The 576,716-nt window shown below is 42.6% G+C and overlaps 2 protein-coding genes and 1 non-coding gene across 5 annotated transcripts; 2 read left to right on the top strand and 1 right to left on the bottom strand.

The window, feature by feature from the left end:
- Positions 1-100,592: 100,592 nt before the first annotated feature.
- On the bottom strand, positions 100,593-100,717 carry LOC140203518 (U6atac minor spliceosomal RNA). Its single transcript, XR_011887388.1, has one exon. It is a non-coding gene; the product is annotated as a U6atac minor spliceosomal RNA (small nuclear RNA).
- A 51,007-nt stretch (positions 100,718-151,724) lies between these two features.
- pot1 (protection of telomeres 1 homolog) lies at positions 151,725-501,662 on the top strand. 3 transcript variants are annotated; one of them, XM_072267896.1, is made up of 22 exons: positions 151,725-151,771; positions 229,153-229,235; positions 239,173-239,314; positions 244,861-244,933; positions 261,465-261,562; positions 267,860-267,970; positions 289,086-289,136; positions 313,273-313,387; positions 380,481-380,611; positions 407,508-407,798; positions 451,055-451,210; positions 468,495-468,676; positions 472,786-472,874; positions 479,035-479,091; positions 480,072-480,228; positions 485,114-485,325; positions 486,468-486,603; positions 487,446-487,534; positions 489,477-489,599; positions 490,506-490,600; positions 496,409-496,514; positions 499,283-501,662. In XM_072267896.1, the coding sequence occupies exons 3-22, from the start codon at positions 239,192-239,194 to the stop codon at positions 499,396-499,398; spliced, it is 2,511 nt and encodes an 836-aa protein (XP_072123997.1). In that variant the 5' UTR covers positions 151,725-151,771; positions 229,153-229,235; positions 239,173-239,191; the 3' UTR covers positions 499,399-501,662. The 3 variants fall into 3 exon arrangements, with proteins under 3 accessions (XP_072123997.1, XP_072123999.1, XP_072123998.1); XM_072267898.1 differs by lacking the exon at positions 489,477-489,599; XM_072267897.1 differs by lacking the exon at positions 229,153-229,235 and having other exon boundaries at positions 151,746-151,771.
- A 7,889-nt stretch (positions 501,663-509,551) lies between these two features.
- LOC140203367 (prosaposin receptor GPR37-like) lies at positions 509,552-534,610 on the top strand. Its single transcript, XM_072269414.1, has 2 exons — positions 509,552-511,437; positions 533,136-534,610. Exons 1-2 carry the CDS (start codon positions 510,472-510,474, stop codon positions 533,949-533,951), a joined length of 1,782 nt encoding a protein of 593 aa, XP_072125515.1. The 5' UTR covers positions 509,552-510,471; the 3' UTR covers positions 533,952-534,610.
- Positions 534,611-576,716: the final 42,106 nt, after the last annotated feature.

Below are 576,716 nucleotides of genomic sequence, written 5' to 3'. Positions count from 1 at the left end.
AAAACACGTAAATGCAGTGCTTGAAAATGAATGCGAGGAATTTTATATAGATGTGTTTTGTGAAAACAACCAAAGTAAGAATGATTGGACTATGCCATTGCAAGTGAACCAAAACATTATTCTGTTTAAATTGGACACTGGAGCACAAGTAAATGTTCTTGCAGAATCTGAATTTAGTGCATTAAAGCCAAGACCAAAGTTACTTAAGACAAATATAAAATTGACTGGGTATTCAGGTGCAGACATTCCAGTTAAAGGAACATGTGTGGCAAAAGTATCACACAAAAATATGTTGCACACTCTTTCATTTGTGGTGGTGCCAAAAAGTGTACAGTCAATATTGGGTTTATCTGCTTGTGAGAGACTGAATTTGGTGAAAAGAGTCTTAGTCCTGGACAGTGACACAGAGTCAGAATACAGTAACTTGGTGAAAGAGTATGAGGACTTGTTCAAAGGGCTTGGTGGTCTTCCAGGAGAGCACACGATTAAAATTGACAACACAGTGCCATCCGTAGTACATCAATGTAGAAAACTACCTTCTGCATTACGTAATCAACTGAAAACAGAGCTTGACAGAGTGGAACGGTTAGGGGTCATACAAAAAATTGATGAACCAACTGAATGGGTCAATTCGCTTGTCATTGTTGATAAGAAAAATGGAAGACTGAGGATTTGCCTGGATCTAAGAGCTTTGAATCGGCTATTAAAAGAGAGCATTTCAAATTGGTTACTCGTGAAGAAACTATGTCATGGTTTGCTAATGCACAGTACTTTAGTAAATTAGATGCATTCTCTGGATTCTGCCTACTTGAACTAGATGAACCGAGTTCAAAGTTGTGAACCTTTAACACTCCTTTCGCCAGATACCATTTTCTTAGGCTTCCATTTGGAATTACATCAGCTCCTGAAATGTACCATAAAACTATTCACATGCTATATGAGCACATTGAGGGCGTGGATACTTTCATAGACGGTATTATTGTTTGGGAATCATCTAAACAAGAGCATGACGCCAGACTTAGACAAGTCTTAGAAACAACACACAAGGCAAACCTGAAGTTGAATAAAGACAAATGTCAGCTAGGAGTGACTGAACTTACCTTTGTGGGTGATATCATTAGCAAAGAGGGTGTGCGTCCTGATCCATTGAAGGTTTCTGCTATTGAGAACATGCCAAGTCCGCAATGTAAAAAGGATTTTCAAGTGTTCATGGGAATGGTCAACTACATTGGAAAATTCATACCCAATCTTTCAGGACAGCTTGCTTCATTGAGACAGCTAACAGAAAAGAAAAACGAATGGAGCTGGAATCATGAACAGGAGAAGGCATGGCAAAATCTCAAGAAAGAGCTCACCAAAGAACCTGTGTTGAAATTCTATGATGCTGAGAGACCCATCAAAATCTCATGTGATGCATCTCAGGCAGGCTTAGGGGCAGTATTACTCCAGAAACATGATCAGGAATGGCTACCAGTGGCATATGCACCCCGTTCATTATCTGATCCAGAAACAAGGTATGCCCAAATTGAAAAAGAATTGCTCAGCATTACAAGCAACACACATCAAAGTTGCTGGTGAACGCAGCAGGCCAGGCAGCATCTCTAGGAAGAGGTACAGTCGACGTTTCAGGCCGAAGTTAGTCCTGACGAAGAGTCTCGGCCTGAAACGTCGACTGTACCTCTTCCTAGAGATGCTGCCTGGCCTGCTGCGTTCACCAGCAACTTTGATGTGTGTTGCTTGAATTTCCAGCATCTGCAGAATTCCTGTTGTTTGCTCAGCATTACGTTTGCTTGTGAGAGATTTCACCAGTTTGTGTCAGGGCAATCTATTAATGTTGAAACGGATCATAAACCTCTGATTGCATTATTTAACAAACCTTTAAGCGACTGTCCTTTGCGAATTCAGTGAATGATGACCAAATTGCAAAGATATGCATTGAATGTGTCATACACACCTGGAAAATTCAAGTACACGGCTGACACACTTTCCAGAGCTGTGGATCCAACAACAAAAGGCAGTCACAGGGACGCTGTTGATGTTCATGTATTTATTGATATGATCATAGAGACTGTACCTGTTGCTCCCAAAATGTTGGAACCGCTGCATCTTGAGACAGAGGAGGACAAAGTTCTCAGTCAGGTACTACAAGTGGTGATGGATGGATGGCCAGATAATAAGCATGACTGTACCTCAGAAGTACAAAAATATTGGAACCACAGATCAGAACTTTCTGTTGTGGATGGGATATTGTACAAAGGTAGCAGAATTGTAATTCCTAGAAGTCTCTGAAAAAAAATGAAGGCCATCTAGGTATTGAAAAGTGTAAAAGAAGGGCACGGGAAGTGATGTTTTGGCCCAGGATGAATCAAGAAACTGCAGAATTGGTGTCTTCTTGTCAAACATACTTTAAATATCAACCGAACAATCCTAAGGAGCCACTGCATCCACATCCTAGTCCTCAGAGACCGTATCAGAAGGTAGGCATTGATCTGTTTGTAACTGACAACAAAGGTTATCTATTAATAACAGATTACTACTCCTTGTATCCTGAAGCATGTGGTTTGGGCAGAACAACAGCAGAGAATGTAATTACAGGCATGAAATCAGTTTTTTCCAGACATGGTGTACCTGATGAAGTTTTCACAGACGAAGGTCAACAATTCAATGGTGAATGCATGAGACATTTTGCTCAGGAATGGGGCTTTGTTCATACAACATCTAGTCCATTTTTCACTCAGTCCAATGGATTAGTTGAGAAGTTGGTAGGAATTATCAAGAAACTGATCTACAAAGCAAAAGATAGTGGAGGTGATTTTTATAAAGCTTTGTTAGCCTGTCGTAGTACTCCACTTGAACGTGGATTTTCACCTGCTCAGCTCTTGATGGGACGCCATTTGAGATTTAATCTGCCAATGGATGAGAGCCTTCTGAGAACAGAGGAAGGTGAACAAAAGATGGAAAGATGAACACAAAGCAAAGCAGAAAACATACTTTGACAGATGTTCTTGTCCATTACCTGAACTGCATCAAGGAGATGAAGTGAGGATACAAGACAAAATGTACACGTGGACACAGAAAGCTACAGTACTTGAAGAAGTACAACCCAGATCATACATGATCCAAACAGAAGGAGCAGTGTTAAGAAGAAATTGCAAAGACCTCAAGAAAGAGCCAACTTCAGAGTTTCCATTAACTGATGCAGACCAGACAAAACGTGAAAATAACAACGAAACACAAGAACCTCTTAGAAAGTCTACTCTTGTTTGTAACCCCCCAGAGAGACTGATAGAGACATGTTAAATTATGCATTTGTTTTGATTAATGTTGCTAATTGTTTTTCTTTTTAAGGAAAGGAAGATGTGGTGATATCATGTGTCACATGTAAGAACGTGATTGGGCAGAGTTCGGAGCATGCACAGAAATGACAGAATGATGGAGAAGCTTGTATGTTAAAACATGGTTGCTGTTTGCTGTTAAATAAAAGTTCTAGTTTTATTCTTCTAGAATATGGTTTGTTCTTGGTAACCCATGGTACGTATAAAGAACGCAACAACAATGTTGTCAGAGTTTCATAATTTGCCATCCTTACTTGGTGTGGCTGCACTGTTACAAATGGCCCAGTTTGTTATCATTAATATCCAAAGTGCAATTGCCCTTTCTCAAGAGCCAATCTATGCTATTTCCATTACCAATCATCCAGATTTCAAGACAGAAATAAATAAAATACCACGGATCAGGCAGCATCTGCAGAAAGAGAAATGGGGGTAACATCTATGGCCGAAAACCTACCGTCTGTATTTTTATTGTGAGCTGCTAGCCGTGCAGAAAATCCATTTTGCAAGGTACAAATGAAAATAGGTAATACCTTAGTGTTTGTTCAACCTTCTTAAGAAAAATATTAGGATTCACAGCCTTTATTTTGTAATGTTTTATATTTTAAAATGAAGAAAGATATAATAGTTTACAGAGGCACTTTAAGACTAGTTTAAGATTAAGCAGTCACTATTTATATAACCCATATATAACTCAGTTGTGCAATGAACCAAATAGTGTGTCCATTCAGTAGCGACCCTTTTATTTGTTGATCAAATGAATTTCAAAACATAAAATAGCAATTATGGCATTTTATCTGCACAGTGATAGCAATGACAATTGCCTCTTGCAGAAATTGGACAATTAAAATGAATACCTAATGAAAATGAACACCCAATGTTTTGCTAACCACTTATTAAGATCCATCATAGGCTGCAAAATCCTTAGAGAGTGATTATTAAGACCCATCAGTGCGCAGAAGGGGTTGATATTGGTAATATGTGCCTGTCTCTTCATTGTTCTTTGTGTCACCGAGATTTCTTAGAAACTCTGGATCACAGCTTGAATTATTTTTTTCACATGTATATAAAAAGAAGTACTGCTTCACAGTGTCTTATCGGTGCTGTTCTTCCACCATGTTCTGTCCTACTGGGGATGCAATCTAAGACTCACTGTGCTTATGTATCTTACAGTAATGATCGATGTAACACTTCATCTCTGACGCAAAAGGAGCAGTTTAAATTAAGGAAGTTAATTCTTTCACCCAGTGATATTATGTATTTCTAGAAAGAGCAGCAGATATCATGCAGTTACAATTACTTACTTTGTGTTTTATCTTTCTCTCTATGATTCTTCATGTCATTGTGCACAGTTCAAAATGGTTTATAAAGACTTCCACTGTTGTGGTGTCAATTAAGTGAAACTGGGTAATGCATTCTGAAACACATCATCGTTTGGATACATTCTCAATGGATGAAAATAAGCTCAAGCATTTGCTTACTTCCTCTTTAACACAGAGACATTCTTTCAATGAATTGGTTGTTGGTTTCAGTTTTAGTGGGTGAGTTCATCTACAGGGAGAAAAGGGTTCCATAAGAGCTGAGAGTATTGGAGAGATTTTAACAATACTTCTTACCAGTCTGTTTGGCTTCAGATTCTTCTGCAACCTACATACAGGCGGACAACAAACTAGGAAGAAGAAAGCACCATGTTACCTTATATTTTAAGCATTTTAAGATCAGGAAATGTAGGTTGGAACATACACCTGGCATTAAATTTGAAAATGAAATACTGCTTCCAGACAATATATATATATATATTAGAGATACAGCACAGTAAAAGACTCTTCCAGCCCAACAAGACCAAGATATCCATTTACACCCATATGACCACTTAAACTACTAAACAGGGACACCTCTTTTTCCTTTACTAGGAAGAGAGAGAGAGAGAACCTGTAGTATATCGAATTACCGGGTGAACGAGTAGTCTTTGGGGTACTGCAACTCTGTGTCCTTATTGATGTTTTGCTGCACGCTTGAGTGCTCGGTGGAGGGGGTGCCGATGTTTATTTTGCTAGTGGGGAAGGGGGATCATTGCTTTGCTGCTGCTTATGCATTGGGGGAGAGACTTTGGGGTTCTAACATCTAACTGTCATTCATTCTTTGCGGGCGCTCCTCTGTTTCCATGGATGGTTGCGAAAAAAAGAATTTCAGGATGTATATTGTATACATTCCTCTGACATAAAATGTACCTCTGAACCTTTGAAAACTTTGTAACTACCAACCCATGCATCTTTGGAATGTGGGAGGAAACCAGAGCCCCCAGAGGCATCTCATGGGGTCATGGAGAGAACGTACAAGCTCCTTATAGACACAGTGATGGGAACTGAACCTGGGTCACTGGTGCTGCTACAGTGTTGCACTAACCACCAGCCCAGAACCCGATAAAATAGGATTATGTTACCCTTAGGGTATCAGGCGTGTTATCAGGGTGAATTATAAATGACATAGAGATGTTGCTAAACTGTAGTATAGTCTTAGAAAACTTATGCAGCTGAGGATTTTATTCAATGACAAATGTTCACAAACTGCTTATGTTCTCAAGGATTCTAAAATCTCTGAGAGCTGCTGCAGGTCAACAGTTCAAAGTCGCAGTCAAAGGAATGTTTGTTGTCATGTGCACAAACACATGTATGCACAGGTGCAATGAAAACTTACTTGCAGCTGCACCATAGGCACATGGCATCAGATATGCAAAATGTACAAGAAAAACTATAAATTAGCAGAAATCGAAGACAATTTTTGCAGGAAAAAAATAAAATTAAATGTCACCTCCTTGATGCTAGCAATGGTGGGGAGGGATGTGGCCGTGATGTATTTATTGGGCTGAATTCACTGCTCTCTGCAGCTCCTTTTGCTTCAGAACATTTGAATTGCTGTACCAGACCATGATGTAACAAGTCAGGACAAGTTACGATTCCTTCAACAGTACATCTGCAGAAATTAGTTAGAGTGTTTGGTCACATGTTGAACCTCCTCAACCTTCTAAGAAAGTAAAGTTTCTGGCACTTCTTCCCTGTGATTACATCTAAGAGCTGATCAGATATTAGATTCAATTAGATTATGAGAACACTCAGTCCTCGTTTATTGTCATTTAGTAATGCATGCACTAAGAAATGATACAGTGTTCCTCCAGAATGACATCACAGAAACACAAGACAGACCAAGACTAAAACTGACAAAAACCACAAAATTATAACATATAGTTACAACAGTGCAAAGCAATACTGTAATTTGATAAAGAGCAGACCATGGGCACAGTAAAAAAAAAAGTCTCAAAGTCCCAATAGCCCTATCATCTCACGCAGACGGTAGAAAGAAGAAAACCTCTCCCTGCCGTGGACCTTCAGCGCCGCAAACTTGCCGATGCAGCACCCTGGAAGCACCCGACCACAGCCGAATCTGAGTCCGTCCCAAAAATTCGAGCCTCCGACCAGCTCTCTGACACCGAGCATTGAGCACCATCTCTACCGAGCGCTTCGACCCCGGCCCTGGCCACCAAGCAACAGGCAAAGCCGAGGATTCGGGGCCTTTCCCTCCGGAGATTCTGGATCACACAGTAGTAGCGGCAGCGAAACAGGCATTTCAGAAGTTTCACCAGATGTTCCTCCGTGCTTCTCACGTCCGTCTCCATCAAATCAGGATTGTGCACAACATCCTACTTAACAAATAACGGATATTCATTCCGGAGTGGTCACTGCGTCGCGCCGCCATCTTCTCTTCTTTGATATGTTACCGTCCAAGAATTTAAAGCTGTTGACCATCAATCCACCAACATGGACTGGTGCATATTTGGCCTCCTTCTTCCTGAAATTAACAATTACTTCCTTAGTTTTACAACGCTGAGTGAGAGAATGTTGCTGTTACTCCACTCAACTAGTTTTCCAACTTGACCTTGTACTCTAAGTTGTTGCCACCTGTGATTCGTCCAACAACGACGATGTCATTGACAAATTTGTATATGGCCCAGAGGTGATCAGCAAATCACTGATTGTAGCCTTTACTTTTCCATGAGTTCATGATTCGGGAGATGCCTTCGGTTTGGTGAGGTAATGATGACGAAGGTGACAGTTCCTCCATCAATACAATCATGAAATCCAGGACATTGTTTCAACAGACATATATGTTAAGCACCCAGGTAGTCTTTATGCCTCCGTTAGAACAGTGAAATTTAAATTCAGATTAAGAGACTGGACTTTAAAAACAAGAACTTTTTCTTATTTAGGATTAGTGCGGCATCCATGCTTGGTTAGAGTCTGACCCCTCCTGTCAGTGCTGCCCTCCTGTGTTTGATCGGTGGAATGACAAGCTGAAATATGTATGTGTTCTTGCCAATAACACCCATGGACCATCAATTTACAGGACATGTCATTCAGGGACTTGGGCTATATATATTTTTTGTGTGACTGTGTGTTTACTTGCTGTCTTAAATGTGCTATATGTGCCTTGTGCTATGTATGACTGTTGTTACTGTGTTTTGCATCTTGGCTGGGAGGAACACTGTTTTGTTTGGCTGTATTCGTGGGTATTCATATTTGCTTGATTGATATTAAACTTGAACTTGAACTTGAGACCCACCTTGTTCATGAGTGTCCTTTGGGCAAGAAATTTGCTGTCCTTACCTAGTCTAGCCTACACGTTCAGACCCACTAATACAGTTGACTTTAAATGTCTTTGAAAAGGCCTAGAAAACCGCTCAGTGATAGACCAACTGCTTCATTAACAGATAAAAAATTAAGTTAATAATGGACTTATTATTATCACATGTACCAACATACAGTGAAAAACTGTTATGCATGCTATCTATACAGATTATTACAAAATATAAGTATAATGAGGTAGTACAAGAAAAAAGCAAGAATAGAATACAGGATATAGTGTACTGCACAGTCCTTGTGAATGCTAAGGAAATTTGATGTGTCTCCATTGACTCTCACCAACTATATGAGATGGACCATAGAAAGTGTACTATCCAGACACATCAGAGATTGGTACTCCTGGACCTGATGGAATGCACCCTTGGGTTCTGAAGTAAGTAGCTGGAGAGATTACGGAGGTATTAAGAATAATCTTTCAAGAATCAATAGGTTCTGGTATTGGACCAGATGACTGAAAACTGCAAATGTTACTCTGCTATTTAAGAAGGGTGGGAGGCCGCAGAAAGGAAACTATAGACTTGTTAGCCTGACATCAGTGGTTGGGAAGTTGTTGGAATCGATTGTTAGGGATGAGATTACGGAGTACCTGAAGTCACATGACAAGATAGACCAAAGCCAGTAATTCGTTGAAGAAATTACAAGCAGGGTAGACAAAGGAGATGCAGTAGACATAGGTCTTTGACAAGGTGCCACACATGAGGCTGCTTAGCAAGATAAGAGCCCATGAAATTACAGGGGAGTTACTAGCATGGGTGGAGCATTGGCTGGTCAGCAGAAAACAGAGAGTGGGAATAAAGGGATCCTATTCTTCTGGCTGCCAGTTACCAGTGGAGTTCCACAGGGGTCGGTGTTGGGACCGCACTTTCTATGCTGTATGTCAATGATTTGGACTACGGCAGGGCTCTCCAACCTTTTTTGCAGCGCGGACCGGTTTATTATTGATAATATTCTTGCGGACCGGCCAACTCGGTGGGGGGGGGGTGGGTAGGGTTGCCAAAGGACAAGGGTAGCAGTCAAATACACCATGAAGCCTTGCACGGGCACCAGTGCGCATGCGTGTATGTGCCAATTTTTTTCTACAAATCATTTTTGGCGATTCTGTTCGGGGGGGGGGGGGTTAATCATGACCGGAATATAGGTGATAAGTGGCTAATACACTCAATTTCGTTTCTAAAAGGGTTTATCTGACGAATTTAATATTAAACACACAGTGCATATATTCCTCCCATGAATATAGTGATAAGTCAATTATCAGGGGAGGACAGGGAAGCTTCAAGCAAGTGTTGAACAAACTTCCAGTAGAAGTGGTAGAGGCAGGTTCGATATTATCATTTAAAGAAAAATTGGATAGGTATATGGACAGGAAAGGAATGGACGGTTATGGGCTGAGTGCAGGTCAGTGGGACTAGATGAGAGTAGCGTTCGGCACGGACTAGAAGGGCAGAGATGGCCTGTTTCCATGCCATAAATGTTATATGGTTATATGTCAATAGCATCATAACATTTTAAGTAACGTTTGGATATTAAACACACAGCACATATTTTCCCCGTATGAACATATAAAATCATTGCAACACACCAATATCGCTGAATCAGTGGGAGCCCTGGGCTTGTTTTCCTGTAACAAGACAGTCCCATCGAGGGATGATGGGAGACAGCGATACTCGAATGGGGTTCCTTATGTCCAGTCTATTCCGCAATTTAGTTTTCGTCGTATTCATTGCAGAGATATGTTGGAAATGGAAGCAACGTTTTCGGTGCTTTCGTGGCTATCTCAGGATATTCAGCCTTGACTTTGATCCAGAATGCCGGCAGAGATGTTATGTCAAACATACTTTTCAGCCCGCCATCATTTGCAAGCTCAAGGAGTTGATCTCCTTCCCGCACTGATATGGATGACGCGCGGGTAATGACCTCGCGTGCGTTCAAGCTCAACAGTGGGTGTGACAGAGAATGAGGAAAGGTGCAGCTGATTCATATCGCCAAATCATATTGTTTCTTCGTGGCCCGGTAGCACATGCTTTGCAGCCCAGTACCGGTCCGCGGCCTGGTAGTTGGGGACCGCTGGACTACGGTTTTAATGGATTTTTGGCTAAATTTGCCAATGATACAAAGATAGGTGGAGGAGCGGGTAGTGTTGAGGAAACAGAGAGCCTGCAGAGAGACTTAGATAGTTTAGGGGAATGGGCAAAGAAGTGGTAAATGAAATACAATGTGGGAAAGTGTATGGTCATGCACTTTGGTGAAAGAAATAAACAGGCAGGCTATTCTTTAGATGGGGAGAGAATTCAAAATGCAGATATACAAAGGGACTTGGGAGTCCTTGTGCAAGATACCCTGAAGGTTAACCTCCAGGTTGAGTCAGTTGTGAAGAAGGCAAATGCAATGTTGGCATTCATTTCTAGAGGTCTAGAATATAAGAGCAGGGATGTGATGTTGAGGCACTCATGAGACCACCCTTGGAGTATTGTGGGTAGTTTTGGGATCCTTATTTTAGAAAGGATATACTGACATTGGGGAAGGTTCAGAGAAGATTCATGAGAATGATTCCAGGAATGAAAGCGTTACCGTATGAGGAACATCTGGCAGCTCTTGGGCTGTATTCCCTGGAGTTCAGGAGAATGAGGGGAGATCTCCTAGAAACATTCCGAATGTTAAAAGGCCTGAACAGATTAGATATGGCATTAGATATGGGATTCTAGGACAAGAGGGCACAACTTCAGGATTGAAGGACTTCCTTTTAGAACTGAGACGCAGGGAAATTACTTTAGTCAGAAGGTGGTAAATTTGTGGAATTCGTTACCAGGAGCAGCTGTGGAGGCCAAGTCATTGGGTGTATTTAAGGCAGCGATAGATAGGTTCTTGATTAGCCAGGGCATCAAAGGGTATGGGGTGAAAGCAGTGGAGTGGGGATGACTGGAAGAATTGGATCAGCCCATGATTGAATGGCAGAGCAGACTTGATGGGCCAAACAGCCTACTTCTGCTCCTATATCTTATGGTCTTATGGTCTTAATTGTTTGTACTTGTGTAACAGATGAGCTGGGATATCCCTATAGACACACTTCAGACCAACATGCAGGTTGAACAAACATCAATGTGGTAACTACTCTTATGTGTACCTTGCAAAGTGGATTTTCTGCACAGTTAGCCGCTCACAATAAAAATACAGATGGTAGGTTTACACATCTTGTTACTTTGACAAAGCAGCCAGCATGATCAAAGACCCCACCCACCCCAGCTATTCTCTCCTCTGCCACATTCCTCAGACAGAAGATAGAAAAGCTTAAAACCACCAGGCTCAAGGACAATTTCTAGTCTGCCATTTTAAGATACTTGAATAGATCTCTTTTGTTTTGATGAAGAAAACTTGACCTCTCAGCCTAGCTCGTCATGACCCTTGCATGTTACCTGTCTACATGCCTGGACTTACTCTGTAACTGCAACATTTTATTCTGTGTTCTGTCCTTGTTTTATTTCCCTTGCGCTGCTTTGAGCTACTTAAGTTCTGAAATGATCAATGGTTTATTTTTATTACAGGTGCCTTGTTCATATGGCATGCAAACTAGGCACATGTAACATCAATAAACCAATTCCAATTCTGATTCTTCCTCCCATCTTTGCACCAACATCACCTTCCATCATGTTCTGTAGCATCGCATCATGCTAAATGGGACCGATGTAGGTCAGATCCTGCTGCTTGTTACTGAGCATTCATGAGACACTATGGACCATCAGAAAAGCACACCCACAATTTTCAAGCCCCTGGAACAGTGCACCCCTCACTCTTCCATTACTTTCAAGCCAGAAGCTCAACAGTGGTTCGCCAAGAAGTGCAGAAGAGTTTGCTGGGAGCAGCATTAGATGTAGATAAGTAAGAGTGTGGTGCCAACCTGACGAAATGGCTGGACACCTAAGAAGGGCACACAATCAACTGAGTCGATTCATTCCACAACCAATGGTTCAGATCAAAGCTCTGAAATCCTGCCACAACAAATGATGAAGAGCAATTCATGATTCAACAACTAATAGGAAGAAATGTCTCTATTTTCGGTGTTATGGGGACCCTGCACACATGCAAAAAACACCAAGGCCGATGTATTTATGACCAGAAGTGCCAGTTCTTCTCAGCTTTCTCCTCAGGTTCCTACAGAAGATAATTGCAGCCAATTTTGAATTCACCGCACGTGATGTCAAAAAGTAGCTGAGAGCATTGGATGCAGCCAACTGTTGTGCTGAAGTCTGTGCCTTGGAAGCAGCCACACCTCTAACTAAGCCATTTCACGGCAGTTACAACACTGCCATCTGCCAGACAAGATGAAAATTGCCAAGGTGCCGTATATCCTGTTCACATATAAATGCAGGACATATCCAAGCTGCTAATTCCTTCTTATGTACTCGTGATGATCCCAAAGTGATGCAATGTGTTATTGACAGTGTTATCAAGTTGTTCAGACTGCTGTAAAGGGGAACCTACTCTCCACTAACTTGTCACCAGGGCCCAGTATGAATTTTGCCAGGACCTTTCAGCTCCTGACATCCTCGAAGCCAAACAGGGACAGGAGACCGGATTCCAAGGCAAGGTGAGTGACTGCACAAGGCTGCACTTTGACAGAATGAGGCATCTAGAAGTTCCGACTGAACTGGAGTCAGTGAGCACCAAGGGGAGAAAGGTCCACTGGTCAGGCAAAGGAAGATGGTTAGGGTTGTTGCAAGTTATTCATCACAGCTCTAGGAGATCATTGCTCAACTTTACCAGACCTGTGTCCTATGCCGTATTCTCTGCAGCTGCTTCATCAATGTTTTTCCTTCCATCATTAGTTCAGGGGTGGGGATGCTCGTTGAGATTGTGCAATATTTTATTCCATTTGCACCTTCCCAGCAAGTGGAACAGTTCATGGCCTGAATGTAGCACAACCTGGATAAAGTTCAAACATGGCATGGCATGTGCCAGGAAAAATCCTTGCCATGGTAATGCCAGGCAATGGCCATCTTCAGCTAACAAAAGTCTATACATCTGCCCGTGATATTCAGAGGAGCGTTACCATCACTAAGGTCGGCTAAAGGACCTCTTCCAGGGGAGGTATGACCTGTTCAAAATGACTGGTTGCACCTGAATCCGAGGGGAACCAATATTCTCATGGACAGGTTTGTTAGAGCTGTTGGGGAGGGTTTAAACTAATTTGGCAAGGGGGTGAGAACCAGAGTGAAGGGACTCAGGATAGGACAGATGGTAAAAAAGCAAACATAGCGTGCAGTCAGACTGAGAGGAAGAGCAGGCAGATGATAGGACATAATTGCAGCCTGCAGTGTGGCTATCAGTGCAATAGAGATGCAGAATCAAAAAGGGTAGCAAATACAGTGCTCAAAGTGTTATATCTCACTGCACGGTTTATAAGAAATCAGGTGGATGATCTTGTTGCACTGTTACAGATTCCTAGGTATGATATTGTGGCCATCACTGAATTATGGCAGAAGGATGGTTGTGGTTGAGAGCTGAATGTACAAGGTTACAAGTTATATCAGAGGGATAGGAAGGTAGGCAGAGGGGGTGGTGTGGCTCTGCCGGTAAAGAATGGCATCAAATCAGTAGAAGAATGTGACATAGGATTGGAAGATGTTGAATCCTCGTGGGTTGAGTTTAAAAACTGCAAGGGTAAAAGGACCCTGATGGCAGTTATATACAGGTCTCCCAACAGTAGCTGGAACCTAGACCGCAGATCACAACAGGAGATAGAAAAGGCGTGTCAAAAGGGCAATGTTATGACAGTTATGGGAGATTTCAACATGCAAGTCGATTGGTAAAATCAACTTAGGAATGGACCTCAAGAGAGTGAGCTTGTTGAATGCCTAAGAGATAGCTTTTTAGATCATTTTGTCGTTGAGCCTACTAGTGGATCAGCTATACTGGATTAGGTGTTATGTAATGAACCAAAGGTGATTAGGAATCTTAAGGCAAAAGAACCCTTAGGAGACAGTGATCACAATATGATTGAGTTCAACTTGAAACTTGATAGGGAGAAAGTAAAGTCTGACATAGCAGTATTTCAGTGGAGTAAAGGAAATTACAGTGGTATGAGAGAGGAGTTGGCCAAAGTAATTTGGAAGAAGATTCTGGCCGGGATGACAGCAAAGCAGCAATGGTGTGAGTTTCTGGGAAAAATGTATTCCAAAAATGAAGTAATCAAATTACAAAATAGTACAAAACATGGCTAAAAAGGGGAGTCAAAGCTAATGTAAAGGTAAAAGAGAGGGCATACAACAAAGCAAAAATTAGCAGGAAGATAGAGGATTGGGAAGCTTTCAAACACTTACAGAGAACAACTAAAAGAATCATTAGGATGGAAAAGATGAAATATGAAAGCAACCTAGCAAACAATATCAAACTGGACAGTAAAAGCTTTTTCAAGTATGTAAAAAAAAAGAGAGATGACAGTGGATATTAGACCATTAGAAAATGAGGCCAGAGAAATAATAACAGGGGACAAGGAGATGACAGATGAACTATATGAGTATTTTGTATCACTCTTCACTGTGGAAGACACTAGCAGTAGACCAGATGTTGAAGGGTATGAGGGAAGAAACATGGGTGCAGTTACTATTATAAGGGAGAAGGTGCTCATAAAGCTGAAAGACCTACAGGTACATAAGTCACTCAGACCAGATGAACTGCACCCCAGGGTTTTGAAAGAGGTCGCGGTAGAGATCATGGAGGCATTATCTTTCATTAAAATTGAAAACGTCACTCCACTCTTTAAGAAAGTAGGAAGGCAGCAGAGAGGAAATTATAGACTAGTTAACCTGACCACAGTGGTTGGGAAGATGTTGGATTCAATTGTTAAGGATGAGATTATGGAATACTTGGAGGCACAGGACAAGATAGTACAAAGTCAGCATGGTTTCCTTAAGGGAAATTCTTGCCTGACAAACTTGTTGGAATTCTTTGAGGGGATTACATGTGAAATAGATAAAGGGGATGCAGTGGATATTGTATATTTAGACTTTCAGAAGGCCTTTGACAAGGTGTCATACACAAGGCTGCTTACCAAGCTAAGAGCCCATGGTATTACAGGAAAGTTACTGGCATGGTTAGAGCTTTGGCTGATTAGTAGGAGGCAGAGAGTGGAAATAAAAGGATCCTTCTCTGGTTGGCTGCCAATGACTAGTGAAGTTCCACAGCATTGGGACCGCTTCTTTTTATGCTGTATATCAATGATTTAGCTGATGGAATAGATGGCTTTGTTGCCAAGTTTGAAGATGATTCAAAGATGGTGGAGAGGTAGGTAGTGTTGAGGAAACAGGTAGCCTGCAGAAAGAACTAGACAGATTAGGAGACTGGGCAATAGAGTGGCAAATGATATACAAGGCTGGAAAACGCATGGTCATGCACTTTGGTAGTAGAAATAAATGTGCAGACTTTTTTCTAACCAGGGAGAAAATCCAAAAATCTGAGATGCAAAGAGAATTGGGATTCCTTGTGCAAAACAACCTAAAGATTAACTTGCAGAAAGAGTCGGTGGTGAGGAAGGCAAATGAAATGTTAGTATTCATTTCAAGAGGTCTAAGATACGAGAGCAGAGATTTGGTGCTGAGGCTTATAAGGCACTGATGAGGCTTCACTTTGAGTATTGTGAGCATTTTGGGACTCCTCACCTAAGAAAAGTTGTGGATGTTGTGGAGTACATAACACAACCTTTTACACATCAAAGCCTCCCACTATCTAAAAGTCGCAGGTCAGGAACATGATGCAGTATCCGTCTGTTGCCTGGATACACTGCATCCACTCTTCAGAAATTTGGCCATGCAGAGACAAAAGGTTCTGCAGATGCTGGAAATCTAGAGAAACACACATAAAATGCTGGAGGAACTCAGCAGTTCAGGCAGGAGCTATGGGGGAAAATGAGCACTGAATGTTTCGTGCTGAAACTCTTCATCAGAAATGTTAAAATGCCAAGGGCTTCCAAAAATTCATTTGACAAACTGGGGTCGGGGATGTAAGTGCTCAGATCATAGATTATCATGAGAGATTTGATGGTCCATTGCACTTTTATTTTACCTGTGTGTCACAGCTTTGAACATGAAGTACCATTTACACTAGTGCAAATAGCGCCATCAATAATACCACAGAGAAATGTCAACTGACATTTGATTCAGTGTGCAGATGGAAGAATTTTTGGAAGATAAATATGTCTTCACATTTAACAGTCACCATTCCAAAATAAAAGCCTGATTAGGGAGGATTTGATTCTCTCTTTTTATTTATTTTCCATTACAGAGTCTTGCCTATATTAAATAATGCTGATTTATGAAAAGACAAATGCAGGAAATTTATACAGAGTCATTTTTCAGTGAGGGATCTTCATGCTAAGTGTCTGGTATTAATGTAATGTATGGATGAATGGATGGATGGAGGGACCTTGGCTGATCTTTCTTCCCCTGCACAGAGTACAGTGGAGTTTTGTTAACCAGTGTCCTGGCTTAATTAAAATTAAATAGCATTGCCCAGCTATTCATTGTGGGAACTTATGGGTTTATATGGCTTCGTTGTGCATATGTAATTAATTTGAGATACTGTATATAGTGCAGAAAGCAGAATGTAGGGCTGCTATTTATTGTGCTGGTCTTATGTTTTGCATTAGTCAAGGGTTTGCATAATTTGAGATGAACAGAGTTTAAATTATTCTTAAATAAGGAGCTATACAAATATTCATTAAACAAATAGGAATTGAGGGGCTTTTTCCTTTTATTTGAAAGTTTGAAAGACAATACTGTATGATATTTGACACTCACTTTCTCTTTTTTGTTTTGTAAATCCCTAATCAATGCTGATTTATTGTAATTGCACTCCCTATGAAACTGTAAAAGCTATCAATCTACATCCCTCCACCCTGAAATAAATTACCTTCTATTCATTCTTTGAGTTACAGAAATAAATGATCCTACTATTCGGCTTAATATTCCTCCAGGTTTTTTGCACCTGATGAATGTGTGAATACTCGAGTTAATTTAGCTGTTTTTAGAAGCAGTCACTGCTGCCAACTTCAGTGGCCAATGCACGATACACCCTCATTTATTAACTGGCTGAAATGATATACAGCCACCGACAAATGCAAATTATGGCTTCTTAATGATATTATCAGTGTTTGCCCATTCAACTGATAAATGTAAACAGAACATATTATTTACATGTATAATTTTGCATCAGGTTACTTAGAATATTTTATAAGCAACACAGCATACATTATGAATAATAAACTGATGCTTTCAGTGTAAGCAAGCAATTTACTGTCTAATTACTTACATATAATTCATTCCGGTGTTTTGAGCTTAAATCACCTTCAGGTAATAAGCAATTGACGGATAGAATTGATGCAATGGTTCCCTGCATTATTAAAGAGTTATCATTTTCAAATAATTTTGAAATAATTATGAAAATAACACCTGTGAAGGATACTATGGTTACTGGCATTGATGGTTGGTTATTTTTTACATGTAGCAAAATGCAAAAGATGAACCATTGCAATTGTGTTTTGGAACGAACAGCTTAGTTGAAAGGTTCAAAGTGAAATAATTATCAAAGTGCATTAATGTCATTATAAACAATCCTGAGATTCATTTTCTTGTGAGCTTCCTCAACAAATCCAATAACCATAATAGAATCAATGAAAGACCACAGAAACAAGGTGGACAACCAGTGTGCAAAAGAGAAGAAACTATGCAAATGCAAAAATAATGAATGAATGAATGAATAAATAAACAAACAAACAAATAAATTAAAAGATCAATAAATACATTCATACATACATAAATATCAGAAACATGAGATGAACAGTCCATGAAAGTCCAGTGATGGGGCAAGTGCAGTTGAGTGAAGTTATCTCCCCCGGTTCAAGAGACTGATGGTTGAAGGGTAATAACATTTCCTGAACCTGGTGGTGAGAGTCCTGAGGCTCCTGTACCTTCTTCCTGATGGCAGCAGTGAGAAGAGAGCATGGCCTAGGTGCTGCTGATGGATGCTACTTTCCTGCAACAATGCTCCCTGTAGATGTGCTCAATGGTTGGGAGGGCTTTGCCCATGATGGGGACGGAACCGTATCCAGTACTTTTTCTAAGATTTTCCATTCAAGGGGATTGGTGTTCCTATACCAGCCTGTGATGCAGCCAGTCAATATACTCTCCACTACGCAGCTATAGAAGCTTGTCAAAGTTTGAAATGTCATGCTGAATTTTCACAAAATCCTAAGGAAGAAGAAGTGCTGCTGTGTTTTCCTTATAATTGCACTTACGTGCTGAGCCCAGGACAGACCCTCTTATCATTTATATACAGAGGAACCTAAAATTGCTGACCCTCTCCATCTCTGGCCCCCTGATGAGGACTGGCTTACGGGAATCTGGTATCTTCCTCCTGAAATCAGTAATCAGCTCCTTGGTCTTGCTAACATTGAGTAGGAGGTTATTTTTGTGGCACCACTCAGCCAGATTTCCAATCTCACTCCTATATGCTGCTTGGTCACCACCTTTGATATGGCCAGTGACAGTGGTGTCATCAGCAAACTTAAATATGGCATTAGAGCTGTTCTTAGCCTCACAGTCGTAAGTATAAAGTGAGTAGATCAGAGGATTAAGCACCTTTGCTGATGGAGATTGTGGAGGAGATGCTGTCAATCCAAACTGATTTGGGTCTGCAAGTGAAGAAACAGAGGATCCATTTGCACAAGGAGGTATTGAAGCCAAGGTCTTGTAGCTTATTGATTAGTTTTGAGGGGATGATAGTATTGAATGCCAAGCTGCAGTCTTATATATCTGATTGCATCATTACTTGTTACATGAAATCCACTTTGTGTGTCCATTTCACTGCTTCTACTCAAGGCTAACAGACCTGTTTATTTCCTTGTCAGTTGCGATTCAGTCAGTGCTAATCTCATCTCTGTTGTGTCACTTGGAGATCTGAACAGATGATCATTTATTTTTTATTGGGAAATACAACTCTGAACAGGTCTTTTTGACCCAACAAGCCATACCGCCACTTAACCTCAGCCTCACTGCAGGACAATTTACAATGACCAATTAACCCACTAACCAGTATGCCTTTGGGCTGTGGGAAGAAACTGGAGCACCTAGAGGAAACCCACATGCTCAGGGGAAGAGTATACAAACTTCTTACTGAGCTGTAATGGTGTCACGCTAACCACTGTGCTCCCATGGCTACCATGGTTAGTAGCTCCCTGTGACACTGTCAGGATGTGGCACTGTCAATGACCTCTGCTTTCAGGTAAGACATTAAGTCAAGTTGAAGATAAGACATTTTACAGTAAAGCTTGAAGAAGACCAACAGAGTGCTTTCTGTGTCTGGAAACTTGCTGTCCACAAGTTGGCTATTTTCTTAATTTACTAAATATCAAATGAACAGCATAGTTTCAAAGCTTTTATGATTCTGAAGGACTGGCAATAAATCCTTTCTATTTGTCTTCTACGTATAATTGGAACACTGTATACCAACTGATTACAAAGCTCAGGCACAATGGTTATAGCACGCCAATTATGTTCCACACGCAAGATATCAACCAATTCCACCAAAATAACAAGTATTTGCGATGCATCTGTCTAATGAATAAGAGCATGATGAATGGGAGCAAAAGTGAGCGGGCTCCACCATATGTTACAAATATGGCTCATCTAATCATACACATAACTCCACTTCCCTGCACATTCCCCCTAACTGTTGACTGACCTATAGGCAGAGATGTTTTTATGAACCTGAATATATTCAGTGAAATGCAACCTCCCCCCGTCACCCCTAACAGCTCATTGATGGAGAATTCACTAACCTCAGTGAGAAGATATCCCTCTTCATTCTCATTTTAACTGGCAATCCCTTATTCTGAAATAATGCTTCCTGATGGTAGATTCCTCCAGTGAGGAAGATCTACCCCTCAGAATCTAAACAGCCTAGTTTCCTCCGACTCTCATGCTTGTGTAAGACCATCTGCAGTTTGTACAAGTTCAACTCACTCAACAACTAATGTACACAATTTCACAAGAGAAACTATTAACAGCAGGTATGATTCTTGGTCAGCAGGGACCAGTTGGACAAAGGACCTGCTTCCTTGCTGCACGACACTATGACTGTATGATAATGGTTTTCGGTTTCTGCAGGTCCCAATTATATAGATGACTGTTTATAAATAATCTGCAAATCAATGTACAACTCTCTAAGGAAACTTCATCAGCTATGTTGATTTGTCTTCTTTTAGAGCGCTTTATTTCTATCAATACTAAATACTACTATTGTTTGAGGAAGGTGAGTAATTGCTGATGAGGAAGTTTTAAAATAGTTTTAACTATCAACCTTTTTCACTATATTTATGGAAGAGCCAAGATTTAGGATCAAAACACCAGACTACAAAACGAACTCTATTGGAATTTAGTGTGGGAACAGCCCTATGTTTCTTCAGTAATCACATTCTTCAGCAGTACTTCAAAATGCTCAGTCGCACTAAATGTCCTTGAAGTGGTGAATTCAAAGAGATGAAACACATCGTATTCTCTTGATCTCTCCCAGCTGTGCCAGGAGCTGATGTCACTAGTCGATATTTTGATATGGCAAACTTTATTGGAGATAACTGTTTTGTTTTTAATGTGTGTTTTTAAAATTCATGATAAATGCATGTGCTCTTTGGTTTTGTGTTATTGAAAGCTTGTTTCTTTTAAAGGCCTTTGTAGAAATGGCAGAAGAGGTTTATCAGGATGCTGTTTGGATTAGTGTAAGGAGAGGGCGTACAAACTTGAGCTGTTTTCTCTGAAGAGGTAGAGGCTGAGGAGAGACCTGATGGAGAGTTATAAGAGCTATTGATAAAGTAGATAACTGATATCTTTTTCCCAAGTCAAAATGTCTAATATCAGAAGGAATGCTTTTAAGGTGGGTGAGGGGTAAACCCAAAGAAGGTGTGAAGGGCAAGTGCTTTACACAGAGGGTACAGGGTGTCTGGAATGCACTGCCTGGTGTGGTGCTGGAGGTAAATATGATAGAGACATTCAAGAGGATCACAGATTGGCACGTGAATGTCCAAAGAATGGAGGAATGTGCACATTGTGTGGGCAGAATGAATTGGATTGGATAGGCATTTAAGGAATAGTTTAATGAGTTTAATACAACATCATGGGCCAAAAGGCCTGTTCCTGTGCTATACTGTTCTACGTTCTACTGCCCAGGCACCTTCTCCCATCTTGCTTTCTTTAAGTACATGCATCTCCCTTCACCCTTCTTCCTTCACAAACACATTGCCCCACTTTGCTTCCTGTCGGGACTCGAGTCTGTTTTCCCAGTTTTTCTGTTGTATTAGCTCTGATGATGAGACCTCCCATACCAGTGCTTTTACTATATAACTCTGCCATGTTATAACCAAGCCCAGATGCAAGAAAGGAGGGTTGGGCACAGGGCCAGCAGCTCCCTCCAGTAAGAAACCCAAGCTACAGAAATGCAACAGAAGCTCCAAAGGCCTCATCTGTGGGAGGGGAAGGATCTTTGAAGGTGGACTACAACTGGGGACAAGTTTAAAGACTTGGCCCAGGACAGAGGAATCGGTCAAGCTACTGTCGGTGGCCTTTGCCCCAATAAGGGGGAAGGGCTTAAGTAAGTAATAAGCTTTTACTGTATGTTTCTTTTTTCCTAAACTATGGCTTCCCCTACCTAATAGTTGGCAGCTACTTGGCCTCAGCAGTGAGACCTCATCTAAATATTGTGTTTGATTTTGGTCACCCAGATTTTGGAGAGATGCCATTAAGCTGGAAAGACTGCAGAAGAACGCACGAAGTGAAGGGTCTTAGCCCAAAATATCAACTGTTTATTCCTCTCCTGACCTGCTGAACTTTGTGTGTTGCTCTAGATTTCAAGCATCTGCAGGATCTCTTGCGTTTAAGAGTGCAGAGATTTATGAGGATGTTGCTAGGACTTGATGGACCTGTTAGAGCAGAAGCATTTCATTTTGTTTGATGCCAGATTGGAAGTAATGAGGTGGATTATTCTGGGACTGGTCCATACCTCACTATCAGCCCCAACACTGACCTCAGGGCTGCACAGCTCCAGATCACCTCAAGGCTTCTTCATTGTGATCAGTCTGAAAATCTCACAACCACGGATTCGGCAGTGCAACAGATACAGCAATCACGCTCATGAATATGCACATGTCAGCTAATTATTATTATACATTTTGAAAGTATTTAATTCTATTCTTTCCATTGTAGTGCTTGTTGAGACTTGGACACAGCACAGCAGCGCTTCATTGCCTGTTTGCATTTGGCCTTGCCTGAGAAATTGGGCTGTCGAGTCAACTGACTCTGAAGACTAGCGGTATTCGTTTTATATTTAGTGATTCCTTTCGGCTGCAGAATAGGCTTTGTTTTCCATTTGAGAATTTCGGTTAACGGCCCTATTTGGCCTAATGCTTATTGTTTTCTTTTCCCTTTTAAGTATGTTCGCATTAAAGTCTGTGATCTATCGAGCCGTTTCAGTGTCTCTCGCTCCGCACGTGGGCCATATCGAAACCTGGTGATAGGAAAGTAGAGCAGGCAGGCAGTGACCATCATGCTGGCCTTGGGCTTTGCCACCAAAGGTCTTGCCAGACTGTCGGAATCTGTCTCACTGCTTCCAAAATAATGCTGAGGAACCCAGACACTAGGAAATAGTTGCAAAAGACCTGATTTAAAAAAACTTTATTTAATGACGTTTTAAAAGTTAAGATGCTGTTAATTAATTTAAAATAGTGAACAGAAATATCCAGTGAAAAAAATTGAACTTACCTTTATAAACAAGTGGGCCAATGCCATCCAAATTATTTACGAACTGAAGAAACGGCGATGAAGACTATTTGGACCCTCAACTGTGCATTTTTTCCAACTCCCTATTGAGTCAGGCATTAGGGTGGTGACAGGTGCCAGAACAGTCAACCTTCAGTGCATTCTTGTGCACTGCAGTTAGGATCACAGAAGTTAGGATCAGCCTTGTCCTACACACTGTGGTCCCCTGTTAATAGTATGCAGTCACCAGTATCATGTGTAGCTTGTATGTGTGAGGGTTCGACGTGACTTATATTCTCATTCACGCAGCTGCAAGGAAAGGTTTAATAAAGCCATAGATCTTCCCGTATAAAGTGTGCAACCTCACATCACTGAAAACATTGCCCACACCATTTTGGTCTGTAATTATCTGTGGTAGCTGGACCGGAACAGAACAGGCTAATCCAACAGCCTACCTTTCTAAGGTAGTGGCTGGGATTAATTAGCTGAAACACCAGGAAAGAACCAAACTATGTTTTATTTATAAGGCTATCTGAAATAATTTATCTACAGTTCAAATATGTCTATGGTGCACATTCCAGAATGGTTTGCATTGGAAAATAGGATTTTGCTGAATCAGTTGTGTAATGCATTCTGACTTTACTCATGTAATAAGTAATATGATAATATTTCACTTAATTAGATTTCACATCTACTTTTACATTATTGTTTATAATCCAAAAATAGACTTAATGCTTTGAAGGTTCACTTTTTTAATTATTCATTTCTTGCGTTCAACTATCATTTTAAAAGCTGAAAACAACCTACTCCTTTGAACAGAAAACTCTTTTGGATACAGATCAGAAGAGGAAGTGCATTTCTCCCTTCATACCATATTCTGCTTCATAGCACTCAGCCAGGTAGAAGGGAAATAGTCACAACAGGACGCCAGTGTGGAGATGATCCTCCAGAATGATCCCAGGCAAGTTACATGGAAAGGCTGGATAACCTGCAATGAGTTCTCATGGAAACAAATATTCAATTATTAATTATGATAAGTCATAATCTGCAGTACCACTTCAAAATAATCCAAATACATAGAAATAATGGGGAAAATCCTTCCTGGAGAAGTTCTGAGCCTTCATCCAGTTAAATCGCAGACATAAATCTGAGAGCTTCTGTGTGTCAGACGATGATGCCGACTTGAGCAACACACACAAATGCAGGTTCCACTCAATTCCAGATCATGGAGAAAGGCCAACAGTATGTGCAGAAAGGCTGAATTTGAACTAAGAGACTGGTAGAAATTCTATCACATTATGTTATCTGAACATACAATCCTAAATCTATCGCATTATGTGTTTGTTACCCTGCTTGTCCATTTTGCGGCCTCTAGGCAACCTGCGGTTTGCAGCACACATAATATGACCTTTTGCACATAGTGTGCCTTTCGTGCATTGAAAACCTTAGTCAAAGGGTTGAAGTGTGCTATAGTATTAATTAACAGGAGGTCAAATTTCCCTAGATGTCTGCCAGAAAGCCGGTGTGCAGATTTAACCAGGTGTCTTTTTTTATGATCGTCACTCTCAGGTGGAAGGCATATAGGATGTTTCCTCATCTCCCAACTTTTTTACTATTCTGTCACCCAGAATAACCTGATCACCCCAACACCAGTCACCTTCCTGACCCCAATCACCTCCCTCTGCTTCATTGTCTCTCTTCACATCCCTCCTCCCATAATCCCCTCCCCATGAGGCTCTCTCCCTGCAACTTCACTTCCAGTTCTGGCAACCGCTCCCACACTCATTTGCTATGAAGCCATACTCTCTCCAACAGCTGGGCTAATGGAAGGCAAGACTCTGCAAAAGAGTAGTTGTGCAAGGTTCATTCTTATTCTACACATAATGCTCTGGACTTTTTGTATGATGATAGCCATTGCAAACCTCTCTCTCTCACGGAACTCTGCTGCATTCACAGTGGTGGATACAGCCCTGTCTATCAAAGGAAAATCCTTCCGCACCATTGAGCACACCTACAAGGGGTGCTGCTGCAAGAAGATAATGTCCATCATCATGGACCTCCAGCATCCAGTCCATACTCTCTTCTCACTGATGCCAAGGCAGGAGGTAAAGGAGCCTTGGGTTCACATCACCAGGTTCAGGAATTGTTCATACCCTTCAACCAACAGGATCCTGAAGCAGCGTGGATAACTTCACATACCTCAACACTGAACTGATTCTACAAATTATGGACTCAATTTTGAGGACTCTACAACATGTTTTCAAAATTATTTAATTATTTATTTTGCATTAATGCCAATTTGTCTTCTGCACACTGGTTGTCAGTTTTTGTTTGTGTGTAGTTTTTCATTGCTTTTATTGTACTCTTTGTTCTACTGTGAATTTCTGCAAGAAAATGAATATTAGGATACTATATTGGTTGTCATAGCCAGGGCTGGTAATTGGGATAAGCTCCCATTACCTATAAAGTGCTCCAAACTAACAGCCTCTGACAATCAAGTCCGACTCTTGGCCTTCACATTTGGCTTAGCTACTAGGCCCGGCAGAACTGTTTCTACTGACAAGAGAAGGGCTAAGGCAGACCACTGGTACATCAAACCCAGTTGCTTTGGGCAGGTGGGGCCTGTCAGCCTTGGACAGCAGCCTGCCTAGGAGAAGGAAAACTCTGATTTTAAACCTCCGCTGCCTTGCAGCCATACCCACCCACAGGAAAGGCTTCTGGAGTAAACCCCGAGGAAGAAATCCAGAACTGGACTCACTAAGGCAGTTTGATGTTGTTTACAACTTCACTCTGGCAATCTCTGCGACGACACCGGTGCCAAGCTGTATTGGCACTTGCCCTTCGCTTGGACTACATCAGTGACGTGGAGAGGGGGAACCCCACTGCATGGGCAATAGCCGTTTTTTCAAATCTTCCTGCCTAGGCTTGCGCCCAGGCGAGGACACTCCAGTATTGCTACTCACCATTGACACAACACAGGAGGCAGTAGTTACCAGTGATAAGCCACTGCACTTGATTGGCGTAGAGTGAGGCGCCAGAGGCTGCTTCTAATGGTGAGAGAGGTCCTAGGACCTCACTGGGCAGCTACCGCCCACCTCAAGCTGGGTAGTCCCCAGTCAAATAGGTGCTGCCTCACCACGGTCCACTTGCTCAGGCTCAGGGAACCCCAGCAAGTGGATCGATAACCTTACACCTGGCAGAAAAAGGAAAAGTCAGAAGTATCCGGCCCTCAAGATAGGTACTTGGAATGTATGGACCATGACACCAGGCCTTACAAAAGACCTGCAAGACCACTGTCATCAACAATGAATTGAGCAGACTGCAGATGGACATCGTCACGGAAGCCTTCGAGAGGAAGACTTCTCCTTCATCTGGCATGGAAAGCCATCAGAAGAGCCCAGGGGGCATGGTGTTGGCTTCTCCATAAGAAACAGCCTGGTTGGTGCCATCACACCACCAACTGAAGGAACTCAAAGACTGCTCAGGGTTCAGCTTCAAACATCTGTGGGCCTGGTTAGCATTATCAGTGCTTCTGCGCCTACATTAACCTCTACCCCAGGAAGCTAAGGACAAGTTCTATGATGAACTCAGCGCTGTCATCAAAGCAGCTCCTTCTCAAGAGCCACTATTCATTCTCGACGACCCTGCTGCCAACATGACCCCTGTGTCACTAACGCCTTCCCCAACACCAAGCCTCAGCACAAAGTGTCATGAGGTCCAAGCACTGGCACCAGCTTGATCTCATCCTCGCAAGACGCAGCAGTCTTCAGACTGTCAAGGTGACGCGCAGTTACCAGAGTGCAGATTGTGACGCTGACCACTCCCTTGTGTGCAGCAAAGTAAAACTTCAGCCGAGGAGACTTCATCATTCCAGAAGGGAGGGGAGGCCGTGCATTGACACCAGCAATACTCATGACCCTGAAAAGAGAGCCATGTTTGAGCAAGCCCTGGAAGAAGCTCTGCCTGGCTCTCCTGACATCAAGGTCAGCAAGAGAAGGGAAAACCTGTGGGACACCATCTACAACAGAGGTCCCCAACCACCGGGACACGGACCAGTACTGGGCCGTAAAGCATGTGCTACCGGGCCACGAGGAGACGATATGAGTCAGCTGCACCTTTCCTCATTCCTTGTCACACACTGTTGAGCTTGAACATAGGGTTTCCAACTGTCCTGTATTTGCCAGGACATCCTGTATATTGGGCTAATTTGGTTTGTCCCATACGGGACTGCCCTGGTCCCGTATTTCCCCGCTAAGGTAGAGCGTTCCTATGAAACCTTTCATGCCGAAATGGCATGAAGTGAAGAAGCAATTACCATTAATTTATATGGGAAAAATTTTTCAGCATTCCCAGACCCAAAAAATAACCTACCAAATCATACCAAATAACACATAAAACCTAAAATAACACTAACATATAGTAAAAGCAGGAATGATATGATTAATACACAGCCTATATAAAGTAGAAATAATGTATGTACAGTGTAGTCGGGAAGATTAAGCCAAAACTGATTTCTGGGAAAAAAATTGGCACGTACACGCATGTGCACGTCACATATGTGCATGTCACATATGCACACGTCACGCATGTGCACACAGGTGCCCGCGCAAGGCTTCATGGTCATGGTAGTCTTTCCTGGAGTAAACAGATGTGTCCCGTATTTGACTGCTACTTTTGTCCCTTATTTGGGAGTGAGAAAGTTGGCAACCCTAACTGTAAAAGACATGTTGAGGTGAGTTTAACCCCACTTGAACACCACCCCACCCCCCGGATCGGCCGGTCCGCAAGAATATTGTCAATATTAAACCGGTCCGTGGTGCAAAAAAGGTTGGGGACCCCTGATCTACAATACTGTGATATCCACCTTCGGAAAAAAGGTAGTTAAGTCTGCTGACTGATTTGAAGCCAAATCTGAGGTGCTGTTGCCTCTGATTGAGAAGAAGAGAAAAGCACTGACATTGTCCAAGTCCTCTCCTAGTGAGAAGAAACTGCAAGTGCTCCGGTCTACCCGGAACAAATTTCAACAGGCTGCCAGGCAGTGTGCCAATGGCTACTGGCTCCAGCTCTGCTTCAAGATCCAGGATACTGCTGACATCAGCAACATCAGAGGAATGTATGACTGAATCAAGCAAACCATTGGTCCATTACAGAGCAAGACTGTCCCACTAAAGCCATCAACAGGAGAGGTCATCAAGGACAGGACACAACATATGGAATGCTGGGTAGAACATTACTCGGAGCTGTATGCCAGAGAGACTGACATTACAGAAAAAGCTCTGAACGCCATTGAACCTCTGCTCACCATGATCAAACTTGATGTATACCCCACACTGGAGAAACTTAGTGAGGCACTGGAAGCACTCTCTTCTGGGAAGGCACCAGAAAAAGATGGCATCCCTTCCAAGGATCTCGAATGTACCAAGGGCACCCTCATTGCAGAGTTGCACCAAATCCTCTGCCAGTGTTGGAGGGAGGGCAGTGTACCCCGAGGCATGAGAGATGCAAACATCGTCACTCTCTACGAGAACAAGGGTGACAGGAGCGACTGTAACAACTATCGCAGCATCTCTCTTCTCAGTGTTGTGGGGAAGCTTTTTGCTCGAGTCGCACTGAAGAGGCTCCATCTGCTCACAGAAAGGGTTTGTCCCTAGTCTCAGTGTGGGTTCAGAGCTGAGCAGTTCACTACCGACATGAACATGATACTCCCCCTCAGGCAACTGCAAGAAAAGTGCAGGGAACAGCAGAAACCACTCTACATCGCTTTCATCGATCTTACTAAGGCATTCAACTTTATGAGCAGAAAGGCCTCTTTGAGATCCTTGCCAAGATTGGCTGCCTCCCAGTCCTACTCAGTATCATCAGGTGATTTCATGATGACATGAAGGGCACCATAGTGTCCAACGGCTCCGCATCAGAGTCCTTTAACATGCAAACACGAGGAGATCTGCAGATGCTGGAATTTCAAGCTACACACATAAAAGTTGCTGGTGAATGCAGCAGGCCAGGCAGCACCTCTAGGAAGAGGTACAGTCGATGTTTCGGGCCGAGACCCTTCGTCAGGACTAACTGAAGGAAGAGCTAGTAAGAGATTTGGAAGTGGGACGGGGAGGAGGAGATCCGAAATGATAGGAGAAGACAGGCGGGGGAGAGATGGAGCCAAGAGCTGGAGTCCTTTAACATCCTCAGCGGGGTAAAACAGGGCTGTGTCCTCGCTCTGATGCTATTCGGCATCTTCTTTGCAGTCCTGCTCAAGTCCGCCTTTGAGGAGGCCACTGAGGGCATTTACTCCCGTTTAAGGTCAAGACTCAGAGCAAGGACTAAAGTGCAGATAAGGCTCCTCCAAGACTTCCTGTTTGTCAATGACGCAGCTGTCGCAACTCACTCACAACAGGAGCTACAAGATCTCATGACCTGCCTTGCAGAAGCCTGCAGAGAGTTTGGCCTGACTATCAGCCTGAAGAAGACACAGGTGATGGAGCAAGATGCCAACAACAAGCCGTCCATTAACATTGTCGACTATGAGCTGGAAGACATCCACAAATTCACATACCTGGACTCCACAATCTCAGATAACCAGTCACTCGAAAGCAAGATCAACGAATGCATTGGAAAAGCAGCCACAACCTTCTCAAGGTTGACTAAGAGAGTCTGGGCCAACAATAAACTCACCATGAACATCAAATTCCAGGTGTACACAGCATGTGTACTGAGCAATTTACTGCTCACCAGATAAACTTGCACCCTACACACAAAACAAGTGCAGTGACTCAACACTTTCCATATGCACTGCCTCAGAAGCATACTTGGTATCACCTGGGAAGACAAGGTTACCAACAACACAGTACTCAAGAGAGCAGGCACCACCTCCATGTTCACTTTCCTCAAACAGAGGCGTAAGCGCTGGCTTGGCCATGTCTTGCACATGGCAGAAGGACCTTCTCTCTGGGGAGCTGGAGTCTGGAAAGAGGCCAACGGGAAGTCCCCAGCGTGACCTCAAGGACCTTGGCATTAGCACCGCCACGTGGCAGTTACTCACCTCAGACAGGTGTGCCTGGAAGCAGGAGGTGAAAAAAGGACCTGTTGAGGTATAAGACCACTCTGATGCAGCAAGCAGAGGAAAAAAGAGCCCACTGATAGCTCGGTGCCCAAGCTGCCCAAGACATCAGAGCTGCCTCAGAGTTCTGCTGTACACAGTGTGGCAAGGACTATCACTCCCACATTGGACTCCACAGTCACAACAGACACTGCCCAACCCAGTCCACCAGAGGCACAAACCCATGATCCCCTGGGATCAACAACTGCCTGTTTCTATTGTGACATGTACTGTATATATTTTGATAATAAATTGACTTTGAACTTGTAATTGTAGCCTCCCTGGAAAGCCTCAGGATCGCTCAACTCGCTGTCGTCTAGAGAAACAGCCCTCGGCCCCTCCGAACAGGATAATTAAGTTTGCGTGGATGCTGTGTGATGTACCCCACCCCGCCCAAATAACAGACAATACACCATATACGATTAAATGAATTACACTTTATAGATATTACTGGAACGATATAATTAATAGAGATAAAATATAAAAGGAAAATAAAAGGTGTCACACTTATCAAAGTTCAATCTCTTCATGCACAAACAGTTGGAGCTCTAGTAACGATCCTCTCTTCACCATTCGATCCCCTCTGACTACCTCGACCTGCCACCTGGGACCAACCACGGTGGTCGACCAGACGCTCCACACGAGTCTGTCTCCGTCTCCACTTTCCTCGTCGAAGACCCTGGACCTCGGACTCCTGCTCAGGGTCTGACCCAATTATCCAGCTCACAGCACCTTGTCCATTCTCTCTCTGTCCATCGCGCCTTCTCTCCAAAAACCCGCGCATCACAATAACTTACAGACACACTAGAAAGAATAACATCTATCCCAATTGGTTCATCGCTCTCTTATCAATAACGTAATCCAAACAAGCTGCTAGCAGGGGAACTTTCTCAGCAGTTAACATAACAGAGAAGCCATTTTAATCAGCCTATGCAGTAACATAAAAGAAGAAACCCCTACACAATTCTGAGCATTGGAGTGCCTCTTCTGTTGTGTCACAATTCTGAGATGAAGTAAACTGTTCTAGTCTCTCAACACTCATGCCTGTGTAGCTAAGCTCAGCTTAAGCACCACTGTTGTTGGTAGAACCTCAAATAGGAACAGTGAGGTGTACTGGAGTGTGATAGATCAGCTGGTGGAGTGGTGTCACAACAATAGCCTTCTGCTCAACATCAGCAAGACCAGCAAACTGATTGTCGACGTCAGGAAGGGGAAGTCAGAAAAACGCATACCAGTCCTCATTGAAGAAAAATGCATACCAGTCCTCGTTGCAGATCAGCAGTAGAAAGGGTGAGCAGCTTCAAGTCCTTAGCCATCAGCATCTCGGAGGATCTGTCCTGGGCCCGGCGCGTTGATGCAATCATGAAGAAGGCATGCCAGCAGCTCTGCTTCATTAAAGAGTTTGAGGAGATTCAGTATGTCACCAAAGCCTCTTACAACTTTCATTCAGATATGTCCATATATGGCCTCCTCTACTGCCATGATGAGGCTAAACTCAGGTTGGAGGAGCAACACCTCATATACCGTCTAGGCAGTCTCCAGCCCCTTGATATGAACATAGAATTCTCCAGCTTCCGGTAATTCCCTCCCCCTCCCTTCTGCTATCCCTATTTCACTCTGCTCCCTCCCCCAGCTGCCTATCACCTCTCTCGTGGTTCCGCCTCCTTCTACTACTCTTTGTGTTTTCCCCTATTCCTTCTTCACCTTTCCTGCCTATCACCTCCCTGCCTTCCCTCCCCCTTTATCTTACCCCTTACTGGTTTTTCACCTGGAACCCACCAGTCTTCTCCTTCCCACCCTCCCCCCATCTTCCTTATAGAGACTCTGTCCCTTCCCTCTTCAGTCCTGACGAAGGGTTCTGGCCCGAAACGTCAACTGATCGTTTCCATGGATGCTGCCCGACCTGCTGAGTTCCTCCAGCGTGTTGTGAGTGTTACAACTTTCCATTGATATATGCAGAAGAGCATTCTGCATCACAGCCTTGTAGGGAGCCTCCAATGCACAGGATCACAAGAAGCTGCAGTGGGTTACAGAATCAGCCATCTCCTTCACAGGGACAACCCTCCTCACCACCATGGATATCTTCAAGATGCAGTGCCTCAGGAAGGCATCATCAATCATGAAGAACCACCACCATCCAGGAACCTTGTTCTTCTCATAACTACCATGATGAAGGAGGTACAGGATCCTGAAGACCCACACTCAATGATTCAGAAAAATGTTCTTCTGCTCTGCCATCAGAATTTTGTATGGTCCATGAACCCATGAACAGCACCTGGTTTTCCTCTCCTTTGTATTATTGATTTATTTTTTGTCATTTATAGTAATTTTATGTCCTTGCACCATATTGCTGCCACAAAACAAGTCAGTGATATAAATCAGATTCTGAAGCTAAAATAAGAAGTATTTTTCTCTGCCACCACTGAAGGTGCAGAATAGGTTCAACAATCTGCATTTATAGAGTGTGTTAAACAAAAGGATGCACCCTGTTATACCGCAGGACTGTAATGAGATAAAAAAAAATCTACTGAGAAGAGTTTAGCTTGTGTACATTGAGCCCATGTGATTGTTCAAGATGTGATTGGTTGTTATAGAGTTACATAACTGAAGAATGAAGAGTTACAGAGCAGAGATGACCACTGGAAATGTTGGTGCAACAAAAAAGAAGCAGAAATCAAACCAAAAGCTGCAGATCAGATGAAGGCAGCAGGAAAGGCAGAAGTTCATCTTTGATGGGATGCCATAACTTTTAGCTTGGTTTTATTGTCTGTATGATTTCTCTCTCTCTCTCTCTCTCTCTCTCTCTCTCTCTCTCTCTTTGAACTTTGAACTTGCCTTCGGCTAGATCAAAGACAAAACGTTTGGCATGGAGCTGAAAAAGGTGCAATCATGCGTTGGCCTTATTCAAGGGCAAGGTGCTTTTGTATTTCCTAAACATCTTAGACTGCACAATAGGTTAAATCTCCCTATTGCACTGAATGGAAACTCTTCCTGTATCTAGTTACTAACCATCATCTGTGAAGAGAGCCAGTGGTTATTAATTGCCTTTCAGTGGGTTGAGTGCTTTAATAAAGATAGAATAAATCACAATGAGGCTTGTAATAAACAAAGTTAGATAATTACTCATTAACCTGAGGAGACATCACTGATTTATACGTTTGGAATAATCCTGGCATGCCAATTAATCTTGCATTGTCACTATTTTTTTTCACTTTATTCACATGCTGAGCACTTCATATTATCTTGCATGAGGCATCTGAAATATTAGTGGAGTAACGATGCTGCATTTGATAGCCAAGGTTTTTGTTTGGAGCCCAGCTAAATGCTCTTCAGAATTCCCAGTTGTTTCAGTACTCAGGTGAATGTTCCTGAATATGAACGTCTGAATTTTCAGAACTTGCAAAGATCATAAATATGCTCTATTATTTTTTTCCCCAAATATACAACAGAAAGACTGCACTACAGAATCCAGGTGTGAACTCCGGAAAGCCATTAAGGGTGCCAAGAGGCAATATCAAGCCAAATTGGAAGCCCAGGCTAACCAGAGTGATGCTGGTAGACTATGGCAAATGAGATCACTGGGCGCAAAGAAAAGGCTGGGAATATCAACAACTGTGGCGCTTCTCTTCCTGACGAACTTAACGTATTCTACACAAGATTCGAACAGAAGAGGAACGTCCCGCTCCCTCCGGATGAACCGGACCTGGTAGCATGGAGATTCATCGTCACTGAGGAGGGCGTTAGAAGGGCCTTCCTGAAGATAAATCCAAGGAAGACGATGGACTCAGATGGCATCCCGGGACGGGTTCTCCAGGCCTGTGCAAGCGAGCTAGCTGGAGTGTTTGCTGACATCTTCAACTGCTCCTTGCTTCAGTCTAAGATCCCTTCGTGTTTTAAGAAGGCAACAATAATCCCAGTGCCGAAGAAGAGCAAGGTGGCATGCCTGAATGACTATCAACCTGTGGCTCTGACATCAATTGCTATGAAGTGCTTCGAGCGATTGGTTATGGCACACATCAACCACAGCCTACTGGTCAACCTCGACGCTTTGCAATTCGCCTACCGGAGCAACAGGTCAACGACAGATGCCATCTCTCTGGCCCTACATTCCTCTTTAGAACACCTGGAGAATAAAGACACATACATAAGGCTCCTTTTCATTGACTATAGCTCTGCCTTTAATATCATCATTCCAAATAAACTGATTCCTAAGCTCCGGAACCTGGGCCTCAACACTCAGATCTTCAGTTGGATCTTCAACTTCCTCACAGACAGGACCCAGGCTGTAAAAATAGGGGACATGCTCTCCTCTATAATCACTCTGAGCACCAGTGCCCCACAAGGCTGTGTACTCAGCCACCTGCTGTACTCACTGTACACCCAAGATTGTGTGGCCAAGTTTCCATCAAACTCAATATATAAGTTTGCTGATGACACAACAATTGTAGGCCGTATCTCGAGTAATGATGAGTTTGAGTACAGAGAGGAAATTAAGAACCCGGTGGCATGGTGCGAAGACAATAACCTATCCCTCAACATCAGCAAGATGAAGGAATTGGTTGTTGACTTCAGAAGGAGTGGCGGACCGCACGACCCAACTTACATCGGTGGTGCGCAAGTGGAACAGGTCAAAAGCTTTAAGTTCCCGGGGTCAATATCACAAATGACCTGACTTGGTCCAACCAAGCAGAGTTCACTGCCAAGAAGGCCCACCAGAAGCTTTTACTTCCTGAGAAAACTAAAGAAATTTGGCCTGTCCCCTAAAACCCTCACTAATTTTTATAGATGCACCGTAGAAAGCATTCTTCTAGGGTGCATCACAACCTGGTATGGAAGTTGTCCTGTCCAAGACCGGAAAAAGCTGCAGAAGATCGTGACCACGGTGCACCACATCACACAAACCAATCTTCTGTCCTTGGACGCAGTTTCCACCGCATGCTGTCAGAGCAGTGCTGCCAGGATAATCAAGGACATGACTTACCCAGCCAACACACTTTTCAGCCCTCTTCCCTCCGGGAGAAGGCTCAGGAGCTTGAAGACTCATATGGCCAGATTTGGGAACAGCTTCTTTCCAACTGTGATAAGACTGCTGAACGGATCCTGACTCGGATCTGGGCCGTACTCTCCAAGTATCCGGACCTGCCTCTCGTTTTTTTTTGCACTTCCTTACTTTCCATTTTCTATTTTCTATTTATGATTTATAATTTAAATTTTTAATATTTACTATCATTTGTACTCCAGGGAGTGGGAAGTGCTGAATCAAATAGCTAGTTCTAGTATCCGTTGTTTGGCGACAATAAAGTATAAAGTATAAAGTATTTATAAATCGCTTTCTGATATAACAGTTGAATAATATTGTCTGGGGGAAGTCTCTCATGATAAGATAAAGTAAGCAATTAATATCAATGCCAGACATCCTAATTGATTAAAGTCTGCAACAAAAACAAGAGGGATCTTGGTTACGGGATTTTCAGGAGGAGAGGAATTTGTACAAATTGGCTTTAGGAGGAATATATGAGTGTGTCCTTACAATCCATGCCGTCAGAATCTCATTCCACCTATTGTTCATTGGCATGTGAGTAAAGAAATCACTTGTGGCCACAGTATATAGCACTGGGCATCAAAATGTGTCAGCCTTGAAGAAGCAGATTTGTTACATTTTATGAGCCCAATCACTTTGATATCCATTGGTAATGTGACCACGTCCTGGTCTGAGGTTAATATTGTGGTTGCGTTTAAGTGACAGACTGTAGTCAGGATGCTCTTGTTGAAACATGCTTTATCTCGCTGAAGCTCAGATACACAAATTCCTCCATGAACACCTTGGATCAAATGTCCCACTAAATGCCCCTCTCCCACACCTCCCGCGTCTCCCCTTCTGCTCATTGTCCCAATAATTCCCGATGCCTCCTCCCAACAGTGCCTCACAGAAATCAGAACTATTTAATTTAGTGACCATTGCACCAAACATTGGTGAATTCAGAAGCCAAAGGAAGGACAGGAATTATCAGTCACCCAACAGCAGTAATTAGTGTTTCCACCCAACGACCATGGTGGGGTCTATTCAACATTTGTACACTTGTTCCAAGGTGAAAAATCAAAAGATAATGTTAGCTGGAGAATTGCACTCTCAGGTGCTTTTAGTGAGTAATAGCCATATGCATACTAATGTCCTCTCCAAGTAAAGATATGACTGCCACAGAAAGAAGTCTTTGTGAAGTAAACTAACTTCTGTGCAACTGAGGCAATGGTCACCAAGTCCATGGAGTATACTGGCTGCTTCACTTATTTTTAGCTAACTTCCATTGCATCCAAGTACATTATTCAGCTGGATAGACTTTTGACTTTTTATAATCTTAAAGGATTATTCCTTGGAAGGGAAAATGAAGAGGCTCAAATAAATAAAACAAACATACACAATAGCAGTTGTTTTTTAGGAATAAGGTCAATAAAATAAGATTAAACGATTTTCAAGTTAGAAGTCTGTTAAAATGGCTGCTTGACATACCTTCTGAAACTTGGATTTACCACATTTCCCTTTCCTTAGAAAGAAGATTATTTTTCAAGAGGACAAAATCAGAGTTATATAAGTACCATTCAGAAACACCGCCCCTTTTTTCTGGGTTCCTTAAGGTTGTTAAAACCAGGGGTGGTAGTGGGGATAAGCGCCAACAACCTACTAAATGCTGTACTCCCAATGGGCTGCGTCTCAAATAGCCTCTGATAACTACGTTCAGCTCCTAGGTTTCACGTGTGGCTTAGCTACTAAGCCCAGTGGAACCATTTCTACTGACAGGAGATGGGGTAAAGGCAGGTTAATGGCACCTTAAAACCAATTACTTCAAGCAGATGGGACTCAGCAACCATGGTTGGCAGCTCATCTAGGAGAAACAAAACTCTGATCTCAAACCTCCACTGTCTTGCGGCTATACCCACTCATGGGGAAGGCTTTGGGAGTAAACCTAGAAGGAAAATCTGGAGCTGGAGTCCCTAAGACAGACCAATGTTGAGTTCAACACTGACTGGCAACTCTTGCAACACCACTGGTGCCAAACTATATCAGTCTCTGCCGTTTCTTTGGGCTCAGCAGTTGCATGGAAGGGGAGAGTGTGCTACATGGGCAACAGCTTGCTCTCCATATGATACTGCCCTGGCTTGCGTATCACACAGACAGCTGGAATGAAACATCCACGGTCAATCCTGACCAATGGAGGAGTGGACCTAACATTTTTACGGACTTCCCTAGCAGAAAAATATTGAAATTTACTGAACAAAAGAGCTAATTAAACTATTTGGAAAATCTAAACTCGTAAGAAAAGACATTTCTGTTCTTAATAGAAGGTATTAATGAAAGATGTTTGTCTTTTAAGAATGCACATTAGTTTGTTTCATATTTACTCCTTTTATTAACTTATGAACAAAGTGTTCTGTTCAAACTATAATTAATTATTTCCATAACAGTACATGAGTTCAGTATCTATTACAAAGTAAATTTATCTTCAAAATGCCCAGACTAAAACAGACAAAGCATGTCATGACAAAAATGTACTTGGTATGAGGGCAGTGTGAGCATTACCTATCACGTTGGCAACACAATTGTGCAGCTAGTACAGGCACTGCCTCACAGTGCCGGGGACCGGGGCTCAATCCTGACCTCGGGGGTTGTATGGATTCCCTCTTCCTTCCCCTACATTGCTCTCCACAAAGATTCACAGGTGGTAGCTTAAACTGCCACTGTAAATCGCCCCTTGTGTATAGGTGAGAATCTGAAAGGAGTTGATGAGGATGGAGAGGGAGTAAAAATAAAATTAATGTAGGATTAGTGTAAAAGAGTGGTTGATGGTCGACATGGACTCAGTGGTCCTGATTCTGGGCTGTATGTCGCTATGAAATACAATCAGTTATGCCTATTATGGACTATTCTAGATCTCCATATTCATTTTGGCTGAAATTACTTGGAATTTTTTAAGGAGAATACGACCAACATATAAATTAATTTTAGTGGGGGCTCACTTATAAATTTTTGTTTTCCAAAGGAGTTTGCATATTTGTGATGTGCATATGGTGGTTTGATGAGCAGGCTGCTCATTTTCAGACAAAATTGAATGTCCAGACAATTTACAATATACCTAAGTGGATTTCTGCATCAAGTAATAACAAATGCATTGCAAATCAATTTTAAAACTTGTTTACAAAACAGTGATACATCATGTAAAGTTCTCATGGTCTGGTGATTTAAGGGAATGGACAAGTGGATCAATATTTTCGAGGCATGTTGGAACACTGCAGTTACTGAGTGGGAAGCACTTGGGTTGGTTTATAATCTTTATAATTACTTCATTTTTTCTGGCTGCAAATGAAGATAGAGACAACTTTAGGTGGGACAGTAACATAGCAGTTAGTGTAATACTGTTATAATACTAGCAGCCCAGGTTCAATCATGCCACTGTCTGTAAGGAGTTTTTTACAATCTCTCTACGACCTCGTGGGTTTCCTGCAGGTGCTTTGGTTGCCTCCCACATTGCAAACAAATTTGGCAGGGGGATGGGAACCAGAATGACAGAGCGGAGGAAGGGGAAAACAGAAATAAATCTAAGATAGTGAGCAGTAAAGATGTCAGGAAAGACAGGCAGGAGATGGGGCAAACTTGTAGCCATTGGGATGAGTTGCAGCGCAATCAAAGTGAAAAGCACCAAATACAGGTCTTAAGGTGTTATACTTAAATGCACGCAGCATAAGGAATAAGGTGGATGATCTTGTCATACAACTACAAATTGGCAGGTATGATATTGTGGCCCTCACTGAGACGTGGCTAAAGGATGCATGTCTCTGGGAGCTGAACGTCCAAGGATACACGGTGTATCGGAAGGATAGGAAGGTAGGCAGAGGGGGTGGCGTGGCTTTATTGGTAAGAAATGATATCAAATCATTAGAAAGCGGTGATATAGGATCGGAAGGTGCAGAATCTTTATCGGTTGAGCTAAGAAATCACAGGGGTAAAAGGACCCTGATGGCAGTTATATACAGGCCTCCTAACAGCTGCAGTGATGTAGACTACAAATTACAACAGGAAATAGAAAAGGCTTCTCAGAAGGGCAGTGTTATGATAACTGTGGGGGATTTTAACATGTGAGTGGATTGGGAAAATCAGGTCGGCACTGGATCTCAAGAGAGAGAATTTGTAGAATGTCTGCGAGATGGCTTTTTAGAACAGCTTGTTGTTGAGCCCACTAGGAGATCGGTTGTACTGGATTGGGTATTGTATAATGAACCGGAGGTGATTAGAGAGATTGAGGTGAAGGAACCCTTAGGAGATAATGACCATAACATGATTGAATTCACTGTGAAATTTGAAAAAGAGAAGCTGAAATCCGATGTGTCGGTATTTCAGTGGAGTAAAGGAAATTATAATGGCATGAGAGAGGAACTGGCCAAAGTTGACTGGAAAAGGACACTGGCGGGAAGGACGGCAGAGCAGCAGTGGCTGGAGTTTATGTGAGAAGTGAGGAAGGTGCAAAACAGGCATATTCCAAAAAAGAAGAAATGTTTGAATGGAAAAAGGATGCAACCGTGGCTGACAAGAGAAGTCAAAGCCAAAGTTAAAGCAAAGGAGAGGGCATACAAGGAAGCAAAAATTAATGGGAAGACAGAGGATTGGGAAGTTTTTAAGAGCTTACAAAAGGAATCTAAGAACATCATTAAGAGGGAAAAGATGAACCATGAAAGGAAGCTAGCAAATAATATTAAAGAGGATACTAAAAGCTTTTTCAAGTATATAAAGAGTAAAAGACAGGTGAGAGTAGATATAGGACCGATAGAAAATAATGCTGGAGAAATTGTAATGGGAGATAAGGAGATAGCAGAGGAACTGAATGAGTAATTTGCATGAGTCTTCACTGAGGAAGACATCAGCAGTATACTGGACACTCAAGGGTGGCAGGGAAGAGAAGTGTGCGCAGTCACAATTACGACAGAGAAAGTACTCAGGAAGCTGAATAGCCTAAAGGTAGATAAATCTCCAGGACCAGATGAAATGCACCGTCGTGCTCTGAAAGAAGTAGCTGTGGAGATTAGCGATGATCTTTCAAAAGTTGATAGATTCTGGAATGGTTCCGGAGGACTGGAAGATTGCAAATGTCACTCCGCAATTTAAGACGGGGGCAATGAAGCAAGAAGGAAATTATAGACCTGTTAGCTTGACATCGGTGGTTGAAAAGTTGTTGGAGTCGATTGTCAAGGATGAGGTTACAGAGTACCTGGAGGCATTCGACAAGATAGGCAGAACTCAGCATGGTTTCCTTAAAGGAAAATCCTGCCTGACAAACCTATTACAATTTTTTGAGGAAATTACAAGTAGGCTAGACAAGGGAGATGCAGTGGATGTTGTATATTTGGATTTTCAGAAGGCCTTTGACAAGGTGCCACACATGAGGCTACTTAACAAGATAAGAGCCCATGGAATTACGGGAAAGTTACATACGTAGATAGGGCATTGGCTGATTGGCAGGAAACAGAGAGTGGGAATAAAGGGATCCTATTCTGGTTGGCTGCCGGTTACCAGTGGTGTCCACAGGGGTCCGTGTTGGGGCCGTTTCTTTTTATGTTGTACATCAACGATTTGGATTATGGAATAGATGGCTTTGTGGCTAAGTTTGCTGATGGTACGAAGATAGGTGGAGGGGCTGGTAGTGCTGAGAAAACAGAGAGTCTGCAGAGAGATTTGGATAGTTTAGAAGAATGGGCAAAGAAGTGGCAAATAAAATACAATGTTGGAAAGTGTATGGTTACGCACTTTGGCAGAAGAAATAAACGGGCAGACTATTATTTAAATGGAGAGGGAATTCAAAGTTCTGAGATGCAATGGGACTTGGGAGTCCTCGTGCAGGATACCCTTAAGGTTAACCTCCTGGTTGAGTTGGTGGTGAATAAGGTGAATGCAATGTTGGCATTCATTTCTAGAGGAATAGAGTATAGGAACAGGGGTGTGATGTTGAGGCTCTATAAGGTACTGATAAGACCTCACTTGGAGTACTGTGGGCAGTTTTGGTCTCCTCATTTAAGAAAGGATGTGCTGACGTTGGAGAGGGTACAGAGAAGATTCGCTAGAATGATTCCGGGGAATGAGAGGGTTAACATATGAGGAATGTTTGTCTGCTCTTGGACTGTATTCTTTGGAGTTTAGAAGATTGAGGAGGGACCTCATAGAAACATTTTGAATGTTGAAAGGCATGGACAGAGTGGATGTGGCAAAGTTGTTTCCCATGATGGGGGAGTCTAGTACGAGAGGGCATGACTTAAGGATTGAAGGGCGCCCATTCAGAACAGAGATGCAAAGAAATATTTTTAGCCAGAAGGTGGTGAATCTATGGAATTTGTTGCTACGGGTGGCAGTGGAGGGCAAGTTATTGAATGTATTTAAGACAGAGATTGATAGGTACCTGAGTAGCCAGGGCATCAAAGTTTATGGTGAGAAGGCAGGGGAGTGGGACTAAATGGGAGAATGGATCATCTCATGATAAAATGGCAGAGCTGACTCGATGGGCCAAATGGCCGACTTCGGCTCCTTTGTCTTATGGTCTTATGGTCTAAATATTTCACTTTCTTAGAAGTTTGTCAATATTTGGAGTATCATCTAAAACTTTGACAATCCTATAGATATTGACTTGTTGCATCATGGCCTGGCATGGAAACACCAATTCCCTTCAAATGGAAAACCTACAACAAGCAGTAGATATGGCCCGGTCCATCACGAGTAAAGTCCACCCCACCTTTGATCACATCTACGTGGTGCATTGTCACAGGAATGGAGCATCCATCATCAAGGACCCCTGCCACACAGATTATGCTCTCTTCCCACTGCTGCCATCAGGAAGAAGGCACAGGAGCCTCAGGACACGCATCACCAGTTTCAGGAGCAGTCATTACCCCTCAACCATCAGGCTCTTGAACCAGAAGGGATACCTTCTCTCAACCTCACTCGCCCCATCACTGAAGGGATCCCACAAACTATGGAAACACGAGGAAGTCTGCAGATGCTGGAATTTCAAGCAACACACATAAAAGTTGCTGGTGAATGCAGCAGGCCAGGCAGCATCTCTAGGAAGAGGTACAGTCGATGTTTCGAGCCGAGACCCTTCATCAGGACTAACTGAAGGAAGAGTTAGTAAGAGATTTGAAAGTGGGAGGGAGAGGGGGAGATCTGAAATAATACATAGAAACATAGAAACATAGAAAATAGGTGCAGGAGTAGGCCATTCGGCCCTTCGAGCCTGCACCGCCATTCAGTATGATCATGGTTGATCATCCAACTCAGAACCCTGTACCAGCCTTCCCTCTATACCCCGTGATCCCTTTAGCCACAAGGGCCGTATCTAACTCCCTCTTAAATATAGCCAATGAACTGGCCTCAACTGTTTCCTGTGGCAGAGAATTCCACAGATTCACCACTCTCTGTGTGAAGAAGTTTTTCCTAATCTCGGTCCTAAAAGGCTTCCCCTTCCTCAAACTGTGACCCCTCGTTCTGGACTTCCCCAACATCGGGAACAATCTTCCTGCATCTAGCCTGTCCAATCCCTTTAGGATTTTATACGTTTCAATAAGATCCCCCCTCAATCTTCTAAATTCCAACGAGTATAAGCCTAGTTCATCCAGTCTTTCATCATATGAAAGTCCTGCCAACCCAGGAATCAATCTGGTGAACCTTCTGGTGATAGGAGAAGACAGGAGGGGGAGGGATGGAGCCAAGAGCTGGACAGGTGATTGGCAAAAGGGATACGAGAGGATCATGGGACAGGAAGCCCAGGGAGAAAGAAAAGGGGGAGGCGGGGGAAACCCAGAGGATGGGCAAGGGGTATAGTGAGAGGGGCAGAAGGACAAAAAGAAGAGAGAGAAAAAGAATGTGTGTATATAAATAAATAACGGATGGGTTACAAGGGGGAGGTGGGGCATTAGCAGAAGTTTGAGAAGTCAATGTTCATGCCATCAGGTTGGAGGCTACCCAGACGGAATATAAGGTGTTGTTCCTCCAACCTGAGTGTGGCTTCATCTTTACAGTAGAGGAGGCCGTGAATAGACATATCAGAATGGGAATGGGACGTGGAATTAAAATGTGCGGCCACTGGGAGATCCTGCTTTCTCTGGCAGACAGAGCGTAGGTGTTCAGCAAAATGATCTCCCAGTCTACGTCGGGTCTCGCCAATATATAGAAGGCTACATCGAGAGCATCGGACGCAGTACATTACCCCAGCCAACTCACAGGTGAAGTGTTGCCTCACCTGGAAGGACTGTCTGGGGTCCTGAATGGTAGTGAGGGAGGAAGTGTAAGGGCATGTGTAGCGCTTGTTCTGCTTACAAGGTTAAGTGCCAGGAGGGAGATCGGTGGGGAGGGATGGGGGGACGAATGGACAAGGGAGTCACGTAGGGAGTGATCCCTGCGAAAAGCAGAGAGATGGGGGAAGAGAAATATGTGCTTAGTGGTGGGATCCCGTTGGAGGTGGCGGAAGTTACGGAGAATTATATGTTGGACCCGGAGGCTGGTGGGGTGGTAGGTGAGGACAAGGGGAACCCTATTCCTAGTGAGGTGGCGGGAGGATGGACACAAACTATGGACTCACTTTCAAAGGCTCTTCACCTCATGATCTTGATATTTGTTGCTTATTTATTTATTTATAAATTTTTTTGTTTCTTTTCATATTTGCAGTTTGTTGTCTTTTGCACATTGGTTGTTTGTTCATCCTGTTGGGTGTGGTCTTTCATTGATTCTATTGCATTTCTTGTATTTATTGTGATTGCTCATAAGAAAATGAGTCTCAGAGTTGAATATGGTGACATATATGTACTACACTTTGACATTTACTTTGAATTTTGAGGATGTATGTGTTGTTATGTTAGTTGTTTACATTAGTATAATTTGGCTCACTGGGCCAGATTGGTCTGTTACTGTTGCTGTATCTCTGTATTAAAAAATAACATGCAATGCCAGCCCAACTTCTAAACATAAACTAGTGAGGAGGCATTTAGAAGCTTAGAGATCTATAATGTAGCACAGTAATTTAAGAGTTATTTCTTTATTAAATAGTCAGTGTGGGGAGGCTCAGTGTTCATCACTCTGTACTATTGCACAAACCTGATTCATCTGAATTAGGATCACCTTGACTATCGATATACACATTCAGCATGCATAAAACAAAACCTTTCTTGGATTTCCTCATACTGGGTAAATCACAAATACTGTAACCAGTTCAAACTGTAATGGAGCAGCATTGTTATGCCCCAACTTACACATCAACCAGTATACCAACAATCTGACTAAGTTACTCTCACCATGATGGAACTGAACAATATCAGTGAAACTTACAGAAAACTCAATGCAAGACACTAAACCTATATTCAGTGTTCATAAAATGAAAAATACAGCTTATTTTATGAATACCTAAGTCTTGGAAATGTTCCAAAATGTAACAATTTTATATTAGCAATAATAAAAGGTATTTAAATTAAGGTTAATTCAGTGCCCTTACTGATTTTCTAATACCTACATTATTTTTAAAGTAATTATACACAATTCAAAATAGTTTCTCTCAGGCATTTTGTTCTCTTTGACAATGATCCTCTGTAGCATTAGTTTTGTCATGATTTGATTACACTGTTATTTGCACATTGTCCTCATCAGAGACCGCAAAACCATAGAAAAGAGTTATCCTTGATACAAAGGGGAGAAGGAGAAGGAGGAGAGGAAGAAGAAGAAGAAAATGGAGAAGAAGGAGAAGGAGAAGAAGAAAGTGATAATGAAGATTAATAGTAATAATAATAATGCTATTATTTATCATCAGATTCATTGTCAAAGAGAACATAATGCCTGAGAGAAGCTATTTACTTGAGAGTCAAATAAGGCGGTGCATATCCCATTAACGTTGCCACCAACTGTTCCATCAAAATGATGACCTTTAATGACGTGCACTGCAAAAGATTAGACTATCATGTTTCACAGAATTTCATCAGTTGATGTGGATAAGCTGCTCTTTTCCATCGAGGTGTCAGTAGTATTTGTGCTAAATAAACAATTTTGTTTTAAAATTCTTTGCGGAGCTCTGTGGCCAAATGTTACCCCATCCACGATTGAAATCCTTATCTCTATCTATTCGTAGCATCATAAAATTATGGTGATACATAGGACAAGCTATTTGATCTGGTCTCACATGGGTTCCTAGTGGAGCAATTCTGATAGCCTCATTCCTCAGCTGTTTCCCTACAGCTTTGTTAATTATCCTGTCACAAAGGCAGCTCTCTTCTATGTCTCCCATTCCTGACAGGCACTGTATTCCAGCTGACTATCACAACACTTGAGGATTCCAACACCCGGGCTGCACGCCTTCTTTCTACCCCTTTTGAATGCTCACATACAGACCCCTTCACCCCCTTCCTTGTGCTGCTGACATACCTTCGCTCCCAGTCAAACAAAACTTCAATTTAATAATTCTAAAACTTGTTTTCAAGTGCTTTCATGATCCATAACAAGGTCAGATGTCTTCAATTAAAGAAAAAAAAAGCAACAAGATAGAACAGAAGATAGTGAAGGATGCAATGTTAGATAAGTGGCATCTGTGCAGAGAGAAACCTATAATGTAAATTCAATCAGTAACTCAGCATTTGGTCATTGGAGCAGAGAAGCTCATTGTGGAGATGGAAGTAAATAGTTTTGAATGTAGATATGTGGTCTGAATCTGTTCTCGGGATCAAATATGACATCCACATTCCAAATGATTTGTTTAACCCGGATGCCAGGAGGAAGAAGTAGGATTCAGAGGTCCAATGAGGTCCAAATCCAATGAAGTCACTCTTTAGTTGGAAAAATATTGTTCTCATTTAAAGCTGACTTTTGGATAAGAATATGAACAATCTGGAATAAACATGTAGAGAACGTACAGCTGTGCTTGGTAAATCATTATTATGTGACCATAGTTAACGTCAGAAATTTCACTATAATTTTATAAACTACCTGCAAACAAAGAGATGTGATACCTGGATATTTTAAAACCACTTTTGTTGTTGACCTGTGTCCTGGTAAACAAACAATGTTGACTTCAGGAGAAATGTGTCTCCTCTCCACCCACTTTTCATCAACAACTCTGGAGTTAGCACTGTTTCAACATTCAGGATCCTGGGCACCATTATTCCATCCTCCTCTGTTTATTACCTCAGTCACTGCACTGCACTGTGAACACTTTATACCACTTTTATAATGCAGTTTACACTGTAAATACATGCTGATATTTATGTATTTATGCATATTTTATTCCATATCCATATTTTAAACTCCAAGTTTATTTTTTATACAATTCTTTACTCCTATAATTGCTGGATGTTGTTTTTTGTTGCACATCATGACAACACACCTCAGCAAATTATTAATATATAGATATGTACTGTATATGGCAAATAAAGTTGATCCTAGAAGTTATTCCAAAGTGTAATTGAAAAGTGATTACTAACTGCGTAGGCTGGCTGTTCCTCCAACAAGATAGATGCAGTACTTTCCACTTGTCTGGATGTTTTCCATTTCTGGCAAAACTTTCTAGCAACGGGACAAAGCAATCCTCTAACAGACAACTCCACAAGAGTTCACTTAGCATGCTGCAGCTGTAGCATACTCCTTCCTCCGATGACCACGGTGTGGATGTGAAACATAGAAACATAGAAATATAGAAAATAGGTGCAGGAGTAGGCCATTTGGCCTTTCGAGCCTGCACCGCCATTCAGTATGATCATGGCTGATCATCCAACTCAGAACCCTGTACCAGCCTTCCCTCCATACCCCCGATCCCTTTAGCCACAAGGGCCATATCTGGCTCCCTATTAAATATAGCCAATGAACTGGCCTCAACTGTTTCCTGTGGCAGAGAATTCCATAGATTCACCACTCTCTGTGTGAAGAAGTTTTTCCTAATCTCAGTCCTAAAAGGCTTCCCCTTTATCCTCAAACTGTGACCCCCTCGTTCTGGACTTCTCCAACTGAAGTCCCACTGAATTGAACAGTGGTTTCATACTCATGGTTCTGCTGTCTTTACACCTCTAGGTGGTATTGCAAGAGACTGTGGGCATATGGCTATTCCTTTGTTGTCGTTGGCCATAATCCTGGAAGCATTAACCAATAGCACTATGGGAGCACCTCCAGCTTGTGGACTGCAATGCAGGGCAGAACAGGAGGCACACTATTTCAGAAAGGACCACAAAGAGCGGCATTGCAAGTGACTTACACACCATGCAAAATAGCACAAATAAAACTGTTCTAAACCATTAGTGGCATAGTGTCTTACTCTCTGGTAATGTGGGTACAATCCAAAATTTCAGCGCTATTTGTGTGGAGATCGTATGTTCTCTCTGCAAGTATGTGAGCTTCCTCCAAGAACTCTGGTTTCCTCCCACGTTCCAAAGCTATGAGAGCTGGTGAATCGTCGTCATCATCGTCATGGCTATCCCTCGAGGTTGAGGATGATGGTCTTTGTTCCATTGATCTATTTATGGGTTCACAAGTGGCTTATGAGTCCAATCTTGGCTTTGAAAGTTCTTCTGCATTCAGGACAGGTAGTTCCAGATGGCAGATCGTGCCTTGGTTGCTGCTGCCTTGCTTTCCATTTTCTTCTCTTTTCTTCTAATTCTGCACATCTGTTGGCTTTGAAAGTTGCTATTCCTTCTCGGATGATGGCTTGCCAGAGTTTCCTGTCCTTGGCATTGGTTTCCCAATTGTTGATGTTGATGTTACATTTCTTCATGTTGGCCTTTAAGATGTCTTTGAATCTCTTCTGTTGTCCACCCCTTTTACGTTTGCCTTCTTTAAGTTGGGAGTAGAAGCTTTGTTTCGGCAGACGTTCGTCTTTCATCCAAACAACATAACCGCTCCATCTTAGTTGGTTCTTGATGACATAGGCGTCAATGCTTGTTGTTTTTGCTTCATTTAGCACACTGACGTTGGTTCTTCTATCTTCCCAGCTGATATTTAAGATGTTTTGAAGACAGCGTTGATGGAACTTTTCAAGTGCCTTCAGATGTCGTCAGTATGTTGTCCAGGTTTCGGATGCATACAGGGGCATTGGGATTACCACTGCTTTGCACACTAACATTTTGGTGTCTGTTCAGATGTCACAATCATGAAAGACTCTTGTTCGGAGATGTTCAAAAGCTGTTCCAGCGCTTTTAAGGCGATGTTGGATCTCGTCATTAAAGTCAACATTGGAGGGGAGGTGACTTCCAAGATACGGAAAGTGGTCCACGTTTTCCAGGGTTGTTTCGCCAAATTGAATTGATGGTTCAATCCGATTTGTCTCAGTTGGTAATGGTTGGTCGATGGTCTGAGTCTTCTTGAAATTGCTGGTAGATCCAAGTTTCGTGTATGCACGGTTGAAGGCAGTCAGAATCTGTTGTAGGTGGTTTTCTGAGAGAGCTGCAACACTGTTGTCATCTGCGTATTGGAACTCGATGAGGGAACTTATGGATGTCTTGTTTTTGGACTTGAGACGGGCAAGATTGAAAAGTCTGCCATCTGTTCTGTGGACAATTTCTATTCCTTCTGGGCTGGTGTATCAATTGGCCACTATAAGTCACCTTTACATGCACTACAAGAATTGGCTAGATTATGAGGAGGCTAAATGGCATTATGTTAACAAGTCCTTGATGGTCAGTCTGGACTTGGTTGGCTAATGGTCCTGTTTCCAATTTAAATCCATTCCCCTGAATTTGTGCGGTTCAGTATTGCTCCCTGGTAAGTCTTTGTAGGGAACCAGATTAGCCATTTCAAAAATAATGGATCATGAAGTAAACAATTTCTTTCAATAATGTTTTACAGTGATTAATCTTGGTTGGTTGGTTTGGTTATTATTATTGTCACATATAGTGAGGTACAGTGAAAAGCTTGTCTTGCAAACTGTTCAGACAGATCAATTCATGACACAGTGCATTGAGTTAGTGCAAGATAAAACAATAACAGATGCAGAATAAGGTCTGAGATTACCACAGTGCATTTGTTCTTAAACATTATAGACCCAAATCCTTCAAATGCTCAAGGGTGAAGCATTTACATTGCAACAGGATTACAGACATTGTTGTTATTATTTAAGCTTTTGAGAGAGTTCATAGACCTCAATATAAATATGTATGTTTGGTTCAGATAGCAGTATGAAAATTACATAATGAAAATGATTTATTTTTTTGCAAATGAAAGCTCAGAAGTCAGAAATGAACAAAATAAACTAAATAACAATTAAGTTAATTCTCATCTGGCAAAGGAACTTATCCTATTCATTCTTAATTTCAAAGAAATTACTTTATACTGTGAAAATAAAACGTTCAGTCCATTAATTTGGGCATTTTCTTGGAATATCACTTAGAAGAGGATATTGGAATTTAAATCAGGAATTAGCATTTACAGTAGCAAAAGAAAAGCACTTTGATTTGCATGGCATCCTTCTCTTTCAGAGATTTAATCTCTGGCTGATCAGACTCGATGGGCCGAGTGGCCAGCTTCTGCTCCTTTGTCTTATGGTCTTAATCAGAGCCAAAGACAAGGTCATACAAATGATGACCATACATACTGTAGGTTAGAGATTTGGGGTTTTGTAGGAACCAAAAACAATTTTGGAAGATCAAAGAGATGGAAGTGTCTCAGATGACAATTCCAAGTATTGAGGGTCTGACTGCAAAGGGAGTAGAAGGTGCAGAAAAGAATATACTAGGGAGATGAAGAATTAAAATGTTTAAAAAACTGAGGAAGGTTCAAAGGAGAAAGAATATGAATGGTGTGTGGAAGTAGGGCGTAGTGATACCGCTAGCAGAGCTGCTCCCTCATATCCTCAGAAACTCAGGTTCTAGCCTGACCTCCTACTGCAGTCTGTGTGGAGTTTGCATGTTGGCCATGTGACCACATGGGTTTACCCCAGGTGCTCTGGTTTTTACCACATCCCTGAAGTTACGTATGTTAATTGGCCACTATGAATTGCTCCTGGTGTTGGGTTGGTGATAGAATCTGGGGGTAGCTGAAGGGATTAGAATGCAGAGGATAGGAGTGCTACGTGAGCTGGCATTGACTCAGTGGGATGAATAGCCTCACTATGTCATATGGAAAAATGGAACTGAAATATGAAGATAAGAATTTGAATTTGAAGATGTTTTGGGAATGAGGATAGGTTAGTGTCCACAGTACTGATGGATGTGCGTGACTTGGTGTGGGCCAAAACATGGCAACAGAGTTCTGAGTGTTTGAAGAGAGTTGATGTTTGGAATACACTTCGTGGTGTGTGTGGGAATAATGGGTTTAGTCATCCCAGTGTCCTGCTGATCATAATTGCTATCAACCCATCTGGATAAGGGGTCTGTTAACAAAGAGGCAGATGAAGTGGCAAAGGAGCAGATGTTAAGGTAAAGCTGACTGTCAGCTGGCAGACTGCCGGTGACTAGTGGTGTAATGCAGGGGCCATTGGTTGATGTGATACTTTTCACGTTCTACAGTACGTCAATGATCCAGATGATGGAATTGATGGTTTTGTGGCCAGGTTTGCTGATGATACAAAGATAGCCAAAAGGACAAGTAGTGTTGAGGAAGCAGGAAGACTGCTGTAAGAATTGGACAGATTAAGAGAATGGGCAAAGAAGTGGTAAATAGATCCTTGTAACTCTTTTCACCTGCCTATTACTTCCCCAAGGTCCCCTCCTCCTTCCTTTTCTCCTCTCCTATCAGATTCCTTCTTCTCCAGCCTTTGACATTTCCCATCCACCTGGCTTCACGTATCACCTTCTAGCTAGTCTCTTTCCCCTCCCCCCACCTTTTCATCCTGGCATCTTTCCCCTTCCTTCTCAATCCTGTAAAAGGGTCTCAGCCCGACATATAGATTATCTATTCACTTCCATAATTACTGCCTGACCTGTTGAGTTCTTCCAACATTTTCTGTGTGTTGCTTTGGATTTCCAGCTTCTGCAGAATTTCTTGTTTTATACAATGTTGGGTAGGGTATGGTCATGCACTTTGGTAGAAGGAGTAAGGGCATAGACTATTTTCTAAACTTGGAATGAATTCAGCAATTCGAGGCGCAAAGGGACTTAGGAGTCCTCATGCAGTATTCCCTAAAGTTCAACTTGCAGTTTGAGTCAGTAATAAGGAAGGTAAATGAAATGTTAGCATTCCCTTTGAGAGGACTAGAATATAAAAGCAAGGATGTAATGCTGAGACTTTCTAAGGTATTGGTCAGACTACATTTGTCATATGCTTGGAGCTTGGAGTACTGTGTTCAGTTCTGGTCACCTTACTACAGGAAGGATGCGGGTACTATAGAGAGAGCACAGAGGAGATTTACAAGGATGTTGCCTGGATTGGAGGGCATACCTTATGAGAATAAGTTGAGTGATCTTGGCCTTATCTCCTTGGAGTGACAGAGGATGAGAGGTGACCTGATAGAGGTATAAGATGATGAGGGGCATTGGTCGTGCGGATAGCCAGAAGTTTTTTCCCAGGGCTGAAATGGCTAACATAAGGGGGCATAGTTTTAAGTTGCTTGGACGTAGGTACAGGGGGACTGTCAGGGGTCAGTTTTTCCACACAGAGAGTGGTAGGTGCATGGAATGCACTGCTGGCATTGGTGGTGGAAGTGGATACAATAGGGTCTTTTAAGAGCCTCTTAGATAGGTACACAGAGCTTAGAAAAATAGAGGGCTATGCGGTAGGGAAATTCTAGGCAGTTTCGAGAGTCAGCCCAACATTGTGGGCTGAAGGGCCTGTAATGTGCTGTAGATTTCTATGTTCTATGTTTATAGAAATGTGTTTTAAAGCATGTTGTATGACAATAGCTACATATAAAAGAAACAGACAATGGTTTTCAGCATGAGGCATTATCATTATCAGATTCAGATTTAATATCATTGGCATTTGTTGTGAAATCTGTTGTTTTGTGGCAGCAGATTTTAGAGGCATTGCCTTTTGAAGATGTCCTTGATGGAGGAGAAGCTGAGTTTACAATCCCTGCTGATTTTTCCAGTCCTATGCTGTGACCACTGGTACCCTTGATAAATATGTTGTCAAAGTAATATTTCCATTTTTAAAACAGGATGTAAAATCTATTTTCACCGGCTATTTGGTGAGATGGACATAAATAGCAATACATTTTCATTTAACAAAGAACATAAAGATGCTTATTTTGCAACTGGATCAGATTCTGTTGAGCAGTCTACATGCCTTAATGGGCTGATGTCAAATAAAACTCATTTTTAAAGAAGAAAAGGACCGTGTTTTCGACTGCTGCTTTTGAAAGATTAAACAGGATGTGGAAGGATAGAAATATGCAAACAAATCTGAATATAGGAGTTCTTGAAATGATGGCTTTGGCGAAAATATTATGCAGATCTGAGTATTGGAATATAAAGATGGACAAACTAAAGGCACTCAAATTTGGGAGGAAAAAAAAGTCAGATGTATATGCACTGTTAAAAAAATCAAATAACAAGGACAGGACTTGGACAAAAATAATGTTTATACTCAAAACCCAAGAAGCATTTGGTGAAGAATGGAAAGCTAGAGCTGCTGGATTTGTGTGGAAAGGTACATGAAACAACAGACTGAGGGTGACATGCCCTGAAAGAGGTAAAGATAACTTGAGGAGCTGGGCTGGTTCAGAACCAGTAATATTGAAATGAAATCATTTGGCAGGATCTAGTATTGCAAGGAACCCTCTATTTAACTAGCAATGCCTGCAAGTAGAATTATTGGCTAGTTCATGCTAATCATCCTCCAATAAGGTGTCACCACCTCAGAAATAGATCTACCTTTCTTCATGGTGTTCTCTTACATGTGTCTAAACCTCACAAAATAATGCAACATTAATAAAGCATCTAGTAAAGAGCTTGAAGCAAGTATGTTAAAATCTATGCCGGTTGGCAAAATCAAAGTTAATGACATTGACAATAATCTATTAAATTGACCCTGATTTATCTTAACTTGATCTTTCCAGTGCTAAAGCAAATAGACTCATGATTCAGTGCAAAGAGCAGATTCTTCTTTAAAAATTGCTATCTCTTTCAGTCATGTAGCACTGTTCCAAAGCCAAAGACATATAACTGTTAATAAGCTTTTCAGCTCAAAGTAAGTAGTTCCCATTGATGCTAAACCTTCTGGGACAAATCTTCTTATGACTGCTTCTTCTTAATTAGCGTTAAAATAGCTCCTGATTCTTGTGGGAGAAATTTTCAACCTACAGAATTTTCAATGGTTTAGAAAGAATCAGCTCACATTAAATGCTGGTTGTTAAATTTTAACCACCTGCACATTAATCTCAATATATCTTTAGTCACTATTGAGCCTTTGGGAAAAGTCCGCAGAGTACTGGTATCTGCTTCTTTTCCATGGAAATAATTATCCATTATTATTGTCTTTGATTCAATATTATAGTTTGCTTAGTTGTGAACATCTTTTCTTGGAAAAGCCAGTACATAAGCTATCTTTCGTGACGGGAGGTGGAAACCATTTCCATTTCAGGGCCGCACATTGGCACAGCCAGTAGAACTGCTACATCACATGGAGTTTGCACATTCCATGTAGGTCTTCCCCTTGTACTCTGGTATTATTCCCACATCCCAAAGACAGTGTATTAATTGCCCTGATGCCTGGGTGAATAGTAGAGTACACAGGGAGTGATGGGAGGGTGAGGAAAATAGATTACAGGGGAAATTAGCGGGGGAGTGGGGCTCTACTATGAGCCAATATAGAGCTGATGAGCGCCAATATTGTAAGGACATAAAGAAAGATGCCTCTGACATTTTTAGATGTCTATAGGTTCTATTTCTTCAGTTAGTTAGTGCAGGATAGGCCCTTTAACCCTTTGAACCATGCTATCTGGCAACACCTGACAACCTTGATTAATCCTTAATGGAATCATGGGACAATTTACAAAGACTAATTAATATATTTTGTATATCTTTGGACTGCGGAGGAAACCAGAACAGTTGGTAAAAACCCAGGCATTCCAGGGGATGACGTACCGAGACACCTTAAAAAGGTTCTAGGAAGACCAGTTGTCTAATCAGTTGTACCTATAGCCAGACGTCATCTGAAACAGACAGTTCATTTCCTTTCTCCACTAAATTGCCTAAAAAAATGACCTTTCATTTCAATGAAGAATAATTCATCAGAGCAACACCTCAGGTGTTCAGAGAGTGAATCTGTTCAGGTTCTTCTCTTCACCAAATGATTCCCAGAAAACTCAAATATACAGTAGAAAAAAAATATTTTAAGGTTTATTGACTCCAAATGTAAATAGAAAGAGAGTTTAAATGTAATAATTTTTTAAAATCCTCTTTGCTTTGTAACTCCAGAAATTAATTAATTGAAAGAAGAACACAGAAGTCTGAGATAAACATGCCTACTTCATTTTTTATTTTTGTGAGGCGCACACTTAATGACACGGTGATATGATGACGTAGCCATTCACGTATTTTTACATAAACCACTAATAAATCATGTGAACAACAATCAATATATTTATAATATTACTTAAATATTAAATACAATGGCTATAAAAGGTATTCACCCCCTTTGGAAGTTTTCATGTTTTATTGTTTTACAACAGGGGTCCCCAAACTTTTTTGCACCACAGACCGGTTTAATATTGACAATATTCTTGTGGACCCGCCGACTGGGGGGATGGAGGGTGTTAATCACGACCGAAATATAGGTGATAAGTCAACTATAAGTCACTTATAAGTGGCTAATACACTCAATTTCATTTCTAAAGGGGTTTATTTAATGAATTTAATATTAAACACATAGCGCATATTTTCCTCGCATGAATACAGTGATAAGTCAATTATAAGTGGTCCCAAACCTCCAGGCTGCGGACCGTGTCGCGAAGAATGCAGCAGTGGTCAGAATGCGCCCTGCACATCTTTAAGTAAAAAGCCGAAATAAACAATCTAATTGATTAGGTGCTGCCCGGCACGTAAATGTCAGCCCAGATCAGAGGCGACGCAATCAGCAATCGCCTCTGAACTGGGCCAACATTTACATGCCGGGTGGCACCTAATTAATTAGCTTGTTTATTTCAGCTTTTTTCTTAAAGGTGTGCTGGGTGCGTTCTGGCTACCACTGTACTGCTGCATTCTTCGCGGCGATGTATCGGTCCACAGCCCGGAGGTGGGGGACCACTGAATTATAAGTCACTTATAAGTCAATTGCATCATAACATTTTAAGTAATGTTTGGATAGTAAACACACAGCACATATTTTCCTCGTATGAACATATAAAATCATTGCAACACACCAATATCGCTGAATCAGTGGGAGCCCTGGGCTTGTTTTCCTGCAACAAGACGGTCCCATCAAGGGGTGATGGGAGACAGCGATACTCGAAGGGGGTTCCTTATGTCCAGTCTATTCCACAATTTAGTTTTCATTGCAGAAAACTCCGCTTCGCAGCGATATGATGTTGGAAATGGAAGCAACGTTTTCAGTGCTTTCGTGCCTGTCTCAGGATATTCAGCCTTGACTTTGATCCAGAATGCCGGCAGAGGTGTTATGTCAAACATACTTTTCAGCCCAGCATCATTTGCAAGCTCGAGGAGTTGATCTTTTTCCCGCACTGACATGGATGATTCACTGGGGACATTCACAAATGGGTCACGGACCCATTCCTTTGCACATCTTGGGTCACTGATGACCTTGCATGTGTTAAAGTTCAACAGTGGGCGTGACAGGGAATGAGGAAAGGTGCAGCTGACTCATATCGTTTCATATCATCAAATCATATTGTTTCCTCGCGGCCCGGTAGCACATGCTTTGCGGCCCGGTGGTTGGGGACCACTGTTTTACAACATTGAATCACAGTGGATTTAATTTAGCTTTTTTGACACTGATCAACAGAAGAAGAATCTTTTGTGTCAATGTGAAAACAGATCTCTAAAAAGTGATCTAGATTAACACAGTAAATGGCAGGATACTTGGTAGTATGAAGAAGCAGAGGGATCTGGGGGTACATTTCCACAGTTCCCTGAAAAGTGCCTCACAGGTAGATAGGGTAGTTAAGAAAGCTTATGGGGTGTTAGCTTTCATAAGTCAAGGGACAGAGTTTGTGTCGGGAGGTAATGATGCAGCTCTATAAAACTCTGGTTAGGCCACACTTGGAGTACTGTGTCCAGTTCTGGTCTCTTCACTATAGGAAGGATGTGGAAGCATTGGAAAGGGTACAGAGGAGATTTACCAGGATGCTGCCTGGTTTAGAGAAGAGATTATGATCAGAGATTAAGGGAGCTAGGGCTTTACTCTTTGGAGAGAAGAAGGATGGGCGGAGACATGATAAAGGTATACAAGATATTAAGAGGAATAGATAGAGTGGATAGCCAGAGCCTCTTCCCCAGGGCACCACTGCTCAATACAAGAGGACATGGCTTTAAGGTAAGGGGTGGGAAGTTCAAGGGGGATATTAGAGGAAGGTTTTTTACTCAGGGAGTGGTTGGTGCGTGGAATGCACTGCCTGAGTCAGTGGTGGAGGCAGATACATTCGTGAAGTTTAAGAGACTACTAGAGAGGTATATGGAGGAATTTAAGGTGGGGGCTTATATGGGAGACAGGGTTTGAGGGTCGGCACAACATTGTGGGCCGAAGAGCCTTTACTTGGCGTTACTATTCTATTAAATCCAATTATTAAACACAAAATAATTGATTGCATAACTATTCTCCCCCATCAAGTCAGTATTTAGTAAATGCACCTTTGGCAGCAATTATAGTCTTAAGTCTGTGTGGATAGGTTTCTGCAATTTTTTCCCATTCTTCTTTATAAAACTGCTCAAATTTTGTCAGATTGCATGGGGATCATGAGTGAACAGCCTTTTCAAGTCCAGTCACAAATTATCAATTGGATTGAGGTCTGGATTCTGACTTAGCCACTCCAGGACATAAGCTTTGTTGTTTTTAAACCTTTCTTGTGTAGCTTTGGTTTTATGCTTGGGTCATTGTCTTGCTGGTAAACAAATCTTCTCCCAAGTTGCAGTTCTCTTGTAGACTGTAACTTTTCCTCCAGGATTTCCCTGTAAATTGCTGCATTCATTTTACCCTCTACCTTAACAACCCTTCCAGAACCTCCTGCAATGAATCATCCCCACAGCATGATACAGCCACCACCGTGCTTCATGATAGGGATGGTGTGTTTTTGGTGATGTGCAGCATTTGGCTTACACCAAATGTAGCGTTTGGTCTGATGGCCAAAAAGCTCAATTTTGGATTCATAGAAACATAGAAAATAGGTGCAGGAGTAGGCCATTTGGCCCTTCGAGCCTGCACCGCCATTCAGAATGATCATAGCTGATCATCCAACTCAGAACCCTGTACCTGCCTTCCCTCCATACCCCCTGATCTCTTTAGCCACAAGGACCATATCTGGCTCCCTCTTAAATATAGCCAATGAACTGGCCTCAACTGTTTCCTGTGGCAGAGAATTCCACAGATTCACCACTCTCTGTGTGAAGAAGTTTTTCCTAATCTCGGTCCTAAAAGGCTTCCCCTTTATCCTCAAACTGTGACCCCTCGTTCTGGACTTCCTCAACATCGGGAACAATCTTCCTGAATCTAGCCTGTCCAATCCCTTTAGGATTTTATACGTTTCAATCAGATCCCCCCACAATCTTCTAAATTCCAACGAGTATAAGCCTAGTTCATCCAGTCTTTCATCACATGAAAGTCCTGCCATCCCAGGAATCAATCTGGTGAACTTTCTTTGTACTCCCTCGATGGCAAGGATGTCTTTCCTCAGATTAGGGGACCAAAACTGCACACAATACTCCAGGTGTGGTCTCACCAAGGCCTTGTACAACTGCAGTAGTACCTCCCTGCTCCTGTACTCGAATCCTCTCGCTATAAATGCCAGCATACCATTCGCCTTTTTCACCGCCTGCTGTACCTGCATGCCCACTTTCAATGACTGGTGTATAATGACACCCAGGTCTCGTTGCACCTCCCCTTTTCCTAATTGGCCACCATTAAGATAATAATCTGTTTTCCTGTTTTTGCCACCAAAGTGGATAACTTCACATTTATCCACATTAAATTGCATCTGCCATGAATTTGCCCACTCACCTAACCTATCCAAGTCACCCTGCATCCTCTTAGCATCCTCCTCACAGCTAACACTGCCGCCCAGCTTCGTGTCATCTGCAAACTTGGAGATGCTGCATTTAATTCCCTCATCCAAGTCATTAATATATACTGTAAACAACTGGGGTCCCAGCACTGAGCCTTGCGGTACCCCACTAGTCACTGCCTGCCATTCTGAAAAGGTCCCGTTTATTCCCACTCTTTGCTTCCTGTCTGCCAACCAATTCTCTATGCACATCAATACCTTACCCCCAATACTGTGTGCTTTAAGTTTGCACACTAATCTCCTGTGTGGGACCTTGTCAAAAGCCTTTTGAAAATCCAAATATACCACATCCACTGGTTCTCCCCATCCACTCTACCAGTTACATCCTCAAAAAATTCTATGAGATTCGTCAGACATGATTTTCCTTTCACAAATCCATGCTGATGTTCCAAGTCCAATGACTTCACCGCTTTCCAAATGTGCTGTTATCACATCTTTGATAACTGACTCTAGCAGTTTCCCCACCACCGATGTTAGGCTAACCGATCTATAATTCCCTGAAATTTCTTCCAGCTGACTTCAAAGTCTCCCACATGCCTTCTGGCAAACTCTAGCTGAGATTTCATGTGAGTTTTTTTTAACAGTTGCTTTCTCTTTGCCACTTTCCCATAAAGCTGTGACTGGTGAAGCATCCAGGCAACGATTGTTATATGCACAGTCTCTCCCATCTCAGCCCTGAATCTTGTGACTCCTCCAGAGTTGTCATAGGTCTCTTGGCAGCCTTCCTCACTAGTCCCCTTCTTGCACGGTCACTCAGTTTTTGAGGATAGCTTGCTCTAGTCAGATTTACAGCTATGCCATATTCTTTCCATTTCCTGATGATTGAGTTGACTGTGCTCCAAGGGATATTCAGTGATGTAGAACTTTTCTTGCGTTCATCTCTCAACTTGTGCTTTTCACTAAGCTTTTTGTGGAGTTGCTTAGAGTGCTGTTTTGTCTTCACAGTGTAATTTTTGCCAGGATACTGACTCACCAGTAGTTTGACCTTCCAGATACAGGTTTATTTTTACTACAATCAATGGAAACACCTTGACTGCTCACAATCTCCAAAAACAGATCTGCATTTAACAAATTATGTGATTTCTTTAACTCAACTGGCTGCACCAGTGATGGTTTGATATGACATATTAAAAGGCGGGGGGAGTGAATACTTATGCAATCAATTGTTCTGAGTTTTATATTTGTAATTAATTTGGATTTGAGTCTTTTTCTTGATCAGTGTCAAAAAAGCCAAATTAAATCCATTCTGATTCAATGTTGCAAAACAATAAAACATAAAAACTTCCAAAGGGAGTGATTTTTATAGGCACCGTACATAATACATGTCCCTACTAAGGTCTTAAACTAAGCCCTTAAACTCTTGAGTTAAGCTCTTAATCTAAGCTCTTAAACTACACTCTTAAACTCTTAAGGTAAGCGCTTAAATTTTTAAGATAAGCTTTTATTCCAAGAGCTTGTGAGCTTATCTTAAGAGCTTGCAAGCTTATCTTAATGGTTTACGAACTTATCTTAAGAGTTTACGAGCTTTCGGTTTTGATGTTACAATTTTGTTTATGCTCACTTTCATTCCTGACTGCAACTCAATTGCATCTCTGGCTGCCGTTTCCATTGATACAGCGATTTCAACTGCTCTTTGAAATGTGAGTTGTTTTTCAGTTAGGAGCCATCTTTGAATGCTTTCTTGAAAGATTCCACAAATGAAGTGATCCCTCTAAGCATCTTTAAGCCCATCATTTTAGCCACATATACTAAAATGGAGTCCTCTCCCTTTCAATTCCACTTATGAAGCTTAAGGCTCCTGTATTACTTCACTATATCATCAAAGCTCATTTTGGCTGGTTTGGATGGAGTATTTAAACTTCTAAGCAAACTGTATGCATTTCCACCAATAATATTCAGCAAAACTTGTTTCTCGTGGGTATAATGAGAGAGCTATGGATGATGGCGAACCCAAGTGTAGAGCCAGGTCTAGAATTAACTCAGACTCAGACTTGAAATAAACAAGACAACACAAACAAAATCCAAAGACAGAAATCAGTAGTACTAAAAATGGAACTCCTATGATTGAGCTCTGAGTGCTCAGCATGAGGCCTTTAAGTACAGACTTTCCATGAAGGAAAGTGGCAGGCAATAATTGACAGTCTGAGTCTTAAAGGGACAGTGGCAGCTAACTATATTGCAGGGAAATAGAGAACCAAAACGTGGATGCCTGCAGCTATTTAGTCGGGACCATGACAGAACACCACCTCCTATGGCCATCTTCTGATGACCCAGGTTGATCAGGGTGGTGCTGCTGAAAGTCCTCTATCAAGTTAGTGTCCAGGATGTACTGTGAAAGAATACAGCTTTTTACTTGTGGGCCAATTCCCTCCCAATCCACACTACCTTTTACCTTAAACAATGTGGGTATCCAAAAGTCACAGGATTGTGTGGGAGGGTTGTCCTTCATCAATTCTGGGAGGCAGAGGAGATTTGGGAACCGGGGTCAAGGGGCTAGAACTCAAGGGCTGAAAGCGGGAGATGTGGAGTATCGGGTGAATCCACATGGTGCTTAGTCGTTGAGACTATATGTAACTAGGTTGATTCATTGCAAGATTTTGAATGGATCAATGTAACAAAGGGCCAATTTTTTTTGGATTCAGTCTGCATGGGGATATCTCTAGTTGAGAGCCAAACCAACTAACTGGGAAGAAGTGCTGGTCCCTGACTTCTCTGGTGGTCGGCCTGATCTTCTTGTTGCCACGAATTGGCCAATGTCTCTCTCAACATAACCCATTTCTGGTGACATTTCGGGACCAAATGGTGCTAATGGAACCCCACCCCACCTCTGCTTCCTATTCCAGGAACAGCAGAGGATGGTACCAAATTGGCATTCGAAAGGGGACACCACAGTAGTTGATTGCTGAAGTGTCTTGTGCACAAGCTCTGCACAGATCAGGCTGTCACATCAGGTGGTAGGGTTCCTCAAGGCTAGACATCTAAGTGTTCTCTCTAGGTCCTGGTTGACCCTCTCTGTATTTCCATTGGTCTGCGGATAGGACTGTTACAACACACCCACCCGACCATGCCAGCCTCTGGTGGTTAAAAGCTCAAGCTCAATGAAATACGGATAGCTGACACAGTCCCTTTAAAGATTCAGGCCTGCCCTGCTAATTGGCACCAGGATCTTAATATGTAAAGAGCAACTGAACTGAAGTTTGGTGCCCAGTCATCAACTCAACTTAGTATTCTCACCTAGCATCTAGTTTCGAACCCTGTCTTTGTTTCAGTTTCATATTGCGTCTCGATTCCTGTCTTGGATACTCCAGTACTTGGGTCCTAACCATCCTCGCCCAGGTCTCTCGTCATAGTACGATTGAGCCCAACATGGACCAAGGGGATATCAGAGCCTCTCAGCTGTGGTCAGCCACAGCAAGAAATTTTCTAGATAGAGCCAGGAGACACATGGCCTCCAGTTTGTCATACGTCACCTATCACAAGGCGGACACCAGAGCTGCTAGCCGTAAGTAGAAAATTTCTAGACAGAGTCTCGAAATAAATGACCTCCTGGTCACCATGCGCCAACTATCACAAGAAGGAAGCCTGAGTCGCTCAGGTGAGGCTGTCTGTCATTCTGTGGAGCGAGTCCATCTTCTGACCCTGGAGAGATTCGCCAGTGACCCGGTCTCTTGCCGCGGCTTCCTCACTCAATGTTCATTAGTGTTGGAACTCCAGCCGTCCGAGTTTCCTTCAGGGCATGGAAAGATGGCCTTCATGATCTCTCTCCTGGCCTGGGCCACTGCGCATTGAGAGGAAAGGATGGAGATTTGCTCGGATTCAGAGGAATTCATGGTCACCATGAAGAGGGTGTTCCATCATCCTGCTGGAGCCAGCAGAGCCTCAGACTGTCTGATGAAGCTGCATCAAGGTAGTCAGTCAGCAGCGATCTATGCTATTGAATTTCGGACTTTGGCTGACAAGAGTGGCTGGAATGGGGAGGTCTCGGCCACTTTATATGGCCATAGACTCTGAGGTGAACTAAAGGATGCCCTTGCCTTGGAAGAGTTGGTAGAAGACTTAGAGCTTAGTCCATCAGCTTCAATAATTGCCTGACAGAGCAAGATTGGGACTACCTTGAGATTGAAGAGGAATGGCCCAAGTCTGGCCTCAATGCATTGCAGTTCCATTTCCCAACCTCGGACGTGACCAGCCCATCTCCTCCTCAAGATCCTGTTGAGCCCAAGATCATGGCGAGCAGCCAATACTCCCAACCTTACTGATTCCAGTGTCACGCTGAAGGCGGAGAACTTCTGGGGAAGGAACCAACAAGAGGTGAATGCCTTTGTGTACTCTGGAGCAGCTGGTAATTTCCTGGACTTGGGGACCACCACTCAACTCAACAAGCTTCTGCAGGAGCTGAACCAGCCCATGCCTGCAGCAGCCCTGGACAATCATTCTCTTGGTTCCGGGCAGATCCTGCAGCAGACATAGTTTATGCAGATGAGGACAGGGGACCATGCGGAGGACATTGGTTTCTGTATCATCGATTCTTCTCACATACCCCTGATCCTCAGGCACACTTGCCTGCCCCAGCATTACCCTCTATGAACTGGAAGGAACCAAGGATCATTGTATGGTCTTGTCATTGCAAGAGGGTAAGTTTCATCTTGGTGTCCCAACCCCCAGACTCTCCCGAGACCAGCAGTTGATGAGGAGGCAGAAGCCCAACAAGAGTTTATTTGTTATTAGGCAGACTTCTGATGGGGATAGTGTGGAGCCTTTGGGAGACCCAGACCTGCTCCCTAGGGTAGGAAAGCCAGCTCCAGCCAACAGGACCGTGCGAGTCCCAATCCTGTCTAGTCAGGGGTGTGCTGGAACTAGAGAGAGACTGTCTCTAGATCAGGAGCAAGCCAAAGTGTCCAAGCAGTCTGGAACCCTAGTAGCCAAACTTAAGCAATTCGGTTGCTAGTCCCCATCTAAGGGAAAGGCTTCTAAACATAAACCCTTGGAGCCTAGTCCCAGAAGCACAAAGACCATTTGTAGCATCTTGTTGCTGCTGTCTGAGGATACAGACAAGGATTTGGACACTGATTTGGTCTGTTTTTCAACTAAAGACTCTATTGAACCTATGGAGGAGACTGAGGTCTGCCAAATCACCCCTGTCACCTAAGAATCCTCAGGAGTCATCCTCCGAGGGAGGTTCAGAGGTACTTGCAACACCTAAGCTGGTCGAAATCCCTTCCATCTACGAGGATTTAGAAGAGGTCTTCAGCAATGGAAAGGCCTCAACTCTTACGCCATACTGTTTCTACAAGTGTGCTATAGATTTGCAGCTGATTCTTGTCCTCTGCACTCTCAGGCCCAGAGGGAAGGCTATGGAGGAGTACATAAAGGAGGTTGTTGCCCTGAGATTTATTCAGCCCTCTACCTCACCTGCCAGTGCAGGATTCTTCTTTGTACAGAAAACAGATGGGAGCCCACAACCATGCATTGATTGTATAGGACTGAATCGCATAATGGCCAAAAATCGTTACCCCCTTCCACTCATGAGCACTGCCTTCAAGATTCTCCAAAGGGCAAGACCATTCTCGAAGCTAGACAAGCAGACCAGATGTATGCACTCCGCGTAAAGGAGTGGAAGACTGCATTCAACACACCAAAAGAGCAGAGTCGGTAACCAGTCATGCCCTTAGGCCTCGCACAAGCGCAAACAGTTTTCCAGGCCGTTATAAATAATGTACTTCAGAATGCTCTCCATAAGTATCCCTTTGTCTATTTGGATGATATCCAAATCTTCTCAAAGTCCATGGAGGAGTATGTCACTCACACCAGGGATATCTTAAAGAGCCTTCTAGATCATGGACTTTATATCAAGCTGGAGAAATCTGAATTTCATATAACTATCACTTCATTTTTGGGTTTTATCATCTCTGATGGCAATCTCAAGATGGACTCTACTAAGACACGAGCAGTCAGACATTGGCCAAAACCATCCAGAAACAAATCCAACAATTTCTGGGATTTGCCGACTTTTACAGAAAGTTCATCAGGAACTTAAGCTCAGTGGCAGCTCCGCTGACGGCACTAACTAAGAGATCCATGGACCCTTTTGTCCGGACTACCGCAGCGGAGGCTGCTTTTGCAGAGTTCAAACAGCAGTACACAACAGCTCCCATTTTGGTTCACCTAAGCTGTATCTTCCCTTCATCACGGAAGTGGATGTCTCTGATGTCAGAGCAGGTGCAGTCTTGTTTCAACAGACACCTTCAGACAATAAACTGCAGCTGTGTGCATTCTTCTCCAGGTTGCTATACCCAGTAGAGGTGAACTATGACATTGGAAATAGAGAGCTGCCCATGATCAGGTTGGCTTTGGAGGAACGGCATCACTGGCTTGAAGAGGCCAAGAACCCATTTATCATATGGACAGACTACAAGAACCTGGCTTGTGTTCAGGAGGCCAAAAGACTGAATTCAGGCAGGCCAGGTGGTCTCTTTTCTTTAACCACTTCAATTTCATCCTATCGACTGGGGTCCAAGAATCAGAAATCAAATGCCTTGTCTCATCAGTTTGGCCAGCCCGAAAGAGGAGCAGCCTACCGCCATTTTGCTGCAAGCTAAGGTAATAGTGGCAACTTGTTGGGGAATCAATTGTCATGGTCCGGTCCATGAAGTCTGTATTCCGGTTCACAGTCCAGTCCATGGACTCAGGACTCCAGGTCTTCCAGCTGTCCCTTGTTTGAGTTAATCATAGGCACCTGATTCCCATCTTTCGGCTTGGAATATAAGTACCCTTGGAGTAGAGTTTGGGCTGCTGGTTTGTCTTGTTAGTCCCCCTTGGAGCAACCTGCTGATGGAAGGCTAGTGAAACCATTTGTGATCTCTAGGCCTGACTGGAGGACCACTGCTTCATGGAGCCTTGTTGCCACTTGTTGGTGTAGTCTTTGTTGTATGTATTTGGCTATTTCCTGGGCCAGCTGAGTGGCTGCAAGCCACTCTGAGCTAGGTAGGGATCGGGCTGTTTCTGTAGCCAGGTGAGGTTGCTGACTGAACTGAGATTTGGAGCTTCCCTGGAGCAGAGATGGAACTGTCTGTTCTTTGGTGTTTGTCTCTTGTCCTTGCCTCTGTGGGGTAAGCCAGGCTGTTTTGCTGTTGCCCTGTGGAGGGAATCTGTCTTGTCTTGTCTTTGCCTCTGTGGGGTAAGTCTGGCTGTTCTGCTGTTACCCAACAGGTGGTCCTGTCCCACCTTGGTGTGGAGATAAAATTGAGTCCTGGCTTGTCCATGGATGAGTCCTTGCTCTATGTCTATGTACTGTCCAGTCTTGTATTAGTGTTGAGTTAAAGATGAGTCCTGGCTTTTCAAAGGATAAGTCTTGGCTCTCTGTTGATGTATAGTTCCTAGTCTGTGTCTGAGTTCTAGCCTCTGAGTTATCAGCCTCTGCATTCCAAGACCCCAGCTCGCAGTCTGCAGCCCACGCTCAAGATCCAAGAACCCTAGCCTCGAGGGACCTGCAGCCAAGCTCAGTCCTCTAGACCCCAGCCACATCCTGTCCCGAAGCTATGTCATGTCCTTGCCTGGTTCTGGGGTCCAAGCCCGAGGCAAGACCCAGGTTCTGGGTCCTTGTCCAGTTTCGGGCTTGGAGTCAAAGCCCTGTCTCCTAGTCCATGGTTTCTAGCCCTGGTCCTGCCTTCCCTAGCCCAAGTCTGCGTTCTTGTCCCCGCTCCTTGCCCGGATCCTGTCATGTCCCTACTCTAGTCAAGTCCTGTTCCTTGTACTTCAGTGTCTGTGTCTCGCATTTGGGTCTGTTCCCAGCACCCCGGTGTGACATCGATGCCATTGTTCGCAAGCTCCAGGCACAAGAGGAGATTCCCAAGAATGGTCCTTCAGGCTGTCTGTTCATCCTAAGTTCCATCACATTTCAGGTACTTCAATGGGGACACTCATCAAGAATGACTACTCACCTAGGGATTGCCAGGACCATCGAGTTCATTGATAGAAGATACAAGTGGCCTGGAATAGTGAGCGAGGTCTGACAATGCGTGCAGGCAGAACGAGGTGTGTGTGGAACAAGGAGCCCTGCACCCAACCTCAAGTGCTCCTTCATCCTCTACCTGTTCCTGACAGACCATGGGCACACCTCTCCATGGACTTTGTCACGGGTCTTCTGCCTTTCATTGGGAAGACAGTCATCATGGTAATTATGGATTGATTTTTGAAGGCCTGAAAATTCATTCCCTTGAACAAACTACCATCATGGTGGAAAAGGCAGAAATTGTCCTTCACTAGGCCTTCAGGATCCACAGACTTCCGGTGGGCATTATGTTGGATCACGGTCCTCAATTTGGTTCATGTTTTTGGAAGGCATTCTGTTCAACAGCGAGTCTTTCATTTGGGTTTCACCCGCAGCCCAATGGCCAGACTGAGTGGGTGAACCAGGACATGGAACAAACCCTGAGATGCTTGGCCTCAGAAAAACCAGATGAGTGGTGCGACCATTTAATGTGGGCATAGGTCGCCCTCCACTTTACAACATTCTGTGCATGGGATGTCCCTGTTTGAATGCCAGTTTGGCTATTCTCTGCAACTCTTCTCTAAGCAAAAGGCTGAGGTAAGGGTTCCTGTGGCCAAAAATATCATCCAACACCAAGGAAAAATGGACTAGGGCAAAGGGAATTTTGTTGGCCTTTACCTGGAAGTCTGAAATAAAGGGAACCCACAAGAGAAGACTGGGACCAGCTTTTCAGCCTGGGCAACAGGTCTGGCTGTCTGCTCAGAAGTTTCCTCTCTGGGTGGAGTCTATGAAGTTGGCACTCAAGTTCATCGAACCCTCAAAGTTCTCAAGAAAGTAAACCCACTGGCTTACAACCTGCAGCTCCCCAGAACCCTCAGGATCGATCCCACCTTCCACGTTTCCAAATTAAAACCTGTAAACACCAGTTCTTTAGCCCTACCACCATTAGTCACATCACCACCCAGGTTTGTCGATGGGGATCTGGTCTTCACCATAAAAAGACTTCTGGATTCACAGACTGTTCTGGGTGTTCAACAGTTCCTCCTTTATGCCCATTGAGTCTCAGTCACGGCTGATCCTTTTTCCCCTCCTTAACCCCATCCCCCAGCCTTCTCCCCATAACCTTTGATGCCGTGTCCAATCAAGAACCTTTCGATCTGTGCTCTAAATTCACCCAATGACCTGGCCACAACAGCTGCCTGTGGTAACAAATTCTACAAATTCACTATTTTCTGGATAAAGAAATGTTACTGCATCTGTTTTAAATGGATGCCCCTCTATCCTGAGGCTATGCTCTCTTTTGCTAGACTCTTCCACCATAGGGAGCATCCTTTCCACATCTACTTTGTCTTGGCCTTTTAACATTTTAAAGGTTTCAATAAGATTCCCCCCCCACCCCCCACCCCATCCTTCTAAATTCTAGTGAGTACAGATCCACAGCCATCAAACATTCCTCATATGATAATCCTTTCATTCCTGGAATCATCCTTGTGAACCTCCTCTGGGCCTTCTCCAATGTCAGCACATCCTTTCTGAGATGAGGAGCCCAAAACTGTTCTCAACACTCAAAGTGCAGCCTCGCCGGTGTCTTATCAAGCAGCAGCAGCATCACATCCCGGCTCTTGGGGAAACTGTGAATCCTGCAGATGTACAGTAGCATTAACTTGGCGATCTCCAAAGCCGATGGTTGTTGGGAAATGGGTACGAAGCAGCAGGCCTTGGAGAATTGGTGTATGATCACCGGGAATACTGTATTACTGAGATTCTGGAAGACCAGTGACAAAGTCCATAAAAAAGGTGGGACCAAGAGTGAGTCGGATCGGGGAGAGGTTGAAGCAGATCTTGAGGTTATCCTCGAAGTTCTTTGTCATGAACAGACATCACATGCTAAGACATATTCCCGGACATCTTTAGTCATGCCTGGCCACCTGTACAATCTTTTGATGAACTCTAGGGACCAAGGCCCCCCTGGATGCCCAGCCAGGTTTGAAGCATGCCCCCATTTGAGCACCTCCAAACAAGAATTTTGGGAACAAAAATACATCTGGGAGGACTTTACCCAGGTCTGTCCCATGTTGCTCTTGGGCTAAGCAAACTATTATGTTCCAGCAGATGGGTGCCAACACTCTAGAGCCAGGGATTCTGGTTGAAGGATTCTCTCCTCCATTAGGTGCTCGGAACTGTTGCGAGAGGGTGTCTGGTCTGAGTTTTTTGGTGCTGGGTGGTAAATAACAAGGAAATTGAACCTATTAAAGAATAGGGACCAATCAGCCTGCCTGGAACTCAGCCTCTTTGCATCCTGGAGCTAGGCTAGGTTTTTGTGATCAGCCCATAACACAAACAGATATTTAGACCCCTCCAGCCACTGCCTCCACTCCTCCAGTTCAATGGCCAACAAATTCCAAAATTGCAAAAAACCCTCCACTGCTCTGAAGTGAATAAAGCGTCTAGGGAATGTTGTTTTCAATCAGAGACCAAAAACATGTGGAGCACCACTCTGAAGGGAGTTGAACCAGGAATGAGGCTAGCAACCATCACAGCCCTACCTACGCTGGATGGACCCAGGAGTTTCCCAGCAGATCAGGACAAGATGTCCGATAATCTCCAGCCTCTCCACCGTAAATGCAGCACCTTTCCCCTCCAGCTAGAGAGAGCCTGGATCAGCCTATTTGTAAAGGGTCCTTGAGACTGGGAGCGGCAGTCGGGGGGGGGGGGGGGGGGGCGGCAGGTGCGAAGTCCTAACCCAGAGAAAAGGAGAGGACAGAAAATAAACCATGGGAAAGAGTGTCTTCAGAATAATCCCCTTTGTCTATCCCTTCTCCTTTCCATTAATCAGTTACAGAGTCAAATCTCCAGGTACACAGGACTCTCTAGATCCTTCACTAGGTTGTAGGTTGCATCCTTTAGCTCGTCACTCAATCTCTTATGAAATAATGTTTCCATATTCCAATTGGCCTCTGTGGCCAATGTACAAAATTCTGTGGAATAATCAGCCACAAACCAGTTGCCCTGGTGCAAATTGAGAAGCTTTGTTACAGACCCGTGTTCTCCAGCAGGTTGATAGAACACCTTCCTCATAGTCTCTGGCACAGACAGATGAATCCTCCTTCCAGAGTGCAGTTGTTCAGTCATGGGCTCTTCTAGTAAGGAGCGGGCTGATATAGACTACCTCACTGCATTCGAACAGGAACTTGGATGGCTGCAACTCAAAGGCCAAGGAGCAAAGTAGCAGGAATCCTCAGTATATTTTAGGGTTACTGTTAGCCACGCAGGACCCAGTAGGTGCATTGATGCCTCAAAAGTACTGACCAAGTTTCCAGCTTGAACATAGCAGGAACTGGCAGCAACTCCAGCCTAGCTCACATACTGCCTACTGGAGTCAGAGTGCTTCTGAAGAGTGGTGAGGATCTCCCTGATGCATGTTGCCATGTCTGCCTACCACTGCTCCCTGGCAGGCTAATGTGGTTCATAGACATTTATACTCTGCTGGGTTCACAATGGCCCAATCATGCTGGAACAAGACAGCTATGGATAGTGGTGACCCAAAGTGCAAAGTAAGGTCTTGAATTAACTCAGACTCAAGATCACCAAGACAACACAAACAAAATCCAAAGTTGAACTTAAAAATAGCAGCACAAGCAATGGAATCCCTACAACTGAGCACTGAGTGTTCAGCATGAGACCTTTCAGTATAAACGTTCCAAGAAGAAATGTGGAAGACAATTATTGGCAGTCTGAGCCTTAAAGGGACAGCAGCAGTTAACCATACTCTGGGGAACTGGAGCACCAAAACTTGGATGCAAGCTGCTATTTAGTCGGGACCATGACAATGGGCTATTTCATTTGCTTTAAAATACTGCTAAAATCGTTTAGTATACATACATCACACAGTACAATCGAAAGTGTCTGTCTTTTCGATGTAACCACCCATTTGTTTCTTTTTATTTATTATTATTAACATCCAGTACTCACTGTTTATGAAGCCCTGAATTTCGTCCATTTTCTGCCTTTTTTTTAACTCGACAGTCTTTCTCCTCTTCCAAAGTAACCACGCGCTGCGCTTTTTGTTTACTCGATTGTTTCTCTCCTCTTGCAAAGAAAATGTGCTGAGCTCTTTTTAACTCAAACATCTCGCCACGTTTCAACAAGTAGGTAGTCATTTTAGGTTTGTTTTAAAATGTATTCGCCACCACCGTGACATTCTGTAACTCCATAAATTAATCGAAAGAAAAACAGGGGAGCCTGGGGTAAACATGTCCATGCCACTTTTATTTTTGTTAGGCATGCACTTATGATGTGATGGAGTATGCCATTCATGTACTTTTACATTTAACCCATAATGAATTATGTATAAAACAAATAATTCTTAATCAAACAATATATGTACAATATTACTGAAATATTAAATACACTACAGTGTACTTTCTCTTAAATGATTGTGTCTAACATATTCCTGCACTTTGAAGAAATCTAAAAGTAGTTCTTGGTAACAAAATGGCTAGTTTATTTGTATTGCTTTAATATGCATGTAAGTTATTAAATATGAATGCGGGAAAGCAATGGGTTAGTAGAAATTTCTATGTCTGATCTGAGTTTGAGAACAAGGGATTCATTAATTTAAACTCTGAAGAGGTCATTGAAAAACTGAATCCCATCCACCTTCAGAATGAATTAACAATGCTAGTAATGCAGGGTCACAGACCTGAAATATTAACTATTTCTCTTTTTCTGCCTGATCTGCTGAGTGTTTTAAGTATTGTCTGTTGTTTGTTACTGATTGCTCAGCAATTGCTGTTCCTGTGTTCAAAGTTCAATCAGCGTACCTATATATCCTTTACCATATATGTACTACCATGCAATTCATTTTCTTGCAGGCATTCACAGTAATTTCAAAGAAACACAATAGGATTAATGTAAAACTGCACAAAAAAATGAACAATCAACCAATGTTCAAAAGACGACAAATTGTGGAAAAAAACAAAAAGGGAAAAAAATTATCCTGCAATGAAGGCAAATATATTATGACACAATAACATTATGGTATGTATTTGTAGATTTCTTTTCCAACTGATTACACATTAGAAACAATGGTGTCTCTGTTTATTAGGATAGATACATTATTGGACATTTCGGAGAGCAATTAAAAAGTCACTTTGGTGCATCTGGAGTCACATAAAGACCAATCTAGGTAAGGATAGTAGTTTTCCTGCAGTTAAAGACATTGGTGAATCAAATCTGTTTTATGATAATCCAGTACTTTCATTGCTACTTTTACTGATAGGCATTTTTTTTAGATCCAGGTTTATGTAATTAACTGTATTTGAATTCCTGAGCTGCTAAGCTGAAGCATTTGGATCCCTGTCCTCTGATTTATATTCATAACTTCGCGACTGCTCTGCTGCTGAAGACTTTTTGTTCTTCCAGATATTACGCAGCAATACCCTGAGCACAGGGTTTAAGCAAAATGTAACACAAACAACAAATTAAAATATTCACAAAACAACAAGATGAAATACAAAAAGCTAAGTTGTCTCAGAAAATTTCTAGTGATTGTTAAGAGGACTAAATCATTGCATGTCCACTTGACTTAGTGATGGTTTGTGTCACCATATTAGCCAGAGAATCTTGTCAAGATCAATATATTTACTCAAAGTAAGGATGACAAGCCATTTGCACAATCAAGATCAACAGTTTCACTACTGGCTAAATGCTTATTGAGATGCACTTGAATGATTCAAGCACTGCTCCCAACCATTTGATGTGACTTAATTAAGCAATAGCTTTAAAGCTACATGATTTTATCCAGTTTTGTCATCCACTTGGAAGGAGAAAATAATGTCAAGGAATCCCTGTTCGAAATGTAAAGGGATTGATGAATTGGAACAGCTTGTTTAATTCTGGCCTGCATAGCTCTCTACATTAACATTACATATCTATTGTCCTGAAAGATACTCAAATTTTCCGGTTACTGTTCTGTGATTGGTGGTTCTCTTTCAGTTTTACTTTACATCCCCACAATTGCACAACATCACTCATTTTGACAAAAAAGATACTTTCTTCATTGGTGTGAATGTTTGGGCCTTCTGATCACTTAGAATTCTGTAAATTGATTGTGCATATACATCATTGAAAAGAAAAGATTGCTTTGTGATGTTCAACACTGTTAAAGGTTGCAGAATATCAATAGCAAAGGTTTTCAATTAAGAAAAAAAACAGAAAAAAGTTCTTAACTTTAATATTATTATTAATTTAAGATTCAATTCATAGGTGTGGTGAAAGCATTAATGAACTGAACGTTTTTGAAATTAATACGGAGTACATTTTCTAACTCTTGGCAAAGGGCTTTGGTATCAACAGTATAAGTAATGCTTCCTTAAGCATCCCTTATCTTTTATGTTTTTATATCACTTTGATTTCTTAGAATTTCTCTGACACTATTTACACAAGGTCTTTATCCTAAAATATTGGAAACAGTAATGAGCTAAATGTAAAATTCAACTCATCTGATTAATCCCAGTCCAGTCTACATTGGTCTGGCAGCAACTTTGAACCAGGTTAGGGAGACCAAAGCACACATGACATTAGGCTTCAATTTTGTACATGAGATTAATGAATCAGAATCATTTTTGGGTGTGTCCAAACAGCCCCCTGGCACAGAGAATTCCAAATTCATTAGTGTGCACAAATTTATGTTCCTTTGTTATATTGCCTCTGCCCGAAGCTCTCCATACATCTTTGTGAATGAAGATGAAAAATCTAGTAATCTGTTGAGATGCCCTGTCCAACCTCTAGATTAACAATCAGAATAACCTCAGGATAGAATATGACAATTCTCCGTATCTTTGGATTATGGCTGAAATATGAGGTTTGAAAATAGGGACATGGTTGTCGTAGTGACAAATGTGTTCATGATTTGCAGAAATAAATCCGAAGCTTTATAATTGCAACCGAAGTTATAAAATACTGTGGTCTAAAACCGCTTCAGCTTTGAACAGAGGGATATAAATGTAGTCATGCTTTCTAGTGATGATGTAATAAATAGACTTACATTAAATGTTAATCACAGCTCCAAACTCAGTAATCTCTGAAATGCCAAATAAAGCAGAAGCTTTCTTTATAATAACCAATATGAATGTGCTTATTTTTACTATAAACTGTAGGTTTTATGCTTCATTTCAGCTTACAAAATCACAATATAAATGTAACAGTGCTATAGTCCATGACAGTTAAGTTTATTTATAAAATGCAGACCACTACTGACATTTCCTCCTGAACTAACTGCTTTTTCCTTTTTGGTTTCAGATCCATATGTCATTGTCACTGTTTATATCCAGAGTTAAACCTTTGACCTCAGAGTCTGCTGCATTGTGCTTTGAACTCAGGCATTTCAGGTTCCCTGCTCTTCCAAATTTCCTCAGTACATAGGAGAACATTCTTCCCTTGACCTATGCTGGTCCTCAGGGAAATCCTGTCAGTTCAATTCCCTCACACATTTCCCGGCAAATTTATTCTCTTTCACATGCCCATCAGTTCTCTCCTGTTTTACGTTGCCACCCAGCAAGGGGTGATTTACAGTGACCATCCAGCCTAGCAGCATGTCTTTGGGATGTGGGAAGAAATTAAAGTATCCAAGGGAAAACCATTCAGTCATAGGGAGAATGTGCAAATTCCTCACGCAGCACCCGGGGTTGAGTTTGAACGCAGGTGGCTGGAGTTGTGAGACACCAGTTCCACCAGCCACTGTGCCATTGTTGAAAAAATGAAAAGAAAAGTGTTGGGGGGGAGGAGAAAGAATGAAAGAGAGAGGAAGAAAGAAAAAGAGAGGGAAAATAAAAGAGAGAAAAGAAAGAGCAAAAGAGATAGAGAAAAAGACAGATAGAGAGAAAAGGAGAAAGAAAGAATAACATACAGCCCTTCAACTGCCCTATGTTTGCTAGCACAGCAAATTTTCAACCTTGACTAATTGGCTGGCCGATTCCCATGTTTCCTGAAGCAAAATACTGTGCGTGCTCGATATCCAAGACAGAGAAAAGTGGGAGCACTCAGCTTATGAAGAGTCATCCATTAACAGTCAGCTTTTTCGGTCAACTCTTCTCATTTTAGGTGATTTCATTTTGGGTTGTAGTTGGTTAGTGATCCCTTATGATTGTTTGATTCCAATATTTTAGATTATAAAAGCAAGCATGCGACGCTGAGGCCTTATTGGTCAGACCGCACTTCGAGTATTGTGAGTTGTTTTGGGCTCCTTATCTAAGAAAAGATGTGCTGGCATGGGAAAGGGTCCAGAGAAGGTGCACAAGAATGATTTCAGGAATGAAATAGTGTAAGAGGAGCATTTGTTGCCTTTGAGCCTGTACTCGCTGGAGTTAGAAGAATGAATGGAATTTTCATTGATACCTATTGAATATTGAAAGGGCTAGATAGAGTGGATGTGGAGAATGTTTCCTATGGTAGGAGAGGGCACGAGAGGGCACTACTTCAAAATACAGGGATATCCCTTTAGAACAGAGATGAGGAGGAATTTCTTTGTACAGAGAGGTGGTCAGTCTATAGAATTCATTGCTATAGATGACAGTGGAGGCCAAGTCATTGGGTATATTTAAAGGGGAGGCTGATAGGTTCTTGATTAGTAAGAGTGCCAGAGGTTACGGGGAAAGGCAGGAGAATGGGGTTGAGAAGGATATTAAATCAGCCATGATGGAATGGTAGAGCAGCATTGATGGGTGGAGTGACCTAATTCTGCTCCTCCATCCTATGGTTCTATGGTCAGTCCTATGGTCAAGCCATACTTTTAGACATCCATTACGGTTTTCTTTGAAATATCAGCCCTAGTTCTCTCCCCAAAGACACTACTTGACCTATTGATTGTAACCAGAATTTCTGATTTTGGACCCCATAAAACTTGATACCTTTAGTGCTCAAACATTTACCAATTTCCAGTAAAATGATGGTGTCCTCAGACACAATGGCTTCTCTGGGTGAACCAAAGGTGTAAATGTTCATCCTTTATGTCTTTTTCATGATCGCAAGACTCTGCTGGATAACAAGCACACCAAGTACTGCAGGCCTACCCCACCAGTGAGTTACTGGATAGCAGTAGAGCTGGGCATGTTCCACACCATGTTGCATCCTATTTCTCCACCCAGGGAAGAAGGCATCAGTGTCGCTGCGTGGAGGATGCGCGCGATCCAGTGGACGTTGTTTCATTTGACTCCATTCAACCTGAACTTGAACTACAGCCAGATTAATGGGCATCCAAAACTTGAGATATTGAAGTTCAATGGTTTACAATGCTCCTCACAGACATCTCATTTATGTCTTAAATAGTAGACCTCTTATTATAACGCTGCACACTTTATAGACTCCTTGGGTTGAGCATATACGCTCTTAGCATTTACCCTGTCAATCCTTCTGAAAATCTTACATGTTTTGACAAGATTGCCTCCAGTTGTCCTGAAACGCAAAACACTCAAATGATTAATTCTCACATTAAAGCAACTAGGAATTGGTCAGAAATACTTTAATAGTTAATTTAATTTGTCGTATCCTGTGCAAGTAACAGTCCAGAGGAGAATCCGTTCAACACCACAAAAATTGGACGAGGAAATATATCTCACTAATCAATTGGAATGTTTAGCTCAGATCCAAGAAAAGTTGAAAGCAAGTTTGCATTAAGAAAAGATTCGACCAGCCAGAACATATCTTAGTCTAATTTGGGCACCAAGTCTACAAGTTAGTACAGAATGACTAATCGGCTCTCAGAAATACAGTGAGGTGGATGAATATGATTGTGATTTCTATATTACAAGAAATTTGCTACCATTTTTACACTTATATATAATACAATAAAATGAAATGATATATAATTCGTATCTCTCTTTTATCTCACTGAACTGTAGTATCTTTTAGAAGGTTGCGGAAGTGTATATATAGATGATGCTGATATCCAATCCATGCAACATGAAGAAATGTGTTATTCCATCCCTGCCCCTCACAGAGGTCCGTCTGAAGAGTGAGTTATCAAAGTCAGGGACCGATTGTGAGTACCATGCTTCGGGTGAGAACACCAATGTTTGGACTTATAACTATAACATCCTGGGAAAGGTTTCACTGCTAATGTAATGGTCTTTCTGCATAAGGTGTGATTGGGTTATGGTTAGAGATAACGGCTGCTTTGGAATGTGAGCCGTCCAGTGAGGGGAGTGCGTTTTCGTGCTGTGTGCCTGACACCAAGGTAATCTGGGTCTTTTGTTTGGCGGGAGATGGTGCGAGAAGACGCTGGACAGGAGAAGCCGTAGGAGTGGACTTGGAGTGGGGCCAGGCGTCAACAAAGCCCATTGAAATCGATGGAGGGTCGTCAAAAGGGAAACCGTGAGCTCCAACGTGTACACATTAGACTGTTTCATTTAAACAGGCCCTTTTCTGTTTTGGCTTTTTCTTTACTAAGTCCTTAACCAAATTAAGAATTATACGGCGAAATTGTTTAATTGTGTATGGTATACTGTCTGCTATTTCTCGTTACTGATTTGTAGCAAATCAGGCAGCATCCACCCAAACAGAGGGTTTCAGGTGAGCTTACACCTCAATCTCATGCGTTTGGCAGGGCCAGAGATTGTCTTCCCTAGAATTACACTGCCAACAGGACCTGAGTATTACATAACACAGTACTGAGAATATTACAGCACCGTGTAGGCCCTTTGGCCCATCATGTCATACCAACCTTATAACCTACTGTAAGATCAATTCAACCCTTCCCTCCCACATAACCATCCATTTTTCTATCACCCATGCACTTATCTAAGGAATTTTTTAAACGTCCCTAATGTATCTGCCTCTATCACCAACCACACCCCCTTCCAGCAATGCGTCCTCTGCGCCCACCGCTCTCTATGTAAAGAACGTACATTACCTCTGACATTTCACCCCCCCTTAGGACGTCTTGGGAGTTTTTTTTTAACATCGATATCGGGCCCATGTGGAAAAGCAAACTTGTGGGCAACAAACTACATCACATCGGGAACAATCATTTTTTTAATAACTACATGATAGAATATCAAAATTCCAGTCACTAGGCATGATCAGGTACTTAATTTACATGACAGGCTCCATTATAATGGTGCACTCCTCCGATCCTGTTGCACAAGATATAGTGGAGGTCACAGTGTAGTAATGTTAAGTTGCAAAGAACAGATAAATGCCATCACTTTCTGCCATATTACTGAAGCTTGAGTAATATCATCAGTTGTAAGTACACCGGTCCTTAGCATTTCAGTTACATCAGCCTATACTTGTGTACTGAGTACATATTGTATCACTCGGAGCACAGCAGGGAGTCTGAATGAATGCCAGCTGCGTTTCTGGAATTCTCATGAGCAAACATGAGACGCTGGAAAACAAGACGTATCATGAGGAAAAGGAAAACAAACCTGTGCGGTAATTTTACCTGAGGCTGCAGGAGTTAGATAATTGGGTGACAGTCAGGGAAGTGAAGGGAAGAGCTCAGATAGTAGAGCGCACCCCTGTGGCCATCCCCCTCAGTAATCGTTATCTCATTTTGGTTGCGGTTGAGGGGGATGACCTGACGGAAAATGACCATGGTGATCAAGTCCCTGGCACTGAGCCTGGTTCCGTGGTGCAGAAGGGAAAGAGGAATATGAGGAATGTAGTAGTCATAGAGGACCCCATAGTGGGGGGAACAGACATGAGGTTCTGTCAGCCTGATAGAGATACCCGCACGGTACCAATGACATAAGTAGAAAAAGGGAGGAGGTCCTGAAGAGAGAATTCAACGATTTGGGTAAGAAGCTGAAAGGCAGGACCTCCAGGGTAGCAATCTCAGGATTGCTGCCTGTGCCATGTGGTAGCAACTGCAAGGATAGCATGATCAGGTGTATTAATGTGGCCTTGACAACAGGTACTCCTTTTTGAGTACTGTAGCTCAGAAGGGTAGAGAAAGGAATAGGAGGGCAGTTGTAATAAGGGACTTGATAGTAAGGGGGTCAGAAAGGCGATTCTGTGGACACAGTCCAGAGACCCGGATGATAGTTTGCCTCCCTGGTGCCAGGGTCCGGGATATTTCTGATCCCGTCCAAGATATCCTGAAGTGGGAGGGTGAGGAGCCAGAGGTCGTGGTACATATAGGTACCAATGACATAGGTAGGAAAACGGAAGAGGTCCTGAAAGGAGAATATAGGGAGTTAGGAAGGGAGTTGAGAAAAAGGACCGCAAAGGTAGTAATCTCGGGATTACTGCCTGTACCACGTGACAGTGAGAGTAGGAATGCGATGAGGTGGAGGATAAATGCATGGCTGAGGGATTGGAGCAGGGGGCAGGGTTTCAAGTTTTTGGATCATTGGGACCTCTTTTGGCACAGGTGTGACCTGTACAAAAAGGACGGGTTGCACTTGAATCCTAGGGGGACCAATATCCTGGCAGGGAGATTAGCGAGGGCTACTGAGGTGACTTTAAACTAGAATGGTTGGGGAGTGGGAATCAAATTAAAGAGACTAGGAGAGAGGAGGTTAGTTCTCAACAGAGGAATGGGAACAAGTGCAGAGAGACAGAGGGGTGTAAAATCAGGGTAGAAGAAAAAGTAGTAAGGTGAAAAGTAAAAGTGGCAGGCTGGCAAATCCAGGGCAAAAATCAAAAAGGGCCACTTTTCAGCATAATTGTATAAGGGCTAAGAGTGTGGTAAAAGCGAGCCTGAAGGCTTTGTGTGTCAATGCAAGGAGCATTCGTAACAAGGTGGATGAATTGAAAGTGCAGATTGTTATTAATGATTATGATATAGTTGGGATCACAGAGACATGGCTCCAGGGTGACCAAGGATGGAGCTCAACATTCAGGGATATTCAATATTCAGGAGGGATAGACATGAAAGAAAAGGAGGTGGGGTAGCATTGCTGGTTAGAGTGGAGATTAACACAGTAGAAAGGAAGGACATTAGCTGGGAGGATGTGGAATCGATATGGGTAGAGCTGCATAACACTAAGGGGCAGAAAACGCTGGTGGGAGTTGCGTACAGGCCACCTAACAGTAGTAGTGAGGTTGGGGATGGTATTAAACAGGAAATTAGAAATGCGTGCAATAAAGGAACAGCAGTTATAATGGGTGACTTCAATCTACATATAGATTGGGTGAACCAAATTGGTAAGGGTGCTGAGGAAGAGGATTTCTTGGAATGCATACGGGATGGTGTTTTGAACCAACATGTCGAGGAACCAACTAGAGAGCAGGCTATTCTAGACTGGGTATTGAGCAATGAGGAAGGGTTAATTAGCAATCTTGTCATGAGAGGCCCTTTGGGTAAGAGTGGCCATAATATGGTGGAATTCTTCATTAAGATGGAGAGTGACATAGTTAATTCAGAAACAAAGGTTCTGAACTTAAAGAAGAGTAACTTTAAAGGTATGAGACATGAATTAGCTAAGATAGACTGGCAAATGACACGTAAAGGGTTGACAGTGGATATGCAATGGCAAGCATTTAAAGTTCACATGGATGAACTACGACAATTGTTCATCCCAGTTTGGCAAAAGAATAAATCAGGGAATGTAGTGCACCTGTGGCTGCCAAGGGAAATTAGGAATAGTATCAATTCCAAAGAAGCAGCATACAAATTAGCCAGAAAAAGTGGCTCACCAGAGGACTGGGAGAAATTCAGAGTCCAGCAAAGGAGGACAAAGGGCTTAATTAGGAAAGGGAAAAAAGATTATGAGAGAAAACTGGCAGGGAACATAAAAACTGACTGTAAAAGCTTTTATAGATATGTGAAAAGAAAAAGATTGGTTAAGACAAATGTAGGTCCCCTACAGACAGAAACAGGTGAATTGATTATGGGGAGCAAAAACATGGCAGACCAACTGAATAACTACTTTGGTTCTGTCTTCATTAAGGAGGACATAAATAATCTTCCGGAAATAGTAGGGGACAAAGGGTCCAGTGAGATGGAGGAACTGAGGGAAATACATGTTAGTAGGGAAGTGGTGTAAATTGAAGGGATTAAAGGCAGATAAATCCCCAGGCCCAGATGGTCTGCATCCCAGAGCGCTTAAGGAAGTAGCCCAAGAAATAGTGGATGCATTAGTGATAATTTTTCAAAACTCTTTAGATTCTGGACTACTTCCTGAGGATTGGAGAGTGGCTAATGTAACCCCACTTTTTAAAAAAGGTGAGAGAGAGAAACCGGGGAATCACAGACCGGTTAGCCTAACATCGGTGGTGGGGAAACTGCTAGAGTCAGTTATCAAAGATGAGATAACAGCACGTTTGGAAAGCGGTGAAATGATCGGACAAAGTCAGCATGGATTTGTGAAAGGAAGATCACGTCTGACGAATCTCATAGAATTTTTTGAGGATGTAACTAGTAGAGTGGATAGGGGAGAACCAGTGGATGTGGTATATTTGGATTTTCAAAAGGCTTTTGACAAGGTCCCACACAGGAGATTAGTGTGCAAGCTTAAAGTACACGATATTGGGGGTAAGGTATTGATGTGCATAGAGAATTGGTTAGCAGACAGGAAGCAAAGACTGGGAATAAATGGGACCTTTTCAGAATGGCGGGCAGTGACTAGTGGGGTACCGCAAGGCTCAGTGCTGGGACCCCAGTTGTTTACAATATATATTAATGACTTGGATGAGGGAAATACATGCAGCATCTCCAAGTTTGCGGATGACACGAAGCTGGGCGGCAGTGTTAGCTGTGAAGGGGATGCTAAAAGGATGCAGGCTGACTTGGATAGGTTAGGTGAGTGGGCAAATTCATGGCAGATGCAATTTAATGTGGATAAATGTTAGGTTATCCACTTTGGTGGCAAAAACAGGAAAACAGATTATTATTTGAATGGTGGCCGATTAGGGAAAGGGGAGATGCAACGAGACCTGGGTGTCATTATACACCAGTCATTGAAAGTGGACATGCAGGTAGACAGATAGATAGATATACTTTATTAATCCCGAGGAAAATTTGGTTTCGTTACAGCTGCACCAACCAAGAACAGAGCGTAAATATAGCAATACAAAAAACCCCAACAATCAAACAACAAAATGCAAACTATGCCAGATGGAAAATAAGTCCAGGATCAGTCTATTTGGCTCAGGGTTTCGGACCCTCCACGGGAGGAGCTGCACGTTCGATGGCCACAGGCAGGGACGATCTCCCGTGCCGCCAAGTGTTGCATCACGGTGGAACGTGGCCTAAGTCCAACAGTAAAAAGTTCAGTATCCAGTCTACAAACACGTTCCTCGATCATAATATACCCCGGATTGCACCATCCGTTGTTAGCCAGCACAGTAAGCACTCTTCTCCTTTACGCTTACCGCTCTCAGTGCACTTCCGGTCAGGCGGAACGGTATTACCCACCGAACTCCTCTTCTCCAAATGTCTCTGTTGTCTTGACCCGGTCCTCTTTCCTCGGCTTTGTGTTCCCCCTCTGCATCTTCTGTGTGTTTTCCTCCGGATTTCAGCAGGGGTGTCCGCCGCTCTGCTCGCTAAACCGGCCGGCATTTGCTGGTCTGTGGAATACACAATGCGACCTTGCTTCTGTCCCGCATGTCAGGATGTAACCATTTCCAGCGCTAAAGAAAACCCAAATAAAACTCTCTCTACCAGTACGTTAGAGAGGGTGCAGCTTTGACGTGTTACTGTGAGGAAAAAAAATACAAAAAATAACGTAAATTAAAAAGTAAGAAGAAGAAAGTAAGAATAGATCGGAACGGCTGTACCAGGCTGCATGCACGACCGGCGCATGCGCATGAGGTACAGCAGGCGGTGAAAAAGGCGAATGGTATGCTGGCATTTATAGCGAGAGGATTCGAGTACAGGAGCAGGGAGGTACTACTGCAGTTGTACAAGGCCTTGGTGAGACCACACCTGGAGTATTGTGTGCAGTTTTGGTCCCCTAATCTGAGGAAAGACATCCTTGCCATAGAGGGAGTACAAAGAAGGTTCACCAGATTGATTCCAGGGATGGCAGGACTTTCATATGAAGAAAGACTGGATGAACTGGGCTTGTACTCGTTGGAATTTAGAAGATTGAGGGGGGATCTGATTGAAACGTATAAAATCCTAAAGGGATTGGACAGGCTAGATACAGGAAGATTGTTCCCGATGTTGGGGAAGTCCAGAACGAGGGGTCACAGTTTGAGGATAAAGGGGAAGCCTTTTAGGACCGAGATGAGGAAAAACTTCTTCACACAGAGAGCGGTGAATCTGTGGAATTCTCTGCCACAGGAAACAGTTGAGGCCAGTTCATTGGCTATATTTAAGAGGGAGTTAGAAATGTCCCTTGTGGGTAAAGGGATCAGGGGGTATGGAGGGAAGGCTGGTACAGGGTTCTGAGTTGGATGATCACCCATGATCATACTGAATGGCGGTGCAGGCTCAAAGGGTCGAATGGCCTACTGCACCTATTTTCTATGTTTCTATGTTAATGTGTGGCTGAGAGACTGGTGTAGGGGGCAGGGCTTCAGGTTCCTGGATCTTTGAGGCCTCTTCTGGGGGAGGTACGACCTGTACAAAAAGGGCAGGTTATACCTGAACCCAATGAGGTGCAATATCCTAGCAGGCGCATTTATTAGAGCTATTAGGGAGGGTTTAAACCAATTTAGTGGGGGATGGGAAACAGAGTGATAGGGCTGAGGAAGAGAAAAACAGAAATAAATCAATGATAGCGTGCAACAGAGACTGTAGAAAGAACAGGCAGGAGATGAGGCTTAATCAAAGCCAGTGGCATGAGTTACAGGGGAATAGAGGCGTGGTGCAGTAAAAACAGGAAACAACAAATACTAGACGGAGAATGTTGTATTTGAATGCGTGCAGCATAAGGAATAAAATAGACTATCTTGAAACTCAGCTACAGATTGGCAAATATGACATTGTGGCCATCTCTGAAACTTGGCTAAAGGATGGCTGCCATTGGGAGCTGAACGTCCAAGAATATATGATGTATCAGAAAGGAGTTGGTGTGGCCCTGTGTATAAGAAATAATATTATATCATTAGAAAGGGATGACATAGGATTGGAAGATGTAGAGTCTCTATGGGTTGGGTTAAGAAATGGCAAGGGGAAAAGGACCCTAATGGCAGTTGTATACAGGCCTCCAAACAGCAGCCAGAATGTGGATTACAAATTACAGCAGGAGATAGAAAAGGCATATCAGAAAGGCAAATGTCATGATAATCGTTGGGGGTTTTAACATGAAAGTGGATTGGGAAAACCAGGCCAGTACTGGACCTCAAGAGAGAGAATTTGTAGAATGTCTGAGGGATGGCTTTTTAGAAAAGCTTGTTGTTGAGCCCACTAGGGGATTGGCTGTGCTGGATTGGGTGTTGTGCAATAATCTGGAGGTGATAGAGAGCTTAAAGTTGAGGAACCCTTAGGGAACAATGATCACAATATGATCGAGTTCACATTGAAATTTGAGAGGGAAAAAATAAAATCCAACATGTCGGTATTTCAGAGGAATAAAGGAAATTACAATGGCATGAAAGAGGAACTGGCCGAAGTTGACTGGAAAGGGACATTTTGCAGGAAGGACAGCAGAGCAGCAATGGCTAGAGTTTCTGCGAAAAATGAGGGAAGTGCAAGACAGATATATTTCAAATAAGAAGAAATTTTCAAAGGGAAGAAAGACACTATCATGGCTGACAAGTAAAGTCAGAGCCAAAGTAAAAGCAAAAGAGAGGGCATAGAAGGAAGCCAGAGGTAGTTGGAAGCATAGAGGATTGGGGAGCTTTTAAAAACTTGCTGAAGGAAACTAAGAAGGTCATTCGGAAGGAAAAGATAAATTATGAGAGGAAGCTGGCGACTAATATCAAAGAAGATACCGAAAGCTTTTTTTTAAGTATATAAAGGGTAAAAGAGAGTCGAGGGTAGATATAGGACCAATACAAAATGTGGCTAGAGATATTGTAATGAGAGATGCAGAGATGGCAGAGGAACTGAATGCGTAATTTGCATCAGTCTTCACAGTGGAAGATGTCTGCAGTACACTGGACATTCAAGAGTGTCAGGGAAGTGAAGTTTGTGCAGTGAAAATTATGACTGAGAAGGTGCTCATGAAGCTTAATGGTCTGAGGGTGGATAAATCTACTACACCTGATGGAATGCATCCTCAGGTTCTGAAGGAAGTAGCTGGAGAGACTGCGGAGGCATTAACAATGATCTTTCAAGAATCAACAGATTTTAACATTGTACCAGATGATTGGAAAATTGCAAATGAAACTCTACTATTTATGAATGGTGGTAGGCAGCAGAAAGGAAACTATAGACCTGTTAGCCTGACATCAGTGGTTGGGAAGTTGTTGGAATCGATTGTTAGGGATGAGATTACAGAGTACCGAGAGGCACATGACAGGATAGGCCAAAGCCAGCATGGTGTCCTGAAAGGAAAATCTTGCCTGACAAACCTACTGCAATTCTTTGAGGAAATAACAAGCAGAGTAGACAAAGGAGACGCAGTAGACATGGTGTACTTGGATTTTCAGAAGGCCTTTGACAAGGTGCCGCACATGAGACTGCTTAGCAAGATAAGAGCCCATGGAATTACAGGGAAATTACCAGCCTGGGTGGAGCATTGGCTGGTCAGCAGAAAACAGAGAGTGGGAATAAAGGGATCCTATTCTGGCTGGTTGTCGGTTACTAGTGGAGTTCCACAGGGGTCGGTGTTGGTGCCGTTACTTTTTACGATGTATGTCAATGATTTGGACTACGGTATTAATGGATTTGTGGCTAAATTTGCCAATGATACAGAGATAGGTGGAGGAGCGGGTAGTGTTGAGGAAACAGAGAGCCTGCAGAGAGACTTAAATAGTTTAGGGGAATGGGCAAAGAAGTGGCAAATGAAATACAATGTTGGAAAGTGTATGGCCATGCACTTTGGTGGAAGAAATAAACAAGCAGACTATTATTTAGATGGGGAGAGAATTCAAAGTGCAGAGATGCAAAAGGACTTGGGAGTCCTTGTGCAAGATACCCTAAAGGTTAACCTCCAGGTTGAGTCGGTTATGAAGAAGGCGAATGCAATGTTGGCATTCATTTCTAGAGGTATAGGATATAAGAGCAGGGATGTGATGTTGAGGCTCTATAAGGCACTTGTGAGACCACACTTGGAGTATTGTGTCCAGTTTTGGGCTCCTTAATTTATAAAGGCTATACTGACATTGGAGAGGGTTCAGAGAAGATACACAAGAATGATTCCAGGAATGAAAGGGTTACTGTATAAGGAACATCTGGCAACTCTTGGGCTTTATTACCTGTAGTTCAGGGAAATGAGGTGGGGGAATCTCATAGAAACATTTCAAATGTTAAAAGGCCCGAACAGATTAGATATGGCAAAGTCATTTCCCATGGTAGGGGATCCTAGGACAAGAGGGCGCGACTTTCGGATTGAAGGACGTCCTTTTAGAACTGAGATGCAGAGAAATTACTTTAGTCAGAAGGTGGTAAATCTGTGGAATTTGTTACCACAAGCGGCTGTGGAGGCCAAGTCATTGGGTGTATTTAAGACAGAGATAGATAGGTTCTGGATTAGTCAGGGCATCAAAGGGTATGGGGTAAAAGCAGGGGAGTGGGGATTACTGGAAGAATTGGATCAGCCCATGACTGAATGGCAGAGCAGACTCGATGGGCCAAACGGCCTACTTCTACTTCTATATCTTATGACCTTATGGTCTTAATTGTTTGTACTTGTGTAACAGATTAGCTGGCATATCCCTATAGTTTCAAGTCCTTGATGAACTGGGAGGGTGCTGAAGTTGCAAAGGCATTCATAAGCTGTAGATCAAAGTGTCAGCTAGCACTCAATAGTTTTCTGAAAGACACGGTTGTAGAGAAGATTAACAATAACTTTCTGTGGATGGGGAGAAAAGATTAGATATAATCAAAAGCTGGTATATAAGTGAGATAGAAAAGTAAAATTGCTGATGGGAACATTGAACATTTTAACACTCCATGGGCTGAGATCTAATGGCCAAATCTATATACTTGAATCTTCAATCCTGAGGAAAGAAATAGGCAAACCAGCAGATTATCATCCTAAAAAACTTTGAAATACTGCCATTAAATACAAATTTAAGGAAATGGATGAAAGATTAGTTGTCCAATTTATTTCAGAATCAGAATCAGGTTTAATATCACTGGCATATGTCATGAAATTTGATTCAGATTCTGAAATAAGATTCATTGTACACAGTCAAGCAGAAGTTGAAGCTCACTATAATTTAAGTTGTACATACAGCCAGATCACAGGGGAATCCAAACCAGATGAAGATGCTGATTACTGAAGCAGACAGTTCAGTCCTGGGAAAGGAAACAGTGGTCACAGCAGTCCAATGAAAGAAACAAATGGAAGGGAACCTGACTCAACAAAAGCAGTAGATGTGGATCACTGCATGAACGCCGAGAGGAACAAAACATCTCAGCATCCAAATCAAAGTTCAAGCTCAACAACTGGGAAAAGATGCACAAATCAAAAGTTGGAACACACATAGTAAATGGAGAAACAAGAGTGACAAGACAGATAATCTGATACCCCATTTTGTAATTAGGGTAAGTTCAAAGGAGTGAACATGTCAATGGAATCAGTGCTTAAGGGGGTGATTATAGAAAAGAGAAATGAGTTACTGACAGTGCTGCTGATCCAGGGAGCTGTGCGTTGGGAAGCTGATGTGAATACCTGCTCTTTTGTGCTCCCACATTCTTGAATGGCTCAGTGTGGAGAGGCAGCCTGTGAGGGTGTGGGGACCATGGCTGGACTCTGGATGTCAAAGTGAGTGTGGGCTTTTGGTGGTGTCTCTCTGCACATTCTCCAAGTGGTGTTGGGGAGGGAGAAACAACAGCTTCCATCCCATCCAAAAGGAAGCTACGAGAGAGACGGTGGGAATGAGGTTGGGGTGAGGCAAAATTCACACCAGTTTCATGGCACAGAAGTGCACAGGTCAAGTGGGTCTCGTTTTTAAAATAAGAGGTATATGATTTGGAGCAGTGGCCCCCAACCACCGAGCCGCAGAGCATGCGCTACCGGGCCGCGAGCAAACGATATGATTTGGCGATATGAGTCAGCTGCACCTTTTCTCATTCCCTGTCACGCGCACTGTTGAGCTTGAATGCAAGCGTGGTCATTACCCGCGCGTCATCCACGTCAGCGCGGGAAGGAGATCAACTCCTCGAGCTTGAAAATGACGGCGGGTTGAAAAGTGTGTTTGACATAACATCTCTGCCGGCATTCCAGATATAAGTCAAGGCTGAATATCCTGAGATAGCCACGAAAGCACTGAAAACGGTGCTTCCATTTCCAACATATTTCTGCAATGAATGCAACGAAAACTAAATTGCGGAATAGACTGGACATAAGGAAGCCCCTTCGAGTATCGCTGTCTCCCATCACCCCTCGATGGATATTGGTGTGTTGCAATGATTTTATTTGTTCATATGGGGAAAATATGTGCTGTGTGTTTAATATCCAAACGTTGCTTAAAATGTTGAGATGCTATTGACTTATATAACCATATAACAATTACAGCATGGAAACAGGCGATCTCGGCCCTTCTAGTCCGTGCTGAACGCTACTTTCACCTAGTCCCACTGACCTGCACTCAGCCCATAACCTTCCATTCCTTTCCTGTCCATATACCTATCCAATTTTTCTTTAAATGATAATATCGAACCTGCCTCTACCACTTCTACTGGAAGTTCGTTCAACACTTACTTCAAGCTCCCCTGTCCTCCCCTGATAATTGACTTATCACTATATTCATGCAAGGAAAATATGCGCTATGTGTTTAATATTAAATTCGTTAGATAAACCCTTTTAGAAACGAAATTGAGTGCATTAGCCACTTATCAGCTATATTCCGGTTGTGATTAACACCCCCCCCCACTCCTGAACAGAATCGCTAAAAGCGATTTGTAGGAAAAAAAATCGACACGTACACGCATGCGCAAGTCACGCATGCGCACTGGTGCCCGCGCAAGGCTTCATGGTCATTATAGTCTTTTCGGGGTAAAGACAATGTATTTGACTGCTACTCTTGTCCGTTGGCAACCCCACCCCCCCCCTCCCCCCAGTCGGCCGGTCTGCAAGAATATTGTCAATAATAAACCAGTCCGCAGTGCAAAAAAGGTTGGGGACACCTGATCTGGAGAACCAAATGCACTATAAAGAATCAATTCCATGCATTGGAACAAGACAGAGTTCAAGGACACATTCAATATTCAAACTATAAGTCTGCATGGAGTGACTGGATATGATGGTTCTCAGAGGACTGTGATTGTAGTGGCAGAGGCCAACATTTGCAACAAACAATGTCACATTCAGGCACTAGAATGTGAAATTTGTAGAATCCACTGGCACCTTTAACACAGCTTTACATATTTCAACATTTAGCTTTAGACCTCACAATAAGATGGAAAATGCTCCATCAAAAAATAGAAGAGAATAATTTTCAATACAAAGGTATTTAATGGCATAGCAGATGACATTTAGCTGAGAAAGATAAGTTAAATGCTGACAAATACATTATAAAGGACAAAAATTCTGGTTTATTGCAACAGTAAACGTGATGGTAGTATCAGAGGAGAAGTTTTTAGGGATAATCAAATAAATAAATCTGTTCATTCCTCACATGTCAAATAATACAGGATATCTGAAAGAACTTTCAAGAGGAGATGCCAAAGGCACAGTCCCATGAAGCAAATTTCAAAAGAATCAGGGAAGTGTCATGTTACAACAGCAATAGAACCCTTGCCTTGCAGATGGATTTTCCTTTTATAGTCCTGGGAACAGCCCAGGAACAAAGTGGCAAGTGAATAACATTCAGTATGATGTGGAACACAGCAACTACTTTGTAATGATTTAGAATAATTATAATATATGTTCTACTTATTTGATCAACACTTGGAGATATGTGCAACTAACACAGTTAAAAATTACTTACGGAACTTCATTAAACAGTGTTTGTCATAACGGATCATTATGTGACAGGTGGAATGTCATTTCATCATGTGTATAAAAGAATGAGATTTTGCCATTGATGGAGAGGTCATTGTTTATTGGCTGGAGTGGAAACTGGTGTCAAGGAACAAAACTGAAAAAGCATGCGTATACAGTTGCAAGTAAAAGTTTGTGAACCCTTTGCAATTACCTGGTTTTCTGCATTAGTTACTCATAAAATGAGGTCTGATCTTCATCTAGGTCACAATAAGGGACAAACACCTAATCTGCCTAAACAAATAACATACAAACAATTGTACGTTTTTACTTCTTCTCATTGATACTGAGTACACCATTTAAACAGTCACAGTCTAGGTTCAAAAAATGATGTGAACCTCTGGGGTAATGCCTTCTACTAAAGTTATTTGGAGTCGGGTGTTCTAACCAGTGAGGTGAGATTGGACGTGCAGGTTGTTGAGGTGCCCTGTCCTATAAAAAAAGACACAAAATCAGATACTGATAGAGCCTGCTCTTCTCAAGAAAGTTCTATTTATGTGCACCATGCCTCAATCAAAACAACTTTCAGAGGACTTTTGAAGAATTGTAGAGATGCATTAGATTAGATTAGGTTAGATTATGGGGACACGCAGTCCTCTTTTATTGTCATTTAGTAATTCATGCATTAAGAAATGATACAATATTCCTCCGGTGTGATATCACAGAAACACAGAACAGACCAAGACTGAAAAACTAACAAAAACCACATAATTATAACACATAGTTACAACAGTGCAACAATACCATAACTTGATGAAGAACAGGCCATGGCACAGTAAAAAAGTTCAAAGTCTCTCGAAAGTCCCACACCTCACGCAGACGGGAGAAGGAAGAGAACTCTCCCTGCCATGCCCGACCCCAGTCCGACACTGAGGCATCCAAAAACTTCGAGCTCCAATCGGCCCTCCGACACCGAGTACCGAGCACCATCTCTGCCGAACGCTTCGATCTCTGCCTCGGTCGCCAGCAGCAGGCAAAGCCGGGGATTTTGGGGCCTACCCGCCGGAGATTCTCGATCGCACAGTAGCAGCAGCAGCGAACTGGGCATTTCAGAAATTTCTCCAGATGTTCCTCTGTGCCTTCTCACGTCTGTCTCCATCAAATCAGAATTGTGCACAGCATCCTACTTACAAATACAATATCATTTCACCGGAGAGCTGCGCGCGCTGCATCACGCTGCCATCTTCTCCTCCTGCCCACTTGAAGCTGGAAAAGGCTACAAAAGCATTTCTAAAGAACTGAGTGTTCACCAGTCCACAGTAAGAGAAATTGTCTAGAAATGGAGGAAACTCAGTACTGTTGCTACTCTCCCTAGGAGTGGGCATCCTGCAGAGATCACACCAAGAGCACAACGTGCAATGTTGAAGGAGGTGAAGAAGAACCCAAGGGTAACAGCAAAAGACCTGCAGAAATCAAAAACTTGCTAAAGTCCCTGTTCAAGAATAGAGATGATAAGAAAAACACTGAACAAGAATGGTGCTCATGGGAGGACACCACAGAGGAAACCACTGCTCTCCAAAAAAAAAGATGTTGTTGTATACCTCAAGTTTGCAAAAGACCACCTGGATGTTCTGCAACACTTCTGGGACAATGTTCTGTGGACAGTTGAGACAAAAGTTAAACATTTTGGCAGAAATGCACACTACTATGTTTGGAGAAAAAAGTGGACTGCACACCAACACCAAAACCTCATCCCAACTGTGAAGCATGGTGGAAGAAACATCATGGTTTGGGGCTGCTTTGCTGCCTCAAGGCTTGAAAGCTTGCAATCATTGAGGGAACAGTGAATTCAAAATTGCATGAAGATATTGTACAGGAGAATGTCAGGGTAGCAGTCCATCACCTGAAGCTTAATAGAAGTTGGATGATGCAACAAGACAAAGTCCAAAACACAAGAATAAATCAACTACAGAATGGTTTAAAAAGAATAAAAATGTATTTTGGAATGTCCAAGCCAGAGTTCAGACCTTAACCCAATTGAGATGCTGCGGCATGACCTGAAGGGAACTGTTCCTGCAAGGTATCTCAGAAATATTGATAAACAGAAACAGTTTTGCTGAAAGGAATGATCTAAAATTCCTCCTCTCCATTGTGCAAGTCTAATCAGCAGCTACAGGAAATGTTTGGTGGCTGTTATTGCTGCTAAAGGAAGTTCTACCAGTTATTAAATACAAGGGTTCGCATACTTTTTCCAGCCTGGACTGTGAATGATTAAACAATGTGTTCAATAAGGACAGGAAATGTACAATTGTTTGTGTTATTAGTTTAGGCAGATTGTGTTTGTCTATTATTGTGACTTAAATGATCAGACCACATTTTATGAGCAATTAATACATAAAACTAGGTAATTGCAAAGGATTCACAAACTTTTTCTTGCAACTGTATTTGCTGTTGCCAGGGTTACGGAACAGCAGAAGGGATGTGTGAGCATTAGTTTTCTCTTCAGAACTGTTTACCTCCTGGACTCATTTAGCAGAACTTACCTCCAGTTAGGGGTAATTTACAATGGTTAATTGATCTACCAACCTGCATGTCCTTAGCATGTGGAAGGAAATTGGAGAACCCAGAGGAAATACATATGGATCAAAGGGAGAACGTGAAAACTCCACACAGAGAACATCCATGGTCAGAATTGGTCCAAGGTTTCTCGAGCTGTGAGATGGGAGCTCTGTTATATGTGTCATAATGTTACCAATTTAAAACACTCACACTGGTCGTATATCAAAATAGAAGAGCTATTTGTGGTTGCATATGCGTGTGAGAAGTTCAATAACTATCTCCTTTGGGAGGGAGTTTGCAGTAGAAAGTGATCACCAACTTGGAAAGAAAATCCAGTTCAGTGAACCAAAAAGTTTACTACCGGGCTTCAGGGTTAGGATTTCACTCTGAAATGCAAACCAGGATATGAAAAGGTGTTAGCAGATGCTCTGTCTCAATTGTCACCGCAGGGGAAGCACGAGATGTAGGTGCGATGGTGCTGCACACAGCAAGCGTTAGACATGCAAAGCTGAGTGAAGTCAAAGAGGCTGACAAGGATGAGAAGGTACAGCTGTTTTCACAGCAAGGGGTCCAGAATGGCCCGAGAAGATGAAAGGAACACCAGCAGCCATATCACCAATGGCAGCTGCCGCAAATGTAACCTCTACAGCAATGGGAGTAAGTAACACAGCATCATTGAATTGAAGCCTCAAAGCAGTTTAGAGTGGAACGACCACAGTTTAACAAAATAGATTGTACAATGCCGGTTGATCAGGAACAATGTAGCAGGTAATGATGGAATTTAAAAATATATCATTCAGCTACAATATTAAATATAGGATTGTTAATTTACTGCATGACTGGGCAGGGAACTATATGTATGTATACTATCTTGAAAAAGGTGTACTGCCTCACTCAGAGATGCACTAATTCTAGGTACTGAATACACAGTGTTTCACTCAGAGCATAGTACATGGAATCTGAACACTGTGAGCCATATATCTCAGTCTGGAACTCTAATTAATGAACTTTGTTCTGGAAAATGAGATATTGAACTTAATATTCTCCCAGCACATGCAGTTTACAAGTGGCCTGGCTCTTGCATACAGAAGCAAGTCTTAAATGGAGTATCTAGGCTTGTTCTTGTGACACTCAAAGGGCCTTTCCTGACCTATTGGTCTGGCAGTGAAGAGCCATTCGGGAGCTGTTCTTCCGAAAGCAAGATTTCTGTTTCATCCTCGGTGATCACCACCTCCTAATCCCTCTAGATCCTGTTCCTTTTCATTATTCTCCATGTCCCCTCCCATATCTCCATATGCCCTCTGCTCTTCTTCAGGTCCTCATCTCATCATCATCTTCCCTTCACCTCCCTCGAACTTCACCTTAGTGTCCTCCCCAACCAAATCTCAAAGGCTTTCCTTTAATTTTGTCCCAATCACACCTGAATTTCCCCATCAGCAGGCCATCTTTTCACCCCCACTAGCTCTGCCCTCAACCTCTAATAAGAAAACATAAGAACATAAGAAATAGGAGCAGGAGTAGGCCATCTGGCTCATAAAGCCTGCTCCACCATTCAGTAAGATCATGGCTGATCTGGCCATGGACTCATCTCCACCTACCTGCCTTTTCCCCATAACCTCTAATTCCCCTACTATGCAAAAAAAAAGTTTCAGCTGCCCCCCCCCCCCACCCCGATCTTCTTTCCTGGCTAGCTCTCTCAACAGTACTATCCCCACTGCCTTCAATTACCCCCACAACCTTCAGAGCCAATCTCCCACATTCTCCTAACTCCTCTCCCACCCCACCCTCTGTCCTCCGCCATGCTGAGATTGCAGGGGAATAGTCTACCATATGTCTTATGCTGAACTGGTGAAGAAACCCCAGAATTATTAATGCTTATATTTTAGAAGATGGGACCCCCACAACCTACCACAGGCTGTAGTGAAAGTATTGAAGAACTTCCAGCTCCCTGTCTTTCTGTCTCCAGCAAAACCTGTTCCCTTAGGATTTGGTGGTTCCCTTATAACCGTGTCCAACTTCCTGAGTCCTCCTTGCTCTGGAAGCTCCAACAGATCAGCTCTGATTGCACTATACTTTAGTTTACCAGCACCATCCGACAGGGACTTGGTGGCAAAATAAGAGATGGGTTTCAGTCATTAAAATTCCTTTCCTGTATCTGAAAACCTCAACTTGGATATGACACTGTACAAAGCAATATTGTTTAATCATCATGTGTTTTCATGAGGAAGAATCAATTTCTCGCTGGAAAAGCAATTGAACCTTGAGGGAAAAGTCATAATAGAACATGATTTCTCTTTAGCTGAGCATCGAAATTGGTAGCTGAGTCCACATTATTCATACTCAAACTATAGTAACTACTGGATTTCAGGCTCCTTTGAGAGAGCGTCAGATAGCTGACACTGAACACTACAGCACAGTACAGTCCCTTCGGCCCACAATATTGTGCCAAGCTTTTAGCCCACTCTAAGATCAAACATACCATTCCCTCCAAAGTAGCTCTCCATTTTTCTATCATACAGGTGCCTGTCTGCTTCTGCTATCACTCCTGACAGGCCATTCCGTGTACTCACCACTCAGTGTCATAAACTTAACTCTATCAAACCCCATACTTTCCTCAAATTGCCTTAAAATTACCCCCCTCCCCTCCTGGTATAAGCTATTTTCTCCCTGGGAAGAAATATCTGGCTATCCACTTGATCTATGCCTTTTATGTTGGGAGGAGGAAAAGATGGCGGTGCAATGCAGTGTGCGTGGCCTCTCCGGTGATGTATATCTGTAACCTGTCAAGTAGGAGGCCTTGCACAATCCTGATTTGATGGAAGCAGACGGAAGAGCACGGAGGAACATTTGGTGAAACTTCCGAAATGCCTGCTTGGCTGCCGCTGCTACTGTGTGATCCGAAATCTCCGGGGGGGGGGGGAGGCCCCGAATCCTCGGCTTTGCCTGTTGCTTGGCAGCCGGGGCCGGGGTCGAAGCGCTCGGCAGAGATGGTGCTCGGTGTCAGCTGGTCAGAGGCTCAAAGTTTTCGGACGGACTCAGAGTCAGACTGCGGTCGGGTGCTTCCAGGATGCTGCATCGGCAAGTTTGTGGCGCTGGAGGCTCATGGCTGGGAGAGTTTTCTTCCTTCTACCGTCTGCGTGAGAAGATGGGCTATCGGAACTTAGAGACTTTTTTTTGCTGTGCCCATGGTCTGCTCTTATCAAATTACAGTATTGCTCTGCACTGTTGTAACTACATATTATAATTATGTGGTTTTTGTCAGTTTTAGTCTTGGTCTGTCTTGTGTTTCTGTGATATCATACTGGAGGAAGATTGTATCATTTCTTAATACATGCAAATGACAATAAACGAGGACTGAGTGTCCTCATAATCTAATCTAATCTAGTCATCCCATACATCTCTACCAAGTCACCACTCGTCTCTCTTGTCTGGAGCCATTGCACAAAGCCTCTGCAATGACCTTCACCTTATATTCAAGGATGTACAATTCTTCTTCCGGTCCAGAGAGCACGGAATCAGAGAAGCTTCTCTCATGTTTCTTCTAGCTTACCCTGCTGACACACTGTCTCCAGTGATGCTTATTTATAAAGAGCTGGCCTGGTTCAATCCAACGAGATCTGTTTGAAGGTTACCCCATGCAAACCTGAGATATAGATGAGCACCCAAGATGTAGGGTGGGGGTGCTGTCAGAGAGAATCGACAGCACAAGTTTCTCATCCTAAATCTATTAGGTGGTAATGGGGTGGATAGTTTAGAAAGTTGTCATGGGTTATTAGGGAATATGGACTGGTTGGTGGTGCAGTGGATAGTGTGGAAGGTTGTCGTAGGTTATTAGGGAATAGGAGGAGGAGAAGATGGCGGCGTAACACAACGTATGCAACCTCTCTGGTGAATGATATCTGTAATCTGTCAAGTAGGGTGCACAATTCTGATTTGATGGAGACAGACGTGAGAGTACGGAGGAACATCTGGAGAAACTTCTGAAATGCCCGCTTCACTGCCGCTGCTACTGTGTAGTAACCGGAATTTCCGGAGCAGAAGGCCCCGAATCCTCGACTTTGCCTGTTTCGGCGGCCGGGACTAGGTCGAAGGCGCTCGGCAGAGGATGGTGCTTGGGAGGCTGTATCAGAGGGGCTGGTCGGAGGCTCGAAGTTTTCGGATGGATAGACTCGGTATCGGCAGTGCTCAGCTGCTTCCAAGGCATCGGCAAGTTGTCGGTGCCTTGGAGGTTTATGGCAGGGAGCTTCTCCCTTTTCCCGCCTGCTATCGGGGACTCGGGAGTCGATCGGGACATGAGACTTTTTTTTACCGTGCCCATGGTTTGTGCTTTATCAAATTATGGCATTGTTTTGCACTATATGTTATAATTATGTAGTTCTGTCAGTGTTAGTCTTTGGTTTGTCCTGTTTTCTGTGATATCACTCTGGAGGAACATTGTATCATTTCTTAATGCATGTATGCATTTCTAAATGACAGTAAAGAGGACTGAGTGTTCTCATAATCTAATATAGACAGGTTGGTGATGTAGTGGACAGAGTGAAGGTTGTTGTAGGTTATTAGGGAATATGGACTGGTTGTGGTGTAGTGGATAGTGTGTAGATTGCTGTTGGTTATTAGGGAACATGGACTGGTTGGTGGTGTAGTGGATCGTGTGTAGTTTGCTGTTAGTTATTAGGGAATATGGACTGGTTGGTGGTGTAGTGGATAGTGTGTAGTTTGCTGTTGGTTATTAGGGAATATGGACTGGTTGGTGGTGTAGTGGATAGTGTGCAGTTTGCTGTAGGTTATTAGGGAATATGGACTGGTTGGTGGTGAAGTGGATAGTGTGTAGTTTGCTGTTGGTTATTAGGGAATGTGGAGTGGTTGGTGGTGAAGTGGATAGTGTGTAGTTTGCTGTTGGTTATTAGGGAATATGGACTGGTTGGTGGTGAACTGGATAGTCTGTAGATTGCTGTTGGTTATTAGGGAATATGGACTGGTTGGTGGTGAAGTGGATAGTGTGTAGATTGCTGTTGGTTATTATGGAATATGGACTGGTTGGTGGTGAAGTGAATAGTGTGCAGGTTGCTGTTGGTTATTATGGAATATGGACTTGTTGGTGGTGTAGTGGATAGTGTGTAGTTTGCTGTTGGTTGTTATGGAATATGGACTGGTTGGTGGTGAAGTGGATAGTGTGTAGTTTGCTGTTGGTTATGAGGGAATATGGACTGGTTGGTGGTGAAGTGGATAGTGTGTAGTTTGTTGTAGGTTATTAGGGAATGTGGACTGGTTGCTGGTGAAGTGGATAGTGTGCAGTTTGCTGTTGGTTATTATGGAATATGGACTGGTTGGTGGTGAACTTGATCGTGTGTAGTTTTCTGTAAGTTATTAGGGAATATGCACTGGTTGGTGGTGAAGTGGATAGTGTGTAGTTTGTTGTTGGTTATTAGGGAATATGGACTGGTTGGTGGTGAAGTGGATAGTGTGCAGTTTGTCGTAGGCTATTAAGGAATATGGACTGGCTGCTGGTGACGTGGATACTGTGTAGTTTGCTGTTGGTTATTAGGGAATATTGGCTGGTTGGTGGTGAAGTGGATCGTGTGTAGTTTGCTGTTCGTTATTAGGGAATATGGACTGGTTGGTGGTGAAGTGGATAGTGTATAGTTTGCTGTTGGTTATTAGGGAATATGCACTGGTTGGTGGTGAAGTGGATAGTGTAGTGGATAGTGTGTCGTTTGCTGTTGGTTATTAGGGAATATGGACTGGTTGGTGGTGAAGTGGATCGTGTGTAGTTTGCTGTTGGTTATGAGGGGAATATGGACTGGTTGGTGATGTAGTGGATAGTGTGCAGTTTGCTGTAGGTTATTAGGGAATGTAGACTGGTTGGTGGTGAAGTGAATAGTGTGCAGTTTTCTGTAGGTTATTAGGGAATAAGGACTGGTTGGTGGTGAAGTGGATAGTGTGTAGTTTGCGGTAGGTTATTAGGGAATATGGACTGGTTGCTGGTGAAGTGGGTAGTGTGCAGTTTGTCGTAGGTTATGAGGGAATATGGACTGGTTGGTGGTGAAGTGGATAGTGTGCAGTTTGTCGTAGGCTATTAAGGAATATGGACTGGTTGCTGGTGACGTGGATACTGTGTAGTTAGCTGTTGGTTATTAGGGAATATTGGCTGGTTGGTGGTGTAGTGGATAATGTGTAGTTTGCTGTTAGTTATGAGGGAATATGGACTGGTTGGTGGTGAAGTGGATAGTGTGTCGTTTGCCGTTGGTTATTAGGGAATATGGACTGGTTGGTGGTGAAGTGGATAGTGTGTCGTTTGCCGTTGGTTATTAGGGAATATGGACTGGTTGGTGGTGAAGTGGATCGTGTGTAGTTTGCTGTTGGTTATTAGGGAATATGGACTGGTTGGTGGTGAAGTGGATAGTGTGTAGTTTGCTGTTGGTTATTATGGAATATGGACTGGTTGGTGGTGTAGTGGATAGTGTGCAGTTTGCTGTTGGTTATTAGGGAATATGGACTGGTTGGTGGTGAACTGGATAGTCTGTAGATTGCTGTTGGTTATTAGGGAATATGGACTGGTTGGTGGTGAAGTGGATAGTGTGTAGATTGCTATTGGTTATTATGGAATATGGACTGGTTGGTGGTGAAGTGAATAGTGTGCAGGTTGCTGTTGGTTATTATGGAATATGGACTTGTTGGTGGTGTAGTGGATAGTGTGTAGTTTGCTGTTGGTTGTTATGGAATATGGACTGGTTGGTGGTGAAGTGGATAGTGTGTAGTTTGTTGTAGGTTATTAGGGAATGTGGACTGGTTGCTGGTGAAGTGGATAGTGTGCAGTTTGCTATTGGTTATTATGGAATATGGACTGGTTGGTGGTGAACTTGATCGTGTGTAGTTTTCTGTAAGTTATTAGGGAATATGGACTGGTTGGTGGTGAAGTGGATAGTGTGTAGTTTGCGGTTGGTTATTAGGGATATGGACTGGTTGGTGGTGAAGTGGATAGTGTGTAGTTTGCTGTAGTTTATTAGGGAATGTGGACTGGTTGGTGGTGAAGTGGATAGTCTGTAGTTTGCAGTAGGTTATTAGGGAATATGGACTGGTTGGTGGTGAAGTGGATAGCGTGTAGTTTGCTGTTGGTTATTAGGGAATATGGACTGGTTGGTGGTGAAGTCGAAAGTGTGTCGTTTGCTGTTGGTTATTAGGGGATATGGACTGGTTGGTGGTGAAGTGGATAGTGTGTAGTTTGTTGTAGGTTATTAGGGAATATGGACTGGTTGGTGGTGAAGTGGATAGTGTGTCGTTTGCTGTTGGTTATTAGAGAATATGGACTGGTTGGTGGTGAAGTGGATAGTGTGCAGTTTGTCGTAGGTTATTAGGGAATATGGACTGGTTGGTGGTGAAGTGGATCATGTGTTGTTTGCTGTTGGTTATGAGGGAATATGGACTGGTTGGTGGTGAAGTGACTCGTGTGCAGTTTGGTGTAGGTTATTAGGGAATGTGGACTGGTTGGTGGTGTAGTGGATCATGTGTAGTTTGCTTTTGGTTATTAGGGAATATGGACTGGTTCATGGTGAAGTGGATAGTGTGTCATTTGCGGTTGGTTATTAGGGAATATGGACTGGTTGGTGGTGAAGTCGATAGTGTGTAGCTTGCTGTTGGTTATGAGGGATTATGGACTGGTTGGTGGTGAAGTGGATCGTGTGCAGTTTGTTGTAGGTTATTAGGGAATATGGACTGGTTGCTGGTGAAGTGGATAGTGTGTAGTTTGCTGTTGGTTATGAGGGGAATATGGACTGGTTGGTGTTGTAGTGGATCGTGTGCAGTTTGCTGTTGGTTATGAGGGAATATGGACTGGTTGGTGGTGAAGTGGATAATTTGTAGTTTGTTGTAGGTTATTAGGGAATATGGACTGGTTCGTGGTGAAGTGAATAGTGTGTAGTTTGCTGTAGTTTATTAGGGAATGTGGACTGGTTGTTGGTGAAGTGGATAGTGTGTAGTTTGCTGTAGTTTATTAGGGAATGTGGACTGGTTGTTGGTGAAGTGGATAGTGTGTAGTTTGCTGTTGGTTATGAGGGAATATGGACTGGTTGGTGGTGAAGTGGATCGTGTGCAGTTTGTTGTAGGTTATTAGGGAATATGGACTGGTTGGTGGTGAAGTGGATCATGTGCAGTTTGCTGTTGGTTATTAGGGAATATGGACTGGTTAGTGGTGTAGTGGATCGTGTGTAGTTTGCCGTAGGTTATTAGGGAATATGGACTGGTTGGTGGTGAAGTGACTCGTGTGCAGTTTGGTGTAGGTTATTAGGGAATGTGGATTGGTTGGTGGTGTAGTGGATCATGTGTCGTTTGCTGTTGGTTATTAGGGAATATGGACTGGTTCGTGGTGAAGTCGATAGTGTGTAGTTTGCTGTTGGTTATGAGGGAATATGGACTGGTTGGTGATGTCGTGGATCGTGTGCAGTTTGCTGTTGGTTATGAGGGAATATGGACTGGTTGGTGGTGAAGTGGATAGAGTGTAGTTTGCGGTAGGTTATTAGGGAATGTGGACTGGTTGGTGGTGAAGTGAATAGTGTGCAGTTTGCTGTAGGTTATTAGGGAATATGGACTGGTTGGTGGTGAACTGGATAGTGTGTAGTTTGCTGTAGTTTATGAGGGAATGTGGACTGTTTAGTGGTGTAGTGGATCGTGTGCAGTTTGTCGTAGGTAATTAGGGAATGTTGACTGGTTGTTGACTGGTTGGTGGTGAAGTGGATAGTTTGTTTATTTTTTATTGACATACATCACAGTGCCGGCTCTTCCTGCCCTTTGAGCCGCACCAACCAGCAATCCCCCAGTTCAATCCGCGCCTAATCACAGGACAATTTACAATGACCATTTGGCCTACCAACTTGTATGTCTTTAGACTGTAGGAGAAAACCAGAGCACCCAGAGGAAGCCCACGCAGTCTCAGGGAGAACGTACAAATTCCTCACAGGCAGTGGTGGGAATTGAACCGAGGTCACTGGCACTGTCAGTGCTGCGCTAACTACGATACTGTGCCGCTCCAAAAGAAAGATTTTTTTACATGGTTAGATGTCACGCAGTAGATAGTAATGCTTAACCATTTGCTTGTGGAAAGGTCACTAGTCCCCTTCCATCCTTATCAAAGGGAGTGCTAACCTTCTCTCCTTTCATAGTGTAGAAAATTGTTGTAGGTTGTTAGAGAATATAGGAAACATGGACTGGTTGGTGGTGTAATGGATAGTGTAAAAGATTGTCATAAGTCATACTGGTATGTAGACAGGGTGTAGAGCTGCATCTGAGCAGAAAAGTGACATATGGCATTCAGTCTGGAAAATTTTGATGAGATACACTGTGGAAGACCAAATTTGGAGGCAGAGTAGAAGGGTAATGGCAGGATTCTTAGCAATGTGGAGGAGCAAAGGGATCTTGGGGTCCAAGTCCATAGATCCCTCAAAGTTGCCATGCAAGTTGATAGGATGGTTACAAAAATGTCATGGGCCCCACAGGCCTCTGCAGCTTGACGGACAACATTGGCCCTCTAGGTTTCTCGAGCACCTATATTTACTAACTGTTATCTTAACTAGAGCCATCAAGCCCTAGTGCTTTCGGTTTAATCTTTTCAAGTTAATTGTTACTGGCACGGGTATACTACATTCTATGATTTTTTAAAAGGCTCTCTAGTTAGCTCTTTTTCAGTGTCCTACTGTGTTGTAGAGAATGATTTGTCTCGCTCAGTCATCTCTCCAAGGCTCTGTAGTATTCCTAAACCTAGCCTCTAGTTTCAGTCTGTTCATGAGGATTCTACCATTCCTCCACTCCTGAGTTTAGCCTGTGCCAGTAACCAGTGTGACAGGGAGTCTGCTGAGCGCACACTGTGACACAGTGTATGGTGGGCTCATTTCCTTTAACTGGGGGATTAAGTTCAAGAGCTGTAAGATAGTGTTGCAGCTGCATAAAACTCTAGTTAGACCACACTTAGAGTTTTGAGTTCAGTTCTGGTTATCTCTTTATAGGAAGGATGTGGAAGCTTTACAGAGAGTGCAGTAGAGATTTACCAAGCTGCTGCCCGGATTGGAGAATATCTCTAAAAAGGAAAAGTTGAGCAAGCTAGGGCTTTTCTCTTTGGAGTGAAGGAGGATGCAAGGTGATTTGACAGAGGTGTATAAGACTATAAGAGACATAGATAGAGTGGACAGCCAGACCCTTTTTTGCAATGTGACAATGGCCAATACCAGAGGACTTGTTTAAGATGAATGGAAGAAAGTATAAAGGTGACGTCAGAAGTAAGTTTTTACAGAGTGGTAGGTATCTGAAATGCTCTGATGGTGGTGGTGGCGGTAAAGAAATGATTCAAAATGGACCTTTAACCGACTCTTAGATAATCAGCTGTATTTAAGAAAAATGGAGGGTTATGGGCTGTGTAGAAGAGACGGGTGAAATTCATCATGGAGTAGGTTTATCTAGGTCAGCACAACATTGTGGACCAAATAGACTGTACTGTGTGGTACTGTTTTACCAGGTACATGTGAAAACCATGTTAGGAATATCAGGTTATCCCTCTTTCTCTTCATAGGCAGTTCTCTTGGGATTGAGGATTACTAGCAGTCACTCCCACTTTGTGATTTCTAAGTTAACAAATAATGCCGTTGTAGGAACCCTTGACTCTTCCAAGAATTGGCAGAAGATGGCTAACAGGACCATTATGTTGGTGGTTCAGGGGTTCCTTCTGTCACTTACTCACGGTTTATTGTAATCCTGATGTATAGCCTCAGGATCATCAATTCTGTCTTGAATGCCCCTTGTCCAGCTTGAGTGGTCAATGGTCAGACTATTCCAGGAAGTGATAGTTTTTTTTTTGCATTTCTTCACGGAAGCTTTCAACCATACATTGAAACTCTTTCTCTATTTACCTCATAGTATATTCTTGTGACAGAGTTTGGAGTAGGCTCTGATTAGGGAATTTGGTGTCAGGCGTGCAAGTGACACGTCTTCTCTGATGTAGCTGACTAAAGTCTAGCGTCTCAGTAGTGGGAGATTGGCCTGGGACAGCAGACTTCGGTTTGCTTGTTCCTCTAGTGAATTTATAGCAGCTCGCGAAAGCAGCATTGAGGTACTGTGGGCAGTATCTGCAAAACAACATATACTTAATGACTGATCAAAATTCCACCCAGTATTTTATTGGAGACTACAGACTTAATAGCAACCTTAAAAAGGAACAGAGACTGAGAGTTGAAGACGGCTGAGAAAAGTTTTTTTTACAAACAATTGTAATGCAAGTACACTATTACTGTTTTCTTAATCACCTGATTGCCCATGGAAAATTTGTAGAGTAGGAACAGCATCTCCAGGTGTTTATAAGCTCAGAGTTCTGCTAATCACAATACTTCAGTGAAAACCAATGACAGAGAACAAATTTGCTTAAGATGCATGGGACGCAGGAAGGGTCAACACAAAGTAACATAAACTATAGAGTGTAAGACTTGTGATCCATCTGATACAGGGGCTGGCAAGGAAGAGAATGCTTTGTGTACTTGATGGAACAGGGTAGAGTAAATTGTGAAAGCTGAGGGATTAATGGTAATGTAAAGTGAGGAATTACATGTCAGATTTGGAAACGACCAATAGTTGGGGGATCACTCATGGCTTGATGTATGATGAATGTATATGCATTCACATTTAGATGTCTTCTTCTTCTTAAGCCCATCACCCCTGCTGGGCATAGACTGCAATAGTAGCTTGCCAGAGTCCTCTGTCCTGGGCTGAAATTGGCTCCCGCTTTCACTACACAACCTCATACACCGAGGTGAAGATCCTTCCTTCCAAGGGATGAAGTCTTTGGAGCTTCTACTGGCATTTCTGTAGCTCTTTGTTTTTACAGGATGGGGCTGCGAGATCCATGCCCAATCCCCCTCCTTTTGCAGTTGGGCTTGGGACCGTCCATGCTGGAGTTATTTAGGTGCCTGGCAACTCTTAAACTGGAGCAGATATGGAATATCACATTTGCCTTTAGAAACAACAGCTACAATGTAAGATTTTGGTGAAAATGAGAAAAGTCAGTTTGAGTATACATCGGATAGGGAAATTCTAGCTGGTTTGCTCCAAGACATCAAGAATGTCCAGCCTGAGGTAACTTGGGATGACTCATGAAGGAAGTTTGTTGGTACAGAAGACGTAATCTATATAAGATTATGAAACAGATGATTTGTAGGAAGGGGAACACCCAGAAGCATTTGGTTAATAGATGGTAGGCTGTGTCTAATTAGATGTGGAAAGGATGGTTAGATAGGAATCAATTGGCAGGATACAAACTCCTTTTGCGGAGCAGACTTCTTCGGACAAATAATCTAATTCTGCTCCTATGTCTTATGGTCTAAGCTCCATTAATAGTTAAGAGTACTTGTAGATTAGGAGGCCATTAGACATAGGGGCAGAATTCATCCCTTTAGCCCATCAAGTCTTCTCCACTAGATATACAGGCATTTCACTACCTCAGCCCAGTCGGAATTTGATCTAGGATACTTGGACATGACAGTACCATCAGTGTTAATGAAATTGTCTGTATTTTAGCAGGAGAAACAGCTTAAATTCCCTTTAGCAATGAGTAGGAGTCAGTGTTTAGATCCTATGAACAGTGGATTTCAACTTCTTTTGCACAAATGTGAGGAATCAAGTCCAGTAAAATAAAAATCTAACACGTTTTCTTAAAATAAGTGGAAAGAAGACAGGTCTGAAATGAAGGATGTCTCTAGTAGAGAACACTTTAATATGGCATGACCAGAGACATTGCCCGTGCTCCTGTCAGAATCAAAGGTGAGAAAGATTTGGTTGATGTGGGGTTGGTTGAGTGTGTGCCTTTGCATGAACGATATCTTCCAGCATTCCTGAAATGTTTGACAGTCCGTTTGAAATGTATATGCTTACGTTTTATACTGCCCTGTATTTCTTTCTTGAGAGAGAGTCATATTTTGCTTCATAAGTAAAATGCTTGGCAACTCTGTGTTTAGTGAGAGAGAGAAAGAGAGAATGCATGGGTGTGAATGAAAATTCCCAGATATTGGGAGGAAATGTGAATTAATCCTGTATTCTGTAAAACCAAGTGTCTGCAATGCAACAGGATGCAACTAAACAAAAGATTCTGTGCTATTTAATGAGATGCTGCTGGATCTTGCATTGCACAAGGCAATGTCTCTGCATTTGTTCACTGTCCCATTCTGATGGCCGCATTAATCAATCAACCAGACGGTTCACTGAACCATGAAACCACGTTAGCAATATGCTGCTAAAGATATTCCCTTTGTCCTATCCTGCGCTCCCCCAATATTTCTGCAGATTAAAAGTTAACTCGCTTTCTCTTTGCACAGATCTGTCTAACTCAGCTGAGTAATTCTGGCATTTTTGAAGAGCTGTTAAAATTCCACTTTTATGATTTATTTGGAAATATATCTATTTATCAGGTCCAGGGTGTATCATGATGCAGTATGATAACATTTTGTTGCACAGACACACCCTCTGAATCCTTTCTCCCATAGAGAATGGGCCTTGGAAATTTCCAACTCCTGGACATTTTTCCGGAATGTCAACTTTTTACATTCAACCAGACAGGAATCCCTTTTCCCTTTCTCTTCCCCTTTTGATTTCTTGTTCCTCCTCTTATGTACAGACACACCCGCTCTTCCCGTAGTACATGCCACAAATCCTCAAATACTCATGCATTACAATCACAGTTTTGAGCTGTTAACCCTGCTTTGATGGTGCTGTCTTTCAATTAGCACACAGGTGGGACAGGGCATTAGCACTGCTCTGACCTATTCATGTGTTAACAACAGAAAGACATCGCCAGATACTAACCTATTTACCTACAATGTATATTTAAGGTTGCAGATATCTCACTGTCACCTGTAAACTTCCAGATAATTAACCTGTCTCATGTTCAGGTACAAAGAATTAAACCAATTCTATAGGCTATACTAATGATGGAATCCAATGCAAAACCTTCATCATTCTAGACCAAATTTATACAACTCAAAATGTACGGTCAATATCACAACAGCTCAGATCTCAGGCTCTCAAATACTCTGGTCCAGTGTTTCCCATCTTTTTTTTAACCCAATGCCCTATAAAGCATATTCATACTTGCCAAAGCTGACCTAAAGCACCTTTATACTTGCCAACGCACCTCCTGGGCACAATTTATTTTCCAGTACCACCATAGTGTAAAAGCATGTCTACCATATGCTAAACATGAGAAAAAAATGATTCTGCTTTAAATTTTTATATCTCCTTAACCCTAGTTTACACAGTACCTGTGCACTGTACTGTGCTTCAATATTAATCTGATCCTTGAGCTTGATGGTTTTAGCAAAAGTTGAAACGTAACAATTTCCAAGTGGTTTCTGACTTTGGGTGAGTATGTGGTTCACTGCACTGAAGCCTCCTTCAACAAGGTAGGAGGATGGAAATGCAATGAAGAGCAGTTTGGCTCTTCTCCAAAGCCAAACACAGCAAAAGCCAACATTTTTGAAAAGCATTATTGATTCTCCATCATTCTGAATTTTGATAATTTCTTCTTGCAAGCGCTCTTCCTGTTATTCCACCTTGCAAAGAAATAGGTTAATCACCCAGTCCGGAATTTCCAGATCATTCAAATCCTTGAATCAATTCTGAAAATCCTTCCTCAGTAATTGCAGGAGTAAGCAGTACTCGTCCAAAACATCATCTGTGAAAGAGAGTGCCATACTTTCCATGCAGGGAAACTGTGATACAGGTTTCCCCCGCCATCCGAAAGTAGAGCATTCCTATGAAACGGCTCATAAGCCGAAATGTCGTAAAGCGAAGAAGCAATTACCATTTATTTGCATGGGAAAATTTTGTGAGCGTTCGCAGACCCAAAAATAACCTACCAAGTCATGCCAAATAACACATAAAACCTAAAATAACAGTAACATATAGTAAAAGCAGGAATGATATGATAAATACACAGCCTATATAAAGTAGAAATACTTTTCCACTATCATTACTGAACTGTTCGCCGAAGCAAAAATCTCACACAAGCGCCGTTGGCAGAAAATCTCACGCAAGCGCTGTTGGCAAGAACACTCTCTCCAGTAACCTTTAAGCTATGAAGCTGCCAAATCATACCAAATAACACGTAAAAATACACAGCCGATATAAAGTAGAAATAATGTATGTACAGTGTAGTATCACTTACGGGAATCGGGAAGACAGTGCCCAGAACACGATGGTGTGTTAGGCTTGTTGGAGTTCGGATGGTGCAGTGGCCCCCACCCTCCGGGCCACTGAGCGATACATTGCCGCAAAGAACGCAGGGGTCCAGCGATAGCCGGGAGGTACACAGCACATCTTTAAGAAAAATGCCGAAACAAACATGCTAATTAATTAGGTGCCACCCGTAATTGTCGGCCCAAATCAGTGCCAATTTCCGATTGTGTCACCTCTTATCTGGGCCGACAACTACGTGTCGGCGGCACCTAATTCATTAGCATGTTTATTTCGGCTTTTTTCTTAAAGATGTGCTGTGTGCCTCCCGGCTACCTTTGCATTCTCCACGAATCGATATCTGTCCGTGGCCTGGGGGTTGGGGAGGTGGGACACTGGGGTGTCATCTCATCACCTGTTTCCATTAGAGCAGGCAGCTCACCTTCTTCTATCTCCGCCCATCTCAATGTCAAAGGTCACAGTTCGTCATCTGCTGTATCTGATGTGGAAGGCTTGCTTGACTGCTGAGCCTCGTGCATTTTTCCATCACACAGTTCTTTAATAAGGACCCAAACCATCCTGCAAATATCCCCTAAACTGACGTACCCTTTCAAAATTAAAGTCGTACTTTATCATTACTCATTCGGTTTCAATAGTTATCCTTTTTTCTTCCAATTGCATCAGCTCTTCATCTGTCAGTTGTTGGTCATGGGATGCCAAAACCTCTTCATCATCATATTCGTCAGCTTCCACAAGCCAAACTCACGTTGTCCTTATTTCATTCACCACGATCAAAACACTTAATTATGTCTAGTTTTACCGTAAGTGTAACACCCTTATGAGCTCTTTCAGGCTTTTCCGATACCATAGAACTCATCTTGCAAATGGCTGCTCACAGGCACGTGTTAAAGCAAAGCAGTTCCAAATCCAGGGAGAGCGGCTGCTCAGGGCGCGCTGCCTTTTATCGTGCACTGATTTTCTCGCACGCTGATTTTTTATTGCGCGCTGAATTTTTTTTCATAACAGTGAAAACATCTTCTGAAAGCGAAAATAGGGTACTAATGTAGGTTTTTCATAACAGTGAGGTTTTGGAAAGCGAATGTTCAAAAAGCGGGGGACACCTGTAGTCATCTTCTCCCAATGTTTTGCTTATATATTTCCAATTTTCTGATATAAGTGGACACTGCACATTTTGCCTGAATTAAATTGAAGTTCTCACCCTATGGCTTCATATTTAGAATGTTTATTTTGTCATACAGATCAGCTAGGTATGCCACATCTCCACATAGAAATTCAATCTTGTTTCCCAAGCTGTTGTCGACTTTCAGCAAAAATTCAACTACACTGTCAAAATGATCAAAAAAATGTTTTAAGCAGCAGCCTTTTGGCAGTCAATGCACTTCAGTGTGAAGAAGCAAGCATTCAAACTATTCATCATTATCTTAGCATAACTGGTGAAATATTCTGCTATTTAATGGATGAGCTTTAATTTTGTTGATAGCAGATATTACTAGAGTCATGTTTGAAAAAAGTCGCTGAGGTTTTCGGCTGTGAGAAGTTGATGATGAATTGCAATAGATTGCAAACAGACTTGGAATTTCTTTTCTTGTAAATGCCACTAAACCAGCATGGTGACCTGTGGTGCTCCATCTGTTGCAGAAGAAATCATGTTCCTAATCAGAATACTTTTATCCTTAATATACCTTTTGAGCTCATTGTAGAATGATTCTCCATTGATACCTGTTTTTAATTTTTTACAAAAGAGAATCTTTTTATAAACTTTCCCATTTTTAATAAACTGTACATATGCCAAAAGCAATGCCTTGTTGTCTCGCACAGTTGACTCATCCAGTTGTATTCCAAAATCTGTTTTTTGTAGCTCTGTGCATAGTTGATTCTCAATGTCTTCATTCATTTTGTTAGGGTGCCGCTTACCACCCCTGGACAACTTCTATTTCCCCTAGCACCCCCTTAGCAAACATAACCACTCCCATTGAGAATCACTGCTCTAGTCCATTTCTGTGCAGAGCTTGAATAATGACAAATTTGTGCTTTAGTGTACTTCAATATTGCAGACTGTAAGTTCATCAGATGGTCCTGGATCGATCTGAGGGAGAGCTGGATTATCAGAGGCACTGTGTTGTAGATAAACTGAGGAAACACAGCACTGCAAGCAACATTGTTCTAAAGCAGTTGAGTGATAATGATCAAATAATCTGTTTCAATGATAAATGTTGGCCAGGACACTGGGAATATCTTTAATGTGCTTTTCCAAAACTATTCTAAGTGATTCTTTAAAATAAACACTGTGTGACAAGAATACACATAGATTACGATGTAGCTGTCCTGTGCTGGCACCAGTGGAATCAGCAGTTGGTCTACCACCTGTCTTCAAGAGAGAGAGAGATAAGGAAAACAATGGAGCAGCACTTGGAGATGTTAATGAAGGAAGGAGAGCTGTCAAGAGCGGCTCCCCCTTTGAACCCTGAACTGTTTGAAGTGATGGACAGGCGATACCCCAGCAGGGGGATAAAAAGGGATAGGTTTGCTAAGACAGGACACACACGACACCCCGAGGTAACGAGACCCTGGAAGCGGTGCGCCTCTCACAAGTCGTGGGACAAGTCATAGACGCTCAGGGTGGAAAGGCACGATCGGTGGGAACCTGGCGTGTGTCCACCCTTGCCTGGGTGCGGGGTTCACCGCAGGGAAACCATTGCATCTGGAAATGGAGGGGTCACGGTCGGTGACCTCAGATGACATCACAAAGGACTCGCCCGAAAGCTGACTGCGAAGGTCTGTGTGGAAGCCTTGAATATTCATTCGTTTTTGCTCTCTCTCTCCTTCCCCCCACTGTCTGCGAACTGAACTGAACTAAATTGAACTGAACATTGCATCACTTTGAAACCGGTCATTTACCCCTAGACAGTGATAGAGCTTGATTGATCCTGTTATCTTAATGCTGTGTACATGTATGTTTATCATTGCTGAACTGTTACATTCATTATCCTTTTGATTAGAGTACTGTGTTGTTTGTTTCTTTAATAAAACTTTCTTAGTTCTAGTAATCCAGACTCCAACTGCGTGATCCATTTCTGCTGGTTTGGCAACCCAGTTACGGGGTACGTAACAACTGTGAGCTTTGTTTTAAGATATCAACAAACAATTGGCTGGGGGAACTCAAAGCTGAGCAGCATCTGTGGGAAATTTCAAGTTCCTGGGTGTCGACCCCTCTACGGATCTATCCTGATCAAAGCAGCTACAACAAAGGCACAAATTAGGAGTTTGAGGAGATTTAGTACACTCGCAAGTTTCTACAGATGTACCAAGGAGAATGTTCTAACTAGCTACAGCACTGTCTGGTACGGGTGGACTACTGAACAGGATTGAAGCAAGCTGTAAAATTAACCAGTTCCATTATGGGTACCAGCCTCCGTAGTATCCAGGACATCTTCAAGGAGTGATGCCTCAAAAAGGCAGCATCCATCATTAAGTGCCTCCATCACCCATGATATGCCCTCTTCTCATTGCTACCACTGGGGAGGGGATACACTCTCAATGATTCAGGAACAACTTCTTCCCATCTGCCATCCAATTTCTGAATGGACATTGAACCTGTATACGCTACCTCACTACTTCTTTTATTTTTATTTTTGCACTACTTATTTAACTATATATATAGTTAAACAGTTAAATTAATGGTTAAGATCTTACTGCTAATGTGTAGAGTAGTTCACTTAAAGGCGTTCTGTAGAAGCAGTGTGTTTTGCTGGTTGTGTTTGGGTTATCATTAACAATGAGGGGTTGCAATGTTCACCTTAGGAATGTCGAATCAGCCAGAGTATGATCTGTTATTTCTTGCTGATGGATAATTGCAAGTGAGCAGTAGTTACATAGTATTTACTCAGATCGTCGAAACATCCCAACTTCCCAGTTTTGGTGGGACCCAAGTCGTATCAACCCTAGACACACAAAGTTTGAGAAAGGTGGCTTTCATATCACTGAGCCCAGTGGCTGTTAGCGATTGGCTAACGAGGCATTTTTCTATAGACGCCCAGTAAAAAGGGGTTTCATGTGGGGGCTATCGACAGCCCAGATGATTTGCTGATGAGAATTTTAAGGTCAGTTCCAGTATTAGGGAAAGTTACAATCATGGAACAGCAGTTTGACCAAACAGCAGGCAAAGATGTCATTTTAGTTCAGACTAGCAATAACATGATGGGAGTGGATCTGCCTGGTACGACTGGGGCACCTGGAGAGGTTATAGACCATCCATACTCTTAGAGAAGAGAGGGTGCTGAATTGGAAGTTGGGTTTCCCATAGCTGAGGGCGGAAACTTTAAAGATAAGTTGCTCTTGTTTCTATGGAGCGAGGGGAAGGTGTTGTCTGATGTGGAAGGTCTAATGAATCCTTCAGCGGATGGTGAAAATTCTGAGTTGGTATTGACAATTGCGTCCCTGGTGGATGAATGGCAAAGTGCACCAACAGAGAGTCAAAGTTATCATAGTCTGAGAATGTTCTCAGGAGTGAAGCCCACCCCCAAGGGGAAGGAGGAATATGAGATTTGGGCAGAGCAGACATCTCAGTTACTGGATGAGTGGCAGTGCTTGATAATATGAAAAGACAGCAACCGGTCAATAGTCTGAAAGGTCCGGCTGCTGAGGCGGTGAGGTCCATAAAGTCAGAGAATCCATTTGCTACTTCCTTAGGCTACATGCAAGCATTAGAAAGCATTTTTGGCACGATGGGAAGCCCAGCGGAGTTTATAATGAGGTTCAGATGTATGTTCCAGGAGAAAGGGGAGAAACTTGCTGCCTACATTTTCCAGCTAGAGAGACAGCTGCTTTGCTTGTGTCATAAAGGGGCCATTCAACTGGCTGAAGTGAATCAGTTAAGGATGGACCAAGTGGGGAAGGGCGCACAGTCACGTGACATGGTTGCTTTAAGTCTCTGAATATCTCATAAGACACGTCCCCCTCCCTCGTTTGTTGAGCTGGTCAGAGAAGTACGAGAGGAAGAAAACACAATGGAGGAACAGGAGGCCTCAGTCAGCAGGGCACAGTGCTCAGTAGTAGCCTCTGTTGATGAAGCGACCCTTGATGCCACACAAATGGCTGTTTTTGCAGGATTTTGTGAAGGATTTGACAGCCCAGGAATCTCAGTTGGTGTCAGCTGGTGCTGTCACCAAGCATAACAAGGCCACTGTTGGGACACGCTAAGCAGGGGGCTGCTACTGAGCGGGGTCTCTTGAGCAGGGAAGCACTGGCATTTTCTGTTACAACTGTGGAAAGGATGGACGTTTCAAACCGGAGTGTGAAGGGCAGGGGAGGCTTTGGAAAGTGAACCAACAGTTCCTTAAATAGAAGGGGAAGTTAGGAAACCTCGGTGAAACCCAGTAAGGGAACAGCCTGGCGTTTCAGGTGGAACACGTTCTAATCAATGTATCAAGGAAAACACTAAAGTGAGAAAGCCTATTCCAGAAGGCTTGGTGGGGCCAAGCTTCAGTGTTTTCCTATGGTTGAGGGTATTTATGCTAGGGCCATACTTGACACAGGTTCTCAGATTACTCTACCGTACAGATCCTTCCTCAACTGGTATTTGATGCATTTATCATTGACATCGCTCAATCCGCTAGAGCTTTAGGGCCTTAGTGCTAATGACTACCCACATGATAGTTATTGGTCATTGAAGCTGGTGTTTTTGGAGGCAGATATTGGAGAGCTGAGGCACTTGATAAGTTAGTGTTGGTCTGTCGGGACCCAGTTGAGATAGGTGAAGCTTCTGTTCTTGTGGGTACAAATAGTCCTACTGTTAGAAGGCTAGTGCAAGGAGAGAAGTGGAGAGAGTTTGCTGAAAACCTTGCCCGGTGTTCAGAGCTTTTTCTGAGAAAGTGCAAGCCCAACCTTGGCCAGATGATGAGCACAAATGAGGGACTGTGTAGTAAACAGAGTGACATGGACCCCACACCTAGTAGGAGACTCTGCGACAAAGTGGGAGAAAAGAAAGACAATCAGTTGAGAGGCCTGAATGGGACCTAACCACTGAATGCTGTACAGACTCAGAGGATGAGGAAATAGGGGTGTGCTATACGTTACCTCCCCAGAAATTGATGGAGATTCCTGAATCTCCCCACACTGACTCAGATGAAGAGGTGGTGGAGGGGAGGAGGGGGAGTACTAGCACTGGACAGACAGACTCGGACTAGACAATGGAGGGAAGCTGGGCTCCAAAGTATTTGGGGATGAAGCTGAGCTCAGTAAGTGACAGGGGATCCCAATTGCTGGAAGATACGAGTAATGGACAGGGGGAGGCATCTACTAGTAGACAGGAAAGATCCCAAGGAGTGCTTGGGGCTGAAGGTGGGATAAGGAGGTCCCAAAGAGTCAGGAAACCCCCAGATAGGTTGGCATATGATACAACGGGGAAACAGAACATTGTGTCTATCCCCTTAGTGAGATATGTCACTGCCATTTACAATTGGATTGGAGGTCCTGACATCACAAAATTCCTTTGAAACTGTGTTATTAATGATGGCTTGGTAAATTTCAAAGACATGAGGACATGACTGTTTTTGGCAGGGGGAGAATATAATGCCCTGGTTAAGATTTTACTGCTAATGTGTAGGGTAGTTCATTTAATAGTAGTCGCTAGAAGCAGTCTGTTCTGCTCGTAGAGAATGGTTTATCATTAAAGATAAGGGGTTGTGATGTTCAGCTTAGGAATCTCAAGTCAGCTAACTAGGATGGTGGAATTGGGAGAAGGTTCTAGAGCAAGCTGAGCGGAGAGGTTTTGTGACGGACACTGGGGTTGGTCAAGGTCTTTTCAATGGGAGATGGAGAGAGAAGATCGAGAGATCCAGCAGTAGGATTTAATCCAATTGGAATGCGCAATTCAATGGAGCAAGATGGGAAATTCTGTCGGTGATTGGTGAATAGGAGTTAGTTCCATGAGTAAATGGATACATCCAGCTTTTGGAAGATCTGAGCTCCAACCTTGTGCACATTTGACTGTTTTAGTTATAATGAGCCCTTAATTTCTTTTCATCCATCCTTAATAACTGTTTGATTAAGTTGACATTCATAAATACACCTTCTTTGTAACTGTATGCAGTGTACAATCTGTTATTTCTTGCTGACGGATAATTGCAAGTGGGCAGTACTTACACAGTATTCATTCAGATCAGGGTGCAGGTAGTTGAAACATCCCAACATCCTGGTTTTGGTGGGACCCAAGTCATGTCAACCCTAGACGCACGGAGTTGGAGAAAGGTGGTTTTCTCATCGAGTCCAGTGGCTGTTAGTGAAGGGCTAATGAGCTGTTTTTCTATAGACACCCAGTAAAAAAGGGTTTATATATATATATACATATGGGTCTGGGATTCAGGTCCCAGTGGTGGTAGCCCAGTAGGGGTTCTGTGCTGGACCCCTTGCATTAATACTACATCTGCCCACAAAAAACCTCTGGCTGAGAGTGACAAGAACAAAAAGAGTCATGCCAGCTTGGATGTCAACTGGATTAACAAGGTATGTGCCAATGATTGATGAACCGGGACCATCTGGTGAGAAATTGGCTACCGGAGCAAGCCATAGATGGACAAGATTGGACAACAAGGAATTAATGGAATGCTACCTTAACAGAGGATACATCAAGCACATGTGGGGACTCTAACAACAATGAAGACATTCACAGAAAAACAACTGGTTACCCAGCGATCAAACATATTCAACAGAGGATTGCTATATTGCTACCACATCTTGAATTGGAAGACATACAATCATGATGCACCACAGCAACATCAGCACAGAACCAAGCTGATCAGGAAATACAAGTTCAATCCTCACCTTGGGGCATATCGATGCTGGCTGCAGCAATCAGAGAAGATAATAGCTAAACTGACAACTATAATCAACAAACTAGGATCCCCAGAGTTCGTGATAAAATTCCATCAGACAGCATGCTAGAAACAAGCAATGAAGCACTACTCACAATTGAAATCTCCAACAAAACTGAGACAGTCCTTGAAATGCTGGACTACAAAATAAGATACAGTGCAGAGTGTTCTTATAACATCCCCTTCAACTCCAGAGATGGTGATTGGAAGCCAAGATGAAAACCACAAGGATGGAACTCAGCTGACTGAGCTGCAGAAAGGTGCGAAGGCTACTAAGGAAGTACAGAGGTAAGTTCATAGCTGAAGCCCTGGAAACTGCCAAGCAACATTTAACAGCTCTGGCTATACCAGACTACAGAAGTGCACCAAGAGTGCAGAGGCCAAGCAAATAGATGCACTCTTCTGCAAAGAACCAGGAAGAGTTTTTGCAACACACATCAAAGTTGCTGGTGAATGCAGCAGGCCAGGCAGCATCTCTAGGAAGAGGTACAGTCGAAGTTTCGGGCCGAGACCCTTCGTCAGGACTAACTGAAGGAAGAGCTAGTAAGAGATTTGAAAGTGGGAGGGGGAGAGGGAGATCCAAAATGATAGGAGAAGACAGGAGGGGGAGGAATGGACAGGTGATTGGCAAAAGGGATATGAGAGGATCATGGGACAGGAGGCCCAGGGAGAAGGAAAAGGGGGAGGGGGGGAAAACCCAGAAGATGGGCAAGGGATATAGTCAGAGGGACAGAGGGAGAAAAAGGAGAGAGAGAAAAAGAATGTGTGTATATAAATAAATAACAGATGGGGTACGAGGGGGAGGTGGGGCATTAACGGAAGTTAGAGAAGTCAATGTTCATGCCATCAGGTTGGAGGCTACCCAGACGGAATATAAGATGTTGTTCCTCCAACCTGAGTGTGGCTTCATCTTTACAGTAGAGGAGGCCGTGGATAGACATATCAGAACGGGAATGGGATGTGGAATTAAAATGTGTGGCCACTGGGAGATCCTGCTTTCTCTGGAGGACGGAGCATAGGCGTTCAGCAAAGTGGTCTCCCAGTCTGCGTCGGGTCTCGCCAATATATAGAAGGCCACATCGGGAGCACCGGACGCAGTATATCACCCCAGCCGACTCACAGGTGAAGTGTCGCCTCAGCTGGAAGGACTGTCTGGGGCCCTGAATGGTGGTAAGGGAGGAAGTGTAAGGGCATGTGTAGCACTTGTTCCGCTTACAAGGATAAGTGCCAGGAGGGAGATCAGTGGGGAGGGATGGGGGGGACGAATGGACAAGGGAGTCGCGTAGGGAGAGATTCCTGCGGAAAGCGGAGGGGGGGGGGATGGGAAAGATGTGCTTAGTGGTGGGATCCCGTTGGAGATGGTGGAAGTTACGGAGAATAATATGTTGGACCCGGAGGCTGGTGAGGTGGTAGGTGAGGACCAGGGGAACCCTATTCCTAGTGGGGTGGTGGGAGGATGGAGTGAGAGCAGATGTGCGTGAAATGGGGGAGATGCATTTGAGAGCAGAGTTGATAGTGGAGGAAGGGAAGCCCCTTTCTTTAAAAAAGGACATCTCCTGTCTTCTCCTATCATTTTGGATCTCCCCCTCCCCCTCTCAAATCTCTTACTAGCTCTTCCTTCAGTTAGTCCTGTTATACACACACATTCTTTCTCTCTCTCCTTTTTCTCCCTCTGTCCCTCTGACTATACCCCTTGCCCATCCTCTGGATTTTTCCCCCCTCCCCCTTTTCCTTCTCCCTGGGCCTCCTGTCCCATGATCGTCTCATATCTCCTTTGCCAATCACCTATCCAGCTCTTGGCTCAATCCCTCCCCCTCCTGTTTTCTCCTATCATTTTGGATCTCCCCCTCCCCCTCCCACTTACAAATCTCTTACTAGCTCTTCCTTCAGTTAGTCCTGACGAAGGGTCTCGGCCTGAAACGTCGACTGTACCTCTTCCTAGAGATGCTGCCTGGCCTGCTGCGTTTACCAGCAACTTTGATGTGTGTTGCTTGAATTTCCAGCATCTGCAGAATTCCTCATGTTTAAGGAAAAGTTTTCACACAGTTCCAGAGCAACAACATGCCAGTATCTGAACCAACCAAAACAGCAAATGAGTACTGGAAGAGTATATGGGAGAAAGGAGCTTCACATAACACCAGTGCCCAATTGTTGAAAGACCTACAATTAAGCCTCTGCAATATCCTGGAGGAAGAACCAGTCACCATCACAGCAGTCGGTTTCCAGCAACGGGTAGCAAGTATGAAGAGATGGACATCACCAGGGCCTGACATGATCTACGCCTATTAGCTGAAGAAACTAACAGCATTACATACATGGCTGGCAGCTCAAATAAACCAGCTGCCTGAAGCAGGCTCCCACCCTAACTGGTTAACTTAAGGACGGACAGTACTCATAATGAAGGATTCTCACACAGGAGCAACACCATCAAACTACTGGCCTATAATCTGTCTGTCAACAACGTGGAAGGTCCCATCAGGCATCATAGCTACCAAGCTGAAGGAAGGTGTGTGTAAGTTCCTGAGCCTTGCTCAGAGGGGGAGTGGTAGAGGGTCCAAGCACCAAGTAGACAAAGCAGTCATGAGAGACTCCAAGACCAGGCAAACCAACCTAAGCTCTGCCTGGATTCACTATCAAAAGGCATATGACTCAATGCCCCACACATGGATCCTGAAATGTCTGTGTCTGTACAAGGTCAACAAGACATGAGGGACCTTCATCAAGAACTCAATGGGCCATCAGAGGACAATGTTAAAAGTTAACTCAAAGCCAATAGCACAAGTGGCCATCAGATGTGGAATATACCAGGGTGATGCACTATCCCCACTGCTGTTCTGCGTAGGCTTGAACCCCCTCAGCCAGATCATCTCAAGGAGTGGATATAGGGACAGGTTCAAGAGTGGAGTGACCATCAGCCAATTCCCGTACATGAATGACATCGAGCTGTAGGCTGGAAGTGAAAGAGACATTGACTCACTAATCTACCTGATAAGGATGTACAACAGAGATATCGGAATATCATTTGGACCGAAAAAGTGCAGCTGGATGGTAGTGAAAAAGGCAAATTCATCAGGACTGAAGGAATTGAGTTACCTGAAGGCCACATACCTGATGTACAGGACAGTTACAATACCTGGGGATTCTGCAGGCGCATGGAAGCCACTACGAGGACACAAGGAAGGCTACAACACCCAAGTACCTCCAAAGAGTGAGACAGGTCCTAAAAAGCCAGCTGAAAGAGAAGAACAAGATCAGAGCCATCAGCACATTCGCCCCACCAGTCATCAGATACCTAGTCACAATAATGTACTGGCCAATGTGCTGGAAGCCACTGACATCAAGGCCCAGAAGCTACCAACAATACATGAAGGATTCTATCCAAGGTCCAATGTTGAGTGACTGTACACCCACTGGAACAAAGGAAGATGGAGACTTGGAAGTGTCAAGGCTACAGTCCTGGAAGAAATGCGAAACATCCATGAGAACATCCCCCATGGATGACCTGCTCAGAGAATACGTCAGATGGCACACAGGGGAGATGAAAATGGAAGTGGGTGAGGCAGAGCCGAAGGACCAGAGGCTATGCCAGAACAAGCCACTGCACGGGATGTACCATCGCCAGATATCAGAAGCGGCTGACATAATGAAGTCCTACCAATGGCCGGAAATGGCAGGGTTAAGGGACAGCACAGAGGCGCTGCTCATGGCTTCACAAGAACAGGCACTGAGCACAAAAGCAATAGAAGCAGGGGTCTATCACACCAGACAAGACCCAAGATGCACACCGTGCAAGGATCTGCTGAAACTGCCCAGCACATAGTAGCAGGGTGCAAGATGCAGGCAGGGACAACATACATTGAATGGCACAACCAGGTTGCTGGAATTGTGTACAGGAACAGCTGTGCTGAGTATGGATTGAACACTCCCTTGTCCAAATGGGAAACATCCGAGAAGGTAGAGGAGAAAGACAGAGCCAAGATTCTGTGGGACTTGCAAATACAGGTAGAAGAACACACTATTAGGAACAGCAAGGATACTGCTCAGAACCCTTAAGCTCTTGGGCCTCTGGTAGAGGATCTGAAATTGAGAGAAAAATATACATACATACCAATAAGGGGCGAGAAAAAGAAATTTGCCAGTGATATTAAGCCTGATACTGAAAGAAATTGTCGATATTTCAGGCTGAAACCCTGCATCCATTCCTCCCACAGATGCTGCTCGACCTGCTGAGTTCTTCCAGCAGATTGTTTGCTGCTCCAGATTCCAGCATCTGCAGTCTCTTATACAGCATCTTCATGTATTTGGAGATTGCATCTCCGAGGGTATATAATATTAAGACAAACTATTTTTTTTTTTATATACAGGAAAAGAAAAGAACATCAACTATTCTAACTAAGCTAAATAATCTTAGTCATCATGTCTGTAAAGGTATTTTGATGAAGGTTTGACCTGAAATATTAACAATTTCTCTTTCTGCAAATTCTACCTGATCTACCGAGTGGTTTCCGGATATTCTGGTTTTATAACTTCTGTCATTTGCAGTTTTTTTTTTAAATATCTGATCTTTCCATTATAATGTTAAGAGTCACAGCAGAGGAGAAAATGGGGGAAAATCATTACTGGATGTGATAAATACCTCAATTACAGAAACTTGTTTCAGGATCACTGGGTTAAACCAACCAACATAGTAACAGAGATAAAAAAAAGTTAATGGTAATATTCATGTAATTGCTGACCTAGATAAGTACAGTGGAGTAGAGAGTCAGATAATGAAGTTGAAGTCAAACTAAGCAGATCCATTTTATTGCTGGAGATGAACTTTGCACTTCTAAAATCAAATGGAGGACAGGAAATGTAACCCTGCTTTGAAATTCATAAGCGAAATAGTGATTGTTGTTCTCATTTGTTATCCTGGCAAGTGGCAATTTAAACACTAATGGGACCCGCTGGAAATGGGTTATGCAAGTGGCATTATAGCAGGGAGTGGGTGCACAAATCATACAGCTGTGATTTGAATTAATGAAGTTGTCTTGCCACATTTAAACTGTGTAATTCAAAACACTTTCTTAATACAATGTTCCAGGAGTCAAGTTAATAATCAGATGCAATTCAAGAACATTCTATAAAATACAGGGATATTTTAATGTAAACTGTGTGGAACAAACATTCAGTCTTGAGACATATCTGTTTTTCCAGAAGTAGCCAAAACCAGTGCAATGCTCGGAAGCTGTTCTTGTCAGCAACAAACACCTTGGCCTGTTGATGTTTTTGTATACAGGAAAAAAAATTAGAGGATAATGTTGTACTATCCTTTGGGCACATTCCATGAATATTTTAACATTAGTACAAGATCACAAGAACAATGTTTTATATAATTGGGTTTGTCAGAAAAGGGCAAACAACTTGAATTAGCTGTTAAAGTGAAAGGGAATGGCATGCAGATAGAAAAAATGTTTGAAATGAGAAAGAGAAGGAAGGGACGGCAATACCTGGATAGCCTGAGGAATATAACGATGGTATTTTGAGACTGTAAATGCTTAGCCACTGCATTGGAAGTGGGGTGAGTGTACTGTACAACAATTAGTTAATTGTGCAGCAAAGTTGGTTTACCTGGAAAGGAATGTCTATATGAGAAGCAGAGAAAATAAAAGTCACATCAGCTTTTCCCAATAAATGCAGTTTAATCTCTTCAGAAAGATGGAAGATTTGGAGGATAGTTCCATACAAATTGAGTACATAAGGCAAGTCTCTTACAACATTGTAGTCATCAAGAGAAATTACTCAATTGCCTTCAGTCCTGAGTAATGGAGAATGGCATTGGACATCCATTCTGAGACTACTCAGTTACAACGCAAACACAAAATGCAGCCAAAGGGGAGCTGGAGGGAAGCAGTAAACAGATTAGAAGATGGGGAATGGTTTCTGAACTTACCTATAGTAGAAAACAGAAGATTAGAATATATTAGTATGAAAGTGAGAAAATTAGTTTGGAGAACCTATCATATACTATAGCACCATGGCAAATTTCAGTAGTTTATAAACTGGGTGGCAGGGTGGAAATATGTCTCTGCCAAAGGAGGTGTAAGGCACTCCATCCCTCCGTAATCCTGCAGGTCACCCTTGAGCAAGCTGTAGCACTTGCTTAGCCCCCCGATCAGGGTCACGTGAAGCCAAAAGAGGTGGTGGATGGTCATATGAGCAGCTCTTACGCATCGCAAGTCCTGGTTATGCAACCACTGATAGGAGGCAGATAATCTCGGAAGATAATTGATAATGTCTGAGGTCTCCAGTTTTGTAAAGACACTGCCCAGAAGACAATGGCAAGCCACTTCTATGGAAAAATTTGCCAAGAACAATCATGATCATAGAAAGACCATAATTGCCTACATCATACGAGACAGCTCAGAACAAACAAACAGTAAACAGGCTGTTGCAGAATCACTTCTTGGTAGGAAACACCTTATCTAAATTAGAAAGAGGACTAAGGTAATGCTGCCAATTTATTCCTCAAAGGATGATTTGCTGTTGCTTGGTGATCATTGGGGAGTGTGCAGCAGAGATGAAAATGTACATTGTAGCACATAATCCTACCGGCCAAGAAAGAGTGAGAGAGAAAGGCTGCAGGAAGCTACATAAACCAAGCAATTACAGGCTTCTCAATGAAGTATGTCTAATTTATATTCTAAAAATGTCTCCATTTTGCATTGTACTGTTTCAAACAAAACATTAAAATGAAAATCACAAATAATGATGTCTATTGCCATATTCTCTGGAACTAACTGTTTTGATTATGTGTGCCATGCCTCAGTGTGCACAGAATAATACCACCATGTCTAATTGTACAGAAGCTGCTGAGTGATCAGGAAACATTAGAACCAAGTTGATAAGTATATTACTCCAGTTAAGTGGTACCTAGATTCATGTATTGAATCCAAATAGATTGTGTCGCTTTTCCATCTGTCATAAATGGTGTCAGGCCTGTAACAGGTGGGCATCCCACAATCTCCAGCCACAACCTGTCATGGTCCGGTCCATTAACTACTCCCCCACCCACCATCTTCTACCAGGCTCCTTGATTAGGGCACCTGATCTTCATCTAAACCAGGATAAAAACCCCGGTTTACAGCTACTCGGGGCTGGTCCGTCACGGTAGCCAGGGTGGCGATGAATGTTCTGAGCTGCTAAGAATAAGGGACCATCTTCATGAGCTTCTCCATGTCAAGATTCACATTGTCAGTTGTCTCTTTTTGTCGTCTCGCGTCCAGCTGAGTGTTGCCAGCCATTTTGCTGCTGCTCCGAGCCGGGATGTGAGTAGTCTGTCATTGTCTGTCTGGCCCAGGCCCCGAGTCAGAGCTCCTGTTTGTTGTCCCGCATCCTCTTCTGCATAAGCATTCTATCCTCGCTGCCCGGCTTTCCCAGCAACTATTAATAAACACACTTCTGTTAATGTTATTTACGTGTCTGTGTCCTGCTCTTGGGTGCACTCCCTACGCCCCCTTGTAACAACCAGTTGCTCCTAGCCTTCAGCTGACTTGTTGCCTTGTAATAAGTATCTGTTTCTCTTGTTTTGAGGCCCCTCGTGGCTTGTTAGTTTGCTCTATTAGTAAAGTGATAGCTCATTGCTAAATTGTCTCCACTGCTCTGCATTTGGGTCAAGCCTCCTAAATCTCATGTCAGGATGAGTGAACCCTTGATTGACACAGTAGAGTTTGCCTGAAGTTGTCCACCAACACAAATACACAATCCAGAAGCAGCAAGTAACCATTGACCACCTGCTTACTGCTCTCAACCAACTCTCCATCCAGTTACAGCAACCCCCTCACCAGTCAACCTTCTCCCTCAGAGCCCCAGATTCTGCTGCCCGATCGCTTTGATGGATCTCCAGCCTGATGCCACAACTTCTTGTCCTCGTCCATCTTGTACTTCAAGCTGCAGCTATCTCTGTATTCTATGGACTGAGCCAAGATTGCTCTTGTTATCTCTCTTGAATGGGTGAGAGAGATGGAACAATGGAAACACTATCTGCAATAAATATGAGGAATTCACCACTGAGGTGCACTTGGTTTTCAACCATCTAGGCAGTGGAAGGAGGCAGCGGGCTGAAATTTCACCTGCATCAAAGCTCATACTCAATGCTGGATGATACCTTGGAATTCAGGACCTCATGATGGGGTGCGGCTGGAATGCAGATGCACTGCCTGCCCATTACCATCACGACCTCTCAGAGTGCTTGAAAGACAAGCTATCTACCTGGAAGATGCCCACCTTCCTCGAACACCTCATTTCTCCGTGTTGACAAGTGTCTTATGGAACAGCCCTCCCCGATAACCGGCCAGAACCTCAGTTCCATTCCCAGAACTATTTCAGGTTACAAGCCCCTCATCATCAATGCCTACAGAACCCATGTAGTTAGGGAGAGCTCCCCTAACATCCCAAGAGTGAGAGCATTGGTGGAGAAAATATGTGTGCTTACTGTGGAGCAGCCAATCACCCACATATCAAATGCCCATTGCTTCCAGGAAAATGGTACCAGGTGGAGATGAGGCACCTTCTATCTGGCACACTCCCACCCCCACCCCCTTGTTCTAGCTCCATAGCCCAACTGACTGTCCTCCTTCACTCCCCAACAGCTCTATACAGATGGGTGGTTCTGGTGGATTCCGGTGCAGCAGTCAACTATCTGGACCAGATTCTGATTGTGCAGCTTGAACTTCCTACCAAGCCTATCTCTCAGCCCCTCTGCATCACAGCCTTTGGGGTCTGGGATGGTCGGACCATCTCACAACCTGTGCACATGAGCACCAGAGAGAACTACAAGTACATCTTTTCTTTATCAACTCACCCAATATTCCTCACATCTTGGGTTACCCCGGTCTCTCCACTCACAACCCTCACTTCCCCTGGTGATCCGGTTCTGATTTGTGGACCCACCTACCAGACCACCTGCCTCCAGCCACAGTTTACATCACCCCATAAATCTGTGGAAATTGAGAGAAACCCTCAACCTCAAAGCATGCACAGAAAAACCACAACTCAGCCATTGCCATCTGTAAAAGGCAAGTCAGCACCCTGATGCCTCACCGTCCACATGAATGCGTGATCAACTTCCTCCTGGGCACCACCCATCACTGAGGTTGCCTGTTCTGCCTCTCCCCTCCTGAGACCGAAACGATGAATGACTATATTGCTGAAGCACTGCAGCATGGCTTCATTCAAAAATCCCAAACCCCAGCTGGTGTAGGGTTTCTTTTTGTCAAAAATGAAGGTATGGGTCTCTGTCCCTGCATTGACAACCATAGACTCAAAAAAAAAAAAAAAAAAAAAAAAAAAAAAAAAAGTCAAATGCTAGCCTCTGGCCTTGATGTACAGCACATCTGAAACACTCCACTGGGCAGATCTTCACCAAACAATCTATGGAGCACATACAACTAGATCCACATCTGCCACATGGATGAGTGGAAGAGGGTGTTTAACACTACAAATACTTGGTGATGCCTTTCAGAGTTTCCAACAGTCTAGCCTTTTTCCTAGCTTTCTTTCATGAAATCCTCCAATACATGCTATATGGATTCATCCCCGCCATCCTTCTCCACCAATCTCCCTCCCAGCACTTATCCTTGTAAGCAGAACAAGTGCTACACATTCCCTTACACTTTTTTTTTATTTAAAAGATTAGATTATGAGGACACGCAGTCCTCTTTTATTGTCATTTAGTAATGCATGCATTAAGAAATGATACAATATTCCTCCGGTGTGATATCACAGAACACAGGACAGACCAGGACTGAAAAACTAACAAAAACCACATAATTGTAACACAAACAACAGGAATTCTGCAGGTGCTGGAAATTCAAGCAACACACAAAAGTTGCTGGTGAATGCAGCAGGCCAGGCAGTATCTCTAGGAAGAGGTGCAGTCGACATTTCAGGCCGAGACCTGACGAAGGGTCTCGGCCTGAAACGTCGACTGCACCTCTTCCTAGAGATGCTGCCTGGCCTGCTGCGTCAGGTCTCAGCCTGAAATGTCGACTGCACCTCTTCCTAGAGATGCTGCCTGGCCTGCTGCGTCAGGTCTCAGCCTGAAATGTCGACTGCACCTCTTCCTAGAGATGCTGCCTGGCCTGCTGCGTTCACCAGCAACTTTGATAATTGTAACATATAGTTACAACAGTGCAACAATACCATAACTTGATGAAGAACAGGCCATGGCACAGTAAAAAAGTTCAAAGTCTCTCGAATATCCCACATCTCACTCAGACGGGAGAAGGAAGAAAACTCTCCCTGCCATGCCCGACCACAGTCCGACTCTGAGTCGTCCGAAAACTTCGAGCTCTGATCAGCCCTCGGACACCGAGTACTGAGCACCATCTCTATCTGAACGATTTGACCTCAGCCTCAGTCGCCAGCAGCAGGCAAAGCCGGGGATTTTAGGGCCTTCCCTCCGGAAGATTCTCAATCGCCCAGTAACAGTGGCAGCAAACCAGCGTTTCAGAAATTTCTCCAGATGTTCCTCTGTGCTTTCACATCTGTCTCCATCAAATCAAAATTGTCCACAGCCCCTATTTAACAGAAACGATATTATTTTCATTGGAGAGCTGCACGTGCGTGTCGCGCTGCCATCTTCTCCTCCCACCTGGACACTTCCATTCAGGGCCCCAGATAGTCTTTACAGGTGAGGCGACACTTCACCTGTGAGTCAACAGGGGTGATATATTGTGTCCGGTGCTCCTGATGTGGCCTTCTATATATTGGCGAGACCCAGCGCAGACTGGAAGACCGTTTCGCTGAACACCTACGCTCTGTCTGCCAGAGAAAGCAGGATCTCCCAGTGGCCACACATTTTAGTTCCACATCCCTTTCCCATTCTGATATGTCTATCCACAGCCTCCTCTACTGTCAAGATGAAGCCACACTCAGGTTGGAGGAACAACACCTTATATTCCATCTGGGTAGCCTCCAACCTGATGGCATGAACATGGACTTCTCTAACTTCCGCTAATGCCCCTCCTCCTCCTTGTACCCCATCCGTTATTTATTTAATATACAATTCTTTTTTTCTCTCTCCTTTTTCTCCTTCTGTCCCTCTCACTATGCCCATCCTCTGGGCTTCACCCCTCCCCCTTTCTTTCTCCCTTGGCCTCCTGTCCAATGATCCTCTCATATCCCTTTTGCCAATCAACTGTCCAGCTCTTGGCTCCATCCCTCCCCTTCCTGTATTCTCCTATCATTTTGGATCTCCTCCTCCTACTTTTAAGTCTCTTACTAGCTTTTCTTTCAGTTAGTCCTGATGAAGGGTCTCGGCCCGAAACGTCGACTGTACCTCTTCCTAGAGATGCTGCCTGGCCTGCTGCGTTCACCAGCAACTTTTATCTGTGTTGCTTGAAATTCCAGCATCTGCAGATTTCCTCATGTTTGTGTTATATGGATATGTTTTCATCTACCTCAACATCCTGATCTTCTCCAAGGACACCAGGACCACATCTAGCATGGCCATTCAGTCTTTCAGCATCTCCTTGAAAATCAAATGTACTGCAAATTAGAGAAATACAAGTTCCACACCCCAGTGATTTCCTTCTTGGGTTACATTCTTTCACCCCAAAACCTAACCATGGACCCAGAGAAAGTGCACACTGATGTTAAAAGGTCCCCCACCACACTCCTTCAAACTTCTTGAGATTCTCCAACTCAACTGCTTTACCACTGTTTCATCAGGACCTATGGCCAAATCGCTGCTCCTCTCACCTCCCTCATGGATAACCTGGTCTGCTGCCACAGACCATGCTTTCGAGGAGCTCATGAGATGCTTCACACCACTCCCAGTCTGCCATCAAAACCCCTCTGGATCTTTTGTGGCAGAGGTGGATGCATCTGACATGGGCACAGGGGCCATCCTCTCCCAGCAACAACCAAAAGAGAAGACAAACTCTTGTGCCTTCCTCTTACACAAGTTCAACTCTACACAGTGCTGTTACGGAGTAGGAGACAGGGAGCACCTTGCCAGTAAGTGGACTTTGGAGGAATGGAGACATTGGCTGATGAGGAACACCGAGTTCCTGCTGATTTGGACTGACCACCAGAGCCTTGTATCCATTCAGCAGACCTGCCAACTCAACCCACATCAGGCTTGCTGGGCCCCCCTTTTGAGCAATTCTCTTCAACATCTCCAACTGGCCAGACTCCAAGAACACCAATGTGAATGCTCTGTCACAACAGTTGGACTGGGCTGAAATGGAGATTGACTCTCAGCCCATCATTCCATCCTCACAGATCCTTTCCCAGATCTAGGACCTTGAGAATCAGATCTGCCGGGCTCAACAGCACAAGGCTGCTCCAGCCGACATACCTGACAAGTTCATGTACGTGCTGGTAGCTGTGAGCTCTGAGGCACTTCAGTGGGTCCACTTCTCACTCCTCTCTGGTCATCCAGGGGCAAAATGGACCATGGATTTTCTGCAATGCAAGTTCTGATGGCCCATAATGATCACATTGTACATCAGTTCATTGCTGCCTGCCTTCAATGTGCCCAGTCCAATTCCTCCATCAGCCCTCTGGTCTTCTGTGGCCTGTACTGGTCCCTCAGTGCCCATGGGCCCACATCACTATGGATTTCATCATAGATTTGCCACCTTCTGGTGGGGCCATAGTGAGCATGATAGTGGTAGACCAGTTCTCCAAGGTAGCCCACTGCATTGCCTTCCTCAAAATTCTGTCAGCCGCTGAGATGTGGACCTTGTTCAGCAACCCAGTTTGCCTCCACGGTTTCTCTCAGAACATTGGGTGGACCAGGACAGACAAGACTTTTTTTTCCCTGCTTTGGTGAGCTTCTGTTCCCTCCTCTACACCTCAATAGGTTTGTCCTCTGGCTATCATCCACAGACCAGCAATCAGTCAGAAAAAGTCAATCAGCAAGTGGAGAAAAGTTTGAGATGCTTTGCCGCCTCTAACCTTTCCACACGGAAGTAGTACTTGCTCTGGGCTGAACTGTCCCACAATCTACACACCTCTTCTGCCACAGAAATGTCATCCTTTTCTATGCTTCATGGCTACTAACCCCTATTGTTCTCTGTGGAGGAGTCATTGGTGAAGGCCCAGTCCACCGGGGTCCTAGTTCACCACTGGCAGAATGCTTGGAATAGATCACAGCAGGCCATCCTAGCTGCCACCTGCACCCACTGGCTACTCTGGCCAGGGGACCGTGTCTGGCTGTCCACGCGAGATGTGTCCCTGCGCACCAACTCCCACAAAATCTCACCCCAGTTCATTAGCCCCTTCAAGATCACCCATCACATTAAAACAGTCACTTACCATCTCCAGCTGCCACTGTCCATCAGGATCACCCCTGTCCTGCCTCAAGCCCATTGTCCATGGACCACTCAACGCAGCTCAGCCTGCGTCTGCAGTATCTAGTATGGTGGAGGGTGGTCCGGGGTACACATCCACTGGTTGATGGATTCAGTGTCATGGAAGGGGCATGCAGTTTCTGGTCAACCGGGAAAGGTGCAACCTGGAGAAAATGTCTTGGGTGCCATCTTATTTCATCTTGGATCTATTGCTCATTGAGGAGTTCCACTGGACCCATCCAGATTGCCCTGAGCTGTCAGGTGCAGGCTCTGGGGCAGGGGGAGGGGATGGTGGGATCCAGTCAGGCCTGCACAGACAGGCACCTCCCAGTCTCCACACAGCTAACAAAAGTCACCTGCCACTTGTTTCCAACTCATCACCTGCAGCCTATTTAAACCCAGCTTGCTTCCACAATCCTTGTCCATGCATTGAACCAGCCAGCCTCAACCAGTTGGTCCTACCCTTCAACTCCCTTGTTATGTTAAGTATCCATTCCCACTTGTTTTATGGGGTCTCATGGCTTGTTATTTTGTTGTTTATTGTTAAAGTGATTTTAAAAAAACCATGCAAAATATATAGAGGGGATACATTTGGATCAAGCCTCCTCTATATTTCCTAACAAATAGCAATGCTGCTGAAATACAGACTTGGTAGGCCTGAAAGTTACTATAAAATTTTGCATAAGTTTCATTTACAAAATGACATGCTGCTAGCCAATAATTCAACAGTGCAATTCTGGCTTTCACATAAAGCTACACCTCTAACTTTGAAAGTCCATAAGAGCAGAATAATGCCATTTGGCCCATCAAGTCTGTTCTGCCATTCAATCATGCCATCCTTTATTACCCTCCTCAACCCCACTCCCTGGCCTTCTCCCTGTAACCTTTGATGTAATATAGTATATTGGAGGGACAGGTCCAGCCACAGGGTAACAGCAAAGACAGCCTGACTTACCCCACAGAGACTAGGACAGGAAGGGAGTTCAATCCAGGGTGGCTCCAAGTCTCAGGGCAGCCAGCAACCTAGGCTGGCCACGGAAACAGCCGAGTCCATATCTAGCTCAGGGTGGCAAACAACCACTCAGCTGGCCCCAGAAACAGCCAAATCCATACCACAATGACTGCTCCAACAAGACTCCATGAAGCAGTGGTCCTCCAACCAGGCCTAGAGATCACAAATGACTGCTCTAGCTTTCCACCAGCAGATTACTCCAAGGGAATACTGACAAGACAAACCAACAACCACACTCAACCCCAGGGCCACTTATATTCCCAGCCCCAAGACGAGAAACAGGTGCCTATGATCAAGCCCAACTGAAGCAAGGGAGAGCGGAAGACCTGGAGTCCGGAGTACACGGACCGGACCGTGAACCAGGATGCGGGTTTCACAGACCGGACCATGACAGTACACTTAGGTCTTTCAGCTTTTTGAGCACCTTCTCCCTTGTAATAGTAACTGCACTCACTTCTCTTCCATCACACACTACAACATCTGGCAAACTGCTAATATCCTCCACAGTGCAGACTAATGCAAAATACTCATTTAGTTCATCTGCTATCTCCTTGTCTCTTGTTATTATTTCTCCATCCTCATTTTCTTGCAGTCCTATATCTACTCTCATCTCTCTTTTATTTTTTATATCCTTGAAAAGCTTTTACTGTCCACTTTGATATCATTTCTAGCTTGCTTTTATATTTCACCTTTTCCCTTCTAATGATTCTTTTAGTTGCTCTCTGTAGTTTTTTAAAAGCATCCCAATTTTCTATCTTCCCGCTAAAAGTCTGTTTTATCTTAATGCTGCAGATAAAGTTCTTTTTACAAGCAACAGTATTTATTGTCCTCCATTACTCAAATAGTTACATCTCTTCTTCCTAGTGTTAAGCACATATGCAAAAAGGCTTTTCACCTAAGTGAAGTTTCACTTTAACAATCTAACGCTTTTGAGGGATCTGCAAATTCTTAAAAGGTTCCACCACCACATACGCAAAATTATTAGACAGTCTCACCTTTACGAGAATGTAAAAAATAGAGGCTATCTTGAATCTTCATGCCTTTGAAGTTTCTGCAAGCATGCTTTCACTTCATCTGTACTTCACCATCCTTGTATATGACAAAAAAGTTTGACTGTGTGGCATACACTTCCCTGAGTTCGGTCTGCAATTTAGTGAGTTCTGATCTTGGTTTCACTTCGCATTCCATCATCCTGGACTCCACTACAATCTAACAACCTTTCTCATTCTTAAATATATTAGACAGTCATGCCTGCACTACTCTCTGGGGTACAGAATTCCAAAGAAACACCATTCTCATCTCCATCCAAAATAGGAACTGCCTTGCTCTGAAAAATCTTGTTTCTGTGGTTCATGGTTACCCTGTGACAGGAAATGTTCTCTCTTCATCTACATGTCAAGGCCATTCAGATGCTGAAAATTCTCCAAAAAATCACTTCAGATCTTATAGAGAATAGACTCAATTTGGTCAACCTTCATCAGAGAATGAACTGAGTGAATTATTCCAATGCATGCATATGAATTAAGTGAGGGCAAAACTATAAACTGCACTCCAGAAGTGGTCAAGTACAGCAGTATTAAAACTTCTTCACAATTGTACTTAATCACTTTCCATTAAAATCAACTGTTTCATTTGTTGCCTTAAATACTAGCTGTACTTGCCAGCTATTTCCTCTATTTTATGCACAAAACATCCAGATCCCTATTTTGAATGGAATTCTGTAGTCTCTCTCCATTTTCAGATTTGGAGAGTATTTACCTTAGTTCCATTAGTTTTAATGATTAGCTTCACTCCCATTGAACTTTTATCAGAAGTGAGAGGCAACAATACAGCAAAGATAATATTGGGGCGATGAGAAATCTTTGCTTAACACAAGTCTTCACTGAGAATGGCTGCACCATAGCCCTGTTGGTTAGTATTGTGGCTTGCATGCCGTTGACGGAGAAAGCATAAACTGGTGGTGTATTTCTGTGTGTGGCTGAATTAGAAGAGAGTGTTCTACAGTCAGATGTTTAGCAACCTGCCCTATAGATTTTAACTCTTTGGCTCCCTCCTTTCTTGGTAAGGCCATTATATTTGTGGTTTTACAAGCCACAGGGACCTTTCCAGAATCTAGAGAACTTTGGAAGATGACGACCAATGCACCTACTGTCTCTGCAGCCACTTTTCAGACCCTAGGATGCTGGCAGTTGTGTCCAGGAGAACTTTAGTCCCATTTGATGTAACTGTGGACTGAGTTACTAAGAGACTGAAGCTGTTTTATATAAAAGGTCTTTATTCATCACAACAAGCAGCCTCTTGGAGACACTCTCAATAGAGTCTCCCTGAACTCAGATACAGTACCTATAAGAAGTATTCTCCCTGGGAAGTTATCCCGTTTTCTTGTTTTGCAACATTGAATCACAGTGGATTTAATTCGTTTTTTTTATATATACTGATCAACAGAAAAGGATTATTTCATGTCAAGGTGAAAATGAATCTCTACAAAGGGACCTAAATTAATTACAAATATAAAACACAAAATAATTGGTGGCATGAAGTATTCACCTCCTTTAAAGTGACACACCAAATCATTACTCATGTGGGCAATTGGTTTTAGAAGTCACATAATTAGATAAGTAGAGATCTGCTTTTGGAGACCTGTGTGCAGTCAAGGTGTTTCAATTGATTATAGTTAAAAATACACCTGTATCTGGAAGATCCAACTGCTAATGAGTCAGTACCCTGGCAAAAACTACACTACGGGGACAAAAGAACACTCCAAGCAACACCACTAAAAGGTTATTGAAAAGCACAAGTCAGGAGATGGATACAAGAAAATTTCCAAGTCACTGATAATCCCTTGGAGTACAGTTAAATCAATCATCAAGAAATGGACAGAATATGACACAGCTGTAAATCTGCCTAGAGCAGGCTATCCTCAAAAACTGAGTGACTGTGCAAGAAAAGGACTAGTGAGGAAGGCGACCAAGAGACCTATGACAGCTCTGGAGGAGCTACAAGCTCAGTGGCTGAGATAGGAGAGACTGCACATACAATAACCATTGCCTGGTTGCTTCACCAGTCACTGCTTTATGGGAGAGTGGCAAACAGAAAGCCACTGTTGAAAAATCTCACATGAAATCTCCGTTAAAGTTTTCCAGAAGACACGTGGGAGACTCTGAAGTTAGCTGGAAGAAAGTTCTATGGTCTAATGAAACTAAAATTGAGCTTTTTGGCCATCAGACCAAATGCTATGTTTGGATTATGCACATTATCAATAACACACCATCCCTACTGTGAAGCATGGTGGTGGCTGCATCATGCTGTAGGGATGCTTCACTGCAACAGGCCCTGAAAGGCTTGTGAAAGTGGAGGGTAAAATTAATACCACAAAATACAGGGAAATCCTGATGGTAGTCTGCAAGAGAACTGCAACTTGGGAGAAGATTTGTTTTCTAGCAAGAGAATGACCCCAAGCATAAAGCAAGTCGTACAGGAAAGGGTTAAAAACAACAGTTACTGTCCTGGAGTGGCCAAGTCAGTGACCAGACCTCAATCCAATTGAGAATTTGTGGCTAGACTTGAAAAGGGCTGTTTATGCACGATCCCCATGCAATCTGACAGAGCTTGAGCAGTTTTGGAAAGGAGAATGGGGAAAAATTGCAATATCCAGATGTGCAAAGCTGATGCACCTTTGGTAGGCTGTAATTGCTACCAAAGGTGCATCTACTAAATACTACTTGAAGGGGGCGAATACTTATGTAATAAATTATTTTGTGTTTTATATCTGTAATTAATTTAGATCAATTTGTAGAAATTTTCAGTTTGACACAAAAGAGTCTTTATCTGTTGATTAGTGTCTAAAACGCCAAATTAAATCCATTGTGATTCCATGTTGTAAAAAAATAAAACATGAAAACTTCCGGGGGGGGGGGGGTACAATTTTGAAAGCTACAATGGTACAGTTTATTTCAATATTTGAGTCTGACTAATGGGTTTATGAATCATATATTTAAAATGGGAGCACACCACATCTGATAAGACAGCTTTCAATATTCAAATACCTTTGCTGAGACAAAATAATTCACATGGTTGGTCAAAAGGCTTCTGAGGACAGGACCAGAAAACCCAAAATTAAAGTTGTGAGGGCTTACGGTCTAGTACACAAATACACACCATATATTGGAGGAAGTTAGCAAGTCAACATGTCTGACATGCTGAATTCCTCCAGCATTTGTGTGTGTTCCAGCATCTGTAGAATCTCTTGTGTTTATGAGTACACAAGTATCCTCATTATTTATAGAAAGGACAAATATGCCCAGAACCATGTTTGATGTGCCAGTCTGGAAGCTCACACTGATGCAACAATAACTTATTGATGGTGTCATCTGGTTTGATGCAGGCCAATTGACATACCCCCTTGTCCTGTACTTTGCTTTAGCATACAAGATCATCTCATGGTCATGTCAGTTTGCAAACTGTATCTCTGACGAACCTATACTCTGTATATAGCACAGTTTGTTTACAAAGTTGACCTTTTGGTTTTAAACTAATTACTGCTTGCAATTTACATAAGAACTGAAAATTGGTTCTCACTTGAATTGATACTGAGTAAATCCTTAACTCCTGAATCACTAACACTATTCTCTAATAGATCATATTTCCTTACAACACAGAAAGAAGAGACTATTTGGCCCTTCAAGTCTATGCTGGTGCTCCAGAACTATTGCAACAATTCCATCAATTCCATCATTTCTGTTCCCCTAATGATTTCCCTGTAACAAATTCTCTCTCAAATGCCCTTCAACTCTTCACCAATCAGGAGTTAGTTGCAGTGGCCAGCTAACATGCTAGCTATCATATCTTTGGGATGTGAGAGAAAATTGGAGTTGGTCTTATGGTCTCATCCTGCAAACCAGAGTGGTAGCAAGGAGTGCATTTCAATTCAGAATCAGAATCGGGTTTATTTTCACCAGCATGTGTTGTGAAATTTGTTAACTTAGCAGTGGTAGCTCAATGCAATACATAATATAGAACAAAATAATAATAATAATAATAATAATAAATAAGTAAATAAATTACAGTATACATTTATTGAATATATTAAAAGTTGTGCAAAAAAACGAAATAATATATATTAAAAAAGTGAGGTAGTGTCCAAGGGTTCAATGTCTATTTAGGAATTGGATGACAGACGGGAAGAAGCTGTTCCTGAATTGCTGAGTGTGTGCCTTCAGGCATTTGTACCTCCTGCCTGATGGTAACAGTGAGAAAAGGGCATGCCCTGGGTGCTGGAGGTCCTTAATAATGGACGCTGCCTTTCTGAGACACCGCTCCTTGAAGATGTCCTGGGTACTTTGTAGACTAGTACCCAAGATGGAGCTGACTAGACTTACAACCCTCTGCAGCTTCTTTCGGTCATGTGCAGTAGCACTCCCCCCTCCCCATACCAGACAGTGATGCAGCCTGTCAGAATTCTCTCCACGGTACATCTATATAAGTTTTTGAGTGTATTTGTTGACATACCAAATCTCATCAAACTCCTTATGAAGTATAGTCGCTGTCTTGCCTTCTTTATAACTGCATCAATATGTTGGGACCAGGTTAGATCCTCAGAGATCTTGACACCCAGGAACTTGAAACTGCTCACTCTCTCCACTTCTGATCCCTCTATGAGGATTGGTATGTGTTCCTTTGTCTAACCCTTCCTGAAGTCCACAATTAGCTCTTTCGTCTTACTGACGTTGAATGCCAGGTTGTTGCTGCGACACCAATCCTCTAGTTGGCATATCTCACTCCTGTACGCCCTCTTGTCACCGACTGAGATTCTACCAACAATGCTTGTATCATTAGCAAATTTATCGATGGTATTTTAGCTATACCTAGCCACACAGTTGTGGGTCTATAGAGAGTAGAGCAGTGGGCTAAGCACACACCTCCGAGGTGCCCCAGAGTTGATCATCAGCAAGGAGGAGATGTTATCATCAATCTGCACAGATCATGGTCTCCCAGTTAGAAGGTCGAGGATCCAATTGCAGAGGGAGGTACAGCGGCCCAGGTTCTGCAACTTCTCAGTCAGGATTGTGAGAATGATTGTATTAAATGCAGAGCTATAGTCAATGAATAGCATCCTGAAATAGGTGATTGTGTTGTCCAGGTGGTCTAAAGCCATATGGAGAGCCATTGAGATTCCATCTGCCATTGACCTATTGTAGTGATAGGCAAATTGCAACGGGTCCAGCCCCTTGCTGAGGTAGGAGTTCATTCAAGTCATGACTAACCTCTCAAAACATTTCATCACTGTAGATGTGAGTGCTACCCGGCGATAGTCATTAAGGCAGCTCACATTATTCTTCTTAGGCGCGCACAGCAGTGAGAGGTCGAAAATGTCTTTGAATACTCCCGGCAGCTGGTTGGCACAGGTTTTCAGAGCCTTACCGGGTACCCCATCGGGACCTTCCACCTTGCGAGGGTTCACTCTCTTTAAAGACAGCCTGACATCGGCCTCTGAGACAGAGTTCACAGGGTCACCGGGTGCAGCAGGGATCTTCACAGCTGTAGATGTGTTCTCCCTTTCAAAGTGGGCATGCAAGGCATTGAGTTCGTCTGGTAGTGAAGCATCGCTGCCATTCATGCTATTGGGCTTTGCTTTGTGGGAAGTAATGTCTTGTAAACCCTGCCAGAGTTGTCATACATCCGATGTCGCCTCCAACCTCATTCAAAATTGTCTATTCATCCTTAAAATAGCCCTCCGCAAATCATACCTGGTTTTCTGGAACAGACCTGGGTTGCCAGACTTGAATGCCACAGATCCAGCCTTCAGCAGATGACATACCTCCTGGTTCATCCATGGCTTTTGGTCTGGGAATGTACTGTAAGTCTTTGTGAGCACACACTCATCCACACAGGTTTTAATGAAGTCGGTAACAACTGCAGCATACTCATCCAGGTTCGAAGATGAATCCCTGAATACAGCCCAGTCCTGCGATTCAAAGCAGTCCTATAGGCACTCCTGTGCTTCCATTGCCCATACCTTCTTGGTCCCCTCTACTGGTGCTGCAGTCTTCAGTCTCTGCCTATACTCAGGGAGTAGAAGTACAGCCAGGTGATCAGACTTCCCGAAGTGAGGGTGTGGAATAGCATGGTAGGCATTCTTGATGTTGGTGTAACAGTGGTCCAGTGTGTTGTTTCCTTTGGTATTGCAAGTGATCTGTTGATGGTAATTGCTTCGTGATTTTTTCAGACTGGCCTGGTTAAAATCCCCCAGAATGATGGTGAAGGTGTTCAGGTGTGCTGTTTCATGCATGTTGATCCCATTGCTCAGACCATCTAAAGCCTGATTGACATTGGCCTGAGGTGGAATGTATACCGCTACCAAAATGATCCTGGAGATCTCCCGTGTTAGGTAAAAAGGACGGCACTTAACTCCTAGATATTAATCTTACCTACCACACATATCCACAACACTTAGCCCTTTTTATCCATCTTTATCTTGATTAGTCACGGATCAATCATTCCTCTCAAAGGAATTTCTCAAAGGAATATTTTTATTTTATTTATTGAGGTACAGTGTGGAATAGGCTCTTCGAGTTGTGCTGCCCAGCAATCCCCTGATTTAATCCTATTCCTGAGCATGGGTCAATGACCTACCAACCTACCAACCGGTATGTCTTTGGACTGTGGGAGGAAACTGGAGCACCTGGCAGAAACCAACATGGTCGTGGGGAGAACATGATCAAGTTCCTTACAGGCAGTGATGGGAATTGAACCCGGGTCACCTGTAATGTAAGGCATTGTGCTAACCACTACGTTACTGTGCTGCCCCAGAATATATCTTAACTAATAACTATAAAATGTTTTATTAATTATCTTTCACTTCCTATTTATTATATATATACTGCCAGTCAATTTTAGCCAAATCTGCCTTCTAACCCTTGTAATTGCCTTCGTTTATGACACCAGTTCCAGACACCAGAAAAGGTGAGATAAGTGTTGTATTTGCATTAGCTGTGGGAGTCGATAGATTGTAATAGACATCTGTAACTAACCTGTTCAATGAGATAGAGAAGAAGTTGAGGAAAGGAAGGAAGTCGGACATTGACAGGCTTTTTCCAGTGAGATTGGGTGAAATTAGAACTAAAGGTTAAGGGTGAAAGATAAAATATTTAAAAATTCTTAATTCAGTATTTAAGAATATTCAGAATCAGAATCAGGTTTAATGCCACTGGCATACATTGTGAAATTTGTTGTTTTGCAGTAGCAGTACATTGCGATACATAATCATAAAAGCTACAGATTACAATAAGAATATATAAAAATTAAATTAAATAAATAGTGCAAAAAGAGAAAAAACATTATGAGGCAGTGTTCATGGGTTCATAGTTCATTCAGAAATCTGATGGCGGAGGAGAAGAAGCTGCTCCTCAAACATTAAGTGTGTGTCTTCAGGTTCCTGTACCTCCTTCTTGATGGTGGCATTGAGAAGAGGGCATGTCCTGGCTAATTGGGGTCTGTAATGATAGATGCCACCCTTCTGATGCATTGCCTTTTGGAGATATCCTGGATGCTGGAGAGACTAGTGTCCATGATGGAGCTGACTGAGTTTACAGCTTCCTGCAGCTTTTTCCAGTCCCCTGCAGTGGCCCCTCCATAACAGAGCACAGTTCCTTCTAAGCTGTGTGGGTGCACACCTGCACAGTAAGTGAAATGCTCCCATGCTCATAGCCATTGTTTCTGCACTGCTGGAATTTTCTTTTATATAATGTGAATATAATTGTGAAATACCCTGTAATTAATTATGTTACTGAATATAATCTATAAATTTTCAAAAAGAAAGTACCACCTTTACTTTGAAACATTTTAGAACTTCAACATATTTATATTGTCAGTGTTTCAAAGTTACAACACTGTTATAAATTCTAACAATAAACACAGAATGGGAGTCATAAACTCATTGTTAATAAACTGGTGGCCAACTTCTGGAGCTGATTGCGAACCTGGACTCAGTCTGGTGAACTCAATGAAATGTAAATCCAGAAGCAGATGAGAAGTGGAACACTTCAATGATCTTATGAGGATTAGGACGTATCTTTCATCTGGCTGCAATATTAATCTGGGCGACGTTTATAGGGAATGGATTTGTAATAAAGACAGACGAGAAAAAGTTTATGAAATGTGAAAGATTTTCTTTGTTGTATTGTATTTTATTATATGGTTCAATTAATACATAAAATCAGAAGTATGAAAATTTTCAATTTTCATTCTAAATATTCATAGTATGCATATTACAAAAAAAAAATTAAAGTGTCTTGCTGTTTTCAGGCTGTGTAAAAATTTCCTGCTCAGAGCAATGGTTGATCCATGCAGCTGTAAAAAAGACTAGGGGGAATGTTGCCAGGCTGCAATGCAACCGGTTAGAATGCTCTCCATGGTACAAACCAGGTCTCCACAAACTCCTAATGAAATGTAGCCATTATCACTGTTGTGCCTTCTTTGTAATTGCATCAGTATGTTGAACCCAGGATAGATCCTCAGAGATGAAGATAAAAAGACATGAAAGCACAATCTGTCAGAGTCAAGGACAGTTTCTATCCTGCTCTTAATACCATAAGACCATGATATAGATGTCACCGGGTTCAAATTTGGCCCAAGTGTGGAGTGAGAGACACTGAAGTGGGTCGATAGTTCACAAAACTTTAATGCGAACAGCGTTAAAGGGGAAAATAAAACAATAAACGCTTGGCCAAACAGGGCCATTAACTAAAACTCTCAAGTGGGAAACGAAGCCTACACTGTGGCTGAAAAGAGCATCTAATTATTAAACGAATTCCAGGAGTTTTCCGAGTCAGTTGACTCGACAGCCCAATTTCTCAGGCAAGACAGATGCAAACAAAAGAGAAGCGTTGCTGTGCTCTGTCCAAGTCTCGACAAGCACTACGACGACAAGTATGGAGTTAAATACTATCATGATTAAACAATAATTAGCTGACACGTGCACATTGACAAGCACAATTGCCATAACTACTGTGCTGCCGAATCCGTGCTTGTGACAATAGGAGCAGAACTAGGCTATTTGGCCCATCGAGTCTGCTCTGCCATTTCATCATGACTGATCCAATTTTCCTCTTGGTCCTAACTTCCTGCCTTCGCCGCATATCCCTTCATGTTCTGATCAATCAAGAATCTATAAACCTCCACTTTAAATATACATAAAGACTTTCAAGTGAAGGAGTGGAGCTTTGAGGCTTTGACTCGAGAGGCTTCGATGAGAAGAGGCGGAGGACAAGCTAACTCGCAGTTAGTTTTTACAATGTCTCCTGAGACGGTGATGTGCCTCTCATGTGAGATGTGGCAGTCTTGGGGGAACTCCCCTCTCCCGCAGAGTCACATCTGCCAAAAGTGCATACGGCTGGGTAATGTGGAAGACCGTGTAAGGAATCTGAAGCAGCAGCTGGATGACCTTCGACTCATAAGGGAGAATGAGGCAGTCATAGATGAGAGCTACAGGGAGGTAGTCACACCTAGGCTGTCGGAAGCAGGTTGTTGGGTGACAGTCAGAGGGGGGAAAGCAAAGGTGAGCAGACAGGTTGTGCAGAGCACCCCTGTAGCCATTCCCCTGAATAATAAGTTTACCGTCTTGGATACTGTTGGCCGGGACGACTTACCAGGTGTGAGCCACGGTGGCAGGGCCTCCGGCACTGAGTCTGACCCTGTGGTGCAGAAGGGTGGGACGGAGAAGAGGAGAGCTGTTGTCATTGGAGACTCTATAGTCAGGAGAGTAGACAGGAGATTTTGTGGGCGTGAGAAGGACACCCGCATGGTTTGTTGCCTCCTGGGTGCCAGGGTCCAGGATGTCTCTGACTGGGTGCACGACATCCTGGTATGAGAGGGAAAGCAACCAGAAGTCGTGATACATGTTCGGACCAATGACATAGGCAGGAATAGGGATGAGGTCCTGAAGTGTGAGTTTCGGGAATTAGGCAGAAGGCTGAAGAACAGGACTTCAAGGGTGACGTTCTCAGGATTACTGCCAGTGCTACGTAACAGTGATGGTAAGAATTGGAGGAGATGGCAGTTGAATGTGTGGCTGAGGAGTTGGTGCAGGGAGCAGGGTTTTAGATTTTTAGATCATTGGAATCTCTTCTGGGGAAGGTGGGACCTGTACAGATTGGATGGGTTGCACCTGAACTCGAGGGGGAGCAATATCCTCGCAGGTAGGTTTGCTAGCATAGTTCGGGAGGGTTTAAACTAATTTGCGAGGGGGATGGGACCCAGAGCGATAGAGCAGTGAAAGAAGTGCATGGAGTAAAGCCAGATCTAATATACAGAGAGGCTTTGAGGAAAGAGAAGCAGAATAAACGGTGTAAGGACAGTAAGGTAGAAGGGCTGAAATGTGTGCACCTCAGTGCAAGAAACATCAGGAACAAAGGTGATGAACTGAGAGCTTGGATACATACATGGAATTATGATGTAGTGGCCATTATAGAGACTTGGTTGGCACCAGGGCAGGAATGGATTCTCAATATTCCTGGATTTCGGTGCTTTAAAAGGGATAGTGAGGGCGGAAAAAGGGGAGGGGGGGTGGCATTACTGGTCAGGGATACTATTACAGCTACAGAAAGGGTGTGTAATGTAGCAGGATCCTCTTTTGAGTCAATATGGGTAGAAGTCAGGAACAGGAAGGGAGCAGTTACTCTACTGGGGGTATTCTATAGGTCCCCTGGTAGCAGCAGAAATACAGAGGAGCAGATTGGGAGGCAGATTTTGGAAAGGTGCAAAAGTAACAGGGTTGTTATCATGGTTGACTTTAACTTCCCTAATATTGATTGGCACCTGATTAGTTCCAAGGGTTTAGATGAGGCAGAGTTTGTTAAGTGTGTCCAGGATGGATTCCTGTCACAGTATGTGGACAGGCCGACCAGGGGGAATGCCATACTAGATCTAGTACTAGGTAATGAACCAGGTCAGGTCACAGGTCTCTGAGTGGGTGAGCATCTGGGGGACAGTGACCACCGCTCCCTGGCCTTTATAATTATCATGGAGAAGGATAGAATCAAAGAGGACAGGAAAATTTTTAATTGGGGAAAGGCAAATTATGAGGCTATAAGGCTAGAACTTGCGGGTGTGAATTGGGATAATGTTTTTGCAGGGAAATGTACTATGGACATGTGGTCAATGTTTAGAGATCTCTTGCGGGATGTAAGGGATAAATTTGTCCTGGTGAGGAAGATAAAGAATGGTAGGGTGAAGGAACCATGGGTGACAAGTGAGGTGGAAAATCTAGTCAGGTGGAAGAAGGCAGCATACATGAGGTTTAGGAAGCAGGGATCAGATGGGTCTATCGAGGAATATAGGGAAGCAAGAAAGGAGCTTAAGAAGGGGCTGAAAAGAGCAAGAAGGGGGCATGAGAAGGCCTTGGCGAGTAGGGTAAAGGAAAACCCCAAGGCATTCTTCAATTATGTGAAGAAAAAAAGGATGACAGGAGTGAAGGTAGGACCGATTAGAGATAAAGGTGGGAAGATGTGCCTGGAGGCTGTAGAAGTGAGCGATGCCCTCAATGAATACTTCTCTTTGGTATTCACCAATGAGAGGGAACTTCGTGATGGTGAGGACAATATGAGTGAGGTTGATGTTCTGGAGCATGTTGATATTAAGGGAGAGGAGGTGTTGGAGTTGTTAAAATACATTTGGACAGATAAGTCCCCGGGGCCTGACGGAATATTCCCCAGGCTGCTCCCCGAGGCGAGAGAAGAGATTGCTGAGCCTCTGGCTAGGATCTTTATGTCCTCATTGTCCATGGGAATGGTACTGGAGGACTGGAGGGAGGCGAATGTTGTTCCCTTGTTCAAAAAAGGTAGTAGGGATAGTCCGGGTAATTATAGACCAGTGAGCCTTACGTCTGTGGTGGGAAAGCTGTTGGAAAAGATTCTTAGAGATAGGATCTATAGGCATTTAGAGAATCATGGTCTGATCAGAGACAGTCAGCATGGCTTTGTGAAGGGCAGATCGTGTCTAACACAATAGAGCCTGATAGAGTTCTTTGAGGAGGTGACCAGGCATATAGATGAGGGTAGTGCAGTGGATGTGATCTATATGGATTTTAGTAAGGCATTTGACAAGGTTCCACACAGTAGGCTTATTCAGAAATTTGGAAGGCATGGGATCTAGGGAAGTTTGGCCAGGTGGATTCAGAATTGGCTTGCCTGCAGAAGGCAGAGAGTGGTGGTGGAGGGAGTACATTCAGATTGGAGGATTGTGACTAGTGGTGTCCCACAAGGATCTGTTCTGGGACCTCTACTTTTTGTGATTTTTATTAACGACCTGGATGTGGGGGTAGAAGGGGGGGTTGGCAAGTTTGCAGACAACACAGAGGTTGGTGGTGTTGTAGGTAGTGTAGAGGATTGTCGAAGATTGCAGAGAGACATTGATAGGATGCAGAGGTGGGCTGAGAAGTGGCAGATGGAGTTCAACCCGGAGAAGTGTGAGGTGGTACACTTTGGAAGGACAAACTCCAAGGCAGAGTACAAAGTAAATGGCAGGATACTTGGTAGTGTGGAGGAGCAGAGGGATCTCGGGGTACATGTCCACAGATCCCTGAAAGTTGCCTCACAGGTGGATAGGGTAGTTAAGAAAGCTTATGTGGTGTTTGCTTTCATAAGTTGAGGGATAGAGTTTAAGAGTCGCGATGTAATGATGCGGCTCTATAAAACTCTGGTTAGGCCACACTTGGAGTACTGTGTCCAGTTCTGGTTGCCTCACTATAGGAAGGATGTGGAAGCATTGGAAACGGTACAGAGGAGAATAACCAGGATGCTGCCTGGATTAGAAAGTATGCATTATGATCAGAGATTAAGGGAGCTAGGGCTTTACTCTTTGGAGAGAAGGAGGATGAGAGGAGACATGATAGAGGTGTACAAGATAATAAGAGGAATAGATAGAGTGGATAGCCAGCGCCTCTTCCCCAGGGCATCACTGCTCAATACAAGAGGACATGGCTTTAAGGTAAGGGGTGGCAAGTTCAAGGGGGATAGTAGAGGAAGGTTTTTTACTCAGAGAGTGGTTGGTGCGTGGAATGCACTGCCTGAGTCAGTGGTGGAGGCAGATACACTAGTGAAGTTTAAGAAACTATTAGACAGGTATATGGAGGAATCTAAGGAGGGGGCTTATATGGGAGGCAGGGTTTGAGGGTCGGCACAACATTGTGGGCCGAAGGGCCTGTACTGTGCTGTACTATTCTATGTTCTATGTTCTATGTAAGTAAATATACATAAGGACATTCTTCATCACTTCTGTCCTAAAAGGATGCCCCTCTATTCTGAGGCTGTGTCCTCTGGTCTTAAACTCTCCCACCAAAGGAAACATCCTCTTCACATTCACTCTATCAAGGCCTTTCACTATCCAATAGATCTCAATGAGGTCACCCCTCATTCTTCTAGTGAATACACGCCCAGAGTCATTAAATGTTCTTCATATGAAAAGCCATTCAATTCTGGAATTATCTTTGTGAACCTTCTTTGAACTCTCTCGAGTTTTAGCACATCCTTTCTGAGATAAGGGGCACAAAACTACTCACATTACTCCAACTAGAAAAAGTTTCCTTTATTCCCACACTTTGCCTCCTGCCAATCAGCCACTGATTTATTCATGCCAGAATCTTTCCTGTAATACCATGGGCTCTTAGCTTGTTAAGCAGCCTCATGTGTGGCAACGTGTCAAATGCCTTCTAAAAATTGAAGTACGCGACATCAACCAATTCTCCAATGTCTATCCTGCTTATTTCTTCTTCAAAGAATCCCAATAGATTTGTTAGGTAAGATTTTCCCTTGAGGAAACCATGCTGACTACGGCCCATTTTATCATGAACCTCCAAGTGCCCTGAGACCTTATCCTTAATAATCACTCCAACATCTTCCCAACCACTGAGGTCAGAATAACTGACCTGTCGTTTCCTTTCTTCTGGCTTTCTCCCTTCTTGAAGAGCGGAGTGACATTTGCAATCTTTCAATCTTCCGGAACCATTTTAGAATCTACTGATTCTTGAAAGATCATTACTAATATCTTCATGATCTCTTCTATAACCTCTTTCAGATCCCTGGGGTGTACACTATCTGGTCCCGGTGAATTATCTACCTTCTGATCATTCAGTTTCCCAAGAACCTTCTGTCTAGTTATGGTAACTTCACACATTTCATTCCCCTCTGACACCTGGAACTCCCACCTTACTTTTAGGGTCTTCCACAGTGAAGAATGATGCAAAATAATTATTCAGTTCTTCCTCCGTTTCCTTGTCCCCCATTACTACCTCACCAGCATCATTTTCCCGCAGTCTGATATCCACTCTCATCTCTTTTTTACACTTTGTGCATCCGAAGAAACTTTTGGTATCCTCTTTAATTTTATTGGCTAGCTTACTTTCGTATTCCATCTTTATCCTCTTAATGACTTTTTTAGTTGCCTTTTGTTGGTATTTAAAAGCTTCCCAATCTTCTAACTTCCCACTAATCTTTGTTTATTATTTGCCCTCTCTTTGGCTTTTATGTTGGCTTTGACTTTTCTTGTTAGCCATAGTTGTGTCATCTTTCCTTTAGAATACTTCTTGCTCTTTGGGATGTATATATCCTGTGCCTTCTGAATAGCTTCCAGAAATTCCAGCCATTGCTGCTTATCCCTACCAGTGCTCTTTTCCAATCAATTCTGGTTAACTCCTCTCGGGATCAATAAAGTATATCTGTCTATCTGTCTATCTATGCCTCTGTAATTCCCTTTACTCCACTGTAATATTAATACGTCTGACTTTAGTTTCTCCTTCTCAAATTTCATGGTGAATTTGATCATATTATGATAACTTCCTCTCAGGGTTCTTTTGCGTTCAGCTGTCTAATCAATTCTGGTTCATTGTGCAACACCCAATCCAGAATAGCTGATCCCTTAGTGGGCTCAACCACAAGCTGCTCTAAAAAGCCATCTCACAGGCATTCCAGAAACTCCCCCTCCTGGAATCCAGCGCCAACCTGATTTTCTCCATCAACACGCATATTGATTGTTGTAGCTATGACTGTTGTAGCTTTGCCCCTTTGCCATGCTTTTCCTATCAGCCGTTGTAATTTGCAGGTCACATCCTTACTAGTGTTTGGGTGTCTGTATACAACTCCCATCAGGGTCCTTTTACCCTCGCAGTTACATAGATCTACCTACAATGATTCAACACCTTCTGACTCTATGTCACCTTCTTCTAATGATTTGATTTCATTTTTTACCAACAGAGCAAGGCCGCCCCCCCTCTGCCTTCCTGCCTGTCTTTTCCATACAATGTGTTATGCTTGGACAATAAGCTCCCAGCTATGATTTTCATTCAGACGTGATTGAGAAACCCTTGCAGGATCATCATACCTGCCAACCTGCAACTGTGCTGCAGGTTCATCTTCCTCATTCTGTATACTGCGTGCATTCAAATACAACAGCTTCAGTCCTGTATTCACCCTTTTCGATTTTGTCTGCCTTTTATGTTGCAACTCATCCTGTTGTCTGCAATTTTGCTTTATCAGTGGTCTCTCCTCATTACACGTTGCTTCTGTTTGTGAACCAGCTACTTCATCTTCAGCACTATTATCCGCCTTTCTTATGATAGTTCTTGCATTGAAATATGTGCAGCTCAGGTCACTGGTCACACCATGCTTAGCCTTTTGATGCCTAACTCTGTCTGAGGTCTTACCAACATCTGCCTCCATAACCTCTCTACTAACTGTTCTGGCACTCTGGTTCTCATCCCCCGGCAACTTTAGTTGAAACCCTACTGTGCAGCATTAACAAACCTTCCCACCAAGTTATTTGTTTCTCTCCAGCTCAAGTGCAAATCGTCCCTTCTATAGGTCCTACCTTCCCTGGAAGAGAGCTCAATGATCCAAAGATCTTATCGTTTTCCTTCTACACCACTTCTTTAGCCACGTATTAAACTGAATAATCTTCCTAGTTCTGGCCTCACTAGAATGTGGCACTGATAGCAACCCTGAGATCACAACCCAGGAGGTCCTGCCTTTAGCTTATCACCTAACCCCATGAACTCCCTATGCAGAACCTTGTCACTTGTGCTACCCATATGAATGGTACCTATATTGACCATGACTTGTGGCTTTTCACTCTCCCACTTATAAATGCTGAGGACTCAATCCAAGATATCCTGGACCCTGGCACCCGGGAGGCAACATACCATCCGGGAATCTCATTCTTGCCCACGGAACTTCCTGACCGTTTCCCTAACTAACGAATTCCCTATCACCACAGCCTCTTTTCTCTTCTTCCCTTCCGAGTCACAAAGGCAGACTCAGTGCCAGAGACTTTTGTTAGGTCATCCCTCCCCAACAGTATCCAAAGTGATATACCTGTTGTTGAGAGGGATGGCCACAGGGGTACTGTGCACTGGCTCCTTAACCCCTTCCCTTTCCTGACTATCACCCAGTTTCCTGTGTCCTGTACCATGAGTGTAACTACCTCTCTATATGTCCCATCTATCAACTCTGCAGCCTCCCGAATGGTCTGGAGTTCATCCAGTTCCAGCTCCGACTTTTTAATGTGGATTACTAGAAGCTGCAGCTGGATGCACTTCTCGCTGTTGTAGTCATCAGGGACGCTGGAGGTCTCCCTGCCTTCCCATATCCCGCAAGTGGAGCTTTCAACTATCCTGCCTGGCATCTCTGCTATCCTAGCTGAGCAGAAATAATGAAGAGAAGGAATAAAGAACTTAATCTAGAGCTTTCATTTTCTTTGCTTTCTCTGAGTGAAGCCTCCCTTCACAGAAACCTCAAAGGGCTAAAGCCTCAGGATCACTATTGTGACTCTGTTCTCTAAGATGACATCGACTGCAACGAAGGCCTTCCTTTAATTTGCTCTTGCCAATCAATCTCAAATGTTGATTGGTTGCTGGTCAAAGCTTATCAGACTCCCTGAATGGACCTCTCATCTTCTAAAGTTGAACTCTTGATCTCCCAATCTTTAGTGGCCCCTTGCACTTTACTTGTTAACCTGCACCACACTTTCTCTGTAGCTGCAACACTATATTCTGCACTCTGTTTAATTTTTTTTAAATTACCTTAATGTATTTATTTATTACATGATCTGATTGGATGGTATTCCAGCAAAAGCTTTCCACTGTATCCAAGAACAAGTGATAATAATAAACCAATTCTAACTGGAGAGCTCTTCCAAAGTTCTGACAGCGCCACTTTAAGTCAAGCAGATTCTCATACTCGATCAAGGATTAAACTTATTTGCCATACGCGTTTACATGTATTACGAATTTGCTCTGGTGCGTTGATGCAACATGCACCAAAAAACACCATTCAACAATTATAAAAGAATAGAAGTTATATAAAATAAATTTAGAAGCATGAATACGGAATAACATCACCTGCATGGGGATGGGGGGTGGGGAACTAATATTCGAGCGGGAAGGTTTGCTAGTGCTGCATGGGGGAGGGTGGGTTTAAATTGGAGTTTCAGGGGAATGGGAATCAGAGTGTCAAAACAGAAAGTGGTGGTTGTGGAGAAAGATATTGTTAAGCCAATATACAAAGACAGGAATTTAAAGGTTGAGCTTGTTGAGGCTAATGTTCTGACATGCATGCATTTCAAGGCAAGTAGTATTGTAGGGACGGAGCATGAGCTTTGGGCATGGATTAGCACATGGAATTATGACAATGTAGTCATTAGTGAGACTTGGTTATGGGAGGGACAGGACTGGCAGCTCAGTGTTCTGGGGTTCTGTTTTAGATGCGATAGAGTGGGAGGATTAGCATTACTAGTCAGGAAAAAAATGTCACAGCAGTGCTCAGTCAGGACAGAATATAGAGTTTATCAAGTGAGGCTTTATTAGTAGAACAGAGAAAAAGAAAGGTATGGCCATGTTAATGGGATTATATTATAGACCACCCAACTGTATACAGGATTTAGAGGAGCAAATTTGTCGGGAGATCACAGACTCTTGCAAAAAGCATACGGTTGTGATGGTAGGTAATTTTAACTTTCCTCATATTGACTAGGAATGCCATACTGTAAGAGGGCTGGATGGGAAAGAGTTTGTCAAATGCATTCAGGGAAGTTTCCTTAATCAGTACATAGAAGATCGAACTATAGAGAGTAACATACTAGATCTCATAGTGGGGAATGAGACAGGGCAGGTGTCTGAAGTTTGTGTAGGGGAACACATTGCATCTAGTGATCATAATTATGGAAAACGATAGGTCTGGTCCTTGGGTTGAGATTCTAAATTGGAGAATGGTCGATGTTGATAGTATCAGAAAGGATCTGGCAAGTGTGGATTGGGGTAGATTGTTTTCTGGCAAAGGCGTACTTGGTAAGTGGAGGCCATCAAAAATGAAATTTTGAGAGTACAAAGCTTGTATGTTCCTACAGAATAAAAGGGGAGGAGAGCACATTTAGGGAACCTTGGTTTTCCAGAGCTATTGAGGCCCTGGTTAAGCGAAAAAGGAGCTGCGTAGCAGGTATAGACAGGCAGGAACAAATGAGGTAGTTAAAGAGTACAAAAAATGCAAGAGAACACTTAAGAAGGAATCTGGGAGAACTAAAAGAAGACACGGAGTTGCTCTAGCAGAAAAGGCGAGGGAGAATCCTACAGGCATCTACAGATATATTAAGAACAAAATGATAGCAAAGGGCAAAATTAGTCCTCAGGAAAATCAGAGTGGTAATCTATGTGTGGAGTTGAAAGAGATGGGGGAGGTCTTAAATAGACTTTTTTGCCTCAGTATTTACTCAGGAGATGGGCACAGAGTCTATCGATGTGAGGCAATGCAGCAGTGAGGTCATGGACCATGTACAGATTACAGAGGAAGAGGTGTTTGCTGTCTTGTGGCAAATTAGGGTGGGTAAAACTCCAGGGCTTGACAAGGTATTCCTTTGGACCCTGTGGGAGGTTAGTGCAGAAATTGCAGAGGCCCAAGTGGAGATATCTAAAACATCCTTAGCCACAGGTGAGGTGCTGGAGGATTAGAAGATAGCTAATATTGAAAAAGGATCGAGTATTTTCCTGGCATTTCTGATGAATAAACTCTTCTCAGATTTCCGGCTGGGTACGGGTATCGAGTATAACTGACATTTCAGTGACAAACCCTGCCATCTTCATCAGGGATTTTCTGATCTTCAGAAGATCCATGATGAAAACGGCAGAGTTTGTCATCAAAATGCTACTTGTATTTGGCAGGAAGCCTGAGAAGAGCTTATTCGTCATAGCTGATATTGTTCCGTTGTTTAAGAAAAGATCTCAGAATATGTCAGGAAATTACAGGCCAGTGAGCCTGACATCAGTAATAGGAAAGCTATTGGCAGATATTCCAAGAGACGGGAATTTTGTTGTTCCTCCATCCTTGACGTCGATGAGGACCTCGACACCATTATAATGGTGTCCAGATTAGCATTTGATCTGGATTTAAGTGAGGGAGAGTTGCGCAGCATCAGCCTCACTCTCTCTTCCCAACTCCCATTTGGATCCAGTGGCAAGACAGAGTCGAGACAGCTGGAGATGGGACTAGGCGCAGTGGATGACCAGGGCATCTTCTGTGTCTTGTCCTGCTCTACACGTTCCACGACGCTTGCAGAGACCGCCTTCTTGACCGTTGGACCTTCCATTGGTCTTGTCTGCTCAATCCGCCGGAGTCTGTCTTCACATGCTGGGATAGACAACTCCCTATCTCACCGAGGGTTTGAGACCTGTCAGCTACCCTCACCTGGTTTAGCTGGCTTGTCGAAGCCATTGCTCGGGGTGTGGCCGCTGTCGCATGCAAACAGCTACAGGGAGCCGCAGGTGAAAGCTGAGTGCCAGGTGGGGACCAAAGGTGGACTAACCGCCTTGAAAAGGACACGACATGTTCGCCCACGAGAGGTGCTACCCCTCCCTGACACCCCATACACCCTGAGAGATCGGATGTATAAGCATTTGGATAGACTGGAACTGATGAACTGTGTGCCGCAGGGATCGGTGCTGGGTCCTTTTTTTTGTCATCTATATCAACAATATGGATGATAATGTGGTAAACTGGATCAGCAATTTTGCAGGTGACACCAAAATTGGGGGTGTAGTGGATAGCGAGGATAACTGTCAAAGCCTGTAGTGGAATCTGCACGAGCTGGTGAAATGGGCTGATAAATGGCAGACGGAACTTAATGCTGACAAATGTGAGATGTGGAACTTTGGGAGGACCAACCAGGGTAGGTCTTACACAGTGAGTGGTGGGGCATTGAGGAGAGTAGTAAAATAGACAAATCTGGGAATACAGTTCATTAATTCCTCGAAAGTGGCATCAAAGGTAGATAGGGTCATAAAGAAAACTTTTGGAATATTGGCCTTCGTAAATCAATCTATTGAGTACATGTTTTGGGATGTTATGTTGAAATTGTGTAAGACATTAGTGAGGACTAATTCGGAGTTTTGTGCCCAGTTGTGGTCACCTACCCACAGGGAAGATGTAAAATGAGATTGAAAGAGTGCAGAGAAAAATTACAAAGGTGTTGCTGGAACTTGACGACCGCAGTTATAGGGAAAGGTTGAATAAGTTAGAACTTTATTCCCTAGAATTTAGAAGATTGAGGGGAGATTTGATAAAGGTATACAGAATTATGAGGGGTGTAGATAGGGTAAGTATAAGCAGGCTTTTTCCACTGAGGTTGAGTGAGACTAGAACGAGAGATGATTGGTCAAGGGTGAAATGTAATTATTAAAAGGGTGGGAGAGGTATGGAGGGCTATGGTCCAGGAACAAGTTGGTGGGCCTAGGCTGATTAATGGTTTGGCAAGGACTAGGTCGGCAGAACAACCTGTTTCTGTGCTGTAATGTTCTACGACCATGACTCTATTAAATGTGTATACGTACATGCCAACATGTATTTACAATGCAAGCATTATAAAAAGTTGTTTAAAGTGTTTACAGTGTGGTTTACAGTGACTAAGGAAATAGATAGAGGGGTTGGGGGAGGTGACTAGAATAGTTGATCAGATTAACTGTTTGGGGAAGAAACTTTTAAAATGCCGTGATGTTTTTATTTTAATAGCCCTATTATAACACTTTTCAGGAGGGTGCTTTTGGAAAAGGCAGTGTCTGCAAAGTTTTTCTTGCTCACTTCTTTGTCCTGGACACATACAAGTGATGGTAGACTGCAACCAATGACCTTTTCTGATAGTTCTGTTTTCACCACATTGTCAGGATGCTCACAGAACCAGAGGTTAATGGGTGACGTGAGAATGCTCCCTATGATGGTAGTGTAGAATTGCACCAGAATGTTGTGGGGAAGATGGAATTTTACCGTCTGCTGCAAGAAGTACATCCCCCATTGACCCTTTTTGTTAATGAAGGAGATATGGTTGTCTCACATGAGGTGCCGTGGAATGATGGCGCACAGGAACCTGAAATTTGAAACGGTGCTACTTGGATTTCATGATTTAAAAAGTAAAAAGCCGATAGCCTGCTAAAGACTTGCAAAATATTCAATAAATGCGTAAAATAATGAGTCCCGAATGTATTTAGTGTAATAATTATGAATACAATATACTTTAGGAAAAGAAAATCTGTTTTAGCAACACTGCCCCATCTACCCTTGCACTCTTACTTCCATTTCTCTCTCTCTGCAGTCTCACAGCGGGACTAGTACGCTCACTACAAGGCAATAGCTCACTGTTCTAACTCTAGCCTAGCGAAACACGTGTCTAACTCGCAATAAACCGATTGCTTCCGGGTTCCCCCACGTCCTGCCTTTGGAAAGCGACTGGTAAACAGGAACCGATCGGTGAGTCTGTCCCCGATTCCTTCCGTAGCAAAAAGCGGCGGGAACAGCTCCTGGGGTTCAACTTGAAGCTGCTGTGCCGCTCTTGTATTATTTTTATTTTGGGCGGGCGAACGCGAGTCTTAGACGCAAAAACAAAACGAAAGAGGACAAAAATTCGGTGCAAGTAACCAAAACAAAGTACTGGAAGTGATTGCAGAGCAGCCGGAGTTGGTTTGTGGGTCACATTCTGGGCAAAGGCGTTCTTCAAATTGTGCCTCGGTTACGACACCCAACAGGATTGGATAAAACGTTGATTGCAAGCAAATAAACCATATTCATTGCAGCTAGTAGTTTAGCCGTAGTAATTAACTTGTGTAATGTTTGTGTGTGGCACATCCACATGGGCTGCGGTAACTCGCAACGTGGACAAAGGCAACTCTGGAAACGGCACGTTCTACCCGTAGTGAAGTCAGAAGCCGATTTATAAAGAGGGTGCTCACGGTCTGGATAATTTTCCCTATCACAGGGAGTGGAGAGCTGGGAATCATAGGATTGATAAGGAATAGATAGACGTGCTATAGCATTAATGCCAGTAAAGTGGTGAGGGAATGCAAAAAAAAAAAGGACAACTTGGCCATGAGTGGGAAAGGAAACGTCTCCGGTGCTTTACTGCTCTATTTTTCAGCAAAAAAATAATTCACCCGGTCGGAATCCCTCTTCAACTCAATCGGTTAAAATAATGCAAGGGGTACAAGGGTATAACCATTGTGCTTGCTGTTAGTGTAATTTCTTCAACATTTTTTTACTTGATAATCGCAAAAGTTAATACTTCTCCACTTTAAAAGTAATGCATGGGATATGGGTGTTGCTGATAAGGCTTTCGTTCATTGGCCGTCTCAATGGTAGTATTTTTTACAACCTGTAATGAAATCTGAAGAAAGACGACTGATAAATAAATTCAATTTTGATTGGTTGTTTTTATGTTTGTGGTTTACTTTGAACTGATATAGTAGTGGTTTCCAGATGTCAAAGCTGAAACATTTTAATAAAACTAATTAATCTGTAGCAAGTGCATTTTGAACTCTCATTTTCTCTCTATATTTCACAAATTTTATAATTCTGAAGCCTGATGATCATTTACTAAATTTCCCCCATCAAAATTTGAGTAATTTCTCCTCAAATATTACTTTTTAAAAACTATATTAATATTTCAAATACTAATTATTAGTGTAACATTTTGGATGGTCCAATTTTGTATGAAGAAACTATCTGTCTGGCACCCCCTATTGTTAAATACTTTCAACCCTGGAAATGCCCTTCCACTGGGGGCGTTTTTGTGACTCTTATGAGAACCTTAATACAGTACTGGCTGCAAGCAGTGCCTCAAATTCAGTTACAGTATGTTGTACCATCCCAGTTTATTTCGTGGCAAAGCTTGTATTTATGCTGGCTATTTGTGGTAGTTGTGTTCATATAAAAGGTGGTAGTAACTATTTAGAACAATGGTTGTGTTCTTAGAATTCATTGCCTTGGTTATTGGCCGTTTTATTAATTTTACTAATGTATTGTGTAAATTTAGACCTCAAAAGTTAATGACTTTCACTTCATGTGTTGCCCAATACACCTTGAAGCTTTTTGCGATATGCCAGAAACTGCTGGCAGAGTATGGAAGCTTGTACCTGTACTGTATCATATTACAGTCTTATTGCAGAAATAAAGTTTTGGGTCACCGCAGCATCAATCTGAAAAATTACCATTTTTCATTTGTACGTGAGCCAGGCCAGTTTTGAAGCTGCTAAGTGAGTTAGCGGTTGCAGTTTGGTTTTCTGCCAGTTTTTAAAACGGTGTGCATTTAAAAAGCATATCTTCTCAAATCAGACTTTAACAGCAATTAACTCTTGCCAAGTGGATTGCATTTTACAGGACAATGTATTTTGAAATTCGTTGAAATTTCTTTGCCTTATAATTTTCTGCATACATAATGAAGAATTTTGCTTAATTTTGAACTGGTGAATTTATGTTTTTGTAATGTTTTCGTAATTTCGTCATGGTTTTCATTGCAAAATTGATTTTGGATGAAGATTTAGATATGGTAAATGTTCAGTGTCACTTTTTTTGGATGTGAGTTCAATGTTTTTGATTTTACAGATATGTAACAATGTTGGTGAGCATCGTGTATGATTGCTAATTCATTTTTTTAATAGACTGAAAATAGTGTGGATTACTGAGAGATGGACAGAATGGTTTGCAGGATCTAATGTGCTTAAAAAGGGTCAAATGAAAGAAAAGTGGCTGCTTTGGGATATCAGAAGGGCAGTAGCGAAAAAAAAAGTACAATTATACTGAGAGCAAAACTAAAATCTGTGTGGTTAGAGGTAGTAAATTATGGGTCAGGCATAGTCATTGTCGTAGTCTTTAGGGCATCTACTAGCGACAGGGACCTAGAGAAAGGAAAAAAAAACACCAGCAATTTTGGGAAATGACTAGAGCAAAAAGTTGAATTGACTCATGATTATTCTATGCTGATGTTAATTGGATTGAAGAGGCACAGTAAGGGAATAAGCTTGGACATTGTTCAAATGAGTTACTACATTGTCTTTTCACGTTTTGGGGTGTACGAATTACAATCAGTGTATTGAGAGTAGAGGAACAGCTGGGCAAAAACATTACAAATTGTAATGTAATGGAGGAAAATGTGATGAAGATCAATGCATTAAAGAAAGCTGGGTTTTGAAGATCTGGTAATAGAACTTGAAACTGCAGTGATATTGACTGACAGTGATGTAGACCAACAATGATCACTACCCCCGGTTGTCTCCTCCTCCCTTTCTCCTATGGTCCGCTCTGCTCTCCTCTCCTATCAGAGAGGATAGCCCTTGGCTGTTTTCAACCACCTGGCTTCACCTAACACCTTCTCGCTTGTCTTCTTTCCCCTTCCTTCTCAGTCCTGAAGAAGGGTCTCGACCTGAAACATCAACTGTTTATTAATTTCTATAGATGCTGCTTGACCTGCTGAGTTCCTCCAGCATTTTGTGTGTTTTGCTTTGGATTTCTTACAGACATATGCAGACTTTCGTCTGTTAATGAGAAACACATTGTTCAATGGTGTTCATGTAAACAGCCCCAAAGAGTGAAAGCAGTAGTGAGACTTAAAGACATAATGAACAGAAGAGTATAAGGAAAGAGGTATTGGTTTACTATGTGGATACCAGAGGGTTGTATAAGAGACAATATGAAGCGATTGGGAAATACAGTGGAATTATAAAACTAAATATTAAAATAGTTAAACGTTTTACAGACACATCTTAAAAGAGGAATGTGGAGTAGAAATGGTTCTTAATATCACTATATCACAAGCAGTGATAGGGAAGATTGTAGATATATTGAACATTTTGTTTCAGTGTCTACCAGGGAAGTAGAATGGGTGGGCGTTGAAGATTGAGGAGAGATAAGTACACTCAAACAGAGAAAAGTGATGTATTACATGAGCTACTGAAAAGCTGAAACTCAAAGGGTAAAAATCCTTCCAGCCGAATTGCATTTATGCATTTTAAAGAATCTTAGCAAGTGCTGTCCGGGGCATTATAACACATTTGTTTGAGAAAGGAATAGTGCAGATTGCTAATGTAATTATATATACAAGAGGGATAGAATATTCAGGGAATTACAAAACTGTCAGGGTAATACCAAAATTCAAAAAATAATTGGATCTCCACGAAAGGAGGGATTAACAGAAGATCTAGAAACAAAAAGCATAGGAATACTCAGTGTGAGTTTCAAAAAGGATTATCTAGTTTGGTCAAACCTTTTTTTTTGGAGGAGATAATGAGAGACTGGGCAATGTGGTGTTGTGGTTCCTCTAGATTTCCAAAAGACAGTTTAGTTTGGGATACCTTACTGACTAATGAATAAGGTCAGAGAATGTAGAATAGGAGCAAGTGACACTTGGCAATGAATAAACTCCAGAACGGACAAATAAGTGGATAAAATTCAACAGCAAAGTGACATAGTTTATGAATATAGAATAGGGAGATCAGTTAGAATGCATGACTCTGGATGGGATGAAGAATACAGGTTTCGAAATACAAAAAGGCACCCAAATTTGGGGGGGCGGGGTTGGTTAGGGAACACCACACTAATGTCTATTTCTATGGGGAACTGAATTGATGAGAGGTGATGCTAAAACTGTATTGAACCTTGATTAAACCGCTTTAAGTGCACTTTATACTGTTCCAATTGCCTTGTTATAACAAGGGCCAGGGAGGCTCTGGAGAGCACGTGGAAATTTACAAGGAAAGGTAAGGACATGCACATGAGGAAAAGATGAATGGACTGTTCTCCTTTCTCTTGAGAAAAGAAATTTAAGAGTTGACGTAACCTAAAAAGCCTTTTAAAATCGTGGAATAATTTGTATGCAAAGAAAATGTTTGGAGCAAAGAGCACCACCAACATAAAATTGTGATCATGATGTTCAGTGGAAAATCCAGGAGAAACCTCTTTATCAGAGTGGTGAAAATGTGGAATTCACTGCCGTGGGGACTGATTAAAGTGAATAATATTAATGGTCTGGAGATATGAGGGAGACTGGAACAGATGAGAAAAGATAGGAGATGATTCAAATGTTTCAATTCTAGCATAGTTTGGTGGAGCCAAATAGGCTGCTTCTGAGCTCTATCCTATGAACCTGTTTTCATATCATTTGATAATGGTCTCCCTTCTCTTATTCTGTGCCTCAGCTAGGAACATCCAAATATTCCTTGATTTACCAAAAGATCGTATTCTGTAAAAGTGTTTAAGTGAAATTTCAGGAAAGGATAAAGCATTTCTGAATTAGTTCCAATGTAAAAACTAGTTAAAATCTAGAGTTTGGAGTTTCTAAATGCTTAAATATATATTGAAGGAGATAACTGAAATAACATGTCGTATTAGCGATTAAACCTCAAATTAGTTAAATAAACCCATGTAGCTTTTCAGGGTACTCACTAAATGAAACGTATATGATCCTGAGCGGCAACATGGTAGTTAGGGAGGGAATGCTTCCTCTTGTGGGAGAATTTGGAACCACGACTCTTGTTTCAAGATAGAGGTTGTCCATTTACATCATTGAGGGTCTTGAGTCTCAGGAATTCTTCTTCATGTGCTAATGGAATCACAATCCTTTGTGAGGAAGATTTTTCATATGGAAGAGGGTGACAATGAATCAAGTAGACAGTGATTCAAAACTAATCTTGCCTTTAGATTGGCCATAATGATATTGACTACCAGTGGCTCACATCTGTTCCTCACCTGTACCATTTGTGAATAATAATGGTTGCTTTGCACATTGAGGTGCTGTTGGAGTAGATGAAAGACAAAGTTGTCCCTGATGATTGCATTATTATGCTGGTGGATCTGAGCTTGAACAAATTTCTAATGTTGATGGTAAAGGTTCTTTCTGTGATTAAGCTGCATTTATTGGTAATCCGGCAACAAAGGTGTTAATGGACATCTGGATCGTTCTTTTCATCTAATAAAGCTCCTTACAACAATGTGTGACATTTTCCATTTTGTGTTGGAATCACTGCCTTTTGAAGATGCTTTTTGTTTTCCTGATGTTGCATGGTATATGGGGTGTCCAGGGAGGGGTAGCACCTCTGATGGGGGGCCAGGTGTGCCCTTTTTAGGGCAGCTCGTCCACCTTTGGTCCCCACCTGATGCTCAGCTCTCACCTGTGGCTCTGTAGCACATGCAGCGGTCACACCCTGGTAAACCGTCTCAGCAGGTGGGCCAAACCAGGTGAGGGTAGCCGATGGGTCTTTGACCCTCGGTGAGGCAGGGGATCTGTTTGTCCCAGCGTGTGAAGTCTGTCCCTGGCAGATTGAGCGGAAGAGAACGAGTAATAGTCCAACGGTCAAGAAGGCAGGCCAGCAGGCGTTGGTGGAGCGCTAAGAGCACGAGAAGACACGTAGACGTCCTGGTCATCCACCGTAGGAGGTGGTGATCTCTTTAAACTCGCCTGGCAGAAAGCAAAGGCAAACCACTGCTGTAACTTGCCAAGCACATGATTTCCCAATATGTCAGAGCGGTGTGGAGGGAAATCGTCCGCCAACTGGAAATTCCAGATGTGACTTATGACGACGATGTTGCAGAATGCCTTTGGAAGCCCCTCTTGTGTTGAGTTGTCTTGGTGGCACTCTGTCAATCTATAGAGCATTCTAACGTGTTGCATTACTGCATGGTACGGAAACTGTACTGCAGCAGACAAAATGCCTAAAAATGGGTAGTTGCAATGGCCCAACGCATCACCAGCCTACCTACCATTAAGGACATAGATACAGAAAGGTGGCGGAAAAGAGCCAGTAATATCATGAAGGATCCCACCCACCCTGCTCATGAGTTTGTCTCCTATCAGGGAGGAGGAGGATATGTAGCATCCATACAAGACCCTAGGCTAAAAATCAGTTACTTTCCCCAATTAGTAAGGCTGTTTAACACCTCCATCTAGCAAACCACCACTCCACACCCCCAACCATCACTACTTTATTATTTCCTGTCAGTCACCATATGTACAGACGCTCTCGTGCCTAGTGTCACTTTATGGACATATGGTCAATCTATGTCCATAAGTTACCTTAAATATTTATATTTATTGTGCTGCATTGGATCTGGAGTAACAATTATTTCATTCTCAACACTTGTGTGCTGGAAATGACATTAAAAATCTTGAATATTGAATCTTGCTCTTTCTATGGCATCTGTTGTTCAGACTCAGAACTCCTCACCAAGTGATTCCAGTAATGCTTCCTCTTCATCCTGTTCTTCATCAAAACCAGCCTTATTGCCTAGTAAATTGGTAAATTGTTTTATATACTGATGTATGGTGAAAGACTTGTCTTGGATTCCATCCATATGGATAAATACATTACAATGGTGTATTGAGGGAGTACAAGGTAAAATAAGGTCTACCAGCTACAGAGAAAGTGCACTGTTGGTAGCCAGTGAGGTGCAGGGTCACAACAAGGTGGATTGTGAGGTCAAGAGTACATATTAACATACCAGGAAACATTCAATAGTCTTATAAAAGCTGTCCTTGAGCCTGCTGCTAGGTGCTTTCAGGGTGTTGTATCTTCTGTCTGATGGGGGTTTGTAGAGAAAGCCCGGGTGGATGGTATTTTTGATTATGTTGGCTGCTTCACTAGTGGAGGGGAGGCTGTGTCCACGACTCTCTGCAGTTTCTTGCACTCACGGCCGAAGCAGTTGCCATGATACATCTGGGTAGGTTCCTTTCTATGGTGCATTGATTAAAAATTGGAGGAGATCAAAGGGTACATGTCAAATTTCTTTACCCTATTGAGGAAGTAAAGGTGTTGGCAACGAGACAATACCTCGGAGATCTTATTGGTTTGGTATTCAAAGTGAATTATGCAGACATACCATCTGTAAGTCCCTCATCCACCTTTTGTTGTTGTCTGGGTTATGTTCTCCAGGAGACAGTGAGGTAATCTGTTGCTTTCTCTGTGTTGTGCCATTTCCAGATTTCTTGAAAGGTGGGTTTTCATTGCTGCCTGACCCTGAAATGACGTGCCTCAGTAGTTGCAAGTGATATTAAGCAATGAAAGTAGTGATAGCATCCTGGTCCATGAGTTGTAGCAATGAAATGATATTGGAGGCACAAATCCTAGCCGTAGGGTGTTAGCCATGTTCTTACTACTAACCATGGCATCTGTGATGACCATGCCTCTGCTTTCCACAACGTTGTTCATTGAAGAGGGAGAGAACCAATTAGATAATAGTTTTGAAAGAGCGGTGCTGTCATACAGCTGAGTAGATTATCACCACTGACTTTTTTTGGTAGGTTGTCACACCGCAGAAAGAATGGCTTCAGGTTCTCTTGAGTGCCTGATCAAGACGGTCTTAAACTCTGTCATCTTTGATGCCTGGAGCAATTGTTTACCTATCAAAGTGAACTTGCCCAAGAGTATCCTTTTCCAAAAGACCCTGTACCCTCCACATTAAACTCCTGTCTAGGGGGGGAGGTGGAAAAGCAACTTCCATTGATTTGTATAGCGCTTTTTTTTAAGGAAAAAAATGCTGTTCCAGTATCTACACTCACTGCATCCCTGGCAGGACCAATATTAAGAACATTTCCTCACTTCTAGAAATGCTGTGACCTTCAACCCATTGGGACTTAAGACCATGAGACAAAGGAGCAGAAGTCGGCCATTTGGCCCATTGAGTCTGCTCCGCCATTTTATCATGAGCTGATCCATTCTCCCATTTAGTCCCACTCCCCTGCCTTCTTACCATAACCTTTGATATCCTGGCTACTCAGATACCTATCAATCTCTGCCTTAAAACAGCCAATGACTTGGCCTCCACTGCTGCCCATGGCAACAAATTCCATAGATTCACCACCCTCTGACTAAAAAAATTTCTTCGCATTTCTGCTCTGAATGGGCGCCCTTCAATCCTTAAGTCATGCCCTCTCGTACTAGACTCCCCCATCATGGGAAACAACTTTGCCACATCCACTCTGTCCATGCCTTTCAACATTCGAAATGTTTCTATGAGGTCTCCCCTCATTCTTCTAAACTCCAAGGAATACAGTCCAAGAGCGGACAAATGTTGCTCATACATTAACTTTTCATTCCTGGAATCATTCTAGTGAATCTTCTCTGTACCCTCTCCAACGTCAGCACATCCTTTCCTAAATAAGGAGCCCAAAACTGCCCACAGTACTCCAAGTGAGGTCTCACCAGCGCTTTATAGAGCCTCAACATCACATCCCTGCTCCTATACTCTATTCCTCTAGAAATGAATGCCAACATTGCATTTGCCTTCTTCACTACTGACTCAACCTGGAGATTAACCTTAAGGGTATCCTGTAGGAGGACTCCCACGTCCCGTTGCATCTCCGAACTTTGAATTCTTTCCCCATTTAAATAACAGTCTGCCGGTTTATTATTTCTGCCAAAGTGCATAACCATACACTTTCCAACATTGTACTTCATTTGCCACTTCTCTGCCCATTCTTCCAATCTATCCAAGTCTCTCTGCAGACTCTCCGTTTCCTCAGCACTACCGGCCCCTCCACCTATCTTCATATCATCAGCAAACTTAGCCACAAAACCATCTGTTCCATAATCCAAATTGTTGATGTACAATGTAAAAAGAAGCGGCCCCAACACAGACCCCTGTGGAACACCACTGGTAACCGGCAGCCTAGCAGAATAGGATCCCTTTATTCCCACTCTCTGGTTCCTGCCAATCAGCCAACGCTCTATCCACGTATGTAACTTTCCCGTAATTCCATGGGCTTTTATCTTGTTAAGTAGCCTCATGTGTGGCACCTTGTCAAAGGCCTTCTGAAAATCCAAATATACAACATCCACTGCATCTCCCTTGTCTAGCCTACTGGTAATTTCCTCAAAAAATTGTAATAGGTTTGTCAGGCAGGATTTTCCTTTAAGGAATCCATGCTGAGTTCTGCCTATTTTGTCATATGCCTCCAGGTACTCTGTAACCTCATCCTTGACAATCGACTCTCAACAACTTCCCAACCACCGATGTCAAGCTAACAGGTCTATAATTTCCTTTTTTGCGTCCTTGCCCCCTTCTTAAATAGCGGAGTGACATTTGCAATCTTCCGGTCTTCCGGAACCATGCCAGAATCTATCGACTTTTGAAAGATCATCGCTAATGCCTCCACAATCTCCACAGCTACTTCCTTCAGAACACGCGGGTGCATTCCATCTGGTCTGGGAGATTTATCTACCTTTAGACTATTCAGCTTCCTGAGTACTTTCTTTGTCCTAATTGTGACTGCGCACACTTCTCTTCCCTGCCACCCTTGAGTGTCCATTATACTGCTGATGTCTTCCTCAGTGAAGTCTGATGCAAAATACTCGTTCAGTTCCTCTGCCATCTCCTTATCTCCCATTACAATTTCTCCAGCATCATTTTCTATCGGTCGTATATCTACTCTCACCTGTCTTTTACTCTTTATATACTTGAAAAAGCTTTTAGTGCCCTCTTTGATATTATTTGCTAGCTTCCTTTCATAGTTAATCTTTTCCCTCTTAGTGACCTTCTTGGTTTCCTTTTGTAAGGTTTTAAAAACTTCCCAATCCTCTGTCTTCCCACTGATTTTTGCTTCCTTGTATGCACTCTCCTTTGCTTTAACTTTGGCTTTGACTTCTCTTGTCAACCACGGTTGCATCCTTTTCCATTCAAAAATTTCTTTTTTGGAATATACCTGTCTTGCACCTTCCTCACTTCTCGCATAAACTCCAGCCACTGCTGCTCTGCTGTCTTTCCCGCCAGTGTCCCTTTCCCATCAACTTTGGCCAGTTTCTCTCTCATGCCACTGTAATTTCCTTTACTCCACTGAAATACCGACACATCAGATTTCAGCTTCTTTTTTTCAAATTTCACAGTGAACTCAAACATGTTATGATCACTGCCTCCTAAGGGTTCCTTCACCTCAATCTCTCTAATCACCTCCGGTTCATACCCAATCCAGTACAGCTGATCCCGTAGTGGGCTCAATAGCAAGCTGTTCTAAAAAGCCATCTCACAGACATTCTACAAATCCGCTCTCTTGAGATCCATTGCCGACCTGATTTTCCCAATCCACTCGCATGTTAAAATCCCCCACAATTATCATAACACTGCCCATCTGACAAGCCTTTTCTATTTCCTGTTGTAATTTGTAGTCTACATCACTGCAGCTGTTAGGAGGCCTGTATATAACTGCCATCAGGGTCCTTTTACCCCTGTGATTTCTTAGCTCAACCCATAAAGATGCTGCACCTTCCGATCCTATATCACTTCTTTCTAATGATTTATTATCATTTCTTACCAATAAAGTCACGCCTCCCCCTCTGCCTACCTTCCCATCATTCCGATACACCGTGTATCCATGGACGTTCAGCTCCCAGAGACATGCATCCTTTAGCCAGGTTTCTGTGATGGCCACAATATCATATTTGCCAATCTGTAGCTGTACGACAAGATCATCCACCTTATTCCTTATTCTGTGTGCATTTAAGTATAACACCTTAAGACCAGTATTTGGTACTTTTGGCTTTGATTTCACCGCAACTTTATTGCACTGCAACTCATCGCAATGGCTACAAATTTGCCCCATCACCTGCCTGTCTTTCCTGACATCTTTACTGCTCACTATGTTAGATTTATTTCTGTTTTCCCCTTCCTCTGCTCTATCATTCCAGTTCCCATCCCCCTGCCAAATTAGTTTAAACCCTCCCTAACAGCTCTATTAAACTTTCCGGCCAGGATATTGGTCCCCTTCGGGTTCAGGTGTAACCTGTCCTTTTTGAACAGGTCATACTTCCCCCAGAAGAGATCCCAATTATCCAAGAATCTGAAGCCCTGCCCCCTGCACCAGTCTCTCAGCCACGCATTCATCTGCCTGATCCTACTATTCTTGCCCTCACTAGCACGTGGCACAGGTAGCAATCCCGAGATTACTACCCTGGAGGTCCTGATTCTCAGCTTCCTTCCTAACTCCTGGAAATCTCCCTTCAGGACCTCCTCCTTTGTCCTATCTGTGTCATTGGTACCAACATGTATCAAGACAACTGGCTGCTCACCCTCCCCCTTCAGAATATTCAGGACCCGATCCGAGACATCCCGTACCCTGGCACCTGGGAGGCAACACACCATGCGGGTATCTCTATCAGGCTCACAGAATCTGCTGTCCGTTCCCCTGACTATGGAATCCCCTACGACTGCGGCATTTCTCTTCTCCCTCCTTCTCTCCTGCACAACAGCGCCAGACTCGGTGCCAGAGACCCGGTCACCGTGGGCGTGCCGTGTCAGGTCATCCCCCTCAACAGCATCCAGAACAAGATATTTGTTGCTGAGGGGGACAGCCACAGGTGTGCTCTCCACTATCTGGGCATTTCCCTTCCCTCTCTTGACAGTGACCCAGTTTTCTGACCCCTGTAGCCTAGGGATGACTACCTCCCTGCAGCTCCTGTCTATCACCTCTTCACTTTCCCTGATAAGCAGTCGGTCATCAAGCTGCAGCTCCAGATCCCTAACACGGTCTCTGAGGAGCTGCATCTCGGTGCACCTGGCGCAGATGTGGCCATCAGGGAGGCTGGAGGTCTCCCAGGATTCCCACATCTGACACCCTGAACAAAGCACTAACCCTGCAGGCATGCTATCTAACTCTACAGGAATGAAACAGGAAAAATAAGTCTACTCACCCACTCACAAAGCCCTACGCTCTGCTCCCACTCATTCTGCTGCCCGCTGTATAGGGTGGTCTCCTTTTTAAACTCTCCGCGCTGTCCTGTTGACGTCATGCGCCTGCGCAGTCTCGTCCTTCTTGCACTCGAAGAAGTTTTTAAAAAAAAACCTTCCTTCAGAATTCAGCTCCCATGATGCTCTGTAGTCCCGATCCAAAAGGCAGCGGTTGGTAGCAACCTGCCTTTTTAAACTCTCCGCGCTGTTCTGCTGACCCCACAAAATAACCCCTCGTGTTATTTTGTGTCTTGACATTAAAAAAAATCGTCTTTTGGATTATCATCATACTTAAAGCAATGTTGTATACCATGATTTTTGCTCTCTTTTTGAACTACTTTATTTTTATGCATTTTTCATTGTAACTTACAGTAATTTATTAAATATTGCACTGTACTGCTGCCACAAAATAACAATTTTCATGACCTAAGTTAGTGATAACAAACATAATTCTAATTCTACTTCTGAATATGCTAACTGATTTAAGTCTTCTAACCACATACTTAACTCTTTTTCCGCCCAAAATGATCCCTGTAACATGTGGAATATATTTCTAGGAGCAATTTATTGGGAATGTTCTTGTTTGTTCCACTTTGAGATTATTTGATCCATGAATAATGCAAGATTTAATAAATGGCTGATATCCACCAAGTGCTCACCTTTTCAAATTCTATTTGTTATACCCAGTTTAATATGAATAGTTTCTTGGAGGACTTGCACTCCTCAGAACCCCTGGGGCTTTGTAAATCTAGAGCATACACCCTGAAGAGTTATTTACCTCAGTGTTTACCCTAATGGTGTTATGGTGAATGTTTGTAAATAGATTTTGAAAATAGCTATCCCAATGTGTCTCAACCACCTTATTTCCCTGACAGTGGCAATGCAAGTAGATCAGATAGTAAAGAAGGCGCACAGCATGCTTGCTTTTTCTTTGGTCGGAGCATTGAGCATGAACATTGACAAGTCATGTTGCAGCTTTATAAAACTTGGGTGAGGTCATGTTTGGGCTATTGTGTGCAGTTTTTGTTGTTGCATTGCAGGGAAGATGCGGAGGCTTTGGAGAGGGTGTAAAAAGGGGCTAATCAGGTTATTGGCCTGGATTTGAGAGTATTAGCGATAAGAAGTTGGACAAATTTGGATTCTTTTCTCTGGAGTGTCAGAGGCTGAAGGACAAACTGATGGAAGTGTATAAAACTATAGGGGACACAAGTTTTTTAACCCAGGGTAGAAATGTCACATAGATGAAGACGTAGGTTGAAGGTGAGAGGGAGAGGGGGAAACTTTAGACAAGATTTGTGAGGCATTTTTTTTCCATTGTCATTGAGCACTACAGCAGAGAAACAGGTCCTTCAGTCCATCTAGTCCATGATAAACTTTTATTCTGCCTAGTCCCATTGACCCGCACCTGGACCGTAGTCCTCCCAATTTTTTTAAGAATCGTAAGTGCCTGGAATTTTTAGATTATGCGAACACTCAGTCCTCTTTTATTGTCATTTAGAAATGCATACATGCATTAAGAAATGATACACTGTTTCTCCGGAGTGATATCACAGAAAACAGGACAAACCAAAGACTAACACTGAAAGAACCACATAATTATAACATATAGTTACAGCAGTGCAAAGCAATACCATAATTTGATGAAAGACAAACCATGGGCACGGTAAAAAAAAAGTCTCAAAAGTCCCTGAGTCGATCGACTCCTGAGTCCCCGATAGCAGGTGGCAAAAGGGAGAAACTCCCTGCCATAAACCTCCAGGCACCGTCAACTTGCCAATGCCTTGGAAGCAGCCGACACTGAGTCCATCCGTCGGAAAACTTTGAGCCTCTGACCAGTCCTTCCCATACACCCTCCCGAGCACCATCCTCTGCCGAGCGCCTTTGACTTAGCCCCGGCCGCTGAAACAAGCAGAGCCGAGGATCCGGGACCTTCTGCTCCGGAGGTTCCGGTTACCACACAGAAGCAGCAGCAGCGAAATGGGCATTTCAGAAGTTTTCCAGATGTTCCTCCGTACTCTCATATCCGTCTCCATCAAATCAGAATTGTGCATGGTTCCCTACTTGACAGATAGTGGATATTAATCACCGGAAAGGCTGCTGCTGGGGGATGTGTTGGAGGCCGATACAGTGGCAATGTTTGAAGCACATAGATGGACATGAGCATGCATGGGGTGGTATAGGTCATGTGCTGGCAGCTGGGAATAGTTTAAACAGGCATCATAGACACTGTGTTTCTTTTCTCCGTTCCACATCTATATCCTTCTGGGAGCCTAGTCGTTCCGCTCCTGTACTCTTCTCAGTATCCTATTATTTATCAGAATTGGTTTTATTAATACCATATGTACCAAGGTACAATTAAAAGCCTGTCTTGCATACAGATCAAATCTTGTATTGAGGTAGAACAAGATTAAAACAATAACAATCCAGAATAAGGTTTCAAAGCTACAGGAAAAAAGTGTACTGCAGATAGATAAAGTGCAGGATCATAACGAGGTAGATCGAGAGGTCAGGAGTCTGTTTTATTGTACAAGAGTTTCGTTCAAGAGTCTGCTAACAGTGGGATAGAAGCTGTTCTTGAGCCTGGTGGAATGTGCTTTCAGGCTTTTTTTTGTATCTTCTGTCCGATGGGAGAGGTGAGAAGAGAGAATAGCCAGGATGGATGGGGGTATTTGATTATGCTGGCTGCTTTACTGAGGCAGCAAGAAATACAGACAATATACTTTTGCAATTGGAAGGTAATTTATTGATGATGCTGCAAATGTTTCTAGCATTGAGATAACGTGCATTTGAACTTGGACCTTTTAGTGCTTATTTGGATTCTATTTTCTTGTTATTGTGAAGGTTTCATATGGACTTCCATGCGGTCAAAGTGTTTCTCCTTCATCAAATGGCATCAAGATTTTTGACTTTCTCATCAGGAGACCACAGTCAGTATGGATTCACTGACAGTCAACACAGGATGCATGCTTAGCCAACTGTTGTACTCTCTCTACGCTCACAGCTCAAACGCCATCTATACATTCACCGATGGCACCATTTTGTTGTCATCTGAGATTCTGTCAACACCACTGTTGTTAGCAGAGTCTCAGATGGCGACAGGGTGGTAAGTAGGAGCAGAATAGATTGGCTGGTTGAAGGGTGTTGCAATTACACTCTGGTACTGAAAGTCAGCAAAACCAAAGTATTGATTGTAGACTTCAGGAAGGGGAAATCCGGAGAACACAACCAATCCTCGTCTAGGGATCAGTGGTGGAAAGGGTGGATAGAAGGGTGCCAACATCTCAGAGGATCGATACCGGACACCACATACTGACACAATCAGAACAAAGGATTGCCAGCAGTTATACTTAATTAGGAGCTTGAGGAGGTTTGGTGTGTCACAAAAGACTAGCTAATTTCTGACTGGTTGCATCACCGATTGGTATGAGGTGCCAGTAGATTGTGAGCTCAGCCAGTTCCAGCAGGGGCACAGGTCTCGGCATCATTGAAGATATCTTCCAAAATCTGTGCCTCAAGAAGGTGGCGTCCATCATGAAGAGCCCTAGCCTTATGGCACATTCCCTTTTCTCATTATTATCATCAGGGAGACCTGAAAACCCTACTTTAGGAACAGCTTCTCCTCTCCCATCAGTGTTCCATGAATATTACCTTGCTATTCTTGTAATGCACTGTTTTTTTAATATATTGTAATATATAGTAATATTTTATGTCTGCATTGAACTGCTGCCACAAAACAACACATTTCTCGAAATACGTCAGTGGCAATAAACCTGATTCTGATTCATTACTCTTGCCTGAGTGATGCTACTTCAGTTAGTAAATTTCCCGATCTTTTGCTAACAATGGATATGAATGCATATAGCTTTACTTGAATTTCCCCAAATATGTCCAAAGCATAGATTAAAAATAATATCCCAGGAAATAGGACTTGAAATTATGGCTTGCATTAATTTGAATATGTGTTTTTAAATTGCAACAGCCAATTTGAATTATTAGATAATAAAATACAAAGGGAAGTCAACTATCAGAATGGGGTGTACATCACACGTGCAAGCAGAATGTAAATTAATGCTGCATGAAGACAGCTCATAATTTTTTTGGCTGGGAGGCATGATCAAGATGTATGAAATATGGGTAATTGTTGATGTCAGGAGATTACTGTAGAAATACAATGAATTACAGGCGCAAAAATATTCTGATTGTTTTTTTATAGAAAAGTTCCTTTGTTTTTGTATTTGAATTTCCTCATCACTGCAATTCTGGTTGTCCCAGTACAGGAAGGATGTTGAGGCTTTGGAAAAGGTGAGGCACTGGTTTACCAGGATCTGCCTGTATTAGAGGGTATGACAAACTAAGGTTGTTTTCTTTGCAGCTTTGGAGGCTGAAGGGAGACATGATGGGAGTTTATGAAATACTGAGAAGCTCTGATAGTGTGGTCTTTTTTCCCCCCTCAGGGTAGAAGTGTCAAATATGGGAGGCATTGCATTAAAGGTGAGAGGATGAAAGTTTAAAGGGCATGTGTGGGATAAGTTTTTGTTTAACTGATTGGTAGGTGCTTTGGTATTTTGTGTCTCAGGCTTGAATATAAATTTGCCCCATTCAAAGGCTACTCTCTGTATCCAGCATTGGAGGGCCCTTCCTCACTTAACATTTACTGTTTCTTACCCTGTGCTGTTCGCTGAAGAGTATCTCCTGCCAAAGGTAGACCAAAGTCTGATAATCAGTATGCTTCCTTTTCAGAAAACCTTTGTTTCTAATTCCCATACCACAGAACTAATTCTCCGCAACTTTTGAGGCTTCTTAGTCAAAGCACATTTTCCCCCTTCAGAAAGAGTCATGGAGCGCTACAGTGCGGAAGCAGACCATTTGGCCCATCTAGACCATACCAAACTGTTATTCTGCCTCATCCCATTTGACCTGGACCATAAACTCTCCATAGCCCTCCCAGCCATGTTGGAATTAAACAAAGACTGTCTGATTAAATTATATCATTTATTTTAAACCATATGACATAAAATGTTGTTAGAAGAGAGAAACAGTAAGTATAACTCCAGTGGTTGGATTTAATCGTTAAAATATCTCCAACAATAATGAGTTGTTTGAACATGGTACAGAACATGGTTCATGATGTTGTGCCAACCTTTTAATCTACTCCATGATCAATCTAATCTTTCCCTCTTACATAGTCTATGCTCTTCATTTTTCTTTCATTCCATTGTGCCTATCTAAAAATATCTTAAATATTTGAAATTTCACACTTCGTTAAAATTCATCATATTATTAAGATTCACTTGCATTGGGAAGGACTTAATCTACTTTTAGTTAGAATAAAAACTGAAAAATCTCATTATTCGGTGGTCAGGCAGCATTAGTGGACAGAGAAACAGTTTATGCTTCAAGTTGCTCATCTTTGTAGCAGGAAATGGTTTCAGATAAAATGTTTAGATGTAGAGAAAGGAAAGAGCAAGAGAAAATACGGGAGATGGTTGATAGTGGAGTACAATATTAGATGACAAAATAGAAAGATGGTGCAAATGAAAGAGAATAATAGAGCAAGAAACAAGCAAAAGATTGTCAAAGAGAAGGTGAGAATGGGAGAAGCAGATACACTGGAAATTGCCAAAGGAAAATACTGGAGAAAATGAAGTAAAAATAAAATGGTGGAATATTTGATAGTATGAAATTGAGTCTGGAAGGCTGTAATGTGCCTTGTCAGATGTGCTCTTCGTTGAGCACACATTGAGCTTAGCACTGGTGCTTGAGGTAAGAGTGAGAGGATGAATTAGTCACTGGTGACAGGGTCAGGCTTGAGATGTTCATTAAAACCTTTTGGCCATCCTGAGCTTGGGTTCCTCCATGTAAGGTGACTGATTACCACCAAGGGCAATGCATGAAATCAATTGCTGTCTCATCTGTGAGGAATGTTTGGAACTTCAGGCAGGAGGGGGGCGGGGAATGTAAAAAAACAGGTATTAAATCTCCTTTAACCACATGGGAAGGCACCAAGGAGCTGGAGAAATAAATCGGGAAAATGAAGAGGGAATGGCCCCCTTGGAAGGGTGGTGATTGTAGTTAATGACAGCACATTGGGGATGTTGGAAATTGTAGAGGCTGACTCTTTATGGAAACAGTAGAGCAGAAATTCAGCCTCCCCTCTGTGGACTTTGTCTATGCTTCTCTCTGCCTCAGTAAAGTAACCAGCATAATCAAAGACTCCTCTCACCGCTGGACGTTCTCTCTTCTCCTCCTCCCTTCAGGCAGAGAGTACAATGGCCTGAAAGCATGTTCCACGGGACCAGAGGATATTTTCTATCCTGCTGTTATCTGACTCTTGAATGGACCTTTTGTTTGATAAGGTGGTCTCTTGCCCTCACAATCTATCTCATTTATGATCTTGCAATTTATTGTTTATCTACACTGCACTTTCTCTGTGATGCTACACTTTATTCTGCGTTGATTTTGCTTAATGTTGTTCTACCTCAATGCATTATGTATTGGTTTGATCTCCATGAACAGTATGCAGGACAAGCTTTTCACTGTATCTTGGTACATGTGACAATAATAAAACAATTAAAAAATGGGGTGAGGGAGGAGTGAGAACAGAAGGAGAGGAAATGGAATGGGAGGGGGGGCTCCCCACCATGTTGGGAGGATCTCCTCCATTTGAGGTGTGACAAAGAGATGGAAGCCCTTAGTGAGCAGGCTGAGAAGATGCATAAATAGATGGCTGTGGAGGCAGTGGGCTGCAATGAATATTGGTTGTGAATAAAGAGAAGTTAGAGAAGGAAGGAAACAGAGGGAGAATTAGTGAAGGTGGTGGTAGATGGATAGAGGCATTTGTTTCACCTGGCTCCTCTAGGGGGCGAGTACCGAGCATCCTTCATGTAGTTCAGTGTAAAGTCTCTTGCAGGGCATGGGCATGCTGAGCTTAAGTGGAATCAATGCAAACCAAACATAAGCTCTCTCTGTGGCAGTGCATCTACTGACTCTAAAAGCTGGTGTTTGACATGTGGTTGTAGCACGAGTGAAGTTATCTGCTCTCATCAGTAAAATGGCGCAAGATCTAGGTTTGTGCATTTTATGTAATGATCATAGTAACTTTGATTGTCAATTGTGAAGCAATGGACTAGGAGAGTGGCACTGCATGCTAGAGATCTGTGTATTGAGGTACCGTACTGAGGAGCTGTAGTACAAGAATATTGGTTGTGAAAAACATGTATGATATTGTTGTTAGTATGGGAAATCTGACCTGCAATTAAGAGAATGATGTCAAGGCAAAACTAATCTCCACAGCAAACTATAATGGAATTGTAAATCAGTAACTCGCTGCAGTTTGAAAATGATTCGGAAATTTTTTTTCAAGGCATGTTTCTTGGCAGGATCCACTTGTCAGTTGAGGTGATCTAAACCTCGAGTTTCCTGTTACCTGTCACATAAATTCCCCATCCTGCTTCTAGTCCTCAATCTTTGTGAGGACTATTGAATGCATGGGGAATGGTACCTCATCTAGCTGAGGCACTTTACAGCCTTCTAGACTCAGCACTGAGTTTAGATAATGAACAGATTTGCCTTCGTTTCCTCTGAAAACTTGTGATTTTTTTTATTGGTCTTTTCACATTTACATTTAAGAACAATCTCTTGGTGATAAGTCAAGTTGCCATCACACTCTTGCCTTTCTTCACCATTGGTTCTTCACTTTCAACCCCCTCTGCTTTTTAACTGATCAACAATTGATCAGTTGAAAATCAGAGTGGACAGCTATGTATGGAGCCAAAAGAGATGGGGGAGATTTTGAACAGTTTATTTTCTTTGGTATTCACTAAGGAGAAGGATATTGAATTGTGTAAGGTAAGGAAAACAAGTAGGGAAGTTATGGAAACTATGATTAAAGAAGAGGAAGTACTGGCGCTTTTAAGGAATATATAAGTGGATAAGTCTCCGGGTTCTGACAGGATATTCCCTAGGACCTTGAGGAAAGTTAGTGTAGAAATAGCAGGGGCTCTGACAGAAAGATTTCAAATGTCATTCGAAATGGGGCTGGTGCCGGAGGATTGGTGTATTGCTCATGTTGTTCCATTGTTTTAAAAAAGGGTTCTAAGAGTAAACCCAGCAATTATCGGCCTGTAAGTTTGACGTCAGTCGTGGGTAAATTAATAGAAAGTATTCTTAGAGATGGTATATATAATTATCTGGATAGACAGGGTCTGATTAGGAATGGTCAACATGGATTTGTGCATGGAAGGTCATGTTTGACAAATCTTATTGAATTTTTTGAAGAGGTTATTAGGAGGGTTGACGAGAGTAAAGCGGTGGATGTTGTCTATATGGACTTCAGTAAGGCCTTTGACAAGGTTCCACACGGAAGGTTAGTTCGGAAGGTTCAATCGTTAGGTATTAACTTAGAACACAGTTGTGCCGACTCTCAGACCCTGCCTCCCATTTAACCCCCCACCTTAAATTCTTCCATATACCTGTCTAGTAGTCTCTTAAACTTCTCTAGTGTATCTGCCTCCACCACTGACTCAGGCAGTGCATTCCACGCACCAACCACTCTCTGAGTAAAAAAACCTTCCTCTAATATCCCCCTTGAACTTCCCACCCCTTACCTTAAAGCCATCCCCTCTTGTATTGAGCAGTGGTGCCCTGGGGAAGAGGCGCTGGCTATTCACTCTATCTATTCCTCTTATTATCTTGTACACCTCTATCATGTCTCCTTCTCTCCAAAGATTAAAACCCTAGCTCCCTTAATTTCTGATCATAATGCATACTCTCTAAACCAGGCAGCATCCTGGTAAATCTCCTCTGTACCCTTTCCAATGCTTCCACATCCTTCCTATAGTGAGGCGACCAGAACTGGACACAGTACTCCAAATGTGGCCTAACCAGAGTTTTATAGAGCTGCATCGTTACATCGAAGTAGTAAAATGGGTTCAACAGTGGCTGGATGGGAGAGGCCAGAGAGTAGTGGTGATAACTGTTTGTCAGGTTGGAGGCCAGTGACTAGTGGTGTGCCTCAGGGATCTGCACTGGGTCCAATGTTGTTTGTCGTATACATTAATGATCTGGATGATGGGGTGATAAATTGGATTAATAAGTATGCAGATGATACTAAGATATGTGGCATTGTGGATAATGAAGTAGGCTTTCAAGGCTTGCAGACAGATTTAGGCCAGTTAGAAGAGTGGGCTGAAAGATGGCAAATGGAGTTTAATGCTGATAAGTGTGAGGTGCTACATTTTGGTAGAACTAATCAAAATAGGACATACATGGTAAATGGTAGGGCATTGAAGAATGCAGTAGAACAGAGGGATCGAGGAATAATGGTGCATAGTTCCCTGAAGGTGGAATCTCATGTGGATAGGGTGGTGAAGAAAGCTTTTGGTATGCTGACCTTTATAAATCAGAGCATTGAGTATAGGAGTTGGGATGTAATGTTAGACTTGTACAAGGCATTTGTGAGACCAAATTTGGAATATTGTGTACAGTTCTGGTCACCGAATTATAGGAAAGATGTCAACAAAATAGAGAGAGTACAGAGAAGACTTACTAGAATGTTGCCTGGGTTTCAGCACCTAAGTTACAGAGAAAGGTTGAACAAGTTGGGTCTTTATTCTTTGGAGCGTAAAAGGTGGAGCGGAGGCTTGATAGAGGTATTTAAAATTATGAGGGGGATAGATAGAGTTGACATGGATAGGCTTTTTCCATTGAGAGTAGGAGAGATTCAAACAAGAGGACATGAGTTGAGAGATGGGGGCAAAAGTTTAGGGGTAACACGAGGGGGGGACTTCTTTACTCTGAGAGTGGTAGCTGTGTGGAACGAGCTTCCAGTAGAAGTGGTAGAGGCAGGCTTGATATTGTCATTTAAAGTAAAATTGGATAGCTATATGGACAGGAAAGGAATGGAGGGTTATGGGCTGAGTGCAGGTCAGTGGGACTAGGTGAGAGTAAGCATTTGGCACGGACTAGAAGGGCCGAGATGGCCTGTTTCCATGCTGTAATTGTTATATGGTTATATATAATTGATTCTTTTGTTTTACTCACCCCTCTCCCCTCTGCATCTTAAATAAAATATTACCCATAACTGTTCTGGTTCCGATAAAAGCTTATCAATCTTTCTAACTGCAGATGCCATCAGAGCTTACAGTATTTCAATTCTCTGTTTTATTTCAGATTATCAGCACCTGAAGCGCATTGATTTGGAGTTGGCTGATCTATTATTGTTGTTTGTTTCTGACGTATTGAGCTTTGGGTTTTTGAAGGCAGATCGATATTGTCAGATGATTTCTTGGAAATGGTCTTTATAACTTAAGAGTCACTCCACAGACTATTAAAATGTGAGTGGTAGACAGTACAAATGATAAGAACTTATTGGAAATGCAGCAGGTTCAATAAAAGATGATAATTTTGTGTGCCCCCAAGGATGCTTGGTCAACCAGCCTAATATTGATAGGTCAGGTTTTTTTGCAGGTTAAACGGCCATTTGGCCATTTGTATGTGTTAGTGATGAGTTTTATTAGCCTAAGAAGAAACTGGTCTGCTTTGGGTAGAGCACGTGCTACGTCCACCAGCAGTGCTCATTACTAACAAAAGTAAAAGAAGTTGAACAATTGAAAAGTAACTTGACAAGTAGAAAAAATCATTCTGGTTTGAACTTGTTAATAGTGTTGAGTGCATTCATCTCCCTACTGACAACATAGTGGTGCCATTTAGCCTGTGGCATGGTTTTCCCCTTGATCCACACTGTCACTTGTGAAACCTATGGATGAAGCAGTAGCCCAGCTAGTAGATCCTTTGCTCCAGTGACCCAGGTTCAACCCTGACCATGGGTGCTTCTCTGTGTGTAGTATGTGCATCCTCTCTGACTGCATGCGTTTCCCTTGGATGCACCTATTTCCTCCCATAGCCCAAAGCCGTGTCGGTTGGTTAGTTGATTAACCCTTGTAACTTGTCCTTGCGGTGAATTTGGAAGAATATATTAGGATTAATGTAGGATTGCTGTAAATGGGGGCTTGAAGGTCAGCTCGGACTTGGTGGGCTGAAAGTCCTATTTCTGCGCTGTGTGGTCCCATGAGTTTTTTTAGGTATTAAAGTTTAGATTCTGTTTTTCCACTAGTGTATTCTTCAAACATCTGCTCTCAAATAGTCACATTCTTCGTGCCTGTGATTTGTTGATTTCCGCGATTGATATGCAAAGTACCTACCTTCTGATGCATTTTGTAAACCAGTAACTTCACTTTAACACAACAAAAAACGCATGGTTTTGAAAGCCCCTGCAGACTGGTTAAAGTCATTTAGGTTGGATTAAAGTGAAATGTGTTGTCCTTTGAACAATGGGCACAGCATATAGTTTTCCTCAATATATTTTAAGTGATGCAGGAATATTGAATATCAATGTGTTTTCCAGCAATCTGTAGTACATATGGATCAGAATTGCAGGAAAAAAACAGCCAGCTGTTGGTGAGGAAGCTTCTTTTAGTATGTAGGCAAGTTAATGACACTGATGTTATTTTTACACATATATATTTGGAGTTCAGATAACTGAGAAAATCACAGCGGGTGGAGTCTGTACCAAGATCCTGTGAATTTTTTTCTTTTATGAAGGTATTTTCTTGCAAAACTAAAAGTCTTGTTCAGGGTTTCTTCTGCTGTAATTGAGACTCAGGGGAAGGAAAGAGAAGCCATTAATCCTTGTTTTCTCCTTGACAATCTATCTGTTGGATAAAAATAAGATCAAATTCCTGCAAATTTTGTGTAACACTTCTGCGTCTCAAAATGTGTCTTTGGGGGTTAGCACTGCCAATCAGTTGTGGATTTTGAGAGATACATTTGTGCTCTGGATCATCTGAACTTCTGGGCTCTGCAGGCTGCCCTTTGGAATACGTGCTGTCCGTCAGCAATGCTCAGTTGTTGCACAGTTCCAAGTAAATTTATTATCAAAGAGTACGTATCTGTCACTATATACTACCTTGAGAATCATTTTCTTCCCGGGATTTACAGGAAAATAAATAAAATAAGAGTTTATGAAAAAGCTATGCATTACAAAGACTAACAAACATTGAATGTGCAAAAGAAGACAAATTGTGCCATTAATAAATGGGTAAATAAATACTGTAATACTGCAAATTCGAGTTGTAGAGTCCTTGAAAGAAAGCCAGTAAAGTTGCGGGGTCGACTCAGCCTTGAGGTGCCTGAAGTTATCCCCTCTGGTTCAGGGGTCTGATGGCTGCAGGGTAATAATTGTTCTTGAACCTGGTGGTGTGCTACCCAAGGCTCCTGTCCCTCGTTCCTGGTGGCAGCAGGGAGAAGAGAGCGTGGTCTAGATGGTGGAGGTCTGTGATGGATGCTGCTTTCTTGTGGACAATGCTCCTTGTAAGTTTCATGGAGCCAAGCGTTAGCCGTACTGCCCCCTCTCCCATCTCTTCTCAGTTGAGGGTGTCAGTACCTGGACCATATTGAGGAACTGACATAATTTGATCATGGCCAATAAGATGTGGCAGCAATGGAATGGATCTGGTAAAACAAAGAACCTTTTGTTTTTGTTAGTCTTTGAAGTATTGAATTGAGTTATAAGTGGTGAGCTTTATTTTCTATTTAGTGTTGCATTAATGTGGCTCCATTTTTATATAGACTTTTTCAGCAGGTAGTTTCCCGGACAAAGTCTTGATAGTTGTTTCAGCTTGATTTGGGTTGGGGAGCTAGAGCTCAGGTACACTTGGGTTGGTTTTGCTGTGGCCACTGTCGATCTTGGTGAATGGGGACAATGAAAAGCTTTGCTGGGTACATCTGGACAATACACATTGCTGTGTTTGTGTAAGGTTAGGATTCAGGATCCAGTGGATTCAGTGCTGGATCTCGCGCCACAAACCACTTTGCCTTTCTCTTTCAGTTTGCTCCTTAATATTTGAACGTTTGACCAATGTTTTTAGTTACCCATCCTGGTACGGGTTGGTGCCAAGGGTCATCTGATAATACTCCTGCAACTTTCCTTGCAGTGTTTCACTGAGGTGTGTGTAAACTTAATGGCTGTTTTCAAATGATGCGACAGGAAGAGTTGGGTGAGGTTGGCTTCAGTGTTTGCCCCCCAGGCTTGCCATTTCTGCATTTAATGTGTTTGCTCCAGGTAAAGTCCTCAGCAGCCATGTCTACAGTGCTCTGAGTGGTCTGAGCATTAGTCTCCATACAGCTCTCCCTTTCTCATTTGGTGATCCAAGTCTCCTTAATACTGTATTGTTGTACAGAAGTTTCTTGTATAGCAGTTAGTTGACCCTATGTTTAATAGTGGAGCTGCAATTTCAGGCTTATTGACACCTTTTTTTTTGAGCTATGAAGCTCAAGAAAATGTTTAATTAGTTTTGCTTTGTGATGTGTGAGTTGTGAATGGTTCATTGGTCAACAGATGCCTCATTCTAGCCTGGATCAGGGAGTTAATGGAGACTTTGTCTTTAAGTTTGAGAGCAAACTTTCAAGCTGCCCTGAGATACAAGTGGTTTGTGATAGATTGAAGATGATTAATAGGCTCAGTGCAGATCTCCCCTGTAAGCAGATGGCTTTCAAATATAAAAGTTGAAAGTGTACAAAATATTTAGGTCTGTGAACAAAAGTTGGTATCTCAGGTTCATAACTTTGTTTGTCCTTATTGTACATTCATTTCTTCAGACTTTAGAAAAAAGATCATAGAAATGAATCAACACACATCAAAGTTGCTGGTGAATGCAGCAGGCCAGGCAGCATCTCTAGGAAGAGGTGTAGTCGATGTTTCAGGCCGAGACCCTTCATCTCTTCGTCTTTGATGTGTGTTGCTTGAATTTCCAGCATCTGCAGAATTCCTGTTGTTTGCGTATAGAAATGAATGTACAATGAGGTCAAGACTTCTTCCATGACTGGGAGAATTGGATATTGGAGATTTTGTATCTGTCTATGTAATCTTTTAGATGAAAGTAACTGCATACTCTTCTGAGATGTAGGAAGGGAAGGCTGAGGTACAGGTGGAGATTCCCACAGGTAAATAATGATCAGATGTCACCGTAGTTTGGAAAAGGGTGAGGAAGTTACGTTAAATGTTGAATGCAGGCACCTGCTGCTGTCACAACATAAAACTCGGGGTGGGGGAGGTCTACCATTTGGCTGTGTATCTGGGGTAAGGCAGTTCCACAGGGTATCCCTATTTCGTGGATCATCTCTACACCGTCAGTTTCACATACTAATTAAAAGATGATTCTTTCCACAGTTTGATTTTGCGTCCCGTCTCCAGCCTGGTATGCTTGATAATCAGCTTTTCAACTTTTCTGTGTAGCCCCTTGGCCAGCCTCAGGATCGCTCGGCTCGCTGTCGTCTAGGGAAACAGCCCTCGGCCCTGCCAAACTGGGTAATCAGTTTGTGTGGATGCTGTGTGATGTACCCCACCCCGCCCAAATAACAGACAATACACCAGATACGATTAAATGATTTACAGTTTATAGATATTACTGGAACTATATAATTAATGGAGAATAAAATATAAAAGGAAAATAAAAGGCGCCACACTTATCAAAGTTCAGTCTCTTCGTGCACAAACAGTTGGAGCTCAGGCCCCTTCTTCTTCACTCTGTGACTCCTCGGACCACCTCGACCGGCCGCCTGTGACCAACCGCGGTGGTCGACCAGACGCTCCACACGAGTCCGTCAATGTTTCCTCACCTCGCCGAACGCCCCGCTCGGGGTCCGACCCCGTTAGCAGACTCACAGCACCTGGTCCATCCTCTGTCTCTCTCTCCCGCCTTCTGCCCCAAAACCCCACGCATACAATATCTTACAGTTACACCAAAAACATAACAACTATCGCAATTGGTTCATAACATCTTCTTATCAGTAACGTGATTCAATCAAACTGCTAGCGGGAAGGACTTTCTCAACAGTTAACATAACAAAGAAGCCATTTTAATTAGACTACGCAGTGTCAAAAAAAAACCCCTTGCACTCTCCCCCCACCAAATAAAGTCATGTCCTCATGACTTCTAAATAACTCGCCAACCAGTCCTATGGACACAGAAACCCATCCAGATACACACAGTGACATTGCTCCCCAAACATTGGACCTTCCGCCCGTCCACGGGCACTACATAGGCCAACCTATCTGAGAGCTTCCTAATCCTCTGAGACCTCCGTACCCCCTCACCTAAACCCTAAAGGCTCAGACACTACTAGGGGTACCAAGGGCCTGCTTGCCAACTCCTCTCTCACTCAGGCAACCATTACAACTTGGAGCCCCCTGTCCCGTGTCCGGATCCCCACTTCTTTTCCTTTCTGGTCCTGCCGTAACTCGGACTGCCCACAGCTAGCCCTCCCCACTACACCTGACTCAGTGGGAGAAGGGCCAAAGGTCTCTTGCTCAATCACAGGGAAGTTAGCGAAAGGCAGCATGTACCACATGTCCAGCACATCATCCTTCGAATCCGTATTCTTCCTCATTCCCTCGATCGGTAGCTGCTGTTTGAGTTTCTTCACACTGAAACATTTAGTCGGGGCTACCCCTTCAGCCTCCTGCAGTGGAGACGTCAGCTTCTTCGGGGACTCCTTCAACTCTCGCCACAGCCTCAGTAGTTCTGACTCACGGTTCTTGGCCATCTCAATCTGGGAGGCAGTTACCCCACCAGCTTCTCCCAGGTCAACTTTCAGTTTTTCCACTTCATTGAAACTGTCGATAGTTATCTTCAGGTTCCTTTCAAGCGTCTGCCTCCCTTTTCCGAGATCTGTCCTCCATTTCTTCACCTCCTCGGGAGTGTAGTCAAACTCCCCTCCCTGGGCTCTCAGTTTTCTGTTGGCCTTAGTCAGAACACTTCCTTGATCTTCCCCAACTTGTAAGTCTTCCAATCTCTTCTGAATCAACATCTTGAGTTTCTGCTAATCCCTTCGAAGGTGGGTCATTGTTTCTTCTCGCTGGATTAATTCATCAGTACATGACTGCAATGTCGGCTCGGAATTCCGTTTCTCCTTCTCCACGTTGACGAGCGTGAATTCCAAGTCTGCAATGGTCGTCCCACAAGTGCGGCACTCAGTCTCCGGCCGGCATTTCTGAGCTCTCAGTTCAGCAGTGCAAATCCCATCTCTCCCCTGTGTCTCATTCAGATTGACGACCTGGATTTCCATCCCCAGGTCCACCACCGTCTGTTCCAACACCAGGAAGTTCAACTGGTATGTTGGGTCATTTTTCTCACATTGCACCAAACTCCTCTGGCCAAAAACTCCTCCACATTTGACACTTCGCTTCTGTCGCCTGGGCTCAGCCACTTGCCTCGCCTCATAGTCCCCCCAGGCGAATCCAAGCTCTAGGCAGTCATCCACATACACCAAAACTCCACACACCTTCACTTCCCCCATGGTCTTCCTCCTGCCCTGAGGGAAGGATGCAGGGGCTCCGGATATGCCCTTGGGCATCTTTTCGGATCGGAAGAATCCTAGGGAACTAATAACGGCCGTCTCCGGCTCAACAGCCACACTCCTCGGGATCTGGCAACATCCACTCCTCAGATGCAGCACACTAAACCATATCGCATAATCCACACACACGCTGCCTCCATCTTCCACGGCGCCAGGGTCCAGTTGCTGCGACCTCTTTCTCACGGAGGTGTCTTCAGCGGTCAACTCCCCTCCCTCATGGTAGTTCGGAGCGTCTACTAAGAGGGTCTCACCCTCAGCTACTTTCCCCAGGCCGTACCACTGCTGGGTCTCCTTTAAATTCGGTACCGGCTCGAGGCTGCTACACACGTGTTCAGAAGCAACTCGACACGCTGGGTGCCCAGACAATGCCCCCATGAACTCCAGGGTCATTAACCAATCATTGTCTTCTGGATAACTACTGGCACTGATACCCAAAATCTCTGGTGCCCTTGCGGTTGTCAAGGGTAAATGCTTCAGACACCGGTTGTAAAACGAACTGTACAACAACTTGACCTGCGCCCCGGGGTCGAGGATGGCTTTAACATCGCTTCCCTCTATCCGTAACGACACCCTGGGACGTGGTCCCTCTAAGCCTTCAGGAATAGGGTCTTCTCCTTTCGGAAGTTCATTGGTGCATTGCTGGGAACGTGCTTCCCCAGAGACCCTGGGAAAGTGCTTCCCCAGAGGCCCAAGCCGTTCCCCCACTGGGCCTCCACTAAGTTTCCCGACACCTCTCTGATCAGCTGAACAACTGAAGGAGGGGCTGATCCCCTGAAATGATCCCCCTGGCACTACAAGCAATTTAACCGCCCTCCTAGCCAGAGAAGACACATTGAAAACTTTCCCCCCTTTTTCAAATAACTGACAGCTGTCACTACGGTGGAAGTGAACCTGACAGCTCTAACACCGTCACCAGCCTGCCTACTTAAACTTTCAACCAATCCCTGTCGCTGTCCCTCAACCGAGCACTGCCACTCATCTAACAACTGAGAGATCCGCTCCGCCCACGTCTCGCACGTCTCCGCCCCTCTTGGGGTGGACACTATCCCAAACGCCAGGCGGAGCCTGCCAGAGCTAGAACATTTATTCGCAGACACTACCTCCAAATCAGACCACTCTTTCCTCTCTCTCCCAACAGCATGGACAGCCCCGAGTTCCACCTCCAACTCGTCAATGCTAGTCTGAACTCGAACAAAGACCTCACCCACCACGCATGTCGCAATAACCAGCAAATAACCCACAGAGACACACATTACTGATTTAAACAGGGCAACCACACAACATGCCAGTAGATCCAATCCCAGACAAGCCCCCACAATGTAGCCCCCCTAGCCAGCCTCAGGATCGCTCGGCTCGCTGTCGTCTAGGGAAACAGCCCTTGGCCCCGCCAAACTGGGTAATAAGTTTGTGTGGATGCTGTGTGATGTACCTCACCCCACCCAAATAACAGACAATACACCAGGTACGATTAAATGATTTACAGTTTATAGATATTACTGGAACTGTATAATTAATAGAGAATAAAAAACATTTGTATAAAAGGAAAATAAAAGGCGCCACACTTATCAAAGTTCAATCTCTTCGTGCACAAACAGTTGGAGCTCAAGACCCTTCTTCTTCACCCTGCGACTCCTCGGACCACCTCGACCGGCTGCCTGCGACCAACCACGGTGGTCGACCAGCCACTCCACACAAGTTCATCTCCGTCTCCTCTCCTCGCCGAAAGCCTCGCTCGGGGTCTGACCCCGTTAGCGGACTCACAGCACCTGGTCCATCCTCTGTCTCTCTCTCCCGCTTTCTGCCTCAAAACCCCATGCATACAATATCTTACAGTTACACCAGAAACATAACAACTATCGCAATTGGTTCATAACATCTTCTTATCAGTCAACACACATCAAAGTTGCTGGTGAACGCAGCAGGCAAGGCAGCATCTCTAGGAAGAGGTACAGTCGACGTTTCAGGCCGAGACCCTTCAGGACTGACGAAGGGTCTCGGCCTGAAACGTCGACTGTACCTCTTCCTAGAGATGCTGCTTGGCCTGCTGCGTTCACCAGCAACTTTGATGTGTGTTGCTTGAATTTCCAGCATCTGCAGAATTCCTGTTGTTTGCATCTTCTTATCAGTAACGTGATTCAAACAAACTGCTAGCGGGAAGGACTTTCTCAGCAGTTAACATAACCAAGAAGCCCTTTCAATTATAACATAACAAAGAAGCCATTTTAATTAGACTACGCAGTGACAAAAAAAAGAAAGAACCGCTTCCATCTGCTTTTCAATTCCTTTGTTTTCATGCTTTAGAACCACTGGTTGTCCTTGTATCTTAAGTATAGCTTTGTGATCCACGTAGTCACTGAGCCATTATTGTGATGGATGGGTTTTTGCTCTGTTGATGAAGCTTCCGATTATATGAGGAGCGAGGCTATGGGGGGGGGGGGAGGAGGGTGGTGTTGATATTTTTTTCTCAGTCACACATCAACTGTTCTTCAAATTGTTTCTTTGAGTTTGCTGTTCCTATCCTGTCTGCAGGTGGGAGTACCATTGAGGGTTTAGAATAACCTCTCATCATCCTAGGTAATCTTCAGATTTATCTTAAATTTCAATTCCTAGCCAGTACATGTCCAAAGGTAATCTTATTTCCTGCAGAGTACTTTATATCTAACTCTCTGAGCTTGCCATCACAGTGCCCAGTACTTTGCTGGTCTTGCTATTTATTTGCTCCATAATTGTTCTTGTTTCAGGTAACTGGAAGTTCTGTTAGGGAGTGTTTGACGAAAAATAAGTAATTTGCCTGTAGTTCTTGGGAGTAACGGGCCTCAATTCCCTGGTCCCTTATTGTCTTCTAATTTACATAAATCTTGTAATGCTGTTGTGATTTGGCGAACTTTGATAGTCTTTGTGTTTTCATAAATCCACTTCTATAGAACAAAGGTCAAAGGTTCATTTTATTATCAAAGTATGTATGCAGAATACAACTCTGAGACTTCTCCAGATAGCCATAAAATACAGAAAAATGATGGAAGTTGTTGAGGACCCCCCTCACATGAAAAAGAAAATGAAACAAAACTCGTAAACCCCAAACCCCCTAACCTCTTCCTCGCGCAAAAACCAACAGATTGCCCACTGGGACAAGGCAGCTAAAACATCAAACCCCTAACCCCAAGCTCTTCCCATGCAAACAGACAGCAACAATAACAACACCAAATACCCATCTCCTCCTTCACCCCCCAGAAAAGTAACATATTGCCCACATGCCAATTGGCAACATGAAAGAAAACACAGGAAAAACTGAAGGAGACCAATATAAACTATAGTCCACAGCGATAATAGTCACATTTATCTCAGAATTGTGAAAGCATCCTTCGTCAGCATTGAGGAGAGCCAACAGCTCGAACTCGCTCCTTCCATTGGCCTTCATCCACTGAGGTGCGGCCTCCCGTGGGGAGAGACCACCAACCCGACGCGGCCACTCAACCCCCAGGCCGACTTGTTGGGAGTGACCACCGACCCAGCCTCCTCCGCATTCGCTTCGATGTTTCAATTTTCCTCAATGCCTCAGTTGGTGAGAAACGGAGTTGATCATAGCCCCACACCCTGTCCCTGGTCTCCTGTTTGGGATAGCTTATGCTTGCAGTCCTCGCCTGAAATTTTCTTGGGGACAGCAAAGCGCTAGATCAATTGATTGAACGCCAAACTGTAAGTCACAGGCTCCAATAGTTTTTGAAACACAATTAGGATTTAAAGAATAAGTAAAAGGCATGAAAAAGTGAAGTAATTGACTATCTGGAGGATGTTGTCCAAAGAATCGGTGTCCGCTGGTGCCAGCTTGACTGGTAGAGCAAAGACACTGACTGGAAGCTACACTTTCAGTTGATTAAATAAATGAGCATTTATTCAAACAAAATTTTCTTCTGGCATTCAGTCTGTATTTTAGTATCATTAATTGCAAAGAATTTGCCTCTGCACTTCCACTTAGACTAATTCCTGTCGCTATAGTCCCAGGCATTTAGAGAGATGTGTCTTGTACCGTTTTGGAATCCAGCGTGGCTCCTGCCATTTAATTACTTTTTTTTCGCATCACTTCTTGTCTCTTACTGGTGCCTGGTGGGGCTCTCCACGTTGACCAAAAAATCCAGTCTAAAGCTTTGGACCAAATTGAGGCCCCCCCCCACCCCCCCCACCTTTGTAGATGCATATAAAGTCCTCTGGCTGTATCAGAAAAAGGGCAACATCTTGGCCAAAATCTATCCTTCAATCGCCATCACTAACCAAAGTTATTGGAGCACAAGTACATTGTGGTTGTGGTACTTGCAAAGCAGGCATTGGTTGCAAATGTCTTTTTTAACTTTTACTTTTGATGGTTGGGCAGTGGGGGGAGGGGACCTTATTTAATTGTGAAGTGTCCTTGGTTGTCTGAAACCATAAAGGTTGCAGGTTCAATAGATAGAGAATGTATTACGTTGACACTCTTCTTTTGGAATGGAAGGGTAGAGGGGAGATGGCACGCAGAGGTCACGGGAGTAGGTGGAGCAAAATCTGGCAAATGATAAGCAGATTCATAGAAAGAGCCTTACTGTCTTTTTCCCTCTGTAGGTGCTCCTCGACCTGCTGAGATCCTCCAGCAGCTTCTTTTTTTTTGCTTCAGATTCCAGCCTCAGCAGTCTCTTGTGAACTAGAATCAAAATTGTTTTGTTGCCAGTAAGTAAAACATACCGGAATTGATTGTGGTTCGGTGCCAAGCATAAAATGCAGGACAATACCGTAACGGACAACACTGCAGCAACCAGCAGTTTACAAGGCAATAGTGCAGCTACAAGAATCAAGAGTGAGCAGAATGGTCACATGCCTCATTATACCACCTTGCAACATTGAATGTAATCTGTTATTTTTAGATGGCTGGTTACATGGTCATTTCCGAGCTGTGCAGTTCCTCCTTCCATGGGCAGGTAACATGGTATTGAAATGGTGGCATGGTAATGTAACGATTAGAAAAACGATATTAAAACTCCAGTGATTTGGGTTCAGTTCTCACTGCTGTCTGTAAGGAGTTTACGTTCTCCCTGTGACTGTGTGGGTTTCCCCAGTGTTCCCCGGTTTCCTCCCACATTCCAAAGAATTCAGCTCAATGGGTATGACTTCCATTGAGACTGCAAAGGCAACTTTCAGCAGCTTTATGCTGGGTCGGAGAATTAAAATTCCTAGCATCTCCAAGCCTGAATGCTTGAACCCACAGTGAGCAAAGCAGTTCTGAATTAACTTACTGCTCATTTCTCACGAGCTTTTAGTAACAAAATTTGCTGCTTTTTGAACACAAAGACATGCAACTGACGCTGTTTTTAAAAACTGATCACTTGAAGAACAGTGTAGTTTCTAATGGCCACGTTAGTACAAACGATTGACGCTAGTCAGAAGCTGTTCAGCAACAGTCCCCTGTCCCAACTAAATGTCATGGTGTCCCAAATAAACGAAAGGGATCCTGGCTATTTTCTTGATTTTGTTTTTGTTCTTTAAGAGTTGCTCCAAATAAGCGGCTGTCCTGATTAACTGATGGCCCAATTAACTGGAATGCACTGTATTCTGTTTGTTTTCTTTAATATTTTGGCACTGTTTTTTAATTTGAACTTGCTTGGTTGATTCTGCTCATTGCTTACCTATATTCAGAGTTAGATGAACGATCCTCGTATTGTGCAGATCTTAGCAACTAGGGTCCATTCAGCCCTCTGTTTCATAATTTGGCGTTTCTTTGGTCGGATGCACAAAATGCATACCCAGTGTGGTGTTTCACCCTATTATTAAGGTATTTGACTTTCACTACTGAAGAGAAACCCTGTTCTATATTTTCTAATAAATATGTACAACCATTTTTGTTGGTAGCTGAACTTTGGTCTGAATAGCCAAATTCTGTTTCTATATCTTATGACTTATCCAGATCACCATTGTGGTGGGTGAGAGGAGACATCAGAAAATGTTTTATCTTAAGCTGTTACAATCTTTTTCAGAGTTGATGCAACACATGTTCTACTGTTGTTCTTTGCCAGAATGTCAGGTAATGGATTATATTAGTTAGTGCAATTACTTTTCTGTAGTTATAGGTTGTGAGCTAGACATGATTTGCCTGATGATAGAATTCTGATTGGGGGAGGCGAAGGGCTCGTAATTCCACCTCAACAACACACACAAACTGCTGGAGGAACCCGACGGGTTAGGCAGCATCTGTGGAAATGAACAGACAGTCAATGTTTCAGGCTGAGACCCTTCTTCAGGACTGGAAGGGAAGGGAGAAGGTGCCAGGGGAGAGCAGGCTTAAAGGTGATAGGTGAAGCCAGGTGGATAGGAAAGGCAAAGAGCTGGAGAGGAAGGAATCTGATAGGAGAGGAGCGTGGACTATCGGAGAAAGGGAGGAGGAGGGGCAGGTGAGAAGAGATAAAGAGACCAGAGTGGGGAGTAGAAGAAAAAAGTTTTTTTTTACCAGAAGGAGAAATTGATATTCATACCATCAGGTTGGAGGCTACCCAGATGGAATATAAGGTGTTGCTCCCCCACACTTAGGGTGGCCTCATTGGGGCATAAGAGGAGGCCATGGACTGACTTGTCAGAATGGGAATTGGAATTAAGATGTTTGGCCACCGGGAAGTTCCGCTTTTGGCAGATGGAGCGAAGGAGCTTGACAAAGCAGTCCCCCAATTTCCGACAGGTCTCACCATTGTAGAGGCGTGCTGCATCGTGAGCACAGTACACAATAAACTACCCAGCAGTCTCGCAGGTGAAGTGTTGCCTCACCTGGAAGGACTGTTTGGAGCCCTGAATGGAGGTGACAGAAGAGGTGAATGGGCAGGTGCAGCACTTTGGCCGCCTGCAAGGACAACTGCCAAGAGGGAGATTAGTGGGGTGGGTTGAATGGATAAGGGAATCATGGAGGGAATGATTCCTGTGGAATGCGGAGAGAGAGAAAAGGGACGTAAAGATATGTTTATTGGTAGGATCCCTTTGGAGATGGCGGAAGTTGTGGAGAAAGATGTGTTGGATGTGGAGGCTCATGGAGGAACAAAAATCTTTACGTTGCGTCTCCGTCTAAATGTGCAATTTGTGGTAATTTGTAATAAATAGCATGCACAACATAGAAACATAGAAATACAATTGTATCAGCGGGAATTAATCAGTCTGATGGCCTGGTGGAAGAAGCTGTCCTGGAGTCTGTTGGTTCTGGCTTTTATGCTGCGGTACCATTTCCCAGGTGGTAGCAGCTGGAACAGTTTGTGGTTGGGGTAACTCGGGTTCCCAATGATCCTTCGGGCCCTTTTTACACACCTGTCTTTGCAAAAGTCTTGAATAGTGGGAAGTTCACATCTACAGATGCACTGGGCTGTCCACGCCACTCTCTGCAGAGTTCTGCGATTGAGGGAAGTACAGTTCCCGTACCAGGCAATGATGCAGCCAGTCAGGATGCTCTCAGTTGTGTCCCTGTAGAGAGGAACTCTATCACCGTTAAGGCCACGAGAAGATGGAGTGTTTACCATTGCAACTTGAAAACCCGCTATAAGCACTCAACTGCATTTTAGTGTGGACTTTATAATTACAAAGTGCAAAAGCTTATTTGTGCTTTGATTTTTGATGATCTGTCTGTTTGATCAGTAAGCTTGATGTTATTTACAACAGTTAAGGCAGGAGTTGAGCAAAGGTTTGCTAAGAGTTGACTTTCATTCCTGGTGAAGGAAGCCAGTTGCTGCAGGGTTGATGGGAGATTCTCAGTCCCTTATAAGGGGAACATAACAAATAAGGAATGAATGATACTTGCAATATCACAACATTGACGTGGTTAGTAATGCCCATGCAAAGCCTGCACAGCATTTTGAATAAAAGTCAATCTATTACGTACCCCAATTGCTTAAAAAATGGTTGATTTGCAACATCTAGTAGCAAATTACTTCAGAATGTTTTCTTTCATTTAATTGACTCTGGACATGTTGTCTGAGTGGCAATTTGACATGTCTTTGTGTTGAAAGTGCATCTTGCTGAAAAACTGTTCCTCTATCTGTGTGTGAATTTGGCTTCACAAGGCAGCCACAAAGTCCTTTTCAGTAGTAATGTTGAATTGTTTATGTTCTAGAAGCTTTTACCATCTTCTGAGCTTTGACCTTGGTGAGTGTCAGGGTAGCGCTTTCAAGTGCCAAGTTGATTAATAACAGTTCTACCTCCGAGGTTGGAAGATTGAGGGTTGAATTCTTACACTATGCTTTACTTGACATTTCACTGCAGCTCCCAGAGAATGCAGCATTGTTGGAGGTGAAGGTATTATTCATTTAAAACAATAAATGTCTTCTGTCTTTTCAGGTAAATGTTAAGGTTACCGTGTGATTATCAGGGTGGAAAAGAGCAGAGAGTTCTGAATTGCTTGGTTTGGCTTGCTCCCAAAGCTAATAGCTCAAAAGTGTTTTCATTGGTGTTTGTGGAAATATTGCACTTTTTCTTTAGAAATCATAAATGGAAGAAATTATCAAATGCATTTCTGTAGTAAAAAGGGAAACTTTAGGTCAGGCAGCATCTGTGCAAAGAGAAACAGCTAATGTTTCAGGTTGACCACCCTTTGTCACAATGAGGAGAGAGGTATAAAAAGGCGATTTTAAGATGCAGGAAACAAAGGTCTTTACTTGAAAAGTTAATTGTTTCTCTCTCTCCTTGGATGCTTTCTGACCTGCTGAGTCTCCTAGAACTTTATGCTTTTGTGTCTGATTTTCAGCATGTGCAGTTCTTAGTTTTTTTTCTCATTCGTTACTGTGGTGGAATAAAGGTTTATCTTCAAACACTGTTGTTTCTGGAAATAAGCAAGATTTTAAAGTAAGTCAAAACTTTGAATCATGTGGTATTGAGTTAGTGGTCTAAAATAAAGCGTGGTACATTTAGACCTGCAGAGCATGCTCCCTTGAGAAGGTAGATTTAAAAAGGTGTAACTCTTCAACTATCACTTGGTAGTGAAGCAATTTTTTTCTGAATTGTTTGACATTAGATCACAAAACAATTTCAGAATACAAATGGGAGGTCAGTGGAAGATTATACCCAAGTATAACTTGAATACCAAGTGCTAGTAAGAATCCCATTTACCCGCATTTGGTCTGTAGATGACTTTGCCTTGGCAATTCAAATGCTAATCTACATTCAGTGGCTACTTTATTAGGTACATCTCGTTAATGTAAATATCTAATCAGCCAATCATGCGGTAGCATGTAAACATGGTCAAGATATTCATTTGTTCCACCCAAACATCAGAATGGGGAAGAAATGTGATCTAAGTGACCACTTGTTTTGCCAGATGGGTGGTTTGAGTATCTCCAGTACTGCTGATCTCCTGGGATTTTCATGCATAGCTATCTCTAGAGTTTAGAGAGAATTGTGAGGAAAAACAAAAATACATCCAGTTAGCAGCAGTCTGTGGGCAAAAATACCTTGTTAATGAGAGAGAGGTCAGAAGAGAATGGCCAGACTGATTCAAGTTGACAAGAAGGTGCCAGTAACTCAGATAACCATGTGGTACAACAGTGATGTGCAGAACAGCGTCTCTGAATGCACAATATGTTGAACCTTGAGTGGATGGGCTAAAATAGGGGAAGACCACAAACATACAGGAATATGCTCTTGGGCACCTCTTGTACCTAATAAAGCGGGCACTGAATGTTTTACTCCCACTGAAATGGACTTGCTTCCATTACCACCCGCACAATTTCTGCAGTCCGGATTCCAGTCATCCTCTGGGTAAAATAAATTCTTCAGTGGACTCCCCCAAAATGACATCCTCCTGAGGCTAAACTCATTTTGACATCTGTTATAAGGAAAAGTTTCCTACCATCTAACCTCTCTATGACCCTCATAACTTCGAAGACTTTAAAAATGAAAAGTGTTGCTCTACACCTTTCAATAATTGTCTGGTGGCATAAAGCATAGATTTCAATTTTACTGCAAACATAATTGCTCTTGCATCCTTAAAATTTTGTTGCTTCAGTTTGCTGCGTCCTTTCAGAGCAATTCCATTGTTTCTACAGGATTGAAGTAAAGGTGCACAGAACTGGTGCCTAGGTGAGATGAATTGTCACTGTAGTTCCTATTAAGATTATATAAACTAATTGATTCCAGTGACTCCTTGAAAATAAGTAACTTGAAACAGCAATGCACATCTGCATGTCAGGCATGGAAGAACTTGGGGAAGATCAGGTGATTGACCCTCTTGACCCCATTCCTCACAAGCTCATTCACTGTCCTTGCTGCATTTCATCTGCTCAGTGCTTTCACTTTTATATGTTAGATCATTTAAAAAAAAGATGATTTTGTGAATACTCAAGCATCAGAGTTTACTAGGAGTGAGCTGTTGGATTGCAGTGCGATCGTTCACCCATTCCTCTTATTCAGAGAACGGAACAATGCTTTCTTCTCACGTGGCTGTAAAATTGAGCGTCTCCTATCCTTGTAAAGGGTCTCGATCCAAAACGTAGACTGTTTATTCTGTTGTATAGATGCTGCTTGACTGAGTTTCTCCAGCAATTTCTGTGTTGCTCTGATTGTCATCTGTTATATGGTTTAAAGTTGTGTTCCTTATTCAATTTATTTACGTCACACCCATTGACACAAAGCAGAAACACACAAAACTTGCTGGAGGAATTTGGGTCCGGGAGCATCTGTGGAGGGAAAAGAGCAGTTGATGTTTCGGGCCGAGGCCCTTCATTGACTGCTATGACAGTCCACGGATGCTGCCTGGCCTGCTGAGTTCCCCCAGCATTTTTTTGTGTTGCTCTATTCCAGCATCTGCAGTCTTTCTTGCGCCAACACTAAGCAGTATTTTGCCTAAGTAGCTCCTGTAAATACTAGGATTCTCAAATCTATTCAGAGGTTTTTAAAGTAGAAAATTTGCTTAGTTAAATAAGCTGTGATGGGATTTCTTTCACTGCAGTTGATATTAGAGGATGTATCAGGCTTTTACAGGCATCCAAGTCATTGTAAGCTGTTTCACATGCCTTCTCCAGCCTTGATAGGCAGAACCAGCAGGTTATCTCTGGTGGTGAGGGATCAGTGGTTGCTTATATTTTCCTGATTTTTTTTTTTACATGCTTCGGTTACAGTAAACCTCTGTTTGGAAATTCTGATAATCTGTTGCCGGCTACCTTGCTTGTACAAAATGCAACTGAAATTTTCACCTGTGGTGTGGACTTGGAGCACCAGGTATCCGTGATGTGGCTGGAGCTGTGGACTGGGGTACCAGCATATTTCCCACTGCCTTTCAACTCACCAGTTCACTGAAAATGTATTGTCTTACCATGTAACACACATCAAAGTTGCTGGTGAACGCAGCAGGCTAGGCAGCATCTGTAGGAACAGGTGCAGTCGACGTTTCAGGCTGAGACCCTTCGTCAGGGCTAACTGAAGGAAGAGTGAGTGAGGGATTTGAAAGTTGGAGGGGGAGGGGGAGATCCAAAATGATAAGGGAAGACAGGAGGGGGAGGGATAGAGCCAAGAGCTGGACAGGTGATTGGCAAAAGGGGATACGAGAGGATCATGGGACAGGAGGTCCGGGAAGAAAGACAAGGGGGGGGGGACCCAGAGGATGGGCAAGAGGTATATTCAGAGGGACAGTGTTGCCCTCTCATATTGTCTTTGTTGCGGTTCATTTCAGAATCAGGTTTAATATCATCGGCATGAGAAATTTGTTGGTCCTGCGCTAGCAGTACATTGCAATAGGTAATAATAGAGGGAAAAGGACAGTGAATTACACACTGTAATTCTCAATTTTTAGGTGCATATGTGTATGTGTATATGGTGTGTGTATATAGATATATGATATATATTTAAATATTTAAATAACTAATGCAAAAAAATGGTGAGGTATTGTTCATGGGTTCAATGTCCCATCCAGAAATCTGAAGTCAGAGGGGAAGAAGCTGTTCCTGAATCATTGAGTGTGTGCCTTCAGGCTCTGTCACCTATTCCCTGACAGTAGCAGTGAAAAGAGAGCATGTCCTGGGTGATGGGGGTCCTTAATGATAGGTGCAGCCTTTTTGATGCATTGCTCCTTGAAGATGTCCTGGATGCTGGGGAGGCTATTGCCCATGATGGAGCTGACTGAATTTACAGCTTATTTCGATCCTGTGCAGTGTGCCCCCCCCATACCAGACAGTGATGCAGCCGTTTAGAACGCTCTCCACGGTACATCTGTAGGAAGTTTTCAGTGTTTTTAGTGACATACCAAATCTCCTAATGAAATATAGTTGCCGTTGTGCCGTACAGGCATAGTTGGTAGGTCTCTCGTCTTTGAGTCAAAAGAGAGCCTAGTCACAGCCCAGAGATCTGTGGACAGAAAACAAGGTCATACTCCCAGTGCTGTACTGAGGATGTGCTTCCTGTCAGAGATGCTGTCTCAAGCCAATTGCTAATGAACCCTCCCAACTGGGTGTAAATAATCTTATAACATTGTTTTGAAGGAGATGGTGTGTGGGAGTTAGTTCAACACTGACTAGGAGGGCCGAGATGGCTTGTTTCTGTGCTGTAATTGTTATATGGTTATATTGCCATTAGAAGTGCCCGTTATAGGAGCTTGCTGAGAGCCTGCTAGTTGCTATTGGAACACTGAGAATTCTTCACACAATATTCTGTAAGTGTGAAGTGCGAAGAGAGAAGTGAGTGTGGAATGTGAGCTACCTTTTTTCCTCCTTTCTCCATTTGGATGATCCAACCCATGGCGCTGGCTTCTTCCCTCTCAATTCCTTGCAGCTTTGAGCTTCCTTTCTAGTCATCTAGCTGCACCATGGCTTAGTCAATGGAAGGCAAACAGTCAGATGTAAGAAAGGACTCCTGCCACTTCATTTTCTTTCCCTATTATAACATGATGATGCACCTAGGAACAGAACCTTGTGTGACAGGACACCTCGTTGGGGTGTAGACTTGAAGTTGGCTTTGCTCACGGGCAGACCAACTACAGGACCTCCAAATGCTTCATTCTGGGTCATCCATTGGCCTGAAGGAGGAAGGATGATGGCATCCTTCAGAACCGCAGAACGTAGACAGTGAAGGGACTTTGAAGTCTAATCAGTATTCAGGGATTTCATTGGTTGGAGATGTCTTTGGGTGGTGTTGAGGTTGTGAAGGTGACTGTGTTACAGATGTTGGTTATTTCAACAAACTGTTGTGAACCAAAGAAACAAATAGAAGCAGGACGTGCCCACCTGGTCCTTGAGCCTGTGTAATGCTGAATCAGGTTTTCGGGTCTGGCAAGTGATACAGGAAACACACACTGGCAATAAATATATTAATCATTTATTTACAAACAGTAAAAGTTTGATCAAACATCCATTTTCCCCAAGTTACAGAAACTACAAAGCTGAATATTCAACAGACATATATTCAACAAACATACTTATTTACTATAAGTGAGCGCAGAGCAAACCTTCCAAATGTTTATGTGCACCGATTGCCTTAACCAGAGAGAGAGAACAAGTCTCTTCCACGTGCTATTTTATACCCGGGATATTTGAAACTGGACACCCGGCAGCTAACCAATGGGAAAAGCAGCTGCAGTTTCTAAACTAACCAATCACAATGGAAGTGACCTTTGAACAGAGTGAACGGCGCCCTCCTGAGGACAATGCCCCAATATTTTATGTGATCATAGCTAATGTGTTCTTAACTTCAGATCAGAACATAATCATGCTAGATCTGTCTCTGCCAAATCTGCTAATCTCAGCCAGGTGGCACACGGCCACTCAATCCATCAAATCTATGTTGGCCCTCAAAGCTTTCCCATCAGTTCAATGTGGATACTTATTCCCCAGTTGCCTGCTGTCCCTCACAGAAAGGGTGATTTACAGTTGCCAGTTACCTAAAAGCAAGTGGGATGAAGCCAGAACACCCTGGGAAAAGCAGAGTCTTAGGGAGAACCTTCAAAATTGACACCACCAGAGAGCACCAGAGTTCAGGATTGAACCAGTCACTGAAGCTGTGCGGCAACAGCATTAAACGTTGTGCTATTGTGCTGCGTTACAAGAAGGGCCCCATCAGCCTGGGGTCAGACAGTCAGAATATACATGGAGGTCTTTTTATCCTTGAATTATAACAGTAAACTGCCTAAAATGTTCTGCTTTTTCTCAATGCCTGCTGGAATATGTGACTGTGTATATTTGTGCCTTCATTGAGGTTATGTCTGGTGGTCTTTGCCATCCTTTGGCCTCTGGGAACACACTGGGTCCAGGAAACCTAGCGGAGGTCTCAGAGGCTAATTAGATGGCAGAAACAGCTGGCTAATAAGGAACTGACACCTACAGGAGTGGAAGAGAGGTTTAAAAAACACAGACGGGCTATTTTTAAAGAAAAAGACTGAAGATGTTGCAGCTCTGAACTGTAAGCTTCTGGCGCTGATGCTTTCTGAACTTCTTTTGGTCAGAACACAGAACAACTGATGTGCTCCGCATATGATGGAATTTGAAAAGCTACAGCAACGCTTGTAATGATTTCAGAATCAATCGAATTAGCACTTGAGCCTTCGGATAAGGACGAGTCAATAATTACATCAGCTGGATTCCTGCAATGTTTTTAATCTGGAGTTTCTGTTAAGAAGTGCTGGTGTACCCACGTGATATAATTGGGAAAATCTTCTGAGGTTTCTGAAAACAGATCTTTTATTGTTGTGAATACGTATGCATAACTAACTGGCGCTGTGCCTACAATGTCAATATTTTTGACAGAAATAGAAACTCTTCCCTATGTTTTTCCACTGTGCTTTGTGATGTTTACCTTGGCTCCCTCCTGCTTGAAATTGGTCAAATGAACTCTATTTGCGTATTTAGGGTATGTGACCCTGATGTCATTAAGTAAGGCCATACTTGATCACGTTCTTAAAGTTACTTCCCTGTTTATTTTGTGATTCCTTACGCCGAAGAATCTTCTGATCTTCGCCTGCAATATCTGTAACGAATGTGCAGAGCCCCCCGGGGTAGAGCATTCCTAAAATCTGTAGTCCTTAAAAGAAAAACGAAATTGTCATCTTGTCTCAGTCTTAAATGATCAACTGCTGTCTTGTGACTGTTCTGTCATTCTGTGCATCTTGAGTCAGCGAAAGCATCCACTCAACATTCACCCCCATTCACATCACTTCAGACTCTGGATTCCAGTGAGCAAACATCCATCTTTCTTGATTGCCAGGCTGGATTAAATTGCTCTTATTGTGATTTGCATATTTAAAAAAAACGAGTGCTGACGGATCTAATGGCTTATGGCTAGGATAGGCACTATCCTGGCACTATAGAACCGAAGAGTAATCAAAGGGTTATGTTAGCAGGCATTTAGCACTGGCAGCCACAGGTTACACACTACGAATTACCTGTTGCCCTAACCAGGAGTCCACAGTGACAGAGCTACAAACACCTCTTCAGAACAAGGCAGCATATGAGATAGGAGCTGACCCTCCGTGGGATTAGGGACGATATACCTTGAGCCATTTTCCCTCCTGATTTCCCCTTCCCCTGAAAATCCACTTATTGTGGTCTACTTAGGACCCGCATTCTGAAAAATTTTTAAGGAGTCCCATGAGTTGGAATTGAAAGAGATTCTGCAGATGCTGGAATTTCAGAGCAACACGCACACAAATGCTGGAGGAACTCAGCAGGAATTAACACCCAGTTTCTCAAAGGCAGTATCTCTGAATTAAGTGAACACAGTTGGATAGATAGAGTGTTAAATGCATGGTATAGAGAGTGCCGTGGACCACCACTGTTTCAATCCAATGGACTTCATGATTCTGGCATCCAAGACAGTGAAAGGATGGGGGGGGGGGGTGCGTGTTTAGCTTGCTATGTGTACTTCACTTAACAGGGTTAGTACATCTGGTGATGGCTGTGGATAGGGCCCGAAACAGGAGATGGGTGGGTAGGTTAAATGGTTTGGATATGGGGCAATTGTCAAATTTAGGGAGGAAAGTAAACAGCATAGAATAAAATGGATAAATAATGGGTCCGAATGTAGACTAAACAGTTGAAATTCAAATTGAAGTGAGAGTGACTGCCCTTAATGTCAAGGCTGTATTTGCATCCAGGAGCCTTGGCATTACAGAAATGAATAGTAATCAGTGGGCAAATTCCCCATTCTTCCCTCAGTCATGGAGAAGTCCACCTGTCCCTCTTGACGGGTTATATTTATAAAGCTTATTCTAAAGTGTGTGGCTGCCTCTTGGAATAAAGAGTTCAGTTAACTTTTCCCTGATGACAGGGATCAAATCTTGGACGTCAGGTGATCAACTCTGAGCTAGTTCTTGAAGCTGCAGACATGGTGCATCACATTGGTTTCTGTCAGCTTCTGCAAATTCTACAGTTATAATGCATCATCTGTCCTTCCATGCTTGTCTTTTTGGGCGGGGGAGGGTGTAATTTACCTCATTGAAGTCCCTGACTCAGTAAAGTTGACACTCAATTGATAATACACCTAGTGGGCACTGCATGCTGTGTTAACATGTGCTGTAACTTGGTAGATTTATAATCCCCAGTTTCATAAGCTAAGTCAACGACATCAGTTCACCAGTTACTCTTACATAGTTCCTTGGGATTGAGCATGAATTGGCCCTCCCGTTCCATAGATTCTGAGGTGAGTGAAGTTATTTGGAAATGGAGGCCCTTCTACAGATCAGCCAGGAGGTACCTAGTAGGAGGGGTGGCTGGATGGATTGAAGTTCAACATGCTTTCTGTATTCCCTTGGTTTATGCATGTGAGGTTCTCGGTGCTATCCAGAATGCTGGTCTTCCACATTGTGTAGTCATTGGGCAAAGATATCTAAGTCCAGGAGGTGGTGGGGACCTTGCAAGAAGATCATTGTTGAAGCCCATGAGGACGTCAGGAGAGGAGATCTTCCCAAGCAATGCCTCACATACAGCCTGTTGACCCTCAGCCGTTTGGAACTGCACAGAATCCACATTTGAATGAGCTTCCCTGAAATCTGCCATGATCAATGTGTATTTAATATTTGATGCAGATGGGGCTCGTTAGCTGTGGCTGGCAGCTCATTTAGGAGAAGGAAGACTCTGATCTCAAACCTCCACTGCCTTGCGGCTATACCCACTCACAGGAAGGCTTCAGGAGTAAACCCTGAGGGAAATGTCCGGAACTGGAGTCCTTAAGGCAGTCTTACATTGTGTTCGTTGTTGACTGGCATCTCCTGCAACACCACTGGTACCAAACTGTATCGGTCTCTGCCATTCCTCGGGGTTCATCAGATGCATGGTCGGGGTGGGGGGAGGGGAGCTTGCTCTCCATGTTGTACTGCCCTGGTTTGTGTACCTACACAGACAGGACACAACATCAGCAGCAATATTTGAGTAATACTGTAAATATTTGACGAAGCCCTCAGCAGCAACAATATTTGAGTAATATTGTAAATATGCTGTGTAATTAACCATTCTTTGTTTTTTATATAATTCAATATAGTTATATGTATAAAGTACATTAATAGCTTACATCATCATGCCACCACATAATATGTGCACACCTGGCTTAAAAGTAAAAACAAACTAAGACTCGCATCTCTTGGCTCCCTTGTTTTCCTTTCAATTAGTTTTATGTTTTGGAGTTATAAAACATAATAGTGGTGATAATGAAGCTTTAAGCTACTCTGTGGTGATTACTTCCCTGTTGAAGTGCAGTGAGATGTTTGAGTTTTAAAAAAAAAGCACAGCAAGAAAGAGTTGAGTTAGGAAAAAGTAAGAGCAGCATATTTTTTTCTTTGGAGCAGAGTGTTTTCTTCACAAATTGAAAGACGATAGAATTAAAAAAGAAGTCAGAAAACTGAATTAATCACGGTTCATAAACATAGAGTACCAGGTGATAATCATGAAAAAAAGCACAGAAATGGTTGGCTACATCGGAAGGATTGACACGTTTAATTACACAACAGAAATCTGGATATTGTATATGGAACAGATTGAGCAGTATTTTAAAGCAAATGGGAAACAAATGCTAGTTTTGCTGAGTGCATTGGGTGGTAAAGCATACAGTTTGCTTAGAAGTTTGACTGCTCCAACCAAACCAGCCAAAATGAGTTTTGCTATATCGTGGAAGTAATGCAGGAACAATTAGAATCAAAACCATTGTTGATTGCAGGACGTTGTTGGTTTCATGAGCAGAAGCAAAAGGAAGGGGTATCCACATGGCTGAATTGAAGAGATTGTCTGAGTTTAATGATGCACTGAGAGATCATTTAGGCTATGTCCACACTAGACCAGATAAATCCGTAACCGAAGCTTTTACTCTTCGTTTTGACCCTCCGTCCACACTGAAATGGAGTTTTCTTCCTCCGAAAATGGATCTTTTCTAAAATGCTTTCCAGAGTGTGTAAATCTGAAAACGCTGGTTGGACGGTGTAGTGTGTACGGGGTAACCGGAGCTTTTTACAAACGCTGTCATGACGTGCTGGAACAGATGGTGGTGGCAGCGTGGCATTTCATTGTTTTCTTGAACATATATAGTGTTCTTTATAGCGGTCGAGGATGTTGTTTTTGGTTTGGCACGACTCCCAGTCCACGTTCTCCACTGCTTCGCTGACTTTGTAGTCGTTTGTAACTCGCAGAAGCAGCTCGACTTCGTCTGTCCAAACGAAGAAGTCTGGTCTGCTTTTTCCAGCGAAGTTTTTCTTTGTATTCCTTGAAGACATTGTTGAAAATTTTCTTTCGCTGTTGTTGCAGGTACTCTAGTTTTTGACCAATGGAAATAGCACAACGCTGCCGCGGAAATAGAAATAATATACCTTTTCCCCTTGGCTTGTTTTCTGTAGATGTGTCCTGCGCATGCCCAATAGGAGGAGGTTCGCCCAAATACCCGATTTAATGTGGACAGAGGTAGTTTGAAAAATGCTTGGTGTGGACGCCTATCATTTTTACGCGAAACCAGCGTTTTCAAAATTATCCGGTCTAGTGTGGACGTAGCCTTAGTTTGTGGAGTTTTACAAGAAAGCATTCAAAAACGGCTCATAACTGAAGCACAATTTGCATTTGAAAGAGCAGTTGAAATAGCTGTATCAATGGAAATAGCAGAGATTGAATTTTTGCAGTTAGGAATGAAAGTGAGTGTGAACAAGATTACAATGACAAAACATAAGACTGCCTGGCTGAACAAATTGCATTACCATTGTCACATGGCCTCAACTAGACCAATGCAGATTTAAAGGTGAAACTTACAGAAAATGTAACGAAGTAGGACACATACAAAGAGCATGTTGGGCAGACAAATAAATGTACACCACAGGGAAGAGAAAAAAAACTTGTATGTGGTTTTAAAAAAAAAGAGGAGGACCAGCATTGTGGGGATGTGAGTGGCTGAGACAACTACAACTTGGAGATCCATTCACCAGTTGCGTGGCACATCCTCTGCAATAGAGTCAACTGAAAGTAAATTATGAAAAGTATTGGGTGATGCCACAATTCTCTCCATGCCAAACACCATGAACCATTGCCCAACAGGGGCCAAACAGGTGTTGGTGCCAACCTCTGTGCCTTTGGTTGGAAAGCATATTGGACTGAGGAGGGACCATGCAGAGGGATTGTGAAAATGACAGGAGTAGTGGTCTGACTACAACAGTGTTTGTAGGCAACATGTTGGAGAAAACTGATATTTTAATCAGGCAGTACTTGTGAGACATGGCTTGATTTTAAGCTAGAGGAGAGTTCAAGGAGCTTCAGGAAAGCTGCAAGTATTCAGCTTTTGTGAGTATAAAAAGAATCTACTCTGCGTGCATGCAATGAACTAAGGTTAGAGCCTGAACTTCATGTGGGAGACAAAAAGCTGCTTGTAAAAGTAGATGCAAAGACCAAAGCTCAGCTGGATGAGTAGAAAACCAAAAAGAAAGGAGTCAATGGAGATGCAAAAAAAGAGGATTCGTCAGCTGATGTTGCAGTTGAAGAAACAGATGAGATTGTAAAGGGAGCAATGGAAGGATTAATACGAGAACAAACAATGAACTAAATGCACCTTCCAAGAGCTTTGACAAGTGGCCAGTGGAACTTTGGAAGTTTGGAGTGGAGAGGACTTCAAATAGGTCCACTGCCCAAGGATAAAAGGCAAGAGCGATTCGCGGCAGCATAATAGAGCTTTGACCAGTGGTTAGTTGGCGTTTGAGATTGATCAGTGACAGCAAATTAAAGGAAGGCAGGGGTAAGCACAGTGGTTGTCGTCGCAGTGGCAGTCGTCTCAGTGGACAGAGTCAGAGTGGTGATCTTGAGGCTTCAGTGAAGAGAAGCTTCACTCAGCGGAAAGAAATGCTCAAGTTTTTTTCCTTCTCTATTTCTTCTCAGCTGGGACAGTAGAGATGTGAGGCAGGATAGTGCAATGCTCTTCTTGTGGGATGCGGGAAGGCAGGGAGACCTCCAGTAACCCTGACCATTACAACGTTGAAAAGTGCATCCAGCTGCAGCTTCTAACAAACTGCATTAAGGAGTTGAAGCTGGAACTGCATGAACTCTGGATCATTCAAACTCTGAAGGGGTGATAGATAAGAAATATAGAGAGGTAGTTACCCCCCCGAAGTGCAGGTCCCAGGAGACTGGACGACAGTCAGGAAGGGGAAGGAGGTTAAGAAGCCAATGCAGAGTACCCCTGTGGCCATCCCCCTCAACAACAGTTGTATTACTTCGGATACTGTTGAGAGGGGGCATGACTTAACAGAGGAAATTCACAGTGATCAGGTTCTGGCACTGAGCCTGCCTCTGAGACTCAGAAGGGAAGGAGGGGAAAAGAGAGACACTGTAATGATAAGAGATTTGTTAAGGGGAATGGACAGGAGGTTCTGTGGGTGAGAATAAGATTCCCAGATGGTATGTTGCCTCTGGGGTACCAGGGTCTGGGATATTTTGGATCGAGTTCTCAGCATTCTGAAGTGGGAGGGTGAAGAGCCAGAAGTCATGGTCCATGTAGGTACCAATGACATGGGTAGGACAAGTGATGAGGTTCTGCATAGGGAGTTCAGGGAGTTAGGTGCTAAATTAAAGGGCGGGACCTCCAAGATTGTGATCGCAGGATTGCTATCTGCACCATGTGCGAGTGAGGCCAGAACTAGGAAGATTATACAGTTTAATATGTGGCTAAGGAGTTGGTGTAGGAGGGAGGGCATAAGTAGATGATTGGGTGCTCTTCCAGGGAAGGTGGGACCTGTACGGAAGATTATAGCTTGGAGTTTAATGTCCAAGAATACACATTGTATCAAAAGAGTAGGCGAGAAGGCAGAGGAGGTGGCATTGCTCTGTTGATAAAAAATGAAATCAAATCATTAGAAAGAGGTGACATATGGTCAGAAGGTGTTGAATCATTGTGAATAAAGCAAAGGAACTGCAAGGGTAAAGAGACTCTGATGGGAGTTGTATATAGACCCCTAACAGTAGTAAGCATTTTGGCTACAAATTACAATGGGATATAGAAAATGCAAACCAAAAAGGAAACGTTACAATAGTAATGGGGACCTTCTGTATGCAGGTAGATTGGGAAAACCATATTGTGCTGGATTACAGGAGAGGGAATTTCTAGAATGCCTATGTGATGGCTTTTTAGAGCCGACTAGAGGATCAGCTATTCTGGATTGCGTGTTGTGCAAAGAACCAAAATCGATTATTGAGCTCAAGGTAAAAGAACCCTTCGGGGCAAATGATCGTAATATGATCAAAGTCACTGTGAAATTTGAGAAGGAGAAGCTAAAGTCAAATGTATCAGTATTACCATGGAGTAAAGGGAATTACGGAGGCCTGTGAGAGGAGTTGGCCAGAATTGATTGGAAAAGACCACTAGGAGGGATGACTGCAGAGCAGCAATGGCTGGAATTTTGGAAAGCAACTCGGAAGGAACAGGATATATACATCCCAAAGAGGAAGAAGTATTCTAAATGAAAGATGACACCACCATGGCTACAAGAGAAGTCAAAGCCAACATAAAAACCAAAAATTAGTGGGAAGTTAAAGGATTGGGAAGCTTTTAAAAACCAACAGAAGGCACCAAAAAAGTCATTAAGAAAGTAAAGATGGAATGCGAAAGTAAGCTACCCAATAATGTTAAAAAAAGATATCAAAAGTTTCTTCAGATACATAAAGTGTAAAAGAGGCAAGAATGATATCGGACTGCTGGAAAACGATGCTGGAGAGGTAGTAATGAGGGACAAGGAAATAGTGGAAGAACTGAATAAGTATTTTGCATCAGTCTTCACTGTGGGAGACACCAGCAAAATAGTTGAAGTTCCAGGTGTCGGGGCAAGAAGTGTGTGAAGTTAGCATAACTAGACAGTAGGTTTTCGGGTAACTGAACGGTTTGAAGGTCGTTAAGTCACCTAGACCAGAGGGTGTATACCTCTCGGTCCTGTTGTACATACTATTTATTACAAATTGCTATAAGTTGTACATTGCACATTTAGAAGGAGACATAGCATAAAGATTTTTATTCCTCATTTATGTGAAGGTTGTAAGTAATAAAGTCAATTCAATTCAGTTCAGAGTTCTGAAAGAGGTGGCTGAAGAAATTGCAGAGGCTTTAGTATGATCTTTTAAGAATCACTAGAATCTGGAATGTTCCAGAAGACTGAAAAATTGCAGATGCCGCTCCACTCTTCAAGAAGGGAGAGAGTCAGAAGAAAGGAAACTATAGGCCAATTAGTTTGATGTCAGTTGTTGGGAAAATGTTGGAGTCGATTATTAAGGATGACTTTATTACTTGGAGGTACATGACTGTAGTCAGCAAGGCTTCCTCAAGGGAAAATCTTAACTGACAAATCTGTTGGAATTCTTTGAAGAAATAACAAGCATGATAGACAAAGGGAAATTGGTATATGTTGTATACTTGGATTTTTAGACAGCTTTTGACAAGGTGCCACACACATGAAGCTGTTTAACAAGCTACAGTGGTTTACAGGAAAGGTTCTAGCATGGGTAAAGAAGAGGCTGATTGGCAGGAGGCAAAGAGTGGGAATGAAGGGAGCCTTTTCTGGCTGGCTGCCTATGGCTTGTGGTGTTCCACAGGGGTCTGCGTTGGGACAGATTCTTTTTACATTATATGTCAATGATATGGATGATGGAATTGATGGCTGTGTTGTAAAGTTTGCAGACAAGATGAAGATCGATGGAGGGGCAGGTAGTTTTGAGGAAAAACTGAGGTGCACTATGAAAGGGTTGACCATTTTCTAAATGGAGAGAAAATACAAAAAACTGAGGTGTATAGGAACTTGTGAGTCCCTGTGCAGGATTCCTTAAAGATTAATTTGCAGGTTGAGTCTGTCGTGATGAAGGCAAATGCAATGTTGGTATTCATTTCAAGAGGACTTAAATATAAAAGCAACGATGTAATGTTGAAACTTGATAAAGCACTGTGGCCTCACGTGGAGTATTGTGAGCAGTTTTGAGCCCTTATCTTAGTATGTGCTGAAACTGAAGAGGATTGAAAGGAGGTTCACGGAAATGATTCTAGATTGAATGGCTTGTCATATGAAGAGCGTTTTATGGCTCCGGGCCTGTATTCACCAGAATTCAGAAGGATGAGGAGTGACCTCATTGAAACCTATCAAATGTTGAAAGACCTTGATAGAGAATGTTTCATATGGTGGGAGAGTCTAAGACCTGAGGACACAGCCTCAGAATACAGGGTGTCTTTTTAGAATGGAGATGAGGACGAATTTTTTTAGCTAGAGAGAAGTGAATCGATAGAATTCTTTGCCACAGGCAACTGTGGAGGCCAAATCTGTGTGTATATTTAAGGCAGAGGTTAATTGATTCTTGATTGGTCACGGCATGAAGCGATATGGGGAGAGGGCAGGAGATTGGGGCTGAGAGAAAAGTTGGATCAGCCATGATGAAATGACAGAGCAGCTGCGATGGTCCAAATGACCTAATTCTGCTCCTATAATCTTATGGTCTTATGGTCTAAGATCAAGATACACAATCTAGAAAGAAGGAAAAGAAAGAGGGTCATGTTCTATGGAAATGGAAGAGGATAAATGAGACTAAATTTCTTGAGAAGTGAGCAAATTCAGAGATGCTCACAAGAAACTAGAAGAGAAAAGAATGTGAGGAAAAAGGACAAATTGAAAATGAGAGGAGATAATGAATGCTTTTTTACGAAAGATTATTTTTCCTAAAATCTCGGCTGAGGATCAAAAGATTCTCGATGCTCAAATTACTGAAGCCGAAATTCATAAAGCTATTTTTTCAATGCAATCTGGTAAGTCCCCAGGACTTGATGGCTAGCCCATAGAATTTTATAAAAAATTTTGGAAAGTTGCTCTCTCCGTATATGTTGGAAATGTTTAAGGATTCTTTTGTGAAAGGTGACTTACCCTCTACTTTTTATGAGGCCTCTATTTCTTTAATTCTTAAAAAAGATAAAGATCCTACTGACTGTGCTTCATATAGACCTATTTCATTACTGAATGTTGACGCTAAGATCTTGTCAAAGAAAAATCGGTTGGAGAATATTTTGTGTAAAATTATTTGTAAAGATCAAACAGGCTTTATAAAGGGTTGTTATTCTTTTTCAAATGTTCGGAGACTACTTAATATTATATATTCATCATCTTCTAAAATTCCACAATGTGTTGTATCTTTGGATGCTGAAAAAGCGTTCGACCGAGTCGAATGGAAATATTTATTCAATGTTTTAGAGAAATTTGGCTTTGGTGTTAAATTTAATAATTGGATTAAAATGATATATAAAGCCCCTATTGCTACTGTTGTTACTAACAATTGTAGGTCTCCTTTTTTTCAGCTTTCACGGGGAACAAGGCAAGGCTGTCCATTAAGTCCTTTGTTGTTTAATTTAATATTAGAACCCCTTACTATTGCTCTTCGTGAGGCTAAAAATATCCATGGGATATTTGAGAATGAGACCATGCATAAGGTCTCTCTTTATGCTGATGATTTATTGGTTTATATATCTAACCCTGACGAATCCATTCCTGCCCTATTAAAATTATTTAATGAATTCGGAGGTTTTTCAGGATATAAAATTAATTTTAGTAAAAGTGAATTATTTCCTTTAAATGATTCTGTTTCTATATATGATAATACTCCTTTTAAAGTTTCAGACTCTTTTAAATATTTAGGTATTGTAATTACTAAAAAATATAAGGATCTTTATAAAGCTAATTTTGTTCCCTTAGTAGACTCTATGAAGTATTTATTTAGTAGATGGAGTCCACTTACTTTTTCACTTGTTGGTCGTATTCATATAGTTAAAATGATGATTCTACCGAAATTTTTATATTTATTTCAGAATATTCCTGTTTCTTTGACTAGGAAGTTTTTTGATCGGGTTGATTCTATTATCTTTTATTTGGAATAATAAAAGACCAAGAATTAGTAAATGTCATTTACAAAAATTGAAAAAAGGATGGAGGTCTTGCTTTGCCTAATTTTAGAATGTATTATTGGGCTGTAAATCTGCGATATATGTCTTTTTGGTTATACTGGGTTAATAAGACTGATCGGCCAATTTGGGTAGATCTGGAACTAAAAGTTGTAAAACAGTTTTATTTAACTTCGTTATTGGGGGCTCCTTTACCTATGCAATTAGGTAAAGTTGTTAATTTAAACTTATATCCTGTGATTAAGTATTCTTTACAAATTTGGCTCCAGTTCCGCAATTCTTTTAATCTTACAAAATTTAAACTTTGTAGTTTAATTTACCGAAATTACTTTTTTAAGCCTTCTTTGAGTGATCCAATTTTTCTGCTTTGGAAAAATAAAGGTATTAATTCTTTTTTGGATTTATTTAAAGAAGATAGATTGATGTCCTTTGAACAATTAACTGATATTCTCTTTCAAATTCACACTTTTTGCAATACCTTCAAGTTAGACATTTTTTACAAAAATATTTAAGTAATTTCCCTTACATATTGGAGGCTGACCTGTTAGATACTATTATGAGTATGATTAAGGGTTCTATTGGAAGAATTTATAATTTATTATTACAATGGGATAAGCGTTCTTTGTCTAAGATTAAACAGGATTGGGAAAAGGAACTCAATTTGACTTTTATGACAGAGGATTGGATGCGGATATTGAAGTTGGTTAGCTCTTCTTCAATTTGTGCTAGCCATTCATTGATTCAATTTAAGATTTTACATCGTTATCATTTGACAAAGGAGAGACTTTCTAAAATCTTTCCTAATGTTGATAGTCATTGTGATAGATGTAAAACTGAGATAGCTACACTGACACATATGTTTTGGTCTTGTTCTATATTGGAACAGTTCTGGAAGTCGGTTTTCTCAACAATTTCTAAAGCACTTAAAATTAACTTACAACCTATTAAATTAACTGTGCTTTTTGGAATAGTTCCTCAAAATATTCATGGTATTTCTGTATCTGACCAACATGTTATTGCATTTCTTACATTGATAGCTAGGAGGGCCATTTTGTTGAAGTGGAAGGATACATCAGCTCCCACTTTGTCACAATGGTTCTCTCAAGTGATGCTATATCTTAGTTTGGAGAAAATTAGAAGTCGAACCTTTGAACCTTTATTTGATTTTGAGAAAAAAATGGGGCTCATTTGCTCGTTATTATCATTTGAGTTAATTGATAAAATTTTTCCACGATCTAATTGTAAATTCTTTTAGTATATTTTCTTTTCTTGCTGGCGGTTTGATGCTTATTTTTAGAAGCTTTTTATATGATGCATGGCTCCGGGGTTGTACACCTAATGGGTTCTCTTTTTTTTCTCACTTTCCTGCTTAGTAGGTTTTTTTTTTGTTTTGTTTTCAATCTTTAAGATTTTTTTTTTGAGGCATTGTAAGCGTTGTTACTTCGATGTACTCATGTTATTTTTCATATAAATATAAAATAAAAAGATTTGAAAAGAAAAGAAAGAAAATGAGAGGAGATGGAGAACATGAGTGCGAAAGCAAGACGTGGAAGTGAGGAAGAAGGTGAGAAAGAAAAATAACAGGAATGTGAGCGTGGGTGGTACTGAGACTGTGGTGGGGATCACGAGGGAACAGAGGATAAGAAAACGGAGCACCACCAAGAAAAGGATTGAGGACAGGACAAAGAGAAACCAGCCGGGACTGGGAGAGGAGCATGGATCAAAGTACTGTAGATCCAGCGAGAATTGCCAAAAAGAAAAGAAGAAAGGTGTCCAGAGCTGTCAGAACCTTCTCCTGCAGTCTGAGTCAACACCAACAACTACCATGGAGGAGGTTTCAGACCGTGAGATTATTTTCACAGCTGCAAATCTCATCTGCCAAGCAGTGACCTCCTTTGTCAAGAAAGATATTATCCAACAAGAGTACGAATGCCTCCACGGTGATTAAATCTTTAGACTAGAATATATATATGTTAAAATGCATTCTCTATTGAGTTGGAGAGTATAGCTAAGCAGGGGAGAGGGGTGTTGTGTATTTCATATTTCAGTAATATTTGAGTAATATTGTAAATATGTTGTTTAATCATTCTGTATTTATTTCATTATGGTTATATGTACAAAGTACTTGAATTGCAAACATCATCAGGCGCCCATGTGATACTTGCAGTCTCGCTTACAATTAAAAATGAACTAAGATTCGCATTTCTTGGTTCCCCTGTTTTCCTTTCAATTAGTTTTGTTTCAGAGTTACAAAGCATAACAACAGACAATTGTGAAGACACTTTTGGCTTCCCGATTAAAAAGAGCTTGAATTGAAGAGTATGACGTAGAGATCAGGGAGCCAAATAAGTACATAATTAAAGTTTTCCCTGGACTGGAATGTCTACATTTGTCAAGGGAAAAGACATGCCTGTACCAAATACCAGATGTCTTTCCGAAAACCTCTGACCTAAAAAAAACTGTGGGTGGATTGAAGACAGGAGGTTCAGCAACCTGGTGACAACTTTGACATCTACAGATCCATCGGTGACCTCAAAGCCATCCGTGGTCCAGAACCAAGACTCTACTCTAGCTGGGGTGGTGAGGGAGGCACGGTAGTGTATTAGTTGGCACAATGCTTTACAGTTCCAGCAACCTGGGTTCATTTTCTGCCACTGTGCGTAAGGAGTTTGTATGTTCTCCCCGTGACCACGTGGGTTTCCTCCAGGTGATCCAGTTTCTTCCTGAGTTCCAAAGTTGAACTGGTTGGTAGGTTAATTGGTCATTGGAAATTGTCTTGTGATTAGGCTAGAATTAAATTGGGGGATTGCTGGGCGGCATTGCTTGAAGGGCCGGAATGGGCTACTCTGTGCTGTGTATCAATAAAATAAAAAATATTGCAGGAATTTGCAAAGTTGTGAACGTAGCTAAGTCTGTCACAAAACTAGCCTTGCTACTACCTTGAGAAAGCAGCTAACATAATCATGGACCCCTCGCAACCTGGACATTTGCCCTTCTTCCCTGCTTCCATTCTCTATACTGCACTTTCACTCTATATGTAAAATGCAATCCTGCATTCTGCTTTTCTCATTGCTTCCTTGACGTAATTATGAATGACATGATCTGATTGGATGGCACATGAACGAAAGCCTTTCGTAGTATCTAGCCCTTGTATTGATAATAAGCCAATTACAAAACCTATCGAGAAAAGAGTGGCTGTCAGTGCCCATTGGAAGGGAAACTTCAAAGAATTCTTCAGCTGTGATTCTGTTATCATTGTGAGTGTTCTTGACCTGGCCTCTTAGGTAAAGTGTTGATGCTATTCCTGATTGATAAGCAGTCAAAAAGGCATACTCTTAACGAAAAAACAACGAGGCCTTGGAAACAGAGAGCGAATCTATTGGAATCCAAAAACTTGGTGGTAAAATGCTTCCATCATAAATCCACAATCACTTCTCCATGTTAGGAATGAAAGTTTATTTTGGGAGCCACTGATCTGTGGTAATTATGACCGTCTTCAAAAGAGGAGATATAGTCACTGATGAGTGATGTCTACCTGTTACCTTGCTGGCATTTAGGGCAGCAGTGAAGGCCCTGTACCTCTGGTGCTGTTCAGGGCTTCCTTCATGAGGTCAGTAGCTTACTCCCTGTTTTCACAACTGTCAATGATGCAAGTACCGGGTGGAGATTCAGGAATACTGTCACACTCAAATGTAGAAGGATTCTTCATTGGTATAACAATATTGTTATGGAAACAGCAATCAGGGTTGTTAGCCCTGAGCTGAACCCCTGAACCTGGAGGACTGGTGGACCACTCTTAGTCTGTCCTCTATCCTTTGACCTGTTTGGCATGGGTGACCCCACCAAGAGCCAAAGCACAAAGCCCTGACTCCAGTCAACATAGCTCTTTGGGTCGTTGAGGCACACAAAACTCCAAACCCTACGTCAAGGTTGTGTTCCTCTTGGAGGTCACTGATGACTATGGAATGTTTAATTCCCTGCTTCTACGAGAAAAGGGATTGCCAGAGCCCTTATTGGCCTCCTCCTCTCTGTGGGTGTTCTTGGGCCACAGTGTGCATTCCTATCAGCATGTGACAGTGAAATTGATTTTCCCAGTGTACCAATCCAGGAAGAATGTGGGGAGCACTTTCAACTTCAGGGGTGGCTCTGCAGTACTCCCTCCATCTTGTGTTCACTTCACTATTGATCCAGTCATTGAGTCTTCGACAGAATCTTTAAAGGTCAAATGGGGAGAACGGATAGAGAGGATCCTGCAGATGGACATCATTACGATTTCCAAAAGGCTTTTGATAAGGTATCACATAAGAGACTAATGCATAAATTAAGAACCCAAGGTATTGAAGGAGGCACGTAGAATGGATTGAAAACTGACTCACGTAGAAAATTGATAGTTGGAATAGATGGGTCCCTTTCAGGCTGGAGGGTTGTAATCAATGGAGTACACTAGGGTTCTTGTTGAAACCTATTGAATATTGAAAGGCCTTTGTAGAGTGGATATGGAGAAGATGTTTCCTATAATGGTGGAGTCTAGAACCAGGGTGCACAGCCTCATAATAGAAGGGTGTCCCTTTAGAACAGAGATGAGGTTTTGTTTTTAGCCAGAGGGTGGTGAATCTGTGGAATTCATTGCTACAGATGGCTGAGTAGGCCAAGTCATTGGATATATTTAAAACGGAGGTTGATAGGTTCTTGATTAGTCAGAGTGTCAAATGGTACGCGGAGAAGGCTGGAGAATGAGGTTAAGAGGGATAATAAATCAACCATGATAGAATGGCAGAGCGGACTTGATGGGTTGAATGGCTAAATTCTGCTCCTCTGTTTGACGGTCTCATGGGACTATTTCTTAATCTGCAATTGTTTACTATTTAAATTAATGACATCAAGGAGGAAGGAAATGCCCAGTTTTGAAATTTGCCCATGATATAAAAGAGATGGGACGGGTTGTTGTGATGAGCACATTGTGGTTCCTCAGCGTAATATAGAGATTGAGTTGGCAAAGCCCACCCAACGGGGACGTGTGATGTTATTTACTTCAGTGAGAAGAATCAAAGGAAGGATTGTTGTCTCAATGGAGGAAGACTGCAAGGGAGTTGTTCTGAACGATCTAGGTGTTCTGGTGCATAAATCATCACAAAACATAAGCAAGCAGGTCTAAAAAAAAATAGTTGAGAAGGCAAGCAGCGTTTTCTTGCAAAAGGAGTTGAAGTGTAAGAATGGGGAGACTTTGTAAAATTTGAACAGGGTATTGGTGAGGTTACACCTGGAATACTGTGCAGTGTTTTGGTCCTCTTATCTAAAATGGATAGGGTAGCATTGGAGGCGGTCTGGAGGAGATTCTTCAGGCTAATTGCTGGGGTAAAGAGGATTGTCATATAAAGATGCTGGACAGTTTAGGTTTGTGTAGAAGAATAAAGGGTAACTTTATTCAAGAATATAGAATACTAAGGAGTGGGTTGACATGGTAGATGTTGGGATGTTTTTATTAGGAGAGTCTTAAACAAGGAGAAAAAACTACGAGATAAGCAGATCAATCAGTTAGTCTCTCAGAAGCTGGTAAAAATAGAGTCAGAGTCCTAGAAAAGTATAGCAGAGAAACAGGCCCTTCGATCAATTTAATGGATACTGAAATCACTTAAACTGCCAACACTCATTAAACTGCCAACACCCATTGAACTGCACTGGGACCTTAGCACTCCCTGCCCCTACCATCCATGTACCTATCCAAACTTTGCTTAAATGTTGAAATCAAGTTTGCATGCACCATTTGTCCTGGCAGCTCATTCTACACTCTCACGACCTTCTGAGTGAGGAAATTTCCCCCTCATATTCCCCTTAAGTTTTTCACCTTTCACCCATACCAATGACTTCTGGTTGTAGTCCTACCCAACCTCCATGGAAAAACCATGCTTGCATTTACCCCGTCAATACCCCGCATAATTTTGTATACCTCTATCAAATCTCCTCTCAATTTTCTATGTTCTAAGGAATAAAGTCCTAACCTACTCAATCTTTCCTTATAACTCAGGTCTTCCAGACCTGGCAACATCCTTGTAATTTTTCTCCGTACTCTTTCAATCTTTCTTACATCCTTCCTGTAGGTACATGACCAAAACTGCACACAATGCTTCAAATTAGGCCTCACCAATGTTTTACACAACTTCAACATAACATCCCATCTCTTGTACTGTACTCAGTACTTTGATTTATGAAGGCTAATGTGCTGCCAGCTTTCTTTACAGCCCTATCTACTTGTGATGTTACTTTAAACAAATTATGGCACTGTATTCCCAGACCCCTTTGTTCTACCACAGTCCTCAGTTCTCTACCGTTCACTGTGCAAGACCTACCCCGAATGGTCCTACTGAAGTGTAACGCCTCACACTACTCTGCATTAAATTCCATCTGCCTTTTTCTAACCAATTTTCTGGCTGATCCACATCCTGCAGTAAGCCATGATAGCCTTCCTCACTCTCTGCTATACCCCCAATCGTGGTGTCATCTGCAAATTTGCTGATCTAGTTATCCACATTATTTTCAGATCATTGATACAGATGACAAACAGCAACGGACCCAGCACTCCAATAGTCACAGGGCTCCAGTCAGAGAGGCTACCCATCTACTAGCACTCTGCTTCTCCCACAAAGCCAATGTGTAATTCGTTTTACTACCTCATCTGGAATGCTGAGTGACTGACCTTCTTGACCAACCTCCCATGCACGACCTTGTCAAATGCCTTGCTAAATCCACGTAAATAACATCCACTGTCTTCTGTCATCTACTTTCCTGTTAACTTCCTCGAAATACTCTATAAGATTGGTTGGACATGAGCAACCACACATGAAACCATGCTGACTATCCTTAATCAGTCTACATCTATCCAAATACTTATCTATCTGGTTCCTTTAGAATCCATTCCAATAGCTTTCCTGCAAAAGATGTCAGTCTCACCGGTCTATAATTTCCTAGTTTATGTTTAGAGCCTTTCTTAAACAATGGAACAACTTTGACTATCCTCCAATCCCCTGGTATCTCTCCTTTCGCTAAGGATGATATACAGTAAATATCTCTGTTAGGGCCCTGGAAATTTCGCTACTTGCTTCTGTCAGGTCTGAGGGAACAGTCTGTCGGGCCCTGTGGATTTATCCACCCTGATTTGCCCGAGGACAGCAAACATCTCTTCCTGTGTAAATTGTGTAGGGTCTGTGAAGTTGATGCTGCTTTGCTTCACTTCTATACACTCTGTGTCCATCTCTTGAGTAAATAGAGATGCAAAAGATTTATTAATGATCCCCCTCATCTCTTTTGGCTTCACACATGGATTACCATTCTGATCTTCCAGAAGACCAGTTTTGTCCCTTGCTATCCTTTTTCTCTTAACATATCTATAGAATCCCTTAGGATTCTCTTTCACCTTTTCTGCTGAGGCAACCTCATGCCGCCTTTTAGCCCTCCTGATTTCTTTCTTAAGTGTCCTCTTGCATTTCTTGTACTCCTTAAGCACTCGTTTGTTCCCATCTGCCCATACCAGCTCTGCACCCCCTTTTTTCTTAACCAGGGCCTCAGTATCTCTTGAAAACCAAGGTTCCCTACACTTGTTATCTGTGGAACTCTTGTGCTGTTGATTGTTGTAGAGAATCAGAATATTACATATATTTAAGGTAGAATTAGATAAGTGCTTGAAAGATTGAGGATTGTTGGGAAACCTCACATCCGGCCAGGTACCAATTGCGCCAGGTGCCACTTAGATTCGTCCCTATTAATGTTAGCAAGTCCAACATTAGATTATTTGTTGAGCACTGGTTTCCTCCAGTGTGAATTTGAACTGGAGATCAAAGCTCACCAATATATCTGTTGTGGTAGATCATGGAAATTGTGTTACTGTGGTATTTAATCCATGAGCATGTTGAGCAACTTTGTTGGTATTACACTGTTTATTTGAGGAGAACTGAATGAGCACTTTGAGAAGTGAGTGCTGGGAGCTCAGACACCTTCTGTAGTCCACAGTGTGCTGCACTTTGCAAGCCGTGCATTTTCACACCATGTGGTTGTTAAGGAGCTCGTCGGGCTCCTCAGTGGTGGCACAATTGGCAGCACACCATTACTGAGGCATCAGAATGACCATGGTGGAGAGCCAACTGCCAGAGAGTCACCTATGACTCTGTATCCCCTCAGGACCAACGACCAATGTGATTGCAGGTTCAAGTTTACTAAGGCTATGATCCATGAGGTTTGTCACATTCTGTTGAAAAATCAACATCGCCATGATCCTCGGCTTCCTCACTACGTGACCTTTCCAACTGGCCATAGCTAGTCTCTATCTGCTGCCACTACAACTGTGAAGAAACAGTTTCACTGTCTTTGCCACTGAGGAACAGGTGGCATCTCGGGCACTGATTTGCCAGTACGATTGCCTTCTTTTCACAAGTCCTGCCAGCCATTAACTGCACTCATTTATTTACTTATTTTATTTATTGAGATACAACGTAGAATAGGCCCTTCTGCCCTTTGGGCCATGCCATCTACCATGGGTTTAATGTTAAAGTAATCATGGGACAATTTACATTGACCAATTAACCTGTCAACTGGTATGTCTTTGGACTGTGGGAGGAAACCCAGGAGGAGAACACACACACTCCTTTTCGGCGACAGCAGCAGGAATTGAACCTGGGTCGCTGGTACTGTAAGTGGTTGTACTACTCCACCATGCTGCCACTCACGCCGAACAGGACTCCCTTAATAAAGTGGATTTTTAGATAAACAGCAAAGGCTTGCATTCCTTCAATGAACAAATATTTATTGCAGAGATGTACGGCATAGAAACAGACAGTTCAGCCCACTGAGTCCATGTTGACCACCAACCACCCATTTTATACTAATCCACATTAATCATTCTTTTTATTTATCCCAAGTTCTGACCAATTCCCCCACATTCTGCAGCCTATCTATACAATGGGGGCAATTTACAGTGGCCAATCATCTACATCCCACCCTTTTGGGGTATAGGAGGGAGCCAGAGGAAAGTCACCTGGTAACAGGTACAATGTGTAAGTTCTAACCAGAGGGGATTCAAGGTCAGGATTGAATCTGCGTCACAGTCGTAGAGTGATACAGTGCACATATAGCCCCTTCAACCCAACTTGCCCATGCTAGCCACGATGCTGAACTGAGCCGGTCTTGTTTGTTGACATTTGGCCTGTACCTCTCGTATCTGTCTCTGGATCTCCACTCTACTTCCTGCACTACAGTGCTCTCATAATCATAAGAAATATAACAGCTAGCGGTGTCCAGAGAGATGGATCTTGGGATGAGGAGGGGCAAGGGCGGTCCTCCGGTATCTTGTAAGTGTGCTGTCTAATCTCGGTGGCCAAGGACTCAAACTGTGGGAGACTTGTGGGCTCCAAGCTGGAAAGGTCAAAACGCTACGGATGTGCTAAAGATGAATTTTATTTATCTGCGTCAGTCCCCGCAGTACAGATGTGGCAAGGACGGTGTGATTTTGCACAGCAAACACTTGCAAACTGTGGAGTGCAGGAGGAGCAGGGAGAAGTCTCTGAGTCTGAAGCCTCATCAGGTGGAGCCTGGAAACCAGGAGGAGCAGGAGCAGCAGATGTTCGAGTTATCTCCTGGGGTTGCCCCTGCTCAGCTTCCGTCACTTCATCTTCCAGCTGGGCCAAGGAGGCAGGCAAGGGCTGCCCAGAGTGTAAGACGCTCCTGTACAGAAATGGTTTCAGCTCCTTCTGAAATCAGTCTCCCCACAACAAGCCCAGTGACCCATCCCGCACCACAGTCTGACATGCCAACAGAAATCAACTGAAATCAGACTGCAGAGGCCAGATGGTTGATAAAATCCCTTGGCACTATGCTTGGCAGTGAATGAATGCATTCCCACTCCAATTACTTTAACGGCTTGGTTCAACATGTCTACATTTCCTGATGAGTGACACCTTGCTTAAAGAAACCTGACATCTGCTTAGAGAGATTTTCTCTTTGGGTCTGTGCTCTGCAGGCAGGAACAAGGTGTGCCGACCAGCTTGACTTGCATATTGTATGAGGTCATGAAATCTCTTTCAGCATTGCTCAACTTCTGCCAAGAAAACGCCAGACAACGGCTGTCCCCAACAGGCGAGAATCCAGTTGCCTACCCTTGACATTCATTGTTATTACCATAACTGAATATCCATCATCAATATCCTGAGGGTCAGCATATGCCTGGCTCCTCTGAACTCTTGACCAGCCTTGTGAGGATATTCTGTAAGGCAGGACAGGAGGTACAGGAAGACAGCCGGTATCTTTCTCCCAGCGTCAAAACGTCTAATACTAGAGGGTACACACTTAAGGTGAGAGGGAGACAGTTTAAAGGAGATTTCAATATTTTGTTTTGAGAGTGATGGAGGCAGATATGATAGAAGCATTTCAGAGCCTGTGAAATAAACTGATGCGTGTGCAGAGGATGAAGGGATTTGGGCCAGTTCAGGCAAAAGGGATTGGTTTAATGATGTATCATTAGTTTAATTAGTTGGGCACTATCTCATGGGCTGAAGGGTCTGTTCCTGTGCTGTACTGTTTTATGTTCTATGTGTCCTTGGCGTCCGAGACCAGAATTCCTATAACTTGCAATTAGATGAACCGCATATATAATATGGCTTACAGGAGCAGGTCAGTTGGGTATCCCTACAGTCAGTGCCTCCTGACACTTTCAAAGCCTTACTCGTATCTACAAGGAATAAGTCAGGAGTGTAATGGAATACGTGTCTGGATGAGTGCAGTTTGGTGCTCAACACCATTCAGGGCAAGCAGACTGCCTGTGATCTCATCCATCACTCTGAGCATTTATCCTCTCCGCCACTGGGGCACCGTGGCGTCGGTGCATATATACTATAGAATAAGCTGCATTTACTTGCACAGGCTGCTCTGACTACCTCCTGAAATTTACTATCTCTACCACTCAGGAGGTGAAGAGCAGCAGACATTTGGAAACAGCTCCCCCTGCAGGTTCTCCTCCAGAGTACACACCGTCCTGACTTGGAGGGGAGCTATTGGTGCAGCAGGGATCCTTTCAACTGAGGGACTGCAGTTGTTGAATAGAGTACTTTACCACATTGGGGTGGGCAATGTGCTGGTCTGCCACAAAATGAAAACTTTACAAGAAAATTCAGGAGAGAGTGAGCCATGCAGTAAATGTCCAATGACATGGATACAGCTCAAAAGTGGTCCCTTGGGCCTCCCAAGCTCTAGTCAACTATCAGCCACCCACTTACATGGATTTCACGTTATTCTCCCTTCCTTTCTATCAGTTTCCTCCAGATTCAAACACTTGTTAACACACTTGGAGTTATCTGGCACATCCTCTCCATGACCTACTGAATAAGCAGCGGAGCACCCTTTTGAACAGGCTCATTCAACTCCACTGTCAAAGCTCGTTACAGAAAATCTTTCCTACCAAATGTGATAAGCATATACAACAGTTCACCTCTGTGTGAGAGGAGTACAATGGTCTCTGTTTTATTATTTAATACATTATTATTGCACGTTGGTAAATTATTGTGTATATTAATATCTTGTACTTTATTATTAGTTAAGTCTGCACACTGCTGTTTTAAATGCTGCTGTAATGAAATAAATTCCCACTTGGGAACAATGAAGTATTTATTATTATTATTATTATTATTACTACCTAATAATCCACACAACACAAACAAACCTGGCCAAACTGAGGATTTCTGTATGGAAATTCAGCAATGTGGGAGGTGACAGGAGCACCAGGTAGTTGTAGGTTGAATATGCAAACTCCACACAGACAGCACCTGAGGTCAGGTTTAAACCTGGATTTCTGGTTCTGCAAGACACTTTCTCCACTAACAGTGCCACCGTATTGCACACTCGTGACTCAGAACCCCGTCCCAGCACCATTCTCAAAATGGTGTCCTCTGAGGAAGGGCAGGAAGAGATGTGTTTCTGAACGTCCGGGAGTGGAATCCCCACGTGAGCTGAATGGAAGACAAAGGTTCCTGAAGTGAGTGTGGCATCTCTCAGCCAATCGATGTGCTATAGCAGTACCAACATGTAATAACCTCTCAAAGTTGGTCTTGATGGGCACAGTTTGGAGTGACCATGCACATGCTGAATGTATGCAAGAAGAGTGACACTGCCAAATCTTCAACATCAACTCCCAAATCTACCACATGGGAAGGACCATGGCTATAGGACCATGGGAATACCAGTGATACTTTAAGATCACACCATCCTGACCTGGAAGTGTATTACCCTTCTTTCATTGCCATTAAGCCAATATCAGGGATGTCTTCGCCACCATGGTAACAATAGTTTAAGAAGGTGTCCATAATTATTGCCTCAATTTTCTGAAGAGCAGTAATTACGGACAACAAATACTGCAGTTACATCTGTAAATGGATTAACAAAAATGTCCTGCTCCTGTAATTTCAAATAAACCCAGCCAAATTGAGGATTTCTGTATGGAAATCCAGGAACAATTCCCTTTGTGTAATACTTGGAATACAAGTTTTGAGAAATGTAACAACAAAAGCGATAATAGAGAGGGATTGGCTGGTTGGCTTGTATAGGGAAGTTATAGTCATTGAATTATAGACATTAAATTAACTTTCAGTTTGTGCAAACAGCAAATCTTGACACCTTTCATCACAAATTAGCGCTCAGTAATCTCCTTGCGTAGTAGGTGATTGCTTGCAATTCCTACACCCACTTGAACTTCGTGGGTGTAAACTGTATAATGCAATTGCTCCAGAGTTTATGATTTATCATGTGATGCTTAGTTCCTGCAAACTTGTAAGTTCTGCAGCTTTGTTGACATTTACTGATTAACTATTGATGCTTTAGTTTAAAAAAAATTGTCATTTACAACTGACCATAAGAGAATGATCGCTTAACCCTTTCCTGACTGAATGCCGTCAAAAGGTATTTTTACCCTGTCTAAGTGATAGCAGATCTTGGCATCATAAAGCCCACCAAGTCAGAGTTGACCATCAAGCACCATTTATCTTAACCCCGTTTTATTCTACTCACTTTCACATAAACTACCCAAGAATCTATCCTCTTTAATAGTTTGTGGGTAACTCAGTCACTAATTAACCTACCAAATGGAATAGCTCTCCCAGAGGAAACAAGGGTGAATGTGTAAGTTTCATAGACTTGGCGCACAAGGTGGGAAGTGAACCTTGGTTTCTGGATCTCTGAGGCAGATATGTCCGTGTGCCACCCTCAGTTGTATGGCACCTTCAACTGACTAGGTAAAGAGTGCATTATTCCTAGGGTGACCGGAATCATTATGTGGCATCCTTACCTCAGCCTACTATTCGTGTTCGTTGTGGGTCGCACGGTGGTGTAGCGGTTAGACTAACGCTTTACAGTGCCAGTGATAGGAAGTTCTGGGGTCAGTTCCTGCTGCTGTTTGTAAGGAGTCTGTACATTCTCCCTGTGACATCATGGGTTTCCTCCAGGTGCTCCGGTTTCCTTCCACATTCCAAAAGACGCATGGATTAGTAGGTGTTGTGGCTGATCGAAATCGCTGGAGAGACGCTGAAGCTGGTGATTATAAAGGTCTTTATTCATTATGAAAACCAGTCATTTTTAGGGAGACACTTTGAGTAGAGTCTTTCAAATGCAAGATACATCTCTTTTTTGTTATGTCCTTAAGATCCAAAAAAGAGTCGATAATCCAATATAGCTACAATAGTTACAATGACATTGTTTACTTCAATAATTTGGGTTGACAATGCTTCCTTTGAATTGTATGCCTACAGTGGCAGATGCCTCTGATTGTTCAAACACCTTTGCTGGGACAAGGTAATTCACACAGATGGTCTGAAAGCTTCTGGGGGGCAGAAATCCCAGACACCCAAAAATTAATATTGTTAGGGCTGACTCTGAGTGCACAAATATCCCAACTATTGATTGTCTATACCAATGACCGTGATTGATATATAAGTGACAACATCAATATGGTCTGTCAGCTTGAGCCCAAGTCACAATGTGCAAATAACTTAGCCAGTGTTGCCTGCTTTGATGCAAAACCCCATTGTCTTACATTTAGCTGTTGTTATGAGAACATCTCAAAGTTATTTCATGTTGTAGACATCATCTTGAGCAGCCAGTCCCATACTGTGTGCCAACATCCTATTCTCTGGAGGCAGCACTGTGCAAAGTTGTCCTTTTAACTTCAGACTGATTATTGATTGCAATTTACATTAAGAACTGAAGACTGTTTCTTGCTTGAATTAATATCGAATATATACACATGATTTCATAACTGAGTGTCATGACAGCAACCTTTCCCCCAATGTTAGCAAATCAAACAGCTGTTCATTGACTTCAGGAAGGGGTCAGTGCATATGCTCCTGTTTATATTGCCTCTGCTGAAGTTGAGATGTTGAGAGCTTCAGGTTCCTGGATGTGAATATCACCATTAGCCTGTCCTGGAGGAACATGTAGACGCCATGGTTCACTAGTTAGTGCAAGGTAGAAAACATTGTATCCAGATGCATCATAGCTTGGTACGGCAGCTACTCTGCCCAAGACCTCAAGAAACTGCAGAGAGTTATGAACACAGCTCAGCACATTACAGAAACAGCCTCCCCTCCACTCACTGCCTTGGTAAAGCAGCCAACTTACCCTGGGGATTCCCTCTTCCTCCCCTCCCATCTGGCAGAAGATACAAAAGGCAGAGAGCATGTATGATCTGACTCAAGAATGGCTTCTTTCCCACGGTTAAAAGCTACTGAGCCCTTGTACAGTAGGGTGGATTTTTGATCTCTCAGTCTACCTTCCTATGACCCTTGCACCTTATTGTCAATCTGTACTTTCTCCGTAACTGGAACACTTCTACTACCTTAATGAATTGATTTGTTTGAGTGGGTACACACAACAATTTTTTTCATTGCATCTCAGTACATTTGTCAATAATAGAGCAAATTACCGATTTACATGCAGCTCATTGTCCAAAAACCTTTTATTTAGGTTCATTCCTCTTTTCATCTCTGTCCTTAACTGTGTAAGTTATTATTTTTCAAATGACATATTCTAAATTGGTCCTGTCAGCCATGGACGATGAGCACAGGATTTAAGGTTATGTTAAACCATTTGAGTTCTTTCAGGGTAGAATTTTATTATGATCATGACTTAATAGGAGTGCACTTGAAATCTTTTAACCAGTATTGAATGAATGTGAGGGAACTTTGCAGATGATGATAAAACTGGCTGGAATCCTAAATCATTTATGCTTTCAATCAAGGAAGAACTTGTTTATAATCCTTGCTTTCCGCATTACCTTGTAGTTCAAATGATCCATTAAGTGTCTTTTAAGGTGCACGACCAAAAGAAGGATTAAATCCAGGAGAGGCGAGACTGATTACAACTGCAGCACGTGAGTGGAAAACAAGCTGCGTGCTCCATAAAGCCGAAATTAAGAGGAGGCCATTACTTTGGCACTCAGCAGAGTTTGGGTTAGACAATTAGCCTCATTCTGTCCTTCACCGTAATTAATCAGGCTTGAATGCCCAGAGCACATGGTGTCTTGAGGTCTGATTTGGAACTATCTTCTCACTTTCCTTGCTTGATGTTTATCCATGTTTTGTTTAGACCCTCAGAAACCCATTGACCTTTAGAATTAATTTCTGTAAACTTGGAACCTTGGTGATATTGCTTGGTGGCATCCTGTAAGAATAATTTTAACCCCCTCCCCCTTCATTGCAGTCAGTACACACACTGGGACCTGGATACAGTACTTCTTTCTGAAAACCAGATGGCAATTCATTGCCTTGATCTAGGAGAAGCAGGCTCAGTTAAATTGTAGAGTAAGAAAAATCCAAAGTCTTAAGAGTTGTGGTAATGGTGTCCTTTATTGTTTGAAGTCAAACTTTTCATTTTGATTACTCCCTGTTCAAGCAGTGTTTTGAAGAATGCTGACTAGGATTTTCATGCATTCCATGGGCATGTGAAACTAAACCTTGTGTGTGTGTGTGTGTGTGTGTGTGTGTGTGTGTGTGTATATATGTATGTGCACGTGTGTATGTCTCACCTTGATTATGGTTGAGAAAATTAAATCTCGAGTGTTGAATTGAAGCAAGTTTAGCAGTATGGACTATATTTTGCAACTTGCATTTCTAACTGACGTTTAATGTGACTTCACTGAAGGGTAAGCAGAACAAAAACTGATCAAAAGATTATCCAAAGAGAAGGAGCATTTTAAAAAGGACGTTAAGAAAAGCTTTGAGAATTGAAGTTACTGCTGATAGTGGAGCAAGGCTCGTGAGATATACATCTGAAATGGAAGAAGGTGGAGGTGTCAAGGTCATGTGTCAATCTACAAGAAATTGGAGGTACAGAGGAAGAAAACTGGAGGGCTGAGCACAAGGTCGGAGTTTTATGGGAGGGAGGATGGCAGAATTGAATTACAGCAGCAAGCACAGACTTCAGCATTAATGTTTAATAGTTAAGATAAACTTTGAATAATCCAGATTAGAACAAAACTGTAGTTTATATAATTCACTGCGATTAAGGCACATGGTATTGAATATTCTTAATTAAATCCCATGCTTTGTGTGAATTTTCTTCTTATAGATTAAAGTTAGTACTCATTATACTGGCATGGTTGATGATGAGTGTAAAGAAAGACTGACTTGCCATGGACTGTGAAGACACACAGTTGCTGCAGGTACTGCAGAGCAAGCCCAGGGGAAGGGAGTTGTTGCAGAAGACAGTATGGATTGGGAGGGGAGGTGGAAGTAAGCTGATGGAGGAACTCAGCGGATGGGGCAGCATCTGGAAGCAATGGACATTTCAAATAGAAGCCGATATTAGGGTGGAGTGTGTGGAGGGAAGGAGGTCGTATGTAGAGGTGGGAGGGAAGGGTGAGGTCGGGGCTGGGAAGGTGATGTGGACCCAGGTGTGGGTGAGTTGTTGGGAAATGGAGCCAGGCGAAAGAGTAAGGCTGGTGGGTGGGTGATGGGTGGGAACAGATAGGGATGGACAATGGGCATATGGAACCAGGAGGGGGAAGAGTGATGAGTGGTACAGGAATGTTCATCTTTTCCATCCCTCCCTGTGCTCATCACCAGAACTCATTGTCCTCTCCTATCTATCACCTAACTACCCATCCACCTGGTTTCTTTCTCCTTGGTTCCCATCAGAGATGCTGCTTAACCCAGTGAGTTTCTCCAGGTGTTTTTTTTTTCCATCCTGATACTGCAGTCTCTTGCCTCTTTAGCATGGGGAGGGATCTTGTAAACTTGTAAATTGGTCTATTATTGTCATATGTACTGTACCAAGTTACCATGAAAAACTTGTCTTTATACCATCGGTACAGATCAATTCATTACAACATTGACGTAGTCCAGGGTAAAGCAATTACAGAGTGCAGGCTGGAGTGCAACAGCTACAGGGAAAGTACAGTGTAAGCAAATGATTATGTGCAAAGTCACAGTAAGGTAGTCTGAGAGGTCAAGTTACATCAAATTTACATCAAAGTACGTATATGTCACCTTGAGGTTTTTTTGCAGGCATTGTCAGTAGAATAGAGAAATATAATAGGAACAATGAAAGAACACTGACAAATAACCAATATGCAAAAAGAAGACAAACTGTGGAAGTAAAGAAAAATTAAGTATAGGAATATTACCAAGAACATAAGTTGTAGAGTCCTTCAAAGTGAGTCTGTAGGTTGTGTAATCAGTTCATAGTTGAGGGAAGAGAAGTTATCCACACTGGTGTAGGAACCTTAGAGTTGAAGGGTAATAACTGTGCCTGAACCAGGTGGTGTGGGATCTAAGGCTTCTGTACCTCCTTCCCGATGGCAGCAGCAAGAACAGAGCATGGCGTAGATGGTGGGATTCTTGATGTTAGGTGCGGCTTTATTGTGGCAGTGCTCCTTGTAGATGTTCATAATGCTTTGGAGAGAGAGCATTGCGTGTGCTGGACTGAGCTATGGTGTTTTCATACCAGTCTGTGATGCAACAATATGGATACTCTCCACTGCAATTCTATAGAAGTTTGTCAAAGTTTTAGGTAACGTGACAAATCTGCGCAAACTTCTAAGAAAATAGAGGTACTGTTGTCCCTTTGTGATGGCATTTATGTGTTGGTCTCAGGACAGATCCTCTGATACGTTAAAGTTAAAGCCAAGGAATTTAAAGTTACTGTCCCTCTCCCCTTATGGAGGATTGGTTCATGGATCTCTGGTTTCCTCTTTCTCTTGTCAATAATCGGCTCTTTGGTTTTGCTGACATTAGTGAGACATTGTTGTTATGATACTATTCAACCAGATTTTCAATCTCCCTTGTACATGCATCTTTCAGTAATTTAGCTGAAATATAATCTCTGTATTGTGCAGAACATGTGAATAAGCTCCTCTAAACAGCAATGTAATAACAACAGTATTTAGAGACACTGTTGTCGAGCATTATATTTAAATGTGGTACTTGACTAAGTTTCCAGGAAAGATCACAAGGAGCACCATTCCATGACTTTCACGGAGAAGATCAGCTTCTGCTCTGGAATTTGGTAGTAGGATCTAACTTTAGCTAGGTCTGCTTTAAATGGAGAACTTGCTCCTTTCAATGGCAATCCTAGGAAGGGTATTGAGATATGAACAGAGGAAAGACCTTTGAGCATGTAAAGCAAAGGCACTCGTCTATTCCATGAGGCAATGTAGTAAGCATTAGGTGGATCGTGATACACTCTCAGAATTTGTAGACCAGTCTGTTTTAATAGCATTGGTTGATGTAAAGTCATTGGCAAAAACATCTACTGTTTTTCAGAATGGTGTCAAATGCCCACCTGGGGGCTCAAGCCGTTCTCAGGGTTGTTATGCAGTATCAACTAGACGCCTACATGTGGTCTGTTGATTGACATCCTTCTGGGGGTAGGGCTTCAGATTCTTTGATCATTGGGATCTCTTCTGGGGAGGTATAACCTGTTCAAAAGAGACAGGTTGCACCTGAACCTGAGGAGGACCAATATTCTCGTGGGCAGGTTTGTTAGAGCTGTTGGGTAGGGTTTAAACTAATTTGGCGGGGGGCCGGGGAGTGGGAACTGGAGTGACGGGACTCGAGATAGGATGGATGGTAAAAAAGAAAAGATAGCATGCAGTCAGACTGTCAGGAAGGGCAGGCAGGTGATGGGACAAAGTCACAGCCAACAGGGTGAGTATCAGTACATTAGGGATGCAAAATCAAAAAGGGTAGCAAAGATGGTACTCAAGGTGTTTTATCACAATGGATGGAGTATAAGAAATAATGTGGATGATCTTGTTGCATTATTACGGATTGCTAGGTATGATGTTGTGCCCATCACTGAATCATGGCTGAAGGATGGTTGTAGTTGAGCGCTGAATGTCCAAGGTTACATGTTATATTGGAGGGATAGAGAGGTAGGCATAGGGGGAGACGTGGCTCTACTGGTAAAGAATGGCATTAAATCAGAGGGAAGATGTGCCATAGGATCAGAAGTTATTGAATCCTTGTGGGTTGAGTTAAGAAATTGCAAGGGTAAAAGGATGTTGATGGCAGTTATATACAGGCTGGGAGGTGGACCACAGATTACAACAAGAAATAGAAAAGGCATGTCAAAAGGACGATGTTATGAAAGTCATGGGAGATTTTAACAAGCAGTTCGATTGGGGAAAATCAGGTTGGTAATGGATCTCAAGAGAGTCAGTTTGTTGAATGCCTAAGAGATGACTTTTTAGGGCAGTTTGTCATTGAGCCTACCAGGGAATCAGCTATACTGGATTGGGTGTTATGTAATGAACTGGAGGTGATTAGGGAGCTTAAGGCAAAAGAACCCTCAGGAACCAGTGATCACAATATGATTGAGTTCAACTTGAAATTTGATAGGGAGAAAGTTACGTGTGACGTAGCAGTATTTCAGTGGAGCAAGGGAAATTACAATGGTACGAGAGAGGAATTGGCCAAAGTAAATTGGAAGGAGTTGCTGGCAGAGATGTCAGCAGAACAGGAATGACATGCATTTCTGGGAAAAATGAGGAAGGTGCAGGGCATGTGTATTCCAAAAGTAAAGAAATACTCAAATGGCAAAATAGTACAACCATGGCTGACAAGGAAAGTCAAAGCTAATGTAAAAACAAAAGAGAGGGCACACATCAAAGCAAAAATTAGTGGAAAGGTAGAGGATGGTAAGTTTCTAAAAACCTACAGAGAGCAACTAAAAGAATCATTAGAAGGGAAAAGGTGAAATATGAACGCTAGCTGGCAAATAATATCGAAGTGGATCGTAAAAGCTTTTTCAAGTATGTAAAAAAAAAAATAAAAGAGATGAGAGTGGGATAATGGACCACTAGAAAATGAGGCAGGAGAAATAATAACGAGGGACAAGGAGTTGGCTGATGAACTAAATGAATATTTTGCATCAGTCTTCACTGTGGAAGACACTAGCAGTGTGCCAGATGTTGTAGTGTGTGAAGGAAGAGAAGTGGGTGCAGTTACTATTACAAGGGAGAAGGTGCTCAAAAAGCTGAAAGACCTTAAAGTACATATGTCACCCGGACCAGATGAACTGCACCTTAGAGTTCTGAAAGAGGCAGCATTAGAGATTGTGGCAGCATTAGAAATGATCTTTCAAAAATCATTGGACTCTGGCATGGTGTCAGAAGACTGGAAAATTGCAAATGTCATTCCACTCTTCAAGAAAGGAAATTATAGATCAGTTAGCCTAACCTCAGTGGTTGGGTAGATGTTGGAGTCAATTGTTAAGGACGAGGTGATGGAGTCCTTGGTGACACAGGACAAGATAGGACAAAGTCAGCATGGTTTTCTTAAGGGAAAATCTTGTCTGATGAACCTGTTGGAATTCTTTGAGGAGCTTACAAGTAGGATAGGTAAAGGGGAAACAGTGGATGTTGTATATTTGGACTTTCAAAAGGCCCTTGACAAGTTGCCACACCTGAGGCTGCTTACCAAGTTAAGAACCTATGGTATTACAAGAAAGTTATTAACATGGTTAGAGCACTGGCTGATTGGAAGAAGGCAGCGAGTGGGAATAAAAGGATCGTTGTCTAGTTGGCTGCCGGTGACTAGTGGCATTCCGCAGGGGTCGGTGTTGGGACCACTTCTTTTTATGCTGTATGTAAATGATTTAGATGATGACATAGATGGCTTTGCTGCCAAGTTTGCAGATGATACAAAGATTGGTAGAGGGGCAGGTAGTGTTGATGAAACAAGTAGGATGCAGAAGGACTTAGATTAGGAGAATGGGCAAGAAAGTGACAAATGAAATGTAATGTTGGAAAATGCATGGTTATGCACTTGGGTAGTAAAAATAAATGTGCGGATTATTTTCTAAACAGGGAAAAAAATCCAATGCAAAGGAACTTGGGAGTCCTTGTGAAGAACACCCTAAAGGTTAACTTGCAGGTTGAGTTGGTGGTGAGGAAGGCAAATGCCATGTTAGCATTCATTTCAAGAGGTCTAGAATACAAGAGCAGGGATGTGATGCTGAGATTTTATAAGGCACTGGTGAGGCCTCACCTTACAGTTTTGGGCCCCTCATCTTAGAAAAGGTGTGTTGGCATTGGAGAGGGTCCAGAGGAGGTTCACAAGGATGATTCCAGGAATGAAAGGGTTATCATACGAGGAACGTTTGAGGGGTCTGGATCTGTACTCGCTGGAATTCAGAAGGATGAGGGAGGACCTCATTGAAACCTTTCGAATGTTGAAAGGGCTAGACAGAGTAGATGTGGAAAGGATGTTTCCCATGGTGGGAGAGTCCACAACAAGGGGGGCACAGTCACAGGGTAGAGGGGCGGAGATGCAGAGAAATTTCTTTAGTGAAATTCGTGGAATTTGTTGCCATCTGCAGCTGTGGAGGCCAGGTCGTTGGGTGTATTTAAGGCAGAAATTGATAGATTCTTGATTGGACATGGCATCAAAGGTTATGGGGAGAAGGCCGGGACATGGGGTTGGAGGGGAGTAAAAAAGGATCAGCTATGATTAAATGGCGGAGCAGACTCGATGGGCCAAATGTGCTCCTATGTCTTATGGTTTTTGTGGTCATGGAGCCACAGTAACCCTTGGCCAAATTAACCTCTGTGTACAATTCATCAAGTAGCTTTTAGGTGCACGAAATGAAGTGACTCAATCTTTAGATTTTGCGGCAGCTATTTGAAACTGCAACCTTACACACTATGTGATGATCAGCAGGGAATTACTTTAAAATTCCATGGTACAGGATCTCAGTGCTACGTGAATATTTTCTATTCCCTGATCATCCTCCGTATTATTTGGCATGTCAAGTAGAAGATGGTAGCATTACCTTTTGCTTCATTTTCTCAGGCGTATCCAGCCATTATGACTTTTAAATGGAAATATATTCCTCTCTATTTCCACAGTTATTGTGGGGAAGGCAGCATCTTGGAGGGGAGATAGTTGCTGGGGATATATGTAAAAGGCAGGTTTGTTCTCTTCATCCACAGTGAGGTGGATGAAAATAACTTGATCATGATTTATATTTGCAAATTCCAGTGAGTTATGACAATACCTGATTCTTCAATGTAATTTTTCAAAAGAAAATAGGTGGCCGTTTAGAACTGCTTTTCCTGGTGTCAGGGCTGTGTTCTAACTGTTTAGTGAAGCAGGATTGATTTACTGCAGGGACAGGGGCAGGCTCTACCAACTGTGTGCCATTTTAACAGTGTTTGCAATCCATCACACTGTATCTTCCGAATCAGGCTGTTCTCTCCTCTGCAGGAGGAAGAATTGCCACAACATCACTATGGGTGATAGAAAAAATGAGGACTATGTAGGAGAGAAAGGTTTGATTGATCTTAGAGTCAGTTGAATGGTTGGCACGATATTGTGGGCCGAAGCCTGTATACTGAGCTCTAATGTTCTATTAGAACATTTGGTGGGCACGTGGTCAAGTGGTTAAGTCATTCGACTAGCGATGTGAAGGTCGTGAATTCGAGCCCCAGCCGAGGGCAGCGTGTTGTGTCCTTGAGCAAGGTACTTAATCACACAGTGCTCTGCGACGACACTGGTGCCAAGCTGTATGGGTCCTAATGCCCTTCCCTTGGACGACATCGGTGTCGTGGAGAGGGGAGACTTGCAGCATGGGCAACTGCCGGTCTTCCATACAACCTTGCCCAGGCCTGCGCCCTGGAGAGTGAAGACTTTCCAGGCACAGATCCATGGTCTCGCAAAACTAATGGATGCCTTTACTAATGTTCTATGTTCATGGACTAGATTTGTTCTCTTATAAATCTGATTTATTCATTGTCAGACACTTTAACCCAATATCAGATGTACCACATGACACTTCAGCATTTGTTCCAGAACTGTTCCAAACTAGCAGTGAAACAACCTACAGAGATAAGTCCAGAAATATCAATTGTCCATTTCTCTCCACAGAGTCATTAAGTTCTCCAGCTTCCAACATGTACACTCTCTTGTGTCTGTGAGGATCTGTATCTCATCTTTGGAGAGCTTTGGAGGTAAGAATTCCATAAGTTTCAATAAAGTCACTCCTGATTCTTCTAAACCCAATGTAATTCCAGCTTATTAATCACTCCTAAAAGCAAACCTGTTCTCTCATAAACTAGCTTGGTGATTTTTTTTTTGTTGCATTCCCTCTATGACAACATTCTTTTTTAGATAAGGGAAGAACTCTCCACCAGGTGCAATCTCGCCAAAGCCCTGTCTAATTGCTGTAAGACATTTGTATGCAAATCTTGTTGCAACTCAGGCCAACATTTTTGCCTTCCTAACTGCTTGCTGCATCTGTGTGTATGCTTGTGTCTTGTGCACAAGCAGAGCTTTTAACATTTCCCATTCTCTCACCATTTAACAATATTCTGCTTTTTTTCTTTGCATTGGAGAGGGTGACCAATCAGTTTTCCACTTTCGTATCCCATCCACCGTGCTCTCAGTCATTTTCTTGGTTTGTCCACATCCTCTTGCCCCGTGTGACTTTATATAATCTCGGGGCCAGGACAGGCTGCAAAGTAGAGTTATCAAAATTAAGCAAGGAATAAAGGGTTTCTAACTACATGGAGATTCAAGAGAATGTGGGGTTCTATTTGTAGTAGAGAAGCTGAAGGGAGCATTAAAGAGGGGTGTTCAAAATTAAATGTTTTGATTGAGAAGCTATTTCTGCTAAGCGATGGTTGGTAACTAGAGAGATATGGGAATAATCTTCCTGAAACTCAAAGCTGTTAGGATCCGTTTTGAATCTGATTCTGTAATGGGTGTCATCGCTGTTGAATCACAATGTTGCACTGAACTGGTCCATTCAGCCTATTGAGACTGTACTGAACATCCAACACCCATTTACACTAAGCCTATATTTATTCTCCTGTCACTCCCATCGATTCCTCCCACCTTCTCCCATTCACCTGCATGTTAGGGAGTATTTATAGTGGCCACGTAACCTATCAATTCTAATATCCAGAAGAAACGCATGTGATGAAAGAGAGAATGTGTAAAATTCACACAGACTGGGGCAATGGGGTTATGAAATAGTAGCTTTGTTGGTAGAGCAAACGTGCCCAAAAGCATTCTAAAAACCAAGGGTGTTCAAAGTACCTTGGAATGCTCAAGTTTAAGAGGCAAGGACTGATTTACTTGGGAGCTCTTTGAAGGTAGCTGACACCAGCTTAGAGGGTCGATGGCATTCTATGCTGTCAATTTCTGTTTCCAGGCCTTTTGCTTCTCCTGTTTGTTGACATTTTGAGGACTGCTGCCAGGTACCTTCGAACTGACTCTTTCTGCTTGAAGCACACCCTGGAGTCTCAGTCATGTTATTTTTTTCCCACGTGGTACAAGACTGATTTTGCTTTGCATGAGGTTTGCCGAGAGATGTGCATGTCTTCACAATCTTCTGTTTATTCTTTGTCCAAGACTGGCTATGTGCAATTTGTGATCAAAGTTAGAGCTTGTATCACTCTGGGCAGGTAGAACTTCCCAGACTGTGTTCAATGGTGGATCAATACTTTGACTAAAGTAACACAAAAAGCACTCTTGAAGGGAAAAAGTGGTTTTTGAAAAGGAGAATATCCTGGAAATGCTTTTTTAATGTTATAAAGTTTGATCTTAATTTAAAGAAACAATTACATATAATATTTGATTCTGGCTCATTATAATATTTTATTTTGCTTATTTTTGAGACCTTGGATTCACTGACAAGCCCAGTATTGTTGCCTGTCCCTAATTGTCCTTGGTGGTGGTGAATCAAGCCACTATATTTCTATTGGTGAAGCTGCTCCCACTGTGCTTTCGGGCAGGGAATTCCAGGATTTACACCCTGTAATACATCTATAAATCAGGGTGGCATGTGCCCTGTGGGCAAGCTGCATGTGGTGGTGTTGCCCTGTAACGGCTGCCCTGGTGCTTGGTTGTAGCTGCTGCTGGTTTGATAGGTGCTGCCAGTGCAGCCTGGGTGATAATGGCAGCGCTGTTTGTAGATTGGTGCCCAGGGTAGCCACTGAGAGCTGGCAGTGGAGAGAATGAATGCTTACTTTGGTTGATGAGATGCCAGTCAAACAGCTTGTGTTGTTCTGGATAGGAATGAGTCTCTTGAGGGTTATTAGCATTGCAATTGACCAGACAAGTGGAGAGTATTTCATTACTCCCCCAACACACGTCTTTGTAGATGGTTGAAAATGATGAGTCACTAATCGCAGAGAACCAAACCGCTGGCTGATGTTGTTGCAGCAATATTATGCATCTATTTCAGTTGAGTTCCAGGTTAGTGGTACCCCCAGGATATTGTTGGTTGGGCGTGGCCATAGCAATGTCATTGAACATCAAGGCTAGGTACAGGAACCTTGGGTCCCACACCACCAGGTTCAGGAACAGTTATAACTCTCCAACCATGAGGTTCCTGAACCAGCGTGGATAACATCACTCACTACATCTCTGAATGGATTCCACAATCTTTGACTAACTTTCAAGGACTCTACAGCTCATGTTCTCAGAATTATTGATTTACTTATTTATTTGTTATTTGCAGAGTTTGTCTCCTTTCGCACATTGGTGTTGGTTGATGACCGCTTTGTGTAGTTTTTCATTGATTGTATTGTATTTCCCTGTTTTGCTGTGAATGCCTGCAAGAAAATGTCTCTCAAAGTTCAAAACAAGTTTATTATCAAAGTACATATGTGCAACCCTGAGATTAATTTTTGTGCGGGCATACTCAATAAATCCATCATAGAATTAATCAATGAAAGACTGCACTAGCTTGGGTGTTCAATTAGTGTGCAAAACACAACAAACTGTGCAAATACAAACAAATAAGTTATAATAATATTAATAAGCAATAAATATCGGGAACATGCGATGAAGGAGTCCTTGAAAGTGAGCCCATTGGCTGAGGGAATGTTTCAATGATGGGGCAAGTGAAGTTGAGAGAAGTTTTCCCCTTTGGTTAAAGAGCCTGATGGATGAGAGAATAACTGTTCCTGAACCTGGTGGCATGGGTCCTGAGGCTTCAGTACCACTTTCCTGATGGCAGCGAGAAGAGGGCATCACGTGGGTGGTGGGACTCTGATGATGGATATTGTTTTCCTGTGGCAGCGCGCCATATTGATGTGCTCAATGGTGGGGAGGGAGGGTGTTACCCATGATGGACTAAGCCATGGCCGCTACTTTTTTGTAGGATTTTCTATTCAAGAGCATTGTTGTTTCCATACCAGGCTGTGATGCAACTATACTCTCCACCACACATCTATAGATGTTTATTAAAGTTTTAGATGTCATGCTGAATCTTTGCAAACTCCTAAGGAAGTAGAGGCACTGCCATGATTTCTTTGTAACTGCACCTTGGTGCTGGGTCCAGGATGGGTCCTTCAAAATGATAACACCGGGGAATTTAAAGTTGCTGACCCTTTTCACCAAGGTATGATATGGTGACATATACGTACCTTGATAATAAATTGACTTTGTTCTTTGAATATCTTGATGTTCATCTTGATTGCTTCCCATATGTGGATCAGGAAATCAACGAGAAGCTTCACCAATCTCTATCCAGCCCATTTGATCACTCTCTGAGGCCACCAGTTTGGCATTCCACTCCATTGTCTTTTCTGCAAGCACCAATGCCTTTCTGTAGCCACCATGAGGTATGGGTTAGACAGGGATATGAGTGTGGATTAAGCAGTGAATTCTTTTGCTGCAAAGCAGAAAAAGACTGGAATGGAGCTACGTACCTGGTTTAGAGCAGGTGTATTGTCACAGTGCTCCATCTTCAGGGCTGCCGAAGAAATTGCACAACTTTGCATCTTTCACTGATCTGGTCAGGACCTTGGCAATGGCACCATTTTTAATGGAACGTCTTTATAAATCACTTAATAATGAGTCACGACTCTCCCCTCCCCATCACCCCTGCACTTTTCACGACTGCGCCTCTGACTTGAGTGATGAAATTATTTCTCCAGCACGCCAAACAGCCAGACCTGAGGATTGCAGCTAACCCGTAACCAGAGCCATAACCCATAGGGGCATCATCCTAACCATGTCTAATAATTACTGTGTAGCAAGCTGGATTCCTTCAAAATTAGCAAGTTTGGACTTGACCTTGACAATCTAATTTTATAATAGAGAACAGTATGCAGTGTTTTTGACACTGCATATGCTAATAGATGCAAGTTTTAATTTGCTTTTTAAAATATAAAATACAAAGTAAAGCCCATCACAATTAATTTCTTTGCTCCAGTGGGTATGAACTGTGTATCTGCCCAGGATATGATCGCTCAGGCTGCTGATTTCTGATGTGGAAAAGTGGAGACTTGTTTGATTGACATTGGTGGTTTCCTCTGTCCTTTGTTAACAAAGTGGTTGCTTTCTAATTCCCAGAGCTGAATTGTCTTATTTTTCACAGTACTTCTCATGGATTCCTAGATTTGGGATACTTCACTCTTCCTGGTGCTGTTCCTAGATTCGTGGAACCAAGAGACCTCACCTTGCCCTGCTATTGCTCCGAGATTCCCAGTGCTGGCGTTCCTTTCTTCCTTGCTCTCTACAGTGCTGCTCCAAGATTCCCGGAGCTGGGATTCTCCACCTTTTCCTAGTACAGCTGCTCGTTTCTCTGAGCTGGGATTGCTTTGCCTTCCACACTGTTATCCCTGAACTGCTGGAGCTCAGGCACTGGGGTTGCTGCACTGCCCTTAGGCTGGGCAGCTTTGCCTTTAACACCACTGACCTCAGTTCTCCAGGGGCAGATTCATTAGCAGCGCCATTCTCACGGTGCTGTCATTCTCTGCTCTTCGAGCTGCTTGTTGAATTCGCCTCTAGTTTTGCCTTTCCTGCTGGCAACTTCCTTGCTTCTCATAAGGGAAGGCTTCACTGTTGCTCTGTGGGGAGGTATTTCGTCCTGTTCAGTGTGTAGAGCTCCTCAGACCTGCGCGCTTTTCCTTTCCTCCCAAGTTGTGCAGCTCTCCACTGTCCCTGGGTTGCTCTCAATTTGCTCTGCAGCCTTTGAACAGGGTTTGGGAATGGTTGCTGAAGGATGATTCCATACTCTTCCGACTCCACACTCTTGTTCTGTCCCTTCCTCCTCGTTCCCATCCGAGTGCCTGCCACTTTGGGGGACAGGATTTCTGGTTTCTTTAGGAGCAGTTCTGATTGGTGTTGCCTGGTCCCAGGTACCTTGTCTCTGCCAGTGTTTAGCCGTGTTTGAATAGGATGAGTTTTGTGCAGGTGACCAGCCTCAGCATAGTGATTTCAGCATTCGGCTGTCTGGCAGTCAGATGTTTGCTCTTTCTCCTTTCTACTCTTTCAGCAGGTGATTGTTTCACAGAGAGCTGCTTCATTCCTTGGTTTGCTAGAGGTTTAGCACCCTCTGGGTTGGCTTGGGTAAAACCTAAGATTACAGTGGTGATTCTAGTAGAGACTCATGGTAGCGGATAGATAATGTCGCCATTCTCCCCCGCCCTCTGTGCTGCCTTTAATGTTTTGAATATGTGTCCTGTGTATTCTCGATGTCACTGCTTCCCTCACCTAGACCTACCTGAGGAAGGTGAGGGCTTGAGGGATGAGTGCATTGATGGGATGTGTGGATTGGACATGTGGAGAGTTTGCATCTTCTCTTGCAGGAGTGGGATGAAAGCCTCTCTCTCTTCAATGATGGCATGCTTCTTTATTCTGTCTCAAAAAAATCCTCAAGCAATTGTATCTGAGTGCCCTCTCAGGAGAAGTCTTAGAAAGATGTGCTCTCTCTGAAACCATGCAACCCAGATTCCGCCGTCGAGAAGATTCCCCACACCCAACTCATACAAATGTGATTGGTCTTTTACACATTACACTCCTCTTGAATAACTTCCAATGCCCTGACAGCTTAAAATTGCAGTTTTTTTCTTAGTACATGAAGCAGTTCTTGAACGATCTATCCAACCCTTGGCATTGAGTCTCTTCCTTTGCCAGGTAAGTAGTTTTATCCAAAGCTTTTACTGGTACAGTGACCCTTTAACAGACACTCAATGAACACAGCCTGGGTTCCTCTTTGCAAATGAAAGTGAGCAGACACTTTAAAGATTAGTTGTCTACTTTATACTTTATTTCCCAAATTTCAGCCCCCATTCAGTAAACTCAAGCACAGCAGTGGCAAGGCAGTGACCTGTTTTTTTTCTCTCTCCCTCCCCTCAGGTTTGTGCTAGACTTGCCCTTGGTTATGTTGTTGATGCTTTTCACCTTTTATTCAGGCTGTTTCATCAAGCAGCAAGCTGTCGTTAGTACTATGAAGGTGTACATACTGTTCCTTAAATTGCTCTCTCAGTTGGATGCTGCTGGCAATCAGAGCTTGTGGGGCAGAGTGAGGTGTATAATTATAATTTGATTTTTAGTTTTAACCATGAGGGCACTGATAACATTTGCTCTGCTAACTGTATGGAGTTCCTTTTATTCTACATGTAAATATTACATTATTTTAATTTTAAAAAAAGGAAGGCCTTTTAATTCCCACAATGCACTTGACCCATCTCCTGTTGCTTCTTGTGGTGGACTGAGTTGCACAGCCTGGAGAAAGGCCCTTCAGCCCAACAGGTCCGTGCCGACCAAGATTCCCATCTAGTTTGTCTCACTTTCCTGTGTTTGGCCCATATCCTTTCCTATTCATGTATCTGTCCAATTGTCTTTTACCTCAACCACCTCATTGGGCAGCTCATTCTGGAATGGGTTGAAAAAGTTGCCTTTCAAATTCCTATCAAATCTGCCCAACTTCACCCTAAGACAATGTTCTTTTGTTCTTGATTACTTAACTCTGGGAAGGGGGGTGAGAGGTTGGAAAGGACTGTATGCATTCACCCTGTCTCTTCCCTTCATGATAATGTACATCTCCAAGACCACGATTCATTTTCCCATGTTCCGATGAAAGAAAACTTCCTAACCCACTCTGCCTCTGTCCATCACTTAGACCTTCAAGTTCCAGCAACATCTCTATAAATCTCCTCTGCACTTCTTCCCGCTTAATGGAATCTTTCCTGGGGTAGATTGGCCAAGACTGTACACAGTATTCCAAACATGGCCTCACCAATGACCTATAGGACTGTGTAGAGTCAATGCCTTTCACGGACCATAAAACACCATGCAGAACAGTGTAGGTTGTTTGACTGATGATAATCTGTCTGTCTTGAAGGACAATGGAATCATCTGGCACTGGAGTTACCTCTCCAGGGCACGAGCCTAGGTGGAAGGTATGGAGATCCTGAGGTGACTAGTTGTCAAGAACCCCCTCTCGGCCCCACCGGTGCAGTCCAAAGGAAAGTAAAGCAATACGTTTGGCACCAGCTTGGCTGCAGGAGCTGCCAGAAGGATGTTCAATGATGTCCATCCACCTGAGGGCTCCACTCTGGATTTTCTCTCTGGTGTTACGTACCCCGTAACTGGGTTGCCAAACCAGCAGAAATGGACCACTTAGTTGGAGTCTGGTTTAACAGAAATTAATAAAGTTTTATTAAAGAAATAAGTAACACGGTACTCTAATCGCAAGGATATAAATGCAACAGGTTAGCAATGATAAAACACACATGTACACAGAACTAGGATAATAGGAATCAACCAAGCTCCATCGCAGTCTAGGGGTAAAATGATCAGTTTCAAGTGACGCAGAGTTCAGTTCAGCTTAGTACAGTTCGCAGTAATTGCTGTTGTGCCGTTGGAGAGAGATATTCAAATCTGATTCAGCAGACCTTTGATGTCCTTCGCGGTTAGCTCTCGGGCAGACCCTTTGTTATGTCTTCTGTGGTCACCGACTGTGACCCCTCCGCTCCGGATACGACCGTTCTTCCGCGGTGAACCCGGCACCCAGGCAAGGGCGGACACACACACCAGGTTCCCGCCGATCGTACCCTTTCACCCTGTGCGTCTATGGTCGGTTCCCGTGACAAGACCTCCAAACTCCCACCAACTTGTGGGGGCACGCCGCTCTTCCAGGGTCTCGTTATCTCGTGATCTCGTGGTGTGTGTCGTGCCTTATTGAACCTGTTCTTTTTATCCCCCTGCTGGGGTATCGCCTGTCCATCAAACTTCAAACAGTTCAGGTTCAAAGCAACCGGTCTGTCAATATTCTGAAATGTGTTTCTTTCTCGTTAATCTCTCTCTTCTCTCTTATTAGCATTTTGAATGTTTCTCCATTGTCTCACTTCTCTCTCTCATTAGCATCAATCTTCTGATAACTTGGTTTTTTCGTCACACTGGGTTTACTCTCGTATCCTTCACCTCTGACGAGGCTGCCCAAGAGGCAGTGGGGCTATTCACCCATAGCTGGCGATCTTGTTCATGAGCACCAAGACATGTCCACGTGCAGGTGGGCCTGCATGCTGTGTGTGCAGGGGTCTCCTCCCTGTCCTTTGTAGTAGTTCAGCCCGAGTCTGAAAGAAGTTCTGTTCCCGTGTGTCACCAGCAAGGAGGCACAGGGTGAGGCTTACTGTTCGAAAGGCTGTGTATTGGCTGGGAAAGACTTGTGCATTCAGCTCTCCGTTTTGCGAGACTGCTAGACGGAAAGCGAGAGCGACATGTGCTACCCACTACACTGGCACACTAGACGCGTCATAACAACCATTTGACAGCCACCCTCAACATTCATTACTCCCACTAGTGGCACACAGTGGCTGCACTGTTCACTGTCTACAAGATGCACTGCAGTTACTTTCCCTACGTTATTCAGCTTTCAAACTCTTGCCACCAAGGAGAACCGAGGGCAGCAAGTGAGGGAGATGCCACCCACTTGTAGGTTCCTCTCCAAGTCGCACACAGCCTGATTTGGAAACATATTGTTGTCCTTCACACCAGGACTTGGAGCCATCACCCTGCAGCTGCAGTGGGAGCACCTTCATCACAAGGGCCTCAGCTATTTAAGAAAGTGACTCGTGCACCATCTTCTCAAGGGCAATCAAGTCTGGCCTTGCCTGCTGTGCCCTGATCCTGAAAATAAGTGTAGGAGAAGTGTCATCGACTCTTGCTGGGCATTGACCAGGCCCAGTGGTAATAGGAGGTCCAGGCCCCACCCCGAAACCTTGTGTGCAAGGCCTACGATGATACTTGAGTGCAGTAACTGAGGAGCTATGCAAGCCTAGAAGTTCCATAGACCTGTGAGGTATTTGAACTTGCTGGCTGCTTGCATACAAACCCATGCGCAGGTGTCTGTGTGCATTCTTCTGCTGCGGAGTTGGCTTCCAGTTGATTGGTGAAGCCCTGTGCAGTGGGGGAGACCTTGGAGTGATCCTGTACTTACATCCTAAACCTTGATATGCTTACTGACCAAAAGCTGATTTCTCTCAGGCTGAAATACAGAATGTTATAATCTCTACTTGCTTTCAATTTCTTCTGTGAGCTGACCCTTATAGTGGTAGTTTCCTTTTGCTCTACAGGCCATCCGAGATGGGAGCAATCCTCCTTTTCAAGCCTTTTGATTACTGATTTTAATCGGTCTCTGTGGCTTTTCCTAGCTTGAAAAATCCCCTTCCTAATCTTTCCCCATCTTCACATGCTCCTATTTAATCATACATTTGAGTATTTCCCTGAATATTTTCTTGGGATTTTGGTATCAATCATGTTTTATTCATAGTGCTCTTGGGAAATATTTTATCATGTTATTAATATAATTTTCTGTTGACAGCATCAACAGCCTTCTGACTGACGGGATTTTTATTCTCCCTTTTGTAGAAATCTAGCGGAGTGAATGACAAACGCTGACGTAAATTGAAACTCCTATTGGTTAATGGGGAGTTGCTTGCTAATAGACTTTTAATACCAAGGCATTTCACATGCATCCATCAAAATATTTCTGCATAACAACTCAAATGGAACTGTTTGAGTCTTTTTAATAGCCTGGCTTTATTTGAATTGAAACTGTTGTTCATTTTTGCTGTTTCATTCTTAATTTTGTTTATGAATGTTCTCAAAAGGGGATTTTCAACTAAATTCCTTTTTGCTTTTCAGTTAATCAGTGGAACCAGGCATGCCACTTGTGCAGCTCAGAGAGTCTGATGGTCCCATTGAAACCCAGTTGTCTGGCTCTAGCGAGTGGATTGAATATGATAAACTACAGTTGGGATCCGCTCACATCGACAAATATGTTAAGGTGAGCCTCGTCCACATGCATCAGTGAGAATTAATTGCATCGTTCAGCCTAGTGCATTTCGTCACACCTTTTGAATATATAGATACGGAGGCTATTGGTTCAAATTCCTGTTTTTGACAGGTACATCACCCAGTTATGGATCACGGACACTGAGTCTTTCTGATTTATGTCACTTTTTACTGACTTTGAATGGATTAAGTATGTCAGAACTGCAAGAATATTTATTGTTATTCTGTGTGAGCACTTTGTGCAATAGATGAGCGATGGATCCCAATACAGTAAGGATGTGGAACCTTTAGAGAGGGTGGAGAAGCAGTTCGCCAGGATACTACCTGGATTAAAGGGCATGTGCTGTAAAGGGAGTTTCGACAAACTTGAGTTATTTTCTCTGGGTGAAGGCAGAAGGGAGTCTTGTCAGAGTTGGGATGTAATGTTGAAATTGTATAAGGCATTGGTAAGGCCAAATTTGGAGTGTTTACAGTTCTGGTCACCGAATTAAAGGAAGGATGTCAATAAAATTGAGAAAGTACAGAGGAGATTTACTAGAATATTGCCTGGGTTTCATCTCCTAAGTTACAGAGAAAGGTTGAACAAGTTGGGTCTTTATTCTTTGGAGCATAGAAGGTTGAGGGGGGTACTTGATAGAGGTATTTAAAATTATGAGGGGGATAGATAGAGTTGACGTGGATAGGCTTTTTCCATTGAGAGTGGGGGAGATTCAAACAAGAGGGCATGAGTTGAGAGTTAAAGGGCAAAAGTTTAGGGGTAACATGAGGGGGAACTTCTTTACTCAGAGACTGGTAGCTGTGTGGAACGAGCTTCCAGCAGAAGTGGTTGAGGCAGGTTCGGTGTTGTTGTTTAAAGTTAAATTGGATAGCTATATGGACAGGAAAGGAATGGAGGGTTATGGGCTGAGTGCAGGTCGGTGGGACTAGGTGAGAGTAAGAGTTCGGCACGGACTAGAAGGGCCGAGATGGCCGAGATTGTTATATGGTTATATGGAATAGTGGAAGAGACTCAATGGGCTGAATGGCCTAATTTTGCTCCTATGTCTTATGGTCTTGTCTTGCCAACACATCAATATTGTTCCTAAACTGGAGACAATTCTTTTTAGTATCAAGCAATATCATCAATTTTTGAATCACTTGCGAACTTACTTGTCATACCTCCTACATTCACATACAGATCATTAATGCATATAACGAACAGCAAGGGTCCCTGCACTCATCCATATGGTACACCATTAGCTAGGGGATTTCCGATTTAAAGCAGGTCACCACTCTCTATTGAATTTTATACTTGATATCAAACACACTAGATTACTGAGATGCACTTTTTATCTGCCTTCCAAAGCAGCCCATTGACAGTCTTCAACTCACTCAGAACACTGCTGCTGGTAAATTGTGAGCATGCATTGGCAGCGTGGAGGCACTTGAGGGCTGCCTAGTAAAATCCTTGCTTATTTGATTTGGCACAAATGGTGCATTTTATTGTAATTTTTGATGTGCATGTTACAAATCAAGCTAATTTTTAATCTTTATCACTGACTTTGCCTGTCTCTCCTGATCTTGAAAAAAGAGCCAATATTTTGTGTTCTCTGCTCCTCTGACACCTGTGACCAATGAAAGTATGAAAATTACTTACAGAGCCACTGCTTTGCCTTCCTTGGCAGCTTGCGTAAATCTCATCAGACTCCTAACATTCACCCACTAAAGCTCCAAGCCTTAGTTAGCAAACTCCAGCCTCTATGCTCTTTAAGAACAAGGACAGCAGGCCCATAGGAATGCGTCCATCTCCAAGAAAATGCTGGAGGAACCCAGCAGGCCAGACAGTATCTGTAGAAAAGAGTAAACATTTGATATCTTGGGCCGAAATCCTTCATCAGTACAGGGAATGAGAATATCAATTGGAAATGTGAAGCAGGCGGCTTAAGATGAAGGCTTTTTTTTATTGTACTTTCGCTAAGGACTTGCTGTTGGGGTTGTTTTTAATTCAATATATTTTCCATACTTCTCCAGAGAGGTGAAAAATAGTTGTGCTGAGGCTTTAAATGATTTTTGTTCATAAACCACAGATGTGTATGAGCAGTGGTAGATGAGGGTCACATTAAGAAGGAATGCTGCACAGATTTACAATGCAATAATAAAAACATAGCTCTACAATTCAAAGAAGACTCTCTGGCTTGTGTTTGAGTTGGTTTACCAGCAGCTGACTGTTGTAGCAGAACTTGTTCTGGCTGCTTACGCTCCCAGTGCTGTGACCGAGCACATGTCAGTTTAATCTCTGGATGGAATATTTTGCATTTATAATACTGTTGGAGATTAGTACCTTGGAACTATTCCCTCTTCATGCAACAGAGGCAGTGGACTGTATTAATTAGAGAATGCTATTCACCTGAAAACGGTCATTCACAGGTTTGTTCCTGTTGGAACAGTGTGTGTTGCAGAAGATGCACTTCTTCAGAAGCACTAACATTAGGGAAGCTTCTGGTGTCACTATGTTCTCCAAGTACCAAACTAGTGAATAATCTTAGTGATGGGCACAAGACTCTCGGCTTTGAATTCATGTTCTCAGACTGCAGTAGCTTTAAAGATTGCCCTCCAATTTAAATATGTCAGATTATGTAGGAACAGGGGCGTATCTACAGAAAATAGCGCCTATGGCAAGCACTGAAATTGCGCCCCTGTCCAAACATCTGACAAACTTTACCATAATATCAGCTCAAAAATACAAGTCAAGCTCGTTAACAAATTATGGCACTACATGAAAATTTTAACTGCACCTTCCTTGCTTTCACTGATGCAAATTGGTCTATGATGTGATCAAAGTCGGTTTTTTCAGTTTCTTCTCTTTCTACACTCAGCAGAGCAAGATCACAGAGTCTGCCTTGACCCAATGGAAACTCTCAAATATGAAAGTGTTAGTTTTAACTTGCTGAATGATCTCTCACAGCTGGCGATGGAAGCTGCAATGGTTAGCATTATTTGAATAGCAATGCGAAGGTTGGGGAAGACACGCTCATCTCCATACTGAACAATAAATTCAAGAAGCTCTTCAGGTCTTGATATTTTCATGTTGACCCGCCTTGATAGCAACATTCTGCAATCCAAAATTTCTTCATATAGCTGCTGTCCATTAACATCAGAGCTGTACAATTTGACCAAATTTTTGCACTTCTTCTTTAGATCGTTACTGGCGGCGCCGTAACACAGTCCCTCCCTTGACATCGAGCAGGAACCCAAACTTGGCGTCAGTGTCGTGCAAACGAGCGAACCTTTCGTCCACTTCTCTGTGAAGATGGTCAAGTGTTCCCTTCATGATTCTTTCCATTTCCTCCTTGGCTGTTAACCCAGTGTCTCTCGAGTTCTCCTCAGCCATTCGTTTCTTTCGTCTCTGATGTCTTTCAGCTCCACTTTCCTCCTCCTTTGTGAAGAAACGTTCCATGGTCTTCTTACACAATGCTCTGAAATAAGGCCATCCCAGTGCTTCTCACCCATGATAATCAAAGACAGATCATACATCTGAAGAAAATTCTTTTTTCACTATTCAAGGATGGCTTGTCTGACTTTAATAGAAACTGCTCGGTGGCGCCTCCCCTTCAAGTGGCACCCAGGGCATGTGCCATACCTGCCATACCTTAGATACTCCTCTGTGTAGGAACTAACCTGTAGTTTAATCAGATACACTGGCTTGCAACTGTAGTTTGTAGTGAAGGAAGTTATCCATTGAGTCCTGATGAGGGGTCAGCCTGGAACCTCAACAGTTTATTCCTTTCCATAGATGCTGCCTGATCTGCTGAATTCCTCCAGCAGTTTTTGTGTGATTCCTTGCACTTCCAGCATCTGCAGACTTTCTTGTGTTTGTAACCATTGATGGTGCTTATTTTTTAAATTTTGTTGTTGAAGTGTCATACTCATCTTACTTACTGTTTTATACAGATGTGCCCAGTATTTGCAAATCTAGTATTTGTTGCCTGTTGCCAACTTCATTTAAGAAGGTGACGGTGAGCTGCTGCGGAAGACAGCAGCTGCTGTGCAACAGTCTGGTTAGCTGGATCCTTTTTGAGGTATATGTATTGCAGTGTGCCTGGAGGCAGCACATTTCAGCTTCTGAAGGACGTTAGTGAGCTGGACGGGGTTTTTATGACAGAATGATAGTTTTATGGTCACCATTATGTGGTCCAAGCCATGTTTATTGTATTTAAATTCCATAAGTGCCTTAATGGGATTTGAACTCCCTCTCTGCCGTATTAATCCAGGTCTCTGGATCTTAAATCTGGTAGTTCAACCACTGTGCCGGTGTTCCAATATTTGGTCATTAAGAGAGCATAGAGTCATAGACATGAGAAAGTCTGTAGATGCGAGAAGTCCAATTGCACAGCTCAGAAAGAGGCCATTTGATCCAACATACCCTTGCTGTCATTATTCATGCCTTCAATAACCTTGCCACCATTCAGCTTCCGTTTTAGTGGTTCAGCATGTTCTGATGCAATTTTCAATTTTGTACCTTAAAAATTGTCTTAGAAGTAGATTAGATTAGATTATGAGGACACACAGTCCTCTTTTATTGTCATTTAGTAATGCATGCATTAAGAAATGATACAATATTCCTCCGGTGTGGTATCACAAAAACACAGGACAGACCAAGACTGAAAAACTAACAAGCACCACATAATTATAACATATAGTTACAACAGTGCAACAATACCATAACTTGATGAAGAACAGTCCATGGCACAGTAAAAGAGTTCAAAGTCTCTCGAATGTCCCTCATCTCACGCAGACGGGAGAAGGAAGAAAACTCTCCCTGCCATGCCCAACCACATTCCGACCCTTGAGTCATCCGAAAACTTCGACTAGCATAGCGGTCACTAAGTTAACTTTTGTGTTAACATATGGGCAAAGGGCTGGGGGTTTGAATAAGATGGCCGATGTTTGAGATTCAAAAGATTTGGAGGTGATTTCCTCTTTGGACAGGTCTTGACAAGTTGGACTCTGAGAGATCACTTCTCTTGGATGGAGTGTCCAGGCCTCAAGGCATCAGGAGTAGCCAATGGTATAGGGGTGACAGAAAACATCTTCGCGCTTATGGTCAGAAACTATTTACCTCAGAACGCTATGATGCATAGTTACTGACCATATATAAGTAGGAATAGTATACATTATGGCAGAAACTTTTAAATTAAAGAATCAAGGAACATGATGGTAGCTGAACAAAATTGAGGATCCACTGTGATATTTAATGGACTAAGGGCCATGTAGCTTCCATTTCGAATGTTATTAAGTGATATGGCATCAGTCCTGGATTTCAGGAGGAGGCTTAATGTGGTGTGCAGCTCATTTTAAGCTGCTTTACTCCAGTCATTGTAAAGGTGATTTTCTATAATGACACTGGTGGGATTTATTTTCTTCTTGAATTTGCTTTTTCCTGTCTAGAATCTCTTTGCAAGAACAGCAGGGAAGGATGTTTAACAAAACATTTTGAAAGCCATATGCAAGAAGGCAGTGACCAATTTTTAATTGGGGTTGTATCTTTCTGATTTCTAGGGAACAATTTCAGTGAAGTATTCACCGCATGAACTTGGAACAGGAGAAAAAGTTTTAAAAATGGTTTTGGAAGGTAAGCTACTCTTGGTTGATGGAGCAAATTCTAATTTAGAGTAAAACACAGGCACCGTTCTTTAAAGGAGAACACAACTCACTTTGATGCATTAAAGTTGTTGCCATTCCACTAGTATTTGGTAACTTAAAATTACTGCACTTTTAAGCAGGATGCACGATTGATGCTGTCTATCTTAAAATGGTTACATATTTTCTAATTGCATTGAGAAACATCTCCCTTGAAATAAAGACCAAAGTTTGACCTTCCATTTCTGTTTGTACTTGTGCACTAGAATTTAGCTATTTATATGAATGAACACCAAGTTCCTTTGACATTTTTGAAAAATTGCTTGTCTCTCGTCATTGAAAAAGTATTAATGTTTATCTCTGGTCAAAAGAGGCAGCTTCACACTTTGAATTCTACGTGCCATGGTTATTTCTCACTCATTTATTTGTCTGTACAACTTCCTCTCTTCAGCTACACAATGTACTGTTCTATGTAGATAGCATAATTTAGAATTTTTGATATTCATCTCTTTATTCCAAGTCATTAATAAATGTTCCAGTAAGTCACCCAATAAGGTTACAGGTATATCTTGTATATCTTTTTATCCTGGTCAATTACTGACTCAAGTCATAGTGTTAGAACAACCTCCAACCTAATGACACCTTATCACAAGCAAGAGGAAATCTGCAGATGCTGGAAAGCAAAGTAATACACACAAAATGCCGGGGGGACTCAGCAGGCCAGGCAGCATCTATGGAAAAAAGAAAACAGTCGACGCTTTGGGCTGAAACCCTTCACTAGGACTGGAAATAAGAGCTTAGGAGTCAGAGTAAGAGGTGGTGGGAGTGGAGAAAGAAGCACAAGGTAGTAGGTGATGGGTGAAACCACGAGATGGGGAGGGGTAAAGTAAAGAGCTGGGAAGTCAATTGGTGAAAGAGATGAAAGTCTGGAGAAGGGGGATCTAATAGGAGAGGACAGAAGGCCATGGAAGAAAGGGAAGGGGGAGGAGTACCAGAGGGAGGTGATAGGCAGGTAAAGAGATAAAGTGAGAGATGGGAATGGTAGAGGAGAAAGGTGGGGGGTGATTACAGGAAGTTCCAGAAATTGATGTTCATGCCACCAGGTTGGAGGCTACCCAGAAGGAATAATAATGTCTTGCTCCTCCAACCCGAACGGGTCCTCATCATGGCAGTAGAGGAGGCCATGGACTGACATGTTGGAATGGAAAGTAGAATTGAAATGGGTGGCCACTGGGAGTTCCCACATTTTCTGGCGGATGAAGCGGTCTCCCAATCTACATCTGCCAGAAGGAAAACGGGATCACCTGGTAGCCACCCATTTTAATTCCACTCCCCATCCCATTCTGACATGTCGGTCCATGGCATCCTCTACTGCCACTCAGGCTGGAGGAGCAATACCTTGTATTTCTTCTGGGTAGGATCCAACCTACCCGCCCATCAACTCCCTCTGGTGCTCTGTCCCCTTCCCTTCTATGGCTTTCTGTCCTCTCCTATCAGATTCCCCCTTCTCCAGTCATTTATCTCTTTCACCAATTGACTTCCCAGCTCTTTACTTCACCCATCCCCCTCTCCCAGTTTCACCTCTCCTTCCCCAGCCTTCTTACTCTGTCTTCTAATCTCTCTCTTTTTCATCCTGATGAAAGGTCTTGGCCCAAAACGTCGACTGTTTACTCTTTTCCATACATGCTGCCTGGCCTGCTGATTTCCTCCAGCATTTTGTGATGACACCTTATATTCTGTCTGGGTAGCCTCCAACCTGATGGCATGAATATTGCTTTCTCTTTCTGTTTAAAAAAAAAATTCCCCCTCCTCTGCTTTTCCTCCATTCCCCATCCTGGCTCCTCACTTCTTGACACCTGCTTATCACCTCCCCTGGGTCCCCTCCACCTTCCATTTCTAGTATGGTCCACTCTCCTCTCCCAGCAGATTCCTTTATCATTCCTACTCACCTGGTTTCGTCTATCACCTTCTAGCTAGTCCTCTTTCCCCTGCCCCCCCACCTTTTTATTCTGTCACTTCCTCCTTCCTTTCCAGTTCTGAAGAAGTGTCTTGGCCCTGAATGTCAACTGTTCACTCTTTTCCATGGATGCTGCCTGACCTGCTGAGTTTCTCCAGCATTTTGTGTGTGTTGCTTTGGGTTTCCAGCATCTGCAGAATTTCCCGTATTCAATTCTGGCTTCTTTTTTTTTAGCAGTCTCGTGTAAGGATCTTTATTAAGTACCATCTAGAGATCCAGATAATATAAAGTCCATGCTTAAACATACACATCATTGAGGTTAACTGGCCAATCTATCCTTTCTCTCAACTGTATATGCCACCATGTACCTACTGACTTATCTGACTTTGTAAATCTTTATCTGCTTACAAAGGCTTATTCCTTCGTAGTAGCTAACCTCTTGCTCTAATCTATACCACATAAATTTACACTAATTCATACTTGCCAAAGTATCTGGTCAATGGAATATAAATACATGGGGAAAAAAAAAGTTTCAATTTGTGCTGCACAAGCTCTACTTCAAGCGGCACCATTGGTAGGTGAAATAGTCAATGTTTTAGGTTTGACATCCATCAGAATTGGGAAAGAATGAGATGTTGGATTGAGAAACTGTAATTTGGGGAGTTTTGAAACAATATAACTACACTTTCTGCAAGTATTTTACTAGTTCCCAAGAAAGCAAGAATGCCTTGAAGAGTTTTTGGTGGCTGAAAATTTTTCAGTGGTTCAAAAAATCTATCTGACTAGTGGTACACAGCAGCGTAAAGCTGTGTTGTGTATGTGAACACCGCCTTACCCCTCCCGCACTCTCAAACAAGGCTTTGGTGAAGAGCAAGGATCCAGCAGAATCAGAATCAGAATCAGTCTTATTATCACCAGCATGTGTCGTGAAATTTGTTAACAGCAGCAGCCGTTCAATGCAATACATAATATAGAAAAGAAAGATAATAAATAAGTAAATCTGTTACAATATATGTCTATTGAATAGATTACAAAACGTGCAAAAAAAGAAATGGCATGTATTAAAAAGGTGAGGTAGTGTTCATGGGTACAATGTCCATTTAGGAATCAGATGGCAGAGGGAAGAAGCTTTTCCTGAATCACCTGAGTGTGTGCCTTTAGGCATTTGTACCTCCTACCTGATGGTAACAGTGAGAAAAGGGCATGCCCTGGGTGCTGAAGGTCTTTAATAATGGACACTGCCTTTCTGAGACACCGCTCCTTGAAGATGTCAAGTACCCAAGGCTAGTACCCAAGATGGAGCTGACTAAATTTACGACCCTCTGTAGCTTCTTTCGGTCCTGTGCAGAAGCTCCCCCATACCAGACAGTGCTGTAGCCTGTCAGAATGCTCTCCATGGTATATCTATAGATGTTTTTGAGTGTTTTTGTTGACATACCAAATATCTTCAAATTCCTAATGAAGTATAGTTGCTGTCTTCTATATAACTGCATCAATATGTTGGGATCAGGTTAGATCCTCAGAAATCTTGACACCCAGGAACTTGAAACTGCTCACTCTCTCCACTTGTGATCCCTCTATGAGGATTGGTATGTGTTCCTTCGTCTTACCCTTCCTGAAGTCCACAATCAGCTCTTTGGTCTTACTGACATTGAGTGCAAGGTTGTTGCTGTGACACCACTCCACTAGTTGGCGTATCTCACTCCTGTACACCCTCTTGTCACCACCTGAGATTCTTCCAACAATAGTTGTATCATCAGCAAATTTATAAATGGTATTTTGCTATGCCTAGCCACACAGTCATGAGAGAGTAGAGCAGTGGGCTAGCACACAGCCCTGAGGTGCACCAGTGTTGATTGTCAGCGAGGAGGAGATGTTATCACTAATCTGCACAGATTGTAGTCTTCAGGTTAGGAAGTCGAGGATCCAATTGCAAAGGGAGGTACAGAGGCCCAGGTTCTGTAACTTCTCAATCAGGATTGTGGGAATGATGGTATTAAATGCTGAGCTATAGTCGATGAACAGCATCCTGATATAGATGTTTGTGTTGTCCAGGTGGTCTAAAGCCGTGTGGAGAGCCGTTGAGATTGCATCTGCCGTTGACCTATTGTGGCGATAGGCAATTTGCAGTGGGTCCAGGTCCTTGCTGAGGCAGGAGTTTGGTCTAGTCATGAGCAACCTCTGAAAGCATTTCATTAAGTAATGCTTTCAGTGTAGATGTGAGTGCTCTCAGGCAATAGTCATTAAGGCAGCTCACATTATTTTTCTTAGGCACTGGTGTAGTTGTTGCCTTTTTGAAACAAGTGGGAATTTCTGCCCACAGCAGTGAGAGGTTGAAAATATCCTTCAATACTCCCGCAAGTTGGTTGGCACAAGTTTTCAGAGCCTTACCCGGTTCTTCCTCGGGGCTTTCCACTTTGCAGGGGTTCACCCTCTTTAAGGGCAGCCTAACATCGGCCTCTGAGACAGAGATCACAGGGTCACCGGGTGCGGCACGGATCTTCACAGCTGCAGTTATATTCTCCCTTTCAAAGCAGACATAGAAGGCATTGAGTTCATCTGGTAGTGAAGCATCGCTGCCATTCATTGTTGGACATCTGATGTCACCTCCAACCTTGTTCGAAATTGTCTCTTCACCCTTGAAATAGCCCTCCACAAGTCATACCTGGTTTTCTTGTATAGGCCTGGGTCACCAGACTTGAATATTACAGATCTAGCCTTCAGCAGGTGACATACCTCCTGGTCCATCTATGGATTTTGGTTTGGGAATATACAGCAAGTCTTTGTGGGCACACACTCATCCACAAAGGTTTTAATGAAGTTGGTAACAACAGAAGCATACTCATCCAGTTTTGAAGATGAATCCCTGAATATAGTCCAGACTACTGATTCAAAGCAGTCCTGTAAGTGCTACTGTGCTTCCTTTGTCCACATCTTCTTGGTCCTCACTACTGGTGCTGCAGTCTTCAGTCTTTGCTGTACTCGAAGTACAGCCAGGTAATCAGCCTTCCTGAAATGAGGGTGTGGAATAGCACGGTAGGCATTCTTGATGGTGGTTTAACAGTGGTCCAGTCTGTTGCTTCCTCTTGTATTGTAAATGATCTGTTGATAGTAGTTGTTTAGTGATTTATTTTTTTTCAGACAGGCCTTGTTAAAGTCTTCCAAAACGATGGTGAAAGCATTAGAGTGCCCTGTTTTGTGCATGTTGATCCCATTGTTCAGATCATCTAAAGCCTGATTGACATTGGCCTGAGGTGGAATGTATACCGCTGTCAAAATGATCCTGGAGATCTCCCATGGTAGATAAGTGGACAACACTTAACTGTGATTTATTCTAGGTCCGGTGAGCAGAATTGGGACAGCACTGATATATTTGTACACCAAGAAGAGTTGATCATGAGGCATACTCCTCCACCTCTGCCTTTGAGAGACTCTGTAGATCTATCCTGACAGTGTATAGTAAACCCGTCGATCTGAATCGCTGCATCTGGCATGGAAGGGGATAACCAAGATTCCATGAAGAAAAGGACACAAACGGTACTAACGTCCCTCTGATTCAGCACCCTAGCTCTGAGATCATCAATTTTATTCACAGTAGTGTACACAGATCAAAGCTTGCGTCATTTAACATGCACAGCTGACATTGTTATTGCAGGATTCAGCTGATCTTTGGTGAAGAAGACTGAAACAGGTAGTTCAGGAGGAGGCAAGTGTGGATAAGTTGCCTGTGGGGCTGAAAGGCAGGTAAAAAGCATGAAAGGAGGATCAGTGTATGAGATTCATTGGCCGTAAACCAGGTCAGAACAATTGTCCTCAAATTGCATAGTCCCACCCCTTGTTTGTCTTGTGAAGGCTGTTCTTCTGTCCATGCACCAGATCAATTGTTTTTCTCATTGGTGAGCATTGGTTTCCTTCAGTCTGATGGTGGTAAGGTTGGTGTTTTGTACATTTCCAGGGGTTGCACTATGAATAATTCTCCTCCTAATGTAGGAGCCGAATCACGTGCCTGCTGTAGGAGTGAGCTGTTCATTTTTGCATTTCGTGTATGGCTGAATGTGCTATTCAAATGTGTTGCATTTTGCTTAATACCATTATGTGTATTGGGACACCATCTTGTGTAAATATGTTCTCTGTAGTGGGGACTGGAAGTATATTTACATCTAATAAAATTCACAGAATTTTTTAAAATACAAGTTCTTTTGTGTATAGAGCAAGACTTTTGCATAATTGGAAAGAATCTGTTGGACTTTTGTCTTCAGTTTCATAATCTTCCCCAATAAAATTTTGTGACATTTATTAGTAAATATTCTCCTCCTCTTTTTCTCATAATTTTAACATTATTTTCCTCTCATTGCTGTCAAAACATACAATAAGCTTGTGATTCTTTAATGCTATTTATTTCTAGTCCAATTGTCTCTTCACCTTTTCACCTCTTTAACTGTTATAAGACTGTTTCTATTAATTGTGTACGTTTGCTCACCAATGTGAGTTCTTTGTTTTCTTTCTGGTACTTAATGATTCCTACAGCTCTCCTGGTCTGCTGAACAATTGTCTTGCATTCTTGTAAATTTTATTATTTGTCTTGATACCATGTCTTTGTTAATTATGCAAACAACAGGAATTCTGCAGATGCTGGAAATTCAAGCAACACACATCAAAGTTGCTGGTGAACGCAGCAGGCCAGGCAGCATCTCTAGGAAGAGGTACAGTCGACGTTTCAGGCCGAGACCCTTCGTCAGGACTAACTGAAGGAAAAGTTAGTAAGAGATTTGAAAGTGGGAGGGGGAGGGGGAGATCCAAAATGATAGGAGAAGACAGGAGGGGGAGGGATGGAGCCAAGAGCTGGACAGGTGATTGGCAAAGGGGATATGAGAGGATCATGGGACAGGAGGCCCAGGGAGAAAGACAAGGGCGGGGAGGAACCCAGGGGATGGGCCTCTGACTATACCCCTTGCCCATTCCCTGGGTTCCCCCCCTCACCACCTTGTCTTTCTCCCTGGGCCTCCTGTCCCATGATCCTCTCATATCCCCTTTGCCAAACACTTGTCCAGCTCTTGGCTCCATCCCTCCCCCTCCTGTCTTCTCCTATCATTTTGGATCTCCCCCTCCCCCTCCCACTTTCAAATCTCTTACTAGCTGTTCCTTCAGTTAGTCCTGACGAAGGGTCTCGGCCTGAAACGTCGACCGTACCTCTTCCTAGAGATGCTGCCTGGCCTGCTGCGTTCACCAGCAACTTTGATGTGTGTTCTTTGTTAATTATGCTTGCTTAACATCTCAAGTACCTTTTATAGGGTGTATATTGGTTTAGTAATGTTCCAAAATGCTGTTTTAAATACTTCCCACTGATCATTGTTTAATTAATCAAGCATTTCAGCATAAATTTCTGCTGTCAATTCAGTTCATCATTTCAAAATTTTATATTCTAGAATAAATCAATCTTTTTCTAAAATAGACAATAAGGAGTTTCAGCTTGATTTAAGTCTTGATACTGTTAACACAAATTTTTGTCAGGTCTTCCTTGATAAAGCAACTTAAATTTATGTACAGAAAGTTTTTTTTAAGTCAAGCCACGGATTGTGTTTGCATGAGCTTTTAAAATAATTGAATATTATTTCAAGTGGATAATTTCATGGATAATTATCGAATTAAGGTTTGATAAACTCACTACAAATAGGTGTTCATACATGACTTTAAACACTCATTGAAGTGGATACAAGAGTGAGGCATTTGCCCTTCAACTTGTTTCCTCATCACTCATAGTTTATCAGTCAAACACTGACCTGTTTGTCACTGTTTTGATACTTTCGATTGACCAGGCTTCAAGGGATTCTTGCGGGACAGTGCGTTGAACTTTCAAAATAATTTTGATACCGTGTGCTTCATGAACAGAATTCTAATGTTGAGACTGTTTGAGACTTGCCTTTCAGAGGAAATAGTTTATCTTTAAGCTCTGTTGATTCTCTTAATTATCTAAAACATCTACTGTAAATGACCACTTGTACTTGAAGGGAACACACTGTCAATATATGCAATCTACCCTCCTATTTAACATTTTTTATCTGTCATGCATGGAGTCATCTGAGAGCTTTATGTGCTCTTTCTGGGGGAGGGGTCAATGAAGGTGTATGCAGCACTTCCTTTGGTAATAAAGCATGTGGGTTTATGGCTACTATGTATGAGTGTTGTTGCACTGTTCCTGCAACCTTTGCTTCTTTCAGTCATGGCTGATCTGGCTAATCTCAGTGCCTCGTTCGCATCTCGCTCACAAGGTAATTTTTCTTATTGAGAATCTACCTGTTTTAAAAATGTTCTGCTTGCACTGCACTTTGAGGAACTGCATTCCAAACACACTCGGCCTCCAGGAGAAAATGTTTTGCCTCATTGCTCCCTTAAATGAGGCAGAACATTGTTTTTGAGCAGTGATTCCTACTGCCAGGTTTCCCCTCCTGGAGGCAGCTTCATAGCCATGTCCAAATTCATCCCGTTGAAGCACATCATTGACACGTCGTTTACAACCAAGTTCCCTCTCGCCCTTCCAAATTCTAGATACAAACAGAGTTTGTTCAACTTTTCACTATAAGATGAACCTTCCAGTTCAGTTATCATTCTCATGAACCAACCAGAATTGCTTCAGTTGAGAATACAAAGGGACAACAGTAATATTAGTATGCACAATACTCCATACGTTGCCTCATCCTCTATAAGTGAAGCAAAACCTGCTGCTTTGTGTTCAGTTCTCCTTGCAATCAATCATAACACTCTTTTGGCTTCACTAACTATTTGTTGTATTTCCATGATGTACAAAGGCTACCCAGATCCTTCTGCACCTCAGAATTCTGCACTGTCTCACCACTTAGATAATATTCCTCTTTATATTTTCCATGCCAGAGTGGACAGTTAGTTTGTCTTTGCACTTTATTTGATTTTTCATTTCATTTCTTTTCCTGCACTGCAGTTTTCTCCAGAATTGTATTCTGCATTCTATTTGCCCCTTTTGTGCTACATTTATATAACCATGGATAGCATGGAAGCAGAAAAAACTTACACTGTATCTCATTGTATGCAACAAAGATAGACTTATAACTAATTTCATATTTTCTACATTATACCGAATTTGACTGATCTTCCTCGGGTAAACCGCATAATGCCTTTCTTACAGCTTTATTCCTGCCTGTATTTTTATGTTCAGCTAATATGGCACCCTGGGTGGCCTAGTGGAGGTGCGCCTCTACCAAAGGAGGTGTAAGGCGTTCCTTTCCTCCGTTAATGTGCAGCTCACCCCCGGGCAAGGTGTAGCACCTGTTTAGCCCCCCGATTGGGGCCATGTGAAGCCATGGGAGCAGGTGGTGAATATAGCAAGTCTTGAGTATGCGCCAGGCAGACTATCTCTGAAGAGTATTGATAGTGGCTGGTGTCACTTGTTTTGTAAAAACACTGCCCAGAAAAAGGTAATGGCAAACCACTTCTGTGGAAAAAATTGCCAGGATCAGTCAAGGCCATGGAAAGACCATGATCACCCATGTGATATGGTATAGCACATAATGAAATGAATGAACATAGCAACCATTCCATTCAAGTCACTTAGATAAACTGCAGAACAATGAGGTCCCAGCACCAATCGTTAAGGTGTGCCACACGTTACATTTCCCAACAAAGAAAAAGACTAGTTTACCCCTACTTTGTTTCTTGTAGACCAATCATCTACCCACTCCACTGCATACTATACTGTGAGGTTTGTCTTCCACAAAAACCCTTCATGCCTCAACTTGTCAAATGGCTTCTGGAAATGAAGGTTTGTACGTCCACTTGATGAACTTTATCTACTGAACATGATTCACAGCTGTTGTGCTTCTCTCTCTTCAGACCAGTTTTCATAATTATTTCATTTGAATTGTAAAGGGCAGAAGAGATCATTCAATCCATTCAGCTTAAGCTTGCTTGATGGAAATGCAGTCCAGCTTGTTCCACTCGCCTAGTCCCCATCCAACTTTATTTTCTTTCAAATATGTATGACCCTCCATCCCGAAGTTTGCTAGTGATCCATATCCACTCTCCATCACATGGACTACTGGGGATCAAACCACTTGTTCCAAAAATGTTTTGCTTCATTTCTTCCCTCTGCTTTTGCCAAACATTTTGTCTGTGTCCTCCGGTTGCTAATCCTTCAGCCTCTGGAACTCATTTCTCTTTATCTACTCAATTTAAGCCCCTGATTTCAGGAAACTGTACCGTAAAGTTGCTGAGGATGCAGTCGCAGGTTCTCAAGACGACTTTATTAACACTAAATCTCACCACTGCAACTATTTCAGTCCGTCCGTTTCAAAATATGCCCAGAATGTGTGTCCTGGACTGAACAGATGTTTATAAATGATTAGGATAATTCCTTGGCTGTGTTACGCTTGTATTTTTATGAAGCCCTGTTTAAGATTGTGCTGGTTATATTGAACAGGCCCTCATTTTGTTCAGTCAAAGTCTGTCTGTGTACTGTTCTGCATGAATTTCATCTGTCTTGTGTCTTCCTTCACTGCTCTCATTCTTCCAACCTGTCCATGTCATGTGACTATGCATGCAAGTTAACATTTTGTGACCATTACATGGGATTAATAAGAGAAATAAAGTGTGGAAAAATATACATCTCAGCTCTGCACTTGGCACCACGAAGTGGGGCAGCAGAGATGACTGTGGGGAAGATGTAAAGGGAAGCTGCTTTCAAAATAATATATTTATACAACAGTCTGTTGGAATTTGAATACACTGTCTTTAAACTCATCAGGTGAATAGTGGCTGAAACTTTAATGATCAGATCGATAATTATTAGAACAGATTTATAGACGACACCGGCAGAAAGGGTAGCAAGTACTTTTCCTCTGTTTTCTTTCTTGGAATTGGTTTATTATTGTCACGTTTACCGAGATACAGTGAAAAGCTTGTCTTGATATTGTTCGTGCAGATCAGATTGTGATACAGTCCATTGAGGTAGAACAAGGTAAAGCAATAACAATGCAGAATAAAGTGTAACAGCTACAGATAAAGTGCATTGCGAGTAAACAAAAAGGTACAAGGTTATAACATGGTAGATTGTGTGGTCAAGAGTATAAATTATTGCTCTAGGGAACCATTTAATAGTCTTATAAATAACAGTGTAAAAGTAGTTACGGAGCCTTGTATATGAGCTTTCAAGCTTCTGTATCTTATCTTTCTATTCAAAATAAAAGTCATTTGGTTCTATTGGGTCACACAAGTGAGGCTGGTCTACCTTTATCAATTTTCCTGCCAACCTTGATCATGTGACGTCATTAATCAAAAGAATAGTTTTATCATTTTAGCATGCCCCTGGAATTTAAAAGTATGAAGACATGAACTTTAGTTAAGAAAAATCAAAAAGGCAGATTATTAGTTAAGTAGAGAGAGTGACAGTGAAAGAAGTGTAGACCGTACCAGGTGTTTTTGTGCATGAATTACAACATATTTTTTAAAAAGCAGACAGGCCCAACAAGTCGTTAAGAGGGCAAATGGCAATTTTGTCTTCCATGCAAAGTTTTTAAGATAGGCAGGTATGCTTGCAGTTGTGCTAGTGAGGCCTTGCCTGGAGTACAGTGCCCAGTTATACTAAAGTCACCTCCTTTTAAAAAAAATAGTAACGTTAGAGGCAGAAACAAAGGAGACTCCGCAAGTTAATTCCCAGAATGAAAGGGTTGTCAGAATCAGATTTATTATCACTGATATATGACACGAAATGAGTTGTTTTGCAGCAGTAGTGCAATGCAGACATTAAAAATCTGTAAATTACATAAATAAAGGTGGCAGAACAAAAGGAATAATAAGGTAGTCATCATGGATTCATGGACCATTCGGAAATCTGAAGGTAGAGGGGAAGATGATATTCCTAAATTGTCGAGTATGGGATATCAGGCTCCTGTGCTTCCCCCCTGATAGTTGTAACAACAAGAGGGCAGGAGGCCGTCTTCTTGAGGCAGCAGCTCTTGAACTCTGTGCTTGGGCGTTTGTTCCTGTAATGGAGCTAGCTAAGTACCCAGTCAATCTGGGTTGGCAATAACATTCTGCCTCATTCTTCATCAGCACTGGTACACCGCAAGGTTGTGTGTTTAGCCCCCTGCTCCACTCACTTTGCATTTATGACTGTGTGGCTATGCATAGCTGCAATGCCATGTTCAGGTCTGCTGACGACATCACTGTCGTAGGCCGAATCAAAGGTGATGACGAATCAGCATATGGGAAGGAGACTGGAAATAGTGGAACATACTTGAAGGACTTGAAAAGCCTGATGGCCTACTCCTGATCCTATTTTCTAGTGATCTCTGTTAAACAGAATATGATCTGGTTACCTCATTTAATCAGTTATGCCACTTTGATCTAATCATTAGGGAAGGCCATCTGTGTTTGTCTATTTGTTGCTAATTGCCAATTCAACTCATTTTCAAAGCAGAATATTTCACTAAAACTCTGGCTTGTTCAGTTAGAGAACATGTTATTTATGTACACAGTGCTCAGCCTCGCCATTGGTTCAGCTTGGCCTTGGAACTGGGATTTCTGTGATTAGGTATATTGTGTTGTCTCCTGTGTAACATGACTTATCTTTCAGAACTGTTCACAAAAGCTGTTCAGTTGTGTCCAGCTGCAGATTTTTTTTTTGTTTGAGCCACTGACTTAACTTCGTAAATCGGAGTCCTGACAGATCACCAGTAGATGCATTTCATTGGTCCTTCATTCAACTCTGGAACATCTGGACAGTGATGATACAAGCATCAAGCTGCTCTTCATTGACAGCTCAGCATTCAGCACCATAATGTCCATGAAACTCATCAGTAAGCTCCAAGAGCTGGACTTCAATACCCCTCTATGCAACTGGATCCTCAATTTCCTCACTTGCAGATCCCAGTCAGTATTGATTGGCAACAACATCTCCCCCACGTTCACTATTCGCACTGGTGCAACACAAGGCTGTGTACTTACCCCTGCTCCATTCACTTTATTCCTATGATTGTGTGGCAAAGTACAGCTCCAATGCTGTATTTACTAGAAGTTGACGACACCATTGTTGTTGGCCAAATCAAAGGTAGTGACAAATCCCTGTATAGGCGAGGGATTGAAAATGTGTCTAGTGCCACAACATCCTCTCACTCAACATCAACAAAACCAATCGATGACAGCAGGTAGAAGCTGGAGGTCTGTGAGCCAGTCCTCATTAAGGGATCAGAGATGGAGAGTCAGTAAGTTTAAATTTCTTGTCTCTGTCCTGGGACCAGCGCTTAAATGCCAACACAAAGAAGACACAATAGTGCCTCTACTTTCTTAGTAGTTTGTGTAGATTTGGCATGTCACCAAAAAGTTTGACAAACCTGTATTGATGCACGGTGGAGTGTATCCTAACTGTTGATTAGGGCCTGTTATGGAAATACCAATGCCCAAGAATGGAAAAGCCTACAGAACTCCCCACAATTGACTACATTTACAAGGAGCACTTCTACTAGAAAGCAACATCCAGAGTCAAAGATCCCCTCCATCCAAGCCATGCCATCTTCTTGCTACTGCCATTGGGCAGGAAGTACAGAAGCTTTAAGTCCCACACCACCAGGAGAGGAACAGTAATTTCCCTATAACCACCATGCTCCCGAACCGGTGTGGATAACTTCACTCCCCACAACTCTGAACTGATACCATAACCTACAGACTCACTTATAGGGACTCCTTTACACCTCATCTTCTCAGTAGTTTCTTTGTTTATTTGCACAATATGTCTTCATTTGCACATTGATTGTTTTTACTCTTTGTCTATGTATAGTTTTTCATAAGTTCTATTGCATTTATTTGTTTTCCTGTAAATGCCTGCAAGAAAATTACACAAGGTAGTATGTAGTAACATATACGTACTTTGATTAAAGAAAAATTACTTTGTCTTTGACTTTTGCCTTCTATAGCTAATTTTTAGTAACTATTGTCATAGTACTGGCTTGTAAATCCATTCTGATTGGTGTTTTTGATTATACTTGTTTTAATTATCTCACATGCTAACCAGTTAGGTTAAAATAGATCCTAAAAGTATTGACTAACTTGTAAACTAAATACTTTGCAGGTTAAATCACTGCCTTATACCCTGGCAGCCTGTAGATGTGAAGTGTTTTCACAGGCTAGTGTTTATCCACGAGAGGACAATTTATTTACTTAGAGGTACAGCACGGATTAGCCCTTCCAGCTCGATGAATCGCACTGTCCAGCAATACTATTTAACCCTAGGACCCCAGGACAATTTACAATGAGCAATTAACCTACTAACCAGTACGTCTTTGGACTGTGGATGGAAACCAGAGCACATGGAGGAAACCCACACGCTCATGGGAGGGATGAGAAGCTTCTTGGACACGGCGTTGGACCTGAACTCCGAATTTCCCATCTCGCCATGTAGTGGCTTTGCACATCAATTTGCTGAACCAGTTCATGTGAAACTATTGACGCTGCGATAACGTTAAAGGAAAAAAACATGTTAATCAGTTACCATTTAGCTCATTTTGAAGTGAAGCGTTGCTGCAGATTTGAGGTGGATTGGTGGTTGAAAGCTGAGCTGCAGTCTGGAAGCTAACCCTAAGCTCCCTGTTTGAAATCATAGGAAGGAGACGACCCCTGGCTAGGCTTGGATGGGTTGCGTTTGGCAATCTTTATCCTAATAAACATCACCGGAATCTGTGCTGTCTATCTTGATGGGGAGGGTAGTACAACAAACTATTTGAGTTTTGATAACTGTTGCTTTAATACTAATGTACATTATAGAGGTGTGGAGTCATACAGCATGGGATCAGGCCTTCCAGCCCAACTCATCCATGCTGCCCTTGTTGCCCAGTGAATCTGATATGCCTACATTTGCCCCAAAGCCCTCTGTACCTCTCCTAGCCATGTATTTACAGCTTCTAGATGGCTGTTAAACATTGATAATGTGGCTGCTTCCACTGCTATTTCCGGCAGCCCTTTCCAGATATGCACCACTCTGTGTGAAGCAGCTGCCTCTGATGTCCCTTTTAAATCTCTCGCCCCTGATCTTAAACCTGTTTTTAGTACCCCCTGTCTGGGAAAACGATGATATGTTGCTTCCTAAAATGCTTCATCTCTCTGTTGTTGGGATTAAATTCCATTTACGACTGCCCTGTCCAACTTTCCATCTGATTGGTAGCTTGCTTTTCTTACTAACTGCAACACCAATTATCACATCACTTGCATACAAAAGGTGGCAATTCACTCACCAGGTCTATGCCAGCTCCCATTATCCTGATCAAAATAAATCTAAACCTATGGCTGCAAGTGTTCAGCATCTGTGCCAGGTCTAAATTTCAACCTCAGTTTCCATATATTTCAGTAACTAGCCAAACTGCTTATAGTCAAACAAAATAACAATATATACTAAATCTTGCCAAGTCGTCAATTACATATCAGCTGGAGTATTGAATTCAATGCTGTGTATCATATCAGCGAGAATGCTATAGCTTTGGAAGAGTTTAGAAAGTTATTAGAATGGAACCAAGGCAAACAGTAGTGACTGGAAAAGATGGGTCTGCTTTTCCAAGTAAAGGTTAAGGAAAAATTGCTCGGGAGGTGTTAAAATTCATGATGAGGTCAATGGAGTAAATGAAATGCTTTTTTAAAAAATGATAGAAACATTGTAAGAAGGTTAAACAAATTTTATAGTAATTAGGAAAAGTGTCAGATAAAATTTATTTGGACAGGAATATGGGGAAAAATGAGATTATTATTTTTGGCAGGAAAAGTAAAAGTATGATCAAATGATGAGACAGTAATGTAGTTGTGAAAACTCATGGTGTTTTGGCCCATTGCAAACATAGTGAGATTATGCTTCAGTTATATAGGTATCCATTAGGTCTGGACTAATAAGGAACATTGGGTTCCTTATTAAGGAAAATGGTTAAACAGACCACAAGAACAGTAGAGCACAAGAACTAACTCTTTGTCCTACGATCTTGTGCCAAATTAATTAAACTAGTTGTTGAATGTCTTAACTAATCCCTTCTGTCTATATCTCTCCATTCTCTGCACATTCATGTGTACCTACGAGCCCCTGAAATGTTACTACTGTATTTACCTCCTCCTCCACTCCTGGCATTGCATTCCAGGCACCCGCTACTCTCACTGTGTACAAAACTTGTCCTGCACATCCACTTTGAATTTGCACCCTTTCACTTTAAATGCATGCCTTCTAGTATTAGATATTTCAACCCTGGGAAAAATATACCAGCAGTCTACTATATCCATATCTCTTATAAACTTCTCTCTAGTCTCCCTTTAATGTCCAAAACTTGACTGAGTTATGCTTATTCCCCTCCATAGGTGCAGCCGGGCTTTCTGAGATCCTCCAGCATTTTTTTGTGATCTATATAAAGCAGGTTTATATTTTTATCTGGAGTGGAAATTGCAAAGGCTCTCTACTTTGATTTTGTGAATGTCTTTACAGTTAAAAATAAAGGTGTCAGCGTGCGTTTTGCTTTGGAATCTCCGGCCTACACTGCAATATAATGTAACTGTAATTTCCTGTTCTTCTTAGAGTCAACTTTGCAGCCGTCAACAGCCAGCCAAGCTTCAATCAACACCTTTATATTTGGAAAGTTGGTGGGAGACTGTGATAGCATTCTTAAACAAGGGGTAAAGTATTTAACTTAACACGTCAACTGAGAGTTTAAAGATTTTGGGAAAGATTTATCAAAGAAAAACATGGTTTATGCGTATTCCGCTAGATGATTTTACAGAATGATTTGTTGAAATATAAGTTAGAAAAGACACTAACTTGGAGAAAAGATGTCCATGCTAAGGAACATAACCAGATTCTACATCTTCTGCATAACAAGGTCACCCTATATAGATGATTGGTGTTTTTGGGAGAAAGTATAATAATCAGGAGCCGTTACTATTAAACTAGTCATTGGGATCAATAGGAAATTGGGGAGAAAGTGGACAAATTGCAGTTTTTGGAGATCTGAAATAAAACAAAGTGATGGAAATACACGGCTGGTCAGGCCACATCTGTGGGAAGAGAATTGGAGTTAATGTTTCAAGTTGAATTGAGGAGGAGCTTTCATATTGCTCTCCTGGTAAAGAATTTAGAACTTGCTACAATGAGGAAAAACTGAGGGGGTAGTATGGATGTATTTAATGGGAAGCTATCTAAATGAAAGGGGATGGAATTGTTTCTTTGTTGATGCAGGTGGTAGAGCACGAGTAGAGACATCTACCTTTGGACCGAGTCACCTGTTTCTCTGTTGTAAGTTCATTATCGTTCCATGTAAATCAAGAAGTCATAGTGATTGGGGCTGGAGATTTCTATGGAGCATAGAACGAGTGCATAACAGACCTGTCACATTCCACTCATGAAGAATAAGATCCATGCTAATTATGTGATCCTGCAAGCAAGTTTCAGTTCTCTCTAACTTATCTAGTTAGTAACTTGTCTCCTTCTGATTATAAATCCATGCCTCTCTTTGCAGCTTTACTTTCCCCTCTCGCTCTTCACGTCCCACTGCAACCTCCCAGCCCAATTCTGTTCTAATTTATGAGAGAAAAGCCAGTTGTCAATGGGGGTAAATGTCAGAGAGAGAAATTCTACACTGTTAAGCTCCTACAGCAGCATGAGAACTCTGTGGTTTACTGTGGGAGCTTTCTCTCCCCTTCTATGTTTAAATTAAACCCTGGCTGAGAAAACATTACTAAATCCACTGCATTGTACCACTAGATGATAGGTGTTCACTGAACCGTTCCTGCTATAAATTCTTCAGAAACTTGGTTCAGAACCTCAGTTGCTCAAGAATTAATGAGGTGATTACGTTGCGAAGTAGAATTTGAGTGATGTTAGACCTGGATCTGAGAATCCCGCTGATTCTATTCTCCGAAGAATTTGATGGGGAAGATCAAGGAATGCTTTTGTTTGGCTCATAAAGGAAAAGCTAAATTCATCAGCAGGTTTTAGCAATGCAGGAACTGTAAGTATTTTTCTTGAGCTCAGGGAGGAGGCCAAGAATATTGGTTAGATAAAGGAGGGCTTAAATTAAAACCATGGATGGGTATAAACTGTTGGTAAATTTGGAAAAAAATGAACACATATTTGCTCATCTCAGTGTTATGGTTTGAAGACATCGACAATTTTGTGGCTTAGAGAACTGGATAAATGTTAAGGGTTAGTAGCAGTCTCCTTTCTGAAATGCTCACTCAAGGGCAGCAGTTAGAAATACAAGAGGGATATCTCGCTGATGGGTGAAGAGCAAATGTTTATAGAGGACAGGAAGTCAAGTGCTGGACTGTGCAATGTAAGAGCCATTCTATCTCTGGGGTTAGATCACTGTTGCCAAGGACCACACTCAGAAGCTAAGCACACTGCATGGAAATCATGGTGTCACTCCGTCTGCATCTGGCATCTAAACAAAGACAGCAGAGGAAGGTATCTGCTTTTAAGTCCATTGTATACTTACTGCATTAGTCAGTGTTCACCTGCAGAGGATGGATTTTAATTTACCTGTTTGAAGGGTGACATGTTTTTCCTTTACTGTAATTTTCCCCTCACTCCACCTTTAATTGTTAAAGAAAATGTTAGATGATTGGTGCTTTCTGAAAATTACCGGTGAGTTATATTCTGTGTGTGTGAATGTGCAGCTTTCTAAGAACCCTTCAAGTTGAAGTGATCATTGATGCTTCATTATGAATGTTACCTTACTCAGCATGGGATCTTCCCCACATTTCCATAAATCAGATCACAGTGACTGTTCCTTGCCGCAGTTGAAGCCAATTGATCTATTGGGGGAAGTTGGTGACTTGCCAGGCCTTGGCTGGGAATATGAGATTGCTGAACCTGCTTTTGATACCTGATACACTGGTGAGAACCTCAACTGGGCTTCTCAACCCAGATGGCATTCCAGCTATCATTGAAAGTGTGGATGAAGGTTTTGGCCCAGAACATTGACCCCTCCACTGATGCTGCATAGACCCACTGAGTTCCTTCTGTTGTTCCAGATTCCAATATCTTCAATCTCTGTATCTCCATTAATCTTGGTTGTATTGCCATTCACAGAAAAAGCCTGCTGACTTCCACCTGAACCTTTTGAGTTGGAGTGTCAGCAAGTGATGAGTTGTGGCAGAATCAATCAAAGAGCAGGAACAAGGAAATTCAAACTCTCTTGAGAGTGCACAGCGATTAATTGCATTTTCTAGGCAATTTGCTTGACTGCATAAGTCCCACCAGTGATGTGAGACGTATCGACTGGTGTTATTGGTGGTTTTTCAATTCTGCAGTGCTTGCCTGATTGTTCAGAGGAAACCCAATTCAGTCTGTGATGAGAATGTATCATTCATCTCAGATCCACATCCAGGATCTTCCCTTCTAGAATGTGTTTACTTTCCTACAGCAACAAAATTCCATGGAGTCACAGTAATAGATGTTCAAGCAACAATGTAGGGTCTCGTCCCAAAACGCAAATTGCCTCTTCCCCTCCACAGATGCTGCTCAACCTGGGGAGTTTCTCCAGAAGTTCGTCTTTTTTACTTCAGATTCCAGCTTTTGCTGTCTCCTGTGTCCGCAGAGCAAGGGAATATGGGCCAAAGGGCCTGAGTCTGTACTGCTCAAGCACTTATGAACGTTAGTACCAAACATAGAGCTTTTCTCCCCCCAGATTCCCAACAACTCCCCTCAGATTCCACCACTCACACTAGAAACTAATTTACAGTGGCCAGCTGCACTCTCTGGGATGTGGAAAGAAACCAGAGCATTGGGAGGGAAACCACACCATCACGGGGAGAATGGTCGAACTCCGTCCGGGCAGCACCGGATTCAGGCCGGAACCCGGGTCTCTGGTGCTGTGAGGCAGTGATCTGTAGCTGCGCCATTTTGATCCTCCATTGAACTGATCCTCGAAAAGTACATTGTTGGCGAAGTCCAAAGCAGCACACACAAAATGCTTGAGGAACTCAGCAGGCCAGGCAGCATATGTGGAAATGAACAAGCAGTTGAGGTTTCAGGCCGAGACCCTTTTTCGAGGGATCTCTACCACATTTTGCTAACCTACCAGTCATGTGTGTACACTCACTGAAGGAATTAGTAATATCTAAATGAGCAGTCTCTGAATATTGAGTGGAATTGTTGTTTTAATACATTAGTGTTAACAGCACCTGTGCTGTGTTAAGTATCTGTCTCACATTTAATTTCATGAATGAAAACACTTCGACTGTTTACACTCTGTTTTACATAGTGTCAAGGGAACATCAGTGTTAGATGAAAATCAAAAGAATTGCAGATGTTGGAAATCTGAAGTAAAAGCTGGAAATACTCAACAGGTCAGGCTGTATCTGTTGGAAGAAAACAGATAATAATTTGGGATAACACTATTTCCCTCTCCTTCCACAGATGAGTTTCTAGCAATTTATGTTTTTTTATTAATGTTAAAAGTTTGCTTTTGTGATATATGTGCATGGGCACTTTAGTTCTAGTTCTTACTTCTGTGTTTCTTAAAGGCTTGTAAAAAGCTGCAGTTTAGAGTAGCAATTTTTTGGTCTCAATTTCCCAACTGTCATTTATTTTGATTCTAACTTGTTGGGGAAAATTGATAAAATAGGCTTTGTTTTTTTTTTATTTCAGACTAAAAAGGAAGCAGAGTGAACTGAAGGAGGAGATGAAGGCTGTGTAGGAATTTGAGAGGGTAGACATGAAGACGTCTCCACAGAGGTTAAATCAGGACAAAGTTGTGGTTCTGGATGTGCTGGAGGGAGTGCAGAGGAAGTTCAGGCCTGAATGCTGACTTGAGTGCAGGTCTTTAACAATGTGGGGTAATGGTAATTGTGGTGCTTGTATCCCCTGGAGAGATTCATGGCAGAGGTATATAAAATTAAAAAATTGCTGGAATTATTAAATACAAGAGGGCATGGGGTAAAGATAAGAGGAAGGAGTTTTAAAGGAGATTTGAGGGGGAAAGCTTTTTTTTACAGAGAGTGGCTACGGGTTGATGTGATGGAATCAGATACAATCACTGCATTTCAACAGGAATGGATAAGACATAAAAAGATCTGGATCTTGTGTGAGTAGGGTGAGCAGGACTGGTGTGGACTTGGAGGGCTGAAGAGCCCGCTTCTCTGCTACCTACCCTATGACTCTCTGTGAACTAAGGGCCTAAAGTTATAAGCTAATTGCAAATTAAACCAGATTGCTGGAGCAATTCCTTATCTAGAGAGTGGTTTGAATATTAGAGTGGTACGTATCTGTTCATACTCCTTCCAAGTTGTCCCAGAAACTCCAGCCTTTACCGTTCTGCCGTCATCTCTGTTAATGTTCCCTTCCAATCAACTTTGGCCAGCTGCTCTATCATGCCTCTAATTCCTTTTCCTCCACTGCAAAACTGAGACACCTGACTTTGGCTCCTGCCTCTCAAACTGCAGGATGAATTCTATCATATTATGATCACTGTCTCCTAAGGGTTCTTTTCCCTTATCCTCCCTATCAAATCTGGCCTACTACACAACACCAAATCCAGAATGCCATTCCCCTAGTGGGCTTAATCACAAGCTGCGCTAAAAAGCCATCTCATAGACATTCTACAAGTTTCTTCTCTTGGGATCCACTACCAATCTGATTTTCCCAACCTACTGGCATATTGAAATCTCCCATGACCATGGTAATATCTGTCCTTTTTACATGCCTTTTTCATCACCCGTTGTAATTTATATCCCACATCCTGGCTACTCTTCAGAGGCCTGTATGTAACTCCCATCAGGGTCTTTTTACTCTTGCTGTTTCTTTATTCTATGCATAAGGATTTTACATCTTCCGATCCCATGTCATCTCTTTCTAAGGACTTGATTGCACTTTTTAACAACAGTACCACCCCACCCCCTCTGCCTACCTGCTTGTCCTTTTCAGACTATCTGTATTTTTGCATGGTATGTTCCCAGCTATGATCTTCTTTCAGCCATGACTCAGTGATGTTCCCAATGTCTTACCTACCAATCTCTAACTGTGCTACAAGATGATCTACCTTATCCCATGTACTGTGTGCATTCAAATATAACATCTGAAGTCCTGTATTCATCTCCCATTTCGATTTTTGCTCCCGTACACATCAACTCATCCCACTAACTGTGATTTTGCCCATCATCTGCCTGTCCTTCCTCACAATCTCACTGCACACTGCTCTGACTTGTTTTCCGACTGCCCTATCCTCAGCCCTATCACTTTAGTTCCCAACCACCTACCAAATTAGTTTAAACCCTCTAAAACAGCTCCAGCAAATCTGCCTGTAAAGATACTGGCCCCTCGGGTTCAGGTGTAACCTACCCTTTTTGTACAGGTCATACCTTCCCCAGAAGGGATCCTAATGATCCAAAAATCTGAAACCCTGCCCCCTGCACCACTTCCTCAGCAACTCATTCATCTGTATTATCATCCCATTCATACTCTGACCAGCACGTGTTACTGGAAGAAACCCAGGCAATACAACTCGAAGGTCCTGCTCTTCAGCTGTAGTTGATATGAGCAACTGAGCTGAATGTTAGAGATTAATTAGCGACAACTGTATAAGGGCACAAGAGAGGAAGGAAGAGAAATACTGTATGTGGTAATGGATTTAAATTGTTGGGAGGAGACTTGGGATGAAGGGGCTGTTTCTTTCCTGTCTGAACTTGGTAATATCCAATTATCTTAAGGAAAAAACTTTCACAATGGTATATTTTTTGAGGGTGGTGGCAGCAGGTGAATCAGTAAATTGAAATGCAATGTATTGGAGAAAATAAAACTTAAAACTTTCTTCTGAAAGTGGATTGCTTCAGAAGTATTTCACAATATTTTCCCCAAATTGTATTTTGTTTACACTTGAATTTCATCATTTAAGAAAGTGATCGATATATTCCAATACACCCTTCTTTCTCTAAATTGTAATGATTTCTTCTGTTTCTCTTCCATTGTCTCTTTAGGACACGGTGGTGCTCAGGAATTTCCAAGTTAGTGAGTCCTCAAGTGCCAATAAGGATGGAAGGCATGCTTTTCAGCTCGAACTTTCAGATGAAGCAGGAGCCACTGTGTTTGTATGTTAAACTAACTAAAGTCTTTTGTGTACTTTTAGAAAGCTCGAAGTAAATTTATTATCAAAGTAAATATGTATCACCATATGCAATTCTGGAATTCATTATCTTGCGGGCAAACGCAGTAAATCCATAAAATAATAACCATACCGGGATCAATGAAAGACTGCACCATTTTGGGGATTCAACCAGTGTTCAAGAAAATAATAAACTGTGCAAATACAACAAAAAAGAAATAATAATAATAAATAAGCAATAAGTATTGAGAACATGAGGTGAAGAGTCCTTGAGGTTATGGAACCTATGAAAGTGAGTCCATAGGTTGTGGGAACGTTTCAGTGATGGGGTGAGTGAAGTTATCCTTTTTTGGTTCAAGAGCCTGATGATTGAGATGTAAAAACTGTTCCTGCACCTGGTGGTCTGAATTCTGAGGCTCCTGTACCTCCTTCCTGATGGCAGCATACCTGATGGTTAGGGCAATCGAAATAGTGGTGAAAGTGATAGCAATAGCTAGCAGTCAAGGTCACTGAGGTAGGAGATGTTTACTCTAAACCTAAACAAATGCATATTAAAAATATGTGTTTGCTGAGAAGCATGATGGCAGGCAAATGATTCTTGACATCTTCCCTAGAGCTTTAGCGGCAGACCAATCAACTCGAAGAGAGGGAAAAGAGTTTAAGAAAGGAGTGTTTCGCAGGGCTCGGTGCATTAGAATAGTGGGTATGACTGCGAGGTCAGTTTTCGGTTCTGGGTGTCAGATGTGGGATGTCCAGGAGACTTCCAGTCTCCCGGATGGCCACATCTGCACCAGGTGCATCGAGATGCAGTTCCTTAGAGACTGAGTTAGGGAAATTGAGCTGCAGCTTGATGACCTTCGGCTTGTTAGGGAGAGCGAGGAGGTGATAGACAGAAGCTACAGGCAGGTAGTCACCCCGGGGTCACAGGAGACAGATAAGAGGGTGATCGTCAGGAGAAGGAAGGGAAGGTGTCAAGTAGTGGAGAGCACTCCTGTGGCTGTCCCCTTTAACAATAAGTACTCCACACTTTGAGTGCTATTCAGCCATAGTTGATATAATAACCTCGATGTGTCAGGAGCAGGTATGGCTGCTGAGTGTGCCAGGCTTTAGATGTTTCAAAAAGAACAGTGCAGGAGGCAAGAGAGGTGGGGGTGTAGCATTGCTAATTAGGGATTGTATCATGGCTGCAGCAGAGGAGGAAGTCATGGAGGAATAGTCTACTGAGTCAGTGTGGGTGGAAGTCAGAAACAAGAAAGAGGCTAGTAACTCTACTGGATGTTTTTTTATAGACCCTCCAATAGTAACAGGGATATCAAGGAGCAGATAGGGAGGCAGATTCTGGAATGGTGCAATAATAATAGGGTTATTGTGATGGGAGATTTTAACTTTTCTAATATTGACTGGCATCTCCTCAGTGCAAGGAGTTTAGATGGGGTAGAGTTCATTAGGTGTGTTCAGGCAGGTTTCCTGATGCAATACATAGATAAGCCAACTAGAGGAGAGGCTAGACTTAATCTGGTATTGGGAAATGAACCTGGTCAGGTGTCAGATCTCATTGGGAGAGCATTTTGGAGGTAGTGACCACAACTCTCCTTCACCTTAGCGCTGGAGAGGGACAGGAGCAGACGATTTGGGAAAATATTTAATTGGGGTAGAGGGAAACAAGATGCTATTAAGCAGGAGCTTGGGAGCATAAATTAGGAGCAAGTCTTCCCAGGGAAATGCATGGCAGAAGTGTGGCAAATGTTCTGGGAACATTTGAACGGAGTTCTGCAAAGGTGTGTTCCATTGAGGCAGGGAAAGGATGGTAGGGTTAAAGAAAATGGTGTACACATTATGTAGAAAATGCAGTTAAGGAAAAAAGAAAAACTTACAAAAGGTTCACAAAACCAGGTACTGTTAGAGCTCTAGAAAATTACAAGGTTGCTAGGAGGGAGCTTGAGAATGGAATTAGGAGAGCCAGAAGGAGCCATGAGAACGCCTTGGTGAGCAGGATTAAAGAAAATCCCAAGGCATTCTACAGGTATGTGAAGAGCAAGAGGATGATCCGTGTGAGAATAGAACCAATCAGGTGCGATAGTGGAAACGTGTGCATGGGGTCAGAGGAAGTAGCGGAGGTACTTAATGAATACTTTGCTTCAGTATTCACCAGGGAAAAAGACCTTGGCAATTGTGGGGATGACTTACAGCGGACTGAAATGCTTGAGCATATAGACATTTAGAAAGAGGATGTGCTGGAGCTTTTGAAAAGCATTAAGTTAGATAAGTCACCAGGACCAGATGAAATATACCCCAGGCTACTGTGGAAAGTGAGGGATGAGATTGCTGCGCCTCTGGCAAAGATCTTTGCATCATCAATAGGGATGGGAGAAGTACCGGAGGATTGGAGGGTTGCAAATATTGTTCCTTTGTTCAAGAAAGGGAGTAGAGATAACCCAGGAAATTATAGACCAGTTAGTCTGACTTCAGTGGTGGGCAAGTTGTTGGAGAAGATCCTAAGAGGCAGGATTTATGAGCATTTGGAGAGACATAATCTGATTAAGCATAGTCAGCATGGTTTGGTAGAGGGCAAGTTGTGCCTTATGAGCCTGACTGAATTCTTTGAGGATGTAACAAAACACATTGATGAAAGTAGAGCAGTGGATGTAGTGTGTATGGATTCCGGTAAGGCATTTGATAAGGTTCTCCATCCAAGGTTCCTTCAGAAAGTAAGGAGGCATGGGTCCATAGAGACCTTGCTTTGTGGATCCAGAACTGGCTTGCCCACAGAAGGCCAAGGGTGGTTGTAGATGGTTCATATTCTGCATGGAGGTCGGTAACCAGTGGTGACGCAGGGATCTGTTCTGGCACCCTTCCTCCTTGTGATTTTTATAAATGACCTGGATGAAGAAGTAGAAGGGTAGGTTAGTAAGTTTGCTGATGACACAAAGGTTGGGGGTATTGTGGATAGTTTGGACGGTTGTTAGAGGTTACAGCAGGACATTGATAGGATGCAGAACTGGGCTGAGAAGTGGCAGATGGACTTCAAACCAGGTAAGTGTGAAGTGGTTCATTTTGGTAGGTCCAAACTGAAGACAGAATATAATATAAATGGTAAGACTCTTGGCAGTGTGCAGGATCTGAGATATCTTGGGGTCTGTGTCGATAGGACACTCAAAGCTGCTGCGTAGGTTGACATTGTTGCTAAGAAGGCGTATTTGTGTTGGCATTCGTTATAGGTGGGATTGAGTTCAAGAGCCGTGAGGTAATGTTACAGCTATATAAGACCTTGGTCAGAACCCACGGAGTACTGTATTTAGTTCTTGTCACCTCACTACAAGAAGGATGTGGAAACTATAGAAAGAGTGCCGAAGAGATTTACAAGGATGTTGTCTGGATTGGAGGGCGTACCTTCTAAGAATAGGTTGAGTGAATTTGGCCTTTTCTCCTTGCAGCGACGGAGGATGAGAGGTGACCTGATAGAGGTATATAAGATGATGAGGGACATTGATCGTGTGGATAGCCAGACGTTTTTTTCCAGGGCTGAAACGGCTAACACGAGGGGGCATAGTTTTAAGGTGCTTGGAAATAGGTACCGAGGGAATGTCAGGGGTAATTTTTTTACACAGAGGGGTGGAATGCACTGCCAGTGGCGGTGGTGGAAGTGGATACAATAGGGTCTTTTAAGAGCCTCTTAGATAGGTACATAGAAAGATAGAGGGCTATGCGCTAGGGAAATTCTAGGCAGTTTCTGGAGTAGGTTACATGATCGGCACAACATTGTGGGTCGAAAGGCCTGTAATGTGCTGTAGATTTCTATGTTCTATGTTTATAAGGAAATAAATACCAGCGAGATCAACATCCAGTGGTTTACAATCTTCTAAACTTACACGCTGGAGGAACTCAGCAGGTCAGGCAGCATCCGTGGAAATGATCAGTCAACGTTTCAGGCCAGAACCATTGGTCAGGACTGAAGAGGGAAGGGGCAGAGGCCCTATAAGGAAGGTAGGGGGAGGGTGGGAACGAGAAGGCTGGTAGGTTCCAGGTGAAAAACCAGTAAGGGGAAAGATAAAGGGATGGGGGAGGGGAAAGGCAGGAAAGGCAGGAAAGGTGACCCCTTTGACTCTAGCATCTACAGAGTATTTTGTGTTTACGATCTTTTGAACTTCTCTTCTTGCAGTGCCTATGTAGGACGTGCATCAGTGCTGACAAGTAGTAACATGAGACAGTAGCAACTCACACCTTTAAAAGAAAATTTGGAATAATCTTCAACAAAGATTTTAAAGATGCTGGAAATCCAGAGCGCACACACAAAATGTCGGAGTACTTAGCAGGTCAGGTCAAGAAGCATCTGTGGAGAGGAATAAAGAGACAATGTTTCTGGCTGAGACCTTCCATTAGGATCACCTCATGAGTCCTAATGAGGGGGCTTGGCCCCAAAAGTCGTCTCTTTATTCCTCTCCATAGATGCTGCCCAACCTGCTGACCCCCAGCATGTTGTGTGTGTTATCTTAGAATAGTCCTCAGATATTTCATTAGGCAGAAAGTGATAGAGTTTTGGGAAATACTTCAGATATGATACTCCGTCAGGATCTTAACCTCATTTATGTGACATTTATTTGCTTTGCTGCAGTCTTTTTTTATGGCTGAGCTGTGTAGATCCAGCTTGCAGTGTTTTGCATTGGCAGCAGAGGGGGCCATTTATGCCCTGAGACCTCAGTGGGAAGAATGTTTTCTCCTTGTGCTGGTTTTTGACAGTGAACCACCACAGGTATAGTACTCTTTTCCATCACGAGGTTATAATTATGACAGAATTGGTCCATTTCTGATAAATAATCTAAAATGTCTTTCAGTGGTCTGGTGCCGAATGTGTTCGTTTCCCCTGTGATTCCAGGGTTTATACCTCATTCTTTTCAGTTCCATTTATTGATCTCTTTCTGTGAAGGACCCTTTGAAGCCACTCTGACGTTTAACTTGCAATAATTGAACCTGTGTTCTTCTTGTCCAAGTCTATTCTTTTAATTTAATAGAATTTGACTTCTCCAAACTCTTAACAAACTTGGATGATTCTGCAAAGATGCCAGAACTATATATTCCAGCTTCTCTCAATGCTAGGTTTAACACTGAAGATCAACCTCATTGCTCTTCGCAAATTTCTCAGGGAAGCAAAATGCTGTGGATGCGGGAAATATGAAATAAAGATAGGAAATTTTGCCAATGCACAACAGGCTGAGTTAATAGCTTGCAAAATGTATTGTCCTAAGAAATTTCTCTCCATGCATGCTGTGTGACCTACTACGTGCTTCCAGAATTTTTCTTTTTATTTTTAATCTTTCCTTCCTCCTGATCAGGAGAATCACGTTAACATTTTCTATAGAAGCTCCAATAAATTTAATGCAAACATCTCTAATAGCAACAGTATGGCACTATTCAGCCCAGGGGCTGTAATTATTTTATTCTCACATTTGATGCATTTTTTTTTTACAAAGATATTTGTGAACAGTTTGTTACACTTAATCAATTTCCAAGCAAGTGTGCTCCCTTATATATCTGTACAATTTGTTCCCAGTTCACTGACTTGTAATTTATAAAATTGTCTATTTTATTGTTAAAGGAATTATAGAGCCCTTTAGCCCAATTTTTTTAAACCTGTCATATGTTCTTGTAATTTAGTCACCAGTATAGTAAATTAGTTTGCTAGAATTAAATATATGATAAAATATTGCTCAAGGGAATTACACTTATTCTCCTATTTTGTTCTCGCGGTGTGATTTATTCACATTGTGACAAATGAAGTGTGTTGTATCTGAATGACCTTGCACATTGTAGTTTAACTAGGTGGCAACTAGCTGTATTGATAAAAGGCAACTTTGTTTGGCAAGTTGCTTATTTGGCAAATCACTTTTTTTTGGTAAGAGGTGACTGGAACTAAGTGATCAAATCCATATTGAACCTTGAAGACTATGTGATGTTTTATCAATGGATAGTGTTAGGCATCTCATCATCTTTCTAAACTGAAAATATAGAATAGTAATCGCCAGAGGTACTTGTCTAATGTCATCTTTTTCTATAGCTTATGTTTTTTTTTTCTCCCATTCACATACCAACCATATAGATCTGAAGGAACATTTTTCAAGGATGAGACATTAGACATAGGAGCACAATTAGTTACTTCAGCCCATAGTGCAAAATATGTTTTGGTATTTTAATTGAAGGTAGTTTTCAAGAGTTTTTTTCTAAGTCTACTTTATTCTCCAGTGCACAGGAATGTCGTGGATGCCACTCCATCTCACTTGGCCTTTGACCATAGATGTTCTAAATTTTCTGTAACTCAGTGTTTCCCAGCCTTTTGTATGCCATGGACCAATACCATTCAGCAAAGGGTCCCTGGACCCCAGGTTGAGAACTCCTGCTCAAACTGATGAAACCTTCGGTGCCTTTGAATGTGTACTTGGTTTTAGGGAAGTAACACTGGGTTAGCTAATGAGGATTGTTTAGGTATTATAGGTTAGTCCTCATCAGTGAACCTATTCAGGAATTTCACACCATATCTAAATGGGATTATAATTTTTGACAGGCTTGCTAATTTTCATATACTAATGTGTTACTCTGATAATCTGGTATCCAGTTGTTTAGAAATCCTGATGGACTGGCACCTGAATCAGATATTAGTTCAGAAGCCAGGGTCCAGAGTGCAAATGGTTGCTTGTCCCGATCGGGGAATATTGGATGAACAGTATAGGTGAGGTGAGTGGCTAGAACTGGGGTTGGAATCCAAAACATTAGGCAGGATTATGGTAGGTTTGCAGCCAGACCTGTTCCCTTTAAACTCACTGGGTTGACTGAAAAGTTTAACATAAGAAAATGAAATAAAAGTTCTGTTAGGTGTAATATCTGGTAGAGCAGTAAATCTGCTAGTTCAGCATGATAAAAGTCAAGAGTTTTATGAAGCCCTGAGAGCGGTGTATGGCCCTTCACACCAGGTCCAGAGTCCCTTGTGCAGTGCAGATGGTCAGGCGCTCTTCACAGTCAAGGCGTCCATCCTGAACCAGTGGTCAGAACATTTCCAGACTCTCTTCAGCACCAACCGCATGGTCCTAGACTCAGCAATTCACCGCATCCCACAACAGCCAGAGAAAGCAGAACTGGACAAGGTTCCAACCCTTGAAGAGACAGTCAAGGCCATAGAACAGCTGAAAAGTGGCAAGGCAGCAGGAGTTGATGGAATCCCACCCGAGATTTAGAAGCATTGGGGCCCAGCGTTACACACCAAACTCCATGAGTTCATTGTCTGCAGCTGGGAACAAAGTAAACCACCACAGCACCTCCGTGAGGCAGTCATCATCGCCCTGTATAGGAACAAGGGGGAAAAGTCCAACTGTTCCAACTACTGGGGGATAACTCTGCTCTCTATCGCAGGAAAAATCCTCACAAGAGTACTCCTGAACAGATTGGTGTGGCTTCAGAGCCAACAGGAGCACTCCCGACATGGTATTTGTTCTCAGGCAGCTCCAAGAGAAATGTAAGGAACAGAACAAGGGATTGTATGTGACATTTGTCGACCTTACCAAAGTGTTCGACACCGTGAGCAGGGAAGGTCTGTGGCAAATCACGGAATGACTGGGATGCCCCCCAAAGCTCCTCAGCATGGTCATCTAGCTACATGAAGATCAGTGTGGCCAAGTCAGACAAAACAACGACCTCTCAGAACCCTTCCCAATAGGCAATGGAGTAAAACAAGGCTGCGTTCTCGCATCGACTGTCTTCACTGTCTTCTTCAGCACGATGCTCGAAAGGGCCACAGAAGACCTTGATGACGAGGACGGTGTCTACATCCGATACTGCACCAATGGCAGCCTGTTCAACCTGAGGTGATTACAGTCCCACACCAAGACATTGGAGCAACTCATCTGAGAGCTACTCTTCGCCGACGATGCTGCCCTTGTTGCCCACACAGAGACAGCCCTGCAGTGTATAACATCCTGCTTCGCAGAGGCTGCGAGCTCTTCGGACTGGAAGTCAGCTTGAAGAAGACAAAAGTTCTTCATCAGCTCGCACCTCAGGAAGATTACCATCCTCCCTGCATCACCATCGGTGAGGTCGAGCTGAAGACAGTCCACCAGTTCAGCTACCTGGGGTGCACCATCTCGTCAGATGCCAAGATCGACAAAGAGATTGACAACAGACTGGCAAAGGCAAACAGCGCATTCGGCAGGCTGTACAAAAGAGTCTGGAACAACAAGCATTTGAAGAAAGGCACAAAGATCAGTGTGTACAGAGCCGTTGTACTGACTACTCTCCTGTACGGCTCCGAGTTGTGGGTCACCTACTGTCACCACCTACGACTCCTTGAGCGTTTCCACCAGCGCTGCCTCCGCGCCGTCCATAATATCCACTGGAGTGACTTCGTCACCAACATCTAAGTCCTCGAAAAGGCGGAGGTCACCAGCGTCGAGGCCATGCTATTGAAGACGCAGCTGTGCTGGGCAGGGCACGTCTCCAGGATGGAGGATCATCACCTGCCCAAGATTGTGCTGTATGGCGAACTCTCCGCTGGCCACCGTGACAGAGGGGCACTGAGGAAGAGGTACAAGGACTCTCTGAAGAAATTCCTTGGTCCCTGTCATATTGACCATTGCCAGTGGTCTAATCTAGTCTCCGATCGCGAGGCCTGGTGAAACACCATTCACCAGTCTGTCTCCTCCTTTGAGAACGCATGCAGGGCTGGAATTGAGGACAAAAGGAGAAGGAGGAAGAACCATGACACAGCAGCTCCAAACCCAGAACAGAATTTCCCTTGCAGCCGCTGTGGCCAGGCCTGCCTGTCCCATATTGGCCTTGTCAGCCACCAGCGAGCCTGCAGAAGACGTGGGCAGCCCCCTTCCTAAATCTTCGTTCGCAAAGCCAAGACATGATGATGAATATCTGGTAGTGCAGTAAATCTGCTAGTTCAGCATGATAAAAATGAAGAGTACAGGATTATTGGAGTTTAAAATTTAGAAGTAGACTTTAAGGAAAACTTTGAGGGAATTCCAGCAAGTTGGAATCAGGCATTTGGACACAATGTTTGTAAAGGAGCAAAGGCTATCGAGAATTTTACACATGGCAAGTTAGAATGCAGGGATCAGAATGTGGATAGAAAATCGAAGTGTAAGGGAGAGATGATGCCAAGAGAAGGATTATTTACCAATTTGACCATTTTAACTTCAGATACCAGTTTTCAGCAGATGGAGCATCTTGAGTGAATATTCTGCATGATGGGTTGAGAATAGATTTAGAGGAGCCACTGAGGTCAGAGCCAAGAGAGAGCACAACACGGTTATCAAGTTTGGAAACATGAAAGGTACAGCGAATGGTTTCAGTGTCAGAGATGGAGGTGATAGTCATAGCACAGAGGCCGTTCAGTTTACCAAGTCTGCCCATCATCAACCACCCATTCAAATGATAATCCTGCAGTATTCCTATTTTATTTGCCCACAATCCCATCAAGGCCCCCCCCCCCCCACGTTGTATCACACATCCACACAATAGGGGCAGTTTACAATGGCCAATTAACCTCACAACCCACAGGCCTCCCTCCCGCAGTTTGAGAGAGGAAACTCACCCATGTAGTCACAGGCAGAGTATGTGGACTCCACACACCGAGAGGACCCAAGATCGGGATTGAATCCGGGACACTGGGCTCTTCTTCCACTGTGCTGTGTTAATGTGCTGATGATATCACGTCAGGATTGAGCAGAATGCCAACGTTGTGAGGAGTCTAATACAACGCTGAGAGTCAGTGACCTGGTGAAGAGTTTCATTAGAAAGCCATGGAGCGCAAAATCAAATTAAATTCCTTGATCTAGCTTGATTTATTTATTCAGTGCAGGGGACAAGTAGGGGTTTAGAGAAAAAAGTCATAGGTTTGTAACTTTAAGTATCAAATATGTGGCTTCCCTAAATCATGAAGCTATTTAAATTTGGGGGGGGGGAGGTGTGGAGATAGAATTCCCCAAACACTGCAGTGTTGCAACGTTATCTGTCATAAAAACTGTTTAAACTGGATCAATCATGTTGATTGGTGGTCTTGATACTGACCTTTCCTTAAATCAAAGGAAAGAGTGCTACAGTAAAGAGTTTGTTTGTGTAAAATTATTGAATCTGTCCTGTAATTTGTTGACCTTCAGGTCTGTCTGGCATTCAGATTACTTGAAGGAAGCCTATTCACACTGGTGACTTGAATGGCAGTAACCGTACAGCAAAATTCAAAGCGAGGTTTGAGATGCCCTAACTTAATTAATAACTCATTAATTTCCCTTTGACTGACAGAAGACAGCAGGATCGATAAAGCAACTCAAGCAGCTTCGCATGCTGAGCTAACTCGGTCATCAGGGCCTGATAATGGGTAACACAGCATTTGCTTGAAGCTTCTTCTGTTTGATAAATACCACCAGATTCCAATCGCAAACAAATGTTTTCTGACCTGCTTTGATGGTGAATAATCAAGCCATTACTTAGTTTCTCTTCAATATTCAACTCATTTATTGGCTAACCTACAGATTCCTTTTACTCGATCAGAATAGTTTCTGAAATGGAGCAAGGTGGAATCCCGATCTCATTGCATTCCTTTATCATATCTTAATGAATTTGGCAAATCAAAGTATTGATTCAATTAGGTGGGTTTAGAAGAAAAATCTCCAAAGAGCTCAGTTTGGAACTCAGAATCAGTTGATCCACTTTTAGCTGAGGCTAGTGCCGCCCAAAGCTGCAGTGGGTTTGTCAGCAGAGAGTTCTACCAGACCAGTATCTGCTCTAGCAGGTCACCCTCTGTAGGAAAATATTTCACGGAAAGCGATTAAACACACTACAAAGCTCTTTGCACTCCATATCATTTTGTTCAGTCGTGTTTACATATTTCTAATTTACATAGCACCATAGGCTAAGAAAAACAAAGGCTCTTCAGCCATGATGGAATTACCTCACTGAAACATGCTTGCCTCAGTGACCTCTGGTGATGCTGCAGCTTTGAAGGGAATGAAGTGTAATTGCTATGGAAAATAGTTTACAATTGGAAGAAATGTAAGCTAAAAGGGAAAGATTAACTTTATATGCCAAACAGACATTGATTCTGAGGTACATCCTCGGATGCGCTGGTTCACATCATCAATAGTGTTACCTGGGCTCATCGGGTGTTTTGGGTCTTTCATTAGACACTCTTCCCCCAGGCAACCCAGCCAGGATTGAAAAGGTCCTGGCTTATGACCTAGCAGCATTGGTCCACGAGTCACACCTCTTGCTCCATAGCCATCCGGAGGTTTGCTTAGCATTTCCTGATGGCTCGTTTACTTTGCAGCCCCAGGTTCTGCACAGCGAGCAGCCAGCAAAAGCTCTACACGCAACCTCTGTTGGCTCGCATTGTGGCTCCACCCCTGTCCCTGGCATTGCTCTACTAGCTGCTGCTATATGGCTTTCATACGATCAAATGCTTCCTCAATCTGGTCTTCCCAAGGAACTGTCAGTTCTACCATGACCACCTGTCCTGAGGTTTGCGGATGATGATGCGATGAAGTCAGGGAAATTCAGTCGCTTGCCAAGATTGATTTTCAGTTGCCAGTCAGACACCGTGGCGAGCAAGCCTGCCGGTGACCTGGGCTGAGGCTGTGGTTGGTCTCCAGCTTTGACAGAGGTCTGTGTTGGTGGAAGTGCCGACTGTTGTTAATAGTTGATGAGATACCACTGCCTTCAACACCTGGTCATGGGTTGTCAAATCAAGTTAGTGAGGTAGCCTGTAAGTAGGCACCAGCATAGCCTGCCCAAAACTCACTAACCCTAAACGTACGCCTTTGGAATGTGGAAGGAAACCAAAGCACCGGGAGGAAACCCACACGATCACGGAGATAACGTACAAATCTCCTTACAGAGAGTGGTAGAAATCAAGCTCTGATCTTACAACTGGCACTGTAATAGTGTATTGCTAATTGCTATTTAACCGTATTGTCCTATTGGTCATGATGTACAGAATGTGAGTTGGATGATCCACACCAGGGGTGCGTAAAGAGCTGGCATTAAAACAGGGCGGTGATCAAGATTTTCAACTTCACGGCAGTTTCTCTTGAGTGAGGAGTGACTAATCAGCAAGAGGGACTCATTAGAAAGGGCCTATAAAAATAGCACAGATGCAAGTGGAGTGGCAATTCTTTGAGCAGCCATTCTTTTGAGTGTGCTAGTGTTTAGAGTGTCTTTGCCAACATCAGGCTTGGATGAGGTAAAGTATTTGTTAAGTTTCTCTCTTTCTGTTTTTATTTGTTCTTCCTTATCCACTAGGGCATAGTAGTGTTGTAAGAATAGCTCCAGGGGCAGTCTTTTGTTCTGCGTGTGGGACGTGGGAAGTCTGGGACCTCCAGTCTCCTGGGTAAACATATCTGCACCACGTGCACTGAGCTGCAGCTCCTGAGAGAATGTGTTAAGGAACTGGAGTTACAGCTCGATGACCGTTGACTGATGTGGGAGATTGCGGAGGTGTTAGAGAGGAGCTACAGGGAGGTCATCCCATGGTTACAGGAGACTGGTAACTGGGTGACTGTCAGGAGATGGAAGGGAAATGCACAGCCAGTGCAGAGTACACCTGGGGTCATTCCCCTCAATAATAAGTATATATTACTTTAGATAATATTGAGGGGGATGCGGTACCAGGGGGAGCCACAGTGACCAGGTCTCTGGCACCGAGTCTGGTACTGTGGCTCAAAAGAGCAGAGAGGTGAAGAGGACTGCAGTGTTGGTGGGAGATTCCGTAGTAAGGAAGAGAGACTAGGTTCTGTGGGCACGATAGAGACATCTGGATGACATGTTGCCTCCATGGTGCCAGGATCAGGATGTCTTGGGTTGGGTCCATGGCATTCTCAAGGGCGAGAGTGAGCAGCCGGAAGTCTTGGTGCATTTTGGCACCAATGACATAGGTAGACAATGTCAGGAGGCCCTGAAGAGAGATTTTAGGAAGCTAAGAAACAGGACCTCCAGGGTAGTAATCTCTGGATTGCTGCCCATGCCATGTGCCAGTGAGGGTAAGAATAGTATGACTTGGCAGATGAATGTGTGGCTGAGGAACTGTGCAGAGGGCAGGGGTTCAAATTTATGGATCATTGGGATCTCTTCTGGGGAAGGTATAACCTGTACAAAAAGGACCAGAAGGGGTCCAAATATCCTTGCAGGCAGGTTTATCGAGTTGTTAGGGAGGTTTTAAACTAATTTTTGCAGGTAGATGGGAACCAGAGTGATAGTGCTGAAGATGAGATAGTTAGTTTACAAGCAGAGGAAATGGGTAGTGAGGAGAGATTGTTGATGGGGCAGAATTGCAGTCAACAGTATGGGGTGCAACGTGAAAGGTGGACAAAGTCGAAAAGGGAAAATACAGCACTGAAGGTGTTACATTTGAATGAGTTTAGAACACAGAATAAGGTCGATGAACTTGTAGCACTGTGACAGATTTACATGTATGATGTTGCAGGTATCAGTGATCATGGCTGAAAGAAGATTACAGCTTGGGAGCTTAATGTCCAAGGATATACATTGTATCAAAAGACAGGCAGGAAGGCAGAGGGGGCCGCATGACTCTATTGGTAAAAAAGTGAAATCAAATCGTTAGAAAGAAATGACCTAGGGATGGAAGGTGTTGAATCATTGTGGATAGAATTAAGGAACTGCAAAAGTAAAAAGATCCTGATGGGAGTTGTGTACAGACCCCCAAGCAGTATTGAGGATGTGGTCTACAAATTACAACGGAAGATAGAAAATGCATGTGAAAAAGGCGATGTTACAATAGTCATGAGGGATTTCAATATGTGGGTAGATTGGGAAAATCAGGAGGTGGAATTTCTAGAAAGCCTATGAGATGGCTTTTTAGAGCAGCTTTGGGTTGAGCCCACTAGGGGATCAGATATTCTGGATTGGATTTGTGCAAGTAACTGGAATTGATTGGAGTTAAAGGTAAAAAAAAAACCCTAGGAGCAAGAGAGCATAATATGATCAAAATCACCCTGAAATTTGAGAAGGAGAAGTTCAAATCAGATGTATTATTATTACAGTGGAGTAAAGGGAATTACAGAGCAATAGGAGCAGAGCTGGCCAAAATAGATTGGAAAAGAACACTGCAGGGATGACGGCAGAGCAGCAATGGCTGGAATTTCTGGAAGCAATTCGAAAGACATAGGATATAGATGACACAACCGTGGCTAACGAGAAGTCAAAAACAACGTAAAAGCCAAAGAGGACATATTATGGAGCAAAAATTAGTGGGAAGTTAGAGGATTGGGAAGCTTTTAAAAATCAACTGGAAAAAAAAGTAATTAAGAAGGTAAAGATGGAATACAAAGTAAGTTAGCCAATAATATTAAAGAGGATATCAAAAGTTTCTTCAGGTATATAAAATGTAAAAGTCATGAGTTGATGTCGGACTGCTGAAAAATGATGCTGGAGGGGTAGTAATGGGGACAAGGAAATGTCAGACAAACTGAATAAGTATTTTGCATCAGTCCTCACTGTGGCAGACATTAGCAGTACGGAGGAAGTTCCAGGTCGGGGGTCCTGAAGTGTGTGAAGTTACTATTAATAGAGAGAAGGTTCTTGTGAACTGAAAGGTCTGACGTTAGATAAGTCACCTGGACCAGGTGTTGTACACCCCAGGGTTCTGAAAGAGGTGGCTGAAGAGGTTGTGAAAGCATTAGTAATGATCTTTCAAGAATCACTAGATTTGGAATGGTTCTGGAAGACTGGAAAATTGCAAATGTCGGTCCACTCTTCAAGAAAGGAGAGAGGCAGAAAAAAGGAAATTATAGACCAGTTAGTCTGACATCATTGTTGGGAAGATGTTGGAGTCAATTATTAAGGTGAGGTCTCAGGGTACTTGGAGACACATGATTAAAATAGGCCATTGTCAGCATGGTTTCCTCAAGGGAAAATCTTACCTGACAAATCTGTTTGAATTCTTTGAAGAAATAACAAGCAGGATAGACAAAGGAGAATCAGTTAATGTTGTGTACTTGGATTTTCAGAAGGCCTTTGACAAGGTGCCACACATGATGCGGCTGACAAGCTGCGAGCTCATGGTATTACAGGAAAGATTCGTGCATGGATAGAAGATTGGCTGATTGGCAGGAGGCAAAGTGTGGGAATAAAGGGAGCCTTTTCTGTTTGGCTGCTAGTAACTAGTGGTGTTCCGCAGGCGGCCGATTTTCTTCCCCACATTATATGTCAATCAATGATTTGGGTGCTGGAATTGATGGTGGTGTTACAAGTTTTGCAGACGATATGAATGTAGGTGGAGAGGCTGGTAGCTTTGAAGAAGTAGAGAGGCTACCGAATGACTTGGACAGATTAGGATAATGGACAAAGTAATGATAGAAGGAATACAGTGTTGAAAAGTGTATGGTCATGTGGTCATGCACTTTGTTGGTAGAAGAAATGAAAAAGTTCACAATTTTCTAAATGGAGAGAAAATACAAAAAACTGAGATGCAAAGGGACTTGGTAGCCCTTGTGCAGGATTCCTCAAAGGTTAATTTGCAGATTGAGTCTGTGCTGAGAAAAGCAAATGCGATCTTTAGTATTCATTTCAAAAGGACTAGAATAGAAAAAAATGCTGACGTAATGTTGAGACTTTATAAAACACTGGTGAGGCCTCATTGGAGTATTGTGAACAGTTTTGGTTACCTTATCTGAGAAAGGACGTCGTGAAGCTGGAGAATGTTCAAGGGAGGTTCACGGAAATGATTCCAGAATTGAATGCCATGTCATGTGAAGAGCGTTTGATGGTTCTGGGCCTGTATTCATCAGAATACAGAAGAGAAAGCAGTGACCTAATCGAAACCTATCAGGGTGGAGAGAATGTTTCCTATGATGGGAGAGTCTAAGACCAGAGGACACAGCCTCAGAATAGAGGGGCATCCTTTTAGAACGGAGATGAGGAAGAATTTCTTTAGCCAGAGAGTGAAGAATCTGTGGAATTCTTGATTGATCAGAGCATGAAGGGATGTGGGGGAAATGCAGGACATTGGGGCCGAAAGGGAAATTGGATCAGGCGTGACGAAATGGCGGAGCAGACTCAATGGGCCAAATGGCCCAATTCTGCTCCTATATCTTATGGTCTTACGTGATGTAAAGATTTGAAATGCAGATACTTCAAGGAGAGATGAATATGAAACAGGAGAGAGGAAGAACAGAATGCGGGGTGGAACAGACTATGGCCAACTGTCTGTGCAAACTCACCGAGGCCCGAAATATCGACTGTTTACTCTTTACCATAGATCCTACCTGACCTGCTGAGCTCCTCCAGCATTGTATGTATTTTGCTTTGGATTTCCAGCATCTGCAGATTTTCTCATGTTCATTTAGGATTACTTGACTATTTTCACATGTTTTGTTTAATAGCACTCTTCAAGTTATTTTGACTTGTAAGTTATTAAATATGTTTACTTAGAAGTTCTGTTTTTGTAAAACAAAAACTCCCACCCTATGAGAAAGGCAATCTTACACCTCTACCTAATTTCCTGTCAAGGGGAGAGTTTTGTGATGGAGCCTCACCATTATTTTTGTGGCTAGCTTACCACTGAGGCCTTATTGCAACTCAGTAGTTGTCTCCCAAGTGTGTTGCTTTGGGCAGGAATCACAAGTCAAATCTAACTCCCTGTGGCTCAACTTCTTTTAATTCTTCCTGTGTCCATTGCACTAAATTCCTTGTTGGGGAAATTGTACTTTAATTATACCATTTGAAAACTTGCTCCCAAATTGCATTGATGCTCCAGTTGCCTATTTTCTGAGCTATTTTAATGTCAATGTTCATTTCAAACTGGTGATGAGGAGTAGAAGGTCCCATTGTTGAAAACTTCTCATTGTCAATTCCATTGTGAGAACATAGAAGGCACCTCGTGCCAACTTAAGGGTATGCTGCTTTGAAGGGTGCCTTTTGTGTGGTATGACTCTGATATGCTGTTGTACCACATATTGTAGGTTAGTGGAGTGTTACTGTCTTCAACTGTAAAGGATGCTCTTTTTAGTTATTCTTGGAAAGGGATCAGCAGTCACTATTTCAGTGTTGAGTTTGGGATGTTGCTTCTCGAGGAGGTAGCAAAACAGTGGCCTGGTGTGAGGGATGTGGAACTGGAAGTTGAATGTGCCCGGAGATTTGTTTTATATTTGGAGTGTGTGGAGTTGTGCCTTAATGCAAATAACATCATCAAGACCCCAGAAGGTGATACGGAACAAGGGAATGTGACAGTACTGTGGAGACTGGAGAAGGAGGAGACTGGAATGGGAATACAACAAGGTTTTTATAGCAAAGCTGCAGAGATGTATAAAGGTGATATATTTTGGGCAACCAGTACATTATTAAGATTATCTATACAGGTGTCCCCCGCTTTTCGAACGTTCGCTTTACGAAACCTCACTGTTACGAAAGACCTACATTAGTACCCTGTTTTCGCTTTCGGAAGGTGTTTTCACTGTTACAAAGAAAGGCAGCGCGTGCCCCGGATTCGGAATGGCATTGCTTAAACACGTGCCTGTGAGCAGCCGTTAGCAAGATGAGTTCTAAGGTATCTGAAAAGCCTAAAAGAGCTAGTAAGGGTGTTACACTTAGTGTGAAACTAGACATAATTAAGTGATTTGATCGTGGTGAACAAAGCAAGGACAAAGTGAGTTTGGCTTGTGGAAGCTGACGAAGATGATGTTGAAGAGGTTTTGGCATCCCATGACCAAGAACTGATAGATGAAGAGCTGATACAAATGGAAGAGGAGAGGATAACAATCGAAACCAAACACAGTAGCGAACTGAACGTGAAGCAACTGCGTGAGATTTTCGCTGCAGTGATAAAGTACGACTGTAATTTTGAAAGGGTATGTAGGTTTAGGGGATATTTGCAGGATGGTTTGAGTCCTTACAAACAACTGTATGATAGAAAAATGCGCGAGGCTCAGCAGTCAAGCAGACCTTCCACATCAGCCACAGCAGACGACGAACCTCGATCTTCGACATTGAGGTGGGCAGTCATAGGAGAAGATGAGCTGCCTGCCCTGATCGACGATGAGGTGACACCCCTGTGTCCCACCACTCCAACCCCCGGGCCACGGACAGATACTGTACCGATTCGCGGAGAATGCAACGGTAGCTGGGAGGCACACAGCATGTCTTTAAGAGAAAAGCCGAAATAAACAAGCTAATTAATTAGGTGCTGCCGACACGTAATTGTCGGCCCAGATCAGTGCCGATTTCCGTTTGAGATAGAGATAGCCCAGGAAATTATAGATCAGTGAGTCTTACTTCAGTGGTTGGTAAGGTGATGGAGAAGATCCTGAGAGGCAGGATTTATGAACATTTGGAGAGTCGTAATATGATTAGGAATAGTCAGCATGGCTTTGTCAAGGGCAGGTTGTGCCTTATGAACCTGATTGAATTTTTTGAGGATGTGACTAAACACATTGATGAAGGTAGAGCAGTAGATGTAGTGTATATGGATTTCAGCAAGGCATTTGATAAAGTACCCCATGCAAGGCTTATTGAGAAAGTAAGGAGGCATGGGATCCAAGGGGACGTTCCATTGTGAATCCAAAATTGGCTTGCCACAGAAGACAAAGAGTGGTTGTAGACGGGTCATGTTCTGCATGAGGTCGGTGACCAGTACTGTTCCTCAGGGATCTGTTCTGGGACCCTTACTCTTTGTGATTTTTATAAATGACCTGGATGAGGAAGTGGAGGGATGTGTTAGTAAATTTGCTGATGACAGAAAGGTTGGAGGTGTTGTGAATAGTGTGGAGTGCTGTCAGAGGTTACAGCGGGACATTGATAGGATGCAAAACTGGGCTGAGAAGTGGCAGATGGAATTCAGCCCAGATAAGTGTGAAGTGGTTCATTTTGGTAGGTCAATTATGATGGCAGAAGATAGTATTAATGGTAAGATACTTGGCAGTGTGGAGGATCAGAGTCCGAGTCTATAGGACACTCAAATCTGCTGCGCAGGTTGACTCTGTGGTTAAGAAAGCATACGGTGTATTGGCTTTCATCAATCGTGGAATTGAATTTAGGAGCCGAGAGGTAACGTTGCAGCTTTATAGAACACTGGTCAGACTCCACTTGGAATATTGTGCTCAGTTCTCATCGCGTCACTACAGGTAGGATATGGAAACCATAGAAAGGGTGCAGAGGAGATTTTCAAGGTTGTTCCCTGGATTGGGGAGCGTGCCTTATAAGAATGGGTTGAGTGAAGTTGGTTTTTTCTCCTTGGCGCGATGGAGCATGAGAGATGACCTGATAGAGGTGTATAAGATGATGAGAGGTATTAATCGTGTGGATAGTCAGAGGACTTTTTCCAGTGCTTAAATGGCTAACATGAGAGGGCACAGTTTTAAGGTGCTTGGAAGTAGATACAGAGGAGATGTCAGGGTGAAGTTACGCAGAGAGTGGTGAGAGTGTAGAATGGGCTGCCAGCAAAGGTGGTGGAGGCAGATACGATAGACTCTTTTAAGAGACTCCTGGATAGGTACATGGAGCTTAGAGCAATAGAGGGCTATGGGTAACCTTTGGTAATTTCTATAGTAAGGACATGTTCGGCACAGCTTTGTTGGCCGAAGGGCCTGTATTGTGCTGTAGGCTTTCTATGTCCATGTTTCTGTGTTTCTCCCTGTGTCTCCTCTGCAGTTTGAAACATAGTTTCACTTCAGTTCCAATTAACAGTCCTTGACTTGAGACGTTAACTCTATTTCTCTCCCAAGCAATGATGATGTGTGTTTCTAATACTTTCTGCCTCACAATGTTAAAGTTGCCTTTAATGTTTCAACGCTGTACCTGAATTGGTTACTATGCCATGTACAGTATAAACCTTTTTTGTATGAACAGTTCAACAAAGTAATTCTCACAATTAGATTATCTTCTTCTGGCATCATTGTGCTTTTATTTGATGATAAACCATAATTACATATTAATGAATTTACTAATCAATGGTCAATGATATTGCTCTTGATCAGTGTGGGAATTCTTTAATAAGAAGAGTAAAAAATGCACCATTTGAAATGCCAATTAATATTACTGCAGGTGCTTTTTATGTTACAGCTGTCCTACAGCTCTAAAGATTGAGTTTCAATTCTAAACTCCATTGCTGAGTCTGTGGAGTTTGCACGCTCCTCCTATGACCATGTGGTTACAATTTGGGTGGAATTTATGGAAATGTGGGCAGATGTGTCAGGGTAGAATTGTTGTAAGTGTCAGCACAGTCTCAGTGGGCCAAAGGCCCTGTCTCTATGACTTTGACTCTGACTTTAAAAAAACACAGGAATCATTTCAAGTGGCATGAAATTGAAAAGCAGCAACAACGTTATCTTAAACTTGATTAGAATTTCAACCAATGTGCTCTAAGTATGTACAAGAGACTTAATTAAAAAACATAAAAATAATATAAAGACATACTTAAGTAGAGTGATAATGCCCAATAAAGTATAAAGAAGCAAAGCAAATGGTGATCATTAAAATTATATGGAGATTAAAGAGATGAGGACAGAGAAATGTTATGACTGAAGTATCCTGGGGGAGTTCAGGAGAAACTCTTTTACCCAGAGAACAGTTAGAAAAGGCAAGGGACTCCTTGCCTGGTAAAAAGGTTCAGGTACATTGTAAGGAAAACGGAACAGCTCTAGGAGTGAGAAAGATGTGTAGCTTGGAGAAGTAGCATGGAAAGATGCTGATTTTGCATATTATGAACCACATTTATTAGTTAAGCCCAGTGGCTTTATTTTCTGTGTTGTAAGTTCCCTGGTAAGTATTGAATGCAGCTGGCAGATTTTCCTTTTTGATGGGATTACTTCCATTCACAGGACCTTACGGCTGATATTTCTAAGCTAACTTGCTCATTTTGTCTTTATTCAGTGCTCCTGGTCTGCACTGAGCTTGATGCTGCATTGATAATTTGGTACAGTTGTTACCTGTATTGCTAGAGCTCTTCTGTATGCAGTCTATAAATTATGGAAGCAAGAGCTCTCCCTTCTCTGAATTAATAGTGTAAACAATGCAGCTTAGAATCAGTAAATCCAACCTCACTCTGCCTCTGATTTTTCAACTGCATCTTTTATTCTTATTTATCTTTTATATTTATTCTATTTTAGGTTTGTAGCAAAACTGGGCAAGAACCGGCACCGATCATCCAAAAGCCTAAGGTAATTGTCAGTTCAGCTGAGTAAATGTTTGTCCTCTTGAAGTATCATATGTATTGATGTCTTCCAAAGACTACTACATGGTTTATGACCAATGAAATATTTACAGCTATCAATTTCTTGAAGTTTTACGAAACTTTAACCGTATAAAATGGATTTGAGAACAAACACTTCCTTGTTTTGTTTCCATGGGAACTGGTTCAATTAGATGCGTAGGATCAAAGTTTATTTTTTACAGCACTAGGAATGTGACCGAGGGGGAAACTAAATGTAAATGTATTAACTGCAATTCAGTTTTAGTCCAGTACAATCTGAGGCACTCCAAAAATAATATTCAAATTTGGAATCCGGTTTAGTATCACTGGCGTATGTTGTGGAATCGGTAGTCTTCACAGCAGCAGTACAATGTAAAACGTAATAATAGTAAAAAACTGTGAATTAGTGTGTATATGTATAGATATATATATTTTCATTAAATAAATAGTGCAAAAGTAGAAATGAAAGAACAGTGAGGTAGAGTTCACAGGTTCAATGTCCATTCAGAAATTAGATGGCAGAGGGGAAGAAACTATTCTGAATCATTGAGTGTGCCTTTGGGCTCCTGTACCACTTCCTAGTTGGTATCAATGACAGCAAGACATGACCTGGATAATGGGCGTCCTTAATGATATGCTGCCTTTTTGAGGCATTGTTCCTTGAGCTTGTCCTGGATACTGCGGAGGTTTGTGCTCATGATGGAGCTGACTAAGTTTACAATTCCTGCAGCTTATTTTGATCCTTGGATATCTTGGCAGCCTAATAACAAGTGATGGCAGGTGCGACACAGATATCAAATACAGAATAGCAATGGCGAAAGAAGCTTTCCAAAAAATGAAGACCATATTAACAGACAGAAAGATGAGCACACACACTAAAAACAGAGTACTACAGTGCTACATCTATCTTATCTTGACTTATGGAAGTGAATGCTGGACCATTTCTCCAGCAATGGAAAGGAGACTAGAAGCAGCTGAACTATGGTTCTACAGGAGAATGTTAAAAATATCATGGACCACACACACATCAAATGAAAAAGTTCTCAGAAGAGCCCAAGCAGTTAGATCACTTATGTATGTCAAAAGCCGAGCCAGGTGGCTACACATTGAGGAAATGGAAGTCATCCAAAGAACGAGGGATAGATCTATATGGAAAACCATGGTTACCAACATCCGCATCGGATATGGTACCTAGACAGACAGGCAGTAGCCCTCCCCCCCCCCCCCCCCCCATTCCAGATGGTGATACAACCAGTTAGAGTGCTCTCTACAGTATATCTATAGAAATTTGCTAGTATTTTTGGTGATGTATTAATTTTCCTCAAACTCCAAATGATATAGTCACTGTTGTTCCTTCTTTGTGGCTGCATCAATATATATTGATTCCAGATTAGATCCTCAGAGATATTGACACCCAAGAACCCGAAATTGCTCACTCTTTCTACTTCTGATCCCTTTTTGAGGACTAGTGCGTGTTCCCTCGTCTTACCCTTTCTGAAGTCCACAATCACTTCTTTAGTCTTACTGACACTGGGTGTAAGGTTGAATTTGCGAAACCGCTCAACTAGCTGATACATCTTGCTCTTGTACGCCCTCTCGTCTGAGATTCTGCCAACAGTGGTATTGTCAGCAAGTTTATAGATGGCTTTTGAGCCATGCCTAGACACAGTCATGGGTGTAGATAGAGTAGAGCAGTGGGCTAAGCACACATCCCTGAGGTACGTCAATGTTGATTGTCAGCGAGGTGGAGATCTTATTTCCAATCCACACATATTGTGGTCTTCCAGTTGGGAAGTCGAGGGTCCAGTTCCTGAGGAATCCAGAGGGAAACTTGGGTATAATCCCATCTCACCGCCAGGTCACCCTCTCTCTCTAGCCCAAAACTCCATGCCCCTCAATCCTCCAGTCTCTCACCTCCATCTCCCAACCTTTCCCCTAACATCCCTCTCTCTGAAAGTCTCTCACCTACATCCCCAACCTTGTCCCAATTCCTGACCCTAATGTCCAATTGCCCACAAACCTTTTTGTGAGGTGTGTCAAGGGCATACTAACTTGCCTAATCTACTGAGCTGGTAAATACCTCAACAATCTCTTTACAATTAATGTAAAGCCAAGGTGGCAATTCTGAGCTGGGTGAAGTGATTCCAAATGCTATTTATTTAATGTGGAATCTATGGTATTTGAACCATCTTCTCTTCTTCATTCTCCTGTCAGAGAATAACAAGTACAAAATACCAGAATCATGAAAATTAGAGAAAAGAACACTACAGATGTTCAAAATCTGAAATAAAGTGGAATTTTTTGGAATCGCTCCGCAAAATAGGCTCTATATGTAGAAAGCAAAACAGAGTGAGCATCGAAGTTCAAACTGTGCATCCGTCTGGCTGATATATGCTGCTCCGCATTCACAGGGATTCCTGTAAACACCAGTTGTCCTGAGTCCCAGGTCATCTTTGACCTGCATAAGCTGTGATTTGTGCTTCCTTGCAGGTTTGTGGATGGTACTAATCCGGTATTTCTTGAGGGTCCTGGCAATCCTTCCAGAAACCATGGAAATATAGGGGAGACAGGCGGTATCGATGGGTTCCTCCTCGTGGTTAGGTTTCCTGTTTTTCTGTCAGCCTTTTTAAAGGCCCGATTGATTTCCGTCACCTTGTAGCCATTCTGTAGGAATGTCATGTGCAATCATCTTATTTCCTCATGGAGACTCTCCAGGTCCAAAATAGTTTTTGCACGGTTAATCAAAGTAGAAAGAACCACTCTGCCTTGGGAGGTGTGTTGGTGGCTGTTATTGCTGAGGTCCGTGTGACTGGGTTTCTGATAGATGCCATGTCCAAGGCTACCATCCGGTTTCCATCATATTAGAATGTTCAAGAATGGGAGGCAACCATTCTTCTCCATCTCCACCATAAATTGAATGTTTGGGTGTGTACTGTTCAGATGGTCATGGAACTGTTGGAGTGCCTAGAGTCCATGTGAAGTATCTGAGGAAGCACTTGGGGCATAAGGGTAATGTACTCAGAGCCCTCCCCTCAAAGTCCTCCATGAAGAAATTAAAAATAGATGGCGACAAGGGCAATCGCATGGCCGCTCTGTCTGTTTGTTCATTGTAGTTCTCCTTATAGAGGAAGTACGTTGATGTTCAGAAAGGTCAGTGGTACCCTTATCAAACCTTGACTGCAGGGGGACCAAGCTGTCCTTAATTGTTTGATAAGGGTACCATTGACCGTGCGATGGAAATTAGGAGCATAGGAAGAGTATCTGTTTGGTTACCTGGAAAAACCGGCGGTAGCAGAACATTGCATTCGCAATGGCTATAAGTAATTGCTCTAAGTAAGAACTGGATTTCAATTGAAAACAAGGTGGGACAGCGGAAACCTGATTGGAGGAGGACTAACCAATCAGGAGGTAGGGATGACGGGGGTATAAATACCACTGGACTAGACAGGCCCAGGCATCAACCCTGATGGAGACAGCTGAGTCTGTCATCAGAACATTGGTTAAAATCAATATATGTACCCGTCTGGAAGCCCGAGACAAGTTTGTTCATCAGATATGTTGGACAAGCACTGGATCCTTTTTCAAAATAAATTTATTATCAAAGTAGGTATATTTCATCATATACTACTTTGATTCTGTTGTATTTGTTATTCAGTGAATGACTGCAAGAAAATCAAAATCAATGAGAAACTACACACAAAGATTAACAATCAGCAGATGTGCAAAAGAGGACAAACTGTGAAAATTCCAAACAAGCAAATAAATAAATGAAAAAAAAAGGAATAATACTGAGAATGCGAGTTGTAGAGTCCTTCAAAGCGAGTCCGTAGGTTGCGGAATCAATTCAGTGTTGAGGTGAGTGAAGTCATTCGCACTGGTTCAGGAGCCTGATGGTTGAGGGGTAATGATTGTTCCTGAACCTGGTGGTGAGGCCCGAAGGCTCCTGTACCTCCTGCCTGAGAGCAGTGGGAAGAGAATTTGCCCTGGATGGTGGGGTTCTTGATGATGAGTGCTGCTTTCTTGTGGCAGTGCTCCTTGTACCTGTGCTCGATTATCGGATGGGCTTTTCCTGCGATGGACTGAGCTGTATCCACTACCTATCGCATCATTTCACGTTGTACCATCTTTCCACCTCATATATTGAAATTCATGCATATAAACAAATAGCAAGCATCTCATCAGTGATTGCATTATACCCCACTGGTCACTGGGTTCCAGTCATGAAAGAAACCCCCTCCCCATCTTCACTCCAATGCTCTATCCTTTTTAGCAATGGATGAATGTCTCCTGTAGAGTGCAATTATTTTCCACAACGCCAACAATTTTTGTGTCTGCTGAAAACTTACTTAGCATAATTCCTTCTAAGTTTATAGAAACATAGAAAATAGGTGCAGGAGTAGGCCATTTGGCCCTTCGAGCCTGCACCGCCATTTATTATGATATGGCTGATCATCCAACTCAGAACCCCGCCCCAGCCTTCCCTCCATACTCACTGATCCCCGTAGCCACAAGGGCCATATCTAACTCCCTCTTAAATATAGCCAATGAACTGGCCTCAACTGTTTCCTGTGGCAGAGAATTCCACAGATTCACCACTCTCTGTGTGAAGAAGTTTTTCCTAATCTCGGTCCTAAAAGGCTTCCCCTTTATCCTCAAACTGTGACCCCTCGTTCTGGACTTCCCCAACATCGGGAACAATCTTCCTGCATCTAGCCTGTCCAATCCCTTCAGGATTTTATACGTTTCAATCAGATCTCCCCTCAATCTTCTAAATTCCAACGAGTACAAGCCCAGTTCATCCAGTCTTTCTTCATATGAAAGTCCTGCCATCCCAGGAATCAATCTGGTGAACCTTCTTTGTACTCCCTCTATGGCAAAGATGTCTTTCCTCAGATTAGGGGACCAAAACTGCACACAATACTCCAGGTGTGGTCTCACCAAGGCCTTGTACAACTGCAGTAGTACCTCCCTGCTCCTGTACTCGAATCCTCTCGCTATAAATGCCAGCATACCATTCGCCTTTTTCACCGCCTGCTGTACCTGCATGCCCACTTTCAATGACTGGTGTATAATGACACCCAGGTCTCGTTGCACCTCCCCTTTTCCTATCGGCCACCATTCAGATAATAATCTGTTTTCCTATTTTTGCCACCAAGATGGATAACTTCACATTTATCCACATTAAATTGCATCTGCCATGAATTTGCCCACTCACCCAACCTATCCAAGTCACTCTACATCCTCTTAGCATCCTCCTCACAGCTAACACTGCCACCCAGCTTCGTGTCATCCGCAAACTTGGAGATGCTGCATTTAATTCCCTCATCCAAGTCATTAATATATATTGTAAACAACTGGGGTCCCAGCACTGAGCTTTGCGGTACCCCACTAGTCACCGCCTGCCATTCTGAAAAGGTCCCGTTTATTCCCACTGTTTGCTTCCTGTCTGCTAACCAATTCTCCATCCACATCAATACCTTACCCCCAATACCGTGTGCTTTGAGTTTGCACGCTAATCTCCTGTGTGGGACCTTGTCAAAAGCCTTTTGAAAATCCAAATATACCACATCCACTGGTTCTCCCCTATCCACTCTACTAGTTACATCCTCAAAAAATTCTATGAGATTCGTCAGACATGATTTTCCTTTCACAAATCCATGCTGACTTTGTCCGATGATTTCACCGCTTTCCAAATGTGCTGTTATCACATCTTTGTTAACTGACTCCAGCAGCTTCCCCACCACCGACGTTAGGCTAACCGGTCTATAATTCCCCGGTTTCTCTCTCCCTCCTTTTTTAAAAAGTGAGGTTACATTAGCCACCCTCCAATCCTCAGGAACTAGTCCAGAATCTAACGAGTTTTGAAACTCATTTTCTGTTTTGTGCCAGAAGTTGTTAAATGCAATGTAAAAATAAAAGGTTAGTAGTAAGAATGTGAAAAAGAAAAAAAACATGATCAGAGAGCGGTAACCTGAAGCACTTTTTGTCTTTAGGTAATTCAAAAATGCTAGGTATGTTTTGATGGTCATTACTGAGGTGTAGAGTCACATAGCACAGGAACAAACCTTTGCCTCACTGTGTCCTTGCCACCCATAATCTTCCCAATTATCAGCGCCTAGTCCTTATGGACTTTGATAAAGTGTTCAACAACATCCCACATAGGAGACCGGTCCAAGATGTTAGAGCCCACATGGTCCAGGGCAAGTTGGGATATTGGATGCACCTTTGCCTTGGTTATCGTGGGCATGGGTAATAGCTGAGGTTTCGTGATATGATTGGAACACTGTGACCAGAACTGTACCGCTGAGATTGTTGTTCATTATAAACATCAGCAATTCAGATATAAATACGGGAGGTATCCTCAGTGGGTTTGCAGAATGCAGAAAAATGTGGTGGTGGTGTTGAAACTGAGGAGGATAATCACACTCTACAAGCAATACCGTCGGATGGTAAAAGGGCAGAGTAGCAGGGTGAGTGTAGGGATATGTAATGTGGCTGGAACCGAGTGACCAGTGGCATATTGTTTTCTTTGGAATAGAGGACACCAAGGAGGAACTGATAGAGTTGATATATAGCATTGAGGGGCATGAAAATGGTAGATAGTTGGAAACTGTTCGCCACTGTAGTGGTATCTGAAGCTAGAGGTTGTAGGTTTAAGGTAGGGGTAAGAAGTTCAGGAAGAACTTCCTCAGCCTGGAGACTGGTTGAAATCTAGAGTGTCATGCCCAAGTAGGTGGGTAAGACTGTAAGGTATAGGAGCAGAATTAGGTCTTTTGGCCCAAAATATCTGCTCTGCTGTTCAATCATGGCTGCTTTTTATTTGTCATCTTCAGTCTCCTGCTTTTTCTCCTTAACCCTTACCGCTCTTCTGAATTAAAGATTCAAAGTATATCTATTATCATAGAATATAAAAAATTATACAACCTTATGACTTGTTTGCATTACAAGCAGTGGCAAAGCAAGGAAGCTGAAAGAACCCGAGATCAACTCCCAGTGCCCATAGAAAGAGGAAAAAAAAAACAAAACATGCAAACAATAGAAGCGAGCAGCAACAACAGCGTTCTGAACCAAATTGAGTCCTTAGATCCAAATCCCCGGAGTAGGCCCAAAGCCTCAGTATTCGGTTCATCATGTTAGTGGGCAAATCGCTGCAATGTTTGCAGACGTAAAGCACAGTAGCTGGGGGCCTTAGTGTCACGGAGAGAGGAGCCCCCCTGCCCCCCCATCTATCTGGGCCGGTGTTTAAATTGAGCAAACCTCTCACTAGGACCCAGGCCCCGCCTGCGTCAAATTGTTCTGGGCAAAGATTTTGCTGTTGGAGAAGCCGTTCTCGATCTCTCCAAATCGGCTCGGTGCTTAGAGCGATCCAACTTGCCTGACTCTCAATAGCCTGCCTTTCCTGTCTTTCCAGTCTATCCAGGCTGGTGTTTGGATTGTCCGAACAGCAGATTGTACCTCACAATAAGACCTGGATCTCATCGCAGCAAATCGCTCCAGGCCTAGAACATGCTGCCCTGCAATTCACTCCTGACCTGGATTTCGCTGCCGAAGAAGCCATTCTCAACCTCTTCAAATCAACTCGATGTTTAGAGTGATTTTCCCTTTCACCCGGGTTAGTTGGATGAGCATCAGACCTCCCCCATTCCGTCTTCCCTCCTCTGAATCGTTCACTCCAGCCAGCATGGCTCTAACGCCAAGGGCGTCGGTTTTGCAGTGCATCAGCAGGGCATGTCTCTGGAGTTCATTTTGCCCTTACTCGCCTCTTCATTGTTTGTGGTGATAGTTTACCACTATTTTCTTCAAAAAAATGTGTTATTAATTATGTTTTAATTGAATTCCCTTGCTTTCGAACCACTCGTAAGTTGTCGCATATCTTCGGTAACGCCATCTTAATTAGTTCCTTCATATCTCAGATTAGAGGGGGAGGAGAAGATGGCGGCGCGACGCAGCGTGCACGGCCGCTCCGAAATGATATCATATGTGTTAACTAGGGGCCGTGCACAATCCTGATTTGATGGAGACAGATGTGAGAAGCACAGAGGAACACCTGGAGAAACTTCTGAAATGCCTGCTTCGCCGCCGCTGCTACTGTGCGATCGAGAATCTCCGGAGGGGAAGGCCCCAAATCCTCGGCTTTGCCTGTTGCCGGGGCCAGGGTTGAAGCGCTTGGCAGAGATGGTGCTCGGCGTTGGAGGACTGGTCGGAGGCTCGAAGTTTTCCGACAGACTCAAGAGTCGGCTGTGGTCGGGTGCTTCCAGGGTGCTGCATCGGCGAGTTTGCGGCACTGGAAGCTCATGGCAGGAAGAGCTTTTTTTCTTTCTTCTACCGTCTGCGTGAGATGATGAGACTTTCAAGAGACTTTGAGACTTTTTTTTACCGTGCCCATGGTCTGTTCTTCATCAAATTACGGTATTGCTTTGCACTGTTGTAACTATATGTTATAATTATGTGGTTTTTGTCAGTTTTTCAGTCGGTTTGTCTTGTGTTTCTGTGATATCATTCCGGAGAAACATTATATCATTTCTTAATGCATGCATTATTAAATGACAATAAAAGAGGACTGCGTGTCCTCATAATCTAATCTAATCTAATTTAAAAGAATAGCCCTTTATTCCAAGGCTGTGATCTCAGATCCTTGACTCACCTAGTAATGAAAACAGCCCGTCTTTATCTACTCTACCCCAGGGCTTTCAATATTTGGTAGGTTTCAGAGATTGCTCCTCACCCTTCTGAACTCCATTGAAAACAGACCCAACGACATCAAATTCTCCTCATATATTAAGCGAATACTCTGATTCTCTCACAATATTGAAGAAGTATATAGTCGAACGTTCTGTTGACAGAGCCTGGGAGGTTATGAACCAAGTGATGATAAATAGGATTCATATAAATTGATACTTGATAGTTAGCATAGAAATAGTGGGTCGAATGGCCTGTTTCTTTACTGTGTGTCTCTGTCTCTGAATATTATCATTTGAGTGTACTATTGCACGACGTTCCTTTTCTATCTCTCTTCCCTTTGTCCTACACAATGAAACGGTTAATCTATCTTTAGAACAGAATGATAACCAGAGAATACTAAGTCAGACTCTTTCAGAATACCAGGCATGTGAACTCCATAATCTATATTAAATTGATGTGGTCCTAATGACATTCTATTGATCTGAGGCATTCACTGTTTTCCTCTCCTTGTTTACTGTCGTTCTCTATTTTCTTTGCAGTTTTCCTGCATCTGCACGATTTTGCTTTTGTTTTACTGAGTGTTATAATAAATATAGTGCCTGGAGTGAGAGATTGTGGTGTATTTTAATGTGTGTTTAATGAATGCTGAATCTGACCGAGAAGCAACAAACTGCTCTTTTTGAGCCACCCACCAGCCTAGCAGCTGTTACTGTGATGAAGATGATTTGTGCAAACAAAAATGACAATTCTGGGCTAAACTTGAATCAACAAAGGATGCTTGACAGTTGTGGCAGGGCTTGAATGCTATCACCTCTTATAAAGTAAAATTAAGTGGCATAGGCGACAACAGGGCTTCGCTTCTGAATGAGCTCAATGCCTTCTTTTTCATTTTGACCGTGAAAACATGAAGGAACCATCACAAGCTCCCACAGCTCCCAATGATCCTGCGATTTCTTTCTCTGAGGCTGATGTGCGAGCAGCATTCAGGAGGGTGAATCCATGAAAAGCATCTAGTCCTGATGGGGTACATGGCCAAGGTTTAAAGACCTGTGCTAATCAACTGTTTGCAGTGTTCACTGAGATCTTTAACCTCTCACTTTGGCAGTCTGAGGTACTCGCCTGCTTCAAGCAAGCTTCACTTATTGCAGTGCCTAAGAAAAATGTGATAAGCTGCCTCAGTGACTATTGTCCAGTGGCGCTTACATCCACAATGATGAATTGTTTTGAGAGGTTGGTGATGAAACGTATCAACTCCTGCATGAGAAGCGACTTGGATCCTCTCCAATTTGCTTAATAGAGCAACAGGTCCACAACAAATGAGAACTCATTGGTCCTTCATTCAACCCTGGAACATCTGGACAGCAAAGATGCATACATCAGCGTGCTCTTTATCAATTACAGCTCAGCATCCAATACCATCATCCCCTCAAAACTAATCAATAAGCTCCTGGACCTTGGCCTCAGTACGTCCTTGTACAATTGGATCCTGGATTTCCTCACTTGCAAACCCTAGTCAGTTTGGATGGGCAGCAACATCTCCTCTACAATCTCCATAAGCACAGGTACACCACAAGGCTGTGTGCTTAGTCCCACTGCTCTACTCACTTACAGGTCCAGTGCCATATTCAAGTTTGCTGGCGACACTGCTATTGTTGGCCAAATCAAAGTTGGTGACACATCAGCATGTAGGAGAGAGATTGAAAACCTGACTGAGTGGTGCCACAACAACTACCCCTTACTCAATGTCAGCAAGACCAAGGAGCTGTTTATTGACTTCAGCTGGAGGAAACCAGACCATTCCTCATTGGAAGGTCAAAGGTGGAGAGGATCAGCAACTTGAAATTGCTTCGTGTCATCATTTCAGAGGACCTGTCCTGGGCCCAGCATGTGAGTGCCATTATGAAGAAAGCACGGTAGCGCCTCTACTTCCTTAGAAGTTTGCAAAGGTTCAGCATGGCATCCAAAACTTTGACAAACTCCTGTAGATATGTGGTGGAGAGCATATTGACGAGTTGCATCACAAGCTGGTATGGAAATAACCAATGCCTTTTTAATGGAAAAATCCTACAAAAAAATCATAGATATGGTCCAGTACGTTATTGGTAAAGCCCTCCCCACCACTGAGCACACCTGCATGGAGCATTGTTGCAGGAAAGCAGCATCCATCACCAGGTCATGCCCTCTTCTCACTACTGGTCTCAGGACTCACACCACCCAATTCAGGAACAGTTATTACCCCTCTGGAACCAAAGGGGATAACTTCACTTAACTTCACTTACCCCCATCATTGAAATAATCGACTGCTTTCAAGGACTGCTCTCGATATGTATTGGTTATTTTATTTATTATCATTTTTTTTCCTTTTTGTATTCGTGCAGTCTGTTGTCTTTTGCATAGTGGTTGAATGCCCAATTTTGTGTGTTTTTTCATTGATTATGGTTCTTATTCTGTTATGGAGTTACTGAGTGTGCCTGGAAGAAAATGAATCTCAGGGTTGTATATAGTGACATGAATGTATTTTAATAATAATTTTATTTTGAACTTTGAACTTTTGAAGATGGTTCTGTGCAGGGAACTGGTGTTCACAAGCATTGCTTCTCAGTGTGGATAAGGCAAACTGAAATACCATGTTCAATAGTATTCAGTCAGAGCAGTGATGTACTGCCTGAGCATAGGAAACCAAATGAGCAAAGGTTTAGCTATGTAGCACACAGATCGGACAGAGGGTTCTGCAGAAGAACAGATGGATAACTCAAGCAAACCATCTTTTGCAGCTGAATCAATAAAGTAAATTTGTAGCAAATACAGGTAATCATAAATAGATAACTAATATTTCATTGTATCATACTAAGGTTCTTGAAAGCATTGAGCAGCGCTACCAATAGATCTACAAATCCTAGCTCCGTGATCTCTCAGTCGTGAAGTTACTTCTCTATTTTTTCCAACCTTTTATCTTTATTTCTCTTTTGACTCTCAGAGCCAATATGCTGTTTTGATTTGCAATGAAAGCCGGGGTCTGTGATGCTAGTCCTCCATTCAGTGCAGTACAGAGTGAATTCTATTGCACTTACTGAGCTTATTCGTTTCTAGGATGTTTGTCTGTTTTACCGTGGATAGCTCCGTTTCATACTAAATCTTTTGCGATGTGTGGCAAATAAATTGGTTGGGATTAGAGGCACATTGCTAACGTCTGTGTGAGTATTCAGTAAGACCATGGGAGATTTGGCATACGACTGAACGGATGATCGTGGAAGGGGAGACAATGGGACAAGAAACTGTAAAGCTTAAAGCAGTTAATGCCTCTCCCGACCTACGGTAGCTTTCATTTTTTTTCCAGTCAAATTTATTATTACTGATTTGAATGACTGCCTGTAAGCAAACAAATCTTAAGGTTGCATAACTTATACATTCTTTGTTAATAAATGTACTTTGAATATTTTGAATTTTGTTGATTTCTACCAGCAGTACAGTGCAAGGACATGGAGTTATAAATTACAAAAAACGGATAAATAGTGCAAAAATAAAGGAATAATGAGATGGTGTTTATCAGTTCATGGACCATTGATGGCAGAGAGGAAGAAACTGTTTCTGAATGGTTTCTGTATTTTTTTTTCAGTTTGAATTATTCTACAAAAAGTAATCATAAAGCAGCTGAAGAAGAGTGGGTACAATTAGGAGATTGAATATTGAGTTCTCATGAGCTGTAACAATTACAGTCAGCACTAATTTGCAAACAGTTGCTGGGGTTTTCATCATCATCATTAGGTGCTGTGCCCAGTTTGAGTTTTGACTGCCATGGCCCACACACTCCTGTTTTGGGTCAAGTGGATCAATTCATTTCCAGTTCTCTGGCTGCTGTCTCCATCATCATTTGTCTTTGTCTTCTTCTTGCTTTCTTCCCTTCAGTCTTTCCCATAATTGCCGTGCATTCTAACTCCTCTTTCCTAATGAAATGTCCAATGAAGTTACGTTGCCTTTTCATGATCTCATACATTATTTCTTCTTTTGTGTTTGCTCTGTTCATGACATCCTCGTTAGATATTTGTTTCGTCCATGATATTCTTTGCATCCTCCTGAAAAACCACATCTCTGCTGCTACAATTCGTTTCCTCATGTTACTAGATATTGCCCAACGTTCTGAGCCATATAACATAACTGGATAAATGTAACATTTCAGTACTCTGAGGTGGGGTGTCATGCCTAGTTTAGTGTTGGTTAGTATACTCTTCATTCTTGTACAGGTGTCTTTTGCCATCCCTATTCTTCTTTTAATGTCCTAGTCGCACCTGCCATCTGACATCACCCAGCTTCCTAAGTAGCAAAAGTTCTATACTTGTCTTATGTCTTCCCTGTTTATTCTCAGCCTGCAGATAGGATTCTCCTTCTTTTTGGATTATCGCCATACATTCTGTCTTTTTGCAATTGATAGACTCATTTTTGCAATTTCTTCAACAATTATATCAATTAAGTTTTGTAGTTCTTCCTCTATACTTGCAATTAATGCAGTGTCATCTGCATATCTGAAATTATTGATGTTTTCACCGCCAGCTTTGATTCCCAAGATGTCTAATATTTTTTGTAATTTTGTCTCACTATACACATTAAATAAATCAGGGGAGAAAACACACCCTTGTCTAACGCCTCTCTTGATTTTCGTAAACTGACTCACTTCTCCATCTATCCTTACAGCGGCAGTTTGTTCCCAGTACAGATTTCTGATTAGGTGGAGGTCTTTCGAATCTAGATCTAGAGTTTTCTGTATTTTTCAAATAACTTATTATGCTTCACCTTATCAAATGCTTTTGTGTAGTCGATAAAACAAACAAACAAATCGTTTTGCACTTGAACAGCTTGTTCTGATAGTATCCTTAACATCAATATTGCGTTTCTTGTACCTTTGTCTTTCACAAAACCACATTGTTCTTTGCCTATTTCAGCTTGTATCTTACTTTTAACTCTTGTCATCAAAATTCTTAAAAGTATCTTGGTGATATGACTCATTAAACTTATGGTCCTATGTAATTCACATTCTATTGCTCCAGCTTTCTTAGGAAGAGTGATAAATACTGATTTTTTCATCTCTTCTGGTATTATTCCAGTCTCATAAATGTCATTGATTAAATTAGTAAGGTTTTCAATTCCATAAGCTCTAGGGTGATAATTTGTTCTATTACTAATTCATCAGGACCTGCTGCCTTTCCTTTCTTCATCTTATTTATTGCATTACAAACTTCAGATTTTAAAATACTTGGACCTTCAATGGTTTTCTTAATTGCTGGTTTTTCGCCTCAATCGTCTTCAAACAATTCCTGAATATACCCAGTCCATCTGTTCATAATCTCATCTTTTTCCATGATAATGGTACCGTCCTTTGCTTTCAAACATCCACCTGAAGAACAGAGGAGCTTTTTACCAGTGATAATCTTGATTTGTTGATGTAACCTTTGTGGATCAGTAATAGGGATTCTTTCTATTTGCTCACATTCCTATTTTAACCATTCTTCTTTGGCTTTTTGACATAAGCTTTTAACTTTTTTATCTGAGGACTTATATTCTATAGGATTTGCTTTCTTCCATTTGATTTTTGATTTCATCTGTCATCCATTTATTCTTTGTGCTTTTTTCTTTTTAGGAATCACTGACTTTGCTGATCCTTTAGAGAGTTAAATTTCATTTCTACATGTTTGCTATCATCTTCAACAGATTCTATTTCTAGACTGAAATCTATTCCTTACTTCAATTGTAAATTTTTGTCTTAAGTTTTCTTGTTTAATTAATTGCAAGTAGTTAAGGGATTGTTCAGGTTTTTGCTTCTTTAGTTTTTTTAAGTTTTACTTTTACATGACATACTACTGGGTTATGGTCACTATTACAGTCTGCACCTGGATATGTTTTGCATTGAGTCACCGAGTTTCTGAATCTTTGGTTTATAGTAATAAAGTCAATTTGATTTCTGGTGTTATCACCTGGACTTTTCCAGGTCTCCAAGCATCTTGGATGGTTTTTAAAGTAGGTATTTATAATGACCTGATTATTCATCTTGCACCATTCTACCCATTTCTCACCTCTTTCATTTCTTTCCCCTAGTCCAAATTTTCCTATGGTATTTCCATCAGCACCTTGTCCTACTTTAGCATTTAGATCTCCCATGACAATAACAATATCTTGAGATTTGCATCCATTCTTTGCATGTTCAAGCTCTTCATAGAATTTATCTATATCCTCATTTGTTCCATCTGTTGTTGGTGTATATACCTGTATAATTGCTAAACCAGATGGTTGTCCCTTGAATCTAACAAGGAGCACTCTTTCCGATATTGCTCAATGTCCTAAAACACTTTTTGCCATGTTTTCATCCAAAGGAATTCCTACTCCATTAGTATGGGATGTTCCACAAGAATAAACTAGTGTTTTATTTCTAATCTGACATTTTCCAGCACCTACCCAATGAACTTCGCTAATTCCCATGATGTTAATCTTTAGTCTTTCCATTTCATTTATCACATTGTCCAATCTTCCTGCTTGATATAGGGTTCTTACATTTCAAGTGGCAACAGTTTTCTTTTGTGTTGCATGAATTTTATGAGCAGTAGCTTGATGACGATCGGGGATCCCCTGCTGACCAGAATCAACCCTACCGAGCGAGGCATCTTCAGAATTGTCTTGAAGATCCTCTTGACGCTGTTGTTGTGTGATACATTTTGTGAGTTTGACCATGGTTTTCTTAGCAAATAGCAATGGTGGTTTGCTATTGCCTACCATTGGGCAAACTGAAGAAATTGCCATTTCTCTTCCTAAATGTTCATCCGCCTATACTATAGCCATTGACATTTGAGGTCGTAGCTCATCCACCTTCTCCGTCATAAGTTCAGTTACTGAACCTGCCGGATCTGCCGTTGGCCTTCGCTCATATCCTGAGCAGGAACCCTTGCAGGTGCTACCGTTCTGGGTCAGAGCGTTCCTGGGAGCAATGAATGACTAAGGGGTAACTCCACTTTCCTCAAAGCTCTGGAAGTCCCCAATCAGAGCCTCATCACCGGTTGCAGTTTAGAGTCATACCCAGGACTACATTAGGACTACATATAAGTATGTTAATACTTATAAATTCTGCAGCATTGGAGTTTGGATTATTTATTTGGACGGTCTAGTTGTTAGTTGCCAACTAGGTGCAAGTTCAGGCCAAAGCTGAAATGATCACTGAAGATGGAGATGATGTGTTAGAATTTTTAAACTCGCATACCTTCAAGAATGTGAAGTGCTTCTGAGTTTCTGTGGATAAGAATTTGAAAGGAAGGGTTGTATCGGAAGACATGACCTGCCGCTGGAAGATTGAGGGAATCTCAATTCACTGGAGATGTGCCACTTGATTTCCTAGTCTGTGATGAAGCTACTTGTTTTCAGAGCACTCTAAATGGGTGGAATATTTTGAGTTCTCTTGTCACATCACGGCCAATTTCCTGTTCAGAGAGGTAGCTTTAGATTTAGACTATCTGCTGAGGAATTAGATTGCATAATTATCAAAGTCAAAGTAGATTTATTGTCTAAGTACTTGGATGCCACCATATACTACTTTGAGATTCATTTTCTTTCTGGCATTTGCAGGAAAATAAAGAAATAGAAAAGAATTCATGAAAGCTGCACAAAGACTGACAAACAGCCAATGTGCAAAATAAGACAAATAGAACAAATAACTAAATAAATAATGCAGATGCTGGAAATTCAAGCAACACCCTTCAAAGTTGCTGGTGAATGCAGCAGGCCAGGCAGCATCTCTAGGACGAGGTCCTGACGAAGGGCCTCAGCCCGAAACGTCGACTGTACCTCTTCCTAGAGATGCTGCCTGGCCTGCTTCGTTCACCAGCAACTTTGATGTGTGTAGCTAAATAAATAATATCGATTCAGTGTCTGTTGGAGCGTTATCTGGTATTACTGGGTGTGTGATTGGTGCTCAGAGTTAAATTGTATGACGTCTCCTCATAAGCAGTCCGTCAGGATTGAGGAGGTTGTGCGCTTGCTCCTGTCTTGTGGCTTTGCTGACGAGACCAATGTGGGAAATGCAAACTCTTCTGAGAAAGAGAGAGAGAGAGAGAGAGAGAGAGAGAGAGAGAGAGAGAGTGTGTGCTAGGTTTCTGATGAAAAGGGTGAGCTGCTGTGCTCCTTTACTGCTTGTATGGAGTTTCTATATCCTCTTGATGCACGGGCTCCATATCAACTTGAATGTTCTTGCTTCAGCTTGAGTAATAGTGGACTGGAGATCCCTGGGTCCCAGTAGGATTTTCAGTGTCTGGATTCCCAAGGAGGAGAGCTCCAAGAACATTGAGCAGTTTCGTGTCATCTCCCTGCTCAGCGTTGAGGGGAAGATATTTTACAGTGACGTTACCCTACACCTAAAGAAGTACCTCCTGAAGAGTCTCTACATTGACACCTCAGTGCAAAAGGCGTGATAATGCGGGTTCCAGTGTGCCTAGGGCATACAGAACTCGTCATTCAGAAGCTCAGGAAAACAAGGGAGATCTCACCGTGCTCTGGCTGGACCTCACAAATACGTATGATGGTTGAAGACGCCCTCTAGTGCCACCATGTCCCAATCAGGACCAGGGAACTCATTCTGGACTATCCAGTAGTCTAAGAGTCACCTCTGGGACAGTCTCATCTGATCAGCGTCGCCTTGAGAAGGGGATCATAACAAGATGTGCAGTATCTGTGATCCTCTTCTTGGTGACAAATACATTGGCCGTGTCAGCAGAGGTAGAGTGCAGAGGCCTATTGTACAGGTCTGGTGTCCATCAGCCACCTGTAAGAGTATTCATGGATGACATGACTGTAACAATAATGTCAGTGCCCAGGATGCAGATGGATCCTCCAGTGTCTAGGGAAGCTCACTGCTTGGGTAAGGATGAGCTTCAATTGTAGAAATCAAGATCCTTAGTATTTAAGAGAGGAGAGGTGGTTGACAAATTCCGCCCTAACCTGGGAGATGCCGAAATTCCAAGCCGATCAGAGAAGCCAGTGAATATCCTTGACAATGCTCACCGAAGGACCCCGCATCTGTCGAAGCAGCTGGGGCAAGAGCTGCAACAATGGTTGACTGCTGTGGACAAGTCAGGGCTGCCGAGTAAATTCAAGGATTGGATTTACTAGCATGGTATTCTCAGATCCTGTGGCCTCTGCTAGTCTATGATGCCCCACTATCAACAGCTGAGACCCTTGAGAGAAAAATCAGCCAGCACCCATGGAGGTGGTTGGGTTTGCCTAGGAACCTAAACAAGATCGCCTTGTATGGGGAGAAAAACAGAATGAAGCTCCCCACCAGCAGTGTGAGTGCGGAAGTCACGGTCACCCGTGCAAGAGAAGTGCTGCAATACAGAGAGTCCAGCGACCCGAAGGTCTCACACACTGGCATTGAGGTGCGGATGGGCAGGAGGTGGTGAGCACAGGATGCCATTGAGCAAGCCGAAGGACGGCTGCACCCTAGGGTGCTGGTGGGCTCAGTGGCATCAGGACAGGCCTGCTAGGGTTGCTTCCCAACAGTCTGCCGTGATAGGGTGCAAGGAAGAGCGAGGCGCCGGCTGGTTCAGCAGGAGGTGCGAGCTGCCGTGGAAGAGCTACGTGCTGGCAAGATTGTTGATATGTGGCAACAAGGCGTGTGGACAAGATGGGACCAGGTAACGGGGTGCAACGTCTTGCGGGGGGAAATTTGGTGAGCTGAACCCCACCGCATCGAGCTCCAGATCCAGTCGGTCTACGATGTCTTGCCCAGCCCAGCGAACCTCTACTGCTGGGGTGAGGCCAAAACACCAGCATGCTCCCTGTGCCAAGGGAAGGGGACACTGGAACACATCCTCACCTGCTGACGACAGTGACAGGCATCTTGTGCATAGCCATCGCCCAGGCCAAACACTGTCGTCCAGCAAAGCAAGCAATTGCTTTTATTAAGGCAGGGGAGAAGGCTCAGAACTAACCTAAGGTACCTGCTGGCCTTCAAGGAACAACAATGGACCGGCAATTGACAGCCGACCTATGGAAACAGCACAGATTCCTTGAGCACATCTCTACCATGCTTAGGCCAGACATGGTGCTGCTGTCAGAGCCATCTAGACAGGCGTCATGTTAGAGCTGACCATTCCCTGGGAAGACCGGATGTAGGAAGCCCACGAAAGGAAAAAGACAAAGTGCTAAGACTTGGAGGGGTGCCACATCAAGGGATGGCGGGCACATTGTATGTCTATAGAGGTGGGCTGCAGAGAGCTTGCTGGTCAATCCCTCTGCTGAGCCGAAAGCTGGGTGGACATCTCAGGAGCCCAGAAGAGGAAAGCCGTCAGGATTGAGCCTCGAGATGCCTGTGGATCAGGAGGAGTGATCCGTGGCAGAATGCTACTCAGACATAAGTTGGAGCTTGATCAACCCGGCTGGGTCGCCCAGGCAAGGGTGTCTGATGTTGAAAGACTCAAAGCACCCTGTGACCCCTGATGATGTGTCTGAGTGCATCACAAGATGTATCGTTCCATCAAGAGAGCTTTGAGCACGTGCTTGAATCTTTCCCTCTGTCTTGTAAACCCTTCCTGCGACAGAGCTCAGGATAAGAGCGTTTTGGGAGATGACACTGGGCATGCCAACAGCTGCCCCGTGTAGCCTGTTAAATGTACACATTCCCTCACTGCTGGGAACGGTGGCCTGCGAAAAGATTAGTTACTGAGTTTGGAGGATTTCACAAGGATGCATTGCTGGTATTTGTCCAGTGGCTTTGGATGCCACCTATTGCTTGTCTAGACCTTGAGAGCATAAAGGAGCACAGGGATCATTGCTGCCTTGCAGACTATGAACTTTGTGTCAGGGCTTGTGTCTTGATCTAGAAATATGCCATCCCTCAACCAATCAAATCTTGTGCTGGTAAGTTTCCAGTTTGGAGTTTGGCTAATGTTTCACCATCAGGGTAATTACTTTGCATTTAGTACCCTTACAGTGGCTCTTGTGTGATTTGAGACCTGGTGTGTGCTGGGGTTTGAAGATTGATAATAGTATCAGCGATTTTTAAGTTGTATTCGAAGCACCTGTCTTCTCATCATCCATGTGGCGTATTTTGCTTGTGGCAAAAGCAGGTAGTTATTGCTTTCATTTTGTTATAATTGAACAGTTGGTCAATGGTCAGCATGCTGATCTATTAAAAGCTTCATTTTTGCTTTTAATGAGTACAAAATGATGAGTTACCTCAGGCACATTCATCATGAAAGCATTTACTAATAAAATGTTTCTCATCATATCAGTTATAGTTGGTGGCAGGGTAAGATGTAGCAAGGCCAACCATGTTTACACAGTGACAGCAATGAGATTTGATTTGAGCTAGAAACTGCGAACTCTTGCTGTTAAGCTAAAATCTTGCATTGAAATGTGTCAGTTTTAAAATGCCCTAAATCACTTTCCAGTCAAGGTGACATTCTTGAAGAGTAGTCACTGCTGTAGTGTAGAAACGTGTCAGCTAATTTTCTTGCAACAAGAATTGTGCTGTGATAGCTCTCAATTTATTTTGGTGGCGTACGTTGATGCGCTTTCTGTATCTAATAAAGTGACCACTGAGTGTACCTTCATGGTCTTTGGCTGGGATAGCCCATTCACTTCAAGGTCGATGTGTTGTGCCTTCAATGTTGCACACCACTATTGTAACGTGTGGTTATTTGAGTTACTGTCACCTCCCTGTCAGCTTGAACCAGTCTGGCCATTCTCTTCTTCTGACCTCTCTCATTAACAAGACATATTCATCCACAGAACTGCCACTCACTGGATGTTTTGTGCTTCTCACATGACCCTCTGTAAACTCTCGAGAATATTTTGCATGAAAGACCCAGAAGATCAGTTTCTAAGATACTCAAGCCACCCTGTCTGGCACCCACAATCATTCCACAGTCATTTAGATCACATTTCTTCCTCATTATGATGTTTGGTCTGAGTGACAACTGAACCTCTTGACTATGTCTGATGCTTTTATTCATTGATTGGCTGATTAAATCTTTGTATTAATAAGTAGATGTACCCGCTCAATGAATCCAGTGAGTGTAGATTGATTGATCAGGACACTGTAATGTACTTGATCGTCTTGGAAATCATGGTGAAAGATCTCTTGTATTCAGACGGGGCTTCAGGTTGAAGTGGCGATTGATGGAGCAGATTGGATTTTCACACTTAAACCTCGAAAGGTCCGTCAGGAAGGGGAGAGAAATCCACGAGCAGTGTGGGAGAAGAAAAGGCGACATTTTATACGTCAAGAGTTCTGAGCCGTCATCTCAGCAGCGAAAGTTCAAATACCGCCAGCACAAAGCCAGAAGTTCAAGTTCAATTAAATAAATTTAACACATCCTGAGAACAAATATTTAAACAAAATAGCATTTTTGATTCAGTGGGCTGAGGATTGGCTGAGCAGGTCTGAGAATGCAGTACATCTCTGGGGTCTCAGTCGCTTTTGTACCAAGACAAAAGGTGTTTATTTTTGTCTTTTTTTTTAAAAAATTGCTTGAGGACATTGTGTATTTGGACTTGTATATCTGCAGTAACAGGTAATTTCAGAAGACAAGCAAGAGGATCAGTCTCAGGTGTGTGAAAGAATTCTTGCCTCTGGGGTAAAGTTTGTGGGTTTCAGTCCTGTTCTAGGAGTTTGAGCATGTAATCTAGGCTGACACTCCAGTGCAATACTGAACAGTAATGTCTTATAATTGCAGTGTCAGATTAGAACACAGCCAGCCCTCTTGGCTGTAAATGGCCCTTGAGCAGGATTCACAGAAAAGTAAGGAAGTCCCAGTCAATAGCTATCCCTCAACTCTGATCATTATGCTCACTGTGACTTCGCTGTTTGTGGGAGCTTGTTGTGCAAAAATTAGATGTGGTAGCCTCGATATTGACAGGAATTCAAAAGTACATGGTTCATTTGACAGCTAGAGGTGTTGTTATTTTTTTTAAATGGCTTTTTTACTATCACAAGACAATGCTGGACATTAAGAACTTCAAGTACTGCAGATCTACCCCATCAACGAGTTGCTCAGTGGCGTAGGAGCTGGATTGGTGCGCACCACGTTGCTGGTTGCTACGCAGATGTGCCAGGGTTGGTGCACGAAGATGGTGTGTAGTTTAATAGCAAGTGATTGTCTTAGTTTTTTTTTTGTGATTGCAAAACCCTGTTGGACATCGTTAATGTGAAATGCTGCAGGTCTACTTCAGTGGTTTATTGGCAGGACTGATGGCAGGGGAGCTTCGTGGCTTTGCTTGTAGTGCGACTAGGCCTCATGCCACGGTGTTGCCTGTTTCAGCCACTCAGAAAGGTGACGATGGAGGTGGTGTGACATGGTGTCCATGCTGGTGCTGGTACTGCCATCTAGTGTTCGCTGGATGAAAGGCAAGCTGGATTACGTTCATCTGTGGACTGCGGGCTTGTTCTTGCTGACAACGTCAATGGACTCTGATTTGGGATATATTATATTTTTTATGTGACTGTATGTTTTCTGCTATCTTATGTGTGCTGCATGTGCCTTGTGCTGTGTATGACTATTGGGTCCTGTGTTTTGCACCTTGGTCCCAGAAGAAAGGCTTTTTCATTTGGCTGTATTCATGGGTATTCATGTATGGTTGAATGACAATGAAACTCGAACTTGAATTAGAAACATTCTGAACTTGAACAAGGTACAAAATAACTCGTAGTTCTATGATTTTATTGAAGGGATGAAAAAAGTATTTCTTTTAGGCAGGTGTAACTTTTTATGTTAAAAATTCAAGTATGTTATTGAAAGCCTTAACATTGAAGGATATAGTTGTGTAATAATGATGAAATTGTTCCAGATGATTGTGTTATTCCTTACTGTAATTTTTAAACTTGAAATTTTATCACACTTTCAAAAGTTAATGGAAGAGACCCTGAGGATTTTTGACAGGATGGATGTGGAAAGAAAATTTTGTGGAATATCTAGAATTGAGAATCATTGTATAAAACCAAGGGGTTGCACATTTAATATAGTAATGAGAGATTGTGAGTCATCAGAATTCTCCATCAAAGGACAATATAAACAGAGGTTTTAATTTTTTTCTTTCTGGCAGAGGTAGATAGATTCTCAAAAACTCTAGACAACCAAGATTTTGCTCCCTGAATGCTTTTGGGTGTACCTTATGGATTTTTGGCTGCTGATCATGACAGTCGCCATGAAGTTTCCCTATCAGGCACCATTTTTTAAAATAACCTATATTTGCTATTTCAATTCATAATTCAAGTCAGAATAATTAATGCCAAGATTAAGGAAGGCATTTTTGTTGGTTCACAAATCAAAGCAGGTCATCAGTGACAGGCAATTTGAAGAACTTCTAGTGGGACCGGAGAAAATCGCAGGAAGGCATTCAAGTATGTGGTTGAACTACATGCAGCTGGTTGACGACATACTTCAAGCATGCAAAATCATGAACTGCAACATGTCACTAAAGATTCATTTTCTGCGTTCCCATTTAAACTTCTTCCTTGCAAATCTTAGCATTGTCAGTGATGAGCATGGTGGACGGTTTTACCAGGACATTGCAGTCATGGAGAAACGATATCAGGACATCTGAAATCCATCAATGCTGACTGATTATTGTTGGACACTTAAGTGAGAAGCCTCAGACACTTAAGTACAAATGAAAATCATCAAAAAAACATTTTTAGCTTAGTTGAACTTTTGTAAAGTGTCAACACCGTTATGCAATTAGGTGCATTATATTCAATAAAAGTTATTTTCTTGTTTCTCCAAATTCCTATGTGATCCAAGAAGTATGAAGTTATGTTTGTGTTCAGTTTCACAAATATAAACAAAAAAATTTCTGAGGAAGCAACACTGTGGAAAAAAAATTGTTGTCTAGTGTAAGCAGTGGTGAAGGGTTACAGTGGATATACAGCAATGTTAAATTGAGGTCACAGCCAGATTAACCATAACCTTAGTGAATTATTGAGCGCCCTTTGAGGGGCTGAATGGCCCACTTCTAATTCGTATGTTGCATTGTAATTGAATGGAAGAAAAGTTGTTTTTTCCTATGAAAGTTTCATAGAAATGTGTAAATGTTGCACATGGTGAAAGCAGTAATGGGAATGATTTTAGTGAGAAGCCAGTGAATCATTTCTATCCCCAGGGCTGCCAGCGGCTCTTCTGTTTATTTCATCGATCAGCTGATCTGAAGAGCTTTGCTACATGTACATTATGTTTGTTCTTACAATTTTCACACAAACCACCAATGACCTGCCTTGCGTTGTTGCAATTAAGTTGCCTTTATTATTCCACATTGCCGTCATTTTACTACAGACAGCCGGTTAGCCAAAATCAAGTTTTGTACTCTCTCAGGTGGCCAAGTTGGGCCGATCGATTTGAGAACGTTGTAGAATACAGTAAGTCTGAAATTATTTTTATGATTTCTTTATGTAGGTTGGATTACGTGATTATACATACATGCCACTAAATATGATCAAAGATGGAGTCACTGTAAACGTGTACGGTGTCGTGAAGTTCTTCAAGCCTCCATATCGCAGCAAAGGAACAGGTATGTAAGATCTTGTAATTTACATGAGGTCAAGATATACAAGGTAAATTGCAAGTCTTCAAGGTGTATAATGAAACACTGAACTGCCAATGATAAATTCTATGAACAGTTAGAGGAACAGTTAGAAATGTGATAAACTCAGGCAATTCTGCTGGAAATCTTGACCAACACACACACACACACACACACACACACACACACACACACACACACACACACACACAGTAAGTCAGGCAGATTCTGTGGAGGGGTATAAGCTGTCCACATCTCAGGCTAAAATCCTTCATCAGAACTGGAAGGAAAGGGGGTGGGGGTAGAAACCAGATTAAGAATTTGGGGGCAGGGGAAGGAGTACAAGATGGCTGGTGAGGGGAAAGTGTTGGGTGCTTGGGGGAGGGGGTAAATGAAGCTAAGAAACTGTGAGGTGATAGGTGGAAAAGATGAGGGGCTGAAGAAGGGAGACTCTGATAGGAAAGGACAGTGGAGCATGGAAGAAAGGAAAGGAGGGAGGTGATGGGCAGATGGAGCAAAGAGAAATGGCAAGAGGGAAGCCAGAAAGATGAATAGAAAAAGAGAGAAGAGGGAGGGGATAAAAATTACTGGAAGTTTGAGAAATCAATTTTTATGCCATCATATGAGATGTTGCTCCTCCAACCTGAGCATGGCTTCATCTTGGCAGTAAGGAGGCTGTGGACCGACATGTCGGAATGAGAATAGGAAATTGAAATGGGTGGCTACTGGGAAGTTCTGCCTTCCATAGTGGACAGAGCAAAGGAGTTTAACAAAGCGATCCCTCCCCAGTCTACGTCAGTCTCTCCGGTGTAGAGCAGGACGTACTGGGAACACCGCATACAGTAGATGACCCCAAAAAATTTGGAGGCTGAAGTGTCTCCTCACCTTCAAGGACTGATTTGGGCCCTGATGGTGGTGAGAGAGTAGGTGAAACAGCAGCTCTAGCGCTTGTGCTGCTTGCAAGAATAAGTGCCAGGAGGGAGATCGGTGGAGACGGACAGTGGACAAGGGAGTCACCTAGAGAGCGTTGCCTTTGGAAAACAGAAATTAGGGGTGAGCTGGGGAAGATGTGCCCAGTCGTAGAGTCCTGTTGTACATGGCAGAAATGACCAGGAATGATATGCTGGATATGAAGGCTTATGGGGTGTTAGGCATGGACTAGGGGAACCTTATCCTTGTTCTGGCAAGGGGCAGATTGCGTGACGGCAGAAATGTGCAAGAAATTGAGGAGATACGAGTGATGCCAGCGTCAATGGAGATGGAAGGGAAACCCAATTTTTCTCAAGAAAAATGACATCTCAGATTTTCTAGAATGGAAAACTTCATCCTGGGAGCAGGTGTGACAGGGGTGGAGGAACTGAGAAAAGGGAATAGCTTTTTTTTTGCAATTGACAGGGTGGAAAGAGATATAGTCAAGATAGCTGTGAGAGTCAGTAGGTTTATACATAGTCATAGTCATACTTTATTAATTCCGGGGGAAATTGGCTTTCGTTACAATTGCTCCATAAATAATAAATAGTAACAGAACCATAAATAGTTAAATACTAATATGTAAGTTATGCCAGTAAATTATGAAATAAGTCCAGGACCAGCCTATTGGCACAGGGTGTCTGACCCTCCAAGGGAGGAGTTGTAAAGTTTGATGACCACAGGCAGGAATGACTTCCTATGACGCTTAGTGCTGCATCTCGGAGGAATGAGTCTCTGGCTGAATGTACTCCTGTGCCCACCCAGTACATTATGTAGTGGATGGGAGACATTGACCAAGATGGCATGCAACTTAGACAGCATCCTCTTTTCAGACACCACTGTGAGAGAGTCCAGTTCCATCCCCACAACATCACTGGCCTTACGAATGAGTTTGTTGATTCTGTTGGTGTCTGCCACCCTCACCTTGCTGCCCCAGCACACAACAGCAAACGTGATAGCACTGGCCACCACAGACTCGTAGAACATCCTCAGCATCGTCCGACAAGATATCAGGAGATGGAGACAGCAAGAACACGAAAGGGAAAAGGTTAGCAAAGATACTTGAGGGCAGGGTGGAAGTTGGAGTCAAAGCTGATAAAATTGAGGAACCCAGCATGGGTGCAGATAGCAGCAACAATGCAGTCATCAGTATGGAGCAGAAAGAGTTAGAGAGTGTTACCAGTGTAGGGATGGAGCATGGATAATTCCACATGGCCAACAAAAAGGCAGGCATAGCTGGGGCCCGTGTGGGTGCCCATGGTTACACATTGGGTTTGCAATTGGCTTACAAGTTCTACCAGGTGTAAAGATCTGGTAATGTCGGTAACCCATTGCTGAGGTGGCAATTGGATGGGCAAGTTCTGAGCTCTGCGGCAGAGGGAAGGACTATGTCTTTGGGGAGAGGAGGAGGTGGTGTTGAGTGGCTGGTGTAAAAAGATTGGAGACAACAGTTTATAGCAAGGAGTATGTTAGTAGGACACTGGACATGTCAGACTGGTGAAGGGTTGTGGCTTTGGGGACATTGCAAGTGCCGTGATCACACAGGGTGAAGCGGGTTGCAGTAAGTGGTTTGTTGGGCTGGGATCTGGAAGCAGGGGTGGGGGAAGAGCATTTTATTCTCCACACTGCAACTCCTGCCTTTCTCACCCCCAGCTGGGGAAACCCAACTAGTGAAACCTGAACTAGAAATTAAAAGCATCAGGCACGTAGCTTCAATTACATATGCAAAGCAAGTCTGTGTGCATGTTCCACCGTCTGCATTCAGAGACTGGTTTGGATCATGTTAGAAATTTTATCTTCAATTTATCTTTTCGCCATGTGCTTTTGTGGGTTAAAATTACTCTCAGAGTGAGTGTGTGTGTAATCCCCCAGCAGAGTGAAACTTGCTGCCTACAAGCTGATAATCCTGTGTGGTTTCAGAATTTCTCATTGTGGTTGCATGGTGTGAGGGCGACGGGGGAGATGTCACCTGCTGCAGAGGATGTGCTTCTGATGGAACCTGGCATGACCCAGAGGGCAGTCTTCATGGCACAGTCGGTCCTCATTACCTCTGTGCTTCCACAGCGAACAGGACTGCATGCCCTTCACCATAAAGTTCACTGTGAGGCAGAGAAATAGCACGAGTGAATAAAATTCATCAGGGTACCGCAGTGGTATCAGGCTTTGAGTAATTAGGCTGTCTCTTTTGCGGTTGCTGGGGTTACTTCTTGAGGCCCTTCTTGAACTGGCTGCTTAAAATTGTCACCAGGGATGCAAGCCGGAGTGTGCCCAGTTTGGGGTATTTTAATGTTATTGTTCCTTAGATTCATGCTCTTGTAGCATTGTTTGCATCTCCCCTTGAAAAACCCTAATGTAAGGACTATGGCACGTTCCACTGGGGGTGGGAAAAATACTCACTCGGCAGAAGGCAATGGCAAACCACTGCTGTAACTTGCCTCGTACGCGAATTCCAACTACGTCAGAAAGGTGTGGGAGGAAGTCGTCCGGTACCCGGAAAAATTCCGGATGCGACCTACATTATTATTACAAGGATTATGGCGTTCACTTCCCGTGGGAACCCCGGACAAACAACATGGAGATACTTTTCAAGCAATCTGTTTTGTTATTGCTAGTCAGAAGACAAATGTCAGTCAGGACACTGGAATAACTTCCTGCCTTCTTTGCAAAACAGCAGCATGTGATTTTTATTTTCAAATTGCCTTAGGGATAAACTTACTGCAAAAGATGGCAGCTCCAACATTGCAACACTTGCATGTGCTGACTATTTTCAGGAAACACAGCCAATTGTGTAAAATGATGTCACCCTGCAATTCCTCTGGAAGTCTTGAATTTTGGAAGCCTTTGGGAAAAGGGGGAAAATTGGCCCCAAGTGTCATATTGAAGGCAGACTTCTGTCTATAAATGTGCTGCTCAAGTGTTGGGTAAGGGACATGCAAAGGTGTGCTTCTCCAGGCCTGAACCTGGCCATGCGTTTGTTGCCTATAGTCTTACTTCACACTTGGATTATGCTCAGAGAAAGTCAACATTGTCCAAGTAAAACTCACAGTTGCCTTGAACCTTGAGAACACCAACATTCGAATCCTAGCTGCATCCAGAAAAAAAAATACTGTCCATGAATATTCTTGCCCATTTAATGTATGTTCTACAAAGTTTATTGAGTTAACAATATGGCTGAGTTTCAGCCTCACCATCACTCTTCCTGATTTTGTGGCTGTGTCCAAGTTTGGTGGTGCTAGAAAGTTAGTGAACCACGTAAAATTTTCTCTATTTCTACATAAATATGGCTTAAAATATGATCAGATTTTCACCTAAGTCCTAAAACTTGATAAAGAGAACCCAATTAAATAAATAACACATAAACATTATACTTGTTCATTTATTTATATATTCTGTGCCAATAGAACCTGAATATTTGTGGAGTGACATTGTCCTTCATATGCTTCACTTCTGAGTGTTCTTTGAAGTTAATGCAAGGCATGGAATCTCAGGGAATCTGAATCTAAACAATGCTGAATATAGTGCAGTTCATGCATGTAGACAAATAAAATGCAAGGGCTCCGACAAGGTAGATTGGGAGATCAAGAATTTACCTTTTAGAGTCTGAGATGTCTGTTCAAGTGCCTGATAACAGGGCGGTAGAAGCAGTCCTTGGATCTAGTTAAAGCTTTTGTATTTTTTAACTATTGGGAGAGAGAAGAGAGAATGTCTAAGGTGAGAGAGGTCTTGATTATATTAACAGCTTTCCAATGATGGTGTGCATTGTAGACAGAGCCAGTAGCAGGGATTATTCAACTCTCAGTGGTATCCTTTCGCCGTGAGCAGAGCAGTTGCTGAACCAAGCAATGATGCATTCTGACCAGATGCTTTCTATGGTGTATCTGCAAAAATTGGGAAGAGTCAACAGGAACATGTTGAATTTCCTTAGCTTTCTGAGGAAGTAGAGATGTTGGTGTGCTTTCTGGGCATAGTATCCACATAGCTGGTCTAGAATAAATTGTCTTTGAATTGTGTTCAGCAATTTTAATAGTATTTACAAAAGAAATGGCACCATTCCATTTGTAGCCCCCTGATATGGGCTTTGTAATGGAATCTAGATGAGAGGGTCCTCTCCTCTGGTACGAAGGAGGAAGTGTCGATCCTGACCCTCACACAATTAACTTCTCATGACGCGAGAATGGGGTTCTAGAGGGAGATGGGAAGTTGTGGGGAAAGGTTGACAGCAGAGTGTAAAGTGGTCAAGGAAAAGACTGGGGAGATGATGTGATGGGATAGGTGAATATCATGACAATTAAAAGAAGAGGCTGTGGAACAAGTTGGTCAGCAGCCTGGATGGGAAGGAAGAGGTGGTGTTTGGGACTGGATGACCAGCAGGTGGTCATCATCATAATCATCATCATCATCATCAGGTGCCATGCCCAGTTTGAGCTTTGACTGCCATGGCCCACACACTCCTGTTTTGGGTCAAGTGGATCAATTCATTGGTATTCATTTCCAGTTCTCTAGCTGATGTCTTCATCATCATTTGTCTTTGCCTTCCTCTTGCTTTCTTCCCTTCAATCTTTCCCATAATTACCATGCATTCTCACTCCTCTTTCCTAATCACATGTCCAATGAAGTCATCTTGCCTTTTCATGATCTCATACATTATTTCTCTTTTTGTGCTTGCTCTGTTCATGACATCCTCGTTAGATATTCGTTTCGTCCATGATATTCTGTGCATCCTCCTCAAAAGCCACATCTCTGCTGCTTCAATTCATTTCCTCATGTTACTAGATACTGTCCAACATTCTGAGCCATATAACATAACTGGATAAACATAACATTTCAGCAGGAGGTAGAGGTGAAATTGATTCACATTGGCCATGGGCACTGGATACTCCTTAGATTTGAATTGATTTTTTTAAGCCAGTTTCTCAGATCCTCTGTGCCAGGCAGTATTTAGTGGGCTGCTTTCTGTTTGTTGTTTGTTTCTTCTATTACATCTCACCTAGAGTTTAGAAGATGGATTTCCACCTGAGCATGAGCTACCAGTGTTACCTTGATTCCACTCTCGGACACAGTCTGACTGCACAATAGTCAACCTGAGCAGCAGTGGTTTAAACATACCCACTGTGCATTTTTATTGGTTCTTTGTTGAACCCAGTGACTAGAGCTCTGAGGGAAAGTGGTGAGAATACAGATGTGTCTCGTCTGAGAGAGCAGTGGCTCCTCACTCGAGCAGCGAGCAGCTGCATCTGGTGGCAGTGGGTGGTGTGTTACCTCAGTGACACCCGAGGCGGAGATTGCAGACACCGACTGTGGCATGGAAATGATTCTAATCATTTTCGCAGGCCGTAATTAGAGAGCTTCTTTGCATTTTAAAAGTATCCATTAAGTCGAAGCTGTAGGTCAAGTTGATTGAGTGAGTTAGCTGCAAAGGCTGTGTTTGTTTCAATTGCTGGGATAAAGCTAAGCATAAATACCGTGTCTTTGCCTTCTGGTGTGTTTTTTTAGTTTCCTGGGGGCATTTGCACTCAGGAATGCTTCGAGTGACAACTCTATCCACAGAAATAAAATAGAAAATGTTAGAAACGCTCTGCAGATCAGTTCAAAGTTCAAAGTAAATTAATTATCAAAGTACATATATGTCACTATATACAACCGCGAGATTCATTTTCTAGCTGGCATTCACAGTAAATACAAGAAAAACAATAGTATCAATGAAAGACTACACCCAGCAGAATGGACAAACACCCAATGTGTAAAAGACATCAAGCTGTGCAAATACAAAAAGAAAAGAAAAAAATTAATAAATAAGCAATAAATATCAGGAACAAGACATTGGACACTTAAGCACGAAGCCTCAAACACTGAGTACAAACGAAAATAATCAGCAAAACAATTTTAGCTTAGTTGAACTACTGCAAAACGTCAGCAGCGTTATGGAATTAAACATATTATATTCAGTAAAAGATAATTTCTTTTTTCTCCAAATGCAACTAGTACTGAAACAAGTACATGTACGTGATACAAGTAGTCTGAAAGTATATTTGTGTTCAAGTTCAAGTGGTCTATCACGACAACAAAGAATTTCTGAGGAAGCATCACTTCCGGAAAAATATGCGGTCCGGTGTTATGAATCCTTGAAAGTGAGTCCATAGGTTGTGGGAACAGTTCAGTGATGGGGTGAGTGAAGTTAAATGAAGTTATCCCCACTGGTTCAAGAGCCTGATGGTTGAGGGATAATAACTGTTCCTGAACCTAGAGGCAGCATCTGTGGGTAGAGAAAATGTTATAGGTTTGAGAGCCATCATCAGCCCAGTTCTGATGAACATAAACTGTTTAATTTCCACAGATGCTGCCTGACCTGCTGTGTGTTTTAGTAATGTTTTCTTTTCACTTCAAATTTCATGTATCTGCAGTTTGTTTTTATATTCGACTCTGTTTACAGATTTCCGGAAGAACTTTAGCAGGTCAGGCAGCACCTATGGCGGGAAATTAACAGTCGATGTTTCGAGCTGAAACTCCAGTTGAGATGAAATGTCTCAGCCCTAAATTTTGTTTATTTTCCTTCAGAGATGTTGCCTACCCTGAGTTCCTCCAGCATTTTGTGTGCATTGCTCAAGTTTTCCAGAATCTACAGATTCACTTGTGACTTTATTTACAGATTTGCTGCTCATCTTCTTTGGAAGTATCAGACACATTTTTACAAATGATTGCTCTATGCTGGTCTCTAATGAACGCTGGGAGTTCCTGGCCAGGAATCTTGACTGTAGGTTCAAAATGATAGAGGCACATGAACAATGAGCAGTTGTTGGGGGCCTTCTCCCGGAGTAAAATAACAAGGTGGCCTGGATTGTAGACTCAATAGTGAGGTGCTGGTGAGTGCAAGATAACGGTTAGAAAATATGCAAGTGATTACAGTGGAAGGTGATAATATTGCAAGGCAGCTTATTACAAAAAGAATTATTATTATTATTTTGAAACCCTTTGGATTTTGAAATTATAATCTGAGTGACAATTTGCACATATGAAGTTAGTATTTTTAAGACAAAACTATTATACAATAATTAGATCACAGCATGTCATGAAAAGTTCTGCTCTTCTGTAAGAAAATATACAACATCCTGGATTGTTAGAGCAGGAGGAACTATTGAATGCATGAAAGCCCCTGGTTTCTGGAGGAGAGAACTAAAAAAGCACTGGCTGTGCGCAATTTGGGAATTGTGTCTGACATTTAGTGCTTAACTGTATGTGTGCTGTTTCGATGGTGCCCCAATTCCTACATTACAACAGGCAGCTGGGAACATCTTGCTCCTGTTTCTTACTGAGTTCCAGTCTGGTGATTAACTGGAGCAGCAGATAGAATGTTTTTAGCAGTTTAATTAAGCTTTCTGCCACAGGTTTCCTTCTGTCTTGAGGGCATTGGCTTTTCAACTGTGCAAAATTGCGGTTGTCAATTATCATTTGGGACCCTCTGTAGTGGCTGTAATTGCCCTTGGACTTGATTATTGAGAAGTCACAGCCTGCAGCCCAATGTCCATGGGTGTATTCTAGGTACAGTTCCCTGGATTGGGATTGATAATGAGAGCACTTGGCTGATTTTTTTTACTGTAGTAACACGGGCACTGACTCTCACCTATGATCTGGCCTGAGACTGGCATGGATTCAGGCCTTTCAGGACTGTTTGAGTCATTGAGTACTGGAAGATATAATTGTTGAATAGAATTAAGTATTTCCACTTGGGAGTCAGAGTAATACAGCACGGAAACAGGCCCATCGGCCCAACTAGTTCATGATGACCCCAGCATCCTCCCTGCTAGTCCCATTTGCTCACGTTTGGCCCATAATGCTTGAAGCCTCTCTCCTCTATGTACATATTCAAGTGGCCCTTGAATGTCTCAACCACTTCCTCTGGCAGCTCATTCAAAGTACTCACTGCCTTCTGGGTAAAGAATTTACCTTCTCAGGTCTCTTTAAAAATTTTCCACTTTTAGCTTGTATCTCTGCCCTCAACTTTTGGACTCCTCAACCTTGAGGAAAAGAATATGACTGTCAGTCTTGTCCATATCCTTATTAATTTATAAATCTTATGTGAGGATCTGGGTGACGGGGAGATGATACGCCTCTACCAAAGGATGTGTAAGGTGCACCTTCTCTCTGCTGGTCTACAGGTCACCCTTGGGGAAGGTGTAGCACCTGCTTAGGCCCCCGATCAACGTTATGTGAAGCTATGGGAGCGGGTGGTGGATGGTCGATGAACAACTGGTGCATATCACAAGTCCTGGTTATGCGACCACTGATGCCGGGCAGACATCCTCCTGAAGTGTATTGATAATGGCTAGGGTCATGGTCGTAAATACACTGCCCAGAAGAAGGCAATGGCAAACTACTGCTGTAGAAAAATTTGCTGAGAGCAGTCATGGTCATAGAAAGAGCATGATCACCTGTGTCATATGACATAGCATATAACAAACAATTATGAGGACATCCCTTGTTCTCTGCCACTCCAGGGAATAAAGATCCATTGTGTTCAACCCCTCCCTAGAATTCAGGCCCTCTATTTCAGGCAGCATCCTCGTAAACCTCTCCTGCGCCCTCTCTGGCTTGACAATGTAACAAGGTGGCTACAACTGTACACAAGGCTCCAAGTGCAGTCTCATCAACGACTTGTACAACTGCAGTGTAATGTCCCAGCTCCTAAACTCCATACCCAGATTGATGTAGGCCAGCATGATAAACAGCTTCTTTGCCACCCTGTCAACTTGGTTAATCAGTGCACTGCATTTAAAATGAAGTTGGTAAGCTAATATGGATAAGTGATTAGTGGAGACACCTTGCTGGGCAGACCTCTGAGAGTTCATCCCCAGATTGTGTTGTCTCTTAAATAATCCATAAGGTCATAATTACGCCACTGAATATTTCCAGTGATGCTTTAGAGATCGTTGACATATAATTAGTAGGTAGATTTGTCGATGACTTTAAAGATATCTGCTCTCTCCATGAAAAATGTGGAAGACTTTGCCATACACCAAATGCCTTTTACCGATTTTCAGGACTGTGTTATGTCGTTGGTACTGGGTACATCATTGGCTGCGGCTCATTGGGTATTTGACTGTCATTTTTGTTGCGTACTATTGGAAGATCATGTAATCTGAGGAAGGAGTGCTTTTGATCTGTGCTCTTGCTTGACCCTCTCCTGATTGACTAATGAAAGCTTCAGCGAATTTGAACCTCCATTATTTCGAAAAACAGAAAATTATCAATGCTATAATCCTAATTATTATCTTTTTTAATAATCTAAGCACCATTATGTTACAGCACAGAATGAATAGCAGCAAGAGAGTTACAATGGTTGCTCAAACTAATTACTGCTCCTTCAGTCCATGAATCCTGATAATCTTTGATCAAGGAGAATTGGATTGTCACAGGAGTTCTAACCCAGTGCACAGGATTTCATTGCCCTGAGTATCAATAAGTGCTAATCATTTTTTTAAATCTCTAAAACCTTTTATGCATCCACAGTGACATGAATTCACAAAAGTCAGAATCATAAATAGTATGGCTCTTATTTAAGTGTTCGCTTGTGACAAGTGGCAAGCTAATGTAAGTTGCCTGGGTTTTAACACAAAACTAATTGGAAAAACACAAACAGACTTCATATAGAGGCAGGTTAAGAAATGAACTTTCCCAAGTGGAATTCAGTATGTAATGCTCTGATTAAAGAACAAAAAATATAGAGAATACACTAATTGAAAACAAATGGAAGAAAGCAATGACTACTGAGATGTTTCAAGAAATATTGATGCAAAGAAGGGTCAGACTAAGCCGTTGAATTAGGAGGATCAATTCAATGAACTGGATAAGGAAATGGCAGCTGTGAGAAGAAATTCAATAGGATTGCAGAACAATATGTTAAGATGGGAATGAAAGGATTTGCCCTCCAAAGAAGCTAGAACAAGAAATGTAAAAATGTGCTTGCCTTTTGGAACCAAAACAATGTTTTCCAACTCTGCAAGTTACTTAAATGCACCAGCACTGAAGTTTAGTTGGAGTGATCAGGGAGGGACATCCTTTTCAAAATTACTTACAGCTGAGTGTTCTCAGGGCTGAGAAATATCCTTCCAGTATGTGGAAGGCTTCCAGGTGATGAATAAACTCTTCTCAAGCTTCAAGCTGGTTACAGGTATTGATTATAACTGATGTTTCAATGAAAAACTCTGCCATCTTCTTTAGGGATGATGCCTGGACAAGTCTAGTCTGGTGGTATTTATACCCCTGTATTCCCTTGAATTTTAACAAAGGCAAAGGTCGTGCTCTAAGTAAGAACTGGAATTTAATTGTAAACAAGGTGGGAGAGCAGAAACCTGATTAGATGAGGACTAGCCAATCAGGAGGGACGGAATACAGGGGTATAGATACCACTGGTCTAGACTTGCCCAGACATCATTCAACACGATTCTAAACTATTCAACCTGATTGTTTTGACTTTCATGTTATAAGCACGTTGGAAGCTTTTCAGCTTTGGGTTCCATTGCAAGGAAGCAGCCTGTCTGAAAGAATTGTAAGGATGGAATTAGTTTGAAATTTCTTGCAGATCAGGTACATGAAGATAAGACATGTAATATCCTTTTGATGAGTGGCATAATGACAAGCAGAGAGTCATTGATAGCCTGTAGACTGTGTAATGAGTAACACTTTTTGAAATCTATTCAAGTCAGAGCTGTGTGAATGATGTGTCAGATCAAAAAAAAATGTTTTTCAGCTGTCCAAAGCAAATATTTAATTCCATGGTTCATGCTGTATTGAGTCTAGTGTAAATGATCCTTGTTTGAACACCTCCCACTTTTTCTATTTATAGTTCTGGGTTCTCTTTCATTGACTACGTTCCTCTCATCCTGAGGAAATCTTTGCCCTAATAGCCTTAGCCACCTCACTTTCCTCATAGCCATCTCCCATCTTGTGCAAACTCGCTCTCACCTTGCACACTACCAACTTTATTGTGGTAATCCCTCTGTCAGTTTTGTACTGTGCCACAGAGCATCTACCATCTGTGGATGGGAATGGACAGTTCAGATGAAGGGGCTGAATCTGAACCGATGACTGCCCATTTCCCCTCATGAGTGCTGCCTGGCTCGCTGAGTTTCTCCAGCATTTTGTTTGTTCTTCAGATTCTAGCATCTGCAGTCCCTTGTGTCTTCAGTAAAGGATCATCAGATGGATCAGCTAAGTATATTGTTAAAAACACTCAGATATTTTTACAGAATTACAATTTTGTGAGGCTACTTTGGGCTCTGCGAGGTGTCTATTTCCAGCTGTTCTGATACACACAGGGATATCATGCAACCCTGACTCTTCACACTCTACATAGGGCAGTTGTCAGCTGCTGTGCACGATCACTGCCTCTGGGTATATGACTGCTTTAATGGAGGGAAGGGTATATAGATAATGGAATAACTGTTCACCAGTCAAGTCCCATAGCCGTGAATCCACAAGATATAATTAATTAATCTAAAAGTAAAGGATTGTAGATGCTCGAGCTCTTGTATATAAACAGTGCATGATGGAGATTTTTAGCAGGTCAGGTAAAAAGAGAGTTGATGGTTCAAAGCTTTCATTGGGAGCTCTGTTCATCTCTGCCAGGATACTGGCTAACCTGCTCTGTATTGTAGTATTTTCTAACTTTATAACTATTAACAGTGGGATTAAACAACCTATGTCTGTCCTTGTCCAGCAACTATACATACCGCGCGCATCAGAATTGGGAGGTGGAGAATGATACAGTCAGTTTCTATGGTCTTTACTGCACTGGGACAACTGATTGCATGCTGTAGTTACAATGCCTAAAATTCTCCATTTTGCTCTATATTGCAATGGTAACAAATTAGTTCTATGAATGTATGCTGTAACATTTTCACTGTTTCAACTCTGTTCTTCCTCAAATTATTATTTGAGTGTAATGTATAACTAATATTTGAAGCTAAGTGAGTAGAGACTCCTGAAAGGCTATTGGAATTTGTGGAGCTTTCCTGTGTGTACAGGTTTCAAAACATGCAACTTTAATGCAGTAACATTTCTACACAAACCAGCTGGATGTTATTTTTAGCAGAAACAGTGAAAATAAATCAGCCAACAGATCTCTCTGGTATTTAGGATTTGGTCATTTGGATTTCTTTGGTGTTGTGCAATGAACCAATTTTGGATTTGGTGTTGTGCAATGAACCAGATTTGATTAAGGAGCTTAATATAAAAGAACCATTCGGAGTAGGTGATCACAATATTATAGAATTCACCCTGCAATTAGAAATACAGAAGCAAATAGAGAGCCTATAATCATATGTATCAGTATTACAATGGAATAAAGGGAATTACAGAGGCATGAGAGAGGAGCTGGCTAAAGTTGATTGGAATGGGACACTAGCTGGGATGATGGTAAAGCAGCAATGGTAAGAGCTTCTGGGAGTAATTTAGAAAATACAGGATCATTTCTTCCCATGGAAATACGAGATTCTAAAGAGAAGATGAGACAACCGTGGCTGACAAGAGAAGTCCAAGTCAGCATAAAAGCAAATGAGAAGGCATAAAGTATTGCAAAGACTGGCATGGAGATAGAGGATTGGGTAACTTTTTAAAATCAGCAGAATGCAACTCAAAATTCAAGTAGATGGGAAATGATGAAATATGAAGGTAAGTTAGCTAGTAATATAAAAGAGAATAATAACTTTTTCAGATATATAAAGAGTAAAGGAGAGGCAAAAGATCAGAGATCACAGGGTCACAAGATGCTGCTGGCACTCTCACAGATGTATTTTTATTCTCCCTCTCAAAACATGCATACAAGGCATTGAGCTCATCTGGGAACAAAGTATCACGGCCATTCATGATATTAGGTTTTGCTTTGTGGGAAGTAATGGCCTGCAAACCCTGCCAGAGCTCATAGGCATCCGATTCTGTCTCCAGCATCAATCAGGATTGTTTCTTCGCCATTAAAATAGCCTTCAGTGGGTCAATTGGGGCTTGTAATGTTCTGGATCACTGGTTTTGAGTGCCAAAGATGTAGAAGGATGGACAAAGGTAGAGCCAGTACTTGGATTTACTTGGATTTTTAGAAGACCTTTGAGATGCCACAAATGAGGTTCCAGAAGAAGATAAGAGCCCATGATATTACAGGAAATATACTAACATGGATTTAAGATTGACTGACTGACTGACAGAAAATAGAGCAGGTGATAAAGAAGGGCTTTTTCTGCTTAGCTGCCAGTGACTAGTGGTGTTCTGTGGGGACTATGTTGGATCTTCTCCTTTTCCTGTTGTACGTTAATGATCTGGTTCACAGAATGGATGTCCTTGAGGCCAAGTTTGTAGATTGTTGGAGGGGCAGGTGGTGTTGAGGAAGCAGGCAATCTGCAGAAGGACTTGGACAGATTAGAGGAATGGGCAAAAAGTTGGCAGATGAAACAGCATACAGAAGTTTATGGTCATGCAGTTTAGTAGGAAGAATGAAGACGTAGACTCTTTCTAAACGGAGAGAGCATTCAGAAATTGGAGATGGAAAGGGATTTGCGAGTCCTAGTGCGGGATTCCCTAAAGGTTAACTTGCAGGTTGAGCTGGTATTAAGGAAGGGAAATGCATTGTTAGAATTCATTTTGAGGGGATTCAAATATAAATGTAAGTATGTAATGTTGAAGCTTTATAAGGTGTTAGTCTGATCCCATTTTAAGTGATGTACTGGTATTGAAGAAGGTCCAAAGAATGTTTATGATAATTATCCTGGCTGTTGAAAGGGTTAGCATATGAGGACAATTTGATGGCACTGGGCCTGTCCTTGCTGGAGTTTAGAAGAGTTGGGGGGGGGGGGGTGGAATGTATCTCATTGAAACCTTCCAAATATTGAAAGGCCTAGATATAGCAGATGTAGAGAGGATGTTTCCATGGTGAGAGAGTCTAGGACCAGAAGGCATGCCCTCAGAATAAATATATGTCCCTTTAGAAATAGGAATGAGGAGGATTTTTGTTAGGCAGAGGATGGTGAATCATTGGAATTCATTCCCACTGATTCTGTGGAGGCCAGGTGTATTTAAAGCAGAGGTTGATTGGTTCTTGATTAATAAGGCCGTCAAAGGTTTTGGAGACCAGGCAGAAAATTGGGGTTTAGAGGGAATAATAAATAAGCAATGATTGAATCGCAGAATGTCTTAATGTGTTAAATTCTGCTTCTGTGTCATATGGTCTCATGTTTATTGCTTTTCCGCACTATGTGCCTGAACGTTGAGTTCTTTTTCTGGAGTGGAGCACATCTACGCCCATCCCTGGTTGATATTTCATCCCTGGTTGATATTTCACTCCAGAAATATCACCAGATACTTCCAGTTGCTGTTCATTCACGTTCAGTGGTATCAGTGTGTCAGTGTGTCAGTGCTGTGTGGTGTGGGATGGCATTAATCCACAGAACATTTGGAACTGAGACGGAGAAAATCAGGTGAAATTGTTTCAAGAACAGACATCATTGAGTGGACAGTGGATGGCTGAGTCTTCACATAGAAACCCTGAGTTGAGGCCAAGTTGGGTGTATTTGGATTTATCTTTGTGTGTAGACTGGGCATATGTTTGATCTGGTAAGAAGCACCTGTCTATGTGAAAAACTTAATTAAAATTCAGCAGCACTGACCAGTTGTTTTCCTTTACTGAGTTTCACCATGGTAGAATGCACAATGCCCAATTAATTTAATCATTGCGGAGCTGGTCTTGTAGATAATTTAGCCGCTAAGCTAAAATGCTCGGCAGGAAAAGAGCAGCTGGTTCATCAAGCCGGCCGCACACTCATTAACATTTTCCTTCCTTTCCCCAAGCACACACAAATACATATGTGCATACACACCTCATTCATCCTGCATATGTTAGCTGTTATTTCATTTCCCTCTCATGAAGCAGTGCTTCCAAATCTACACTCAGAGGCCACTTTGTTAGGTGAATCTGTACATCTTGTTAAATGCAAGAATTTCAAAGGCTTTCAAAGTACATTTATTATCAAAGAATGTATAAATCATACACCTTGAGATTTGTTTGCTTACAGGCAGCTGCAAAGCAAGGAATCCGAGGAACCTAATTTAAAAAAGAAAGACAGGGTATAACCACTGCACAGAGAAAGAGGGGGAAAAAACAGACACAGACATGCACATCAAATGACATCATTTGGAACCAGCTTCAGTCCTTAGTTCTACTCCCCAGAGCAGACAGAATAGGCCCAAGCCTTGATCTCAGTTCATCATATTAGCAGGGCAATAAACGCCACAAAACTTGTAGAGAGAGAAACGAACATTGCGAGAGAGCATGCGAAATCAGCCTGACCCACACCTCTGGTTCTGACACTTGGAATTTCTGGACTATCTGGACCAGTGTTTAAATTGTCCAAGCGCTGGGCATTGCCTCACTCTTGGACCAGGATCTCAGCACAGCAACATGCTCAGGCCACACAGCCTGAAGCCATTCTCAATCCCCCCCAAACCGGCTCAGCGCTTGGAGTGATCCAACCTCGCACCTGGGTTAGGTGGTCGGTACGAATCAGCTCAATGTTGTGTTTAATCAACTCAGTGCATGAAAGCATGCAGACATGATCAAGAGTTGTAATTGTTGTTCAAACCAAACATCAGAATGGGAAAGAAATGTGACCTAAGTGACTTTGGTCATGAAATGAATGTTGGTGCCAGACAGGGTGGTTTGAGTATCTCAGAACCAGCTGATTTCTGGGGGTTTTCATGCACAACATGAGTTTACAAAGCATGGTGCAAAAAAACAAAAAAAAAATCTAGTTGGCAGCAATTCTATTGGTTAAAATGTTTTGTTAATGAGAGATGTCAGAGGAGAATGGCCGGACTTCGACAAGCTGACAGGAAAATAACAGTAACTCAAATAACCACACATTACAACAGTGGTGTGCAGAAGAGCATCTCTGAACACACGAAACTTTGGCTCTTGAAAGGGATGGGCTACAGCAGTAGAAGAACACGAGCATATGCTCAAGTGTCCATCTTATTGGGTACAAGAGGTACCTAATCAAGTAACCACTGATAGTATTGCTTGTTAGTTTCTGCCTTAATCTGTTTTTTAAGCAGACTCCTCCAGGGTCAACTTCAGTTTTGTGGGGTCCCATGTGAAATTGGCAATGGTTGTAGTACACACAAAATGTTGCAGGAACTTAGCAGGTCAGTCAGCATCTATGGAGAGAAATAAACAGTCGCTATTTTGGGCCAAGACACTTAATCAGGACTGGAAAGGAATGCAGTGGAAGCCAGAAAAAGTTAGTGGGAGGAAGGAAAGGTACTAACTGGCAGGTGATAAGTGAAACCAGGTGGGGGGGGCAGGAAGGTAGGTCCTTTCCCTTCCCCTCCCCCCCCCCCCCCCCCCCCAGCCACCACCTTCTTATTCTGGCTTCTTTCCCTTTCCAGTTTTAATGAAGGGTCTTGTCCAAAATGTTGACTGTTTATTCCTCTTCATTGATTTTGCTTGACTTGCTGAGTTCCTCCAGCATTTTGTGTGGGTTACTCTGGACTTCCAGCATCAGCAGAATCTTGTGTATTTCTGCTTGGTAGTGGTGAGTGGTGTTTGATGTTCAGTGGGTGGGACATTTGGAATGACTCACAACCCCTCCATGTCCTCTTAATGTTGATACTCAAGATTTCCATTTTGTGGTCACAGGGCAGGAATGAGAAGAGTCATTGGCGAACTTGCAGCCTTCAAAAGAGACTTTGAGAATACAGTCTTCCATTTCCCACTTTACTTCACACGTTAGACTGCAAAATGTGGAGCAGGTTCACCTGTTGTAGTAAAGGGCAGGAAGCTGCCTGTTTTTCATCAGCATTGCTCTAATTGTAGTGTGACTGCAATTAGTCTGTAAAAAAATAATGCAAACTGGAACTTAAAAGAAACAACAAACAAACATTAGATGTGGTAATTATCCCCAGATCAAGCTTCACAAATTGAAAGTCTGAACCTCATTTAGCATCATTAAACAGACATTTGGCCAGCCAGAGCAAGCAAACAGAAGCAGCAACTGGCTGCAGTTTTCTGTCTCCCAATGCAGTTGTTAATGCCAAAAATCATCGACTGAAAGGGATCTACCTCCCACACCCGCCTTTGCATTTTGGATTTTGTATCTGCAGCTGCTTCATCAGTGAAAGGCAGCTCAGGATGAGGATGTGGATGAGTGAGCACAATAAAAAGTTAAAGGGTTAATAGATGTTGCAATGGCATGATAAAGTGCTTTGAGAGACTGGTTCTATCACATCTGAAATCTTGTCTGCCCACAATTTGCCTATTGCACCAACAGGTCTACAAAGGATGCCATCTGCATGCACTTCACTCTGCCCTGACCCACCTGGACCGCCCCAATTCTTACATCAGAATGCTGTTCATTGACTTTAGTTCGGCATTCAATACTGTGATCCCCTCCAAGCTGATCGCCAAACTTCGCCAGCTTGGTATCAGCTCATCCCTCTGCAATTGGACCTTGGACTTTCTGACTAATAGACCCCAATCAGTTAAGTTAGACAACCTCTTCTCCTCCATTCTCACCCTGAATACCAGCGTGCCTCAAGGCTGTGTGCTGAGCTCTCTTCTGTACTCCCTTTTCACCAATGACTGCGTTCCTGTACATGGTTCTAACACCATAATCAAGTTCACAGATGACACCACGGTGATTGGCCTGATCAGAGGGGATGACGAGACGGCCTACAGGGATGAGGTCCAGCACCTGGCTGCGTGGTGTGCCGATAACAACCTGGCCTTTGACACCCAGAAGACCAAGGAGATCATTGTGGACTTCAGGCATGCTAGCAGCCACACTTACGTCCCCATCTACATCAACGGAGCTGTATTGGAGCATGTATCAAGCTTCAGATTCCTTGGTGTCCACATTTCCGATGATCTCACCTGGTCCCTGAACTCCTCCATCCTGATCAAAAAGACGCAACACCGCCTTTATTTCCTGTGGAGCATCAAGAAATCTCACCTCTGTCCCAGGATACTGACGGACTTTTACTGCTGTACCATTGAGAACATACTCACCAACTGTATCTTAGTGTGGTAAGGCAATTGTCCCGAATCAGACCGCAAAGCACTCCAGCGGGTGGTGAAAACTGCCCAGCAGATTATCGGCACCCAATTGCCCACCATTGAGAACATCTACCATAAACGCTGCCTGGGCAGGGCAAAAAGCATGATCAAGGATGCATCTCACCCTAACCATGGACTTTTCACTCTCCTCCCATCCGGTAGTTGTTACAGAAGCCTCCACTCCCACACCAGCAGGCTCAGGAAGAGCTTCTTCCCTGAGGCTGTGACCCTGCTGAACCTCACATCACAGCGCTAAACAGGATTACACCCATATTGGACTGTCTCAGTACTTTTAAATTTGTGTGCTGTAGCACTTACTTTTTACTTGCAGTTATTTTGTAAATAATACTATTCTTTTGCACTTCTGGTTAGATGCTAATTGCATTTCATTGGCTTTGTATCTATACTTGGCACAATGACAATAAAGTTGAATCTAATAAAATGGAAACGGTAAGTGGACAGATGCAGGCATAGAGCTAGTTGCTGGTAACAAGCTGGCTGTAACTATTGGACTGAATTTTGATGACCTGGCGATCTCTCTGAATATTGACCTTTTTCAGTGCTTCAGATAAGACTGGGCACTACTGATTCCATTTGTAGGTGGAGCTGGGAATGTGGGGATGGAAAATGGTTAGCAATCTAGGTGTTAGCATATGTCCACTATGAGCATTGTTCTGTTCATAATGTAATCTGTTTTAAGGTGTACTTGTAGCTTCCCTAAGTGCATGGACTCAAATAAACTAAAAAAGAAAACTTCAAAATTCTGGAAGACTGTTACTATACTAGAAAATGCTGGAAAAATAAAACTGATTGTTCAACATATGTGAATGCAAAGGCAGGTAGTGATACTTTCAACTGCTACCATTTTTGTTCTAATTCTGGTTATTTATTTATTAGTATACAGCGCGGAATAGGACCTTATAGCCATTTGAGCCGCGCTGCCTTGCAGTCCCCCAATTTGACCATAGCCTAGTCACGGGACATTTTACAATGATCAATTAACCTACTAAATGATACGTCTTTAGACTGTGCAAGGAAACTGGAGGACCCAGAGGAAATCCACAAGGCCACAGGCAGAACGAACAAGCTCCATATAGACAGCAGATACAAATCTTTTATGTTTTGTATTTCTGTTAAAGCGGTTCACTTGGTCAGTTTTGGGTTTATGTGCAGTCTGGATTTTGCATCTGGTGACTATATTTTCCCTCTGTCCATTCTCTAGTCTTACTCAAATGGCTGAATATTTTCATTCTTCAGTGGTCGAGCAAATACTGTAGTTCTCTTTACTGATGCTGCCCAAGCTGCTGCAGTTCTGAAATTAGCTGTCAAACTGCCCCAACAAGGTCACTGTTTAAACACAAACTCTCTCCCCACCAGGAATGCAGATAAATGAAAAAGATTGTAAACTTGGAGAGTGATTTAGAAGTCATTATATTGCTTGCATGTCCAGGCTCACAACTAGATTTATTCCTCTTCTCTGTATGTCAGCTCATCCTATATGCGCTGAAAGCACGGTGTTTAATAGTGGAATGGAACAGATAATGATAACAGTGTTATTGGAGTAGAACTCACTGAAAACTCCTTTTGTTACTTTGTTTTCTTTGCCTTCCTGCCTGTCTTTAAAAATTGTTTTCTCCTTTCTCTGTAACTCTCTTCTCCGTCTCTTTCCTTGTTGCATAACTGTTGTCTTCCCCCTCCTTTTACACATTCCCCGCTTGACCTCCCTTCCAATCAGCTCTCTTCCTCACTGTTCCCTATCCATTTACTATTTACCTTTCCTGTTTCTACATTGCTCATACTCCCTGGCTTCATTATATTTCCTCTCACCTCTCCCCTTTCAGACATTACTCTGTATTACTCAATGCTTTTAACGATACTCTGTAGAAGGTTTTGTCTACTTGCCTTCCTCTGCAGCTTTTCTTTCTCTCTTACCACATCCAATAAAATCGCCTTCATAGACCCATCTTCACAGCCTTAATTTTTCTGATGCCAGCTACACTTTGATTTTTTTTTCTGTTAATTTTTACTCCTTTCTTATGCTCTTTGCACACAGATAGCTCAAGATGTGCATCAGAGAAATGTAATGCAAAAGTCCAATATCTGCGTGCTTAGTGCAGATTATCAATGATAATTAACGGTGCATTGTTTCCAGTTGACATTTTTAAAATTCCTGCCTCCATAATTCCATTAGGAAGTGCTACTGCTTTTGCCCTCATGTTATAAGAAAACCTATGAAAATTCACCTCAGATTTGATTTTTAAAAAGATGGTATTTTCAGCAGCAGGAATCTCTGCCCCCACTTCCTCAATATGCTTCTGATGTCTGGACTCTCAAGGACTGCAAAGGTACTACCAATGTTGCAAATTCCATCAAATTCACTGGATGGGTGAAGCAACAATGGTATCTTCTCTCAGTCTAACGTTCCCTGCATGGAGACTTTAGTCACACTCAGCTATGTTGGTAGGCCACATGATTCATGTACCCGGCATCAGACCCCCCCGCCCCCCAGCCCCAAAACTGATGCTATGTTTTGAGGTCAGTCACTGGTAAAGGTTGCAGGGACCGAGGTAAAAGTTGTGCTCAATATCTTCTTGAAGAAATTAAACATCCCTGCAGACTATTGGCTCCGGAATGCTCCAGGTGGAGAAGGAGCAGTGGAAACAATCTGGTGAACATCCCCCCTGCATAAGGAGATCTGTGTGAATGGATGAATGATTACGTTACCTCCCAGACTGCACAACCACTCTATCAGGCACAGAATGTTCTGTGGGAGCAAATGGAAAGGCTATACGGAATTTGTGTTTGAAATAACAGGTTTTATTGAAAACTGGTGCACATCAGGCGACCAGTCAAAGCTGATCTAGCTGAGCATGGTTTTGGTACAGCTTTCACATTTGCAGTTGACCACACTACCAGTAAAACTACATTTTGATAACAGAATGGTGGTTACGGAAAGACATAATTAAGTAACAGACTCGGTCCTTATTACAGAATGAAATGCTTATCCACAGGTCCTACAGGATATCCAATTTTTTATTACAACAATTTAATTACAACATAATTAACAAAATTCTTGAAACTTGTTGTCACTGCTGCATTCCATGTCTGTGCTTCTAGCTTTGTCTGTGGTTCCCTGTTACCAGATTAGCATAATGCACATCTCTATTTACTAGTTATTAGCCCTTGCTATTCTTTCCCCTACAAAATGCTCGAAGAGTTTATGTTGCCCAGGACCCACAAGACCAGAATCTGGTCATCAAAATTCTTAAAAGTATCTTGGTGATATGACTCATTAAACTTATGGTCCTATGTAATTCACATTCTATTGCTCCAGCTTTCCTAGGAAGAGTGATAAATACTGATTTTTTCATCTCTTCTGGTATTATTCCAGTCTCATAAATGTCATTGATTAAATCAGTAAGGTTTTCAATTCCATAATCTCTAGGGTGATAATTTGTTCTATTACTAATTCATCAGGACCTGCTGCCTTTCCTTTCTTCATCTTATTTATTGCATTACGAACTTCAGATTTTAAAATACTTGGACCTTCAATGTTTTTCTTAATTTCTGGTTTTTCGCCTCGATCGTCTTCAAACAATTCCTGAATATACCCAGTCCATCTGTTCATAATCTCATCTTTTTCCATGATAATGGTACTTTCCTTTGCTTTCAAACATCCACCTGAAGAACAGAGGAGCTTTTTACCAGTGATAATCTTGATTTGTTGATGTAACCTTTGTGGATCAGTAATAGGGATTCTTTCTATTTGCTCACATTCCTATTTTAACCATTCTTCTTTGGCTTTTTGACATAAGCTTTTAACTTTTTTATCTGAGGACTTATATTCTATAGGATTTGCTTTCTTCTGTCTCCTTTCTTCCATTGGATTTTTGATTTCATCTGTCATCCATTTATTCTTTGTGCTTTTTTCTTTTTTAGGTATCACTGACTTTGCTGATTCTACCAAGGCATCCTTTAGAGAGTTAAATTTCATTTCTACATGATTGCTATCATCTTCAACAGATTTTATTTTTAGACTTTGAAATCTATTCCTTACTTCAATTGTAAATTTTTGTTTTAAGTTTTCTTTAATTAATTATAAGTAGTTAAGGGAATGTTCAGGTTTTTGCTTCTTTAGTTTTTTAAGTTTTACTTTTACATGACATACTACTGGGTTATGGTCACTATTACAGTCTGCACCTGGATATGTTTTGCATTGAGTCACTGAGTTTCTAAATCTTTGGTTTTTAGTAATAAAGTCAATTTGATTTCTAGTGTTATCACCTGGACTTTTCCAGGCCCACAAGCATCTTGGATGGTTGTTAAAGTAGGTGCTTATAATGACCTGGTTATTTATCTTGCACCATTCTACCCATTTTTCACCTTGTTCATTTCTTTCCCCGGTCCAAATTTTCCTATGGTATTTCCATCAGCACCTTGTCCTACTTTAGCATTTAGATCCCCCATGACAATAACAATATCTTGAGATTTGCATCCATTCTTTGCTTGTTCAAGCTCTTCATAGAATTTATCTATATCCTCATTTGTTCCATCTGTTGGTGTATATACCTGTATAATTGCTAAATCAAATGGTTGTCCTTTGAATCTAACAAGGAGCACTCTTTCTGATATTGCCCAATGTGCTAAAACACTTTTTGCCATGTTTTCATCGATGAGAATTCCTACTCCATTAGTATGGGATGTTCCACAAGAATAAACTAGTGTTTTATTTCTAATCTGACATTTTCCAGCACCTATCCAACGAACTTCGCTTTTTTCCATGGTGTTAATCTTTAGTCTTTCCATTTCATTCATCACTTTGTCCAATCTTCCTGCTTGATATAGGGTTCTTACATTCCAAACGGCAATAATTTTCTTTTGTGTTGCATGAATTTTATGAGCAGTAGCTTTATGACGATCGGGGATCCCCTGCTGACCAGAATCAACCCTACTGAGCGAAGCATCTTCAGAATTGTCTTGAAGATCCTCTTGACGCTGTTGTTGTGTGATACATTTTGTGAGTTTGACCATGGTTTTCTTAGCAAATAGCAATGGTGGTTTGCTGTTGCCTACCGTTGGGCGAACTAAAGACATCGCCATTTCTCTTCTCAAGTGTACATCCACCTATACTATAGCCATTGACATTTGAGGTCCTAGCTCTTCCGCCTTCTCCGTCATAAGTTCAGTTACTGAACCTGCCGGATCTGCCGTTGGCCTTCGCTCATATCCTGAGCAGGAACCCTTGCAGGTGCTACCATTCCAGGTCAGAGCGTCCTTGGGAGCAATGAATGACTAAGGGGTAACTCCACTTTCCCCAAAGCTCTGAAATTCCCCAATCAGAGCCTCATCACCGGTTGCAGTTTAGAGTCATACCCAGGGCTAGTTCGAAGTATAACTTTGTTGAAATTAGTAATAAAATTTAATAATGAAAGCGCAATAAAAATAGTTTGTAAGAAATTTCAAATATACTAAAAGAAAAATAATAGAAAATAATATGAAGTAACCTGCTTATTATCTGACAGAGTGGACCTAGTTAATGAAACTTGAAGAGCAGAATATTGTGTGAGGAGATTTGAAAGGTAAATAAAATGTTAACTGTACATTTTATTGTAAAAGTTTGACAAAGCAGTGATTATAGACCTTAAGTGTGTCAATTTCAATGTCTTCTTAGGGCAAAGGAAATCTGCCGATGCTGGAAATCAGAGCAATGCACACAAGATGCTGAAAGAACTCAGCAGGCCAGGTAGCATCAATGGAAAAAAGTACAATCAACGTTTTGGGCTGAAACCCTTCGAACTTTCGGCCCGAAATGTCGACTGTACTTTTTAAAATAGATGCTGCCTGGCCTGCTGAGTTCCTCCAGCCCTTTGTGTGTGTGTTCTAAAGGCATTTCTGTAAAGATTTGCTCATGTACGATTTTAGGCATTGTGCATTACATGTTGTTCTACACCAATTTTTTTTGAACATTTTGAAATCTTTTTAATTTTGAAATATGCATGTTAGTGATAATTAATACTAAGGGTCAGAGAATTCACTAAGTAGCAATGCCATTCACAATTTTTTATAATCTCACATATCCAAAAAAAAAGAGAATTTCACAGGATTTTACTGTGAAGCCAGTTCGTAAGTAGCATTAATATAACTTAATGGACGGCATGGAAGCATCGCGGTTAGCATAGCACTGTTATAGCGCCAGCTACCAGAGTTCAATTAACTTAAGTCTAACGGGAGTTTGTATGTTCTTGCCTTGAGCATATGACTTTCTTTTGGGTTTTCTTTCCGGTTTCCTTCCACATTCCAAAGACATACGGGTTAGTAGGTTAATTGGTCACATGGGGTAATTGAGCAGTGCAAGCTCTTTGAGCCTGAAGGGCTGCCCGTCTAGTAAATCAATAAATAAATAGATAACTCATTGAATTCCTTTGATTGTGCTGGAAAAGGCTTCAGTCAGTACACATAGCCTGCAGATATGCACTGATCACAATGTGGAGATCCAAAACTTGGTGAGTGTTTTGTAAACCACGGTAAACACAGGTGGTTTGAGTTACGTTGCTAGTGCAAAATCTAGACAAAAACATCCATTTATCCTCTTGGCAATTAATATCTCTGAATCTTAGGAGCTCTGCCTCTACTAACGGTATGATATGGTCTTTAGTTAAATTTAAATACCAGAGGAAAGTAGAAGTATTTATTTATTAAACTTAATAACAGCTAAACCTGTGACAGATTTCAACAATGTTTAAAAGGCACAAAATAACACATAGTGCCTCACAAAGTATGTAAGAATTTGCATGTCCAATGTGAAGTGTGTGCGAATCAGAATCAGGTTTATTATCACCGGCATGGTCATAAAATTTGTTAACAGCTGACTAAACTTGTGTTTCCTAAAGTTCTTCACACTGAGGTTTTGTCAAGTTATTTCTAGATTAGTTTTAGATTCATTACATTTGATAAATAATTAATGGTTAGGATAGTCAGAGGTGAATATTTGGTCTCCTTTTTTTCCCTCAAGCAATTTTCTTCAAATAAAGAGAACTACTTCTGACTGACTTGTTCACCCTTCTGAAAGAACGCTTATTTGAAGACAAAAGGCAGGTTGCTAACAGCCTCTCACCTAAGTAGTTGATATCTGTTGTTAGCTACTTGCAAGTGGAAGTCGTTCACTTTGCAGCTTGTTCTTGCTGTGTGAGTGAATTGTTGCTGAAGTTCATACATGGATTTTATGTGAAACCTTGCTTCATGTGGGGCAGGAGCAGTGCATGTTCAAAGTGAAGCTTTGTCAATGTACTGAGCTTCTTTCAGTTCATTGTGATTCTAGCAGTGTGAGGCTGACTCCTAGAAGGAGGGAGGAAGGCTTGCTCAGTTCCTCTGCTTTTTCCACATGTCCATTCATTCCAAAGCTAAAGTGTGAGCATTAATATTTAAGAGAGCTGAGTGGTTGCCTAAATCACTTTAAACTCCATTCTGTGGTTTGGAAATTGCAGAGGATACGGTTTGAGTTATTCTGTGAAGGCGCTGAAATTCACTCTGGGGAAACGTAAAGGAAGCAGGCGCAAGGATGAAGCATTCTTAAAAGTATGGGTGCAGGCAACGAAACCGGTTTAGCTGCAAATCCCATTGTTGTTGCAACACCGATGCTTTCCACATTGGAGATCAGAGCTTTCTCTATGGAGCATTTGTGTAACAGAACTATTTTTCCGTCAGTCAACTTTTACAGACTTTTCGAAGCCAGGTTCGGTCCAGCTCAACCAGCACATTCAGTTTCTTTTGAAGTGCAAGTCCTGTGTGTTCCAAATCATTTGGCACCCCTGATAGTGTAGGAATGCAGGTAATTGGCCCAGCAGCAATTCCTGCTTTCTCCTCTGGTTTATTCTTAGTGTACTAGCCTTCCCAGTAATTTTTCAAATACTCCCTTTGGTTCTTTTCAATTTCACCCTGTATTTTTTACACGTGTAACCCTCTCATCGGGCTCATACAGAAACCTGGTTCGTTAGCTAGCTCTGCAATCAGCCTCGTGACTCAATGGTGGGAAAGTCATCTTTCATAAACAATATATGTCTAGGGTCGCCATGATTTGGGGTTTAACCAAACAGGAATATTGTGATGTTCTGATTAAAGAAACTTCAATTTGAGCGAATGCTGTGTAAATGCTGCCCAAACACAATTGTCAGTTGAGAAAAAATAGCAGATCGTACTCTGCATAAATGATAAAGAAAGAATCTTTACAAATTTCAGCTTTATCAAACAGTTAATAGGAAAGTACACTCCATATTCCGAACTTCCCTCGAAGTCAATCTCGAACAAACTGGCTGTCCCTCAGAAATATTGGTCCTACCTCCTTGGAGCCATTCAGCTGCACAAAGCACTTCATGCAATAGGGACTCTCCTTCCAACGGCTTTCTGTCCCCCCCCCCCCCCCCACAGCTCCCGCCAAAAGACCCCAAGCTGGACTACTGTCCGTTCCAAAGCTCACTCTGTCCTGCTCTCTCTAGAACTTTCTCCAGATCCCACTATCCTGATTAGCTGACGCAGCATTCCTAAGTTGAACATCATAGTGTCTTATCTCTGGCCAAAACCAAAACATTCTGCCAGCAAGACACACTGATTTTGCGGAAAACTGCTGAAATGGAATACTTGCAGCATGGCAGTAGAGATCTTAATTATGGCATTACACACATATGCAGGCTTTGTGTATTGTTCACCTCACTGCAATAGTAATGTTACGCTTGTTGTTTGTTTTTCCTATCTTGTTTCTTTCCGTTTAGATTTACTGGACCACCCTCACCCTCCCCCTTCTTCTTTCACACCCAATTAATTTTTCTTTGTTGGGGTTATAGTTAGTGCAGGTCTTCACTGCATCTTTGAATTTCTCTTGTTGCTCCAATTTAGCATCATATACTGTGTCTAATCCATGGCTGCTCAATACCACAGTTGAGAAAACTTGATCTTACGTTGATATTGAAGCTTTTATTCTGCTCTGTCTATGTTCCTGTCCGTAGCTGTGTAAAACCATGTTCCTCTCTGCCAAGTTCATAAGACTATAAGACATAGAAGCAGGATTAGGCCATTCACCCCATCGAGTCTGTTCTGCCATTCCATCATGACTAATTTATTATCCCTCTCAACCCAACTTCCCTGCCTTCTTCCCCTAACCTTTGACACCCTTAATAATCAAGAATCTATCAATCTCTGCTTTAAAAATACCCAGTGACCTGTGGCAATGAATTCACCAACTTCTGCCTAAAGAAATTCCTCCTCATCTTTGTTCTAAATGGACGTCCTTCTATTCTGAGGCTGTGCCCTCTGCGCCTAGACCTGCCCACTTTCAGAAGCATCCATTGCATATCCACTCCATTTACTTACTTAAGTCCATCGCATCTACTGGGACATAGGCCACCAACAAGAGCTCGCCAGCGTCCAGGGTTGCTAGAAGTTTGATCAACCCTGTGTCTTCTGTTTCCACCACACAACTTCATACACCTTCCAGGCAAAGATACTTTCTTTCCAAGGGATGAGGTCTTTGGAGTTTCTGTTGGCATTTCTGTCACACTGGGTTTATAGAGGATAGCCCCATGCCCAATCCTCCTTTCTCAGTAAGGCTTGGGACTGTCCGTGGCACAGTTACACTGTATTTGGGCCTTTCAATATTTGATAGATCTCAATGAAATCTCCCCCCACTCCACCTCCCATTCTTCTAAGCTCTGGTAAGTACAGGCCCAGAGCCATCAAATGCTCCTGGTACATTAAATGTCATTCCCAGAATCATTCTCATGAACAACTTCTGGGTCCTCTCCATGATCTGAGAAAGTAGTGGACCTGGCCTAGGGGACAGAAATGCTGGATCATGCCAGTATTTTTCTTATTCCATCTGCTCTGAGCCACACTCTTTGTTCCAGCAAAGCCCCCAGGTGCGGTCATCATCTTGTGCCCTGCTCCCAGCAATTCAGACTAATCAAGTGCAACATGGGATTTTATTTATTTATTGAAAAAGAAATTTGGGAGAGGGCTCCAGTGGCAAGACCAGCATTTATTCACGATCAAAGAGGAAATGTGTGGCTATTGCCGACCTGTGTCTCTCTCAGCTTTTGTATTGATCTCATAAAAAATCCTGAAACCAGGAATTTTAAACTGCTATGTTTCAGTAAAAGGAACAGTGCCAATGTAATAGATGTCTTACTGCAGGAGTCCCCAACCTTTTTTGCACTGCGGACCGGTTTAATATTGACAATATTCTTGCGGACCGGCCGACCTGTGGGGGGGGGGGGGGCCGCGGGGTAGGGTTGCCAACAGACAAGCGTAGCAGTCATATACGTTGTATTTACCCAGAGGAAGACTACAGTGACCATGAAGCCTTGCGCGGGCACCAGTGCACATGTGTGACCTGTGCATGCCTGTACCTGCCGACTTTTCTTTCCCCCCTGCAAATCGTTTTTGCCGATTCTGTTCAGCGGGGGGTTGGGGGCCGGAATTAACCATGACCAGAATATCAGTGATAAGTGGCTAATACACTCAATTTCGTTTCTAAAAGGGATTATCTAACGAATTTAATATTAAACACACAGCGCATATTTTCCTCTCATGAATATAGTGATAAGTCAATTATCAGGGGGACTTGAAGTACGTGTTGAACGAACTTCCAGTAGAAGTGGTAGAGGCAGGTTTGATATTATCATTTAAAGAAAAACTGGATAGGTATATGGACAAGAAAGGAATGGAGGGTTATGGGCTGAGTGCAGGTCGGTGGGACTAGGTGAGAGTAGCATTCGGCACGGACCAGAAGGGCCGAGATGGCCTGTTTCCGTGCTGTAATTGTTATATGGTTATATAAGTCAATAGCATCATAACGTTTTAAGTAATGTTTGGATATTAAACATACAGCACATATTTTCCCTGTATGAACATATAAAATCATTGCAACACACCAATATCGCTGAATCAATGGGAGCCCTGGGCTTGTTTTCCTGTAACAAGACGGTCCCATCGAGGGGTGATGGGAGACAGCGATACTCGAATGGGGTTCCTTATGTCCAGTCTATTCCACAATTTAGTTTTCGTTGCATTCATTGCAGAAAACTCTGCTTCGTAGAGATATGTTGGAAATGGAAGCAATGTTTTCGGTGCTTTCGTGGCTATCTCAGGATATTTAACCTTGAATTTGATCCAGAATGCCGGCAGAGATGTTATGTCAAACATACTTTTCAGCCCGCCGTCATTTCGAAGCTTGAGGAGTTGATCTCCTTCCCGCGCTGACACGGATGATGCACGGGTAATGACCTCGCGTGCGTTCAAGCTCAACAGTGGCCGTGAAATGAGGAAAGGTGCAGCTGACTCATGTCGCCAAATCATATTGTTTCCTTGAGGCCCGGTAGCACATGCTTAGCAGCCCGGTACCGGTCTGCGGCCCGTTGGTTGGGGACCGCTGTTTTACTGTCTTCAGCTCTCTCCACATTTCTTAGAAATTTTTGCATTAGTAAATCATTAAACAACAACCATCTTTTTTTCTGCTTGGAAAAACATTTAGAATCATCGTTATGCAGCATGGGCGCGGGCCCGTCAGCTCACTGAATCCGTGCTGACCATCAAGCACCTTTGATACCAATCCTGTTTTTCCTACCATGTTTCCATGACCAATTCAAATTCCACCACTCTCCTACATACCCGGGGCAATGTGCATATCAACACGCATGTATCTGGGATGTGGGAGGAAGCCAGTGCAGCCAAAGGAAACGCATGCGGTCCACAGGGAGAGCACACAGACTTGTACAGGCAGCAGCGGAGGTCGAGATTGAAGGTGGAGTTCCGAAGCTCTGCGACAGCAGGTCAAACATATTGTCATACGCACAAGCACGGTGAGGGGCAAATGAAGTGAAAAGCTTGCATGCAGCAGCGTTGGGGGTGCATGGATTCAGCCAACACACAAAGCATAAATTATCCATCAACTGATAACAAATTATACAAGACAATGACGAAAAGACTCAATTAGAAACCTGTCCATGGTAGAGCAAGAGATGGACTATAGTTTCTGTTCCTTGGGTAGGATTAGGGTTGAGCAGGTCAGTTCAATAATCCGAAAGTTATGGGAAAGTTCTTCAACAGCAGCTCAATTAGCTATGCCACGATGATTTTTATTCATGTTGTCTTTGTACCTTCCACATCCCTCTCTGCCTTCTCAAATCAATCTGTGACTTCCTGAAAAGTGCTCTCCATGTACAAATCAGCCTTGTGGATACAGTATATGTACTTAAACAGAAATGCTTAAAACACTCCATGTCATAACAAATCTTGTAAGGGAATAAGAATTAATGTTTCAGATTAGACACCCTTTGTCATGAAGAGGGAGCGAATGTTAGTCTCGTTGCAAAGAAGGCTTGGGGTGATGTATAGGACAAAGGAACTATCTGTGATAGGGTGAGACCATGGCTTTTAGAGAGTGATCTCTAGCAACCTGTAGAACTTTGACTGCTCTATCTGGCACTTGTCCCTGCAAGGAATCGCTAAGTCCCTGCCTGATGTAGGAAGTGCATTATGTTACATTGCCAAGTATTAGGTTGCAGCCAAATGATCAACTCGACAGGTGTGTAAAACTGTCTGGAAAGCAAGTAAAGTTGCAGATGCTGGAATCTGAAGCAAAGTTAGAAGTGCCAGAAGAGCTCAGCCTGTCAAGCAGCATCTGTGGAAAGAGAACCCAGTTCATGTTTCAGGTCAAGGATAATTTCCCAGAACTGAAGTTCTCTCTCTCCTGCCCCCCTCACTTCTCCACCTGCCTCTTTGTGATTGGTTATCTACATAGGGACAACGAGAGGGTTCTTCCTCCGGGTTAGAGGGCTTTTGTTTTCATTCTTACTCAAGATCTTGGTAAAATCTAATCAAATGTCCAAGTGTAGCATAGACATGGAGCAGCTTTGTCAGAAGTATCAGCTTTTGAAAGAGATATTTTATTAACCCCCCCCCCCCGATTCAATGGCACTACTTTGGGGAAAAAAAAGAGCAGAGACAATATTTATCCGTCAAAACCATCACTAAAATGGATTATCAGGTTATTTATGTCATTGTTATTCCACTTCTGTACTTCAGCAAGTTCTTAATTAGCTGTGAACTACTTTGGGATGTCCTGAGATTGTGAAGAATGCTATATGAATCAAAGTTAATTCCTTTTATTATTATTATTTAACAGCAGAGTGCACAATGTGCAAGTGTCTTTTAATTCACATTGATTCAACTGGCCAATAACTGACTTTTCCTATAAGAAGAATAGTATTTGTCATAGTTCTGACAGGCCTGTGAATTGCCCATTTACAATTCGCTGGAAGCATTTAAACTTTTCAGTTTGAATCGTCTCTTGGAATGATGCTGTGGCTGAAGTTGCAGTAATTGAGTAGGTAGACTTGATTGCTTTGCAGTTTAATTGCCTGGCAGGTTCACTATATATAACCCTGTGGAGCCATTTGAATTAAATGACAGCTGGTTGTTAAAAAATTACTGCTCCTGTTGATCATATTTCAAAATACACTGCTCAAAAGAACATTAGACAAGAAATGGGATTGATTACTGCCTTTTTTTTATATGAATAAGTCACATATAAAAGAAACTTAACCCAGTTAGATAGTCCTAGGGGGAGTCATCCCCGTTGGGAGCTTGGACCCACATTTCTGAGCACTATTAACATCATTATATTGACAAAGCAGCACACCTAATTCATTCCCGTATTTAAGAAAGCATCGAGGGCAGTCCAGAGGGATTCATGAGGCTACGCCCTAGGATGAGGGTTGACCTATCATGGAAGGTTTTTAGAAAAAGAAATAGATCTGCCTCCGTTGGAATTTAGGAATGAAGAGTGATCTAATCGAAACAGAAGATTTTAAGGGGTTATGATGGGTTAGATGTTGGGATATTTCTACTTGTAAGAGAGCCGTGATCAAGGGGTTGTAGTTAGAGGATAAAGGATGATCATTTAAAATTGACACTTGTGTGAATTTCTTATCACAGAGACGGTGGGGAATCTTTGAGATTCTGAATTTTGGAGAATTTTCAGAAAAATGTGGCCATGCCGACCATTAAGTACCCACAGTACCTATTTGAATTCCATTGATTTGCAGTTTACTGTGCCTTGGCATGTCGAGTGCTTGTCCAGATGTTGCAAAGCGGTTTTAAGTGGTACCTGCCTCTACTACTTTCTCAGTCCATGAAATCCAGATTGTTACCACCTTCTTGTTGAAAACATTCTCTGTTTGATTCCTTTCAAACATCTTCTCGTTACGTTACCTGTTGGCCCACTGGTCTGTGATGCTTCTGCCTTGGGGGAAAAGTTTCTTACCATCTACCCTACCTACAATTGTACGCATCTATCAGATTGCTCCTCAGCCTCTTCTGTTCCATGGAAAGCAAACTCGGCCTTTCTATTCTCTTCTCATAATTGAAATCTTTTATCCTAAAAAATATCCTGGTGACTTTTCTCTGCACCCTCTCTTGTGCAGTCGCATCCCTTCTTATAGTGTGGTAACGAGAACTACACACAATATTCCAGCTGTGGCTGAAACAATATTTTTTTCCAGGAATATCCTACTCCCTACTCTCAAACTCTGTCCTTGTTAATGAGGAAAACATCCCCTGTACACCTTTTGCCCCACTCCATCTACCTGTGCTGCTGCATTCAGCGTGTTTGAACTTGTACATATGGTCCTTTTGTTCATTATAACTGTGTTGCTCTGAGAGATGAAACTGCCAAGCAATTTCAATGGTCGGCTCTGGCCGGGGGATGGATCTGAGGGATACAAACACAAAGGATTCTGCGGATACTGGAAATCAAGAGCAACACACACAAAATTCTGCTGGTGTAACTCAGCGGGTCAGGTAACATCTATGGAGGGAAATAAACAGTTGATGTTTTGGGTTTTATCAGGACTGGAAAGGATTGGGGAAGAGGCCAGAGTAAGAAAGTGGGATGAGGGGATGGAGTACCAGCCGGCAGGTGATAGCTATAATCAGGCGAGGGGGTAGGTGGGGAAAGACAGGATATAGTCAGAAGCTGCAAGGTGATAGGTGGGAGATGTAAAGGGCTGAAGGACAGGCATCTGATAGGAGAGGAGAGTGAACTAAAGGCAAAAGAGTAGAGGGAGGGGCAATAGAGGAGATGGTGATAGGCAGGTGAGAAGAAGAGAATGGGTAAGAAGGGATCCAGAATAGGGAAAGGAAAAGAAAGCCGGGGGGGGGGAGTGGAGTAGAAATTGTCAAAAGTTGGAGAAATAGATGTTCATATCATTAGGTTGGAGGCTACCCAGACAGAATATGAGGTGTTGCTCCTCCAACCTGAGCGTGGCCTCATTGTGGAAGTAGAGGCGGCCATGGACTGACATGTCAGAATTGGAATGGGAAGTGGAATTAAAATGGGTGGTTTGAAAGCATATGGGGGGGGGTAAATTCAAAGGCGATGTATGTGTGGGGCAAGTTTTTTTACACACAGTCATCGGTGCCAGGGATGGTGATGGAGGGAAATATGATAGAGGCATTCAAGAGGCTTTTAAATGGAATGATGTGTATATTGTGTAGGCAGAAAGCATTAATTTAGTTGGCATCTGATTATTAATTTAATTAGTTGGCACAACATTGTGGGATGAATGGCTTGTTCCTGTGCTGTACTGTTCGATGTTCTCATGCCCGGACACCATCTTCCATTCTGCTTCCTTAAAGTATTTCTCCTTCCACCCTGCGTCTTCACAAACACGTTGCCCCATCTTTCATTCCTTTCGGGACTCCATTCTGTTTCTTTCCAGTTTTTTCTATTGTATTAGCTGTGATGGCGAGACCTATCATACCAATGCTTTTACTATATGTTTCTTTTTCGTAAAGTGCCCCTTTTCCTCTCCAATTGTTGGTGGGGCTTACCCTTTACAGTGAGGCCTTATCCAAATATGTTGTGTTTGTCTTTGGTTACCCAGCTTTAGAAGGGATGCCTTTAACCTGCAGAGTGCAGAGGAGATTGATGACTGGGACTTGGGGGATTTAGTTATAAGAGCAGGTTAAGCAGGTTGGGACTTTTCTCACTGGAGTGTAGGAGAATGAGGAATGATCTTATTGAGGTGTATAAAATCATGAGGGGCAGAGATCGGGTCAGTGAGTAGACTTTTGCCCAGAGTTGGAGAATCAAGAACTAGAGGGCATAGATTTTAAGGCGAGGGGGTAAGATTTAATAGAAACAAGGGTGGTCAGTATATGGAATGAGCTGCCAGAGGAAGTGTATGTTAGCAACATTTAAATGGTACTGGGGCAGGTGCATAGATGGTAAAGGTGTAAAGCAGGACGTTCCCAACTTATTTTCTGCCATGGACTAATGGGCTGGGAACCCGTAGTTTAGAGGGATATGGGTCAAACACAGGCAAATAGGACTAGCTGCAATGGGTCTCCTGGTTTGGATGGACCAGATGGGCTGAGAGCCTGTTTCTGTGCTTCATGACTCTAAAGAGAGTCAATATCCTGGAAGATCCAATTAAGAGGAATGATCAAGACCAAACATATCAATAGATGAAGTCATCGCAAATGAGAAGTGGCAGTGTTTGATTACAAGAGGCTTCATAAAGCTTGTCTGAATGTTCCAATAAAAGTGCCAGCTGTGCCATCTTTGCAGTCAGAAAATGAGACCATTGGTTTCTCAGCAGGAACTTTTAATAAGTCCCCTCACATTTTCCTTTCTTCATGAACGTTGCAGACCTATCCCCTCCTTGTGAGTGTAAGTGCTCAATAAAAAAAAAGGAATCATTTCTATTCATATCAACATTAAATCTCAGCATGACAGTGCACGGTTTAATATCTGATGTTTGCTCTTTCAGTTCATAATGTTGAACAATCATTCCATGGATTTCTTTGTTGGCAATGCTGCCGGACTTGGCCAGATTGTACGTTTCAAACCCCCTGAAGGTTGATTAATGAAGCAAGCTATGACATTGGTAAATATATTGAATGGGAACTACTCCTTAGCAGCTAGGCTGAGACATTGTTGTAAGAGTGTGGAATAGTCTTCACTCTTCCGAATTTGCAACGCCTGAGCCCAGGATGTTCAGTGGTTGTAAAAGACGAATCTAACATTCCAGAAGGAGGGTGCTTGGGATTTTGAGGGTGGCCTATGGAGGTAGGGAGGAGTAGGGCTGATGAAGATGAGATAATGCCATATTTAAGTTTGCTGTTGACAGCACTGCTGTAGGCCGAATCAGAGATGGTGACATATTGGAGGGAGATTGAAAATCTGGCTGAGTAGTGCCACAACAACAACCTCTCAGCAAAACCAAGGAGCTGATTATTGGCTGAAGGAGGAGGAAACTGGAGGTCCATGAACCAGGGCTCATCCTGGGATCAGAAGCAGAGAGGATCAGCAATTTAAAATTCCTCAGTGTTATCCTTTCAGAGGACCTGTTCTGGGCCCAGCACGTAAGTTCAATCATGAAGAAAGCACAGGAGTACCTCCACTTTCTTTGAAGTTTGTGAAGATTTGGCATGATTTCTCTAATTTTGATGAACCTCTGTAGATGTGTGGTGGAGAGTATATTGACTGGTTGCAACACAGCCTGGTATGAAAATACCAATGCCCTTGAATGGAAAATCCCACAAAAAGTAGTGGATATGGTCCAGTCTTTTATGGGTAAAGACCTTCCCACTATGGAGCAGATATACATGGACCGATGTTGCAGGAAAGCAGTGTCCCTCATCGGGGTCTCCTCACCACCATGCTGTCTTATTGCTGCTGCCAGGAGCCTCGTGACTCACACCACCAGGTTCAGGAACAGTTATTACCCCTCAACCATCGGCCTCTGAAATCGAGGGCATAACTTCATTCAACTTCACTTGCCCCATCATTAAACTGTTTCCACAACCAGTGGACTCACTTTTGAGGACGTTTCCTTCCACGTTCTCAAAATTTATTGCTTATATATTTATCCTTAGTATTATTTTTCTTTCTTTTTGTATTTGCACAGCTTGTACACTGTTTTTGCACACTGGTTGTCTCCCTTTTGGTGCAGCTGTTCATTGATTCTTTTATGATTATTGCATTTTTGTGTATGCCAGCAATAATATGAATCTCAGGGTGGTATGCTGGTAACAAATATTTACTTTGATAATAAGTTTGCTTTGTACTTTGAGACTTCAGTGGGAAAATGAGTAAATACAGGAAGAAACTTCCATAAATCTGGAGCCTGTTGTCCCAAGAAAATACACTCAGTTGTCACTTTATTAAGTATCTCTTATACCTAATAAAGTAACCACTGAGTTTATGCTTGTGGTCTTCTGCTACTATAACCTATCCGTTTCAGTGTTTGACGCATTGTTCTTTCAGAGATTCTCTTCTGCACAACACTGTCTTGATGAAGGGTCTTGGCCCAAAATGTTGGCTGTTTACTCTTTTCCAAGATGCTGCCTGGCCGACTGAGTTCCTCCAGCATAATGCATGGTTATTTGAGTTATTGTCACCTTTCTGTCAGCTTGAACCAGTCTGGCCATTCTCTTCTTATGACTGCTCTCATAAACAAGGAATTTTTGCCTGCAAAACTACCGCTCACTGGATATTTTGTCTTTATTGCATCATTCTTTGTAAATGCTAGAGACTGTTGTGCATGAAAATCCCAGTGGATCAGCAGTTTCTGAGATACTCAGACTATTCCATCTGGCACTAGCAATCATTTCATGGTAAAAAAAAAGCCAAATACATCACATTTCTTCCCCATTCTGATGCTGGGTCTGAACAACAATTGCACCTTTTGATGATATCTGCATGTTTTAATGCATTTAGTTGCTGCCAACTGATTGGCTGATCAGATATTTACATTCAGGAGCAGGTGTACCTAATAAAGTGGCCACTGCGTGTATATTTGGCATATAAGCACTTCAGTAATCCACTAAAGTAAATGCTTTCAAAAATAAAGTCATTAGTGAGGAAACCTTTTTTTTTCTCTCTAACTACACATTTAGAATGAAATAAATCTCCAGATGCCTTTTAATTTATGTGCAGTGCGGTTTATAATTGATCGGACACCAGGTTCACTGTGTTCAAGCTAGCATTATAATGAGCCAGAAATCCTGGAGGCTGCGTGAGACCATTGTGGATATCTATCAGTGCAAGTTTCAGCCCATCTCTCCCCAATTGTGTTAAATGAGACGAGTATGGAATTGGTTTCACGGTAAGCTTCTAATATTCTGCACATCACTGTGTGGGCGAAACAGGAGCTCCAACACCTTGTGGCGACATGCTTCATGTTCCTTTCTAATCAGTGATTTTTCCCTTGAGGAGTGACATCATGAAAGCTGAAGCTTTTAATTTGCTTGCTTATTTGAGGGAAGGAAGGCAAGCAGGCTGAGATAGGTGAACACAGTTCCTTTTGTTTTTGTTGGTTAAATTTTACTATAATAGATGAGGCCAGGGTCGTTCAGTGATGTGTCACACAGAGGGGAACATAAAAACAAAATGCAGATGTTTGAAGATCTGAAATAAAAGCAGAAAATGCTGCAAACACTCAGAGAGTGAGACACAAGAGATTCTGCAGATGTCAGAAGTCTTGAGCAATATACACAAAATGCATGAGGAACTCAGCAGGTCAGGCAGTACCTGTGGAAACATAAGCAGGGTTAAAACAAGGTCTGAGATATTTCTTCAGAACAGGGAAGGGGGAAAAATCAAGTTAATTTTCAGTAACAGAGAAAGTGAAATAAGGATGGGTGGGACAAAGTGAATTATCTCTAGCGGGCAAAACGCCAAAAGGGTTAATGCAGCAATTGAAGCACATTATGCTTCTCAAAGTTCAAAGTATCTTTTATTATCAAAGTATGTATACATTATACAACCTTGAGATTCGTCTCCTAACAGGCAACCATGAAACAAAGAAACCCAAAAGCACTTATTTTAAAAAAAAGTCAAACACTCAATATGCAGAGAAAAAAAAACACAATTCATATAAATAATAAATGCAAACAAATAGCGTTCTGAACTGAAGTCCACAAAGAGAATCTGTCTATAGTTCAGCGCAGAGCACCTGTTATGTGTTACCAATAGCATAGCTGTGGAGTGCTTCAAGCAGGTCAAGCTATACAAGTGGCAAAAGAAAAGCAGCCCAAATTGCAAGTTGACTGGCAAAAATAGTCAGAATTAACAGAGAGAAGGACTGAGTGTCCTTAAGGTGGTGAATTCCATATTAAATCTGGGTCACAGCAATATGTCTAGAAAAAAGATGAGATGTTGTGACAAGGTGACACAGGGCTTCGATGTAACTGTGTAGTGGTGAAGAGTTGAGGAAAATGGAAATGGAAGTTAAAAAAAAACTCGTACTGCAAGTTCACTACTGAGCTTCTGCCTCCAGTTAGTCCAGGGGAGGCAGTGGCTGTGGTAGCTGTCTCCCATCACAGCAGTAGTGAAGTATTTTGCCTCTGCACCAAGCAAATGTGGCTTTCTGGTCTCCCACTCACAGTCAGTTTTGAGTTAACGGCTTTTGTAAAAGATTCGTATATGCATTTCTGACAAGGGTGAGGGCCAGACCTATGTGAAGTATCTCATCAATGCTGCATCCAGCCATGTGGTGTGAGGCTGGTGCTAACTGAGGTTCTGGGAACTGGGGCCAGTGTGTCTCTACTCCAATAAGAGTCAGCTGCTTCGGGAGTGATGGCAATGTGAGACCATCTAGCTTATTTGCTACCCTTGTCCGAACTCAGCTGAATCCCATTGGCTCATCATCCCTACGTTTACTGGATTACTTAGGAATGGGGGATCACTTGCTTCTGATGATGGCTGTGGATTTGGCCATCTAGTGTAACACTCTGAAATCCACCCATAGTTCCCTCCTCCTTCCCATAAAAACCTCTCCGGTTCTCTTTGACAACAATCAGAACTCATCGTGCCGTTACGAATTTGCTTATTGTCTGAATGGGCAGATGCAAACCTAGTGGGTTTGCTGGTCAGCAAGTGGATAAGTGCAGCAATATCTCACACTCTTTCCCGCCGCCATGTCTCAGTGAGGCACAGTCAGCACACACTTCAGAATGGGCAGGGTAACTCCAACAGCCATTTCTTACTTTTATATATCCCAGTCATTTTAAGTTTGCTGTTGATCATAGATCAGTGGGAAAGTCATGGTTCATCAATCACACAAGAGCAGCTTGTTATTCCTGCTATACGTACTTGAAATTCCTGGTCTACTCATTCCTCAGAAATAGCGCTTTCCAGCAGAATATCCGAGCTGCTCCGTTGTGATTGATGGAACCATGACTTTAGTACTGATCTATGCTCAACAGTAAACTTATAATGACTGAGATATATAAAAGTAAAAATGTACAAAGAGATCCAACCACCAAACATATCTTTACCTCTCCCTGCACTCTGCTTTCTGCAGGGATTGCTCCCCCTATGAGTCCATTGTCCATTCGTCTCTCCCCACTAATCTCCTTCCTGGCAGTTATCCCTGCAACTGGCCATAGTGCTATACCTGCCCATTCACCTCTTCACTCACCTCCTCCCTCACCTCCACTCAGAGCCCCAGACAGTCTTTCCAGGCGAGGCAACACTTCACCTGTGAATGTTCTGGGGTTGTCTATTGTGTCCGGTGCTCCCGATGCGGCCTCCCCTGCACTGGTGAGACCCGTTGTAAACTGGGGGACAGCTTCATTCAGCACCTCTGCTATATCCACCAAAAGCGAAACTTCCCGGTGGCCAAACATTTTAATTCCAATTCCCATTCCAGTTCTGACATGTCAGTCCATGGTCTCCTCTTGTGCCAATCGACAATAGGTGCAGGAGTACGCCATTCAGCCCTTCGAGCCAGCACTGCCATTCACTGTGATCGTGGCTGATCATCCACAATCAGTACCCTTTTCCTGCCTTCTCCCTGTATCCCTTGACTCCAATATCTTTAAGAGCTCTATCTAACTCTTCCTTGAAAGAATCCAGAGAATTGGTCTCCACTGCCTTCTGAGACAGAGCATTCCACAGAAGCACAGCCCTTTGTGTGAAAAAGTTTTTACTCAACTCCGTTCTAAATAGTCCACCTCTTTTTCTTAAACTGTGGGCTCTGGTTCTGGACTCCCCCCAACATCGGGAACATGTTTCCTGCCTCTAGCGTGTCCAATCCCTTAGTAATCTTATGTGTTTCAATCAGATCCCCTCTCATCCTTCTAAATTCCAGTCGCACCAATCTTTCAACATATGACAGTTCCGCCATCCTGGGAGTTAACCTCGTGAACCTATGCTGCACTCCCTCAATAGCTAGAATGTCGCAGCACCTTATTCCGTCTGAGTAGCCTCCAACTTGATGGCATGACTATCTATTTCTCCTTCCGGTAAAAAAAAATTCATTCCCCCTCCCCTCCCCTCTTCTTCTATTCTCCACTATAGCCTCTTACCTCTTTTCACCTGCCTATCACCTCTACCTGCTGCCCCTCCTCCTTCCTTCTCTCCTATGGTCCACTCTCCTCTCCTATCACATTCCTTCCTCTCCAGGCTTTATACCTTTCCTACCCTCCTGGCTTCACCTATCACCATCTAGCTATCCTTCTTCCCCTCCACCCGCCACCCGCCACCCGCCACCTTTTGTTCTGGCATCTACCCTCTTGTCAGTACTGAAGAAGGGTCTCAGCCCGAAAGATCGACTGTTTCTTCATTTCCACAGATGCTCCCTGATCTGTTGAGTTCCTGCAGCACTTGTGTGTGTGTGTGTGTGTGTGTGTGTGTAGCTTTGGATTTCCAGCATTTGCTGACTATCTTGTGTTTACAAAGCAATTAAATTCTGGATAGCAGTCTTTTGTAATGTATGCTAAGTATAAAATCTGTTGCTATTTCCATTTGTGTTTCTGTATTGAAGCAGCCAAGGATACAGCTACCCAGAAATGCTGATGTAGCCTAAACGTATAAATTGGATTCAATAATGACTTTTGATTTCAAACTGCTTTTGGTATGCCAGTAGGAAAAATAGTGCAGTGATTAAAAAAAATCCATTACTCCATTGAGCAACATGAATATTTTAACACGCTGTGATCTAATGTAATTTCCTTTAGAAAGACCAAAGTGAAATTATGATGGATGCCGCAGATTGGAAATAGGAACTGGGAGTGCTGGAAATGTTCAGTAGATAAGCAGTGTCTGTAGGGAGCAAAACCGTGACAATAGTGATAATAGTGAAAAATGGGACCAGCAGAGATGTGCATCTTGGTCTGCATGAAAAACTTTAGTCTGAAAGGCCTCTTTCTGTTGTTACTCTGACATCAAGAGGGGTATTTTTCTGACTGGTGTCGAAGTTTGATCTTCTCACTTGTTGTGGAGTTCCTGCGCAGTGAGCTGCCTTCATCAGAATGTAATCTTTGTTGGCTGACATGATTTCCAAGCTGATGTGGGGTGCATTTTGGGTTTTGGAAAGTGTGGGAGCATCTATTGATGAATTACTGGATACCTATGAGGGGCTTTGGTGTGGTAGTGCTTCGAAGCGGAGGGTGCTGTTCCTCCAGCCTGTTCATGCACGTGCATTTGCCCCCAAACAATCTTTTATCTCCCTTGAGCTGCCAGGTCACCAAATACTTGGCTGACCTGTGTTCAACTGGTATTTTTGAGCCTTTCAGCACCAGTCAAACATTGTACAGCATTAGATTTTACTCCTCAGAGTAAATTAGCTCTCTGTTCTGCACCGGTCTCCTTTCGACCTGGACAAGATTAATTTGGGTCCTACTTAAGAATCTCAAAACAGATAGAATGTAGATGAGTATAATACAGGCCCTTCAGCCCACGATGTTGTGCTGACCTTTTATCTTTAAAAAAATCTGAACCCAAAGCCCTCCATTTTTTTTCATCCATGTACAGTGACATGCAAAAGTTTGGGCACCCCAGTCAAAATTTTTGTTACTGTGAATAGTTAAATGAGTAGAAGATGAACTGATTTCCAAAAGTCATAAAGTTAAAGATGAAACATGCTTTTCAACATTTTAAGCAAGGTTAGTGTATTATTTTTGTTTTGTGCAATTTTAGGGTAGAAAAAGAGGAAAGGAGCACCATGCAAAAGTTTGGGCACCCCAAGAGATTTGAGCTCTCAGATAACTTTTACCTAGGTCTCAGACCTTAATTAGCTTGTTATGGCTATGGCTTGTTCACAGTCATCATTAGGAAAGGCCAGGTGATGCAAATTTCAAAGCTTTATAGATACTCTGACTCCTTAAACCTTGTCCCAATAAACAGCAGCCATGGGCTCCTCTAAGCAGCTGCCTAGCACTCTGAAAATTAAAATAAATGATGCCCACGAAGCAGGAGAAGCTATAAGAAGATAGCAAAGTGTTTTCAGGTAGCCGTTTCCTCAGTTCGTAATGTAATTAAGAAATGACAGTTAACAGGAACGGTGGAGGTCAAGTTGAGGTCTGGAAGACCAAGAAAACTTTCCAAGAGAACTGCTCATAGGATTGCTAGAAAGGCAAATCAAAAACCCCGTTTGACTGCAAAAGACATTCAGGAAGATTTAGCAGACTCTGGAGTGGTGGTGCACTGTTCTACTGTGCAGCGACACCTGCACAAATATGACCTTCATGGAAGAGTCATCAGAAGAAAACCTTTCTTGCGTCCTCACCACAAAATTCAGCGTCAGAAGTTTGCAAAGGAACATCTAAACAAGCCTGATGTATTTTGGAAGCAAGTCCTGTGGACTGATGAAGTTAAAATGGAACTTCTTGGCCCCTGTGAGCAAAGGTATGTTTGGAGAAAAAAGGGTGCAGAATTTCATGAAAAGAACACCTCTCCAACTGTTAAACACGAGGGTGGATCGACTATGCTTTGGGCTTGTGTTGCAGCCAGTGGCACGGGGAACGTTTTACTGGTAGAGGGAAGAATGAATTCAATTAAATACCAGCAAATTCTGGAAGCAAACATCACACCGTCTGTAAAAAAGCCGAAGATGAAAAGAGGATGGCTTCTACAACAGGATAATGATCCTAAACACACCTCAAAATCCACAATGGACTACCTCAAGAGGCGCAAGCTGAAGATTTTGCCATGGCCCTCACAGTCCCCTGACCTAAACATCATCAAAAACCTGTGGATAGACCTCAAAACAGCAGTGCATGCAAGACGGCCCAAGAATCTCACAGAACTAGAAGCCTTTTGCAAAGAAGAATGGGTGAAAATCCCCCAAACAAGAATTGAAGGACTCTTAGCTGGCTACAGAAAGCGTTTACAAGCTGTGATACTTGCCAAAGGGGGTGCTACTATGCAGGGTGCCCAAACTTTTGCTTCGGGCCCTTTACCTTTTTTGTTATTTTGAAATGCTAAAAGATGGAAATAAAAAAGTTTTCTTGCTTAAAATATTAAAGAAATGTGTCATCTTTAACTTTATGCCTTTTGGAAATCAGGTCATCTTTTACTCGCTTAGCTATTCACAGTAACAGAAATTTTGACCGGGGTGCCCAAACATTTGCATACCACTGTATCTGTCTAAGAGTTTCTTAAATGCCCCCAGTGCATCTGTCTCATCCAGCATCCCTGGTAAGACTTTCTACACACTCACCACTCACTGTGTAAAAAGTCTACGTTTGACATCCCCCCCCATATACTTTCCTCCAATCATTTTAAAATTATGGGAAAAAATCTCTGGCTGTCCACTCTATCTATACCTCTTATCATCTTTACACCTCTGTCAAGTTACTTCTCATCTTCCTTTGCTCCAAAGAGAATACCCCTAACTCGTTTAACCTATCATCATAAGACTTTCTCTCTAATCCTGACAGCATCCTGGTAAATCTCCTCTGCACCATTTCTAAAGATTCCACATTCTTCTCATAATGAAGTGGCAAGAAGTGGTCTACCAGAGCTTTATAAAGCTGCAACATTACCTCGCTGCTCTTGAACCCAAACCCCCAACTAATGAAGGCTTACACACCATCTTAACCAGAGTCTCAACTTGTGTGGTAACTTTGAGGGATGTTGTCTAACGTTCCAGTGGACAGTTTCTTGATTCCAAGTTGCAAAAAAGTTTAGAAGCAACCACTACACGATCTAGATGCTCTTGGCTCTGATTTGTTGGGTGTGCAATATATGTAAAGCCACAAGCCAAGGGCTGATCAATGGCTAATATTAATGAAGTCAGTGAGGGGACCAAGTGTAATATCTCAATCAGCGCAAGAGGTGGTTCATTGGTGACGCAGTGGGAGGTTTAAAAAGAGCTCAGTCGTTTTTGGCGGGCTGCAGTCAATGCGAGAGGTCATTCATTGGTGACACACTGCAAGATTAAAAGCAGCTCAAATGCTTTCGGCTGTTTTCAGCAGGTGGTTGTTTGTTGGTGGTACAGCATGAGGTTAAAAAAGAGCTTGGGTGCTTTCTGCCGGGCTGCAATCAGCATGAGAGGTCTTTCTTTGGTGACGGAGTGCAGGGTTTAAAAAGAGCTAGAGTGTTTTTTGGCTTTTTCTCGGCAAGCTGTAATTAGTGCAAGAGGTTGCTCGTTAGTGATGCAGCATGAGGTTTAAAAAGACCTCAGGTGCTTTTGGCTCTTTTTGGCACGCTGTATTCAGCGTGAGGGCCAATAAAAATAAGGAAGGTGTAAATGGAGTGGCCATTGTGTGAGTGGGCCAATGCTAGAGTGGTCAGGCTTTGGCTCAGCAAGCTCAGGCGAGAACAAGCTTGGACAAGCAAAGGCACAGGCTCTAAATACATTTCCAGTCATTTTTATTTTCTTTTAGTACGTGGCTAGTGCACTGAGAATGGGTCTGGAAGTAGTGGTATGTTCTTTGTGTCAGATATGGGAACTCTGGGAGACCTCCAGTCTCCCTGATTACTACATCTGCACATAGTGTGCCGAGCTGCTGCTCCTTAGCGCCGGTGTTAAGGAATTGGAGCTGCAGCTGGATGACCAGTGAAGAGGTGATAGATAGGAGCTACAGGGAGATAGTCACTCCTAAATTGCAAGAAGCAGGTATCTTGGGTGACTGTCAGGAGAGTGGAAGAGAATTGGCAGCCATTGCAGAGTACTCCTGTGGCCTCTCCCCTCAGTAATAAGTATCACACTTTGGATACTGTTGGGGACGGGGGAGGAGACAACCTACCGGGGAAGCTGCAACAACCAGGTCTCTAGCTCTATGGTTTGGAAGGGAAGGGAGGAGAAGAGGAGGGCAGTAGTGATAAGGGATTCAATAATTAGCGGAACAGACAGCAGATTCTGTGGATGTGAAAGAGATACCTGGATGCTCTGTTGCCTCCTAGATGCTAGGGCCAAGGATCTCTGGACTGGGTCCATTGCATTCTAAAAGGGGAGAGTGAACAGCCGGAAGTTGTGGTACATTTGGTAGGAAATGGGAGGAGGAAGACCTGAAGAGAGAGTACAGAGTGTTAGGCAGAAAGCTGAAAAACAGGACCTCCAGGGTTGCAATTTCTGGATTGCAGTCTGTGCCAAATGCCAGAGAAGGTGAAAATAGGATGATTTGGCAGATGAATGTGTGGCTGAAAAGTTGGTGCAGGGGATAGAGTTTCAAATTTCTGGATCATTGGGATTTCTTCTGGGATGATCTGAATAAAAAGGACAGGTTACACCAGAACCCAAGGGGGACCAATATCCTTGTGGTCTTATTTGCTAGAGCTGCTGGAGAGGTTTTAAACTGATTTGGCAAGGGGGTGGGAACTGAGTGATAGGACTGAGCATGGGGCAGTTGGTATACACCTAGATGCAATTTGTAGTTAGACTGTGAAGAAAGACTAGCAGATAATAGGGCAAAATTGCAGTCAGTGGAATGAGTTACAGTGACAGAAGGCCAAAATCAAAAAGAGTAGTGAATACAGGTCTGAAGGTGTTATATTTGAATCCATGCAGTATACTGAATAAGGTAGATGATCTTGTAGTGCAGTTAGAGATTGGCAGGTGTGATATTGTGGCATCAATGAATCATGGCTGAAAGAAGATCATAGTGGGAGCTTAACGTTCAAAGATACTTACTCTATCAAAGGGACAGGTAGGTAGACAGAGATGGTGTGGTGCAGATGAAATAAAATCAAATCCTTAAAAAGAGGTTGTATAGGATTGGAAGATGTAGAATCCTTATGGGTAGAGTTTAGAAACTGCAAGGGTAAAAAGACCCTGATGGAAGTTATACACATGCCTCCAAACAGTAGCCAGGATATGGGCTACAAATTACAATGGGAGATAGAAAAGGCACGTAAAAAGGGCAATGTTACAATAATCATGGGGATTTCAATACGTAGATAGATTGGGAAAATCCGGTTGATGCTGGATCCCAAGAAAGGGAATTTGTAGAATGGCTGCGAGATGGCTTTTTAGAAAAGGTTGTGGTTGAGCCCCCTAGGGGAACAGCATTTTGGGATTGGGTGTTATGTACTGACCTAGATTTCATTAGGGAGCTTAAGGTAAAGGAACCCTTAAGAGGTAATGGTCATACTGCAGTATGATAGAATTCACCCTGCAGTTTGAGAAGGAGAATCTAAAGTCGGATGTATCAGTATTACAATGGAATAAAGCGAATTAAGGGCTTGAGAGATGAGCTGCCCAAAGTTGATTGGAAGGGGACTCTAGCAGGGATGACAGCTGAACAGCAATGGTTGGTGATTCTGGGGGAAATTTGAAAGGTGCTGGAAGTCTGCAGGGACTTAGGAGTCCTCGTGCAGGATTCCTTAAAGGTTAACTTGCAGGTTGAGTTGGTGGTGAGGAAGACAAATGCAATATTAGCATTGATTTTGTGAGGATTAGAATACAAAAGCAAGGATGTAATGCTGAGGCTTTATAAGGCAGTTGGAGTACTGTGAGCAGCTTTGGGCCCCTTATCTAAGAGAAGATGTGCTTTCATTGGAGAGGGTCTAGAGGAAGTTCGCAGGAATGATCCCAGGAAACATATGAGGAAGGTTTGATGGCTTTGGGCTTGTAGCTGTTGGAGTTTAGAAGAATGAGAGGAGAAGTTTAGAAGAATGAAAGGCCTAGGCAAAGTGGATGTGTTGAGTATGTTTCCTATAGTGGAGGAGTCTAGGACCAGAGGACACAGCCTCAGAATTGAGGGATGTCCATTTAGAACAGAGATGACGACAAACTTCTTTAGCCAGAGGGCGGTGAATCTGTGGAATTTGCCACAGATGGCTGTGCAGACCAAATGTTTGAGTATTTTTAAGGAGGAGGTTGAAACGTTTTTGATTGATCAGGTCATGAAAGATTACAGAGAGAAGGTTGGAGAATGGGGTTGAGAGGGATGATAAATTAGCCAGGATGGAACAGCGGAGCAGACTCGATGGCCTAATTCTGCACCTGTGTCTAATGATCTTATGCAAGATTGCTGGTGGCACGAGGCAATGCAATAGTATGGATTCTAAGAATAGTACGACAAGGTTGCAAGTGGATATAAACTGGCAGAGCGAACATGTGGAGATGTGGGATGTGGAGTATTAGATGGGAAAATGTGAAGCTATCCACTTTGGTGAAAAAATTAAAAGAGGAGAGTACTATTTGAATAATGAGAGGCTGAAAGTGTTGCTGATCAGTAGGATCAAGTTTTCTTCAGAATTAACACAGCAGTAATAGTGGGCAATTGAAGGGGCAAACACTGTTAGCCTTTGTTCAAGTTTATTGTTATTCAACTGTATAACCGTACACATGTATACCACCAAATGAAACAACGTTTCTCCAGACTAAGGTGCACAACACAGCACATAAAGTAATATAAGCAGAAATAAATTAACAATTAACAAGTCAATAAGTAAACAGTATATGCTTCTGGCGCTTCATACGTGATGAGACCTGGATGGTGGCAGGGAGTTCAGTAGTCTCACAGCTCGGGGAAGAAGCTGTTACTCATCCGAATAGTTCTTGTCCTGATGCTGCACTACTTCCAACCTGATGGTCGGGGCTCAAAGAGATTGATGGATGACTGGGAGGGATCATTGATAATGCTAAGGGCCCTGCATATGCAACACTCCTGATAAGTATCTTGGATGTGTGGGAGAGAGACCCCTATTGATCCTTTCAGCTGTCCTCGCTATCCTTTGTAGGGTCTTGTGGTCAGATGCCTTGTAATTCCCAAACTAAATGCCAATGCAGCTGGTCAAGTCACTCTTAATAGTGCTCCTGTAAAAATTGGTTAGAATGGTGGTGGAGATGTGGGGCCAGTTAGTGGGCACCTCGCTCGCCTCAAGAAGAGATGCTGCTGTGCTTTCTTGTCTAAAGCGGTGATGTTGAGGAATGAGGTGAGATCATAGAGGAGCAGTTTATTTCCAGTGAGGAGTGGTCAGCCTGTCCCTTCCTAAAGTCTACAATAATCTCTTTTGCCTTGTTGACTTTGAGATTCAAGTTGTTGTGCTTGCATCGTTCTACCAGCCACTCTCCCGCCTCACTGTACGTTGTCTCGTCATTGTTGTTGATGAGGCCGACCAGTTGTTATGTCATCGGTTTGAATTAGATCTGGCAATACAGCCAAGTGTGAACACAGCAGCGAGGTGAGCATGTGCAGCCCAAGGCATACCGATGCTTAGTGTGATGGAGCTAGAGGTGTTCCTGCCAATAGAGTTCATCTTTCTGTCAAAAAGTCCAAGATCCAGTTACAGAAAGGGGTGTTGAGATGCAACAAAGGCAGTTTACCTACCAGCTCTGAAGGATGATCATATTAAATGCTGAGCTAAATTTAGTAAACAGCATCGTGGCATATGAGGATTATTTTCCAGGTGTGAAAAGGACGGAGTGGAGTCCAGAGACTATGACATCAGCAGTGGAATGATTTGAGCATAAGCAAACTGGAAAGGGTCCAGTGTAGTGGGAGGATGGGATTTAATGCAGTCCATAACCACCTGCTCAAAGCACTTCATTATTTTTGAGGTCAGTGCCACTAGACAGGAATCGTTAAAGCAGGTTACTGTCACCCTCATGGGCATCGGGACGATGGTGACTGCCTGCGGGGATAGTGCACTGTTCCAAAGAGATGTTGAAGATGTTTGTTAGAAGCTCTGTTAACTGTCCTGCATAGTCCCCTAGCACCTGACCAGGTATGTTATCGGATCCTGCAGCTTTACTTGTGTTGACCCTGGCTCATATTGGTTGCAGTCAGACAGAGTGCCTGCTCCTCGGGGTGGGGGGAAGAGAGCCTTTCTCACTGACACATTGTTCTGTTCATCAAACCATGCATAAAAGACATTCAGCCTTGGCCTCACTGTCATTGACACACAGGATTGACTTGTAGTCAGTTATTTTCTGAATGCTTTGCCACATGTGTGTTGTGTCTCTGATGTCACAGAAGTGACTGGATATTCTCTGTGAATAATCATGTTTTGCCTTCCAGATGGCACTGCAAAGCACAGCTCTTGTTGACTTTAGAGCCACTGAGTTATCCCCCAATCTGAAGGCAGCGTCCGGGTCTCAGCAGTGCCCAGACCTCTGCTGTCAACTATAGTTTCTAATTTTACCTGGAGGAGAATTGTGCTGAAATTTGTAGGGTCCGAGTGTAAGCTCACCTCGGACTTTTCTTGCAGGTTTGTAATGCTTACCTGGGGAAGGGTGACCCTTTAGAGGGGTGCACTGAGGGCCACCCACTTAGCTTATTGAATAGGGGAGGACTGTACTTTTGGGAGAGGTTGAGTAGACTGGCTTGTAGTCTTTGGATTTTAGAAGAGTGGAGGGTAGTCTCTTTGGAAGATATGGGTTTTTGACAGTGCTGTCCAAGGTGACAATAGGGTTGCCATTTCCTCTGATTAGGATATTTGGAATTGGGGTCATTATCTCAAAATTATAAGCTGTCCATTGCGGACAAGGATAGGAGGAGATTACTCTACTTGGAGGATGCCAAGACTTTGGAATTGTCTACCCTATTGGGCTTGGAGGCTCAGATGCTGATAAAGAGAATCAAAACAATTGGAGTTGAAGCAGAAAAGTGATGCTAAGTTAAAATTCAGCTGTGTTCTCTAGCTGGTGGAGCAAGACCAATTGGCTGAATCGATCTCTACTGCTTCCATTTCCTCTATTTTCTGTTTCCTACTGAGATGGGAAGTTGGTGACCTAGGTATTATTGGCAATGTATGTTATACACCTAGGAGCTGTTTCATGGCTGCTCACTCAGCATACAGCACAGGAACAGGCTCTTCTGCACTGAACACTATGTTGAATTAAACTATATCCCTTCGACCTGCATGTGATCCATATCTCTCCTGCATGTTCATGTGTTTTAGCTAACAGTCTTCTAAATGCCCCTATCGTATCTGCTTCCACCACTACCCCTGACATTCTGTTTCAGGCAAAAAAACACTTGCCCACACATCCCTTTAAACTTTCCCTTCTCTCACCTTAAATGCATGTCCTTTTGGATTTGACATTTCAATTTTGGGAAAAAAGAAGATTCTGACTGTCTACCCTATCTCCGTTTCTCATCATTTTATAAATTTCTATCAGGTCATTCTTTACTCTCCAGTGTTCCAGATAAAACAGCCCAAGTTGGTCCTAACAATTACTTATAGCCAGTAACCAGACAACATCCTGGTGAATTTCTTCTGTACCTTCTCCAAAGCCTCCACTTGCTTCCTATAATAAGGGCAACCAGAATTGCATACAGTACTCCAAGTGTGACCTAACCAAAGTTTATATAAATGTAGCAAGACTTCTTAACTCTTGTACTCAGTGCTCTGACAGCTGAAGGGAACCATGTCCTATTTATCATCCTGTCTACTTGAGTGGTCACTTTTAGTGAGCTATGGACATAGACCACAAGGTCCCTCTCTACATGGGTGTTATTAAGGATCCTGCTATATACTGAATACTTTCCCCTTATATTTAACATCCCAAAGGGAAACCCCTCACACTTGCTCAGATTAACCTCCATAACGTGCTTCTGAAACACAGCTTGTGCACTCCTGTGTTCAACAGCAGTATGCAGCAGGTGTGTGTATGATAATAGTTACTGATCTCTTTAGAGCAGTGAAGTTGGATTATAGCTGGTTCCTCCCTCATGTACCATTAATATGTGTATTGTAACAAAGTCACCAAGGAGATGCTGAAGCGTTATTCGGCAAAAGTAGATATCAGGCATCATATTGAGAAACTCTTGGAAGAAGAGGCGTGCCCAACCCACTATTACATGACATTTTTATATGCTAAAGATCAAAGGAAACAACAGGTCAATTCTATAGTTAGAATGTATCTATAATGCTTCCTTTGAATTGCATATGGTTTTCAAACACCTCCTTCTTTGCACCACAGTCCAGACACCAAAATAAATGTTAATCCCCACTGACCCTAGGTTGCATTCATGCACATGCAGGTAAGTGAGGTCCTGGTGGAGTGTTTGTTTATTTGCAATTGACCCCAACCTACAGCTCCAAGAAACCCGTTGTTCTGAGCTGCATTTTAGTCAATCTGCAATCTACATTCAAATCTGAAGAATGGTTGCTGTTGAACTTAGTATTTGCTATATGCCTTCATTCTAGAATGCACTCGAACATGTGTATTGACTTTTAGGAGGTGCCCTCTGCAGGTTAGGCTCCTATCCATTGTTACTCCCACATGCACCAATTTGTCTGGGGGAGGGGGGAGATGTTCATTGTCATTTAGGTTCTCTCAATTCCCACAGGACCACAGTAATGTGGTGTTCTCCACTTAAATGAGCATGAATTGCTACAGGTACAGGAAAGAGGCTTTCTATATTTGGTCCAGGCCTGTCAGAGATGGGCCTGCCCAAGCCATCATCTGCACTGTTGATCTATTGTAAAATTTGATACGGAGTCTGGAAGGCTGCATTGTGCCCAGATAGAGGATGATGTGTTGCTCAAGCTTGTATTAGGACTCTTTGTAACAGTGCAACGGCCAAGCACTGATAGGACAGAGTGGGATGAGCTTTAAGGTCATTCCTGTGGGTTATGAACCTAATGCGGGTATTCTGTGAAATAGTTTATCCAATCAATCCTCATTTTGTTTCCTCTTCTTGGTCTAAACTCTTCAGCTACAGGAAACAACCTCCTCCGATGGGCCGAATGGCCTACTTCTGCTCCTTTGTCTTATGGTCTTAACCACCATCAGTCACTCTCAGAATTGGCACAGGTTGATGAGATTGCCTCTTGTTCTTTTAATCTCCAGTGAGTGTAGGTCAATTTTATTCAATCTCTCTTCGTAAGACAGTCTCAAGGAATCAACTGGGTGATTGCATGCTGCACTATCACCAAACCTCAGGGCACACACAGCAAGTTGCAAATCCTTGGACACCCATTTTGGCACAGGACAGGTATCATATACACAGTTTTAATATTTTGCCTGGCAGCTTTTTAACATTTTGTAGTTCGTGCCACATCAACTAATTCCACTTTGCAGTGCACCTTTGAGAATTGAACTTGGCACTGCCTCTCCCAATTTCTTGTACTGTGATCATTGCGTGCAATGCAACTTGTTACAAGTTGCCCGTGAGCATAATCGCAATGCGATTGGACAGCAGAAAGGCAAATGATAGCTTCCACCTTTCTTTAAGTTTACTGGTTGGCATAAAAACGTAAGCTATTAACCATTAAATGAGAACATGACACCAACTGATTAATGCTTGCAGAGTAAAATCATTATTTGATTTGCAAGTTGCTGAGGGCTAATGGTGGAAGTGCTAATGTATCAATAAAAGAGATTTATTTGTTTTTCAGGGCAGAACAGAGTGAAATACAATAGTGCTCCTGTTACTGAGGGTATGGTATCTCTATAGAATCATTCATTGTGCACGTTATTCGCTGTCTTGCGACTACCTTCACCTGTTTCCAAGGAGATTGCTCATGTGTTTATTCACTCAGTGGAATGCTGATGGAAAGCAAACCCACTGGAGTGTTTTTTCCTATCTTCACTTAGAGTGTACTTTTCTGTGTTAAGTGCTTTTATTTCCCAGACCATTCTGGATCTTTTCACTTAATAGCTAATCATTTCTGTCTGGTTCACTCTTACAAGGCTGGTTTTTATTTTGTTGAGTTCTTGTCTGTGGTTGTTTTAGCATTGTTGGAATAAGCAAGAGTGACGAACTCCTTCCACACTTCACTCAGCTACTCAGGGTTGTACTCCAAATCAATGAAGATGACTCTATTCTCTCTAGAGTTACCTTGGTTAACTCTGGATACCAATTAACCTGGTTCTGTTTGGCGTTAAATGTCCCAAACTGTTTTATGAAGCAATTCCCAACAGAAACTGGCACAAAATGAAATAACATTAGAACTTAACCAGAGCTTAGTATAAGGGACGGATATTAAACAGTGCCTTACAGTATTATACAGGGGAGGAGAGGATTTAAAGAGCATGCTTTGGGGATTGGATGATTGAAATCGGAGCCAGCAATAATGCAGCAATAAGAATTTGGTGATGTGGAGGACGTCAGGTAAATCTCAGTAGGATATAGAGATGGAGGTTACAGAGGTGAGGAAGCGTGAGGTCGTGGAAGCATTGGCATATGAGGATGAAAATTTTGAAAACAAAATTGTTTGAAGTTGCAGGGCAGGAAGCAGTCCTGATCGCTAATCATAAGAGACTGGTGTGAGGTAAGATGAGAGACTGTTGGTTTTGAATGAAGATGGAAGAGAGGAGACTAGTCAGAACCATTTTAGAGAAGGGAAAAACACTTGGATGGGGGGGTGGAAGATGAGGGGTGGGGTTGGCAGCAATTAGGCTGTTGTGAGAGGGAGGTGAATGATGTTAAAAGGCTGGTAGTGCGCAAACCATGCCTTGGAGGAGAATGACATTGGAATCACAGCCTGACCAAGGTAATGTAGAATGTTGAGATTGGTAATGGTGTGAAATTAAAAAAAAGTGAAAACTGATGGCAGTGGTGAAGAAGGTCAAGGAAGGGAGTAAAGCTGGTGCTTTTGAAGGTAGGTATTATGCTTCATTGACCTGAAATGTTGTCACTTCCTGATGCAGTCGTGCTGAATCTGTCAAACACTTTCATTATTTTCAGTGTTTATCTCATATTTCCAGCATCTGCAGGATTTAACCCAAGACAGTGTCTAGGTAAGAGAGTGAGTTCTTGGTCTAAGAATTGTAACTCATTTCAAAAAAAAATGATTGTTTTAGTACTTCCAAGGCATGGATCTTTGTGTCCCTGTGTTGTGATAAGTAACTACGGGTATGGATTAAGATTTCTGCGATCATCTGTGAATACCAGCAGAACTCTACTAACTAAACAGTCTCCCATGGACCTGCATCAAAGTGGTGAACTTAAACCACAGTACATTATAAAACGTTGAGAAGAAAACCCTTCATTGCAATTCAAAATAGCATCAGTGAGTTCATTTTATATGTTCCCAAGACAACTTGAGAAATGTTTGCGTGTTCAGTCAGTAGACAGATGTTGTATTGTTTAAGTCATCATTTTAAAAATATTTTAGGATATCCAACGCAATAAAATTGATAAATAGATCACAGAAACATAAATAATTCTGATGTTAATGCCATAAACTTCCAGGCTGTCAATTTTCATGTGAATCTCAGATTTATTGATAGCGAAATGTATATGGGTTTGTAATAGCAATGCATATAAAGTGCTGGAAGAACTCAGCAGGTCAGGCAGCATTTACAGAGATAAATAAATAGTTGACATCTTGGGTTGAGACTGTTACGTACCTCGTAACTGGGTTGCCAAACTGGCAGAAATGGAACACTCGTTGGAGTCTGTGATTACTAGGAACTAATAAACTTTTATTAAAGAAATAATTAATACAGTACACTAACCACAAGGATATAAATGTAACAGGTTAGCAATGATAGTATACACATATACAGAGAAATAGGGTAATAGGAATCAACCAAGCTCTATCGCAGTCTAGGGGTAAAATAATCAGCCTTAAGGTGAAGCAGAGTTCAGTTCAGTCTAGTGCAGTTCGAAGTAATTGCTGTTGTTGTACCGTTGGGGAGAGAGAGAGGGTGAGAGATGCAGTTGGTTTCAGGCAAACCTTTCGATACCTTCTGATCCAGCTGTGGTCACTGACTGTGACCCCTCCGTTCCGGATGCGATCGTTCTTCCGTGGCGAACCCGGCACCCAGGCAAGGGCGAACACACACCAGATTCCCACCGATCGTACCTTTACATCCTGTGAGCCTCTGACCGATTCCCGCGAACCGGTCCTCCAAACTCCCACCAACTTGTGGGGCACACTGCTCCTTCCAGGGTCTCGTGGCGTGTGTCTTGTGCCTTAGCAAACCCGCTATTTTTATCCCCCTGATGGGGTATCACCTGTCCATCAAACTTCAAACAGTTCAGGTTCAAAGCAAATGGTCTGTGGCAGACACCAACATCTGAATTGTGTCTCTTTCTCGTTAATCTCTCTCTTCTCTCTTATCAGCATTTTGAATGTTTCTCCATTGTCTTTCGTTATCTCTCTCATTGCCATCATCCGTTCTGCAGCTCTGCTTGGCTTCACACATGACAAGACCCTTCATCAGGACTGGAAAGGAAGGGGGAGGAAGCCAGAATAAATAAGTGAGGGAGGAGGGTGTAGAGGAAGGTGTACAAGCTAGAAGGTGATAGGTGAAGCCAACTGGTTGGCGTATGGAGGGTTGAAGTAAGATGCTGGAAGGTGATAGGTGGAAAAGATAAAAGGCTGGAGAAGAAAGAATCTGATAAGAAAAGAGAGTGGACCATGGGAGAAGGAGAAGGAGGAGATACCTTGGGGAGGTAATGGGGAGGTAATGGGCAGGTGAGAAGAGAAGAGGGAACCCAGAATGGGAGTGAAAGAAGAGGGAAGGGTGAGGGGGAGAAATTATCGGACATTAGAAAAATCGATGTTCATGCCATCAGGTTGGCAGCTACCCAGAAGGAATATGAGATGCTACCCCTCCAACCTGAGAGCGTCCTCCTCTACTGCCATGATGAGGTCACTCTTACCATGGTAGTAGGACTGACATGTCGGAATGTCCAACGCTCTCAAGTCTGCGTTTTTGTGGAAATGTGATCTACACATTTATAGTAGAACTACTGGTTTTGGGCATATAGTCTAATTACGCAACTGCATTAGGAAATGTTGTTTTGCAGTTCTGAAATGGGAAGGCTAGTTGATCTTAACTGCCTGCTGACTGTATTTTCATAATGATTAAAGTTGATCTTTTAGTTTGAACCTTTATTTTATTTCTGTTTAGCCTGTTATTGTTTCTAAAATGTACACTTTTAGGTACACCTGCACACCTCTTAATGCAAATATCTAATTGACCAATCTTGTGACAACTCATTTCATAGAAGCATGCAGACATGGTCAAGAGGTTCACGTCAAACATTAGGATGGGGATGAACTTTGATGTAAGTGACTTTGACTGTGGAATGATTGTTGGTGCCAGATGGGGTGGTCTGAGTATCTCAGAAACTGCTAATCAGCTGGGGTTTTCACATACAGCAGTCTCTAGAGCTTGCAAAAAACAAAACAAAAAGAAAATCCAGAGAACAGAAGTCCTGTGGGTGAAAGTACCTTGTTACCAAGAGAGGTCAGGGAGAACGCCCAGATTAGTCCAAGCTGAGAAGAAGGCGCTTGTAACTCAAGTAACATGTTACAACAGTGGTGTGCAGAAGAACACTCTGATTCCTTGAAGTGGATGGCTACAGCAGCTGAAGACCATGAACATACACTCAGTGGCCACTTTATTAGGTACCTCCTGAGGGATACAATATAAGTGATACAATAGTTTTATTTGTTCCATATCCGCTTCTCATTGCCTGCTGTGGAATTGTGTTCAGTTCATTTGCCTGAAAGTCTAATCCATCAGCTGCCCAGATGCAAAATGTTGACCCAGCTTTGACACTTAAGTGCAACAGGTCAAACCGTGTCAGAATAAAAGTTGCCATATGTGAAAACAACATAAGTAGACTCATTAGTGACTTCTTGGGCTATTAAATTCAACAACAACACCTCAAGCATCACATTATAATGGACTGGGAAGAACAAGAAATTCTGTGCATTTTCTTTGGTGCTGATAAAATGCAAGTTTGAGTTACATTATACAATCACTAGTTTCCTCTTGCAATGAGTTTAAGGACAACTTTTCAATTGATTTGGCAGCTTGTCAGGACCACCACTTTTCACATAGTCATAGTCATACTTTATTGATGCAAGTTTGAGTTACATTATACAGTCACTAGTTTCCTCTTGCAATGAGTTTAATGACAGCTTTTCAATTGATTTGGCAGCTTGCCAGGACCACCACTTTTCACATTGTGTGCAGTGTGCTGCCTATCTAAGTCCATTCCTTCAGTATTGAAATGAGCACATGGACACTGGTATAAAGAGAGACATGATTGCTCTTAAAAGTATATAGCTAATTAACTATGGTATTTTGGAGTTAGATTAAAACAGTATATTTTAATAATTAAGTTTTTTTAACATTCCTATTTTGAAGAATTTATCCTATGCCTCACCCACTTCAGATAGTTTGACTGGTGCAGTTGGAAAAAAAAAGTTTGCCATCTTTTAAAAATCTGCTGTCTAAATTCTTTAAAATGCTCAACAAAAATAGATTTTAATCTGAGTTGGTAGAAAGGACAGATATAGCACTGCGATAAGTGGACTCTGGGTATCTAGCTGGATTAGATGACTTAACAAATGGGGCCAGAACAGTATGCCATGGATTTTCCCCATACAGCAAAGATCAACAAAACTAAGTTTGCTGATGAAGCATAGTATGGTTGTGTGATAAGTTGTGGAGATAGGAGAAAAAAAATACAAAAAGAAATTGATGGGAAAAAATGGGCAAAACTGATAGATTTAAACACATGAAGGTGAGAACTTCCATTTTAGGACACTGTCCATTTTTTTTGACTGTTAATTAAATGTTGCAGAACCAGAGATATAGGATTAAATTAACATAGTATGCTAAAATGGGATGAAAAATGTAAAAGGCTAATATTGTACACTTGCTTATAAGAGAAGATGCAAGGTCCATGATAGACAACATCTGGTGTATAGGGTTAGGGTGGTGATATCTAGATTCTGACAAATAAATTAAATGGTAACAGCCACAGTGTGTTGGTGAAAGAAGGAGCAAATCTCCTGATGACTGTTGCTATGCTGGTCAACGTGCACTTCTTTGTACTGGATAATGTCAAGTCAGCTACATGTTGTTGGAACAAAATTGTGTTCCAACCGGAAGGGAAGGGAGTTGGGCATCACAGGGTACTCAGATCTGACCCGATTTGGTAGCTGCAAAAGTTATTAAGATGCTTCTGTTGAGCTTCTGTCAATGGTGATTCTCAATGTGCCGATGATGGGGGAACTTGAGATGATAGAAATGTCACTCAGTATCAAATGTGTTGTTAATTTGAGATTGCTGGTAAGGAGCGAGTTCTTTCTGCTGAGGATGGTGTGTGTATGGAATGACCTGCTGGAGGAAGCGGTTGAGTCAGGCACAATAACATTCAGCACACATTTGGACAGGTGCACAGATAGGAAAGGTTTCAAGGGATATGAGCCATATGCAGACAAATGGGTCTAGCTTAGCTGGGCATTCTGATCAGTGTGGCCAAAGGGCCTGTTTCATTGTTGCATGGTTCCAAGACCTGTGTCCCTCTTGTTGGAGGTGGTTTAGTCTCCCATTTAAAATATATAGAACAAGAACAGTACAGCACAGTACAGGCCCTTTGGCCCACAATGTTGTGCCAACCCTTAAACCCTGCCTCCCATATAACCCCCCACCTTAAATTCCTCCATATAGTCTCTTAAATTTCACTAGTGTATCTGCCTCCACCACTGACTCAGGCAGTGCGTTCCACACACGAACCACTCTCTGAGTAAAAAACCTTCCTCTAATTTCCCCCTTGAACTTCCCACCCCTTACCTTAAAGCCATGTCCTCTTGTATTGAGCAGTGGTGCCCTGGGGAAGAGGTGCTGGCTATCCACTCTATCTATTCCTCTTAATATCTTGTATACCTCTATCATGTCTCCTCTCATCCTCCTTCTCTCCAAAGAGTAAAGCCCTAGCTCCCTTAATCTCTGATCATAATCCATACTCTCTAAACCAGGCAGCATCCTGGTAAATCTCCTCTGTACCCTTTCCAATGCTTCCACATCCTTCCTATAGTGAGGCGACCAGAACTGGACACAGTACTCCAAGTGTGGCCTAACCAGACTTTTATAGAACTGTATCATTACTCCGCAACTCTTAAACTCTATCTCTCGACTTATGAAAGCTAACACTCCATAAGCTTTCTTCTCTACCCTGTCTACCTGTAAGGCAACTTTCAGGAATCTGTGGACATGTACCCACAGATCCCTCTGCTCGTTAGAGGCTTGTTAGACACAATCTGCCCTTCACAAAGCGATGCTGACTATCCCTAATCAGACCATGATTCTCTAAATGCTCATAGATCCTATCTCTAAGAATCTTTTCCAACAGCTTTCCCACCACAGACGTAAGGCTCACTGGTCTATAATTACCCGGACTATCCCTACTACCTTTTTTGAACAAGGGAACAACATTCACCTCCCTCCAATCCTCCGATACCATTCCCGTGGACAACGAGGACATAAAGATCCTAGCCAGAGGCTCAGCAATCTCTTCCCTCGCCTCGTGGAGCAGCCTGGGGAATATTCTGTCAGGCCCCAGGAACTTATCCGTCCTAATGTATTTTAACAGCGCCAATACCCCTTCTCCCTTAATATCAGCATGCTCCAAAACATCAACCTCACTCATATTGTCCTCATCGTCATCAAGTTCCCTCTCATTTCTCTTTATGAACCTGTATATGTTAAGAATCTACGATCAAGCTGAAAATCCAGGAGGTGTACAGTAGGGTTGGTCAGCATTCTCAGTGGGAAAATTTATTTTGCGTGCGAATATTCAGATTTCTGAGGAAAGCTCTCATTTGGGCTTTTAGCTTTATTTTAGTAGTCTCTGGTGGTAGCCTCGGAGTTAGAAGCTTTGTACAAGTCCCATAGCGCTAGGCGTATAATCCAGGCAAAGGAAGTGCTGCACTGTTAGTAGCCTTGGCAGGTTAAACTTTGGCCTATGTCTTCCTTCATATGCCGTAATGTTAGATCAAAATGTAGGACAGTCTTCCACAGAATGAAAGAGCAAACTCTGAAAATGAAGTGGAACATAAATAAATTCATTGCAACTGAGTAAATCTATAAATATTTATATGAACCTCTGAGTCATTTGATTAAGGAGACTCATGGCATGGAACCTTGCTCTAGTAAATACCTACTTAGAGAAGCAGATGCCCCTTATTTACAGTCTCTTGAAACCTCGTACAAAGATGTTGAGCTGCATAAAATAACCCAAATGCTGTTCTCTTACTGAAGTGGTCAATGTTGAATGTAATAATGGGAGCTACTTAATATTGGATCTTACTGTGAGATATTGTGGATTTAAGGCTGAGAAATACTATTTTTTGTTTCAAGCACATAGGTGCCTAATCCAGGAAGCTGTGTACATAATTGTTCCCATGGGTTCTGATGTCTGATGCGATAGTGGATACATATGTCAGCCAGCAAGTGGTTAGCACAGGAGAATAAGTGCTATTATGTTAAATTGTCATTTAGAAGTAGACACAAAAACCCCAGGCATTAAAATTCAAAAGGTTAATCTAATGACTTCCTGCTGATTTTCTTCACAAAGTGGAAATTAATTTATTCTGGGACCTGCTTTCATTGGTCTTTTGGGAGCGAGTACATCAAGTGCTTTAGAATCACACAAAGTTACAAACTTGTATTCATTTTTTAAACTTTGACAGTGTTCCTCTATTCCTGTGGAATTTGCTTGTTGACAATGCAAAACATTTGTATTTTATACTCCAATTTTCTCAAGCGTCTCTGTTGAAAGTCCAAATTTAGCATGGACTAAGGAGTTTTGCTGTGTATTTAAAAAGTCTTTGGAATTACTTTAACAGTGTTTTCAATGGGAATTCTGCAAATTGGAATGCTAGTCTCATTCACTGGGGGACCAAGATATTGCACTATCGTGGGAGATACATTCATATCATCAGTTGATCATATTCTGAACTTAAGCATGAAAGGTGATAGTGTGAGGGGCTTTGAGGAGATTTTGAGATTGCAGGACTGTTTAGATTCATAGATTAGTACAGCACAGTACAGGCCCTTCGGCCCACAATGTTGTGCCGACCCTCAAACCCTGCCTCCCATATAAGCCCCCACCTTAGATTCCTCCATACACCTGTCTAGTAGTCTCTTAAACTTCACTAGTGTATCTGCCTCCACCACTGACTCAGGCAGTGCATTCCACGCACCAACCACTCTCTGAGTAAAAAACCTTCCTCTAATATCCCCCTTGAACTTCCCACCCCTTACCTTAAAGCCATGTCCTCTTGCATTGAGCAGTGGTGCCCTGGGGAAAAGGCGCTGGCTATCCACTCTATCTATTCCTCTTATTATCTTGTACACCTCTATCATGTCTCCTCTCATCCTCCTTCTCTCCAAAGAGTAAAGCCCTAGCTCCCTTAATCTCTGATCATAATGCATACTTTCTAAACCAGGCAGCATCCTGGTAAATCTCCCCTGTACCCTTTCCAATGCTTCCACATCCTTCCTATAGTGAGGTGACCAGAACTGGACACAATACTCCAAGTGTGGCCTAACCAGAGTTTTATAGAGCTGCATCATTACATCGCGACTCTTAAACTCTGTCCCTCGACTTATGAAAGCTAACACCCCATAAGCTTTCTTAACTACCCTATCCACCTGTGAGGTAATTTTCAGGGATCTGTGGACATGTACCCCGAGATCCCTCTGCTCCTCCACACTACCAACTATCCTGCCATTTACTTTGTACTCTGCCTTGGAGTTTGTCCTTCCAAAGTGTACCACCTCACACTTCTCCGGGCTGAACTCCATCTGCCACTTCTCAGCCCACTTCTGCATCCTATCAATGTCTCTCTGCAATCTTTGACAATCCTCTACACTATCTACAACACCACCAACCTTTGTGTTGTCTGCAAACTTGCCAACCCACCCTTCTACCCCCACATCCAGGTCTTTAATAAAAATCATGAAAAGTAGAGGTCCCAGAACAGTTCCTTGTGGGACACCACTAGTCACAATCCTCCAATCTGAATGTACTCCCTCCACCACCACCCTCTGCCTTCTGCAGGCAAGCCAATTCTGAATCCACCTGGCCAAACTTCCCTGGATCCCATGCCTTCTAACTTTCTGAATAAGCCTACCGTGTGGAACCTTGTCAAATGCCTTACTAAAATCCATATAGATCACATCCACTGCACTACCCTCATCTATATGCCTGGTCACCTCCTCAAAGAACTCTATCAGGCTTGTTAGACACGATCTGCCCTTCACAAAGCCATGCTGACTGTCCCTGATCAGACCATGATTCTCTAAATGCCTATAGATCCTATCTCTAAGAATCTTTTCCAACAGCTTTCCCACCACAGATGTAAGGCTCACTGGTCTATAATTACCCGGACTATCCCTACTACCTTTTTTGAACAAGGGAACAACATTCGCCTCCCTCCAATCCTCCGGTACCATTCCCGTGGACAACGAGGACATAAAGATCCTAGCCAGAGGCTCAGCAATCTCTTCTCTCGCCTCGTGGAGCAGCCTGGGGAATATTCCGTCAGGCCCCGGGGACTTATCTGTCCTAATGTATTTTAACAACTCCAACACCTCCTCTCTCTTAATATCAGCATGCGCCAGAACATCAACCTCACTGATATTGTCCTCACCATCATCAAGTTCCCTCTCATTGGTGAATACCGAAGAGAAGTATTCACTGAGGACCTTGCTCACTTCCACAGCCTCCAGGCACATCTTCCCACCTTTATCTCTAATCGGTCCTACCTTCACTCCTGTCATCCTTTTTTTCTTCACATAATTGAAGAATGCCTTGGGGTTTTCCTTTACCCTACTCACCAAGGCCTTCTCATGACCCCTTCTTGCTCTTCTCAGCCCCTTCTTAAGCTTCTTTCTTGCTTCCCTATATTCCTCAATAGACCCAGCTGATCCTTGCTTCATAAACCTCATGTATGCTGCCTTCTTCCTCCTGACTAGATTTTCCACCTCACTTGTCACCCATGGTTCCTTCACCCTACCATTCTTTATCTTCCTCACCGGGACAAATTTATCCCTAACATCCTGCAAGAGATCTCTAAACATCGACCATATGGTTTGGAGAATCACTTGCACTAGAAAGACCTGGGGCAAGCCTTCGCCAAATATTTAATCTTAGATAGAGTGAACCAAACAGGTGTCATTGGATAGTGACTGTCATGTTTGAACCTGTTAGTCCTTGAGATTGCTTGCTTGTTGACAATGCCAAGCACTTATATTTTATACCCCAGTCAATAAAGAAGTCTCCATCCAAATTATCCATACTGCTTCCTAAAGGTGATGATGTAAGAGTCTTCAGGAAACTGTCATATTCCCAAAGTAACATTGGTTCAATGTTGCCACAGTATAACCCAGTACTCGTGATTTATGAATTGTAGCATGAATTCTTAGTTTTACGATTACACTTCTGCTGCTTAGAGAACAAGTATCTAAAATGGATGTGGAATCGTTAAGTTTCCAACCTTTAAAACTGCAATGCTCTAAAATCTACTATTAAAATGATTGCTAAATAACCGTAGGTCAGTCTCTTAATTATTCATGCAATAGCACTTTGCATTTGACGTATGCAATGGTATTGTGGTTGAATTAATTTACAGGTGGAAACTCTCCAGTCCAAAATTCTGTGATGTGTCAATTCCTTTGGTCTGGCATGTTGTGAATCTGTACTACAGATTTGTACTAATTAACTAATTCTTAGATCTAACTATGATCTGTGCTAATCTGTAGCTCGTTAACCTGCCAGTTCAATGTTTGCATTCTCAGCTGACAGTATTTCCAGTTTACTGAAACTTAGGGTTTAGGACAACTTTCAGAGCTGATGACCTCATGAATACATCTGCACTTAAAACAAGCAGTTCTCCTACTCAGAGGAAGATGATCAAGGGCAATTTCTGTAGTCCAGCACCTGATAGGTCCCAAGGGTGCTGGATTAGAGAGTTTCAACCTGTCGAAGTCTGGATGATTGATCTGGAGAAATAAGTTCAAATCCTGCCATGTAATTTAATTTCATCAAATAAAGTAAATCTGTAGTGTATTATCACTCTTAGTAAGTGCTGGCTATGTAACTACCAGGCTTTTGTAAAATTATGTTTGCTTATATAATTTGGAAGGAAATCTAACATCTTGATCTATCTTAAATATGAATTATGTAATGTGGTCAATGTAACAGTGACTTCCAGAGTTCCAAACCAATCTGTCAGGTTCAAGGGCAGATATTTCCTTGCAATAAATTCTCGCTGTACAATGTCACATTCTAGTGAATGAGTGAAATAAGTCTTGTGTCTGAGAATTTTAATGATATAAACCACCAGAGATTCAACATTTTGGCAGGCAGCTTGACTAATTAATCGGCACAAAATGTGGAAGCTGTAAAAGGGAGCACTCAAATTCCATCTTAATTTTTTTGTGGGGCATTTTTTCCCAAAAGAAAATCAGCACTCCTGCTTAAAATGCAACAGTTTGTAGCTTGGTGTTGCCTGGTTATTTACTGGTATTACTGAAGAAGGAAGCCTGTAACAAGGGTTATAAAATATTCCAGTGATCTGAACTTGGGGAAGGGATGTTTGCAGATTTCAGCTCCTCTCTGTGTGGACTAAGTGCTTTCTATGTTATCACTCGGCTAATTTTAGGGTATTCTCCCAATTCTAAGTCTTTTCTTTGGAAAATCAACTTTACTCATAAAAATACATGGAGGAAGTCGACACAATAATCAGTGTGAATTTTTTTATGCTCATAGTGTCATCAAATCAGTACATTCACTGTGCCGTCAAATCAGCCCATTCTGTTTATAAGGCCCTAGTGACACTCGTATGGCATTTTTAAACATGTTTTTGAGATGCTATTAAGCAGTACCCAATCCTTCAGTATCCAATGCCAACACGATATTAGACTGCAGTCCCTTTCTTCAAAGCCTTTCAGTTGGCTACATCGGGCTTCAGTAAATTCCTTAACATATACAACTGCAGACTAAAATATAGCAGTTGGCAGCATTCATTTACAGACGTTTCGTTGCATTGAAGATGAACTTGTTTTAGCCGAACCAAAGAGTATCCTGCTGCAAGCTGATGATCTATTAGCAGCATTCAGTGCTGTCTTGGTATGTGTCCCTGGGAACTTCTCATAGTGTTCTGTAACACAGCTGATGGGGACAAACCAAGATAAGGGCCCATGCATCGTTTTTTGGGACTTCTTGTTAGAAGCACGGTGCACAAAGATGTGCACAGTCATCTTCCCCATAGGAGAGCAGCAAGTACTTCACAATCTCCCCGACTAAAGAAAGCCAGATTTCTTCTTGTTCAGCTTAACTACGTGAACAAATATAAATAAATAAATATTATAAACATGAGAAAGGCTGCAGATGCTGGAAATCCAAAGCAACACACACAAAATGCTGGAGGAACTCAGCAGGTCAGGCAGCGTCGATGGAAATGAATAGTCAGCGCTTTGGATGAGAAGGAAGGGGAAAGATGTCAGAATAAAAAGGTGGGGTGAAGGGAAGCAGGCTAGCTGGAATGTGATAGGTGAAGCCAGGTGGGCGGGAAAGGTCAAGGGCTAGAGAAGAAGGAATCTGATAAGAGAGGAGAGTGGGCCATAGGAGAAAGGGAAGAAGGAAGGGATTCAGGAGGAGGAGCAACACCTCATGTTCCATCAAGGTAGCCTACAATCAGATGGCATAAACATCGATTTCTCCTAATAATTTTTTCCCTCCTCCTTCCCTCTTCTATTCCCAAATCTGGCATCTTACCTCTTCTGAACTGCCTATTACTTTCCCCTGGTGCCCCTTCTCCTTCCCTTTCTCCTATGGTCCACTCTCCTCTCTTATCAGATTCCTTCTTCTCCAGCCCTTGACCTTTCCCACCCACCTGGCTTCACCTATCACCTTCCTGCTTGCCTCATTCCCCTCCCCCACCGAAACATCAACTATTTATTCATTTCCATAGATGCTGCCTGACCTGCTGAGTTCCTCCTGCATTTTGTGTGTGTTGCAATAAATACTCTATATTTTACCATGCCCTTTTAACTGAGTGTGATCACACTTTTGCAGATTACTGTTCTACAGTCACCATAGTGGACCATTCGGAAGGAAAACTCCATTGTGTGATTTTCAACGGGAATCCTGATCTGCTTCCTAAAATCTACAAAGTTGGCGATGTGGTTCGTTTTCATAGAGTGAAGGTGGGTTTGTTTAATCGCTTTGTGTGTAGTGAGCATGAAAACTAACAGAGAAAAAAATAATTCCACTTTTGGAAGAACTTTTGTGTCTTGCAACTTCAAAACAGCCCAAAATATTTTATAAATGTTGAAGCTGTTTTTGAAATGTGGTTGTTATTATGTGGAACTAGACAACGGGGTGACCCATTGGGGCACCCGTTGAGAGAAGGGTAGTGCAATCTGATGTGACTGGAATGAACATTAAATTTTCCGGAATGCTATTGGTATCGCTTTGCTTCGGAAACTGAAGTAGAAAACCTCAGTTTATTAAAGAAGAATGACATGTAGCAAAGCAAATAAAGCTCCTCCTCGTTTTACGAAGGACACTTTTGATGGCATCTTTTCTGGTTTATCTACCACCCTTGTGCCTCTCGTTGTCATTCTGGAGACATGCAGTCCTTTCATCCCCCGTCTCTTCATCTCTTCTGCTGTTTGTTCTTTGTCTCTGATCCTGGAGACGTGCATTTCTCAGCTCCTTTGTCTCTTCCTCTCTGCTCCTCCTGTGCCTGTTTTTGTCATTCTGGAGACGTGCAGCCCTTTCATCCCCCTTTCTTCAACTCTTCTGCTGTTTGTTGTTTGTCTCTGATCCTGGAGACATGCATGCCTCTCCTCCCCTATCTCTTCTTGTCTCATCTTTTTTTGTCCTGACACTTTGATCCTGGAGTCATGCGGCCCTGGCCTCATCCGATTCTTGTTCTCTCCCTCTCCTTGCCGCTTCCCGATGACATTTGGCACCATCTTTTGACCATAATGTCCCCCTTCCCTTTCCATGCGGCATAATTAGGCTGACCATTTTTTTTTACCCTAATGCTGGATAGAAGATCATCATCATCAGGTGCCATGCCCAGTTTGAGCTTTGACTGCCATGGCCCACACACTCCTGTTTCAGGTCAAGTGGATCAATTCATTTGTATTCATTTCCAGTTCTCTGGCTGCTGTCTCCATCATCATTTGTCTTTGTCTTCCTCTTGCTTTCTTCCCTTCACTCTTTCCCATAATTACCATGCATTCTAACTCCTCTTTCCTAATCACATGTCCAATGAAGTTACGTTGCCTTTTCATGATCTCATACATTATTTCTCTTTTTATGGGTGCCTCGAAGTATGTCATTACAATAAGATTTAATTATCTCTTATTGATGCGTCTCAGTTAGATCTGTCCCAATCCTGCACATGCTGATGGTGATTAGCAGAATGTGACCCCTCGAAATAGAGCAGCCCTGCCCTTTTGCTCCGGTAGATGTGCGCTGCTGAGGCTGGCCGTGCGCATGCGTTGGGCTGTCGCGTCCCTTTTCCACGATGGCCGATCGGGTCTCGGGTGAAAGGGAGTCTGTTGATTTTTGGCGAATGAGCAATTTATGCGAATATATAACCCTGAACTTTGCCTGCATTCTGTAAGTTAGCGCATTTTAACTCGATTTAGCCAAAATAAGTGCTGCTGTAATGCACCGTTTGCGCTAATTGGAGGTCACAAACAGACAAACAGACAGACAGAACATGAGAATTTTAGTAGTATATAGATTTATGCTCAGCAGGATTACCTGTGCAGCAGTTGGATAATCTGCTGTAGTAATTTAGCTGATGAATATGTATTGGCCAGATGATTTACTGCCTTATCTCCACAGAGCTAGCCATTTTAAAACTATCCAGGAAAAGAGTGCTGTTGAATAGATTGATTATAATGAAATTATGTTGAAAACATTCAACAATTGCAGAAAAACTTGAGGCTGGAGAAGTTGGTGGCAGGCCAAAACAAAAGCAGAAGTTAATATGTAAGCATCACAGAAAGCTAAGAGTAGCCATTGGGCTCCCCAAGCCTTCTCCGCCATTCAGAGGCTGAGGTGTATCTCACTTCCATGCAGCCATGTCAGCTCCACGTCCATGCCTTGTAATATTCTCCGAGGATCACCACCTTGTCTTTGTTAAGGGGCTTGTTAGTTCCTGAGATCCTGCTGTCTGGTGTTTAGCTGCTGGTAGGGTCACCCTTGGCAGTAAGGTCAAGGGGGAGATTCCAGACAAAGAGTGATCCAATCAAGATCTCAGTGGTGGGCCTGGTGGAAGATGATGACAGATCACAACAGGCGGAGGGAGACTGCAACAGTAAGGGATACCCAGTCGTCTGGCATTGCATCCCACTTGGACCCTGACTGCAATCTGTCAAAGACCACATAGTGGCTGCCCATGCCTCAGCCTCTCCATCCATGTTAAACAAAGTCACACACAAGTGTCTTCCATTAAGGAAATCTATCCTAACTTCCCAGGTTAAGAGTCGTGTTAGCAGAACATCATACTCGATTCGAGTGATCAGACTACTACTATCTGTACCATTCACACAATTGGAGTATTTAGTGAGCTGCTATTTCTTGTGTGATAGTTCTACACTTCCGCATTAACAAAAGTGTCATAATTTCTCTCATGATTTTCGGGTGATTATCCTACCCTGGATCCTCTCGTAAACATACATTCTACGAGTTTTTTTTCAAAATCCCAGGATCATCAGTGAACTCACCCCTTGATCTGCAAAGTGGCATCAACACAGACTAAGTCACTAGTTTATGGAATCTGTCCTCAGTGTCTAACCTGTAGAACCCTGTTATTATTCTGGTCAATGTGCTGAATTAATCTGGTAGACTCAAATATGAAGTGGATCCAAAATTGAGAGAATTTGGTGCCAGACTCTGGAGTGACAGAAAGGGAGGATATATTATCAGAGTTGAGACTAAATTAATATATTTTAAGGCAGGGAAAAAAGTTTTCTCGGATGTTTCACCAATAAAATGCCATTGTGATGAATTTAAAAATGCAAACACGAGGAAATCTGCAGATGCTGGAATTTCAAGCAACACACATAAAAGTTGCTGGTGAACGCAGCAGGCCAGGCAGCATCTCTAGTAAGAGGTACAGTCGCTAGGGGGAGCAGAGTGGTGGTAGAAGACCTAACCAGTTCCCCTCTACCACCACTCTGCTCCGTCTAGTGGAATTAGTCCTTACTCTTAATAATTTCTCCTTTGGCTCCTCCCACTTCCTCCAAACTAAAGGCATACCCATGAGCACCCGTATGGGTCCCAGCTATGCCTACCTTTTTGTTGGCTTTGTGGAACAATCCATGTTCCAAGTCTATACTGGTATCTGTCCCCCACTTTTCCTTCGCTACATCGACGACTGCATTGGCACTGCTTCCTGCATGCATGCTGAGCTCGTTGACTATATTAACTTTGCCTCCAACTTTCACCCTGCCCTCAAGTTTATCTGGTCCATTTCTGACACCTCCCTCCCTTTCTAGATCTTTCTGTCTCTGGAGACAGCTTATCCACTGATGTCTACTATAAGCCTACTGACTCTCACAGCTATCAGGATATTCCTCTTTTCATCCTGTCTCTTGCAAAAATGCCATCCTCTTCTCGCAATTCCTCCGTCTCCGCCGCATCTGCTCTCAGGATGAGGCTTTTCATTCCAGGACGAGGGAGATGTCCTCCTTTTTTAAAGAAAGGGGCTTCTCTTCCTCCACCATCAACTCTGCTCTCAAATGCATCTCCCCCATTTCACACACATCTGCTCTCACTCCATCCTCCCCCAACTCCACTAGGAATAGGTTCCCCTGGTCCTCAACTAACACCCCACCAGCCTCCGGGTCCAACATATTATTCTCCGTAACTTCCGCCACCTCCAACGGGATCCCACCATTAAGCACATCTTTCCCTCCCCCCTCTGCTTTCCGCAGGGATCGCTCCCTACGCGACTCCCTTGTCCATTCGTCCCCCCCCCCATCCCTCCCCACTGATTTCCCTCCTGGCACTTATCCTTGTAAGCGGAACAAGTGTTACACATGCCCTTACACTTCCTCCCTCAGCACCATTCAGGGCCCCAGACAGTCCTTTCAGGTGAGGCGACACTTCACCTGTGAGTCGGCTGGGGTGATATACTGCGTCCGGTGCTCCCGATGTGGCCTTCTATATATTGGTGAGTCCCGACGCAGACTGGGAGACCGCTTTGCTGAACACCTATGCGCTCTGTCCGCCAGAGAAAGCAGGATCTCCCAGTGGCCACACATTTTAATTCCACATCCCATTCCCATTCTGACATGTCTATCCACAGCCTCCTCTACTGTAAAGATGAAGCCACACTCAGGTTGGAGGAACAACACCTTTTATTCCGTCTGGGTAGCCTCCAACCTGATGGCATGAACATTGACTTCTCTAACTTCCGCTAATGCCCCACCTCCCCCTCGTACCCCATCCGTTATTTTTTTTTACACATTCTTTCTCTCACTCTCCTTTTTCTCCCTCTGTCCCTTTGACTATACCCCTTGCCCATCCTCTGGCTCTCCCCCCCCCCCTTTTCTTTCTCCCCGGGCCTCCTGTCCCATGATCCTCTCATATCCCTTTTGCCAATCACCTGTCCAGCTCTTGGCTCCATCCCTCCCCCTCCTGTCTTCTCCTATCATTTTGGATCTCCCCCTCCCCCTCCCACTTTCAAATCTCTTACTAACTTTTCCTTCAGTTAGTCCTGACGAAGGGTCTCGGCCTGAAACGTCGACTGTACCTCTTCCTAGAGATGCTGCCTGGCCTGCTGCGTTCACCAGCAACTTTGATGTGTGTTGCTTCATTGAGGATCTGATGTGGAGGCAGAGTGATAAGGGTTTCCAAGCTGCTATGGTGAAATGCAAGCAACACCCACAACATGCTGGTGGAACGCAGCAGGCCAGGCAGCATCTATAGGAAGAGGTACAGTCAACGTTTCGGGCCGAGACCATTCGTCAGGACTAACGGAAAGAAGAGATAGTAAGAGATTTGAGAGGGGGAGGAGGAGTTCTGAAATGATAGAAGACAGGAGGAGGAGGAGGTATGGAGCTAAGAGCTGAAAAGTTGATTGACAAAAGGGATACGAGGCTGGAGAAGGGAGAGGATCATGGGGTGGGAGGCCTAGGGAGAAAGAAAGGGAAGCATCAGAGGAAGTTATAGTGAGAGGGACAGAGGGAGAAAAAATAGAGAGAAAGAAAGGGGGGGAAATAATTAACGGATGGGGTAAGAAGCGGGGAGGAGGGGCATTAACAAAAGTTAGAGAAGTCAATGTTCATGCCATCAGGTTGGAGGCTACCCAGACGGAATATAAGGTGTTGTACCTCCAACCTGAGAGTGGCTTCATCTTGACAGTAGAGGAGGCCGTGGATGGACATATCAGAATGGGATGTGGAATTAAAATGTGTGACCACTGGGAGATCCTGCTATCTCTGGCGGACAGAGCGTAGGTGTTCAGCGAAACAGTCTCCCAGCCTGTCTCTCCAATATATAGAAGGCCGCATCGGGAGCACCGGACGCAGTATATCACCCCAGCCGACTCACAGGTGAAGTGTCGCCTCACCTGGAAGGACTGTCTGGGGCCCTGATTGGTGGTGAGGGAGAAAGTGTTAAGGGCATGTGTAGTACCTTGTGCACACATGCCCTTACACCTATGCAAGTTTGTGTACCCAGGTCAATCATCCTGTGTGTGGGACTAGGATCATTGAAGGCATAGTGGCCACAGTAGGCACAGATAATGGATATGTGCAAAAGGCTGGGGACAGAATTGTTCAAGAGATCATTACACAGACAAGAAAGAAAAGGGCCAGGGAAGTGTTTAGACTTGAGGAACAGAACTTAAGATATAAAAATGGAATATTATTGTAAACTGATGAGAAAAGGGAAATTGGTAAATAGTGTGATTCAGGCAATTGCATTGGACTAGCTTTTAATTTAAACACCGGCACAGATAGCCGCAAGCCTGAATGTCGGATACGGAGGTGAGGGTCGAGCTGATTTTGCTTGCTGTCCTACGAATGTTCATTCATTTTTCCGCGGTGCTGAGGCTGCGAACTGATCCGGCCGCCGTGCGTTTCTGCCCAGCTGTTGTGAAAAGTGGGGACCGAGGCTTGGTCCTACTCCAGCTGCTCCAGGCATGGATCTGGGACTCAGTCTGGTTCGGGATGCTGTTGACTTGCTTCTAATTGTTTCCATGATGTGTGTTTTTTCCCTCTCAAAAACAACAGTGGTTTTTGGTCTTTTTTTTTAATTGGGTTATTCGAGTTTCTTACTTTGTGTCTATCTATAAGCAGACAAATTTTAAGGATTATAATTTATACATTCTTTGATAATAAATGTGTTTTGAATCTTTGAATTTTTGCAAGGTTGTGGGAAGTGTAAATATTTTAAGAATACCACCATCTAAAGGATTTATTGATCTTCAGGCTGAAAGGACAGAAGAAGGAATTCTTTGTGATGCATGGTGTTGGATGTCAGCTTAAAGCTGAATCAAAGCTCTTCAGTTTATCAGAGGCCACAGGTGTGGGTTGGCTTCTCTCTTGGTGATAATAAGTCTTTCAATGAACCTAGATAGTCTTAGAGATAACCAGACAGGGAATCAAGATGCAGAGAGAAGAATTGGAGGTTGCTCTTCCCTCCAGGAGAATCCACAATTTGAAAACTCTGAGTTTTATTACCAGATCTGTCCATAGTGCACAAATGTCATGGTTCTCCAACCAGTTCAAGGTTCAATAAAACACAATAACATTATTGGCTTTCTTCCCCCATTCTGCATTTCTCAGCTCTGAACTATTCCTCTCAAATCCTGATAAACACTTATTATACAGAAGCATGCAAATTTCTGTTTCCAGAAAAGGTCATGTTAATTTCAGTGGTGTTCAGATCTGACATGGATGGATTTACATAAAGTGCCTACATTTTGCAAATCTTCCTAACAGCTAATTAATATTAATACCTACTGCTAAATGCTGACATTAAACATTGATGCTCACTTACTCCTGAATAGCACTGAACGTTTTGAAAACAATCTGCAGAAAATGAACCAAAATCTTTCTCCTTAAAACATTTTTTATTGAAACATGCTTTGCTCCTGTCTCTTTGGGAGTGTACCAGATATGGTGGGAGGAAAATGAGCAGAACAGAATGAGAGTTGAGGCCGCATAACAACACAGATTAAACTGAGTGGAAGTGAATGGATCAATTCCCATGGATATTTTACTTTTAACTTGTATTTCCTGTTAATTCTCTTTGTATCTGCTGAACAAATACACTGTCAGTGTTGAAAAGAAAATAGTCTTATTCCCTGATCAGTGCAGGAACAAAATATGACCTATCCACAAATTAATTATTTGTGAGAACAGAATGGTTATGTTAGTGAACCAGTCATTCAGAGGCCTGGACTAATGATTCAGGGACAGGTTCAAATCCCACCACAGTAGTTTGGAAATATAATTTCAGTTAATTAAATACATCTGGAATTAAAACACTACTTTCATTAATGATGACAATTAAAGCCACCAGATTGTTGTAAAAACATAATCTGATGTCCTTTAAGGAAGGAAACCTGCCTATATGCAACTCTTTAAAAATGTCAAATGAGTCACTGAGATGTGTCAAGTCTGCTATCAGAGTGCATTCTGCATCGTCCTGCGCAGTGGATGTGATTGTGCCAGTGGTGAACTCAGTCTGCGATGGTGTCTCATTAGTAAGTGGAGCTTGCACCATAATTGCGGGAAGTGTTGTCACAGAGTAGCTAAGCACAGCAAATCAGTCAGTCATAGAATGCTATTGAGACTGGTTCACAACCTACACTGAAGGTCTTTATTGGTCGTCAGTAACACCAACATGGTCAAACTGAATCCTAATCAACAACATGTCTGTGACAAGGAGACCAGCACAAGAGGAGGCCACTTCATCTTGTCCTCACCTCATCAACCATTACTTGTGGACATTTTTGCAAGGGTGGTCACTGCCTTGTGGAGAGGAAATCCTGATGTCATACTGAAGTCACTTTGCAATGTGTTCTTTACACAAAAATGGGCAACTTTGATGCTCTGCAACCTTATGTTATATTCCTTAGCTAATTTCATTTGTGCCCTGCCATTGTTCATTTAATCCCAGGAGTTCTAGTTTTGAGAACAAATCAGTGACAGCTTAAGTAATTCAAAAAAATAATGGGCTCACAGAAGTCTGAGTGGCTGCTTGTTAGGAAGTGGTCTTTCTTGACAAATATTGATTTACATTGGTGTCTCACATCACAGAAACAAGCCTTTTGGCCTGTTAAGTCCACACTGCCCATCAGGCACCCACTTACTCTTACTCATTCTATGCTGCTCACGTTCTTATCATTTCCAACCCCCAGGTTCAATCACCAAGCTACACACTAATGGCCAATTAGCCAGTCCCATCTTCGGTGGGGGAAGAATTGGGACCACATTGAGGAGATCAATGGGGAGTCCCTAAATCTGTGTTGCAGCAGCTGGGTTTTACTAAATGTGTTGTTGTACTGCGCTCAATAACAGTACCAGACAAAGGCTGCTGGTTGCATGAAAGACAAGCTTGCATTGTTCTAGACTATTTCAAATGACTGAATATTAACTGGACTGCTCAGTAAAGCAATAAACATTTGAAGATGTCTTTTTTTCCATGAAATTTCCATGGTTAAATTGTGTCAAATGCAAAGAATTGCAGTTGAAGGACCAGGGATCATTGTTCCAAGTTTCACCAGGGGTCAAGGGAATAAAACAGTGGCTGATTTAGGCGAATGTAGCCTTGCATTCTGGGTGGTTTAAGTGTGGTGTGAGGTGAAAGAGATGAGGAAAACCACTGTTTAGAAGTCCTAGAATGGATTTCCAAATGATTCCTGCAGATTCCTCACGTTTTGAAGGTCAAGCAAAGAAAACCTCCAAAATTCAGAACGATGAGGAAGAACAGGAAGAAGAAAAAATCTGTATTTTTATTACAACTTATTCTTAAGCATTGATCCATTCTTTGGACTGAAGTGACTCACTCCAGGTCACCCAGGTTCTCAGGATTCTAGTAATAACTGTCCAGGAAACCTTCTGCAATGCCTGTCCTTGCACTACTCTCCCAGGTGTCTTGCATATATGTAACATTTTGGAGCAAAAACTGAAGGCAAAAAAAAAATAGTTCTGACCTACTTATGCAGTTTGCTGTGATTTTTGTTAACGAAGTCTGCAGAATGTATTCTACCGCTGAGTGACATTTTTAAATGAGGTTATAAAGTGTTACAGTCAAGAAGTACTGTGATTATATTTTCTTGAATCTGCATCACGAGATATGCATAAATGATGGTTAGAAGGCTTCATACTTTAATTTTCAGAGATAAAACAAGACATAAAAAGCAGAGAAAATATATTTGAATATGTTTTATATATGAGTTGTATTAAGTTATTGTAGAATTTATTAATGCAATACATTTGTGCTACTATACTGCAGTTATTAGAGTATATGATTTAATCACTTTTAATGTACATTTAATATTAATGTAGAAAAGTGGTGTGAATATAATTTTAGAGATAAGTGTGGTTCTTTAGAGACCGGTGCTCAAGTGTGTCTCAACAAAAACTCACCTCTAATGTAGTAAAAGATGCTTGGTAGGAACATTATTTTAACCTGAACCATAAATCTTTGAATAATTTGTAGTGTTGTAATGAAGCAGAGGATGGAAGACAATGGGAGAGGCTTTGAGAGGAAGCCTTTACGCCTGGTGATTTGAAGGTCTCCAGTGGACGTGGGGTTAGAAGGCCATGCCAAAACCTCTGGGATGTGGAACTGGTGGAGGTTACGGGGAAAAGAGGATGTATTTCTTTGTATACCAACAGTTTGTATATGGCTTACCTACTTTGATAATAAATGTACTTTGAATCTTTGAATCAAAAACCAGGACAAGAATGTTAAAACTTGTGTGGTGCTGGGCCAGGAATGAATGTAGTTCAGAAATAGAGACCGGGGCCCAGGGTACTGTAGGCCAGTTTTATAGTGCAGTGCTTATGTAGGGTACAAAATGAGAAGCTGGTCAGTGCTTTAGAACAGCTTTGATGTAACAAAAACATAGATGACACTTTGAATTTCAGATAATACCAGAGAAGATTGGAGTAGGGTGATATTATCATATCTTTGTACGCTACAGACAGAGGCCTGTTGGTTTATCCAGTTTATGCCAGGACTTAGAACAATTTCCTCTGTCACATTGCCCCACTAATTCTCCTGTAATCACAGTTACAGAGCATGGAAACAGGACCTTTTTGTCCAGTAAACCCATAACTATCAGCCACCCTTAAACACGAATATTAATCCTGTACTTTATTATTTCCCCCCAACATTCTCTGTAATCTTTCCCCCTCCTCTAGATTTCACCACTTGCTTATATACAAGGGTCAATTGGCAGAGGTGAGTGAACCAATTGACCTGCACATCGTTGGGGTGTGGAAGGAAATGAGAGCATCTGGGCATAGTTCCTGCAGTCATGGTGAGAATGTGCCAATTCCACACAGGTAGCACCAGGCCTCAGGATGGAGTCCGAGTCCTTGGAGCTGTGTGGCAGAAGCACTAACTGCCTTGCTGGTAGTATTGCCGATTTTGTCTACTCTATTTAAAAAACAAAGGAGGAAATATGTAGACACCGGCTCATTTTGAAGTCAACTCTGGTCCAACCTCAGGTACTTATCAAAGAGAGGGAAGGAGTTGGTCGTTATAGACCAGGAGCTTTATGAGAGGGACCATAAACAATGGTTATGGTTTTGCTGATATTTCTGTTTATCCAGGTCAGGCGGTGTGACAAATTATAATTGTGGAGTAGCTGAGGGAGATTTTGGCAAGAGAGTGCTAGGTGTCTGATGCACACTGGAATGGTGGAATGTGATGTGTTTCAATCATGTTACTGTGTGGGAGGGGGGTGGTCAAGTAAAGGGCTTGAGAATGCTGCTGTACTGGATAATACTTGTAAATTAAATACAGAAGGTTAGTATGCAGGTACGGCAAGTAATTAGGAGGCAAACGCAGCATTGGCCTTTCTGCAAAAGCAACATGGCCATAACTTAACCAACCCTGGTGACCACATTGACAATGTACAGTTTTGGTTTTCCATTCCTAAGGAGAAATGTATAAGAGCATGCATGTGCTGACAATTGGAACAAAAAGGATTCAGTTCAGAGAAGGTTAATTTGGCATTTATAAAAACAGAAAACATTGTAAAAGCTCGGCAATCAGGCAGTATCTGTGGAAAGAGGACATTTTGTGGCTGCAACTCTACACCACAGCTCATGATAAAGGGTGATATATGTTCCTAAAATATTGACTGCTTCTCTTTCCACAGGTGCTATCTGACCTGCTGAGATTTCTGTATTTATTTCCTATTTCCAGCACTTGCAGTTTTTTGACTGATTCCCGGAATTAGTGAAAACAAGAGCAAGAAAATGTTTTCTGCTGAGGAAATCTGAGCATCTAGGTACTAAATTAAAAGAGCACCACAAAGGTAATAGTCGCTGGATTGTTACCTGACCCATGTGCAACATGGCACAAGGTTAATAAAATCAGAGAGTTATAGCTCTTTGATGTGTGGGAGAAGTGTGTTTGAATTTGTGGGAAATTGACACCAGTAATGGGGAAGGAGGAATCTGTTCCAATGGAACAGGCTCCCTCTGAAGCATGCTGGGATTAGGGTTCTGGCAAATCACATTACTGGGGCTGACGACAGGGCTTTAAACTAAATAGTAAGGAGGTGGGTTCAACAGCTTGGAAAAAATATAAAGTATAAGGGAAGGAGAGCACAGGAGAAGTTGCTGAATTCTCCAGGATAAAGGCTAAGACAAAAAGTTTAGAAAGGTCAAAACATTTAACTTCAAGCAACATGGAGGAAAAATTGAGAAGAAAGATGGTGAACACAGGACTGCAGGTGTTGTATTCCAATGCACACGGTTTATAAAATGAGGTAGATGATCTTCAGAGCTCGGGTAGGAATTGGCAGGTATATTGTGGGCATCAGAGTGGTAGTTGGAAGAAGACCACAGCTGACAGCTTACCATCGAAAGGACAGGCGGATGGGTAGTGGGGGTGGAGTGGCTTTGCTGGTAAAAATATGAAATCAAATCATTGGAAAGAAGTGGGATTAAATCAGAAGAATCCTTGTGGATAGAGTTAAGAAACCGCAAGGGGTAAAAAGACCCTGTTTCTGAATAATAGCCAGAATGTGGGTTACAAATTAAAACAAGATGGAAAAGCTATGTAATATAAACAAAGTGAGGGCATACAATATAGCAAAAATTTGTGGGAAGCTAGAGGATTGGGAAGTTTTTAAAACCTAACAGAAGGCAACTAAAAAGCAATAAGGCATGAAACCATGAACTATGAAGGTAAACTAAAAATATAAATGAGGAATACCATGCTTTTCAGGTATATAAACAACAGAAGAGTGGCAAGAGTGGGCATTGAACTGTTGGAAAATGATGCCAGAGACACAGTAATGTAGAACAAAGAAACGGTGGATAAACTGTTTAGTATTTTGTGTCAGTCTTCACTGTGGAAGACACCAGCATCAAGCCATAAATACAAAGGCAGAAATAAGCATAGTTGCTATTACTTCCGGATCTAGAAGTACAGCCAGGTGATTGGAATGTCCAAAGTGTGGGCGTGGGGTGGCACGGTAAGTGTTGTTAAAGGCGGTATAACAGTGGTCAAGTGTGTTGCCCTCACTGGCCCTGCAGGTGGTACATTGGCAGCAGTTGTTTGGAGATTTCTGCAAGCTGCCCTGGTTGAAATCTCCCTCAATGATGGGCAAGGCATCATAGTGCATAGTTTCATGCTTGTTGATTACGTTATTCAGCTCCTCCAGTGCCTGCCTGACGTTGGTCTCAGGTGGAATGTACACCACTTCAAGATGATGGCCGAAAGCTCTCTTGGTAGGGAGCCTACAGAAGAACTTGGATAGATTAGGAAAATGGACAATGTAGTTAAAAAAAAATACAGCACAGGGAAGTGTGTGGTCATGCAGTTTGGTGGAAAGAATAAGGATGTAGACTATTTTCTGAACTGAGAGCAAATTCAGAAATTGGAGGTGCAAAGGGTCTCGAGTGTCTAATTGTAGGTTAACTTGCAGGTTGAGTTTGCAATAAGGAAGGCTAATCTGATGTTAGCATTCATTTCAAGAGGATTAGAATATCAAAGTATCTTATGAACCACTGAGCATTTACTAGACATTTGAAGTATTGTGAGCAGTTTTTTGGGCTCATATCTCAAGAAGCATGTGCCGGCATTGGAGTGGGTCCAGAACATATTTGCGAGGATAATCCTGGAAATGAAAGGTCCCCTTACTAATCAATCTGCCCGGTGACTTGGCCACCACAGTCGTCTGCGGCAATGAATTCCAAGTTTCACCAGCCTCTGACTAAAGAAATTCCCCCTCTTTTCTGATCTAAAGGGGCATCCTTATATCCTGAGGCTTGCCCTCTGTTCCTAGACCCTCCCACTTTTGAAAACATCCTCTCCACATCCACTCAGAGCCTGATAATATTCAGTAAGTTTCAAACGCCACCCCCACCTCCGCCACTCACTCTTCTGACCTCCTGAGAGTACAGTCACAAAGCCATCAGACACTCCTCACACGTTAACCCTTTTATTCCCAGGATCATTCCGGACTTCTGGACACTCTTCAATGCCCACACATCCTTTCTTAGATATGGGGCCCACATCATGTAAGGTTGGTTGTTGCTCATTACACCATCAACATCTCCAAACACCCGCACAGACTCTGTTTTCAAAACCACATGCTCAGAATCGTACTGTGCCTGTATATGTACATAGAACCATAGAAAATCTACAGCACAATACAGGCCCTTTGGCCCACAAAGTTGTGCTGAACATGCCCCAACCTTAGAAATTACTAGGCTTACCCATAGCCCTCTATTTTTCTAAACTCCATGTACCTATCCAAAAGTCTCTTAAAAGACCCTATCGTATCCGTCTCCAGCACCGTTGCTGGCAGCCCATTCCATGCACTCACCACTCTCTATGTAAAAAAACTGGCCCCTGACATCTCCTCTGTACCTTCTCCCCAGCACCTTAAACCTGTGTCCTCTTGTTGCAACCATTTCAGCCCTGGGAAAAAGTCTCTGCCTATCCACATGATCAATGCCTCCCATCTGTGTGCAGACGCTGGAGCATGAAGGAAAAAATGAGCTGACCTTCATTCATTAACAGAGAGAAGCCCTCTTCTGAGTGAGCCTGACTGCTGTTCCCCTGTGGCGGTTAATGCAGGGCAAATTAAAGAGTCGCAGTTGGAGAATGAAATTCAGTGCAGTAACTAAAGTTCTTCCAATTAGTCCTCCTTTGGGACTGCGCTCTAATCCACTTGCATAAAAGGTGTAATGAAGTGGATCTAATTTTCTTTGGAATGGGAATTAAAAATGCAAACAACTGCAAATTACATGCCAAGCCCAGTTATGAAAAATGAACCATAGTGCCACCTATAGGTTTAAGTGTGTACTTTGTTGTGTTTGGAATCCACAGGTGGCCTTCAATGAGGCTCCTGAGTGATATCTACAAAGCTTTGTGAAAGAGTCACTGAATGAATGCTTTAATGAAGAGTCAAAACCCCTGGGCGGTCAGTGGATGCAGGTAGAGGAACTGCTGCCTGATTGCTCCTCGGCATCCTGGGTTCAATTCTGACTCTCTGGATTTTGCATGTTCTTTCTGTCGCACCGTGCCGTGCCAGAGATGTGTGGATTGATGGGTGACTAATGTGGGTGAGCTTTAGAGTCTGGGGAGGTTGAAAGGAATAAGAAGAGAATAAAATGGGATTAGAGTAGATGGGTGGTTGATAGTTGGCACAGACTCAGTGGGCCGAAGGTGCTGAGTGAACCCATCGCTCTTTGACTCTACCTCTATGAGTCACGTATCCCGAATCAGCCTTGTACAAGGAATGGCCATTCCTTTCTTGCATCCCATGTGTTTGAATAATTAGGAGGCGGATTATCCAAGGTTGGAAGGGGTGGAGTGGATTTTCCTGGAGTGGCAGGAGGATCGTCCCGGGATGTAAAGGGTAGGGAGAGTATTCTTTTTGGATGGATGAGGCTGGAGAGAATTGACCTAGAGTGGAGGAGGTAGGTGTGGATTGTCCTGGGATGGAGGGGGTGGGGGAGGGTCGACATGAGATGGAGGAGGTGGGGTGGGGTGGGGGGGTGTTGAAGATTGTCCTGGGATGCAGAAGGTTGGGGAGGATTGTCCTAGGATGGAGGGTGTTGGAGAGAGTTGTCCTGGGATGGAGGAGGTGGGGGAAGATTGTTCTGGGAAGGAGGAGGTTGTCTTGTGTCAGAGGAGGTGGGGTGGATGCCCGAGGATGAGGAGGTGAGCAAGAATGATCCTGGGATGGAGCAGGTGGGGGAGGATTTTTCTGAGATGTGAGCGGTGAATGGCTAAATTATTTTTGGTTGGAGGAAGAATCACCATACCAGTTGAGGTATTTTTATTATTATTTTTATTAAGTAATTCTGGAATTAAAAATGTGCTATTTGAAAATGTGGTTGTTAAATATCTGCTGTCCCTGCCTGGTCTGGCTAGATATAACTGCAAACCCACACTGATGTGACTAACCACAGCTGCTGAGAGAAATGGCTTAGCAAGCAGCTTGAAGGAATCAATGACCTTGTCACTGATGCCACATACTGTGCGGGAATAAAGAAAGAACCTGCATCAGGCTGTGTAAATTGGAACAAACAATTTATGACAAATCAGGTCCACAGTACAAGAATGCTTATTAGTGACAGTGTAATCAACCAAGCTGGAGCTGATTGGCTCTTGCCCCTGTCAATTAAGTGGAGTGGTTGAACTAGGATAGGATTTGTACCAGTGAATTCCATGTAACTGTGCTGCACTTACTGCCCTTTTCTTGAGGAATTGCCCTGCAATTATCGGCAGGAGTTGCTATAATTTGTATTGTGCTTTGTTTTTTTTAAGTAGTCCCAGCTTGCTGAGAACCAAATTCCAACCGACTGACAAATTAGAAGGGGGGACTATAGTTAAAGATAAGGAGAGCCAGAGAGAAAATGTTAAAGTAATTCATTATTTAATCAAATATTAATAATAATAGTTAAATTCTTGAGGAATGAGACTTGATGCTTGTAACATTTGATTATCAGTGCGAAAGCAGTTTTAACCAAAATTATATTTGTCTTTAAACATGTTTTCCATCACAATGCAGAAACCTTAACGTTTAAAAAAAAAGTTATTTTCAAACAGAAATCCTGCCAGTATGTAATCTATTGGCAGGATTTCTAGTGTATTATGCTTGGACAAGGGAGACTACAACAGGATGAGGGAGGAGTTGACCAAGGTTGATTGGGAGCACAGGCTATTTGGTAGGACAGTTGAGGAACAGTGGAATGCATTCAAAGACATTTTTCACAGTGCTCAACAAAAGTATATTCCAGTCAAAAGTAAGGACAGTAAGTGTGGGAAGAGCTAACCTTGGATAATGAAGGAAATAAAAGATAGTATCAAATTAAGAGCTCATGTGTACCAAATTGCAAAGAGTAGTGGGAGACTGGAGGACTGGGAAAACTTTAAAAAGCAACAAAGAACAATTAAACAAGAAGTAAGAAAGGGGAAGATAGAGTATGAAAGGAAATTAGCACAAAATGTAAAAACAGATCGCAAAAGTTTTTATAAATATATAAAGCGGAAGAAGGTGGCTAAAGTCAACGTAGGTCCCTTGGAAGATGAGAAGGGGAAATTGATATTGGGTAATAAGGAAATGGCTGAGGCATTGAACAACTATTTTGTGTCAGTCTTCACGGTGGAGGACATGTCTAATATGCCAAAGAGTGATGTTATGGATGAAATGGGAGGTGCGGACCTCAATAAAATCATTGTCACTAAAGGGACAGTGATGAGCAAACTAGTAGCCTGAAGGTAGATGAGTCCCCTGGTCCTGATCGGATAAATCCCAGGGTGCTGAGGGAATTGGCAGAGCTTATAGTAGACGCGTTGGTAATCATTTACCAAAATTCTCTAGACTCTGGGCAGGTCCTGGCGGATTGGAAGACAGCAATTGTCACGCCACTTTTTAAAAAAGGATGTGGCAAAAGACGTGCAACTATAGGCCAGTTAGCTTAACATCTGTAGATGGGAAAATGCTTGAAGCTATCATTAAGGAAGAAATAGTGAAACATTTAGAAAGAAGTGGTTTCATTAGCTAGACACAGCATGGATTCAGAAAGGGCAGGTCCTGTTTGACAAAGTTACTGGAGTTCTTTGAGGACATAATGAGTGCAGTGGATAGAGGGGAACAGGTGGATGTTGTATACTTGGATTTCCAGAAGGCATTTGATAAGGTGCCGCACAAGAGACTGATAAATAAGATACAGATTCATGGGGTCGGAGGAAGTGTATTGGCATGGATAGTGGATTGGTTAACCAATGGAGGGCAGAGAGTTGGTATAAATGGGTGTTTCTCCGGTTGGCAATCAGTGATGAGTGGGGTGCCGCAGGGGTCGGTGCTGGGCCTGCAGCTGTTTACTGTTTACATTGATGATTTGGAAAAGAGGACTGAGTGTAGTGCAGCAAAATTTGCTGATGACACTAAACTGAGTGGAAAAGCAAATTGTACAGACGATGTGGAGAATCTGCAGAGGGATATAGATACGTTAAGTGAGTGGGCCAAGGTCTGGCAGATGGAATACAATGTTGGTAAATGTGAGATCATCCACTTTGGAAGGAATAATAGAAGAGCAGATTGTTATTTAAATGGTGAAAGATTGCAGCATGCTGTTGTGCAGAGGGACTTGGGAGTGCTTGTGCGTGAATTGCAAAAAGTTGCCTTGCAGGTACAACAGGTTATTAACAAGACAAATGGAATGTAGGCCTTCATTGCTAGAGGGATTGAATTCAAGAGCAGGGAGGTCATGCTGCAACTATACAGGGTACTGGTGAGGCCACATCTAGAGTACTGTGTGCAGTTCTGGTCTCCATACTTGAGGAAGGACATACTGGCTTTGGAGGCAGTGCAGAGGAGGTTCACCAAGTTGATTCCAGAGATGAAGAGGTTGACCTATGAGGAGAGATTGAGTCACCTGGGACTATACTCTCTGGAATTCAGAAGAATGAGAGGGGATCTTATAGAAACACACAAAATTTTGAAAGGGATAGATAAAATAGAAGTAGAAAAGTTGTTTCCATTGGTAGGCGAGACTAGAACTAGGGGACATTGCCTCAAGATTCAGGGGAGAAGATTTAGGATGGAGATTAGGAGAAATTGTTTTTCTCAGAGAGTGATGAATCTGTGGAATTCTCTGCCCAAGGAAGCAACTGAGACTTCTTCACTAAATATATTTAAGATACAGTTAGATAGATATTTACATAGTAGGGGAATTAAGGGTTATGGGGAAAAGGCAGGTAGATGGAGCTGAGTTTACGGACAGATCAGCCATGATCTTATTGAATGGCGGGGCAGGCTCGATGGGCCGGATGGCCTATTACTGCTCATATTTCTTACATTCTTATGTTCTAAATGCTGTATTTTAAGAACTTAATTTCTCAGAATGTGGCAGACAATTAATTGTCAAATCAGCACTTACACACTCAGAAATTTAGTGTCATCAACCTTGATATCAACCACTTCAACTGGTCCCTGGTTTTGATATAGATCCATGCCATGGCACTGAAACCTTGCAGCGATTGCATTGACATCAGATCATACAGCAACTATAAGGGATTTTGTCGGCTTTAAGAAAAACAGATCAGTTCAGAGTTATTTCAGTATTTCATTTGGAACTTAGAATCAACTTCAGAATCACTTCATCGTCCTTATAATTTCAATTCAAGTCTATCAGCTCAATCTGCCAATGGTCAAGAACATTGTCAACATCATCTGGGATTTGATATTCACTAAATTTTAAGCCGTATTTCAAAACAAGATGCTTAATGGTCCAATCCTCAAGATCTGCACAGTGAGGTGTACCTGATTCTGTAAAGTAATATTTCAAAATCTATTTTAAAATTTTAAAAATCTCTCGATTGTTTACAATCAGAAAATCTGTAGATGTTGGAAATCAAAGTAGTGCAGGCAAAATGCTGGAGGAACTCAGCAGGCCAGGCAGCATCTATGGAGATGGGTAAGCAGTTGACATTTCAGGCTGAGACCCTTCATCAGGACGGGAAAATAGAAATGAGAAGTCAGAGTGGGGGGGAGGAGAGGAAGAGGTACAAGGTCACAAGATAGATGAAAACAGGAGAGAAGGAGAGGTAATATAAAGAGCTGGGAAGTCGATTGGTGAAAGAGTTAAAGGGCTGGAGAAGTGGGGAATCTAATAAGAACAAATGAACATAAGAAATAGAAATAGGAGCAGGATTAGTTTGTCTGGCCCATTAAGCCTGCTCCACCATTCAATAAGATCATGGCTGATCTGGCCGTGGACTCATCTCAACCTACCTGCCTTTTCTCCATTACCTTTAATTCCCCTACTATGCAAAAATCTATCCAACCTTGTCTTAAATATATTTACTGAGGTAGCCTCCACTGTTTCATTGGGCAGAGAATTCCACAGGTTCACCACTCTCTGGGAAAAGCAGTTCCTCCTCATCTCCATCCTAAATCTACTCACTCGAATCTTGGGGCTATGTCTCTAGTTCTAGCCTAGGGAACTTTTCTGCCTCTATCTTATCTATCCCTTTCATAATTTTATTTTTCTATAAGATCTCCTCTCATTCCAGCGAGTACAGTCCCTGGTGACTCAATCTCTCCTCATAGTCTAACACCCTCATCACAGGAATCAACCTGGTGAACCTCCTCTGCACCGCCTCCAAAGCCAGTATATCCTTCCTCAAGTAAGGAGACCAGATCTGCATGCAGTATTCCAGGTGCAGCCTCACCAGTACCCTGTTCAGTTGCAGCATAACCTCCCTACTCTTAAGTTCAAACCCTCTCGCAGTGAAGGCCAACATTCCATTTGTCTTTTTGATAACCTGCTGCACCTGCAAACCAACCTTTTGTGATTCATGCACAAGCACTCCCAAGTTCTTCTGCACAGCAGCATGCTGCAAGTTTTAACCATTTAAATAATAATCTGCTCTTTCATTTTTCCTTCCAAAGTGGATGACCTTGCATTTATTAACATTCTACTCCATCTGCCAGACCCTTGCTCACTCACTTAACCTATCTATATCTCTCTGCAGACTCTCCGTATCTTCTGCACAATTTGCTTTTTCACTCAATTTTATATCATCAAACTTTGATAAACTTCTGTTGGTCCCCTCCTCCAGATTGTTAATGTATATCGTGAACAGTGCAGGCCCAGCACCGACCGCTGATTGCCAAACAGAGTAACACCCATGTATCCCAACTCTCTGCTTTCTATTAGTTAACCAGTCCTCTATCCATATGAATACATCACCCCAACTCTATGCATCCTTATCTTATGGATAAGTCTTTTATGTGGCACCTTATCAAACACTTCTGGAAGTCCAAGTAAATAAGGTCTATCTGTTCCCTTCTATCCACTGCGCTCATTATATCCTCAAAGAACTCCAGTAAGTTTGTCAAACAGGACCTGCCTTTGTGGAATCCCTGCTGCGTCTGCCTGATGGATCCACTTCTTTCCAGGTGCCTCACTATTTCTTCTTTAGTGATAGTTTCAAGCATTTTCCCAACTACAGATGTTAAACTAACTGGCCTATAGTTACCTGCCTTTTGCCTACATCATTTTTTAAACAGTGGCATGATATTAACCATTTAACAATCCACCGGGACCTGTCCAGAGTCTAGAGAATTTTGGTAAATCATCACCAAAGCCTCTACTATAAATTCTGCCATTTATTTCAGTACCCTGGGATGCATTCCATCAGGACCAGGGGACTTATCTATCTTCATGCCCACATATTTGCTCAGCACTACCTCTTTATGATAGCTATTGTATCGATGTCCTCACCTCCCATCGCATCCATAACATTTCTCTTTGGCATGTTACTTGTGTTCTCCACGGTGAAGACTGACACAAAATAGTCATTCAAAGCCTCTGCCGTTTCCTCATTATCCAATATCAATTCCCCCTTCTCGTCCTGCAAGTTCACTTTAGCCACCCTTTTCCGCTTTATATAATTATAAAAACTTTTACTATCTATTTTTATGTTTTGTGCCTGTTTATTTTCATAATCTAGCTTCCCTTTCTTTATTGCTCACTTAGTGGTACTTTGTAGCTTTTTAAAGTTTTCCCAATCTTCCTGTTTCCCACTACTCTTGGCGACCTTGTATGCACAAGCTTTTAGTTTGATGCCTTATTTTATTTCCTTAGTTATCCAAGGCTGGCCCTCCCCACCCTTACTGTCCTTGCTTTTAACTGGAATATACTTCAGCTGAGCACTGTGAAAAATCTCTTTGAAAGTCTTCCACTGTTCCTCAACTGTCCCATCATATAGCCTGTGTTCCCAGTCTACACTAGCCAAATCCTCCCTCATCCCATTGTAGTCTCCATTGTTTAGGCATAATACAGTGGTTTAGAATGAACTATTCCATCCTCCATCTGCATGAGAAATTCAGTCGTACTGTGATCACTCTTTCCAAGAGGACCCCTAACTGCAAGATCACTAATTTGACCTGTCTTATTGCACAGGACCAGATCTAAGATAGCACATTCCCTTTTAGGTTCAGTAACATGCTGTTCAAGAAAGTTATCATGGATACATTCTATGAAGTCCTCCTCAAGACTGCCTCAACCAGCTTGATTCACCCAATCTGTGTGCAAGTTAAAGTCACCCACGATAACTGCTGTTCTGTTCTTATAAGCCTCAGATATTTCTCTGCTTATTACCCGTGCCACTGTAATGTTATTACAAGAGAGGACAGAGGCTATGCAAGAAAGGGAAGGGGGAAGCGCACCGGAGGAAGGTGATGTGCAGGCAAAGAGACAAAGTGAAGGAGGAAAATGGGAACGGAGAATGGTGAACGAGAAATAGGGGGCAATTATCAGAAGTCCGAGAAATCGGTGTTCATGATTACCTAGTTGGAATATAACGTGTTGTTTCTCCAACCTGAATGTGACCTCATCTCGACAATAGAGGAAACCATGGACTGACATATCAGAATGGGAAGTTGAATTGAAATGAGTGGCCACCGGGAGATCCTGCTTTTTCTGGCAATGGAATGTAGGTGCTCGACGAAGCGTTTTCCTAATCTACGTCGGGTCTCAAATTTTTTACTTAGTCAGAACTGTAAACCATTATAAAATGTCCAGTGTTTGGCTACAGAATTGTTAACTACCTAGCCTACCTGGCCTTATTTTGAGTATAAAGCACGATCTTAGAACTGTACTGTGATTTGATGACCTCTTTTACTTGGTATTTTGCTCGGTGTTTATTATGAGTGATCGCATTGGGAAAAATCTTTATTCAAATAATAGAGCCTTGCTTGTTTTTGTTTAAAGGGGTGACTTTTTTGGATGGAGTAATGTACATTCAGGAATAAAAAATGTTTGGTTGCTGCAATTACCTTAGGATACAAATTCTTCCACGCACATTGTACTGCCTGAATTGGCAGGAGTTTGCAGGTCGCATGGGAGAAACAACAGCTCTCTTTTAGCATATCACTGATTCTCATTTGGCAGAGCTTCGGATATTTTAAGTAATGAAATCATTGAAGTATGCAAATATGAATATGAAGGCATTAAAATATTTTAAGCTTCAAAAATCCTGAACATTAGAAATGGATTTGTATAAAGTCTGGTGGGTTTTAATTATTGCAGAAATCTGCAATTTGTTGTGGTGAGTAAATTGCTTCCAGATTAAGTGCTGAGTAAAATGCTGCAAATGAAAGTTTTGGATACACTTATTGCCCCTTTGGGTTCATGCAGGTTATGTTAACTTCCCATTGCACATTAATTGGCAAGCGTGTTGGAGGCTTTCTCTGTGCAGACCTTGGCATAATGCAGGCAGTTAACTTGCCCTGCTGCTTTACCATTGACTTCTTCCTCTTGCCCATTTGTGTCGTCTTGTCGAGCCTCACTTACTTTGCTTTTATTGATAGGAAGGAGTGATATTTTGGCTGCACCTTTCATGACTCCCCCAAGGCATATCAGCATCAATAAACACCATTAAAGCACTGTTACTATTGTAAAGAGGAGACCTAATGTGACAGTCAATCTGCATACAGACCTAGAAACAGTAAAGCAATAATAACCTGCTCTAATATGTCAGTAGAGTGTTAAATATTGGCTGGAGAGTTCCCTTGTGCCATAAGACCTTTCCGATTTGTCAGAGGGAGCAGACTCTCATGGCTTAACTTGAAGGTCAGATCAGAATCCTTTGCTTCTGACTTCTGCCCAACCCAATTAGGTCAGATATATGTGCAGAAGAACATGACAGAGTGGTAGAATCTGAAGCAGAATGCAATAACTTTTATTTCTGTGCAAAGGGGAGCAGAATGTATTAGTTGATTATATAGTGTAACAGGCATGATTCATTTCTGACAGCCACTTATGATAAAGCTGTGTACCACTATCTCGCCACTTCTGTCAGATTCCCCCTGTTGAAATCTGCTTTGAGTTTCAAATATGTTTCCAAATTAGATCAGCATTCAAGGTTTAATTCTATGATTCCTTTTGCATCCATAAAATCTTCACGTTCCTTGAAAGTCTGTTATCAAGACCTTCAGGAAATAAAAACAACTCATTATGTGGAGTGAAGCATTCCTTCTGTGCTTTTTTTCAGACTATCTTGATACTCACCGATTTGATTGAACTTTTTATGTGGTAATGGATGTTCTGCTGTGTAACTTTGTGATAAACTGCAGGGTTGTGTTTGGAAGGAAAAGTTAAAAGTTGATTTAGGACATCTGCTAGCTTTCTACATGAATGATGGAAATGGATGTTATATGCATGGATAAAATTCCGCCTGTTGATAGCTGATCTGGTTTCCTCTCTCAGCACTGAACTACTGATGAAGTAACAAGGAATTGTACATCTCATTATTTTGTGAAGAACCAGTAATTAAGGAAAAATACTCAAAGTTTCCTTTTCCTCAAGATGTGATGATTGTAAGCATTAAATTTGCAAAGTTTTTTATCAATCAGTTTTAACACAAAGGGCTTTGGGTTCACGCATAAGTTGTCATTGAAGCTATCTTGTGAATGAACAGCAGATATATAAGGAAAAATATATAATGCACTGTTTTATTCACTATAGTCTTTCTTACAATAGCACACATTTATTCAACAAATTGTCCCCTGTTACAAACACTCCATGAGAGATGGAAGAATGCTTTGCATGTCTCTTGCAGATAATGATTTGCCCCCTAAACAACAGGAATGTACACCTCCATGTACTTAAGTCAGTTTTACCTTTTGGACTTTAGAAATAAAATGTAGGTGGTATAAAATGTAGGTGGTATTGTTTTCAGCGAATTATCAATGTGGAACAGGTTATTCAGGTGTAAATTCAGGCATAACGTTCAGGCATGAAAGAAGGTTGGAATGCTCCGGTTGAAACGTTCCTGAAGTCGTGGTGAAATATTGATTTTGATTTCATTAGGAATGTGTAATACTTACAATTAATGAACGCTTCACACTAAATCTTCTGTAATAATGAAGAATCAGGCTTAGCATGAAATGGAATACATCAACTTGCCACCTTCATGTTTAGGAATTCATTATGTGAAATGATAGCACATTCTAAAACTTGGGAGTGTAAAAAAGGTTTAGCAACCTACAGGAAGTAGAAATAGGAAAAATAATTCATGCACCATCTACTTGAATTTCATATCAATGCATTTTATTTGCTATGCATTTTGGTTGCATATTGCTTCCCTTAAATCATGGTGAGATTCCTTGGTTAAACATTCTCCTGGTTTGGTTACTGTTCCCAAAGTGCCATTTTAGTTTCAGAAAGGGCTACTTAATTGTCGGGAATGGAAGGGCAGAGAGATTTTCTTTCCCTCATTTATACCACCTTTGTAAAATTCCTTGTTAGAGCTGATGTTGAATAAACTGCAACAAGCTATCATATAAGCCAAGACCCCTTCCTCCCTTTACATAGTATTAATTATTCACCAGTTTTGTCCCAACTAGTCTTCGAATGCCAATTAATTGTGTTGAAAATGAAAAATACCTTCAGAACTTTACTTGGGGCAATCAATTTAATTAATTCATTAATTAAATTTAAGACAAAATATAAATTCCAAAGACCTAGTTTTTTGATAAATACATCTCATGATGCTGTGAACACATCATCAGTGATGCAGTCTGGGGTTATCAGATGGGTCTTTCAACATCAGACACTCTCACCCAGGCGACCCAGCTGTGGTTGATCAAGCCACACCTTGTGCTCAGATAGCAGGTGCTGCAGGTCCCCATGGACTTGCTCCCTTCATTCAGAGCTATCTTGAGGCTTTCTCTGCTGCCATGGTGATGTTACCGATCGCCCTCTGCCTCCTTGACCAGCGATTTCCAATTTGCTGAAGGCTCTGTAAAAAGGCTGTTCAGAAAAGCCCTGGATGCCCACTTCAACGGCCATGCACTTTGCCTTCCATCCCTGCCTCTGACAGTCGCTGACCGGTTCCTCGTATCTGGCAAGCTTCCTCTCATGGGCCCCCTCCAGACGCCCCTCCCATGGCTCTGTTACTTGTTAATGAAAAGCTGTTTTAAATGGGCCATTTCTGAAAATGTAAAAGCTTTTAGATTTTGCTTTCATGAATTAAAAATACACTCGTACTTTTTAAGAATTTGTCCTGCATTATTTTATCAAAAGTAACAAATAATGCATTAATTAAAATATTTTGTTGGTTAATCTTAGATACATAAGTTTTCTGGGATCAGGTTAATTTCCTAAAATTTCAACCATTAAAAGCAAACAAGCAGGACATAAATAGTGTCTGAGAAGCATCATGCCTCTTCTGAATTGCTGTCTTTCACTAACATTCCTAAACCGCAGAGTTTGAAAGTTTAGCAGAAGTCTACAGAGTGGCTCTGATCTTTAGCTGGGTAGGGTGTCATATGTAGCTATATAAATGAAAAGTTAACACCCAGCCAATGAGTTTATTAATGACAGAAGAGTGGCACGCTGCAGCTTTGTCCTGCAGAAGAACATAAAATCATCTTCTACATATATATATTTCACAAGATTGATAGTGTGGAGTCTTCCATTATCCATCTTAATGGAGGATACTCCCAAAGCCCAGTGTTCAGGTTATTGTATTAGCCTAGAATGGCTTGGTACACATTCATTATTTGTCCATTGCTGCAGTAGGTCTATTAACCATATCTCCTTCATACTTTGTCAGTCATACCTTGGAAGACTTCATCCACCGGTCCCTAGTTTTGGCTAGAATTTGGTCTTCACGTTTCACAGTGTCTGGGTAGAGTTAAGAAGACCCATGCACTACTGACCTTAAATGACAGATCATACCTGGACTGAGAAGTAATACTGCAACTTCCCCAATTACATGGGTGGTAAAGTAATGCAACAGGTTCTGGATTGAAGGCGTATAGATGTTGTGAGGTCTTAGTCACAATTAAGTGGGATGAAACAGAAAAAAGGACGAGAAATTTGCATCTTTTACTATCTCAGGATATTTGAGCTTTTTGGCTAGCAAGATCATTTGTTGTGTTTGAAAGAAAAGGAGTAATGCTCCTTGCAGGAACGACTGCTTGAGAAGGAAGGTTTCAATGAGTAAGTTTCTAATGAATACCTATGTCCATAGAATTCTAATCACCAGCTTTTAACATAAGACTTTGTTGACTACTAATTCTGTGCAATTGTCTGTAATCTACCTTGTTTCTCATTTATAAAAAAAATTAGGGTTTCTCAATCTACCACCCATGCCATTAATCTGTTCCACATGTCATCCAAACAACAAATGATTCTGCAACTGGGGCTAATGGGGCATCAGAGGTGTCTATAAATACTAAATTCAGATTGATTTATTTATCACATGTGTGTATATTGAAATGTACAGTGAAATGTGTTGTTTGCATTAACAACCAGCACAAACTAATGATGTTAAAATGATAAAGTTAATAAACTGTTTGGTATTAAATAAGTATCATATCATATTATCTATGTATAGATTCAAGAATTCAACCATGAACTTCAGGCCGTCAGTACCCCTGGTTTCTCAGCCTTGACATTTGATGGAACTGTGGGAGCGCCCATTAAACCACGGACATCCAGCAAGACATACAATTTCACATATTCAGACCATCAAAAGGTGGAGGAACTGCGCAGATGGGCAAATGCAAACAATTCCATCCTCAACACAGCGGTCAAACTCTCAGAAGTCAAGCCTGCTGAGTATTTTGACTTGACCTGTCAACTTGTTGCAAAAGCTGTAGTGGATCGATCTGCTGTTATGCTGAAGGTAAGGCGAGAAGTTTAAATCCCTTCTCTGTATCATTGGAAGGCAGGATGAGGCTTAAACAGATCCCTTCTCTTTGCCAGAATCAAAAGTTAAAGGGTCAAAGTTTGTCCATTAATATGTTCACGCTATCATATTGAATTAACTGCTTGATCATTTACAGTCGTCATGTATGCTCATGGCTGGTGCCCAATTGGAAAGTAATGTGGACTGCTGCAATTGTCTCTGCCTTTTGTCCCTCCCTCCCTTCCTTACCCCTTCCCCCCCACCTACTTCTACCTCTACCTCTCCACTCTCCCTCCCCTCTACCCCTTCACCCATCTCCTTTCTCTCTCTCTCTCTTCCCCACTCTCTTCTCTCTTTCTTTCTCTCCTTCCTCTCTCTCTTTCTCTCCTTTCTCTTTCCCTCTCCCTCTCCTCCTCTCCTCTCTCCTTCTCTATCTCTCCTCCTCTCTCCTTCTCTCTCTCCTCCTCTCTCCTCTCTCTCCTCTCTCTCCCCTCTCTCCTCTCTCTCCTCTCTCTCCTCTCTCTCCTCTCTCTCCTCTCTCCTCTCTTCCTCTCTCTCTCCTCTCTCCCCTCTCTCTCCTCTCTCTCTCCTCTCTCTCTCCCCTCTCTCTCCCCTCTCTCTCCCCTCTCTCTCCCCTCTCTCTCCTCTCCTCCTCTCTCCTCCTCTCTCCTCCTCTCTCCTCCTGTCTCTCCTCTCTCCTCTCTCCTCTCTTCCTCTCTCTCTCCTCCTCTCTCCCCTCTCTCTCCCCTCTCCCCCTCTCTCTCCCCTCTCTCTCCCCTCTCCCCCTCTCTCTCCCCTCTCTCTCCCCCTCTCTCTCCCCCTCTCTCTCCCCCTCTCTCTCCCCCTCCCCCTCTCTCTCCCCCTCTCTCCCCCCCCTCTCTCTCCCCCTCTCTCTCCCTCTCTCTCTCCCTCTCTCTCCCCCTCTCTCTCCCCCTCTCTCTCCCCTCTCTCCCCCTCTCTCTCCCCCCTCCCTCCCCCCTCCCTCCCCCCTCCCCTCTCTCTCCCCTCTCTCTCCCCTCTCTCTCCCCCTCTCTCTCTCCCCCCTCTCTCCCCCTCTCTCTCCCCCTCTCTCTCCCCCTCTCTCTTCCCCTCTCTCTCCCCCTCTCTCTCCCCCTCTCTCTCCCCCTCCCCCTCTCTCCCCCCCTCCCCCTCTCTCCCCCCCTCCCCCTCTCTCCCCCTCTCCCCCTCTCTCCCCCTCTCCCCCTCTCTCCCCCTCTCTCCCTCTCCCCTCCCTCTCCTCCTCTCTCCCTCCTCTTCTCCTCTCTCTCTTTCTCTCCTCTCTCTCTCTCTCCCTCCCCTCTCTTCTCTCTCTCTCTCCTTTTTGTTTATCCTTCATTTAATGTGCTAGAGTTCAAAGTAGGTGAGAACTGGGAATAAATGGAAATGTGCAGCTGGTGATCCAGTCAATTCAGCCGCTGAGCAGGATGGAGAAGCCAAGTGACTAAACCTTGCTCCAAATCTGTATGATGATATTGTCTCAGTGCCTGCTTTCTTTTCCTGATGCTGTAACGCGTTATTCTGGTGGCTGCAGCCTGGCTGATGGATGTCTACTGCACTGGAAGCTCATCAAACATTCCATTCAGGCCCAGAAATAAGCCAATGTACCACTTATCACACCATTTCATTAGTGGAAAATATGAGCTCCAAGCCTTATGTAAGTTTCCTCTGTGCTCCTGAACATTTAGGCACATCTACCCATGCACCCCAAGTATCCTGCCCAACAGCTGCCTGGTAATCCCACCAACATCATTACCAATTCAGTACTGTGCAACTTCTCATTCAGCCTTCTTGGTGTTCCCTACTCTATCAGAGCCAAACCACTGGACATTTGTGGTAGAAGCTTAAAATATCACTTCTAATAAAAAAAAATTGTTTAATCCAGGAGTTCCCAACCTGGGGTCCATGGACCCCTTGCTTAATGGTATTGGTCCATGGCATAAAGAAGTTTGGGAAACCCTTGTTTAATCAGTGTATGGTGGTTAAACCTGAGAGTAATAGCAAGATGGTTCAAATGCTGCTGTTCAACTATGAGAACAAATCCAGATTTCTGAACAGGTATGGCTTTTAGCATGACATAATACACCGGTTGTTTCCATACTTTTTTCAAAATATTTCACAAATAAACAAGAGCACTGCCAGGTGGCTGAAGGGAAACGGGCAAAATAATGTCCCTAGCAAGTATTTCCTGCACTGTTTATTTACAGTCAAGCAAGTTCCTAATGCATAATGCAGTTGGCCAATGCACTGGCTATTTATGTTCAAGCTCAAATTTAGAATCTGCTGTCAAAAGAGAAGATGTAAAAAAAAATATTCTGGTTTTAGAAAAATACAACCTTGGAGTTTGCAGTACTTTGGACTAAATACTGATGCTTGTAAAAAGTGTGAAGATGTACACTGGGTGTTCAGATGGATAGATTGAGTATGTATGGATTTGTACTATATCGATCTCCCCTTGTGTGTGTGGGTGCCAGGTGCAGTTGCATTGATACAAATTCATTAGAAGACAATGCTCAGTATATTCTGTACCAAGTTCTATAGGTTGAACAATTGTGTAACAGTGAATAGAACCAAAGCCACATGTCAGTGCACTGTGTGCTAGTCTGTGCTATGCTGCAGGAAGAGTGTAGCAGACGTCCTTTTACAGTAGTAGCCCTGCACTTCCGACTGCACCCTGCACTTAGCTGATAGCAGTCAGCCCCTTTTCAGTAATATTGGCGATGAAGAGAATTCTGTTTGGGTGTAGCTTAAAAAGGTAAGAAACTGAATAGAACCAGGTGTTGCTTCAAATTCCTGAGGATTCCTTGCCCTGCTATCTCAATGCAGTCTTTGTTCCAACCTCCTTAGCCAAGAAATTGAAGGATAAGTAGACAATTTGGGCATGATGTTTAATGAATCATAAGGCAAACTGAGAGAGGTCTTTAGGAAAATATGAGTTCTACAAATCCTGGGGGTGGAATGTCGAGGGCTGACTAAGTTTTGAGAACGTGCTGAAATATGTTTTGGAAAGGTGTTGGAATGAGTGCAAAAATCCCAAGGAATAGCATCAGAAACTGGAAGTGCAAAATGTAAGAATTTTTTCCAATACTTCATCAGTGAGAGGACAGAATGAGAATCTATTCAAAACTAAAGTCTGTGCACTGGAGGATGAGCACAAAGCCATGGAGAACGGTGATTTAGAAAGGTGGTTGCAGCAACAATGCACAATGTGACCATAAGTATCTTTGAAAAGTGCTTTTGGATAGCAGACTTAAAGTTAAGCTTAAAATTGTGAGGATTTAAGGTAAAGCTGGTGAGTGGACAAAAAAAAATACTTTGAGGGCCAATGTTGTTGATGGGACACCAACAAAATTGAGGTAATACCCAACTAAGATGATGGGTAGAATTGAAGGAGGCAGCCCTGAAGTTATAGAATGATTTGGCCAAGGTATGTCATTGGGCAGATAAAAGTTAATGCAGACAAGAGAAAGGACCTGTGAATGATGCTTAAAGTTCTTAAGGAGAGTTTGTTTCTATATATGGGAGCAGCATCGGTTTCCTGACACCCAGCTACCTAAGAGCAAGCAGTAATGAATTTGAATCAGGTTAAATATCACTGGCATACGTCGAGTTAAGTGGTGAGTTCTAAGTGAAATTAAAGGAAGGACAACAGATATCGTCAAGATATTTGTGCCCTTATCCAGTCAGGTGGTACATCCTTAGGGATGTTGTGGAAGAATTCTTGACAATGCATCTTCTGATGGTGCACATGGTGGTCAGGTCCAGTGGCAGAAGGGAAGTGAATGTTTAGGGTGGTCAATCAAGTGGTATGTCCAGGGTTGGATTGCTTCCATCCATTGTTTTGAAAATCATTGATGTGGAAGAAAGGAGCATCAGTAAATTGCTGAGCAACATAGATACAGTTATATAACACATTGAAAACCAAAAGCAGTGAATAAAAGTCAATGATGTGACTTCACTTACAGTGGTTAAAAAAAGTCATGTTTTTTTAACCATGTCCAACTATTGATTAATCTATTCAGTGCAATAAGTGTAGTTGAAACACTCCAGCTTAAATATAATCAGAGTGTTGAAACTAGATATAAGCAAAACTTTATAAATCATGTTTGGGAGCCTATTGATGTCTTCAACTGCCAATCTGTGGGGTTTGTGAATACTTCACTGGCTTGAATACAAGGCCATTCCATTCTGAATTAATCAGATTACTTTAGTTACAATAATTAATTCAGAATCAGGTTAAATATCGCTGGCACAGGTGTCTTTGCAGCAGCAATACAATGCAATATATAATAGAAAAGAGATGAATTACAGTAAGTATATACATATTATATATAGGTAGTTTAAAAAAGTAGCAAGGTGGTGTTTATGGGTTCAGTGTCATTCAGAGATCGGATGGCAGAGGGGAAGAAGCTATTCCTGAATCATTGAGTGTCACCCTCCTTCCTGGTGGTAGCCATGAGAACAAGGCATGACCTGAATGATGGGGGTCCTTAATGATAAATGCTGCCTTGTTGAGGCATCGCTGCTTAAAGATGTCCTGGATACCATAGAGATTAGTGTCCTTGATGGAGATGACTAGGTTTACAACTCTCTGCAGCTTATTTCAATCCTGTGCAGTAGGCCCCACTAACCACCCCCCCCCCCACCCCCGCCATACCAGACAGTGATGCAACCAGTCGGAATACTCTCCATGGTACATCTGCAGATATTCATGAGTGTCTTTGATGGCATAGCAAATCTCCTCAAACTCCTAATGAAATATAGCTGCTGTGGCATCTTTTTTGTAACTGCATTGATATGTTGGGCCCAGGATAGATCCTCAGAGATATTGACACCCAGAAACTTGAAACTACTCCCTCTTTCCACTTCTAATCTCTCTATGAGGACTGGTGTGGGTTCCCTCGTTTGACTCTTCCTGAAGATCACAATCAGTTCTTTGGTCTTACTGACGTTGAATGCAAGGTTGTTTCTGTGACACCACTCAACTAGCTGATATATCTCACTCCTGTACGGCCTTTCATCACCATCTGAAATTCTGCCAACAATAGTTGTATTATAAGCAAATTTATAGAAGGCATTTGAGCTGTGCCCAGTCACACAGTCTTGAGTGTAAAGGAAGAGAGCAGTGGGCTGAGCACATATCCCTGAGGTGCGCCAGTGTTGATTGTCAGTGAGGTGGAGGTGTTATTTCCAATCCGCACAGATTGTGGTCTTCTGGTTAGGAAGTGGAGGATCCAGTTGTAGAAGGAGGTGCAGACGCCCAGGTTCTGGAGTTTTTCGATCAGAACTGTAGGATGATTGTGTTAAATGCTGAGCTGTAGTCTATGAACAGCATCCTGATATGGATATTTGTATTGTTCAGGTGATTCAGGGCTGCGTGAAGAGCCAGTGAGACTCCATAGACTTAGTGTGACGATAGGCAAACTGCAGTGGATCCAAGTCCTTGCTGAGGCAGGAGTTAATTCTAGCCATAACCAATCTCTCAAAGCACTTAAATTTGAACTTGTGTTTGTATTGAATCTGGACAAAAGTCTATTGAATGAATTGTAAATAGTAATAGTCTCAGACTGTGTACCTGGTTAATGCTAAATTGCAAATGCTGCTCATAACCTGGATCAAGATTTTCTTCCACTTTTTTAAAGCTGTGGAATAATCCTATTACAGCAGAGCTCATGTCTGTGGAGAATTCACAATGGCATGATTGTAGCTCATGAAATAGGTACAGGATCAGGAACTTTGATATGGTCCACCTTTCATTAACATTATGAATGATCCTCTGTGTCATTCTCCGGTACTATTCCTCATTTTCTTGATTCCGCTCATGCTCAGAAGTCTCAATCCTTCTTTTAAATGAGCACGGCGACCGACCCATGCAGTCCTTTGAGGTACAGACTTCCAAAGACTGACCAGGAGAAACTCCCATCTTAGTCCCAAATGGCTGACTCCATATTTTCATCTGTGTCCTCAGTCAGGGGAACCAACTTCCTTACATTTTTACCGGAAGGAGCAATCAATATTTATGCCACCAGTTTGGAGGCAGCCCAGACAGAATATAAGGTGTTGCTCCTCCACCCTGTTTCTGTAACAGTTTTTTTTACCAGTTAGGGTTGTTAGCAAACAGACATGTAACAGGCAGTAGCTAACTCCTTCACCTTGAGGGTGGCCTCATCATGGCATGAGAGGAGGCTGTGGACCGACACGTTGGAATGGGAATGGGAATTAAAAAGTGTTGGAAAGGGAGTGGCCATAATATGTCCTTTCAATCACTTATTTCATTGCTTGTAAGTGACTTGTGTACAACACACCTGATTCCTTTGAACGTCAGTGCTGCTTGTGCATTTAACAAATGCAGATTGAACCTCTCTAATCTGGTCTCTGTAATCTGGCAATGTCTGTGTCACCATGTTTTGAATTGGTAGTACAAATCTACACAAATTAACTAATTCTATGCAAGATCTAAAGGTAATTAAGATCTGTACAGTAATGTAATGAATTAACCTACCACTGCAACTGTAGTGATCTCAGCCAACAGTGTTTCCGATATACAGAAACTTTGGGTTATGAACAGTTTTGGGAACCCTTATGCGACTAGTGGGAATTCAGACCAACAGTTTAGAGGAAGATGAATGGATTTCTGTGGCCTGGAGTTCCTGTGGCTCTACACTAGCCATGTACCAAGGGTGCTGGACTAGAGAGCTTCAACCTGTATTTTGTTCTCTGTTAAGTACATACAAGCAGATGACGTTCACACCTTTCTATATTGTAATCTGTTTGTGGAGTGTTCTCGCCCATTCTCTCAATTTATTCTTCCAATTTTTGTAAAGAAACCTCTTCCTTCCTGCGACATCCCAGACTAGTTTAACATCACCAGCAAACCTGGAAATATGATGCTTAATCCCATCAAATTATTGATACTGTTTGGGAATAGAGTCACAGAAAGTCATGCAATATGGAAGCAGATCCTTTAGCTCAGTGAGTATGCATGTGGCTTCAAGCACCCATTTATATTCATCTCATTTGTATTCTCTCCACATTTAAAAGTCTGTCACCATTCTAGTATAGTTGGGTACTAAGCATCAATCCCCATGGTGTCACAGCCTGTGTCGAATCACAGCCTGCACCCTGAGGACCATCCAACGTATAATCTGGTATTCAAATTGTGTTGTAAAACAGTGGGGCTCCCTATATGTTGAGCATGAGGATACTTAGTGTCATAGAGTACAACAGCACAGAAATAGGCCTTTGGCTCATCTAGTCCATGCCAAACTGTTATTCTGCCTAGTCCCATACCTCTTCCACTGACATACCTCCAAGCTTCTCATAAGTGAACCCGCATACACCACTTCCACTGGCAGCTCATTCTGCACTCACATCACCCTCTGAGTGATGAAGTTGCCCATCAGTCTTCCTTTAAGTATTTCACCTTTCATCCCTAACATATAACCTCTAGTCTCGCCCAACTTCAGGGGAAAAAAGACCTGCTTGCATTAATCCTATCTATACCCATCATATCTCCCCTTATTCTCTTACATTCTTAGGAATAAAATTCTAACCTATTCTATCTTTCCCAATAGCTCAGGTCCTCAGATTCCAGCGACATCCTTCTAAATTTTGCACTCTTTCAAGCTTACTGATATCTTACCTATAGGCAGTGTCCAGAAATGCACACAATATTCTAAATTTGGTCTCACCAAAGTCTTAAAAGCCTTGCAGAGGGTGGTTAGGGGAGCAGAGAAGGTTATTGGGGTCTCCCTACCTTCTGTCCAAGACCTCTTTCAGAGTCAATGCCTCCAGAAGACACAGTACATCATTAAAGACCCCTCACACTCTCTCCATGAACTGTTTGTTCTTCTGCCATCAGGCAAACGTTACAGGAGCATCAAAACTAAAACCACAAGGCTACTAAACAGCTTCCTCCCACAGGCAGTCAGACTGCTAAATAGCTGCTCCACCTGACTCTGCTTTGGACACTTTTAACTTGCGCTGGACACTTATAACTGATTTAACTGACATGTGGCTGTTGTGTTTTACTATTTATTGTTATGTTTATTATTTAGTGTTGCGTTTGTTATGATTGCACTGCCCCTGAGGAACGCTGTCTCATTCTGCCCTGCAGAGCTGATGTATGGTTAGAATGACAATAAAGTTTTTTGAATCTTTTGAATCTTGAAAAACTTCCCAAATCGCAATGTAATGCTACAACTCATGTTGAGATGGCATGCAATCTTCATGAAGCTTATTATCTTTAAGGCCCATTTTGCATTTGGAGATATCACATCAGCCTTATCTCTGGTAGGAAATCAGCTCAATGAGATGAACTGTGGTCAAATGACCCCCCTACTGTGATGGTTGAAGATACAGCCTGCCAGGGTACCATGTGTTATACTGCACCATTTAATCTAGCAAGCTGTGTGACCAAACAGAGTAGTGCACTTGTGTCAATATTAGGTTCAGCCGGAATTCAGTCTCCAAGGGATGGTTTAAATGAGCTGTGCTAATATTGAAGACTGTCAGCTGTCTGGATGGAATGTTTAACAGCTTCTCATACAAGCTTGATGATGCTTTTTTTTTTGTATCATTAAACCAGAAAAAATTCAAAGCACCCAGCATACTGAACCAAAAGGGCTCTGCGTGCAGGGCAGAGCTTGGCCCAGAACCATTCTTGTGTAGTTATTTGCATCAGATAGCATGAAAGGGGCAATTGTGATAGTAACAGATGGCCAATGAACCTCATTCCCAGAATCCTAACCCACAGATGTTTCCTTTCCTAATATTTACCCATTTCCCACTGGAAAGTTGTTGTTCACTCCTTGCAGACAGTGATATGTAAGGAATGTCAGAAACATTGAGCAGGTCACCCAGCATCAGTTGAATAACGTTTTACCTCAATGACTTCCTCAAATAAATTTGCCACTCCACCAAAAGTGGAACCTCCCAGTGGCCAAACATTTTAATTCCCATTCCCATTGCTGTTCCGACATGCCCATTGTACCATGAAAAAGCCACCCTCAGGGTGGAGTAGCAACACCTTATAGTCCATCTGGGTGGCCTCCAACCTGTTGGCATGAATATCAATTTCTCTTTACCATTAAAAAAAATGTTTCCCTCCACCTCCCCTCTTCGGATTCCCAACTTTGGCCTCTTACTTCTTCTCACTTGCCGATCACTTCCCCCTGGGTCACCTGCTCCTTCTCTTTCTCCTATGGTCCACTCTTCTCTCCTTCAGATTCCTTCCTCTCCAGCCCTTTTACCTTTCCAACCCACCTGGTTTCACCTATTACCTCCTATCCTCATTCCCCTCCCCCAACTTTTTATTCTGGCGTCATCCCTCTTCCTTTTTAGTCCTGAAGGGCCTCAACCTGAAATGGTGATTTTTTAAAATTCATTTCCATAGATGCTGCCAGACCTGCTGAGGTCCTCCAGCATTTTGTCTGTGTTGTTCCGAATTTCCATCATCCGCAGAGTTTCTCGTATTTAAAATTTATTTTAAGTTGCATAGAGGGAATGCATAGGACAAAAGAAATATCTCTGATAGGATGAATTTTCTCTGAGGGAAATCTTCCCTCCATAGCTTTGAGCCTTGTTACCTCCCAGCCCTGAACCTCTCTACTTGCTGGAGAGGCACAAGTCCAAATATAGTGGATGGAGGGGAATACAAGTCTGTATACAATGGGTTGGGGAAGAGTGCGGATGAAAGCCCATGTACGACAGATGGAGGGGAGTGCCGATCTCCATAAACTATCCCTTGTCTTGATCAGAAAGAACAGGGGAAGTTTTGTCGAGGAAAGGAGCAGTTAGATTAGGAGCTTCTTGATCAGATTATAATGCAGCACAATGTTCTAAAATAATCAAGGGAAAGGATATGAGTTGCTATTTTTATGGAGCCATTCTATGGCAGCAGATGAAAAGACCGCAGAGCCTTAAATAAAACGAACCACACGACGGAGAACCTGATTCGATTTATTACTCATACGAAGATTGAAATTCTGTTTTGCAAGCTGTGCTGTATTTCATTGCCAAACAAAAATGATTAAGTAGCTGGCGAGCTTTAACAAAATATGAACGTAGGACCTGCATTCTGACTTCTGGAAGACAATATTAGGCATAGCAGCTACTGGCTTCAAGTTCAAGAAAGTAACAGAAAATGATCTGTGTGTGCCTCAGCACGGGCATCAGTTTGATAAACACTTATTAGTAGCAACACAGTCCTAGTCTAATCCATCAACATATCACAGTGCTTGAGTATTGGACAGATGAACCGCAGAGCGACCAACTTCCACTTGGTGCCTAATTAACACAAGCACAACTTAAAGAAAGACTTAGACTCAAGAATGCCGTGAGCAGAAGCAGGAGAGAACCCTGCCCAGCAGCTCCAACAAACCTGCCTGCGAGAATACTGTTTCCCCTGAAGTTCAGGAGCAACCCATCCCTTTTGTACACGTCATACCTCCCCCAAGAAGAGTTTCCAACGATCCAGGAACCTGAAGCCCTACCCCCTGCCGCAGCTTCTCAGCCATGCATTAATCTGCCAAATCATCTTTTTTCTACCCTCGCTGGCATGTGGCAGAAGCAGCAATCCTGAAATTACTACCCTGGAGATCCTGCTTCTCAGCTTTCTATACTGGCTCTCTAAATTCTCTTTTTAGAACCTCTTTGCTTTTCCTTCCTACGTCATTGGTACTGATATGAATGAAGACAAGTGGCTGCTCTCCCTCTCCCTCCAACATGCTCTGTACGCGATCCGAGACTTCCCTGACCTTGACACCTGAGAGACAATATACTGTTCGGGTATCCCATTCACGTCTATAGAATCTCCTGTTTGTTCCCCTGACTATTGAGTAACCTATCACACACATCCCACCTCTCCTAGAAATAAGTGAGAGAGAGAGAGATAAAAAGAAAATATAAAATGTACGTCACCCCACACTACACTAAAGTGTACCCCGCCTAATAGGAGTAGAAAATAATGACAGTGTTGCTCGCTGCACTGTTTGCAACAGTGACTTTTCTGTTGCCAAAATGACTGTAAAAGACATGCTGAGGTGACTTTAACAGGTGTCATTCGTTCATTAGCATAGCTAATGTTATTTAAACTAGCTGGCCAGCTGCTAAGGAGCTACTCTATTGCAGACATCACACCTCTCCCGGAAGTCTCCCGCAAATTGTTGGTGCTACCTCCCTGAAATGAGTTTTTGCAGGGTGGGATGTCTATTATCACTACTGTTCCTCTCATCTCTCTCTTTCCCTTCTGTACCATGAGTCTATGCTCCGTGCCAGTAACCCAGTCTCCATGGCATTCCCACGGAAGGTCATCCTCCACAACCGTATCCAAAACGGTACACTTATTATTGAGGGGAACGGCCACGGGGGTGCTCTGCCTACTCACATTTCCATTTCTCTTGACCGTCACCCAGCTACAAGCCTCCTGCTTCTTCAGCGTGACTACTTCCCTGTTGCTCTGATCGATTATCTCCTCACTCTCCTTTACAAGCTGACAGTCATCCAGTTGCTGCTCCAGATCCCTAACACGGTCTTCAAGGAGATGCAGCCGGATGCACTTCACGCAGAGGTAGTTCTCTGGGAGACACTGGGTCTCCCAGGACTACAGCATCTGGCATGAAGAATGCCAAATGGCCATTTACTGTAGTAGGGGGGGGAGGGGGGGAGAGAGAGAGAGAGAGAGAGAGAAAGGAAAAAATAGAAAGAAAAATAAGCCAGAGCCTGACATTCATACTCTCACCACTGGCCTACTCCCAACAATGTCCGCACCACTTGTCCCTTCTGTACTTTAAAACAAGCGTCGCCAACCTGCGAGAAACCTCATTGCAATGGCCTGCTCCTGCTGCTGATTGGGCCGTTGGAATCTATGAAGTTGTCTCGGAATATTGTATTATTCTTCTGAACCCTGGAGAATGGAGGCCCAACCTACTCAATCTCTTTTTTTAAAATAAGGACTCCAAACCTGCATGCAATACAACATGTCGTCGCCTCACCATAGTTTCAAAGGTCCATTTGTTATCAAAGTCTGTATGCAGCATTCAACTCTGAGATTTGTCTTCTCCAGATAGACATGGAACAAAAAAAAACCATGAAAGTTATTCAAAGAAAAGCATCAAACCCCCTCCCCACTCCGCACAAAACAATCAAATCTCACAAACAGCAACACGATCATCAACCCCCACCCCATGCAGGAAAAATAATGTATCGTACTGTAGCGGTGTGCTACACACAGCGCTAGAATAACGACACGTAGTCGGTGAGTTGTAGTTGTGAAAAAGCAGTTTATTCAAATTTCATGGCCTCCTTTAAAGCCTTCCCGTTCCCGCTCTCCCTGGGCGGGACTGCTGTGGGGAATGCATAATCGCAGACCCTTCCCGCGTGCGGGTTTTTCCCCCTGCTGGTGAAGATGGCCTGGCGCCCTTTTTGGGGCCGGCCTCTCTGCCAGCGCGCGCCGTTTTGTGAGTCGGTTCGAGTGCGCTAGAAAGTGGGTCACCACAGTACCAAGCACCAACAAGAACAAATACCAAAACCTCAACCCCTACCCCGGACACAAAAAAACTGGCAAATTGTGTCAAACGGCCACAAGAAAGAATGGGCAAAAATGCAGAATGCAAAAAAATCATACTAAAAGCTAAACTGTTACTCACACACAAACTCTCCAATAATAAAACCCAGCATACTGTTTGCCTTTCTAATTTTCTGCTATCCCTGGATTAGCTCTCAGTGATGTGTGTGAAAGATCTCCCAAATGCCTTTGAACATCAGCAGTTCTCACCATTTAAAAAAAATACAGGGCTTTTCTGCTTTTTCTATCAAATGAATGATGCCATATTTTTCCAGATGGTACCCCTCCTGCCATGTTGGTGTCTACTTAAGTCATCTTCAAATCTGATGGACTGTGTAAGTAAAAAATAAAGCAAGGATGTTGCCTTTTCACTCAATTTATTTATATCATATCCCTCATCTGTTAAATCCTATGGTGGTCGTAAATGTACCAATCTCTTCCTTGAAATATGTTGAACAGGCAAGTATCATTTCCATCCACGTGCAACAAATCCAAAAGCATAAACCCTCTGAATATAGAATCTTCTTATTGAAATGTCTTGCCACTTATTTTTAAGCACTGCTTCTAGACATACCCACCAGATGTGATGCAATATAATCAGTTAATTGATGGTCGGTAATTAATGGGTCTTCAGGGTAGTGATCACAGTATGATTGGAATTTAAATAAACTGTGAAGATATTATAGTTTCAGAATCAGGTTTACTATCGCTGCCATAGGTCATGAGATTTATTGTTATGCAGCAGTAGTACAGTGCAATACAGAACAATTGCTATAAATTATATTAAAAATATGTAGAAAATAAATAATTCCAAAAGAGAGCATAATAATGAGATAAACACGAGGAAATCTGCAGATGCTGGAAACTCAACCCTCCCCTTCTCACTTTCAAACCAGCAGTTATGGTTGAAATGACAATAAAAGCGACTTGACTTGACTGAAGGCGTCGCCTTCTGAAGCAGTCCTCGATGGTGGGAAGGCTTATGCCCATGATTGAGCTGGGAGCTGGCTGTCTCTGCAACCCACAGCAGCCTCTTATAATCCTATGCATTGGCAATTGGTCAGCATACTCTCCATGGTACATCTGAAGAAATTTGCTAGCGCTAATGAAATATACCCACTGGCAAGCCTTCTTCATAAATGCATCAATATGTTGCAAGCAGCTAGATCCTGTGAGATGTTTACACCCCAGGAACTTGAAGCTGCTCATCCTTTCCACTGCTGACCCCTCAACGAGGACTGGTCTGTGTTCTCCTGATTTCCTCTTCCTGAAGTTCACAACAATTTTTTTGGTCTTACTGACATTGAGTGCAAGGTTGTTGTGACACCACTCAACAAGCTGATCTATCTCACTCCTGTATGCCTCCTCATCACCATCTGAAATTCTGCCATTGACAATTGTTTCCTTGATGAATTAATTGAAAGGGGTTGGAGCTGTGCCTAACCCCACAATTGTGGGTGTAGAGAGAACAGAGCAGTGGGCTAAGCACGCATCCCTGAGGTTTGCCAGTGTTGATTGTCAGCGAGGGGGGGATGTTATTTCTGATCTGCACAGGCTGTTGTCTCTCAGTGAGGAAATCAGGGATCCAGTTGCAGAGAGAAGTACAGAGGCTCAGGTTTTACTGCTTGTCAATTAGTACTGAGAGTGTGATTGTGTAGAACACTGAGCTGCATTCTGATGTAGGTATTGTTATGGTCCAGAAGGACCAAGGCCAAGTGGAGATCCAGTGAGATTGCGTCCACTGTAGACCTGTTGTGGAGATCCAGTGAGATTACACCCACGGTAGACCTGTTGTGGAGATCCAGTGTGATTACATCCACTATTGACCTGTTGTGGAGATCCAGTGAGATTACGCCCATGGTAGACCTGTTGTGGAGATCCAGTGAGATTACGTCCACTGCTGACCTGTTGTGGAGATCCAGTGAGATTACATCCACTGTAGATCTGTTGTGGCAGTAGGCAACTTGCCGCAATTTACCTACTTGCTCAGGCAAGAGTTAATTCTAGCCATGTCCAACCTTATTTCACATCTTATCACAGTAGATGTAAGTGCTACTGGGTGATGGTCATTGAGGCAGCTCATCCTGCTCTCCTTGGGACTGATGTATGACTGATGCCATTTTTCAAGTACGTGGGGAACATTAGTGAGAAATTAAAGATGTCCCTGAGCAGTCCAGCCAGTTGGTTGGTACAAGTTTTCAGCGCTCTGCCAAGTACACCATCGGGGCCTGATGCCTTGTGAGGGCTCACTCTCCTGAAAGAAAGTTGATCTAAGACTAAGATTATACGGCTAAAGAAAACATGCTTCAAAGATGTGGGTTATGAGTTGTTGATGATAGATTGTGAAGAACTGTAAACAAGGAATGGATAACGTTTAAAAACTGAATGCACGATTTATAACAAGGCAGTTTATACATCCTTTAAGGGATATGTCATCTAGTAGTGTGAACAAGAGCAGTTAAAGGCATTGTTAGAGCAAAAGAAAAGGCTAATGTTAGCAAAAAGGCCAGCAAGCTTAAGAATTGAAAACATTTCAGAATTCAGCAAAAGAGGAACAAGGTATTGATCAGGAAAGAAAAAGCACATTTGAGAGTAACCTAGTGCGAAACATTGAAAAAGATCGTATTAGCTTCTTGGGTATGTAAAAATGAAAAGGTTAATATTGTGACCTTATAAATAGAGAGAAGAGAAACCATCCTGGGGATAGGGAAATGGAGGAGAATCTTTTTGTTTATCATCATGGAAGAAGGTCTGAAAATCTCCTGAAAATAGTGGTGATGAGCAGGTCTAGAGTGAAGGAGATGCTGAAAGAAATTAGCCTGAGGCTATGTCCACACTAGACCGGATAATTTTGAAAACGCGGGTTTTGCGTAAAAACGATAGGATTCCACACCAGGCGTTTTTAAAAATATCTCTGTCCACATTAGAACAGATATTTGGGCGAATCTTCTCCGACTGGGCATGCACAGGGCACACAGAAAACAAGTGAAGAGGAAACAGTATACTTGGTGTGCGTTTGTCCAGTTACAGACTAGAAAAACTTAATTAAGGAATTGCTCTTGGCTCTTGCGCAGGAGGACTTAAAACTTAAAAAAAACAAATACTGGAGTGTATGGAGGCAACCGACAGGGAATTCACGGACAGTATGACCTGGCTGACGACGAACATTGAAAAACTGACTAACTCTGTTGCATTAATAAAGCACCTTGTTAAATGTATAAAACATGTCTGCATCAGTGTTATCTTGTATTTCCATACAATGTTACATTAGGCTGTTACACATCTATTGTCAGAGAAGTACTTGCATAAATAGGTAAACCATTTTCATACAAGCAAGGACAGAAAACAGGGCAAAGTGAGTATACTTATATATTCAGTAAGCTATGGGTCAAAGTATTTGGTGAGTACATTTCTAACTCTTCTGTCTTCAGTCTCGTTGCCGTCTGTTCTGAAATTGTTAGGTTGTATGGGAGGTTGTGTTCAAGAAAACAATGAAATGCCGCGCTGCCGCCATCTGTTCCGGCACGTCATGACAGCGTTTTTAAAAATATCCGTTTACCCCGTCCACACTGCTCTGCACAATCGGCGTTTTCAAATTTATACACTCTGGAGGGCGTTTTAGAAAATCACCGTTTTCGGGGGAGGAAAGCGCCGTTTCAGTGTGGACTGAGGGTCAAAACGAAGAGAAGTGGCTTTGGTTACGGATTTATCTGGTCTAGTGTGGAGGTAGCATGAGTTACAAGAAACATATTGATGAAGGTAGAGCAGTAGACGTAGCGTATATGGATTTTAGCAAGGTATTTGATAAGGTACCCCATGCAATGTTTATTGAGAAAGTAAAGAGGCATGGGATCCAAGGGGACATTGCTTTGTGGATCTGGAACTGGCTTGCCCACAGAAGGCAAAGAGTGGTTGTAGACGGGTCATATTGTGCATGGAAGTCGGTGACCAATGGTGTGCCTCAGGGATCTGTCTGGGACCCTTACTCTTTGTGATTTTTATAAATGACCTGAATGAGGAAGTGGAGGGATGGGTTACTAAGTTTGCTGATGGCACAAAGGTTGAGGGTGTTGTAGATAGTGTGGAGGCCTATCAGAGGTTACAGCAGGACATTGATAGGATGCAAAACTGGACTGAGAAGTGGCAGATGGAGTTCAACCCAGCTAAGTGTGAAGTGGTTTATTTTGGTAGGTCACATATGATGGCAGAATATAGTATCAATGGTAAGACTCTTGGCAGTGTGGAGAATCAGAGGGATCTTGGGGTCCGAGTCCATAGGACACTCAAAGCAGCTGCGCAGGTTGACTGTGGTTAAGAAGGCATGCGGTGTATTGGCCCTCATTAATTGTGGAATTGAATTTAGGAGCCGAGAGGTAATGTTGCAGCTATATAGGACCCTGGTCAGACTCCACTTGGAGTACTGTGTTCAGTTCTGGTCGCCTCACTACAGGATGGATGTGGAAGCCACAGAAAGGGTGCAGAGGAGATTTACAAAGATGTTGCCTGGATTGGGGAGCATGCCTTATGAAAACAGGTTGAGTGAACTTGGCCTTTTCTCCTCTGAGTGACAGAGGATGAGAGGTGACCTGATAGAGGTGTATAAGATGATGAGAGGCATTGATCGTGTGGATAGTCAGAGGCTTTTTCCCAGGGCTGAAATGGTTGCCACAAGAGGACACAGGTTTAAGGTGCTGGGGAGTAGGTACAGAGGAGATGTCAGGGGTACGTTTTTTACTCAGAGAGTGGTGAGTGCGTGGAATGGGCTGCTGGCAACGGTGGTGGAGACAGATACAATAGGGTCTTTTAAGGTACTTTTGGATAGGTACATGGAGCTTCGATAAATAGAGGGCTATGGGTAAGCCTAGTAATTTCTAAGGTAGGGACATGTTCGGCACAACTTTGTGGGCCGAAAGGCCTGTATTGTGCTGTAGGTTTTCTATGTTTCTATGGTAATTAACGTTGTTGAAAATTGAGAGATTCCCAGTTGTAATGCATTCCAAGTTTTTAAAGTGGTGATAATGGAGATATTAGATGCACTGCTTGTAATTTGTCAATTCTGGAATAATTCCCAGAATCTCAATATTTATAACATGACAGGGTGGGAAAATGCAGATCTGTAGAACGGGGTAATGCTAAAATCTGTTATTATGGATTTGATAGCAGCATGCTTAGAAAATTATAACATTGGACAAAGATATTACGGAATTATGAGAGGGAAGATCGTGTTTGACAGATTTGTTGGAAGTTGTGTCTTCCAGAATATATGAGGACAAACCAGTAGTGTATTTGAACTTTCATTTGGTGGCCCACAGAAATGTTGTTTTTCACCCATAAGACAAAGATGTTTTGATTGTTTATCAAGATTATGGAGTAAAGATATAATGCACGAAAGCTGGCACTGTGGGAAAGAAGCACCCATGATCTTACTGAATAGCAGAGAGCAGGTGTGAGGGGCCAAATGACCTACTGCTCCTATTTCTCACGTTCACGTGTGCAAGGCAAACACCCATACCCAGCACTTTGTCTAATCCTTTTCTATCCCTCTTCCTTTCAACCCAGTTACTCCACATTTGAATCCATTTTCCAGCTTATTCCTCCCATTGATTTTCACTGCCTTAGCAATAATTACAAGCCCTGCAAGGCCACTCTGTGTTGCCGATGATGGTTGATGTTGAATTGCCAGTTGCAAGCTTAGCAGTTCTTTGTGAGTTACATCAGGGCATTTGGTGTAACTTTTGCTCGGAACTCCTCAAGCTCTATCTTTCTCTCTAGACTTACGTAACTATTGAGAATGACTTTTATTTTAATGTGGAGGGGCACAGAGATACCAAAGGAGCTAGGTTGAAGTCCCAAAGATATATCATTACTTGGTATCAATTGCCTAGGCATTGACAGACAATACCAGTGAGTGGGGGGAAGGTCTGAGCTGAGTGTCCTTGAAGAATGGATAGGTTGGAGAGCAGGTGGATCAGTAGAGCCAGCTGTAGTAGTAATAGCAACAGCAACATCACTGGTGTTGAAGAAGTTTCAACAAGCAATGGTTCGGCCTCCAAATAAACCCCTTCAGAAAAAGGGTCTTCAACGTGAAATAGTAACTTTGTTTCTCTTTCCACAGCTAATCCCTGATCTGATGTGTTTCCCACAGTTTCTGTTTTTATTTCAGTTTTTCAGCATCTGCAGGTTTTTTTTCAAAAAAAAATTATTATGAAGTTCTTCCTTACTTAATCCCAGAAACATCCTCACTCACTGGTGGAAATAGGGAAGTCATAGTCATACTTTATTGATCCCCAGGGAAATTGGTTTTTGTTACAGTTGCACCATAAGTAATTAAATAGTAATAAAACCATAAATAATTAAATAGCAATATGTAAATTATGCCAGGAAATAAGTCCAGGACCAGCCTATTGGCTCAGGGTGTCTGACCCTCCAAAGGAGGAGTTGTAAAGTTTGATGGCCACAGGCAGGAGTGACTTCCTATGACGCTCAGTGTTGCATCTAAGTAATGAATCCTTTCCAGCCTCAGAGCAAGGGTTTACTCCTCCCCTCCCCCTCTGGACTCTTCTGATGCTCTTACTAATTCAACACAAGCCACTCTGAGATCCACAGTCCGCTAAATAAACTTTCACTTCCCTTTGAGTCTGAATAGATTTGGAGAATAAAATCACTGAAGCCCTCTGAAAGATTGATCATCATAATTTAAATTTTATTACCATTCTATAAAATATGAAGCAGCCTTTTATTGAAGACTACATCATGTTCTATGCTTCAAGCATAAAGTATTTAAAAAAAGATTAAAATGATGGAAACTATATGATCAGCCAGTTTTGTATGTACCAATTTGAATTGATCCTCACTGGAGTGGCATTGAATCTATAGTGATTGGAATAAGATAATGGTTCAGGTTCAGATTAGTTTACTGTCATATCCACCAAGTTGCAATGAAATTCTTTGTTTGCATGAAATTCACAAAGAAAGCATGCAAATGGTAATAATAAATACAGTGATGGACCCCAAACAATGAAATGGTGCAAGGATGGTAATGCAACCTCAACTGTGTATCATCCATGCAGAATCAACCGGTGGAAACTCTGTAGAGCAATCAAAACCTCAATTGCACTTTGAACCTGAAGGCATCTCCATCTAAAATGCAATATAAGACATTTAGTTCAGGAACCTGATAGCAGTTGAGAAGAAGTCGTTCTTGAGTCTGGTCGTCTGTGCTTTCAAGTTCCCGTATCTCCTCCCAGAAGGCAGATAAGGGAAAAGCCAAAGTGATAGACATCCACGACTATAATACTAGCCTTCCTGAAGCAATAGACCGTGAAGGTGGATTCGATGGAAGGAGGTGATGTGCCTGTGATGGACTGTCCAGAGTTCCAGAGCAGAGCGGTTGCCGTAACAGGCAGAGATACCACCTGCTGGGATACTTCCTATAGCGCATCTTTAGAAGTTTGAGCAAATTCCTGTGGCCAGACTTTCATTTATTCATTGCAACCTACATTGTTGCACAAGTGTAAGTAACAAGGATTTCTTAAATATAGATGCATTTTAGATAGATGTCCTTCAGGTTCGAAAGTACAATTAAAAATTCCTGGTCCTGGGATCTGGATTACTCTACAGACTTTCCATTGGTTGATACCAGTTGATGTATTATCCAGTTCAAATCGACATCAACTCTGGCATCTTCTTGATGTCTTAGAACCCTGTGTTTCAGTCAGTCAGAGGATGTGGCAAACTAGAGGTACTCACAGAATAGGTGTTGCATCTGTGATGAATATTTGTAAGATCAAAACCCAAGTCATGAATGGGCAGTCAAGGTGCCGGAGGAAATGAGTCGTTGAAATTATATCTCTCCAGTGACATCACTGATGAGTTGTCCGAGCTTCAAGTTCATGACCGGTGGCACCTACGGTATCTTCTTCCAATCTCAATCCTCAACACCCTACTACAGTGGAGCATGGATCCCAACCAAAACTGACTCAGAAAAACTTCAGAAACATTGTCACTTCACCAGGTCTGCATGATCTAAAAACTAATGTCAAATACTGTTGTGCTATATGGAAACCACATTGTTTTTGGACTGCTTTGGAATAACTTTGGAATGGGTGTGTGTGATTAGTGCAGTCTGCATATTCTCCCTGTCACTGAGTGCATCGATTCCTCCCACATGCAAGTTGGAGGTTAATTAGCCACAACATAAATTCCCCTTAGTGTATAGGTGAGTGCTTAGATTCTGGGAAGAGTTGATGAGAACGTGGCGAAAACAAAAACTGGGATTAATGTAGGATTTGTGTAGATGGCCAGTGTGGATCCGAAGGGCGGAAGGATCTGTTTCTGTTTATAATTAGTTCCATGTATCCATCGAATGGAACTAACATCGTAAACCAGTGAGTTGTTTGTTATGTCTCCCCTCTCACTGTGAATCGGAGACGTCTTTTTTTCCCTTATTAGAGAGAGAGAGAGCCTGTGGTATGTCGAATGCCAGGTGAACAAGTGGTCTTTAAGGTATTGCAAGTCTGTGTCTTTATTGTTGCTTTGCTCACGCTTGAGTGCTCAGTGGCAGGTGCCAATGTTTTTTTTGCTGGTGGGGGGAGGGGGGATTGTTGCTTTACTGCCACTTACACACGGGAGGGAGGGAAGTTGGGGATGTTGGGGCTCTAACGTTTAACTGGCACTCATTCTTTGTGGGTATGCCTCTGTTTTCATGAATGGTTGCAAAGAAAAAGCATTTCAGGATGTATATTGTATACATTTCTCTGAAATTAAATGTACCTTTGAAACTTGGTGGCAGGTTAGAGTGGACTGTTGAAGTGAGTAAGAATTATATAGGTCTAAATGTCTTTATGCATCCTATCGCTTTGATGAAGCACCTCTTGACAGGTTTTGTGCTAAATCAATGCCTTCAGAAAGCAAATCTTGCTTGTATATGAATGAATCCTGCAGAGAAATATTCACTTAAAGAGAATTCGAATATGAAGAAGAGTGAGGACATTGCAAAGAAACAGTTTATAATCTGAAAAATTACAACAGGAGTAAATGAGGTCAACTACATGTGGATCTAAAACTGAGATTGGAGCTTGCAGGCAGTCAAACAGAGATAAATACTGGAGTAGGGATAGTTGAGCCAAAGGGGCTATTGACTCTATGACCACATAAACAGAGGCGTCATGTCAGCATAGGAAATCAAAGAAAACTAATAGGAAATAAAAAAGAGCCAAGTACTCCAAGGTAAACTGAAATGGGGAAATAGACCTTGAAGAGAAACAATCTGAGATAATCAAAGCTTAATACTTCTACTTAAGCTAGTAGGGAGTTAATCCTCAGGACTGTCTTTAGTCCAATCCAACAAACTAATTAAATAATTAGGAAATAGGAAAAGCAGGGCTAGTTTACACAAAAGTCCAAACGTTGTGTTTCGTTAGGAAGCCAGGCTTCTTTAGTAGTTAGTATTCAAAACCACTATTTCAGATTGTAAGGAATGCTAAACTTGAAAGTGCCCCCGGAGATGACAGTGCTGCCAAATGCCTACTGATTGCTTTGCAGGCAACATGGAAATTGGTGCCGTCTGCTTATTGTAGTGGTTTCTGCCTCCAGCCAACACTAACCGCAGTTTTGATCGGCAATGCGTCATTTGCATGAGTGGGCATCTACAATTATAGCCAACCACTTAAAGGGGAGATGCTGTGGTTGGACCATGTATTGGTAGGAACTAATCTGACCCACAAAACATCAGGGAGTGTAACAGCAACAGAAAGGCTCAGTGTTTTTATATTGTGGCTGTAGGGTGGAAACGAGATGCTCTGTGTCTACAATGTAGTAGAATGTGCAAATGTGTTTCTCAGGAACGTTGCCAATTGATTTGGTACTGAACCCTTTGGAGATATTAGAGCAGATGTCTGAAGGTTTTCTCAGGGAGCTTGGTTTCAGGGAGGATCATAGACAAAGGAAGTGTGCTTTGAAGTTGAGGGAGAGAATTTCAAGGTGGATTTCCTTGGTAGTTCGAGGAATGGTTCATATAGTAGAGTGATTAGATTCAGGGCTGATGAAGAAGCCAGGGATAGAGTCAGACAGTTATCTTATGGTTGTAGGGCTGGAGGTCTGTTCAGTCTTGCAAGATCAAAGAGGATGTTAACTGATCTATTGTGCTCCATAATGCAGTGATCTAACTGTCAGGTCTCCCTCTGGCACAGTTTTACTACATGCATATAAATGCCATGCTAATAAAGAGAGCATACAGATGGCTCTGACACAGTTATTTTTTGTATTTAAAAGGGGACTTGTTCATTAACAATCCAAATTTATTGTGCAGAAGTCTGTCATGTTTCTTAAATGCATGCACAAATATTCCAGTTTTCTTGCGTATAATCTAGACCAAGAAAATTGTTAACAGCTTGCAGCAGCTACTGCTTACACAATAGTCCATCTGACCAACCAATCACACTGCCCCATGTATTGCACTGTAAATCATCCCAATGATCTATTTGCTTAATGTGTGATTGCCTCTTCAAGCTGTTTTGACATTGAGATTGACAATTTGAATGCTATTACTATGCTAAGTCTGTTTCTAAAATTGCATAGCAATGCCATTTGTTTTTGGCTGATTGGCATTTATCTGTATTACATTTTATGCTGTATTTATGTAACTGATCCTCAAACATATTATCAAAACCCTGGCACTCTCTTTTAATTTAGTAGGCAGATAATGGGCTCTTGTATCTGGATTAGTCTTGTGATTGGAACCCCATCTGGTATTGAACATCCCTTTCCACAATCGGACATCATATCCCTCAACAACAATTGTGATACAAGGGACATCCTTGTGGAGAGAATACTCAATGGCTGAAAAAGTTCCAATCATACAGAACCTAATCAGGACTCAAAAAATCTTGCATGGTAGTGGCTGCTTCCTCAATTTCTTTCACCACCAAGGGAAAATATGGTCAAGCAAAGAGATTTCTTGAACTTCATTATTGACCACACAGCCATTTCTTCATTTCAAATTACCAAGTAAATCTCCAAAGTATTTTCTTCATTGCAAGTCCATGAAAGGCACAAAATATAACTCTTTATTTCCATACCATTTTAGTTTTCTTTTTGTTTCTTTCTGCAGTGACCTGACAACATACTCAGTAGCCACTTTATTAGGTACACGTGCTTGTTAATGCAAACATCTAATCAGCCAATCATGCAGCAGCAGCTCAATGCTTAAAAACATGCAGATATGGTCAAGAGGTTCTGTTGTTACACAAACCAATTATTAGAATGGGGAAGAAATGGAAGTTAACTAACTTTGACTGTGGAATGATTATTAGTGCCAGATGGGGTGGTTTAAGTATGTCAGAAACTGCTGATCTCCTGGGGTTTTCCAAGTACAACAGTCTCTCGTGCAAGGATTCCAAACATTCTTTATGCCATGGACCAATACCATTAGGTAAGGGGTCCATGGACCCCAGCTTGGGAACCCCTGCTCTAGAGTTTACAAAGAATTGTGCAAAAAAAACAAAAACATCCAGTAAGCAGCAGTTTTGTGGGTGCAAACACCTTGTTAATGAAAGAGGTCAGAGGAGAATGGCCACACTAGTTCAAGCTGACAGGAGGGTGACAGTAGCTCAAGTAGCCAGGCATTACAACAATGGTGTACAGAAGAGCATCTCTGAACGCACAACACTTTGAACCTTGAAGTCAATGGGCTATTAAAGCATAAGACCACATCAGGTTCTATGTTCACTCCTGTAACTAATAAAGTGGTCACTGAATGTAAGTCACCAGTTTTCTCCATTTTTTTTTTTTGGAGGTAATCATTAAGCAATTTTACTGTGGCTCTTGTTCTTTCATTTCTCAAACTGCTCTCAAAACTCGAATGGACCTGGCCCTTGGTTCAAAGGTCAATGGTGCCATTCTAGGCCACGTTTTGCAAACCAATAGCCCCAGAACATGGGCGGCCATGGTTGTGATAGAACAAAAATAGTGCAGTAATGAACCTTTGATGCTGTACGAAAGAAGGACAGTAATCCACTGTCAGATACGTTGGAGAAGCCTGTTTTCTTGTTAAAAGATTTGATCAATCAGGCTTGTTCCAGTGAGCTATGGTTAAAGCACAGACACAACCTTCACGAGAAATAAACAGCAAACCATATTTCCATTGAGCTTCGCCTCCAAAGACAAGAAAGAATGAATTAATGGATGCTTTTATAGTTTAAAGTTGATGCATTAACAAGGCTTGACAATGAAAGTGATATACTCTGTGCAAATGTATCCAGGCTTGATGATAAATGGAAAACAGCGTCTGAAAGGCCACAATCCGATTGACCTAGAACCAATCCTATAGCAAGCTATCTGCTAACTTAATTAACCCTTACATTTCTGTTAAAACCTGCCTGGACTGTATTGAAATTCACCAGTGATTTACTGGTTCCTATCAGCTAGGACCTATGATATTAATGTTGGCAATAGAAAAAGCATCCTTGAAGACAGTGAGAACTAAATGCAGAATGTGAATTAAGAAGCTGGATTAGATACAGCAGACAAATCCTGAACTGAGGTCTTGTCGTATCCTTGACCAGACTGGAGAGCTTGCTGTAGTTGCAATCTCGAAGAGCTGCCTTATGCACGAGAGGGAGGGATGAGGATTAGGCGATACAAGGATCTACAGCTGTCTTGCTTGCCAAGCAAACAGCCACGGGGAGCATGGGTGAGATGCAAGGAAGGTTGATGTCTTTGCTGCTTGGAGGTACACTCACCCACCCAGCTTGTCAGTACTAGCTGAGAAAGACTTGCATTGATTTAGCAACTTTGGTGACATTTCAAACCAAGTGAAGTAGTCACTATTAATATCAGTAAGCACCAGCAAGCTCCAACGTGTAGATAGATAAAGCTCCAAGGATAATTTGTTTTAAAGAATTAACATTGCAGTGGTCATTGCTTTGAAGGTTCAGAAATTGAAGGATCTCAAACACTTTTGATGTGCTGTTATCACCAATGCCCAAATGTTTTCAAGGAGTCCGGAAACTGGAGCTAAAAGTACAGAACCTGCTTTGAATTATCGATATCCAGTCAGATATGGTGGATTTTCCAGCAGTAGAGCTTACGGACTTTGGCTGCACCTTAAATCTTGGATCACGTTGAATCTCTTTCTTGTAGACCAGTAAATCCCAACGGGGTCAGTTACGTCTCCTAAGGGAGCATTAGGGAAAATAGAAATTGTTGGGGGAGGGCATTCAAGATTCTTGGGGAAGGGGCAGTAAGCAGCACCCTAACTTTGAGGCATGAGACCTGACCAACCATTAGTAGAGCTGGCACTTCCAAATGAAAGGATGAGGCACTGGAACACAGGATAAACCATAGCTCTTCACGCGGTGAGCATTGGTCATCGCAATGCATCTGAAACTCGGCAATCTCATCTGATTTTATCAATCAAACAGACATTATTGGGGGTGCCTAAATTAGCAACCAGGGCACCTAACAGTTCTGCTTGACTCGCGGCACGGAACGAGATCATACAATTTAACAGTTGGTAAGTCAAGTACACCCTCTCACCTTTCTCTACTGATCTATGGAAAACAGGTCATGCAATGATACAGTGCTAGCTGGAACCAAACGGTGAAATAGAGCCAATCAATGAACCTGCTGACCCTGAGGATTCCTCTTGAGGTGTTCAAAGCGACCTTGGCTTCATATGTGTGGTCAAGAACCATCTTTGAGGGTTATGAAACCTAACGTGATTGGTCAGTCATGCTATTTAGAATAATATAAAGATAGCTTGCCAAACATCAGCTCTATCCTGACCACCATTCAGAATCCAATCTGAACCCTTGTCATCATAATTTTCGCTGCTGTGATAGTCTTTATCTTTGCCTCACCGTTTCTTTGCATGCCGCTACCATCGTTCCATCCGTGTCAACTCACTGCCGTCATCAACATCCGATAGGCATTCCCAGTTTGTGTTAATTTTTTATCTTAATTTAGTCCCGTTAGTGTACCAGGAAGGTTAACAATGACAGTAGTCTCATTGCTTCTTATAACATTTCCAAAGTGATAGCAAAGCGTGTAAAATCTTATACAATTGGTGAAAGATTAATATTGCCTGCTGTGTCAGAAGTGCTCACCACCATTCTCAAAATAGATAGTATTTTACAATCAATTCTTCTGTGTGATAATTCTGTAGCTCATTGTATGACGAAATGAGTGAAGATACCGAGTATCAACTATGCACAAAGCTATGAAAATGAGAATTTGGGATACAACTGGTTGAGTCAACTATGCGAGACAATGAGGCATTGCTAATGGCATATGTACGGTTCATCAAAAATGGAAAAGCTTATAAAGAAATTCTATTTTGGTAAAACATTAAAAGCCGATATCAATGGAGAATTAATCTATGACAAGCTCAAGATGTATATTGAGATAAAAGTATTTCAGTTAGGAACATGATATCTTGTGCAACAGTTGGAGCACCATATCTGGCATGTTATCATGCTGGTCTAGTGGCATTTATGAAAAAAAGAAATTCCAAGTCTGTTTGCAATTGTAATTCATCATCAACATCTCGCAGCCAAAATCCTCAGCCAGTGTCTTTTGTAAAGCATGACTGTTGTAATATCTGCTATCAACAAAATTAAAACTCTTCTATTAAATAGCAGAATATTTCACCAGTTATGCCAAGACAACGATGAAGAGTTTCAATGCTTGCTTCTTCACACTGAGGTGTGTTGGCTGTCAAAAGGCTGCTGCATAAAATGATTCTTTGATCTTTTTGACTCTATGGTTGAATTTTTACTCAAAGTCAACAAGAGCTTGGGAAACAAGATTGAACTTTTACGTGGAGATGTGGCATACCAGCCAATCCATATGACAAAATGAATATTCTAAATATGAAACTGCAGGATGAGAATTTCAATTTAATCCAGGCGAAAAGTGCAGTGTTCACTTTTATTGGGAAATTGAAAATATAAAGCAAGCCGTAGAGGGAAGAATGTTCTCACAGTTTCCCTGTGTGGAGAGTATGGCACTCTCTTTCACAGAGGGTAATTTGCAACTGTGCTGCTTACACCTGCAGTCACTGATGAAGGATTTTCAGGATCGATTCAAGAATTTGAATGATCTGGAAATTCCGGATTGGGTAATTAACCACTTCTTTGCAAGGTGGAAATATGTCGGCTTTTGTGGTGTGTAACTACACTATCATACAAAGTTTCCTGGTCTTTGAAGAAAAGCCAAACTGCTCGTCATTGCATTTCATTCTCACACCTCATTGAAAGAGGCTTCAGTGCAATGAACCACATACTCACAAAAAACAGAAACCGCTTGGACATTGTTACCTGTGGGGACTTAAAGCTTTTGATGTCACAACTTGAACCAGATATTTCAACTCTTCTAAAAGCCATCAAACTCAAGGATCGCATTGATATCGAAGCTGCTGTACAATTCAGAGGTGCTGTATAAGCTCAGTTTAATGACAAATTAAAATTTTAAGGAGAACCATTTTTCTTATGTTGGCATATGGTAGACATGTTTTACACTATGGAGGTGCTGGAAAGTATTTTGTGCTTAAGAGGGGCATTGGCAAGTATGAAGGTCCTTAAAGAGTGTGTTGGCAAGTATGAAGGTGCTTTTGGGGAGGGTGTTTGGCTAAAAACGGTTGGGAAACACTGATGCAGACAATGGCAGGCAGCAGAAATCAGCCAGCATGGAATTTCTAAGCTGTGTGTGTGTGTGTGTGGTAAGGTACACTTAAAGAGTCACTTTGAACACTCCTGCCCTAAACTATCACTTTGCGGAGATACTTAAGATAACCCACTCAACCACAACTGATAGTTATTGTCAATATGGGTTGACAATGAATGTCATCCACAAAAACTACATTGTGTTTTATAGATGGTAGCAGGCAATGTGTGCCTGATGAGGAGTGGATGAATGTTTCGGATGGAGGACGGGTGCTAATCAAAGTGGCATTTAGTTGCTGGAGTCGCAGTCATCCAGGTACATCCAAAATATGCCAGCATGTTCCTGATTTGTTGATGGTGACATGTTTTTTGACAGGCAGGAATTAAGTCATTCACTGTAGAATATTCTTCTACCGTTTATAGCTAGTCCAGTTCAGATTGGCTGAACTGAGGACATTGATCAGAGCTGACTGAAGCCATTAACTGTGTTGACTCAGTGTGGTGTCATACCCTTGGATGACAAGGGTAGATGATTATACGCTCCTGTCGGAGATGGTCATTGTCTGGCACTCTTGTTGTTACAGATGTTATTTGCCACCTACCAGTTCATTCCTGAATCTTAGTACACGTAGGCATGGGCTCTTTGCATGTTGAATGAACACTTTGCACTCAGCGGCAAATGATTCCACCTATTGGAACAAGATCACCAACAAGAGACAAATCCAGTGCGTATCTCATTGCTCTTAATTGAATTGTCCCACAAGATATTTTACATCTGCCCAAAAAAGGACAGGCAATGCCTTTGTCAAATGTCTCGTCAGGAAGACAGTACCTCATTTATTACGGCACTAGACTGACTGAGTTATGTGATCAGGTCTCTGCGATGCCGTTTGAACCCACTACCTTATAATTTGACCGTGAGTGATGTGAACTGTATTTGGCACTCTGGTCTTTGCACAGAGCATTGTGTAGGTGGAATGTTGCTTAGCATCATCACCACAGGGATTATAGTCACCCTCATCATCGTCGCTGTGAGCTGATGTCAGGACATCAAATGAGCAGTTTCTAGCGCTCAGTGCGGATTGTTAAAATGCTTAGAATGTCTTACTCGCAGAGAGAACAAAGACAAATAACATTGTATAAATCTGAAAAAAAAGGCATAACTTCACTTTATAAGCAAATACCCAATAGGCAGAAAGATAAACAGAAAAGAACACAGAGGAGGGAGACCTTTCTGAAGAGTGAATGCCCCCTCAATTCCCTTGCCTCCTCTTCCACAGAGTTAAAGGCAGGGATTGTCATCAGCCAAGTGACTGCAATCAATGTGGACATTTGAATCACCTATACCAATTACTTAATACTTCGTGCTATTGCGGTGTTGATTTCAATTACTTTAAACACAGACCAGGAGCAAATGAGAGAAGCTTCTGGTGTGTGTGTGTGTGTGTGTGTGTGTGTGTTTCAGATCTATACAGTGAGTACATTCAAAGCAACACACATAAAATGCTGGAGGAACTCAGCAGGTCAGACAGCATCTATGGAGAAGAGTAAACAGTTAACGTTTCGGGCTGAGAGCTTTTGTCAGGACTTGAAAAGACGATGAGAAGTCAGAGTAAGAAGATGAGATGGGGGAGCAAGAAGTGCAAGGTGGTAGTTGTGAAGGGGAGGAGATGAAGTAAAGAGCTGGGAAGTTGATTGGTGAAAGAGATAAAGGGCTGGAGGAGATGGAACCTGATAGGACAGTGCAGAAAATGAAGGTTATGGAAGAAGGGTAAGAGTAGGAGCACCATAGAGAAGTAAGGAGATGAGGTGAGAGAGGTATGGAGGTGAGGTGAGAGAAAGAGAAACAGGAATGTAGAATGTTGGGGGGTCAGTTACTGGAAGTTTGAGAAATCGATGTTTATGCCGTCAGGTTGGAGGCTACTCAGATGAGTTGTTGCTCCTTAAACCTGAGTGTGGCCTCATCGCAGCAGTAGAGTAGGCCGTGGACTGACATGTCGGAATGGGAATGGAAAGTGGAATTAAAATGTGTGGCTACAAGGAGATCATGCTTTTTCTTGCGGACGGAGCTTCGGTGCTTGGTGAAGTGGTCTCCCAGTCTACATCAGGTCTCACCAATGTACAGGGGCCACACCGGGAGCACTGGATACGGTAGATAACCCCAACAGACTCACTGGTGGAGTGTTGCCTCACCTGGAAGGACTGTTTGGGGCCCTGAATGATAGTGAGGGAGGAGGTGTAGGGGCAGTTTGCAAGGATAAGTGTCAGGAGGGAGATCAGTGGGAAGGGACAAGTGAACAAGAGAGTCACAAGGGGAATGATCCCTTTGGAAAGCAGATGGAGGGAGGGGGAGAGAGATGTACAAACGTTGTACTTGGTGGTGAGAAGTTGCAGAGAATTATGTGCCAGAAGTGGAGGCTGTTAGAGTGGTAAGTGAGGACAAGAGGAATCCTATCCCTGGTGTGACAGCAGGAGGATTGGGTGAGGGCAAAAATGGAAGAGATCCTAGTGAAGGCAGGGTTGATACTGGAGGAAGTAAAGCACCTTTCTTTGAAGAAAAAGGACATCTCATTAGTACTGGAATGAAAAACCTCATCCTGAGAGCAGATGCGGTGGAGACAGTGGAACTGAGAGAAGGGGATGGCATTTTTACAAGTGACAGGATGGGAAGAGGTATAGTCCAGGTAGCTCTGAGAATCGATGGGTTTATAAAAGATATCGGTGGATAAGATACCTCCAGAGATGGAGACAGAGAGATAGAGAAAGAGGAGGAAGGTGTTGGAATGGATCAAATAAATTTGAGGGCACGGTGGAAGTCAGAGACAAAGCTGATTTAGTTGCCAAGCTCATCATAGGTGCTGGAAGCAAGTTGACGAGCTCAGCATGGGTACAGGAAGCAGCAACTTTCTGTCTTCCAGAGGGATCACTTCCTAATTGACTCCCTTGTCACTTTCCGCTTTTGTGTGGGTTGCTTTTGATTTTCTCATGTTAGTGACTGCATTCACTGAGTTCTTGTAGAAAACTAAACCTCAGTGTACCCGTGACAGTGCTATGAATGAAGGACATTTTAATAACCCTTGTGTAAATGGTGAGTCTTTGATGGAGCAAGTTTTCCAGCGTTGTTCATTGTATTCCCACCCCACCCCGGCCTCTCTTTCAACCTTGATTTCCTTTCCTTTACTTTTACAGACTTCAGCAGCTTCCGTCTGAAGCTCTGGAATTCCCTTCCTCTCTCCTGCTTTAAGACAATTCATACGATCAACCCCTTTCACCAAGCCTTTGGTCATTGGCGCAGTATCTTCTTACATAGCATTGTATCAACTTTTGTCCTGTAGCAAATGCTCTATATAAATACAAGCTGTTCCAGTTGTGTTGCTTTTTGCACTGGGTTCCCCACAGAGAAATTCAAAAGCAGTTGAGTAGCATGACCAGCTGTAGAGAATGTCTTTACTTGCTCTGATACAGAGCCCCTTTGAGGATGAGTTAATCCCTTTATGATTATATGGTTAGCTGAATGTTTTTCACTTATGAATTGAAATTAGGATATCAATAGACCAAGTGGAGTTCACTGCAGAATAGAAATAGACATTTTTTCCCAGTGTTATATAACTATGTTGTGTTTTTATCTTGGTTACGAAATGACAGACTGCTTTGAGTGCCACACTTTGAGAGCATGGAGAGTCATTCTCCCATTTCACTGGAAACCTGAAATAAATACAAGGATGCTGGAAATATTCAGCAACTCGGGCACCACATTTAGAGAAGCAGAGTCGACCTTTTGAATTAATGATTTTCTAAGTTCTTACTACACTTGACTCATTGTGAGAGTGCATTTTGCATACAAATACAATGTGTTTGGAGCAGGAGAAGGCCCCTCTGGAGCCTCAACTCCACAGTAGCCTTCCCCACCATTACCTCACCCACCACCTACCCATTTATCAATAATCTATCTACCTCTATTCAAAGACCTTTTCCTTCTCTTTGAGAAAGCAAAGTCCAAAGACGCTCAAACTTCTGCGAGAGATTTAACTCCATTTCTCTCTTAAAAGGGCAGTTCCCTATTTTTAAGTATTAAGTCCTCATCTTAGATTCTCTCCCAAATTGTTTCTTCCACAATCCTTTCAACATCAACCTGTCAGTTCCCCTCAGATTATTTAATCACGCCCCTCACACTCATCCAAATTCTGTTGGATACAAGCAGATATAAGCCAAACCTACACAGCCAATCTTCTAACTGCTAGCAGTCCATTCCAGCTATTATTCTATTAAATATTCTCTGAACTGCTTGCAATGCATTAACATCCTTCCTGAAATAAGGAGTGCAGTACTATACTCTAGATATAATCTCCCCTGTGCTGTGTGTAACTGAAGCTTGATCTCCCAATTTTGGTATTTAAATTTCCTCGCAATAAATAATAGCATTCTGTTCATTTCCCTCATTACATCGCACCTGCTTATTAAACTTGTGCAAGTCATGAGTTAAGTCACCAACATCTTCCTGCTTCTCAGAACACTGGAATCTCTCCCCATTTAGGTATCATGCTGTGTTTTATTTTAACTTCATAGCCACATGAAAATTTTTACATTTTCCCAAATTGTACTCCATTTGCAAGATATTTGCCCACTCACATATCTTGGTAGAATCATTACGTCATCTTCAAACTTTATTTGCAGGTGATCTTTGTGGACCTTTGTGTACCTTTGTGTCATTTGTGTAAAACTGGCAATGATGTATTTAGCCCCTTAATTTGTGATTTATGTAAGTTGGAGAATAATTGAGGCCCCAGCACTGATTCTTGTGGCACTCATTATGTCTTCTGAACCATTTCTGTACATACTCCTCTTCCTGCTGGTCCTCTGATCTTCTGGCCATGTCACTCTGTTACTTCCGGCACATTAACTTCCATTTTCTGCAATAACCTTTGCACTTCATTATATGACTTCTGGTAACCCAGGTATAAAATATCTACCTTGTACCCACTGCACATAGTATTTCTTCAAAACACTCTGATAAACTCGTCTAACATTGTTTTCCTATTACAAAACCACGTTGATATTGCCTGATACATAGACATGCTTTTTTTTTTGCATGCTATTTTGAATGTGCTGTGTGTGTTTTGCACCTTGGCCCAGAGGAACACTGTTTCATTTGGCTGTATTCATGTATGGTTGAATGATAATTACTCTTGAATTTGAATTTGGATTTTCAGTGATCCACTGTTGGTGCTTTTCAATGAATGATATTTGCCAAGAATTTTCCAATGGCAAATGTTAAGCTAAATGGCACCAACAAAGTATGCACGCTTGAACTAGGGATAGCAATTAGTGATGGAAGTGTTTCTTACATGAGATATTGTTGAGATCTGGAGATGCTGGTAATACTGCATGTATTATCCATTCACACGTATGCTGAGAAGTTGTTGGTGAGCAACTGGGTTTCAAATTCCTGGGATCTGGGATTAATATCTCAGAGGGCCCTACACAGTGATGCAATCACAAAGAAGGTACACAGTGGCTCTACTTCATTCGGAGTCTCCTGAGGAGATTTTGGTATGTCATCAAAGACTCTAGCAAATTTTTGCAGATGTGTGATGGAGGGCACTTAGAATGGTTGCATCGCCGCCTGATATGGGGGCTCCAATGAGTAGGTTCGCAAGAGGCTGTGGAGGGTTGGGGACTCAGCCAGCTCCATCACAGGCTCCAGGTTTCCCATCATTGAGGACATCTTCAAAACTCATGCCGATGATAATGGCTTGTACTTTACTGCTGACACAAAAAAACAACAAATTTCACGACGTAAATCATGAGACCATAAGAGGTAGGAGCAGAATTAAGCCAGTCAATCCACTGAGTCCACTCAATCATTCAAACATAGCTGATTGATTTTCCCTCTCAACCCCATTCTGTTGTCTTATCCCTGTAATCTTCAACATTCTTGCTAATCATGAACCTATCAAACTCTATTTTAAGTATACACAACAACTTGGCCTCCACAGCTGCCCATGCCAATGAATTTCACAGATTCACCACCTTCTGGCTGAAGAAACTCTTCCTCATTATTGCTCGAAAGAGTTGTACTTCTGTTCTGAGGCTGTACCCTCGAGTATAAGACTTTCCCACATCCTTACCACACCTATTTTGTCTAGGCCTTTCAGTTTCAGTGAGATTCCTCCCACCCCACTTGGTCTGAACTCTGGTGAATGCAGGTCCAGAGCCATCAAACGCTCCTCTTATGTTAACCCTTTAATTCCTGGGATATTTTCATAGACCTATTGTGGATCCTTTCGAATGCCAACACACCCTTTCTTAGATATGGGGCCAAATCTTCTCACAGTACTTCATATATGACTGACCAATGCCTTATAAGGGCTCAGCATTGCATCCTTGCTTTTATAACCTAATCATCTCAAGCTGAATGCGATTATTGCATTTTCCTTTCTTACTATCAACTCAACCTGCAAGATAACCTATGGGGAATTCAGCACAAGGACTCTCAAGTCCTTTTGCACCTCCAACTTCAGAATTTGCTTCCCATTTAGAAAGTAGGTTATGCCTTTATTCCTTCTACCAAAGTGCATGACCATACACTTTCCTACACAGTATTCCATATGTCACTTCTTTACCCATTCCCCTAATCGGACCAAGTCTTTCTGCAGTCTCCATGTTTTGTCAGCACTACCTAACTCTCCACCTGTCTTTGTGTCATCTGCAAATCTGGCTACAAAGCCTTCAATTGCATCAGGTCATTAACGTATAATGTGAAAAGTAGCAGAACCAAAATGACACCTGGGGAACATCATTAGTTAACAAGTACAGACCAGAAAAGACCCTCTTTATTGACTCCCTTTGCCTTTTGCTAGTCAGCTAATCTTCTGTCCAGCCTGTATCTATCCTGTGATACCAAGGGCTCTTACCCTGTTCAGCAGCCTACGTGTGTCATCTTGAAGTTCATTCAGGCTTCATTCATACCAGTGCTTAAGAGGAATGTGGTAACATGCCTCAATGACTATTGTCCAGTGACACTTGTATCTACTGTGATGAAGTGCTTTGAGAGGGTGCTGATAAACTGAGGAGCAACTTGGATACACTCTGCTTTGCCTCCTGTCACAACAGGTCAACAGCAGATGCCATTTCATTTGCTTTTCATTCAACCCTGGAACATCTGACATTAGGATGCTCTTGACTGACTACAGCTTGGCATTCAATACTATCATCCTATCAAAACTAATCAATAAGCTCCCAGACCTGGGTCTTAATACTTCCTTGTACAACTGGATTCTCAGTTTCCTCACCTGCAGACCCCAGTCAGTTTGAATGGACAACGTCACATCTCCTCCACAATCACCGTCAGCACAGGTGCACCACAAGGCTGTGAACTTCGCCCCCTGCTCTATTCACTTTATAAGACCATAAGACAAAGGAGCAGAAGTCGGCCATTCGGCCCATCGAGTCTGCTCTGCTTATACTTATGACTGTGAAGCAAAGGACAGCTCCAGTGCCATATTTAAGTTTGATGACTACACCACTGTCGTTGGCTGAATGAAAGGCAGTGACAGATCAACATATACTGTGGGAGGGAGATTAAAAACCTGGCTGAGTGATTCCACAACAACCTCTCACTCACTGTCAGCAAGACCAAGGAGCTGATAATTGACTAAAAGAGGAGGAAACCAGAGGTCCAGGACCTGTTCTTCATCAGGGGAATCGGAGGCAGATAGGGTCAGCAACTTTAAATTCCTTGGTGTTATCATTTCAGAGGATCTGTCCTGGGTCCAAATATCATTACAAAGAAAGCATGGTAGCACCTTTATTTTCTGAGGAGTTTGCGAAGATTCAGCATGTTATCTCGTACTTAGACAAATTCTGTAGCTGTGTGGTGGAGAGTATACTGACTGGTTGCATCTCAGTCTGGTATGGACACACCGTGCCTTTGAACAGAAAAGCTTACAAAAAGTAGAGGATATAGCCCAGTCTGTCATGGGTAAAGCCCTCTCCATCTCTGAGCACATCTGAATGGAGTGCTGTCAGAAGAAAGCAACATCAGTCAAAAACCTTCACCATCCAAGCATGCTCTCTTCTCGTTGTTGCCAAAAGGAGGGTGGAACAGGGGCCTCAGCTCCCACAGCACCAGGTTCAGCAACAGCTATTACCCCTCAACCATCAGACTCTTCAAACAGAGGGGATAACTTCATTCATCTTCACTCACACCAACAATGAACTATTCCCACAACACATGGACTCATTTTCAAGGACTCTTCATTCATGTTCTTGATATTTATTGCTTATTTATTTACTATTCTTATTTTCTTCTTTTTCTATTGACATAGCTTATTATCTTTTGCATATTGTTGTTTGTCCATCTTGTTGTGTGTGGTCTTTCATTGTTTCTATTGTGCTTTTTTGTACGTACTGTGAGTGCCCACAAGAAAGTAAGTCCCAAGGCTGTTTATAATGACAATATATACTTTCATAATAAATTTACTTAGAACTTTGAACCTTGTCAAAGGCTTTTGAAAATCCAAGTAAGCTGTTTCTGTGTCTAACCAACACATTATTTCCTCAAAGGATTCCATCAGCTTTGCCAGGAAAGATGTTCCCCTTAAGGAAACCATGTTGACTTTGGTCTATTTTCTCATGTGCTTTCAAGTACTCCAAAGCCTTATGCTTCGTAATGGTTTCTTCTATTTTCCCAACCACTGAAGTCAGGCTAACTGGCCTATTATTTCCTTTTTTGTTGTTTCATCTCTTCTCAAAGAATAGAGTGACATTTGGAATATTCCAGTCCTGCAGAACCATTCCAGAACCTAATGCTTCTTGAAAGATAACTTCTAGTGTCTCCACAATCTCTTCAGCTATCTCTTTTAGAACCCTAAAGGTGTATTCCATCTGGTCCAGGTGACTTATCTACCTTCAGCTTCCCAAACACCTTCTCCTTAATAATAACAGCTTCACTCACTTCTGCCCCCGAAATTCACGAGCTTCCAACATGCTGCCAGTGTCTTCCACGATGATGACTAATGCAAAATATGTCTTAAGGTCTAAAATAAAAATACTTATTCAGTTCATCTATCATTTCTTTGTTTCCCATTACTACCTCTCCAGCATAACTCTCCAGCTTTTCTTTTTCTATTCATTTAGTAGACTCTTTTAAATTATTGGATAGCTGTAGTAAACCATGTAACTGGGTTACCTGTCTGGTCGAAGGGTCTCGGCCTGAAACGTCGACTGCACCTCTTCCTACAGATGCTGCCTGGCCTGCTGCGTTCACCAGCAACTTTGATGTGTGTTGCTTGAATTTCCAGCATCTGCAGAATTCCTGTTGTTTACCTGTCTGGACACGCCCCTCTGCTGAGTGCTCCTGTGGCTCCTCCCACAGACCCCTGAATAAAGGTGATTGTGTCACTGCTCCTCCCACTGTCCAGGACAGACATACAGCATGGACGTGGATCTATTTTATTGTTAATAAAAGCCTTTCAGTATTTACTCTACTTCCAGTCTTTTGGAGTAATTGATAGTGCATCAATAGTTCACCTTCATAATTTTTTTTTTGCTTTTTTATTTGCCTTCTGTTAGTTTTTAAAAGCTACCCAATCCCCAAGCTTCACAGAAGGTTTTGCTATATTTTTTGTCCTCTCATTTGCTCTTTTTTGCAGTCTTTGACCTCCTTTGCCAGCCGTGGTTCTCCTTCAGTTATTCTGAATGTCAGTGACAATAAACCTGATACTGATTCTGAAATTGTTGCCCTTCCTATGGCAATAGTGACGTATAACACTGCACTGCCAAAGGTCTTTAGTAGATGTTCATCAGTCAGAGCTTTGGGTATAAACATTTGGATGTTGTGGTGAAGTTGTACAAGATATTGATGAGACAAATTGGGCATATTCTCAAACAAGAGAAAATCTGCAGATGCTGAAAATTAGAGTAACGTATACAAAATGCTGGAGGAGCTCAGCAGGCCAGGCAGCATCTATGGAAAAAAGTACAGTCGACATTTCGGGCTGAGATCCTTTAACAGGAATTAAATTGACTTTATTACTTACAGCCTCCATATACATGAGTAAAAATCTTTATGTTACATCTCTGGCTAAATATGTAATATATAGTAATTTATAATAAATAGTATTTACAACAGGACAGACAATATAACATAGAAATACAATTTTATCAGCGTGAGTTAATCAGTCTGATGGCCTGGTGGAAGAAGCTGTCCGAGAGCTGTTGGTCCTGGCTTTTATGCTGCAGTACCGTTTACCGGATTCTAGCAGCTGGAACAGTTTGTGGTTGGGGTGACTCGGGTCCCCAGTGATCCTTCGAGCCCTTTTTACACACCTGTCTTTGTAAATGTCCTGAATTGTGGGAAGTTCACATCTACAGGTGCGCTGGCCTGTCCGCATCATTCTCTGCAGAATCCTGCGATTGAGGGAGGTACAGTTCCCATACCAGGCAGTGATGCAGCCAGTCAGGATGCTCTCAATTGTGTCCCTGTAGAAAGTTCTTCGGACTTGGGGACCTATACCAAACTTGTTGAACCATCTGAGGTGAAAGAGGTACTGTTGTGCCTTTTTTACCACACAGCTGGTATGTGCAGACCAGGTGAGATCCTCGGTGATGTTTATGCTGAGGAACGTAAAGCTGTTCACCCTCTCAACCCCAGATCCATTGATGTCAATCGTGGTTAGCCTCTCTCCATTCCTCCTGTAGTCCACAACCAGCTCTATTTTTATTGCGACATCGAGGCAGAGGTTGTTTTCTTGACTCCACTGTGTCAAGGTGATGATTTTTTCTTTGTAGGCTGCCTCGTTATTATTTGAGATAAGGCCAAACAAGATAATGTCGTCAGATTGGAGCTGTGGGTGGCGGCACAGTCATGGATATACAGAGAGTACAGGTGTCACCCGCTTTTCGAACGTTCGCTTTACGAAACCTCACTGTTATGAAAGACCTACATTGGTTCCCTGTTTTCGCTAACAGAAGGTGTTTTCACTGTTATGAAAAAAGACAGCATGCGAAAAAAAGCAGCACGCGATAAAAGGCAGCACGCGCCCCGAGCAGCTGCTCTCCCCCGGATTCGGAACGGCATTCTCGCCGGCATTGCTTAAACATGTGCCTGTGAGCAGCCGTTTGCAAGGTGAGTTCTAAGGTCTCGGAAAAGCTTAAAAGAGCTTGTAAGGGTGTTACACTTAGCGTAAAACTAGACATAGTTAAGCATTTCGATCGTGGTGAACGAAGTAAGGACAAAGTGAGTTTGGTTTGTGGAAGTTGACGAAGATGATGTTGAAGAGGTTTTGGCATCTCATGACCAAGAACTGATAGATGAAGAGCTGATGCAATTGGAAGAGGAAAGGATAACAATCAAAACCGAATGCAGTAGTGAACGGACCGAAAGTGAAGTCGTCGAGGAACTGAACGTGAAGCAACTGCGTGAGGTTTTCACTGCAATGATAAATTACGACTTTAATTTTGAAAGGGTAGGTCGGTTTAGGGCATATTTGCAGGATGGTTTGAGTGCTTACAAAGAACTGTATGATCTAAAAATGTGCGAGGCTCAGTAGTCAAGCAAGCCTTCTGCATCAGCCACGGCAGACGACGAATCTCGACCTTCGACATCGAGGCAGGCAGACATAGAAGAAGATGACCTGCCTGCTCTCATGGAAACAGATGACGAGATGACACCCCAGTGTCCCACCACCCCAATCCCCGGGCCGCGGACAGATACCGATTCGCAGAGAATGCAGCGGTAACCGGGAGGCACCCAGCACATCTTTAAGAAAAAAAGCCAAAATAAACAAGCTAATTAATAAGGTGCCGCCCACCACGTAAATGTGGGCCCAGATCAGAGGTGATTGCCGATTGCGTCGCCTCTGATCTGGGCCGACATTTACGTGCCGGGCAGCACCTAGTTAATTAGCTTGTTTATTTCGGTTTTCTTATGGTTTTCTTAAAGATGTGCTGGTTGCGTCCCAGCTACCGCTGTACCCCTGCATGCTTCGCAGATCGGTATCGGTTTGCTGCCCGGAGGGTGGGGGCCACTGCACCACCCCAACCTCCGACGACTCGGCCTAACACACCATCATCAGTGTGCTGGGCGCTGTCTTCCTAGTTCTGGTAAGTGATACTACACTGTACATACATTATTTCTACTTTATATAGGTTGTGTATTTTTACGTGTTATTTGGTATGATTTGGCAGCTTCATAGATTCAGGTTTACTGGAGAGCGCTTGTGCCGTGTTTCTGCCGACGGCGCTTGCGTGAGATTTTCGCTACAGAGAACAGTGCGGCAATGATTGTGGAAAAGTGCTTCTACTTTATATAGGCTGTGTATTTATCATATCATTCCTGCTTTTACTATATGTTACTGTTATTTTAGGTTTTATGTGTTATTTGGCATGATTTGGTAGGTTACTTTTGGGTCTGCGAACGTTCACACATTTTTCCCATATAAATTAATGGTAATTGCTTCTTCGCTTTACGACATTCCGGCTTACGAACCATTTCATAGGAATGCTCTACCTTCGGATGGTGGGGGAAACCTGTAAGGGAAGAGGGCTTAGGACACAGCCCTGAGGGGCACCTGTGTTGAGGATCAGAGGGACAGAGGTGAGGGAACCCTCTCTTACCACCTGCTGGCAATCTGACAGGAAGTCCAGGATCCAGCTACACAAGGCAGGGTGAAGGCCGAGGTCTCTGAGCTTCCTGTCAAGGCTGGAAGGAATTATGGTGTTGAATGCTGAACTGTAGTCCAAGAATGGCAGTCTCACGTATGCGTCCTTCTTCTCCGAATGTGTAAAGACGGTGTGTAGAGGTGTGGCTATTGCATCATCTGTCGATCAGTTGTGTCGGTAGGTGAATTGTAGGAGGCCCAGTGTGGGAGGACTGGAGAAAAAAAGTTGAGGAGTAGATTTGAAAGGTGGGGTGGGGGGAGAGAGTAACTCCAGGTGAAAGCTGAAACTTGAAGAGGGAGGCATGAAGCAAAGAGCTAGGAAGCTGATTGGTGAAAGAGGCAGGCCATGGAAAAAAGAAGGTGGGGTGTAGCACAAGAGGGAGTCAATAGGTGGGCAAGGAGATAACATGAGAGAGAGACAAAGGGATGCGAAATGGTGAAGGGGTCGGGCGTGGAGGCATTACTGGAAGTTTGAGAAATCAAAGTTCATGCCATCAGGTTGGAGGCTACCCAAATGGAATATGAAGTGTTGTTCCTCCAATCTAAGTATGGCCTTATCCTGACAGTGGAGGAGGCCATGGATGGACATATCTGAATGACAATGGGAAGTCGAATTAAAATGGGTGGCCACTGGGAGATCCCGCTTGTTCTGGCAAACAGAGTGTAGATGCTCGGTGAAGCGGTCTCCCAATCTACGTCAGGTCTTACCGATATACAAGAGGCCACACCGAGAGCACCGAACACAAATACTATGACTCCAACAGAGGCACAGGTGAAGTGTTACCTCACCTGGAAGAACTGTTTGTGGCCCTGGATGGCCTAGGAATTGACAGCGAGAGAGTTAGAGCCCTAACATTGACCAGAGTTTCTCTAAACTTCACACAGAGAACTTTTCACAGTGAGTTAGATTTACCAATCCCAAGTACCTGACAGCAGCTGATTAATCAGGTTCAAAGGCACAATCGTAGATTATTGCACTGCTTTCCATTGACCAGATCATTTGTTAGCTAGGACTTGATGTCTTTTTAAATAATTTAAATGTGAACAGCATAGTTTTACTGTGCATTGCTCTTGTCTGTAAGACAGTCAGTGTCGATGCTGTCATTGTGATTGTTAAGTCTAGTTCAAAATAAAAATACTCAATTCCTTTCAAAAATACAATTTGTTGAATTGGCACCTGAGACTGAGCTTCCACATTGTGTGTGATCTACAGGTTAAAGAATGTGTTTGCGTCGGCTTTGCTGTTGATCTGTAATATTGAACAGGACATTGATACAACCTAAGGCTGTAAAACGTGATATCCATCTTCATTTTAGGCCCAGTTACAAATGAAACAAACACCTAACAATATATTTGGATAAAAACAGAGTTGTCTTCAATTTTTTACAATGACTGCACTCTATTTAAATGTCATTTATAACAATGACACACAACCAGTTTGCAGCAACCACAATCTTTGAATTATTTCAGGCACAGGTCCTCATTTGGCTTCCACACCTTAGCTCTGCCCACCAGTACCTTAACAAACAAGAGAAAATCTGCAGGTGCTGCAAATCCAAGCAACACACACAAAATGCTGGAGAAACTCAGCAAGCCAGGCAGCGTCTATGGAAAAAAGTAGTCAACGTTTCCTGCCAAAGGGTCTCGGCCTGAAACGTCAACTGTACTCTTTTCCATAGATGCCTGCTGGCCCACTGAGTTCCTCCAGCATTTTGTTTGTCCCACCAGTACTTTGTCAAGTTAAGTTTATTGTCTGGTGCACAAGTACGGTGAGGTACACACACAATTGAAAGCTAGCCTGCAGCAGCATCACAAGCATATAGATTAGAAAACACACTGAACATGACTTAGGTACAACTGATGCATAGTTCACACGAAAAAGATTTTAAAACGTTACATTAGTTCAAAAATGCAATTAGAAACAAGTCCATGCTAGTGCAAAAGGTGGTCTGTAATGTTCATTCATCGAGGTAGGATTGTGTTTTTCAGGGCGGATCAAGAATCTGATTGAGGGCTGTAGGAAACTGCTCTGAAACTATATGAGAGCATTTGGCGTGTCTGTTGTCCTTGATTACAGGGAAATACCAATTATGAGATGGGCATGCACTCAACTAAAAGCAAAAGAGGATTCATGTTAGTTTATTATGAGAAGTGTTATTGTTTTTGTATTGGGTAAAGAATAAAATCCAGTAGAATTATTTTTATAAAATTATCCATTTTGGCCAAACTACACCAAGGCTTGCACTTGATGTCAAGTGCTATTGTAGCAGGCTAGAATGTTGGTATATTCTTTATTATGTTAGTCGTTTATAGTGGGAAGTTAAGTGAATTTGTGCGTAATAAAGTTAAAGTGATTTTCTCCAACAGGTCTGGGATGGTACCAAATGCCCACACCCATTGAAGCTGGTCCCAGTGGCCAGGGACGCCCTGGAAGGAGATCTCAGTGAAATCCGTGGACTGAGCCAGATGACTGTGGACGTGCTGGTGTACGATAATCACATCAGAGTTGCCAACTCCCTCAAGGTACCCTGTCTGCATGCTGATGGTGTCGGGTAACTGGCAGAGAAATAGGAAATGGCAGCAGTCAGAACTGACGGCTTCTGCCCAGTGGGTCATTGACCTGAACTATCCCTGTTTCTCTCTCCACAGATGCTGCCAGACTTGCTGAGTATCTCGAACATTTTCTGTTAATATTTCTCATTTTGCAATTACAGCAAAGAAGGGGGCAGAGTAAAGGGGAACTAAAGCCAGAGATAACTAATGAATCACACATAATCTGACAAAAATTATAAACAAAATATATAAGCATTGCATTTTATTGTGGATGAATTTATGCTGATTTCATATGACTTATCATTTCATAAGGAACATCAACAATAAGCTGCTGTGGTAATCCTTGTAAACATGATGCATCCATAAAAATCCATTGTGTATGAGCATATCATAAAATGAACTAGAATCCTTAGAAATGTTATGGGCAGACAATTGATAACAAAATAAAGCATTACCAAAAGAGAGAGGGAGAGATAGATACTTTATTGATCCAAAAGGAGTTTACTGTACAGTGTCACAGTAGCATTACAAGTGCACAGATATAAATAATAGAAGAAAAGTAGAAAGAATGAAAAATAAGTTACCTCAAACAGTCTTAACAGGAGGGGGTCATCACTTCCCCGGCTGTAGGTTGACTTCTTATAGAGCCTGATAGCCGTGGATAAGGTTGACCTCATATAGCATTTTTTGGAGCAACACACTTGTCTTAGTCTATTACTAAAAGTGCTCCTCTGTTCAGCCAAGGTGGCATGCAGAGGATGAGAGACATTGTCCAGAATTGCCAGGATTCTCCTTAGGGTCCTTTGTTCTACCACAGCCACCAGTGTGTCCAGTTTGACTCCTTTAACAGAGCTAGCCCTTCTAATAAGCCTTTCTTATTGAAAGGAGGATGGAAAGAGATTTCAAGGAAGTAATATACGCAAAATGCTGGAGGAATTCAGCAGGTCAGGCCGCATTTATGGAAAGGTATAAAGAGCTGACGTTTTGGGCCGAGACCTCATCAGACCTTCCTTGAGGAGGTAATGCTTGTAAGAGATATCATAGGTCAAATGAGAAAAGCCAAAGTAGCAATGGTGTATATTTTAGTAATCATTCAGATTTGAATCTACTGTTAGAGAACAATATCCCCTTCAATCTGGAGCCAACAGGGACGGCCCAGTAGGACTGACAGTAGCTTGTGGTATTGTGGTCTCTGCCCTCCTTGCTCTCCATTCCTCCTGCTCTGCTTCCCTGGTGGAAGCTGGAATGGTTTATACATTAGTGTGAGGAGAGCGATACTGGATCATAAGCTGCCTCACTTCCCAGGAGGTGATCATGCAAGAGTAATTGCTATAGAAAATCTCATTTTGTCCTGTTTCCATTTTGCTTCATCTAAATAAAGAAGTTAATAAATTGTTCACTCAGTATTGGTTACAGAGGTGACAGTTTGGTCCAACTGTGAAATGAGACTGCATTTGGTTTCTGATCAGTCGCCATAGTCAGCAGGACCTGGATCTTTCCCGTCCATTTTTGTTTTGCCCACTTGGTATGTTCTTGAATATATGGCTCGTGACCTTTCAGTGTCTTTTCTGCAGTGAGACATCTTCCTGCTCCAGACTGTGGCCAGCAGATCTGTTATTTATACCAGCGATAGTTTTCTGAAATTCTGTCAAATTACCCTGTGTCCTGCTTGCTGGAAAATAGTTTCTGCTATTTGTGCTCATTTACTGCCATCGAACGTGACCTGTGATCCCAGGTCGCGCAGGATGGCAGTAACGTCTCGATCGACCATCGGCGTCTTTGGCAAAGTCTCATTATTCTGCCTGCTGAGGCGATGTACTGATGCCATATGCTTAGAACTGTGAAATGATAGACCTAATTCCAATCCAGAATCACTGCTAGGTCACATCACCTTTTGTCCACTTTCAATAGACCCACCTGCATTGTCTTTAATCATCACATTTAAATTGTTGGTAAAGAGAATAAGAATATTGTTTCAAAGAATGGGCAGACTGATGGGGATCATAATACCTAAAGCCACAGAGGACTGAATTGGCCACTTGGCCTCTCAAACCTATTCAGTCAATTAGTAAAATCGTGCTTGACTCTATACCATGTTACCTTCTCCCATTTATGCCATGTCACTTGATACCTTTCAAATCTGAACTCTTATCATTCTCAGTGACTGAACCCCCACAACCCTCTTGGACAGAGAATTCCAAAGGCTCACTGCTCCCTGGGTGGAGAAATTTCTTCTCATCTCAGCCGTCAACAGACGAGGCCGTATTTTAAGATGCTACCTTCTTGTTCAGAATGTTCCAGTAAGGAGAGGATAGAGTCCCTACAATTACAAAGGGAGTTGTTGAGACTCAGGTCTAGGAGTTTGGAGAAGAGTTTGCATGAAATTATGGTATTGAAGGCAGAGTTGTAGTCCATAAGACCATAAGATATAGGACTACAGTTAGTCCATTTGGCCCATTGAGACTGCTCTGCCATTTCATCATGGCTGATCCAATGTTTCCCTCAGCCCCAATCTCCTGCCTTCTCCCTGTATCCCTTCACACCCTGACCAATCAAGAATCTATCAACCTTGCCCTTAAATATACAAAAAGACTTGGCCTCCATAGCTGTCTGAGGTAAAGAATTCCACAGATTCACTACTCTCTGGCAACAGAGATTCCTCCACATCCCTATTTAAGAAGGACAGCCCTCTTTCTGAGGCTGCGTCCTCTGGTCTTAGACACTCCCACCATAGGGGACATCCTGTCCACATCCACTCTATCAAGGCCTTTTACTGTTTGATAGGTTTCAATGAGGTCATCCCTTGTTCTTCTGAATTCTAGTGAATACAGGCCCAGAGCCATCAAACACTCTTCATATGACAAGTCATTCAATCCAGGAATCATTTCCAGTTTCAGCACATTTTTTCTAAGATAAGGGGCACAAACCTGCTCAGAATACTCCAAGTGAGGCCTTACCAGTGCTTTATAAAGTCTCAACGTTACAACTTTGCTTTTATATTCTAGTCCTCTTGAAATGAAGGTGAATATTGCATTTGCCTTCCTCACCAGAGACTCAACCTGCAAGTTAACCCTTAGGGAATCCTGCACAGGGACTCCCAAGTTCCTTTGCAGCTCAGTTATTTGTATTTTCTCTCCACTTAGAAAATAGTCAACCCTTCCATTTCTTCTACCAAAATGCATGACCATACACTTCCCAACACCGTATTCCATCTGCCATTTATTTGCCCATTCTCCTAATCTGTCTAAGCCTTTCTGTAGCTTGTTTACCTCCTCAAAATTACCTTCCCCTCCACCTATCTTCATATCGTCTGCAAATGTTGTAACAATTCCATCATCCAAATCATTCACATATAATGTAAAAAGAATCAATCCCAACACCAACCAGAAAAGGCTCCCTTTGTTCCCACTCTTTGCCTCCTGCCGTTCAGTCACTGCTTTATCCATAGTAGAATCTTCCTTGTAATACCATGGGCTCATGGCTTGTTAAGTAGCCTCATGTGTGGCATCTTGCCAAAGGCTTTCTGAAAATCGAAGTACACGACATCAACCTATTCTCCTTTGTTAATCCTGCTTGTTATTTCTTCAGAAAATTCCAACAGATTTGAGGAAACCATGCTGACTACGGCCTATTTTATCATGTGCCTCCAAGTACCCTGAGACCTCATCCCTAATAATCAACATCAACATTTTCCTAACCACTGAGGTCAGACTAACTGGCCTATAGTTTACATTCTTCTGCCTCTCTCCCTTCCTGAAGCATGGATTGACATTTGCAATCTTCCTGTCTTCAGGAACCATTCCTGAATCTATCTTTACTAATGCCTCCACAATCTCTTCAGCCACCTCTTTCATGACCCTGGGGTGTCGTCCATCTGGCCCAGGTGGCTTATCTACCTTCAGTCATTTAGGTTTCCCAAGACTGAGTGTCCTCATAATCTAAAAAACCTTCTCTTTAGTTATGGTAACTTCACACACTTGATGACCCCTGACACCTGGAACTTCCACCGTACTGCTAATGTCTTCCACAGTGAAGTCTGATGCAAACTATATCCAATAAAGAATGGTCTAACAGAGGTGTTGTTGAGCTGATAGGCATATATCACCACACCTGATGATTTCTGGCTGGGTTTTCACTGAATATTCTGAAAGTGAATTGGTGTTGTGAAAACAGCCTAGCGTACATTTGTTCATTTTGCAGCGTTTCTTTAATCAGCTGGTCAGTTCATGGCCATGGTAACTCTTCAAACCTCAGTAAGGACATTTGTCAGCTGGTCAGTTTTTGGCCCAGTTAACTCTTTGAACTTCAGAAAGGACTTTTTGACAGCTGGTCAGTTTACTGTCTTGATTAACTCTGAACCTCGGGAAGAACTCTTTGACATTTGGTCAGTTTATTGTCATGGTAACTCTTAGTACCTCAGTAATGACTGTTCGTCAGCTAGTCGGTTTACTGTCATAGTAACTCTTCGAATCTCAGTAGTACTGTTTGTCAGCTGGGCAGTTTACTGTCATGGTAACTCTCCGAAACTCAGTAAGGACTGTTTGTCAGCTGGTCAGTTACCTGTCATAGAAACTCTTCGGAACTCAGTAAGTACCGTCCATCAATCTTGTAGTGATCTGGGAATACTGTTTGAATGCTTGTGTGTCTACCTATACCACCTGTGTATGTATATACATATGTATGTGTAGATGGGTATGTATGTATATGCATGTATGTGTAGATCGGTATGTCTGTATATGTATGTGTATGTGTAGATGGGTACGTATGTATATGCATATGTGTGTGTAGATGGGTATGTATGTACTGTATGTGCAAGTGTGTTCCTACCAATGTCTGTGTGTGTATGCATGTGTATATGTGTGTGTACGTATGTGTATTTGGGTGTGTGAGATCAGTTTTGGTTTGAAGCGTTGACATGAGGAGAGCAGAAGCGATGGGCTTGGCCCTGATCGATCCCCTCCTGTTGGTTTTCCATGTGAAATCACCATCGGACTGAAGGCTCAGTCAGTTCCAAAGAATGAATTTGTGGGTATTAGAGGAATCAGGGATACAGGGATAGTCAGGAAGTGCTGGGACAGAAAGACAGCCACAGTCTTACTGAAAGTGCAGCATGTTCGAGGGATTAAATAGTTTCTCCCACTCGGTGTTCTGCATTGAATTTCTTCCTTCTCTGCAGTTACTGGCACAACTGGACTCTTGTGCTGACGAAATGTACATTTTGGACCTGTTTCTTCAAACAGATCACAAACTGCTAGTAATGCCTTACTTCTTGTTTAATCCCAGTGGGGTAGTCATATGGGTTAGGTACAGACCCAAAGGGCTGAATGTGCTCCCTTTGAACTGCCGTGGTGTCCTATTCATGACAAAGGACAGAGCTGACTGAAGCAGACTGCCAGGGATGCAGCCCCTCTCTATGGCTTCAGCACCATGGTTCACTCGGCCGTGGGGGTGGGGGGCTGGGGAAGGGCAGAGGGAGACGGGTTGGAGTTCAGAAGGCTTTGGAGAGTGCTCTGGGGTAGAGAAGAGTTCGGAGGGGCAGAGAGACGGGGACCGATTCGGTATTCATCGTGCAGCTCTGTCGCCCTCTGTTGAACCACATGAGCAAGAACTGGCACACAGTCAGACACAGGAAACCAAATCATCGTCCTCTTTCCCTTTCTCCCATGGCCCACTGTCCTCTCCAGATTCCCTTCACCTCTTCCATCTATCTCCTTCCAGCTTCTTACCACATCCCCCCCTCTCCCAAACCATCTACCCACCTTGCCCCTCTGAGTTTCACGTATCACCTGACAGTTTGACCTCCTTCCCCTCCCCCGCCTCCTTATTCTGGCTTCTTCCGCCTTCCCTTCCAGTCCTGATGAAGGGTTTTTGTCCCAAGATGTCGTCTGCATATTCCCCTCCATAGGTGTCATCTGACCAGCTGAGTTTCTCCCACATTTTGAGTGTGTTGCCCTGGATTTCCAGCATCCGCAGAACCTCTTGCCATTATTTTATCTACTTAGCGATACAGCGGGAGGATAGGCCCTTGCAGGTTTTCGAGCCATGCCACCCTACAACCCCAGTTAACCCTAACCTAATCACGGAACAACTTGCAAAGACCAGTTAACCCACCTGGTACTTCCTTAGACTGTGAGAGGAAGCGGGAACACCCGGGGAAAGCCCACCCATTCCGTGGGGTGGGCACTCGGAGACTCCTTACAGAACGGCGCTGGAATTGAACTCTGAACCCTGGAACGCCCCGGGTTGTAATAGCGTTGTGCTAACCACTGCGCTACTGTGCCGCCCAATAGTAAGCAACAGTGCTTTGCTGCTCCAGCATTTTGTGTGTGTTGGACGCAGGAAAGCACAGCCGGAATCACTCCAGTCCCTGCCTCCAGTGCCTTCACGTGTGGCACCACCAGCCATTTAGTTTTAGGCCGGAGAGCTTCGGAGGGGCTGAGATCCTCAGGGGACAAAGGGCTGAGCTGGGGTAATGGCCTCAGCAGCAGAGGTGGGGTGAAGGGGTGACAGTCGGCGTCAAGCAGGCAGAACCAGGCAAAACCGTGTAGGATCAATTATAGTCACAGAGTCCTACAACACCAAAAGAGGTTCTTCAGCCCATCTGGTCCATGCTGATCAAGATGACCATCAAAGCCAGACCCATTTGCCTGCATTTTACCCGTACCCCTTTAACCTCTCCCCTCCATGTACCTGTACAACTGTCTTTGATGTATTGTTACTATACCCAGTATTGTACACTTCTTGCAGCTCATTCCATGTACTCATCACCCCCTTGCTACAGAAGTTGTCCCTTGGATTCCTTTTCAATCTTCCTCCTCCCATCTTAAACCTAGTTCTTGATTCCCTTTCCCTATGATAACACTGTATATTCACCCCGCACCTTCCTATCAGCACACCTTTAAGTCTCCTCAGCTCCAAGGAATAGAATCCTAGCTTCTGCAGCCTCTCCCGTTAACACAAGTCCTAGAGACCATAAGACATCGGAGCAGAATAAGGCCATTCAGCCCATTGAGTCTGCTTCGCCATTCTATCATGGGTGATTTATTATCCTTCTCAGCCCCATTCTCTTGCCTTCTCCCCGTAACCTGTTACCCTTACTAATCAAGAACCTATCAACTTCTGCTTTAAATATACCCAGTGATCTGGCCTCCACAGCCGTCTGTGGCAACAAATTCTGCAGATTCGCCACCCTCTGGTTAAATAATTTCCTCGGCTTCCTTGTCCTAAATGGACGTCCCTCTATTCTCAGGTGGTACCCTCGGGTCCTAGACTCCCCCACTGTAGGAAACATCCTCTCCATATTCACTCTGCCTAGGCCTTCCAATATTTGATAAGTTTTAATGAGAATCCCCCTTATTCTTCTGAACTTCAGACCCAGAGCCATCACATGCTCCTCATATGTTAACCCTTTCATTCCCAGAGTAATTCTCATGAACCTCCACTGTATGCTCTCCAATGCCAGCAAATTCTCGTTGATCGCTCCTGACTTTGAGTGCCACGGTAACATTGCCGTTCAGAGATCAATTTCAACGTCATCTGTAAGGAGCCTCTACGTCCTCCCCGTGGAATCCAAATTTCATAGAATTGACTTCTGAAGCTTAACTTTGTGCTTGCATCTTAATGGGCTTGTCTTCCTCTCCATGTTCCCAAGGGGAACGGTGGGCTGGATGAGAGATTACAAACTGAAATTATGCATTTAACTGGTGTGATGTATTCACTGAGTTGAGTGGTGAGGTGACGCTCGCTGCTTTGGTTGAAGCACAACCTCGAGCCAACAGAGGCCGCTAGAACCACACTGTGCAACGTCATTGGAAGCCCTCCTTGGGCCAGGCTCTGTCCAGCTGCTGAAAGCTGAGACGTGCTCTCAGTCCTTCTTTAAAGGAGCCGTAATAAACTGACTAAGAGCAGGTAATATTCAGCCAGTCAGGCATTATCTGTGGAAAGAGAAATAGAGCAAATGTATCGAGTTGAGTTTGTTAACTCTTTGATGGCTGTTTAACAAGCTCAGATACTGAATTAATTAAAACTGAGCTGATGGATTTCTGGGTGTTCAGGGAATCAGGGGACTTACGGATATGTTACAAAAAGGCACAAAGGTGGAAGGTCAGTCATACTCTTGAATGGTGAAGGAGGATCGAAGGGGCAAATGGCCTTCTGCTATCTGATTCTTGCTAATGAATTCCTGGCAGCAAAATAATGAAGTTCTCCAGCGACAGGAAATGAACGGACTGCCATTTAGTTACTAGTGATCACCATGAATCTTGACTCATGGAGGTACTGTAATGTGGAGGTAGTGTAATGAAATTAGCCCTTAAATGCTACGTAGAAAAGACATACTCTGGTGTGCGTGTGAATGTGTGTGTCTGTGTTTGTGTTGGAGACATGGGTTGCTGAGGGACAGGAGCCATAGGTCCTGCACCACTGGGTTCAGGAATAGTTACCCTTCAACCAAACAGGCTCCTGAACCAGCATGGACAACTTTAAGTCACCACAACCTCTGGACTCTACAACTCATTTTCTCAATGTAATTTATTACTCGTTTATTTTGTTTTTATTTGCATAGTTTGTCTTCTTTTGTACATTGGTTGACAGTCGTGTAGTTTTTCATTGATTCAATTGTATTTCTTTGTTCTACTGTGAATGCCTGCACGAAAATGAATCTCAGGTTAGTTCTGGTGGCATGTATGTATTTTGATAATAAATTTACTTTGAACTTTACTTTGAATTCATGTCACACCCTTGGCAAGTGAACTTGATTGTAATTAATCCAACACTCCCAGACTGAGAATGTATTTGATTTTCAAGATAATTAGATGGAACACAATGCATTAAATGATTTTTGTAAGTAGTTTTTTCTTACCCCACACTCCCCTTTCCTTTTCTAATTGAACATGACTTGTTCGTCATTAGTTACAACTGCTATAAATTCTGGTTGAGTTACTGTAAAAGCAGTGGCTGATATGTAGGTCTCTAGTGACCTCTGCTGGCGGTTGGTTGTATTGCGTTTAATGACCGCTTGTTGGTACTCCTGTCTCCTATGTCAGAATCAGAATCAAGTTTAATATCACTGGCATATGTCTTGAAATTTGTTAACTTTACTGCAGCAGTACAATGAAATACTTGATAAATAAATATAGAGAAAAAACCTGAATTACAGTAAATTGTAATTGTAAATTACAGGTTGGGTGATTTTTCCTCGGATAAGCAATGACTCAGTAGTCATTTTTAAAACGTGAAGAATATTGGTGAAGCAGAGGCATTGAGTATCATTTGCAGGCAGGACCAAAGTGATGGTCATCTTTCACTAATACTCACCAAGAGATCTGAGAGAGAGCCCCAAGGAGCCGTAGCAAAGAGCGATCTCATGTGACTGCATCTCTTGTTCTTTTAGCTCTTCCCTTCCAACTATCCAGGAGCCCAGACGGTCTCAACAGGTGAAGCAGTGATTGATTCACTTGCACGTTTTTCAATTTGCTTACTGCATTCGATGTTCACAGTGTGACTTCCTCTAAATTGGAGGAAACCGAATGCAGGTTGAGTGATCACTTTATAAAATGCCTGTTTTTAACTCGATCACTATCTACAGACACTCAGACTCACAGACACACACTCACTCACACACTTGGACAAGTACCCAGGTAGAATGTGCACAGACAAATGCACCCACAGGACCAGAAGACTAAAACTATCGGCCAAAAATCTTGCTGCTCACTCACACAATTATGCTTATTTATTACCAGGGTGCATTATTCATCTTGCCCTCCCTCTCTGTCTCTGTTTGTGTCTGTCTCTGTCTGTCTGTCTGTCTCTCTCTCTCTCACTCTCTCTCTTTATCTATCTCTCTCTATCTCTCCATCTCTCCTCCCTCACACACACACATTCCCTCTCACCCTCCCCTCTCTCCCCTGCCCCCTCTCTCTCCCCCTCTCTCTCCCCCCCTCCCCCTCTCTCTCCCCCCCTCCCCCTCTCTCTCCCCTCTCCCTCTCTCTCCCCCTCCCCCCTCTCCCCCTCCCCCCTCTCTTCCCCCTCCCCCACTCTCCTCCCCCTCCATCTCTGTCTCTCCTCCCCCCCCCCAGGCCATCAGACTGATTAATTCACATTGACACAATTGTATTTCTAAACTATATTGACAGTTCTGATATATATCTTACTGTACATGCTATTTATTACAAATTACTATAATCTGTACAATGCACATCCAGAGAGAGATGTAACATAAAGATTTTTACTTCTCGCATATGTGAAGGATATAAGAAATAAAGTCAATTCAGATTCTTCACCATTCCTGAGAATTACTGTACCAGTTAACCCACTCTTCTTCTCTCCCCCCCAACTCCATCCCCAGGGTCTGTGTCATTGTCCATCCCCAGGGTCTGTGTCATTGACCCCCCCCCCACTCCATCCCCAGGGTGAGAGTAGACAATGGTCTGTGTCATTTCCCCCCTCCCCACTCCATCCCCAGGGTGAGAGTAGACAACGGTCTGTTTCATCGACCCCCCCCCCCACTCCATCCCCAGGGTGAGAGTAGACAATCGTCTGTTTCATCGACCCCCCTCCCCCACTCCATCCCCAGGGTGAGAGTAGACAACAGTCTGTGTCATTCCCCCTTCCCCACTCCATCCCCAGGGCGAGAGTAGACAACTATCTGTTTCATCAACCCCCCCCCCCAATCCATTCCCAGGGTGAGAGTAGACAACGGTCTGTTTCATCGACCTCCCTCCCCCTCTCCATCCCCAGGGTGAGAGTAGACAACGGTCTGTTTAATCGACCCCCCCCCCACTCCATCCCCAGGGTGAGAGTAGACAACGGTCTGTTTCATCAACCCCCCCCCCCCAATCCATCCCCAGGGTGAGAGTAGACAACGGTCTGTTTCATCGACCTCCCTCCCCCTCTCCATCCCCAGGGTGAGAGTAGACAACGGTCTGTTTAATCGACCCCCCCCCACTCCATCCCCAGGGTGAGAGTAGACAACGGTCTGTTTCATCAACCCCCCCCCCCAATCCATCCCCAGGGTGAGAGTAGACAACAGTCTGTTTCATCGACCTCCCTCCCCCACTCCATCCCCAGGGTGAGAGTAGACAACAGTCTGTTTCATCGACCTCCCTCCCCCACTCCATCCCCAGGGTGAGAGTAGACAATGGTCTGTGTCATTCCCCCCCAACTCCATCCCCAGGGTGAGAGTGGACAACGGTCTGTTTCATCGACCCCCCCCCCACTCTATCCCCAGGGTGACAGTAGACAACAGTCTGTGTCTTCCCACAGCATATCCTGCTGTTTGCTGTTCAATATTCAGAAACTCCTCCAAGTAATCAAAGCAAGGAAGTTTTTCAAATCCATCACACTTGGCTGAACGTTAAATGGAACCAAGTTTATTTTTGTTAATGAGAATGCTGTTATAATTTATAATTGAGAGCAACCATGAATTGATGGTAATCCTTTTAAATGGGCCTGTGATTAAGCTAATGTGGGCCCTCGTGTATTTTTGTGTTGTATTTAAACAGGCTTCTTTATGCAGTTGATTACAAGAACTTGACTGAATTAATGATAAATTTAGGCGGATAAGTATCTTTGACATTCACTGCAGATTTTCTCAAAGGACCTCTCAAAGTAAATGTTTGGTAATGAAAGTAAATGACAGATGCCAAGTTATTGATGGTTGGTTTTACTTTGATTACATCATTAAATCCTATGAGTTAGAATTGCTTGGCAGTGAGTTTGTGTTTGGGAGATAATTCATGCTGAGGTCACAGCATTACATGGCCAGGGTGGTTTTACTTTGTCGAGGATACTGAGGGTCAATGGAGCAGCTTTGAGATTGTTTGAAAGGTCATTCGTGTGTGGTCTTATCTTTCTTCATTTTCCTTAGCCTTCTGGACAATTATTGATAGAATTAGACCTTCCAGATAAATTGAAGATCTTTCACTGTGATGCTAAGGCTGATGTTTTGCTAATACATTTAAATCTGGTTAATTCTCCTCTTTTGTCAAAATCCTGGTCAGGCTGAAGGTCTGTAGGGCAGGGGTTCTATCTGGAGTCCATGGCCCCCTTGCTTAATGGTATTGGTGCACAGCATAAGAAAGGTTGGGAGCCCTGCTCGAGGGTCTGTTCCAGAAATAATATTCTTACCTCTGGTTTTATCTGAATCTCCTGCATTTTGGGAGTAATCTAGTGTATGGCCTCAGGTCCATTCCTGAACCTGGTCCATTTTCCAGTGCTCAGAGTTGCCCACGGTGACCTAGCTGGCACAGTGTAAGTTTTCCAACACAGATGCTCAGAGCTTGCTCTGCCACTTTGAAGGACAAAAACTACGGGCCAAAGGTCTTGCTGCTCACCCAGACATCGTGCCTTTTCATTCCTGGGGTGCATTACTCCCCTTTCTCCGCAGTGATCTAATCTGCCATGCTTCACCACAGCAACGATGTCATTCAGGCCCACCCCCATCACTCTGGTGATCCCACCAGCAACCCCGCTCTGCCTCCCGGCCTTGTCACTCTGCTCCTTCTCTGGCCAGCCCACCTCAGTTTTCAGCCTCCGTCATCGTCTTCTGCTTATACTCGTCTGGAAACCTTACCCGAAAACTCAAAGACCCACAGCTTCAGGTTCAACAACAGCTTCTTCTCCACTACCTATAGGCTACATAGAACATACAGCACATTACACAGGCCCTTCTGCCCACAATGTTGTGCGGACCCTCAAACCCTGTGGTTTGTGAATCACACTGAGAAACCTGAACTCAACCATGGACTGTATTTCCCTCAAGTTGCCACTTTGTTTATGGCCATGCAAGCTGTATATTATTTAAGTTTGGTGTAATTTGTTTAGAATGTACTGCACTGCTGCTGGAAAAAGCCAATTTTCATGGCAGTGATACTTGGTGTACGTATGCCCACGACAATAAATTTGAACCTGATAATGCTGCTTCTTACACCCACAGAGTATTTCCCACAGTTGCTTCTGAAGTCAGCCACCTCCATTCTTTGCCTGCTGACACTACCCAGTTTCATAGCGCGCATCATTCACTGCTTTTCTTTTAATAAGTCTCCGCCATTGGGTGCCCTGAACAAATCCATATATGCAGCGGCTCCAGCACACTTCAGTCCGTTCTGTCACTTCAAAGGAAATCGATCCTTAGTCAGACATGGCTTGTCTTTCACAAGTCCATGCTCACATCTCTTGATCAATTAAACTGCATTAGAGGGTAATGTGACATGCTCCTTGGAGCTATTTTGAGGAAGGGAAGGAGTCTTATCCATCGTGAGAGGAGTCCAGGACCAGAGGGCACAACCTCACAAAAGGGATGTCCACTTGGAATAGAGTTGAGGAGGAATTTCTTTGGTCAGAGTGGGGAATCTGTGGAACTCGTCACCTCAGGCAGCTGTTGAGGCCAAGTCAATGGGTAATTTAAGGCAGGGGTTGATAGATTCTTGATTGGTCAGGGGAGAAGGCAGGAGAGTGGGGCTGAGAGGGAAATGGATCAGCCATGATGAAATGGTGGAGCAGACTTGATGGGCCAAATGGCCAAATTCTGCTCCTATATCTCCGGTCTCGTGGACCTGGCCTAATGTTTATATTCACCCACTATTTCTGAAGTGAAGTGGTTATTTGTACCTCATTACAATGCGATCTGTGGGAGCTTGCTGTGTAGGCATGGCTGTGCTGCCTCCTGCAGCTTTGAAGTGTGGTCGCCGTTAGTGATATTTCATTCTCCGTGAAGCCCTTCGGGATGCTCTGGAAGGGATAGTGCTCAGCTTTATATCTACAATGTTTAGAATCAGAATCAGATTTATTATCACCGGTATGTGTTGTGAAATTTGTTAACTTAGCAGCAGTTCAATGCAATAGATAATATAGAAAGAAAAATATAATAAAATAATAATAATAAATAAGTCAATCAATTACAGTATATGTATACAGAATAGCTTAAAAATCATGCAAAACACAGAAATAAAATATATTAAAAAGGTGAGGTAGTGTTCACGGGTTCAATGTCCATTTAAGAATTGGATGGCAGAAGGGAAGAAGCTGTTCCTGAATCGCTGAGTGTGTGCCTTCACCTTTTCTCTGAATGGTTTGTATAGTTTTCCTGCCATCAGTGTTTAACTTGGTGGCTGTGGCTTCTTATTTTATCCCAGCCCCTTTTCTTCTGTAGTGCTGCACCATGAGGCACTCTGTATCCTTACCCCTCTGTCCTTGGACAATTGAAAGATTGTGACCATTTCCTCCCATTTTGCAACTATTGCTGTTTTCATTAACACAGGAAGTATTCCAACATGGGTGGGGGACCTACAAGCAAGTTTTCTCTATACACTCTGGTGGGCCACGTCCTCAACTACCTCTCAATATAACAACACCATCCACTTCCTCTCTGAAGGCAGATCCAGAAAGTACATTTAATATTTCAGTAATATTCTGATAGAGTCGTACAGAAAGTAAATGTGCCCTTTCTCCCTCAAGGTCTGTGCTGACTATCAAGCACCCCATTTGCATTAATCCTGTTTTAGCTCCCCCATTAGCTTCACCCAAATTCAGCCAGTCATACATGTTAATGAAAGGCAATTCGCAGCTGCCAATTGACCTACCAGCCCATGTGCCTTTGGGATGTGGGAGAAAACCAGAGCATCTAGGGGCAAACCCCACACAGTCACAGAGAAAGTCAGAGCTATATTTTATCTCATGAGGGGCAGAGATATGGTGAAAGCACATCGCCTTTTTCCCAGGGGAGAGGGTGCTAAAATCGAGGGCATCAGAGGCCAGAAATTTAAAAGGGACATTAGGGGCAGCAGCTTCACACGGTGTGGTGTGCACTTGGAATGAGCTGCCAGAAATAATGGCTCGGGCAGCCACATTAGTAACATTCAAAAGCCATCTAGGTAAGTACATGGGCAGGTGGGGCTAGCTCACTAGGTAACACAGGCTGCACTGGACCAGCTGAGCTGAAGGACTTGCTTCCCTGCTGTGTGACTCTCTAGAAGCATGCAGACTCCACACAGACAATGCCGATGGGCAGGATTAAACTTGGACCAGTGGAGCCATGAGGTGGCAACCCTACCAGCTGTGCCTGGATATCCTCTTCCTCAACAAAATAAATGTCTCTATCTGGCTCACTATTCAGTCTAAAAACATTTAAGTGTCGAAGGAGTGATTAATAATCAGGAGCTGATAACGAAACTATGAAATGATATTTAGCAAGTTCGTCAATCAAAGGATCCGACCTTCCAGGTTGCGGAGGAAATAGGAGTAGGAGTTGGGCCTCTAGGTATCTGAAGCCTGCCTGGCCATTCAATGTGATTTGCTCCATTCTTCTTCTCCAGTTCCCCATAGAAAAGTCACCTTCTTCCTCTTCAAATGCATTCCCTCCCCCATTATCTTTTGGGGACATAATGTTGTGGTAACTAAAATTCCCCCTCAGATATGTACAAACACTTGGAGAAATGAGTTTACAGAGAATATCCAGATTCAGATTTATTTATTTTTCACATGTACATTGAAACATGCAGTGAAATGTTTTGTTTGCATTAACAACCAGCACACCCAAGGTCGCGCTGGGGGCAGCCTGCAAATTTTGCCACTCACTATGGTGCCAACATAGTATGCGCACAATGTTCAGCACAACAACACAACGGCAGCAATGAAACAACACCAAAACAGCCCCTTTTATCCCGTCCAGCCACCCCCGCCCCACCACTCACTCACAGAGAGGTGTCCAATCCCAGGACAGGTTGTCTCTGAGCCTCCAGCCTCTAGTACCTGGCACGGACTTGCAGACCCTAAGGTCTTGTTCATCAGGCCTCACCATCCGGACTTGCTGTCTTTGGTCTGTGACTGATGCCCTTTTGAAGCAGGTGGCAGCGCTGAGGTGTTGAAGATGTCCTTAAATGATCCAGCCAGTTGGTCAGCACTGGATTTCAATACCCTGCATAAGACTCATTGCGTCTAGTGGTATGGTCTTGGGGTTGGCACCCCCTCCCCAACCAAACTTTAGCACTCTTGTTTGGGTGGATGCTGTGCCTTGAGTCCCCTGTGTAACATCAGAGCCCCGAAATAACATTCAGTCCACAATGTGCGGTTAAACAATTAAGATTTTATATTCAAGTATGGGGTTAGTAGAGAAACAAAAGAAAAGGAAAACAAATAAAAGGCGCCAATAGTCTCATAAATATGTCCAGTGCACAAACGTTGGAGCTCACGGATTCCCTTTTGCTGATCCTCCTTCGCTAGTTAGCCCCTGAGCTCCTGCCCCGAGCCCAGGCCCAGCGGGTCCAGCAACCGTCTCCTCAAGCCACATCTTCTCTCTTCATCCTCCTCGCGCCTTCTCCTCCAACCCCGCGCAAACTAACGGCTTTCACACAGACAGAAAGAATAACGTCTATCCCAATTGGTTAGCAAATGAATACAAGTCCCGTTATCACTAATTATAATCCAAACATGCTGCTATAGAGAACCACTGTCTCAGCCGTTAACAGTACAGAGAAGCCATTTTATTCACCTTAGCAGAAACATAAAAGAAGAAACCCTTACACCTGCCAGGCCTACCTTCCCTCCTAGGTCCAACACATTGAAGGAATCACGAAGGCACACCAACAGTGATACTATATTAGGACTTTGAGGAAATTTGGTATTAAAGATTCTAGCAAATTTCTATAGATGTGTAGTGGAGAGCACTGGTCTGGTTGTATCACAACCTGGTGTGCTGGATTGAAAGAGGGTGCAGAGGGGTTTGAACTCAGCCAGCGCCATCATGGGCACGGGCATCTGCACCTTTGAGGACATCTTCGAAAGCTGGTGCCTCAAGAAGGAGAGATCCATCACTGAGGACCACACTATCTGGAACATGCCCTCTTCTCATTATTACCATTGGTTAGGGGGTACAGGATTCTAAAGACTCACACTCAATGTTTTAGGAGCAGCTTTTCCCGTCCGTAATCATATTTCAGAGTGGTTCATGAACACTACCTCATTATTATTCTTTTGCACCGTTTTTTCAGCTTACAGTAACTTTTATGTCTTGTACTTTACTGCTGCCACAGAACACTAAATTTTATCACATATACCAGTGATAATAGACGTGATTGTGATTGAATGTAAAGTATATATTTTATTCCATTTGTTAAGTTTGGCAGTGAACCGTTTTTCACCATATAGGATTGATAAGGGAATTTAGACTTAAGTTCAGTTTATCCCCAGAATATCAAATACCAGATAACCGAGCAAAATAACATGAATAATGGTTGTTTATTTTCCAAAAACATTGCAGCTGGGAACATACCTGAAAATCCACAACATTCACGCAAAGCTGACAGCAGCCAGCGCTGAGAAGCGGGACGAGAGTCTGGACAGAGGACCAGAGATGGAATTCCACCTTCATGGGGGCACGTCATACGGACGAGGGATAGTGGTGCTGCCAGCAGACTGCAGTGACGTTCAGTGGCTGAAGCAGTAAGTTACAGGGCAGGTTGACAGGTGAAAAATGTGAAGCTCCTCAGTGTTCTTTGTCCCACAGGTAAAGGGGGTGGGCTGGAATGTTCGTTACCCAGTCTTGCAGTGGGAGAGCAGTTGGTCCCTGTGTGCCTGGTGCTGGTTTTTTAGGAAGTTTTTGTGCTGGGTCAATAACACAGAGGTCAGAGGATCCAGACCACCCTCTGCCATTTGTGAAGACAAGAGACTGCAGGTGCTGGAATCTAAAGGAACACACTAAATTGTGGAGGAACACAATGGGACAGGCAGCATCTATAGAGGGAAATAAACAGTAGGTATCTCAACCCAAGATGTCAACCGTTTATTCCTCTCTGTAGATGCTGCTTGACCTGCTGAGTTTCTACAGCACTGTGTGTGTTACTCTGCTGTTTGTGTTCCTCTAGTCTCCCCTTTCAAATATCTGTTTAGTTCCTTTGTGTAGACCACTGCTGATTCAGATTCCTTCATGAAATCCACACCATTGCAACTTGGCACCTTTTAACAAAGCCTCATCTCCCTCTGGTCTTTATCCAGTCAGGTAAAGTTGGTGCCCTCTGCTTTTATGACAAATAACCTCCTATTGGCTGCTAGAAGACAGGAAAATGATAGGAGCTTCTCCCAGCCTGCCAGTCATGTGATCCTTTATATATTCTTATATAATTATTGTCACATCAGTCCTGAGCTGTTCTGTCATGTTGCACTGGGTGTGAGAGATTGCATGATTTGAACATGTACCTCCTACATAGAGCACCTCTGGCCATTGAGGACCTGATATAGTCCATTATGTGTCTCCCTCCAGTATCAGTCTTCCTCTGAGAAAATGGCAGCACTACCTGGATTGCTGCTGTTTGCACAAATGGGTAAATCAGTTTATTATTGTCACATGGACTGAGCTACAGAGAAAACCTTTGATTTGCACATCCTCCATACTGATCGTTTCACTGCGCTGCGCATCGAGGTGGTAACAGTGCAGAATAAGAGTAACAGTTACAGAGAAAGTGCCATGCAGGCAGGCAATGAATCACAAGGCTCTAACAAGGCAGACTGTGATGATAAGATTTCATCTTTAACATACAAGAGTTCATTCAATAATCTTATGACAGCAGGATGGGAGTTGTCCTTCAGCCTGTTGGTCCGTGTTTTCAGGATTTTGTCTCTACTGCCTGATGGGAGTGGACAGGATAGAGAACGTCCAGGATGGCTGTGGTCTTTGATTATCTTGGCTGCTTTATTGAAGCGGCAAGAAGTGTAGACCATTCAATAATCTTGTAACAGTGGGACAGAGGTTGTTCTTGAGCTTATGTCCTTCAGGCTTGGTATCTTCTGCAGGATGGGAGGGGAAAGAATGGAGAATTTCTTGGTGGGGGTTATCTTTTGATGATGCTGGCTGCTTTATCAAGGAGGTGAAAAGAGTCCATGGAGTAGAGCCTGGTTTCCGTGATGGGCTGAGTTACAGCTCTCTGTTGATTCTTGCAGTCACGAGCAGAGCAGTAGCCATACCAAGCCATGATGTATCCTGGTAAGATACTTTCTATGGTGCATCAATAAGAAATGATGAGGGTCAAAGGGGACATGCCAAAGAGCTAAGGGGAAAGAGCTAATATATCAGTTAATTGTTCTGACATATACTGAGGTACAGTGAAAATCTTTGTTTTACATCAATGCAGATCATTTCATGATCTCAACATGTACATCCATCATACATGATGGCATCATGCACCAACAGCATTGATGAAACAATGTAGTACATAGGCAAAGCAATTCCAGTTTAGATTTAGAGCTTGACCATGTATAATGAGAACAGTAAGAGAAATGGCCAAGATTGGGATTGTGCAACAATGTTAGTGGATTGTGGGGCTAGTGAAGGCTACAGATTTAGGAACAAGGTGGCATTAGAGTGAGTCAAATACAGAGAAATGTGGTTTAGCTGTGAGGCCAATCAACCTGTCCACTACCATAATATATTTTCAGTTTAACAGTTGTCTAACACCAGGTTAATGATGTACCCATCGCACTAAGGACTCATTGTGCCACCAATAAGAAGGCTAACTTAGGAGTTTAATTCTGTGGTGTCAACAAGGTACAAACTGCTGAAGATGGTTTGGGACAATTCTTCGTTCCTCAGAGCTATTGTTAGGTAAACAAAAAACAGGGCAAGCAATCACGGAACTGGTGATAGTGATCACCTTATCCTTTTCCACCTCCAGCCATACTTCAACCGCCAAATGGAAATTTCACAAACCACATACTGTCACGATCACTTTTGTCTTATCAGCCGTCACTGCCTTAGCTACAATGTTTCACTTTTTGATTCTACCTTTGAATCCATGGTCCCTATTAAAGCCATCACTCTCACACACTGGTCTCTGCCCTGGTACTTAACCCTTATCTCTGCGGACAGTGATTTGAATGGACTTGGCTAACAACTGGTTCTGATATGCAGTCAGATTTGGCTGGAATGTAAAGAGAAATCCATCTTCTTTTATCTGATTCTCTAATGCAAACTATTTTCACATTGGTCTTTCCTCTCTGCAACTTCTGAGCAGAGAGTTCACTTAAAAAGCCCTTTACTATTGCTGCAGGGTGATAAGTTTGTCTTTCTCCCCCTTGTTTTAAATCCCATCTCCACCAGCAAATGCAAGAAGCTCATGATTGGTTTTGTTACTGAGACTGAGCCTGTGAGACCAGCTGCTCCTCCTTCTCCCCTGCCTCCTCCTACCCCACCAGCCTAACTTCCCTGTAAAGTTCCTCCTGCCCATGCTGTGAATTTTGCTTGTCTCTAATTTCTCTCCCATCTCCACTTGCACTTCATCCATTCAGATAAACCACTTCTTCCCTTGATCCTGATCCCAATGAATGTCACCTCCTGTCCACCCATGCTAGTTGATATTTTAATCATTCTCTTTCTTAAAAAGTGATTTAATGTTCCTTTCAATTCTTCATCAACAACCCTTCTTCATAAAAACAACTGTTGACTGCTCTGTCATTGTACTTCCTTTAAACTTGTGTCCATCCTCTAAGTTACTGAACTTGGTAACAAAATGTAGAATATACACAGGACCTTCAACCCACAATGTCTATGTCAAACATAATGTCAAATTAAACTACATCTCTTCTGCCTGTACATGTTCTATCCCTCTATTCCCTTCATATTTATATGTACCTAAGAGTCTCTTGAATGTCACTATCATATCAGGCTTGACCACTACCCATTGGAGCCCTTTCTAAGCACCTACCACTCTCAGTGTAAAAATAATATCTTCCCTGCACTTCTCCTTTAAACTTCCCCTTCTCCCTTAAATGCATGTCCTCTAGTACATGACATTTCTACCCTAGGAAAGAGATACTGAATGTCTCACTATCTCTGTCTCTCATCATTTTATAAATTTCTATCAGGTGCTCCAGAGAAAGCAACCCAAGTTTGTCCAGCCTCTCCTTGTATCTCATACCCTCTAGTCCAGGTAACATCCTGGTTAACCCTTCCAAAGCCTCCACATTCTTCACGTAATGCTTCAAAGCAGTGCCTACCTTTCTCAGAATTCTGTTGATTCGTCTGGCTGATGTACTGAAGTAGTTCCATCAAAGCCTAGAATAACCACTCATGTGATTGTGACTTGCCTACAATCTCCCTCTGGCACATTGTGCCTCACTAGCCTCTTAGCCAAGGGTTCCCAACCTTTTTTATGCCATGGACCAACAAGGGACCATGAACCACAAGTTGGGAACCCCCTGCACTAAGCCCTTTTCTGATGGTGTCCCTTATTCTAGTTCTAGACAAGAGTTCCATTAACAGTGGCTTCTCTGGTACTCATTCTTTCTCCCCACCAGCAACTCGTCCAACGTGCAGCCTCATCCAAAAGTATGGTCTCATTTTCCACTTGAACACTGATACCAACCAGCTCTTTTTCCACCAACGTCACCTTTGTCCTTATTCAGTTTTATTCATTGTTAGACTTCCAGAGTCCTTGTGATTATCATCAATTTGCATTAAGATAATCATTGTCTTAATTTACCTAACTTATTTTTTTGGCATATTTAGTCTTCTATTTGCGGTGATGGAATACATTTGAAGTTATTTATTTTTCTTTCAGATCCTTAGAGTCAGCACTTCCTTCAAATCAGGATAGCATGGACGAGTTTGTGCAGATGGAAATACTGAACAGTTCAAGTGGACCTTCGGGTGAGCGGTTGACCTTATTGTGTACCTCTACGGACTTTCATACTTTACAGGCTTGTACTGTGAAAGGCGCAGGATATTGATAAATCAGCAAAACAAAAAACACAAGCTTTGTGGATTGTCCTTCATATGTTCGCTGGTACAGAGCCAAGAATTGTAGATCGGTAGTGGCTTTGATAGTCCTGACCTCATGTCTAACACTGCAGTGCTCAAAGTAAGATCTGGCCAGATAGCATGAATGGAATGCTTTAATACTTGAGGGTATTAATTAATCCATTAGGCTGAGGAAAATTAGGGTAATCTGTGGCCAATCTATGGGTCAGTGTTGGAATTTAACATTCACGTGTGCAAATGATTCTAAGTACACTTTCCCATTTTGTTCCTATTTCTACTTCCCTCCTTCATCTGCTTCAGTGTGATCTTCAGGTTCTGCACCCTGAAAGTGAATTCTACATCCTCATACTTTAACAAAGAAAAAGGTTTAACCTGCCCAGTTTTGTAAATCAAGTGTACTTTTGCACAAAACTTACAGAAATGGGCTCTTTCCAATCACATTTTTATTTTAATACACATAAAATGCTGGAGGAACTCAGCAGACCAGGCAGCATCTATGGAAAAGAGTAAACAGTCAACACTTTGGGCCGAGACCTTTCATCAGGACAGACATTGTTAATTTCCCTAAGATCGGAATTGTCCAAACAAAAAAAAATTATTGTTTTTTTAAACATTCCTAACTACATTTTCACAAATGAGTCAGTGTCCCCATTGGATCAAGATGGACTTTCTGAAACCTCAAAATCCTTCCTATGGTGTTAATTCTACTTTTGAACACCATACTCCAATATCATACCTTAATGTAGATGCCTCTTTCGCATTTGTTTGAGGTAAAAGCCAGAACTCTACTGGAATTTTCTGGACTCAACATCCCAAAGTAATGTTGTTGACATCTTAATTATGGCCTTGGTGCTCAGTTCATAACTTATGCATGTTGATTCCAACTTATTTCTTCCATTATTAACTCCAGAAACTTTTACAAAAGACAGTAAAGCTCTTTACAATGGACACTGTCATTAAAGGTTTGTCACATTTGCTTTGTCGTTCCTATTGAGTGTGAGAGACCCCACCAAGAATTTTCCTGAAGTAGAAGAAAATAATGACAGGAAAAGAATGTTGGAGTTGGAGGGCAGGAGGAACACATTCTGCCCTGCTTTATGTGGAACCTTATGCCATCTACCTGGTTGTAAACACAAGGGTGCTCTCAGTCTGTGAACTGAAGCTGATATACCAGAGAATCAGTTTGATGGTACAGCTTAGACCATAAGATATCATCATCAGGTGCCATGCCCAGTTTGAGCTTTGACTGCCATTCCCACACACTCTTGTCAAGTGGATCAATTCATTGGTATTCATTTCCAGTTCTCTGGCTGCTACCCTGGGACAGAGATACTGAATGTCTCACTATTTCTGTCTCTCATCATTTTATAAACTTCTATCAGGTGCTCCAGAGAAAGCAACCCAAGTTTGTCCAGCCTCTTCTTGTATCTCATATCCTCTAGTCCCGGTAACATAAGATATAGAAGTAGAATTAGCCCATCTGGCCCGTTGAGTCTGCTCAGATCCCAAATTCTCTTGGACACAGATGAGAGGAACCACAGAGTGTGGAGAGTTAACACAGTTCTGCTGATGATACAATGCTCAGTGCTCAGATTGCGAGAGCAACTGGACTGAGAGAATGGAGGCAGAAGACTGCTGCCCATTGGGCTATCAGTGCTGGTGGAGAGGGCGCATGTTCCAGGTCTTAAGTTCCAGAGAACAGTTAAGGTCTTTGCCGTGTGAAAGTCAGCAGATGATTCTCTGTAGCTGCTGTACAGCCACATTTACTGGGCATTTGGTTAAGAGATACCAGGGTGTGTTTGTGAAATAGCCTTCATTCTGCCTCCTGGGTTCACTGGACACAAAGTGACCTCAGGAGAAGATCAATTCAGCCACCTGTTTGGTTCTCTTTTACCTGTCTAACTGTGTAGCCAGAGCTTTCTATCCATGCATTATTATTACCACCTGTTTTGAGTTGACAGAAACCTTTACTATTTTGAAATCAAACTCTAGTGGCCCCTGAGGGCATCTGCACTGACAGTTCTGTCATTATTTACAAAGTGAGCAATAAAGTGCTGCAGTCACAATCTGTTCACAGATGAAGATGGTGGGTGGGAAGTTAGGATAAGCGGGGCTGTCGGATCAGATGAAATAGGGGTGATCTATAAGAAGGGAGAGCAGACCTCTGTGTCTGTATTGAAGCTGACGCTTGCAAATTGGTTTTCAAAGAAAATATTTTAAATCAGTGACTCATAGTTCCAGGTGGAGATGAGAGCTCGTGTATTTGTGAAGTTAAATTACTTTTGTGCTTCGGAACAGTGCTGCTCTCCTTGCCAACTAGCCTTTATTTAATTTGGATGATAAAGGATGTACTTCGAGTGGCCGAGTAATTAAATGCTGTTTGAAAGCCAATATATGCTCTCCATAAATCAGGATATTTTCCAGCACAGAAACATGCCACTCCCTTGTTGCATAGTGTGCATCTAAAAAGCTGTAGGGGGCAAGGAACATGCTTGTGACAAAAGTGCCAGGTAATGCCAGCATCTAACAAGATTGAGCTTTCACCCCCTGACATTCAACAACATTGCCATCACTGAGGCCCTCGCTATTAATAGCCCATCGGTTATTTTTGGTGAGAAACTGAACTGGAACAGCCAAGTGCACAGTGTTGCTATAAAAACAAGTTAGAGACAAGGAATCTTGTGGCGAGTAACTAGTCTGGTAGCTCCCCAAAGTCTGGCTGCCAGCCACAAGGCTCAAGTCGGGATTGTGTTGGAGTACTGTCGATGCCTGGATGAGTACAGCCTCAACACCATACAGGACAAAGCAGCCCTCCTGATAGGCACCTCATCCACAGCCGTTCACTCCCTCAACACCATACAGGACGAAGCAACCCTCCTGATAGGCACCTCATCCAGAGCCGTTCACTCCCTCTAACGTAAGACCATAAGAAATAGGAGCAGAATTAGGCAGTTCGGCCCCTAGAGTTTGCTGCACCATTTATCATGGCTGATCCCTCATCCCGCTCAACCCCGTTCTCCTCCCTTCTTCCCATAGCGTTTGGCCCCTTGATTCATCAAGAACTTATCAACCTCTGCCTTAAATCTACCCAATGGCTTGGTGTGCACATTTGTCTGGAGCAATGAATTCCACAGATTCACCACTCTGGCAAAACAAAAAAAAATCATCCCTGCTCTAAATGGGCATCTGTCAATTCTGAGGCTGTGCCCTTTGGTCATAGTCACCCTCACTAGCGGAAGCATCCGCCCCCCATTCAATCCATCTAGACCTTTCAATATTCAATAAGTTTCAATGAAATCTCCCCTCATTCTTCTGAACCCCACTGAGCACAGGCCCAGAGCCATCAAGTACTCTTCATATGTTAATCCTTTTGTTCCTGGTATCATTCTCATGAACCTTCTATGGACCCTGTCCAATGCCAGCACATCTTTTCTTAGGTAAAGAGCTCAAAACTGCCTATAATTTTTGTTTTTCTGTCTCGCTGCCTTCTTAAAACATGGAAGGACATATGCAACTTTTCAGTCCTCAGGAACCATTCCAGAATTTAGTGATTCTTGAAGGTTTACTACTAATGACTCCACAATCTCTTCAGGTACCTCTTTCCGGAAAATGGTGCTGAAGTGGTAGTAATGGGGTACAAAGAAATGATGGAAAAACTGAATTAGTATTTTGTGTCAATCCTCACTGTAGCAGACTCCACAGTATGTTAGAAATTCAAGAGTATCAGGGCAGAAGTGAGTGTAGTTGTTATTTCTAAGGAAGTGTTTGGGAAGCGGAAAGGTCTGAAAGTAGGTAAATCATCTGGACCAGATGGAATACACCCCAGGGTTCTGAAAGAGGTGGCTGAAGATACTGTGGAGCCATTAGTAGTGATATTTCAAGAATCTCCAGATTCTAGAATATGTCCAGAGGACTGAAAAATTGCAAATATCACTTCACTGTTCAAGGAGGGAGAGGGGAAAAGAAAGGAAATTATAGGTCAATTAGACTGACTTCAATAATTGGGAATATGTTGGAATCCATTATTAAAGATGAGGTTTTGAGGTACTTTGAATTGCGTGATAAAATAAGCCAAAATCAGCATAGTTTCCTTGAGGGGAAATCTTGCCTGACAAATATGTTGGAATTCTTTGAGCAAATAACAAGCAGGACAGACAAAGGAGAGTCAGTGGATGTTATTTACTTGGATTTTCAGAAAGCCTTTGGCAAGGTGCCACACATGAGGCTGCTTAACAAGATAAGGGCCCATGGTACTACAGGAAGGATACTAGCATGGATAAAAGATTGGCTGACTGGCAGGAGGCAGAGAATGGTTGACAGTTGGTGACTAGTGGTGTTCTGCAGGAGTATGTGTTGGGACCGCTTTTTTCATGTTATAGGTCAATGATCTGATAGCTTTTTGGCCAAGTTTGTAAATGATAGGAAGATAAGGAGAAGGGCAGGTAGTGTTGAAGAAGCAGTGAGTCTGCAGTAGGATTTAGACAGACTAGGGAAATGGGCAAAGAAATGGCAGATGGAATATGGTGTTGCAAAGAGTATGGTCATGCACTTTGGTAGAAGGAATAAAGGCATAGACCATATTCTAAATGTGAAGAAAATTCAGAAACCAAAGGTGCAAAGGGACTTGGGAGTTCTCATGCAGGATTCGCTACAGGTTAACTTGCAGGGCGGTAAGGAAGGCAAATGCAATGTTAGCATTCATTTCCTTAGGACCAGAATATAAAAGCAAGGGTGTAATGTTGAGGCTTTATTCGGCATTGGTGAGACCTCACTTGAAGCATTGTGAGCATTTTTAGAAACATAGAAAACCTACAGCACAATATTGGCCCACGAGGCTGTGCTGAAACATGTATTTACTTTAGAAATTACCTAGGCTTACTCATAGCCCTCTATTTTTCTAAGCTCCATGTACCTAACCAGAGTCTCTTAAAAGACCTTATCATATCCGCCTCTACCACTGTTGCCAGCAGCCCATTCCACACACTCAGCACTCTGTGTAAAAAAACTTACCCCGACATGCCCTCTGTACCTACTTCCAAGCACCTTGAAACTGCCCTCTCGTGTTAGCCATTTCAGACCTGGGGAAAAGCGTCTGACTATCCACACGATCAATGCCCCTTATCATGTTATACACATCATCTTTTATGCCCCTTATCGAAGAAAAGATGCACTGGCGTTGGAGAGGGTCCAGAGGAGGTTCATGGGATTAATTCTGGGGGATGAAAAGTTAATGAATGAGGAGTATTTTATGGCTCCGTGCCTGTACTCACAGGAGTTTAAAAGGGTATGGGGAGGATCTCGGAATCAGACTCAGGTTTAATGCCACCAGCGTATGTTGTGAAATGTGTTGTTTAGCGGCAGCAGTGCATTGCAATACATAATAAGAAAAACTATAGATTACAACAAGAAGTGCAGGTTATAAAAAATAAATTAAGTAAGTAGTGGAAAAGAGGGGAAAAATAAAGGAAGAAGTGTTCATGGGTTCATTGTTCATTCAGAAATCTGATGGTGGAGGGGAATAAGCTGTTCTTGAAATGTTGTGTGTGTCTTCAGGCTCCTGTGCCTCCTCTTTGATGGTAGAAATGAGAAGAGGCGTGTTCTGGGCAATGAGGTTTCTCAATGATGGATTCTGCCTTTTTGAGGCATCACCTAAAAACTCATTGAAACCTATCGAATACTGAAAGGCCTAGATAGAGTGGATGGGGAAAGGATGTTTGCTATAGCGGGGAGTCACGGACCAGAGGAAGCAGCCTCAGGATAGAGCAATGCCTCTTTGGAACAGAGATGAGGAGGAATTTCTTTAGCCAGAGGGTGGTGAATCTGCAGAATGCATTGCCGCAGATGACAGTGGACACCAAGTCATTGGATATATTTAAAGTGGAGGTTAGTAAATTCTTGATTAGTAAGAGCTTCAGAGGTTATGGAGAATGGGGCTGAGTGGGATAATAAATCAGTCATGATTGGCCAAATGGCCTAATTCTACTCATTTGTTTTATGATCTTATGGTCATTCATTAATTGGTATATTAATGAAACTTTGTTGTTTACAGCATGTCAAGAATTCTCACCAGATTGCGTAGAGCGATGCCATCAGGAATCTGCTACAGGTTGGTATCAACAGGTAGCATGTGCAAACTGAATTTGTTTTTGGCCCCTTCACAGGACATCCTATATTCGAACTGTAGTTGTTCTCTTGACCTATGGTGACTTTGTCGTCAATTCAGTCATGACAAAGTAGCTAGCATTCTCTATTCTGCATCAAAAGTTTTGGAGGTGAAACATAATGTGGTTATGGGACCGTTTGAAAAGGTAATCTCACATCAGGGTCAATTAGATTGGAAACATCTTCTGTGACTCCAAAGTCTTTCTGAGCCTCAGTTCTGTCACTGTGATCATACGTTTTCTCGTTGTTGGACTGTTTATGGAGTGGGGTGTAGGGCCTCTACTCACCCGTTCATTCTGAGTTCAAAGAGCGGAGAGAGTGATAGGTGGTGCAGCATTTCACTAAGCCTGATGAATTCAAAGAATACATTGGCTTATTCAGACATTCATACTGAAAGAGGAAGGTGCAGAAATGCTTCAACAAGAATCACAAAGATTTCTTATCCCTTTGAGGCTCTTAATGTTTCTGCTTAACTGATGTTCATGTTGAATTTCCATATTTCCTTACAATATAGAATGAGGCTGTTTCAGTCCTTTGGGTAAATGCCAACTCACAGGTCAATCCCATTCCCCAATTAATTTTCCTTACCATCGGTTCTCCCATATTCCCATAAATTCCCCCCAGATTCTACTGCTCACTATATTGTAAGGCACTTTGCAGTGACGAATTAATCCACCAACCTGCATATCCTATGGTATGTAGCAGGAAATGAGATATCGAGGGGAAGTTCTCATTGTCACAGAGAGAATGTGCATACTCCACACAGCACCAGAGGTGAGAATCAAGCCCTGGTCTCAAGAGCTGTTGTTCCATCTATTCCACTGCACTGCTCTGGAAAAATTTGCGCTGTCCTCCAGTAGTTTTATTATCTGATTTCATCATTGTACTTATTGAATCTGCATTTTCAAAATCTCTGTGTTACAGTGCTCACAGCTCATCAGCACATCAGCACAACCTCACTTCGAGATGTTTTGGACAAAACAGCTCCTTGCAAACATCGCATTAGAGCTAAACTCGTGAATTATGAACCCAGAGCTCTCTACCAGTCAGTGAAACTGTATTGTCCCAAGTGTCGTACACTGTAAGTACTAACAGAGCTGCATGCATACAGTGAAATGTAATGGATTGTTATGGGTTTGGTGATATCTGTTTGCTTTTATGTAGATAAATAAAGCAGAGTCTTAATCCCTCGTTGAACCAGAAGTATTTCAGATATAATAAGCATTTTCGAGGCCTCATCTGGAGTTTTGTGTACAATATTGGTCTCCTTATTTCAGGAAGGATGTAAATGAGTTAGAAACAAAGTTGTAACCATTGGAATTTCAAAGAATGAGAGGTAAATTTATTAAAGCGAAGCAGATCTTAAGAGATCCTGACATGGTCAATATTGAGAAGATTGTGTGTATCCATAGTACAGCCATTACCCTACAGCTTTCTGCTCTTGATCAGCTGCCATATCTAATATTATTGTGATGTTTGGAAATACAGCGGATTCCAGTTAATTGGGCCACTGGTTAATCGGGGAAACCGCTTATTTGGGACAATTGTTAAAGAAGAAATCAAGTCGAGAAACTAACTGGGATTCCCTTTGTTTATTTGGGACACTATGCCACTTAATTGTGACGGGCGACTGTTGCTGAACAGCTTCTAACTAGCCTCAGTCACATTATCTTGTGTGGCCTTTAGACACTACGCTGTGCTTATAGCGAACACTTTTTAAATAGCATTTGTTGCATGTGTTTGTTCAGAAAGCGGTGTCTTTTTCACTAATAGTTTGCAAGAAACAAGCAGCAAGACAATTTAGAACTGTTTTGCTCATTGTGGTTTCAGCCATTCAGGCCTTCAGACATTACATCTCTGTTATTTTTTATATACTTGAAAAAGCTTTTTCCATCTACCTTGATTTTGTTTGCTAGCTTGCTTTTATATTTCATCTTTTCCCTCCCAATGATTTGTTTAGTTGCTTTCTGCTCGTCTGTCTTCCCGCTAATATTTGCTTTGCTGTGTGCCTTCTCTTTTGCTTTTACAATAGCTTTGACTTCCCTTGTCAGCCATGGTTGTACTATTTTGCCATTTGAGTATTTCTTTATTTTTGGCATACATCCATCCTGTACTTTCCTCATTTTTCCCAGAAACTCAAGCTATTGCTGCTCTGCTGTCATCCCTGCCAGCATCTCCTTCCAGATTACTTTGGCCAGCTTCCTTCTCACACCACTGTAATTTCCTTTACTCCACTGAAATACTGCTACATCAGACTTTACTTTCTCCCTATCAAATTTCAAGTTGAACTCAATCATATTATGATCACTTCCTCCTAAGGATTCCTTTACCTTGAGCTCCCTAATCACCTCTGGTTCATTACATAATACCCAATCCGGTATAGATGGTAAGAATGGGCTCCATCACCTCTGCCCCTCTGATCCTCAATGCAGGTGCCCCTCAGAGGTATGTACTAAGCTCCATCCTTTACTCTCTGTATACCCATGACGAATATGCCACCCACAGCTCTAATCTGGTAATTAAATTTACAGATGACACTACACTGATTGGCCTAATCTCAAATAATAATGAGGCAGCCTACAGAGAAGAAGTTATCACCCTTTGTTGCAAAAACAAAGGAGCTGGTTGTGGACAACAGGAGGAATGGAGGCAAGCAACAATGAATCTAGGGTTGAAAGAGTGAACAGCTTTAAATTCTTCTACATATGCATCACCAAGGATCTCACATGGTCTGTACATACCGGCTGTGTGGTGAAAAAGGCACAAGACCGCCTCTTTGACCTCAGACGGTTGAAGAAGTTTGGTATGGGCCCCCAAATCCTAAGAACTTTCTACGGGGGCACAGTTGAGAGCATCCTGACTGGCTGCATCACTGCCTGGTACGGGAACTGTACTTCCCTCAATCACAGGACTCTGCAGAGAGTGGTGCGGACAGCCCAGCACATCTGTGGATGTGAACTTCTGACTATCAGGACATTTACAAAGACAGTTGTGTAGAACGGGCCCGAAGGATCATTGGGGTCCCGAGTCACCCCAACCACAAACTGTTTCAGCTGTTACCATCCGGGAAACAGTACTGCAGCATAAAAGCCAGGCTCTGGGACAGCTTCTTTCACCAGGTCATCAGACTGCTTAATTCATGCTGACACGACAGTATTTCTTTGTTATATTGACTATCCTGTTGTTCATAATATTTATTATAAATTACTATAAATTGCACATAGCACATTTAGATGGAGATGTAATGTAAAGATTTTTACTCCTCGTGTATACAAAGGATGTAAGTAATAAAGTCAAGTCAATTCAATTCAAGCTGATCCCCTAGTAGGCTCAACAACAAACTGCTCTAAAAAGCCATCTTGTAGGCATTCAATAAACTCACTTTCTTGAGATCCATTACCAACATGATTTTCCCAAATGACCTGCATGTTAAAATCTCCCACGATCATCATAACATTGACTTTTTGACACAGCTTTTCTATTTCCTGTTCAAATCTGTAGTCCATATCCCAGCTACTGTTGGGAGGAGGCTTGTATATAACTGCCATCAGCCTCCTTTTACCCTTACAGTTTCTTAACCCAACCCACAAGGATTCAACATCTTACGGTCCTATGTCACATCTTTCTACTGGTTTGATGCCATTCTTTTCCAGCAGAGTCACACCACCCCCTCTGCCTACCTTCCTATCCCTCCAATATAATGTGTAACCTTGGATATTCAGCTCCCAACTACAACCATCCTTTACCCATGACTCAGTGTTGGCTACAACATCATACCTGACAATCTGTTATCCTGCGACAAGATCATCCACCTTATTACTTACACTCTGTGCATCGACACATAAAGTACTAATAGCAGGAATTAATATACTAATATTAGGAACTAATCCACAATTTTACAATACTGTAGTAGAATTTTTTGTGTTCTAATGTGTTTCCTATTTCATTTTAATGCACACTTTATTCCTCAGTAACACAGTAGTTTGTCTTTATTACGCTTTTTAACTGTTTCCTTGAAACTTCGGCTAAATGGAACAGCTGCTTAATTGGGCCAAAATCCCCTGGTCCCGATGTGTCCCAATTAACTAGAACCCACTTTATTTGATTAACTAGCTAGTAATTAGAATTAGTTGTTTTTCGATACCATGTTATGTGGAGATCTCCACAGCCGCAGTAATAACTTCCAGTTCTCATTAGGATCACTGACAAAGATTAACATCTATTGCAAACCAGAAGGTAGTAGAATATTAAACATAAAAGATTCTACAGTTGCTGGCAATCCGGAGCAATGCAGACAAAATGCTGGAGGAACTCAGCAGGTCAGTCAGTATCTATAGAGAGGAATAAACAGTAAATGTTTTGGGCTGAGATCATGAAGCATGATAGTAGAATATTGATAATGCAATTGCAGAATTTTTGCTGAACATGATTGACATGGTTTTATTTTTCCAGTACATGAAATTAAACATACAAATAGATAGGATTAGAGGAATGCTTTGCCAAAGGTTACCTTTCAAAGTATTTGGAGTGTGTCAATCTCAGTGAGAAAATCTGAAAGAACAGTCTCTGGAGAGGGTAGATGGAGTTGATGCCAATCCATTGAGGGAGGGTGACAGCGTTCTGTTGACTGGAATTTAGGATTGCAGCCAAGGAGTTGCGGCCTATCTGTTGCAGGAATGAAAGTGCTTCTCTGCTGAATTACAGCAAATACCATTCAATGAAGAAAAATTACAGGAAAGCTTTATAATGCAATATCTGAGTGTTTGGAAATCCTGATGATTGATGCACTGTTTCCACGTTCCTTATGAATTTAACAATTACTTAAATTAACATTTTTATAAACTCACTGGGACCCTATTTCCGGCACTTCTTATGAACTAGCAGGTGCCCCATCCCCAGGCTTCTTCTAAACTCACTGGGGCTCTGTTCCCACATTCCCTCTAAGCTCACTGGAACCCTTTATCCCTTTTAAATTCATTGGGACTCCTTAACCTGTACTCCCTTTAAACGCACCTACTTTTATTGCCAGTGTTCTTTTTAAAAATACGGGGGGGGCGGGGGTGCAATTTCCATGTTCCCTTTAAGCTCTTTGGGATTTGTTTCTTGTGAAGTTTTTAAACTTACTGATAGATTCATTATGTTACTGTGAAATGTTGGAGGGAGAAACATAAACTAAGAATGGATTGGAGTGTCACTAATATCGAGTAGTCCAGAAAGTCTGCCAGTCTGGCATTGCCAAAGCCCTGAAGAAGCTGGATTATTAGATTTTTGTAGTGGATGCTTCTCTATTTTTGGAGAGTTAGAGAGACTACTAGTTGGAAATTAAACACTAGAGGAGTAAAGTCACTCTCCAACAAGACAATCAGTGAGATGTCCATTCCGCCTTCTGTTGTTGCATCCATCATTATAAACTTTTACTTCCAACAGATTTGAGGGTGTTTTTATCTCTGCAGATCCTTTATCTCAGCACTTCGGAGAAGTTCTCAGGATGTTTGCAGGTGCTGATTTTTGTTTTGAAGTGCAAAAGTACAGAGATAACTGAGTTTGTTTGGAATAATTTTTCAATTATTATGACTAGTTTCTTGTAGAAAATTAATATTTAAAGTTGATCTGGATCATATTTCAGGCATAATTGCCTTCAATTCAAAGGTTCTCCTTAGCATGATGTGCTAATGAGGTTGTCAGATTAGTCTAACTGTATTCCCAGTGTAATGAGAAATCCGGGCAGTAATGTGAAGTTCATTAAGGTTTTCTAAACTCATGAGTTTAAAGAATTGGATGCAACTTGAATGAATAAGTAGGGCAAGAGAAATATATTGGAATTCCTTGCTGAAGAGTTTTTAATGGCAACATTTTAACCGTTTGCTTTTGCTGTTCTTATTTGTGGGCTATGGTTTGAAGCTTCATTTTAAACATGGTTATTGAAGTATCCATGATCACTGTTTCCTTGTGGATTCATTTCGCAGGCAGGAGATTCCAGATGACGATGACATTGATGCCTTGTTGCAAGATGCTTGCTGTGCTGGTGCCTCATCTGGTTGCCAGCCACATGATGCAGGGTGGTATGAAACAACTATCTGGGAACAAGGAGACCAAAGGCGGTGTCAGATCATAGTCCGCTTCGTGAAGACAAACAGGTTGCACAGGACTCCAGAACGATCCACAGTCCTGGTGGAAAGTAAGTTGATGATAGTATACAGTACTCATTGTGATGCAAACATAGAGGGGCACTGTAAACCATTAAATGGCATTTGTTTTGGTGCCAGAATTCCACTGCAGTCCGCTATGCATGCACTTCTGACTGTAATGTTTTATTGGTGTGTAAATTCAGTCCCATAACTCCCAGCTATGGGAATTGGAGTCGGCCCATATTCTGTATGATTGAAAATCTATGAACTGCTCCTGCAATATGCATATGCATGTTTTAAAGCGGGATTGAACTTGACCGTGGTGGTTTCAGGGCTGGTTAACCTTTCCTCTAATAATCGCCCTCCAGTTTGTGCATCAGGAGTTGAAAGTTGGGTGAGATACTGGCGACCTACTGATACATGTACAGCCAGAGGCAAGGGGAGGGGAGAGGGGCCAATGGATAAAAAAAAACACTCCATCATCAATTATTTATCATATCATACAACTATAGGCACTTGGTAGTTGAAGAAATGGGTTTCATTCACACCTGCCTCCATTATCCAAACTTGTTATCAGGATCAAGTCCCTTGTGACCTACCCCCTAACCCCTCTCTTAAAGCCACTGTTAGTACCGCTCCAGGATGTGTTACTGAAGAAGATTGTTTTTAATAAAAACCTGGCAATTCTGTGGTTCAAACTTCTGAGAAGTTCAAACTATACCAGAAGCCAAAGAAACAAAAGGCAGTGATCGCCCATGAGTTTACAATAATTATATATTAAATTCCATTATATTCATGGACTTTAACTAATTCTCGGCAAGAAACATTTGTACCATCTCTGTACTTTTCACATTAGTAGCTGAATTAGCATTTTACACCCTCTCCTCTCTGCTGTAGTGACTTGCGACAGTCATTGACAATATACTGTAGGGCACTGATGATTTGGAAGGATCATTTACGTATAGCGTTAGCTATTTCAGTTAAAATTAGTTTTTCTGAAAACAGCTGTTTCAGTGTAATGAAGAAAGTTAAACACATGGGAAAGCTGAGATATTATTCAGTCGGTAGTGATTATTTGGATTAACTTGCTCCCACAGATGGACTATAAACATGAGCTTTAGTAAGCACTTTATTGAGTTTTATTCAGAACTGCTTGCATTGCTAAGATTCCTGTTTTATCTTTTTCTTTTAGGGGTAACTCTGAATGAGTTGTACCACTTCTCCGAGAAGTTTGGAAATGTCATTCCCACCACGTCCAGTACTGATCACTTGATACTAAATGACCTTTCCGTTCCTTTCCTGATACAAGATGGGAAATGGCATTATGGGTAATCCTTGTTAAAACATGGCTAACCTTATCAACTTTAAATGGCTGCACCTTCCTCACTCATCAAATTAGGACCTGACCATAAGGGAATAGTAGGCTAATTTATTTTCAACACTGACATTGTGACATTTTCCTTTGATGATCTTGTATGGCCAATAAGTTATAATACTCAACTCTCTGGCAGTTGTGGAAGACAGAAATCATGTACTCTGAAAGACATTATCAGTGAAAATGTGTTTTTGTTTCATAAAACCTTTTACAATCTTTCCTCACATCCTGTAACACATCATATAGGTCAAGATCATTACACAACAGCACATTGCTTTGATGGATCAAATATGCAGTTGTAGGAGATGTTAATTAAGTTGATTCAGCTTCTCACTGACTATTACTTGGCAACTCAGGTGTGTGCTTAGTAGGACTAAATTAGATGGCCAAATGAGGATTGGCACACCAAGCAAAAACTATTGTGTAACAATGTACTTTCATGTACTTGTATGGGTGCATTCTTTAAACCATTACTATCTGAGACATTCAAATTACAAAGGAATATTTTTTAAGCTTTGTATCTATAAGTCAATTTCACACAGTCTGCTCAGCCCATATTAACTAAACAAAGTTAATATGGTTTCTGGAAATTACTATTTGTATTTAAATATGATTTATATTTCCTTGCATGGAGAATTTGATTACATTCTTAAGCTTGAAAAGAAAACAGAAACAAATTGCTTTAAGAGCTATCACCGATTCGTAAGTGACAAATAGTTTGCTGTGCATTTGACGATAAGGGCTCTTTAGTTTTTAGCTTGCTTCCTAAGAGGTGATTTTACTTTCTTCCTTCAGCTGCAAGCAATGCTCTGACCCACAACCAGTGAGTGCTCTTCAGTCCCTGACTCCCAGTGATTCATGGGAGCTAACAGCAATTGCCAAAGGTAAGCTTTACCACTCCAAGGCAGAAGGTGTAGGGATCTCATAGCAACGGAGATATAAACCACCAGTGACAGAAACCTGAAACAGAGACACTATATGCTACAACAATCAGCAGGGAGTGGGTCAAGGAGCCTTCATCAGAATGAAAAAACAAATGTGTTTTAAATTGAGAGAGGTGGAGAGGTAGAGGGAATGGTTTTGGTGGCTGACCAGTAACAAATTGCTTTAAAATCTACTATTTGGAGTCCAAAAAGGAAGTGAAGCAAAGTGAAACAGGATGGTCCAATGACATTTGTAGAGAGAACGGAGTTACCTGACATTGTACAATACTATATTACTCCCAAGAGCTTTAGTGCATCCTGTCAAAAGATAATGTGAGCTTATGCTGGCATTACCGGAGCAGTGGACAAGGGCAAAGACAGAGAGGTTAGATTGGAATTTGGGTGAAGGAGACAAAAAGCTCTGATCATGTAGCCTGAGCGTTTGGTGTCCATAATGCAGAGGAGACCACATAATGAGCACTAAATGCAGTACACCAAATAGGATGAAGTCCAAGTGAACTGCCCCTTCACCTGGAAGGGTTGTTAGGGTCTCTGACTGGTGGGAAGCGGAGAAGTCAAATGGTAAGTGAATAGGGCGTAGGAAGGAGAGTGGTTGGTGGAAATGAATGGGGGACCAGCGAGTCATGGAGGGAACAGTCCTTTCAGACAGGGAATGTGATAATATATCTGCTAATGGAATCCCACTGGAGGTGGCAGAATTTCACAGGATGGTCCATTGATTGTGGAAGCTGGTGAAATGGAATGTGAGGATAGGAGGAATCCGATCCATATTCTAGCTAGAAGGAAAGGGGACGGAAGCAAAAGTACAAAATAGAGAAGAGCCATGGTTGGGAACAAGATTGACTACTGTAAAGAGAAAACCACATTTAAGGAAAAAAGAAGACATCTTAAAGGTACTGTTGTGGAAACTCCATCAGAGCTCACACAATCTTTGGCACTTAAGCGAATACCATTTGATTTGCTTAATTTCCATTCCTGGTGCTCATATTAACTCATCTTATTAATATCTTCCATCTCCTGGGAGTGACTTCATCCCGTTCAAATCTTCACCCTGTCTTCCTTTAGTTTCCAAAATCCTTGAAGATGCTCCCAAATCCAACTTGCTCATTGCTCTAACTCCATGCCCAAACCTTGTCACTGAATGGCCCTTGATTAATCTGACAGGATCTATCCAGTAGCAGACCATCCCTCTTCATTTTTTTTACCTTTGAACAGTAATCAGCATCATTGGCTGCATCTTTCCTCTCTTTGTCCAGACTCACTTCATCTGCTTTCATTCTTATTATTTGTAACTACAAAATCATCTCACTCTATTCCCCATACCTTCGATGTTCCCTGAACACCAGGCCTTGACCAGTTACTGTATCTTGCTTGATCAAACACCTCTTTCCCTGTTCCATCTTCTACCATGTTTGATATGACCAGCATCCACTTCCATGGAAACAGAAGGTTTATCCCACTGATACTGGGAGGTCTGAAAATTGTGGGACTAATTTTCTGCCAAGGTCTCCGTGGATCTACCAAGCAGGGCCAGTAGCATTCTATTCCGCTCAGCAGAGCAGCAGCCATGTGAAATCTGTGCTACGCCAATGGTCCCTTGTACAATGAGGCAGTGTCGGCACTAAGGCCGGAAGGTCTCTCACTCTCCAGGCTTTAGTTAACCTGGCTGACGTAGAATCAAAAAAATCATTTGTCAGGTGGAAAGTAAATAAAGACTTATTTGTTTTTATTAAGGCTGCTTAAATAATCTTCATTGTTTTAAAGTGTATGTACCTCAGTCTTTCAATTACTAAATGTCTAGCACTAAGAGTGCAGATGTGTCAGTCCAGCCGAAAGCTCTGAGGTTTATGTAACCAAATCACAAACAAGAGAAAATTTGCAGATGCTGGAAATCCAAGCAACACACACAAAATGCTGGAGGATCTCAGCAGGCCAGGCAGCACCTATGGAAAAGAGTCAACGTTTTGGACTGAGACCCTTCATCAGGTCCTGATGGAGGTTTATGGTAATGCTGATTGCATAACAATAAGGTGAAGATTGTGGTGGTTGGGTGTGAGCCCTAATTGATAAATATTAACAAACTATCTCCTCTCTATGAAATAGGATATCAGTCCTAAATCACAGGTAGGAGATAGTTTGTGCTGAAGTTGAGTACTATGTGTGGCTGGACATGAGATGGAGGAAGCATCTACTAACCTTTTCTAATTAAATGAGGTAATTGAAGTTTTTTTTGCTACTGCATTCAGAAGCTTGGGGTTAGATGCCGATCATCGAACTCCAACGTTATTTGCTCTTGTTGCCTTTTGAGCAAGTCTTCCATTTAGCACTCATTGAGACCCTGAAGAATGTGTATCCTGCTCTCACTCTGAAGCCTCTCTTCCCAGGGCAAGTTCCCTTCCTGCGCAATCATTTTGGCACCTGCCATTATGAGCTGCAGATGACTTTTAGAGAGCGTAGGATTGCATTAAGCTCAGCCAGCAGGCGACAGTCTGCTAAGTGTATTTACACTATTTTACAAATCATCAGTTTTTGCCTCAGCTGAACTGAGATCACTGAACCGGGAGAGACAATCACCTCACTATGAAGATGTGATTTCATTCTGTTAACAGGAATCAAAAGAATACATATTATAATAAATAGTTAATAACACCTGCTGGCAGAAGTTAATGCAATCCTATGTTTGGGCAGTTTGAATGGTTTTACTACACAGTGGGAGACCATTCAGTCCAACCTGTCTTTGCTAGGTCATTGCTACCCTTCTCCTGGATTTTGTTTGTTCTTCCAGTTGAGATTGAAGTAACTTCATGCAAACCATTCCAGATTATAGTGAGGTGGGTGCATCAGGGTTCCTGGTCACACACCCAAACTCAAGCAGAATCTGGTCCGTATTAACATGCAGTCTTTGCATCAGTTTTAGGCATCCAAAGGCTGCATTATGTTTTCGTCTTGAAGTTTACACTTGATGATGGAACGGGATCACTCGATGCATTTTTGTGGGATGAAGCGGTAAGTCAGTCTTTGATTTTTCTTGTTAATGAATTACTGACTTCAGCTTGCTTCTAAAGACTTGCTTGAAAATCCCACTTCTTTTAAGTTTTAGATAAACTACAAGTACTAACTGTAGACCTGTCGAGTAATTTGCCAAACCATGGCTCAGAGACATCAGATGGGAAGTTAAGTGCTGCCAGCAGGTCTGTGGGGAAGGGAACTGAATACGTGTGATGTTCGGAGGTCATCGCCCACCCAATCACTAATCAGGTCTGGATCTGTGTGACTGGTGACTCAGGGAGTGCAGTGAGGTCCATTGCACTTCAGAGAGTGACGGTCAGTGATGTGTGATGTAGTCCACAACTACTAGATGTAGTATCATAAATACTGGTTAGCAGCCTGGTTGCAGGCATCCATCCAAAAATGGGTCAGGGTCAGCCACTTCGTAAAAAAACAAATGAAGGTCAAGTGAGAAGTTATTGGTGAGCAGGAATTCACATGTGGATTATGCTACCTACCTCCCTTTAACAGTAACTTTAGGAATAGCTACTGTGGCCAGACAGGATTTTGGGATACTGAATAAGTATCAGGCTTGAACATGTCTGAATAGATTTGCGGTATGGGTCTTTGATGTACACAAACTTTACAGAGACCATTTCACACCTCACACCTCTATTTAAAATTAGACCACCACTCTGGGAAGCAGCAGCCACATTTCGTGTTGCAAGTACGATCCTATTGGTCATGTGAAAGAAACTGTGAGATCCATAAAATCCAGATACCTTAGCATTGACCCAACGGGAGAGGTGCATGACCTATATTTTGTTCCCAAAGACAGTGGGCAACACTCAACAGCATTCTCTTCATTGCCTCTACATACTTGAAATAAAATATCAACCAGGACTTTACCCAGTATCCTGGCCTGTGGGCCAAATAACGTTCAAGGTAGTTTTAACTCCTCTAACCTAGAAATAAAGATCAGCACTTGTCTTTTCTTATGACCAAACCAATCTGTGGCACACTGAGTGCTTGGTGTACTTGAACTCCAAATCCCTTTGTTCCTCTACCCAACCTAGACTTACACCTTCCAAGTAATAAATGACCTTTTCTGACCAACAGGTGCCGCCTTGTTTTTGAACCTTCTGCAGTAACTATTTGCCCATTCAATGAGTTGTTAATATCCATGCTGATTTGCAGAGATTCTAAGGACATGGCCAAGGTACACCATCTGGGGCAGGTGTTTTCCAACTGCTCTGGAGAGCTGATCTAGCCCGTTTGGGCTGAAAGGCCTCTTTCTACATTGGGAGAAAAAAAAAGTGGCAAGAAAAATTTCCCAGATATTCCACCACTTCTGGAATTCATTCTCTGTGAATCTAAGCGTGTCAGGGAATGAGACAAAAGTAATTGCCTTCAGGGTGTTGCTTTATAACTAAAATATATTTTCATCAAACCTCCCTATCCCATTCCTCTCCAGGTTAGTTATTCCAATATGCACTATGATGTGTGGATTTGTTCTCTCCTTTTCAAGGTTCCTGGGACATCCTCCATTGTTTATTCCAACATGGGCCAGTGTTTCTCCTCCCCCTCCATGTTCTTCTCTGGGAGACATCCATTACCCTACCTCCTGAACAAGGCACTTTTCAGGATTGTTGCCTCTAGAGACAGTGACTGTGCCCTAGGTATAGAATCCTCTTTAACTGCTATATGGGTAGCTCCCGCCACTGTTACCGAACTCAGCGTACTTCCTGGATAACCTTCCACGTCACAGTACATAATTGGTCTTGTGGCTGATCACCCTGTAGTCCATCTCTTTGTGCTCCTCAGATAATGAATAAGTACTGTCTGTAGAATAGGCAGAGTGTCACCACGTAAATCTCTGCAGCCTGTTTCCCTAACAGTAGCGCCTTATCCTCCTGAATCTGATTTAATATTCATCTGTAGCTGTATTCTCAGTAATTCTATCCAGAATTTCTTCTCCTATCCTGATGTGGCTCAATAACTGAGGTAGAGGGCTCAAGGTTGAGATGTTTCCCGATGATGTGTTTGTTCAAGATAGTTTTATTCACTCTCCCACATTCTCTACTACAAAACTGCAACCTGCCCTGCCATTATCTTAGACCAGCGTAATTCGACTTATTAAAATCTTATTTCAACAACTATTCGAACTTACTTAAAGTAGTTTAACATGTTAACAAGTCCTTTAATCGTTGGGTGGCGGGGTGGAGATGCGCCTCTACCAAAGGAGGTGTAAGGTGCTCCTTCCCTCCGCTAGCTAGCAGGTCACCCTTGGGGAAAGTGTAGCACCTTTTACCCCACCCCCACCAGTCAGGTCACATGAAGCCATGAGAGCAGCTGATGAATGGCTGTGATAGCAGCTGGTGCATATCTCAAGGCCTGATGCCAGGCAGACAGTCTTTGAAGAGTATCGATGGCTAGCATCACCCATCTTGTAAGAAGGCAATGGCAAACAGCTTCAGTAGAAGAATTTGCCAAGAACAATCATGATCAAAGACTGTGGTCACCCATGTCATACGTCACAGCACATAATGATAATGATGAATGTTCACTATTCAACCACCTCGTATAGTTAAAATTGTTTTTTGTTCTTCCACTTTGCCTAATTTATTCATGACCAAAACTCTTGAGTTTCACAATGTATGGAAGCATTATTTCAGGAAACTAAGCTGCAAGCTCCATGTTCAGTGTACTAACAACTCCACCCCCCCCCCGTAGTTATCCAGCAAAAAACTCTAAACACGTCATCCCCACTAACAGTTCCTATTAACTTACAACTGACACAGGCAAGCAGAAACTTTACTATTGTGAAAGAAACCAGTGATTAAGTCAAAAGTTAAATGATAAACATTGACTACTAAACTTAAGTAAGTGCCATACCTAAAACTCTTAAAATAGCTGTACTCATTAAAACCTGTAGAAGTATTTTGTGGGACAGGACTCTCTGTTACTTCCATCATCAGCAAGTGGATCAGAGGGAGATGCAAAGCACTAATCCACTTAAGACTAGCAAATGAAGCTGTAAATTATGAATCTTCAGCACTATATTGCCTGTAATCATCTGTTACTCATTCATTATTTACAAATGAAGTAGGATAATTTTTTTTAAAATCACAGATGCACAGCCGGTTACTGGTCTGGCATCATCAAGCTTCACTCTAACTGAACTGGAATAAGAGTGAACAGTCTGTCATGAGAATACTACACAAAAGGAAATGCTTGTGAAATGCAGCACATTCAATTGGTGATTTTCCATTGAAGTCATGTTGACTATTTCAAGTTTAGAAGTGAAATACTTCCAAAGAAGCTAACCTATATCATTTGCAAAGAGGGCCAGAAGTCCCTTCTTTGTTGGAGTGTTTTTGAAGGGGAATGTGGACAATATGGTGGTTGTCCATTACGTCCAACGGTGACAGGAATTCTGTGCGGGAGAGATTTTAAAGTGGAGAAGCCGTTGCACTGGGGCAGTTCCACTCTCTTGACCTTGGAAGTCCAGGTCCAGTGGTACGAACAAGTCAAGTCAAGTCGCTTTTTATTGTCATTTCGACCATAAACTGCTGGTACAGTACACAGTAAAAACAAAACAACGTTCCTCCAGGACCATGGTACTACATGAAACAGCACAAAACTACACTAGACTACCTGAAACAAGACAAAACTACACTAGACTAAGTGAGACAACACAAGGCTACACGATACTACGTAAGACAACACAAAAACTACACTAGACTACAGACCTACACAAGACTACATAAAGTGCACAAAACACAGTGCAGGGCAGTACAATAAATAATAAACAAGACAATAGGCACAGTAGAGGACAGATTACAATATAATAATAAATGATGTAGATGTCAGTCTAGTCTCTGGGTATTGAGGAGTCTGATGGCTTGCAGGAAGAAACTGTTGCACAGTCTGGTCATGACAGCCCGAATGCTTCGGTACCTTTTGCCAGATGGCAGGAGGGAGAAGAGTTTGTATGAGGGGTGCGTGGGGTCCTTCACAATACTGTTGGCTTTACTGGTGCAGCGTGTAGTGTAAATGTCTGTAATTGCAGGAAGAGAGACCCTGATGATCTTCTCAGCTGACCTCACTATCCGCTGCAGGGTCTTGCGATCCAAGACGGTGCAATTTCCAAACCAGGCAGTGATGCAGCTGCTCAGGATGCTCTCAATACAACCTCTGTAGAATGTGGTGAGGGTGAGGATGGGGGGTGGGAGATGGACTTTTCTCGGCCTTCGCAGAAAGTAGAGACACTGCTGTGCTTTCTTGGCTATGGAGCTAGTGTTGCGGGACCAGGTGAGATTCTCCACCATGTGAACATCAAGAAATTTAGTGCTCTTAACGATCTCTACAGAGGAGTCATCAATGTTCAGCGGAGAGTGGTCGCTCCATGCTCTCCTGAAGTCAACAAACATCTCTTTTGTTCACATTCAGAGACAGGTTGTTGGCTCTGCACCAGTCCGTTAGCTGCTGCACCTCCTCTCTGTATGCTGACTCGTCGTTCTTGCTGATGAGACCCACCACGGTCGTGTCATCGGCGAACTTGATGATGTGGTTCGAGCTGTGTGTTGCTGCACAGTCGTGGGTCAGCAGAGTGAACAGCAGTGGACTGAGCACACAGCCCTGGGGGGCCCCCGTGCTCAACGTGATGGTGTTGGAGATGCTGCTCCCAATCCAGACTGACTGAGACAAGCATCACAACTTGGGGTCTTCTAGTTTGTGGACAATATAGAGCAGTGGTTCCCAATCACCGGGCCGCGAGGAAACGATATGATTTGGCGATATGAAATGATATGAGTCATCTACACCTTTCCTCATTCCCTGTCACACCCACTGTTGAACTTGAACACCACCACCCGCCCCCCTGTCGGCCGGTCCACAAGAACATCGTCAATATTAATCCGGTCCGAGGTGCAAAAAAGGTTGGGAACCCCTGATATAGAGAAGAGGCAATTGATTAGAGAATAAAAGTAGGAAGATTTACTATTAATTGATCCATTAGTGGTGGAGCACCTTTCTGTTGTTAGAAACATTTCCAAGTATATTTATAAGAATGAATATAATATTTATATTTATTTGACTTGAAGTTAGCAGGCTCACGTTTATGTTTTGTGTTGACCTGCTGTATTCTCAGTAATTTGTGAACACACACCCAGGTCACTGTAATTCTGCAGCTCCGTGGGATCTTGACATCTTCCAATACTCATATAACAGCAAGGTGGAAGCTGTCCTTCAGCCTACTAGTACGTGCTTTCTTGATTTACACTTTTTCCATTTACACTGGGCTTCTCTAAGCTCCTGAAGCATGGTCTTGAGGTTCTCGGTGATATTCTTAGTGCTCTTTCTCCAATTTAAGCATTCGTGGACCAAAGTTTCCAAAGAGTGTTTTTCACTTCTTCATAAGACCATATGATTATAAGACACAATGTATGATCACTCTCATTAGCTTAACCAAGTTCCTCAAAAATTTGATAAAATTGATTTATCTTCCTGTGTAAAAAAAAAAACATTCCTATGCTTCCTAGTGATTTCAACAGCTGGTTTTAAGTTTTTCAACCCAGACCATGCTCCCTGGCTGCAGTGATTACTGATTCCACTATTCCCTGTGAGTTGATCCAAAGTAATAAATGTCAGCACCAAACATCTGTGGCTTCAGTGTGTACTTTGACTCATTAAAGAACCTGATTTGCTCAGAACAGCATCAGAAAGGACGTTGTATTTTTTTAAGGTCCAGTGTGGTTGATAATTAAGCTGAGGACTCAGCAGGTAATAGGAGTCCAATTAAATGTGCCTCATTTGTGCTTGCAGGAACGATTCTTTGGGATTCCCGCAGCTGACATTGTGATCAGTGAAGTACTTCAGGAAAAGCTAACAAGGATAATGAGCGTGTTGTGTCCTCCAAAGTCAGATCCAGGTAACGGGGCTATAGAGTGTGCACATATTAATTAATCTCCACACTGGAGTTGGTGGGGGGGGGGGGGGGAGGGAGAATTCCTGGCAGAATCCAATCAAATTTATATTTTTTCTTGTGCACATGCATACACACAAACTTTCAGATAAGATACAGCATTTTAGCACAATACAAACTAAGCATAATTCCCGTGCTTCAATACAAATTGTAGCTGAGTGACTGTGCACTCCACATTCTAATCATTACCAATTCACCCGTGGACAAAGCCATCAACTTCAGGGATTGTGAAGGAACATTACAACTTTCCTGAGAGGATCCAGCTGCAGGAAGTAAACCTGTTGAATTGTAGCAGCCTTGCACTTCATGTCATTTGGAAATTAGCATGTCTGAATCCTTTGTTGTCAGAAAAGTAATAATAGGATTGGTCAGAGTCCACATTGGATATTTAAGATTTCCCATAGATGTTTGTCAGATCTCTTTAAATTTTTTTTTGAAATTCTAACTTAAGGAATAGATAAGGGAGAGGTAGTTTTATGATGAGCATTTAGAAAAGCCTTTGATAAAGTGCCACTCAAGAGATGATTAAAGAAATTAAAGCACATGATAATGGTGGAAATCTACAGAGGATTGGTTAACAGAGAAAATGGTTAACAAGTTACTTTCAGTTTAGGAGACTGATTACCGGAGTGGGAGACTGGGATCGTTGCAAGGCTCCAGCTGTTCACACTCTATATTGATGATTTGAAGATTTGGTTGAGGGAACCATAGTGCAGTGCATCCAAATTTGCAATTGATAGAAAGCTTGGTGGCTTTGTGGGACAATAAAAGGAAGCAAAGAGATTTCAGCAGAGACAGAGTGTGTGAGACAGCAAGGATATGGCTAACGGAATACAGTGTGGAAAAATACGAAAAATAAAAAAATAGAGTGCCACGGTATTGTAGTGGTTAGTACAACGTTATTACAGCTCAGAGTTTGGAGTTCAATTCCAGTGCCATCTGTAAGGAGATTGTATGTCCTCTCTGTGAACACGTGGGCTTCCTCTGAATGTTCTGGTTTCCTCCCACAGTCCAAAGACATACCGGTTAGTAGGTTAATTAATAATTGTAAATTGTTCTGTAATTAGGCTAGGGTTAAATATGTGGGTTGGGCTGGAAACAGCCCGTTCCGTACTGTATTTTTAGTTAATTAAAAGGTGTTGGTGTTCAGAAACATCTGGATATCCTTGTAAACTGTAGCCCCCCCAGCCAATCTCAGGGTCGCTCGGCTTGCTGTCGTCTAGGGAAACAGCCCTCGGCCCCACCAAACTGGGTCATTAGTTTGTGTGGATGCTGTGTGATGTACCCCACCCCGTCCAAATAACAGACAATACACCAGATACAATTAAGTGACTTACAGTTTATAGGTATTACTGGAACTATATAATTAATAGAGAATAAAATATAAAAGGAAAATAAAAGGCGCCACACTTATCAAAGTTCAATCACTTCGTGCACAAACAGTTGGAGCTCAGGACCCTTCTTCTTCAGCCTGCGAACCCCTCGGACCACCTCGACCGGCCACCTGGGACCAACAACGGTGGTCGACCAGACGTTCCACACAAGTCTGTCTCTGTCTCCTCTCCTCACCCTGGACCTCGACTCCTGCTCGGGGTCCGACCCCGTTAGCGGACTCACAGCACCTGGTCCATCCTCTGTCTCTCTCTCCCGCCTTCTGCCCCAAAACCCCACACATACAATATCTTACAGACACACCAAAAGCATAACAACTATCCCAATTGGTTCGTAACACCTTCTTATCAGTAACGTGATCCAAACAAACTGCTAGCGGGAGGATTTTCTCAGCAATTAACATAACAAAGAAGCCATTTTAATTAGACTATGCAGTGACATATAAAAAAAAGAAACCCCTTACAAAACAAATTACTGAAGATGCAGCTGAACAAGCAAACAGGAAGGTACACCTTCTGGGCCTTTATTTCAATAGTGGAAACTTTCTTGCTCTAATTAGGCCCATGGTGTGACCATAACTAGCATATCTTGTGCAGATTTGATCTCCCTCCCTGAGAAAGGACACACAAAAAAATAAAACTGCAGGTGCTGGAATCAGAAACAAAAGCAAAAATGCTGGAAGATCTCAGCCAGTCAAGCAACATCTGTGGAAAGAGAAACCAGTCAACATTTTAATTCAGCATCCCTTTCTCAGACTAGCTTCTCATTCCACAGAATGGGAATGCTTGTCTGACTGAGTTCTTCCGGCATTTCCATTTTTGATAAGGAAGAATTTGATTGCTATGCACAACATGGAGAGAAGGTTCACAAGATTGTCTCCAGAGTTGGCAGTTGTGTCCTATGCTTGTACGCTCTTAACCTTAGAGAGTGCAGGCTTGGAATAAACTCTCCTGCACAGTCTTCCCTTCTCCCATAAGCTTTCCCACTCTCCCATACTCTCTCTCTCCTCCCACAGACCTGCATCCTCTCCTGCCCTCCCCACACTCCCAGTCTTCCCTTCGCCTTCCTTCACACAAACTGATTTTCTCCTCTCGTGCTCTCCCGTTGCTTCATTCTTCCACTTTAACAATTCTGTCACCTCCCCTTCTCTTGCCCCCTTGCCCACTCTCTCTTCATTACTTCTATTAAAAAATAAATGCTCCAAGTAATTAATTAATTGTAATGTTTTTTTTAAAATTGCCCTTCCTGATAAATGTCAGTCAGACCATATTACCAAATCAATGCTAAGCATGCTGACATCTTTGTTACCTGTATACCTGCAGAAAGCTCTCCATGGCTGGAATGCTGCCTCAAATCCTATTATGTTGGGGAAGGCTTGGAGGAGAAGACGTGCTATCAAGTGTTCGATACCACATTTGCAGGATTTGAAGAGAGCTAACATTTCATGAACACATCCTGAACCAACTTTACCGAGAGTGAGCCCTAAAGACATCTTTATCCTTCATCAGTTAGGGGCGGTTACTATCCCTTTCACGTTTCTGTACATTATTTCCTTAACTAGGATAATGGATGAACATCAAACCATTATAATCTGTAAGGATGTAGACTGGAATACTCTGAAGTTATAGTATCTTCCCAGCTCTGCCGATGTATTTCCTTATAGTAACACACAGAAAATGCTGGAGCAACTCAGCAGGCCAGGCAGCATCTATGATAGCTAAGTACCAGAGATACCACCAGCATATTGTGTGTGTTGCTTGGATTTCCAGCATCTGCTGATTTTCTTTTGTTTGTGATACTGTATTTTCTTATGGTTGAGTTTCTCTCCGCTTAAGTGCATGATTGTCCGCTGCCAAGTATCAATAAGAATGGATTCTTTTTATAGAACTACTGAAGACAGACAGATTATGAAAAAAACCATGGTTCATCATAAAGCTTAGCTTCACTGCCAAACTTTTTAAACATAAGTCGTTGCTGGCTAGCTCAGTAACTACATGTTCACTTTAGACAATTATTGCTCAGTTTCTCACTAATCATAAAACAGTAATGTTTATTCCTGAAAGTTGTTTTAAACTTTCTCCCTCAGCACCTGTATTATCTCTTGTAGCTGTCATTTAGGGATTTGTTCTGGATTGTTCACTTTATAAGGATTGTTTTATGCTCCTTTATGACGCACACAATTGTATTTTAATACGGTTACCCACCCACTGGCTTTATCCTTCACTAGTTCTCTTCATGCTTAAAAGACACTGCACATTTCATGCAGCCCATATTCAGTCGAATTGTGGAATCTGAAGCACCTTCCTGCAAATTTGTTAAGCAAATTTGTAAGATGTTTGAGTTCTTTAGAAGTTGGGATACCTTGCAATATTGGTGAACTGTAGTAACTTCAGATGACTTCATGACATGTCCAGTATATAGATATGGATGTATATAAAAGTTTCATAGCCTGAAATTGAATTTCACAGTTTGTTTTGCTACATAGCATTGAATTTCAGATTTTGTTTCTTTTTTTAATCTATTTTAAAAGCCTTGAAATGGACTGAAAAGGAATTTAAACCATGAAATTACATCCAGAGGAGTGCAGTTTCCAATATAACTGTAATCGATGGAGCAGCACAGGTGTCACCCCACTGGGCAACAAAGACCAAAACCAGTAAAATACACAGTTTGCAGCTGATCGGCCACCAGGGGGCAGGTGACTGCACTCATTGCATAGAGAGATGTAATTTAGTAGCAGTTTGTTGCTCTCTTTGGGGCAGTACAGTAATACTTCCTCCGAGCAGCTCACTCCAGCCTGGTAATTATATTGGAGAAATTATTCATTGGAATGTAGAAGAATAAGAATCTTATAGAGGTGTATAAAATCATGAGGGACCTAGATAGGGTGAATGCACACAATCTTTTTCCCAAAGTTGGAAAATCAAGAACTCAAGGATATAGTTAAGTGAGAGGGGGAAGAACTAATGAGAATGTGAGAGGCAACATTTACACCAGAAGGTGTGAATATATGGAATATATGCCAGAGGTAGTGGTTAAGGCAGGTACATCAACAACATCTAATAAACATTTGGATAGGTGCATGGATAGGAAAGGAGGGATACGGGCCAAACACAGACAAATGGGACTAGCCTAGATAGGAATCTTGGTTCACCTAGACCAATTAGGCCAAGGAGTTGTTTCCATGCTGTATGACTCTTTACCTCTCTAAATCCTAACCCAATGGACACTGAGGCATCCATGCAAACTGCACAGAAATACTACTGGCATAAAAGGGAGGGAGTGGGAAGCTTACAAAAAGAATAAAGCTGCAACACCATCAGAGATGCAAGCAATAAATTAAAATCTGACAGCTATAAAGAGAGGAAGCAAGTGTGATGTACACGCAGAGAACATGACACAAAAATAGCTCTGTAAGGCATAGGTGCAGAATTAGGCTGTTCGGCCCATCAAGTCTGCTGCGCCATTTCATCATGGGTCAGATGCTTCAGTGGATTCACCTGCCTGAAGGATGCTCTCGCGTCAGTCTCAGAGACAGAAATCATAGTGTCATCGGGTCTCAGGGAGTTTGTAAAGGTGCCTCCATCTTCAGGAGTGAACTGGTATAATTGTGTGCCATGGTAGCTTGTGGTTAATGCAACATTATGATGTCACCACGTCCTATGTGAGCGCTTCACTTAAAAAAAATTAAGTAGAAAAGTATCCTGGCTCCTGTGTTTTTCTTTCAATTCGTTTCTGGAGTTATAAAACATTACACGGACATTTTGCTATTTGGTGTTCAATTCTGGTACAGTCTGTAAGGAGTTTGTACATTCACCCCATACACCACGGGGTTTCCGCTGAATACCTCAGTGTTTTCCCACAATTCAAAGATGTACTATTTAGCAGGTTAATTGGTAATTGTAAATTGTCCTGTGATTAGCCTAGTGTAAATAGGTGGGTTGCTGGCTGGTGCGGTGGGTTCAGCTGAAAGGACCTGCTCTGCAGTGAATCTCTAAGTAAATAAAACAGTCACACTTAAACGTCTTCCCATAGAAGCAAGGGAGAAGATGTGAACTTCTCTTTGCTTAAGAAAACTTGACAGGTTTTGCACAGGGAGAGTGCCAAAGGCAGCCATCCAGTCCATCGCTGCTGTGCTCTCTCTTTGAAAGAAATGTTGGTCTAATCTCAATCTCCTCCTCGTGTAACCTGGAGAAAACATTTTATCATTAGACATCGGTACTATAACCAGGCTGATAAGGATTAAAATAGGACACCTTATTACATCCTGGGTGCTCCCACAATGTATGACTCTTTTCATTCAGTTTTAAATGGCAGAGACCACAGGAACAGATTAAGGACATTTGGCCCATAAAGTCTGCTCCACCATCAATTATAGCTGACCTTTTACTCTCAACACCATTCTCTCACCTTCTCCCTCCAGCCCTTCACCGCCTTACCACCAAGAACCTATCAATCTCTGCCTTAAATACACCCAGTGATGTGGCCTCCACGTCCTCTGTGGCTATGGCTTCCACAGATTCAGATGACAGAATCTTCGAATCAGGGAACAAAAGAGAACATCAGCTCTTCACAAAGCAAGCAAATTCTTCCTCATTATGGTTACCGACAGGGTTGTGTGAAAGGAAAGAAATGAACATTTTTAATACACTAGTAATTCAAATTATCAACTTAATTGAGTTTCCAATGGATATGATATAATTGATTGTTGATACTAAAATTTGACCTCACTCTTCAGTCTTCCTGCGGTTTTATGGCTTTCAGCATTCCTGTGTTAGATGTCCAATTCCTCTCTACAAAATTAGAAGTTGTCTTTCAAACAGAATATTACTCGGCCAGATTTTGTCAGCCTGCGGCTCTGTTCAGAACTGCCAGTATATAATGGTGTGAATGGAAGCAAGATCAGCATGCCTGTGTGGACGTGAATGTCAGATTAGCTGGCGATTTTATATCTGTACTCTGATATTGGGCTCCATAATTCAGCAGTGAAGGGTAATTTTGCAATTATCTTCTGCACTTATGCTGGCGAATCTTCATATTGAACCTTGCACCAGAATAGACCATTTGAGTGCTTCATGAGAGTTAAGTGTTAAAGCAATTTTCATTTTGAACTTATTAACTTCAGTAAGATTATTTTTTTAATTCTTTTATGTTCTTAAGTGGCATTTTAGCTTTTAATACTGAAATATAATGTGTATATATGTTATATTCTTACAATTTGAATTTCAATAGCTTTTAATTCATAATGTTTGATTTTAGTTTATCATGTTTGGCAAGTTTGACAATGGTTAGACTATTTTATGACTGAGCTTTTCCTGTTCCCTTTATATTGGATTTCACACAGGCAGGTCGAAGCTGCTGTGAGAACATTGCCACTGAGGACTGACCTAGGACTCAAGTTGTTACCAGTGGGTTTTCGGAAATGTAGGTTTTGACATTTATCCTAGGTTGGTGGGATCAGAATCAGGTTTAGTATCACCATCAGGTGTTATGAAATTTGTTAACTTTACAGCAGCAGTACAATGGAATACATGATAAATATGGAGAAAAATTGTATTACTGTGTGTGTGTAATATATTAGTTAAGTTCAGATAAATAGTGAAACAGTGAAAAAAAAGTAGTAGATTTTCTCTTGTTTATGAGGTAGTGTTCATGGGTTCAATCGGATGACGGACAGGAAGAAGCTGTTCCTGAATCACTGAGTGTGTGCCGTCAGGCTTCTGTACCTCCTTCCCGATGGTAACAGTGTGAAGAGGGCATATCCTGGGTGGTGGGGATCGTTAATGATGGACACCGCCTTCCTAAGGCACTGCACCTTGAAGATGTCTTGGATACTACTGAGGCTAGTACTCATGATGGAACTGACAAATTTTACCAGATTCTGCAACTTACTTCAATTTTGTGCGATCACTCCCCCCCCCACCACCACCTCCCCCCATACCAGATGGTGATGCAGCCAGTCATATTGCTCTCCACAGTATGTTTGTAGAAGTTTTCAAGTGTCTTAGTTAACAAACCAAATCTCATCAAACTCCTAATGAAATATAGCCACTGTCTTGCCTTCTTTATAGCTGCATCGATATGTTGAGTCCATGTTAGGTCTCAGATATTGACACCCAGGAAACTGAAATTGCTCACTCACTCCAATTCTGATTCTTCCACAAGGATTGGTTTCTGTTCCTTTGTCTTACCTTTTCTGAAGTCTCATAATCAGCTCTTTGCTCTTGCTGATATTAAGTGCAATATTGTTGCTGCGACATCACTCAACTAACTGAAATTATCTCACTCCTGTACACCCTTTCTGAAATTCTGCCAACAATGGTTGTATCATCGGCAAATTTATAGATGACATCTGAGCTATGCCTAGCCACACAGTCATAGGTATAGAGACAGTGAGCTAACCACACATCCCTGTGGTGCGCCAGTGCTGATTGTAAGTGAGGTGGAGATTATTATTTCCAATCCACACAGATTGTGGTTTTCCGGCTAGGAAGATGAGGATCCAGTTGCAGAAGGAGGGACTGAGGTCTGGATTCTGTAGCTTTTTGATCAGGACTGTAGGGATGAAGGTGTTAAATGCTGAGCTATAGTCAATAAACAGCATCCTGATGTAGGTATTTGCATTGTCCAGGTGATCCAAGGCTGCGTGGAGATCCTTTGAGATTGCATCTGCTGTAGGCCTATTTTGGCAATAAGCAAATCGCAGTGGGTCCAGGTCTTTGCTGAGACAGGTGCTGATTCTAGCCATGACCAACCTCTCAAAGCATTTCATCACCGTAGATGTGAGTGCCACTGGACAATAATCGTTGAGGCAGCTCACGCTGCTCTTCTTGGCCACTGGTATAATTGTTGCCCTTTTGAAGCAGGGTGGGAACTTCTGGTTGTAGCAGTGAGAGCTTGAAGATGTCTTTGAGCATCCCCACAGTTAGTTGACACAGGTATTCAGAGCCTTACCAGGTACTCCCATTGGGCCCTGCACCCTCTTGAAAGACAGCCTGATGTCGGTCTCCGAGACTGAGATCACAGGGTCATCGAATGCTACAGGGTGGGGAGCCGAAAGCTGATTGTAAATTGCAACCCTTTGAGGTAGCAATAGTTTAACAGCCAGATCCAGGCAACAGTATAAGCATTTCACTTGGTTTAAAAGGTTCAAAGAGACCAAGCAATATGAGTGTCAATCCAGAGTGAATATACTCAATTAGCAGTGAATTCACCCTGTAACTGCAGTAATAGAGTTTACAAGACATTGAATGGAAGTTCTCCAGGTGGAGGTTTATCACTCTCATAGGGAAGCTTGTTTCTTCCCAGAGAAGAGGAAGGAAATCAGTTCATCCACAGCCATTCCCAAGGATAAAATGGATTAAGATTTGGGAACATTGGTAACTACAAGTAAAAGAAAAGCCAAATTGGTGCAAATGTTGAAAATCTGAAATAAACAGAAAAGGTGGTAAACACTCAACAGGTCAGCGAGCATCTGTGAAGACAGAAAGAATCAGGTTGATGATCTTTTAGTAAGTTCTGTAACAGATGTTTTAAGTATTCCAGGGAAGGCTACATTGTCCAGCTTGATTGCAAGCAATTTACAAAACAAAAAGGCATGTACATTTTCACACTTGGTTCAATAGGTGAATTCTGGAAACCTATCAACAACATTTGGTCAAGTTCAGCTTAAAATTTTCTTATTGAGCAACTTAATAATATCTTCATGACAATAACTTAAAATTAGAAAACACCTGCAATGTAAAATGCCCAAAGCTTTTCAAAAGCATGATTACCTAACAAGATTTGACATGACACCAGAGTAAGTGCTGTAAGGACAGGTCATCTAAAAGAGAATTGTCAGAGTAGGTTTTGAGAAGTGTATTGAAAGAAGGGAGAAAAGCAGGGATATTTACAGGGGAAATTTCAAATTTAGGATATAGGAATAGGACTGCTAATGCTGGAATGAAGAAATTTAGTAATGTACAACTGTTTCTCTTTGGAAGGCAGCAAAGAATGTGGAGTAGATTACAGTGCTGAAAGAGATTACGGAGTACAGGAAGCAAGGTAATATGGAGAGATTTGAAAACAATGAGGATTTGGTGGAATGAACACCACAGTGGTAGATGAACGAGACTCGATCATATTTGGTGCATGAACAGTAGAGCTTGAATGAACATGAATTAATGGAGGATTGCCACATGAGCTTTGGGATCACATGCTTCCTTCCAGTACTGGCATTAACAGAAGCATGAGGAAGGCAGGCAGCATGAGCTAAGTTGAGGCAGAGTGGAGACGGCCAAGACTGTTGATGTAGTTATCCAGGTAATTAGTTAATGATGGCAGAGAGGTTATTTCAGATCACCTGGTACTGGAGGGACTTGTGGTCATTGCTGCTGAAGCAGCTGAGCTGGACTGGGTTCATCACCAGCAGGTTGGCAACTGTAATTTTCCCTGCTGTGTGGGTAAATGGTAGATTCTAGAGGGGAGTTGATCAGAATATGGGAGAAATAAAATGGGATTAATGTAAGTGGGTATTTAATGGACAGCACAGATGAGAAGGGCTGAAGGGCCTTTTCCCTTCCCTTCCTCCATTTCCTTGGGATAGATAGGGATACCTGAACAAACGCAGCACCCATTGAGGCCATTAGAAGTGGGAGGTCTTCGTGCATATAGTGCTAAGCAATGCTCCACCCCTCCACCTCCCCTCACCAAAGCTTCACCTGCTGCCAAAATTATCATGAGTTTGAAACAGCTTTAAAACTTCTGTTATTCAGATACATTTTTAAACTTTGAAGTTTAATGTAAATAATAAAAAAAGTTGAAACACTGATATTTTAGGAAAAATCTAAATCATTTAAAGTACTAAAAATAATTAATTTGAGACATCTTTTCCTCCTACTCTACAAGCTTGGGAGCCTTCATTCAGGGAAATGTTGGCTCTGGTCCATCTAGCTGGGAGCATCCAAATGCCAACAGTTGTCTTTGAACAGTCAGCTACACCCTGGATGATTCAGATTGGTTAATGGGCGGTAAACAGGCAAGCTTTTACTTGTAATATGCCAGAGGTATCATTGGTGGGACGTCAGATATTTGCAGGTTATGTTAATACTTTGTTCAATAGATTACTGATCATACCTGGGTGGGAAATAACTTGAGAAGGTGGTGTCTCAAGTTACTCAGGAAGTTTATATGGAGGAAGAGATTAAAGAAGGAAGATTTAGTTAGATATTGTGATGTTTGCATTTCTTTTTTTAATATAATCTTTATTGAGTTTTTGAAGTGATTACATAGAAAGATAATGACTACCCTCCCCCCTCCCCTTAACCCTACCCGCGTATATATACCTCTAGATGAAATAAAAGAAAAAGAAAGAAGAACTGTCTGGATATTGGAGGGTTTCCACATGCTCCATGGGATTCAAAATAAATTTAGTATATTTATTTATTACTTTCCCCAAGGGGGTGTTTGCATTTCTGTGCTTACTGCCCATTACATAGTCATAGTCATACTTTATTGATCCCGGGGGAGATTGGTTTTCGTTACAGTTGCACCATAAATAATAAATAGTAATATAACCATAAATAGTTAAATAGTAATATGTAAATTCTGCCAGTAAATTATGAAATAAGTCCAGGACCAGCCTATTGGCTCAGGATGTCTGACCCTCCAAGTGAGGAGTTGTAAAGTTTGATGGCCACAGGCAGGAATGACTTCCTATGACACTCTGTGCTGCATCTTGGTGGAATGAGTCTCTGACTGAATGTACTCCTGTGCCCAACCAGTACATTATTTAGTGGATGGGAGACATTGACCAAGATGGCATGCAACTTAGCCAGCATGGCACCTTACACTACTGGCAATTCGGTCAGCAATGAAGATCCTCCAACTCTGTCTGTCCTTGTCCTCTCAGATGTAGAAGGATTCTTCATTGCTGTTTCTGTCACAGTTTTGTTTTAGCAGTCAAGGTTGTTAGGCCTGAGCTGACCCCCGAACCTAAAGGACCAGTAGACCACTCTTGGTCTATCCTCTACCCATTGACCTGTTTGCCATGGGAGACCCAACCAAGAGCCAAAGACTCCAGCCAATATAACTCTCCAGGTCACTGAGACATGCAAGCCTCCAAACTACAACAAAGTTGTGATCCTCTTGAAGATGTTTCTGCGAACATCTCAATAAATCTTATTAATTGTCCATTAAACACCCATTTACACTAATCCTATTTTATTCTTCCCATATTCCAATGACCATTAGTAGTTTTTAGTAATGTTTATGTATTACAAAGTTACCACACAATAATACTTATTAATCTCCCATTTTTCTACATCAGCACCAGCTTTCATTCATCAGGCAGGTTAGAAAAATCACTAATTTTATTTAGAGAGACATTATGGTTCTACAGGAGAATGTTGAAAATATCATGGACCACACACACATCAAATGAAGAAGTTCTCAGAAGAGCCCAAGCAGTTCGATCCCTCATACCAACAATAAGAGAAAGACAACTCAGATTCCTAGGACACATCATGTGGAAAGATGAACTAGAAAAACTCATACTCTCTGGAAAGATTGAGGGGAGCAAACCTAGAGGAAGATCTCGGCTTATGTACATCAAAAGCATAGCCAGGTGGCTACACATCAAGGAAATGGAAGTCATCCAAAGAATGAGGGATAGATCTATATGGAAAACCATGGTCACCAACATCCGCATCTGATATGGTACCTAGACAGACAGGCATTTAGAGAGACAGCGCAGTAACGGGCCCTCTGGCCAACGAGCCATGTGCCCAATTAATCTACTAACCCACATGTCTTTGGAAAGTGTGAGGAAACTGGAAGAAGCATGTGTGGTCACGGGAGAAAGTACAAACTCCGTAAAGACAACGGCAGATTTGAACCTGGGTCACTAACGCTGCAATAGCATTACGCTCATGGTATGCTACCGTGCTCTCCCAAATTAACTTATTGACCAATGAACCTCTAAATTATGTTCCTGAGATGTTCTATAAACCCTGCTCAAGTGCTCTCCCTCTGAAGGCACACTTGATGCTCACTTGAATATCGTTTAAAATTATGTATTGATGTTCAAGGGTTAACTTTTCACGTACAGTATTCTGACTGAGGCTACTATGTGCAGAGCTGACGCCCATTTATAAGTGTACTTTGGTTTTGTGTATTAATAAACAGAAGTTTAATATTTCCAGACGGAATTCAAAATGAATATATAAAAACATAAATATAACAGCTGGTTTGGAAAAATAAAATACCGGCCAGATTGGAACTTGATTTAGTTACGATTATCTGTGAAACTCTTTGGCTGGGTGTGTTTTTTTTTGGAGGCTATACTTGTGTTACCAATGCGTGCGAAGACATGTTCTATGTTTTACGTGGGTTCTCGCCCACGAAAAGCAGGAGAGCTGCCAAGTCCCCGAATTGCCAATTGATTCACTGACATCCCCGAGTTAAAAGTTTGACAAGCTTGTTTTCTCTCTTTTTTCAGTCAACAGTTGCCAAGAAAGGCAATGTGTGTCTCTTTAAGGGCACTGCTGGAGGAGGGGAATATTTAGGCTGTTGCTTCTAAGTACAGAGGCTTGTATTTCACAGGAGGGAGCTGTTGGCACATTATACGCGCTGAAGTGTTTCTCGGCGATGGGTTGCAACGACTGTAATTGAGTGAGCGAGTAGACCCGAGGACTGTCAACACGCCAGGTGGACAGAGTAGCCGAGTGCACGGACCTGTGCTGCTACTCCACGAGTGCCATGGGAGAGACGGTGAAATGACGCGGTCACCGATTCCCTTTCAAATGGGCGCGGAAGCAAGTTCGGCGAATTTATTGCTTCACACGGTGCCGGCCGAGAAGAGTGTGTCATTGACAATGAAGACTTGCAAACTGATCTTCCAGCCTGATGTGAAGTGTTTTGGTTCGGAGTGACGAAATACGGGAGTGCCGTCGTTCTACCGACCGAAGCGGTGTCCAGAGGCAAGTGAAGAGCGTCGCTGTGCCCAACACACACTCCCACCGAACCCTCCGCCCCTAGACCGCGGCTGCTGGTGTGTGAGTCGTTTCCTGGTGGATCTGTTCTGACACTTCGGGATTGGAGAAATTCCAACCTCCGCGACGAGTTCCCAGGAGAATACCGTATACTGTCCATCACACCCCTCCCCCCCACCCCAAAGTGTTTGGTGAGCCCCTTCTCTCCTCGGGCTCATTCATAGGAAGCCAGAGAATCTTTGAAAGACGCCGGGAGCGGCAACAAAGTAAAAGTACAGTACGGTTCAGAGACGAAGCAACCAACTAGCCGTGCGGTGGAGTGCGATGTCGGGCATTGGAGATGTGATGGGGAACGGGTGAACGAGGGGACCCAGCAATGAGCCTGTCACTGCTCGCAATCGCTTGCCCAACTGGTCAATGGACAGAATTCACTTGCAAAGAACTGAATCGTGAACTGCCAATGTCTTAATCGGTGCGAGGAGTTCTAGCTCGGGTTCTGTACGTTTTGCACTGTCACTTGGCCCCTGTTCGGAAGCAGGATGCGGCGCTGGGTGCTGGCGCTGGCTGTGCTCTGGGCAGCCTCCGTGAGAGGCACCCGGAGCGAGGGGACCGGGAATTCTGCGCCGAACCTGCAAGCTGCCGGGTCTTCTGGTCGGCGGGGAGGCTCTGGGGTTGCTCCCACACTCGGGCTTTGGAATTGCTGCCCGGTTGACCGGTCAGGGTCTGTACGCCGGCGAGACTCCGCCCGCTCACCTCTCAAGTATCAGTGGAACCTATCAAAGGCCCTCCGTTGGGACTCAAGCGAGACGTTACCCGGGGCGATGGTGCAAGGATCTCGGGGGGAACGCGGGCCCGGTGTAAAGTTTGATCCCAAGGGAACTACCCTGTCGGAAAGCGGTGCAGTCGGAATTAGCCATTCCCGGGAAATGGATAGGCTATTCCCAATGAGCACGAGTGGAAGGTCTAAACGAGGCACGGGTGGGATTAAAAACAATGGCCAAACAAGAGGCAAGAGTCAGCAAGAGAGCGGCTTGCAGCCTGGCAACAACTCGGGCTGGAATGGGGTGCAGGAACGGGAAGCAGCGATGCTCTCTCTCAACTGGTCGGCGGATAGCTCAAACATCCATAGCGGAGCAAGTTTCATCAACACCTCCTTAACCCTTACCTCGGAGGAAACTCCGGGCGTGTTGTCCCTCCATGGACGAGGCAAGAGGCGGCAGCTGAAGAACCCCTTCTACCCTGTGACCGAGGATTCCTATGGAGCCTACGCTGTCATGTGTCTCTCCATTGTTATCTTCGTGATTGGCATTATGGCGAATTTGTCCATCATGTGCATAGTCTGCCACAATTATTACATGAGGAGTATTTCCAACTCCCTGTTGGCTAATCTGGCTTTCTGGGACTTCCTCATCATCTTTTTCTGCCTGCCTCTGGTTATATTTCATGAACTGACTAAAAAGTGGCTGCTTGGAGATTTCTCCTGCAAGGTGATCCCTTATCTTGAGGTGAGGAAAAAAAGACATCTTTCCAGAATTTTACACTTAGTTTGCAACTACTTTCTACACAGAAGCGGGCTGAGCGTACTCACCCGAGTGTACACTCCCATAACCCATTGTGTTCTCCCCGCATTCTTATCAACATCCCGCACCCCCAACTATAATACCACTCATTTCAGCCCGGTCCCCATAACATCACAGCAGGCAGGTTTTGTGGTGGCCAATTAACCATACTAGCTCTGCGCCTATTGTTGGGAATATGGGAGGAAACCAGATCACCTGGGGAAACCCACACGGTCGTGCAAACTTCACACAGACAGCACAGGGGGAGACAAGGTTGAATCCAGGTCACGGGAGCTCTGAGGGCTGTCCTGCTATGCCACCTATGCAGATTTTTGGAATATGGGTACCGGTCTGAATATATTGTCTGTCCACTAGTGCCTTCCTGCCATCCACACGATGGTAGTGGGCTGGCTTAACCAATCAGTCTGTGCGTTGAAGAGTCGCTCACAGCATTCTTAGGCACAGATTTCCCGGAGAAGCAACGGCTCTTGAATAGGAATCCGCTCAGTATAGGTACTTGTTACCAAAGAGCATGAGGTAATCTGATCTAGATAGCCATCGTCGTTCTGTGGAGTGGTGAAAGACTCCGCTTGGTGCAATGTACAAATACTGTACTAGTAAGGTAGTAAACTGGCTTATTATCTTCGCTTGTTACTGAGTTACGGCGGAAAACTTCGTTCGCATGCCATCCCTACAGATCATTTCATTGCATCACTACCTCGGGGTTGTACAAGGGAAAGCTAACAAAATGCATACAAATAATATGATGTAAGGCCCTAATGGGGTAGATTGTGAGGTCCAAAGTCCAGCTCTAGGAGACCATTCAATAACCATAACAGAAGGATAGAAGCTGTCCTTGAGTCTGTGCTTTTGGCTTTTACATCTTCTGTAGGAAGGGAATGGGAAAGAAGAGAAAGGTTCCTGGGTAGGTAGGGTCATGATTAGGCTGGATGCTTTATCAAGACAGCGGGAAGTGTAGACAGAGGCCATGGAGGGGAAGTTGGTTTCTATGATATGCAGAGGTGTGTGCATAGCTTTGCGGGTTCTTATATTGTAACGTGTCAGCTGTTTTACAGCAGTGCTGAGGAGGGATTAGAGGTGTGAGCATCAGGTGTGGTTTCACAGAATTCAGATTCCTAGAGCATATACTCAGTGGCTACTTTGTTAGGTACAGGAGTGGAACCTGGTGTGGTCATCTGCTGTTTTACCCCATCCACTTCAAGGTTTGTTGTGTATTCAGACTTGTTCTTCTGCACACCACTGTTGTAACACGAGGTTATTTGAGTTACTACCGCCTTCCTGTCAGCTTGAATCAGTCTGGCCATTCTCCTCTGATCTCTCTCATTAACGAGGTGCTTATGACCACAGAACTGCCGCTTACTGGATTTTTTTTTTGTTTTTCGCATCATTCTCTATCATCTTTTGTGTGTGATAATCCCAGGAGCTCAGCAGTTTCTGAGATACTCAAACCACCCCATCTGACACCAATAAACATTTCACAGTTAAAGTCACTTAGATCACATTTCTTCCCCATTCTGACGTTTGATCTGAACAACTGAAACTCTTGACCATGTCTTCTTGCTTTTATGCATTGATTTGCTGAGACATGATTGGCTGATTAGATATTTGCATTAATAAGCAGTTGTATAGGTGTACCTAATAATGTGGCCATGAGAATATGCCTAAATAAAGGCTAATAAATAGAGTCATATAGCAGGGAAACAGGCCCTTCAATCCACTGAATATAACCATCAAGTATCTACATGCACTAATTCTACTTTAATCTATTATTGTTCTCCTGTTATTCCCATTATTTGACCACTTACCTACACTAGGGGCATTTTACAGTGGCCAATTAACCCACTACCTGCACTTCTTTGTGATGTGGGTGGAAATTGGCGCACTAGGGGGAATCTGTATGGTCACAGGAAGAATTAGCAAACTCCATACACACAGCATCAGAGGTTAAGGTTGAACCTGGGGTCACTGTAGCTATGAGGTGGTGACTCTTCTGTCTGCTTCACCGTCTTGATAATGGAAATCTTTCCTCTTTCCAAGCTCTGGTCTTCGACCTGAAGCGTTATCAGTTTCTCTTGCTACAGATGACCTATTGAGCTTTATTTCTCTCTAATACAGACAAGCAAGACTAATGCCGAGAAGTAGATATGCATGGCATCATTCAGTTTCTCAGTGAAAATGACAGCTTAATGCCCAAGGGGCAGTTGAATCCTAACTGATGTTTAAACAAGGTAGTGTTTTACAACTGGAAAGAAAGCAGCTTTATCATCAAAAAGAATAATCTGCTGTGTGGAGTTGTTATTTTGTTTCACTTGGGTAATAGCATAGCAGAAGAAAAGCTTTAACATTCATTAAGATGGAATTCATTTATGTTAGTAATCACTAAATTAATCACTGCCACAGCTGTGTGTCAGTAAATAGGATGCAAAAGCAAAAATTAGGAATCTCACCTATAGTTTATTAAAATGCATGTATTTGTCTATAGTTGTGGAATGCATTTTGCAGGCTGATTTATGTTAATGCTGTTTAAACAAGTTAAGGCTTTCAAGCATAAAGAATCAGTCCATGCTGATTGATCCTATGTTAAATGAGTCCTGAAGTAAAATATAACAGAATTAATTACAGGTTTTACTGGTAATAATGGGGCATGGCAGGAGGATTCTAGCCAATTATGGACGAAATTAGTCGATATTTTGTTGAGTTGAAACGACTGAAAATCTTGAAGTGATCTCATCTCAGTGATGTTCAGCTGTGAAAGCTGAATACAATCTATTGCCACCACCTCAGAAAAGGGATCTTAACATCCTTTTCAATCTTCGTGTATGATTCATCTTCTATACAGACTTTTGCAATTCTGCTTTAAATGTTGTTTGCCAACAATCCACCATCAATTTGTCACGTACAATACCACTTTCTCATTTTGTCAGCTTAGAAATTCTGAATGATCTGTCAAATATAGTTTATTTTTTGACACTATCTTTTCAAATGCAGAAATGGGATATGTAGTTTATGAAGTTTTTTGGAAAAACTCAGATAATTCACATTCCCATTGTTGAGAAATCCCAATGTTTTGACATCTGGCTCCCCAACCCAGTTTCCTGTACCCCGTCAAAGCTTACCAGTCCCACTTTCACACTCTTTGTAAACTCACTGCAGCCCCATACTCACTCTCCTTATAAACTCTGTGGATCCCGTTCCTACTCTGTTTACCCTGTTCCTCCCCTCTGTTCTACTTTGCAACCAGGAAACCTTCCACTGCCTCACCTCCTCCACATTCTGAGGAAGAGCCAATATCCTGAAACTTTGACTGGCTGAGTTCTTCAGTGTTTCTCTTTTTGCTTCTGATTACATCTCCTACAATTTTATTTATTTCCCAGGACCCTGTCCCTACACTGTTTTTAAAATTCATGGGTCCCATTCACACTCGTTCTTTAAGCTCACAGGTTTGCCCTCCCAAACGCCCTTTAAGTTTACCTGGTTCACCATATAACATCTTTAAAAAAAGTCAAATTCCTTTCCAGTCCTGATGAAGATTCTTGGCCCAAAACATTGACGCTTTATTCCTCTCCATGTTTGCGGCCGAACCTGCTGAGTTCCTCCAGCATTATGTGTGTTACTCGGCATTTCCAGCACCTGCAGAATCTCTTGTGTGGCTGAACAATTTGCAGTTTGGCACCAGCAAAGTCACAAAGGTGCCGGATTTTCACAGTTTACAGTAATATTTCTATCATAGTGTCATAAACACGACAGCACAGAAACAGACCCTTTGGCCCAACTAATCTGTGCCCAACTATTAATCTGCCCAGAACATCCACCTGCACCTGGACCATAGCCCTCTGCATTCCTTCCATGTACTGAACCAAATTTCTCTTAAATGTTGAAATCAAATCAGCATCCACTACTTCTGCTGGCAGCTTGTTCCACACTCTAACATCATCTGAGTGAAGAAGCTCCCCAACATGTTCCCCTTAAACATTTCACCTTTCACCCTTAACCAATGACCTCTACTTTTAGTTTCACCCACCCTCAGTGGGGGAAAAAAGCCTGCTTGCATTTACCTTATCTATACCCTGCCTAATTTTCAAGATCCAGTGTGATTATCATTGAACCGTAGTGCACATGAATACAGCCAAACGAAACAGCGTCCCTCCAGAGCCAGGGTGCACAGTACAGTACCAACAGTTATACACAGTACAAGACATATATAGCACAAACAGGAGGGTGCAGGCCTCGAACCCAGCATAGAGGCTTTGCTACACCACCTCCGGCATCTCCCCTCCTGGACTACTGCAACTACAGCCAAGGCCACGCAGCTTCCCCGCCGTCTGTCATGACAATAAACAAGGGAAATGGACATGCTGTATTTTACATTGCCAATGCCAACAATGTCTTGTGATTGCAAGAGAAACATCAGAGACAATCAATCACTGTTAGGATACACAACACCTTCATGCACCCACTCCGATGCCTTTCTGTAGTGGCCACTAACGCGATCCACACCAAGTCTTGATCAGAGATAGTGTCACAGCTGCAGAAAAGGAGGAAGTCATGGAAGGGTTGCCTATGGAGTCTGTGGGTGGAAGTTAGGAATAGGAAGGGGTTAATAACTCTGCTGGGTGTTTTTTTATAGACCACCCAGTAGTAACAGGGACATCGAGGAGCAGATAGGGAAACAGATTCTGGAAAGGAGCGATGTTGTGGTGGGAGATTTTAATTTCCCAAATATTGATTGGCATCTCCCTTGAGTGAGGGGTTTAGATGGGGTGGAGTTTGTTAGGCATGCTTAGGAAGGTTTCTTGACACAATATGTAGATAAGCCTACAAGAGCTGTACTTGATCTGGTATTGGAAAATGAACCTGGTCAGGTGTCAGGTCTCTCTGTGGGAGAGCATTTTGGAGATAATGATCACAATTCTATCTCCTTTACCATAGCATTGGAGAGAGATAGGAACAGGCAAGTTAGGGAAACATTTAACTGGAGTAAGAGGAAATATGAGGCTATCAGGCAGAAACTTGGAAGCATAAATTGGAAACAGGTGTTCTCAGGGAAACGTACGGAAGAAATGTGGCAAATGTTCAGGGGATATTTGCGTGGGGTTCTGAGTAGGTAAGTTCCAATGAGACATGGAAAGGATGGTAGGGTACAAGATCCGTGGTGTACAAAGGTGTTGTAAATCTAGTCAAGAAAAGAAGAGCGTACGAAAGGTTCAAAAAACTAGGTAATGATAGGAATCTAGAAGATTATACAGCTAGCAGGGAGGAGCTTAAGAATGAAATTAGGAGAGCCAGGACGGGCCATGAGAAGTATTGGCGGACAGGATTAAGGAAAACCCCAAGGCATTCTACAAATATGTGAAGAGCAAGAGGATAAGACGTGAGAGAATAGGACCAATCAAGTGTGACAGTGGAAAAGTGTGTATGGAACCGGAGGAAATAGTGGAGGTTCTTAATAGATTATGAAGATACGCAGTCCTCTTTTATTGTCATTTAGTAATGCATGCATTAAGAAATGATACAATATTTCCTCCGGTGTGATATCACAAAACACAGGACAGACCAAGACTGAAAAAGCTAACAAAACCACATAATTATATCATATAGTTACAACAGTGCAACAATACCATAACTTGATGAAGAAGTCCATGAGCACAGTAGAAAATTCAAAGTCTCTCAAATGTCCCACATCTCACGCAGACAGGAGAAGGAAGAAAAATTCTCCCTGCCATGCCCAACCACAGTCCGACTCTGAGTCATCCGAAAACTTCGAGCCCCCGATCAGCTCTGCGACACCGAGTACTGAGCGCCATCTCTATCCGAACGATTTGACCTCAATCTCGGTCGCCAACAGCAGGCAAAGCCGGGAATTTTGAGGCCTTCCCTCTGAAAGATTCCCGATCGCGCAGTAACAACAGCAGCGAACTGACGTTTCAGAAGTTTCTCCAGATGTTCCCCTGTGCTTTCACGTCTGTCTCCATCAAATCAGAATTGTCCACAGCTCCTACTTAACGGATACAATATCATTTTTCACCGGAGGGCTGTGCACGCGGGGCGCACTGCTCTCTCTCCTCCCACCTTTGCTTCAGTATTCACTTTGGAAAACAATCTTGGCGATTGTAGGGATGACTTGCAGTGGACTGAAAAGTTTGAGAATGTAGGTATTAAGAAAGAGGATGTGCTGGAGCTTTTGGAAAGCATCAAGTTGGATAAGTCACCAGGACCGGATGAGATGTACCCCAGTCTACTGTGGGAAGTGGGAGAGATTCTGGAGGATTGGAGGGCTGCAGATGTTGTTCCCTTATTCAAGAAAGGAAGTAGGGATAGCCCAGGAAATTATAGGCCAGTGAGTCCTACTTCAGTGGTTGGTAAGTTGATGGAGAAGATCCTGAGAGGCAGGATTTATGAACATTTGGAGAGGCATAATATGATTAGGAATAGTCAGCATGGCTTTGTCAAAGGCAGGTCATGCCTTAAGAGCCTGATTGAATTTTTTGAGGATGTGACTAAACACATTGATGAAGGTAGAGCCGTAGATGTAGTGTATATGGGTTTTAGCAAGGCATTTGATAAGGTACCCCATGCAAGGCTTATTGAGAAAGTAAGGAGGCATGAGATCCAAGGGGACATTGCTTTGTGGATCCAGAACTGGCTTGCCCACAGAAGGCAAAGAGTGGTTGTAGACGGTCATATTCTGCATGGAGGCCGGTGACCAGTGGTGTGCCTCAGGGATCTGTTTTGGGACCCCTACTCTCTGTGATTTTTATAAATGACCTGGGTGAGGAAGTGGAGGGATGGGTTAGTAAATTTGCTGATGACACCAAGGTTAGGGGTGTTGTGGATAGTGTGGAGGATTGTCAGAGGTTACAATGGGACATTGATAGGATGTAAAACTAGGCTGAGAATTGGCAGATGGAGTTCAACCCAGATAAGTGTGAAGTGGTTCATTTTGGTAGGTCAAGTATGATGGCAGAATATAGCATTAATGGTAAGTCTCTTGGCAGTGTGGAGGATCAGAGGGATCTTGGGATCTGAGCCCATAGGACGCTCAAAGCTGCTACGTAGGTGACTCTGTGGTTAAGAAGGCATATGGTGCATTGGCCTTCATCAATCGTGGGATTGAATTTAAGTACTGAGAGGTAATATTGCAGCTATGTAGGACCCTGGTCAGACCCCACTTGGAGTACTGTGCTCAATTCTGGTCGTTTCACTATAGGAAGGATGTGGAAACCATAGAAAGGGTGCAGAGGAGATTTACAAGGATGTTGCCTGGATTGGGGAGCATGCCTTATGAGAATAGTTTGAGTGAACTTGGCCTTTTCTCCTTGGAGCAACAGAGGATGAGAGGTGACCTGATAGAGGTGTACAAGATAATGAGAGGCATTGATCGCGTGGATAGTCAGAGGCTTTTCCCCAGTGCTGAAGTGGCTAGCACGAGAGGGCATAGTTTTAAGGTGCTTAGAAGTAGGTTCAGAGGAGATGTTGGGTAGATTTTTTACGCAGAGAGTGGTGAGTACATGGAATGGGCTGCCGGCGGTGGTGGTGGAGGTGGAAATGATAGGGTCTTTTAAGAGTCTCCTGAATGGCTAGAAAAATAGAGGGTTATGCATAAAGTCTAGGTAGTTGTAAGGTAGGGACATGTTTGGCATAGCTTTGTGGGCTGAAGGGCCTGTATTTGTGCTGTATGTTTTCTATGTTCCTCCAGTTCCACAGCTTGCTGGTGAGGTAGATGGGATAGACCTTAATGTCCAGTATTGTCTTGCAACCGTAAAAAAGACAAAAAAAAAACACTTGTTGGCCCGAGAGAGGCTGCTGCATCTGAATACACCGTGATCTTACCTAAGTTGTGTATACCTCTATCAAATCTCCCCTCATTCACCTGCGCTCTAGGGAATAAAGTCGTAACCTATTCAGCCCTATAACTCAGTTCCTCAAATCCTGGCAACATCCTTGTAATTTTTTTCTGCACTTTTTCAGTATTATTGATATCTTTCCAGAGGGAAGGTGACCAGATCTGCACACAGTACTCCAAACTAGGTCTCACCAATGTCTTATATAACTTCACCATAACATCCCAACTCCCGTACCCAGTACTTTGACTTCTGAATGCCATTGTGCCAAAAACACTCTTTATGACCCTATCCACCAATGGCGCTACTTTCAAGGAATTATGGATCTGAATTCCCAGATCCCTCATTTCTACCACGCTCCTCAGTGCCCTACCATGCACAGTGTAAGTCCTACCCTGGTTGGTCCTCCCAAAGTGCCATCTCACTTTCCATCTGCCATTTTTCAGCCCATTTTTTCCTCTGATCCAGATCATATTACAAGCTTTGATAGCCTTCCTCGCCGTCCACTATACCCCCAATCTTGAAGCCATCTGCAAATTTGCTAATCTAGTTTACTACATTATCATCTAGATGATTGATATACTGTAGATGACAAACAGCAACAGACCCAGCACTGCTCTCTGCGACATACCACTAGTCACAAGCCACCGGTCAGAGAGGCAACCATCTGTTACGACTCTCTGGCTTCTCCCACGAAGCCAATTTATTAGCTCATCTTGAATGCCAAGCGACTGGACTAACCTCCCATTTGGGACCTTGTCAATGCCCTTGCTGAAGTTCATGTAGACAACAACAACTTTCCTGGTAACTTCCTCAAAAAACTCTACTGACATCAATTAGACATGACCTACCACGCACAAGTCCATGTTGGTTATCCCTTCTCAGTCTCTAATTATCCAAATACTTATATATCTAGTCCTTTGGAATACCTTCCAATAATTTATCCACTAGTGATGTTAGGCTCATGAGCCTATAATTTCCCAGCTTATTCTTTCAGCCTTTCTTGAACAACAGAACATTATCCATCATCCAATCCTCCTGTGACTCATGCATTGCTAAGGACATTTTAAATATCTTTTGCTAGGGCCTCTGGATTTTCTGTACTAGTTTTCTACAAGGTCCAAAGGAACCCTTTCATCGCCCCTGGGGATTTATCTATCCAAAACACCTCAAGACAGCAAACACCTCCTCCTCTGTATGGGGTCCACTGCTATTTTGCCACACTTCTATAGACTCCATCTCCCGAGTAAATGCAGATGCAAAAAAAATCATTTAAGATCTCCCTTATTGCTTTCCTTTAAAATCCAAACCTCTGTAGTAAAAGCAGTGACGTGTGCTGAGAGGCGATTTACTTTTCTTCTGTCTTGCCTGTTGGAGACCTGCCAAGAAGAGCAAGGATGCATCCTTTGTGCATTTTCCAGGTCAGTGAATCATAATCAAAAGTGGAAACCTGGCTGACTTCCCTTTCATTGGGATAGGAGTACAGCTGCTGCGGTAGAATACATTGTGAAATAAAAGTAGTTTCAGCAATTAATTAGGCACATGTGTGTTTTTTTTTGTCAGCAAGATGTGATGCATAGGCGGCTGCAAGTGTGGAGGTCTCAGCTTTTTACTATTCATATTATGGATTTGGATGAGGGCACCAGAGGTGTGCTTGCTAAGTTTTCTAATGACAAAACGGGAAGTAGGAAAGTAAACAGTGAAGAAGGCATAAGGTGGCTACAGAAGGATATAATTCGTTAAGTGCATGGGTAAACACCTCATATCTGAGTCATACTGCGACCAGTTATGAAATTGGCCGTTTGGCAGAAAGATTGGAAAGAAAAGCATGTGAATCTAAATGGTGAGCAATTACACATTTCCGAGATGCATAGTGATCCGGGTGTCATACTGCAGAGTTTTTCAAAAGGCTAATTTTTAGGTATAGGAAATAATTGGGAAATCTAACTAAACGTTATTGATTATTGCAAAGGGAATTAAACACAAAGGTAGGAGGTTATGCTATAGCTATAAAGGGCGCAGGTGAGAGCTCAACTGTGGACAGTATTGATGTCATTTTTTAAAGGAAAGCTGTTAACATGCCAGAAGTCCATTTCTAGAACATTTTGTTGTTGGTGACCTGAATAGGAGTGTGGGTAGAATGGGGGAGAGGAGTGGGTTAGTCTTATGAGGAAAGATTAGACAATTTGTGCTTGCATTCATTGGAGCCTACAAGACTGAGGCCACTTGTTTGATCCTGAGGGGTTTTAACAGTGGGCATGTGGAAGGATGATTGTTTGGCTGATTGGATATTTGCAGTAAAACTATAAAACATAGGATTAGTATTAGGCCGTTCAGCCCATCAGGTCTGTTCTGCCATTCCATCATGACTGATTTATTATCCCACTCAACCCCATTCTCCTGTCTTCTCTCCATAACCTTTGACACCCTTATTAGTTAAGAACCTATCAAACTCTGCTTTAAATATACCCAATGACCTGGTCTCCACAGCTGTCTGTGGCAATGAGTTTCACAGAATTACCACCCTCTGATTTAAGAAATTCCACCTTATCTCTGTTTTAAATGGACATCCCTGTTGTCTGATGTTACACTGACTGGTCCCACACTCTCCCACTATAGGAAACATCCTTTCAACATCCAATCTATCTAGGGCTTTGAATATTCAATAGGTTTCAATGAGGTTTCCCCTCTTTCTTCTAAACTCCAGTGAGTGTAGGCCTGGAGCCATCAAATGCTCCTCATATGTTAACCCTTTCATTCCTGGAATAATTTTTGTGAATCTCCTCTGGACCTTCTTCAAAGCCAGCACATCTTTTCCTCGATAAGGGGCCCAAAACTGCTCACGATACTCCACATATGGTCTGACTAATACCTTATAAGGCCTCAGCATTACATCCTTGCTTTTATATTTCATCCTCTTGAAATAATTGTTAACATTGCATTTGCTTTCCTTACCATTGACTCAACCTGCAAATTAACTTGCAGGGAGTCCCTTTAATCCTCTGATTTTTGAATTTTCTCCCGGTTCAGAAAATAGTTTGCACCTTTATTCCTTCTACCAAAATTCATGAGCATACACTCTGCAAAACCTTATTCCATCTGCCACTTCTTTTGCCCATTCTCCTAATCTGTCTTGATTTCTTCTATGGATGCCCTGCTTTCTCAACAGTATCTGCCCCTCCACCTATCTTTGTATTGTTCACAAGCTTGGCCACAAAGCCATTAATTTTGTCATCCAAATCATTGACATATAACATGAAAAGAAGCTGTCCCAACACTGACTCCGTGGAATAGCCAAACAGAAAAAGCCCTCTTTATTCCCACTCTTTGCCTCCTGCCAGTCAGCCAATCTTCTATCCGTGCTAGTACTTTCCCATAATATCATGGGCTCTGCTCTTGTTAAACAGCTCATGTGTGGCACCTTGTCAAAGGCCTCTGAAAATTCAAATAAACAATATCCACTAACTCTCCTTTGTCTATTCTGCCTGTTACTTCCTCAAAGAATTCCAACAGGTCTGTCTGGCAAGATTTTCTCAAAAGAGACCATGCTGCCTTTGGCCTATTTTATCATGTGCCTGCAAGTACCCCGAAACCTCATCCTCTACAGTGGACTCCAACATGTTGCCAACTACTAAAGTCTGGATAACTGGCCTTTAATTTCCTTTCTTTTGTCTCCCTCCCTTCTTAAAGAGTGGAGTGACATTTGCAATTTTCCAGTCCTCAGGAACCATTCTAGAATCTAGTCACTCTTGAAAAAACATTTCCAAGGCTTCCACAATCTATTCGGCTAACTCTTTCAGAACTCTGGAGTGTAGTCCATCTGGCCCAGGTGACATCTACCTTCCTATAAGCAGGTGTACCTAGTAAAATGGCCACTGAGAGTACAAAGTGGTATTAATCAACTTGCTGCATAAACTGTGCAAGTGAGATTGAGAAACTACTATATATCTGTAACGAGTGCAAATCTATTCATAGAATAGTTTTGAATACATTACCAAATGGCTGTGCTAATGACATTAAAATACCCAGGTTAGGATTCAATGGGCAAGTTGGGTTGTACCAGGCTGGTATGAGGTACGTAATTGCAATCTGTGATAGCTTTCAGCCAGATCAGTGCATGATTATTATCCTACAGTGCAACAGAAACTTTCCTTCAAAAGCATTTCTCTGGATCTAAAGATCTTGGGAGTATTCTGAAAGGGTCATGAAATGCATTATGATTGCAAGTGTTTCTTCTATATTCCAGTTGCATAAATGTGTTACAATGTAGGTTAATAACTGTGCCCCCTCACTTATAGCTTCATTTCTGTCAGTCAAACAGCCAAGTAAAACCAAGTACATTTGTGTAAGAAAGACCATTATCTGACTGGCATCCATTCCCAACCCCTTAACATAAACTTTCTCATTTTGGCATCTATTTTAATAACAAAACAATATATTTACCCTATCTTTTGTTCAGCAGAACATAACAGTTTTTAAGTAAAGTGGTACTTATTGATATTCAATTCCAAACTTAATTTAGACCAATTTTCAGTTATGCACTCAGTATTTTTAAAAATGGTAATTGGTGTATATTTTGTTTAACTTACCTTTACCCCTGGGAGGTTTGCTCAGCACCAACTGAGTTCCTTCTGCATTGAAACTGATTACAGTCTTGCCTTGCAATAATGCATGTACGGTAGAACATTCTGTTTCATAGTTCATTCCTTTGTACAAGAGATCTGTCTTTTTGTAGTACTTCTGATGAAAAATATTGCATATTATTCAAAGTTGAACACAGTATATCTCGTGAGCTCGAATGTGCACTATAAGACTCAGCAAATAGCAGACATTTCTATTTTACACTTATCTTTGAAATGTCATTGGATCATAAAATTTAACACTTTGTCTTTTCCACAGATGCTAAGCAGTTTCAACATTTTCTTCTCACCTCCAATTTCGAACATCCGCAATATTTTGTTTATCTTTGACCTTACAAATATGATAGAATATCAACTGAAGACTATTATCCATTTTCATTGGAAAATTTGCTTTGTTGAAGTATCTTGACATTGCAAGTGACCATTAAGGAAAACAAAAGGATGGAGCCTGATAGGCCACAGCTAATCAGACATGCACTCTATAAAATAGCCTGTTAACCTTCAGTGATAGAGTTTTTCTGTCTGAATTCACTAGCTGTTCATTGAAATAAATGTCAATAAACTGTAAACAAATAAACTCAAAAGTAGAAAATCCCAGTGTTGCCTAAATGTTTAATCAAAGTCTGATTCCTCAGGTGAAGCATTGAATGCTGTCATGTGCGCATGCAGTGGGTCCTGGGTATGCATTATTTCTTCAGAAGAAACATTTGAAAGGGATGAAGGGGTGGAATTTTGTTAAATGTAGAACTGCAGCATATGATGTCAACATAAATACTGGCTTCATCAATATGTATCGTAATTGGATTAACCTTGGTTCTTTGTGGCGGTGGTTCCCGCTCCTGGGGCTCACTTAGCGACCGTTTTTCAATATCTCAACAACGCGGCCTAGAAGACGAGCGCACCTTTGGGTTTCCGAGGCTTCGCGGCCCTGGGGATGAGCCAGTTCTGTGCCGGTGCCATGGACTGAAGCATCGCAGGAGAAAACGGAACATCGGGAACAGCGGATCAGCTGTCTGGGGCTCTGTACCCGGATCACACTCCCTCTTTCTCTTGTTGGTGGGGAAGAGCTTGTTGCTGGTCCTCAAGTCAGAGAACTCAGGGGAGAAAAAGCAATGCGACAGACTTTAACACCATAAATTGCTGAGTGAAACCTCACTCTCCCTTTACTGGAGAGGGAGAGAGCTTGTGCTATATCAATTTGTCAGATGAACCATTAGTTTTTTGTTATACTGCAGATTGTGGTCTTTCTTGGGGGCTTTGCTATAGCATGCTTGGTGGGTGGAGGGTGCTGATGCTTTTTGCTGAAATAAGTGGGGAGAGGGAGGATTGATTCTTTGCTACTGTTTGTGTGTGGGGGTGCTTTGGGGTTCTGAGGTATTTTTTTACAGTCATGCACTCCTTGGGGCACCCTTCTGTTTTAGTGGATGCCTGTGAAAAACAAGAATTTCAGGTTGTATATTGTATACATTCTCTGATAAATGGAACTGTTGAACTAGTGATAATGAAAAGTAGTACAAAACTTTAAGAGGTAAAGCATAGAATCAATCTTTAATGGTTGTATAAATTATAATCATTACACTGCTGTGCGTGAAATTCCTCATTAATGATTTGAGCAGAAGTGTTGAGGGTCCGCTTACTATCTGTGTCATCCCCCTCCTTCCAATTAGCTTCTATTTTATCTTTCACTGCTCAAGAGATGTTTAACAATGTGAGTTTGGTGAGAAGTTGAGAAGTTCTGGTCAACGATATTGTGGCAGGGGAATATGCCTCAATTTAAATTCCATGCTGAAAATTATGACTTCCATTTGTAATAAGAGGCAGTGGATCGTCAAAGGAAATCCAGGCCAACAGAGTTAAGTGTTTAGACTCCTCTTACCCTCATTAAGAGTAGCATGGTGGTACATTTCATTGAGCTTCTGCTTCACAGCTCCTGTAACCCTGACCCCAGCTGCCATGTTGTGGTGCAGGAGATGCATGTTCTGCCTGTAATTACATAGCTTTCCTCCCAAGTCCCAAAAATGTGTGGGGTTGGGAGATTAATTAGCCACTGTGAGATGCCAAGATGCCCCTTTTGTGTAAGGGAGTGGTTGAATCGGGGGAGAGTTGATAAGAACATGGAGAAAATGAATGAATTTGGGTAGGATTAGTACATAAATTGGTGCTTGATGGTTATCATTGACTCAATGGGCTGAAAGGCTTGTTTCCTTCTATCACTCTATGACTCTTGATCTCTCAAAGCATCACAATTTTGTTTGGAATTCTCTGCCCCAGAGAGCTGCAGATTCTCAAAAATTTAGGATATATATTTTGAGATAGATACACTTTCGAACTGTATCAATATCAAGGATTGTGGGGATCAGGCAGTGAAGTGAATTGACAGCCAAAGATCAGGTCACTCTGAAGAATTTTTGACTTGAAACACTAACTTTTTCTCTTTCCGCAGGTGCTGCCGGACCTGCTGAATATCTCCTGCATTTTCTGATTTTATTTCAGCTTAACAGCATTTGTGATTTTTACCATTCATCTCATAGATCATCCTCATTCATGGGAAATATTTGCAAGAAGGTGACAATGTAGTATTTGTAATTTATTCATCTAGTACCACGCTCATTTATTCAACACCTGTAGTCAGCCCAATGTATCTAATATTCAAAGGATTTGCCAGCATCAGTAGGTCAGTTTATTTCGATTAAGTGCGAAGCACATCTCACTGCTTTCTGTCATTACGGCAGCCGAATACTTCACACTAGAGTTTTTAAGCATTTGAAGCATCATTAGCAGTAATGCTACAATTTCTGCTGATGGAAATATTGTAATTTAGAGACAATCTGATTGAAAAGCAGTACCATTACTACCTTCATCTCTGTTGAAGATTTTTCATTGCCTGTGTGTTGAATTAACAATCTTGGTAGTGAAAGGATATTTGAAGCTGAGTAGGATTACACTAATGGCCCACAATACCATCATGTTCCTGTAAAGGTTGCCAACATCCATTTGTTGCAAATCTTTCCGTCTCACCTCTTGCGGGAAGACTAAATGAAATAATTATTTATGTAAATATACTTATCCAAATTTGCTTTATTATGGAAGAGTACTGTTAAGGATAGTTTTAACAATAAGAGCAAAGGTCAATTAGCAAAGGTCAATCTGTTGTATTAGCCAGTCTTTGTTGCTTTCCCATTTTGCACAAGATGGGAGTGTCTTCAATGGTATTGATTAACTATCTCCATCTTGTGCTGTGAACATGTGTAGTAAGGCCTGTCTTCATTAGCCCTTGGCAATTGACCTTGAAATAGCAACGAGGGGCCTTTTTGAGCTCCTGCAGCTCTTGTGAAATATTCTAACAATACTGTTGGGTACTGAGTACCAAGTTATTGACGAGCAACAATAAGAGAGCAGCTAGCAGCGCGTAAGCAGGCCATGAAGGCATATGACTGAAAGGGGAATCTGAAGATTTAGATGAAACTCCATGCACCTGTTGCTCAACTTAGCACAATCCTTCAGCTCAACATGTCCAAGCTCTGTTTTTCATAATCCCCTTTTCCATTACTCACCCCTTAGCCCCCTAGAAGGTAGCAAATGATTCTTAAATGTTGCAAGGGTATCTTCCTCTCTGACAGTGCATCCTTGATTCCAACCGCCCTGCGGGTGAGAAAATTCTTCCTCAGATCTCTTCTGAATATCCCGGTCCTCACCTTAATTCCGTGTCCTTTGGTTATGTGCAGGTCTATTAAGGCGAGAATAAAGATTTCATCATCTACCCTATTTGAGCCATTCATAATTGTGTATACAATAGTCAACTTTTTGCCACCGTCAAGGAAGGCAAACGCAGCATATTCTCACATCTACAGCACACCATTCCAGGTATCACCCTGGTAAATTTCCTCTTGTATCCTCTCCAGAGAAAGCATGTATTTCCAAACTTTAGAGGTTATGGCATTGAAAAGTACTGTTAAAAATTTCTTGGCAAGTTAATACACGGCCTATAGTGAATGGCAAAGTGTAGCAATGATAGAGGAAGTGAGTACTTCAGGCCGTGAATGTTCTCGTTAAAGAGCATTTCAAGTTAATGTTTGCAGTGTCTTAAAGCACATTTACTGCTACAGAACAATGATCTAAAATGCAGATATTTGAGACTAAATAAATGGTTTGGAAAGGTGCAATAATTGCTTCTGAATAGATGACAAAGAATGAAGTCTTTTAGAATGACTTAGAGTGGCAGGTCTACATCAATCACACTTGAAGCAGATCTGACCTTGGCTTCCAGAATATTTTTATTTAATGAAGGTATTGCATTTATGTCAATGAAAATTGACTTCAAACTCTCAGTGCAAAATTAGATGATCTCAGCTAGCTCATCAGAGGATAATTCTGTTTTAATACCAGGAATAAAACTTGGAATAACTTCTTGATTTTAAATGAATTGTGATAAGAGTATTTGGAAAGAAGAATTCACCAATGTGCACCATTCTTGACACATTTCATCGGACTCCACGTTGGAGACGTGCAAAAAGTTTAGGTGGACAGTTCTATTTAGTACTGAGATAAAACTGCATTGGTGTGTCCAAATCAAGGGTTCGCGACCTTTTTTTATGCCATGGACTCCTACCATTAATGAGGGGTGCATGGACTCCTGGTTGGGAATCCCTGATCTAAATAATGCTAGTTTTAGACTCACTATTAAACCAAAACCCTCACAGGTAAAAAAAAAATGCTCTCATAACATTATTCAAAGACTTCTCTTGATTCTCCACCCATATGATGATTATGATTATGAGGACACACAGTCCCCTTTTATTGTCATTTAGTAATGCATGCATTAAGAAATGATAAAATGTTTTTCCAGAATGATATCATGAAAACACATGACAAACTGACTAAAAAACTAACAAATACCAAAAAAAAACAAGAAGTTTATTAGTTTCATAAATTTAAGCAGAAGAAACAGATTACCGACTTGCTGTCACAGTGCACCTTCAAGAATCAATTGTTCTGTTAAATTGACGGCTACATTTCCTACATCTACAAAAGTATAATATTTTCTTAATCCTAAAGCACTTTTGACTAAACTAAGGTTATATGTATAGGTTATTATTTTGTAAAATATTCTGATAATACAGATTTACTTCCATATTTTAGATCTACTTAAGAGTATATGGTTTTTAATTCATATTGAGGTCACAATATGTAATAGAAGTATCAAAACATGTTAACAATTATTAGTCCAAGAAATTACACCCATTTCTATGATAATTATAAGTAGTGAGGAGTTGGTTGGTTCAGAATTTCAAATGAAAGATTACTGACTGGGGATGTTAAGTCTGTTTCTCTGCAGATGCTGCCTGACCTATTGTGTCTTTTCATTTGCTTCCTTTTTCAGATTGCCAGCATGTTGTAGTTTTGGAATTTCAAATTATTTATTACTTCAATTAAGATAAAAAAGGTAATTTAATTATTCCAAGATCACTGGAAATCATAAATGGCTTCTCACTTCTCCAGTGCTAACAAAGGATCATTGACCTGAAACATTAACTGTGTTTCTCTCTCCACAGATGCTGCCTGACCTGCAGAGTGTTTCTGCAACTTCTGTTTGTCTTCCAATTTCAGTTCCTGATTGTAATTTCACCACTTGTGTTCCAGATATTGTATCATCTACTTCTTTATAAATTGCCCTTATAATTTCAGATCTGTTCACCCAGATAGCCCCAGAGTTGCTTCCAGTAGTTCATAACAAGGATTATGAGAGATACTATGGAGGTTACTGACTACCAGAATGATCAAGCATAATGCATATTGATTGCCAGTAAATTAGAATGTGCTATACTTGCAAAGCAACAGAATGTGCTTAGAGTACCAGCTAACAGAGTTTGTTCAGACTAAAAATTATCACAGATCAGTAAATTTATCAGCCAGCAAAAAGTGATTTACCATCCTACAGTAAGCACCAGGACTACCGGCGAACAAAATACGTCACTACCACAATAGTGTGCCATCTTCAAGGTGGCCATCTTAAAAGGGATTCTCTTTTTCTGAAATAAAGAACACAATGCACAGTTTCCCACAAAATTCTTTGTTGCTATGGTCAGACATTCTCAGTCCAACCCAGCCCCTTATATGATTTCCTGTTATGCCTGAAAGATTCCTAAATCTCTCTGAAAATCAAAATCTCTCAGTATTCATTTCTACAATTTTTACTCTTGTTTCTTTTACCAGAGTGGATGATGTTAAATTTTCCTGTCGATTTCCTTGTGGTTCTCCAGTCTCCTCCCACATCCTAAAGATGTGCGGATTAGTAACAGGTCACTGCCCAATGATGTTTGCCACTAATGCATAACTGAGAGATGGAATTTGGAATATTGAGTATTTGGGTTAAATTTTAAAAAAGGACTAATGTAGGGTCAGTGAAAATAGATGGTTGGCATGGACTTTGGGCCAAAGGGCTTGTTACTCTGCTCTGTCTTTGACTCTAAGTCCATCTGTCCCTCTTTCCAATCATCCAGCTGTTCCTATCGCTTTCACTCTTCCCACCTCCTATTTCCATCCATTTCTATTTCATTAGCATTCTCGTTGCCTAAGTCCCTGAAATTTAGATTCCTTCTGACAAGTATTCTTGTAAAAAGAGAGAACAGTGCCAAATTGAAGTAATATGTTAATTATATTAGTACAGTCTAATACGTGTGTGTATTATGAGTATGAACCTATATGTAGACAACTGTGTGCATACCCCTCAACAGGGATGTCTGTATTCACTTGAGAAGGATATTCGTACATATGTACACCCAGTTTAGTATGGACGTGTGTGGACTTGAATGTAGGCCCACATGCATATCTAGACGCCAAACTATGTGCATGTGCACTGGAATAGGAAACTCCATGTGTAAGACCGAGCACAAAATGGTGGATGTGCATCTGAATCTGACCCCATCTAAACACCCATATGCATGGAGCAGTTGCTATGTGTGCTCATCTGAATACCAAGCTATGTGGACCAACCTAATGTAAATTAGGGCTTTCCTGAGCAAAGGTTTCAGTCACCTCGGGCTGTGCAGCTAACACCAAGGGTTACATATGCGCACTTGAGTTTATATTGTGAAGGTTGCAAGATCTCAGGATATCGGGTTGATGTAGTAAACTTGTGTTGCTGGAAATTTCCTTTTCTGAAGGGCTAAAGGGAGATTTAAAGGAAATGAGAATGACAATGTCACTGTGGGGGTGTTATTACTCAAAAGGCACAAATATTTGGTAGTTGCAAAAGAACCGAGAGTAACATAAAGAGACATTGCATGAAGGATTTGTGGAAGCTGAATTAATGACATTAAATTGAGAATCGGAGGGGTCCTTGAAGGGAGAAAAATTACAAGGCAGTGGGTAAAGAACAGGATTCTGGGATTGTTGGACAACTCTTTCAAGGAGCTAGTATGAGTGGCTACAGTTGCTGCTGAAGTTTCAAGTCAAAGTTCTGGTATTCCTAGCCATCAAAGTGACTGAGATTAAATGCTTCTCCCTCAGCACAATACTGAGCAATATTGTTCAAATATTGTAATACATATCTTTATAGGTATATATAAAGGTGTGTATATATACAGTGGCATGCAAAAGTTTGGGCACTCCTGGTTAAAATTTCTGTTACTGTGAATAGTTAAGTGAGTAGAAGATGAGCTGATCTCCAAAAGTCATAAAGTTAAAGATGAAACATTCTTTTCAACATTTTAAGCAAGATTAGTGTATTATTATTGTTTTGTACAATTTTAGCGTGAAAAAAGGAAAGGAGCACCATGTAAAAGTTTGGGCACCCCAAGAGATTTGAGCTCTCAGATAACTTTTACCAAGGTCTCAGACCTTAATTAGCTTGTTAGGGCTATGGCTTGTTCACAATCATCATTAGGAAAGGCCAGGTGATGCAAATTTCAAAACTTTATAAATACCCTAACTCCTCAAACCTTGTCCCAACAATCAGTAGCCATGGGCTCCTCTAAGCAGCTGCCTAGCACTCTGAAAATTAAAATAACTGATACCCACAAAGCAGGAGAAGGCTATAAGAAGATAGCAAAGTGTTTTCGGTAGCTGTTTCCTCAGTTCGTAATGTAATTAAGAAGTGGCAGTTAACAGGAATGGTGGAGGTCAAGTTGAGGTCTGGAAGACCAAGAAAACTTTCTGAGAGAACTGCTCGTAGGATTGCTAGAAAGGCAAATCAAACCCCCGGTTTGACTGCAAAAGACCTTCAGGAAGATTTAGCAGACTCTGGAGTGGTGGTGCACTGTTCTACTGTACAGCGACACCTGCACAAATATGACCTTCATGGAAGAGTCATCAGAAGAAAACCTTCCTTGCGTCCTCACCACAAAATTCAGTGTCAGAAGTTTTAGTTTGCAAAGGGACATATAAATAAGCCTTATGCATTTTGGAAGCAAGTCCTTTCGACTGATGAAGTTAAAATAGAACTTTTTGGCCACAATGAGCAAAGGTATGTTTGGAGAAAAAAGAGTGCAGAATTTGATGAAAAGAATACTTCTCCAACTGTTAAGCACGGGGGTGGATCGATTATGCTTTGGGCTTGTGTTGCAGCCAGTGGCATGGGGAACATTTCACTGGTAGAGGGAAGAATGAATTCAATTAAATACCAGCAAATTCTGGAAGCAAACATCACACCATCTGTAAAAAAGCTGAAGATGAAAAGAGGATGGCTTCTACAACTGGATAATGATCCTAAACACACCTCAAAATCCACAATGGACTACCTCAAGAGGTGCAAGCTGAAGGTTTTGCCATGGCCCTCACAGTCCCCCGACCTAAACATCATCAAAAATCTGTGGATAGATCTCAAAAGAGCAGTGCATGCAAGACGGCCCAAGAATCTCACAGAACTAGAAGCCTTTTGCAAGGAAGAATGGGTGAAAATCCCCCAAACAAGAATTGAAAGACTCTTAGCTGGCTACGGAAAGCACTTACAAGCTGTGATACTTGCCAAAGGGGATGTTACTAAGTACTGACCATGCAGGGTGCCCAAACTTTTGCTTAGATATATTTATAAAACAAAACAAAATTAGCATTAAGTAAATGATGATTCTTACTTGAGAATTTTATTTCTGCAATGTATGAAAGTAGACCGGTAACATTTTTCTCATGACTGTTTCTCTGACAGGTTGCTTCCCTGGGAGTCACCACCTTCACTCTGTGCGCGCTGTGCATTGACAGGTTCCGAGCGGCCACCAACGTGCAGATGTACTACGAGATGATTGAGAACTGCTCGTCGACGGCAGCCAAGCTCGCTGTGATCTGGGTGGGCGCCATGCTGCTGGCGCTTCCCGAGGTTGCCCTCCGGCAGCTGTTAACCGAGGAGATCACCTCCTCCTCCTCGATCGTGGACCGCTGCGTTGTGAGGATATCTCCCAAGCTCCCGGACTCCATTTACGTGCTGGCACTTACATATGACAGTGCCAGAATGTGGTGGTACTTTGGCTGCTACTTCTGCCTGCCTACACTTTTCACCATCGGGAGCTCCATTGTGACTGCAAGAAAAATCAAGAAGGCAGAGAAGTCCTGCGCCAGAGGAAATAAGCGTCAAATTCAACTCGAGGGCCAGATGAACTGCACTGTGGTGGCGCTGACTATCCTCTATGGCTTCTGTATCATCCCTGAAAACATCTGCAACATTGTGACTGCTTACATGGCCACTGGGGTCTCCCAACAGACAGTGGACCTTCTTCAGCTCATCAGCCAGTTCCTCTTATTCTTTAAGTCTTGCGTGACCCCAGTGATCCTGTTCTGCCTCTGTAAGCCCTTCAGCCGTGCCTTCCTGGACTGCTGCTGCTGCTGCTGCGAGGAGTGTGGCCCCAAATCGTCCACTGTGGCCAGTGACGACAACGACAACGAATTTACCACCGAGCTCGAGCTTTCCCCATTCAGCACTATACGGCGGGAGATGTCCACCTACACTTCTGTGGCCACACACTGTTGAAGCTTGGTGCCTTGACCTTTAACTTCTGGGACAAGTGCCCTCTTTTGCCAGGTTTCGTCATCGTCTGGGAACAAACTTGACAGCACATCCCTTCCGGTGTGACCCAGCTTGACCAGAAGGCTTTGCAATTGTATATTCTGCCATATCGTGTCAGATGTGCTAATGAGGTGGCGTTGGCAGTTCCCAGAGATGCAATGGAATGGTTGCAAGGCTTGGCAACTTGGCTGCAGGGGAGGAGAAGGAAGCTTGTGGCAGGATTAGAATTTATGGTTTATTTTCCATCCATTCAGCATACTTCAGAACATGTTGCACTGCCATGCTGAGTCAAGATCACGTGATCTCTAATCCATGCGTTCAACAAAAGCTTAAAGGTGAAGTCTGTGAAGTGTGACGTGCATAGGGAATTATGTGAACTAGCTAACATGCTGTAATTTGTTATATAGTAACTGCAGCCAGCTGTCATCCTTCGACCATCTGGTTTGTAAGATTTAATGTTGGAAGCTGTGTACATGAGCAGTTCAGAGTTCTGACTCTCCCGATGTTGACAATATATGGTTCCTATTTTGTGAAGTTGGTTTTGTAAAATCAAGTTGTAAATCAAAAACATAATTTTACGTTAATAATCCTCCATATGGGCTCTGTAACCATTTGTTTTTTTTAAGATGTTTCCTTGCAAATAAAGTTGTAAGTTTAAAAAAAGATATCTTTCTTTCATTAAGCCCTGTCCTTATCACTGTGTGTCAGTTGTGTTTCATTTGCTGGGCCAAGACATAAGATTCAGAGTGGAGATCTATGAGCCACCTTGGCAGGTGATGATAGGTACAGTGGTAATGTCAAGAGTGGCGATGACATGATGATAACAGTGCCAATGACATCATAATATCCAGAGTAATGACAATGATGTGACATTAATGGTAATGACATGCTAATAACAATGGCAGACAAATTTACTGCTATGCTTGAGTTTCTGCCATTGAGCACATTTCAACAGACAATGTTTGTTCACACATCAGAGGTATTGCACTTTCAAAATCTTGGTGCAATTTTGCTGACAAACAAAACATGGACATACAGGCCTGTGGTAAACCATATATACGTTGTAACTGGGTTAACTGTCTGGACATGCCCCTCTGCTGACTGTCCCTGTGGCTCCTCCCACAGGTTCCTGTATAAAGGTGTTTCGCCTTGCCCCTCCCCCTCAGTCCAAGGGCAGACACTCACCATGGAGGTCGTATTGTACAGCGAATAAAATTGAAGCTCACCTTCAGTAACTCCGAAAAACTGAAGTTGGGTAAAATACTGAAAGGCTTTTATTCGCTGTACAATACGACCTCCATGCTGAGTGTCTGCTCCCAGACTGAGGGGGAGAGGCAAGGCGAACACCTTTATACAGGACTCTGTGGGAGGAGCCACAGGGGCAGTCAGCAGAGGGGCGTGTCCAGACAGGTAACCCAGTTACAACATATATATGGTTTACCACAAGGCCACCATGAGGCTTTTGCTATTCAGGTAAAAGAGGTTCCTGCTCTCAGGATTCACACATCACTATCTAAAAGGTGGAGATACAAAATAAAGTATTTGTGTGAGAAAAATAAATTGAACACATTTTTTAAAGTTTGCATTCCTTCACATTATGTGCGCACCATGCAACTTCTTGTTAACTCAAAATTGCAATGCAGAATGTTTTCTAGGAACTCAGCCTCCTCCCTACCCCTCCTGTTGTGCGGGAGTTGTCTCTAGTTTGATATCTTGACCTTGAAATCAAGAGCAGTGGGATTTCTTTGCTTAAGCTGGCCACATCGAGTATTGAGAGCAAAGTATCAGGTGCAATTTGCTAAAAGCAATTTAATTGAGGTGTTCAAAATAGTGGGATGTTGTGATAGAGTTGTTCGAGAGAGATTGTTTCCGCTGGCAGGAGATCAATAAGTAGAAAGCAACTTGTTAAGATTAAGATCTAGTTGAAATCAAAAAGCCATGTGGGGGATGGGCAAGGGGAAGTCTGCTTCAATGATGTGGAGTTCAGTGCTGGAAAGGCCAATGAACAAATTTCAAAGGGAAATTGGATGGGATTGTGAAGTCAAACAAAATGGCATAGGGTTGCAAGGAAAGTGTAGGGGAGAAAGGATGGGTGTCATACAAGTTACTGGAACATGGAGTGATGAGCTGGATGTCCTGTCTGTCACTGGACACACCAACAAACAAAGCAGCCTGATACCACGTTGTTGCTGTTAACAGGAAGGTGCTGGTGTGTGGTAGGCCCGGTAAGCTGCTGACGTAATGGCCCTGATTAAACAGTCTGTTGATTAAATAGTCTGATAAAGAGGGTGCAAGTACTGGTCTTTAGAAGTTAGGACCAACCACCCTAAGCTTCCTTTTAAAGGGGAGAGGAAGGAGTGGCTTAGAGCCAATCTATGATTGTGTCATGGAGTCACAGAGCACTGCAGCACAAAAACAAGCCCTTCGGCCCATCTAGTCCAAACTATTACTCTGCCTAGTGCCATTCACTGCATCTGGAACCTAGCCTTCCAAACACCTCCCATCCATGTACTTATCCAAATTTCTCTTAAATATTGAAATCAAACCTGCGTCCACCACTTCCACTGACAGCTCATTCCACACTCTCACCAGCCTCTGAGTGGAGACGTTCCCCTCAGGTTCACTTTAAACATTTCATCCTTCACCCTTAACCTATGATCTCTAGTTCTAGTCTCACCCAACCTCAGTGAAAAAAGCCTGCTTGCACTTTTCCTATTCATACCCCCCATAATTTTACATACCTCTATCAAATTTCCCCTCATTCTCCTATGCTCTAGGGGGTAAAGTCCTAAACTATTCAGCCTTTCCCCATAACTCATAGGTGAAGTATACCTCATAGGTCCTGTGTGGAGATTAGAAATCTAGGAGCAGTGACAGTTGGGGGAGAAAGGGTGGGCAGTCGCAGTATGAGACCTAGAGGGAGCCCACCAGCTTCTCCCTGCTCGCATGGAGTACAAAGAGCTCAAGGATTGGGATATCTTGCTCCAATGATATTGACCTTCCCTGAAACACTGACTAAAGGTCTTATCACCCTATCTAAAATAGGTTACACATGTAATAGAAAGTGGGCATTGAAGGAACGCCAGGTTGATTCCTGACGAAGGGTCTCGGCCTGAAACGTCGACTGCACCTCTTCCTAGAGATGCTGCCTGGCCTGCTGCGTTCACCAGCAACTTTGATGTGTGTTGCTTGAATTTCCAGCATCTGCAGAATTCCTGTTGTTTGTGATTCCCACTTTGTTCTATTAGGGGCAAGTAAGCAAAGTGAATCTATATTTTGAATTGTGTAAGCATGGGAGATATTTGACCTTTATCAACTTCCTACGTGGCTTGATAATGCAGTTGCAGGGTTAAAGTTTCTCCTGATTGGGGAGTTTAGAATTGAAGGTCACGGTCTTGAGGCAAAGGTCAACTATTCAAGACAGAGATAAGTTTTTTTTCTTGAACAGGAGAATGGGGAATCTTTATAATTTTCTGCCCAGTAGAATAGTGGAGCTTCATTCATTGAGTATATACAAGCCTGATAGAATTTTTACATTATGTGGTGAGTACAAGATATTGACACAGAGGTAAAAGATCAGACATGACCATGAATGGCACACTCCTGCTTCTAATTCCCTGGCCAGACAGCACCTTCTGCTTTGGTCTCAAGATCCAGCCTCCTCAATGGGTTAAATTTGAATCATGGCAACAATGATGTCATCAGCAAGTAACTTAGAAATCCCTGTTCTCTCCTCTATCCAGCCCCCCCCGCAACCCCCCCGCCATGCTTGACCACCTACTTTTTCAGGAGTTCATCTCAGCAACAAGATTGATGGCCTTGAGTTTACCTGTCAGCTGTGAAGAAGCATTGATTGGATTGCTCAAATAATATTCTTCATATCCCAACCTCCTCCCATTCACAAAGAAGAAGTGGCTGGCAAGTATTAAACCTGAGAATATTATCTTTCTTCTACAGGAACCACTAAAAAACACACTCAATGTCATACCCTATTAGGAAACTGGCACTGTCCTTCAGATGGGTTGTCAAATGCTAGCTTTCAAGCTATTAGACATCTAAATGACCTACAAAGGTCATGGGTGTGCATGGTAGAAACTGTGAGGGTTCCTTCGAGGGCATTAATCTGTGCAAATCACTGGAAAATAGATTACACATAATAACAGGTTTAGCTGTGGAATATGTAGATGGAGCCTTTTATTATCAGTGATGTCCCAGTCTAATGGTTGGCACCCTGGGCCCTTGGCCTTGAACATCACTTCCATACCCCAGTTTACCTTCCACCCATTTCAATGCAAATCACAATGTTGACAGTTGGTGTACTAATGATCAGACTGACTGCTGAGAATCTCTCTGAAGTAAAACGTCAAAATTGCATGCAAGTGAAAAATTTCTCAGAGCAAGCCAGTTAAAATCTTAAGAGTTTCATTATTGTGTGTGTTTCTCACTGTTAAGACCAGCTGCTGACATTCAGCGTACTCTGATGTAAAGATATAACCCCATATTTGAATGTGTTTCATAAGTATCAGTGACATTTTCAATGCTTGACTGTATGATAGTTGTTTCAAGCTGCAGTTATTTGATGGTGGTGTACTTTAGCTTCTTTAGATCAAGTTTCTGCTTCCAATCTCTTTAGATTCTTGAAGGTTCAGAAGTACTTTGGGAAACAATGAAGTCGCCAAAGTTGATATGATCCACCACAATATGCACCATCTGTTCAGATGCGTAATCACTATTGTAAATGCTATGTAAGTGTGGGATGAAGACCTCCTACCCAGATGTGAAGCTGTGCAGAAGTCATCAACCTATGTCCTGCTTTTCTTGGTCCCACATTGTATTTACCCATGCAGATATTTGTTCTTGGTAATTGGTTTAATAATGTTACGTCTACTGAGGCACAGTGAAAATCTGTATGCTATTCATACACATTATTACAAAGTGTAAGTATGTCAAGGTAGTATAAAGGAACATTCAATCACAGAATGGAGAATACAGTGTTACCGTTACAGAGAAAAATGCAGTGGTTGAATAAATAGAGTGTAATGACCATGATGAAGTAGACTGAGATATGAAGAGTTTACCTTTAGCAAATGAAGTCCATTTAAAAGTCTTGTACCAGTAGGATAAAAGCTTTCATTGAGCCTGGTGGTGCATACTTTCAAGTTTTTATATCATCTGCCTGCAGGAAGTAAGCAGAAGAGAAAATTACTGCAATAAAATATGCCTTTGTTTATGCTGGCTCTTTCTCCAAGGAAGCAGGACATGCAGACAGAATCAGTGAAGGGGAGGCTGCTTTTCATGATGCCCTGAGCTGTGTCCACAGCTTTTTGTGTTCTTGAACAAACAACTGCCATACAAGCTTTGATACATACAAATAGGATACTTCCAGTGGTGCACCTATAAAAATAGTTGAGTATCAATGTGGGTATGCTATACTTCCTCAGCCTTCTAAGGAAGTCAAGCGACCCATGGCTGGTGATATTCATACCTAGAAACTTCAATCTATCAACTTTCTCCAGCTCAGCACCATTGAAGTATTCATATTTTTGGGAAAACTTTCATTTTCAAATTCATAGTGAAATCTGCCTCCAGTATAAATGTTTTATTCTGTGTGATTTCACTTGTTATTTTGATGTCTACAAATTTCCACACCAGACTTAAACTTGAAAGGTTGAACATCTATAACATATTAAAGCAAATATGGAAAGTGCTATTTAAGAGATAGCAAACTGAGAAGAAATCTATCATGATATGACTGTCAGGAAGAATCCATGGAATTAGAATGATCTGGAACTTTTAGCCTGAGAGACTGTTGGAAATTCTTACAATAGTAACTTTCAGAAGTGAAGTAGTTACAAATTTGAGGGAGAAGGGTCATAGGACTTTGAAGTGAAAAGGCAGGAGAATGTGATGAATTGAATAGCTCTTTCAAAGCATCTAGGGAGGTTCAACAGACTGAATTCTCTCCTAATGTTGTAAAATTCAAAGTAGTTTCAACATTGATATGGGTAATTAGCATGACTGTGGAATGTAACCAAGCAATACTTCCCAAAAAACTTCCAAATGTCATCCTGAACTTTGCATTGAGCAAAAAAATCTAAATCACAAGTTGGAGGCAAAAATAAAATTATTACTGAATAGGATATGTCTTCAGTTGTGTTTTGATCATAATCTTTGTTCCTCACTCTTCAGAGTCATCAGAAACACTCAGTAAGGGAGGTAACATCTCCCCTGATGTGCCTGTGCCTTGACCTCTGTGAGTCCTTTAATGCCAAAGTAATTTGGGAGACTATTTTTATGGGACATTTTATTTGCTAAATTTAATGTGTTGTATCTCTGAAAAATAAATTTTGTGCTTGGTGAAATATTGTGTTGTTTTGTTGATTGTGTTGTGTGACACATTTTAAAGTTCCCAATGGATTTTATGAGTTTATCTCCAAAATCACTTAAAAATAGCCTGAAAACAAATTGGTTGTGATGATAGCAAGCTTGAAGGGGCCAGAAGTCCCAGTTTTAAACCTGTGAATTAATCAATGCTTACTAATTATTTGACTTGTTCTTGTGGAAGTGTTGGCTGGAGTATGACTTCACAACATTCCGGAATTCAATACCTTTGCAATGTAGTCTCTGTTGTAATCTAAGGAACATGAATAACCTAAGCAAGTGTAACTTTACATTGAATTGTTAAGTGTTTGAGAAAATCAAGGGATTGTAGAGGATAGAATTTGGAGTCAAAAAGAAACTGCTGGAAGAACTCAGTGAGTCGGGCAGCATTTGTTGGGAGAAAGGTATTATTGATAGGCCCTAATCAAGCTCTTAACCCAAAATATTGACAAAGCCTTTTCCTCTTCTCTCCACCCCTGGCAGTTGCTGCTCAGTGCCCTGAATTCCTCAGGCAGTTTGTGTTCTTTTTCGCTCCTAATTTCTACATTCTTTGGAATATGTACGCTTTCATGGTACAAATTATTACAATTTTGGACTCACTCAGGTCAGTATCCAAAGATATGAAGCTACTAAATTGAAAATATACTTCAGCTAAAGTATGAAGGAGGTATAATAGTTCCATAGGACATGCTAAGTCTGGCTTTGCAATAAGGTTCATGAAGTGTCATACCGATGCTTCCTCCAAGTGTTTGGTGCCTAACTTTTCAGTTACATGCCATTCAGTGCTTGTGCCACAGGTGATACAAACATCAATGGACAGTGAGGTTAGAATTGCAGTATTACAGAAAAAATATATTGTTTACAAAGGAATGGAGTATAAAAACAGAGAACTCTTGGTATAGATGTACAAGCTATTGGCAAGATCAAATTTGGAACAGTGATAATATCTAAGGTATGAGGCACAAATACTGGAACAAGTCAGAGAAGGTTTACTATGTTGATTCTAAAATTGAACTGATTATTGTATGAAGAAAGATTGGACAGATTGGATCTATGCTGCATGAAGTCTAAAAATAAGTGAGGTGACCCTACTAAACAAACAGGATTCTGAGAAGAACTGTGAAGATTCTGAGGAGTGTTGTGAAGTGGGACTATTGGGCAAAGTTTCAGAATAAGGAGACACCCGTTTAAGAAAGCGATGAGGAGGACATTTTGTTTCTTTCTCTCTCAGTGGGCAGTGTATTTCCCGAGAGCTGTGAAAGCTGTATCAGTGGTCAAGGTTGACACCTTATTGGCTATGGAGGTGGGGTCAAAAGGTCATGGAGATCAACCAGAAAAATAGGAGCTGAGGCAAAGATGAGATGGTTGTATTAAATAACAAAATAGCCTCAAAAATTCCTATAACTGATTCCTCCCCCCTTTTGCTCATGTTCCCATTCTAATGGAATATGAAAGTGGAAATGACAAATTACAACTGATTTCAACTTTAACACATTTCATAATGTAAATTGTAGACCATTATAATGCAGCATTAACTAATAGCTGTTGCAAAGCAGCTATTAATAATTCATGTGAGAATTCATCACACCTGAACAAATGAAAAATAGTCTTAGATTTCTTTTGATTGATGCAATATCACAAACACATAATTTCTTATGATTATGGCCTCCAGGAAGACCACTGAATTTTAATTTTAATACCACACAGCTTATCAAAATTGATCCAGGTCAGGCCTAATTTCCACCTCTTCCATCAACATCCGGTCAGACTGATTTATATCAATCTGCCCTTTGCTGTGAGATCCTGTCATTTCTAGCTGTTGCATAATGAAGGTTTGGAGAATTTAGATCCGGAAAAAAGACCTAATTTGCACAAGTTGGCAAACACGAGGAAATCTGCAGATGCTAGAATTTCAAGCAACACACATAAAAGTTGCTGGTGAACGCAGCAGGCACTAGCTCTTTTTTCAGTTAGTCCTGACGAAGGGTCTCGGCCCGAAATGTCGACTGTACCTCTTCCTGTAGATGCTGCCTGGCCAGCTGCGTTCACCAGCAACTTTTATGTGTGTTGCACAAGTTAGCCTTCCTTTGACCTTCCCATATTGTGTAATCTGAATTGAAATGTTGTGTAGTTGGAACGCCAACAGCACTTTCCCATTAAAGTATTATATGTGGATGAATGCTCTATGAGACTTAAACCTTATAATTGCACTACGGTAAGAAGTACCAGAGTAGTGCTTGAACCATTATAAGTAGCTTCAATTACTCTATCCTAAGAAAGCCAATTTTTCTGTTTTTAAACGCTAAGCAGTGACCTATCGCTAGAAAATCAGAGTCTTTTATGGCTATGAGATGAAAATCCAAGCTTGGCTGGATTTTGCACATTGCTGTGAATAGCCAGTTATTCTTGCTGTTAAGAATTTGTGGAACATTACTCCAGTTGAGTTATATCCATCGGAGGTGAGAACACAAGGTAAAAAAATAGACCCAAACCCCACTCTTGTAACTGTTGAGAGCAATAAGCATTAAAATAAAAGCGAAAATGAGGCAATATTCATGGGGCCAAGCAGCCTATAGTGACAGACCTAACATTTCATGACGATGACCTTTTTCTCAGAATTAACAGACATTTTCTTGCCTGAAATCCAAGTATGAAATAAATCCATTCCTGTTTCTTAATAGCGTAGCACATTATCAGATCTGAATTGAGAAAAGAGGAGGAATATGTAATATTATTATCGAAGAGAGAAAAGTCAATATACATGATGGAAATGTTGAAGAGGGGAGATGAATAATAAGACGTCCATTCGCAGTTATCCTAACTCACACAAATTTGTTTTCACATGGTGGCATGTAATCTCATGATAATAGCTCCTCTTTTCCCAAAGTAGCAGGATAAATGTTGTCATTTAATGGAGAGTTGACTGACAATACATTAACAATGATCACATCATTAGGAAGGGACTTGTACTGATAATTTAAAAAACTTAACTTTATACTGCACATTTAATTTAAGTTTACAATGCAAATGCAGCAAGTACTCAAAAATAACAGGGAGGTTAATATCAAGCTGCCATCGGAGAGTAATGGTGTAGTGGTGCTGTAAGTATTCACAAATAAAATGACATGAGGCATCTTATGTTGAAGGAAACTATAACAGCTCATTTATTGTACCTCAAAATCTGAACACGAAGCGCAGCAACAGAACTTCACATAGTACGTCATCGTGTAAGACATGCCTCTTAAAGTGAACCCCAACTCAAAGTCAGTGGATGTGAATTGTGTACTTTTCCATCAATTACACTACCATACAGTGCAAGTTGCTTGATGATGTATTGTCCAATTCATGGTGTTGGATTACGTGCACACATTATGGTCCAGAATTTTTGACAATGCCAAATTTCTTTTCTGTCCTAAGATGGTGGAAAGTTTTCTTATTAATGATGGGGAAAATAACCAAATTCATTATTTTATGAGTAATTTTTGAACTATTCGAAGACACCACTTCTTGATCAACAAGCCCACCAATGTCCAAATTATCAGCTCATTTGATTGCAATCAGAATAAACATTCACTGTCAGCTAAATCATGGTGTTGCCAGAGCTCCATTCTCATTTTTTTCTAATATTGGAAGTAGCAGCTGATGGAAATTGGTGTAGATGCAGGAAAATAAACTGCTATTTGATTTTGATGGGAGCTAAGCTATGGCCATTATCTTCAGTTTCCAGGAAAGTCCCACAAATTACAGAGCAGAGTAATTGCTGCTTAGTGACAATTAGTTCACAATTCCCTCTTCCTTTTGCACTGTGCACAGCAAGTCATGCTGAAAACCTGAACATTGTTGTTGACCCGTTTTAATTGTGGTTCCATTGTCTCATAATACATTTCTAATTGTCCACAATGTGTAGGATTACATTGCCGAGAAAAACGTCTGAAGCAAAAGTCCAATTAAATAGCTGGATTTTACCATGGCAAAAATAACCTCAAACCTTTTTCATAACACTTTATTTATTCTTTAATTTACGCTGGTCCCACACATGTCACATTTACTTAAGTTCATTTATCAATGCAGGGTGAAGCCAACCATGGACCTACAAGATTTGTGGAGGCATATTATCCAAGCTGTCACTCAAGTGTAGCTCTTTGGGTACCTGTTTGTGTAAATGGATCCACTGCACCATCTGTGCAGACAAGTTCACTTGCATTATTGATGAAAGACGATTTCAGTTGCCTTAGTTCTGATCCTACTTTATGCTGTTCTGTTTCTAAAGAATACAAGAAATGGCCAGAATGAGATATATTTTTAAAAAGAGATTCAAACCATTGGAGCTTTTCAGTTATTCATTGATGTAGCAAGTGGCAGGCACCGCTTTTGAAGTGGAAATCAAAAAAACATCTGCAGTGCTGGAAAACTAAAACAGAAACAGGTCAGGCCAGATCGGTGGTAAGAGAAACATTTCAGTTCAGGGTCCCTTCCTCAGAACTATAAAGGGGACATAAACTGGGGGATCAAGCTGCAGGGAGTGGACTGGAGGGGGATAACATAAACTGCAGGGAGCAGAGTGGAGGGGGATGTCTCTGATAGGGTTTATGTGGGATGACATCATTCCAGCTGAAGCAGTGATTCCCTTGCACGTCCACCTGTCTCATACACTGCATTCAGTATACACAGTGTAGTATCCACTACATTGGAGAAGCCGAACACTGATTGGGTGATTGCCTTAACGAACACCTCTGTTCAGTCCACCAGGGTGATTCTGAGCTCCCGGTACCTGCCATTTTAATTCCCCACCTAACCCTCAAACTGACTACTTGGACTATGGACTATGGAGTCATTTTCAAGCACTTTGTTATCTTTTGTACACTGATTGAACACCCAAGCCTTTCATTGATTCTATTAGTGTTGTTATTCTATTTTGGATTTATTGAGTATGCCTGCAAGAAAATTGATCTCAAGGTTGTGTATGGTGGCATACATGTGCGTTGATAATAAAGTTACTTGAACCTTGAGGCTCACTCTAAGCTTGAAGAACAGCAGCTCGATTTCTATTTGGGCCTGATGCCACCTTCTGGACTCAGTACTGAATTCTGCAACTTCAGGTAACTTGATTTCTCAGTCTGAATCGGTCATCCAGGTGTGATATTAGCTTGTTTCTTCCCTCCCCCACCACCCTTTTATCCTTGCTCATTTTGTTTCCTCTTAATTTAACATCCGGAAGTGGAAGACCTCTTGCTCTTCATTTTGCGTCTCCTACATTGCTTTGTCACCGTTTTTTAGTTGATGTCCTCACTTTCTAATCCACTCCTCCTGCTCACTGATTAACAAGAGGATCTTGATTGCAGTTTATCCTCAAAGTTCAACTTGATTTTATCCTATCATTGGTTGGCAGTAATGGATTTTGTTGAAAGGCCATGATTCCATGAGTTCAAAGCACTTGGAAACTTTCTAAGCTCATGGACAGCACAACTGTAGAAGCATGTGTTCCGTGTATTTGGGTCATATCATCACACACATTGAAGCTCATGGTGTACATCGAGTACCCATTAACACTATTCCCATTTTATCTTCATCAGCTTCCCCACCCACCCCCACCCAATTCACACTAGGGCCAATTTACATGATTGTTGTCTGTTACGTCTGATGAGGACAGGAAACCTGTGTAGGAGAGTTTTTAATGTGGAAAAGCCGTGGAACTGAAGCACTTCCACTCTATGAACCTCAAAAGTCCAGGAACAGTGCATCATTAACTTGTGGATGACCATGGCATCTTCTGTGCCTTATCATGCCCTCCACTCTTCACAGAGCATAACAGTACCGCCTTTTTGGCCATTGGATCTCACCGTAGATCTCATCCACCCAGTCCACCTGTCTAGGACAGACATGTCCCTATCTCACCGGGGTATGAGGCCACCAGCTACCCTCACCTGGTTTCGCCTATCTGTGAAAGCGGTGTACGGGGTTGTGGCAACTGTCATATGAAAACAGCTATTCGGACCCTCTGGTGAGAGTAGAGTGTCCAGTGGGAACCAAAAGTGAGCGAGCTGCCCTGAAATGGATACAACAAGTCCCTTCACCAGAGGTGCTACCCCTCCCTGGACACCCCCTACAATTTACAGTAGCCAATTAACTTACCAACCCACTTATATTTGGGATATTAGAGAACTGGTGGAAACCCATAAAGTGACAGAGCGAGCTTGCAAACCCCACATTGATTGTACCAAGTTCAGGTCCCTAGTTGCTGGAGCTAGCTGTGTGCAGCCAGTCTGAGAATTGCCACTCTGCTATCCCATAAGAGGCCAGCCCAGAAATCTGCCCTGGCACCTGGGCTGGGCTTGTCCTTTTCACTGGTTTGTCTATAATCTGTTGTGAGTTGGCTGTTTTCTCATCGTCCTCGTGGTCCTGAAGAAGGGTCTCGACCAGAAAAGTCGACTTTCTATTCGTTTTCATGGATGCTGCCTGGCCTGCTGAGTTCCTCCAGCACGTTGTGTGTGTTGTTTTGGATTTCCGGCATCTGCTTCTCGTGCTTATGTTTTCTCATCTGCTCCCTCTCTGGTGCTACCATTGTGGCGACCCACTTTCTAACACACATGAACCGGCGCGCGCCGGCAGAGGGCCAGCCCCAAAAAGGGCGCCAGGCCGTCTTCACCAGCAGGGGGAAAATCCCGCGTGCGGAAAGGGTCTGGGAATATGCATTCCCCACAGCAGTCCCGCCCAGGGAGGGCGGGAACGGGAAGGCTTTAAAGCAAGCCGCGAAGTTTGAATAAACCTCTTACAGCCCAACTCTAACTCACCGACTATGTGTGGTTATTTTAGTGCTGTGTGTAGCGCACCACTACAATTGGTGACCCCGACGGCCCAAATGATATTTGGACCAGAGATGACCGACACTGCATCTGTTCATACAGTTTCGTTAAAACTGTCAAGCTTTTGGGCGCTGCGACCCCATCCATGGTTCGAACAAGCAGAAGCTCAATTCCACATTTGGCAGATGACCTCGGAGTCCACTTGCTACTACTACGTGCTGAGCTCCCTCGACCAGGAGACAGCTGCACAAGTTGAGGAGTTTACAGTCGCCCCCGGAGGACGGCAAATACACAGCATTCAAAGCCCTGCTCATAAGGACTTTCGGACTCTCATGGCATGAACGAGCTGCCTGCTTACTGCACCTGGATGGTTTGGGAGACAGGCCGCCGTTGGCATTAATGAACGAAATGCTGGCCCTGGCTGAAGGACACAAACCCTGCCTCATGTTTGAGCAGGCGTTCCTAGAGCAACTGCCCGAGGACATATGCCTGCTATGTCCAATGCAGATTTCAGCGACCCCCGGGAGGCGGCAGCCTGAGCAGATGTGCTGTGGAATGCCAGGAAAGAGAGAGGGGCGCCCGTCGCACAGATCACCAAGCCGCGTGCCCAATGGCAGATCAGACCAGGCCCGGCAGCAGAGCCTACAAAACCCGGCGACGTGAGTGAGGAGTCCAATGAACAATGGTGCTTCTACCACCAGCGGTGGGGCACAGAGGCCCACCGTTGTAGACCGCCCTGCAAATTCCCGGGAAACACCAGGGCCAACCGCCGCTGATGGCTACAGTGGATGGCCATCAGGACAGCCTCCTGTACGTCTGAGACAAGCAGTCGGGACGCCGCTTTTTGGTCGACACCGGAGCGGAGGTCAGCGTCTTACCTCCAACGAGTTACGACACCCGCAACAGAGAACCGGGACCCACGCTGAGGGCCGCAAATGGCAGCACAATATGAACCTACAGCACCCGCACGGTGCGGCTACAGTTCAGCTCCAGCCGGTTCACGTGGGACTTCACACTGGCCGCCGTGGCCCAACCACTGCTGGGGGCGGATTTTCATGCGAGCCCACAGCCTGCTGGTCGACCTGCAAGGGAAGCGATTAGTCCACGCCAAGACTTTTCAAACGTTCTCCCTGGGTGAAACACAGTTGCCAGCCCCACACCTGGACTCCATCACGCTGTCTGATGACGAATTCACCAGGGTCCTGGCGGATTTCCCATCAGTACTGACACCGCAGTTTACGGCAGCCATGCCCAGACATGGAGTACAGCACCACATCCCGACCCAGGGACCACCCCTCCATGCCCGTGCTCGAAGGCTTCCCTCGGACAAGCTCCGACTGGCGAAGGGGGAGTTCAAGAAGATGGAGGAATTGGGGATCATACGACGGTCCGACAGCCCATGGGCCTCCCCCCTGCACATGGTGCCCAAGGCAACGGGGGGCTGGAGACCATGTGGTGACTACCGCAGACTGAACGAGGCTACAACACCAGACTGCTACCCTGTGCCGCACATTCAAGACTTCGCAGCAAACCTACATGGCGCAAGGATCCTTTCCAAGGTAGACCTCGTCCGGGGATACCATCAAATCCCGGTACATCCAGATGATATCTCCAAAATAGCACTCATCACCCCGTTCGGACTTTTCGAATTCCTCCGAATGCCGCTCGGTCTAAAGAATGCTGCACAGATGTTCCAGCGGCTAATGGACGCGGTGGGACGTGACCTGGAATTTGCATTCATCTATTTGGATGACATCCTCATAGCCAGCAGTAGTTGTCAGGAGCATCTGTCCCACCTCCGTCAACTCTACGCCCAACTGAACGAATTCGGCCTTACAATCTACCCAGCCAAATGCCAGTTTGGACTCGACACCATCGACTTCCTGGGCCACAGGATTACTAAAGACGGACAACCCCTCTGCCCGCCAAAGTAGACGCGGTCCACCACTTCCCCCGACCCAACACAGTCAAAGGCCTGCAGGAATTCGTGGGTATGGTGAATTTCTACCACCGTTTCCTCCCCTCAGCAGCCCGAACCATGTGCCCCCTGTTCACTCTAACGTTGGGTAAGGGCAAGGACATTACCTGAGACTAAGAGGCTGCAACCACTTTCGTTAAAACCAAAGAAGCCTTGGCAAACGCCGCGATGCTAGTGCACCCCAGAACGGACGTTCCTACTGCCCTCATGGTGGACGCATCCAACACAGCGGTCAGTGGAGTGCTGGAACAACTCATCGAGGGCTGCTGGCAACCCCTGGCGTTCTTCAGCAAACACCTACGACCACCTGAACTCAAATACAGTGCTTTCGTCCGGGAGCTATTGGCACTATACCTGGCAATCCGGCATTTCAGATACTTCTTAGAAGGTAGGCCCTTCACCGCGTTCACAGACCACAAACCGCTTACCTTTGCATTCACGAAGGTGTCCGACCCCTGGTCGTCCCGCCAGCAGCGACATCTGTCCTACATCTCCGAGTACACGACGGACATCCGGCACGTCTCGGGAAAAGACAACGTCGTGGAGGACGCACTTTCCAGACCGACCATACAGGCCCTGTCCCAGGGGGTGGACTATGCAGCGCTGGCAGGGGCACAGCAGGCAGACACTGAGATCCCCAGTTACAGGACTGCAGTCTCCAGTTTGTAGTTTCAAGACCTCCCCGTAGGCCCAGGTGAGAGGACCCCACTATGTGCCGTAGCTACCGGCCAACCACGTCCCGTCGTCCCAGCAGCCTGGCGCTGGCGGGCTTTCGAATCCATTCACAACTTAGCACACCCCTCCATCAGGACAACCGTCTGGCTGGTCTCCAACAGGTTCGTGTGGCATGGACTTCGTAAACAGGTCAGTGAATGGGCCAAAACGTGCATGCAGTGCCAAACAGCCAAGGTGCAGCGGCATACCAAGGCTCCGCCGCAGCGGTTCGAACCCACCCGCCAAAGGTTCGACCACATCTATGTGGATATCGTGGGGCCCCTGCCAGTATCGCGAGGAGCGCGGTACCTCCTAACTATGATAGACTGGTTCACCAGATGGCCAGAGGCAGTCCCGCTCACTGACACCACCTCTGGATCCTGTGCCCGAGCACTGATCACAACCTGGGTAGCCCGATTCGGGGTACCGGCCCACATTACCTCCGACAGGGGCACCCAGTTCACCTCCAGCCTGTGGTCGGCTATGGCCAGCCTTTTAGGATTGCAGCTACACAACAAAACTGCCTACCACCCACAGTCGAACGGACTAGTGGAGCATTTCCACTGTCAGCTGAAGTTGGCTCTCACGGCCCACCTGGAAGGGCCTAACTGGGTGGAGGAACTTCCCTGGGTCCTGCTCGGAATCCACACGGCGCCCAAGGAGGATCCGCACACCTCGTCGGCTGAGCTGGTGTACGGCGCGCCCCTGGACGTCCCAGGAGAGTTCATACCAGCCCCAAGGGGGCAAGAGGAAGAACCCACAGCAGTCCTGGACAGACTACATGAGAGGCTCGGTAACCTGGCCCCCATACCCACTTCACAACACGGACAGAGCCCGACCTGCGTACCCAAAGAGCTGCAGAACTGTAAGTTTCTTTTTGTACGACGGGGCGGACACTGGGCACCGCTACAGCGGCCTTATGAGGGGCCGTTTAAGGTGATCCGGAACAACGGGTCCACGTTCGTGCTGGACATTGGGGGGAGAGAGAGGAGGTTTTCACAGTGTACCGTCTCAAACCGGCCATGTGGACTTGGCGCAGCCGGTCCAGGCTCAGGCACCGCGGCGCAGGGGCAGACCTCCCAAACAGAGGCCGATCCAGACTGTGGACATTGGCGAGGTGTTGCCGGTTCTGGGGGGGTGTGGGGTTATGTGGCACACTTTCTAGCACACACGAATCGGTGCGCGCCGGCAGAGAGTCCAGCCCCAAAAAGGGCGCCAGGCCGTCTTCACCAGCAGGGGGAAAATCCACGCACGTGAAGGGTCTGGGAATATGCATTCCCCACAGCAGTCCCGCCCCAGGAGGGCGGGAACGAGAAGGCTTTAAAGCAGGCCGCGAAGTTTGAATAAATCTCTTTCATCACAACTCTAACTCACCGACTATGTGTGGTTATTTTAGCGCTGTGTGTAGCACACGGCTACACCATTTCACTTCAAACGGAGAATCAAAGCAAGCTTGCAATAATCAAGTTGAGGCTCATGTTGAAGATTATTGTCATCCAGCCATTCACGTGTGTACCACCAAACGAAACAACATTCTCCAGACCAAGGTGCACACAGCAACACGTAAGTTACATTACCACAAACAGATGAACAAGTAATAAGGTGCATTTATGACACAAGTCGAAAAGTAAACAATATACACTACCGGTACTTCACGTGATGAGCCTCGAGGGATGGCAGGGAGTTCAGTAGTATCACAGCCTAGAGAAAGAACAGTCCCTGTCCTAATGCTGTGGTACATCCTGCCTGATGGTAGGGGTCAAAGAGAATGCTGAATTGATGAGAGAGATCATTAACAATGTCAAGAGCCCTGCCTACGGAGACCACCTGATAAATATCTTGGATGGGTGGGAAAGAGACCTCAGCAGTCCTCATCAAACTTGCTAGGGTATTATGGTCAGCTTCCCATAGCAGATGATGACGCAGCTGGATGGGGAGAGGGAGGCCTTCCTCACCAGCACATCATTACGTGCATCAGACTGTACAGGAAAAAACATACAGTCTATCAGGAAGAGAGGCGTCGCTTGTTGACACGCAGAGTGGACGTGTATTCTGTTATAGTCTGAATGTCCTGCCACACATGCCTCGTGTCTCTGGTGCTGTGGAAATACTGTATATTCTCTGAATAATCATGTTTTGCCTTCCTGATGGTGCGGGAAAGCACAGATCTTGCTGATCCTGAAAGCCGTCATATCCCCTGATCTCTCGGCAGTACCTGGACCAATGCTGGCACCATGGCTTCTGAATTGCCCTCACACAGATGTGCTTGATAACATCCTCAGTGCACTTCTGTATGTAGCCAGTCACAGATCACTCATATTCATCGATGTTAATATGATAGTCATAGGTAGCTACGTAATGTAACGTACAGCTCTGCTAGATGATTAAAAAGCAACCCATCCTAATGCAATTTCACAACAAAAGCTGTTTGAATGAAAACACAAGCAATTCAGCAGATGCTGGAAATCCAGAGGAAGAAACCTAAAAAGTGCTGGAGGAACTTAGCAGTACCTCCCGAAATATTAGCCGTTCATTCCTCTCCATAGATGCTGTCTGACCTGCTGAGTTCCTGCTGTGTTTGATCAGCTGTTTAAATGTGTTTTGCATCTGGGATCTCTGCCTACATCAGTGAGCTTCAGACCTTAATGAACGGAAAAGAAATATTTCCTCATATTCTTCCCCCCCCCGACCTTTTAATCCTTCAACCAAACACTATGACCCTTCTGCTGCAGGAAGCAGATCTTTCCTCTTCACCTAACTCCCTCCTAATGTTTTAGATAACATTGAAAGTAATATTAAATTTAGAAAAGAAGAAGAAGAAGAAAACCCTTAACTCCGAGTGGAGTCATCGGGACGCCGTCATGATGGCGTTTTTTTTGTTTTTTTTTAGGAGGCTTTCTTATTTTTAAAAGGCTGAGTTGCTAGCTCGATGCTCAACCCAGCACGAATGGAAAGCGTGCAAGGGAGCCGGCTGGATTCAAACTCGGGAGCCTTCGCTCTGAAGTCCGGCGCTGATGCCACTACGCCACCAGCCGGCAGAAATTAAGAAAAGGAAACAGTGAAAACACTGGCTGACCAGTAGCGTGAGGAAGATCAACAACAAAACCTTCATTATAGGAATAGAAATATCATGAGTATTTATGGGGCAACACTTTAAATTAAATGTATTCCATTTTTTTCACTAGTTTAATATTTGAACCAGGATGCAGCCATCTGTGGGTGGAGTATCACCAGCTTAACTGGCGCTTGGATAATGGAGTGGAGGAGCACAAATCTAATGCAGCTGAGTTCAATCTCTAACTGGAGGCCCATGTTGTCAGTAGGAGCAGATTAGGACAATGGGAGATCTCAAATGCCACCCAGGGAGAGGAGAAGAAACTAACAATGACTTGAACAAGTAAATGGGTGTCAGAGAGAGAAAGAAGTTAATAAATCAGAGGGAATTTAATTTAACTTAATTTACAATTGAATGGGGTCAGCAGCTTTCTCCAATGGCAAAGATATGACAGCACTCACAGGAAGACAGCTCAGCTCTTCCATTATTTAACCGCGATGAAAGAAATTTAATGTTACAGGAACAGGACAGCCCTGACAATTGTTGGCTGTTATTCAGAAGCAGGTTAATCAGGATGGTAAAATGCCATGTATAGGATGAGGGCTCATGCACAAACCTTAGAGCCGTGTTGCTTGGCTGCAGATCTGGCTTGAGAGATAAAGGTCAGCCCTGTATTATAAAGTGATGGTTAATTAAATTAAATGTCTTCTATGCGTTGTCTATATCCATCAACAGCACGCTGAGAGTTTTGGAGTGATGCAGGAGAAAGTATTCTGGAAGCATTCTTTGGTCTTTCAAAGGTTCAGCTGGACAGCTGAGTTGTATGGTTTGCCTACTTGTTTCACTGTCAGTCTGAGCATTCAGTTTTGCATCAGGAGCTGAGAGACTTAACATATGAGCAGTGTGTGGTCTTCTAATTAAACCTCTCCCTGTCTGTCAAGATTTAGATAACTGGCAGAAGTGACATTTCATTGTGTTTTTCATCAAAATTTCCCATACAGCCCCATTTGTAAAAGGTCTTTGTAAATACCAATGTGAGTATTTGGCATTGTGAGTCACAGTGGCACTGGTTTGTCAGTGGACTATTGCATATACTGTACTAAACTTGTCATGTCATAGGTGAATAAGAAGGGGAGAGCATAGCTTTTATATATAGCTACACCAAAGACCTCAGTAAGTATGACTGAGATCAGGAATCAGCTTGTATATCAAATGAATGGGCACGTTGTTGCTATGGAAATTATTCTGGACTTTGAAAGAGGAAGTGATATAATGAGACATAAAACAAAGAGCAAGAAAAGTTATTCCAAGTGGTGACCAATGAAGAAGCATATGTCGCATTGACGAACGTTCTTGCATCATGTTTGTAGATGTACAGAAACTGGAAGATTACTCTCACCAAAAGCCTTGAGAAATGACTGAGAAAATTGGGCTGACCGGGGTCAGTAGGGGAAGACAGTTAATGATAGGTTTCGTTAAAAACTTATCATTTCACCGCCTTTTTTGGATCATGTCCTTTATGAGAGGTCTGTGTGTGAGCTTTCAGTTAAACAAATTTAGTGAAAGGTGCTCTGCGAACAAATCCTGAGGTGCAGACTTGAGGGTGAAAATGATGTGTTGTGAGAAATGGCATTTTAACTGCCCTCATTGAGAAGTGAAGGATCAAGTTTGATGAAGGACTTTCCCTGAGCTCAAATTCAGAAACAAACAATCCACAAGAAGGATTAAACATTAACAGTGATAAGGTGATCAGGGAGACCCTGAAACCAGCTACTAGAATAATGCTGTCCTTTAAATGTGCTAAGGTAACTGGTATTTAATTATTGCTGTAAAGAAAGAACAGGGAAGCAGAGTGATAAGTATTTTTAAACATAGAATATGCTATTTTCTCTGTATCTGTGTGTGTGTGCGTGTGTGTGTGTGTGTGTGTGTGTGTGTGTGTGTGTTGTGTTGTGATCGTTTTGGACAACAGTCATACTGTGTGTCTGCTTCTCAATTAACATAGTTTCACAGACAATGTGGAACATTTAGCTTTACACTGGGAGCTTTGAGATTTGATGTAGGTAATCAATGTGCTATCTTATAAGTAAACTAATGCCTGATCGGATTCATAGTCACTTCATCTTAATTCGTTCTGAATACATTACATGACACTTCATTATTTTCTACTTTCAGATTGTGTAACTGATGGTTTAAGAATAATTTAAACACAAACCTAAGGTGCTAAAAGTTCCACACAAAATATTCCAGAAACCAATAAAAACTGAAGTGTAACATATACTCAAAAAACTGCCATGACATCATAAAACTGAAAAACGTACAAAACTCCATACAAGTAAGAGCTGCTACCTACACAAGGAAGTCCCATTAGCACAGAGCTAAGTGAGGGAAAAGAGATAAATCACCACATACAATTCAGTTAACTTGCTTAACCATTTCTGCATGCATTCAGGGACTTCAACAAATTTTGATCTTGACCAGTGCCGACATGCTGATCCATCCCAGTGTTTCCCCACTGCACTGCACAATACCTCACCGGAAGCAAAGCAGACCCCAGGCTACTGACCTAGAGATGATGTAGAATGACCAATTGCAATATGGCAGAGCGAATGGAGCACATTTTCAGAGAGGTCTGTAAAGCTCTTTCAACATTCATTGCAGAACTAGTCCAAACACAGAAAATAAAATCAGAGAAAAAATATGAAAGTCAAATAAAAATTGATGAAATTCTGTGTTTTGAGAGATAACATCCTGTTCAATGGCAAATATGCCAGTTTTAAAGATTTGAAGAAGATTTGAAAAAGCAAGAAAAGAAGGGAAAATCTTGACATTTAACTTCCTATAAAATGTAAAGTGTACTATAAATAAATGTAAATGTAATCTGACTGAATGAATTCCCTTCACTCTGTGTAAAACGGTTGTAGCTTCTAAGTATTTCTCCAGATATCTGAGTTTAAACTCCAAGCAAGCACTCCATCACACTGTTAGGTGTCCCAGCCTATGGATGAAACATAATTCCCAAGGCTTTATCTGTGTTCCCAAGTGGATCAGAAATGTCTCATAGCACTACTGAAGAGTAGTAGAGTTCTTCTGGTGTCTTGCACAGTAATTATCCATCAACCAACACGATACTAATGTTTTAATAAGAATTCATCACACTGGTATTTGAGGGCAATGGCAGATGAGTTTCCCATGTTACATCATTGTTCTTCTTCTTTTCTGTGCCTTGTGGCGCATTGGGCAGCAACCGTTCTGTTTCTTTATCTTTTTTTTTAACGAGGCCAAGTTGCTAGCCCAACACTCAAGCCAGCACGGATGGAAAGCGTGCGGGGGTCGACTGGATTCGAACCTGGGACCATTCACCTTGAAGTCTAGTACCAGTGCCACTATACAACTGGCAGGCATTACATCATTGACTGTGATCAAAATATGCTCAGGGGTGAAATGTTGTAAGCCTACCTTCCCATAACTTTTTTTTTAATAGCAGCCCAATTCATCCTTGTGTCGCTACTATGGGAAGGGTACTCTGTTCATGTGACGACACAACAAAGACTGCAGGTGTTGGAAGTCTTGAACAACACAGACAAACTATTGGAGGAACTCAGCAGGTCAGACAATATCTATAGGGGGAAATGAGCAGCTGACATTTCAGGCCAATATCCTTTATTAAGATTTCACATGAACACCAGATATTATGTAAAGCTGTGCACCACATGTTCCAGATTTGACGGAAGATTGCAAGCAGCCTGTTGCAAAGTGAAGAAGCATTTTTTTCCTGCATCACGGTTGAATTTTAGCCTGAATTGAAATCTCAAGGATAAAAACAAACCCTTATAGTACATCATGAAACTTTTCCATAGTAGCAGGATATTAACACAATGCATTGTCTTAATGTCTTGTTTTTGGTGTTCACTCAATGGATGATGATCTGCTGGCTTGGTGGGATGCTATAGACACCTGCATGTGAATGCAGGACTAGGTGTATGGGCCTTGTAGCAAGAAATGGACATATAAATTCCAGCTCCTTTAGATTCAGGCTGTATGAAGTGCTATTACTTTTTACTATTTCTCCTTGACATAAGCTGGCTTCTAACAGAATTCCAGACGTCATTTTGAAGACTCAACTACATAGTTGAATTCCAAATGCATTTTGGCCTGTAATGAAGGGTTCTGGTTAAACAGGTGCAAGAGTGAGCTGGCTCAGACAAACTAAGGGGCTTGACGGTGTAAAACAAATTCATTTCTTCAGTTCAGAAGAGAAAAATGTTCTTCCAAGAAAAATGCCCCCATTAGTAATTTTGTCAGAAAAACCTGGAATTGTTCAATAAATATTTCAATGTATACACTAAAATGACAGTTTTGTGAGGTGGGAGTTATTGTCATAAGCAAGACCACAGAGACTTAATGTTGCAACAAATTCTTCTCTCACTCTTGTTTCTAAAACAAAATTGCTTTCAAATATTTCATTCTCAGTTGAGTCCAGTTGTTCTTTCACAATGAAAATAGAATTGTGCCCAAGAAAACACATTGTAATGTCCTGACAGCTTCTGAATGAGATATATTTTCCCTCTTCATTTATTGCATTTGTATTTTTTCAGTGGGTAATTCATTGCAAGGTTAGGTCTATAAAGTTGTAACTGGCACAGGTTTAGTTGGTAAGCTTTACATCTCCTGAAGAAATTGTTGCTTTCTGTTGGATGATTTGATGATTTGAGTTTGTTGGGATAGGGAGAACTTCACATGTGAGGTTCACTTACAAGTGGTAGGTAGCTATGTACCCTTGAACCTTTAATGACTTCCAGTAATCAAGATAAGTAACTTTCCTACATCCTGAAGAAAGGACATTGACTATTTTTCCCTTTTCACAGATCCTCCTGACCTTCTGAGCAATTTCCTGCAATTTCTGTCTTACTACAGGTGTCCAATAATATTTTACCTTTGAATTTATTATTCTTCATGTGTGTCATCTGGACACAGCTGTTCATCTATATAAGATGTATCAGGACTGAACTACACCCTCAGATGATATGGGTGTATCCACTTGATTGGAATTGCTACATTGAACTGAAGGATAATGCCAATGGTAGAACCTTTTTGACTGTCAATCAATAAAAATAAAAGGTAGTAACTTTGCCCCAGGCCGCTGTGAAGGACAACACTGAGCCCCAGAGGAGACCTACTGAAGTGACCTGCAGTCATCTTTGAGGCTAAAGTACGCAAGTGTTTCCAACGAGTGGACAGTCGCAAGGCTGCAGGACGGGACAGCATCTTAGAGCGGGTACTCGGGATGTGCATGGCACAAATGGCAGGTGTGTTTACAGATATTTTTAATCTCTCCCTCTCCCAGTGTAGAGTGCCCTCCTGCTTCAAAACATTCACCATTGATCCTGTAGCTAAAAAGACCAAGGTAACATATCTGAGTGACTGGCGTCCTGTCGCATTCACCCCAATAATAAGAAAATGTTTTGAGAGGCTGGTCAAATGCTACTTCTGCAGTATGCTACCACCCACACTGGACCCCTTACAATTCGCCTACCGACAAAACCGATCGACAGATGACGCAATAGTCACAGCTCTACGAATCGTCCTTACACATCTGGAGCGGAAGAATGCTTAAGTGAGAATGCTGTTCTTGGACTACAGTTCAGCATTCAACACCATAATTCCTTCCAGGCTTGACAGGAAGCTCAAGGACCTTGGCCTTCACCCTGTCTTGTGGAGCTGGATCCAGGACTTCCTGTCAGATTGCCTGCAGGTGGTAATGGTGGGCTCCCTCACCCCTACCCCTCTGACCCTCAACACAGGTGCCCTTCAGGGCTGTGTCCTAAGCCCCCTCCTTTACTCTCTGTACACCCATGATTGTGTCGCCAGCCACAGCTCCAATCTGCCGACACTACATTGTTTGTCCTTATCTCAAATACTAACAAGGAAGCCTACAGAGAAGTCATCACCCTGACACAGTGGTGTCAGGAAAACAACCTCTCCCTCAATGTTGCAAAAACAAAGGAGCTGGTTATGAACTACAGGAGGAATGGAGACAGACTAACCCCTATTGACAGCAATGGATCTGGGGTTGAGAGGGTGAGCAGCTTTAAGTTCCTCGGCATACACATCACCGAGAATCTCACGTGGTCTGTACGTACCAGCTGTGTAGTAAAAAAGCACAACAGCACCTCCTTCACCTCAGACTGGTGAAGAAGTTTGGCATGAGTCCCCAAATCCTAAGTACTTTCTACAGGGGCACAATTGAGAGCATCCTGACTGGCTGCATCACTGACTGGTATGGGAACTGTACTTCCCTCAATTGCAGGACTCCACAGAGGGTGGTGTGGATAGCCCAGCACATCTGTAGATGTGAACTTCCCACTATTCAGGACAATTGCAGAGACAGGTGTGTGAAAAGGGCTCAAAGGATCATTGGGGCCTCGAGCCAACCCAACCACAAACTGTTCCAGCTGCTACCATCTGGGAAATGGTATCACAGCATAAAAGCCAGGACCAACAGGTTTCTGGACAGTTTCTTCCACCAGGCCATCAGAATGAATAATTCACACTGATACAATTGTATTTCTATGTTATACTGATTGTCCTGTTGTACATACTATTTATTACAAATTACCATAAATTGCACATTGCACATTTAGTCAGAGACGTAATGTAAAGATTTTTACTCCTCACGTATGTGAAGGATGAAAGAAATAAAGTCAATTCAATTCAAGAATCCCATGGGATTATATTGAATTGTTACTTGAAAAGGTTTTCTGTTTACAAATTGGAGGTAGAGTTCTGATATTACTGCTGCATTTGATTGGTTGTGAAGTACTTAGGCATGTTGTGAAACTGCTATTTAAACACATTTTTTGTATTGTAAATAATGCATGTAAAATCTTGTTCAGTACAAGATTAATCCTCAATTATATAATCATGGTATTTGGAGGTCACTCCCATTAACTCAGACTACTTTAGTTGAATAATATAATTTGCTTGAACATAATCTTGTTCTTCCGTGGTTTTGGTTGTGAGCCTTCGTTGCTTCGCACCTCATGTCTCAGGAGTCACCTCTCAGCAAATTCTGACATTGATGATGAAATACACCACTGCCTTCCATTCACCAACAGAGCCTTTGGTTGATTGAGAGAAAAGGTATTTAAAGATCAAGACCTCAGACCTGGCAAAAAGTTCATGGTCTACTGAGCGACTGTGATGCAAACCATGAGACCTGGACTACCTACAGCAGGCTTTCCAGGACAATGGAAATAGTGGTGTCTCCACTAAATTCCAAAAACTTGGTAGAAAGATAAATGGACCAATATTGGAGACCACTTTCCAGCCAGCACCAAAGGTATTGAGTCCTGGTTACAATCATTTAGCTCCCTCCATTAGGCTATGTTGTTTGTGCATCCAAAAGCAGATTTGCTAAAGAGTTCTGAGCTCTGTCACGGGCAATGATCGCCATTTGAACACAGGGAAATATAAAAGGAGACACAAGAGAGACTCCTGATGCTGGAAATCTGGATAAATACATAAAAAAATGCAGTATGTATGGAGGAAGATGAACAGTTGATGTTTTAGGCCAAGTCCCTTCATCAGGACTGGAAAGGAAGGTGACAGAAGCCAGGGTAAAAGAGTAAGGGGAGGAACAGGACCCTGCAGGTGTTAGGTGAGTCCAAGTTAAAGGGGGAGAATGCAAATAATATCAGAAACTGGGAAGTGATAGGTAGTGAAGACAAATGGCTGTGGAAGAAAGGATCTGATAGGAGAGTAGAGTAGAGGATGGAATAAGGGAAGGAGGGTGGCAACCAGAGGGAGGAAGGATGCAAGAATGAGCTCAAAGCCTCTTCCAAAGAAATGTAACAACCTCGCTGACTCTTCGGAAGCTCTGGCCAATGACTGGTGTGACGAGAATACACATAAATTAAGATGTCTGCTGGCCTGGGCTAGCATCAGTGGCATCAGCAGTTGGTCTGCCACCTGTCCACAGGGGAAGGAGAGACAAGGAACAATGAAGCAGCATTTGGAGATGTTAATGAAGGAGCCATCAGTCTGGGTATTGCCAAGAGTGGCTCCCCCTTTGAACCCTGAACTGTTTGAAGTGATGGACCAGCGATCTGGAGATGTGTAATGAAGGGACGGGAGAGAGAGCTGTCTAGAGCGGCTCCCTCTTTGAACCCTGAACTGTTTGAAGTGATGGACAGGCGATCTGGAGATGTGTAATGAAGGGACGGGAGAGAGAGCTGTCTAGAGCGGCTCCCTCTTTGAACCCTGAACTGTTTGAAGTGATGGACAGGCGATACCCCAGCAGGGGGATAAAAAGGGACAGGTTCGTTAAGGCAGGACACACACGACACCCGAGGTAACGAGACCCTGGAAGCGGTGCGCCTCTCACGAGTCGGTGGGAAGTACCGGGCCTTAAACGCACAGGGTGGAAAGGTACGATCAGCGGGAACCCGGTGTGTGTCCACCCTCGCTTGGGTGCCGGGTTCACTGCAGAGGATCGACCGCATCTGGAGGAGGGGTCACAGTCGGTGACCTCAGGTGACATCACAAAGGACCCGCCCGAAACCTGCTTGTGAGCAATATCACCGGTCTGTGAGTGGAAGCCGTTCTGAATGATCAGTCGTTCTCGTTCTCTCTCTCCCTCCCCCCACGTTGTCCATCGCCATGGCAACGATTACTGTGAACTGAACTAAATTGGACTGAACTTCGTGTCACTTTGAAATTGGTCATTTACCCCTAGACAACGACAGAGCTTGATTGATGCTGTTATCTTAATTCTGTGCACATGTGTTTATCATTGCTGAACTGTTGCATTTATTATCCTTTCGATTACTGTGTTGCTTGTTTCTTTAATAAAACTTTCTTAGTTCTAGTAATCCAGACTCCAACTGAGTGATCCATTTCTGCTGGTTTGGCAACCCAGTTACGGGGTACTTAACACTGGTCAAAGTGGATAATGTGCAGTTGTGATGGCATTGAGAAATTTGAGTCCGTACACCTGGAATGCACAGAGATCCTGTATGAATGACGGAAATAACAGGCCTCTCACAAGCTATAAACCTGCATGTCCAGTCAGTTGGTAACTGCCTCATCTGAGGAAGTAATCAGCCATTATAAACTCAGCGTGGAAGTGAGTTGTTCTCAACCCCGAGGCACTGCCTAAGAAGGAAACTTCTTCTTGGCTGGTTCATATTGATGACACCTGTAATATTACATTATTAATGATATCGAACAACTGTACAAGAACAAAGTCTGAGATGTCTTCACTGCTCATTTAATTAATTTTCTTCACCCATCTCAATAATTTCAGGCAGATTGGAGAAAACGCTGCTCAGGTCAGACTTTCCAGGGTCCTTTATTTGCACTGGTAGGTGATAACGATTTGCATGTACTTGATAATTTTCTGTATCTGTGGTGGATTGTTTGAGCAAACTCACAGCTCCTGAAACACATTGAGATGGCACATCGAATGTAATTAGACCAGAGTTCAGCAAATATTCCAGCATCAGACTCTGGAACACAGTTAAGCATATTAACACCATATGGCCATTCCAGTTATCTAACCTTTCACGTTTTTCTACAGCATATTGATTTGATTGAAATGACACTTGCACTAACATACAGAAAGGCTTTTTGCCAGCCCCATGAGACATTTATGCATTCAGAATAAATCAGTTGCAATTTTATGCTTTTGGCTGTTAATAATACATACTTGTTCACCTTAATAATTTGGTGGAAAGTTTTACCTAGCCTATCATGCTATGACATACAGTGCCTATCACATTTTCTGGATGAGCTTCTAATGTCCATGACACTTTAGCAAGCTTATCTCAAATTAGGCTGCAGTCGACTTTTTGCAGGAGTGAACTATATTTTAGGGAGATGTTTTTTTTAAGCAATGTGGGTCAAAGAATGAAATACTTCAGTGATTTTGAGATATCTCACAAACTCAATAAATAACATCCCTGAAGGTTTTGACAATTGATTCTGATATGACAAATTAAATTATGCAATATAAGCTGATCTGAAAGCAACTGCTGAAGCATAAGAGTTCGATTCCCCCAAGTAATTTAGGAGGAGGTTCACTCAGGTTGATTCCAGAGATGATGGGGTTAGACTATGAGGAGAGATTGAGTTGCCTGGGACAGTACTCGCTGGAATTCAGCAGGATGAGAGGAGATCTTATAGGAAGATATAAAATTATGAAAGGGATAGTTAAGATAGAGGCAGGAATGTTGTTTCCTCTGGTAAATGAGACTAGAACTAGGGGACATAGCCTCAAGATTCGGAGGAGTAGATTTAGGACTGAGATGAGGAGGAACTGCTTTTCCCAAAAAGTGATGAATCTGTGGAATTCTTTGCCCAAAGAAGCAGTGGAGGCAACCTCAGTTAATACAGTTAAGACAAAGTTGGGTAGATTTTTGCATAGTAGGGGAATTAAGGGTTATGGGGAAAAGGTAGGTTGGTGGAGATGAGTCCATGGTCAGATTAGCCATGAGCTTATTAAATGGTGGAACAGGCTTGATGGACCTACTCCTGCTCCTATTTCTTATATTCTTATGGGACTCATAAAGTGCTTTCTTTATTGTCAGCATGCGGTATAAAGAATGTATTACATTCCTCTTTCTTGGTTTCTTCAGATTGCCATAGCTGGGGACAAGCTCCCACTACCTACTAAATGCTTCCAATGGCATGCACCTCAAATAGCTTCTGACAACCACGTCCAGCTCCTGGCCTTCCCGTGTGGCTTAGCTACTAAGCCCAGCAGAACCATTTCTACCAACAGAAGAAGGGGCAAAGGCAGGTTACTGGTGCCTTAAAACCAGTCACTTCAGGCAGATGGGACTCATCAGCCATGGTGGGCAGCTCACCCAGGAGAAGGATTACTCTGATCTCAAACATCCACTGCCTTGCGTCTACACCCACTCATGGGGTAAACCTCGAGGTAAAGATCCAGGGGTAGAGTCCCTTAGGTAGTCCTATGTTGAGGTTATTGTTGACTGGCAACTCCTTCAATGCTGCTGGTACCAAACTGTATTGGTCCCTGCCGTTCCTTTGAGTTCATCAGTTGTGTGGAGAGGGAGATCTTGCTACATGGGCAACAACTTGCTCTCCATATCGTTCTACTCAGGTTTGCCTACCTGCTCAGCTGGGATGCAATATCCATGGTCAGCTCTGACTGACAGAGGCCATCACTTCACCCTCACATTCCTCTTCCTAGTGGATGCCTTGCATATGCATCTCTGGCAGAGTTTCTGGATGCCAAGGAAGTCTGAAGATATGTGTCAACTCAGTTGTTTGCACTCTTACTACTGAAAGTTACAGGGTCACAGCTATTTTCTTTAAATCACCACCAAGACATGGTGGGCCATCATTTATTACTCATTCCTATCTTCCAGTGAGAAGTCAATGAGACGCCACCTTCTTCAATGACAGTAGGACTTCTGGGTGCACCACAGCACTGATAGGTTAGGAGGATGTTAAGGCCATAAGCAGGCTTTTTTGTCAAGTCTGATGCTCAGCCAGTAGAGCGGAAAGTTTTAAAAAGAAGACCGCCATATCCAGCGGGCAGCGTTCGGAGTGGGCAGCAGAGTGAGAGGTAGCAGAGTGATAAGGCTTTGGCTCAATGGGCTTAGGCAGTAATGAGACGAGGTAGGTTCACCTGTGTTAATAGCGGAAAGGAAGTAGTATGCGCATGAGGCCAGTTTTCTGTGCTCGGTGTCAGATGTGGGAGGTCCTGGAGACTCCCAGCCTCCTGGACGGCCACATCTGCACCCGATATGTTGAGCTGCAGCTCCTAAGAGACCATACTAGGGAACCGGAGATGCAGCTGGAAGACCTTTGTCTGGTCAGGGAGAGAAAGGAGGTGATAGAAAGGAGTTATAGGCAGGTGGTCACACGGGGGTGCGGGAGAAAGACAAGTGGGTAATAGTCAGGAGAAGGAAGGGGAAGAGTCAGGTACTAGAGAGTACCACTGTGGCTGTACCCCTTGACAAGTACTCCTGTTTGAGTACTGCTGTGGGGTGGGGGGAAACAGCCTACCTGGGGGAAGCAACAGTGGCCATGCCTCTGGCACAGAGTCTGGCCCTGTGGCTCAGAAGGGTAGGGAAACGAAGAGGATGGCAGCAGTGATAGAGGACTCTATAGTTAGGGGGTCAGGCAGGCGATTCTGTGGACGCAGGAAAGAAACTAGGATGGCAGTTTACCTCCCAGGTGCCAGGGTCTGGGATGTTACAGATCGCATCCAAGATATCCTGCAGTGGGAGGGAGAACAGCCAGAGGTCGTGCTACATATTGGTACCAATGACATAGGTAGGAAAAGGGAAGAGGTCCTACAAAATACTATAGGAAGTTAGGAAGGAAGTTGAGAAGCAGGACCATAAAGGTAGTAATCTCGGGATCACTGCCTGTGCCATGTGTCAGTGAGTATAGGAATAGAATGAGGTGGAGGATAAATGCCTGAGGGATTGGAGCAGGGGGCAGGGATTCAGATTTCTGGATCACTGGGACCTCTTTTGGGGCAGTTGTGACCTGTACAAAAAGGACGGGTTGCACTTGAATCCCAGGGGGATCAATATCCTGGCAGGGAGGTTTGCTAAGGCTACTGGGGAGAGTTTAAACTAGAATTGTTTGGGGGTGGGAACTGAACTGAAGAGACTGGGGAAGAGGCAGTTGGCTCACAAATAGAGAAAGCTTGGAGAAAGTGTGTGAGGGAGTATAGGCAGGTGATAGAGAAGGGACGCGCTCAGACCAATGGTTTGGGATGTGTCTATTTTAACGCAAGGAGTATTGTGAACAAAGCGAATGAGCTTAGAGCGTGGATCAGTACTTGGAACTATGACGTGGTGGCCATTATAGAGACTTGGATGGCTCAGGGACAGGAATGGTTACTTCAAGCTGGGTTTTAGTTGTTTCAGAAGGGACAGTGAGGGAGGCAAAAGAGCTGGGGGCGTGGCACTGTTGATCAGAGATAGTGTCACGCCTTCAGAAAAGATAGACGTCGTGGAGGGATTGTCTACGGAGTCTCTGTGTGTGGAGGTCAGGAACAGGAAGGGGTCAATAAATTTACTGGGTGTTTTTTATAGGCCACCCAATAGTAACAGGGCTATTGATGAGCAGATAGGGAAACAGATCCTGGAAAGGTGTAATAATAACAGCGTTGTCATGGTGGGAGATTTGAAGTTCCCAAATATTGATTAGTATCTTCCTAGAGCAAGGGGTTTAGATGGGGTGGAGTTTGTCAGGTGTGTTCAGGAAGGTTTCTTGACACAATATGTAGATAAGCCTACAAGAGGAGAGGCTGTACTTGATTTGGCATTGGGAAATGAACCTGGTCAGGTGTCAGGTCTCTCAGTGGGAGAGCATTTTGGAGATGGTGATCATAATTCTAGCTCCTTTACAATAGCATTGGAGAGAGATAGGAACAGACAAGTTAGAAAAGCATTTAATTGGAGTAAGGGGAATTATGAGGCTATCAGGCAGGAAATTGGAAGCTTAAATTGGGAACAGATGTTTTCAGGGAAAGCACGGAAGAAATGTGACAAATGTTCAGGGGATATTTCTGTGGAGTTCTGCATAGGTATGTTCCAATGAGACAGGGAAGTTATGGTAGGGTACAGGAACCATGGTGTACAAAGGCTGTAATAAATCTACTCAAGAAGGGAAAAAAGCTTACAAAAGGTTCAGGGAGCTAGGTAATGTTAGAGATCTAGAAGATTATAAGTCTAACAGGAAGGAGCTTAAAAAGGAAATTAGGAGAGCCAGAAGGGGCCATGAGAAGGCCTTGGTGGGCAGGATTAAGGAAAACTCCAAGGCATTCTACAAGTATGTGAAGAGCAAGAGGATCAGACATGAAAGAATAGGACTTATCAAGTGTAACGGTGGGAAAGTGTGTGTGGAACCGGAGGAAATAGCAGAGGTACTTAATGAATACCTTAATTCAGTATTCACTATGGAAAAGGATTTTGGTGATTGTAGTGCTGACTTGCATCAGACTGAAAAGCGTGTTAATATGTAGATATTAAGAAAGAGGATGTGCTGGAGCTTTAGGAAAGCATCAATTTGGATCAGTGGCTGGAACCGGATGAGATGTACTCCAGGCTACTGTGGGAGGCAAGGGAGGAGATTGCTGAGCCTCTGACAATGATCTTTGAATCATCAATGGGGACAGGAGAGGTTCCGTAGGATTGGAGGGTTGCAGATGTTGTTCCTTTATTCAAGAAAGGGAGTAAAGATAGCCCAGGAAATTATAGACCAGTGAGTCTTCCTTCAGTGGTTGGTAAGTTGATGGAGAAGATTCTGAGAGGCAGGACTTATGAACATTTGGAGAGGCATAATATGATTAGGAATAGTCAGCATGGCTTTTTCAAGGGCAAGTTGTGCTTTGTGAGCTTGATCGAATTTTTTGAGGATGTGACTAAACACATTGATAAAGGAAGAGCCGTAGATGTAGTGTATATGGATTTCAGCAAGGCATTTGATAAGGTACCCCATGCAAGGCTTATTGCGAAAGTAAGGAGGCATGGGATCCAAGGGGACATTGCTTTGTGGATCCAGAACTGGCTTACCCACAGAATGCAAAGAGTGGTTGTAGACGGGTCATATTCTGCATGGAGGTCGGTGACCAGTGGTGTGCCTCAGGGATCTGTTCTGGGACCCTTACTCTTTGTGATTTTTATAAATGACCTGGATGAGGAAGTGGAGGGATGGGTTAGTAAATTTGCTGATGACACAAAGGTCGGAGGTGTTGTGGATAGTGTGGAGGGCTGTCAGAGGTTACAGCAGGACAGGATGCAAAACTGGGCTGAGAAGTGGCAGATGGAGTTCAACCCAGATAAGTGTGAGGTGGTTCATTTTGGTAGGTCAAATATGATGGCAGAATATAGTATTAATGGAAAGACTCTTGGCAGTGTGGAGGATCAGAGGGATCTTCGGGTCTGAGTCCATAGGATGCTCAAAGCAGCTGCGCAGGTTGACCCTGTGGTTAAGAAGGCATACAGTGTATTGGCCTTCATTAATTATGGAATTGAATTTAGGAACCGAGAGGTAATGTTGCAGCTACATAGGATCCTGGTCAGACCCCACCTGGAGTACTGTGCTCAGTTCTGATCGCCTCACTACAGGAAGGATGTGGAAGCCATGGAAAGGGTGCAGAGGAAATTTACAAGGATGTTGCCTGGATTGGGGAGCATGCCTTATGAAAACAAGTTGAGTGAACTCGGCCTTTTCTCTCTGGAGCGATGGAGAATGAGACATGACCTGATAGAGGTGTATAAGATGATGAGAGGCATTGATCATGTGGATAGTCAGAGGCTTTTTCCCAGGGCTGAAATGGTTGCCACAAGAGGACACAGCTTTAAGGTGCTGGGGAGTAGGTACAGAGGAGATGTCAGGGGTAAGATTTTTACTCAGAGTGGTGAGTGCATGGAATGGGCTGCCAGCAACGGTGGTGGAGGCAGAAACAATAGGATCTTTTAAGAGACTTTTGGATCGGTACATGGAGCTTAGTACAATAGAGGGCTATGGGTGAGCCTAGTAATTTCTAAGGTAGGGACATGTTTCGCACAATTTTGTGAGCCGAAAGTCCTGTATTGTCCTGTAGGTTTTTGATATTTCTATGAGTTCATAGCAGTCCATTTCAATGGATGCTGCTCTAGTCTTTATAAATAGTTGAGATTTGGGAGCAGTTGGTAACAAAACCTTGGTGATTTGCTGCAGTGTACTTCATCAGTGGATTCAGTTGCTGTCACAGTGTGCTGGTGGTAAAGAAAATGAATGTTAAGATGGAGGAGGAGAAGATGGTGATGTGGCGCAGCTTGCAGCGGGCACTCGGGTGAATGATATCCGTTATCTGTCAAGTAGGGTGCCATGCACAATCCCAATTTGATGGAGACAGACGTGAGAGCACAGAGGAACATCTGGTGAAACTTCTGAAATGCCTGTTTCACTGCCGCTGCTACTGTGTGATCCAGAATCTCTGGAGGGGAAGGTCCCGAGTCCTCGGCTTTGCTTGTTGCTTGGTGGCCGGGACGGGGTCGAAGCACTCGGCAGAGATGGTGCTCGGTGCTCAGTGTCGGAAGGCTGGTCGGAGGCTCGAAGTTTTCGGACAGGTACAGAGTCGGCTGCAGTCGGGTGCTTCCAATGCATCGGCAAGTTTGTGGCGCTTGGGGGTTCATGGCAGGAAGAGTTTCTCCCTTCTACCGTCTGCGTGAGATGATGGGGCTATCGGGACTTGAGACTTTTTTTTACCGTGCCCATGGTCTGCTCTTTATCGAATTATGGTATTGCTTTGCACTGTTGTAACTATATGTTATAGTTATGTGGTTTTGTCCGTTTTAGTCTTGGTTTGTCTGATGTTTCTGCGATATCTTTCTGGAGGAACATTGTATCATTTTTAATGCATGAATTTCTAAATGACAATAAATGAGGACTGAGTGTCCTCATAGTTTAATCTAATCTAAATCCTGGATGGCGTTGATCCCCTTGAGTGTTGTTGAAGCTACATGCATCCAGATAAGTGGAGAATATTCCATTCTGTCCTGTAGATGGTGGAAAGTGACCCAGCTATGATCCTGTGAAGATTAAAGATTAGCTTTATTTGTCACTTGTACGTTAAAGCATTCAGTGAAATGCATCGTTTATATTAACGGCCAATGCAGAGCGAGCACGTGCTCAGCATAGCCTGCAAGTATCACCATGCTTTTGGCACTAACATAGAATGTCTACAACTTACTTATTCCTAAGTAGTACATCTTTGGAATGTGGGAAGAAATGAGAACACCCAGAGGAAAAATATGCCATCCTGGGAAGAGCATTCAAACTCCTTATAAACAATGGCGGGAATTGAACTGAGGTCTCTGGTGCTGCAAAGCATTACATAACCACTCTGCAGATATCATCTCTATTACTATTCTCCAGTTCTTTACCACGTCCCAAAGATGGGTTCATTGGCCACTATTAGTTACCTCTACTGTATGTGAGTGGCAGGAGAATCAGGGTGAAGCTGATGGCCATCGGCCATGTGAGAGTGAGTAGCTTACAGAGGAAGCAGTGGGGAACATGTACAAATTGACTGAAAGTCAGGGGACTGAGTGGGGTCCTTCTATGTCATATGAATACATAAAAAGTGAAAGGCTCGGGATGTCTGGAGATTAGTGAGGAATTGTTGGGTTCCCAGTCACAGACTTGTTCTTGAGAATATATTTCACTGCACCAATTCATTTTTGGTTAGTGGAAATCCTCTGAGTGTTGATGCCTGTGGGACATGGCAAATGTTGAGATTTTTAATGTGAATAATACTTGTTAGGCATTTTCTTGTTGGAGGTGGTTATGGCCAAGCTCTGGTGTAACATGGATGTTACTTACCACTTATACCCTACTTGTTTGTGTTGGTTACTTCATTATCTGTGGGATTTCAAATGAATATTGTACAGCATTTACCAACATTCACCACATTTAAACTTACTGGGAAATCCAGGTCATTGATGAAAAGAGTGTCTACCCTGTGAAATTCTTGCTGCAATATTTTGGACCTCAGATAATTAAACTTTTAACAATCTTGAATGTTTTCCCTTGTGGTACATACATAGAACTGGCACCCTTTTGACATTGTCTTTACTCTCTAGTGCAGTCTAAGGGGGGTGTCGCCTCACTAGAGGTGCTGATTCTAATATAAAATGGAATGTGGAAGAGTTGTGTGCTCTTCCATGTGTCTGTCAATGGTCCACAGCACTACTTCAAAGATGAACAGGGGATTTATCTGTGGTTTCAAGGCCAATATGTATCCTTTCAACATCACAAAAGCAGATCACATTGTAGCCAGGTGGAACAAAGAATTGTGCCTATTGTTTCCAGCTTGAGGGAAAATAGCGTGGGATCTTGAGGGAAAATAGCGAGGGCTATGGGTAATCTTAGGTAATTTCTAAAGTACGTACATGTTTGGCACAGCATTGTGGGCCAAAGGGCCTGTATTGTGCTGTAGGTTTTCTATGTTTCTATCTTCCTCCCCAGGTGGACTTAAAAGTGTGCTGCCCACAAGTGCTTGGGCCATTGTCTAGTCCATAATGGAAGGTGAGTGGCAGTATTGCTGATCCTTTTGGTTGACTGATTTTAGTGACACGTGTACCTGTGTGAGGTGTGTCACTTATGCAACTCCTTTTGTACATTGCAGGACTGTGTAGGCCTTTGTGTGAGTTACTGCTTTTGCCTTCTATTTGATTCATTTTGCTTAACTTGAACTTGTTGTATTTGTATGGCTGATCTTGAATCTCCATGTGAATCTGAGACACTAATGCACTTTATTATGCTGGTGTAGTCACTTTATACAACGTACTTTATTGCACTGATGCATTTTATTTCACTGTGATAGACAGTTAAGACCTTCGACTTTTATGAGCCATAGTGCTAAAGATAGTACTATTGCACTTCATTTGATCTGATGGTAAACCAGGAGCTGTATTTTATTTGAAATCGGACCTGCTTCTCCATGTACAACATTTTTAACAAAACTTCTGTTTGTTAGTAAAATTTGTCATAACTATAAACTGCATTGTTGGGCTGCCTGCCTTAAAGAGGTCTAGAACCTGCCTGTACCACTGGGTCCGTAGTTCTTTGCTTCTTCTTCTTCTTCAACTGTCCATCGACTTTGAAGTTGACTGCGCTGAGAGTTTAGTCTCTGCAGGCAGGTTTATGGGCCACAAGACCAGCACTGGATCGGCACTGTCTCCCACATCAGTTGCATTTGAGATTTGACTAGTCTAGCACTGAATGTCTGCGTTCATGACCTGTTTCATATTTCTTCTGCCTTTTCTCCTTGATAGCTGGGATTGACTTCTTGGCAATTCAGTGCCAACTTCTTCTGTCCAAAGCATCTTTCTCCCAGGTGTTGACATTCATGTCAGTATTCTTCATATGGAGCTTGAGCACATCTTTGTAGAGCAGCTTCAGACCACCATGCTTTCTCTTTCCTTCATGTAGCTCGCCATAGGAAGCAGCTTTGGGCAAACGATCATCGCTCATTCTTATGACATGACCAGTCCAACGCAGCTGAGAAGCTGTAATGAGCAATTCTACGCTGACTGTCCCAGCACGTTTGAGCACCTCCACATCTGGTACCCTCTCTTGCCACTTGATGTGTAATATTTGGCATAAATGCCTGAGTTGTGTCTTGGTCAATCTCTTGATGTACTTCCAATACAATGTCATCGTTTCAGTTGAATAAAGCAGAGATGGTAAAACAGCTGTGTTATACACTTTGACCTTGATTGCTATTTTAATGTCGTGGCGAGACCAAAATCGCTTCTGCAAAGCACCAAAGACTTTCGTAGCTGATTGAATTCTCCTCTCAGCTTCCAGATCTGATGAGTTGGTGTTGGTTACAGTGCTTCCTAAGTATGTGAAAGAGTCAGAACATTTCAGCGCTACCCCAATGACCAATATGACTGGTGGTTGGGTCTCACTGGGACTACACAGAGAAGAAGGCTGGTATGGAAGTTTGGTTTTGGAGACTTTGATTCTTAGGCCAAAAAGAGTGGCAGCAAATAAGAAGTGGTCTACAGTTTCTTGAATCACATTAACATCAGCAGCAACCAGGGCTGAGTCATCTGCATACAGAAGCTCTCTGACACATATCTCTCTTGATTTGGTTGAGGCTTTGAGTCTTGACAAGTTGAACAATTTTCCATCTGAGTGAGTCCTGATGTACACACCTTTGTCCAAATTATGGTGGTTCAGTGGATACAATATTGTGGTTGGTACATTGTTGTTTGTGGGATCTTGCTGTGTGCATTTGCCTGCTACATTTCTCAGATTACAACAGTCATTACAATTCAAAAATTCTTCAATGTCTGTGAGTGAGCCAGAGACATGAAAGGCAGTATCCCATTGGTAGTCCTTATGAAACATTGATACAAATTGTGCTGATAGCCAGCTAGCATTCTCTCTTTTAAATTTCATATTTATAACATCCACATTTTACTCTCATACATTAGTGCAAATCCAACTTTCACAGTTAATCCTGTCCCTTCTAACCCAGGTAAATCACTTGCCCCTCTGTTTGCATCATTGAGAGCAACCACATGTTCATGTATTTAAAAGCCTATGCGTTCTTCACCAGAAGTTCTTTCCTTTGGTGAAATGTATTCAGCAACCCTGCTTGGGAGGGGTGAAGAATCAATATGTCATGTTTGATCTTATCATGATGTCACGCCTTTTTGTTGTGATGACTGGCATAAATTACAATATTGAAAAACAACGGGAAAGCCTCCCAATTCATTATAACCATATAACCATATAACAATTACAGCACGGAAACAGGCCATCTCGGCCCTCCTAGTCCATGCTGAACTCCTACTCTCACCTAGTCCCACCGACCTGCACTCAGCCCATAACCCTCCAGTCCTTTCCTGTCCGTATATCTATCCAATTTAACTTTAAACGACAACATCAAACCTGCCTCAACCACTTCTGCTGGAAGCTCGTTCCACACAGCCACCACCCTCTGAGTAAAGAAGTTCCCCTTCATGTTACCCCTAAACTTTTGCCCTTTAACTCCCAACTCATGTCCTCTTGTTTGAATCTCCTCCACTCTCAATGGAAAAAGCTTATCCATGTCAACTCTATCAATCCCCCTCATAATTTTAAATACCTCTATCAAGTCACCTCTCAAACTTCTACGCTCCACAGAATAAAGACCCAACTTGTTCAACCTTTTTCTGTAACTTAGGTGATGAAACCCAGGCAACATTTTAGTAAACCTCCTCTGTACTCTCTCAATTTTATTGACGTCTTTCCTATAATTCGGTGACCAGAACTGTACACAATACTCCAAATTTGGCCTTACCAATGCCTTGTACAATTTCAACATTACATCCCAACTCCTATACTCAATGCTCTGATTTATAAAGGCCAGCATACCAAAAGCTTTCTTCACCACCCTATCCACATGAGATTCCACCTTCAGGGAACCATGCACCATTATTCCTAGATCCCTCTGTTCTACAGCATTCTTCAATGCCCTACCATTTACCATTTTGATTAGTCCTACCAAAATGTAGCACCTCACATTTTTCAGCATTAAACTCCATCTGCCATCTTTCAGCCCACTCTTCTAACTGGCCTAAATCTATCTGCAAGCTTTGAAAACCACTTCATTATCCACAACACCACCTATCTTAGTATCATCTGCATACTTACTAATCCAATTTACCACCCCATCATCTAGATCATTAGTATATATGACAAACAACATTGGACCCAGTACAGATCCCTGAGGCACACCACTACGCACCGTCCTCCAATCTATCCACCACTACTCTCTGGCATCTCCCATCTAGCCACTGCTGAATCCATTTTACTACTTCGATATTAATGCCTAACAGTTGAGCCTTCCTAACTAACCTTCCGTGTGGAACCTTGTCAAAGGCCTTATTGAAGTGCATATAGACAACATCCACCGCTTTACCCTCGTCAAATTTCCTAGTAACCTCATCAAAAAATTCAATAAGATTTGTCAAACATGACCTTCCATGCACAAATCTATGTTGACTGTTCCTAATCAGACCCTGTCTATCCAGATAATTATATATACCATCTCAATTTACCCACCACTGACGTCAAACTCACAGGCCGATAATTGCTAGGTTTATTCTCAGAACCCTTCTTAAATAATGGAACCACATGAGCAATACACCAATCCTCTGGCACCATCCTCATTTCTAATGACATTTGAAATATTTCTGTCAAAGCCCCTGCTATTTCCACACCAACTTCCCTCAAGGTCCTAGGGAATATCTTGTCCGGACCTGGAGACTTATCCACTTTTATATTCCTTAAAAGCGCCAGTACTTCCTCTTCTTTAATCGTCATACTTTCCATAACTACCCTTCTTGTTTCCTTTACATTACACAATTCAATATCTTTCTCCTTAGTGAGCACCGAAGAAAAGAAATTGTTCAAAATCTCCCCCATCTCTTTTGGCTCTGCACATAGCCGTCCACTCTGATTCTCTAAGGGACCAATTTTATCCCTCACTATCCTTTTGCTATTTATATAACTGTAGAAACCCTTTGGATTTATTTTCATCTTACTTGCTAAAGCTGCCTCGTATCTTCTTTTAGCTTTTCTAATTTCTTTCTTAAGATTCTTTTTACATTCTTTATATTCCTCCAGCACCTCGTTAACTCCAAGCTGTCTGTATTTATTATAAATCCCTCTCTTTTTCTGAACCAAGTTTCCAATATCCCCTAAAAACCATGACTCTCTCAAACTTTTAACCTTTCCTTTCAACCTAACAGGAACATAAAGATCCTGTACCCTCAAAATTTCACCTTTAAAAGTCCTCCATTTCTCTATTACATCCTTCCCATAAAACAATTTGTCCCAATCCACTCCTTCTAAATCCTTTCACATCTCCTCAAAGTTAGCCTTTCTCCAATCAAAAATCTCAACCCTGGGTCCAGTCCTATCCTTCTCCATAATTATATTGAAACTAATGGTATTGTGATCACCGGACCCGAAGTGCTCCCCAACACATACCTCCGTCACCTGCCCTAGCTCATTCCCTAACAGGAGATCCAACACTTCCCCTTCTCTAGTTGGTACCTCTATGTATTGCTGCAAAAAACTATCTTGCACACATTGGACAAACTCCAAACCATCCAGCCCTTTTACAGAATGGGCTTCCCAGTCTATGTGTGGAAAATTAAAATCTCCCACAAACACAACCTTGTGCTTACTACAAATATCTGCTATCTCCTTACAAATTTGCTCCTCCAGTTCTCGGTCCCCATTAGGTGGTCTATAATATGCCCCTATAAGCGTCACTACACCTTTCCTATTCCTCAGTTCCACCCAAATAGCCTCCCTGGAAGACTCCACTAATCTATCCTGCCAGAGGACCGCTGTTATATTTTCTCTGACAAGCAGTGCAACACCTCCCTCTCTTGCCCTTCCTATTCTATCACACCTGAAGCAACAAAATCCTGGAATATTTAGTTGCCACTCACACCCCTCCTGCAACCACGTTTCACTAATAGCTACAACATCATATTTCCAGGTATCAATCCATGCTCTAAGCTCATCCCCCTTTCTTACAATGCTCCTAGCATTAAAATAGATGCATTTAAGAAACTCTCCACCTCTTACCCTCTTTTTATCCTTAATGGAGCAAACAACTTTGTTATCTTTTTCTTTCTTGTCCCCTACATCTTTGGTCTGAGTGCTCCTGATCTCTGTCCCCCGCCTATCCCCTCCTTCTCTCACTGTCTACTAGCTTTCTTTCTTTGTGAACTAACCTCCTCTCTCCTAGTCTCTTTAATTTTATTCCCACCCCCCCAATCATTCTAGTTTAAAGTCACCTCAGTAGCCCTCACAAATCTCCCTGCTAGGATATTGGTCCCCCTAGGATTCAAGTGTAACCCGTCCTTTTTGTACAGGTCACACCTGCAACAAAAGAGGTCCCAATGATCCAAAAACTTGAATCCCTGCCCCTTGCTCCAATCCCTCAGCCACGCATTTATCCTCCACCTCATTGCATTCCTACTCTCACTGTCGCGTGGCACAGGCAGTAATCCCGAGATTACTACCTTTGCAGTCCTTTTTCTCAACTCCCTTCCTAACTCTCTATATTCTCCTTTCAGGACCTCTCCCCTTTTCTAACCTATGTCATTGGTACCTATATGCACCACGATCTCTGGCTCCTCTCCCTCCCACTTCAGGATATCTTGGAGGTGATCAGAACTATCCCGTACCCTGGCACCAGGGAGGCGAACTACCATCCGAGTCTCCGGACTGCGTCCACAGAA

Source organism: Mobula birostris, chromosome 9, assembly GCF_030028105.1.
Source record: "Mobula birostris isolate sMobBir1 chromosome 9, sMobBir1.hap1, whole genome shotgun sequence".
Classification (NCBI taxonomy): domain Eukaryota; kingdom Metazoa; phylum Chordata; class Chondrichthyes; order Myliobatiformes; family Myliobatidae; genus Mobula; species Mobula birostris.
This window is presented reverse-complemented; position numbering and strand designations above follow the sequence as displayed.

What these genes read in the sequence shown, in the direction of transcription:
- pot1 (XM_072267896.1), top strand. Translation starts at nt 239,192, where the DNA reads ATGCCACTTGTGCAGCTCAGAGAGTCTGATGGTCCCATTGAAACCCAG. An exon ending in ATAGCATTCTTAAACAAGGG is followed by an intron (nt 261,563 to 267,859) that starts GTAAAGTATTTA and finishes TTGTCTCTTTAG; the next exon opens with GACACGGTGGTGCTCAGGAA. An exon ending in TTCGTTTTCATAGAGTGAAG is followed by an intron (nt 380,612 to 407,507) that starts GTGGGTTTGTTT and finishes ATCTATGTATAG; the next exon opens with ATTCAAGAATTCAACCATGA.
- LOC140203367 (XM_072269414.1), top strand. Translation starts at nt 510,472, where the DNA reads ATGCGGCGCTGGGTGCTGGCGCTGGCTGTGCTCTGGGCAGCCTCCGTG. An exon ending in AGGTGATCCCTTATCTTGAG is followed by an intron (nt 511,438 to 533,135) that starts GTGAGGAAAAAA and finishes TTTCTCTGACAG; the next exon opens with GTTGCTTCCCTGGGAGTCAC.